General features: G+C 43.3%; 1 protein-coding gene across 1 annotated transcript; it reads left to right on the top strand.

The window, feature by feature from the left end:
• The first annotated feature begins 309,098 nt into the window (after positions 1-309,098).
• Positions 309,099-321,530, top strand: LOC144771925 (lysozyme g-like). Its single transcript, XM_078656162.1, has 4 exons — positions 309,099-309,398; positions 312,015-312,211; positions 312,336-312,474; positions 321,223-321,530. The coding sequence occupies exons 2-4, from the start codon at positions 312,059-312,061 to the stop codon at positions 321,351-321,353; spliced, it is 423 nt and encodes a 140-aa protein (XP_078512288.1). The 5' UTR covers positions 309,099-309,398; positions 312,015-312,058; the 3' UTR covers positions 321,354-321,530.
• Positions 321,531-576,716: the final 255,186 nt, after the last annotated feature.

Raw genomic sequence — 576,716 nt, forward strand, 5'->3', positions numbered from 1 at the left:
ACACAAAGACACTTCTATATATAGAAGGGAATATACAGAGGACAAGGAAAACAGTGAACCTATTTCCCAAGATGCCAATACGACGCTTGATCCCTTGTACTGGCCATAAAAGAGGTTGTTTTTTTAGGGATATGGGCTTGATCCTCATTTTAAGCGATGGGCACTTGCAAGTTATCAAAGTCTCAGTGCAAAGAGCTGGTTTCATGGGCTGATCTCACTCCACTTCTGTATAGGTCTCTTGGTAAGAAAGCAAGTTATTATTGCCGTCTTGCAAAAATACTTTGGGCCTCAGTTACAATATTTTGATGCACAACAGCACAGCAAGAGTTCCTGCTGCGCTGCCTTGCGTCATAATGAAAGGGCAGGAAGGCACTGTATCTACAAGCTATGGTGCATTCCTGTCCTTCTTCCCTTCACTGGAGTACAGACAGCAGACGTGCGCCAGTGCAGACACCCTTGCGTCATTTTGCAAGGGTGCCTGCACTGAGTGGTTGATTGTTTTTGTGCAGGAAGGGGTACCTTTCTGGACAAAAACAATAATTAAAGGAATTTTCCTCTTTCATTGCATGCTGTAGAAGGCAATACTCATGGAAAGAGGAAAAAACAATGAGAAATAAAATGATTTCTCCTCATTGCACCTCCTTACGCCTCCCCTGGGCAGACGTAGAATTCTGATGCATTCCCAGGTTTACAAAATGTTGTAAATCAGGGAATGCGTCAAGGTCAATGGATTTTCCGTGGGAACACTCACAGCATCACTCATGGAATGCCCCTTTCAGACAGAGTTATGCTGAAAGGGAAACAAATATACATTGCCATGAAATGGCAGGGTGACTTTACATAGCCTTGTAAATATTGGGAAGCCCATTGTGCTGCCTGTGGTCAATAATAGTGATGCACCGGAGGTGCAATGGGCTTGTAATTAAGCTCCTATATCTTTACTAAATCATCCTGCTCCCTATGATCCAAAAGTTTCATACAACAATTCCAATCAGTCAAAAATGAGTTTATATGGGCAGGCAGAACACGAATAGTAAAGCAAACTTCTATCTATCTACCCTAGACACGTGGAGAACTGCTTTTATCAGGTGAAGTGTGGGAATGCTAGGTGGTATGAATTTTGGCCACATCTTCCAGAAGTTTCTGCTGCAAAAATGAGAGCAAAAGGCATCATTTTAGTCAATTTTAGTAGAATTTATAACAGGGCAACAATGGGAACAACACAAAGACACTTCTATATATAGAAGGGAATATACAGAGGACAAGGAAAACAGTGAACCTATTTCCCAAGATGCCAATACGACGCTTGATCCCTTGTACTGGCCATAAAAGAGGTTGTTTTTTTAGGGATATGGGCTTGATCCTCATTTTAAGCGATGGGCACTTGCAAGTTATCAAAGTCTCAGTGCAAAGAGCTGGTTTCATGGGCTGATCTCACTCCACTTCTGTATAGGTCTCTTGGTAAGAAAGCAAGTTATTATTGCCGTCTTGCAAAAATACTTTGGGCCTCAGTTACAATATTTTGATGCACAACAGCACAGCAAGAGTTCCTGCTGCGCTGCCTTGCGTCATAATGAAAGGGCAGGAAGGCACTGTATCTACAAGCTATGGTGCATTCCTGTCCTTCTTCCCTTCACTGGAGTACAGACAGCAGACGTGCGCCAGTGCAGACACCCTTGCGTCATTTTGCAAGGGTGCCTGCACTGAGTGGTTGATTGTTTTTGTGCAGGAAGGGGTACCTTTCTGGACAAAAACAATAATTAAAGGAATTTTCCTCTTTCATTGCATGCTGTAGAAGGCAATACTCATGGAAAGAGGAAAAAACAATGAGAAATAAAATGATTTCTCCTCATTGCACCTCCTTACGCCTCCCCTGGGCAGACGTAGAATTCTGATGCATTCCCAGGTTTACAAAATGTTGTAAATCAGGGAATGCGTCAAGGTCAATGGATTTTCCGTGGGAACACCCACAGCATCACCCATGGAATGCCCCTTTCAGACAGAGTTATGCTGAAAGGGAAACAAATATACATTGCCATGAAATGGCAGGGTGACTTTACATAGCCTTGTAAATATTGGGAAGCCCATTGTGCTGCCTGTGGTCAATAATAGTGATGCACCGGAGGTGCAATGGGCTTGTAATTAAGCTCCTATATCTTTACTAAACCATCCTGCTCCCTATGATCCAAAAGTTTCATACAACAATTCCAATCAGTCAAAAATGAGTTTATATGGGCAGGCAGAACACGAATAGTAAAGCAAACTTCTATCTATCTACCCTAGACACGTGGAGAACTGCTTTTATCAGGTGAAGTGTGGGAATGCTAGGTGGTATGAATTTTGGCCACATCTTCCAGAAGTTTCTGCTGCAAAAATGAGAGCAAAAGGCATCATTTTAGTCAAAGTTTAAGGTGTACAGGGCATTGTGCCCAAAACAGTAATGGGATCCGCCTAAGTCAGACCGCCTTGGACTACCCTGGTTTTCTGGTTTTCAGAAATGTCTGGGTGTGGTAGATTTCCCTGGATGGTGGCCAAACCTGGAACCAAATTCCAACCCTACCCTAATCTCCCAAAACAGGAAATTTTTTGGCAGGAAATGTTGATGAATTCACATAGCATTTTGGGGTCCATCATGTCGGGGGTGCTATGCCCAGCCGCATAAGTTGGTTACTTTGTTTATCATGCGAGGTGTGAGAATATTGGGAGGTATGAATTTTGTGGATACCCACAAATTCTTGAATTTTTTGTCATATGATGAAATTGTGAGATTTTAGAAAAAGCTTGAGGTTTGCAGGTCATTGAGGGTAAAAAAGGTTTATGTGATCCATGTAGGTCAGACCACCCTGGACTCCTACGGTATTTAATTTACCGAAATGTATGTTGGATGGTAGCCGAGCAATGGCCTCAATTCCTCTGCTAACCCAATCACCAAAACAGGTTATCTTTTTTAGCAGGAAATGCTGATGGTCCATTTCACATTTTGGGGTATTTCCTGTCATTGGAGCATGACCCAGCAACATAGGTGGGGTACAGCTTTAATTGGAAGAAGTGGGAAAATGCTAGGTTGTAGGAATTTATTGGATAGCCATATCTTCCAGACTTTTTCATCTAAGAAAGCAGTATATGTGATTTTGGTCAAAGTTTGACTTGGTCAGGGTACAAAAAGATTATGGGATCCATGCAAGTCAGACCACCCTGGACTCGTGTGGGAGTCTAGTTTTCAGAAATGTAATTGAAGGGTAGGTTACTCTTTGTTCCGTTTATATCAAAAACACAAAGGGGAGAATAGAGGTAGGAAGTCTAGGGACCTGTCCTCCACGGTTCAATACAAATAATCAAAAGAGGTACCCTCTATAAGAAGAAAGAGGAAGGGATAGAGATTGTATTGCCTTGCAGAGAAACAAATGAAAAGAAAATCTTTTCATTTTCATAAAACTCTTTCCCACCTGGGTTTCCCCTTTGTGGCATGCTTCATCATAGTTTCCATCCCTGCCTTCTACGGACAGGGGCATGCTACGACGTAACGATATGCAGGAGCACTAACTTATAAACTACAGAGGTGCCCATGGTGAATCAGAAGGGAGTGGGTTTTATTCAAAAGTAGAAAGTGAAGTTAAAAATACCAGTTTGGGGGGCCAAAAAAAAACGATTTTTTATTTCTTACCCCCAGAAAGATATGCTAACATCTTGGGACACGTGGAAAGACTATAGGCATAATTATCTAATGTTTCCCTTGGTGGTCAACTAATTTCATGCCTAGCCCTAAGGCATTTCATCAGGACCTACAAAGGAGAAAATGATGTTCCCACTCCAAGTGTTATTTTAAACACAATGGACCTGATTCACAAAACTAACTTAAGACAAAATCCTAAACTTACTACCATTTACTCATTCTGGTATTCACAGAAGGCACTAACTCATTTTGGTATTCACAGAAGACACTTACTCATCAATGAGCAAGTGCCTTCTGTGAATACCAAAATGAGTAAGTGCCTTCTGTGAATACCAAAATGGTAGTAAGTTTAGGATTTGGTCTTAAGTTAGTTCTGTGAATCAGGCCTGGTATTAATAAAAATACAAAATAAACATACAACACCTAATTTGTCTGTGTTAAATCAAAAACCTGCAAGGATATAAAGAGAAAAGAGAGATTAAAAACATACACGACCATGAGGTCCATCTGGTATTCCTTAGGTTTTGATAATTCTTTGGTGGTGGTGGTGAAATATATTTTTCAAACCATGACCAAAGGCGTGTGTATATCTGTGGTATGAGGCACTCAAGACAAAACAAACATTTAACATGTAATACGGTGTCACCAGCATATACATATGTTGAAGATAATTACATACCTAAAATGCGAACATCATTGGGCCTCATGAGTCCATCGAGGAGTTTAAAGGAGCTACACCTGTATTCAAACTATCCCTGGGCGTAGTTCGCGTAGTCGTGATACGCGAAGCTATGCAGAGTTGTTGCCCTACGCGATCTAAGCGTAGCTACTCGAGCTTGCGTAGTTGCTTGTGGTGCCCGTTCGCAATGAGTTTTTCTTGTTCAGGAACGCTTTGTGCATGTTTGGGACGCTGTTTGCGGGCTCGGGCTCACGAAGTTGGCCATGCGGTCGATGAGGGGCGTGGCCATCTAGATTTTCAATTGTCCCGCCCGTTCGCAATGTCTTATTTCCTGCTCCCGGTTGCGTATAGGGTGTTCACGATGCGCATTTCATGTTCGGGAACACGTTTAACTTGTTTTCGATGCTTTTTGCGTGCTCGGGGGGAAACTATCGCGCAAACTTACCCACGCGGTCGCGATGGGCACGGCCATCTTGTTTTTCACTCTATGCTTTGGTTCTGGGCCTGCTTTAGGGGTCTGCGTGACGCATCCTCTGTCACTGAGTGCTGCTTACCCCAGTCCTTAGTAGAACCTTTTGTAGTTTGTTTAGTGAGTGGTAGGCTTAGCAGTGTCAGTTAGTAGCAGAACATCAGGCGCAACCAACCAACTATTTGGTGTATGCACAAAATTATGCATGTGCATGTGTCCTCCATCTCATGCATGCATTTTTGAGGGCTTAAAAAAAGGAAATGCAGAAAAGTGAACAATTGGCCTGTCTGGAATAGGTGGGCTAGGTCAGGTGGTACTTAGGCTTAGTTAGTGTTCTGGAATCAGAGTGGAATACTGGATTAGTGTTCATAAATAAGTAGACGGTCCGTGAATGCCGCAAGCCAGTAGTCGATCTGATTAGATAGGTCAATTTTATTGCAATTGTTGTTTCCTAAAATATTTTTGAATGTTTTTTTAAAATAATATATTTGTTTTACAATCACAGCAATCATAACATTTTTGTCTCTTTCTTTATTATATCTTACATGAGCAGCACCCAGGGGCAAGAAGATGGGGCCTGAGTCGGTGAGACAACCAGAAGACCGCTCCTCTACCGAGGTCCCTGTTGCTGGCCCCAGTAAGTCCTCCTGTGGTGAATATTAACAATTATATTTCCCTAACTTTTACTGAACCTTATTTTTTCCAACCTATTAATTCTGGTTCCACTTCCTATTTCTATTTTTTACAAAAGCTTCTTTGATCTTCTTGACTATCTATTTCTAAAGTCTGGTTATCCCTGCCTCTTGAAGTTCTAACTGCCTCTGCTATGACTCTCTGTACTACTACTATTAGTCTGTCTGTAGCTAAGCTTGCCCAGTTGGCCACTCTTTATTTAGGGTTGTGAATAAAACTCAGATGAACAATAGCTCTAGCCACTGAGTCCAGTCCTTTGGATTGTCCTCTACTAGTCTTCTTAATCTTGAGGCTTTGACAATTCCCACCAACAAAATGCCCAACCAGATATTTGACTATTTTTGATAGGATATTGTACATACTACTACAGTTGTGGGGATTCTGCACAGCCAGATACAGAACTATGCACAAGAAAATAGGATGTTGGTGATGGGAGGTTGGACCTTCCTCACACCTCAGTCAGAAGTGAACCCACAATCCCCTGACCGACTAGCTATAGTGTCTCATTAGATCCCCAAACCCCCACCCGAAGATACTCAATGATTACACAACCCAGAACATAACAACCTTTCGCTCACTCACTCGTGTAAGTCCACCACCACACCAAATACCACAGATTCTATGTCTAAGTTCAAAAGGTTTATTTTCAACTAACAAGCTCTGTACATTGTTCTATAAAATTGAGCGTACTACAGCCAGCTCCAACAGCAAAATGCATAAGATAGATTAAAACAATAAACATTGTTACAAGTGCATGATAGAAGAATTAAAAGACAAAAAATCTGTGTGAATTCTTGGAGACCACTCACAGTAGAACGTAGACGTATTGGTTACATGCATCTTAAGCTCTACAAATCTCTGGTTCGTAGAAGGGAATCTTCCGCCTGTTATGAGAAAAATGGTGCGCGCGTTAGATAGTATAATGCACGCATTTCTCAGTCACGCCAATAAGTGTAACATGTACAAGTTATGGTTAAGCAATATGTACTAACTGAACTTGATAACAAAGTGGCTTGTTTTTCCACTTCTTGTAATGCAATGCTCAGACAGTAGCTCTCTGAGGTCATGTGGGCTCAAACTAAAGGCGTCTACTGCACAACAAGCTGCGAGGCAACACATGCGCAAAAGACATTAAGCTAAAAAGGTTGCATGTCTCAGACTGACTTTGCAAAGAGTAGTGTAGACTATAATGACCCTAGGGACCATAACACTACCAGTCTCTACTCTAGTACCCGATTTGGACTAGTGATGTATGTTGTATATGAATGTATACTATTACATTTTTTTTCAAACTTGTTAGTGAAAACAAATGAATAGGGGGGGTGTACAGGCAAATAAAAATGTGTAATGTTTTTTCTAGGCGTACTCCCAACCAACAGTGCCAGTGGGGCCAACGGCGATAGCGATGCGGCCATTCCGGATGGGGCAGGAGATGCGGCAGCGACACCTGCAGGAGCTACTAGAGGGGGTGGGCCAGCAGCAGTGGCAGGCGGTGGTAAGTTATATTCCTTACTTATTGATATTACACTAGTGTGAAGGGTGTACTGTACACTCACTGTACTGTTGAGACTTAGTAAGTATGAAGTTGTGGTGAACATTAGACAACGGTTGAAGAAGACACCCATTACTTAGCAATGGCATTAGCAATAGCATTAGCAGCGTGAGTTGAGTTGAGTAACCAAGGGCCTCTTCTATCTGACTCCAACTCAGCTGTGAAAGATTTTATTGGAGAAGACTAAAAGTCAGATCAGATTACCTTGATGGATGTGTTGAACAAAAAGGGAAATAAGGGTGGAAGGAGGAAGGACGGGCAAGATGTAATACGACTGGCAGAGAAGGATACGTTGGAACCAGCATGCAGGTGGCCGATAGGAATCAGGTGCATGGGTTGTTGACGGATGGATGGAAGGTGAAAGAAGATGCCTGCATGGGTGGGAGATACAGTATGGTCGGATACTGGATAGCAAGAATAATGAGTGGTGTTCGGGTCAAACTCAAAGCCGAGGCAAGCAAGGAAGGAGTGGACGCATGGGTGGTTGTTGGTGAAACAAACAAAGCTTTGTTGAGAGATTATGAAGAATGATAGACATTTACTTTGAATGGATGGAAGCCTGGATGTATTCATCATAGAATAGGTGGAGACTGTCACTGGATGCAGAGTCTTAGTTTGAAGAGAACGTAAAAGAAACCGTGCCAGAATAGCAAAGCCGAGGGGAATAATATATTAATAACTTGTATTTTCGGAATACAGTTGACTCACAATAGTTTGCAAGAACATCATATATATATATATATATATTGTGTATAGTGTAGTTATCAAGCACCTTCCTCCGACTCCGATGACCACTCCCTACCAATCTTGATTTACTTTTCGACTGTGTCAGCCAGCCTGCAAAGGGTGGCCTTTCTGTTGGTTACACAATCAATCAAAACAAAGTACCATATGCAGTAGTGGGCGGTGGTGGGAGTGCTGCTGGGTGGTGATGTGGGGAGGGGGAGGGGCAGGGTGGGGCCGGTAGTAAACTATAGATTAGGGCCAAATACAGGTAAGTAAACATAAAAATAAGTCAAATGAATTTTATTGTGCGCACTGCACCGTCAAATGCAATGCAGTGATCGCAACATAATTAGTTTTATTTATTTATATATTTACTTACCTATAATCAGCCATAATCCATAGTTTACTACCCTCACCCTGCCCCTCCCCACGTCACCGCCTGGCAGCACTCCCACCACTGACCGCTACTGACCTTATGTTGTCGTCCCACTTCAATATATAAGCAATGATCATTGGATCAGATATATAATCTGCATTTTTGTAGTACCCAGGGCAGGGTGAAAGTGAAATTGAGAAATTGCCCTCATGAAACAGAAAGAGTATGGCCAGTGCCTCCTGTAAAAGAAAAATACGAGCTTCCCCACCTGCAGACAGTAGTACTAAATAAAACTAACATGAGTCTGCGTCATGACTCGTATGTTTGTCTTAGGTGCAAGCTTAGCTGACTGAGCAGCCATGCCGGCTACAACAAGGTTATGTAATTTTGCTAAACTAGAGATCAGAAGAAGTAGACGACTGGTGTGTATTGGAGTCCATAGTGCTAGTATAATGCCTGAATCTCCCACAAATGTTAGAGGCCGAGGAAGTGGGAAGATAGATACTTACCACAAATGTTATGTACTGTGCTTGCTAGTGCTACTGTGCCACTATGTGTTGAATTAATTTTGTGTTACTGTTTTGCTAAGAGTATTGGTTACAATATTCTTTTTCTTTCTTGATATAGATCCTCCTTCCCAAGAAAGACCAACACGGAAGGAGTTGGCAGCCAGGGTCCGGCACCGGAAACTTGAGGCCATATGCGAAGAGTACTGGCGGCTGGTGGCTCAGGTGGAGGAGAAGGAGGAGGCGGCTGTAGCTGCAGCCTCCTCCAATACCCCAGGCCCCAGCCAGGCCCTGCCTCCAGTGGTACGGTGCCACGGTCAGGCAGCCGCAACTGCAGGGCATTTCACCGCCAGATGCTCCTCCGGATGGCACGCTTAGAGGAGTACCTAGTGGAGCGGGTCAAGATCCTCGGGATAAACACCTCAAAGCCCACCAAATTTAGGACCACGTTAGATTGCCCCTTTTTAATTCCTTTTGTTGGTGGGAGGGTATTGGGCATTTGGGTTTATGGACATTGTTTTGGACACTGGTTGGGGTTAGGGAGAGGGGTGGGTTAGGTCACAGTGGTATAGTTTATTTGTGTTATGGTTATAAATTATATTTATACTTAAACATACAATGTTAATGTTTTTGGGGGGTTACTGTTTCACAAATTCACGTTACATTGGTTTCCTTGCTGCTGCAGGCCCGGCCGCAGCCAGTGTTAGATTTTAAATATCTGATGATTTTGTAACACACAAACAGATAGATGTGGTACCCCTCACTGAGTGATTTGTCCTACTAGTACTGTCAGTATCTCCTCCTAGTCCATTATACCTCCCACCAAACTTATCTTACCTGTGATTGATGATGATTAAGTTTGGCACAGCGATGGCTGCGTGGTTTCTCAAGAGAATGGAGAAGATGCCATGGTTGTGGTGGTAGTAGTAGACAGTGTCAGAAGCATTTGCAAAAAAAAAAAAAGAAACAGTCACTTGCCTGAGATAGACTGTGGGAGGAGCAGTATAACAAAGTAAAATACAGTACAGAAGAAGACTGCCAAACAAACAATATTGCAACTGCTAAAGTGAAATTAAACATAATAGTGGTGGGGACAGCCTAGTACAAGAAGTTACAAACTGTAGTTGTGTCGAGTGATTCACTTAACACAATCGTAATTCGTAACCTTTACTGCTGTGTGGTAGAATGTTGATGATTAATCCAATCAATGCTGGCAATTAATTATGATGTATTAGGTGGGTTCCTGTTGAAAAAAATACCTTTCACATAGACTGAGCATGGGTAGGCAAACAGAAGAAGATCCTCGCCCTGCCTTGAATTTGAATTAGTGTTGCTTTCACCACATCTGCCCCAGCAAGCGTGTGATCAATTGTTGGTGTACATTTAATGTAGTCACATCACACCTCAATATAAATCACACAGCCCGGGGAAGAGGGTTAGGGTTTTATGAATGGATGGGAAAGGGGGTTTGGGGTAAGGTTTGACAAAGAAAAACAGAACGCATGGACACAACAAAAGCAAAAGACAATCTTGGAAGATGACCATGATCTTATCCAATAAATCTATAATGGGAGAAAAAGGAAATGCATGATGATGAAGATAACTTGATGGTTAATGAGTAGTACTTACTAACTACTACTAGACAATTAGACAGTACAGGGCAGCAGTATATTAATATGTAATTTGCCTTGCCTGGAATGTATGCCCTCAGAGAGACCCAAATTACATGTTGTGCCGGACTTACTTTTAAAGCTAGCAAAGAAAATTAAAAAATAGTTGTCTGGGTCAATTAGCAAACAAACAACAACACAACACACAGTCATAATGATTGAAGAGAAAAAAGGAATCAAATTAATTGAAAGACGAATGATGAATGATACTAAAGTTACTGTATTATCGTGGTCCAATTGTGGAGTTGCATCTTGTCATTTCTCTTGGTCCTCCCTTCCATGGATGCTCCACACAACAATCTTGGGTGCCACTGCCTGCCTGATGCGGATTGGTAAGATAAGTGTGAGTTGTTTCTCCCAGTATAACACAGGGTAAAGGCCGGCTTGTAAGTGTAGATGGAAAAACAAAAGCGGCATTGAAAAATAAATGAATTAAAAAAAGCATCAATTACAGTAGAGTGCAAGAAGACAAGACTCTTGAGGGAACACTTTCAGACCGAGGCGGCTTGGATACATTGTGTCTACTCTGTTTACAGAATTAAGCTACAACAGGACAGGAGTCAGAAAAGAACAGGTCCACGGCACCGGGCCATGATCCAACCTTCATTTACCTTAAATTTTGACAGAGCCAGACAAAAGGCATATACAGCAACCTAGCATTTTCCAAATCAGGTGACTAAATCAATGCAACGATGTCAGTCATACCACTACACTCGACTCTACCACTACGGACATGTAGCCTAGGTCTGCTGTGGTTCTTGTTGAATTGTTGTGTTTTCCTTTTATGCCACTTCATGAAATGCAGTTATTCCATCAATCATCTCCGATCCAATTGACTGACTGCGTGCAAAGATAGTATGGTCATCATCATCATGGTGTGGTACGTGTTGTCCAACACCAACTCAGTCTGTAGTGACTCCGATTAAGTCCATATTCCATATTAAAAAATTGCAAGGGATATTGTCCAGCACCTGCAGTAGTAGCAGTACAATGTGGTTATTAAACAATAAGGAAACATTGACTGTCACTTGAGTCACTTTTACTTTGTAGATTAACTAGTAGAGTTCGACTTCATGCACATTCGCTCAGAGTCAGCAAGCATCGAATGCAATGCATGCCATCATTCATTAATCATTACCTGTCTTGCTATTCTCTTTGGCTGTCAGATCAGATGCCTAGCCTTCTGATAGTGATTAGTTTACTTTTTGATGCCTGCCCAAGTTCTGACAGTGAAGAGTTGTGGATGCCTGCAGACAGAGGTTACTTCGGACAGTGATGAGTTTCGGCTCAGAAACAAAATGGAGGATAGCTATAGTCACGTTTCACTTCTTATGGAGGGACTGTTAGAGGCAACATTTCTTGTACTAATCTCCATCTGCATCCAATGTCTGGCTTGATGAAAATGTATTTAGGGCAAGTCAGGAAGATGGAGCAGGACTCTGAGGAGTGGAGTGGACAGTTATGCACAGACGTGCAACTCCAATAGGGAAATAAAAAGAGAAGACAGTGGTGATGGATTTATTGTAATTTGATTTGAACCTGAAAGACAGATACACACACAAATAAAGGAAGGAAGAAAGTAACATTTGAAAGCCTAGTTGTCAGGAAAGAGGAGCTCATCCTCAAACTCTGGTGGTTCAGACAGAAGTATTTATTTATTTATTTAGGATTTTGTAGAGCGCACAGCTACCTCCGACGGAGGTGTCCCGGCGCTGAAGACATAATCTCAGGACGGTCGAGAAGGAGTGAAGTGAGATCATTAGATTTGTGAGAATAGCCAGGTCTTTAGTTTTTTTCGGAATTGGGGTTCCGACGTCAGGAATCTTAACTCTATGGGAAGCTGATTCCACAGTTTGGAGGTGGCTACTGCCAGGGCCCTTCCTCCTGTACGTGAAAGGCGAAAACGGGGGCAGATCATCAGGCGGAGATGATTGGATCTTAAGTTTCTTGGTGCTTGTGAGAACCTCATTCTGCGACGTAGGTAGGTTGGGCCTCGGTCAAGTAGGTCAAGTAGGTCATGTAACCCACTACTTATGTCATCGAAGTCGCTCTCCTCTTCCTGCTGTGATTCACATATTTTGCACTCGGGTGGTATAAGGTGCTGATTAATTTTGATCATGGTTAACCTCTCCACGCTTTTGGGCGAGAGACTGGTCCTTTTCAAAGTTACAATGGCACCAGCAGCACTGAAAACACACTCGGAGACACTTGCGATAGGGGAAGCCAGATACTTTAACACCATCCTGCCGAGCACTGTCCATTGGCTTCTTTTCCCATACCAATACACCAATGAGGATCAATCCTCTGTTGGGTCATCCAGATAGACCTTGACCATCTGCTCACTGCTCAGGTCTTCTCCTATGTGCTCGGCCTCTTTTGCCTTTGCAGATTCAGCACTGGACTTACCATATCCATGCCGTGTAAACAAATCAGTTGCCGATTGTACTGTGGATGATCCTGTTCTTGCTGTTGTTGATGTTATTGGTAGTGTTGGTGTTGGTGTCGGTGACTGCTTGGATGCAAACACTCTGCCCCCAGGCTCAGAAGTAGAACTTGACTCAGGAATCTGCTCTGTAGTACTTGTTCTGGCCTGGGGCGGGGGGCCTCTAATTCCCAGCCGTTCGTTTTCAAAGTCAATAGCTTGCTCAGCTATCAAAGTTTTGTACTTGGCAACATCCACTTCTGAAAAAGGAATTACTGCCTTTCTGTTCAGAAATATTTTGTATCATGGATCCAAAATTGTGGCAGTAATATAATGTGGATGTGAGACAATGTTAGTTTGAATCCTTGTATTGTCAGATAAGCGAACGGCTAAGCATTTCGCCAAATAATATGAGTCTTGTTTGTCATCCACACCTGCGTAAGTTTCAGACACCTCCTTCAGCTGTTGCTCTAGCATGTGCAACAATGGGATAGCTTGGCCCATACTAAAGTCCTTTCTGCTGACTTCGCGTGCAAAGACCTCAAAGGAAGTAGCATCGCTGTCAGACATTTAACAAGGTCACATTGGCCCATCTCAATGGCCATGCCTCTCACAGTAGGATCCGCCAATCTTTTCATGAAATAAGCATTGAGTGGCATGTACTGCTCAAACAGATGATCAAGCATGTAATAAGTTGAGTTCCAATGTGTTGGCACCTCCTGGATGAGTGCTTTGACTGGCATTTTATGCTCACGTTGAATAACCCATGTATGAAGTTAGCCTGGCATATGATGTCCACTAGTTCTAGTGTGCACCTTGCACCAGTCTAATTAACCCTTATTGATAGTGGTCGTAAAGTCAACCTTATAGAAAGCTATCCTACTGGTAGCATGGACCGGCATTCAATAGGCCAAGACTTCAGAGAGCATGTAAAGCCAGCTGTTTTACCAATTATAATCTCTTGAATACCAAATGAAAGGACACCACACAAGGTATATATCAAATATATATGTATTTATTTCTAACACAACCACTCTGCACACTTTATGAGGTCAGAGGTCAAAGTACATCACAAGTTACTCAATTAGCATACGATAAGTTGCACAAATACAGCTATGCCCTAGGGGCCTCACAAACCATATACTAAGAAAGTGGTAAAATAACCACATCTGAAGTAGAGAGTAGGCCTAGGGCCTGGGGAATCGCTGGGGCTACACTAAACAACCAAAGGTTAGGAAGTAGGAGGCCCACGGGAGACGCGTGCAGTGTCTAAACACAGTCGCGAGTTACAATTGGGGGAACGAAGAAGTTACAAAGTTAATGTTTAAGGGCACTTCCAGATGGACTACGACAAAACCTCTTTAGACTAGGACACTTTGAGAGTCAAGACCCATGTTACCTCACCCAGGGAAGCCAGGTGCATAGATACCTTTTTGTTTAGGGTTTCTTCGTCATTTCCTATGGAGATCTGCAAAGAAGTGCTGCAGGCGACCAGAGAAAAAGTGTCCGGTGGATCCAAGGGTGGATCGAAGATCTGAAGAACCTGAAAGCAGAGGGGACAGAGTCTGGGTCACTAGCCAGTGACCAGGAAGGTAAAAGGAAGGAACCAGGCGATGTTGCGATGATCTCAGGTGAAGAAGGTGATCTTGTCTCTTCAGCCACGAGGTCCAGGAGGCATTGACGATGTCCAGGTGCTGGATTCAAGCTGTCCCACAAAGGATCTAGTTGACTGCAGTGTCGGTATCCGGATTGGACCCAACAAGCCTTGGCAAATGCAACCCATGCAGGAAGTCGAGATTGGCTCTGTTGGTTATTCTAGCGATAGGAAGACTACCAGCCGGAAAAGCACCTGGCCTAGACAAACTCCTGGGGAATTTGTTCTGGGAAGAACGATTAATTTGGGGCCCCTATTTGTTGGTGCTATTCAATGCCATCATGAATGGCATGCCCATTCTTGACACGTGGGCCGGGGCTGAAATCGTCCCAATATTTAAAAAGGGATCCCCGCTAATCCCCGCAAACTATAGACCGATCAGTTTGATCGATGTCACACAAAAACTGTTTGCTCAGGTAATACTAGAATGAACCCAGGGCTGGCTGGAAGAAAATTACGTCATTAGTCCCTATCAAGCAGGATTCAGGAAGAATACCTCCACACTGGACCAAGTATTTAGATTCCAACTAATTACTTGGAAGACAGTATCATTGGAGGGTCGCAGCCTCTATTTGATATTCGTGGACCTGAAAACTGCTTTTGACCTCGTGCCCAGCCCCAAACTGTGGGGGGTTTTAAGAGATATGGGGATCCCTTCCTAGCTACTTGATATGCTGATCAAGCTGCATGACAACACCTATGCCCAAGTAAGATGTGGAAGGGGAGGAGAATTAACCAGCAGGCTCCCAGTTGGCAGAGGTGTAAGACAGGGCTGTGTGCTCGCAACAACCCTATGTTGCCTCTTTTTCAACGCATTAATCCCACTACTGGCTGAGGTCGCAAATAATTATGCCCCAAAGTTAGCGAACACCTCGGTTGCGGCACTGATGTTTGCTGACGATACCCTCCTCTTATCAAAGACACCAATGGGTATCCAGAGGTTATTGGACAGCTCTTCTGTATTTTGCAATACCAGGGGACTGGCGATTAATACCACCAAAACCAAATTTATGATTGTCAATCCCCCTAAGACAACGTGCCCCAATCCGTAACTGAATGGGATGTCTCTGGAAAGGGTGTCTGTCGTCGAATATCTAGGCGTTACCCTCTCAGAAGATACGCAGTGGGCGCCCCAAATAGCCAAAGCTAAGCTCAAGTTATTCCAGATAGCCGGGAGCATAGCCAAATTGGCCAGGAAATCACCTTTTAAACCCATCGGTCCCGCGCTAGAAATGTACAGGACTCAAGCGCGGGGAGCCACATTGTATTGGTTGGAACTCTGGGGGCACTGTTCGTCCTCTACTTTAGCTGTAGTCGAGAACAGATTCCTAAGACAAATAATGGGTCTCCCAGTAGGTACCCCGCTAATCCCTCTTTGTCTAGATTTGGGTATTTCGCCGATTGAAGATGAGGTTGCCCTAAAACTACTAACCTTTTGGGGAAGACTCTGGGCAACCCCATAACTAGTGTCTTACCAGGCAGAAATAAACAAGCTTTTATCCTATCCGGGACTGCTGAAAAGGGTTCCTTGGTCCGCCCATGTAAAGCAAGAGTGTGAAAAGCTTGGTAAACCAGCGTTGTGGAGCACTACAGGGGCTACCAGCCCCTTGGTTCCTTGAGCTTTACTACCAAGGACCTATCGCACCCAAAAGCTCGAAGCGATGCATTCAAATCCCAAACTGGGCTCCCTTACCACTCAGTTTCTTACAGTGAAGGATAACTTGGAACTGGAAACCTTTATGGATGATATCCTTCCACAGGTTGCAAGAAAACTGTATGTCCAGTTTAGATATAGCACTTTACCTGTACGTGCTTTTACAAACAAATGGGCTGGGCAGAAAGGGGACGGGTGTCCAGCATGTAATACAGAAGAGGAAATAGAAATGCATGTTTTATTTTTCTGCCCTGGTTATCAAAAAGCGAGGTGCTAATACAACTTTGCCGGAATCTGGGGTTCGAGCATTGCAGTGAGGGATTTTCAGGTTTTAAAATATGATACATATAAACCCATTGTGTTTGCTGTTTCTCGTTACATAAATGCAATGTGGCGATGGAGATGGGCCTTTATCGAAAAGGGTAAACAATTATAAATTGTATATCTGCACCTAATTTTGATATAATATGATCAGTATGTGATTGTGGAGATATTGATTTTTTAACTTGTTTGTATATTTAAGTACTGATGACAAATACATTTTTATTGTATGTAGTGTTTTTTTTTATTATTTATTGTATTATTGCTGCTATCTTGTTATTTGGTCTGCCGATTGCATTACACTAATAGAAATAATTGATCCCTGCTGCCCCACTTCTTTGCCTCTCCCCCTCCCACCCCATCTATCTGGTAAAATGTATTGATGTGACTTATAACTAAATATTTGCTTCGTTTTATGGAGTGTTCTTAAGAATCGTATGATCTACTTATATATGTTTCTTATTGTGTGTTTTGTGTATACTTTTTATGGTCCGAGTGACGTTAATAAAAGTTTTTGAAACAAAGCGGCTCTGTTGCATACCAGCAAGATCTGTGGCACTTCTCATTTGGAGGGAAGCTGGAGAAAGCCTGGAGCAACCATGAAAACAGTTTAGTTCGAAAGAAAAGTCTTCAGGGGGCTCACTAGCCAATGGGCAAAGAACTGGGAAGATGCGTCAAGCTGAAATGCAAGAGCGGGCCCCACATGGCACTCATGGAGTGTGGAGGGCTGAGCTTTGGTGCAAATGGTGCTTGGGTCTGGGGCTTCTCGTACCCCAACGCACAACTGTGAGTTACCTCAGGAGTCGATGCAGTTAGCAAAATGCAGGATGTGTAGGGTGTCCGGTCCCACGTCTCTCGTGTCAGCCACGGGTCTGAGCTTTGCTGTGGATGTGGGACAGAGTTAGAGAAGTCTGAGAGTCCAGCTCCTGTGTCGCTGAGTCTTTGGGTTCCGGCAGGAGTGCTTACAACGCAGACCGTCAAGTTACTGGTGGTGCCTGTTTGCACAGGTTGGTCACTCCTTGACCACAAGGGAGATATCTTCCGTCTTCTAGACAGAATAGAATGTCGAAGGTCCAAGAGTTCTGTATCAAAGTTTCGTTCCAGGATAATCTAAAGTCCTGGGGACACAGCTCCTATACTTATACTAAGGATGGGGGCTGGATTACCTGCCTAGGTCCCTCCTATGGGTGGACCTGAGAATGGGGTGGTTACACCCCTTTCCTTTTGTCCAGTTTTGAACCAGAGCTGGGGCTGAAGTGCCCCAGCAACTGCTTTGAACCGGGCTATGCATGGAGCACCTTGTGTGCCCTAGGCAGTGTCTAGATGCATTCACTGAATGCAGCCCTCCCTGCCCCAATACACAAAACCCCTGTCTAGGGAGTTGCCCTCCCTGGACAGGAAACTTATTGTCCAGGCCGCTCTTGCTGGAGTTTCCCCCAGCAACAGGAGGACAGACTCATGTCTGTGGCAGCAGAATCCATTTTGTGATGCTGAGGCTCTGTTTAACTTTAACCGGGTAAAGCAGTAACTACATGTCTTCTCCCTCTAGAAGGGTGGAATGCTACCCCCGCCACCAGAACTGGTGGGAGGGGTAGTATTCCAAAGTGTTTGACACCTTACACGAGATGTTTTGATAAAGCCAAACCAAAGTTAGCATTAACCACGAGGATTATATTGCACTTAAGAGTATATGGTATGGCTATATCATAGAACAGCTATAAGGAGATGATTTCGAAAGCTGCAGAGGGGCTCAGCTCATGCTAGGGCACCCTCTCACATGAAACCAATCACTCTGCCTCCAGGATTGTCGAGGCCCACCATAGGAGTGACTTATAGGCGTGTATGTGTCTATATATAAGGTAGATATAGGTATACTATATCTACGTAGGGGGTAATTACACCACCTTACCCAGGCTCTGTGAACAGACCTGTGGTGTAAGTTTGGAGGGCCAGCCAGGGGTGGCATAATACATGCTGCAGCCCCTGGTAGGCCTTGGATGCACCTATGCCCTGGGTACCTATGGTACACTATACAGGGGCTCACAAAGATGACCAGATAACCAATCTGGTATGTACCTAAAGTACATGATATGAATTTAGAGAGAGAACAGCTGGGCTGTGGTTCTGATTAGCAGGCCCACAGCCACACTAAAGTAAAACAACCAGAGAATCACAGCAAAAAGTGGGGGTGACCATAGGAAGCAGACCCTACTCTCCTACAAGCCTCAGCTGCTTCCGGGCTTTAAAAGAATGGCTGAAATGTGTGCATATTCTTATGCAGGTGGCCAGTAAGTTGCAACTCGGGCAAAATAGTAGCGGCCCGGAACCTGCCATTTGGGCAGATGGCTGTCACAAATTCCAGAAAACCCGCCCCATCAATAACAGAAAAAGGGAGAAGGTCCAGTGCTAACATTTTAGCCAGCTTTGCATTGTACAAGTGTGCTATTGGGTGGTTGAGTTCATACTGCCCCTCCCCCTAAACATGCTGATAATGGTAGGCTACATGGTTTTCCTTAGGCTCAACGACGCACTTGTTTTCATTGAGGTACTCCTTGCTGTCCCAGGCTGACTCTTACTCTTGTGCCACTGAGATGTTGCTGAAGAAGATGTGGGCGATGATAGCACTGCACTGCTGGGGACAGGGATACTTTGTGTACCACTACCGGAGAGAATGTCTTCCTGTCCTTCCTCTTCCACTGTGATTGGATCTTCTACTTGTTTATCCCCACCAACACGAATGGTTGCAGTTCTTATGCCGTGAAGGGGGTCCTCCCAGTTGATCAAGTGGCGTTTTTTCAGATGGATTATTTGGCCTCCGGTACCATAGCTTGTACCAAGCTTACCCCGTCTAACAGAGGTATTACAAATGGAGCATTTAGCAATGTTCTCCTCCTTTTCGCTAACCGTAAAGAAGTCCCAAACTGGGGAGATTAACTTTTGCCTCCTGCTGGAGGTGCCACTTTCAATGCCGGATGAACTGGAGGGTGTGCGTTGAATTTGACTCTGTGCCGTACCACTCCCTACTTATACTGAGGTGGTGTTTGTGCTGGATGTAGGTCATTGCCGGGCCTTTGCTAATGCAAATATGGAAGCTGTAGGTCATGTTGGTGTTACCCATGTTGAAGCTATGTGTGCTACATCCCTTGCAGCGATTTTGGATAGGGTAATAATGTTGGCCTCCATCTCCTCGGGGTCGGAAGTGATGTTCGTGATGACAGGCTCATCATCATCATCCTGCTGTTCTACATCAACCTCCATAAGTGTAAGGCTTTCTGGAACCTTCCTTTTTTCCAGCCTGGTCGTGGGACGTGTCTCCCTCTCAGACTCAGTTTGTGGCTTCCAAGGGGCATTTAGATCATCAGAAGGGGGCTAGGCAAAGAGCTTGATGAACTAAGCCTCCTTTTGCTTGCTGGAGATTTGGAAGACAATGGATCTTGTGAATGAGTTGCTTCCTCTTCTTCTTCCTCTGCACGAGGCTCAATTTCTTGAACGGCCCCTACTTCGAGGAGGAACAACAACTACTATTGCAGGCTATGGTTGCAGCTGTTGTTGACCACTTATCTGCTGTGCTTCCTCCTGCCTTGATTGTGTACTACTTTGAGATAGCAATAAGTTTATCTCAGGTTCAGTATCACTGCTTTGCATCATTAGGCTGGCTACCTCTTTTACACTCATGTGCTTGGGCCTGGGTTGGTGGGTTGGGCCCCCCACTGATGCAGAGGTGCTGCCCCCAGCTTGCCCCCGGACACCGCTGCTGCAGACGTAATATTTGTTTTCCCAAAAAAGGTGATGGGGGAACACCAGACTTAAGTTTCACTTCCTTCTTCTGTTCCTTCTTCTCAGCAACTTTCTTGTTCTTGGAGGACCTGGTATCTGCTTTCTTTGCGCCCATCTTCTTCAGATGAACAAGTTGCAGAGATATCTGGTCAGGTCACACGTCACGTCGTGTACAGCAACAGGACGTCTGTCTGGCAGCACAACGTGCGATAATGACACACCTCCTCCTCAGTCTTTTGTGTTCCTAAAAGCAAAAAAGCCAGAAGAACATCAGTCAAATGCTAGTACAATCAAACTAATATAATATATAACTTAGTGTGTGGTGGGCACAATTATTACATTTTAGTAACTCAGTGAACAGAACAACAACATTGTAGCCATTTATGAGACGTTGACAACAAGGCCAGGGTTTTCCTGTGTACACTCAGGAAGAATAAGAATAACAAAGAACAAAAACGAAAATGTAGTGGAGCTTGTTTGGCCTAAATGTGTGCATCACGTGGGATGGATCATGGATGAAGCATCAGGGAGCTGCAGCTGGCAATGGGTATGGATTTGGAAGCAGAAAGACAAAAGGAACAATGGAAATACACTCAGGCCTATGTGGCAAAAACAGCACACTACCAACTACCACCACAAAATCGCCCCTGCCACATGGTCACTCACAGGCACAAGGCACGGCAAAGGCAACCTATGAACTCAAGCAGGCCTATATGGCCAGACAAAGGATGACTGATAAACAACACACCTTTAATGCAAAAACGAAAATTCACATGGCTAAAAACAGGTTGGAAAGTTACACAACAACCACAATAACAACACACACATGCAAAAAAGGCATTTATTTAACACACCCAAAAATTGGAATACACCACCCAAAAAAAACACATTTTGCAATTCAATCCAACGCCATCCATGCCCTAAAGGATGTTTAAATTCAACAGACAACATAAAAATACTTGTTTCATGCACCCATGATGATTGATGAGTACCTCTGGGCCTACTGGCAGACTAGGCCACAAGCTTGGAGGCCTATTGTAAAAGCACAGTGTCTGGTCCTACAAAATGGCCGCCACCACAGGACCAGGAAGTTGGAGACTCTGGGGAACTTCCTCCATCTTTAAAAAAATTGTACAAATAAAATAAAATAACTCCTTGCTCGAAAAACTACAGCCAAATGACAACCTGAGGTCTTTTTTGTGCAAAATAAACAAAATCATCATTTTTGAGAAAGTTTATGTGCTCGAGAGATATTCTTCACCAGATTGCAAAATCTGCGTGCTCGGCATCGCGATCTTCACCAAAAAATCGTTATCGTGCGCTCGAACACGCATATTGAGCGTGCGAAGAAGAAAACAAGTGTAAGTTCGCGTTGTCGGGAAGTGCGGAGTTTCCAAAACACCACGAGCTGAACGCCCAGGGTTACCTACTGGCTGAAAAGGCATATTTATTTAACACACATCATAAAACTGAAAAACCACCCCAAAAACCACATTTTGCAATTTAATCCAATGGCGTCCATGACATTAAAATTCAACAGATAACACCGAAACAGTTGTTTCATGCACCCCGGCCATGAATGACTACCTCTGGGCCTACTGGCAGACAAGGCCACAAGCTTGGAAGCCTATGGCAAAAGCAAGCACACTGCCTTGCTCCACAAAATGGCCGCCACCCACATGGCCAGGCCACCCACAATAACAAGAAAGGGAAGACAGACAATGCAAGCCAATGGCAAAAGGAACCTGCCTGGAAGTCTCCACAAAACTGCCGCTAGCCAGCCACAACAAAAAGAAATGGAAGACAGACAATGCAAGCCTATGGCAAAAGCACACTGCCTGCCTTCACAAAATAGGTACATGTATAGATGGTCGGAGTCTGATATAAACAATAGGATTAATCTCAAAATAGCACTTATTCTTCTAGATGAAATACTTTCATTCTATCAAAGGCACCAATGTAGCTCAACAGACGAAAAAACAGGTCAATATGTTCGGTGCATATTTATTTAGCACATTTTATAATTATGAACTGCATAAATTTGATCCTCAATGGTAGGATAATATTGCAATTAATGCATTGACAATATAAGCTTAGAGACAGCACATTTCTATATAATAAGTGAATTCAAAAGTGTGTCAATGCGCTCAAGGTGCATAGAGAAAGGGTATTTAGAAGGGATGGGTAAGTGGGGGTGAAGGTGGGGACCGGGTAAAGGTGGTGTGACTGAGTTAAAATCACAGTGAAGAATGAAAAAGCCTTTACAGCCCATATACAGATCTAAAGGTTCCAAAAACAATCTCAAACATAGGTTCCGTAGTTATACATTATTTAGTCCTATGTTTGGAACAGTGAACAGTAACAATAGTCGACGTTTCGACCCCTGACAGGTACGGGTGATTCAGAACCTCAGGATGGGGTCTTCATCAGGACGTAGGGGTATAACAGGAGCGCTTCGCATGAGGCCCGTTTGGGCCTGCAGCCTGGGGACCTTCCAAGGTTCCTTTCTGGTGCGAGAAGTTGGGAGCTTTTCGTTCAAATGCGTGGAATTGTTATCCACTGGACCAGCCGGTCTGTCTATTTCCTCTCCTCTGGCTGTCAGCAGTGGAGAGGAAATAGACAGACAAGCGCTGCGGTTAACCAGAGACATACGGCGTTCCACCACGGACCGGCTGGTCCAGTGGATAACAATTCCACGCATTTGAACGAAAAGCTCCCAACTTCTCGCACCAGAAAGGAACCTTGGAAGGTCCCCAGGCTGCAGGCCCAAACGGGCCTCATGCGAAGCGCTCCTGTTATACCCCTACGTCCTGATGAAGACCCCATCCTGAGGTTCTGAATCACCCGTACCTGTCAGGGGTCGAAACGTCGACTATTGTTACTGTTCACTGTTCCAAACATAGGACTAAATAATGTATAACTACGGAACCTATGTTTGAGATTGTTTTTGGAACCTTTAGATCTGTATATAGGCTGTAAAGGCTTTTTCATTCTTCACTGTGATTTTAACTCAGTCACACCACCTTTACCCGGTCCCCACCTTCACCCCCACTTACCCATCCCTTCTAAATACCCTTTCTCTATGCACCTTGAGCGCATTGACACACTTTTGAATTCACTTATTATATAGAAATGTGCTGTCTCTAAGCTTATATTGTCAATGCATTAATTGCAATATTATCCTACCATTGAGGATCAAATTTATGCAGTTCATAATTATAAAATGTGCTAAATAAATATGCACCGAACATATTGACCTGTTTTTTCGTCTGTTGAGCTACATTGGTGCCTTTGATAGAATGAAAGTATTTCATCTAGAAGAATAAGTGCTATTTTGAGATTAATCCTATTGTTTATATCAGACTCCGACCATCTATACATGTACCTGTTTAATTGACCTAGGTCAAGGAGTTCTTAGGGTCTACCCCGTTGTAACTCACTGCCTTCACAAAATGGCTGCCAGCCACATGGCCAGGCCAAGACAACAAGAAGCATAAGCCAAGGGGAACAAAGGAAAGACATACAGGCCTATATAGAAAAAGCAGCATACTACTAAACTACCACCACAAAATGGCCCCAAGCCACATGGTCATTCACAGTCACAACAGGCCATGGAACACAATGGAAAAACCAACTTAATGGTAGCACAGGGTCGAGACCTCATCAGAGGGATGCATAGTGTGTGTGAACTGACAGCGAAATCCTTCACTGGGTACTCTCAGTGTTAAAGAGGTTTCCCATCAGAATTCCAACCTGTACCGCCCTACATCATTTGGGAGTCTGGCAAAGGGCACACTGAGAGTGACCCAATGTACGATTTGGCAAAATCATACCTATCCGTCTTCTATGTCCCAATGTGTCTTGGTGTATATTGGGTATCAGGTGGTATCTGACTAGCAGTGCTAAATAGTGAATAATAAAGTGTAACTAAAGAATAAAAAGTGTGGGTAAAATTGGGTATAGGAAGGAAAAAGAGTTTAATTGAGACCTTCCATTCCCAACACTAAAACCAGTGCAAAAGGTAGTGCCAACAAATAGCTACCTTGACAGGCGTAATGGTCATGGTCGACATGTTTCTGCAGTTTTACCTTGGGCCCATAGGTCACCTACTGCTTCATCAGGACCTTCTCTGCTACTGCTTCATTAAGTGAACAAACATAAATGGGAAGTGAAGTAATACTTATCACTTTTAAATCTCCTAGTGGCGAGATCCCCGGATATCACAGTAAAACACACACCAATATATAAAGAAAAAGAAAAAGAACTAATTAGCTCATTTCTCACATGCAGCAAAGGGTCATAAATTGTATCATACTTTAGCTGCTCATTTGATCATGACAATCACAGGGTTGTGAGACAGTACATCATGTTCTCTGACTATAAGTAACATGAGAGCGAAGTCAACTTTTTTGTAAGATACACTCACCTAATGATCTGGAGAATGTTGCCCCACCTCACCCGGCATCAGCGCAGGTATGACGGAGCCCCGCTCTAAGTGGGCAAAACATAAACAAAAGAGAGGGTCAGGGGAAGCACTAGTGGGCTGAGAAAAGCCAATGTTTAATGTTATTGCTTTCGTCAGCAAAAGAATTAGAAAAATAGAAAATTAAGAAATTAATAGCAACCACCGCTTAGCTGTATAGTAATTTCATCATCACTCACGCTCTAAAAAAATCCTTTTAATTTCTAAGTGCTAAGATGATGTACGTTAAATTGTGCAGATGCCTCTGTCAGATTGAATACAACTAGCACCTTGTTGATTATTGAGGTGAGGTATAACGAGTAACGGGCGTATGACTCTAGCTCATATCTGTGTTAAGATGATATGCGCTATAACGTGCTGTTGCCCCTCTCGTTGAATGCATAAAGTATACCATTGTAGAATCAGGCAAGCTATTAGGAGCGCAGAGCGCAGACAGCTGACTGCACTCGTCTTTGTTCTTCATACAAATATACGCCTTTTCAGCGGCGTCCTCCTAGAGGGCCGCGGCTGAAAACTGTAAAGCTGCAAAATGACTCACCTGTCCGTCGGTACTCCAGACGTCCCTCTGGGCTGTCTGTGGGAGGTACCGACGGCACAGGAAGGCTTGCTTTTACTATTTCCGATTGCTCCTATGATGGGGCATTATGACCCACATCAATCTTTCCAAGCTTACAATCAGCAGCCTTTTTTAGGGCCTGGCCGGAGGACTCGAGGCCGCCAACGGACGGCACAACAAGGCCAGGTACGCTGGAATTTACCCCCCCAGGCGATGGGTCTGAGGAGCGGGAGAGTGATCGGACAAGATCAAGCGGAGACATCGACAGGACCAATATCGTGATCAATCTCAGTGCCTACCATCTCACCGAGACAGAAGAACAGGTTCTTAATAAAGGCCTCGGGTTTGTCTCCACTAGCATTAGTGACCCCTTTGTCACTCAGATAGAAGTTGGAAAGTTCTTCAGAAAAATTAGACTTCATTATTTATTTGCCCAAAAACAACAACCTTCTGGTGAGACTATAACCAGAGATGACAACACTGGGCTGAAAAGACCTTCCACTTTCAATCCCACTACTGTGGGACTCCCGGCTAAAGTACTTACTTTTGAAGAAGGTGTGGATCATGATTTGAAAGAATTATTCCGGCAACACCATAGACCCTTCAACAACCTCTCGCGTAGAGAACAAGAAGCAGTCACCAATCTGGCGAACAATCAAGCCGTGGTCATCAAACCGGCGGACAAAGGTGGGGCGATTGTGTTGCTCGACTCAGACGCCTACCGCCTAGAGTGTCTACGCCAACTAAATGACACTAAGGCATATCGAAAATTAACTACAGACCCCACTGACAGACTGACCAGAGTAATCAGCCAAATCGTGGAAGAAGCCCTCAGTGAAGGCTGGATTACAGCTAAAGAAGGGCAATATTTGTGTACAGTGAATCCTAGGATCCCTTATTTTTATCAACTACCTAAAATACACAAACAACAACGCCCGCCTCCCGGCCGTCCAATCATTTCAGGGATCGGATCTCTTTTAGAGCCGCTATCCACCTTTGTGGATGCGTTTTTGAAACCTATGGTGAGCGAAATGCCCACCTATCTTAAAGATACCAAAGATGTACTGAGACTCCTTCCTGACATCGATTACGATAGGAGCAGAGACATATTGGTATCATTTGACGTGGAGAGCTTATACACCTCGATCCCACAGCTAGAGACACTGGAAGTAGTAGAGGCGCTTCTAACAGAGAGAGTCATAAACTCGATCACTCCAGTGAGACTCATAATGACGCTGGCTAACACAGCAATGACTGAAAAAAAATTTCAGTACGAAGACTCCCTGTATTTACAAGTGAGTGGGACGAGCATGGGCAGTATTTTTGCTCCATCCCTCGCGAATCTGTATGTACACAGATTCGAGACAGATCACATTTTTTCTGACACCAATCCTTTCACAGACAATTTACGTCTGTGGAAGCGGTACATTGACGACATCCTGGTGATATGGAGGGGCAGTGAGGCTGAACTTAGGATGTTTCATGAATGGCTGAATGAGAGGAATCGCTTTCTAAAATTCACAATGGAACATAGTAGATCACAGTTAGCCTTCCTAGATCTTCTCATTACAACTACGTCCACGGGCCTTGCCTCTGAATTGTTCCGCAAGCCGATGGCGCGTAACTCTTTATTAAGCTACCATAGTTGTCATCCGAAGTCTCTTCGAGACAACTTACCCTATGGGCAATTTTTGCGCATCCAAAAGAACTGCTCTACAAGAGATAGGTTTGAGCATCATGCTAGAGGTCTGGTAAAGGACCTCCTCCAAAAGGACTATCCAAAACAACTAGTTCGTACATCGAAAAAACGAGCTTCCAATAATAATCGAGAAGGCCTTTTGGAAATTCTGCCGGCCAAACCTAAACTGGACCGGATAACTTTTGTGAGCACGTTCACTATGCAGTCCAACCAGATTAAAAAAATAGTGAAAAAGCACTGGAGCATTCTGAACACAGGAACCGACTCCATACAAGCTCCGTTATTTGCTTTCAAAAGGGGACAAAACCTGAAAGACAAATTGGTCCACACCAGGCCCAAATGTGAGATACCACGTGCCCTAGGGACATTGTGGGACATGCCAGCAGCCACTGGACACCATCCCTGCGGCAACTGTGCAGCGTGTCCTAACACGGCAAGATCGCACACGATAGACATCGGCACTGGCCGACCCTAGGAGCAACGCAGATTCACTAATTGCAAAAGCTCCAATCTGATATACCTTATTACGTGCCCATGTAATAAAAGGTACGTAGGAATGACTACCCGTAAGGTTAAGACACGCATTAGTGAACACAAGAGCTCCATCCGGTGCTCAAGACAGTCCACTAGACTTACTAATCATTTTCTGGAAGCCAAACACACGCCTACAGATGTACACTGGACGGTACTAGAGCAGCCACTCATACCTTCGCATATAGCGGACACTAAAAGTTTCTTGTTTAAGCGCGAACAGAAATGGGTGTATAAACTTCAAACGGACAAACACGGGCTGAATGAAGACATTCCTTGGATGTCTTTATGATGCTACCTAGGGGGTCCAGGTGACGCCTTGTACATCCAACACAAAATAGACTGTAATCACCTGTGAACGACACTGTAGCCAACTAAGAACAATAGCAAAACTCTGTTTAGAATACCAGACAGAACTAGACCTTTCTTGGTATTAGTTGGCAGAGCAGTAGAACTACGACATTGCCCATAAAACCCCTGCGCGGTGCTATGATGTCATCGCACCGCGCCTATTTTTCTAGAGTATTTTTCTAGAGTGTTGATATGTGAATATGACATCCCAAATGAAATGTAGAATGTTTCTAGCATCCATCTAGATAATGGATGGTGGCAATAAATGGCAAATCTCAAATTCACATAAAACAACACACGTTTCTCGCTGACCTGGGGAGTTCAAACAGCGCTACAACTACATTACCCATAAGCACGTTATGGCGCCATGTCGTCATTGTGCAGCGCCGATTGCATTCGAGCGCAATCGGAAATAGTAAAAGCAAGCCTTCCTGTGCCGTCGGTACCTCCCACAGACAGCTCAGAGGGACGTCTGGAGTACTGACGGACAGGTGAGTCATTTTGCAGCTTTACAGTTTTCAGCCGCGGCCCTCTAGGAGGACGCCGCTGAAAAGGCGTATATTTGTATGAAGAACAAAGATGAGTGCAGCCAGCTGTCTGCGCTCTGCGCTCCTAATAGCTTGCCTGATTCTACAATGGTATACTTTATGCATTCAACAAGAGGGGCAACAGCACGTTATAGCGCATATCATCTTAACACAGATACGAGCTAGAGGCATACGCCCGTTACTCGTTATACCTCACCTAAATAATCAACAAGGTGCTAGTTGTATTCAATCTGACAGAGGCATCTGCACAATTTAACGTACATCATCTTAGCACTTAGAAATTAAAAGGATTTTTTTAGAGCGTGAGTGATGATGAAATTACTATACAGCTAAGCGGTGGTTGCTATTAATTTCTTAATTTTCTATTTTTCTAATTCTTTTGCTGACAAAAGCAATAACATTAAACATTGGCTCTACTCAGCCCACTAGTGCTTCCCCTGACCCTCTCTTTTGCTTATGTTTTGCCCACTTAGAGCGGGGCTCCGTCATACCTGCGCTGATGCCGGGTGAGGTGGGGCAACATTCTCCAGATCATTAGGTGAGTGTATCTTACAAAAAAGTTGACTTCGCTCTCATGTTACTTATAGTCAGAGAACATGATGTACTGTCTCACAACCCTGTGATTGTCATGATCAAATGAGCAGCTAAAGTATGATACAATTTATGACCCTTTGCTGCATGTGAGAAATGAGCTAATTAGTTCTTTTTCTTTTTCTTTATATATTGGTGTGTGTTTTACTGTGATATCCGGGGATCTCGCCACTAGGAGATTTAAAAGTGATAAGTATTACTTCACTTCCCATTTATGTTTGTTCACTTAATGAAGCAGTAGCAGAGAAGGTCCTGATGAAGCAGTAGGTGACCTATGGGCCCAAGGTAAAACTGCAGAAACATGTCGACCATGACCATTACGCCTGTCAAGGTAGCTATTTGTTGGCACTACCTTTTGCACTGGTTTTAGTGTTGGGAATGGAAGGTCTCAATTAAACTCTTTTTCCTTCCTATACCCAATTTTACCCACACTTTTTATTCTTTAGTTACACTTTATTATTCACTATTTAGCACTGCTAGTCAGATACCACCTGATACCCAATATACACCAAGACACATTGGGACATAGAAGACGGATAGGTATGATTTTGCCAAATCGTACATTGGGTCACTCTCCGTGTGCCCTTTGCCAGACTCCCAAATGATGTAGGGCGGTACAGGTTGGAATTCTGATGGGAAACCTCTTTAACACTGAGAGTACCCAGTGAAGGATTTCGCTGTCAGTTCACACACACTATGCATCCCTCTGATGAGGTCTCGACCCTGTGCTACCATTAAGTTGTTTTTTCTATATGTTCTGGGGCTGTAGCACTGTTGGTCTTTAAATATCCCCCGACCCCCTTTTGTGTGATTATTGTCATGGAACACAATGAACTCAAGCAGGCCTATAAGCCCTATATATAAATATAACCAGAGAAAGGAGGCCTGCTAAACAACACAGCAATGCAAAAATGAAAATCAACAGGGCTACCAAAGGTTGGAAAGTTAGTTACATAGCAAGCACACACACATCCAACAAAGGAATTTATTTATTAACACACACCCAAATAGTGAAATACACCCCAAAAACAACATTTAGCAATTAAATCCAATGCCATTCATGCCCTACATGATGTTTAAGTTCAACAGACACCACAGAAACATGCACCCATGGGTACATCTGGGCCTACTGGCTGAAATTTCAAATAAAAACAACTAGGCCCCTACTGAAACTACAGGCCACCAAACAACACATTTTTTTAAGAAAACAATGAAAATTCCCCCAAAAATGTAGGTACTAGGTACACTACAAACAAGCCCCAATCAAACAAACAAGTACACAAATTCTCCAAATTACTTGAAAAATCGCAAATCCCAAAGTCCTCAAATCCAATCCAATGATATGATGCAGCAGACAAACACAAAAAGTGATCCTTCCAGCACCAAATCCAAATGAAAGTGAACAGCACATGGACAAAGCACTGAGAGGAGCCTGCTGGACAGGAACAGTAAGTTGGAGACTCAGGGGCACTTCCTTCCTCTTGAAAAAAAGTAAAAAAAGAAAAAGGACTCCTTCCACAAAAAACTCCTGCCAAATCACAATCTGAGGAGTTTTATTTAGAAAAATGATCATTTTCAAGAAGGTTTTATGATGCTCGAGAGATATTCTTCACCAGGTTGCAGTTTCTGCGTGTTTGGAATTGCAATCTTACCAACAGTGCCGCCGGCGGTCAGATTGCGCGTCCGAATGACTTGTCCGCATTCACACACTCTCGCGGGATCGTGTGAGCTGAATACAAATCTCGTGGCGCAAGCGAACGGATAGGAAAGCTCGTCGGCGAACGCATAATCACGGTTAGTCCTTCCTGTGCACGCGAGAATGCACATTCAGTGAGCGAAGAAGAAAAACAGCTGCGCTACGTCGCAAATTGCTTAGTATTCGGTAACTTCGTGTTTTACACGAATCGTGAAATTACTGAAACTACGCAAACTCTGCGAGCGTAGCGTAGTTCACCGCCCATGGTTAATTCAAACCCTACATGTGCGGTCAAAAGGGGAGAAATGCATAAAAAAAGGATTGGGTAGATCAGATAAACAGGCGTTTGTCCTGAGACGGGAAGGAAGCCCCTACTTACTCTTTCATGGCTACACCCTCACAGTGGGTCTGCCCGCACTTCCTCAAGGTTCTGATGATACTGGAGCAGCGGGGAGGGAAATATTTAAACATGTGAGTGGTGCGGCGTTTTTCTTGATTGATTGAGAAAAAAGACTAGACCGCGCACCGCGTTTCAAAAGTATTCGCTCTGGCCACTTCCGGGTAGTTAGTAGAAATACTCTGATCCAAGTGGTTTCAAAATATGCATGCTCTTGCTTCTGACAGATAAAAATATTTACAAAAATAACTAAGTATTCTTTTGGCATGTGCCTGACAAGGAAAAAACTTAAGTGGGGATAAAACCAAAGACAAGATTTGACCCAATAGTGGTTGTATGGTGCGTTGAAAAACTTTATAGAAATGCGTGACACAACATCGAAACTATGTGTGAATAAACAGCTAAACCTCCACACTAGTATTTGACTGGGAGCAAGCAGTCAAAATTGTTTAGTGCCACCATACTATTTTGTAATTGTATCGCTGTGTGGACAAAAATATATTTTCACCTTCCCAAAAATGTGTTGATAAACTCAGTAGGCATAGGGGAAACCCTCAAGTGTCATCCCAGGTTTCCTCTCGAGATGTCAGCTCTAAGTAACTCAAAATTATAGTTTTATCGTTGGATATGCCAATGTACAGAGGAGTATGTAATTGTATAGATGCAGTAGGCAAAACAGGGCCCCCAACCCTGTTTCATCCATGTCTGTCTATATGAATGCACAAGGTATTGATACCCCAGGTGTTATATATCCTATGTCCTAGGTTTATGTGTAATTCGCAGAGAAGTAAACCTTTGTGGTTACGATATGCTGTACCCAACAGGAGCAATCATATGGAGTACTATTAGAGGCAAAAAGTACCGGAATACAGGTTGTGGTGTGTATTTGGTACTCATACAGGATCGTAATACAGAGTACTCTTAGGTGGTGATTATATACAAAGGGGAGTTATATTTCAGGTAAACCGACCCATAGTATATTCTCATTCAATCTAATGCCATGTGATTTGAGTCTGTAGATCCATCTCTGCTCCTTTTAATGAAGGTCAGCCTCATTATTGATCAATTCGATCACAGTCCATCTCAAACCCTCAGAGTGTGTTTAAGTTCCAAGAAATTAGATGCCATTTTGGATGTTGCTCGTTGGCATCGTAGGTTACTGCCATGTTCGCACATACATGTTCTTACTTTTCTTGACATCATCCCCATGTAGTGGAGATTACAAGGACATATCATCAAATATATGATGTTCTTTGACTCACAGTTAGTGAAACTTCATTGCTCCCAAATTGCGCCATCATTGAAGGTAATCTTTCTACTGGTACTTGTGATGTGGCATACGCTATAGTTGCCGCATGGATGATGGCCACTGATGGGTGCCAGAAACCCTTGATTGGGGGTGTTCTCCTGAGGTTTTCATGGTTGTGTGTGTACCAAAACATCCTTCAGGTAGCGGTTCCTTCTTTGTGAGAACATGGGTTTTGTTAGTGTCATTGTGCATCCACTCAGGATGCGCCAGTGTTTGTTAAATATTTTCCTAATGGTGTTAGAGACATTGTTATATGTTGTGACACATATAGGACGTGTGTTGTCTGGTTCCTTTTTGGTGTGTTCCAGTAGGGCTTGCCTGTCGTTGCTCCTGGCTCTAGTCCTAGCATGTGATATTATTCTCTCTGGATAGTTGTGGGCTCTCAGCTTGGCACTGAGGTCAGTTGCTTGTAGTTTAAAGTCCTTAACCTCGGAACAGTTCCTCTGGAGACGTAGGAACTGCCAGAAGCGAAATTCTCCCTCAGATGTCTTGGGTGACAGTTGTTTAAGCTCAAATGAAAGTTCATTGCCGTTGTTTTGAAGTGGGTTGTCGTCTTCAGGCCTGCTACATTGGCAATGACAATTAAGTCAAGGGAGACCATTGTTATCCTCGAGATCATGTATGTAAGTTTTAAATATGTATTTAGTTCATTGAGCCATGTGATAAATGACTCCGTTGTGTTCTCATCACCATTTCAGATGACAAAAACGTCATCTGTATATCTCTTCCAGATGCTAATGTTGTCTCTATCGGCTTTGTTAGATGACAACATTTTCTGTCGCCCAAGGTGGTGAACGTATAAACCTGCCACACTTGCAGCAAAAGTGCTGCCCATGCTCGTCCGGTGCTTTTGTAGGAAGAGTAGGTCCTCAAAAGCAAATAAGTTCTCTGTCAAAGCCAGATGGCAACAAGTCATCATCTTGTGACGCGGTGTCTGGCATTCCCAATCAGTATTGAAGAGAACCGGCTCCAGAATCTCCAAGGTCTCTATGTGAGGGAGGCTAGTATATAAGCTCTATATGTCGAGTCCAATGAGACATTACATTTCTTCATTGAATGGTATTAGGTTCGGGGTGTGTAGAATATCCTTGGTATCGATTAGATATGTCTCTGTTCATTGGATAATAGGCCACAGGAATGCATTGGCAAACTTTGAGAGAGGTTCCAGAGTAGACCCTATCCCTGAGACAATAGGACGACCTGTTTTTTTTTCCAGGTTTTTATGTATCTTGGGGATGGTGTAAAAATAGGGTGGGACTTGTTTCTTGTTGATGAGGAAAACCTCTTCTTTCTTCGATAGCCAGTCATGAGCTAAAGCCTCTTCCACCATACTGCCCACTTGTATTCTGATCCTCTCTGTGTGGTCTTTGGTCAATTGTTCATAGTTCCACTGATCTTGTAACAAACTGAAGCATTCTGTATGATATGCTTCTCTGGTCTGGATCAAGATCGCACCCCTTTCTCTGCAGGTTTAATTAATAGTTAGTCATTTTGTGAAAGATCCTTGATGGCCTGTAACTCTTTCCTAGAGGTATTGTGGAACACCTTGTTGCTCCTTGGATTAAATTCTCCTATTTCCTTTAATACTGCATTTTCAAAGGCTAGAATCGCCACTGGTATGCTGGAAGCTGGGGGTGTGAAGGTTAATTAATTCCTCAGTCCTGTGGCATCCTTTTGTCCAATGTCATTCTGTTTGTCCAAGAAGAATGTCCTCAGTTTGAGCTTTCTTATAAATTTGTTGACTTCACAACTTACTTTGAACTTGTCCATGTTGAATGTGTGGACAAAGCCAAGTCCCTTTTCCAGGACGCCTTGTTGGATGGAGGTAAGAATAGTGTCAATGAGATTTAAAACTAGACTGGTTGGTTGTTGGGTCCCGCTTGGTGGTTCAAGGAGCCTGTCATTCTCTTAGTTTTGACTCTCGAGGTTTGTTGGTTTGCTGCTCAGTGCATCCGATTCCGTTTCCTCGTCCTCGCTTTCTTGGTTGCACCAATCCTAAAAAAGTCTCATAATGGCTGTCTTGTTGTTGTCCATTGGGGCCATGGGGTACTTCCCAAGGTTTGTAGAATGGTTGATGTGGTGGCATTTGTGGTGGTGGACCATAGAAGAATAGTGGTGGGTATAGGGGTGGTTGTTGGTAATACCCCCAATTGCTTTGTGGGTCTCTGTTGTAATCCCTCCGGTAGGACTGCCTACCCGGCCATTGTTCCTACTATTGGAGCTTGAGTTGGAATGATCCGACCCAGTTTCTGATGCTTCGCTGTCAGTGTTATAGCCATTGTTCTTCTTCGAAGACATGTAATCCTCCCTAATATAGGGGTATACCTTTTCATGGCTGAAGTTAGCCATGTCCTTCTTGAGATTAATGAACTTGCTCTGTTCAAGTGAAAGTTCAAAGTCATTCAGTGACTCCAGGTTTTTCTTCAGGGATCTCACAGATTAGTATGATTTGAGGCAAACCTCCAGGTCCTAAATTTGGATTTTCATTTCTTGGGCCAATCTATTTGCTGTTTTTATTATTAGGATGAGCCCATCTCTCGTGCAATGCCACGAGATGAGTGACCAATCTTTCTTGAAAATGTTGGCCTATTGAACGATGAATGGCTCATTCCTAACGATGAGACCCTGTGGTGCCACATTGGCACGTAAATATTCAGTCATCATGATCCCATGAATTAAGGTCTTTCTTTGGTTCCTCTTAATAGTGCTCAGTTCATCCCAATCATTAATTCCAATGCCCAAAGTGTGATCACCAGTTCCTTCTAGCGGTAGACTGGTTGCCAAAATCAGCTCCAGTTCCTCAGCCGAGACAGTGAGGCCAGTAATTTCAGACATCCTTTTTGTGTAGTGTTCGTGGTGACCAAGAAGGTAAACCAGTGGTTAGAATACCATGGGTTACAAAACGTGAAGGAAGGAAAGGCAAGTAAAAACTCCTGCAGCTGTCAGCAGCCTGTAAAATCAAAAACACAAAGGGGAGAGTAGAGGTAGAAAGTCTAGGGTCCTGTCCCCCACGGTTCAATACAAATAATCAAAAGAGGTACCATCTATAGGAAGGAGGAGGAAGGGATATAGATTGCATTACCTTGCAGAGAAACAACATCATTCATAAAAACCTCACCAACCCGGGTTTCCCCTTGGTGGCATGCTTCATAAGGACCCCCCTGTATTTCACAAGTTAGTGCTCCAGCGAATGCATAGGTCGTAGCATGCCCATGTCCATAAAGGGCAGGGATGGACCTTATAATGAAGCATGCCACCAAGGGGAAACCCGGGTGGGTGAGGGTTTTATGAAAAAGAAAATATTTTCTGTTCAGTTGTTTCTCTGCAAGGCAATACAATCTCTATCCCTTCCTCCTCCTTCCTATAACGGGTACATCTTTTGAATATTTGTACTCTTTGGGGCCAATTCTTAGAACTAATCTGAGATAAAATCATAAACTTACTACTTTTAGTATTCACATATGGTATTTAGTAGTAGTAAAGTTACAACTCCTAACTTTACTACTACTAAACTGGGATACAATCCTAAAGTTACTACTTTTGGTATGCACAGAAGGCATTTAGTAGTAGTAAAGTTAGGACTCCTAACTTTACTTCTAAACTGGGATAAAATCCTAAACTTACTACTTTTTGTATTCACAGAAGGCATTTATTAGTAATAAAGTAAGGACTCTTCTGCAGCACACATATAAGCAGCAAATCAACTTTCAAGAGTGTTTATGTGCAGGAAGATGTCCCTTCCTGCACATAAACAATCGCCCCTGCAGCGCAGGTACTGGTGCAATATGGTACAAGGGTGCCTGCAATAGCGCTAAGCAGCTTTTTTAGTACCATCGCTAGGGGAAATGCAGGAGTGCACCATTTTTGTGTAAATACGGCGCATCCCTGCGTTAAAAAAATGTCGGAGTGCTGTTTTACCAATTTTGGCTTAATACCACGCTCCGACATTTTATTTTGAAAATCCACCTTAGTTTTTGTTCATAACCATTGTTCATTCATTCACTTTTACCATCTGAATTGCTCTATGGTCGGTACACAATTAAAAATCACTACAACCTGCAGCTCATTTGTTGGCTCTGTATATCACATGTTTTTGTTGGACAACCAACAAGCACAATATATCCCTGTGACCAAAAAGTTTTGATAGACGTAACAATATATTGTTTTTGTAAATCTCCCATCAGGCAAAAAATTACAGATTAAATCATGGTTAGCTATTTCAATTCAATGCAATTCAATAATCTTTATTTCGGTTAAAAAACCATAAAAGATATACATACACATATGATAACACATTTCAAAAGTACTGATAGACCGTTACATTACTATTGGGAATAAATACCCAATGAAGACCTTTTTTAGCAATTTAAAAATAAATATATTTAAAAAAATTACAAAACATTGAGGGGTTACATTGGATCATATTCTGAATTAGCAAAATGAGAAAAGAAAAAAGAAAAAATAATATTAATATACACAAAGTGCACTATGAAATTAATACACTTTCCTTTAATATAATACAGATTCAGTGCAGTGTTGGTAGTAAGTTCCATATGACCAACCTAAAGTGCAAGTTCAAGACAAAAAGTGCTTAGTGTATTTTTCACTAAAATGTCATGCTTTCCCTTTTCCTTATTAGACTCACACCAAACAAGTACCTGCTCACACTGAAAACTACTGGTTGTGATGTATCTGATCTCAATATTCTTTCATGGGCATTACAGGATCTTGTACCCAATAATCGGCAGATGGGTTTGATCCATTTCCTTCTATATTTTATGTTAGCTGGACAGAAGAATCGTAGATGTAATTCATTTTCTTTTGCACCAATAGTACATAAATCACAGCACTCAGTACTTTCATTCTCATTTTTATGGGCCCTTTCAACCTGTTAGCATTTATCTGTAATATGCCCTATCAAAATTTAAGATATAGAGATTTTGCCAACTGTGGCTCGACTTCATCTAAAAATAGCTCGAAGCTTCAAGTTGGTTTCATTAGGAGAAACCGCATTGTCAATGTACCTGATGCTGAGCTATGCGATAAACTATCTTGAATATAAGCCCAAAAAGTTTGCTTTAATAATTTTTTGGAGGCCATAGTCAGTTCAGCCAGACATTCCCAAAATTGTTTAAGTCCTAATTTATGGAACCAACCATGGATATGTTTCAGCCATACGAATCCTTTATTATTTTTGAACTTTAAAATTTCCTCTAGTCCTTCTCTATAGTGGACAAGGGCTGCTGTAGACCACAAGCAAACCCAAAACAATAATGGTTGTAGACTCACCTGGTAATCTATACGGCGTATATTAAGGCCCATTACTATGGGAGTTATCGGTGTACGCTTCGGAATGCTCAATAACTTTCTAAAAAATGTATTCTCCTCCACCCTGAGAGTACCATTATTCGGAAAGGGCCCCATAATTCTGCCCCATATAAGGATGCCGATTGTGCCCTATGTTTATACACCTCAAGGGCAGGGGAAACCGCTTTAGATATAGAACTGTCATGTTTTTTAACAATTGGTATGGAGTTTTGATATAGAATAGTCTTGCTCTTCTCCAGTTGTGACTTCCAGATCATTTTAATATCCAAGGTAATGCCTAGCTAAAATTATAAATGTATTCTAATTATAGATTTTTGAGTTAAATGCAATTTTAAAGATTTATGTGAGATGATTGCCATATATCAAGTTTTACTCAAGTTTATTTCCAGGCCTTTAGACTCACAGTAAACCCCAAAGGTATCTAGTAAACTTTGTAAACCTTTGGGTGTTTGGGAAATTAAGATGGTATCATTGGCAAATAAAAGAGCCGGTACTGGAACAACCCCCCAATTTGGGAAAATTGTGTTCGCAACCCAACAGATATTCTGGAATGTCATTAACATATAATGAAAAAAGGTGCGGGCCGGAACACATCCCTGCCTTACGCCCCTTCAAACTTTAATAGGATCAGTAAGTTCACCCCCTGGACCCCGTCTAACTGAGGTTCCGTGACGATTTTACTCGTGTTTGTAACATTGTCGTAAATACATAATTTTGGTATCAGTGAACCGCAAATGATCCATTTAGTATATCCTGGTGTTTTCGCTATGCTACGAGCAAGAGCACTCCAGTTACAAACACATTTCTGTTCTACCCGTGGCATCCATCTTAGAACACGGAAGCCATTTTGTATTCCTTGCCCTCACATAGTCAATGGACACGCAATGACCTCTTTTCATTAAAGGACACGTAGGCTTTAACCGGCGATTCACCTTGCTAGTGACACGTGCACCTTAGGCCAGCAACGCTGTAGCAGCATGACTCGGCAAGAACTGCCTCCCCAGCCTGAGGCCAGTCCTGCTATACTGGTTCTTGTGTTCGTTGGCCTGATCATGATTAGGCGGCCGAAACTGGTAACCGTGCCCATTTACGACCCACAAACATCTCTTATCCTGTCTTTCTATCTTCTGCACCTGGCTCTGCTCCTTTCCTTCTGGGCCTTTATTAGGGGGAGGTAACGAAATTTACGATGAGGCGGTCCGGGTCTTGAATGAGAAATTGACATGGGATTATGATGGAATAGTGGGAACCCCTCATTCGTAATGTTTTGACATCAGATACTGTTGACGATTCCTGTGCAACGCCAAATATTTATTGTTCAAGACACGAATGTTTAGAACTGTGGTAACATGTAAAGAATTTGCCCCGAGCAGAATATTTAGTATTTAAGGAGTAACCCTCTTTGTACAAATTGAACAGGCTCCTAGATACTGCCCATGTGTAGTTTCTGTGACTTCTGTGTCCCTGCAGTAATAAACCTTTGGTCTTTGACGCCACCATCGAGAAGCCCGTGTTTCTGTTTGTTTGTGCACCGAGACAGGTTGAACTCCGGGGTCTTCGGGTGTTTTCCCTGACACCTCTGGACGGAACCAAAAAGTCCAGAACTCCAGTTGGCGCCCAACGTGGGGCGACGTCATTCGGTACCGGTCCAAAAGCCTGAAGAGTTCGAGGAGCTTCGTGTGAAGATTTCAGAGGGAGGCGCCCCACTTCATCGATCCCGGCATATCGCAAAAGTGGCCCCGACGTTCTCTTCCACGAGGGTTCCCGTTCGGACGGCTGCAGTGGTCCGTTGCCTTGACCGTCGCCCTGTCTTGGACCCGAGGTGCAGTCCTTAGTACGGCGAGACGTGACGGGTTTCTCCTTGGTGACGTCTTCAGTGCCTCAGTTAAGTATTTTGTGAGGGTTGCTCCTGTTTGGATAATCCTTTTAGTTCTCAGTTCAGTTCAGTTCTGTAAGATTATCACTGGTTATTCTGGTTACGATAATCATTCTGTTCAGTTCAGGTATCGATACATTTGTCAGTTCTGGTAGGCCTAAGTTCTTGGTTCGAGTGCGCATCTTTTCTGTTTGTGTCTTGTTTGTTTTGTGTTCCGGATTATAAAATGGTAAGTCGAAAAAATTGTATGTTGTCTTGTTTTAGTTGCAACAGTGATTCCCAGTTGGAGGACTCGTGTTTGGTTCCTCCGATTGGAACTCCCCTTTATGACCTATATTGCAAGTTTGGTGTGGGCCCTATCTCTTATAACGAGGTATGGATCCACTATACAGAGAAAGATGGTGTCCTTAGTTGGCCACTACATGGTAGTTTTGAACCTGAAGTTCTCGATAATCTAGAAAGAAGGTTGTTCAAGAAGAAAGCCCGGCCGGCAATGTTTGATTCTTTCCGTTATTGGCGAAAAGAATCTAAACAGAGAGAAATTAAAAAGTTGAAGAAAGAACAGAAAGAGCAAGAGTTGACTTTAGAACAGTCTGCTAAGCAGCTGCAACTCAACGAGTCTGAGAAAGCGATGGAGGTGGCCAATAGAGAGCGTAATTTAGCGATAGACAAGTGCTATCCTGCTTTGCCATCGAGTACGGCTAAGATAGTAGAGGACCCTGAAAAGGATCCCCTGTTGTCTTACTTGTTACGATCACCCCCACCGTATGCACAGGGTGCTACGGCTCCACCTATACCGAATGTTCAATTACCGGTTGCTGGACAACCTGGTGTCCCTGTTCCCGCTCCCCTGAATCAAGTTCCTGTACCTCCTGTGGTCAATATTAATGTTCCTTCGACAATCCCTCTTCCAGGGTTGCCGGCTTCTTTGCCTATGCCTGTGTCGCTCACACCTGCTAGTTCACAAGCTATTTTGCCTGCTACTCCTACTGTTCCTAATCTATCTGTTCCAACTGCTACTCTATTTACTGCTTCTGCTAATATTATGACTCCGCTTTCTGTTCGTCGGAGAATCACTGATTCTGTCTCTAATATTCTATCTCCCTTCTATAAAACTCTGGTTAAGACTCCTACCTCTGACTCTGTGCAGAGACGTAGCCAGCTTCCCAGTACTGAAGAAAGAGGAATATTAGATTCCACTGCTCTTAGATGGGTTTCAAAAGTTGGAAGATATAATGTACAAGATGTATTAGATACATTTATGCAATGGAATGAACCGACACAACGATATGTGTTCGATGAAATGTGTTTCCTTCTACGTGAGGAATTGGAAGAGGATGACCCTGAATCAAATCTAGAAGAATTAATTAATGTTCAGAAAGAGTTTGCTGCAGGTATGATAGTTGGTCAAAATATAAAAGAAGCGATGGAACTGGTTCTAAGTTATAGGAACGACCCATCCCTTCGTTCACCAAGAGAGTTAGAGAAACGTAGTACGAAACAAAATCGTCAATACCCAATGAGAGAGGTTCCACCAATTTGGCGTGAAGCTGTGCAAGCTAATGCAAACCTTGGTATTGCAGCCGCTCCGGCCCAATTCCAGAGAGTATGGATACATATTCCATGGAAGCGAGCTGAAGTATTAGCAGTAAAACAGGCCTTGCCAGATCCGCGTAAAAATCCTGCAGGGTACTACAAAGAGTTGGCTCAGACAGTTGACGCTTGTGTATTGAATCTGGCTGACATAGATCTGCTATTTGGTAATGTAGTACCACAACCAATTTGGGCTAAAATTCGTAAAGAGAATCATCCAGTTGCCCTAGGTGGTGACTGGGCAGCTATAATTGCAGCGGATGGTCAACAAATAGGTGGTTCCAAACCAGAACCCCTAATTGCTAATTTGCCTGGTAGAATAATCGATTTAATGAAAACCTTGATGCCAGCATTGCGCGTTAACTGGGACAAATTGTCCGCGTGCAAACAAAAGAAAGACGAAAGCGTCTCCGACTTTTTCACAAGATTCGAGGAGACTTTCGTGGATCATAGTGGTCAGGATATGAGCACAGAAGGAGGCCAGAGATTATTTGTTGATAAATTTGTGCACAATCTGTTGCCAGAACTTAGTGGTAAATTAAAGAATTCTGAAAGTGCGTGGGCTGTCTCTACGACTGCGCAAATACTTGCGACTGCCCAGTACTATGAAAATAGGGATAAAGAAGAGAAGGAAAAATCAGATAAAAAGACGAAAGATTTAAAAACTAAAGTACTTTTACAGCAAGCTTATCCGCCTCGCACAAATCAGACTAGTATGCAGCAAGGGTCATATCAAAGAACGGATTATAATTTTCAAAGGCCACAATACCAATGGAATCAATGTGCTTATTGCAAAGTGGAAGGTCATTACAAAAATGAGTGTCCAGTTCGGGCACAAAATAATGCTGCGGCAGCTCAGAGAGGCCGTGGTAGTTCTATGCAAAATTCTAGAGGTCGAGGAAGAGGTGCTATGCCTCCGCAGATGAGTGATCGCCCTTCTAATTATTTCGACCAGCGAAATGGACAATCTGCCCAACAGAATAGGTCTCCACAGTATCATGTTGAAGACTATTATGAAGCTAGTGAGGAAGTTCAGCAAAGTGAGTACTAGGACAGCCATGGACAAAGAGAGGGAGTAGTATCAGTTCCAGTAGATCAGAGTGGGCCTTATGTCGCAGTAGCAACATCAGGTATAGTCGAACCGTTTCTGTTGGATACTGGTGCAGCAAAAAGTTCTATCATTTATGCGAAACTCCCTGGCGCACCTTTGTCTGGCTTAACAAACGTTTCAGTAGGTTTTTCTGGCGCCCCTGTTCACAATCCGGTTTCTGGTCCTTTGTCTATTTCTGTTGGACCCCGTCAATTGAAAGCACCCCTGATTTTGACGACAGGTTGTAACGAAAATCTGCTCGGTTTAGACTTGTTAAAACGCCTGTACGCGACATTGTACTGTTCTCCAGCAGGAGTACAGCTTACGTTGGGTAAAAGAATAATCTCTCCGATGTACTTGTCGATGGATGCGCTCCCACCAGAGCTGCGTTCACTCCCTGATACTCTTTGGGCGACTGGTCCTAATGATGTAGGTCTATTGGAAATTCCACCCTATGTAGTAACTTTGAAAGCAAATGTCAAACTTCCACGAATTCCACAATACAGAATCTCTAGTGAAGGTGAGCGTGCGCTCCTACTGATAGTGCATGATCTGATTGAGAAAGACGTTATAGAAGAAACTAGAGGTAATGTCTGTAATAGTCCTGTACTGCCTATTTTGAAACGAACTGACCCAACAAAACCTCCAGTATATAGGTTTGTAATTGATCTCAGAGAGGTTAATAAAATTGTGATTCCACAGTTTCCTGTGGTTCCAGACATTACTGCATTGTTAACGTTGATTCCTGCTACAGCAGCATGGTTTTCGGTTGTCGACTTGAAAAATGCCTTTTTCAGCATTCCGATAGCCGAAGAAAGCAGAGATATCTTCGGTTTCTCTCTAGGAGGACGAAGCTTCAGGTTTAAACGCGCTCCACAAGGCTATTGTGAAAGCCCATCCATTTACAGTCAAGCATTAAAAAGCCAGTTAGATTCCTTCGTACTTCCTCTTGGTTCTGCTTTAGTACAATATGTCGATGATCTTCTAGTGGCTGCTGATGACAAGGAAATTTGCAAAACAGCTACGATTTCTTTATTGCATCACTTGTCAGATTTGAATCACAAGGTGTCACCTTCAAAAATGCAATACTGCTGCCAAGAAGTGACCTACCTAGGTCATCTCTTGTCAAAGGAGGGAAGGAAGTTGACCCCAGAGAGAATAAAAGCAATTACACAGATGAATGTTCCTAGCACGCAGAGAGAAGTACGTGCCTTTTTAGGTATTACCTCATATTGTAGGCAATGGATCCCAAATTTTTCTCTTTTGGCAAAACCATTGGTAGCCTTGACTGGGAAAGGTGTTCCGAGTCCGGTACCATGGTCTGCTGAATGTCAGCAGAGTTTTTCTGAGTTACGAAATGCACTGTGTTCAGCACCTGTATTGGGTACACCCGATTACAGTAAGCCATTCACGCTCTATGTCCACGAGAGAGAAGGTTGTGCATTGAGTGTTTTGACGCAGAAATTTGGTGATAAACAACGCCCTTGTGCGTATTTTTCATCAACGTTAGACCCGGTAGCCAGAGCATTGCCTAGTTGCTTGAGAGCTACAGCCGCAGCTGCAGCTTCCATTCGACAATCTGCTGGTTTAGTAATGAACAACATGCTAGTGGTTATGGTTCCTCATGCGGTGGATACACTCATGAACCGAACCAAGACGCAGCACCTTACCAGTGCTAGATTATCAGGTTATGAACTGACACTGTTAGCTAGTCACATTCAGATCAAAAGATGCAATGTATTGAATCCAGCAACATTGTTGCCGACTAGCCAAGAGTCGAGTGATTCCGAACCACACGACTGTTGTTTTAAAACTGAGGAAGAAACAAAAGGACGAATTGATCTAAAAGACACTCCGTTATCAGATCCAGATGGAACGCTGTATGTTGATGGGTCTTGCTTCAAATTGGAGAATGGTGATGTGACTGCTGCTTATGCAGTAACGACCTTGAGTACGATTGTGGAGACTGCAAGAGTGAGTCAGAATTCTGCCCAGGCTGCAGAATTGATCGCGCTAACAAGAGCGTGCGTTTTAGCTAAGGGAAAGAGAGTGAATGTGTTCACAGATAGTCAGTACGCGTTCGGCGTGGCCCATAGTTTTGGCCGATTGTGGAAAGAGAGAGGTTTCATTACGTCCCATGGGACTAAGATTCAACATGGTCAGCTAGTTAATGACTTGTTGGAATCTCTAACCTTGCCGACTGAAGTTGCGATTGTGAAATGCAGTGCTCATAAAGCAATCACGGATGATGTTGGTCGTGGGAATGCTTTTGCTGATGAGACTGCAAAACAGACAGCTAGAAATATGATGAGTAGAATGTATGTTGCAACGTCTGCAAGATGGATTTCTGAGTCTGGAATGTGTGAGGACACAGTGGAAAGCGTAAAGGAAATTCAGAAAGAGGCGACTGAGGAGGAAAAGCTTGCATGGAAAGAGAGCACGGGTAAATTGGACTCGAGTGGGTGTTGGATTGACTTGTCGGAACAACAGCGTTGGATGTTGCCTGATGCGTATGTGCTTGCAGTAGTAACGATGGCACATGGAACAGCACACATCAGTTCAAAAGGGATTTGTAAGATGTTGGCTCCGGTCTGGAAGAATGATGGGATTAGTAAGTGTGCAGAGAGAGTGGTGAGAAATTGTATGGTATGCTTGATGCATAATCCTGGCAAGGGAATCCCCACACCTGCAGGTCATTTCGCTCCTCCTTCCTGCCCCTTCGAAGTGATCCAGCTAGACTTCATTCACATGAATCGTTGTAATAATCTGAAATACGTCCTAGTGGTAGTTTGTGCTTTCTCCAGATGGATCGAAGCATACCCGCTAAAGGACAATACTGCCTTATCCACTGCCAAAATTCTTCTTAAAGAATACTTCCCCAGATACGGAATGCCACGGATTGTATGGTCAGATAACGGAAGTGAGTTCGTAGGGAAAGTTATGCAGAGTGTGTGTGCCGGCCTAGGGATTAGACAGAAGTTTCATAGTGCGAATCATCCCCAGTCCGCGGGTTTAGTCGAGGGTTACAATGGCACCCTTAAACTGAAACTTGCTAAGATACAAGCGTCCACGGGTTTGTCTTTGCCAGACGCATTGCCTTTGGCTTTGCTATCAACAAGAGCAACTGTACATTCTAGAGTAGGGCTTAGTCCTTATGAAATAGTTTTTGGTCGTCCTGCAAATGTTTGGGGGGTACCTAGACCAAAAGAATTCAAACAGCTGGAATACCCAATGTTAATTGATTACCTTTTCGACTTGACTGCTAAATTGAGTCTTATTCACCAACAGGTTTTCGATGCATTGCCAAAGCCACCGGAGAGTCCAGGCCATCAGCTGAAACCGGGTGACCAGGTGGTCATTAGAAATTTTGCAAGAACGAAAAATCTTCAACCCAGATTCATTGGCCCTTTCCAAGTCCTACTAGCAACGAGAACTGCTATTCGTGTGGCCGGAAGGAAGAACTGGATCCATACGACACATGCCAAACGTGTGCCTCTGCCACTTCCTTACGACAACTGGGTAAAGAAAGGAATCGGTGCCTCTGAAACGGAACAAGTCCCCAGGTTCATACCTTTCAGCAATGCAGAACTGATCACGGATTCACCAAATTCTGACTCTCCTCCTGAAACTGCTCTTTTGAACCCTGAACATTTGTCATCCACACCCAACGAACATTTGCCATCTGCACCAAAAGAACATTTGTCATCTGAAAACGTGAACATTGCAACGTCGGCTGAAAATACATTGTTTCCAGACCAGACAGCTCCTGCAAAACTGAGATACAACTTGCGACCTCGCAATATGGACAAATAAAGCAGGAAACTGCCTATTTTCAGATTTGAATTTTCTATACATTGCCTCCAGCCAGGAAGTTTGCTAATACTTTGTATTGTTTCTTTTTGTTTTAAAATTGCCTTGCCGTCTGGGTAGCCGTAGGGTCGTGGCTGTGTGCCTAGTTGAATCTGCGGGGGTCAGACACAAGGTCGATCTTTCTGTTAGTTCTGGGAACTCCCAGGGCTGATAGAGGCATTTTCATCTACGTACACATCATCAGTGGTCACGAGCGGATTGTAGAAGATGGAGCTTCCTGAGCTGCAACGAGAAAATGTAATTTATGTTCGCAGAAATAGACTGTACAGAATACTTCACAGCAAATGCTTTCTAATGCAATGTGCAGTTACATTTTTAATTGTTTTGATAACGTTGGTGGGTGGAATCGTCTTTGGTGTGCATTTGATTTTCATGCCGGTAACTACAGTACCTCCCCTTGATCCTACTACTTCTACGGTTTCTTCTATGCATTCTTTTCACTCATTTCCTGAACACGAACAAGCTCGACGCTCAGAATTTATTAACAATACATTTGTACAGCTCTTGCATCAACACCAACTGGTAGTTAATACTACAGACTGCTGGGTGTGTGGCTTGATACCTCACACTATGGATAAAGGCATTCCCTATCTAGTCTTGCCTTTTAGCTACAATGGATCATTTCAGGCCTTTCAGACCATTTTTTCATATGCCCTTGAGACCTATCCTCCGCGTCCACCACGGTCCACTAAATACAACTCAGCCAACAAAGCTTTAGTCCAGGGAATTATTGACATGATTAAAGACGTCAATAATACTCCATCTTACCCTAGAGATGAATTACGGGTGTATTTGAGTTGGAACTCTACAGAGTATCGCCTTAGTTTGGGAGAAAGCAAGCGTAAAAGCTCCACTTCAGTTTGGGTCGTGCCTCACCGAGGTCAGGTCTGTTTGCAAGGAAATGGGAGAAATCTGAGAGCTCAGCTAGGGAGGAGTGAGTGCGTTGAGACTTACGTATTTCCGTCTAACTCCTCCCCTGCCTTCCTTACTGCTAGGGGTACTTACTTCATCTGTCAGGACAGAGCATATACATGGCTGCCTGCTGACTTCTCAGGTTCATGTTATATTGCTCGATTGTTACCTCCGACATACACTGCTTCTTCAGATTATCACAAGACCAGAGTAGCAAGAGGTGTCTTCAGCAAGGAAGATACCGCTGGTCAGGAAGCTGGAGACTTCTTCAAAGGTTTCCTTCCCTTTTGGGGGCCTATGGCCAATAGTAGAAATCTACGTCAACTAACACGGGTAGTTGAATCTACTATTACAGAAACTGCTGGTGCCCTTAGTAACTTAACAGCTGAGCTTCAGGCGGATCGTCTCATGACGTTGCAGAACCGAATGGTTCTAGACGTAATACTTGCAGATCGAGGTGGGGTATGCAGAATGATCCAATCGAGCTGCTGTGTCTTTATTCCAAATAATGCTCCAACAGTCTATGAAGCGATCTCTAAGCTACACAAGATTTCCGACTCTATACACGTAGATAAGGGAAACTGGTCCTTCATGGAGTGGTTTTGGACTCTGGTATCAGCGTGGGGATGGAAGGTTCTGATGGTCATTGGTGCCATCCTAGTATTTCTGTTCTCGTGCTGCCTTATCATCCAATGTGGTCCCGCTTTGTGTAGTCTCTGTGCTGCAACCTGTTTCAGAAAACCACCTGCATTAGGAGAAAAGGCACGAGACAGGATGATGATGCAACAACATGTCACTGACCTAATGAGCATAGAATTAGACTCTGACTCTGACATAGACTGAGTAATTGCCTATGTAAGGGCAAAAGGAGGGTCTGAGGTTCCGTGACGATTTTACTCGTGTTTGTAACATTGTCGTAAATACATAATTTTGGTATCAGTGAACCGCAAATGATCCATTTAGTATATCCTGGTGTTTTCGCTATGCTACGAGCAAGAGCACTCCAGTTACAAACACATTTCTGTTCTACCCGTGGCATCCATCTTAGAACACGGAAGCCATTTTGTATTCCTTGCCCTCACATAGTCAATGGACACGCAATGACCTCTTTTCATTAAAGGACACGTAGGCTTTAACCGGCGATTCACCTTGCTAGTGACACGTGCACCTTAGGCCAGCAACGCTGTAGCAGCATGACTCGGCAAGAACTGCCTCCCCAGCCTGAGGCCAGTCCTGCTATACTGGTTCTTGTGTTCGTTGGCCTGATCATGATTAGGCAGCCGAAACTGGTAACCGTGCCCATTTACGACCCACAAACATCTCTTATCCTGTCTTTCTATCTTCTGCACCTGGCTCTGCTCCTTTCCTTCTGGGCCTTTATTAGGGGGAGGTAACGAAATTTACGATGAGGCGGTCCGGGTCTTGAATGAGAAATTGACATGGGATTATGATGGAATAGTGGGAACCCCTCATTCGTAATGTTTTGACATCAGATACTGTTGACGATTCCTGTGCAACGCCAAATATTTATTGTTCAAGACACGAATGTTTAGAACTGTGGTAACATGTAAAGAATTTGCCCCGAGCAGAATATTTAGTATTTAAGGAGTAACCCTCTTTGTACAAATTGAACAGGCTCCTAGATACTGCCCATGTGTAGTTTCTGTGACTTCTGTGTCCCTGCAGTAATAAACCTTTGGTCTTTGACGCCACCATCGAGAAGCCCGTGTTTCTGTTTGTTTGTGCACCGAGACAGGTTGAACTCCGGGGTCTTCGGGTGTTTTCCCTGACACCTCTGGACGGAACCAAAAAGTCCAGAACTCCATAACCCTTGCAAAGTTGTCCTCATGCAACCTTATTATCTGCATGAGTATTTCTCCCGGTACCCCTTGTTTTTTTAGGGATTTCCAAAGGAGATTTCTGGGGATGAGGTCAAAGGCGGCCTTTAGGTCAACAAAGGCAATCTACAAATGGCCCTTCTTGAATATTGTGTATTTCTAGTTCATGCAAAGAAATCTAAAAACCTGGTTAATAGTACTCGTTTTAGCTCTAAAACTGTCCTTATACCTTGATAAAATACTATTCTCCTCAATCCAATCATTCAATTTGGTTAAAATTTGCTGCGCATATATTTTCTGTAAAACATCTATTAAGTAATCGATCGGTAGTGTGAAGGGTCATATTGGTTACCTTTTTTAAAAATAGTTATAATCTCAGCTTCTTTCCATGATTTAGGTATAGCTGCACCTCCAGCCACTGAGTTACTTATAAAATTAATATAGGGGACCCAAACCTCTTTATTATGTTTCCACATATCTCCTGGTATCTTGTCTGGTCCTGGTGCCTTCCCTGGTTTAATTGCTTCTATTGCTGCCAAAGTTTCTTCCAAACTGAAATGTAGTGGGACTGAAGTAGCAGTAATTACATGTTCTAGTGGACTGAACTCTATGTCGCATTTGGCTATAGAATAAAAGGCAAGAAAAATGGTGTGCCCATGTATTTGCGTCCAAGAAGAGATCTTTAGTACATCTTCCCTTATTATTGCCTTTAGCTAATAGGCGCCAAAAGTTTAGATGGTCTTTCACTTTTGCTGCAATAATTAGCTCTGTCCAAATATTATCATCCCAATTTTTCTTAGTTTGGATTAATAACATCTTATATGTGTTAATTTTGTCCCTTAGAGTCACAATTGTTTTTCCTTTAGCTGCCAAAATAAGTTCTTTTTTTGCATCACAGCATTCGTTGTTATACCACAGATTGCCTGAATTGCTCACCCCTCTTGTCCCCTTTTGACATCTCTTCTGGATCCTACTTAATATTGGGATAAGGGACTCTACTAATCCTTGGGGTATATTGATAATTGGGATTTATGCAACAGGTAAACCTATATAAAGGGAAATAGTTCCTACAAAAATATCATAGATCTGTTTCATGCACACCTCGTTTCCCCCTATAGAAGGCCACTTTAAAGCTCTACGATTGTTTGTTAATAATGGTTCTATCACATCTTCAATGTTGTCTCCAGCCCTCAAAATAGCTGGCTGGTAAGATCGGCAACAAGAGTCAAGCACAATGGATAATGGTCACTGTCCGATCTATCATTGATTTCAAATTGCAAAGAATAGGCCATAGTGTGATAGATACCAATATATAATCTAAACAACTCTTAGAGTTACCCCTTCTAAATGTGAGAGCGTTCAGACTATCAGAAGGCAATCTACCATTACAAGCTTGAAGACCATGTCCAGAAATCAATCTTGTCAACTGCTCAACTGCAGTAGTACAAGATACTACTTGATTGCCATCTAACATAGGAATGTTATTTACAGCATCTTCGTCTTTGAAGATATTTTAAAATCCTGCCACTGGTTCAAATTTGTGGTTAAAGTCCCCCCCCCCCCCACAATTACCTCAGCCCTAGAGTTAACAGAGGTTAAAAATCTATCTAACTGTTCAAGAACCTCAGACTCCTTGCTCGCTATGTTAGGTCTACTATAGATATTTATTATATATAAATCTTTTTTCTTAGGTATTGACATTTTTATCCCCAGAATATCCTGGGTTGAAAATTCCAATTGTTTTATATCTATACCTAGGGTAACTTACCCAAATAACCAAGGGATAGCAGCCGCACTATAAGTTTTATATCCTACCTTATGGGGTATTTCCAACATCCACGTTTCTTGGAGTAAGGTTATTTCATTTGGCCAATATACTCCTGCCACACTCTGTCCCCCTGATCTCTTTTCAGCCCTGCAATGTCCCACAAACTGAATCTTAACTCAGTTTGCCATTTTTCTGTACTTAATTTGCCAAGTAGTCCATCTTTTACTTTTCCCAGGATTGGTGTTTCTCTGGGATTCAACTGCATCATTAGTGTTTATACAATCATTGCCAGTATCCCTTCCATTATTCTGCAATGAATGAGGAGCATCCACCATTGCCCTATTTCCCTCAAGTATAGAAATAACTGATGCGTTTATAGTGTCATGCTATATACCTTTGTCCCCAACAAAAGTATCATCATCATTTTGAATACTAGTCTCTATTTCTTCATTCACCATAACGGTATCACTTACATTTAGGTCTTTAAAAACTGGCATGGGATTCAAGACCAAAGTCTTCTCAGTAAATGTCACCTCTTGATGTAATCCAGATAATTGTCAGTCCTACTTGTCCAGTTCCGACAGTACCTGGAACCTGTTAGACGTTAAGATTGGAGTAGGTCTGTTTGCAAAAGGGTCGATTTGCGGTTTGTAAAAGTATCCCAAAGGAAGTACACAGATGCTAGTATTAGATATTAGATTTGGCTCACAATAGTTCAATATATGATGAACCCAATTGTGTTCTGCGAAAATTAATCACTACACAATCACCCTTGATGCACTTAATAGATTGGCCTAACCACCCCACTCTCCGGACCATTAGAATCTCCTTTGCATATAAAGGGTGAAACCCTTTGTGCTTATCCAACCAGTCTACGGTCTTGTTACATAGGTCACTCCACGTCTCTCTTTGCTCCTCCCTAAGGGCAGGAACACCAGCCAAAATTAAGAGCAGGAACACCAGTCAAAATTAAAACGTAAGGACATGAGGCTGGGGGTAGGTTCAGCAAATCCGCATTAAATTTTGGACAGTTAAGCCTTAAATCAGCTCTCACGTTTTTGTGTGTGGTACTCAATCTGGTTCCTACACCTAAACAAGATTTTCGTGCACCTTGGGTGCCTGCTATCTTTAATCTGTTACATACATCATGTGTTACTCCTTTCATATCATTAGCTGTAATATCAATAGAACGTTCACCTCTGCCTTCTCTATTTTGAGTTACAGAAGGAGTACTATCTGCCAATTTTCTCAAATCTATTGTATCAACACAATGCACCTGTCTATCATCCTTGACACAACCAAGTTTTTTAAGGCAATGTCCACCTGGTTCAGTTTTTTCCATAATTTTGCAAGTTTTTTTTCAACTAAATCGTGGACCCGGGTTATCATCCCTCCCAGTACCAGATCTTCGGGAATTACATCAGTTGCATCGGTTTCAATCATTGTATCTACGATATTTACGTCCCTTTGGACAGGGATCAATAATACCACCTCAGTTTGCGTGCCAACGGTAATACACCTCAGGATGTCACTCTTCCCATTCTTTTTACTTTTGGCGCAATTAATCATTTGAAGTCCCTTTGAAACCTTTTTATTTTTTCCTACTGTCCCCCGTTTTCGTTTCATCACAGGTTCTACCACCGGCTTCTTAATGGCAGAGTTCTTAGAGGTTCGTGCCCTAGCAAATCTACTGGGCTCTTCTGATAAAACAGGAACTTGGGGATTTGAATCTGATATCAGAGATGTGGATGAGAATAGAGGAGATGGTGACACATTAATGGGATCCACGGGCAAAGATATTTGCGCAGAATCCCCCAATTTAGTCGAGGGAATACCCACTGATAAACGCTTAGATAAGGTAGCTGGATCCAAAGAGAGATGCCGCTCACTTAGCTCTATTTTGTGGGTCAGTAATGATTATGCTCTAACTAAGAATGAGTCCAGTGTTCCTACCACTCCCTTACGTTTATCTATTTTAGTTGAGTCTCTCCTTTTCCAACCAGGGGGATAATATAATATAAATTTCACAGTACATTTTCACGATATGAAAGAGTTCGGGTTGCCCCTCATAGGAAACTAGATTTTAGGTTCGGGTTGCCCAGCCTCTTCCGGCCCCTGATGGGCACAGACGAGCCCGCCCTTGGTCCGGGATTTGTCCGGCGCGTGCCCATAAAGCGGGTCCCGCAAGTGAATTTGTATGCCTCCGCGCGCACACAGCAGCATCGGTGCCTACTGGCACACAAGGCATGGCTTGCTGGGGGTTGAAATCCCTTCTAGCTACCAGCAGGATCAGTGGCAAGATTGCGGCAAAGCAGCTCAACTCCTTGATCTGAGTTCAGGTAATTTAATTATAAGTTCAGAAACAAATCAATTAAAATCAACATTGGTAAATTCATATAAAAGTACAAAAAGATCACAGTAAGTCCAAATCTCCTTAAGAGATGTACCCTATATCGTACAAAACAAATGACTAACTCTAAGGGAATGACGCAGATAATCAGAACAAAAAAATTAAGGTAAAATTGCTCCCTAAGGAAACCCAAAATGAACACTCTACCTAAATAGACACAGCTCATAATATGATGTGCCGTCGATGTGGCACTCTCATGTGGCTACTCCTTGGGAAATTTCCATAGCTCTGCTACAACTGGATACTTTAACACCTTTTCTCAGCCAGATAGCACATTATCCCTTTTAGTCCTTGGTCATTCCATTCCCATGAGAGCTCCTCTCCTCGCATGTTACCATGATTCCCTTGGTCAACTCCTCCTTCCCATGCTCTACTATCTACTTACACGAAACTCCTTTATCCACAATTGCAATAGAAACAACTTAGCAACATATTTCCATACTTGAAGGCAAGATGTGAATTTTAAATTATAATGTGAGCAAAGACTGAAATAATTTCTTCTTGAGGCCTAGTTTGCTAAGTTATCATGTGCACAGGATTACAGAGTATGTATACCTTTCGACACATAAAATAGTTGTAACTGCTTAAGGCACAAATAAACGTAATGAAAAGTCTCTGTGTGAATGCATTTGCACATGATTAATTCAAAGTATGTATAATAAACATATATTGGTTGCATACATCCTAATTAAATATTTCAAATACATCATTTCAGGTTATTTTCTCCTATAATGTTAATACATAAATTGTTACGTAACTTTATTCATCACATTCTAAATATATGCAGCAAACAAATACCTTTTAGTGCAAAATAATCCACCCCATTTAGTACATTAGTTACGACAGATTATATTTGAGTGCTGACTATGCATGAGTATGATGCGCTCCTACATTATCTCCAGATGGGATCAAGATAACACTTCTTCAGTCTCCAACAATTTGACTACCCTTAATGCTCCCCCATAGCGCACTGAAACATAGAATGCAGACTAGACACTATACAGATAATTCAGACATTTATGGTATACAAAGGAAACACCTACGATTTTAAAACTTTCCATCTCTTTGTTGAAAGCCTCACATGCCTTGCTTAACATTACAATCATTTAGAAACATTCTCCATCATACATGATGGCATAGCAGGGTGCACACCAGCTCTGCATGCACATATTGACAATTCAGGTGGCCAGATGACCGTAGTCCCTTCTCCATAGGATGTCCCACAGAGACACCAAGGATGCAGCAATGAAAAGCTCACCTGTTGTTGAGGCGCTCTTCTCATCCTTTACATCCTGGTACTGCACAGTGTGAGAAAGGGATCATTGAAGCTTTGGCTGCTGAGTTAGCCCCAGGCAGTGACATAGCCAATGTGTCATGGGCCCTAGTGCAAGGAAGCTCATTGTCTCCAGTGACCATTGTTTGTACAGCAATAATCAAGGCTCAGTGGACCCCTCTGGCTACTCTCCTGACTCTCTAGCATGCAGAGCTGTGCATTAGCGACAGGAGCTCGATTATCCAGTAGAAGTGTGGAAATGTTACCAATGAGGGCCCGTGGGGGTCAGGCTCATCAAAACTAATCAGAAAAGCTGTCTTCGAGGACTATGACTGTTCGTTAGCCGGGCTGTGGCAGGGGCGTTTTTTAAAACAATTTAAAAAATGTAAAATCCAACAGCACTCTACAAAGTGGTAGGGTGAGAGCATACCATCTGTAGGCAGTAAGTCTGTCTGAAAACCATGAGCCTACTCCCAAATCTTTAGGGTTGGCAAGTATGCATTTTTCCCCAATCTAAGATCCCCCACTGTCTAACCATCTGACCTACCTTCTATGTGCCATCCAAGTACACACCACTTTGTCAGTGTTTTGGGCTCTTTGGTAAATATGTACATATAACATTTGGAAATATATATACCTATGGCATTGCATAAAGGTGTTGGTCAACAAATTTATCAAGGCTATATATACCTTGTGGTATTGTGTTCTTCCTTGAATGCTGTCTCTTGACTGCTGTTATTTCATATTCTTCGCAGGGTAAATGTGGAGACCTCTGAGGTTAAATATGGATTAATAAGTGACAGCTGTGATGTTCCTAAAAATAGCCCAAGGGTCTCTCTATGGAGCATTCCAATATTTGTCTTTATGTTTCTTCATTTTTAATTAGAACATTCTACTCTCAGGGGGTTGGATGTTCTCATTGAGTTATATAGCTTTTCTGCCTGCAGCTCGGGCCTATAACGTGGGTTTAGGCCTTTCACCATGGGTATAGCCCTCAGCAGCGGGCTAAAAAGCTAATATACGCAACCTGCAGCCTGGAAGAGGTGAGGCCATCAATCCCAGCATTCCAAACAAGTAACCCCTGAGGACACTCGAACATTCATGATCCATAGTTTCTTTGGTGTGAATACCAGGCAGAAACCATTCATCCTAGACACAGAATAATGTGGGCTGCAGAGCCTGACCAGTGTGGAACTGGAGTTGGAGGCCACAGAAAAGTCAGTTGACCTTCTAGAGTGAGAAGGCTGATCTTCCTGGGATTCAAGGAGGCTGCCCCTGAGCCCTGTCATAAGCCAGGTCTAATGAGGCTGTCGGAGCAAGGCCCTGCAGCATTAAATGCCCACAGATAAGTTTTTGTTAATTTGCACGTATTACCACAGGCAATAAATAAACATAGCTGGGAGTCCTGAGGGTGTGCGCTAAAAGAGTATACTAGTTACAGTCACTGTCATCAGCTGAAATCACTTGTCTGTATTTTGTTTATTGCTCTTTCCTTAACCCCTTCGGTGTTGATAACGGCTCCAGGTCATCATCAGATATGGTGGGCGTGTGCTGATGACGGCCGGGAGCCGTCATGACCACACCCGCGATCGGAATGTGTCGCACAGGCGCAGAATTCGGCCGCAGCCAGGGGGTTAAGAAAGGAGCTTATTAGTATGGACATCATGCCTTTACAGGTTTTCTGATCTTCTGATTTCCCATTGTAAATAAAGTTTGCCACAATTCTTGTGCAGACGCTATTATGCCTTAATTAAAAGTTAATTTACCATATTACGCCCACTGTGAATTTGTGGTTATTCACACACCCTTGACTCACAAATATTAATGGTATGGGATAGTAGGTTACCATACTAATCCACACTAAATGAAGAGAGTCTGGGGTTGAGGCACTTCCTATTGCAAACACAGAGAGATTCCTGCAAGGGGTTATCACAAATCCACTAAATGCTTGTGTTTGGATTTTGTTGACCTCTGGACAGTGACAGTGGTGAGACTTAGATGCTTCCTGCAAGTCTTACTCTACTGTCCTTTTAACCAAGAGTGGTAATTCTCCTGCCCTACCTTCGCCTCTCTGCTTTCCTGGTAAGATTATTGCATCTTTGCAATTTCCTTGAGTTCTCCATTGGAGGTGTTTTTTGGCTCTTATTGAGCAATTCTTCACAGATTCCTGGAATGGAATATCCCAGACGCCCAGCAGATCCTGACTGTACATGATCATTGGTTTGCATAATTGCTCTTCTTCTGTCTTAAGTCAGGTATATTTTTAAAACCAGTGATAGATGGAACTGCATGTTTTACTCATCTTCTATGTTTATATGATGACGTTTACTACCCCAGTATGTCTATGGCTCTGCCTTGATGATGACCCCATTTAAATTACACATTCTGGTTTAAAAGTGGACATCATCACATTTTAGGACTGTCTAGATTAAGCTACCTGAAGCGAATGAAATTAATTGAAGAGGCATACATATGTAATCTAGTGATCTGTGTAATAAATTCATGAGCCTCTGAAACTGACACAATAGCCAATGTTCATTAGGCAGGGTCCTTTGTATTGTCTTTTTCATGCTTTCATGTTTGATCTACACTTTCACTGTTCCGTCACACGCTTCACTGTGTGGGGGCACCATTGTGTAATATTAGCTTGGCTGATGTGTTTATACCTAATTAATACTCCTACTTTTCACTATAAAACCAAAGGGGGAAAAACCCTCAGCGTCCTGGCTTCCAAGGCTTGGAATGTGATGCCAAAGGAGCTAAGGCTACTAGATCGAGAAGCCCCTTTTCGTAAACAACTTAAAACCTGGCTATTTAACTTGTCAGATGCTTATGTATTAGCTGCCATCTAGTTCTCACTTCTGTTGACTCTCTCGCTCCGTAGCGCCAGGATGCTCCTTTCGGAGCGGCAGTTCACGCTCTATAAATTCCGAATAACATAACATAACATAACAATGCAATTTATGCCTTTACAATATAAGCTTAAATGTTTCCATAAACATCTATTTTCTATCCAGTACGGGATTTTATGTGATTTAAATCAATGTGAAAGGTTTTTTATTTAACTATGCCATTTTCTTTAATTTCTTTATAACACCCCTTACGGCATATTGGATTGTGATTTTTATTAATTAGATTCAGCACTTTATTTCTTTGGGGCAGAGGGGGCACAGCACATACCACTCGCACTAGATTGTGTAAAAAAGGCAGCTTTATTGAAACAGGTGAACATCAAATAAACGACCCCTTGTCCTTTTGCCTTACAAAACTAAAAAACGTCACTATACACAAATGCTCACCCGCACCCCTCCGAACAATCTTATATCTGCAAGTCTCTACTTCCTCCTGTACTGATCTTTTGTAGTTGAGATCTATAACCTCCCATCCAGGTTTACTGCATCTATTAACCTCTAATTAACTTAACTTCCTAATGAACATTTAAGAACATGCCTCGTCCAGGCGTAAGCTTGTCTACCCGTTCCTTTTTAGCATGGATTGCTTCTGTCAACAACAATAACTTTCGCTCACCTCAGCCAACTTTTTGGCCAACCGCCTCTGCACCTGCTTCACAGTGACAACGTATTTATATTCCCCTTTCCTGCACACCTATTCCAAGATGGAGCCTGACCAGAAAAAGCCAACACCAAATAAGAAAATGAGACCCCCCAACCGTAAGGTAAAGGAGTGGACAGGTGGGAAAATGGTTTTCGTATGACCATCCACCGTGTCACCTAAGACAAAATAGCGGCTGGTTACCAAAATGTCTGTGATATCTAGTGGGCTATCTCTATAACCCAATACAAGTCCAAATTTAGAAGTACAGTTGTTGGACTGTATCACAGCCCAAAATCTCCTGGGAGCAGACCTTCCCCTGGGTGAATGCCCCTCCAAGACCTCATTGTGTCCTAAAGGAATCACATTTTATTTGTCTATTTATACTGGTCCACTGGCTCCCAGAGTTCTCAGGTCTGCCCCATCATTGTTGTATATTGACTAAGAGTGAGGCCACGTGCAGTGGTGCAAACAGGTTGACACACTCTCACTTTCAGGTCAGCTAACTTCAGAGTGAGAGTAGGCACTCCTGTGCCCAAAAGCACCTTTGCAGCACCCTACAGAGTCCAGAGGTCTTTAAGACCCCATACCTCTGGACTCTGTAGGGTGCTGGAAAGGTGCCAGAGTTTTGATTGATATGAACATTTATATTTACAATTGTTGCTCAGGTTTTTAAATTGTTAATTTGTATTGAGGGTGGACTCTGTCTATCTGTTTTACAGCTGCTGGCAGTGGTTGTTTTACCCTGAGCACTTTTGGCTTTTACATATTTGAATTGAGAGATAGATCACACTGTCTTGCGCATGTTTCCCCTACTGCCAACTTTTGTCTAAATTGTTACAGTTTGAGAGTGAGAGGGCGCAAAAAGGAAAGTGAAATGGAAGGCAGTGTTTTTACCTCACTTAGGGAATTTTTTAAATAATTTAAAATCCCCTTAAAGGCTCAATTTGTTTCCTGTGAGAAGCTTGAAGAAAACCCCTCCCCATGTTTCACTTTCCTACTTATTGCCCCACTGTTTGTCCCTGTACTCCTGTTCGAATCAAGGGTGTTTTTGGGCCACTTCACATTGGCTCTCATGGCCGGCAAGCATTACCGCTCCAAAGCATTCTTTTCTTTTAGGTGCCATTTTTTCTCTGATGCTTCCCAACTTGCCACTCTTTACGGGGACCTCTGACCTTTGTTTCTGCCCGTGGCTGCTGGCGGGCAGCTTTTCATCTCTGTGCTACTCGCACCAACACACCGCATCGCCCTGGTGGGACTCCTGGTCCCAGGGTACACCGCTCCTTCCAGATCGGCCACAGCTGCTTCACTGGGAGGCGCTGACATCGCGCTATAAATCACTGCCTTGCCCTATGTAACGTGGGACGCGCGCGGGTGATGCCCGGGCCAAGGGCGGGCCCGTCCGCGCCCGTCAGAGGCCGGTTTGAGGCCAGGCCGGGCCACCCCCCTAATTTTTCGATGTCATATCTGGGACTCAGGAGCAAGGTACTGTGAAACTCCACATATTGTAGGTGCTTGAACTGATAGAATGTTTTGACACCAGTGGTCATTTATTGAAGCCTGGATCTGAACTGCAGTTTGTACTTCATGTGGACTTAGGTTACAATCTATTTATAAATCAATAGGGATTTCGCTCTTTGCACTTTTCAAATTGCATTCCTTTGTATGTGTTTGCTTGGCCCCTTGCGAGTTCAATGGCATCTTTTTAATTACATAATAATTGTAATTGTTTTATAACTCTTGTTGCTACTGTCGTAATAAAGGATCTTGCACACTTAAGCACTTCCTACCAAGTGGGCACACAGTGATTTGGCTAGAATAAAGGTGCCGTGAGTACCAACTTTGAAGACTCTCCAGGGGAGAACTAAAATAGGGAAAAGGAAGCAAGCTTTCAGCTACGTTTCTAAAGTCCCAAGCAAACATAGACAAGTTAACATGATGCTGCTAAACTATTTAAAAGGGGCAGTTGGTGACATTGAAAGACAGATTTAATTAGTAGAGGAAACAATAAATAACGAATCGGTAACCGCACCCCACCCACAACAGCATGACACGACTAATATAGTGATAGGTGATGTAAGTGGTACAGAGGTGGGAGGAAAAGAGACATATGACAATGTATACATTATATTAATGGATGTGTTCAGGTTATTCCTGATGACATCCTAAATGATTCTGTTGATTGCAACCAACTACTACCGAAGCAGAAAAAAACTCAAACATGTCTAAACCACTGGTAATTGAGCATACCACTGGAGATGCAGTATTAACCCACCCGGTTCCCAGTACCTTCCTCACTTCTCCTAATCCCCAATTGAAAAGGCAACCCGGGAAAATACAGGGTGGCAGAAATAAAACACAAAGGGATCTTGTTACCATGAAGGGGAAAAAATGGTCTCCGGCACTTCAAGTGAGGTATCGGAACTTTGTGTAGCAATAAAGGAACTAAAAGAATTTGTGTCACAATCCATTATTTCCCTGGGAGTAAGATTAGGAATGATAGAAATTGGTTTAGATAAATTACCAGGGGTTTAGCAGACTAGTGCACCATGCAACGACGCAGCAAATTCGAATCTTGCAGATAAAATGGCTCCATCACTTAGGACTAGTACCACAATGACTTTTTCCCCAAATAAGAAAAAATTAGCTGCCAGTAAGCAGAGCGAGTTCCAGGACCATCGAAAGAAGGTATCCACATTCCCAGAGAAAATCCACATATTAGACAAAGAGGAAACTAGACCTAAAACTACAGGAGGGGAAGTTAGAAGATCAAGCATAGAACAAAAGGTTGGAGTAAACACCAAGAAAGGGGCTAATCACGACCCAGGTGATAGGCAAAATCCACAAACACTCAACCTCCCACCGGCTGCAACACCATACACTATTATCGTAGTTGATGTTCCACAACTTGCATCAGGAACTGTGAAAAACTGGCCTGCCTTTAGAAATATGACCATTACCTGGTTGGGCAATTGGACAGGGCTAACCAATGCTCTTTTTAAAGAATGTAAGGTGGTGAGGAGGGTGAAGGAGACTGTATAGTTCTCTAACTAGACTCACCGACCTTAGTTAGGGAAGTCTTGACTAGAATGTTTAAATTAAAAACACCAAATACAGTGACCCAAGCCCTCGTCAGCATCAGGCCGGACTGCGGCAACGCACTCTACGGAGGAATCCCGGCCAAACATCGGCGACGGCTACAACGCATCCAGAACGCCTCAGCCCGACTGATTCTCAATGTTCCCCGCCGCAGCCACATTACCTCCCACCCTCAGAGTCCTGCACTGGCTGCCACAACACTGGACCAGTCTACCTGAACAACAGACTCAACTTCTATACCCTCACCCGCCAGCTCCGTTCCCCCAACCTCACCTTGCCACCGTACCGCGCATCCAACAAACAACCTCAGGCGGCAGACCTTTTTCTTTCCTCGCCGCCAAGTCCTGGAACACCCTCCCCACCCATCTACAACAGACCCAAGACCTGCTCACCTTCAGGTGGCTCCTCAAGACTTGGCTCTTCGAGCAGTAGCAGCACCACACCCTTCAGCGCCTTGAGACCCTCATGGGCAAGTAGTGCGCATTACAAGTTTACTGATTGATTGATTGATTGATTGATTGATTGATTGATTGATTGAATAAACAGTATTCAGTGCGCCCCTTGGGCTTCTTCTATCCTTCACCTACTATAAAACTTCCAGTTAACTATGGCAGTCAAGGTTGGAGACTAGAAGGACCACGTTACGAAGTGGCTGTGACAAATAGATTTGGTCCTCTTACCACCTTAGATGAGAATGATTGACAGCCAACTGATTTATGAGGTTACCCCAAAAACTGAGAATTTGGAGGTCATTTCCTTGCAGTATCTAGCACTTAAAGAACAAGGGCCTGTACCAGAAAGTAGTCTCAGTAGTACAAATGTATTAGCAGGTGGCATTATAAATCAAATTGACAACCAAAGAGGGTCATGTAGAATCTTATTCTGGAATGTGGCTGGTTTAAGAAATGAGGTGAATGACTCAACCTGGCTGACCTTTATTATCAACTATGACGTATTGTGTCTGCAGGAGACCTGGGTTATTGAAAGTACACATTTAAACGGGTACAAAACATATCACACCCCTGCAATCCAGTCACGTAGTGGTAGACGATAAGGAAGATTATGTATTTACATTTCGAATTTGCTGCCAACATATAAGAGTGCGATGGTCAGTTCTGACACTCATTATCAAACGGTTTTAGTACAGGTGGATCGCAAAAATGCACTGCTCTTTCTAAATGTTTATGATAACATTGAACTGGGCCATCTGGGTGCCCTATTAGAAAAGCTCAGTAGAGATATTGCTAATTTAGAATCAAATGCTAACATTGAATTTATAAGCTAATAAACAACAAACTTAGGGGTCTATTTAGAAATCCAAGTGTGATTCTATGCTTTTATAATCATGTCAACAGTACATGAGGACAGACACAGCAGATCCAACAAACCATACCACCAAAAAGTGAAGCACCAGTAAACGTGAGTCACCCCTAGTTAAGGATTCCCATCAAAAGTCTTGTATGGATCAATATTCTCATTTGGTAGTCCTTATCGGGTATCGTGTCTCTTGATCATTGAGACCGGCATACTCCGACAGCCAGTTAGGGGTAGCGACCCACAATCACTCGGTACTACCACATGATGTTGATACGATGGGAAGTGCAGTGCAAAAGCAAAAAAGTGGTGATTTAAAAGAGGATAGGGAACTTAACACAAACCAGTTTTAATAAACGTTAGCCCCTTCCCCTTTAAAAACAAGAACAGTATAACAGCATCAACGCAGTCCACACAAATAGCTGCAAGGAGACCAACATGTTTCAGCCCCAATGGGAAAATTGCCCAGGCTTTCGTCAGGGTCTCTGTTCTAAATAAATGCTACTGCTTGTAAGTGATAAACGTGTGAAAAAACTATACAAAAAACACACAGGTGAAAACCAGTAAAGGATATAATTCTCCTTCGACTGTATCAACTCCTCTCTTCGGCACCTGGTCGACTTAGTACTGTATGTTGGGAACAAACATACCGGTAAATCACGATCAGTAATCATGGTCTGCTGAAAGAGGTTACCTCATACCTCAATTAAATACAAATTCATTACTCACCCAGGGTGTCCGGGGAGTGGACCTCACCTCTTCCTGGACCTGGCTCAGGATATGTGAGACCCCGCTCTACAATAACAGAAACCGGCTCCGTCACTACACAGTGCAGAGGGATAGAGAAGTGAGAGGGTATGTAGAAACTATACCAGGAAGCAAGGAAAAGAAGGCTATCTGAGATGAAAGATAAAGCCTGGAAGGACCTTGTTGAGGCCGCCGAGTCAAAAGATAGCTCGAAATTTTGGGCAACAGTGTATGCACCTTTTTTAATTAACAACATTTTTAAAAAACTATTGATCAGGCCATAGCAGAACAAACATGGGTCGACTCCTTTTCCAAGGTTTATGCTAGTCAGAAGCCCAATGAGGAAGTTCCCTAAAGACCCGATATAGGAAGTGCAGTTCAGTCCTTTACGTCTATTGAACTTGGGGCCAGATGTAGGTGGGAGATTTTGGCCATTTACCGGTCGGTAACGGCCGAATTCAGCCATTACCGACCGGTAAATGGCCATGGAGATGTAGGGGGATAAAAAACAGGCATTTTCGGTAATTTTACCGATTCAGTAATTTTACCGATTCGGTAAAATTACAGAATCGGTAAAATTACCGAATCTGTATATTTTACCGAATCGGTAAATATACCGGTCGGTAAAATTACCGAAAATGCATTTTTGGTATGTAGGTGCCAAGTTTCTCATTCACACAGGGCTTTAAAAATCGGTATTTTACCATGCAATACAATTGCATGGTAAAATACCGATTCAGGTGTACATGCACATCTGTGCATGTACACCTGTGCCATGTGGCACAGGCATGTATGTGTGCCACATGGCACACAAGCCTAAAACAGGGGTGCCAGAGGGTGTCAAAGTGACACCCCCTGCACCCTTGCAAAATTCGGTATTTACCGATTCGGTAAATACCGAATCGGTATTTGATATTGAATCCTATGGGCTTCAAGGCCCATAGGATTCAATATCAAATACCGATTCGGTATTTACCGAATCGGTAAATACCGATTTTTAGCGAATCGGTAAAATTTACCGAATTTGTACCTACATTAGAAATACCTACTCTTAATTACCGAATCGGTAAAATTCGGTAATTAAGAGTCGGTATTTCTGATTTTGCTACATCTGGCCCTTGATAACTCTCTCCAGGATGTCAATGCCGCAGTTATAGCTAGTAAGAGTGGTAAGGCTGCGGGCCCTTATGGGGTACCAATTGACCTTTATAAGTCAAATTTGGATGTTTGGGGACCCATTTTAACTAGGGTGTTACAGGCATGCTGTGAAAGAGGTTTTATTAATACATGGTCCGAATCCATTATAGTCCCCATTTTTAAAAAGGGTGACCGAGAGAACCCTGCCTGCTACCGCCCAATATCTTTGTTGGACTCACTGATGAAGGTGGCAGGCAGGATAGTTCTAGATCATTTACAGGGATGGACCGAGGAAAAAGGAATTTTAAGCGACGTTCAGTATGGTTTAAGAGCTGGTTTGGGAACTAACGAGCAGATTTTGAACTTAAGCATTTTAATTGGTAAATACTGTAAGGCTGAAGCAGGGAAGTTCTATCTGGCATTCGTGGAACTTTCTGCAGCTTTTAGTTGTGTGGTCCATGAAAAGTTGTAGGGTGTCCTTAATGAACTGAAAGCCGAATTCAGTTTTTAAGACAGTTATATACGGGAGCCACAGCAAAGGTTCGCTATGGCATCGAGGGCGAGTGTACCGCCCCTTTTAAAATATGTCGCTATATACTAATGCTCTGGAACAGGAGTTGGTGACACATACAAGGGATCTGCCATTTGTAAATACCCGTCCAATTGCATCTCTCCTTTTCTCCGACGATGCTGTACTCATGGCCCGAACCCAAGTTGGCTTACAAAGGGCTCTCTCTTTTTATACTGATTTTATGGATCGGCTCGGCTTGAAACTGAATGCCAAGAAAAGTTTTGTGATGGCATGTGGGAAAAAGCATGACAAGAATAAAAGCTATCAGGCAGGGGGAAGTAAGGTAGAAACCACCGCCTCATTTAGCTACCTGGGTGTGCTTTTCAACAGATCTGGTTCTTGGGCCCCAGCGGTTAAGCATAGGTCACTAGCATTGCAGCTCTATTTAATTTCTCTAAAAAATTGGGGAAAAGGCCACCAGAAATGTTATTAAATATATACCAAGCCAAATGTGTGAGCATTGCAATTTATGGGGCGGGGATCTGGGGATTCCAAGATTGCTCCTTGATTCAGCGAACGGAAATTGTCTTTTTAGGGTCCCTTTTAAGCGTTCCAACTAGTGCACCTGTTTTCAATTGCCACGCTGAGCTGGGAGTTCCATACATTTCTGACAGGATCAAGGCCCAGCCAGTATTGCTTTGTATACATGAATTCTCTTTAATGTCATATACGATAATGAAAAACTGTTTTTATGCTAGCTTTTCTGTTTTTAATGCTCAAAATCGAATAAAGCTAATTTTGATTGATTGATTGATACTTGCAGCATCCTGAGTCACTCCACTGGAGTCTGGGCTCATTTCCAGTGCCTTTCTAACACAAAGGAAGAACTACCCTTCTGCAACACTTACCCACAAACTGCAGAAATTCACTTAAAACAATCTATTTGTTTTTATTTACACATTTCTGGCTGGACTTCATTTAATAACCTGACATTATTTGCACTTATTTACTGGCACGCACTACATAACTGCTGTTACGTTGCCACATCAGGCAAAATCCGGGCTCTCTAAGTTAATGGCTAATCCAGGATATCTTTGAAGTTGCATAGGTAAACTTACCTTCAGTCTTCACTTTGCTCTAGACACACTTGAAAGCAGACTTGATCTTCTCCAGGTTTGGTCCCTCAGGTACTTACGTTATTTTTTTTAAATGCCATTCCTAGATGTAGTTTTAATCTTGATAATCTACATTGTAGGAACCTTGTAATATATAGATCTTTTACCAATATCACATAGTTTCAGCAGTCTAAACTATATGTATCTTTGTTCTTGGAACACAAAGTGAGAAGATTTTTGTTAATGTTAAGATTGGCTGCTTACCACTAAAAGCGTATGTAGGAAAATGGACAGTTCAGAGTAATAATTGAGTGTAATGTGATTATAGTCAAGGGGGTATGCAAAATGTGAACTATGTACTCTTTATCTGCCCAATTCTTGCACAACCTATGAAACGTTAGTTGAATCCATTACATGTCAAAGTTAGTATAACAAGAAGGGAGGATTTTATTAAATTAATGTTATCTCCTCCAAAAGAACATGTTTGTTAGAGTCTATCTTACTTTTCAAAACATTTTCGAAAACATTTTTAGAGGTTCCTGATATTGAAGTATTGATGAATTGCATTTATAGTTGATTATATTATATTGATGACAACAGTGAAGGTTTAAATCAATTTCAATTAACTTGAAACTTAAACTTAAAACACAACATCCGAAAATGTTTCACACTACTTCCAATCATCAGAGAACTAGTATGATGATTACTCCGGGGGTTTCTCTGGTTTGGGTTCAAAACTACTATATGATAATGAAAGTGAGGGAGTTTTTTATGCATTTATAAATTGTGGATTATTAACATTGCGCAAAATGCAGAACTACACTTGATTTTATATGTGTATTCTGGCTTCTATTGCTTAAGAAACTTTGGGCCAGATGTACAACCCTTTTTTGCAGCTGCAAACGGGAGAACCTCCCATTTGCGACCTTAAAAAAGGGTAATAGCATTTGTGACTCGCTATTAGGGAGGGCCGTTCCGTTCCTGATAGCGAGCACAACCCTATGTACACATGTCTTGTGACCGCAAATGTGGTAGCAAAACTCTTGCAAATTACCACCCTCTTCAACAGGGTGGTAATGGGGACACAAAAGGGAAGGGGTCCCCAGGGATCACTTCCCATTTGCAAATGCAGGGGAAAATATTTTTAAAGGGCAGGCAGTGGTCCCAGGGACCAATGAATACCCTTAAAAAATGAAACAAAAACATTTAAGGAAAACGGGCTGCATTTTTTAAAAAAAACTGCTTTATTTAAATACAGTCCCAGACATGGTAGTCTGATGAGCCCAGCAGGCCACCATACCCGGGAGGGCCTACTTTTCCCAATGGGGTGGCAAATTGTGAGAGGCTCATTAATATTCATGAGCCTCTCAATTTGCAAACCCTTTGGCATTTGCTAAGAGTGAGAAAAATACTGTTGTACATAGTAAATTGCGCCTTGCAAATTGCAACTCGCAAAATAGTAGCAATTTGTGAGGCGCAATTTACTTGGTCGTACATCTGGCCCATAGTCACTATGACATGCTAAAGTTCCCTTTCCTGGCTTTTGCTAATTGGGCCCCTTGCCTCAACACCATTGTGTTCAAAATGGATGTTCCAACCTGCATGATTACTGTTTCATATTTCTGCAGCACACAGTCAATGGAAGTTATGTGTGATTTTTTCATTGACATTATTCTTGCTGTGTCTTCCTGTAGATCACTGTAATTTATTCATTCACAATAGTTCACTGCTTTGTTTGTAACTAGTTTTTCCAGGCATCTCTGAATGACATTAGCATAAAAGGGTTGAATCAATATTCATGCAGTGGGTTCGTGCTTAAATGGTAAGGCAATATGATGCTAAATACAACTGTGCTCTAATCTGCTGAAATTATCACTATTTTGCTCACACCATGATGAATTTGCTGTTTTAGTTATGTTCTATCCTACAATTCTCTATATAAACCCTTGATTTTGGGGGTGAAACAATATTTTGCTGATGACTTTCCGATGGTACTAGGGATGCTGTTCAATTTGTTACTGATTTTCCAGTTCATTTGGGATTTGGAATGTTTCTGATTTTGCTTAATATTCTTGTTTGCCCTATTACAGAGATCCTTCATGGCAATGATGTATGCATCTGCCCTTTACAATTTTTGTTATAAATATTTTAGAATTTTTGAATTCTGCTTTTGACTGACTTATTGAGTTTGTCGTTACACAATTAAGTGTATTTTCTAATATGCTGTGTTGCGCCTTATCTCAGTATACACTGCATCAAGGAATTGAGGTTTTACACCCCAACTCATCCACTTGTTCAGGTGTTATTGAGGTATCTTTGGGGTATAAGAATTTAGGAGTTCCCCATGCCCACAAAAGCTTCCATAAATCATCCGTCTGGCACCAGGTCTGGAAGCCTAAACCATCATTTAGGCTGATGGCCAGAATCTTTTTTAATGTCTCTCTCAGCAGTTCATATCAAAAGCCCTAAGAAAAAAGGATTGCAGGCCTTCTGATGGGAGGTCCCAGAAGGAGCCCTCTGGGCCCAAAAAGTATATACTGTACTGCAGGAGTACTGAGATACCACAGTAATATTTTTTTGGCAAAAAAGTGAGCCCCTGCCCTCTTCAATTATGATCCTCTCTCCAGGTATGCCAGTGCCCAAGAGGTTGGCACATTGTTTTTAAATATAACTTTTAAAAATAAAGGAGGGGCGTCAATGTGCCCAGCTTCCCATGCCACCTAGTGGCCCGGGGGACCCCATCTCCCGAGGCCTAAAAGCATACTTTATTTATCTGGGAAGGGGGCAAAGGAGCCTTTCTCCCCAAGTCATGTAGTGACTCTGGGGATTTCCCAGTGCTCTGTACAAGGCAGTGTCCCTGGGAACCTGATCCACTGGGACACTGTATTGTTCCCTGTCAGAAAGAGCATGGGCGTGTAGACTTCATCGTTCTCCTCCGGTGGGATCAAACAAGGTTGTGCTATCAAAGGCAGAGAACTCAGGATTGCTCCCATCTAGCAGTTACAAAAATGAAAGCTCCCACTGGGTATGAGCAAACCACTGAAGCGGACTTCACAGATCTGCCTGGGGAGCAAGAGTACTGCCAGGACCATGGGCCTCCCCTGTGGCCCCCAACATTTGAAAGTGGTTGGTTGCCCTGGATGGAACTAGGGCAGCCACAAAAAAAGGACTGTGGGCTCCCCTGGCACTCAGGATGGATGTTGGCTGGGGAGCTTGTAGGGCAGTAGCTGATCATCCTGTTGCCCTTCTCAACCGTGCCAGTTTCCTGTGAATGATGCAAACTGTATTTTTATGTGTTATATCTGAGTCCCGTCAAAATGTCTGCATTGCCTTAGAGACACCAGCCTGCCTGCACATCCTCCATAAGAAATAAGCATAGGCAAAGCCAATTTTTCTGACCTTTCTGACGTTTGTCTTTGGATGTATTTTGGTATTATTTTTTCTTGTTTCCCATTCTAACACATCGAGATGAACTCCGGGCCAAAAACAGGCCCATCTGCGCCCATCCATGCCTGGCCATGGCTGGGTCCTGTATTTTTCTTTCCACTCCTTTCATTCTGAAATCGCAGAGTAACAAGGTCAGGAGAAAAAACTCCCCTCCAACAACTGAATCCAAATAAGTGCAGGAATCCCTCAATTATCTATTTTCTAAACTCTGAGAGGGTGTATTAACTCATGAAATTTCCTCTGTGGAGGAGGAGCTTGGGATCAGTGGCACCTGCTCTTTAAGGGACCAACGTGCTACTGCATTAGTAAGTGGTAGTTCTTCTGCAATCCCTATTATAACAAACTTTGATAGTGGTTTGTCAAATCTGCCATGGGGCCATGGCTGCATGACAGTCGTCACAGTGGTTAATCCTGCTCCCGAGAAGCCAGCCCCAGAGGTGGCTCCACCAGCTTGTAAAAAGAAAAAGAAAGGGTCCTCAGTAAAAAGTGCCACTGATCCCATTTGCCAAAGACTTTCCACAATAGAATTCGATCTTATAGGTCTAAGAGATTGCCTCAACTTTACAGGGAATTCTTTACCTGTTTTAAAGATTAACATCCCTGCAGTTAGCAGTGTTATTGATCAGCATCCTATTCAGTGACTCAGGGCCAGGGGTTGTTTGGGGTTGAAGTTGAGGCTGCACATAATTTTAACTTCATGGATGGTCAAATAACTGGAGCCTAAAGTACCCTCATGACCCTCATGTCTAAATGTTTGCAACTCCTTTTCAGCGTGTCAAAGATTAACTACTCACCCCATTCCGCCCACCTGGGGAGACAGGTTAGCTTCTAAGTGCTTGATTAACCCAAATAGAAGTATTACTGGCCTTTGTAATTAACCATCTAGACTGTTACTGCCCCTGAAGCATGCTTGTAATGGTTATTGTTCCACATTTGAAGGATGGAGCTCAAAAAATCCACACAGCAGCTAATCAACAAAGTTGCTCATTGGTGTAACAGGTGGGTGAGGTAAATCCATATTTGTTTAACTCTGTTACGATAATGAGGCGTGTTGATTGGATAAGTGGGGGACAGAAGAGTTTTGGAAACTGTGTGGTGGTTAATTTTGATTGGATGCAGATATCTGCTTACCAACTCTTACATCTCCTTGGCACTCACAATGGCCGAACATTTACACAGGCCTATCCACTTGGGATTTTATAACCCCTAGTTCCTCTTCTGAATAAGCTATTACCGCTAAGGACATGGCTCCTTCCAGCGCCTGACTTTGTTTTTAATATCCCCACCTCTAATCATTTTGAGATGTTGAATTCCGAGGTCTGACTGCCTGTCTGCTTCTATTGCTCACATGCCTGTTGATCAGTGTATTCAAGAGACATGGCCATGTGACAACTCATTTTATTTGAATAGTTTCAGTTCTTTTTTTTAGGACAGAACATGCAAGTGCATATGGCAGAGCAAGCGTCTTGCTTGCGAGACACTGTTGTATACAGAAAAGGGCTTGGAGCCCTGTCATACTTATTATTTGTGTGTTGCAGCATCACTCTTTATTCCAGCATCTCTATTTGGCTAATTCAGCCAAAACATCACTTCCAATGCTTGCAGTGGAGCACTGACCAAGCACAGATTGATTAAACCTAATCAGTGCTCATCCGCTGCTCCTGGCGCAATTGAGGTACTATTTCTTCCCCCTTCCCACTGCTTGCTTTTTACCCTTTTTTCTTGTGTTTTATTTATGCAGTGGGACATTAGATTCATGAGGGATTGTTTTAGCTTCAAGCCTGCAAGCGCATGTGCTAACGCATGCGTCTCACTTGCAAGACATTGTTGTATACAGAAAAGGGATTGTTTTGTTTTGGCACGGGGCAGTTAAGCAATTGCCTCCGAATCACGGGTTGTTCAGTGCCGCCAGGACATCATCCATGGCCTGTTTCTCGATAGCTTGCATAATGTTAAAGGAACCTATTCAACCTTTAATTCTTTCGAGGTTGGTAAGCTGATTACCCCTGATGTGTTTACTAGTAACATCTGTTAGTTATAGCTCTTAAAAGCAGCAGAAGGGCGATGTATTGCGCTGTGGGGAAAAGGGTTTTTACTGTTACTGAAAAACACAAATTGACATGCACTTCATGAATCTGTTATTTCTGATCGTGCAGATGGGTTAATGAGTTAAACTCTTGCCTCAAACAGATATTATGATTCTGCATGTTAAGGACTAGGCAACCTACTAGGTCGTATCAGCTTTTCAAACTTCCGACTTCAGTAACTGGGTTACTATCGAATTTGGTAATATGCAACATGTCTAAATTATAGGTTTAGAAAAAGCAGAAAGGTGGTGTAAGGCATTGTATGAAACAGTGTATTATATAAAAAAAATAGCACTTCCCAACCCGATTTACCATATGTCTAATTTGACTGTGTACTGGTATAGAATCATGTCTTACAAGTATGTGCAGAAGGGAACATGTCTGAACCACTTACTGCAGCAAAGCCAAGACTCCTCAAACACTGATGGGCTGATTATGATGTCAGTCAAAAAGCCTTCGACCACAGGTTAGATGCTTTCTTACCGACATGTCCGCTTTTAATTCTGACTGCCTAATAACAAAGTAGGTGGTCGGAATTGAAACTGGACGGACATTTTGGCTGGATTCTGACAGGCTCAAGGAGCCCGTCGGAGGCTCCAATGTATTTCCTGAGGACGGTGTTTCCGCCATCGGGATTATAATGTCTGTTTCCCACAGACTTTCCATGTCGGGCATTCCAACATGGAAAGCCTGTCAGAAAGCATCTTTGGGGGCCCTTAGGAGGGCCCCCATTCATCCATGGTCTCCAGTTGGGGGCCGAGGAGGCACCGTTAACCCCTTCGACGCTCATGACGAGCCCAGCTCGTCATGGAGTTTCCATTGGTTTCAATGGAAAGTCAATGGACCTACTCGCACACCCCTTAGCATCCAAGTGGTTAATCCCTCTACCGGTTGGAGGCACCTTGAGGTGCCTTCCACACGGTGCAGGGAGGAACAGAATTTCCCATTTCTCCATTGGAGCTTGTGCTCTGGCCTGTTTGCGGCTGTAGCAGAAGCTCCCATAGAGAAATGGAAGTATGCGACGGCACCATGTGTGGTCTCATTGTAATGGAGGTGTCAGGACTACCGACCAGAGGTCAGTTGGTCCCGAGACCACGGTGATGTCGGGCAGACATGAGTCCGCCTGCCAACATAACCAGGCCCTGAATGTCTCAGCTGAGAGGCATCTGCAAATGCAGTAGCACGAAAACGACTTCTGCCAAGTTAACTATTCATTTTTTGGCACTTTAATACCAGACTTAACTAAAATAGCCTCACCCCCAATTCTTTTATTTGGTCAAAATTTGAATACCTTTATTAAAATACCAGCGACCGGTGGGGATTTAGTTTTCTCTGCATTTAATCGTTCAATTAACTTTAGAAATTTTTTTGTGTTAAAAAGTTTAGCTTTAAGACATCCATCTAAAAATTGTTACCTGTGCTGTAAATGTATCCTTGTTTGATTCTATACGTGCGTCTACAGAGACATCCTTTGCTGCAAACGTTTTTTTGTCACTGAAATGCCACTGTGCCTAGATACACTGTACAAAATGTAAACATGCAGAGAATTATTCTGCATACATTTTCCAGGAGGGCTTTGTTTCACAAACATACATTCAGCAGTGTTTGACCTGGCACCATTGGCGTGGGTCTCCCTTCCATTTTTTGCTGTTGCCTCCTGTGTTTTTGCTATGTTTTTGCTGGTCTAGATGCTTTGGTCACTTTGCCACTGCTATTCAGTGCCAAAGTGCAAGTGCTCCATATTGTAAATTGTTTAATGGATTAGTGACTCCATGATTAGCTATTTGATTAACTTATCAGACCCTAGTACAGTGCACCATGAGTGCCCAGGGCCCGTAAATAAAATGCTGCTGGTGGGCTTGCAACACAGGTTGTGCAACCCACAGAAGTAGCTTGCAAAATATGTCTCAGGCATGCCATTGTAGAGCATTGTGCAGTCTGGAACTGCCATGTCAACTTGGCAAGTGCACCCACTTGCCAGTCCCTAAACTTTCCCTTTTCTACAGGTTCGTCACCCCTATGGGCAGGGTGCATTGTATGTGAAAGGTAAAACATGCCCTGGTGTGTGTGGCATGTCCTAATAATGAATTACAACCAATTTTGGTTTTCACTATTGCAAGGCTACCTGTTCCCATAGGTCAGAATGGACAGTTTGAATATAACATCTTATAATCCTAACTAACCCAAGGAACAAGGAAGAAAAACGAGCCTGAACTCAGAATGTTAAAATACATATTTTAGTGTGGGTGATTTTTACATTCTGTGTTTGAAAATACCACTTTTAGAAAATAGGTATTTCTTGCCTAACCATCCAGTATGCCTCTGCTAGGTTTGTGTATTCAATGTCTGGTTTGTGAGTGAATGGGGGCTTGAGAGGGTTTTGGCTCCAGCAGTCTGATGAGTCAGGGTTGGGCTGAATAGGACCTGGGTTGAAGAGAGAGTAGGGGGAGATTTCTTTTCAGCTACCTAGGCCAGGTCTGCTTTCAACAATGCTGTCTCTACCTCCTTCAAGGAAGCTGCCCCCGAGAGGACAGAACTGGGGTTGACTAGGTACAGACACTCTTCCTTCAGAGAACAAAGGATTTAGTAGTATAAATATTGGGGCCCAGACCCCAGAACTTTAGATCACTTCTGGGAATCAAAACAAACATTTGACAAGGAGAGAAACCAAGAAACCTGGAGGAGGAGACTGCCCCTGTGCTGTGTGCTGGTTGGGGTTGGATTGCAGAGGTTACTTATTGCCAAAGAAAGGAGAAAAGGAAATTTGTGTGTACTTCGTCACCTTGAGGAAGATCTCCAAGGGCTTGAAGCTGTGGTAGTAGGTGCATTGATGGGGATTTTCTCCCATGTGGGGTTCCCCAGAGAGGTGGTTTCAGACCGTGGTAACAACTTCATATACAAGTATATGAAGTCCCTGTGGCAGGAGTGTGACGTAACCTACAAGTTCACCACTCTTTACCACCCCTAAGGTAATGGTCTGGTTGAGAGATTCAACTGGAGCCTAAAGGGCATGATTATGGGTCTTGAGGAACCCATGAGGCATAAGTGAGACGTCCTCTTGCCATGCCTTCTGTTTGCTAACAGCGAGGTGCCACAGATGTCCTTAGGGTTCAGTGCCTTTCATCTTCTGTATGGTTACTCTGTAAGAGGACCTCTGAGTTTGGTAAAGGAAGGCTGGGAGAAAGCTCCCAGTTAACCTCCCCAGGATGTATGTAGCTACATGCTGGCCTTCAGAAACCAAACTAGGCATTTCAGACAACTCGCTCAGGTGAATCTGGAAGCCAGCCAGGAGGAGATGAAATGGTGGTATGATCAGAATGCCATTCTGATTGAGTTTCAGCCTGGACAGAAAGTGTCTCAGGGACACAAAGACTTCACTCTCAGCTCCCCTGAATTTCCTTGCTGGAAATTCTACATGCAGAGAGGTGCCTGCTGCTATTTTTTGGACCTCTAGAGACTGTGTGTCACTGGGAGCTGGAAGTGCGACGCAATGAGGAAGAAACGTGTTGCCGCCGCAGCTGTTGCCGTCGCATCGCCGAAGAATCATGCCGCAGCTGTTTGCTGATGCATCGCCGAAGAAGCGTGTCGCGTCACCAGAGAAGCGCGTCGCCGCCACAAAGGTTGCCGTTGCATCACCGTAGAAGCCTGTTGTAGGGCCTGTCTCATCTCAAGAGTCTACTGAGTTCACCCTACAGCCATCGGGCGTGCACGCATCGCATCCAAGTTGTCGCATCGGATCAAAGATGCCATTTTGTTGCATCACACTGGATCTTCGCATCGCATTGAGAAGCCATCTTGTTGCATCGTAACCGGAACACAGCAAGAAACCGACGCATAACCTCCTCTCCGGTAAGGAACCCACGCATCAATTCCCCTTCACTGCAGTATGGAACCGACGCATCACCACCCCCGAAGCAAGGAACTGACACATCACCTTCCCTGCGACCCTTTTGTTTATAGTGAGTTATGCATTAAAGATACTTTGAGAGTAAAGTGTTTCATTCATTTACCATCTACATTGAACTAAGCTATCTCTACCATTTTAAAGTCATATTCTTGATATTGTATTGTGGATTGTTGTTGTTTGGTCTTGTGTCAAGTCTAGTAAAGACTACTTTTTTTTAAACCTTTGTGGTGTCCATTTGTAGTGTTTTCACTGTATTACTGTATGCGTTCACAACTGCTTTATACACTGCCTCTGAGATAAGCCTGTCTGCTCATGCCAAGCTACCAAGGGAGTGTATCCCCCTTTCCCTGACTCAAAGCAAGGTTCCGTATTTAGCTAAAGCTGTAAACATTGCCAACTAGAGACCCCCATTTCTAACAAGCAGGAATTACAATCAGCAGTCGGTGGCTAACTAAACTAGAGTCTATTATTCAGAAAAGAAAATCTCCTACAAAGTAGTGACTAAATCTTACATGGGTGAAAAAACAAACAGAGAAACTTCTTGGATTTTTTTAAACAGCACAACAATCAGAAATGAAGCAAATGTTCCTGGGGAAAAAAAGAAAGAAACTGAACACTCACCACTCAGTCAGTCAGTCAAAAATTTTACTTTATTTGGTTTATCACAACCATAAAGCATACATGTACAAAATTCTATTAAAATGACAGTAGGTTAAAAGTTCATATAGTTAAAATTTGTTTTTGCATTCATTAATTAAATACTTCCTCCCCTGCATTATCTGTGGTCTATTTCTATTTTTTGGAGCAAATTCTCTACAGAGTTCATAAATTTTACCCCGCGGCATATTAGAATGTTTGAACCCGCTCCCATCCAACTGGTCACAGCTTGCCTGCAGGTACGGATCTGTTGCATCTTAAAAATAGGTTTCAGTAAATTCTTCCTCCTTTCTATGGAAGATTCGCATGTGTACAGGAGGTGACACAAGGTCTCACTGTGGTAGTCACATAACCTACAACTTCGTCCCTGATGCGTGGCTTTCCATGATGGAATCAAGTCTTTGGAGCAGTGGTCTCCCATTCTGAGGGCCATGAATTTTGTTTTTAAAGATAGCCGGAAGTGCGCTATGAGGTAGGCTTGAGGTTTTAATTGTTTGTAAGAATTTAAAACGGTCCATGCATGGCGCCGCTTGGCCAAAGTCTTTTTATCTTCTATCAAAGATAAAGCTTTTGCATTTAATTTGCAAATCTTTTTGAAAGATGATTCTTCCAGTGGTTTCTTCCAGATCTCCTCTATTTTGAGGGTTTCTAGTGATGTTCGTAGGTCATTGCCCCATGAGTTGGCTTCATGTCGGTCATATTGTTTTTTAACTTCTTGCCAACATAAGTTGTTTAAAGAGCCCATTTCCGCAGATCTTAGTTTCCAGCACCATTTTGCTAGCGCCGCTTTCCGTTGGTATATTTGATTTTGTAATCCAAATTCCAGTCTAATTTGGGCCGGGGCTGCTCCTTTGTATAGATGGAACACAGATTTGTATATTTTTGTCTGGAGAGTGTTTAAAATTGCTGCTTCTTTTCCATGCCATATTTCCAGTCCGTATGAGAGTGATGGTAAGACTTGGGCTGCCATTACCTTTAACAGGTGGTCGTATGATGGACATTGCAGTTTGTCTTGAAGGACTTTATAAGCGAAGCTCAATGATTGAGCTTTAGCGGTTATGATTCTTTTTTGATCTGAAAGTGACATGTTTTTGCTTATTGTAACTCCCAGATATTTGTAAGCAGTTGTTTCCTCAATTTGTCTGCCGTTTGTGTACCATTTAAAAGATCTTCTACAATTGCCCGCTAGTCTCACCACTTTTGTTTTTTTGATGTTTAGTTCTAGGCCCTCTCTCTCAAAATAATCTGTTAATTCTGATATTATTCTTTGTAGGCCTATTGGCGTTTGACTTAAGACTACTATGTCGTCGGCATATTGGAGAAACTGAATACTTTCATTGGCTAATTTTGGCGGATGTCCGTTTGCATTCTGTAGATGGTCTTTTAGGTCGGCCAGGTATATATTAAAAAGGCTTGGGGAGAGCACGCAGCCCTGTTTGAGGCCATTAGTTATTTTTAATTTTGCGGATATTCTTCTTCCGTCTCCCAGTTTTATTTTTGCCCATGTTCCACTATATAGTGCCATTAATGTTTCCATTAATGCCGGCGGTAGACCCCAAAGATCCAGTTTTTTCCATAGGCGTTTTCTGGGGACCCGGTCGAAGGCGGCTTTCAGGTCTATGTAGCAGGCTATTAGTCCAGTCTTTCTTTTCCCTGCTCCTTCGATTAATAACGACAGTGCTGACAGGTTGGTTAAGCAGCCCATACCTTCCCTGAAACCGGTTTGGAATTTAGGTATTATATTATTGTCTTTTATCCAAAGTTGAAGTAGGGACAATATACAGGATGAAAAAAGCTTCGCCTCCACGTCAATTAAGGCTATTAATCTGTAATTCCCGGGTTCCATTCTACATCCACTTTTATGAATTGGATGGAAGATGTTTCCTTGCCAGGACGGTGGGATCTTTTTTTCTTTATAAATATAATTAAATAGTGGAGTCAGGTATTTTGCCCAGAAGTCGGTGTCATATTTGAATAGGGCGTTCGGCATACCATTTGGGCCGGCAGCTCCTTCCGCTTTCATTTTCCTTATTAATGCGGTTAGGTGTTTAATCGTTGTCAACGGTGCTTGTTCCTCTTGGGCAGCGCTTTCCTGCTGGACGTTCGTCCATTGCCCGGGAACTGTATCTTTTTGTTCTGGATCTTTTAGGTTTTTGAATGTTTCAATGTTGATTGGGTCGCTCTGGATGTTGTACAGATTGTTAATATAAGCGGCCCATGTTGTTTCACTTATTCCTATATTGGCTTGTTCACCAACTACTTTTGAGATTTTATTTATTATTTTCCAGAATTCTCCGCTATTTGGAAGTTTACTTGTTCTTAGAAGGACCACCCAGATTTCTTCTGTGTAAGCTCTTTTAGCTTTTCTGCAGTCCTCTTTATATTCTTTCCTCGATTTTTGTATGTCGTTATTATCTACCTCGTTTCCTGACCTTCTTTCTGCTGCCCTTATTCTTATTTTTTTCGCAATTTCCCTTTTCTTATCTCTTAGCTTGGTGTTGTACCATGGCTCTTTGTATGCTTTGTGACCATCAATTAAAGGTGTATTTATTGCAAATTTTCCTAGCACAAGTTTGTGTAGATTTTCCCAATTTGCTACAGGTGATTGATTTTCCATGCCCGTAGAAGAACTTTCGTATTCTAACACTGCGTCCATTATCTCCTTTTTTACTGGGCCCTTGCTTTTAAGTTTTTTCAGTTTGTATATTTCCGGAATTGCGGAAAGGAATTCTAATTTTGTTTTCTCTTCGGTGTTTAACCTCATTATTGTCTCTTGTGGAAAGTGGTCGCTCTCTGGTCGAGATTGGATACCAAAATATTCTATGTTCTTTTTTAGTTCAGTGCTTGTTAGGGTGAAATCAATTATGGAGTTCTTTTTCCCGCTGGAGAAAGTGGTTTTGGCAGGTATATCTCCCTCCATTTTTCCATTAAGGATTGTTAGACCTAATGTTTCCAGATCACTCCAGATATTATGGATTTTATCCTTTTTGTTATTTGTTTTTATCAGATTACAATTGAAGTCACCAGAAATGAATATCTCGTGCGATTGGTAAGTTCTGTGTAAAGATTTTATCAAATTTATCAAAGTTTGAGCTTTTTCAATTTTGGTCGACTTTTCTGGATGAATGTATAGATTTATAATAAGTAAACTCCATCCTGGGTTCTTTTTGTTTGCTTTCGGCTCTACTTTGATCACTTGTATCCAATTCTCTCCTGAGTCGAGCAGTTCTGTTTTCCAGTCAACATTGTTAGTTATGAAGATTGACAGACCTCCCCTTGGGTGTCCATACTTTGCAAGTTTTTCTGCCATGATGTGATGTTCCTCGTATCCCATGATTTGCCTCGCGGTTACATTCCAGGTTTCCTGGAGTAGAATTATTTCGAATTTACTCAGGTAATCTGTTGTTTCTCTGTCTTGGGACATTTCTTTGAAACCATGTACGTTCCACGAGCAAATCCTTATTTTTGTTTCTGATATTGGGGATAAATCGGCTTTTTCTTTTCGAATATTTTGTATCAATTTGCATGCATCAGGATCGATGAAAGTTTAGCGCCTGTGTCAGCCAGGTCCAGTCATTGTGTTCCGTCAGACCCTGGTTTGGTTGCTTTGTTTTGGAACTACTCAGGTCTTGTTCCGAAATAGATTTATTTCTTGCTCCTTTCAGGATTGTTTGGGTTTTTCCCTTTACGTTGTTAGGTTGGGTAATTTTGTTGATTAATAAGGGGAATGGATATTTTATTGGGGTCAGGCGTTCTAAGGTTATTCCCCATTCTGTGAAATGTGTCCTAGTTGAGAATATGAGTTCTGCTATTTCTTTAGATGCCCAGGTGGTACTACTTATCTCCGAGCCCATATCTGTATTTCCCTGGATAAATTCTACTGCTTTCAGGTCACTTGTTGTTATCCCCCTCAGTATTGGTATCTCTTTGCATAATCGAAGGATATTTCCCCTGTTCAGCGTATCTGCGTTTCCTTTTGTTTGGAATTCCGGCTTGAACAGTAATTTGCATTCTGTTTCCCTTCTTGCTGTTTCAGGGTTTCCGGTTTGGTAAATTCTCCTTTTTCCATCTGTTGCATCAAATCGAATGTGGGTTATGTTGTCATTTTGGCCGGCCATAGATGTTGAGTCCGGACGAATGGCATCTACTGTGCATGCTTGTTGTGGGGGGTGTATTTTGTCTTGACCTGTTTGGAAGTTTCCTTCGTTTTGGCTTGTTTTATTGTTTGACTCAGCTTCCTGGTCTCTGCATGTTCTTCCATTATTTCCTGCTGTGATTATCAGGCCAGTATTTGATTTCCTCGCTTGATTAACTTTTGTTTTATGGTTTTGCTCTTTTCCCTTTTTTTCCTTGGTGTATGGTGAATTTCCTTCAGTATGCTGAATTAATCCTTTGTTGTCCCATGTTTCACATTCTCTTTTTGAATTATTTTCCTTTGTTTTTTGTTGTTCTGACACCTCTATATAATTCGATTTTAGCGTTTTGCTGTTTTCATTAGCTTTGTTTGTGCTTAACCGTTCCTCATCTTTTGATTTTCCTTGTGTGTTTGTTATTATGTTGGTTCTAACTGGAGGTTTTGTTTGTTCCTCTACTTCGTCTGTGTTTATTTCTTTGTTTCCGTCTTCTTTGGTTGGGGTGTCTGTAATTGGAGTGTCTGTAATTGGGTTTATTATGGCCTCTTTTGTATTCTGTTTAAAGATGGCAAAGAATTGTTTTGCTTGCTTACTTTTGATAGCGTTTTTTCTTGCCTTCCTTGCCCGTTTCCGCTGTCTTTTTGTTAGAGGTTCTGATGTGCCCGATGAACCCATTGTTTTGTTTTCTCCCAGACCTCCCTTTATTTGTTCATTTTTTTCGGTATCGTTTAAAGAATTTTCTTCCTCGATGTTGTGACTTATTCGGTTTTGGTTTCCGTTTTTATCTTCCTCTGTGTTTGGATTTTCACCTTTGCTGATTTTCCCACTTGTTGCTGCTAATATTTCTTTCAAGATGTCTGGTAAGGTTGCTAATTTGTCTATTATGTCCTTACAAACGCAGTTTTGGTCTATTAGTTTCTCTTTCCATTTTTTATCTTCCTCCTTTTCTTTTGTGATGTATGACGAAATTTTTTCCAATTTCAAATTTATTCCCGCTATGTGAGATGCGATTAAATTCATCAAATCTACCTGCACGTCCAGTTTGTTGGATTGAAAGTTTAGCGCGTTAATTGCTTGTTGTAAACTTTTTAGGAGCACATCCCCCCAAAGTGTAGATTTTCCTTCCTTTTGTTGTGGGTGTACCCCTGTTGATATATTTAAACTTTCTAAAGAAGAAATAGTTATAGGGTGTTCTTCTTTTATTGTGCTCTTTATTATGGCAGAGTCTTGGCTCTTATCCTCTGGTTTTCTTATTGGGCTTGATGTAAGGATTATTGGAGCGGTTGTTATCTTCCATTCTTGACCCTTAGCTTTTCTTTCGCCAATGTTATCCGGGTATTCCAATTTTCTCAAATTTTCTAGGCTCAGTTGCGTTGGGTCGGCCTCCTTGTGTGTGCTTTCTTCGAGCATTCTACGCAATTCTGTTTCATCGAAGATCGAGAATGATTTAAACCACTCGATCTTTTGTTCGCTTTTCTGCAGATTTGTTTGGGATCCTAGATTGCTCTGATTTACGGAGGCTGGGCTATTTTCGTTAGCCTCATCTGATGTTTTGTTAGGTGTTAACTTTGTTTGATTTTGAGGTGCATGAACTTGTGCCGAGGTTTTTATCAGCCAATTTTTTTATTGTCGACTTTTCTTTGAGGTTAGGACTTATACTTATTTCCAAGTCATTTCTTATCTTACGTTTTTTGCATGATGCAATCGAGCCGATTGGATTTTTAGGGCTTTTTAGAAATTTTGCGTCATTGCTTTGTCTTGTTGCCCCTTGCTCTTTTAAGAAATGAAAATTGTGTTTCAACATTTCGCCTCCGAACTTGAAAGGTTCCGCCATGTGAGTAGGTGCCTGGTCAGAATGTTTATTCCTGGTTGACTCTTCTGTATTACTTTTATTCCCTTCATCTTTCTTCTCTTTTACTGTCATCCTTCTTTTTGCTTTCTGTATTCGAGTTTGTCGAATTTTTCCTGACCGCATGTTTGACAAATTTTCCGGAATTTTGCCTTTTCCTGCTCCTCTCCTACGTTGTCTTTCCCTGGAATCCCCAAGCCCGTCTGCCGCCTGCGCGACAGCTGCCGTCGGGGGAATAACCTTGGGAGTATGAACGGGGATTGGATGGTTGGAAAAATAGCTTTTTGATAAGGAGTGTAAGAATTTGTTTCTATGTTACTGCAAATGGACTCCGTTTGAATGGCTGATTCCGCTTACTCAACCCGCCTTTGTGACTTGTTATTTCTTGTTAGTCCGTCAAAATGTACCTTTCTCATAGGTATCACTCTCCAGCCCCTTTGCTCTGGTGCCAAGACTCGGTTGGCTGGGCTAATACCAAAACAAGTGCCAGTGATTACTGTCGCCCCTCTGTTCCTTTACCACTCCTTGCTTGTTTCTTGATTGAGTCCAGGGGGGTGTCACTCGGCTTCTGGCACTTTGCCTCTGCCTCTTATGCTGGCTCTTATGCTGGCTCTGTCTTTGTCTCGGCTCTCTGATCTCTCGTGGTTTCTCAGGGTTTCTCCAGGTTGATGCTATAAGTTTCGGGATCCTGCGCGACACCTCTGCCTCCTTTCTGCCCCTTACTCAGAAAAACCAGCTCGTGACCCAAGATTATACTCTGCTGTTCCGCCTTGTTGATTGGGGGAGGTCAGGTCCTTCCTCGAGCTTCAGTCTTCAAAGTCAAGGGAGTGAGTTGATGATATAACGGCTACAGGGTTGCCCCGGGCTCCCCCGGCTTGATGTCCTCAGCGCCTTGAGCCTCTTGGGAGACCTTTTACATTGATTTTTCCAGAGAAGTACGTTTTCTCAAAGATACGTCTAGGGCCGCTTGTCTAGTGTCAAACCGCTGATTCAGCTTTTACTGAATTCCCCTCTTAGTCTCAAAAGGGGCTCAGAGGGCTTTCTGGTTTTCCTTGGTTTTCCTTGGTGTCCTGGAAAAGTTCTTTATTGATGCCGTGCCTTTATAACCCCCTCTTAGACTCAAGGGGCTTGGGGGGCTTTCCTGCTGTTTAAAGCCCTCTGCTACTATTGTTTCCCCTCTGCCGCTGCCGCGCCTTGCGTTGGTTCTGCCGTGCCGCGCCGGCTCTGTCTGCTCCGTCAGCTCTGACTACTTGCACTGCCCGTGTGCCTTTTCACAGCTCTCGCACCTCCCCCCCCGGCTGACGGCAGCTGAATGTTCGGCGGCTTTTATGGCACTTACTTCAGCGGAGCCGCAGTGCCCCGAGATGCCGTTTGCACCGTGGCTCGATGGCTTAGAGCTTGGCGGCTTTTACTACAGCGGAGCCGCGGCGCTCCGAGACTCAGTTCGCTCCGCTGCTCCGCTGCTTGGTGGCGTTTTGCGAGCAGTTTGTTAGCAGTTTGGGGGTGGCTCGTGGCGTTTACACTCAGCTCCAGCCACGGTTCGGCAAAAGGAACGCCGTCTCTCACCTCCCGCTGTTCACCGCCGCCGCCGCCGCAGCTCTCCGACGCTCTCCGCCGCACTCCGCCTTTCGCCTCTCGCCTCTCGCCTCTCGCCTCTCGCCTCTCGCCTGCTCCTGCTCCTCTGCTCCTCTGCGGAAACACTCTCTCTCGTGTTGCTCTCTCTAGCGCCTCCACTGGACAATTGTCTACAGGAAAGCACAACTCATTAAGCTCACTCACCACTCATTGTTTTGACATTTTATAAGATGCTGCATTTAACTTTGGGAGGCAGGGTTGGTTTCTAGTTAAAGCAGCGGTGTTCAAACTGCGTAGCCGGTACCAACAAGGGGGTCACAAATTCATTGGTAGTGAGCTTCTGTCAAACTAGAAGAGTGAGTGCACAAGTCTGTGAAAAAACACCAATATAGTTCTCCAAACTGAAGATGCGGTTTATTGGTGCTAGACTGAGGCTGCCTTCTTTAAGAGGAACTGTCAGTGGAAACCAACAGCACAATTAGTAACAGTGCTCTTGGCCAAATGTGTATTTTGAAGGCACCGCTGATAAAATCATAGTGTTTAAATGCTAAGTTTGGCATGTTTGGTGTTAATTCAATTGTTAATCTCTTCCTAAATATCTTCCAAGTTATCCTCACTCCTCATTTTAAACTTCATTCCCTACCTTTTTAACCCATCACCTATTTATTGTGAGTAGATACCATGCCTCATAATACATTATTAATTTAAATACATTCCTTGCAGGATACTTCGCAGTCACCCCAGAAGCATTTCAATTAATTGGCAGCTTCCTTAATAAGATCTCTTGGAATAGTTCACACAAACACTGAGAGAAAGTATTCACAGTACATTCATTTGAGTGCTACCCCCTGACACCACCCAAAAAAGTGTTTTGCTCAGTATGGAGCTCAGGTTTGCCAGTCAGACTGCTAAGAGGAGCCATCAGTGGGTTAGCAGAGGAGAATTTTGCTGAGGAAACATTGGTAGGTCAGGAGTAAATAACACTTAGGGGCATGTTTACAAGAGAATGGTGGAGCTCGGCATTAGGCCAGAATTGCTAAGGCTGTGCTCTGTCATTCTGAAAACGCAATGATGCGCTGAATTTACAATAATACGCCACACCCCTGCATTTTCCGTACAACTGCTGCTAATTTCAGCTGCATAGCGCCCACGCAGGCACCCATGCACCATTGTGCAAGGGTGCCTGTGTCGCATGGAATTATTGTTTATGTGCCGGAAGGTGTTCCTTCCTGCACATAAACAATCAGTAATGGTGATTTGTAACTTCTATGTGTGTTGCTTTATGCAGCACACTTACACGTTGCAACTCGTCTTTTTATTATGATAGTTTTTATGCAGGAAGGGACACCTTCCTGCACATGAACAATCACTAGTGGGGATTTGCTGTTTCTGTGTGTGCTGCAAAATGCAGCTCACATAGAAAAAACAAAAACGAGGAGAGATTAATCATTTCTCCTCATTTTGCCAGGTTATGACCAGGATCTCCCTGGTCTTATTTGTAGCTATGCCCCATATTTACGCTACACTTGTAAATAGGGGGCAGCGTCAAAAAGCAATGGGTATTGAGGCAGAAAACCCACCGCAACACCCATTGCCCGCCCTTTTCACGCTAAGTGCTGGGTGAAAAGGGGTCTTATTCACAAGGCAGCATTAAGCCATGTTGAGTAGCTGAACGCCACCTTGTAAATAAGGCAAAGGGCTTATTTACAATGTCCTAAAAAGTGATGTTCCTTGTATATATGCCCCCTAGGTGTGATAATTCGGACAGCACATTATTAAAAAGTATTAAACTCACTGACAATTAAAATGATCATCAGTGACAGCTGATTTTAATACTTACACAGCGCTATGAACACCTAGAGGCTTCTTGCCTCGATGTAAAAAAAACAGCATTGGTAAAGGATATAGGTCTTGCCTATTCAAGATCTATTGGCTTTGTCAATGTTTCTTTAGCCATATAGTACAGCATCGCTGGCTTCAGTGTATCATGGCTGAAAGAAAAAAAAACAATATGACGCAGTCAATGAAGGCTGTGTGACACAACTATTTTTCTTCACTTTCAGCCATGTTGCAGCAGGGCTAAGAAACATTGGCAAAGCCATTAGATGTCACATAGGCGAGACCAATAGGCTTTGCCAAAGCTTGTTATACCAACCACCCCTGTCACATCCGGCAGTGCCAAAGTATGCTTACTCACTTTTTTTCATTGATGCTTGGCAGTAGACCATGCTCATTGAACTCTGGATTGCCCCACATTTTAGACGTCCTTTCGCATTTTTCCAAATCAAACAGATTATTGATCATACATTTTTATAATTCTCCCTCATAATATAAAAGCCCTGACCATTTGATGGCTTTGTGGGACTTTTTATAGCATTGCAGAGATGTCATTAGTTTATTCATACCTATGGTTCTTGTGGGTGATTTCAACTTGCAACATTGTGAGGTGAGGGATTGTGCCCTTGGCTTTGGGTGGGAAGAGGACATGGAGGTTACCTTTCATATGGATCATTCTACTGAACGAAAGATCCTTAATATAATCTTGAATGAATTTCATTTGGAGCATATGTCTAGGAAGTTTTGGGAGAGGCTCATTCACAACAATTGATTTTATTTTTCTTTATTCCCCTCTTGTTTCACTAATAAAGCATTTCACAGTCATAGTGCATGGGTCCAGTGATCACAACCCAATAACTCTTTTGTTGGGTGGGCAACATCAGAGGCCCCATTTTCCCTAACCTTACTGACAACTTTACATTCCCTACAGATCAGGGGTGCAGGTTAAAGTGGTCTAAAATAATCCCTGAGTCCTTTGATAGCAATCTGATTGCCTTTTGTATTTAAGAGATTGAAGAGTGTGTCTAGGAGTGGTCTACTGATGTTGGAATTTTAGCTCATTTTGGTAAAATCTGCAGTCAAGATAGCTCTGTGCTGACTGTCAAAAAATCACCATCTCATGCTGGATGGTTTGATAACAAATGCTTCAGGTTGCTTTAGGAGCTAGTTAAAGCATTGAGCATAAACCCCAGTGAAAGAACTCTGGTTGCAGTTTGTCGACTGAATTGCAAAACAGCCATCAAGGTGAAAAAGAGAGACCTGAAAGAGAAAGCATGGGACCAACTTCTAGAGGCTTGCACGGTCTCCACAGTGCCATTTTATGGAAAATCATGAGCTGTTTTACAAGATGGTGGGCAATTTGTGTGTTCTCACATTTCGCCTGATAGGTGGATCAAACATTTTGAATGAGTGTACTGTTCCTGTAATGTCGCCATGTTGGAGTGGGAACCTGATTCATGGAGGTGGTCTTAAACATTGTCTTCTTTTGAAGTTCACAAACCTCTTATTTGGTCAGATAAGAACAAAACCCTTGGCCCAGATGGGGTTACTGCAGACTGTATTTAATAGAATCTAAACTCTGGACCCTTCAACTCACCTAACTCCTTAAAGCATCAGTCAGAGACGGTCTACCTAGCTCCTGGTCACAAACTATTATTGTGCCTGTGTTTAAAAAAGAGGAGCAAGAGGATCCATCATGTTATAGGCCCCTCTGCTGAGAGACTCGATAGTCAAGGTGGTTGGTCGAGTGGTTTTATCTAGACCCTCATCCTGGGCAGAAGGTAATAGGATTATCTCTAATCTTCAATACAGCTTTCGGGCTTGACAGAGTACCCTTGATCAATGCCTGAATTTACACTTAATTATAAACAAATATGTAGTTGCAAAGCAGGAGAGTTTACATATGGCCTATGTGGATCTCACGTCTGGCTTTGATCAGGTTAAAACGGGCAAACCTTGAGATTTGCAGCTGTCTATTGGGCTAGAGCCAGACATTGTCCTTTTTTAAGGGACTTGCATAAAGACATGTCAAACACTGTAAGATATGTCATGAGCGGCCAATGCTCGACGAGTTTTGGGATTAAAATAGGGGTTAAACAGGGGTGTATTTTGGCACCTTCCCTATTTACACTGTTCCTAATCAGCTAGAATTGGCCTTACTTCAGGGTGCAAAGGACTTAGCCAAAGCTGGCGATATACTCATTCTGGTATTTCTCCACACCAACAACGTTGTTTTGTTAGCCCGTACATCTCTTGGTTGGAATCACCAGGGGTACAGTTTTACCAAAAGGGATTGTGTCCACTCTTTTATCTCCAAAGAAACTCTTGTTATTTACGTCCATCTCAGCAATTTCTGATATTGAAACTCTCATTGATTAAGATCATCTCAGCAATTTCTGATTCTGCCTAGAGGTTCAGCAATAAGCCACTCCGAGTATGGTTAAGATACACTAAGCTAAGGGGCATATGTACAAAGAAATAGCACAGTGCAACAGGACATTTTGCAGCATTGCGCTGTGTCATTTCCAAAATGCAAGGACATGCCGTATATACAAAAATACCTTGGTGCTTTAGTGCAACGGTGTCTGCGTTGCAGGGATGATTGTTTATGTGCATGAAGGTGCCCCTTTCTGCACATAAACAATCATTAATGGCGATTTGCTACTTCTATGTGAGCTGCAATCTGCAGCACACATAGAATTAGAAGTATTTAATGATTGGTTTTGTGCATGAAGGGACACCTTCCTGCACAAAAACAATAATTAATGGTGTTTTGCTCTTTCTGCGTGTTCTGCAGTATTTCTCTTCATTGTGCCAATCGAACGCCTGGTTTTGAATGGCATTCGTTTTTGGCGCTGCCTCAGATTTACAGATCCTTGTAAATCTGCGGTAATGTCAAAAAGCAATGAGTGTTGTGGTAGAATGCCAGCAGCAACACCCATCACACTCCCCTTTCACGCAGTACCATATTTGCAAAGTGGCTTGACGCTGCTTTGTAAATATGGTGCAGGGCATTGAGCCACTGGAACGTTGAAAATAGTGACGTTGCGGTGGCGCAAGGCCCTTGTTCATATGCCCCTAAATGTCTTTCAGCTGCTGCTTATTGGAGTGATATCTGAGGTAATGAGGACACGTTGACCTTACAAATTGTGGAGAACTCTTCTCAGACGTCTTTTGTATGTTTCCCCGGGCATGTTGGCATGCAAACTGCACAAGGAACTTAGAGTGAGTTGTATCTCTGATGTTCTCGTCCTTCATCCTCTACTAAGATGGCTTTCTGTCCGGGTGTCTAGTGGACCTTATCTCAACAAAGACATCATAAGGGACTATCTGAAATTGGATGGGTTACATCGAATTTGATGGCTGAGTTATGTTAAACTGATTTTTCATGCTCTTGGCTGACCAGGCCTATTTGAAAACCCTAAAAGTATTATTAGATTGGATTTGAAGCGGACCAGATCTAATTTATTTGCTTTTTTGAAAAGATAGGAGGGAGACAGAGCAGCTTGTGAAACTCTATGTGTGAGCGCATGCCCCTTTGAAATCCACCCAGTACATGGAATCCTATCTGGTCATGGGGCGTACTATAAATTATTGCTATCTCTTTATCAGTATTTAGGTTAAGCCTGATACACTGTCTACTGGCAGTCCCAGTGACTGGCTTCAGGTTAATAGCATGGATTCTTGCAATTCTATCTCAATGCAGGACACATTGCATTTTATTTTACCCTGTAGTTTTTATGTGCATTTGCGGGTCAAATTTATGGATCCACTTTTAAAGGGTTTAAATTTTAATCAAACCAAAACAGTCCTAATATTTTAAACGCCATTGCATACAGAGTACGTCTGTTTTTCTATGGCAGATTTTTTGAGGGAGGCTGATACATTTAGGCTATCAATAATTTGTTAACGATTTTAAATGTTGATTTGCATGAATTAGTTATGTCCAGTTTTAGCTTGTTTTTGTTGTGGGTTTTAAAGTAAAGTTAACTCGCTTTTTGTTAGATAGTTTTATTGTTGTACATATGTACTGTGCTTGTTTGGGTTATTCTCTTATAAACCGAAATAAAAGAATAATGAGTGACTGACTGGTTGAAAACGTTGATGAAAGTATGGAGGAGGCAGTCTACATATGAATGAATGGGAGAGTGGTTGTGTATGGATGAATGGGTAGTGTGTGAAGACAATGGATGCAAGAGTGAGACCTTTCTTGGCAGAAGTCAGCAAAGGTAGAAAGAATGTGCAGGTAGGAACGTCAGAGAAATAAAGAGGAGGTCCAAGGGTGCAATTAATGAGGCAAAGGCAGGTGTGGAGGCACACGTAGGTAGGATTGATGCAAGATGTGGGAGGCACAGGCCAGACTTGGCTCTTGGATAGGAAGCAGGTGCAGGTGTGATATGGACAGAGGTGAAGGCTAGGAGAAGGGGCATAGTTCAGCTCTGTAGGATAAAAATTAGTTCATATTCAGTACTGACTTTTAAGTTTATTTAAATCAGTGCTTTAGAGAACAAAGGGTTTCACAACATGTATCAGACTAGTTAGGTATTCGGTAATTTCATATGAACTGTAAAAGCAAGCTTTCTTCTCTGTTGCTAAAGTCATGCCTGACTGCTAACAATGACACTATAAATCATGAAGTATATATTTCACAATCAAATTAAACCGTGGCCTACCTTTGTTCCTCCTAGAATTATAGTAGAAGCCTTTTCTTCTAGAGACGTTTAAAATGGAGTGATAACTGCATGAACAAGTATGTCTTCTTGACATCGGTTTCAGATTTTCTGTCCTTCAAACTATACAATGTCATTCATTTTTTACAGGTTTTGTTTATGTAAAGACCAACCTTCCTACACAGAGCAGCACAGCTAATAACTCTAAGAATGCACACCCTCAGTACGTATTTTGCTTTTTGTATGGTGCCATTTGCAAACCAAGGTCTCATTCAGAGCAATTGCCATGGAATGTTACCAGGGCAGGTGATCTTGAGCAAATTCACTTTCATATTTTAGTGCAGCAGTTCTGCTGTCCAAACATTTGGTACTGATTAGAAAAAGAGCCGGACACCTGCATGAAAACAAGTAATCGTTTTCAAGATTTGGAAGAGAAAGTTATTGTAAAGATGAGGCTGAGGCAGGAGATTATAGTTTGGGATTTATTCAGGAGAAGAGAGCCGTCCAGCTTGAGGGAAAGACACAGCAGCTGCAACTGCCAAACAGGGAACACTGGGGAGGAATCTTCAGTACATGGAACCCCAATGAATGACATCACAGGATAGAGTAATGAAATGATAACAATACAGATCACCACAGTTATTTAATACCGATTTTTCAGATCTTCTGCCCGAGTCCAATATTCCAGAATTTTGAAAAGAGCAGTTTAGGCAGCAGAGTGAATTGAATCATAGGTTCTGTTCCCATTACACTCAGGTCCTGATTACAAGTTGGTCATTACATTGCGATCCATGCGTGAAACCTCTGTTTATACACGGGTTGGAATTAAAACTTGGTAGGTATTTAACGCATATGATAATTATTGGATGCGTTAAATACCTCAATCTTCATCAAGCCTGCCCAAGTTTAACACGAGAAAAGCATACGGTATTTACTGTATCATGTAGATTTTGATGAGTTAAACACCAAAATCCTTATGGTATTCCCCACTAACTCCTAATAGGTTTTATTTATCACACCTGATAAGTAGCGTACCCAGTGATATTGTTATTTATAAGGTGCAATAAAATGCATAACAGGCCCCTGTGTCAAATTAATATGGAGAACAAAATAACAGTAAACTTGTGCAGTATTGTGGGGCAGAGTATGGAAAATAAGCAGTGCAAACATGTTTTATCCAAAACAAGGCTGAAAGAATTCCATTACGCTTTTTTTCATTTCTCTAAAAAACAGTTATAAGCAGTGTTCCCTGTAAGGTGCATGCCTGCGCGCGCACACAACTGACCTCTTCCCAGGGCTCAAACCCTACTTCATGCACACTCCTCACTCCTACTCCACTGCCTAGATTAGGTGAAAGTAAGAAGCAGTTCTTCAAAGCTGCATTTAAAAACACAAGCTACGCAAAAACGGTCATTCCTCGCAGCAGAGCAGGCAGTAACAGCCGTTCAGAGGAGCAGATTGCTGAAGAGGGCATCAGGACATTGCAGAATAGGGCACAAAGTCATTGCATCAGATAAGTGCTCTTTTAGCCTGGCCTCCAAGTTTCAGTAGGGTCACAGAGTTCAGAACAAACGGCTCCTACATATGCTGTTTGCTCTGTTATTATCCAGGTTGTCAGGCGGCAGTCCGGGGGAGTCACTTTTACAGACTTAGGATCACTGCTAATCGCCTCTCATCTTGCATGTGGTTGCTTTCTGTCTTTGTTCACTTTAAAGATTAGCCTGAGTTCATTAACGCAACTCTGGAACATATTTAAATGTTTTTTCCATTAATACTTCTTATTATGTATTGTTCTAAGGCTGCATGAGTAATCCCTGATAACAGTTAAAAGTAAACACAGGAAGAATGTTAAAGGGCCTTTTTCTCTTGGTTAGGAGGCAAACAATAAATGTTTTAAGATGAATTATCTACCTTTGTTTTCTTTAAGAATTGTTCAGGAATCATTAACGCGGCTCTAGATCACACTTACATGTGCTTTCCCCTTATATTTCTATTTCTTCTTATTGTTCTAGGGCTACATTAATAATTCCTGACTAATATTTAAAGTAAACAAAAACGGAAATTGAGATAATTGGACATTTTCGCGTTCCGTGGAGAGCGCAAAATTGTCAAAATTTCCGCAATCCACATCTTACCGGAAATTTTTGTCTTGCTCCCGCTGTAAAAAAATACATTCTCGCGTGTGCGTGATCGCCTTACCTGAATCCCCACGTTCACCGACAAGCTTTCCCGATCAGGTCGCGTTCTCCACGATGTTAGATTGTGGTAGCCATTTTGCACTATCTCGTGAGTCCGCATAAACATCCTTTGTCGTGCGATCATGTCATTCGTCGCACGATCATGTCTTTCTTCTCGCGATCATGCACCGCGAGAGTATGAGATAATTGAGTTCTCGAACACGTCATTCTCTACCGCGAGCGAGAGCGTGAGGAGGTGGACACGTCATATCGAACGCGACAAGGAGCGAGAGAACCAAAACACGTCAAATCCAACGCGACAGGGAGCGAGAGAACGCGATCACGTCATTTTGGACGTGCCGATGGAAGTAATGTGTCGCTCATAATACTGAGCCATGGTTAGGAGAGAAACCGGAGAAGAGGTAGTCCTTGGACTCTCACTGGCCTTTAGGCGACTAGCTATTCCTGGCAAAAGGTTTGCAACATATTTATCGACAAACAGATGCCTACTCGTGTCATCTATTAATGACTGGCCACTAACATCGTGGAATGCCTCTTCAAAGCGTGTAAAGAAATCTGAAACCGATTCATCTGCCTTTTGCTTACACGTCGCTAATACAGTCCAATCTATCTTTTTAGGGGGAATAATCGTCTTTCATTTAACTAATATAGCTGCCGGAAGGTCTAAAATAACTGACACGGTTTCTGTGCAGGTTCTCTATCTTTATCTAACTGCTCTAAATCTTTCCATAATGCTCCAAATGTCGCACGGTCATCAACTTTACACACAGTTCTCCACATATCAGGCGGTAATGTTATTCCAAAAAACGAATCAATATCAGGCAAAGTCATAGTACAAGAACTAATTGCACCCTCAACTTCCTCATAAAAGGCTGCTGAATTCTTTCGCGGATCAGGCATTGCATTTTTAAGGGCCATAACATCTGCTCTATTCCAAGGAGTGTAAACCCAATTATAAATAAAATACCCTTCAGCATCTACAGAGGTCTTATCATCATTTGTACCCGTTCCCTTATGATGAACGTATAAAGGTGCGGCTTTCCGCAAGGGATTTTACATTAATTACAACATTCTTATATGTTTCAAGAGTAGAAGTTTGTGCCATACTGATATGAGATGTTGATGCATCTGCGTCTGCTGCCTTTTTCTCCTCTCGCAAACGGGCTGCTTCAACACGCAGTTTAACCAAGCGTCTGATCGTGTCAGCCACCTGGGAGAAGACCAATAGACCGTCACGTAATTGTTTACAATCAGCTGCTACATCATCGGGCTCCATTACTACCGAATGTTTCCTAAATTGTTCAATAACCTCTGCAGCAAATACCTCAGTAAAATATATCTGCTCCTCTTCCTGCCAACTTTTTATACTATCTAGAAGTTCAGAAGCAGTAGTAGTACTACAAACGGCTTTACGCGCAGCAGATCTAATCTGAGACGCACGTTCAGCAGATAACATTGAGTGAGTTTCTCTAGCTTTGTCCTGGTCTGTAGAAGAGTCCTCATCTGACTCATAAGGAGCAGAAGGAAGAGTATACGGAGGTGGACAACGATCTAATAAGAGAGAGTCATCTTGGGGTTTATTAAGAATAGGATAAAGAGGTCTACGAACAGTGTATTGGCCATTTACCTGTAAATGGCGCTCCCTATCTTCCCTCTCTTTAATTTCTTTAATTTCCCTATTTTTCATTTCCAATGCTTTCGCATGGATGTTCTTTCGCTGTTCTTTTTCAATCAAGGCTTGCTCACGCTTCATTCGTTCACGCACTTCTTTATCCCACATTCGTACACAGTCAAACATATGTTGCCTAGCCTTTTTCGCTTCAACATCCGTTGCTCCACATACTGAATCTTTTGTAAATCAAATGACCCATGCATAGGCTAACGCAACTCAGGATCTTTACAAGTGTATTTATTCCATAACGTGCTGTACATTATTTACGAAATACCATACTTAATATAAATGTCCCTATTAGGCGTCCCCTCCGTGGGGCCTGGTTGTGCTTCGTCGAGTCTCAAATTGGTACTACTACAAAAGCAACAAATCCTACGAAGTCTGCTGGAAACAGGCATGCTAAAAATGGTGCAAAATATGCAGTATTGTAATCAAAAGTAGCGCTTAAGGTACTCTTCGTACGTTGTGCCATTCAAACAAATAAAAATAGAGAAATATTTCCTCATTACCTGCTTATATGTATTGCAACACATATATATATTTATCAAACGAGATTCAATATTGGCCAATCTTTCAAACAAAGCAGCAGTAAGTGTTACTAAACTACCTTACCAATCAAAGGCATCAAAACCAACAGCAAGTGCCGCAGAACAGCTCTTACCAATCAAATGGTGTCCAGGTTCAAACTGCCAAATGGTCACTGCACGGTGAATCAACAGAGGAGATCTCTGTCGAGGACCGGCACCACCTGGGTGGTCAGATCAGAAAGAAAGGAAAAACGCCGTGGGTGCCAAGACTCGGGTCTCCTCAGGCAGCGATTGCGTCCAAAAGGGAGATTCCAATCCTTCGTCTCTACCAGTCCTTCGGGCATCCGAGTCGCCGATGAGCCCCGCGTTGGAAGCGCCACTTTGTGGTTGTGAGCCTCAGCAAGGCCTACCAGTGCTAGGGTTTCTCCCTTCTCTGCACAGAGACCAATAGGAAGAAGTTGGCACAGAAACTGGAATAGAAAATACAGAGTTTATTAAACCTCGTGAGGTGGAACTACATTCACACAACACCCTTCGGTAGTGTATGAGGTAGCACACTGACTGGAAGGAGCTTGGTCCTTTTATACCCACACAGGGGCTCAAATGAGGGCGGTACAAGGTACAGAATGCTGGTTTCAAATACATATAAGGTCATACAGAGAGTGTGCTAGCAACAAATAAATATAATAAATATCCACATTTGTAAAGCGCACAATCACCCGTTAGGGTCTCTAGGCGCTGGGGGCCGTCGGGAAGATTAAGCGAGCTATTGCCCAGAGTCACATGGTGCTGGGCTAACCTGCCACCGGTGCCGGGGATCGAACCGTGATCCCCAGATTCCAGCGTCAGTCGCCCTGGCCGCGGCGCCACACCTCTTCCTCAAGTGGGAGGGGCTAACAGTTAACTAATTCTGGTGGACACATCCTGACAGTTACAAGTTGGGGACAGCTGTAAGCTCAACTGAGCATGTGTAAAGCAGATGAGGCTAAATATATCTCGTCTCCAGGCAGATTTCAAGAGCAGTTAACATGAAGGTAGGCCAGGGCACATGGCTAGCACATTGCAAACAAAATGGCCGATAGAAATACAAAATGGATTCCGTAAAACGGACAAGATAGTCTCTAAATACACGATGTCTTCTGCTAATGCTTAACCTAATCATTGCTAAATTACAACACTGCTCATGTAAGCATGCAAAATGCCTAAGATGGGCATGCAGGATCTGCTTGCTCAACAAAGTGGGAGGAGCTAACAGTTGCTAATTCTGGTGACCACATCCTGACATTTACAGACTAGGAACAGTTGCAAGCTCAGCTGAGCATGTGCGAGGTGGAAGATGCTAAATATAGTTCGTTTCTAGGCAGATTACAAGAGCAGTTAACACTGAGGGAGGACAGAGCACATGGCGAGCACATGGCAGCACATGGCAAACAAGATGCCTGCCAGAAATACAAAATGGCTTTCAGCTCATGCTAACAAATCCCTCCAATATTTAACACTACCCCGGACCGATATACAAGCATCCTGGGCCGGGTTTCAGGGTATCACCCCTGATCAGTCAAACTTACTTTAATCCAGTGGCATGGCAAGCACTGGACCCACATACAGGCAGACCCTTCCCACTAAGTGCAACCTTAGCAATAGAAAGAGATGATGGCCTGAAAGCTGAACATTGTCAAACATTACCCCCTGTCACAGATCTGGGTTAAAGCCATCGTTTATTTACTCACTGTGCCACCCCAGTTTGGACTGAGCCATATGTAAGTTAGTCTCAACCTTGCTCCCAATAGGAACAGTTTAGCCCAAATTACTAGGCCAGGTCCTCCCTAAAATGAAAAACAAGCATCCTGGGACTGGTTTTAGAGTATCCCCCTCATCAGCCAGAATAGCTTGAATCCACATGCTCACAATGCCGCCCCATTATGGACTCAGCCATATGTAAATGAGTATCAACCCTGTTTTCCATGGGAACAGTCCAGTCCAAACTGATGATGGCTGGAATGTTGAACATTGTCAAACATTCACCGCCAGTCACAGATATGGGTTAAATCCCTCTCTTCTTTGCTCACCATGCAACCCCAGCCTGGACCCAGCCATATGCAAATCGGTCTCGACCCTGCACTTCATGGGAACAGCCTTGCCCGAACTGCCAGGCCAAGGTCCTCATTGGACCTGAAAGCAAGCATCCTTGGACCGGTTTTTGGGTATCAACCATATCAGTCAGGCTAGCCTGAATCTAGTGGTATAAGCAGTATTGGACTCACGTCTGGGTATACCCTTCCCACTTGGGGCGACTATAGCAACACAAAAAGATGAAGGACGGAATGCTGAACCTTGTCAATCATTCACCCCCAGTCACAGATCTGGGTTGAAGCCATTGTTTTTTTGATCACATGCCACCCCAGTTTGGAGCCAACTATTTGAAAGTCAGTCTCAACCATGTTCCACATGGGAACAGTCCAGTCCAAACTACTAGGCCAGGTCCTCCCTAAATGGAAAACAAGCATCCTGGGACAGGTTTCAGGGTGTCACCCCTCATCAGCCAGACTAGCTTCAATCCACATGCTCTCCATGCCACCCCAGTTTGAACCCAGCCACATGCAAACCAGTCTCAACCCTGTTGCCCATGGGAACAGTCCAGCTCGAAATGCCAGGCTAGTTCCTTCCTGGACCGGAAAACAGGCATATTGGGACCAGTTTTAGGGAATCACCCCTCATCAGCCAGGATAGCTTGAGTCTAGTGGCATAGTGAGCGATGGACCAAGGTATGTGCATACCCTTCCTACTTAGGGCGACTATAGAAACACTAAAAAATGATGGACAGAAAACTGAACATTGTCAATCATTCACCTAGTCACAGATCTGGGTTAAATCCCATTTTGTTGCTCACTTTGCCAGCCCAGCCATATGCAAATCACTCTCAAGCCTGCTCCCGATGGAAACAGTCCAGACCAAAACGCCGGGCCACGACCTACCCTGGATCGATACACAAGCATCCTGAGCCCGGTTTCGGGGTATCATCCCTCATCAGCAAGGCTAGCATGAATCCAGTGGCAGAGCGAGCCTTGGACCCACACTCTTCCCACTTAGGGCGACTATAGAAACACAAAAAAATGATGGACGAAATACTGAACATTGTCAAGCATTCACCCACAGTCACAGATCTGGGTTAAATACATTTTTTAGCTCACCCTGCCATCTCAGTTTGGGCCCATACATATGCAATACAGTCTCGACCCTTCTCCCCATGGGAACAGTCCAGGATGAACTGCCAGGCCAGGTCCTCCTTGGACCATAAAATAAGCACCTCAGGGTGTCACGAACCAGGTCCCAAGAAGCTTTTTTTACGGTCACCAGAGAATCTGGCCTAGCAGTTCGGGCGCTGCTGGTCCCATGGTGAGCAGGCTCAAGACTGATTTGCATATTATTGGGTCAAAGTGTAATTGTATGGTGAACAAAAAAAATATGGATTTAGCCACAGTTCTCTATTCTGGGGTTGAATGTTTGACATTGTTCAGCATTCTGTCTGTCAAATGTTGTTTTTGAGATCTAGACTAGGCATTTTATTATCAACTCATATCTGAGTGCCTTTGTGATATGAACCGAAGCAGTCTTAAATTACTCCAAATTGCCCAGCATTGTGTGACAGATCTCTTCAGTTATTTTTTTTCCCCTTTTTTTATTGTATATATTAGGTCATCCATTACAATGAAAACACTTTTTTGCTTTTAAAGGATGGTGCATAACAATTAGGTCCATTGCATGAAATATCAACTTGAAGCAATCGTTCAACAGCATACTGTATAAAAAAGTTATGCAAACCATTTTCTAACTAAGTGGAGTTTCAGAGAAGTCTTTCAATTAACAAAGCGATCTCATTACAATATCATCAAGAGTTCATTTACAACATCAGGCAGATTATGGAGGCTCATTACAGAAATCAGTGCTACATTCATCAATTACCGTTACCATTTAACTCAGACTGTCCCCAACATTGGGTATAGTAGATGTATCCGGGAGGTGCTTCCAAGAGTTATACGTTTGATATCAATCCCGGAAGTTCTTAGGGCGGCTGTGGGGGAAGTAGCTCACTGTATAGTTCCGTCTGTGTGCTACAATCCAGGATATCTCGTGACCACTCCTGTATTAAGGCAGGCGGGCCACGTGACCAACGCATCGCTAACCTGTGTTTAGTTATTATAACCCCCATTTCAACCAAGTGTCTAATTCCTTTTTTTATTTTCTTCATATAACCTAACAAAGCAACTAGTGTATCAGTGGGCATAGGGACCGGTGTTATATCACTTAGGGTTTGTAATTAGGGTGACCAACTGGCCTGGGTGCATATTCAGGACGGTGAGGGTAGAAACTCAGGACAAAGGGTCAAATTCAGGACGAAAATTCAGGACAGGAGGTCAAAATTCAGGACAAAACTTCGGTACAAAGATACGTTTTACAGAAACACCAAAGGAGGTCGCGTAATAGTATATAAGTAATCCCATCTGTATCCAAACATATTCATCCATTTGCACACCTATCAATCATGTATCCTTCCATCCATCAGTTCACTCATCCATCCCTTCATCTACACTTTCACTCATCCATCCATCCACCCTTTCACTCTATCCATCCATACCCTCATCCATTCACTCTTCCACCCAACCATCCACTCATCCATCCAGCCAGTTACCCTTTCAACCATCCAGCCATCCTTTCACTTACTCATCCATCCACCCAGTCACTCATCGTTCCACCCATTCACCTTTTCAGTCATCCATCCATCCTCCCTTTCTCTACCCATTGACCATTTTGCTTAGCCATCCTTCCATCCATCCACCCATCCTTCTACTCATCCACTCATGAATCCTTTCTTTGACCCGATCACTCATCCATAATTTCACTCATCCATCCACCTATTCACTCACCCATCATCCACCCTGTCACTCATCTATCCATCCTTTCACTCATTATCTATCTATTCACCCTTTCATTCAACCATTCATACTTTCACTAATCCATCCAGCCTTCCACCCATCCCTTCACTTATTCACTCACCCACCTTTTCATATTAATTATGGCCTGAGCCTTTGGCTGCAGGATTGCAGACCGAAAAAGCCCATCAAGAATGTAACCCTTGCTTTAGTTTATAAAGCAAAGAGTGGGGTGGGGGGAGGGTTCACTATGCCCCTGCACATAGGCATTCTGAAAAAGTAGAAGGCATGAGTCATGCATGATGCACAGTGCCATGCATGCCATGAGGTGATTGTGACATGGCGTTGTTTTGAGGGCTTGAAGCAGGATAAAAAAGGGAGCTCTCTCAAAAGGAGGTGCTTGATGCAACTAAGAATGTGGCTTAAAACACCTAAGCTAAAAATCTCTGCCTAACATAGTGTACCGCCCAACTGGTATGTTGCCTCTTCTGTCATTGTATCCAGATATATAATACAAGTAACGTTACACCTACAACAAGCCAGAACTATTGGCTTTGTCAATGGTTGTTGCATAAAATAAAAATGCAGCAACCATGCCTCCGGTGAATTTAATATTGAAACTGCACTTTTCTAAAATTACAAGACTGAAAGAACTCTAGCCCCTTCTTTTCAACTTGTTTCACCAGCTTCTTTGAATGAACTGGATTCTGTAGCAGCACTGGTTTGTTTGCACATTCCTTCCATCTGCCCTAGCCCGTGGCAGGAGGAGGCCACCGCATGCAGTAATTAACACTCCAATTTGGCCATTGTCATTCTGTATGTGGCAATCAGTCGCTTACAGAGTGACAATGGGCGGGTGGGGCTACTTGTGCTCCAAGGAGGAGTGCAAGGCAGCCCCATCAGGGGGCTGAGGCTTCATGCAGGGAACAGTGCTGTTCCCTGCAATACACAAAATTACGGACAAAAGACGTCCATAAAAAGGATCCTCACGGACATGAGGTCCAAATTACGGATGGTCTGTGACATTTACGGATGGTTGGTCACCCTATTTGTAATACCTTTTCCCAGTATTGGGCAATTGTCGGGCATTGCCAGGCTATGTGTGTGAAATTCGCCGGGCTCTTCTTGCATCTATCACACTCAGCAGTCTCCTTCAGTCCATAGCGAAATAACTGTTCTGGGGCATAGTAAACTCTTTGTAAATATTTGAAGTAAATTAGTCGGTGTTGACCATTTTAGGACACCCGCTTAGTCGCCTGGCAACTAAATCTCCAAACATCGTCATCTATACTGATCCCAAAGTCCCTTTGCCACTCCAGCCTCGATTTTGTGTAGTAATTTGTGCGATATGTCTGAACAGTCTTACAGAAGCTGGACACTAGCTTAATAGGGGTTTCTGCTTTCAGAATAGCTGTGAGAGGGGTCAACTCTCGAGGTTCCGTCATTAGGCCTGGGCGGCAAATTCCATTCTGCTTGGCGGAATTTGCGGAATTTGGGGAATTTGGGCAATTCTGCATTCTGCTATGAATGCAGAATTGCCCCAAATTCCGTCATCCGCGGTGTCGCTGATTTTTTTCCTTGTTCGCGCTATCAAAATGCGTGTTGGCATGTGCAAGAGCGACTTACCTGGATCCTTAAGTTCACCAACGAGTTTTCCTATCTGTCCGCATGTGCCATGAGATTTTGGTAGCTGGCCGCGCAATCCCAAGAGAGTGTGCAATTGCAAACACGTCATTCTGATGCTCCCGCGTTTGTGAACAGGAAATACGCATCGCGAGTGGGCAGGACAAGTGGAAGAAAATGGCCACGCCAATTGGCGACTGCATTGGCAAGTTCACAAGATATTTCCCCCCAGCATGCAAACAGTTTTCGAGAACAGGAAAACTCATCATAAACGAGCTGAACAAGCAATTCCATATGTTCATGGAACTCTGTGTGCTCGCAGAGATTTTTTACCGTTTCGCTGAGCTTTGCATAGCGCGACTACGCAAATTCCGCCCACCCCTATGGAGCCATATCATTCCCAAGTTTCTCGTGCAGTGCATGTCTTACTCCATAATATTCTAATTGAAAAAGTGGGGTGGTCACTAGGGGCGGGCGGAATTTGCGAAATTCACTTTCGCAAATTATAACCAAAATGTCAAAAATCTCCGCAAACATGCGGAAATATCGCAAAGACGCGGAAGTTTTTTTCCCCGCCTGTTCGCAATATTTTCTGCGTGATCGCATTGTAAGTAAGTAAGTAAGTAAGTTTTATTGCATAGTTAATTAAAACCAGTACAAACATTTTGCATTAAAAATTTTAAAAATACAATAGAAAGTTTGATCATTGAAATCAGCATTTCTTTAAAACGTGCAGTGGAGGGCCCAAAATGGATATCTGGCAGTCTTTTCCCGGGGCCAGGGCAGCATGCACCCTTTGCAACCTAGTTGCTATTTGCTTGTTGGTTGTGTTAATGATCGTCGATTTTTGCAGTTTTTAGCAGTCTTTGCTCTATTATAGCCAGGAACTTAACGTATCTGCAGTTCAGTTTGGTATTTGCTGGATTCAAGCAGGCGAGCACCGCTTGCCTTCGTGTGGTAGTCCCTATCTGCTTAAAGTGATCCTTTAAGAGCTGTTGGCGGGCTTGTCGAAGCTCTTCGCAGAGGCAGGTCATGTGGAGTATGGCTCCTTTTTCTAGGTTGCAAAGTGGGCAGGCTCCGTGGCTGTTGCTTCTGAGCCATGGTGGAGTGTGTTCTCTACTGGGCAGCACCCCTAGTCTGTGTTTCAAGAACTTCAGTTTGATGGTTTTTGAATAGCCCTGGCTGAAGTATGCTTGTGGTGACAGTGTTTTATACGTGTTTAATGTCATCCAAGCATGGTTTCTTTTGGCAAAGGCCGCCTTGTCCTCTAGTAAGGAGATGTCTTACTCTTTTCCAGACCAGTTTTTTGAACGGGTTGTGCCCGAGTTGCATATCCCAGATCGCAGATGCTTTGACGGCCCCCAATGCCGCCTTCAGGTAGGAGCGTGCCTGAGATACATCCCTGCTTTGTATATCAAGCCACAGCAGTGAATTTAGTGTGTCAATTCTGACAGAGCGGAGTTTGTGGCAACAGATGATGTAAGCTCCCTGTCTGGCGAGATCCTGTTTTTGCAAGCCAAACTCCAGCCTTAGTTGTGCGGGCGAGGTGTAGGGCGGGAGCGAAAACATTGTTCTATATGCTTTTGCCTGGGTGGTGTCTAGGTTCCTGGAATCTCTTCCTCGTAATGCCTCGCTTCCGTAGGAAATAGAGGGGAGTAACTTAGCCTGAATGACTTTCAAGTAAGGCGTCAAAGTTGGCCCTGAAAGTTGATTGGCTAAGTTTTTCAGTGTGACGGCAATTAGAGCTCCTCTTCTTTTTGTATCTTGCAGCTGCTGGGCAAATGAACCTTCACTGTCAAAGATGACTCCCAGGTATTTGTATTCGCTAGATGGCTCTATTGTCCGGCCGCCCAAGAACCAGGGCTTCTGATGTTTGCTCCTGTTGTTAATTGACATTGTGTGTGTTTTGCTCAGGTTTATTTTTAAGTTGTTTTGCATTGCGTAGCTATGCATTTCATTCAATAGCTTCTGTAAACCAGTATGAGTGTGGCTAAGGAGTACGACATCGTCCGCGTATAGTAGGTTGCTTAGAGTTTTTCCCCCCAGCCTCGGGGAGTGGGAGTTGCATGAGTTTAGTTGGCTTGATAGATCCGCCATGAATAGGTTGAACAGTATCGGGGCCAGCACGCACCCTTGTTTGAGACATTTGGTGGTACGGACTTTGGATGACAGATGGGTGCCGCTTCCCAGCTTCACCTGCACCCAGGTGTCAGAGTGGAGAAGCTCCAACATATTTAAGATCGGTTGCGGTATACCCCATTGTGCTAGTTTCCCCCAAAGCCTGCCTCTCTCGATGTTGTCGAATGCAGCACTAAAGTCGATGTAACACAGGTGCAGTGGCAATTATTTTGTTTTCGCTGCATCAATAATCAGAGATATAGTCAGAATATTGGTAGCTGTTCCTGTGTTTTTACGAAAGCCAGTCTGGTTCAATGGTATGATTTGATTTGAGTCCGTCCATGACACAATCTCCTCTAAAATCGTTTCTGCAAAATATTTTGCCTCGTTGTCGATGAGGGCAACTAGGCGGTAATTGTTGGGATCCATTTTGTCGCCTTTTTTATGTATGGGGACGATTGTCGACCCTCTCCAGGACTCTGGAATTCTATTTAGGAGTCTTATTTCCATAAATAGTGGCTGCAGGATGGTTGCCCATTTTGTGTTATTTTCCTTAAAGAGGGCTGGCGGGATGCCATTGGGGCCCGGGGCTCCTTCTTTTCTGCCCTTGCAGATTTGCTTTGTGATTAGGGCTATCTCCTGTGCAGCTGATGTTTCCGAGGTGGCTTCGGATTGGGTTAGCACTCTCTTAATTAGTTGCGCTGACAAGGGCGTTGTGAGCGCTTGATTTGTCGTGTTACATCTTTGTATTCCCATAGGTCGGGGGGGATCATTGAAATGGCTGCTGAGGTAGTTGATCCATGTTTCTTCTACTATGTAGGATCCTGGGTCCTTGGTCTGTGGCCGTAAGATAACGTTCACTGTTTGCCAAAAGCGAACGCTGGTATTGCTTTTGATGTCATGTAGTAACTTTGCCCATGCCTCATTTTCTGCGTCCTTTTTGATTTTCCATTTTGTGTGGTTAAGCTCTGCCCTTTGTCTTTTCAGCGTGGCTCGTAAGTTTGTATCTTGGGGCGCCGATCTTAGCTTCCTTAGAGTCAGGTGTACAGTTCTTTTTTGTGACCTTAGTTGTGATCTTGGTCCTTTCATTAGGCTGGTTTTGTTGCTCTCTATGTGGGACTTGCTTTTGAGGACGGTCTTAGTGGCCAGATCGTTTAGCAGTGATTCTGTGTATTGCTCCCAGTATGAGATGTGCCCTACTGAGTTTGGTTTTTGAGTGTTGTACCTTTGAAGTGCAGTTTCAGCCAAAGTGGTTATGTTAGTTGGGGTGCATTTGATTCTTTTTTGGTTAATTGAATAGATCTCTCCCAATGTTTTATCTGGCCTGATTGCTGATGGCGTCTTGGATGTTATATGGCATTCCTGAGGGCGAAGATCGCTTTCGCCTTTGTCCCCCATTCTGAACCCCTGGATGTGTGGAAATAATGCAAGGCTGGCGAATGTATAGTCCAAAATGGAACTGGCAGATTGTGAGTAAAATGTTTCTACTGGAGGGGAATCAGTCTTGAATCTTACGTTTAATGCCCGAAGATTTTGATGTTCTAGATCGTGTAATAGGGTGTTGTTTTGGCGCTTACGCTTGTGTAGAGGAGAGCTTTGTGCTGGTATACTGTAGATTGTGATTAGAGCCAGAACCTCCTCTTCCGGTGATGATTCGAGTTTTCCAGTTGAGTGGCATACTCCGCCAGTTGGTTCGAGATTATGTTCGAATCTTTAGCTCTGTGTTTGGGGTGGACGTATGCGTTGACAAGGCATAACTCTGCTTCCTTATTGCCAAGCTGTAGCTTTATCTTTACTGTTAAAGTTGAGGATGTCAATGAGTCCATGAGAGAAGCCGAGGATATTGTTGTAGTAGAGATATATGTTGCCAAGCCTCCTGACTGGTGTCCAAATATGTTGTTTCTGACCGCTGCTGTTGAATAACAGGTGAAGCCCGGGATGTGTTGTGTGCTTGTCAGCCAGGTTTCTTGCAACATTATTATATCAAATAGGGAGATGTACTTTAGGAAGTCCGGGTCGTCCATTTTTGAGGATAGGCCATTTATATTCCACGAGCAGATACCTATGGATGACGCCCTTCCTCTTTTATCTTCCCTGGTTTGTTGGTGGCGTCAGACCTCTTCGGGCGTATGAAGATCGTACGAGACAGCATTTCTCTTGCTGGTGCACGGGTTTGGTGTAGTGCCTCCCTTGCGCTGGCTTCTGCCAGTTCCCCGATGCTGTGGGAGTTCATATCTGTCATGCTGCCTCTATATAACTTGGTAGTGGTAAACGTGCGGGTCAGGTGGCCCTTTGAAGCTGGGGTACGCCTGCCCGTTGTCCACGCTGACTCGGTGCCTGTAATCGTCGGCGGTCTATCTGTTGGTCGCTGCCAGGGGCTATTTGCCCTTGTTTTGGGTGAGCGTCCCAGGGCGCCCCTGAGTACGCTGAAGGTGTTTGCCTGATGAGTTTATGATTCTAGGCTGGTTCTCCTCAGGAGAGGGGAGGGATAGGCTGGTTTTTGTAGAGGAACCAACTTAATGCCCCAAGTTTTGAATTGCTCTGCTTCTGCTGCGATCAAATCAGCGATATTGCTAGAGGACCAGATTGTCCTCGTCGCCTCTTGACTGTTGGAATTAGGAGCGGGCAGGAATTCGACAGATATTAGGTCCTTGGTGCTTATCCCCCCTAAGTTTGGAATGCATTCCATTAGTTTGAGGATCTTGGCTCGATTCAGCAGATCCTGCTGCCCTTGTGATGTATATTCCGGGTAGAAGATCAAGGTCTCAGTTGATTGCTGTTTGCTTCCTTCCGCCTGCTGTTCCGTTGAGGTTTGGTTTGCTCGAACTGCTGCTCCATGACCAGGCTGGGCTTTGTGAATTACCGAGTGTTCGCCATCGCCTGGCATGTTGGAGGTATGTCTTGCTACTGTAGTTGGCTGAGCGCAGAATGGATAGTGTTGGTCAGTGTGACTCTAGTTTGTTCTGCGTCGATTGGGCTTGGCGTGTGGGTAGTGCTTATTTCCCTAGCCCCTTCCTTAGGATTTGGCGGAGGTGGTTTCTTGCTTGCAAATGTTGCTAGTATGGCTTGGTTGGTGGGCTCGACAGGTATGTCCCTTTGGTCAGGGGACTCCCTGTTTAGCGGTGTTGGGTCTGCCGTTTGACGGTCGGAGACCGTCTCTAGGATTTTCATGGTCCCGATGGACTGTATGAGCTGGTTGTCCATTGGTGCCGGTATACTGTGTACGTCTGTTTGACCCGTTAGATTTGTGTCCAATTGAATTTGGAGCCCATGTCCTTCTTGGTTCAGCCGGCCGTGGTTTAAGTATTGCTGCTGGGTTTGGCGGAGGTGGTTTCTTGCTTGCAAATGTTGCTAGTATGGCTTGGTTGGTGGGCTCGACAGGTATGTCCCTTTGGTCAGGGGACTCCCTGTTTAGCGGTGTTGGGTCTGCCGTTTGACGGTCGGAGACCGTCTCTAGGATTTTCATGGTCCCGATGGACTGTATGAGCTGGTTGTCCATTGGTGCCGGTATACTGTGTACGTCTGTTTGACCCGTTAGATTTGTGTCCAATTGAATTTGGAGCCCATGTCCTTCTTGGTTCAGCCGGCCGTGGTTTAAGTATTGCTGCTGGGTTGGGCAGATCGCCGCGTCGGTTGCCCCTTCAGTAGGTTGGGCGTTGCTTGTAATGGCCGGGTGTGTTTCGTTTGTGCCAAAGAAGATGGGAAATAATTTTGTTGTGGCTGTATTTTGCTTTTGCTTGCGCCCTTTTCTTTTTTGTTGGTGCCGTTGTTTAGCATTGAGTTTTTTGGAGGATTCCCTGCCCGACTGGTTTGGCTCCTCATTTGCGGTGGCCTTCTGGACAATTCGGTTTGTACCTGATGTTTTGCTGCCGGTGTCTTCCTCTTCAGATTTATAGGGGTCCGTTTCTTTGGTTGCATTGTCTCTGTGTAGGGTCTTTAATTCACCTATTAGGTCGGTAAGCATTGAACGCAATGTAGCTAGTTTATCTACTGCCTGGCTGCAGTTACAACTTAGATAGGTGTTTGTCTGTGCTCTCAGTATCAGATTGTTCAAGTTGCCCAACTTGTCATCAATGCCGGCTGTGAATACTGCCAGTCTATTAAGAAGATTGAGTTGTAGTTCCATTTTGTCTGATTGGTATTGCAGAGCGTCTACTGCTAGCTGGATTGTGTTTAGTAGGGAGATCCAGGTACCGGTGTTATGTTCTTTGCCCCGCTCTTTCTCGTCGGCGATGTTGTCGGGGTTGTTGGCATTGTTAGCTGCCGTGGGTGAATTGAGGGAGAGGCGGTCTTTAGGGGGATATTTGAGATCTGGTGTGTAAGTTTCTAGCATGTCCTCCCATTCTTGTGTGTTGGGGGAGGACTCTGTTGCCCTGCTTTCTGCTTTCTGGCTGGAGTTGTGAAAACTGGGTACCTCCCTGCCCAAGGAGTTTGATGCAGAGCCATAGTTTCCCAGGTCTGTAGATGGGAAGGAATCTGCAGCTGTTGGATAAAGTTTAGTGGGTGTGCTGTAGTCATCGCTCGTTGGTAGTAAGCCCGGCGCCGTGCTAGATTTTATATCCCTGGGGTTAGCCGGTGTTGGTGCTAGTGTATATATTGGTGGTGTAGCCTGGAGGCCGTCCGCAGGAATCTCTTTGCTTGAACAGCTTTCCAGTTTGTCCGGTTTATCGGCTGCTTTTGGTTCTAGAGTGGAATTTAGATTTAGGTTGGATTTGGACTTGACCGGTGGGGGCCGCGGGCCGTTGCCCTCACTGCCTAAAGCCCAGCCGGCTGAGTGGGTGGGTGGTGATTGCTGTTTGAGAGTTGGGTCGAGGGGCTTTCCTCTTGCAGTCGAGGTCTCCGGGATCTCAAATGATATGATTGCGCTTGTATTCCTGTACTTGGGGGTGCCAGATTGGTGAAGGTCAGCCGTAGGGTTCTTTGAGGCCCGAGTGTTTGTGGCCGTTTCGCGCACTGGTGATGATGAGCATGTTTGCCTCAGTGGCAAAGGGAGCAGTGGGGATTGCAACCCTTGTAAATGTTTGTTGCTCGAGAAGATAGCTGAGCCTGCATCCTTTAGGAATGCAAACATTGTGTCTATTTTAGGTTGGTGAAGCTTTTTTCCAATTTGTAGTTCTTTTGCTGGTGTCTCTTGAAGCAGTGCCGTTGGTGACCCCTGTTTTGTTTTGATGTTAGTCGACCCAGGTGCCTGCTCAATTAGGGAGAGGTTCAGTTCCGCGCAAATGGAAGAGCTTGAATTTGTATTGTCCTTTTTCTTGTTTGCCTTTCCGTTTTCCGATTTGGCTTTTGTTTTAGTTTTTTGCTTAGGCTTTGGCTCCAACTTTGGGTCCGGAGACCCCCTGACCCTGCCTGACCTCATGCCGTTTGTGGGTCCCAGGCCGCTGGTTAAGCTCAAAGCTCAAAGCTTCTTCTGCGCGTGAAGCCTTTGCCTGTTCCGCTCTTCCCCTGTCCTTTAGCTCTCCGAGAACCCCCCCACAGAGTCCGGTACTATCAGCAGTGGAGGTGAAGGGGACGGCCGTTTAATTGGAGGTTAATTTGGAGGTAGGAGTGTTTGAGATGTGGCCCTTACTCCTTCAGCCTGATGCCTGACAATGTGTGTGAACAGGGGGAAGAGGCGCTGGTTGACGAGGAAAGTGGCCTCGCTATCACACCGCCTGCAACAGGTAACCAAGGCCCAAATGGCAAAGCGGGGGCCGGCAGTGCAGGCCAGTGTCTGGGGATGGAGGGAGCTGCACCCCCCTAGCTGCTGCTGATGAAGGTAGTGGGAAGGTAAAGGGAGGGGGGGGGAGAAGGCAGTGGCTGCGAGCGGAGCACACAGGGGGGCCGCTGGTCAGTCAGACCTGGTCAGGCTGCCTATTGGACAACCCCCCCGGGCTCTTACTTCGCGGTAGCCTCTATCGACGCCGCACTCGCGCTTTCCTCCACCCCAGTACCCAGTGCCCAGTACCTTAAATCCTTAGTCCGTTCCCCTCTCGTCCTCCTTTGATTCCGCCTGGCAGGTGGTCTTCCTGACTGTGCAGGGCGCTCCAGGCACTTAAGGCAGTGGGTGTGGGTCCCAGCCCGGTGTTCTCGCTAATGAGCTTCAAGTAACAGTAGCAGCAGTCTGTCTGCTTCCGCTGCTTCTCTGCTGCTTCTCTCGCCTTTTGAGCCGTGATCCGTGAGCCGCTCGCCTCCCGTCACTCGCCTCCCGTCACGTTTCCTGAAGGGCGGGTGGACGGAGTTTTTTGGCAGTGAACGCCCGTTCACAGCGCACAGCACAAACCCGGCAGTCGGCAGTTGCTCCCGCTGCAGCCCGTGCGAAATGGCGTTCTGGCGTCCTCGCTCTCACAGCTCTCTAGCGCACTCTACTGTCTCCTGTGGTTAGCAGTAGACACTTCAACAACAGAGGTAGCACAGTGGTTCTTCATTGCATTGAAAAAATGTCTCGCCAACTTGCCCATGCGGTCGCCATCTTTTTTTCACTTTTCCCACCCGCTCGCGATGCTTATTTACTGTTCGGGGTCTCGAATGACGTGTTTGCGATCGCAAACTCACGCGGGATAGCGCGACCGGCTACCAACAATCCAACATAGGAAAACTCGGCAGCAAACACAGGGACGCTAGCGCATGCGAGAACGCATTTTTAAAGCGCAAGCAAGAAAAAACTTCCGTTTCGCAGCAGATTGCGAAAGTTTTGACATTTTCGTGCTCTCCGCGGAACGCAAAAATGTCACATTATCGCAATTTCCGCGAGTGGAACAAAATTTACTGCCCATGCTTAGTGGTCACTAGGTCTTCCAGAACTGCCTCCTCCCACATGCGAGCTTTGCCTTCCAGGAGGAGGTCTCCCGCCTTCGGTATATTCAAAGCCCATAATGCCATACGCGCTGCACAGTCTTCACTTACAAGGTGCCAGGCGCACATTCCAATGGGACAAGTGGAGAGTATCTGTTTATTAGTGAGATTGAATTCTGAAAACAGTGACGTAATATTGATTAAACGCCAAGGCACTTAGCCTGAACGTAGGGTTTGTAACGTCCAGCATAATAGAATGATAGAACGTAATTACGACTGACAATGTTGCAACAAGACCAAGTCCTGTTCCATGATGTCTATGGCAGAATATACTATGCTGTCCAAAGAATATATCCTGGATGACAGAGTTGTTAACCCATTGTCAACTACAGAGAGAGTTTTCTCTAAATTAATAGGATCAATTTCTTGTATTCTTTCTGCAGTCTCTGATTGCATAAGCTTTCATGCTTCATTATAAGCAGCATAAATACCGGCACATATAAATCGTTTATGACGCTGTGTTCTTGGTCCTAGCAAGAATTCCGTAAGATCAGCGCCATCTTTAAGTAAAGATAAGTGTTGCTTTACATCCTTGACTGTAGATCTATGTAACCATTCAAGGCACAGTTTCCCTACACTGTATGTTCTTACTATTCCTGGATGCTGTCTCTGAACATGTATGGGTCTGGCCTAGTAAATGTGAAACCCTGTGTTTTGTTCAGGAATCTACCTTGACAGTGGTTTGTGTCAGTGGGCCAGATCAACCATTTATTCCAATCTGGATCTGTTCTGTTGTGATGCAAAATAGTATGTACGTCGACCTCCTACTCTGAAGTGTTACTATCAGGTGTAGGTGTAGGTATTGATGGATTGTTCAGGTCTTTTATCTTGGCTAACCCAAGACAAGACGTCTGTTGGACAGTGTCATTCAAAAACATAATTTGCTCTGGGATGATGCAGGCTCTAAACAAAGCTTCTATCCCCTGCACTTGGCAATCTTTTGTGCCCCAGACAGTTTTTGTCTCAATGTTGTCTTTCCAAAAGTTGAGACCCAGTGTAGACAGCTGAACATAAAAGGCCACAGAATACATTTGTTTGGTATTGGTCAACCTACTTTTCATGCCTGTTTTGTTTACATTTCTAAAGTAAAATGTTTCGGCATTGGAAACATTGAACGCTGAAAAATATGGAAAGTTTCTAGTAAATATTTTTGATCTACCCTTTGGCGGCGTAGGACAATGTTCCCATTGGTTATACATTAATACATTTCTAGGATTTGCAGATTTGTGCAAGCAATGGTGACCATAATGATTATAACAATACATGTGTTCATAGTCTGATGAACCTTCTAAATATTCATGATTTGTGAATACTGCAGACATTTCTAAGTCTGACATCAAATTATAAACAGTCTCGAAGTCCCAATCATCAGAAAAGGTACTAGATGAAACAAAGTCATTCAAAGAAATCTTGAACTGGTGTGGAATCTTCAACAGCTACGCGGGGCCAAAAATGTCATAATCAGTTCTGTCCCAAGCTAAACCCCCTGGTATAGGAATGGCTGTGATGTTCACTGATGACAAGTTTCTTTGCTCACGATGAGATGATTTGTGTGGCTTGAGTAGTAAGTTGATGTTCTTACTTGCTGTGTCCTTTATAACATATCTTCCATTTATCAGCATTCCCAAAGTTATTACCAGAGTCAACCAAAGTAGAAGAAAAAGCACACTCAACACAATCCAAAGTTCAATCCATGGTGAAACCAGAGAAGTCTTTTCCAGGTGATGAAAAATGTCTGTTGCTTGTTCTTTGAAAGTTCTTTTCACTGGCGTCGTTTCAGGTTCGCTGGGATCCTCGGAAAACGGATCAAAGTTAATGAAATAGCCAGAGGCAGTTCTGTGAATAGTAGGGATTGCATCAGGATTCGTTGAAATCGCTGGAACCACTTGATCACTTGTTACTTCATTGTAGACGGATGTTTCTTGACAAACTGTTATTTGGGTTTCAAGAGGTACAAGTTCCATAGCTTTATTGCCTAGTCCTTCTTTTCACACTGCAGATTCTTCAAAGGTGATGAGTCTCTCAGTTTGAACCTCTTGGATAGTAGTCAGATTAGGGCGTCTGCTACATTGGTGGAGTCCAATTGGCCTACTACTTATGATCGGCCACATAATGTGGTTTGACCAGGTCGATGGACACAAACCTGTTCCCATTTTTACCAGCAAGGGGCGGCAGTAATACTGTTCTTGATCTGTGGATTGCTAGGACAGGTACTAGCTGTCTGTAAGAAGGCCCAAATTCCATCTTGTCTGCGATCTTTTCTCTGACTAGATCACCAAGCTTTGGGATCCAGACAGGCCTTGCTGGGATGGTCGGTTTCTCTTCAGTGATGGCTGGCTTCAGGAACACGTTACTTTGTTTCGTTCTTATTTCATTTAAGTCCTGTAAAACAGCCAAACGGTCTTTGATATCAAATGACTTTTGATCTACCACTGAAGTCTGACAATCGAGATCCGATACTAACATTCTGGTCCCAAAAAGGACTTCATATGGAGTGATACCCCCTAGAGAATTTCTTGGCAGATTGTTAAGACTACATTGGACACTTATTAGATGTTTGACCCAGCCATCACCCGAACATAACACCCTATCGGGTATAGATTGCTTTATGTCTGTTTTTTTCTCTCCAAAACCGAATTTCCCTCAGGATGGAATGGACTAGAATACTGCAATGCAACACCCAATTTGGCCATGGTCTCCTTGTAAGCTCGAGAGCTAAATGCAGGACCCTGGTCAGAATGTAGCCTGCCTACTGCGTATGTGCCGATAAAGGTTCCCAAATCTTTTATAACAGTTCAAGCGTCAGCCGAGCACTGAGGCAGCATCCAAATGAACCTTGAGCACGAATCCACTGCGACCATGACATATTTATAGTTACCATCCCTCTGTAAGGGACCCCAGTGATCTAGATAAATGCAAGATAATAGTTTCTCTGAAATTAACAGGGGCGTCTGCACAGGACGTTTCACTATAGAGACTTTCATTTTTTGGCAGATTTCACATTCCAAAACATAGTTTCTGGTTTGTTTATTTTCATTTTTGAACGAGTGATTGCAGCTACGGAAGCCGTTTGCACAGCTACCTTTGCGGCTCCATCAGCCAATGAATTTCCTTCAACATTAACGCCATCACGTTGATGACTTTGCATATGTATCACCTGAGTGTTTTGTAGTCCTTGTTGTAACTGAACTACTTGTTCCCAAAGCAGTTTATGCTTGATTGTGCCACCTTTTGCATCTTTGAAACCGTTGTGAATCCAGTTCTGCAAGTATTTATTGGGGAATTCGCGATCTGTATTTTCAAGTGCCATCTTGAATGCTTGTAGTTCAGTGCTCTGAGCTGGACAATCTCCTAGAGATTGTGTTTTAGTGACCATTGGTTGGAATTTGGCATCGCACCAGTGACCTTTAACGATCGTGGAAGCCACACTATAGGCTTGTTTACCCTCTGTAGCGGGTTGAGCTGATCCGTCAGTATAAATTATATATTCATACAGCTCTAGAGGCAGAATTACCGTAGGCAGAGGACATTCTTGTTTGTATTGTAGAAATGCTTGTGTCTTCAAATATGGGTGAAAAACGTAGTCAACGTGTGTTGCAGCAAGAGAATTAACCCATTGTATCGATCTTGGATGTAAAGCTTTAGCATTTGGAATACTCGCTTTTGTCACTGCCTCTAAGGCAGTTACAGGTGTAACGATCATAATTTGTTTACCTTGTGCTAGGGCTCTCTCTTTTGCTACTGCAGTTTGAACCTCTGTCAGCATTTTCTCTGTTGAAGTGAATTTCATTTCTGCTTGTGTGTACAAATGTGATTTGTATGCTATTGGTACTTTTTCACCTTCGTTAAAAGTTAAGTATGTGAATCCGCATTGTCCAGGAATGATTAGGATTACTAAGTTGCGTACGTTTACGCGTGTTTGCAAGTGTTCAGTTGCTAACATGTCTGTTTGCAATGAGGGCAACATTTCTGTGTGTTTTTGAGTCAATTAACTGTTTCAAAATCAGGTTTGATAAATTCGTAGAGAGGTTTAACCCTTTCAACGTAGTTTAGAATGTAAGTTCTTCCGAAATTCAAGAATCCTAGAATCAACTGTAAGTTTTTCAGCGTTTTTGGAGGTTGGAGCAGCACACATTTCGCTAGAAAGTTTGCTGCTAGGCTTTTGCCTTCACTTGATAATTCATATCCTAAACACAGGACGTTTAAATGGGCAATTCTAGATTTCTTGAAATTGAATTTGTACCCTTTTGAGGCGAATCCCAATATATACAATATATTTAGGGACATCTCTAATCTGCCTCTAGTACCCTCCTCCTTCCCACTGAAATGGATCCGATACTAACATTCTGGTCCCAAAAAGGACTTCATATGGAGTGATACCCCCTAGAGAATTTCTTGGCAGATTGTTAAGACTACATTGGACACTTATTAGATGTTTGACCCAGCCATCACCCGAACATAACACCCTATCGGGTATAGATTGCTTTATGTCTGTTTTTTTCTCTCCAAAACCGAATTTCCCTCAGGATGGAATGGACTAGAATACTGCAATGCAACACCCAATTTGGCCATGGTCTCCTTGTAAGCTCGAGAGCTAAATGCAGGACCCTGGTCAGAATGTAGCCTGCCTACTGCGTATGTGCCGATAAAGGTTCCCAAATCTTTTATAACAGTTCAAGCGTCAGCCGAGCACTGAGGCAGCATCCAAATGAACCTTGAGCACGAATCCACTGCGACCATGACATATTTATAGTTACCATCCCTCTGTAAGGGACCCCAGTGATCTAGATAAATGCAAGATAATAGTTTCTCTGAAATTAACAGGGGTGTCTGCACAGGACGTTTCACTATAGAGACTTTCATTTTTTGGCAGATTTCACATTCCAAAACATAGTTTCTGGTTTGTTTATTTTCATTTTTGAACGAGTGATTGCAGCTACGGAAGCCGTTTGCACAGCTACCTTTGCGGCTCCATCAGCCAATGAATTTCCTTCAACATTAACGCCATCACGTTGATGACTTTGCATATGTATCACCTGAGTGTTTTGTAGTCCTTGTTGTAACTGAACTACTTGTTCCCAAAGCAGTTTATGCTTGATTGTGCCACCTTTTGCATCTTTGAAACCGTTGTGAATCCAGTTCTGCAAGTATTTATTGGGGAATTCGCGATCTGTATTTTCAAGTGCCATCTTGAATGCTTGTAGTTCAGTGCTCTGAGCTGGACAATCTCCTAGAGATTGTGTTTTAGTGACCATTGGTTGGAATTTGGCATCGCACCAGTGACCTTTAACGATCGTGGAAGCCACACTATAGGCTTGTTTACCCTCTGTAGCGGGTTGAGCTGATCCGTCAGTATAAATTATATATTCATACAGCTCTAGAGGCAGAATTACCGTAGGCAGAGGACATTCTTGTTTGTATTGTAGAAATGCTTGTGTCTTCAAATATGGGTGAAAAACGTAGTCAACGTGTGTTGCAGCAAGAGAATTAACCCATTGTATCGATCTTGGATGTAAAGCTTTAGCATTTGGAATACTCGCTTTTGTCACTGCCTCTAAGGCAGTTACAGGTGTAACGATCATAATTTGTTTACCTTGTGCTAGGGCTCTCTCTTTTGCTACTGCAGTTTGAACCTCTGTCAGCATTTTCTCTGTTGAAGTGAATTTCATTTCTGCTTGTGTGTACAAATGTGATTTGTATGCTATTGGTACTTTTTCACCTTCGTTAAAAGTTAAGTATGTGAATCCGCATTGTCCAGGAATGATTAGGATTACTAAGTTGCGTACGTTTACGCGTGTTTGCAAGTGTTCAGTTGCTAACATGTCTGTTTGCAATGAGGGCAACATTTCTGTGTGTTTTTGAGTCAATTAACTGTTTCAAAATCAGGTTTGATAAATTCGTAGAGAGGTTTAACCCTTTCAACGTAGTTTAGAATGTAAGTTCTTCCGAAATTCAAGAATCCTAGAATCAACTGTAAGTTTTTCAGCGTTTTTGGAGGTTGGAGCAGCACACATTTCGCTAGAAAGTTTGCTGCTAGGCTTTTGCCTTCACTTGATAATTCATATCCTAAACACAGGACGTTTAAATGGGCAATTCTAGATTTCTTGAAATTGAATTTGTACCCTTTTGAGGCGAATCCCAATATATACAATATATTCAGGGACATCTCTAATCTGCCTCTAGTACCCTCCTCCTTCCCACTGAAATGGAAGAAGGCATTTATTAAACCCTTGCCTAAGAAACCATCAGCAGATTGCAATGACTTACAAAATCATAGACCCATTTCTCTTCTTCCTGGGTGCTCAAAAATAATGGATACCCTGATTAATTGACAGCTCACAGACTATCTGGAACACCATAATCTTCTGGACCCCTCACAGTCAGGCTTTCGTGCTGGACACAGCACGGAGTCTGCCTTAACACAGGTAACAGATACAATCAGGTTACTGTTAGACAAAGGGACCCCGACAATGGTACTCCTTTCAGATCTCTCTGTAGCCTTTGACACCATCTCTCACAGAATCTTGTTAGATAAACTGTGAGAGATTGGTGTCACATAGAAGGCATTAGAATGGCTGCAGAGTTTTCTAGTGGATAGATCTCAATGTGTACAACTGGACACCCTTGTATCCCAGACTACAACTGTGGACAAAGGTGTACCTAAGGGTTCCATAAGCAGGTGATAGTCCCCATAGAGAAGGACCCCGAGGTGACCAGAGATAGATTTAAGCTTTGCATGCTAAAAATAGCCACATGGATGAGAAAGAACTTCCTGCAGCTTAATTCCAACAAAACTGAGATCTTATTGTTTGGGAAAGCTGAGGATTTGTGGACAGAGGAGTGGTGGCCTGGGGAACTAGGAGAAGCTCCCATTCCAAACAAATCGGCAAATGGACAACAATGTATCAATGGAAGAGCATGTTAATACCTTATCAGGCAAGTGTTTTGGTCTGATGCGTACGCTAAAAAAGTTTTTCCGTGGATTCCTCTCTCCACGAGAAGGGTCCTGTTACAGGCACTTCTAGTCAGTGGACTGGATTATGGAAACGCTCTACTGGTGGGGATGATGGAGGATCTGTTCTCAAGACTACAAATCGTTCAAAATACAGCGGCACGCCTGGCATTGAATAAGCAATCACGTACTCTATCTTTGCCGCTACTGAGAGAGTTACATTGGCTTCCTATCAGGAAGAGAGCAGTTTTCAAACTTTTTTGCTTAGTTTTCAAAGCGCTTCACGGACAGGGACCTAGATACCTAACTAAGAAATTAGATTGGTATACCCTGGGAAGGCAGCTAAGATGCAGTGGCCAAAAACCCCTTCAATCGCGGAGAAAAAAAAAAGTCAAGATGGGTGGCCGCACTTTCTCCCACCTGGCTCCCAAATACTGGAATATGTTGCCAGAAGATCTGCGAGCATGCCCCACCCTGATTATCTTTAAGAAACACCTAAAAAACAAGTAAAAACCTTGCTGTTTAAGGGTAGTAATGTGGCTTTAGGTTGCTTGCACTCCTGGGCGCCGAGAGAGCCCTTGGGGGATGATTTTTGCGACATATAAATAATAAATAAATAATAATTGTATTCACCCTGTTCAAGTGCCTATCCAAGTCACCATCTGCTTCATCATCATAAGTTTGTAGTAACTCTGTAACTCTTGCTTAGAATAACCCAGGACTGTTCTTAAATCCCTGAGGGAGACGACAGAAGTGACAATGTGTCCCCATAATTGAGAAAGCAGGCAAATACCTACTTTCTGGTGCAATGTTTTGACATAAGAACCCATTAGAAATATCCAATGTTGTTTTATATTTTTTACGCACAATGTTATTCATTAATGCAGCACTATGTGCATTTTGTATTGCAAATGGTTTGCAACAAGAATTTAGATGTCTGTTATCCAATACTAGACAATATGTATTGTCTGGTTTGGAGACAGATAACAAATGATTTTTCATGGACGAGGTGCATGTTTCAATCACCCCTTGGTATTCAAGTTGATCTAATATCTCCCTGACCTGTTTTTTAGCTTCTTGCTTAACTGGGTACTGCCTTTGCACAGTTGGTTGATTTTTCAACTGGATTTTATGGTGAGGAGAATCCTCATCCAATCGTACGTGATTTATATATAATCCAGGAGCCTGGGCATCTGCCCATTTCCTGGCATAGGTATCTTTTAAATGAATTGGAATGTGGTTGGAGAAGGCTGGCATAATGATGTATTCGCCATGTGGGCACTCCCTGACAAATTGTGGTTGCCAGTCTTGTTCAGCTAGAAGAATGTCATAACCCTTAGAGAGTCGCTCCCAAAAGAGTGCTCTTATCTTTCTCGGTATGTCTCCCTCCATCCGGAGTGTTATTTCATATAACTTATGTGGAGAACTAACCCTGGTATCTGCAGTTTCAACTTGAATGAATTCATTCAAGTCCACTGTCTCCAGATGATCCAGCAAGTTCTTGCGAGCTATGGTGACTTCTGTTCTGCTGTGCTGTCCAACATTGTTTGAGCCCATTCCCCATTCTTGAGTTGTGTCCTCAAGATCCTTGGCATGTCTGATTTTTAGAACTGCTACCTTCTTTTTGGTGAATTGAGGTATCTTGTTTTTCTGAACGTTTTGATCATCTTTGGACTTTACGCGCTCTTCCTTGTGTTCTGACCATCCTCTTCTTTTTGATTTCTGTGACGAAGTCTGAAAGGTACGAGAGGAACGTGTTTCAGTATCTTGATATTATCAGGTTTTCTCAAATTATCCCTATTCCTGAGGTTATACCTCCTTTCAGAGGGCTCCTTCTGAGGAGACCTACCTCAGCATTGAGAACGCTTCTCTTCAGAAGTTTGCTTGCTATTTTCCTACTTCTTTTTAATAGGAGTAGGAGTGTTTTTAGTAAAGACCTTTTCAGGACTTTCTGACAGTTGGGGTTTCACTGGTTTTCCACCCAAACTGTCTCTGCCCAATTCTTCATAGGATTTATCAATTATTCTGGCCAGTTCTTGTGGTTGCTCAGTTACATCAAAGTCCCTTAACTGTTGGCAGATCGCCACGGATGCTGCTTCACCTTTAATATTAGCTAATATTATAGCTAATATTATTGCAGAGACCTGTTTGAAATATTTCAGTAATTTCATACCTAAATTTAAAGCAGGCTCTGGTCCGTATTTATTTTGAATCTGTTTCAGGATGTCAGGTATTACCGCCATAGACGGAGTACCATGTATTTTAGTGTAGATAGCAGCCGAGACTGTACCCCAAGTGTTGCAGTCCTCCAGATGTGGGTGCGATTCCCATTGGTAAACAGATTGTTAAAATCCTGTGTTTCTCATGAGGGGTAGTATTAGGAAATACTGCCTTGATTTGAGTAATTTTTTGAGCTATCCAGAATGGAATTTGTTCCCATTTTGCGGGAAATTTAGCAACGACTGAGTGTAAAGTCTGTGGTGTAATTTTATTTGTATTCCCCTGGTGAGGGGAGTGTTGTGGAATCATTATTGCAGGTTGGACTGTGAGAGTCCGCATGACATATTGAATCAATTGTCTATAGATTTTGATTAACTCTTTAAATTGAGTTAGTAATTCCGCATCTGATGTTTCATTAATGCCAGGATGTGGTGTATAGCTGGCTAAAACCGGCCATGTTGCTTCTGGTCTACCTAGTGGACCGAGTCTGGTAATGTGATTTATATGTTTTAGGACGCCTTTAAACCAGAGCTCATGCTCCTGGTAAGTTAGTGGATTTTCAATATCCTCGCAAGGAATGTATTCCTCTAGTGCTTCATCTTCTTTGTAGAAGTGAAACACATGTGTTAAGGGATTTGCTTAAGGGAAGACTATCCATAAATGGAATACTTCTGTATGGTGATATTCATGTGCCTCTATCACAAAAACTATCCTCCCACCTCTCGATGTTAGGCCATTTTGTATACGTTTTTATAGGTTTTATAGTGATGGCTTTCATTAAATTCACAAAAATGCATATAACATCCGATTCGATTTCGTTAAAACCTGTTGTGTCAAAAACTGCTGGATCTGCCGCAGCTCCACCGTTTTTCGGTGTTGTTTCAGTTATTCAACATTGTTTAGTGAAAATTGCAGAGCAAGTTTCAAGGTAACAGAGATAAGGTGAACAATATTCTGGAACACTGTATCCATCAATGTAGAACAAACCAAAAAGCTCATACATAGGATTTTTCGTCCTACTCAGCTATGGCGGATCTTATCCCTTACCCACTCCAGACGTCTATTGGAGTTTTATGGAAAAAGCGGTCTCTGAGAAAAGCAAGACTGAGTTACTTTAGTATCTAGTGTTAAATTAGTGCCTTACCAAACGTTGGGCGGCATGTAGTGTAGTTCCTATATTCCCAATAGGCTCTGCGCTTTGGAATAATATATCCTATAGATTTGACGTAGGACTTAGGTCGGTAGGTCTCTATCGAATATACTAAACTTAATTGTGAGTGCCAGCTAGCTCAGAGGTCATTAGAAACGTTCTCGAAGTCACAAGAAGGGATTAGTTTCTGACAAAGGGATAAACATGACAACTTTGTTTCCCTAGGACTGGAAAATATCTTCAGAGTTGTGGAAACAATAGATAACTAGTTCACTCAGTCAATTGTGCATGCTTCGTTTCTACAGAATTGCAGAGAAAGAGTGAGACAGGAGTTTTCGATGAAAGGTTTATTAAAGAGTCTTCTTTCTCATGCAAGAGAGGTCAACTGCTACAATCGTTAGACTAGAGAATAGTATTATGAAATAATACTGTAATAGCATTGTATGGTTTCTAAGCCATATACAAATACATACATAAACAACACAGGCTAAAATACTCAACTGGTGCTTCCAAAATACGCCTACCCTAATGTACCTAACCTAGGTCTAGTACGAGGGAAGAAGTAAGTATGGTCTTAAGCATAGGTTTAGTTTTGCCAAGAATCTACCAAAGGTTTCTCTAGGTTCTAATCAGCTCCATACCTTAGAATGAAGGAGGTCTGGTATCTCTGTCTCAGGAATCGATTTCCCAACACCCCGCAAGGGGAGTCAGAAACACTGGTGCTGGATTTCTCAGCAGAGGAGGGCAGCTTCCTAATCAGTGCGTCAGCTGGAGAGTCAGCTTCCTTCGGCACTTGCTGTAGCGAGCTGCGCCTGGCAAGTAGGTTGTCGATCTGCTCTGAACCACCGTGCTTTGCCATAGCAAGTGAAGTTATATGTATACCTTGAAGGTGTTTAGGAATGCCATGTTTGACGTAAAGTCGGGCATATGAACGTCATGAATGAACCCCTAAGGAATAGATGTTCATTGTAAAATTAACTGAGTTTTTTGAGAAATCAATATTCAAGCAAGGAGCAAGGAGCTTAAGCTGGTTTTCCAAGAAATCGTTGTGACGTTTGGTGAACGGATGGAAGTAGCCATGCCTGTATTTGGGTAGCATGGGCTATGCCTAAATAAGGGCTTGACTTCTATGCCTATATAAGGGCAACGTGAATAGTAACTATATGTTCATGTTTATGCAATTTATAAAGCGCGCAACTACCCGTGGGCATGAATCGGGGAAATTCATTTGGAATCTAAAACGCCATACAACAGTCAAACCCGAAGCATGGAATAATCCCTGCACCTCTTTTTTTGTTCACATTGGGCTATCCATAGGCAAATGAGTTTCATGGAGTAGGACTATGTCAATTGCATGTCTCCTGAGATATGCAGTCACATTTCTCACCTTGCTATGATTATTAAGGCCATGGGCATTCCATGTTAGGAATCTAATTAATTGGCCTTCCTGCTGTGTCATTGGTTAAAATGACAGTAACTGTTAGCAATTTCTATGTCACAACATCCATCTCTGCAATATGGGGCAAATGTCTAGTTGTTATGTCAGGGTGCAATCTCAACAGTGACTCCAACAAAAAATACTGCTTAAACACCCCCTCCCACGTTGCATCGTCCCCAACTGGACACAAACGGTGATCCACCTTCCCCAACACACATACAAAAGTGGCATAATGCCAAGGTGGTTCACACACAGGGGTGGATGTTGCCTCTCCACCCACTCACCATTGTTATCATCCAGCAGCGAATTTCCACCATCTTATTATTATTATCGCAGAATACCTGGCTAAAGTCAGCAAATTATTTTATTTCTCAAATCAGCTAAGGGTCAGAGTTGCTATCTGTCTATGGACTCTTGTACATCTCACTTTGGGTGACAGAGATATATATGACCATTATCGCTGTAAAGTGGAGGGCTGCAGCAGCCCCCGCTCACAGGATGGCAAAGGAGAGGGTTCCCCAGCTAGTTTTGTCCACCAGCTTCCTGAGGAAGGGTTTGTAATTTGTAATTTATATTTATATAGCGCGTTATCACCAATGGTCTCTAAGCGCTTTGATAGAGGGGCCTGCTTAGTGTTGCGGGTGGGGAGATGGTACTTTACTGCGCGCCCCAGGCTTCTTTAAACAGGAGGGTTTTGAGCTGTTTCCTAAAGGGTAACAGGAGGTGTTCCTTACGGAGGTTGTCAGGCAGTCTATTCCAGATATGTGGAATGATAGCCGAAAAGGCTCTGCCTCCCATGGAGGACAGGCGAGTGCGGGGGCAGACTAGCAGCCTGGCTTCTGAGAATCGAAGTGCTCTGGTAGGGGCGTAGTTCATAAGGCTATTCTTTATGTAAATTGGTGCATTGCCATAGATGGCTTTGTGTGCAATGCACAAGCCCTTGAACTTGATCCTCTGTCTGATGGGGAGCCAGTGTAGCTGGCGTAAAAGGGGGGAGGCATGAGTGCGGCGCGGGACTTTAAACACGAGCCGGGCCGCGTCATTCATGGTGGTCTGGAGTCTGGTCAGTTGGTAGTCTGGGAGTCCTAGGTAAAGTGAATTACCGTAGTCCAGACGGGATAAGACGAGTGCTACAACCACACGCTTGAGAGTCTCAAAGGTGAGTAGCTGGGCCAGTTTTCGCAGCTGCCTGATTATGTTGGAGCAAACCCCAATAGTGGTAGATACCTGTAGAGCCAAGGTTAGTTTGTTGTCGATTTTTAATCCCAGGCTTTTGACTGCTGTAGCTGGCTCAGGTATTTGCCCAACTTGGATGGCCAGAAGAGACAGTTCCAGGGGTTGGCGTCACTTGTGACTGCCAGCACCTCCGTCTTATCTGGATTGATCTTAAGATAGTTGGCTGTCATCCAGTTTATTGTAAATTTTAAGATGTTCTGTACTTTCTGGTGCGCTAGTAAGGAGTTGTCAATCCGAATGATGATTTGAGTGTCATCTGCATAGTTGTAAATCTGGCACTCCAACTGATTGAGCGCAGCTATCAAGGGCTGAAGGTAGGCATTAAATAACAGGGGAGACAATGCGGATCCCTGAGGGACACCGCATGGGAGAGTGCCTGACCTGGATACAGCATCCCCCAACTGCACTCTCTGGGAGCGATCTTTTAGGAAGGATGTGAGCCATGTCAATGCAATGCCCTGCACCCCGGAATCATCCATCCGCGACAGAAGTAACTCGTGGTTCACGGTATCAAAGGCCGCGGATAGGTCTAACAAAATCAGGGCGCAGGGGTCCTTCGAATCAGCTCTCAGTCTCAGATCGTCTAGGACTGCCAACATGACTAATTCAGTGCTGTGATGGGGTCGGAAGCCCGCCTGGTTGAATTGCAGGATGTCGTTAGCCTCTAGGTGGTGCGCAAGGGAGGCAAGCACATGTTGCTCCAAGACTTCGGCGAGGAAAGGTAGCTGGGATATGGGCTGAAAGTTTTTCAAGTTTTTAATGTCGGCCCCGGGTTTTTTCAAAAGAGGGATCACACGCGCCTCCTTGAAATCGCTCGGGACAACTCCTGTTTCCAAAGACATGAGAGAGTCTTGCCTTCGATTTCGGGGAGGGCCATCTTGTAGATCCTGGGTGGGCCAGGGTCAGCTGGGGAACCAGATTTCACACATCCGAAGAGTGGCCCCAAGCCCTCGTGTGTGAGCAGAGGGAAGGACGTAAGGGATGGTTCTAGGGGACGGCCAGAGGGGACTGGGTTTAGCAAGCATGCCAGATTAGAGGTCTTCTCGATAGTGATCAAGTGGTCCTCCACTTTGGTGGTGAAGAAGGTTTGGAACTTCTCGCAGTCCTCCTCGTTAAAGGCAAGTTTCTGTTCCTTTACCTGTCGGAGTTCTATTTGAACTTTGAACGTTTCTTTCTAGGTGTTGGGGGCAGACACAATCTTATTTTCATAATACGCCGCCTTCTCAGTCTGTATTGCGTGTTTATATGCTGAGAAGTCTTCAAGATAGTGTGAGAGAGTGGAAGGATCGTATGCTTTTCGCCAGGCTCTTTCCCTTGGCGAAGCTTTTGCTTCAGGGTGCGTAGTTTATCGTTAAACCACAGAGCTCCTTTCCCCTTATCTTTAATCCTTTCCCTACGGGAGGGTGCAAGGCTATCAATAGCCTTGTTAATTCTTTTTGCCAGCGCATGATTTTTTGCATTGATATCTACAGATGGATGAGCTGGCGGGCCGGACAGTGGGAGGGCAGGGGCAAGGATGGCTGCATTAATTTTGTTCCAGCTTCTAATTACTCTCCATCTGGGAGGTGGTTGGGGACCTAATTTGGGGGGTTGAATAGTGCCATAGAAAATTGAGTGATCGGACCAGGCACAAGGATGGATGACAGGACAGTAAGTAAGGAAAGGGAAGTGAGGGAGGAGGAGTGAGAAAAGGGGAGCATGGAACGGAGACAAGGAAGGGGAGTAAGAGATGGAGAAGGAGAAGTAGAGCAGAGTAAAGGGATTGAAGTTAAGAGAAGTAGAGTGACGGTGAGGGAAGGGGTATGAGGGTGAGAAAAGGGGAGTAAGGGAAAGGGAGAGATGGGGAGTGAGGGAGAGAGAAGTGGAGTGAGGGGATGGAGGGAGTTAGTAAAGGGAAGTGAGAGAAGGGGAGTAAGGAACAGAGTGAGAGAAGGAGAGCGAGGGGGAATGAGGAAAAGGGAACGGGAAAGGGTGAGAAATACAGACAGGAGGAAGTGGTGAGGGGGAAAGGGAGTGACGGTGAGTGAAGGGCAGTGACAGTTAGGGAAGGAGTATGAGGGTGAGGGAAGATGAATGAGAAAGAAGGAACACAATTAAGAGAGAGGGACAATGAGTGAGGAAGAGAGGAGGAGTGATATAAAGAGAGAGGAAAGGAAGGGTAAGGGAGAGAGAGGAACAGAATGAGAGAGAAGGAGAGCAAGGAACTGAGAAGGAGTGAGGCAGTTACAGTGAGTGAGACAGAGGGAGACAGGGAGAGAAAAATGGCTGAAAAAAAAGTGAGGGAAGGAATAAAACGGGAGCAAGTGAGATGAAGTGTGGGAGTGAACAAAGAGGAGTGAAGGGGAGTGAGGGAAGGTGAGTGAAGGAAAAGTACTGAGGGTGAGTGAAAGGCAGTAACAGTGAGAGAAGGGGTATGAAGGTGACGAAAGGGGAATGAGAGAGAAGAAAGGATATTAGGAGAGAGGAAAGGGGACTGAGGGATAAAGTAGGAGAGAAGGAAACAGAAATAGATAGACAGTAAGGGTGAGGAAGAGATAGAGAGAGCGAGAGAGAAAGAGAGGGAGAGCAAGTGACTGAGAGGGAGTGAGGGGGTTAGACTGAGTGAGACAGAGGAAGAGAGGGAGAGAGAAATGGAGTGAAGGGGAGTGGGGGACTAAACGAATGGGAGTTAGCAAAAGTGAATGAGGTAAGGGAAATAAAGGAAGAGGATTGACGGATGGAGTGAGGGAAAGAGAGTAAGGGGGAGTGAGAGAATGGAAGCAGGTGAAAGAGAATAGGAGTGATGCACAGAGAAAAGAATATGAAGTATGAGAAGAGGAGTGAGATTGAGTGAAGGGCAGTGACAGTGAGGAAAAAAGACGCATATTAAGATAGAAGAAAAAGTAGTGAGTGAGAGAGTAGAATTTAAGGAAAGAGAGAGGAAAGAAAAGGAAGATTGGTGGAGAGAGAGGGAGACAGTGAAAGAGAGAAAGAGAGGGAGAGTGAGGGACCGTGAGAGAGTGAGGCAGTTATAGTGACTGAGACAGAGGAAGAGACTTAGAGACAAGGAGGAAAGGGGAGTGAGGGAGGGAATAAAGGACGAGGATTGACTGAAAGTGAGTGAGGGATGGTTTGAAGGAAAGAGAGTGAGGGGGGAGAGAGAAAAGAGTGAGGGATAGAGCAAAAGAAGGGTAGTGATGGAGGAAGAAAGAAAAGAGAAGTGAGGGTCAAAGAGAGGAAGGAGGGAGCAGGAGAAGGTAAGTGAGGGTAAGGGAAAGGGTACTGATTGGTGAGAGAAGGAGTGTAAAGGTGAATTAAGGGGAGTAAAGAGAGTGAGGGAAGGAGAGTAACATGAGCAAAGGAAGTGGAGTAATAGAGAAAGTGAAGAAAGTAAAAAAGGTTAAGAGAAGTAAGAGTTTGATGAGAAAGTATTTTTTGTTTCTCATACTCACCTTATAAGTAATGAAAAGTTAATAATCTATTTTTAATAAATATAGAATCTGTGGAAGAGAAGAAAAAATTGAGTTATAATATATATTTCACAATACAAAATAATATGTACAATATGTTATGTATTTTATTTTGCTGTTCTCAGAATATATTGGATTTCACTGAAAACAGTGAGTTCAATAGTACTCATCATATAACAACGGGCAAAAAAAATAAGACAATCAATAAGATTGTCTTTAAAAAACCCATTCAACATTTTCATTAAGAATGTAACAATTAGAAAAAAACATATCTTAAATGTCTTTTTCGAACAGCAAATTTTTAAGTAAGTAAGGGATATCACCAGCAATAACAAAGTAACAAAACATTATTACTTCTTTCTTATACACTCTAAATAAAGTAATGTACAAACATATGCTAACAACATTTATCCGAAATAGTCATTTTTTGTTTGACATATCATTCCTCATGGCCAAATAGTATGTGTGAAATCCATAGTTTGGAAGTTACTTAATAGTACTCTTAAGCGTCCGTTTCCCAACCTTCTGAATCAAAAGCACCAACATCTTTTGGACCATCTAACAATGGTTATACCTCCACCCGATGCTATTTATCATGTACATAGAACCTTAAACAACTAGCATGCTATCAGAACCTCAACATCATCTGGTATGCCGATCACACTCTGCTCATCCTTTATCTTACCAAGGAGCTGTATACCATTAAAAGAAACCTCTACAAGGGAATGAAAAATGTCAGCAACATCTCCAACAACTACAACAAATCTAAAACACCTCTGCCTCACTGATGATCAACATCTCCTGTGATAGCCACATCACCCAGTATCTGATACACTAACACTACCTCTACGTCAACTACAAGAATTTTTTTAACCTCATCACCCTCACTCTCAAAGTACTTTTCAACACCAGACTACCCTTTCTTAACAGCAGTAATTTTCCCAGCCCAATTATGTTCCCTAAAATTAGGGTTGTAAAAACACTAGGTAAGAATTTGGTAAGTCATAAGGCAAACGTTTAAAAATCAATTGAGTATCATTTCAATGAGTCCAGCCTTTCGTACATTTTAAATAAGCTGTGTAATGTCCTGATGTTGTAGAAGGACCATCATGGAAAATAATTGCAACAGTTACAAAAGTTTTTCCTGATATTGATAGTTGAGAAGCCACAAATTCTTTTATTAAAGTTGTCAGTTTTCTTCCATCAGGTCTGCATCATTGCAGCATTAAAAAACATACTGTCCATATCTTTGTATAAATAATGTTGATAACATTTGAAAGTTACATTGGGTACAGACCATGTTTTGATATGCTTCTCTAAATACATTATTAAAAGACACTGGTTTGCAGTCTGGTAAAGTCAAATATATAAATCTTTCAGTGTCTATTTCAGTACTACTTGAAACCGAACAATTGTCACAGTCATGTTTCCATTTATAAGAAAGACCAAAAAGATTTTCAATTTCCATACCTTCATCTTGCAATACAACAAGCATATACATTAGAAATTCCTGACAATCTTGCTGAATATTCTGTGAAAATTGATTTAACCCCTTCCACACTCATGACGAGCTGGGCTCGTCATGAAGTAGCCTCCTCACACGCTCATGACGAGCCCAGCTCGTCATCTTGTGTGGGATTTCAGATTTCTCAGCACAGCAGGGGAATATGCTGAGCAGCCATGGGGTTAAACCAGAACATATGTCCAAAACATTTCAAATATCAGAAACACTTTCTATTTTAGTTTTATCACTACTACATTTCTCAAACACAGAATTCAACAAACATCAAAATTCTCTTGAATACCTCTGTACAATAGGAAATCAACAATCACAGAGACTTTGCTAAAAGTCAAACAATATACATCTGGAAATAAAAACTATGCTGTAATACTCAGTTTATACCACAATAACTTGGCTACTAGCTCAAAGATTACAATTGTACAAGAAGACTCTCTCAAATAATTTTTAATTTGTAATCATACATTTATTATTGTGACATTTCATATTGTAATAGAACATCTAGCATGATGTTATCAGCAATTTCAGTAACATATTCATCAACTTCTGAACTTGACACATTAAACTCAATATCATCCAATGCTTCAAGTAATTCATTATCTAAACTTTCATCCAAAAATCACAGGTTATATCTCCTGCACCAATAGGTTGTTCTTCATTGCTGCTGTCCACAAAACGTTCATTTAAGTCCTCTATCAGAGTATTAGAAATTTCAAAAGTGACTTCAATGTTCTTCTGATTTTGATCCATAATAAATGTTATTACGTTGCTGTACCTAGCAGAAAAATATAAACACTTCTTTTTATTATGTTTACTAATAGATAATGCAAAACTAGTTTTATCAATTTCATGGGTACATGTATTCCCATATTTTTAAACACATCAACTAAGCAAATTATTCTGCCACATTTCTCTGAAATAAATTCTGACTCACACCGTGATCTTAGACACATGACAGTATGCCTTGCAATTCCATAAAATTATTAATACACTGAAAGAGAGTCTTCCTGGGAGTGCTGTTTCAGATTTTAGGACAATGCAGTGGGGTTGTATGATGTTACAATGAATACTTTTACAAAACACACCTTTACAACGCATTTTGTACAAAGCAACATCCATTACAACTCATTTTATTACAACGCATACCAGTACAACAAATTTTTAAAAACTACCTTTACAAAGCATTCCATTACAACGCATACTACCTTTACAACACATACCATTACAACACATAAGATTACATTGCATGTATGGTAAGTATTAGATAGTGTAGGGGTAAAAACTATTATTCTAACTCCAGGGGGTACAACAGTAGGGTAAGTGTTGAATAGTGTAGGGGTAAAAATTACTATTCTAACTTCAGGGGGTGCAACAGTAGGGTAAGTGTTGGATGGTAATGGTATGCGTTGTAATGGTATGCGTTGTAATGACTGCGTTGTAATGACATGCATTGTAATTGTAAGCATTGTAGTGTCATGCGTTGCAATGGTTCCGTTGTAATGGCATGCTATGTAATAGATGTTGCGTTGTAAAAGTTTTGTTGTAATGGTAGTGCGTTGTAAAAGTTGCGTTGTAAAGGTTGTTTCCCGTGCAGTGGTGTTCAGGCAGTATAGAGACTCAAGATGGGACTGAGAATATACAAATGAGAATTCACTGAAATTATTTCTACATGCTACTGAGAGATTTGGTATGCAAAATCTACAGCACACCCAGGATCTTTATTACACAGCATGGAGACTATTTGGGAATTCAGAGGCCTGGCACACATGCTGCTTTGGACTTTATAGCACTAACTGTCCTTAGGACTGACTCACTCCATGACTACATGTATTCCCATAATTTAAAAACACATCAACTAAGCAAAATATTCTGCCACATTTTTCTGAAATGAATTCTGACTCACACTGTGATCTTAGACACATGACAGTATGCCTTGCAATTCCGTAAAATGATTACTACAGTGAAAGAGAGTCTAGCTTGGAGTACTGTTTCAGATTTTAGGACAGTGCAGTGGGGTTGTATGGCGTTACAATGCATACTTTTACAACGCACACCTTTACAGCGCATTTTTTACAACACAACATCCATTACAACACATTTCATTACAACGCATACCATTACAACGAATTTTTAAAAAATACCTTTCCAACGCATTCCATTACAACGCATAACATTACATTACATGTATGGTAAGTATTGGATAGTGTAGGAGTAAAAATTACTATTCTAACTCCAGGGGTTGCAACAGTAGGGTAAGTGTTGGATGGTGTAGGGGTAAAAATGTATATCCTAACTCCAGGGGGTGCAACAGTAGGGTAAGCGTTACATGGTAATGGTATGCGTTGTAATGGTATGCGTTGTAATGACTGTGTTGTAATGACATGCATTGTAATGGTATGCGTTGTAGTGTCATGCATTGTAATGGTTCCATTGTAATGGCATGCTATGTAATAGATGTTGTGTTGGAAAAGTTTTGTTGTAATGGTAGTGCGTTGTAAAAGTTGCGTTGTAAAGGTTGTTTCCCGTGCAGTGGTGTTCAGGCAGTATAGGGACTCAAGATGGGACTGAGAATGTACAAATGAAAATTCACTGAAATGATTTCTACATGCTACAGAGAGATTTGGTATGCAATTTCTACAGCACAACCAGGATCTTTATTACACAGCATGAAGACTATTTGGGAATTCAGAGGGCTGGCACACATGCTGCTTTGGACTTTATAGCACTAACTGTCCTAAGGACTGACTCACTCCATGACTACATGTATTACCATAATTTAAAAACACATCAACTAAGCAAATTATTTTGCCACATTTTTCTGTAATGAATTCTGACCCCTTCAGAAGACCTAGGGGGTCAGGGAGTCTCTACCCTGCCCCCTTTTCACGTTTTCCACTTTTGTTTTTGACTCTCTTCTGTCTCGGACACAAAATGGCGGCCAACACTTCCCGATTTCGACCGATTGGAATTTTGACAGACGTCTAACAGCAAATCAGAATTCCGCTCGCGCACACCAGATTCGGTGCTCGCTTATAGATATATATATTTTTTTTCTTTTGATTTTCTCAGGAACTACTGTATCGATTTACACCATTTGAGCAAAAGCGTGATCTGCGAATCAGACTCTACCATTTTGCCAAATTTCTTGTAATTCCATTCTGCCGTTCGGGCTGTAGCCGTGTCTAATCGTCCTATGGAAAATAACGTGGGGAAAACACGTTTTGGGACCCCACTTTTTTCTCAGCCCCCACTTGACAAATCCCCCCAAAACTTTCAGGGAAGGAGCGGAGCGGAGTGGGCCATCTTCTTTGAGAAATTCGCGAAGATTCATAAACCGGCGCCAAAGTTATTCCCAATAGAATGTTGCGGATTTCCTATGGAAACTAGGTCGTAACTATAACTACCTACTGGCGACCGCCAGTAGGTAATCTATATATATATATATATATTCACTGAAAAAACCATAGGTTATAGACCATATATAGTTAGGAATTAGCATTTACAAAACCTTGAAAATTCACTGAAAAAACCATAGGTTATAGACCATATATAGTTAGGAATTAGCATTTAAAAAACCTTATTTTACTCACACAAAACCATTGAAATTCCATATATAGTTAGTTGCACTAACTATATATCGCGCACCTGCAATCCACTGCTGATCATGTCACATATTACATCATTCATGACATGGTCAGTGACATCACTGATGACATCACTGATGACATCTCAAATGACATCACTGATGACATCACTGATGACATCTCATTTGACATCATTCTTGTGCTAATACGATAAACCTCTTCAGACTCTAATATAACCTTAGATACACTCAGTGTATACAGACACTCACACACTTCCACTCATCCATGGAGTTACTCACACACCCAGTCAGTCATGCAAAGAAACAATCTCATCTCCATTTCTTCAACTATACAGTTAAACACACCTTACTTATTGAAACATATACTAACACATATTTACTCTCTTATACAATCCCTGATACAAGTTCACAATGATCGATACAACCACTCACTCATTCGGTGGCTCTCGTGCACAGTTATTTATATATGCCAACTCTCACATGTACTGTGTTTTACATATGTACTTACTATGACATGTAGCATTGAGATATCCATTCACTCATCAATACACTCATGCACACAGTCAACTGCACATGTAGCTGTTTCCACATGCACTCTTGAACTCATACACCTAGTGAATAAACTGTTCACACATCTATGCATAGAGTCACACACCTTCCAGCCACCCCCACACAAACTCAATCTCCCATAGAAATACTTGGGCAAGCAATTAATAACACATATAGCCTCTCGTATAGCTAATGATCAACACATGCAGCAGTTTACAGAACAACAGACATAATGATGCACAAATTAAGACAGTTTAGTCACTAACCCATGCATTCAGTGAGACACATTTAATCACTCACTCATACAGTCAGTCACGCACCTACTAAATCCTTCATCCAGACACTTATACATCCACTCATTCTTCAATATGTAAGATATATTTTAACTTTACAGAAACATACAGTCACTGGATATTGTCATCAGTGATGTCATTTGAGATGTCATCAGTGATGTCATCAGTGATGTCACTGACCATGTCATGAATGATGTAATATGTGACATGATCAGCAGTGGATTGCAGGTGCGCGATATATAGTTAGTGCAACTAACTATATATGGAATTTCAATGGTTTTGTGTGAGTAAAATAAGGTTTTTTAAATGCTAATTCCTAACTATATATGGTCTATAACCTATGGTTTTTTCAGTGAATTTTCAAGGTTTTGTAAATGCTAATTCCTAACTATATATGGTCTATAACCTATGGTTTTTTCAGTGAATTTCAATGGTTTTTTAATAGCAAATATCATAAGCTGTCGAATGTCAAGTACGTGGTAAGTGAAAACATTTTCGTGTTTATGCACACTGATCTGCTTTGAATGGTGCCCCCCCCCTCATTTCTATTAGGAGTACTCTCTCTTTGCAGATAGTGAAAGGTAGTTAACGCAGGCCTTTGCCCCCGTTGTAATCCGTCGTGCCTGCTTCTCTCTCCATTTGATTGATTGTTATCCAAGTATTTACTGTTTTAGAATTAGTTCTCTTTGGTTCATTCTCTATTTACAAACAAACACAGAGTCGCAATACTCTGTTTAGTCTTTGCAGATAACGAAAAATCATGTAAAAAAAAAGAAAAGGAATCGAGCAAAATCAGTAGGCCACTAATGGGATCTCTTTTTGACCTCGCTAAAATAGAAACATTAGGAACAACCCCTCATGACAAATACAAAACTAGTGAGATGAACTGAACTCCACACAATGATGGCTGCAAAACAGCTCGGCTCCGCCACCCACCCCGCCCAAAATAACGATAAAGAGCGGCTGCCATGATTGGTTGCGGAATGGCCACGACGGAGCTACGAAATGATGCTGCTCTCATGCTAACCCCAGCTTCAGTCTGAAACATCCAGAAACACTGTAGACTACCAATTCGATCAGTTCCGGTAGCGCCCCAATGTAACCCGGTAGAGAAGAACTAGCCCTCCCCTCTTTCACTGATGGTTCTTGTTGCCTGTCCCTTCTGTTCTCATTTAACAGAACTATTTAGCCTGCTGAAAGGGGTTGTGTTCCGACCGCTGGTTGGTGGAGACATTTTGACTATATTCTGGACCTGCGTTGTCGCGTAATGCGTCATATGACGCGCCGCGTTAGCGCATCCGGAAGTCATCCGGGGCGCGCAGCGCGTAACGTAAGCATAACAAGTCATGTGACTTGTTAATAAAACTTTTCATTGGTTCATTTTACTTTTCTTATTGTAATGATGAAAGGCTTGCTCATATGACCTAAAAATTACGCTTTTCATTACTTCCGAACATTATTTTTTCTTAAATATATGTTATAATGTTCCAGGCTAATGTACTTTCCCGGAAATTTTACAACTGTCCTGCAAGTAAAATATATTCTTTTTTCGAGAAAAAGAGCGTTTCTTCGTCCCATGATGGAGCCGTTGAGCAAAAGAGGGTCGACCTGCTGTCTTAGTCGCCGATACGCCTGAATATGAGATTCTTATCGATCACTTTATGTTGCAGGAATAGAAAACACAACAGCCCTTGACCATTTATCTTTACTGCGTTCCTTCGTATTATACCTTTTACCCTTCATGTAATTGGTCTGCTTTATTTCACTTGCCTTTTAATGATTCTAAAACAGTGACTATTATTACAAACTTTACCAATGTATATACTACTACCATGTTTTCTTTTAAAAACCTTTATTGTGAAAATTTCATTATACAAATACGAGCCTATAACCACGTGGGCCGGCCACGGAGCAAACTGTAATCGTATGTGATGAGTAGACATTTACACTGTAGAGGAACGTAACGGGCGGGCCATTAGGTTGCAAGAACTAAGGTGTCTAACAGTTACGGAATCGGTGGACGTACATTTTATAATTAAAATACGACAGGGCCAGTTACAATAAAATTATCTAGATATACATTTGCGGGCAAGTACCATGGGTGACGTTAATTCGAACTTTCAACAGTACAGTAATCAATAACACATCAGAACTTAATATCAATAGGGATGTCGAAATATTCAATCAATTCTCGTCCCCGCCCGCCATGTGCTTCAAAACTGCATACGTATCTCGTGATTTCAAGGTTCTGCAACCAGTACACAACAAGGAGTTACGAGTCCCATTTATTCCGGCGCCATTTTGGGCGAGGACGGGCAGGTCCAGGATATAGTCAAAATGTCTCTACCAACCATCGACTATGATGATGTTCATATGCTGTATTTATTAGAGTAACACTCATCTGCCCACATGAAATTAATTTACCACAATCTAAACATGTCATTTTAATCTTTCCAAAGTTCTTCTAAATATTTGGGACCGTTTCCCTTGCCTCTGAAGCTCTCAGTGCCACTTCTTTGATGAATGTACTAGCAGGTCAGGGGTTCTCCTCCAAATCTCTCTTTTATGCAGCACTATAATTAATTGGTGCCACCTCTCCATATGACGATGCATGGTATAGTTACCACAACTATATATTTTTTCGGTTCCTCTGGAGAGTTCATCGTGGCAGATGAAGCGTGTAACATACCGGGCATTTACCTTTTTTTGCATGTACAGGAAAGGAAAAAAAAATCGAGCGTTCGAGTTCTTAGGTGTCCCAGGGCCATTTTAGTGGACCAGGCCCAAATCCAAAGAACAGCTATCTCACAGGCTAATGGGGCGACCCACGCCGAGTTTCAGCATTGTAGGATGACCACACCAGTGCGGCAACTTACTAGACACCACCTCGGTGCCATCCGGATCTTGGCGCGTTGTGCTGCCTTCGGCCTATTCGCACATCGGTCCGCTACTGACGCAAACTCACAGGCCAACGGGGCGCCCCACGCCGACTTTCAACATTGTAGGATGGCCACACCAGTGCTGCAACTTGCTGGACACCACCTCGGTGCCATCCGGATCTTGGCGCGTTGTGCTGCCTTCGGCCTATTCGCACATCGGTCCGCTACTGACGCCGCCTCACGTGCCAACGTATTTTCTCCGCATTTTATACCCTATGCCGCATAACAGGTCATGTGACTTGTTTATAAAACTTTTCATTGGTTCATTTTACTTTTGGTTTCCTAATGATGGAAGGCTTGATCATATGACCTAAAAACAACACTTTTCATTGGATGAAAACTTTTTTTTTTTCCAAACGATGAAAGCCCCACCTTGTTTCTGGATGTTTCAGACTGAAGCTGGCGTCAGCATGAGAGCACCACCATCTCGTAGCTCCGTCGTAGTCATTCCGCGAGCAATCATGGCAGCCGCTCCCCACCAGAAGCCTGCAGGAGTCGGGGCCCCCAAAACTTTTGATGAATTCTCAAGGCGGAGGGGACGCTTTCGAGAATGGGGTCCAAGACCTAGCAGACAAGCGTCCGATTTCCAAGGTGTCCCAGGGCCATTTCAGTGGACCAGGCCCAAAAAGGAAAGAGCCTGCCGCCATTTTGAGAGTCCTGTGACAGCCGCCTATCGCTGCACCGCAAGAGTGGGCGCAACTCAGCTGAATTGCGGCTTTTGACACAGTGGACCAAAAACGGACGGAATGGCAACTGAAACGGTAAAGGGGCGCCCCACTACAACAGATGACACTCCACCTGGAGAGGCCCGTTCACGCCGCCTCCCCCGGGGCGCCCCACGCCGTTATTCGGAGCAGCATTGTAGGATACCAAAACCAGTGCGGCAACTTACTGGACATCACCTTGGTGCCATCGTTCTGCTGCCTTGGAACTATTCGCACAACAGTTTGCTACTGAAGACCCACCCCCCGCGACGCCCCACGCCGTTATTTGCTGGGTGGCAACTTACTAGACATCACTTTCGTGTCATCTAGATTTCAGCGCGTTCTGCTGCCTTGGAACTATTCGCACAACAGTTTGCTACTGATGACCCGCCCCACGCCGGAAATCTGGACGTTGTGCTGCGTTGGGACTATTCGCACAGCCGACCGCTACTTCGTTCTTTTTCCCTAAAAATGTTTATATGTTATTACTATTTTTGTTTTCTTGTATATATTTATAAATTATTAAAGTTTTATAATCTTACTACTTTGTCGGAGTGCTATATATTTTTAATGTGACACATAATTGTAAAAACTTTGATGTACAAAGAGTCATCCCTGGAATCTTCCGCTTCACGCTCGGTCCCCTCCCCAATCACAATACAGGATGGTTTTCAGATAATAGCAACGCTTCTGCTGTGACGGATCTCATCGAGTGTGGGCCTTGATCTACTATAACTCCTTTGAAGAGGGGTGAATCTTTACAGCTGTGGCCATAAACTACATCTGCAGGGCTAGCTGATACCCTAGGACCAGCCTGGACAATCGGACACAGAGGAAAAGGAGTGTCAGAGGGTGCAGTAGTGAATAGGGCGAAAGGGAGGTGTCGGGCGGGCACAGGGTGTGATTCTCAGGAAAGAGCAGCGCAGATGGGGGGAGGTTTATTACCCATGCATAAGACAGAGAGCGGGGTTGACCACTGCCTGGGGGAGATGCTTGCAAGGGTGGGGAGCCATGCTAAGGATCGACAGCGTGCACAGAGTGGGTCTGGTCAAGGCATCTAAAATGGCTGCCGTGCACGACAAAAGTGTGGCATTTGAAAAAAGACAAGATGGCGCAGACAATGTTTTTCAACACTTCCTGATTTCCTTCGAATCGAACGTTAACAGACGTTGGGGCATATTACCAAAGTTAAGCGATATTTATCCCTAACGATGCATTGCAAAGATTTTTTTACCGTCAGAAATTATCGCAGATAAACCTTGCTATTATCAAAGTTTATCGCAAATACGATAAAAACCGACCGCAATGCATTAATATCGCTGAAAACTCAGCGATATTCATGCATTACCGAGCTAATCCTCTTAGCCATGTTATCCACCTCCCATAGGATAACATGGCTAAGAACTGCTCAGGGCAGCTGTTACTTTTTGGAGATATTCGCGCTTATCTCGAATATTTCCAAAAGTTGATAATAGGAGATAGCGATGTTAGCGACTGTTTCCAGTCGCTAACATCTTGGCATGCCCACTTTGCATGTCATTAGTGATAAATATCACTCACATGCAAAGTGGGGCCCAAGATGGTCGCTATCTCCTACTAGCCGTCGCTAACTGGTGTTAGCAACAGCTAGGTAATACAGATATAATTTTATCTCCGCGAAGCAGAGCGCTGTTACAGATATATATCTTGTTTTTGAACGTTAATTTCTCAAAATGCACTGAAGCACATATATTGAGACCTAGCAAAGGCACATCGGGCTACCAGTCCCTAATATTTTACCAAGTTTCGTGCAAATCCATTCAGCCGTTCGATTATTATTATTATTTATTTTTTTTGCCCCGCGGGGCCCTTTTAAAACCTCCACATCAAACCTAGGGGATCAGCGAGGATCTACTATGCCCCCTTATGGTCATTTGCCCCTTCGCTTTGGCCTCCTCTTGTCTCTCGATCCTACCGAGAGACAAGATGGCGGCCGCTACGGACTGTTTGGAATGTTTACAGACACCGGAGAGCCAATCAGCTTCGCTTCGCAAAGCTCCGTAACGCGAAAAGTACGCGAAGCGGTGCGCTGTTACAGATATATATCTTTTTTTGAACGTTAATTTCTCAAAATCCACTGAAGCACATATATTGAGACCTAGCAAAGGCACATCGGGCTACCAGTCCCTACAATTTTGCCAAGTTTCGTGCAAATCCATTCAGCCGTAAGATTATTATTATAATTTTTTTTTTTTGCCCCGCGGGGCCCTTTTAAAACCTCCACATCAAACCTAGGGGGTCAGCGAGGATCTACTATTCCCCCTTATGGTCATTTACCCCTTCGCTTTGGCCTCCTCTTGTCTCTCGATCCTACCGAGAGACAAGATGGCGGCCACTACGGACTGTTTGCGGCCACTACGGACTGTTTGGAATGTTGACAGACGCCGGAGAACCAATCAGCTTCGCTTCACAAAGCTCCGTTGCGCGAAAAGTACGCGTCCTAGGCCGCTGCCCGGTCCGCGCTTACAGATATATATCTTTTTTTAAACGTTAATTTCTCAAAATCCACTGGAGCACATATATTGAGACCTACAAAAGGCACATCGGGCTACCAGTCCCTACAATTTTGCCAAGTTTCGTGCAAATCCATTCAGCCGTTCGGGCTAAAAGTGAGGCCAACCGCCCTATGGAAATTAACATGGGAAAAACGCGTTTTGGGACCCCCCTTTTTTCTCGGCCCCCCCTTGACGAACCCCCCCCAAATTTTCAAAGGCTGCTCAGAAACAAAATGTGCCATTTTCCTGAAAATTTCAGCCAATTCCGTCGACAAACGGCAAAGTTATTAGACATAGAATTTTCAAAAATCCCATAGAGAAAAAATCCTAACTATATATACCTACTGGCGACCGCCAGTAGGTAATATATATATATATATATATATATATATATATATATATATATATATATATATATATATATAGATTACCTACTGGCGGTCGCCAGTAGGTATATATAGTTAGGATTTTTTCCCTATGGGATTTTTGAAAATGCTATGTCTAATAACTTTGGCGTTTGTGGACGGAATTGGCTGAAATTTTCTGGAAAATGGAACATTTTGTTTCTGAGCAGCCCCTGGAAATTTGGGGGGGGTTCGTCAAGGGGGGCCCGAGAAAAAAGGGGGGTCCCAAAACGTGTTTTTAACATTGAGTTTTCCATAGGGCGGTTGGCCTCACTTTTAGCCCGAACGGCTGAATGGATTTCCACGAAACTTGGCAAAATTGTAGGGACTGGTAGCCCGATGTGCCTTTGCTAGGTCTCAATATATGTGCTTCAGTGGATTTTGAGAAATTAACGTTCAAAAAAAGATATATATCTGTAACAGCGGACCGGGCAGCACTCCGGTTCGCGGACCTTACGCGTAACGGAACTTCGCGTAGCGAAGCTGATTGGCTCTCCAGTGTCTGTCAACATTCTAAACAGTCCGGAGCGGCCGCCATCTTGTCTCTCGGTAGGATTGAGAGACAAGAGGAGGCCAAAACAAAGGGGGAAATGACCATAAGGGGGCATAGTAGATACTCCCTGACCCCCTAGGTTTAATGTGGAGGCTTTAAAAGGGCCCCGCGGGGCAAATTTTTTTTTATAATTTTTTGTTTTTTTGCGTGGGTAGCGCCCGGTTCGCGAACCGGGAAGCGTTCTGGGCAGCGTACTATAAGGAAAAAAGAATTATAGACTTTTCAAATACTGTATGTTAATTGATTGTTGGTTTTGTTGATTATTTTTTAATTTTTTTATTATTTAAGCAATTATTTATTATTGTGATTGTGTTTCAAAATTTAATAACATTTCTAACATTTAACTAGTTTATGAATTACATATAAAAATGATTAAAGACTCAAACAATTTTTTAATATTACATAAATTTTATTTTTCGGATTGTTTTTCAAAATTTAATAGAACGTCTAGCATTTGACTGTCCGATATGTCCTCTTGTTGAGTGAACATAAGTTCCCACATTTGACCGTCATCATAATAAAGTAAATGATCCACAGATTCTACACATTGAACTAATTCATGGTCCTGTGATTCATCCATGAAATCTGAGTCATCATTGTCCTCAATATCTTTTTCTGTGTTGTTCTCCAGAACAATTTCGAAGGAAACATTCTGCTCACCTTCCATTTTATTGCTGTAATTTGCATAAAAAATAAATATATCAGTAGAGATAGGGCACTGTTGGGTTTAAGTTCAGACAGGTACTTGTGAGTTTATAACAGAGAAGTAATCTATGGGCACTGTATGGTTTCAGGCGTGAAGTAGTACTATTAAAAAGTGCCTGTGAAGAAGCCTAAGTAAATTCATAATTATACCACAGAAACCTAAATCAATCCATAATTATAATAAAGAAGCCTTTCTCAATGTCTAACTCTTACAGAGGGATAGTATATAACTATCTGAAAATGTTTTCAAATTTATAAAATAATATCTCACCTTCTAAAAACAAGTTTAAGTTGTGAGTGAAAATGATCTTGCAATGTAGTTCAGGAAGTAGTAGTCAAAATGGCTGTGTTTCTCTCCCTTCCTTTATATATATTCAGGTACATAACCAATCAAATGTCAGGTAAAAAAAGTAGAAAATGAAAGTAACATTTTAATTGGTTGTCGATTCCAACACTTCAGATGTGTTTTGTGAAGTATTTTACCTCAGGGTATTTAGAGAGGTCTACAGGCTAAATGGCTAAATGGAATTCCAATCAAATTTGTGAAAATGGTAGGGATTGGTATGTAGTATGAGCTAATCTATAATTGGTGAAATTGTCTCCAGTCGCTTTTCTGTAAATTACTTTCCCACCTTTTTTGATGGTGCGCTTCCCAGGGAGCGACCCGGTACGCGAACTGGTGAGCGCCCCGGTTCGCGAACCTTAAGCGTTACGGGAGTCCACCATTTTGTGTTTCGGTCGAATTAAGATACAAGATGGAGGGCAAATAATGTTCAGAATGGGTAGAAGGGGGCACGGTAGACTTATCTTGACCCCCTAGGTTTTCTGAGGGTGGCTGAGGAGGCCCATATGTGCGAAAAAAAACCCCATTTTAAAAAAAATTTAGCGAGGTTAGCTCCCGGTTCGCGTACCGGGTAGCGCCCCAGGGAGCGTACTTTGTTGAAAATTAGTGAAAAATGTTAGAGTAAAATAATAATTGTGAGTGATCAGATGTAGGGTAGCTCTGAGAAGAGCTTTTGGGTTTATGGTACATTTCGGTACTTATAAGTAGGTACCAATGCACAGTCTTAAATTCAGAATGAAAATTCTGTTGCCCTCATCTGAGAAGTGAACTCCATCTCCTCTGTAGATATCTTGCATGTAGTAACGCAAGTTATTGTTGTACACGGAGCCCATTCCATGGTCTCTCATGTAAGCTGAAACAGATTTGTTTACATGCTTCCTCGACTTCTCAATTTGTGGACAAAATTGGTTCGACCACCTCCATTTCTGTCTTTGGCATATATTTGAATATACCAAGGCAGTCTGAGGAAAAAGTGCCATTAATTGCTCAAAGGTGTCCTTTAAAAGCATTTCCAGACCTACCCCAGTCAAAGTGCCCAAGTCATTACCTCCACAGTGCACAATTAACAGGTCAGGTTTTGGCAAATGCATAAAGGTTTTCACCAATGGTATCAATTGGTGACATTTTAATCCTCTGTGGCCAAACCACTTAATTTCCGCATCTTGTAAATTGAGGTTAGGTAAATTTCTGTTATAAGCATACCTCTGAGCCCAGTAGATGTAACTATGTCCAACAATCCAGACAGAAAACATGGTGAGAGAAGGTTCTGCTGCAGTCAGATGAAGTGTGGCAATGAAATGGCATTTGAAAAAATAAGAGTTTAAAATGAAAAAAACTGTGGAGTTTCTGTGTTAATGAAGCAGTAACAGTGATTGGTGGATTTTGATTGCTGAAAACAGAAAGTTAGGGTGCATGGATGAGTTGTTTGAAAGATGTATTTTGAGTGGTCAAGAAAAAATCATTAAATGAAAGAATGCACTGGATATGAGGTGCACTGAGAGTTCAGAGTTCAATTGCAACATTGTTGTGTGAACTTGCAAACACCAGAGGTCTTCCAAGACGTGGTTGCCATGCAGAAAAGGCATGAAATGGCAGAGGGGGGAAGGGTTTTCATTTGAAAAAAAGTGAGGGAAGAGTTTTGATTGGGTGACATGAGAGATATGTGTGAAGAATTACAGCATTTCTGTGCTTTTGATAGCTGCAGACTCTGGAGTGCATACCTTTTGCTCTGCTGAAGACAAATTGGTGTGTTTCTGAGACTGTTTTGAAACTCAAAGTATTTGCTAAGGTGAGAAAAGATTTCTTTAATTTAGATAGAGAATAGTGTGCTTTAAGAAGAAAATTATGAAGAAAGTTGTGTTCTTCAAATGTTGCTTTGTCTCAAGTGTTTTACAAATAGATTTTGTTTCTTTGAGAAAATGTAATTGGAGAAAATGTGAAGTATTAGTACTGACAGGGTGTTATTGTGCATAGGAGCTGTGGAGTCTTTTCAAATTATGATTTGAAAATCGTTTTTGAGGAAAATGAATGGTTATAATATTTATGACAAGGACATAATGGTGTATGCTTCATTATAAGGCAATTGAGTGTCTCTGATGTTATTTTTCCCATTTTAATGTAAGACCTTTCTCTGTGGAGCATATTGCTTGTAAATATGCTCCCACCTGTGCATGGCAAATTTAGATTTTGAATGATTGTGTTACATAGCTATGTTAAAAGTGACCCAACCATGCTGCAAAGGCAATCAAAAAACGCTTTTATGTGTCTTAAGGACATTTTAAGTCATTTCCCTATGTGCAGTGTTTTCAAATTATGATTTGAAAATCGTTTTTGGGGAAAAGGAATGGTTTGTAAATTTATGACAAGGATATAATGGTGTATGCTTCTTTATAAGGCATTTCAGTGTCTCTGATGTCATTTTTCCCATATTACATTAAAAGACCTTTCCCCGTGGGGCACATTCCTTGTAAATATGCTCCCACCTGTGCATGGCAAATTTAGATTTTGAATGTTTGTGTTACATAGCTATGTTAAAAGTGACCCAACCATGCTGGAAAGGCAATCAAAAAACGCTTTCATGTGTCTTAAGGACATTTTAAGTCATTTCCCTATGTGCAGTGTTTTCAAATTATGATTTGAAAATCGTTTTTGGGGAAAAGGAATGGTTTGTAAATTTATGACAAGGATATAATGGTGTATGCTTCTTTATAAGGCATTTCAGTGTCTCTGATGTCATTTTTCCCATATTACATTAAAAGACCTTTCCCCGTGGGGCACATTCCTTGTAAATATGGTCCCACCTGTGCATGGTAAATTTAGATTATGACTGTTTGAGTTACATAGCCATGTTAAAAGTGACCCAAAAACTTGCAAAGGCTTTAAAAAAACACTTTTATGTGTCTTAAGGACATTTTAAGTCATTTCCCCCCGGGTGCAGTGTTTTCAAATTATGACTTGAAAATCGTTTTTGACGTAAAGGAATGTTGTTAAAATTTATGTGCGCCATATGCCCCCAAATTTCTTTTTCAGGGGTGCAGCAGGGTGTTCTTGAGACACCCCTGCACCTTTGGAAAAATTCCTAATTTGCGATGAGCTAATTGCTAATCGCAAATTGCACCTTCATTCCTATGGGCCTCCTGGCCCATGGAAATGAATGGGTAATTTGCAATTAGCAATTTGCTCATTGCAAATTAGGAATGGTAAAGAATCGCTATTTATTCCTTAAAATTCGCTATTTAGGAAATGCAAAATAGTTTGATGATACATATGGCTGTTCATCTGTAACAAGATAAGAAGCTTAGGGATACATTTATGATGACTGGCGCAATAAAGTGGACATTACTTACTTCATTGGTAGGCCTTTACATGTATTATCTCCTCTGTATTCTTCGTCAAGCGTAACTTTCATCTGCAATCCTGAGTAGGCCTCACCTTAAACAAACCTCTGGATAGGCCACACCTTATCGTCATCCTGAATTAATCATTTAAAATGCTAGGGACAGATTTATGATAGGTGTATGCCTCTTTTGCGCCACTGTGCGTCACTTTTGTGATGCAGCGGCGGTGCAAAAGATTTGCTATGAGGCGACAAAATTACAAATTGATGCATTTAGGCAGATGTGTCATGGTGTAAAAAAAACGTGCCACATGAAACCGATGCAGCAGTGATGCAAAAGATGCACCATGTTGCAAGACAGGCCTCACTTGGGGCCATATGTATCAAGCTAATTAGCATTCGCAAAGGCCTAAATTCTGCGAATTTCGGCCTTTGCGAATGCTAATTAGACAAATGGTATGTATCAAACAAGTTTGATGCAAAATAAGGAATAGCAAAATTAGCTATTCCTTATTTTGCGATTGCACTGAAGGATTTGCAAATTTAGCGATTCCTTAAATGCAATGTATCAAACAAAAAATATGCAAAAAATGCCATTAAGGATTTGCAAACTACCATCAACTTCTAGTTGGTGGTAATTTGCGAATTCTTTTCAAAAAGCTTTTTTTCCAAAAAACAAAAGGTGCAATATGACGCCCATACATGCCCTTTGGGCATGTATGTGCGCCATATGCCCTCAAATTTCTTTTTCAGGGGTGCAGCAGGGTGTTCTTGAGACACCCCTGCACCTTTGGAAAAATCCCTAATTTGTGATGAGCTAATTGCTAATCGCAAATTGCACCGTCATTCCTATGGGCCTCCTGGCCCATGGAAATGAATGGGTAATTTTCAATTAGCAATTTGCTCATCGCAAATTAGGAATGGTAAAGAATCGCTATTTATCCCTTAAAATTCGCTATTTAGGAAATGCAAAATAGTTTGATGATACATATGGCGGTTCATCTGTAACAAGATAAGAAGCTTAGGGATAGATTTATGATGACTGGCGCATCACCAGGGATGTGCCAGTCATCCTGCGCCGCTGTTCCGCCACCCATGGTGTGCTGCATTTACAATGCGGCGCAGCATGGGGCAAAAATGGCACAGATGCGTGACGCATCTGTGCCGTAAAGGTGGCGCATTGCTGGAGTTGTATCTCAAGTGCGATGCAGCTCCAGCAAGGCTCAGGGGTGCCCCATCTCCACAATGTTGCGTCAAGACCTATGCCTGCTTAAAGCAGGCGCAGGGTTTTGACGCAGCTTTTTCCTATCTGATTGTAAATGCGGCACACCATGGGTGGCAGAGCAGTGGTGCACATTAACTGGTGCATGCCTGGGGATGTGCCATTTAACATAAATCTGCCCCTTTACATTTAAGTATGTGCAGGGGACACAGAGTCAGTGAGGCTTATCCAAGGTTAAGAAGAGATGAGTCCTGTTCACTGAAAAATTAGACATAGGCTTCACCTGCTCAGCATCGCTGGACATGGCTAAATAATAGCTGCAAAATGTTACTCTTGTTAAACAATTTTACTATTATAATCTCTGAGATTTGTCTCTTACTCTGCAACATCTCATTGTTGTTATCTTTCTTTAAAGATAAAGACAACATCAACATGAGCGACAATCAGCAATCAGTTGATTTCGACCTCATCATTGAACTCGTAATTGAAACATCAGTGGATGTTGATCCCTTGGATGATTTAAATCCTGAGAATGAAGAAGAACGTGATGAGGATGCAGATTTGTCCGAATTATATGACATAGGGTGGGAAGCTGACCTGCTTGAGCCTATGGAACTATAAACATTTATTTTTAAAATTTACAATAAATGAAAAGTAAAAATGTAAACTGTTTAATTTTAAATTAAACACACCTTCAAAAACAGGTTATGTGTAGTGTCTTCAATAAAATATTAAAATATGCTCATAAAATTAGATCAGATTCACATATAAAACAGGACAGGTAAATGAAGAAGAATTCCATTTCTTTTCTGCTATTTCTGTATTCTAAATTTGCCAAAGCACTAAAAAATATTATATGTAAAAATGTTAAGTAGTGTGTTAAGTTTTTGATGACTGTTATTGATTTACTGTTTGGTAATAGTGGTTAATAACATTTTTTATTATATTTTACCACAGATTCAACTGCAGATAATTTCAAATTTTGAGAATGCAACTAAGGAGAGAATGAGAAAGGCTACAAAACGTCAAAGACAGCAGGTCCATCATTTACAGCAGCAGTCCTCTACAAAAAAAAATCGTCAAGTCACCAAGAAAGCACCGGGTAAGAGTACAAAAACATTCATAAGAAATATTTGTAGTAAAAAAAATATTACTACAGAAAATGTTTCAGTCCAGAAAAAGAGAAGCAATTCAAACGGAAAGGAAAGGCCAATCAAAAATGTTACTGCTAGAGCAAGAGATAACTCTGTGCATGATAGTAGAAGGAAACAACAGTTTAGGGACATTCGTAAACGAATGTTCCGCAACAGGATAATTGGCAATTTGTTAAAAAATATTAAGAAAGGTCAACAGAAAGTGCTTTTTTATAAGAGAAAAAAAAGTTGAGAAAGTTATTGATCAGGCATTTGAAATTAAATGTAAGTTATTTATTTTGATAATCAATAGAATTAGGAAGCTAAACAAGGCAATTTATGATTTCAAAAGAAATAGTAGATGGAAGAGAATAGTTAATCGTAGTAATTTTTGTGAAGTTTTTTCTGGAGAATGGATGCATAGTTCAAGTTGTGAGGCATTTTTTAATGAGGAGAGTTATTTCCAGGATAATGATTTGGTGCATGCAGTTGACACCAGTGGTCGTGCTTATGAAGTGAAAGATGGTTGTCCAGTTGAAAAAGAAAAACTTGTGACAACAGAGGCAGAAGAGGTGTTAGGTAATGAGGTTTTAGGAAGACGTGCTAAGGGTCCTGTGTACACCTGGAAGTGTAGTAGTATTTGCAGTGTGCGACAGGATTCCATCAATTTGCTTTGTGATTTTGTACGGTCATTTAATAAGAAAAGTTTGAAGCAGAAAATGAGGTTGTTGCAAGAATTAGATCCTTGCAGAGTGAGAGAAGTGACAGGTTTGCATGGTCATTCACTGGCTTGTCTTTCCAGGAGAGTATGCCAGAGTGTTTTTCATCATTTCAGGATGCTAGCAGTGCATCATAATAAAGTGAGGAAATTAGTTAGAATGTTGTATTATGCTAAGAGTCCAGCAATTATGCTTAAACAATTATGCGCTGCTCTTTTGCATGGTTCTGAAATAGATGTGAAGAATATATGTGAAGAAATTGAGTTTTGTTACTTTGGAAGTAAAGAGGAGAATGTTGAAATTGACCAAGAAGAAGCGGGTAATGTGGAAGATAGTGTACAGGTTTCCAGTACAGATAATTTCCAGAGGGAAATTGCGACGTTTCAGGTCAAATCAAGTGAGTGGCCAAATTTCACTTGTGTGTGTTGTCGACGCACTTATTATAAGAATCAGACTAAGTTAGTGGATTTATATGCAAAAAGTGAAAGGGAAAATAATAGTGAATGGAAGGATTTCACAACATACTTGATGGTAGAAAATTGTTTTGATTTGGGATTGGATCAACGTGTGTGTACTTATTGTTGTTGCAAATTAAATCAAAACCAGATGCCTGCTAGAGCAGTTCATAATAATCTGGAATTGGTTGAGATTCCTTCTGAATTGAAGGATTTAAATACTTATGAATCTATTTTGATTCAAAGTATCCATCCCTTTCAGGCTATTGTAAGAATGGAGCCAAAGACAGGGAAATTGCCTCCATCAGATTTACAGAGAGGATTAAAGGGAAGAGTTGTTTATTTGCCTCTAGATTTGAAGAAAAACATTAACACAATTGGAGTAGAAAAAGTGGAAGAGGAACCTCTGGTTATCTTAGTTAATGGGGTTCCGACAAAGAATAAGAAAATATGGCAAGATTTAGTGGATGTTAGGAAAGTTAAAAAGGCAACATTGTATTTGAAAAAAAATAATAAATACTATAAGAATGTATATGTTGCAGAAGAGGAAGTAAGTGAGGAAGAGGATAGCGATTTGTGTGCTGGTCAAATTGAGAAAGTAGAACACTCTACTAGTGAAGAAATATATGAACATTATAGTGTTCATCCTTTGCATTCCAAGGAAGTCATGGGGAATGCTATTGAGTTGTTTCAAATGAAACAAGCCAAAGGGAGTCCCATTAGTGTTTGGGAGGAAAGTTTGGAAGCTCGGTGTTTCCCACAGCTTTTTCCAACAGGTCAGGGAGGAAGATATGATGAGCGACCTCATCAAATTCCTGCTTCTGAATACCGGACTTTGCGATTGTATGCAGGAGATGCTAGGTTGCGACAATGCATTCCCTATTTGTTTCATCTCCTGTTTGAAAGCGATCTGTCTGGACTGTCATATGCAGTGAACCACATCTTGAAAAGTGGTATACACATGCAAAACATCTCGGCAAGTGACTTTATGGATAAAGTCAATGTCCAAGACAGTATTTTGGATTCTCACCTGATTAATCTCATGGCGTGTCAGCGTGGTACTAATGAGTACTGGTACCGTCGTCATGGTGATTTAAAATGTATGCTGAGGAACTTAGGAACTCCCACATGGTTCCTCACTCTGAGCTGTGCCGAGTATGGCTGGGAAGACTTACTTGAATTTCTACGAGAGGCAAATGCTAACGTAGAAAACATCGAATTCAAGACACCCGGAGAACTGTGCTCTTTGGATCCAGTCAATGTATGTAGGTACTTCAATCATAGATTTGAAGCTATGATGTCTTTCATCATGAATAAGAAGAATCCACCTCTTGGAGAGGTGTTGGATTTCTTCTGGAGAAAGGAGTACCAAGCAAGAGGTGCTCCTCATATACATATGTTGCTGTGGATCAAGGATGCACCTAAATTTGGAACCGATCCAGAAGACTCAGTGATGAGTTTTATACAACAGTATTCTACGTGTGCTGTTCCAAACGCAAAGGAGAAGAAAAGCCTAAGAGAAAAAGTTCTGCGTTTCCAAAGCCATCGATGTGGAAAGTACTGTCGTCGTAAATTCCGAAACGAGGACAAGTTCTACACCAAATGTCGTTTCGGCTTTCCACGACCGGTGATTTCTAAAGGAAGAGTAAACAGTTTGATGTCTTCGTTGCGACATAATGTGATGAAGAAATCACCTAAAAACACATACAATTTGAAGAGGAACGAAGAGTCCAAGTACATCAACGACTACAACCCGGTGATTTTGTCCATGTGGAATGCTAACATGGATATACAGTTTGTGGCTGATAACTGTATGGCTGTGGCTCGGTATGTGACGTCTTACATCACCAAAAAAGAGAAGACAGAATTGAAGGATATGTGGGAGGACATATCCCATGAAAAGAGCCTCAGCAAGAAGTTGTACAGTTTCAGTCTGAAGATGTTGTCGCATCGAGAAATTGGAGCGTACGAATGTTCTGACCGGTTGTCTTCAGCAAGTCTCTATGCCAAATCCAGGAGTATCATTTGGGCGAGTCTTGGTCTTGCTGCAACGCGTAATCGAGTTCTCAAACCTGTGCGGGAAATTGAGTATTTGGCGGAAAAGGAGCCAAACAGTACCGACATTTTGAAGACCAACATGTTGGATACATATTATCCAAATCGAAGCATTCACTTCGAGAATGTTTGTTTATATGAGGTTCTTCAAAATTACATATTCAAGAGGAACATCAAAGAAGATATGTATGCTGTAATAGGAAGTGAGGGATGTCTGGTCAAGCAAAGAAAATGCCACTTGGTAAACCATCGAAAATTGAGTGGCGAATCTCCTGAAAAAAAGGAGTTTTTCTATTTAGCACTTTTGCAACTTTTCAAGCCTTGGCCTGCAGAAGAGGAACTGCTTGGAGATTTTCTCTGTTACGAAGACTCTTTCAATGCCGCCAAGGAGACCATAGAATGTCCTGCTTTTCCCAAATATGTAGAAATGTTGAATGCGGAAATTGAGCAGGAAGCAATGATTGCAGCCGAGATTGCCAGAGACAGTTCTCAGGACAGTCAGAGTTCTGCTTCATTGAGTCAGGATCCACTAGGAGGACCTGTTATCGAACATGAAGCTGCCACTGCTATGAATGAAGTGGAAAGAGCCATGGCACATGCTCAGGAGGATGCGGTTAACTTAGAAGAGTTGGAAAGACAACTCAACGTTGAGCAGAGGAAAATATATGACGAAGTTACCATGCAAATTGATCATGGATTAAGTCATGACAAGAAAGAGTGCTCATGTACGTCGTTGAAGCCTGTCCGACTGTACGTGAGTGGAGAAGCGGGAACTGGAAAAAGTTTCCTTATTAAAGCAATTTCATGTTATTTGCAGGAAAGGACAGAGTCATCGCTGTCTTGTGTTGTCACCGCTCCAACTGGACTGGCAGCACATAACATTAAAGGGATTACTTTACATCGTTTACTGATGCTGCCAGTGGAGCATGACAACAAATTACAATATCACAAGCTATCTGGAGATGCTTGTTTTGAAGTTTCAAGAATCTTGAGGAAAATTAAACTTCTTATCATTGACGAAGTAAGCATGGTTTCCAATGTCATGCTTGCGTTTGTGCATTTGAGAATGCAAGAAGTTCTCAAAACAGAGTATGATGTGTTATTTGGTGGCAAACACATCATTGTTTTCGGAGATCTTCTGCAGCTGACACCAGTGAAAGGGCAACCTGTGTTCAAAATGCTCACGCATGAAGATACCAGGAAGTGCCTAGGCAGCATTGGCAACGTCAATATATGGTTAAACTTCAATTACGCTGAACTGCATGAAAATATGCGTCAGGCGAAGGATGAAGTTTACAAGACTATTCTACAAGATGTTAGAATTGGAAAAGTGACCGAGCATGGGAAAGAAGCTTTACATGCACGATTACTGTCAAATTTATATCCAGAACAAGATGTTGTGCCTGAGAATATTTTTCAGAAAATTACTGAGAAGAAATCTGGAATATGTTTGATGCCAACTCTTGCAGAATGTGCCAAATTCAACAACAAAATGTTGCATTTGGAAAAGCAGGAGATTGTGAAACTGGAAGCTATTGACAGAGTAGAGCATATGGGATCAACAATTATTTTGTCTGAGAATCTGAAAACAAAATTGGATTCATTAGAGAAGAGTATATCTAAAACTGCAGGTTTTGAAAAGACTCTGAATGTGTGCTTGAACTGCCGTATAATTTTAAGAAGGAATTTACATGTTGAAAGAGGTCTGGTAAATGGATCAATGGGTAATGTTGTTGATTTTGTGAAATACAGAAATAGAGATGGAATTGAATTTTTAAAAATTAAATTTGATGGCATTGAGGAAGTACAGCTAATTGGTCGTTGTTCTGCTAGATTTTTGCTTGTAAAAGACTTATATGTTCGCCGTAAGCAGTTTCCTGTTTGCTTGGCATATGCGGTGACAATCCATAAATCGCAAGGTTTAAGTGTAGACAGTGCATTGGTGAATATTGGCAGTTCTCTGTTCAAGGAGGGTATGGCATATGTGGCATTGTCACGAGTTAGAACTTTATCGGGATTGTACTTGATTGAGTGTGATGTCACAAACATTTGTGCGGATCTAGATTGTGTTAAGGAATACAATAGGTTAAGAAGAGTGTATGCGCCACATTTGCCTCAATATCCTTTGTTTGAGAAACGTGTGGTAGGCCGGAAACGAAGAAATGTGACCAATACTAGGGAGGTTGTAGCAAAAAGATGAAAAGTCGATGAACCTGAAATTATAAACAGAAACAAAAAGGATTCTGTTGAAGATGTTGTTGGTTTTCAATTTGAAAACAGTTCTGGTGTCAACTGCTATGCTAATGTAGTGGTTAATGTTTTGTTTTCTCTAGAAAATGTAAAAGAAGAGATTGTGGTCAATTCTGATCAAAGATTTTGCAGTTTGTTAAATTCTGTCTTAGAAAAATGTAGCACTGATAGAACAAACATAGAAAGTGTGTCTGAAATTCGAAATCTGTTAGACAGATGTTCAGGCCAAACACAATTCTCTCAAAATATTCAGCAAGATTGTCAGGAGTTTTTAATGTATATGCTTGATGTATTGCATGCTGAAGGTGTAGATGTAGATCAGCTGTTTGGGCTTTCTTATCAATGGCAGCATGACTGCGAGAACTGTATGGTATCAAGTACTATCAATCAATCAATCAATCAGTGACACTTATAAAGCGCGCTACATACCCCTAGGGTCTCAAGGCCCTCGTGGGGGGGGGGGGGTACGTGCCGCTACTGCTCAAACAGCCAGGTCTTCAGCTTCTTCCTGAAGGAGAGGTGGTCTTGGGTCAGGCGCAGGTCGGTCGGGAGGGAGTTCCAGGTCTTGGCGGCCAGGTAGGAGAAGGACCTTCCTCCTGTGGTCGCTCTTCGGATGCGGGGGACGGCGGCGAGGGCGTGGTTGGCTGATCGGAGGTGGCGTTTGGGAGCGTAGAAGTTGACTCGGCTGTTGAGGTAGCTCGGGCCTTGGTCGTGTAGGGCTTTGTGTGCGTGGGTGAGGAGGCGGAAGGTGATTCTTTTGTTGACGGGGAGCCAGTGAAGGTCTCTCAGATGTCCGGAGATGTGGCTGGTTCGTGGGATGTCGAGGATGAGTCTGGCTGAGGCGTTCTGGATCCGCTGGAGTCTCTTCTGGAGCTTGGCGGTGGTACCGGCGTAGAGGGCGTTGCCGTAGTCCAGTCGGCTGGTGACGAGGGCCTGGGTGACGGTCTTCCTGGTCTCGGTGGGGATCCACCAGAAGATCTTCCGTAGCATGCGTAGGGTGTTGAAGCACGCCGAGGAGACGTTGTTGACTTGCCTGGTCATGGAGAGGGAGGAGTCCAGGATGAAGCCCAGGTTGCGTGCATGGTCTGTCGGTTTGGGTGCGGTGCCCAGGGCGGGAGGCCACCAGGAGTCGTCCCAGGCGGAGGGCGAGGAGCCCAGGATGAGGACCTCCGTCTTGTCTGAGTTCAGTTTCAGGCGGCTGGTCGTCATCCACTCGGCTACCTCTTTCATCCCTTCGTGCAGGTCGGCTCTGGCGGCGGCGGGGTCGTTGGTCAGGGAGAGGATCAGCTGGGTGTCATCGGCGTAGGAGATTATGTTGAGGTTGTGTTTGCGTACGATGGCCGCGAGGGGGCTCATGTAGACGTTGAAGAGGGTGGGGCTCAGAGATGATCCTTGGGGGACGCCGCAGATGACTTCGGAGGCCTCTGACTTGTACGGTGGTAGGCGGACTCTCTGTGTTCTTCCGTCGAGGAAGGAGATGATCCATTCCAGTGCCTTGTCCTGGATTCCGATGTTGCTGAGGCGCCGTACTAGGGTGCGGTGGCAGACCGTGTCGAATGCCGCGGAGAGGTCTAGGAGGATGAGGGCCGCTGTTTCTCCTTTGTCCATCAGGGCTCGGATGTCATCGGTTGCGGCGATGAGGGCGGTCTCGGTGCTGTGATTGGCTCGGAAGCCGGACTGTGAGGGGTCGAGGGATCCGTTCGTCTCGAGGAAGGCGGCCATTTGCTTGTTGACGGTCTTCTCGATGACTTTGGCTGGAAACGGGAGGAGCGAGATGGGGCGGTAATTCTTGAGGTCGGTGGGGTCCGCTGTTGGTTTCTTGAGTAGAGCGCTGAGTTCGGCGTGTTTCCAGCTCTCAGGGAAGATGGTGGTGTCAAAGGATGTGTTGATGATGTCTCGCAGGTGGGGTGCGATGACAGCGTCGGCCTTGTTGAAGACGTGGTGAGGGCAGGGGTCGGTCGGTGATCCGGAGTGGATGGAGTTCATCGTGCGGATGGTGTCTTCGGTGCTGATCGGGGTCCAGGCGTGGAGGGTGGTGGTGGGGGGTGGTTGTTCGGTCATGGTGTGCGTTGGTTGGTTGTTGAAGCTGTTGTGTATGTCCGCGATTTTGTTGTGGAAGTATGAAGCGAGGGAGTTGCAGAGGTCTTGCGATGGGGTGATGTCGTTGTTTCCTGCGCTGGGGTTGGAAAGCTCTTTCACGATGTTGAAGAGTTCCTTGTGGTTGTGTACGTTGTTGTCCAACCGGTCCTTGAATGCTGTTTTCTTGGCGGCGCGGATCAGCTGGTGGTGTTTCCGGGTGGCAAGTTTGAAGGAGGTCCTGTTGTCCGGTGTCGGTTCCCTTCTCCAGACTTTCTCGAGGGCTCGGCAGTTCTTCTTGGAGCTCTTGAGTTCGTCGGTGAACCATGGGGCCTTCTTGCTGCCGGGTCTGCTAGGCGGGGTCCTCAGTGGGGCGAGTTCGTCCGCGCAGTTGCTGATCCACTTCGTGAGGTTGTCGGCGGCCTGGCTGGGGTTCGCTGAGCTGGCAGGAGGGTGCTGGCTCAGGGAGGTGGCGAGCTGGTCTGCTGTGATCTTGTTCCAGCTTCTGTGGGCGGCCTGTTGCTGGTGTTGGTGGGTCGTCGTTCTCTTGAAGGTGAAGTGGACACAGCTGTGGTCCGTCCATTGAAGCTCTGTGACGTGGCTGAAGTCGATGTCTGTGCTGGAAGAGAAGACTGCGTCGAGTGTGTGTCCGGCGAGGTGGGTGGGGGTTGACACCAGTTGCTTGAGTCCCAGGTTGGCGAGGTTGTCGAGCAGGGTGCTGGTGTTGCGGTCGTTGTTGTTCTCCAGATGGAAGTTGAGGTCTCCCAGGAGGATGTAGTCAGCGGAGGGGAGGGCATGCGGGCTGACGAAGTCGGCGATGTCCTCGCTGAATTGTGTGCGTGGTCCCGGGGGTCGGTAGATCAGGGTGCCTCTGAGGGTGGTGTTCGGGTTGGTGTGGATCTGGAAATGCAGGTGTTCGGCGCTGGTCAGGGTGTTGTCGGTACTGGTCGTGAGACGGATGGTGCTCCTGTGGATGATGGCGATGCCTCCTCCCATCTGGTTGGCGTTTCGGTCCTTCCGGACGATCTTGTAGCCCTCTGGGATAGCGATGGCGATGTCGGGTGCTGAAGAGGCGTTCATCCAGGTCTCCGTGAGGAAGGCAACGTCAGGGGCTGTGGCGTCTAGGAGGTTCCAGAGTTCGATGGCGTGTCTGTGGACGGAGCGGGTGTTGAGCAGGATGCACTTGAGGTGGGTGCTGCTGGTGTTCGACTTGGCGGGTGCTGGTGCGAGGCAGGTCCGGATGCAGGTGAATTTGCAGGAGTGGCAGCTGAAAGGTCCGTGGGTACGTCGTGGAGTGGCTTGATGGCAATCTGGGAGTCGGCCGGTGTTGAGAGCGGTGAGGGTGGCGGCGGAGTACGTCAGGCGGGACGGTCGGGGTCTTCGGGGGCCAGGGGTCCTGGCACTGGGCGCGGTCCAGGCGCGGACGGGCGTAGACGGGCTTACCTTTGGCGCGCCTTCGGCGCACCCGCTGCGCGTGACCGCTGCGCGTTCGCACGGTCGCCATTTAAGGCGAAGTGCGCGGGTAGGCGGAGCAGCTGGGAGGCGGGAGCGGGGAGGGTACAGAATAGAAAAAGGGGCGGGGAAAAGCGGCGGTGGCGGGAAGGGAGGGCGGAGGGCGGCGAGGTAGGCGGACAGCAAGGAAGGAAAAACCAAAACACAGGCAAAAAGAAATTACATAAAAAACAGGCACAAATTACAGAAAAACAAGGCAAAAACAACCGCAGCGGAGGCAGCCGGCAACCGGCAAACGAGGCAGCAGCGAGGCAGAGGGCAGGCAAGGTGCACACGCAGCAGCTGGTGGCCGTGCGGCGCGGGGGTGTCCCACAAGTGGGTCACACTCACCTGCGTCGCACGGTCGCCATTTAAGGCCAAGTGCGCGGATGGGGCGGAGCAGCTGGGAGGCGGGAGCGGGGAGGGTACAGAATAGAAAAAGGGGTGGGGAAAAGCGGCGGTGGCGGGAAGGGAGGGCGGAGGGCGGCGAGGTAGGCGGACAGCTAGGAAGGAAAAACCAAAACACAGGCAAAAAGAAATTACATAAAAAAACCGGCACAAATTACAGAAAAACAAGGCAAAAACAACCGCAGCGGAGGCAGCCGGCAACCGGCAAACGAGGCAGCAGCGAGGCAGAGGGCAGGCAAGGTGCACACGCAGCAGCTGGTGGCCGTGCGGCGCGGGGGTGTCCCACAAGTGGGTCCCACTCACCTGCGTCGCACGGTCGCCATTTAAGGCCAAGTGCGCGGGTGGGCGGAGCAGCTGGGAGGCGGGAGCGGGGAGGGTACAGAATAGAAAAAGGGGCGGGGAAAAGCGGCGGTGGCGGGAAGGGAGGGCGGAGGGCGGCGAGGTAGGCGGACAGCAAGGAAGGAAAAACCAAAACACAGGCAAAAAGAAATTACATAAAAAACAGGCACAAATTACAGAAAAACAAGGCAAAAACAACCGCAGCGGAGGCAGCCGGCAACCGGCAAACGAGGCAGCAGCGAGGCAGAGGGCAGGCAAGGTGCACACGCAGCAGCTGGTGGCCGTGCGGCGCGGGGGTGTCCCACAAGTGGGTCACACTCACCTGCGTCGCACGGTCGCCATTTAAGGCCAAGTGCGCGGGTGGGCGGAGCAGCTGGGAGGCGGGAGCGGGGAGGGTACAGAATAGAAAAAGGGGTGGGGAAAAGCGGCGGTGGCGGGAAGGGAGGGCGGAGGGCGGCTAGGTAGGCGGACAGCAAGGAAGGAAAAACCAAAACACAGGCAAAAAGAAATTACATAAAAAAACCGGCACAAATTACAGAAAAACAAGGCAAAAACAACCGCAGCGGAGGCAGCCGGCAACCGGCAAACGAGGCAGCAGCGAGGCAGAGGGCAGGCAAGGTGCACACGCAGCAGCTGGTGGCCGTCCGGCGCGGGGGTGTCCCACAAGTGGGTCACACTCACCTGCGTCGCACGGTCGCCATTTAAGGCCAAGTGCGCGGGTGGGCGGAGCAGCTGGGAGGCGGGAGCGGGGAGGGTACAGAATAGAAAAAGGGGCGGGGAAAAGCGGCGGTGGCGGGAAGGGAGGGCGGAGGGCGGCGAGGTAGGCGGACAGCAAGGAAGGAAAAACCAAAACACAGGCAAAAAGAAATGACATAAAAAACAGGCACAAATTACAGAAAAACAAGGCAAAAACAACCGCAGCGGAGGCAGCCGGCAACCGGCAAATGAGGCAGCAGCGAGGCAGAGGGCAGGCAAGGTGCACACGCAGCAGCTGGTGGCCGTGCGGCGCGGGGGTGTCCCACTAGTGTAGACTCAGAAAGATTTATATATTTAACTTTGCCAGACAGTAAATCAGTCTCCTTTAATAAGCTAGTAAAAGCAGCTGATCACAACATGGAGTGTAGCCAATGTAAATCTGAAATGATGTCCACATTATTTATACAAACATATGGCCAGTATGTCATTTTAATGTTCCAACGATGTAGGCCTGATGGAACAAAATTGACAACTTTAATAAAAAATGTTGTGGCTTCGCAGTTGTCAATATCAGGAAGGACTTTTGTAACTGCAGCAATTATATATCATGACGGTCCTTCAATAACATCAGGACATTACACAGCTTATTTAAAGTCTAGAAATGGCTGGTCATTCTGCAATGATTCTGTTTTAATTTTCAAAAAAAAATTGCCGTATGACCTGAAAAACTCTTACCTGGTGTTTTTAAAACCAAAATTTTAGGGAAAGAATCTCGGGATGTGCTCTGGGGAATTTCAAGAAGTTCTAATGGCTCCTACACGATTTGGCCTTGAGGATAAGTGTAGTTCAGAGACATAACTTCTAACCATAAGACTGGACGTCATGGAGAAATAAGTGAACTTTGAATGAGTTCAGAAAAACGATTTCTTTTTATAAGCTAATTGAAGCAGCCAATCAAAACATAGAGTAGAGGGAATGTAAGTCTGCAATGCTGTCTACTGTTTTACATTGCTTTGTGATTAAAAGTGATGTAGAGAATTAAATAATTGTAGTAGTCATAGAGGTAGTGTACGTCTGCTTCATAGTAAGCAGTATCAGTGTCATAGGAAATGTAGAACATGACTGAGGAAGAAGGGGAAGATATTACTAGTCCAGGATTGTGAAAATGATCTTCAACATTTTAATTCTGAAAGTTGCGGAAATGCCAAATGACGGGATTGGCTTACAAGAAATCCAAGAGTTATAAATGGCTCTGACAAGATTTGGTCTTGTGGAAACTTGTGGTAGAGAGCAAGAAGTCATTTATTGTATGTAACATGTTTTTCAAAACGATGGAGGTTTTCTTTCAGAAAGTGGCGGGCTGAAAGTAATAACAGCACAACAGAGTGTAAGCTGTTCATAGGACATCCTTTGACGTCATGGAAAGTAAGTTAACTTTAAGGAGTTCTGAATTCTGATTTGTTATGTTGTATGGGTTTTTTAAACACAATCATTTTGATTGTGTTTTTTTCCCCCGCTGTTATATGATGAATACCTTCAAGTCACTGTTTTTAGTGAAATTTGATACATTCTGAGAACAGCAAAAATAAACCATTTAACATGTATAATTAATTCTGTACTGTTTGCATTTATGATGTATATGTAGAACTGTGTAGGAGGCTTGGAGAAGGTGAGGCTTCTGTAAGTGTCAAAGTTGTTGCATACAGTGCTCATATTCTACGTAGTCTTTCATATGATAGACTACATTTCCACAATGAGATACCTAAGCAAAGGAAACACAGGTGATATGATTGCGGAATGAGCAAATGAAAATGCACGTTTTTCAATTACATCACCTGTGTTTCCTAAGTTTATGAATGACATTGTGCAGATGAAGTTTAGGTCTGTCCACGGACACATAAGAGGTTTGGCCTTTGTTCAAGAGTGAAGTGGACATGACTTACTTCATTGGTAGGCCTTCACATGTATTATGTCCTCTGTTCTCTTCAAACAACTCGAAATTTAATTTGGAACCCTGAGTAGGTATCACCTCAAACAAACCTCTGGATAGGACACATCTTATTGGCATCCTGAAGCAATCATTTAAAATTTTAGTGTCTTGCGACACTTTTCTGAGACAACAGCAGTGCAAAAGATGCACCATGTTTTAAGATAGGCCTCACTTCATCTGCTTCAAGATACTGTTAGTTTAAAATGTATATCTTTAGGACTGTGTACGGGGCCTGGAGAAGCAGAAGCTTCTGTAAGTGTCAAAGTTGTTGAAAAACTGTTTGTCCTTCAATCTTTTCTCTTGTCTTTTGTAATTTTTAAATACATGTTTTAATATTTTTCAAATGTTTGTTCTCTCTTTCACAGATTGAAAGTATAAAAACAAAAAGTGAGTCAATCAATCAATCAATCAATCAGGTCATTTGTAGAGCGCACTACTCACCCGTAGGGTCTCAAGGCGCTGGGTGGGGGGGGTGCCATTACTGCTCGATCAGCCAGGTCTTGAGCTTCTTCCTGAAGGAGAGGTGGTCTTGGGTCAGGCGCAGGTCGGTTGGGAGTGAGTTCCAGGTCTTGGCGGCCAGGTAGGAGAAGGATCTTCCTCCTGTTGTCGCTCTTCGGATGCGGGGGACGGCGGCGAGGGCGTGGTTGGTTGATCTGAGGAGGCGCTTGGGGGTGTAGAAGTTGATCCGGTTGTTGAGGTAGCTCGGGCCTTGGTCGTGTAGGGCTTTGTGCACGTGGGTGAGGAGACGGAAGGTGATTCTCTTGTTGACCGGGAGCCAGTGCAGATCTCTCAGGTGTCCGGAGATGTGGCTGCGTCGGGGGATGTCGAGGATGAGTCTGGCCGAGGCGTTCTGGATCCGCTGGAGTCTCTTCTGGAGTTTGGCAGTGGTTCCGGCGTAGAGGGCGTTGCCGTAGTCCAGTCGGCTGGTGACGAGGGCCTGGGTGACCGTCTTCCTCGTCTCGGTGGGGATACACCGGAAGATCTTACGTAGCATGCGCAGGATGTTGAAGCATGACGAGGAGACGGCGTTGACTTGTCTGGTCATGGAGAGGGAGGAGTCCAGGATGAAGCCCAGGTTGCGTGCGTGGTCCGTCGGTTTGGGTGCGTTGCCCAGGGCGGGGGGCCACCAGGAGTCGTCCCAGGCGGAGGGCGAGGGGCCCAGGATGAGGACCTCCGTCTTGTCCGAGTTCAGTTTCAGGCGGCTGGTCGTCATCCATTCGGCTACATCTCTCATCCCTTCGTGCAGGTTGGCTCTGGCGGTGGCGGGGTCGTTGGTCAGGGAGAGGATCAGCTGGGTGTCGTCGGCGTAGGAGATTATGTTGAGGTTGTTTTGGCGTGCGATAGTCGCGAGGGGGCTCATGTAGACGTTGAAGAGGGTGGGGCTCAGTGAGGATCCTTGAGGGACGCCGCAGATGACTTTGGTGGCCTCTGACTTGTACGGTGGTAGGCGGACTCTCTGTGTTCTTCCGTCGAGGAAGGAGGTGATCCATTCCAGTGCCTTCTCCTGGATTCCGATGTTGCTGAGGCGCTGTACTAGGGTGCGGTGGCAGACAGTGTCGAAAGCCGCGGAGAGGTCCAGGAGGATGAGGGCCGCTGTTTCTCCGTTGTCCATCAGAGTTCGAAGGTCATCGGTGGCGGCGATGAGGGCGGTCTCGGTGCTGTGGTTCGCTCGGAAGCCCGACTGTGAGGGGTCGAGGGATCCATTCGTCTCGAGGAAGGCGGCCAGCTGTTTGTTGACGGTCTTCTCGATGACTTTGGCCGGGAACGGGAGGAGCGAGATGGGACGGTAGTTCTTGAGGTCGGTGGGGTCTGCTGTGGGTTTCTTGAGGAGAGCGCTGAGTTCGGCGTGCTTCCAGCTCTCAGGGAAGGTGGCGGTGTCGAAGGAGGTGTTGATGATGTCCCGCAGGTGGGGTGCGAGGACAGCGTCGGCTTTGTTGAAGACGTGGTGAGGGCAGGGGTCAGTCGGAGATCCGGAATGGATGGAGTTCATGGTGCGGATGGTTTCTTCGGTGCTGATCGAGGTCCAGGTGCGGCGGGTGGTGGTTGGTGGCGTCGTTGCGGTTGTGGCTTGCGTTGGTTGGTTGTTGAAGCTGTTGTGTATGTCCGTGATCTTGTTGTGGAAGTAGGACGCGAGGAAGTTGCAGAGTTCTTGCGACGGGGTGATGTCATTGTTTCCGGCGTTGGGGTTGGACAGCTCTTTCACGATGTTGAAGAGTTCCTTGCAGTTGTGTGCGTTGTTGTCCAGTCGATCCTTGTATGTATTTTTCTTGGTGGCGCGGATCAGTTGGTGGTGTTTCCGGGTGGCGAGCTTGAGGGTGGTCATGTTGTCCGTCGTTGGTTCCCTTCTCCAGGCTTTCTCGAGGGCTCGACAGTTCTTCTTGGAGCTCTTGAGTTCGTCGGTGAACCATGGTGTTTTTCTGCTGCCGGGTCTGCTGGGTGGGGTTCTCAGAGGGGCGAGTTCGTCCGCGCAGTCGTTGATCCACTTCGTGAGGTTGTCGGCGGCCTGGCTGGGGTTCGCTGAGTTGGCGGGAGGGTGCTGGCTCAGGGAAGCGGTGAGCTGGTCGGCTGTGATCTTGTTCCAGCTTCTTCGGGCAACCTGTTGCTGGTGGTGGTGGATCGTCGTTCTTCTGAAGGTGAAGTGGTGAAGTGGTGAATTTAACGACAATTATAAGGTAAATGTTTTGTATTCTTTTCGTTACATTTCTATCACATTCACCTACTATTAGTTCCACAGCTTCATTTCTTTAACCCTCAGTTTCCTGCCTTTGCTACTTTCCTCATTCCTTTCTCTATTACCTACTTACTCAACTCCTTCCACTCTTTTTCTCAGTCCCTCTCTTCTCATAGTTCCTCACTCTTGTTCACTCACTCCGTCTCTATTACTCTTAGTGTCTTTGACTGATCACTCTATCACTACTTGTTCATAATGCTTTCTCTGTGTAGTTGAAGCACACTAAGGGGCATATTATGAACACAGCCAATAAAATTATTGCTGTTTTTATTGGCAGAAAACTGGTGCAAAAGTGGTTTTAGCGGCAGTTTTCTGCCGCAAAAGCGGCTTTGGCGACACATTTCTGCCGATAAAAGCTGCAAAACTTTTATTGCCTATGTTGATGATATGGCTTTATGTTATTTACATTTCTTTGCTGTTTCAATTAATCTTTTTCTGTTATTTTTTGTTTTCTGTTTTCTATTTTTTCTCTCTGTTATTCCCCATGTTTTAATCTTATTTTGAACATTCACTCACATTCTCCAAGAAACTCTTCTTTGTTATTGTTCTACTGTCTTTTTTTTCTTTCACTTCCTTATCTATTTTGTTTTTCACAATTATACCCTCTTCCGTCTTTTCTTTGGTAAATAGATCTATTAAACAGTATCTCTGGTTTACTCCCTATAGCTGTCTTTCTTTTAACATCACTCTCTGTTTACTTTCCTTATACTTACTCTTCTTTTTTTTTTTTTGGTTAGCTCCCGGTTCGCGTACCGGGAAGCGACCCGGGAAGTGAACCAAAAGAAATAGAGCTTGCCAGAGTGCTAAACATTCTATCAATTTTTTTTGAAAGGGGAGGTAGTTCTGAAAAGAACTTTTTTTTATGTTTTTGTTGTTTTATATTTTTTTTTATTTTTTGAACATTTTTTGTTTTTTTTGTATTTTTTGAACAATTTTATATTTTTTTTGTTTTTTTTTGGGGGGGAAAACAACAAAAAACAGGCATTGAAAAGGGCTCAACAGGAGCAAAAAAAAAATTACTGTCTGGGGCGGTTAGGGCAATTATGATTGTCATAAGCTAGGTTGATGGCATTAATACTCATGTTACCACATGATATTAACGCACCGCAGTGCATACAAGTATGTTTCATATGCCCAAAATTCTCCTGTATGTTTGGCACGGTTTCCCGTGCCTCTGCTGCTGTCAATGATATTGACGATGTTGACCTGGCCACAGGAGTTGCTGTTGGGTTTTGTTCCATATCACGTATTTCCGCCCGGCTGTAATTAAGTGGATGCTTCCTGGTCATGGGCCTATGCATGGTATAGTTCCCATAATACTTTTTATCAGTCCCTCTTGATAATTTGTCTTTGCAAATGAGGCAGGTGACATACCTCGCATTCACTTTCTTCTGCCCTGGAGGGATTGAATAAAACTGCCAAATGAAACTGGCTTTCCTATGGGAAACCCGGGGCACCTCTTCCAAGAACTGTGGTCCTTCTCTCTCCTCTTCCTCTAGTTCTTCCTCTTCCTCCTCTGTGTTGGTGATGACCTGGGGAGGTGGTCCTCTCTTCCCATGAGGAGGTGGAGGTGGTGGTGGGGGTGCACCAGCTGAAGCAAGTACTGAAGTCATTTCTGTAGTATCAATAAAGGTCTTCCTCTCACAATGATGAAAGTCAGAGTGAGGAAAGAAGGAGGGGTTTTCATCATTTGTGAAAAACAATAGTTCTCAACCAATGAAAAGTGTTATTTTTAGGTCACCTGACCTAGCCTTACATGATTATGAAACCAAAAGTGAAATGAACCAATGAAAACTTTTATTAACAAGTCACATGACCTCTCACGCTTATGTTACGCGCTGCGGAACGCGCCCCGGATAGCTTCCGGGTCGCTGCGCTTCGCGCGTCGGTCCGCGCCCCGGAGCACTTTCGGGTGCGCTAACGCGGTACGTCATAAGACGCATTACGCGGCAACGCGATACATCGCGCTTTCGCGCCGCACCGCGGATCGCTTCCGGGGAGCTGCGTTTCGCGCCTCGGTTCGCGCCCCGGAGCACTTCCGGGTGCGCTAACGCGGCGCGTCATTAGACGCATTACGCGGCAACGCGATACGTCACGCTTCCGCGACGCGTCACGATGTTGATTTCTAACGCGGCAGTTGCGCAAACGGAACGTTTACCGGTTCGCGGACCGGGTCGCGGCATCAAATTGAGCTAACGGAAAGCTTTCCGGTTCGCGGACCGGAAGCGAAACAAAAAAAATATTTTAAAAAAAATTATTAATAAACATATAAAATATATTTTTGGATTTAAAGAAGAATACATTTTACAGCTATAGATATTAGCTTTTAAAAAACCAATGAAATTCACTGAAAAAAACATAGGTTATAGACCATATATAGTTAGGAATTAGCATTTACAAAACCTTGAAAATTCACTGAAAAAACCATAGGTTATAGACCATATATAGTTAGGAATTAGCATTTAAAAAACCTTATTTTACTCACACAAAACCATTCAAATTCCATATATAGTTAGTTGTACTAACTATATTTCGCGCACCCGCAATCCACTGCTGATCATGTCACATATTACATCATTCATGACATCACTGATGACATCACTGATGACATCTCAAATGACATCACTGATGACATCACTGATGACATCTCAAATGACATCACTGATGACATCACTGATGACATCTCAAATGACATTACTGATCACATCACTGATGACATCATTCATGTGATAATACGATGAACCTCTTCAGACTCTAATATAACCTTAGATACACTCAGTGTAAACACAGACTCACAGATTGTCACTCATCCATGAAGTTACACACACACCTAGTCAGTCATGCAAACAATCAATCACACCTCCATTTTCTCAACTATACAGTTATACACACCTTACTTATTCAAACATATACTGAAACATACTTACTCTCTTATACAATCCTGGATACAAGTTCACAATGATGCATACAGACTAAGCATGGGCGTAAAATCCGCTCCGATCGCGGATTTTTCGGATTTTCGGCAAATTCGCAATCCGCGAACTCTCGCGAATTTGTCGTGAATCCGCTCGCAGCGGATTTTTTGCTTGGTTGCGGCGCGCGGCGTGGTGCACGGCGTTCATTTTCCGTCATTTAGCGTTTGCCGAGTTGTTTTTCTTTGCGAGTGACGCGCCATTTTAGATCTTGCTGCGTGTTCCCGCGGGAGTTTGGCGCCCGCGAATACGTAATCGCGGCTTGCCACCTTGCACAGCACACCTCGCGAGAGTTCGCAATTGCGAACACGTAGTTGCGGCGGAAAGGAACAATCTCGCACTTGCGAAATAGAGATTTTGCAATTTCGCACAAGAAAATCACCAGCAAACAGGATAAACCTTCAGAAAATTATGATTTTTATCAGCATCACTCCTCAGGTTGACATTTGCATGGCCTTTTTTTTTGCAAGGAGTCCATTTTGGGGGGGGGGAGGAAGGAAGTGCCCCACAGTCTCCAACTTCCTGTTCCTGTCCAGCAGGCTCCTCCCAGTGCTTTGTCCATCTCCTGGTCACTTTCATTTGGATCTGGAGCTGGAAGGATTACTTTTTGTGGGTGCTGCTGGATATTTGGATTTGAGGCCTTTTTGACTGTCTTTGGATCACTTTTGGATTAGAAATCAACTTTCACAAGTAAGTTTGTTTGGGGCATTACAGTTGCTGTAAGTAAAATTTTGGAACTTTTTCAGAACATTAAATAAATTATATTGTGGGTAGCCACAGTATCCAGTAGGACCAGGGTTGGTTAGGGGTGCATGATACAACTGTTTTGTTGAATGTAAACACCATTGAGGCCATGGATGGGCTGGGATTGTGCTGATTTTATTGTTTTTTGTCGTTTTTTTGGGCCTGCTGGTGGGGCCCTTTGGCCAGGGGTGGTGAGTGTTGCATGGGCCTAGTCTTTCTGTGGGGTGTCTTCTTGAATTTAAACATAATTGAGGCCATGGATGGGCTGGGATTGTGCTTATTTTATTGTTTTTTGTCGTTTTTGGGGGGCTGCTGGTGTGGCCTTTTGCCCAGGGGTGGTGGTGCATGGACTGAGTGTGCCTGTGGTGTGGTCTCACTCTCTTTAATGTAAACATCATGGATGGCATTGGATTGTGGTGATTTCTGGCTGTTTTTCAGTTTTTTGGGGGTGTACTGTTAATGTGGACTGGCCATGTGGGTGGTGGTGGTGGCCATCTTGAGTGCTGGCTGGTACAGGCAACATGTGCTTGGGGTGTAAGGGGCCATTTTGAGGAGAGGCAGTGTCTGAGGCCTGCACTTATTTTGCCTACTTTTCATCCATTATGCCCAGGGGTAGTGAGTGTTGCATGGGCCTAGTGTTTCTGAGGGGTGTCTTCTTGAATTTAAACACCATTGAGGCCATGGATGGGCTGGGATTGTGCTGATTTTATTGTTTTTTGTCGTTTTTTTGGGCCTGCTGGTGGGGCCCTTTGCCCAGGGGTGGTGAGTGTTGCATGGGCCTAGTCTTTCTGTGGGGTGTCTTCTTGAATTTAAACATAATTGAGGCCATGGATGGGCTGGGATTGTGCTTATTTTATTGTTTTTTGTCGTTTTTGGGGGGCTGCTGGTGTGGCCTTTTGCCCAGGGGTGGTGGTGCATGGACTGAGTGTGCCTGTGGTGTGGTCTCACTCTCTTTAATGTAAACATCATGGATGGCATTGGATTGTGGTGATTTCTGGCTGTTTTTCAGTTTTTTGGGGGTGTACTGTTGATGTGGACTGGCCATGTGGGTGGTGGTGGTGGCCATCTTGAGTGCTGGCTGGTACAGGCAACATGTGCTTGGGGTGTAAGGGGCCATTTTGAGGAGAGGCAGTGTCTGAGGCCTGCACTTATTTTGCCTACTTTTCATCCATTATGCCCAGGGGTAGTGAGTGTTGCATGGGCCTAGTGTTTCTGAGGGGTGTCTTCTTGAATTTAAACACCATTGAGGCCATGGATGGGCTGGGATTGTGCTGATTTTATTGTTTTTTGTCGTTTTTTTGGGCCTGCTGCCCTTTGCCCAGGGGTGGTGAGTGTTGCATGGGCCTAGTCTTTCTGTGGGGTGTCTTCTTGAATTTAAACATAATTGAGGCCATGGATGGGCTGGGATTGTGCTTATTTTATTGTTTTTTGTCGTTTTTGGGGGGCTGCTGGTGTGGCCTTTTGCCCAGGGGTGGTGGTGCATGGACTGAGTGTGCCTGTGGTGTGGTCTCACTCTCTTTAATGTAAACATCATGGATGGCATTGGATTGTGGTGATTTCTGGCTGTTTTTCTGTTTTTTGGGGGTGTACTGTTGATGTGGACTGGCCATGTGGGTGGTGGTGGTGGCCATCTTGAGTGCTGGCTGGTACAGGCAACATGTGCTTGGGGTGTAAGGGGCCATTTTGAGGAGAGGCAGTGTCTGAGGCCTGCACTTATTTTGCCTACTTTTCATCCATTATGCCCAGGGGTAGTGAGTGTTGCATGGGCCTAGTGTTTCTGAGGGGTGTCTTCTTGAATTTAAACACCATTGAGGCCATGGATGGGCTGGGATTGTGCTGATTTTATTGTTTTTTGTCGTTTTTTTGGGCCTGCTGGTGGGGCCCTTTGCCCAGGGGTGGTGAGTGTTGCATGGGCCTAGTCTTTCTGTGGGGTGTCTTCTTGAATTTAAACATAATTGAGGCCATGGATGGGCTGGGATTGTGCTTATTTTATTGTTTTTTGTCGTTTTTGGGGGGCTGCTGGTGTGGCCTTTTGCCCAGGGGTGGTGGTGCATGGACTGAGTGTGCCTGTGGTGTGGTCTCACTCTCTTTAATGTAAACATCATGGATGGCATTGGATTGTGGTGATTTCTGGCTGTTTTTCAGTTTTTTGGGGGTGTACTGTTGATGTGGACTGGCCATGTGGGTGGTGGTGGTGGCCATCTTGAGTGCTGGCTGGTACAGGCAACATGTGCTTGGGGTGTAAGGGGCCATTTTGAGGAGAGGCAGTGTCTGAGGCCTGCACTTATTTTGCCTACTTTTCATCCATTATGCCCAGGGGTAGTGAGTGTTGCATGGGCCTAGTGTTTCTGAGGGGTGTCTTCTTGAATTTAAACACCATTGAGGCCATGGATGGGCTGGGATTGTGCTGATTTTATTGTTTTTTGTCGTTTTTTTGGGCCTGCTGGTGGGGCCCTTTGCCCAGGGGTGGTGAGTGTTGCATGGGCCTAGTCTTTCTGTGGGGTGTCTTCTTGAATTTAAACATAATTGAGGCCATGGATGGGCTGGGATTGTGCTTATTTTATTGTTTTTTGTCGTTTTTGGGGGGCTGCTGGTGTGGCCTTTTGCCCAGGGGTGGTGGTGCATGGACTGAGTGTGCCTGTGGTGTGGTCTCACTCTCTTTAATGTAAACATCATGGATGGCATTGGATTGTGGTGATTTCTGGCTGTTTTTCTGTTTTTTGGGGGTGTACTGTTGATGTGGACTGGCCATGTTGGTGGTGGTGGTGGCCATCTTGAGTGCTGGCTGGTACAGGCAACATGTGCTTGGGGTGTAAGGGGCCATTTTGAGGAGAGGCAGTGTCTGAGGCCTGCACTTATTTTGCCTACTTTTCATCCATTATGCCCAGGGGTAGCTAGTGAGTGTTGCATACTTGCATGTCCCTAGTCTTTCTGTGGGGTGTCTTCAATGTAAACATCATGGATGGCATGGGATTGTGCTCATTTTTCTGTGTTTTCTTGATTTTTTGGGGTGTATAACTGAACTGATGTTCCTTTGTCTTCCATTGCTTTTAGGTGCACAAGACTCAAGAGAACCACCAGTGCCAGGAAGAAGTCCCGCAGCGGTGTGTGTGTGCAGCATAACGTCACGCGACGTCACGTCTGGACACAGAACCCTCTGCAACTCGTGCAACTGCTGCCTGCTGTTCTGACCTGCTCTGAAGAAGATGGCCCCAAAAAAAGTAACCCGTAGCTCCTCTAGCAAGAAAGGTGCCAGTAAGGAGCAGAAGAAGCAAGTTACCAAGGACACTGGTGTGCCGCCCGCCCCTTTTTTGGGAGTAAAAAAAAAAGTATGCCTGCAGCAGCAGCGGGATCTGCTGGGGACCAAGCTGGCAGCAGCACCCCCGCTCCATTGGGCTCAGTGCCACCACCACCACCACGCCAACTTAAGTCCAAGCCCTTGAGTGCTGCAGAGGCAGCCAGTATAGTTCTTCAATCACCATCGACCAGTGATGATGGCTCATCGCAAGAAAGCAGCAGCAATGTCCCTCAATCAACACAGGTTGTTGTAGCTCATCTGACGAGTGTTGAACAACCACAGCCGCAACAACAGTCACATGTGCAAGTACAAGCCCAAGTACATGTGGAAGGAGAGGCAGCGCAAGGAGATGCGCAAGCAGAGGTGCATGGAGGGTCACAAGTGCCCACAATAGTTGTTCCTCCCGAAGTAGGGGCACATCAGGAAATCGACAATCAAGGCGAGGTATCATTTGAGGAAGCCACTCCTCCTGATGATCCTTCATTGTCTTCCACACCCCTAGCAAGGAAGAGATCAAGGGTGGTGTCTACATCTTCTTCAAGCACACCTCCTTCTGATGATACGGATCAAACTTGGGAACCAGCACCACTGCCGTCTGAGAGTGAGGCACACCATGATCCGACAAAGGTAGTTAAGCGTAAAAGGAAGCTCGTCCAAAGTCTCAGAGTTATGGAGTGTGATGAGGCTCAACAAGAAGTGGCGGATACTGCTGCTGATGAAGACTCTGCCAACGACGACCCAGTCATCATAAAGGTCACTGCAGCCCCAGCTGGCATGCAGCAAACAGACATTTTGACCCTAGCCCGAAGAGCTGCTGAGCGTGATGATGGTGATGATGTTGTCGATGAGGAGGCAGTGGAAACACCACAATCATTGGAGTTAAGTAGTACACCAACTCGTCCCGCTTCTATATTTCTTTCTGGCAAGAAGAGACCTCCATCCACCTCGACCTTAATTAGTGGCGGTGAAAGTGCAAAACGTACAAAAGTTGGGCAATCCAGATCCTCCACTTCATCTGGCATTAGCTTCATGACCACCACCACCAGTATCGCCGCCTCCTCCATGTACCACAGACACTTCAAGTCCCCAGTTTGGGACTTCTTTACTGTTTGTCCAAAAAATCCAAAGTTTGCCATTTGTACCATTTGTAAGCAAGCAGTTAGTCGTGGTAAGCCAGGTACCAACTATGGTACCGGAGGCCAGAGAGGTCATCTTAGGAGACAGCACACTGTCAAATGGTTTACGCACCTAGATGCGATCAAGAAAGGCCAAATTCAAGGAAACGTTGATGTTTCATCTGATGATGACGAGCAGGAAGAAGACGTGTCAAACACTTCCCTTACACCCAGTACCCCTGTCAGCAGCACACCCAATGTGAGGCACACTAAGAGTGTTGGAGCGAGTGAGACACCAACGCACAAAAGTTCACCAGCGAGCAAAATTGGGTCAACGAAGTCATTATCAGCCCGTAAATGCTTGGTCCAGGGCAACATTAGAACAATGCTTACTTCAGACGTGCCATATGAACGCAACCACCCACTGACGCGTCTGTATAACACTAAGCTGGCTAAAATTCTAGCTGTGGACCTTCTACCTTTTTCTTTTGTAGAAGCGGTAGGTTTTCTTAAATTAGTGGCAACGCTCTGCCCTAAATGGAAGGTTCCTAGCCGGTTCTATTTTGCCAGAGTTGCGGTTCCAGCACTACATGAAGATGTGCTGGAGGCGATTGGGGCAGCTTTGCAGAAGAGTGCTGTTCACACAATACATCTGACAACAGACATGTGGACCAGTGGCGCAGGCGCTGATTACATGTGCATCACTGGACACTGGGTCTCTTTTTCAGGTGTTTTAGCAAAGCTAAACGCAGGTGTTGACCCGGACAAAGTTTTCAAAGCTGCTCGGAAACATGCAACACTAGCCATGTTTGGCTTGGAGAAAAGTCACACAGCAGAAAACCTTTTGGAAGAGTTTGACAAAAAGGTCTTGAACATGCTATCCCCCCTAAAACGCAAGATTGGTTATGTTTCCACGGATAATGGCGCCAATGTAGTTAAGGCCATGTGGCAGGGTAACTATTTTAGAGTGCCGTGTTTGGCGCACTGTATCAACCTGGTAGTTCAAAAATTCTTGAGTGATAAAGACAGTACAGCGTTCGAGGTAATGGCCACCTGCCGCAAAATGTGCAACCATTTCAGCCATTCTTTTAAGGCCCGGAAGCATCTGAGGAGACTGCTACTTCAACGTGGAATGCCAGTGAAAGCACTCATCCAGGAGGTGGCAACACGTTGGAACTCAACCTTCTACATGCTTGAGTGTCTGTATGAGCAGTATACGGTACTCGATCAATATTTCTTCACAGAGGCTACATCTCAGAAGGAGGAAATGCGGATGGGTGCGGCGCAATGGGACATAGTTAAAAGCCTGACAGACATGCTTCGTCCTTTTGAGTTCTTCACGCGTGCAGTCAGCCAGGAGGACTGTAATTTGGGAAAAGCTATCCCATTGTTGTGCATGCTGGAGCACCAAGTGATGGCGGTGTCTTCTGAGTTTGAAAAAGATGTACAAAAAAAAGACCATTTTATTTTGTCTGAGAAATTATTAGAGCGCCTACGTGGTGATGAACGTCTTCAAAAGATCAAGTCAGAACAGCATTACATTTGTGCTACTATTCTGGATCCACGCTACAAAAAGGCGCTGGCAGGCGAAGCATTCTTTCCTTTTGCTGATGCAGAGGTTCAAAAGTACAAACATTGGTTAGCCTGGTCAGCCAAGAGGTTTGAAAAAGAACGGCAGGTTATTGAAGGAGAAGCCAGTACATCAGCATCAGCATCAGCAGGCCATCCCCAGTCACAAGAATCCACTTCTGCACCTGTGGCTGGGGCACAAGTGACCTCTCAGCCGTTAAAGACACCGGCAACTGGATCATCTGCACCACACACAACAAAAACAGTGGCTGTTGTAGAGGATTGGCTAAGTTTGCTTGGGTATGGTTCTCGAAAAAATGTCACAGCCACAGCAAAAAGTAAGCAAAGTGGAGGAACCGTTGATGACCTTGAGTCGATGGTGCAGGACTATATGAATGACTCAACAGAGGTCTTTCTTAATGATGAGCCATTGCAGTATTGGCATGGCAAAAAACAATTGTGGCCACAGCTCTACAACCTGGCTATAAACTATTTGTCTTGCCCACTCGCAAGTGTGTCTTCTGAACGTGTTTTCAGTGCTGCTGGTGGCATTGTAACTCCCAAACGGAGCCGCCTCTCGCCCAAAAATGTGGAGCGGCTGACAATGATCAAGATGAATCAGCACCTCATACCACCAGATTACAAAGTACGAGAAAGCACGCCGCATGAAGACGAGGAGGACGGCAACGTAGATGAGGGGATTTTTTCTCTGTTCGGTGGCACTGACCTCATCCAGCCTGAATTCGCAGAGTATGATGACGAAATCTTGTTCTTATTCCCTGACACCGAGCCCTGAAAATGAGACAATCAATCAAGAACTTTCTTTTTCGTCCTTATTCACTTTTATTCCTGTGTGCTTTGTGTCTCTCTTTCTTTGTTTTGCACAGTTAATTTAATTCAAACTTTAATCACCTAATCCCAAAAACAAGACCATCATCAGAACTGTCTTCACTTGTTTGCTTATTGATTTGAAGGTGCCGCAGTCTACATTCCTCAGGTTCACAAGTTCTGAAGAACATGCTCCTCTATCCTCCTCCTCCAGACTGCGATTTCCCTCCAAGCAGAGTGCTGGATTACGCCCAATGAAGAAAGACTCAGCACTTGTGGGGGTGTTGTACTTCATTGCAGGTGAGTTGACGGATTTGGGCCCATTGCTGTGAAGCTCTAATAATGGACAAAAGTGTTTTGGACCAAATATGAGGTGGAAATTTCTTGCCGTTTTTGCTGACTTGCTTGCCTTTGAGGTGCTCTTTGGCAGGGTTCCGGGTGTTTGTGGGTAATTTTTGGTGTCTGTCGAAGCACTGCTGCGAGCCTGCGACAGTCTAATCTTGATTGCATTTGCTTTTCAGGAAATCCGTGGTGGAAAACAGGAGTTATGATGATTGATGATGATGACCTAGCTGAACAGCGCCGCATTTGGACCGAAGGCCGAGAGATATTGTAAGTATGAGATTTAGCTTTTTCGCTGTTTGGGGGTGTTGTCGGGTGTTTTTTTGCGGGTGGGTTGGCGGGTCTTGCCTGGGGCATTCCTGGGAAGGTCTAATACCGGATAGAAGTGTTTTGGACAAAATCCATAAGGAACAGCCTTTTTTTGTGCTATTTCTTCTGACATCTTGCTCAATGTAGCGTTTTGGGGGGCTTCCTGCTGTTCGTGGGTGGGTTGCGGCCGGGGTCTCTGTCGAAGCACTGCTGCGACAGTCTAATCTTGATTGCATTTGCTTTTCAGGAAATCCGTGGTGGAAAACAGGAGTTATGATGATTGATGATGATGATGACCTAGCTGCACAGCGCCGCGTTTGGACCGAAGGCCGAGAGACATTGTAAGTATGAGATTTAGCTTTTTCGCTGTTTGGGGGTGTTGTCGGGTGTTTTTTTGCGGGTGGGTTGGCGGGTCTTGCCTGGGGCATTCCTGGGAAGGTCTAATACCGGATAGAAGTGTTTTGGACAAAATCCATAAGGAACAGCCTTTTTTTTGTGCTATTTCTTCTGACATCTTGCTCAATGTAGCGTTTTGGGGGGCTTCCTGCTGTTCGTGGGTGGGTTGCGGCCGGGGTCTCTGTCGAAGCACTGCTGCGACAGTCTAATCTTGATTGCATTTGCTTTTCAGGAAATCCGTGGTGGAAAACAGGAGTTATGATGATTGATGATGATGATGACCTAGCTGCACAGCGCCGCGTTTGGACCGAAGGCCGAGAGACATTGTAAGTATGAGATTTAGCTTTTTCGCTGTTTGGGGGTGTTGTCGGGTGTTTTTTTGCGGGTGGGTTGGCGGGTCTTGCCTGGGGCATTCCTGGGAAGGTCTAATACCGGATAGAAGTGTTTTGGACAAAATCCATAAGGAACAGCCTTTTTTTTTGCTATTTCTTCTGACATCTTGCTCAATGTAGCGTTTTGGGGGGCTTCCTGCTGTTCGTGGGTGGGTTGCGGCCGGGGTCTCTGTCGAAGCACTGCTGCGACAGTCTAATCTTGATTGCATTTGCTTTTCAGGAAATCCGTGGTGGAAAACAGGAGTTATGATGGTTGATGATGATGATGACCTAGCTGCACAGCGCCGCGTTTGGCCCGAAGGCCGAGAGACATTGTAAGTATGATATTTAGCTTTTTCGCTGTTTGGGGGTGTTGTCGGGTGTTTTTTTGCGGGTGGGTTGGCGGGTCTTGCCTGGGGCATTCCTGGGAAGGTCTAATACCGGCTAGAAGTTTGTTGGACAAAATCCACAAGGAAACACCAGTTTTGGCACTTTTTGTAAGTTAGGGTTCGTTAGGGTTAGCCCTAGCAGCAGGATTGCATGTGTTTCGGGGGGTTCTATTGCAACGCAGTTCTGTTGTTGTAGAGCACTGTTGGAGCGATGCTGGCTATGGATACTTTTGCTTGCTTGCAAGTGGTTTGAATACAATCCACGGTCTGTATTTGGGCCTACTGTTACTTTCAAAGTACGTTTTGTAACCATTTTTCTGCTAGGCATCGTTTTTGGAGATCTGATTGGGGTTCTTCTACATTTTTGCGACTGGCTTTAGTAAGGGTCTTGGTGGGAGCATTGCTGGGAAGGTCAAATTTTGTTCTAAAACACAGTTTACAGTACACCTACCTTGAGGGGAAAGATCCGCTATAATATTTTGGCCATACTTATTGATCCTTAAAAAGGTGACTCAGACAGAGCACGCAATTTCAAAAATATTGTACTGTCTATTAGGGAAATCAAAGTGTCACTTTTTGAACCACACAGCGTACATACCTTTTATTTATTTATCAGTGGTATTGTAATAGCACTTCCTGTTTTCCGTTCAATAATTACAGGCCGGGTTTCAGTCAACATCCGCCAGGCAGGCAGTGGACAGGGTGTCTTCTGTCAGTGGTCACCAGCCACATTGATGGACGAAGCGTCAGCTGGAATGGAGGAGTGCCGCCAATAAGAGGAATTGTTTGCTGCATGCAACTTACTTACCAAATTCAACAGGACAACTCCAACAACATACGCAATACAGATACAGTATCCATTGTTGTCTTTTATTCTATGAGTGTGACTGCATGTGCTTACCTTTAGTTTGTAACCAAAAATTGTCTGTATCTTCAATTATTGTTTGTCCATGCTCTGCTTTTTTTTTCTTCTCTCAACAAAACCTACCCAAAAAGAAACCCCCATTCCCATCCATTTTACAAACCCTAACCCTCTTCCCCGGGGCTGTGTTGTTTTGCTTGATGTCTGACTAAAATGACATCAATAATTCCACACACTTGCTGGGGAGGATAAGGTCATAGCAACAGGCTGGTGAAGGAATACGAGGATATCTTCTAGACTTACTCAGCTTCAGTACTATATCTTCTAGTAGTAGTAGCCAATGTCAAATAAATTCAACGCAAGTACTAGTTATACTTGCAAGCAAATACTTTACCATTTGTTAGGCTACATTATGGCACTGTTCCAGTGTACTGTCACCTGCTATTTTCTCGATCGTACCGTAACCGTTGTAATGCTACAGTAAGGAGGACAAACAAGGTTTTGTTTTCTTTTTTTCCATAGGCATGCAACTGCCACTGTGTCACACCACTAGTACCACCGCAATGAGGAAATGTCACCCGCCCAGGATTGACAACGTTAATCCCCATTTCACCTGGAGCCAGCCCTGGGCCTAGCACTAATTTCTAACACAAATTACAGGTAAGATAAGCGTTTGGTGGGAGGTAGTATAATGGAGTATTATTTCGGAGTAGACAAGAGATTGACGGTTGTAGTACTAAAGTCCTACGACTGTTCAGGAAAACAAAGTTACTGTTACACCCCGCCCCCCACCCACCAGACTGAAAAGCAGTAAAAAACAGGTATGGTCAGATAAAGTTTAAAAATATATTTATTTAGCCCTAACAAAATAATCTCCCTCACCCACCCTAACCCCAACGATTGTCTTTGAAACGTCCCAAAACGATCCCAACTCCCAAATCCCACCCCCCAAAAGTCTATAAAAAAAGGGCAAGGGACACTCCACTACTGGAGGGTGCTGGTGCTGGTGCATGATGCGGCATGGGCATCATACTCCTTGCGGAGGGTGGCAAGCTCGGAGCGGAGGCCCTTAACCAAGTTCTTATACTTCAGGACCTCCTGCTCCAGGTTGGACATGCGGACTCGTAGGCGGCGTTGGCGTTCCTTGCAGCTCCTGTGGGGGGCAGCTGGTATTTCGGTTGCTTGGCGGTGGTGGTCGTCTTTCTTAGCCCGGCTCGGTCCCGCTGGCTTAGTCACGGAGGAGGATGCAGTGGTCACAGTCGAGGATGTCGTTGTTGCCCCGCTCGACTGCGTGTCCTCCTCCTCCTCCAGGGCCACCAGCCGCCGATATTCGGCGACAGTGGCCTCCAGCCTCCGTTGCCGGGCCAATCTAGCCTGCTCCCTCCGTGTTGTTGATTTGGAAGGAGCAACTATATGAAGAAAGAAAGACATAGTCTGTAACCAATGCTCCTTATTAATAACACAAAGTGATTGAGCCGAAAGTTGGGTCACAGAGTACAAGTAGCAAATTGAAAGCACAGTACATAACTATTGAGGACAGTATCTATGTAACCTCCCACTTCTGCATCCTTGCACTAACATTAGTGGTAGTTTAATGAACAAATTCTACGACCACTATGGACTTCCATTACAGTCGACTATGACAGTACACCAGTCTTATTCTTCTTCTTCTCTCTTGTTTAGGGAAATTGGTACGTTATCTTATGCAAGCCGGCAGAATGACATGGACAGCACAGTGAACTTGCACCCGAGAAAAAAAGTTGCACACCATGATGAGTGAGACAGACTTGCGTTACTGTACCGGTCCAGTACATGCAGGTGGTGAAGCTATTACTTTTCTATTACGGGTGGCACTGAGAATACTCTGTTACAAGGGCTACTGCTTAATTAATTTACCTTTCACCCTACAGTGCAAATGACTACTAGAAAAGGAAAATGAAGAAGCTAACTAATTTGATTATCTATCACTTCACATGGGACGTATTTGATGACATATGAGATGACTTTAGGTGCTTTGCTTAATATTGAGTGAACAGTGATACACCCACACATGAATGACGTACTACAAGTAAACTAAAGTTATTAAGAGAGGTACGGAGTGTCCACCGTAATAACCAGATATATGCTGTGATTGCAAACGCAATACAAAGTACTGCTACTATTCATGGTAGTATTGGACACATTTACAATTTCTTTTCCTTGCCTTCCCTGCACTGGAACGGACGTGCGGGTGCGGTGGTACATGCTCTTCAAGGTAACACTTACTTCACCTGGCGACCATCTACTCTCTCTAGATACACATGTGCTATCTAAGAGTCAGAGAATACCATGCTCCAGGCATCCATTCAGTCAAAGTATACGCACACATACAGTTTCTGTTTCACCCACCCAGGCTGCTGTCCTTCCACCCATCCTTGCTTCATCATTGACCCAGCCATGCACCATACCATATTCTTTCCTTCCCAGCCACCTCGGGGGCCAAGCAAACACATATCGTTCTTCTTTGCCAGCCATCATACAAGTTCGCGTCCCACTTACTTACACCCTTCTTTCGCTTTTCGTTCATCCCATCCATCACGTTCGTCTAAGAACTTATTGGGATTCTTCTCACCAAAAACTTCACAGCTAAGTCGAAGTACATTTCGAGGAGGCTACTACCTGGTTGATTTGTAATTGTAATACACCCGTGCAGAAAGCACACTATGCAGTCCTCAATCTCAATAAGTAAGGAATATATAGCTTACCTGTTTCCGCCACCACCGTTTGAACCCCCACAGGAACGTCCGCCGGCTCTTGCACCGCCTCCTCCCCAGAGTGCTCCGAGTCCTCGCCCAACACAGCCACCTCCGCGCTGGCCCCGTCACCAGATGTTACACCTACAAAGTACATTTAAGAATGTTAGAATACACCACTCACTACTATATAATATTTGGTCTAGGAGAAATGTTAAAAAAACAGAATACAATGTAATAATTTGTGACTGTCTACTCCATAGTAAAAATGTCCCATTTTCCAGGGAAGGCTGTTGTCTTGCTGCACTTTTATGCACAACTGATGAATGCTTGCTTTTGATTTTTAACACGCACCACTTTTTCTCCTAACAGACAGAAGCTTGACTCCTAAGAACACGACCAGGATCAAGTTCAAACCAGGTGAGAGCTCGGCTCGACCACAAGAAATGTGTCCAATTAATCGTCAGCACTAACCACTTTTCCGTTTTCAGTTAAATAGTTTTATGACAAAGTAGATTTTAATAAATGTGTTTACTTTTAATAAAGGTTTTAAACTTAAATAGACTCTGTGGTTTTTGTTCCTCCAGACTAGAGGGGATGAGCTAAAGGTTTTGGAATTTTTGCAAGCATGAGTGCCTCTGACACTTCTTGACTGTGCTGTGACTCCGTACTACTCTCTTGTCCTGCGTACGATAATCTAGAGATCATTGGGGATCTATAATCGGTGACTTCGGGAGCTGAATGACTCTGCCACACTATCTAGTCAGTAAGGAGACAGTGCATAGAGGTATTGCTGAATAGAATGGGAGTCCAATGGAATTGCCAAATGTCCAATCTTAGTTAGCTACACAGACAGACTAATAAGAATAGTCTAGTAATACCACAGGGAGTCATATTCGAGGCAGGATAAGAATTTATATCCAGCCTACAAGAAGATCAAAGACGATTTAGAAAAAATCGAATGAGGAACACTAGGAAAAAATAGGTACTGTTTATTAAAATGTAAACTTACTGGGGCCAGCAAAGGAGACCTCGCCTGCCCGATCCTGGCCTGCATCCTCAGCACCCTCCTCCTGTGTCCTCTTGCCCTTGGGGGGAGCTGATGTACAACATGAAAGAAAGAAAAACCAGAAAACATGGATGAGATTTTTCAACCAAATCAAACATTTCAAAAGAACAATAACAAAATATTTTGGAAAAATAGCAAATAGATAGACAACTATTCCACGGGATCTATCTCATGTGGTATACTACGTTATTCGTATTGCCTGATTTGCGGAACGTTGACTAAGAAAGTTCCTATGTAACTCAATAAACAGACTACTAAAGAGGTTTGCCTAGGCCTGGCACTGCAGGCAGCAGTGCGCAGCACGCGAAGTGACAGACAAAGTCCATCCTGCTTGCAGATCAGTGAATACTCAAACTATCAATCCACCCGCCACCACCGCCACTATTTCTTCTTATAGCCATGTGTCTAAAGGAAGGACTGGACTTTAGTCTGTTGGGGCTGATTTAGAAGTCCCTTGCGGAAGTTGCGGCTCATTTTCCTCCATTGTTGCGTGCCTTTTGTGACGCAGCGGCAGAACAAAAGACTTGCCATGGTGTTGGTGCGGCGTATATATTAAAAAAAAACACATATGGGCATATGGGCGATGCATCACGTTGTAAAGCCCTGCGCCATCAGGGGGCGTTCCGGCGCAAGGGAGGACGTACCTGCGCAGGAACGAATCCTAAAAGTGGCTGAGGGAAATCTACAAGATGTCAATCAGTCACTTTTAGGACAATGATGCATGACTCAAACCCTGCGCGCTTGAAGCCGACGTACGGCTTGATGCAGCATTGGGGAGATAGGGTACCCCAGAGCATTGCTGGAGCTGCGCCATCGTTGGCACGCAACTCCAGCAATGCGCTGCCTTTACGGCACAGATGCGTAAGGCTTCTGTGAAATTTTGGGCCAATGGGTGGTGGTGGCATGGCACACAATTACTGCCGCATCCCTGCTACTTTGCAGGGATGCGCCGGTAATTGAAAATATGACCCTTACTGTCTAGCATTACGCAGTTCTTATCTTTACACTACACTCATACATAATTTCTCAGGCCAATGAAATGCTTCTGAACACAACATACAAAACAAAGAAGCATAGTAGCAAGCAAGGCTACTGAGAAGGAGAGCAGTGCACCTGAAATGCATAGAAGATTTTGAAATATAATTTACCTCAATGTAATCGGCAGCATTATTGCTCTTGGTAAAGAACAAAGATTTGCAAATAACAGAGCAGGATAAAACAGAGTAGTAAATGTACTACTACTACTACTCACCAAGCCCGGGGACCTCTACGCCGAGTGCGTCCAGCAAGTCCCGCTCCCGGTCCATGACATCGGTCCAGCGGTGGGTGGCCTGGTTATATGTGCGCCGGACCCCAGAGATCTTGTACATGGCCCGGCACACCTTCTCCCACCGCTTGCGACGCTCCCGGATGCCATAGCCAGTCGCGATCTTGCCGCCTCCCAGGATCGTCTTGGGGAGGCGGCGCTGGACGTGGAAGATCAGTGCCGCCACTTCCTCCGCGCTGAAGATCTCCCGCGGGACCACTTGCTCCCCCCTTAAACGCCCGCACGGGAGCCGGGCACGGGGTGCGGGACCCTTCCCCTTCTCAGGGTGCTTCCCGGCTCCCTTTACCATGGTCTGGGCAGAAATAGAGTTAAATGATAAACAAGAAATAGAATAGTGAAGAAGAAAAGAAAAGAGTTTAAAAAAGTAGTTTAAAAGTAACTAAAAGCTGCAGAGAACACAAAAATATAGAGCTAGAAAAATAGAGGGATAGATAATAAGTAAAATTAGATCAAAAAAACTTCAAACAAGCAAAGGATGGCAGAGATTGAGAGAGGATAGAGAAAGCATGCCCAGAACCATAGCAATGAATGAGAAACAAGATGGCCGCGCCCGTTCACGACCGCGTGGGTAAGTTCGCGCGAGATTTTCCTTGCGAGTACGCGCGAAATTGTACTAGCGAGCAGCACACTTTGCGAGATTACACATAGCGGCCGGAAACGGAATACGTCACGCAAACAAGATGGCCGCGCCCGTGTACGACCGATAGGGTAACTTGGCAAACGTATAGCTAGAAGCGCCTCGCGAACACGCGCAAGATCACGCGAACATACACGTCGCAAAAAAAACAATTTTGTATTCGCACGTATTTGAGGCTTCCGAAATCGATCTCGCACGGATTCGCGCCCCAAAAAACGCGCGAAATTGCAGAAAAAAACGATTTTAGCTAAAGTGAAAGCAATGAGCAGGTGCAAAAGTTCAAACTTAACATTAGTAACATTCAAGGTAGTGCTTCCTGATGGGCCCCTCCAGAGTTTGCAACTATTCTATGACCCTGCTATGACCCAAACAGCAGGCTCATAGAATAGCTACAAGTAGACCATAAAGGTCCTGTGAAAAAAAAAATTCACTGCAACAAAAAGCAAATTACAGATAAGGAAGGAAGCAGGTGCCAGCCAGACTGGAACTTTCAAAATTACTGACACATTAATGAAACACAAATTAATTGATGGCAGTTGAAGAAGGGCAGGTGTGCTTGCTTTTTTCAACCACCATAATCTACAGTGATAAATAAACCTAATGGGTGGCAGTGAGGATGTACCAGAGGGTGGCATGGGTGTCCCAGAGGGTGGCAGTGGTGAAACAGAGGGTGCTGTGAACCTGTGATGATAAACCAGACGTAGAAACAACATAGTCGCGGCCGTTGCGAGCCGAAAAGTAAGTTCGCAATTGCAAACTTGTCCCAAAATCGGCGCGAACGCGCGCAAACACAAAAAACGGGAAAATCCGCAAATCCGCTAGAGTTCGCGGATCTCCGCGGATTGCGAATCCGTAAATCCGCAAGTTCGCGTACGCGAGATCCGCTAGATCCGCCCATGCTTAATACAGACACTCACACATTCACTGGTTCTTATGGACAGTTATTTATATATGGCAAGTCTCACATGTACTGTGTTTTACATATGTACTTACTTTGACATGTAGCACTGAGATATCCATTCACTCACCAATACACTGATGCACACAGTCAACCGCCCATACAGCTGTTTCCACATGCACTTTTGAACCCATACATCTAGTGAATCAACTGCTCACACATCTATGCACAGAGTCATACACCTCCCAGCCACCCACACACACACTCAGTCTCCCATACAAATACTTGGGCAACCAATCAATAACCCATATAGTTACTCATATAGCTACTGAACAACATATGCAGCAGTTTTCAGAACAACAGACATATTGATGCACAAATTAAGACAGTTTAGTCACTAACCCATGCACTCAGTGAGACACATTTAATCACTCACTCATACAGTCAGTCATGCACCTACTAAATCCTTCATCCAGACACTTATACATCCACTCATTCTTCAATATGTAAGACATATTTTAACTTTACAGAAACATACAGTCACTGGATGTTGTCATCAGTGGTGTCATCAGTGATGTCATTTGAGATGTCATCAGTGATGTCATCAGTGATGTCATTTGCGATGTCATCAGTGATGTCATCAGTGATGTCACTGACCATGTCATGAATGATGTAATATGTGACATGATCAGCAGAGGATTGCGGGTGCGCGATATATAGTTAGTACAACTAACTATATATGGAATTTCAATGGTTTTGTGTGAGTAAAATAAGGTTTTTTAAATGCTAATTCCTAACTATATATGGTCTATAACCTATGGTTTTTTCAGTGAATATATATATAGACATAGATATAAATATAGATATATATATATATATATATATTACCTACTGGCGGTCGCCAGTAGGTATATATAGTTAGGATTTTTTCTCTATGGGTTTTTTGAAAATTCTATGTCTAATAACTTTGGCGTTTGTGGACGGAATTGGCTGAAATTTTCAGGAAAATGGCACATTTTGTTTCTGAGCAGCCCCTGAAAATTGGGGGTTGTTTCGTCCAGGGGGGGTCGAGAAAAAAGGGGGGTCCCAAAACGTGTTTTTAACATTGAGTTTTCCATAGGGCGGTTGGCCTCACTTTTAGCCCGAACGGCTGAATGGATTTGCACGAAACTTGGCAAAATTGTAGGGACTGGTAGCCCGATGTGCCTTTTGTAGGTCTCAATATATGTGCTCCAGTGGATTTTGAGAAATTAATGTTTAAAAAAAGATATATATCTGTAACAGCGGACCGGGCAGCGGCCCAGGACGCGTACTTTTCGCGCAACGGAGCTTTGTGAAGCGAAGCTGATTGGTTCTCCGGCGTCTGTCAACATTCCAAACAGTTCGTAGCGGCCGCCATCTTGTCTCTCGGTAGGATCGAGAGACAAGAGGAGGCGAAAGCGAAGGGGCAAATGACCATAAGGGGGAATAGTAGATCCTCGCTGACCCCCTAGGTTTGATGTGGAGGTTTTAAAAAGGGCCCCGCGGGGCAAAAAAAAAAAATAATAATAATAATCGAACGGCTGAATGGATTTGCACGAAACTTGGTAAAATATTAGGGACTGGTAGCCCGATGTGCCTTTGCTAGGTCTCAATATATGTGCTCCAGTGGATTTTGAGAAATTAACGTTCAAAAAAAGATATATATCTGTAACAGCGCTCCGCTTCGCGTACTTTTCGCGTTACGGAGCTTTGCGAAGCTGATTGGTTCTCCGGCGTCTGTCAACATTCCAAACAGTCCGTAGCGGCCGCCATCTTGTCTCTCGGTAGGATTGAGAGACAAGAGGAGGCCAAAGCGAAGGGGGAAATGACCATAAGGGGGCATAGTAGATCCTTCCTGACCTCTTAGGTTTGATGTACCATTTTGCCAAGTTTGGTGTAATTCCGTTCAGCCATTCAGGCTGTAGACGTATGTAAATGTCCTATGGAAAATTGCATGGGAAAACACATTTGAAAGTGTTGAAATTTAGAACCAATTAAAATGTTACTTTGGTTTTGTATTTGTGTGTGATGAAAGTTAATTGGTTATGTATATATGTCAAATGAGAGGAAACCACAGCCATTTTGTGATACTACTGTCTGAGGTACATTTGTGAGGAATTTTTGGTGGTGAATTTCTGGTGTTTGATTTACACAGTACTAACACTTTTCCTACTTTTAAAAAGGTGAGTTGTTAATTTGTAAGGGGAACTATGTTGTACACTTGAAGATAATTTGAAAAATGTTTTCTGTTATTTATTTGCAGTCCTTCTGTTATACTAAATACTTGATAAAGTTAGTTTCATATTATGTATTACTAAAAACGATAAATGAAAGTGATTATTTTTTTCTGCAATTTACAGCAAGCAATTTCAAAATAAAATGGCTCACAATGAAGAGACCGTGGCAATTTCTTTTGAATGGTCCACTACATTGATTGAAATTGAGAGCACCAATAATGAAACATTGTCACAAGGAGGACATGACTTGTATGATTCCATTAGATTGATTGAAATGGACAGCACCAAGAATGAAATATTGTCACAAGGAGATGACTTGAATGATTCCACTACGTTGATTGAAATTGAGAGCAGCAATAATGAAATATTGTCACAAGGAGGAGATGACTTGTATGATTCCATTAGATTGATTGAAATGGACAGCACCAATAATGAAATATTGTCACAAGGAGGAGATGACTTGAATGATTCCACTACATTGATTGAAATTGAGAGCACCAATAATGAAATATTGTCACGAGGAGATGACTTGAATGATTCCACTACATTGATTGAAATTGACAGCACCAATAATGAAATATTGTCAGAAGGAGGAGATGACTTGAATGATTTTTTTGATCAATCTCTTGATGGCGAATTTATCGAGTGTTTGGAGACCATAGAGTTACAAGAATCATTATTGCAGACTTTTCATGAGGACATTGCTGATGAGGACATGTTACTAGTTCTTTCAAATTTAGAAAATTCTGAAGAATAAATTTATATTTAGAAATCAAAAATTGTTTGAGACATTATTCATTTTTATTTTTAATTTATGAGGTTGTAGCGAAGTGATTGTAGTATAAAATGAGACTTATAGTATAGAGTGCAACATTTTTATGTTACATGGTAAGTTTACTCATATTTACTTCCCTTCTGCCACTATATTATCTCCAATGTGTATTTGACATCTCTTCTTCATCTCCGGCCTCCTTTCTCTCACTGTGTGTCTCCGATGCATCTTATCGCTGCTATTTTGTGTAATTACAGAAGAGAGTAAAATAAAATAGTTCGGAACGTGAAAAGGGGGCAAAGTAGAGTACTCCTCACCCCCTAGGCCTTTTTAGGCGGTCCCAAAAGGATCAGTTTCTGCTTTCCTGAGAGATTATGGTATGAGTTCCATATACCACAATAACTTGCATTACAACATGCAAGATATCTATCTCCTATTACCAACTTTTGGAGATATTCGCGCTAAGCGCGAATATCTCCAAAAAGTAACACCTGCCCTGAGCAGTTCTTAGCCATGTTATCCAATGGGAGGTGGATAACATGGCTAAGAGCATTAGCTCGGTAATGTATGAATATCGCTGAGTTTTTAGCGATATTCATGCATTGCGGCCGTTTATTATCGCATTTGTGATAAACCTTGATAATAGCAAGGTTTATCTTCGATAATTTCTGACGATGCTTAGTGGTAAAAAATTCGTTGGTAAGCATCGTTAGCGATAAATATCGCTTAACTTTGGTAATATGCCCCAACGTCTGTTAACGTTCGATTCGAAGGAAATGAGGAAGTGTTGAAAAACATTGTCTGCGCCATCTTGCCTTTTTTGAAATGCCACACTTTTGTCGTGCACGGCAGCCATTTTAGATGTCTTGACCAGACCCACTCTCTGCACGCTGTCGATTCGTAGCATGGCTCCTCACCCTCGCAAGCATCTTCCCCAGGCACTGGTCACCCCCGCTCTCTGTCTTATGCATGGGCAATAAACCTCCCCCCATCTGCGCTGCTCTTCCCTGAGAATCACACTCTGTGCCCGCCCGACACCTCCCTTTCGCCCTATTCACTACCGCACCCTCTGACACTCCTCTTCCTCTGTGTACGATTGTCCAGGCTATCAGCTAGCCCTGCAGATGTAGTTTATGGCCCCAGCTGTAAAGAATCACCCCTCTTCAAAGGAGTTATAGTAGATCAAGGCCCACACCCGATGAGATCCGTCACACCACACGTGTTCCTACTATCTGAAAACTATCCTGTATTGTGATTGGGGAGGGGACCGAGCCTGAAGCGGAAGATTCCAGGAATGACTCTTTGTACATCAAAGTTTTTACAATTATGTGTCACATTAAAAATATACAGCACTCCAACAAAGTAGTAGGAATATAAAACTTTAATAACATATAAATATATACAACAAAACAAAAACAGTAAAAACATTTAAACAACGAAGAGACCGTGGCAATTTCTTTTGAATTATCCAATAGATTTATTGAAATTGACAGCACCAATAATGAAATATTCTTGTCAGTAGCGGTCTGTTGTGCGAATAGTTCCAAGGCAGCAGAACGCGCTGAAATCTAGATGGCACGAAAGTGATGTCTAGCAAGTTGCCGCCCAGCACATAATGGCGTGGGGCGCCGCGGGGGTGAGTGAGTCCAGTAGGCACCACAGCTATTCTTACCGGCATTGCAGAATTACTGCTGGGGACAATGCCTGTGCTGTAGCAGGGTCACAGCAGAAACAAAAAGGATTCTGTTGAAGATGTTGTTGGTTTTCAATTTGAAAACAGTTCTGGTGTCAACTGCTATGCTAATGTAGTGGTTAATGTTTTGTTTTCTCTAGAAAATGTAAAAGAGGGGGAGGCAGTCCAAAGTTCCGTTAAAAGGGCAAAGGAAAGGATCGGTGGTTTGAACTATCAGTCAAGAAGGGGAGGGGGTGCAACAATTTTTCCTACCGGGTCACACTGTGCTTTCACCGGAAGTGAGGTCTGCAGGATTCTAGTAATTCAAAGTGAGGCTGGCGCCGACGTCCCGCGGATACAGTTTCGTCACTCCACGGGTGATCATGGCAGTCATTCCCCATCGGGGGTCGGAGACTCCCGCGGCTCCTCTAGAATCTTCAAGGTCGTGGAGGACTACGGTGGTGGAGTCAACCAGTGACCGGGCCATTTCTTTATGCTGGGCCCGCTCTTGCCAGGTCGACCGCCATTTTGAGAGTTCGGTAGCTACTGGCGATCGCGGGGTCAAATGAGCGGACGGGCTCCACCCTGCCGGGCGAGACGTTGCAGCATGGCCACAGTGGAAGAACTCTTTTCCGGGCGCCTGGAGCGCTGAGGGTGCAGCTGGGAAGCCTCCAATGGGGAGGCGGGAGAGGCCTGTTCGCACCGTCTCTCCCTCCCAGTGCACCCCACGGCGTCTCGCTTGATATTTGTTATGGCCGGACCAGGCGATGAGGACGAGGGGGGGGGGTCGGAGGCATGTGCAAGACATCCCCCCCCAGGGTTGTTGCAGCAATTATACAAGAAAGAAGAAGTGTCCCGTCCGTCTTCGGGCCGGGCTTCCGGTAGATGTCGGCCGGACGCCCCTGGCTCTGGCCCCATGAATGGGTTTCTTGGTTTATCGGCTGCAGCCGGATCCCGTCGGCCTCGGCCCCCCGACCGTTGGTGGCCGGACCGGAAGAGCATGTGGCGGGACTACCTGCAACTCTCAAGGGCCACCGCGGCCGGACTGGGAGAGAGAGGGGAGGGTCGAGGAGACATTCCCCCCCCCTGCAACTGTTCAGCGTTGTAAAGGCAATCCCCTGGCCGGGTCCCGCTGGTCTCGGCCTCTCCTCCGGCTACACCCTACGTTAGGATCTCCTGGCCGAGGCGTGGCAGCAGGACCTGCCTTATATGGGCTGCTCCCGGCTGGGCGTAGCCGGAACCCTGCCCCACCTTGGAAGTTTCCAGAGTGGGGGCGGATGTTCTACTGACTTGCATTTTCCCTAGTCTATCGATTTTTTTGGCGTGGCAGGCGGTGGGACAGCGAGGGGTGATTTGGTTTCTCTTACTGTTTTTCTGGTCTCTCACCAATGGCATATTTTAACGTTTTCTTGTTTCTAGGACATTAATAGGTTTTATCATTACGTTATGTTATCGTTTCTTTGTTCGTTGTTTAATAAAAGTTCATGTTCATCAGTGGCCTACTGATTTTCGTTTTCCTATTCTTTTCTTTCCAGGTTGTTTCATGCTAAAGTTTCTGTTAACAGGATACAGTGATCACTTCGTTATTATTGCATATGTCCTTTTCACTAGGGGTGCTCTCTGGTCGGGCCAGATGACGTATGTCTAGTAAATGGTCCGGGTGAAACAGGTGCATCAATCAGTGGGGAGTAGATAGGCATGACAGATTACAACGGGGGAGAAAGGTCCGCATTACGTACCCTTTCACTACTTGCAAAGATTTTCCTACGTTTATTTGCAAACAGGGAATACCTCCAAAAAGAACTAATTCCCAAACAGTCAATGTTCGGACAATCAATCAATCAATGAGGAATGAAATAGGTACGACGTGTTAAAGGCTTGCGTTACCTACCCTTCACTATCTGCAAAGGGAGAGAGAATATTCCTATTCTTCCTCGTTTGCAGGCAGAGAAGATCCTTAAGAGAACCAACTTCGAACAATTCAATGCTCGATTCAAACAATCAACAAGGGGTACTGTGAACACAAATGAACGCCGCTTATGTACATACGCATTGCTATTTTCAACAGGTTGTTCCTAATGTTTCTATTTTAGCGAGGTCAAAAAGAGATCCCATTAGTGGCCTACTGATTTTGCTCGATTCCTTTTGTTTTTTTACACGGTTTTTCGCTATCTGCAAAGACTAAACAGAGTATTGCGACTCTGTGCTTGTTTGTAAATAGAGAATGAACCAAAGAGAACAATCAATCAAATGGAGAGAGAAGCAGGCACGACGGATTACAAAGGGGGCAAAGGGCTGCGTTAACTACCCTTCACTATCTGCAAAGAGAGAGTACTCCTAATAGAAATGAGGGGTGGGGGGCAGCATTCAAAGCAGATCAGTGTGCAGAAACTTGAAAATGTTTTTACTTACCACGTACTTGACATTCGACAGCTTATGATATTTGCTATTAAAAAACCATTGAAATTCACCATATATAGTTAGGAATTAGCATTTACAAAACCTTGAAAATTCACTGAAAAAACCATAGGTTATAAACCATATATAGTTAGGAATTAGCATTTACAAAACCTTGAAAATTCACTGCAAAAACCATAGGTTAGAGACCATATATAGTTAGCTGGACATTTTATTGACATAAAACCAATGAAATTCCATATATAGTTAGTTGCACTAACTATATATCGCGCACCCGCAATCCACTGCTGATGATGTCACATATTACATCATTCATGACATGGTCAGTGACATCACTGATGACATCACTGATGACATCTCAAATGACATCACTGATGACATCACTGATGACATCTCATTTGACATCAATGACCACATCACTGATGATATCATTCATGTGACAATACAATGCATCTCCTCACATTTTAATATAACCTCTGTTTCACCCAGTGTTAAAAAGAGTATAATTTTTGAAACCATTGACACACCAATACTAGTTACTACATACGCACTCACTGATTGCTACGTCTACACACACCTTCACTCATTCACCCATACAATCATTCATACATACAATCACTCATCATTACAACACTATCATATGCACTCATACACCTATACAGACACTCACAGTCTGCCACTCATCCATGGAGTTACTTACACACCTAGTCAGTCCTGTAAAGAATCAATGAGACTTCCATTTTCTTGTCTATACAGTTAAACATAGAGCACCTTACATTTTCAAACATGTACTAACACATACTTACTTTCTTATACAATCATTGATACAAGTACAGATTGATCTGCACAGAGTCACACACCTCCCAGCTAGCCACACACACACTCAGTCTCCCATACAAATACTTGGGCAATCAATCAATAACCCATATAGTTACTCATATAGCTACTGATCAACACATGCAGCAGTTTACAGAACAACAGACATAATGATGCACAAATTAAGACAGTTTAGTCACTAACCCATGCAAACAGTGAGACACATTTAATCAGTCACTCATACATTCAGTCATGCACCTACTAAATCCTTCGTCCAGACACTTATACATCCACTCATTGTTCAATATGTAAGACATATTTTAACTTTACAGAATTATACAGTCACTGGATGTTGTCATCAGTGATGTCATCAGTGATGTCATTTGAGATGTCATCAGTGATGTCATCAGTGATGTCATTTGAGATGTCATCAGTGATGTCATCAGTGATGTCACTGACCATGTCATGAATGATGTAATATGTGACATCATCAGCAGTGGATTGCGGGTGCGCGATATATAGTTAGTGCAACTAACTATATATGGAATTTCATTGGTTTTATGTCAATAAAATGTCCAGCTAACTATATATGGTCTCTAACCTATGGTTTTTGCAGTGAATTTTCAAGGTTTTGTAAATGCTAATTCCTAACTATATATGGTCTATAACCTATGGTTTTTTCTGTGAATTTTCAAGGTTTTGTAAATGCTAATTCCTAACTATATATGGTCTATAACCTATGGTTTTTTCAGTGAATATATATATATATATATATATTCACTGAAAAAACATAGGTTATAGACCATATATAGTTAGGAATTAGCATTTGAGATGTCATCAGTGATGTCATCAGTGATGTCATTTGAGATGTCATCAGTGATGTCATCAGTGATGTCACTGACCATGTCATGAATGATGTAATATGTGACATCATCAGCAGTGGATTGCGGGTGCGCGATATATATGTAGTGCAACTAACTATATATGGAATTTCAATGGTTTTGTGTGAGTAAAATAAGGTTTTTTAAATGCTAATTCCTAACTATATATGGTCTATAACCTATGGTTTTTTCAGTGAATTTTCAAGGTTTTGTAAATGCTAATTCCTAACTATATATGGTCTATAACCTATGGTTTTTTCAGTGAATTTCATTGGTTTTTTAAAAGCTAATATCTGTAGCTGTAAAATGTATTCTTCTTTAAATCCAAAAATATATTTTATATGTTTATTAATAATTTTTTTTTCAATATTTTTTTTCTTCGCTCCCGCTTCGCGAATCGGTAAGCTTCCCGTTAGCTGACCTTGATGCCGCGAAATAGTCAGCAAACCGGTAAACGTTCCTTTAGCGCAACTGCCGCGTTAGAAAACAACATCGTGACGCCTTGCGTCCGCATGACGTTTCGCGTTGTCGCGTGATACGTCATATGACGTGCTACGTTAGTGTACCCGAAAAGGAACTGGTACGCGAACCGAGGCGCGAAGCGCAGCTTCACGGAAGCAAACTGGGAGGCGGCGCAAAGCGCGTAACGTAAACACAGCAGGTCATGTGACTTGGTAATAACACTTTTCATTGGTTCATTTCACTTTTGGTTTCCTAATGATGTAAGACTAGATCATGTAATCTAAAATTAACACTTTTCATTGGTTGAGAACTATTGTTTTTCCCAAATGATGAAAACCCCTCCTTCTTTCCTCACTCTGACTTTCATCTTTGTGAGAGAAAGACCCTTTGTTACCAGTGATCAATGGCTTCTTTAGTAGCTTCAGCTGGTGCTTCCCCACCACCTCCACCACATCCAAGGAAGAGAGGACCACCTGCTGAAGTTATAATTCAGCAAGAAGAGGAAGAAGAGGAAGAGGAGGAAGAGCAGGAAGAGAGGCAGTTTTTGCCTGAGGAGCCCAGGACGTCTCACCGGAAAGAAAACTTCATTTGGCAATTTTTTAAAATTCCCAAAGGCCAGAAAAAAGTAAATGCAAGATACGTAACTTGCCTTATATGTCAAGATAGACTGTCCAGAGGGACAGAGAAGAAATACAGTTATGGAAACTACACAATGCATCGCCATATGACTAGGTGGCATCCTAACAACTACAGTGCTGCACAGTTTCGTAACGATCTAGATAATCCCCCTATTATGGCCAGAAGATCAGTTGTACCGGAAGTGACGGGACCAGAGGGCAGGGAGATGGTGCCAAATATACAAATGAGATTTGGGGAAGTAAAACAAATCTGCGTACATTGCAATGGATTCATTTGCTACAGAGAAAGTAGCATCACTCTGATCAACAGAGCTATTGACAATCATATTCCAGTTTGTCCGAAACGCCCCAAACAATAAATTCTTTTTTTTTTGTTGCTCCTGTTGAGCCCTTTACAATGAATCGTTTTCGTTTCCCCCCCCAAAAAAACCCCCCAAAAAATATAAAACCGTTCAGAAAAATTCAAAAAAAGTAAAAAAAAATTCAGAAAAATAATAAAAAAAATATAAAACAACAAAAACAATAAAAAAATAAGTTCTTTTCAGAACTACCTCCCCGTTATTAAAAAATTGGTAGAATATTTGGAACTCTGCCAACCTCTATTTCTCTTGGTTCGCTTCCCAGTTCGCTCGCCGGTACGCGAACCGGGAGCGAACCCAAAAAATGTTTGGGAAAAAAAGAACAGTAAGTATAAGGGAAGGAAACAGACAGTTATGTTAAAAGAAAGACAGCTATAGGGGAGTAAACTAGAGATACTATTACCCGTAATCCACTGCTGATGATGTCACATATTACATCATTCATGACATGGTCAGTGACATCATCAGCAGAGGATTGCGGGTAACAGTATCCCTAGTTTACTCCCTATAGCTGTCTTTCTTTTAACATAACTGTCTGTTTCCTTCCCTTATACTTACTGTTCTTTTTAAAAAAAAAAATTTAGATCAGTCAGAAACAGTGAAAGTAATAGAGACAGAGTGAGTGACCAAGAGTGAAGAAGTATGAGAAGAGAGGGACTAAGAAAAATAGTGAAGAAGTAGAGTAATTAAGTAATAGAGAAAGGAATGAGGGAAGTAGCAAAGGCAGGAAAGTGATTCTTAAAGAAATGAAGCAGTGGAAGTAATAGAAGTTAAATGTGATAGAAATATAACAAAAAGAGTACAAAACATTTACCTTATAATTGTCGTTAAGTTAGTCATTTGTTCTTTTTATACTAAAAAATCTGTGAAAGAGAGAACAAACATTTGAAAAATATTAAAACATGTTTTTAATAAATTAGAAAAAACAAGGGAAAAGATTGAAGGACAAATAGTTTTTCAAGAACTTTGAAACTTACAGAAGCCTCTGCTTCTCCATGCCCCTACACAGTCCTAAAAATATACATTTTAAACTAATAGTATCTTGATGCAGATGAAGTGAGTCCTATCTTGCAACATTGTGCATCTTTTGCATGACTGCTGCATCGGTTTCGTGTGGCATTGTTTTTTTACAGCATGACACATCTGCCTAGATTCATCATTTTATAATTTTGTCCCCTCATAGCAAATCTTTTCAACCGCGACTGCGTCACAAAAGTGACGCACAGTGGCGCAAAAGAGGCATACACCTATCATAAATCTGTCCCTAACATGTTAAATAATTGATTCAGGATGACAATAAGGTGTGGCCTATCCAGAGGTTTGTTTAAGGTGAGGCCTACTCAGGGTTGCAGATCAAATTTACACTTATTGAAGAATACAGAGGAGATAATACATGTGAACGCCTACTAATGAAGTAAGTCATGTCCACTTCACTCTTGAACAAAGGCTAGACCTCTTCTGTGTCCGTGGACAGACCTAAACTTCATCTGCACAATGTCATTCATAAACTTAGGAAACACAGGTGATGTAATTGAAAAATGTGGAGTTTATTATCCTCATTTCACAATCACATCACCTGTGTTGCCTTTGCTTAGGTATCTCATACTGCAGATGGAGTCTAGCATATCAAACAGTACACAGAAGTTGAGCAGTGTATACAACAATTTTGACACTTAGAAAAGCTTCAGCTGCATGTCCCCTACACAGTGCTAATTATATACATTTCAAAGTGATGGTATCTTGCTGGAGATGAACTGAAACCTATCTTGCAACATGGTGCATGTTTTACACAAAAGTGACCCACAGCGGAGCAAATGAGGCGCACGGTCATCATAAATCTCAGCCTAACATTTTAAATCATTGTTTCAAGATGCCGATAAGGTGTAACCTATTCACAGATTTGTTTCAGGTAAGTCCTACTCAGAGTTGCAGATGAATTTTAGGTTTGTTGAAGAATACAGAGAAGAAAATACATGTGCAGGCCTACAAACAAGTGTGTCATGTCGACTGCACTCTTGGACAAATGTTAGACCTCCTCTGTCTCCAGGAACAGGCCTAAACCTCATCTAAACAATGTGATGTGTAATGTTAAGAAACACAGGTAATATAATTGAAAAACATGCAATTTTTTTTCCTCATTCCACAATCATATCACCTGTGTTTCCTTTGCTTAGGTATCTCATTGTGGAAATGTAGTCTATCATATGAAAGACTACGTAGAATATGAGCACTGTATGCAACAACTTTGACACTTACAGAAGCCTCACCTTCTCCATGCCTCCTACACAGTTCTACATGTACATCATAAATGCAAACAGAACAGAATTAATTATACATGTTAAATGGTTTATTTTTGCTGTTCTCAGAATGTATCAAATTTCACTAAAAACAGTGACTTGAAGGTATTCATCATATAACAGCGGGGAAAAAAAAACAAAATCAAAATGATTGTGTTTAAAAAACCCATACAACATAACAATCAGAATTCAGAACTCCTTAAAGTTAACGTACTTTCCATGACGGCGAAGGATGTCCTATGAACAGCTTACACTCTGTTGTGCTGTTATTACTTTCAACCCGCCACTTTCTGAAAGAAAACCTCCATCGTTTTCAAAAACATGTTACATACAATAAATGACTTCTCGCTCTCTACCACACGTTTCCACAAGGGCAAATCGTGTCAGAGCCATTTATAACTCTTGGAATTCTTGTAAGCCAATCCCGTCATGTTGTATTTCCGCAACTTTCAGAATTAAAATGTTGAAGATCATTTTCACAATCCTGGATTACTAATATCTTACCTTTCTTGCTCACTCATGTTCTACATTTCCTATGACACTGATACTGCTTACTATGAAGCAGACTTACACTATCTCTATGACTACTACAATTATTAAATTCTCTACATCACTTTTAATCACAAAGCAATATAAAACAGTAGACAGCATTGCAGACTTACATTCCCTCTACTCCATGTTTTGATTGGCTGCTTGAATTTGCTTATAAAAAGAAACAGTTTTTCTGAATTCATTCAAAGTGCAGTTATTTCAATATGACGTCCAGTGTTATGGTAAGAAGTTATGTCTCTGTACTACACTTATCCTCAAGGCCAAATCGTGTAGGAGCCATTAGAACTTCTTGAAATTCCTCAGAGCACATCCCGAAATTCTTCCCCTAAAATTTTGTTTTTAAAAACACCAGGTAAGAGTTTTTAAGGTCATACGGCAATTTTTTTTTTTAAATTAAAACAGAATCATTGCAGAATGACCAGCCGTTTCTAGACTTTAAATAAGCTGTGTAATGTCCTGATGTTATTGAAGGACCGTCATGATATATAATTGCTACAGTTACAAAAGTCCTTCCTGATATTGACAACTGTGAAGCCACAAAATTTTTAATTAAAGTTGTCAATTTTGTTCCATCAGGCCTACATCGTTGGAACATTAAAATAACATACTGGCCATATGTTCGTATAAATAATGTGGACATCATTTCAGATTTACATTGGCTACACTCCATGTTGTGATCAGCTGCTTTTACTAGTTTATTAAAAGAGACTGATTTACTGTCTGGCAAAGTTAAATATATAAATCTTTCTGAGTCTACACTAGTACTACTTGATACCCTACAGTTCTCGCAGTCATGCTGCCATTGATAAGAAAGCCCAAACAGGTGATCTACATCTACACCTTCAGCATGCAATACATCAAGTATATACATTAAAAACTCCTGACAATCTTGCAGAATATTTTGAGAGAATTGTTTTTGGCCTGAACATCTGTCTAACAGATTTCGAATTTCAGACACACTTTCTATTTTTGTTCTATCTGTGCTACATTTCTCTAACACAGAATTTAACAAACTGCAAAATCTTTGATCAGAATTGACCACAATCTCTTCTTTTACATTTTCTAGAGAAAACAAAACATTAACCACTACATTAGCATAGCAGTTGACACCAGAACTGTTTTCAAATTGAAAACCAACAACATCTTCAACAGAATCCTTTCGTTTCTGCTTATAATTTCAGGTTCATCGACTTTTCGTCTTTTTGCTGCAACCTCCCTAGTATTTGTCACATTTCTTCGTTTCCGGCCTACCACACGTTTCTCAAACAAAGGATATTGAGGCAAATGTGGCGCATACTCTCTTCTTAACCTATTGTATTCCTTAACACAATCTAGATCCGCACAAATGTTTGTGACATCACACTCAATCAAGTACAATCCCGATAAAGTTCTAACTCGTGACAATGCCACATATGCCATACCCTCCTTGAACACAGAACTGCCAATATTCACCAATGCACTGTCTACACTTAAACCTTGCGATTTATGGATTGTCACCGCATATGCCAAGCAAACAGGAAACTGCTTACGGCGAACATATAAGTCTTTTACAAGCAAAAATCTAGCAGAGCAACGACCAATTAGCTGTACTTCCTCAATGCCATCAAATTTAATTTTTAAAAAATCAATTCCATCTCTATTTCTGTATTTCACAAAATCAACAACATTACCCATTGATCCATTTACCAGACCTCTTTCAACATGTAAATTCCTTCTTAAAATTATACGGCAGTTCAAGCACACATTCAGAGTCTTTTCAAAACCTGCAGTTTTAGATATAGTCTTCTCTAATGAATCCAATTTTGATTTCAAATTCTCAGACAAAATAATTGTTGATCCCATATGCTCTACTCTGTCAATAGCTTCTAGTTTCACAATCTCCTGCTTTTCCAAATGCAACATTTTGTTGTTGAATTTGGCACATTCTGCAAGAGTTGGCATCAAACATATTCCAGATTTCTTCTCAGTAATTTTCTGAAAAATATTCTCAGGCACAACATCTTGTTCTGGATATAAATTTGACAGTAATCGTGCATGTAAAGCTTCTTTCCCATGCTCGGTCACTTTTCCAATTCTAACATCTTGTAGAATACTCTTGTAAACTTCATCCTTCGCCTGACGCATATTTTCATGCAGTTCAGCATAATTGAAGTTTAACCATATATTGACGTTGCCAATGCTCCCTAGGCACTTCCTTGTATCTTCATGCGTGAGCATTTTGAACACAGGTTGCCCTTTCACTGGTGTCAGCTGCAGAAGATCTCCGAAAACAATGATGTGTTTGCCACCAAATAACACATCATACTCTGTTTTGAGAACTTCTTGCATTCTCAAATGCACAAACACAAGCATGACATTGGAAACCATGCTTACTTCGTCAATGATAAGAAGTTTCATTTTCCTCAAGATTCTTGAAACTTCAAAACAAGCATCTCCAGATAGCTTGTGATATTGTAATTTGTTGTCATGCTCCACTGGCAGCATCAGTAAACGATGTAAAGTAATCCCTTTAATGTTATGTGCTGCCAGTCCAGTTGGAGCGGTGACAACACAAGACAGCGATGACTCTGTCCTTTCCTGCAAATAGCATGAAATTGCTTTAATAAGGAAACTTTTTCCAGTTCCCGCTTCTCCACTCACGTACAGTCGGACAGGCTTCAACGACGTACATGAACACTCTTTCTTGTCATGACTTAATCCATGATCAATTTGCATGGTAACTTCGTCATATATTTTCCTCTGCTCAAAGATGAGTTGTCTTTCCAACTCTTCTAAGTTAACCGCATCCTCCTGAGCATGTGCCATGGCTCTTTCCACTTCATTCATAGCAGTGGCAGCTTCATTTTCGATAACAGGTCCTCCTAGTGGATCCTGACTCAATGAAGCAGAACTCTGACTGTCCTGAGAAATGTCTCTGGCAATCTCGGCTGCAATCGTTGCTTCCTGCTCAATTTCCGCATTCAACATTTCTACATATTTGGGAAAAGCAGGACATTCTATGGTCTCCTTGGCAGCATTGAAAGAGTCTTCGTAACAGAGGAAATCTCCAAGCAGTTCCTCTTCTGCACGCCAAGGCTTGAAAAGTTGCAAAAGTGCTAAATAGAAAAACTCATTTTTTTCAGGAGATTCGCCACTCAATTTTCGATGGTTTACCAAGTGGCATTTTCTTTGCTTGACCAGACATCCCTCACTTCCTATTACAGCATACACTCCTTTCTCAGTATCTTCTTTGATGTTCCTCTTGAATATGTAATTTTGAAGAACCTCATACAGACAAACATTGTCGAGGTGTTTGCTTCGATTTGGATAATATGTATCCAACATGTTGGTCTTCAAAATGTCGGTATTGTTTGGCTCCTTTTCCGCCAAATACTCAATTTCCCGCACAGGTTTCAGAACTCGATTACGCGTTGCAGCAAGACCAAGACTCGCCCAAACGATACTCCTGGACTTGGCATAGAGACTTGCTGAAGACAACCGGTCAGAGCATTCGTAAGCTCCGATTTCTCGATGCGACAACATCTTCAGACTGAAACTGTACAACTTCTTGCTGAGGCTCTTTTCATGTGAAATGTCCTCCCACATATCCTTCAATTCTGTCTTCTCTTTTTTGGTGATGTAAGATGTCACATACCGAGCCACAGCCATACAGTTATCAGCCACAAACTGTATATCCATGTTAGCATTCCACATGGACAAAATCACCGGGTTGTAGTCGTTGATGTACTTGGACTCTTCGTTCCTCTTCAAATTGTATGTGTTTTTAGGTGATTTCTTCATCACATTATGTCGCAGCGAAGACATCAAACTGTTTACTCTTCCTTTAGAAATCACAGGTCGTGGAAAGCCGAAACGACATTTGGTGTAGAACTTGTCCTTGTTTCGGAATTTACGACGACAGTACTTTCCACATCGATGGCTTTGGAAACGTAGAACTTTTTCTCTTAGGCTTTTCTTCTCCTTTGCATTTGGAACAGCACACGTAGAATACTGTTGTATGAAACTCATCACTGACTCTTCTGGATCCGTTCCAAATTTAGGTGCATCCTTGATCCACAGCAGCATATGTATATGAGGAGCACTTCTTGCTTGGTACTCCTTTCTCCAGAAGAAATCCAACACCTCTCCAAGAGGTGGATTCTTCTTATTCATGATGAAAGACATCATAGCTTCAGATCTATGATTGAAGTACCTGCATACATTGACTGGATCCAAAGAGCACAGTTCTCCGGGTGTCTTGAATTCGATGTTTTCGATGTTTGCATTTGCCTCTCGTAGAAATTCAAGTAAGTCTTCCCAGCCATACTCGGCACAGCTCAGAGTGAGGAACCATGTGGGAGTTCCTAAGTTCCTCAGCATACATTTTAAATCACCATGACGACGGTACCAGTACTCATTAGTACCACGCTGACACGCCATGAGATTAATCAGGTGAGAATCCAAAATACTGTCTTGGACATTGACTTTATCCATAAAGTCACTTGCCGAGATGTTTTGCATGTGTATACCACTTTTCAAGATGTGGTTCACTGCATATGACAGTCCAGACAGATCGCTTTCAAACAGGAGATGAAACAAATAGGGAATGCATTGTCGAAACCTAGCATCTCCTGCATACAATCGCAAAGTCCGGTATTCAGAAGCAGGAATTTGATGAGGTCGCTCATCATATCTTCCTCCCTGACCTGTTGGAAAAAGCTGTGGGAAACACCGAGCTTCCAAACTTTCCTCCCAAACACTAATGGGACTCCCTTTGGCTTGTTTCATTTGAAACAACTCAATAGCATTCCCCATGACTTCCTTGGAATGCAAAGGATGAACACTATAATGTTCATATATTTCTTCACTAGTACAGGGTTCTACTTTCTCAATTTGACCAGCACACAAATCGCTATCCTCTTCCTCACTTACTTCCTCTTCTGCAACATATACATTTTTATAGTATTTATTATTTTTTTTCAAATACAATGTTGCCTTTTTGACTTTCCTAACATCCACTAAATCTTGCCATATTTTCTTATTCTTTGTCGGAACCCCATTAACTAAGATAACCAGAGGTTCCTCTTCCACTTTTTCTACTCCAATTGTGTTAATGTTTTTCTTCAAATCTAGAGGCAAATAAACAACTCTTCCCTTTAATCCTCTCTGTAAATCTGATGGAGGCAATTTCCCTGTCTTTGGCTCCATTCTTACAATAGCCTGAAAGGGATGGATACTTTGAATCAAAATAGATTCATAAGTATTTAAATCCTTCAATTCAGAAGGAATCTCAACCAATTCCAGATTATTATGAACTGCTCTAGCAGGCATCTGGTTTTGATTTAATTTGTTACAACAATAAGTACACACACGTTGATCCAATCCCAAATCAAAACAATTTTCTACCATCAAGTATGTTGTAAAATCCTTCCATTCACTATTATTTTCCCTTTCACTTTTTGCATATAAATCCACTAACTTAGTCTGATTCTTATAATAAGTGCGTCGACAACACACACAAGTGAAATTTGGCCTCTCACTTGATTTCACCTCAAACGTTGCAATTTCCCTCTGGAAATTATCTGTACTGGAAACCTGTACACTATCTTCCACATTACTCTCTTCTTCTTGGTCAATTTCAACATTCTCCTCTTTACTTCCAAAGTAACAAAACTCAATTTCTTCACATATATTCTTCACATCTATTTTAGAACCATGCAAAAGAGCAGCGCATAATTGTTTAAGCATAATTGCTGGACTCTTAGCATAATACAACATTCTAAGTAATTTCCTCACTTTATTATGATGCACTGCTAGCATCCTGAAATGATGAAAAACACTCTGGCATACTCTCCTGGAAAGACAAGCCAGTGAATGCCCATGCAAACCTGTCACTTCTCTCACTCTGCAAGGATCTAATTCTTGCAACAACTTCATTTTCTGCTTCAAACTTTTCTTATTAAATGACCGTATAAAATCACAAAGCAAATTGATGGAATCCTGTCGTACACTGCAAATACTACTACACTTCCAGGTGTACACAGGACCCTTAGGACGTCTTCCTAAAACCTCATTACCTAACACCTCCTCTGTCTCTGTTGTCACAAGTTTTTCTTTTTCAACTGGACAACCATCTTTCACTTCATAAGCTCGACCACTGGTGTCAACTGCATGCACCAAATCATTATCCTGGAAATAACTCTCCTCATTAAAAAATGCCTCAGAGCTTGAACTATGCATCCATTCTCCAGACAAAACTTCACAAAAATTACTACGATTAACTATTCTCTTCCATCTACTATTTCTCTTGAAATCATAAATTGCCTTGTTTAGCTTCCGAATTCTATTGATTATCAAAATAAATAACTTACGTTTAATTTCAAATGCCTGATCAATGACTTTCTCAACTATTTTTTTTCTCTTATAAAAAACCACTTTCTGTTCACCTTTCTTAATATTTTTTAACAAATTGCCAATTATCCTGTTGCGGAACATTCGTTTACGAATGTCCCTAAACTGTTGTTTCCTTCTACTATCATGCACAGAGTTATCTCTTGCTCTAGCAGTAACATTTTTCATTGGCCTTTCCTTTCCGTTTGAATTGCTTCTCCTTTTCTGGACTGAAACATTTTCTGTAGTAATATTTTTTTTACTACAGATATTTCTTATGAATGTTTTTGTACTCTTACCCGGTGCTTTCTTGGTGACTTGACAAATATTTTTGTTAGAGCACTGCTGCTTTTTTTCATTGACCTGCTGTCTTTGACGTTTTGCAGCCTTTCTCAGTCTTTCTTTGGTTGGCATGCTCAAATCTTCAAATGATCTGCAGTTGAATCTGTGGTAAAATATAATAAAAAATGTTATTAACCACCATTACCCAACAGTAAATCAATAACAGTCATCAAAAACTTAACACACTACTTAACATTTTTACATAGAAGATTTTTTAGTGCTTGGCAAATTTAGCATACAGAAATAGCAGAAAAGAAATGGAATTTATATTCATTTTACCTGTGCTATTTTATATGTGAATCTGATTTAATTTTATGAGCATATTTTAATATTTTATTGAAGACACTACACATAACCTGTTTTTGAAGGTGTCTTTATTTTTAAATTAAACGGTTTACATTTTTACTTTTTATTTGTTATGCTAACTTAACACGGTGTAAAGATATCCAGGATCTACATCAGTTTGGGGTTCACAAACCTGGCAGGTACAAGGCACTGAGGCTTTGCACCGTGCATGTCTCATACCGAATCATATGTTGTTTCTGAATGAAACAATTTCCCAGACCACATGCTTTGGATTGGCTACTTCTGAAAAATTAAACACCCCTACTATCCCGGAGTTAGAGGAATATGATGGTTGGAGTAATTTTACTCGGTTGTCCTTTAGTGATTTACAGGCCCTACTCCGTAATTCTTCCTTTAACATTTCCAGTATAAATCCAAAAGGTTGGCTGCTTTGGCAACGTAGTTCAGATTCTTGCAATTTGCTTGGACCCTTCAAACTCTGAAATATGGTAAAGTTCCCTGGGGATACATGAACGTTTATTCTTTATTTGCCCCATTCAATTTGACTAACAAACAACGCTTGCTGTCAATGCGTGATGCTTCCTTTTCTATGTTACATTTTGAAAGGTTAGAATCTTTGCCTTTTTCAGTGGCAGAGGCCAATGCTGCCACGTGCCTTATTCACGGTTTAATAACGCTGCCTTTTGCTTTATATAAGTTTTCAAATTGTATGAAATATGTACCAATAGGTCGTTATGAACCTTTAGGTAGTGGTTTTCTTCATTAGGTCTGGTCGCTTCCATACACATACAGATGTTTCAAAGATGACCAAGAAGTTTATCTGAATGGAGAGGAATGCACTAAGACGCCAGATCATTCACTCATGTGTAGGCACATACAGTTACACGGTTCATGCAACAAAGACCAACCAAATATGGCTTGCGTGTTGCAAGGCACGCCAGTTCCTGCTATCATCCCCACGTTCAAGTTCTTGGAAAATGGTAGTTATTTGATGCTCAATAATGAAGATTGTTGTGAGTTAATTACAAGTATTCCTTTTATCGTAACAGTAAGTGAACGGGTTATTTGCTGCAGAAATGTTCTATTTCCTCCCACACATGAACATAGGGAGTTTTCAATCTGGCCACAAATACCAACCTTGGCTGCAGATTTCAACGGCATGGCAAGAATAAGCGCTCTTTTGTCTCAGAGAGAGGTGGCCTTGAGTTCGGCCCGTGAAACTTTCATGCTTCACATAGCGAACACCCGTACAGAGGTGCAGGCCCTTTTAAATACTGATTCGCCTTTGCATTTCAGCGAGATGGTTCGGACTATCTTTAACGCGTCCTCCACAAAGGACCTGGCGCATTTTTTTAAAGTTGTTAGCAGTGGTCTCGTGACTTCATTTGAGAAAATCTTTGGAGTCATCCCCGCTTTCTTTCATTCTATTTTTTCCACTTTGTTTGGTGGATTCCCAGTTTTACTTGCATTAGCAGCGGACGCTCTTGTGCTTTTTTACATTTTTAAATATGGATGTCCTTCCTGTGCAAGGTCCCGCCCTGCAGCTGCTGACGCTGTTCCGCAATCGCATGCTTGAATATTATGGCACAATGCCGTTGGCGATATTAAGCACGGCATATGGATTATCTTTTCGATTCTCCTACTCCACCTGTGTCCAGCCTGTATTTCACTGCCTGACCTGTGATTTCGATTGGGCCATTGATTTGTGTCTCTGCGGACCGGTTTCTCCTGACGTCGACTTTAATCAGCTGATGAGTCCTATCATTACTCACGAGTTGGTTTGTCCTGGTGAAAGGATTATGGCTGTGGCATTGATGCATGGACTAATTGGTCCCTGGAATTTACTGGCGGCAACACAGTCTTTCTTGGAACAGAGCTTTCTTGAAAACCCACCGAGCTGTCCTCTGATGGTGATAGAGGATCCGGTGCTGGGAGAGCACGTATGATCTTTTCCGCTTTTAAGTTGGATGGCTGAACTGTTTTCGGATGAAGACAATGACTTCCTATTGGAGGCTGTTGCAGCTTATTTTGCATACACAGTTATGTCATAGACCTTTTTCATGTTTGATATGCTGAGTACTAGCATTTCATTGACAATTCATTGACTTATTTGTCAAGTTTTTATTATTTAGCTTGCCTATTGGCTTAAGCCTCGATAAAGTAGTTGGCTGTTTTATTTTTTTTTAGCATTAAATTTTGCTAGTTTTTAATGTTTTACCTTGTGGACCGTGCACATATAAAGCTGCAATCTGCTCTCATGAGATGGCACTTCTATTATCTTATTCAGTTAGTTTCCGGATCATGTGGGGGTGTCATGTCGATCCTGGATATCTTTACACCGTGTTAAGTTAGCATGGGCTCATTACCGGTTTAAACGCCATTTTTCCTTTTTTGCAACTTCTGCACACAACACTTAGTTGTTGCTTTAGCTTTCAACCTAGTAGTTCATCGTGGTTTACATGAGAATAATATGTTATTCCTCTACTATCTGCTTTGCTTGTTAAACTACATCTGTACAGCGAGTGCTGAACTTTCAAGAACAACACGATACAGAATTGTTATGAGGTCTGATCTCCACGACTTCATATTCATAACATAAGTGCAGCTTCTGCCAATTCTGGGCATGAGGCGGGTTTTATATTGCTTTGCCGAACACACATACACAACACTTGATGCGGTTCACATGAAGAGAGAGCTGGTGTATGCTGATGTGATTCCTTCAAATCTAGGACACTAAGGTATGGGCCCGCCCTAAACCAACCCAAAGAGACCTTCTTAACAAATAATATAATATGTGTATTAGGGAGGGTGAAATATAAGTGTTGCTAACTCTTATTCATTTACAGCATGTTAACATACTGTCACCATTCGCTTTTTATGTACTAGTAACTATGCTGGTAATTTTGCTACTGATAATGTGTGTACTTGTATTATCCAAGATACTACGCCTGAGAAGACGGCATTAGTAAATAAACATTTCAAATGCACATGTGTTCTTCTTAACTCCATGTTCTCGTTTGTAATGAATATATAACGACCGAGTGTTCATGAGTTCCACGTATCCTGAGGTACTGTAAGTTCATGTTCTGAATTGTCTAAAGGTTGGGAGTTTGTTATATCCAATGTGACACTGTAGCTAGCTTGTTAAGGGGTTTTTGGGTACTAAGGTGAGTTTTGGGGCACCCTAATTCACCGAGGTTCCAATCCTCTGTGCTTAGTTCTGTGTGAGAACAGAAACCCTACGACAGGGGCACCCCTGAGCCTTGCTGGAGCTTCATCACACTTGCGATACAACTCCAGCAATGCGCCACCTTTACGGCACAGATGCGTCACGGATCTGTGCTGTTTTTGCCCCATGGTGCGCCGCATTGTAAATGCAGCACACCATGGGTGGCGGAACAGCGGCGCAGGATGACTGGCACATCCCTGGTGATGCGCCAGTCATCATAAATCTATCCCTAAGCTTCTTATCTTGTTAGAGATGAACCGCCATATGTATCATCAAAGTTTTTTGCATTTCCTAAATAGCGAACTTTAAGGAATAAATAGCGATTCTTTACCATTCCTAATTTGCGATGAGCAAATTGCTAATTGCAAATTACCCATTCATTTCCATGGAGCAGGAGACCCATAGGAATGAAGGTGCAATTTGCGATTAGCAATTAGCTCATCGCAAATTTGGAATTTTTTTGAGGGTGCAGGGGTCTCTCAAGAACACCCTGCTGCACCCCTGAAAAAGAAATTTGGAGGCATATGGCGCACATAAATTTTAAAAACATTCCTTTACCTCAAAAACGATTTTCAACTCATAATTTGAAAACACTGCCCACGGGGAAATGACTTAAAATGTCCTCAAGACACATGAAAGTGTTTTTTTAAAGCCGTTGCAACTTTTTTGGGTCACTTTTAACATGGCTATGTAACTCAAACAGTCAAAATTTAAATTTACCATGCACAGGTGGGAGCATATTTACAAGGAATTTGCTCCACGGGGAAAGGTCTTTTAATTTAATATTGGAAAAATAACATCAGAGACACTGAAATGCCTTATAAAGAAGCATACACCATTATGTCCTTGTCATAAATTTTAAAACCATTCCTTTTCCCCAAAAACGATTTTCAAGTCATAATTTAAAAACACTCCACATGGGGAAATGACTTAAAATGTCCTTAAGACACATGAAAGCATTTTTTGATTGCCTTTGCAGCATGCTTGGGTCACTTTTAACATGGCTATGTAACGCAAACATTCAAAATCTAAATTTGCCATGCACAGGTGGGAGCATATTTACAAGCAATTTGCTCCACAGGGAAAGGTCTTACATTAAAATGGGAAAAATAACATCAGAGACACTCAATTGCCTTATAAAGAAGCATACACCATTCTGTCCTTGTCATAAATATTAAAACCATTCCTTTTCCTCAAAAACAATTTACAAGTCATAGTTTGAAAACACTCCACAGCTCCTATGCACATAAAAACCCTGTCAGTACTAATACTTCACATTTTCTCCAATTACAATTTCTCAAGGAAACAAAATCTATTTGTAAAACACTTGACACAAAGCAACATTTGAAAAACACAACTTTCTTCATAATTTTCTCCTTAAAGCACACTATTCTCTATCTAAATTAAAGAAATCTTTTCTCACCTAAGCAAATACTTTGAGTTTCAAAACAGTCTCAGAAACACACCAATTTGTTTTCAGCAGACCAAAAGGTATGCACTCCAGAGTCTGCAGCTATCAAAAGCACAGAAATGCTGTAATTCTTCACACATATCTCTCATGTCACCCAATCAAAACTCTTCCCTCACTTTTTTTCAAATCAAAACCCTTCCCCCCTCTGCCCTCTCTGCTTTTTTTGCATAGCAACCACCTCTTGGAAGACCTCTGGTGTTTGCAAGTTCACACAACAATGTTGCAATTGAACTCTGAACTCTCAGTGCACCTGCATATCCAGTGCATTCTTTCATTTAATGATTTTTTCTTCACCACTCAAAATACATCTTTCAAAGAACTCATCCATGCACCCTAACTTTCTGTTTTCAGTAATCAAAATCCACCAATCACTCTTACTGCTTCATTAACACAGAAACTCCACCGTTTTTTTCATTTTACACTCTTATTTTTTCAACTGCCATTTCATTGCCACACTTCATCTGACTGCAGGAGAACCTTCTCTCACCATGTTTTATGTCTGGATTGTTGGACATAGTTACATCTATTGGGCTCAGAGGTACGCTGAGAACAGGAATTTACCTAACCTCAATTTACAAGATGTGGAAATTAAGTGGTTTGGCCACAGAGGATTAAAATGTCACCAATTGATACCATTGGTGAAAACCTTTATGCATTTGCCAAAACCTGACCTGTTAATTGTGCACTGTGGAGGTAATGATTTGGGCACTTTGACTGGGGTAGGTCTGGAAATGCTTTTAAAGGACACCTTTGAGCAATTGATGGCACTTTTTCCTCAGACTGCCTTGGTATATGCAAATATATGCCAAAGGCAGAAATGGAGGTGGTCGAACCAATTTTGTCCACAAATTGAGAAGTCGAGGAAGCATGTAAACAAATCTGTTTCAGCTTACATGAGAGACCATGGAATGGGCTCCTTGTACAACAATAACTTGCGTTACTACATGCAAGATATCTACAGAGGAGATGGAGTTCACTTCTCAGATGAGGGCAACAGAATTTTCATTCTGAATTTAAGACTGTGCATTGGTACCTACTTATAAGTACCTAAATGTACCATAAACCCAAAAGCTCTTCTCAGAGCTACCCTACATCTGATCACTCACAATTATTATTTTACTCTAACTTTTTAAGCCTCCACATCAAACCTAGGGGGTCAGGGAGGATCTACTATGCCCCCTTATGGTCATTTGCCCCTTCGCTTTCGCCTCCTCTTGTCTCTCGATCCTACCGAGAGACAAGATGGCGGCCGCTACGGACTGTTTGGAATGTTTACAGACGCCGGAGAACCAATCAGCTTCGCAAAGCTCCGTAACGCGAAAAGTACGCGAAGCGGAGCGCTGTTACAGATATATATCTTTTTTTGAACGTTAATTTCTCAAAATCCACTGGAGCACATATATTGAGACCTAGCAAAGGCACATCGGGCTACCAGTCCCTAATATTTTGCCAAGTTTCGTGCAAATCCATTCAGCCGTTCGATTATTATTATTTTTTTTTTTTTTTGCCCCGCGGGGCCCTTTTAAAACCTCCACATCAAACCTAGGGGGTCAGGGAGGATCTACTATGCCCCCTTACGGTCATTTGCCCCTTCGCTTTGGCCTCCTCTTGTCCCAAATCCTTCATCCAGACACTTATACATCCACTCATTCTTCAATATGTAAGACATATTTTAACTTTACAGAAACATACAGTCACTGGATGTTGTCATCAGTGATGTCATCAGTGATGTCATTTGAGATGTCATCAGTGATGTCATCAGTGATGTCACTGACCATGTCATGAATGATGTAATATGTGACATTATCAGCAGTGGATTGCGGGTGCGCGATATATAGTTAGTACAACTAACTATATATGGAATTTCAATGGTTTTGTGTGAGTAAAATAAGTTTTTTTAAATGCTAATTCCTAACTATATATGGTCTATAACCTATGGTTTTTTCAGTGAATTTTCAAGGTTTTGTAAATGCTAATTCCTAACATTGGGGTCGATTAGGATCGCGGATGGACTTGAGTCCGTCCGCAACCCCTGAGGAGGAGGGAACGTCCGCATGGGCTGCGGCGTTCCCTCCGATCAAATTAGGATGTGACCGCCAGGGTGGCGGTCACATCCTCTATCTCTAACATTGCGGCGGGTGCAGCTTCAAGCTGCACCCGCCGCAATGTAAAAAATCCATGCACAGCATTTGCGTGCACAAAGCGGCAGGCACCGCGCGGTGCCTGCTGCATTGTGCACGCAAATGCAGGGGGGTACCATAGGTACCCCCCATGTGCACCCCCCACCCCACCTTCACCCAGGGGGCCCGCAACGGGCCCCCGAAGTGAAGGTCCGTATGCTTTTCCACGGCGGTAAAGCCGCCGCGGAAAAGCATATATTTTCAGACATCCTAATATGCCTGGCGGTGTCTGATAGACACCACCAGACATGTTAGTGCTTTTCCGCCGCGGTCGCCTTCCGACCGCGGCGGAAAAGCGGCGGACAGATTATCAGACCCACCAGCCATCCTAATTTGGCGGTGGGTCTTTGGAGTCTCCGCCGCGGTTTTTCCGCATCCTCCAGGCCGGCGGACACTTCCGCCGGCCCGGAGGATGCGGAAAAACCGCCATCCTAATCGGCCCCTATATATGGTCTATAACCTATGGTTTTTTCAGTGAATTTCATTGGTTTTTTAAAAGCTAATATCTATAGCTGTAAAATGTATTCTTCTTTAAATCCAAAAATATATTTTATGTTTATTAATAAAAAAAATTTAAAATATTTTTTTGGTTTCGCTCCCGGTTCGCGAACCGGGAAGCTTTCCGTTAGCTCAATTTGATGCCGCGACCCGGTCCGCGAACCGGTAAACGTTCCGTTAGCGCAACTGCCGCGTTAGAAATCAACATCGTGACGCGTCGCGGAAGCGCGACGTATCACGTTGTCGCGTAATGCGTCTTATGACGCGCTGCGTTAGGGCACCCGGAAGTGCTCTGGTACGCGAACTGAGACGCGAGGCGCAGCTCCCCGGAAGCGATCCGCGACGCTTCGCGAAAGCGCGACGTATCGCGTTGCCGCGTAATGCGTCTTATGACGCGCCGCGTTAGTGCACCCGGAAGTGCTCCGGAGCGCGAACCGAGGCGCGAAGCGCAGCGACCCGGAAGCGATCCGGGGCGCGTTCCACAGCGCGTAACATAAGCGTGAGAGGTCATGTGACTTGTTAATAAAACTTTTCATTGGTTCATTTAACTTTTGGTTTCATAATCATGTAAGGCTAGGTCAGGTGACCTAAAAATAACACTTTTCATTGGTTTAGAACTATTGTTTTTCCCAAATGATGAAAACCCCTCCTTCTTTTCTCACTCTGACTTTCATCATTGTGAGAGGAAGACCTTTATTCATAGTAGAGCAATGGCTTCAGTACTTGCTTCAGCTGGTTCACCCCCACCACCACCTCCACCTCCTCATGGGAAGAGAGGACCACCTCCCCAGGTCATCACCAACACAGAGGAGGAAGAGGAAGAAATAGAGGAAGAGGAGAGAGAAGGACCACAGTTCTTGGAAGAGGTGCCCCGGGTTTCCCATAGGAAAGCCAGTTTCATTTGGCAGTTTTTTTCACTCCCTCCTGGGCAGAAGAAAGTGAATGCGAGGTATGTCACCTGCCTCATTTGCAAAGACAAATTATCAAGAGGGACTGATAAAAAGTATAGCTATGGGAACTATACCATGCATAGGCACATGAACAGGAGGCATCCACTCAATTACAGCCGGGCGGAAATTCGTGACATGGAACAAAACCCAACAGCAACTCCTGTGGCCAGGTCAACATCGTTAATATCATTGACAGCAGCAGAGGCACGGGAAACCGTGCCAAACATCCAGGAGAATTTTGGGCATATGAAATATACTTGTCTGCACTGCGGTGCATTGATATCATGTGGTAACATGAGTATTAATTCCATCAACCTGGCTTATAACAATCATAATTGCCCTAACCGCCCCAGACAGTAATTTTTTTTTTTGCTCCTGTTGAGCCCTTTTCAATGCCTGTTTTTTGTTGTTCCCCCCCCCCCAAAAAACCCAAAAAAATATAAAATTGTTCAAAAAATACAAAAAAAACAAAAAATAAAAAAAAAAAAAAAAAAAAATATAAAACAACAAAAACATTAAAAAAAAAGTTATTTTCAGAACTACCTCCCCTTTCAAAAAAAATTGCTAGAATGTTTAGCACTCTGGCAAGCTCTATTTCTTTTAGTTCGCTTCCCAGTTCGCTTCCCGGTTCGCGAACCGGGAGCGAACCCAATTTTTTTTTTTTTTTAAATAAAATTATATGTAATATTAAAAAATTATTTGAGTCTTTAATCATTTTTATATGTAATTCATAAACTAGTTAAATGTTAGAAATGTTATTAAATTTTCAAACACAATCACAATAATAAATAATTGCTAAAAAATAAAAAAATTAAAAATAATCAACAAAACCAACAATCAATTAACATACAGTATTTGAAAAGTCTATCATTCTTTTTTCCTTATAGTACGCTGCCCAGAACGCTTCCCGGTTCGCGAACCGGGCGCTACCCACGCAAAAAAACAAAAAAAAAAATATTTTTTTTTGCCCCGCGGGGCCCTTTTAAAGCCTCCACATCAAACCTAGGGGGTCAGGGAGGATCTACTATGCCCCCTTATGGTCATTTGCCCCTTCGCTTTCGCCTCCTCTTGTCTCTCGATCCTACCGAGAGACAAGATGGCGGCCGCTACGGACTGTTTGGAATGTTTACAGACGCCGGAGAACCAATCAGCTTCGCAAAGCTCCGTAACGCGAAAAGTACGCGAAGCGGAGCGCTGTTACAGATATATATCTTTTTTTGAACGTTAATTTCTCAAAATCCACTGGAGCACATATATTGAGACCTAGCAAAGGCACATCGGGCTACCAGTCCCTAATATTTTGCCAAGTTTCGTGCAAATCCATTCAGCCGTTCGATTATTATTATTATTTTTTTTTTTTGCCCCGCGGGGCCCTTTTAAAACCTCCACATCAAACCTAGGGGGTCAGGGAGGATCTACTATGCCCCCTTACGGTCATTTGCCCCTTCGCTTTGGCCTCCTCTTGTCTCTCGATCCAACCGAGAGACAAGATGGCGGCCGCTACGGACTGTTTGGAATGTTTACAGACGCCGGAGAACCAATCAGCTTCGCTTCACAAAGCTCCGTAACGCGAAAAGTACGCGAACTGGAGCGCTGCCTGGTCCGCTGTTACAGATATATATCTTTTTTTGAACGTTAATTTCTCAAAATCCACTGGAGCACATATATTGAGACCTAGCAAAGGCACATCGGGCTACCAGTCCCTACAATTTTGCCAAGTTTCGTGCAAATCCATTCAGTCGTTTGGGCTAAAAGTGAGGCCAACTGCCCTATGGAAAACTCAATGTTAAAAACACGTTTTGGGACCCCCCCTTTTTTCTCGGCCCCCCCTTGACGAACCCCCCCCCAAATTTTCAGGGGCTGCTCAGAAACAAAATGTTCCATTTTCCTGAAAATTTCAGCCAATTCCGTCCACAAACACCAAAGTTTTTAGACGTAGAATTTTCAAAAATCCCATAGAGAAAAAATCCTAACTATATATACCTACTGGCGACCGCCAGTAGGTAATTTATATATATATATATATATATATATATATATATATATATATATTCACTGAAAAAACCATAGGTTATAGACCATATATAGTTAGGAATTAGCATTTAAAAAACCTTATTTTACTCACACAAAACCATTGAAATTCCATATATAGTTAGTTGTACTAACTATATATCGCGCACCCGCAATCCACTGCTGATCATGTCACATATTACATCATTCATGACATGGTCAGTGACATCACTGATGACATCACTGATGACATCTCAAATGACATCACTGATGACATCACTGATGACAACATCCAGTGACTGTATGTTTCTGTAAAGTTAAAATATGTCTTACATATTGAAGAATGAGTGGATGTATAAGTGTCTGGATGAAGGATTTAGTAGGTGCTTGACTGAGTGAGTGATTAAATGTGTCTCACTGAGTGCATGGGTTAGTGACTAAACTGTTTTAAATTGTGCATTATTGTGTCTGTTGTTCTGTAATCTGATGCATGTGTTGATCAGTAGCTAAATGAGTAACTATATGGGTTATTGATTGGTTGCCCAAGCATTTGTATGGGAGACTGAGTGTGTGTGTGGGTGGCTGGGAGGTGTATGACTCTGTGCATAGATGTGTGAGCAGTTGATTCACTAGATGTATGGGTTCAAAAGTGCATGTGGAAACAGCTGTATGGGCGGTTGACTGTGTGCATGAGTGTATTGGTGAGTGAATGGATATCTCAGTGCTACATGTCAAAGTAAGTACATATGTAAAATACAGTACATGTGAGAGTTGACATATATAAATAACTGTGCATAGGAGCCAGTGAATGTGTGAGTGGCTGTATGCATCATTGTGAACTTGTATCCAGGATTGTATAAGAGAGTAAATATGTTTTAGTATATGTTTGAATAAGTAAGGTGTGTATAACTGTATAGTTGAGAAAATGGAGGTGTGATTGATTCTTTGCATGACTGACTAGGTGTCTGAGTAACTCCATGGATGAGTGACAGTCTGTGAGTGTATGTTTACACTGAGTGTATCTAAGGTTATATTAGAGTCTGAAGAGGTTCATTGTATTATCACATGAATGATGTCATCAGTGATGTGATCAGTAATGTCAAATGAGATGTCATCGGTGATGTCATCAGTGATGTCATTTGAGATGTCATCAGTGATGTCATCAGTGATGTCATTTGAGATGTCATCAGTGATGTCATCAGTGATGTCACTGACCATGTCATGAATGATGTAATATGTGACATTATCAGCAGTGGATTGCGGGTGCGCGATATATAGTTAGTACAACTAACTATATATGGAATTTCAATGGTTTTGTGTGAGTAAAATAAGTTTTTTTAAATGCTAATTCCTAACTATATATGGTCTATAACCTATGGTTTTTTCAGTGAATTTTCAAGGTTTTGTAAATGCTAATTCCTAACTATATATGGTCTATAACCTATGGTTTTTTCAGTGAATTTCATTGGTTTTTTAAAAGCTAATATCTATAGCTGTAAAATGTATTCTTCTTTAAATCCAAAAATATATTTTATGTTTATTAATAATTTTTTTTTTAAATATTTTTTTTGTTTCGCTCCCGGTTCGCGAACCGGGAAGCTTTCCGTTAGCTCAATTTGATGCCGCGACCCGGTCCGCGAACCGGTAAACGTTCCGTTAGCGCAACTGCCGCGTTAGAAATCAACATCGTGACGCGTCGCGGAAGCGCGACGTATCACGTTGTCGCGTAATGCGTCTTTTGACGCGCTGCGTTAGGGCACCCGGAAGTGCTCTGGTACGCGAACTGAGACGCGAGGCGCAGCTCCCCGGAAGCGATCCGCGACGCTTCGCGAAAGCACGACGTATCGCGTTGCCGCGTAATGCGTCTTATGACGTGCCGCGTTAGTGCACCCGGAAGTGCTCCGGAGCGCGAACCGAGGCGCGAAGCGCAGCGACCCGGAAGCGATCCGGGGCGCGTTCCACAGCGCGTAACATAAGCGTGAGAGGTCATGTGACTTGTTAATAAAACTTTTCATTGGTTCATTTAACTTTTGGTTTCATAATCATGTAAGGCTAGGTCAGGTTACCTAAAAATAACACTTTTCATTGGTTTAGAACTATTGTTTTTCCCAAATGATGAAAACCCCTCCTTCTTTTCTCACTCTGACTTTCATCATTGTGAGAGGAAGACCTTTATTCATAGTAGAGCAATGGCTTCAGTACTTGCTTCAGCTGGTGCACCCCCACCACCACCTCCACCTCCTCATGGGAAGAGAGGACCACCTCCCCAGGTCATCACCAACACAGAGGAGGAAGAGGAAGAAATAGAGGAAGAGGAGAGAGAAGGACCACAGTTCTTGGAAGAGGTGCCCCGGGTTTCCCATAGGAAAGCCAGTTTCATTTGGCAGTTTTTTTCACTCCCTCCTGGGCAGAAGAAAGTGAATGCGAGGTATGTCACCTGCCTCATTTGCAAAGACAAATTATCAAGAGGGACTGATAAAAAGTATAGCTATGGGAACTATACCATGCATAGGCACATGAACAGGAGGCATCCACTCAATTACAGCCGGGCGGAAATTCGTGACATGGAACAAAACCCAACAGCAACTCCTGTGGCCAGGTCAACATCGTTAATATCATTGACAGCAGCAGAGGCACGGGAAACCGTGCCAAACATCCAGGAGAATTTTGGGCATATGAAATATACTTGTCTGCACTGCGGTGCATTGATATCATGTGGTAACATGAGTATTAATTCCATCAACCTGGCTTATAACAATCATAATTGCCCTAACCGCCCCAGACAGTAAGTTTTTTTTTTTGCTCCTGTTGAGCCCTTTTCAATGCCTGTTTTTTGTTGTTTCCCCCCCCAAAAAACCCAAAAAAATATAAAATTGTTCCAAAAATACCAAAAAAACAAAAAATGTTCAAAAAATAAAAAAAAATATAAAACAACAAAAACATTAAAAAAAAGTTCTTTTCAGAACTACCTCCCCTTTCCAAAAAAATTGCTAGAATGTTTAGCACTCTGGCAAGCTCTATTTCTTTTAGTTCGCTTCCCAGTTCGCTTCCCGGTTCGCGAACCGGGAGCGAACCAAAACATTTTTTTTTTAAAAATAAAATTATATGTAATATTAAAAAATTATTTGAGTCTTTAATCATTTTTATATGTAATTCATAAACTAGTTAAATGTTAGAAATGTTATTACATTTTCAAACACAATCACAATAATAAATAATTGCTTAAAAAATAAAAAAATTAAAAAATAATCAACAAAACCAACAATCAATTAACATACAGTATTTGAAAAGTCTATCATTCTTTTTTCCTTATAGTACGCTGCCCAGAACGCTTCCCGGTTCGCGAACCGGGCGCTACCCACGCAAAAAAACAAAAAAAAAATTATTTTTTTTGCCCCGCGGGGCCCTTTTAAAGCCTCCACATTAAACCTAGGGGGTCAGGGAGGATCTACTATGCCCCCTTATGGTCATTTCCCCCTTTGTTTTGGCCTCCTCTTGTCTCTCAATCCTACCGAGAGACAAGATGGCGGCCGCTCCGGACTGTTTAGAATGTTGACAGACACCGGAGAGCCAATCAGCTTCGCTACGCGAAGTTCCGTTACGCGTAAAGTCCGCAAACCGGAGCGCTGCCCGGTCCGCTGTTACAGATATATATCTTTTTTTTAACGTTAATTTCTCAAAATCCACTGAAGCACATATATTGAGACCTACAAAAGGCACATCGGGCTACCAGTCTGTGGTAAATAAATAATTAAATACCTGTTCTATTTTTGACTAGATATACAATAACAGATAGCTCAATAAATAAGAGTCAAGATTCGAGGTATCTCGAGTTTGCAGGTTTTAATACAGCATAAAGGACAGCAACAGGACAACCTGCACGGGAATAGGATGGCAGCTGCCGGGGGGCAGGATCTGGGAGCATAAGGGGTAACTTTTAATAACAGTGCATAATATTTATAGTTAAACAAAATACATTACATGTAATACAGTAGGCGTAGCAGTAGGCGGGGTTTGTAGCAGTCGCGAAAGATAAGGCTGAAGTGGGTGTAACAAGAGGCGTGTACATAGACATGTGATGTAAACGTAACAGAATATGTCATAAATGGGGCGGAAACATGGAGGGGGCTACCTAAGGAGCCGGGACCTCTGACCTAGTGGTGCGCGCAAGCTGGCAATGACGTGTTACTAGGAGGAACTGGGGGCTATGACTTCTGTGCTAGAAGAAGAGACTAAAGTCTGGAGTGTCAGAGCGACATGTACCTAAACACTATCTAGTATCTGATGTTTAGAGAACATGTTGATAGAATCCAAAAGTTATCAGGGCAAAGGCTAACAGGCTCTAAGACTGGTGCATGCATTATTCTACATGTAGTGCGTGTTGAGGAATATTAAATGACCATTAATACAGTATTTCTCTTACATGGAGACGTAAAGGCTAGACCATGACGGAAACTATTGATGCGATTCAGTAGCTTAGGAATGCAGAGAAGGAGAGCTGGACTGATAACTAGAATCATAACATACTCTTGGCAGACTGGCAGGCAGAGCCAGGCCGAGCCGGGCACTGTGAGGCAGGAAGTAAGTGAAGGGTCAGGGATACAGGTGGGGGCTGTATCGCTCCTCAGCGAGGGTTCAGGAGACAGGAGCTGAATCTGGTGTCCGGGCCCTTTTGAGGCCTAGAAACGGGGACTTTTACTGAATTAACGTGCACACTGTGAAACGTGGCAACATAGCTTTACATAGGCTTAATACTCGTAGCTTTCACGAGAACTGGGAACTGGCATACTAGAGTTGGACACAACTAGAATTGCGTCTTTAATCGATCATAAGGGAATACATATGCATATTAATCATGCACATATAGCATAAGATGGGGAACACGTAGGGACACGGAACATGGCAAAATTTACTTTTCCACATTCCCTCCTTGTGCCCTACGTTTCCATCAGGAAACATCAATATTCATGATACCATCTATCATTTCATACAGCATCATTTGCTCGTCTCGAATTGTCTTGGAACGGGATCTAGAGCGGGACTTAGGACTGGGAATACAGGATGTAGCACAAATGCCGCAAATCGCAGGGTCACATTGTATGCAGAGGCAGCAACTGAATATGATCATTACTGCAATACCTAGGAATGACAATACTTTCCATCCCCAGGCAGATATAATACTCCATAGCCAACCGGACCATGTCCAGGTGCCTGGATTCTGGTGTAACTGATGGGCAATTTTATGAAGTCTGGTTATAGCTGAATAAACAGACGGCGCGTTATTAGGAATGAAAATGCAGCAACTAGATCCGATGACTCTACATGCTCCTCCTCTATCGGCCAGTATGACATCAAGAACGAGACGATTTTGGAGCACGACAAATCTCATAGCAGATTGTTCTTCGGTTAAGTTACCTAGAGCAGAAGTAGTCTCATTCACTACTGCTTCAAGAGTTCTGGTTAATCTACGTATTAACTTACTATTCTGGATAGGTCCTATAAAGAAGAAGAAACCTTTATTGAAATCTGTATACTGTTCTAGAGCAGTTTCAGTTTGATCGACAATTGGGGACTCGATCTCCCTTCTATGTCTGACGTGTACTAGATGTGTGTTTCTATGATAATCAGATGGGGCTAGGAAAACTGGTGGCAGTAGGAAGGCAATGTAACATGTGCCATCCCAATCGAGGGGCAGACGAACATATGCGGTCTGACCACAAACAAAATAAGAATGACGTGAGGCTTTGAGAATAGATTTCCCACTGTCACTATACTTGACAATAGTAGTACAATCACTATGTCCTACATGTGCGGAACCATTCTTTCGGACACATAATTTGCCTTTGACTGGTAGTACTGAAATTGCAGGTAAATCTGGAGTAGTATCAGACTGAACATTCAGGACCATAAAATTCGAAGAATAATTACCTAAATTATAAACTTCATTTTCTAGATCTAACCCTGTTCTATGGGTGAGACCTTGCTTGTCTGGAAAACATGTACTATTCAGAAGGGACATATCAGTTGAGGATGACGTTAACGTGGACCATGCTCCACACGAACCATTATGTGAAAATGGATAAGGAAAGAGTGGCAGAACTCCCTTCGGTGTCTGGAAAGGGGGGAGTCGACCACACACCCAACAATTAGTGGCATTGCTGGTCTGGTGTGAATAGTGTAACATACGGATAAATGTATTATTTCTCATAGCAAGACGATAGGATAGCTCGTGAGGAGGCAGATCACTAAATGTGTGCTCTACTGTAGCATTAGAAAACTTATTTACATGAGAAATTGGAAAACATAAATGCAATGCATAACTTGTGCAGGTAACCATCAAACTCAAAAATAAAAGAAAACTTAGAATAACGATACATCTGATAGAGTTTTGACTAACTCTCTCACTATGGGGGTCTATCTCATACATGTCAGAAACCTGTCTAACCGTTTCACCCGAGGGGGACTTAGACAATTAAACTGGCTGACTTATTTTACTAGACCTGAGCTTCTTTTTATACTCCTGCTGCGGAGTTTCCTCTAACAGGGGAGGCTTGGAATCAAAGTTTGTAGCGGGACAGTCCTTGAGAATAGGGCAGTCTTTAGAATTCTGGCAGTCCTTAAAAATGGAACAGTCCAATGTTTTTATGCGACATCCATGGAATTTCTTGACGTGAGACAGGTGCACCCAGCCCTTGCGGCCTTCTAGCTTCACGGCCGTGCGGGTGGTCAGAAGGACAAGTTGAGGTTGTTTCCAGCGGGGCTCCAGCGGACTTGAACGATCAAAGTTCCTCACAAGTACAAAACATCCTGGAACGATTTCATGCGGTTTCACCTCGGTATTGTCTGGAAATGCGGCGGCAACCTGTGAACGACAAGAGTGGAGGGCAGACATCAAGGAAGCTAGGTAATCTGTCAGCATATTACTGGAAACATCTGTAATACTTCGGGGTCTAGGTGTACCCCACATGTTCGGGGGGTGGCCGAATACGACCTCATAAGGGGACAGACCTGATCGGGAATGTGCGACCATGCGCATATAAAATAGGGCGACTGGCAGAGCTACTAGCCAGTCCACACCTTTCTCTTTACAGACTTTGGCAATGCGGATTTTTAGAGTCTGGTTATGTCTCTCTACGAGACCTGCTGCTTCAGGATGGCGTACACAATGAAACTTCCACTGGTACCCTAACAGAAGGGAAACATGCTTCATTAACTCAGATGAGAATTGCTGGCCGTTGTCTGAATACACGACCCTAGGGAGTCCATAACGAGGGAAAAATTCACGAACCAGCTGCTTGGCAGTGGTCGCGGCTGTGTAATCTGGAACTGGATATGCCTCTGTCCACCTGGACAAAGCGCATACAACTACAAGGACATACTTGAAACCTCGACATCGCTCCATCTGAATATAATCCATCTGGAGGACCTCAAAAGGGTGGTCAGGAGGCTGGAATCCACCTTGTTCCACCGGGACACTTTTACCTGGATTGAACTGGCAACATATCATACAGGTACGGACTTTCTGCTTGGCTGCAGCTCGTAAGTGCTTGTTGAACCAAATGTTCTGGATACTGTCTAACATGGCTTTTTCTCCTAAATGTGCAGGACTATGTGCGGTATTAATAATGACTTGAACCATTGAGTCGGGGAGAAACCATGTGGCTTTTCCCTTCGTCAACCATCCCTGATCTGTCTGGACCCCTCCTTGTTCGGACCATTTCTTGATTTCTTCGGGAGTAGCATGTGACTGGATATCTATGACATCTTGAGTGGGGTCCTTAACTGTCATACATGTAGTCTGTTCTGGAGTGTGTGTCTGTGTCATGTTAACTGGAATGTCTGGAGTCTGAGCTGTGAGCTTGGCTGTTCGATCTGCTAGATCATTACCTTGGGAAATAATGTCAGTGACTTTCGTATGTGCCTTGCACTTCATGATAGCGATAGCTGTCGGTAAATGTATTGCTTCTAACAGAGCTTGAATGAGGAGACCATGCTGAATCTTGGTTCCATGAGAGGTCATAAAACCTCTTTCTTGCCAGAGCACTCCAAAGTCGTGTACGACTCCGAATGCATAACGTGAATCTGTGTAAATATTAACTTTCAGGTTCTTGGCACGTATGCAGGCTTGGGTCAGAGCGACTAGCTCTGCTGCTTGAGCGGACAGAGTGTCAATACGGTGTGTCTCTATAACTTCAGTGTCAGTAGTCACTGCATACGCGGCTACTAGTTCTCCTGTACTTGTTCTCATACATGAACCATCCACATAAAGTGTCAGGTCGGGATCAGGTAGTGGAATATCTGTCAGGTCTTGTCTTGGCTTTGTCATGGTGTTAACAACTTCCACACAGTCATGTGTGGCGGGATTTGAAGTAACTGACGGTAACAGAGTAGCAGGATTTAAAACGTTGCAGCGTCTGATTTCTATGTGTGGCTGGAATAGTGTCAATTCATAACCTGTTAAACGTGCAATGGTCAAGTGCTGAGTCTGTGTTCGGTTTAAAAGAACTTCCACGGAGTGTGGAACTTGTACTGTCAGGGAGTGTCCTAACACTATGGAATCACTTTGTCTGATAGCTAGTGCTGTGGCTGCAACTGACTTGAGGCACGCAGGCAAAGCCTGGGCTACTGGATCTAATGTGCTCGAAAAATAAGCACAAGGCTTGTATTGTCCTGCTTGATCTTGTGTGAGAACAGATAATGCTGTACCTTCACGTTCTGTGACAAAAAGTGTAAAAGGCTTACTGTAGTTCGGTGTTGCTAGAACAGGAGCTTGGCATAAGGCTTTCTTTAATTCATTAAAAACAAGTGTATGTTCAGATGTCCAAGGGAGGACAGTCGATACAGCTGCCTCCTGTGTCGTTAACTGTATCAGTGGCTTGGCTAGAAATGCATACTGAGGAATCCATTGTCTGCAATAAGAAGTGAGGCCGATAAAAGCTCGTACCTCCTTCTGTGTCTTGGGCTGTGGAAGACTCGCTATTAACTGGATACGGTCAGGTGTCAACTGCCTACCCCTCTTGGACAGTAAGTGGCCTAAATAGATCACTTGCTGGACACAGAATTGAAGCTTCGAAGGGGACACCTTGTGCCCCATCTCGGCTAGGAAATACAGGACTGTAAGTGACGCACGCTCGCAGTCACGTTCAGAACGGGCTGTGATCAGTAGATCATCGACATACTGGAGCAGGGCAGTGTCAGTTGGCATGTGAATATTGTCTAGTTGTCTCTTAAGTGCTTGACTGTAAATACTAGGACTTTCTGTGAAACCTTGAGGAGCTCGTGTGAATTTATAGCTCCTTCCATTTAAACAGAATCCGAAAAGGAACTGGCTGTCTGGATGAATGGGGACACTGAAAAATGCGTTTTTGAAGTCTATGACAGTGAAAAACGTAGCTTCAGAATCAATGGCTGTCAATAGGGATGAGATATCTGGAACAACTGGGTATTGGGGAATGATACATTTATTAAGTTATCGAAGGTCAATCACTAATCGATATACTGGAGGTGCATTTGGATCAGTACGTTTCATGACTGGAATAATAGGAGAATTACATACATTGGAGTCGGTTTCTACAACCACTCCTTGAGCAATGAGCTCGTCAATAATTTTGGATAAGGCTGCTACAGCCTCAGGTGGCAATCTGTACTGTCTGATTCGTGGTAACACTACACCTGGTTTGAGAGTCACACGATAGGGTGTGATTTGCATAAAACCAACATCAGTTGGACCTTGTGCCCATAGATGCTGGGGAACATTCAGTAATCTTGGATCAAAATCACGTAATACATAGTGACCCTTAAAGTCACGTAAAAACAAACGTATTCCTTCTGGGGAGCAGCAGATAACTGCACCTAATTCTTTCAGTGTCTTAATGCCTAACAAATTTTCTGGACATGATTTCGTAAGTAATAAATCAGTAGTTCGGGACAATGGACCTACTTCTAGAGTAACTGGTTTGGAAATCTCGTTAACTATTGGCTTTCCTGAAAATCCAAGGGAAACATTTCTAGAGCCTGAGAGCGGAGCCCCTGGAACCTCGTCATGACTGATAGTAGTCCTACTTGCCCCTGTATCAATCAGAAACTTTCTGTCTTTCCCTAATACTTGACTGTGAACATAGGGACCCTCTTGATCTACAGGTATCTCGATGAGAGGCAAGCCTACCTCCCTCTCTAGGCTGTTTCATGAATACTGCTGGTACTCTGGATACTCGGACTGTGCATACTGGTACATCTGCTGTGTAACATGCTGTGTTGCAGCTATAGGCTGCGGTACTGTAACTGTCTGTGGTGCGTTCTGTGGCTGAGAAGTCTGTGAAACTTGCTCTTGTCTAGGCGGACGTGGTCTTTCTTTAGTCTTACCGGTAGCTATGTTGTGTTTCAGAACTGCACACTCGTTTATAAAATGACCTGGCTGTTTACAATAATTGCAGGTCCCTTTAACAGGAACTGCAGGATGACTGGCTTGATTCGTACCCCTCTTCTGACTGTCTTGAGGAACAGATTGTGCAACTAATACTTTCATTTTCGTGTCTTTCATACGTTTCCTTTCGTGATCTTGCTCTTCTCTGATTCTATTCTGGTGATACTGGAGCATCTGAAGCATTTGGGACGGAGTATTAGCTTGCCAGGTACTTTCGACTTTCAAAACTCGATTTTTAACTTGTGGACTTGAATTCTCGACTAGTTTAGTAACAAAAAGATGAGGGTATGACTCGCTACTCGTCTTCAAACCACTGTTAATACTAAAACATTTCTCGAATCTAGAATAAAAATCACTAGTATCCTCGTCTGGTTTCTGTTTACAGGCTGAGATTGCATCCCAGTCTTCCTTTTTCGTGGCTAGTAATCTTGGCAAAACTTGTATTAACAGTTCAGGTAATTCTTTACATTTATCTCCTAGACCGGTACCTGGTACACGTGTATTTTCTTCAGCTTCTAGAGCTGCCCAATCTATCTTTTTCTCTCCCACCTCCCATTCTTTTTCTTAGAGTTTCTCGTATACCCCTGCGGGCAACAGGACTTTTAACATTTTAATAATATCAGGATACGTGTATTCTCCCATACGGAGCATGTCTTTTAATTCACGGTGGAACCCTGCTGGATCTTTGTCGTGACAGGGAATTAACTTTTTCATCTCTAAGAGTTCCATCTTCGTAATCGGGGTGTAAACAAATACTCGTTGCATTTCACCACCCTGTGTCCTAACTGGGTGTACTTCTCGTAACGGATGCTGTCTGTCTATGTAAAACGGTTTACTTTCTGGAGGTGGGACGTGAACAAAATGCGGATTCAGGAACGTTCTATATTTGTGGCGCTGTTCTAGAATGGTACTAATTAAATCGGTACCTAGACCTTTCCATCTATACTGGAGTAACTCGTTCAGAACATCATGTAACGGACCTGGATCAGAATGCTGACCCTCATACAGTGTAATGAGGTGCTGGATCATATACATACCCACCAGTCGCTGCTCGGCTGGGGGCAGTTTCAGAAACATTTGTGCCACTATTTCGTCTGGAAAAGTGGTAGAATCAGTAGCCCATCGGACTGCTGATCGGGCTTGTTCTTGTTCATGCATGGTACTAAGCTCACTATAACCGATTCGTGATTTCAGAATGTGATCGGTAGCTTGAAATACTTGCTCTAGAGAACCTTGTTCTGGTGCTGGAGGAGGAACAGTTTTGTTGTAGTCCAGACGTGAATGTCGGTCGGAAAGTCTAGTTCTACCTACATACGCTATTCTGGAAGGATTCTCGTCGTCTACCTCTTCGGTAGGAGAGTCGTCTTCTTTCTCGCTTACTTGTGCTGTTTTGCGTTTCTCGTGTAACCTTATTATTTCCGTACGAATTTTCTTGTACATACTCTCTATACTACTGAGTGTCTTGTGTCTTCCCTCGGCTATATGATCACTCCATTTTGTCAGAACTCTCATTTCGGTCGGATCTTTAGTCGGATAATCTTGTTCCCTTATTAAACAATTTATTAGAAACTTTAATAGCATGAACTGAATCTCAGCTTTTCTTAGAGACATGACTTCGCCAATACTTTCTGGGTCTGTTCCTGTACGAATGAAACGATATATTCTGTCTAGATCTTCTTTCATATTTGGTAGGGTGTCCAAATACTCGGTCACCCGTCTTACACACAATGAATATATAACCATACTATCATCGCCTGGGACTGGATCATAACGGCATTCAGTAAGAGCTCGTCTGATATCTGCAACGGACTGATGTTTGGGCGTACGCTGTAACGCACGTTCATGTAACTCGGCTAATATTACACGTTTCTGTGGCGGCGGGGTACCAGGAGGACCTCCTCCCGCGGCCCCTAAACTGGAATCGTCGACTGATACTCTTCGTGCTGGCAGAGTGATCAATGTAGCGGGTACTTGTAATGTAGGCTGGACCGGGGGTACCGTAACAGGTGCTGTAACAGGTGCCCCGGTGACTGGAGGAGCAGGAATTACATTATTTACAGGAGCTGGCGGAACAGGGTTTGCATATTCTGGGACTGTGTCGTCCAAATAGGACGAGAGAAAAATATCAGCTGCGGTCGGTTTGTGACGTAGCTTGGTCGGAACTAAGGGTGGCGGAAAATTACTGGATGCCTCCGGGGTTGCTTTTGGCGAGCCCTCGGCAAGAAGAGGGTACATACCCTTAATAAGGGCATTCCTCTGTCTGTCTGACTGTTCGGTTTTAACTCGTTCACCTATTTCGATTAGTTCCCTTTCTTGGGCTCTTTCTGAGGATTCTCTACTTAATTCTGACTTTCTGATTTCTTTTTCGGTTCTTTTATGAGATTCTTTGCGCCATAACTCGATGGCATCTTTCTGTGACTGTCTGGCTTTCTTTTTCCATAATGCTTCTTCTACTCGCATGATGCACTCGGCATCCCATGTGCCTGATACAGGCCATCTATATTTCTCTTCTAGATCTTTAGTATACTCAACCCATAAGTCTAGATATAATATGACACTTATGCCATGCTTATGATACATAAAATGACCTGGACTGTCCCTAGGCGGGACAGGAACTGCTTCCTCGAGCAGACCTTTCTTAGTTCTTAACTGACGTAATTTGGAGAACAGAGGCATGACGCAAACTGGGATCTAGACACAATACAATACACAATGAACACAATAATGACTGAGGAAACAACTCATTCATACCACGACATTGAAAACACATTGAAATGACATTTAAGATAACAGTTCGGACAGAAACATTACCTGGAATACTTGAGAACAAAAACACATGAATTTCTCGAGAACAGAACTTACTAGAATTACTAGATGCACTGCTGAAACAGTACGAAACATACCGGTCTCATAAAGAGACACGTCAGGACCCGCATCCACCTAGGTGGACACTTCGTGTTGGATTTGCGTACCCAAACCCACGGACCAGAGACAAATTAATTGACCCTGTCTAGATACTACCCCAGCAACGGTACTCACCGGGCAGCAAGAACGGAAGGCCTCGGACTGGACTGGACTGCTACGACGACGGACTACGAACTTCGGACTTCAGTTACGGGTGGGCCTCCGGATACCTCGGACCTTGGACTCTCGGCTTGGGATCTGGTCGGGACTCACCGCGCTCCTCCACCGCCTCGTCAGGATGCTGGACCGCAACCTCCGTCTCCTCCGTGGGCCTGAGGGATACTTGAAGCAGAAATATCTGCCACTGCGCAGGATGGTTCCGTCACGACTGCAGAGGATAATGGGGCTTGCGTGGCTTCTCCGGCGCGTGGGGAAAGGGCAAGTCCCTATTCGGGCGCCATTATGTGGTAAATAAATAATTAAATACCTGTTCTATTTTTGACTAGATATACAATAACAGATAGCTCAATAAATAAGAGTCAAGATTCGAGGTATCTCGAGTTTGCAGGTTTTAATACAGCATAAAGGACAGCAACAGGACAACCTGCACGGGAATAGGATGGCAGCTGCCGGGGGGCAGGATCTGGGAGCATAAGGGGTAACTTTTAATAACAGTGCACAATATTTATAGTTAAACAAAATACATTACATGTAATACAGTAGGCGTAGCAGTAGGCGGGGTTTGTAGCAGTCGCGAAAGATAAGGCTGAAGTGGGTGTAACAAGAGGCGTGTACATAGACATGTGATGTAAACGTAACAGAATATGTCATAAATGGGGCGGAAACATGGAGGGGGCTACCTAAGGAGCCGGGACCTCTGACCTAGTGGTGCGCGCAAGCTGGCAATGACGTGTTACTAGGAGGAACTGGGGGCTATGACTTCTGTGCTAGAAGAAGAGACTAAAGTCTGGAGTGTCAGAGCGACATGTACCTAAACACTATCTAGTATCTGATGTTTAGAGAACATGTTGATAGAATCCAAAAGTTATCAGGGCAAAGGCTAACAGGCTCTAAGACTGGTGCATGCATTATTCTACATGTAGTGCGTGTTGAGGAATATTAAATGACCATTAATACAGTATTTCTCTTACATGGAGACGTAAAGGCTAGACCATGACGGAAACTATTGATGCGATTCAGTAGCTTAGGAATGCAGAGAAGGAGAGCTGGACTGATAACTAGAATCATAACATACTCTTGGCAGACTGGCAGGCAGAGCCAGGCCGAGCCGGGCACTGTGAGGCAGGAAGTAAGTGAAGGGTCAGGGATACAGGTGGGGGCTGTATCGCTCCTCAGCGAGGGTTCAGGAGACAGGAGCTGAATCTGGTGTCCGGGCCCTTTTGAGGCCTAGAAACGGGGACTTTTACTGAATTAACGTGCACACTGTGAAACGTGGCAACATAGCTTTACATAGGCTTAATACTCGTAGCTTTCACGAGAACTGGGAACTGGCATACTAGAGTTGGACACAACTAGAATTGCGTCTTTAATCGATCATAAGGGAATACATATGCATATTAATCATGCACATATAGCATAAGATGGGGAACACGTAGGGACACGGAACATGGCAAAATTTACTTTTCCACAAGTCCCTACAATTTTGCCAAGTTTCGTGCAAATCCATTCAGCCGTTCGGGCTAAAAGTGAGGCCAACCGCCCTATGGAAAACTCAATGTTAAAAACACGTTTTGGGACCCCCCTTTTTTCTCGGCCCCCCCTTGACGAACCCCCCCCAAATTTCCAGGGGCTGCTCAGAAACAAAATGTTCCATTTTCCAGAAAATTTCAGCCAATTCCGTCCACAAACGCCAAAGTTATTAGACATAGAATTTTCAAAAATCCCATAGGGAAAAAATCCTAACTATATATACCTACTGGCGACCGCCAGTAGGTAATATATACATATATATTACCTACTGGCGGTCGCCAGTAGGTAGTTATAGTTAGGATTGTTTTCCATAGGGGAATCGCAACATTCTATTGGGAATAACTTTGGCGCCAGTTGAGGAATCTGCCTGAAATTTTCCTCAACTTTGCCTCGCGGCGCTCCGCACCTTCCCTGAAAGTTTGGGGGGCATTCGGCAAGCGGGGGCCGAGATAAAAGGGGGGTCCCAAAACGTGTTTTCCCCATGTTAATTTCCATAGGGCGGTCAAACTCACTTTCAGCCCGAACGGCTGAATGGATTTTCACCAAACTTGGCAAAAGTATAGGGACTGGTAGCCCGATGTGCCTTTGCTATGTCTCAAGATATGTGCTCCAGAGGATTTTGAGTAATTTAGGTTAAAAGAAATATATATCTATAGCCGGCCCCGGTACGCGCACTGGGGAGTGCTCCGGGCGCGCCACGCGACTTGCCCACGGAAAGCTGATTGGCTCTCGGGAGTCTGTAAACATTCCAAACAGTCCGGAGCGGCCGCCATCTTGTGTCTCGGTAGGATCGAGACACAAGAGGTGGCAAAAACAAAGGGGGAAATGACCAAAAGGGGGCAGGGTAGACCCCCCCTGACCCCCTAGGTTTGATGTGGGGGCCACAAAAGGGTCCCGCGGGTGAAAAAAAGTTTTAATTTTTTTCGATTTTTGCTGGGGGAGCGCCCGGTATGCGCACCGGGGAGCGTACCAGGGAGCGTACTTTGGTGAAAAATAGTGAAAATAATAGTGTAAAATAATCATTTTGAGTGATTACAGGTAGGATAGCTCTGAATAGAGCTTTTGGGTTCTGTGGCTGTTTTAGGTACCTACAAGTATGTCCCACACACACCCACACGCACACAACCCCACAGCCCCACTTCCACACACTCCCTACACATACCTCACACACGCACACCTCCACCCACACCCAAACACCCCACACCGATACCTTACACATCCACACCCACACCCACACATCCCACACACCCAGAGTCACAAACACACCTCACCCCCCAACACACACACACACATGCACAGATACCTCAGAGACACCCCACACATCCCACACACACACCTCCCCCCAGACACACACACACACACACCTCACAGACACACTCACACATCCCACACATACACACACATCCTACACACATACCCCCACACCCACACACCCCCCACACACGCCTCACACACCCACACCACCACCTACACCCAAACACCCCACACACCCACACCCACACACATACCTTACACACCCACATCCCCACCCACACCCACATACCCCACACACCTACACACACCTATACACCTCATCCCCCCCAGACACACACACACACACACACACACCTCACAGACACACCCCACACATCCCCCATACACTTCCCCCCCACACATGGGGAAAAATCAGTGAAACAGGAAAATAATAATTTAAAGTGATGAGAGGTGGGTAGCTCTGCATAGAGTTGTTGTGTTGTTTGGGTGTTTTAAGTACCAACATGTAGGTACCAATGCAGAGTCTTAAATTTAATGTACACCGTTTCCTCTGTAGATATCTTGCATGTTGTTACAGAAGTTATTGTGGTATATGGAATCCATATCATAGTCTGTCAGGAAAGCAGAAAGAACATGGAGGCAGGAGATGAAAAAGAGATGTCAAATACACATTGGAGATAATATAGTGGGAGAAAGGAAGTAACTATGAGCAAAATTACTATGTAACATAAAAAAGTTGCACAGTATACTATAAGTCTGAATTTACATTATAATCAATTTGGTACTAGTTTATGAATTACATATAAAAATGAATAATGTCTCGAACAATTTTTGGTTATTAAATATAACAGCTCATACACACACACCCCCACACACACTCTTCACACACACACACACACATTCCATATACACACATACATCCCACACACATACCCGCCACACCCACACACCCCTCACAGATATCTCCCACACCCTCACCTCCACCCACACCGAAACACCCCACACACCCACACCCACAGACACACCTTACACACCCATACCCCGAACCAAAACCCACTGACTCCCTATAAGTCACACACACTGCATTACTTACCTTTCTTTGCTGTTTCACTCAAACCCATTCAGGCAGTGTTTCCTTTACTCTCTTTGTCCTTTCTCTTTGTCATTCCCCATGTGTTATCCTAATTCAATTTTTCACCCTCTTTCACACCTCTTTACTTATACTAACTGGTCTTTTCTCACCCTCCTTCACCGTTCTTCATTTATCTCGGTTCTGCCACTACCCTTCATTGTCCATTTTTTACTGTTCTTTTTTTTTTCTTTCAACACCCACTCACATTCTCCCACTATCTCTACTTTAGTCTTCTTCCTCTCTCTTCCTTTCTTTCGCTCCTTTAGTCATTTTACTTTTCTCACTTTCACCCTATTACACCTTCTCTGTTTTTTACTATGTAATAAACAATCCCTCTGTGTTTCTCCCTGTAGCTCTCTTTCTCTTAACATTACTCTCTTTGTGTTCTTCCCTCATGCTAACTCCTTCATTAATTTTTTTTCTCTTTTTTTTGGGTGCGCGCCCCGGTACGCGAACCCTAAGGAAAAAAAATTGACAGAATTCTTTTTTTGGCTTTTCAAAACAGTTTTATATTTTTTTGGTATTTTTTATGGGGAGAAACAAAAAAAAGGGAATTGAAAATGGCTCAACTGGAGTAAAAAACAAAAAACTGAAAAAATTAGGGTTTTTTGGGGCAATTGTGGTTGTCACCAGCAAAGACGATGAGCTTTACGCTCTTTTCACCATACGACATGAGCTTACCACAGTAAATACATGTTACTCTAAAATCTGCAAATCGTTGTTGTATGCAAGGCATCGTCTCCGTTGTTTCTGGTCCCGATGGAGTGGGTTGCTTTCTTTTGGAGGTAGTCCTTGAAGACTGGGGGAGGTTTCTGGCCAGTTCCCTCATCTCTGCACGAGAATAGTTGTTTGGATGCTTGCGGGTCATATGTCTAATCATGGTATTATTACCAAAGGAATATTTTTTGTTTGGGTTGCCACTTGAGAGTTATGCGCCACAGATTAGGCAAGTTACCTTGGCCGCATTCACTTTTTTCTTGCCCTCTGGGATTGAAAAAAACTCCCATACAATGTGTGGCCTTGGCTGGTATGGGGTATTGTCTTCAGCCAGCCATCTTCTCCCCTCCTCCTCTTCCTCTTCCTCCTCCTCCTCTTCTTGACCACCAATGTACTGTTGTGGTGGTCCTCTTGGTGGTGGTGGTGCAGATGCTCCAGCTGCTGCTGCTACTGTAGCCATTTTAAAGTACAACATTATTCTCTTTGTTGTTGTAACAGGTCTTCCTCAGTCAAAGGACAATGTCAGAATAAGGAAAAAAGGTGGAGTCTTTCATCATTTGGAAAACAGAACTGTTCTTGACCAATGAAAAGTGTTATTTTCAAGTCACATGATCCGGGCTTACATCATTTGGAAACCGAAACTGATCTGCATCAATGAAAAGTGTTATTTTCAGATCACATGACCCGACGCGCTTACGCTACGCGCCCCGGGGCGCGCCCGTAATCGCGCTCCGGGGCGTGCCCGGGGCCTCGTAGCGTAAGCGCGTCAGGACGTTGCGCAATCGTATGCACTCTCGTACTTCCGGGGGCGCTTACGCAGTGCGTCATATGATGCATCACGCGGCTATGCCAAACGTCACGATGTTGTTTTCGTTCGCGAGAATAGCGCTAACGGGACGCCCTCCGGTACGTGCCCCGGGGCGCGCCGCAACATTGCGCTCACCCTTGCGTTCACCAGTACGCGCCCCGGGAGCGCCCCAAGGCAAAAAATAAAAAATAAAAAATTATACAATATAAAATTCGTTATACATTTTTTTACTTTTTATACCTATAGAGATTTGCTATTAAAAAACCATTGAAATTCACTGAAAAAACCATAGGTTTCACACCAGTTATAGTTAGGAATTAGCATTTAAAAAACCTATTAAATTCACTGAAAAAACCATAGGTTTCACACCAGTTATAGTTAGCTGGAAATTTTACTCGCATAAAACCATTGAAATTCCCACGTTATAGTTAGTTGGACTCACTATAACTTGCGCGTGCAATGCACTGCTGATGACGTCACATATTACATCACTCATGACATGGTCAGTGACATCACTTAGTGAAAATATATATATATATATATATTCACTGAAAAAACCATAGGTTATAGACCATATATAGTTAGGAATTAGCATTTACAAAACCTTGAAAATTCACTGAAAAAACCATAGGTTATACACCATATATAGTTAGGAATTAGCATTTAAAAAACCTTATTTTACTCACACAAAACCAATGAAATTCCATATATAGTTAGTTGTACTAACTATATATCGCGCACCCGCAATCCACTGCTGATCATGTCACATATTACATCATTCATGACATGGTCAGTGACATCACTGATGACATCACTGATGACATCTCAAATGACATCACTGATGACATCACTGATGACATCTCAAATGACATCACTGATGACATCACTGATGACAACATCCAGTGACTGTATTTTTCTGTAAAGTTAAAATATGTCTTACATATTTAGGAATGAGTGGATGTATAAGTGTCTGGATGAAGGATTTAGTAGGTGCATGACTGACTGTATGAGTGAGTGGTTAAATGTGTCTCACTGAGTGCATGGGTTAGTGACTAAACTGTCTTAATTTGTGCATCATTATGTCTGTTGTTCTGTAAACTGCTGCATGTGTTGATCAGTAGCTATATGAGTAACTATATGGTTTATTGATTGGTTGCCCAAGCATTTGTATGGGAGACTGAGTGTGTGTGTGGGTGGCTGGGAGGTGTATGACTCTGTGCATAGATGTATGGGTTCAAAAGTGCATGTGGAAACAGCTGTATGGGCGGTTGACTGTGTGCATGACTGTATTGGTGAGTGAATAGATATCTCAGTGCTACATGTCAAAGTAAGTACATATGTAAAATACAGTACATGTGAGAGTTGACATATATAAATAACTGTGCATAAGAGCCAGTGAATGTGTGAGTGGCTGTATGGATCATTGTGCACTTGTATCCAGGATTGTATAAGTGAGTAAATATGTTTTAGTATATGTTTGAATAAGTAAGGTGTGTATAACTGTATAGTTGTGAAAATGGAGGTGTGATTGATTCTTTGCATGACTGACTAGGTGTGTAAGTAACTCCATGGATGAGTGACAGTCTGTGAGTGTCTGTTTACACTGAGTGTATCTAAGGTTATATTAGAGTCTGAAGAGGTTCATCGTATTATCACATGAATGATGTCATCAGTGATGTGATCAGTAATGTCAAATGAGATGTCATCAGTGATGTCATCAGTGATGTCATTTGAGATGTCATCAGTGATGTCATCAGTGATGTCATTTGAGATGTCATCAGTGATGTCATCAGTGATGTCACTGACCATGTCATGAATGATGTAATATGTGACATGATCAGCAGTGGATTGCGGGTGCGCGATATATAGTTAGTACAACTAACTATATATGGAATTTCATTGGTTTTGTGTGAGTAAAATAAGGTTTTTTAAATGCTAATTCCTAACTATATATGGTGTATAACCTATGGTTTTTTCAGTGAATTTTCAAGGTTTTGTAAATGCTAATTCCTAACTATATATGGTCTATAACCTATGGTTTTTTCAGTGAATTTCATTGGTTTTTTAAAAGCTAATATCTATAGCTGTAAAATGTATTCTTCTTTAAATCCAAAAATATATTTTATATGTTTATTAATAATTTTTTTTTAATATTTTTTTTGTTTCGCTCCCGGTCCGTGAACCGGGAAGCTTTCCGTTAGCTCAAATTGATGCCGCGACCCGGTCCGCGAACCGGTAAGAAATCAACATAGTGACGGTATCGCGTTGCCGCGTAATGCGTCTTATGACGTCCTGCGTTAGCGCACCCGGAAGTGCCCCGGGGCGCGGACCGAGGCGCGAAACGCAGCTCCCCGGAAGCGATCCGCGGCGCGTCGCGAAAGCGCGATGTATCGCGTTGCCGCGTAATGCATCTTGTGACGTACCGCGTTAGCGCACCCGGAAGTGTCCCGGGGCGCGGACCGAGGCGCGAAGCTCAGCGACCCGGAAGCTAACCGGGGCGCGTTCCGCAGCGCGTAACATGAGCGTGAGAGGTCATGTGACTTGTTAATAAAACTTTTCATTGGTTCATTTCACTTTTGGTTTCATAATGATGTAAGGCTAGGTCAGGTGACCTAAAAATAACACTTTTCATTGGTTGAGAAGTATTGTTTTTCCCAAATGATGAAAACCCCTCCTTCTTTCCTCACTCTGACTTTCATCATTGTGAGAGGAAGACCTTTATTACTATATCAGAAATGGCTTCAGTAGTTGCTTCAGCTGGTGCACCCCCACCACCACCTCCACCTCCTCATGGGAAGAGAGGACCACCTCCCCAGGTGATGACCAACACTGAGGAGGAAGAGGAAGAAATGGATGAAGAGGAGGGAGAAGAACCACAGTTCTTAGAAGAAGTGCCCCGGGTTTCCCATAAGAAAGCCAGTTTCATCTGGCAGTTTTATTCGATCCCTCCTGGCCAAAAAAAAGTGAATGCAAAGTATGTCACCTGCCTCATCTGTAAAGAAAAATTATCCAGAGGGACGGATAAGAAATATAGTTATGGCAACCATACTATGCACAGGCACATGACAAGGAAGCATCCAGTCAATTATAGCCGGGCGGAAATACGGGATTTGCAGGAAAATCCAAGATCAACTCCTGTGGCCAGATCAAGAATATCCATTTCATTGACACCAGCAGAGGCACAAGAAACTGTGCCAAACATACAAGAAAATTTTGGCCACATGATCCACACTTGTATGCACTGTCGTGCGTTGTTAGCATGTGGCAATATGAGCATAAATGCTATCAACCTGGCGTATGAACACCATAATTGCCCTAACCGCCCCAGTAATTTTTTTTTTGCTCCTGTTGAGCCCTTTTCAATGCCTGTTTTTTGTTGTTTCCCCCCCCCAAAAAAAACCAACAAAAATATAAAATCGTTCAAAAAATACAAAAAAAACAAAAAATGTTAAAAAAAAAAAAATATATAAAACAACAAAAATATTTAAAAAAAAGTTCTTTTCAGAACTACCTTCCCTTTCAAAAAAAATTGCTAGAATGTTTAGCACTCTGGCAAGCTCTATTTCTTTTGGTTCGCTTCCCGGTTAGCTTCCCGGTACGCGGACCGGGAGCTAACCCCAAATTTTTTTTTTCAAAAAAAAGAGTAAGTATAATGAAAGTAAACAGAGAGTGATGTTAAAAGAAAGACAGCTATAGGGAGTAAAGAAGAGATACTGTTTAATAGATCTATTTACGGAAGAGGGTATAATTGTGAAAAACAAAATAGATAACGAAGTGAAAGAAAAAAAAAGAGAGTATAACATTAACAAAGAAGAGTTTCTTGGAGAATGTGAGTGAATGTTCAAAATAAGATTAAAGCATGAGGAATAACAGAGAGAAAAAATAGAAAACAGAAAACAAAAAATAACAGAAAAAGATTAATTGAAATAGCAAAGAAATGTAAGTAACATAGAGCCATATCATCAACATAGGCAATAAAAGTTTTGCAGCTTTTATTGGCAGAAATGTGTCGCTAAAGCTGCTTTTGCGGCAGAAAACTGCCGCTAAAACCACTTTTGCTCCAGTTTTCTGCCAATAAAAAGAGCAATAATTTTATTGGCTGTGTTCATAATATGCCCCTTAGTGTGCTTCAACTACACAGAGAAAGCATTATGAACAAATAGTGATAGAGTGATCAGTCAAAGACACTAAGAGTAATAGAGACGGAGTGAGTGAACAAGAGTGAGGAACTATGAGAAGAGAGGGACTGAGAAAAAGAGTGGAAGGAGTTGAGTAAGTAGGTAATAGAGAAAGGAATGAGGGAAGTAGCAAAGGCAGGAAACTGAGGGTTAAAGAAATGAAGCAGTGGAACTAATAGAAGTTAAATGTGATAGAAATGTAACGAAAAGAGTACAAAACATTTACCTTATAATTGTCGTTAAATTACTCACTTTTTGTTTTTATACTTTCAATCTGTGAAAGAGAGAACAAACATTTGAAAAATATTAAAACATGTATTTAAAAATTACAAAAGACAAGGGAAAAGATTGAAGGACAAACAGTTTTTCAACAACTTTGACACTTACAGAAGCTTCTGCTTCTCCAGGCCCCCTACACAGTCCTAAAGATATACATTTTAAACTAACAGTATCTTGATGCAGATGAAGTGAGGCCTATCTTAAAACATGGTGCATCTTTGCATTGCTGTTGTCTCAGAAAAGTGTTGCAAGACACTAAACTTTTAAATAATTGCTTCAGGATGCCAATAAGATGTCCCCTCTCCAGAGGTTTGTTTGAGGTGAGGCCTACTCAGGGTTGCAGATGAAATTTCGAGTTGTTGAAGAGAATAGAGGACATAATATATGTGAAGGTCTACCAATGAAGTGAGGCATGTCCACTGCACTCTTGAACAAAGTCCAAACCTCCTATGTTTCCCTGGACAGACCTAAACTTGATCTGCACAATGTGCTTCGTAATGATAGGAAACACAGGTGATGTAAATGAAATATGTGCAATTTATTTTGCTCATTTCACAATCACATCACTTGTGTTTCCTTTGCTTAGGTATCTCATTGTGCAGATGTAGTCTAGCATATGAAAGAATACGCAGAAGCGCAGCACTGCATGCAACAACTTTGACACTTACAGAAGCCTCACCTTCTCCATGCCTCCTACACAGTTCTACATATACATCATAAATGCAAACAGTACAGAATTAATTATACGTGTTAAATGGTTTATTTTTGCTGTTCTCAGAATGTATCAAAATTCACTAAAAACAGTGACTTGAAGGTATTCATCATATAACAGCGGGGGGAAAAAACACAATCAAAATGATTGTGTTTAAAAAACCCATACAACATAACAAATCAGAATTCAGCACTCCTTAAAGTTAACTTACTTTCCATGACGTCAAAGGATGTCCTATGAACAGCTTACACTCTGTTGTGCTGTTATTACTTTCAGCCCGCCACTTTCTGAAAGGAAATCTCCATCGTTTTTAAAAACATGTTACATGCAATAAATGACTTCTTGCTCTCTACCACAAGTTTCCACAAGGCCAAATCTTGTCAGAGCCATTTATAACTCTTGGATTTCTTGTAAGCCAATCCCGTCATTTGGCATTTCTGCAACTTTCAGAATTAAAATGTTGAAGATCATTTTCACAATCCAGGAATAGTAATATCTTCCTCTTCTTGCTCAGTCATGTTCTACATTTGCTATGACACTGATACTGCTTACTATGAAGCAGACTTACACTAACTCTATGACTAGTACAATTATTTAATTCTCTACATCACTTTCAATCACAAAGCAATGTAAAACAGTAGACAGCATTGCAGACTTACATTCCCTCTACTCTATGTTTTGATTGGCTGCTTCAATTAGCTTATAAAAAGAAATAGTTTTTCTGAACTCATTCAAAGTGCACTTATTTCTCCATGACGTCCAGTCTTATGGTTAGAAGTTATGTCTCTGAACTACACTTATCCTCAAGGCCAAATTGTGTAGGAGCCATTAGAACTTCTTGAAATTCCACAGAGCACATCCCGAGATTATTTCCCTAAAATTTTGGTTTTAAAAACACCAGGTAAGAGTTTTTAAGGTCATACGGCAATTTTTTTTTGAAAATTAAAACAGAATCGTTGCAGAATGACCAGCCATTTCTAGACTTTAAATAAGCTGTGTAATGTCCTGATGTTATTGAAGGGCCGTCATGATATATAATTGCTGCAGTTACAAAAGTCCTTCCTGATATTGACAAATGCGAAGCTACAACATTTTTAATTAAAGTTGTCAATTTTGTTCCATCAGGCCTACATCGTTGGAACATTAAAATGACATACTGGCCATATGTTCGTATAAATAATGTGGACATCATTTCAGATTTACATTGGCTACACTCCATGTTGTGATCAGCTGCTTTTACTAGCTTATTAAAGGAGACTGATTTACTGTCTGGCAAAGTTAAATATATAAATCTTTCTGAGTCTACACTAGTAGTACTTGATACCATACAGTTCTCGCAGTCATGCTGCCATTGATAAGAAAGCCCAAACAGCTGATCTACATCTACACCTTCAGCATGCAATACATCAAGCATATACATTAAAAACTCCTGACAATCTTGCTGAATATTTTGAGAGAATTGTGTTTGGCCTGAACATCTGTCTAACAGATTTCGAATTTCAGACACACTTTCTATGTTTGTTCTATCAGTGCTACATTTCTCTAACACAGAATTTAACAAACTGCAAAATCTTTGATCAGAATTGACCACAATCTCTTCTTTTAGATTTTCTAGAGAAAACAAAACATTAACCACTACATTAGCATAGCAGTTGACACCAGAACTGTTTTCAAATTGAAAACCAACAACATCTTCAACAGAATCCTTTTTGTTTCTGCTTGTAATTTTAGGTTCATCGACTTTTCGTCTTTTTGCTACAACCTCCCCAGTATTGGTCACATTTCTTCGTTTCCGGCCTACCACACGTTTCTCAAACAAAGGATACTGAGGCAAATGTGGCGCATACTCTCTTCTTAACCTATTGTATTCCTTAACACAATCTAGATCCGCACAAATGTTTGTGACATCACACTCAATCAAGTACAATCCCGATAAAGTTCTAACTCGTGACAATGCCACATATGCCATACCCTCCTTGAACACAGAACTGCCAATATTCACCAATGCACAGTCTACACTTAAACCTTGCGATTTATGGATTGTCACCGCATATGCCAAGCAAACAGGAAACTGCTTACGGCGAACGACCAATTAGCTGTACTTCCTCAATGCCATCAAATTTAATTTTTAAAAATTCAATTCCATCTCTATTTCTGTATTTTACAAAATCAACAACATTACCCATTGATCCATTTACCAGACCTCTTTCAACATGTAAATTCCTTCTTAAAATCATACGGCAGTTCAAGCACACATTCAGAGTCTTTTCAAAACCTGCAGTTTTAGATATACTCTTCTCTAATGAATCCAATTTTGTTTTCAGATTCTCAGACAAAATAATTGTTGATCCCATATGCTCTACTCTGTCAATAGCTTCCAGTTTCACAATCTCTTGCTTTTCTAAATGCAACATTTTGTTGTTGAATTTGGCACATTCTGCAAGAGTTGGCATCAAACATATTCCAGATTTCTTATCATTAATTTTCTGAAAAATATTCTCAGGCACAACATCTTGTTCTGGATATAAATTTGACAGTAATCGTGCATGTAAAGCTTCTTTCCCATGCTCGGTCACTTTTCCAATTCTAACATCTTGTAGAATAGTCTTGTAAACTTCATCCTTCGCCTGACGCATATTTTCATGCAGTTCAGCATAATTGAAGTTTAACCATATATTGACGTTGCCAATGCTGCCTAGGCACTTCCTGGTATCTTCATGCGTGAGCATTTTGAACACAGGTTGCCCTTTCACTGGTGTCAGCTGCAAAAGATCTCCGAAAACAATGATGTGTTTGCCACCAAATAACACATCATACTCTGTTTTGAGAACTTCTTGCATTCTCAAATGCACAAAGGCAAGCATGACATTGGAAACCATGCTTACTTCGTCAATGATAAGAAGTTTCATTTTCCTCAAGATTCTTGAAACTTCAAAACAAGCATCTCCAGATAGCTTGTGATATTGTAATTTGTTGTCATGCTCCACTGGCAGCATCAGTAAACGATGTAAAGTAATCCCTTTAATGTTATGTGCTGCCAGTCCAGTTGGAGCGGTGACAACACAAGACAGCGATGACTCTGTCCTTTCCTGCAAATAGCATGAAATTGCTTTAATGAGGAAACTTTTTTCAGTTCCCGCTTCTCCACTCACGTACAGTCGGACAGGCTTCAACGACGTACATGAGCACTCTTTCTTGTCATGACTTAATCCATGATCAATTTGCATGGTAACTTCGCCATATATTTTCCTCTGCTCAACGTTGAGTTGTCTTTCCAACTCTTCTAAGTTAACCGCATCCTCCTGAGCATGTGCCATGGCTCTTTCCACTTCATTCATGGCAGTGGCAGCTTCATTTTCGATAACAGGTCCTCCTAGTGGATCCTGACTCAATGAAGCAGAACTCTGACTGTCCTGAGAACTGTCTCTGGCAATCTTGGCTGCAATCGTTGCTTCCTGCTCAATTTCCGCATTCAACATTTCTACATATTTGGGAAAAGCAGGACATTCTATGGTCTCCTTGGCGGCATTGAAAGAGTCTTCGTAACAGAGGAAATCTCCAAGCAGTTCCTCTTCTGCACGCCAAGGCTTGAAAAGTTGCAAAAGTGCTAAATAGAAAAACTCCTTTTTTTCAGGAGATTCGCCACTCAATTTTCGATGGTTTACCAAGTGGCATTTTCTTTGCTTGACCAGACATCCCTCACTTCCTATTACAGCATACACTCCTTTCTCAGTATCTTCTTTGATGTTCCTCTTGAATATGTAATTTTGAAGAACCTCATACAGACAAACATTGTCGAGGTGACTGCTTCTATTTGGATAATATGTATCCAACATGTTGGTCTTCAAAATGTCGGTACTGTTTGGCTCCTTTTCCGCCAAAGACTCAATTTCCCGCACAGGTTTCAGAACTCGATTACGCGTTGCAGCAAGACCAAGACTCCCCCAAATGATACTCCTGGACTTGGCATAGAGACTTGCTGAAGACAACCGGTCAGAGCATTCGTAAGCTCCAATTTCTCGATGCGACAACATCTTCAGACTGAAACTGTACAACTTCTTGCTGAGGCTCTTTTCATGGGAAATGTCCTCCCACATATCCTTCAATTCTGTCTTCTCTTTTTTGGTGATGTAAGACGTCACATACCGAGCCACAGCCATACAGTTATCAGCCACAAACTGTATATCCATGTTAGCATTCCACATGGACAAAATCACCGGGTTGTAGTCGTTGATGTACTTGGACTCTTCGTTCCTCTTCAAATTGTATGTGTTTTTAGGTGATTTCTTCATGACATTATGTCGCAGCGAAGACATCAAACTGTTTACTCTTCCTTTAGAAATCACCGGTCGTGGAAAGCCGAAACGACATTTGGTGTAGAACTTGTCCTTGTTTCGGAATTTACGACGGCAGTACTTTCCACATCGATGGCTTTGGAAACGCAGAACTTTTTCTCTTAGGCTTTTCTTCTCCTTTGCGTTTGGAACAGCACACGTAGAATACTGTTGGATGAAACTGATCACTGAGTCTTCTGGATCCGTTCCAAATTTAGGTGCATCCTTGATCCACAGCAACATATGTATATGAGGAGCACCTCTTGCTTGGTACTCCTTTCTCCAGAAGAAATCCAACACCTCTCCAAGAGGTGGATTCTTCTTATTCATGATGAAAGACATCATAGCTTCAAATCTATGATTGAAGTACCTACATACATTGACTGGATCCAAAGAGCACAGTTCTCCGGGTGTCTTGAATTCGATGTTATCTACGTTAGCATTTGCCTCTCGTAGAAATTCAAGTAAGTCTTCCCAGCCATACTCGGCACAGCTCAGAGTGAGGAACCATGTGGGAGTACCTAAGTTCCTCAGCATACATTTTAAATCACCATGACGACGGTACCAGTACTCATTAGTACCACGCTGACACGCCATGAGATTAATCAGGTGAGAATCCAAAATACTGTCTTGGACATTGACTTTATCCATAAAGTCACTTGCCGAGATGTTTTGCATGTGTATACCACTTTTCAAGATGTGGTTCACTGCATATGACAGTCCAGACAGATCGCTTTCAAACAGGAGATGAAACAAATAAGGAATGCATTGTCGAAACCTAGCATCTCCTGCATACAATCGCAAAGTCCGGTATTCAGAAGCAGGAATTTGATGAGGTCGCTCATCATATCTTCCTCCCTGACCTGTTGGAAAAAGCTGTGGGAAACACCGAGCTTCCAAACTTTCCTCCCAAACACTAATGGGACTCCCTTTGGTTTGTTTCATTTGAAACAACTCAATAGCATTCCCCATGACTTCCTTGGAATGCAAAGGATGAACACTATAATGTTCATATATTTCTTCACTAGTAGAGGGTTCTACTTTCTCAATTTGACCAGCACACAAATCGCTATCCTCTTCCTCACTTACTTCCTCTTCTGCAACATATACATTCTTATAGTATTTATTATTTTTTTTCAAATACAATGTTGCCTTTTTAACTTTCCTAACATCTACTAAATCTTGCCATATTTTCTTATTCTTTGTCGGAACCCCATTAACTAAGATAACCAGAGGTTCCTCTTCCACTTTTTCTACTCCAATTGTGTTAATGTTTTTCTTCAAATCTAGAGGCAAATAAACAACTCTTCCCTTTAATCCTCTCTGTAAATCTGATGGAGGCAATTTCCCTGTCTTTGGCTCCATTCTTACAATAGCCTGAAAGGGATGGATACATTTTGAATCAAAATAGATTCATAAGTATTTAAATCCTTCAATTCAGAAGGAATCTCAACCAATTCCAGATTATTATGAACTGCTCTAGCAGGCATCTGGTTTTGATTTAATTTGCAACAACAATAAGTACACACACGTTGATCCAATCCCAAATCAAAACAATTTTCTACCATCAAGTATGTTGCAAAATCCTTCCATTCACTATTATTTTCCCTTTCACTTTTTGCATATAAATCCACTAACTTAGTCTGATTCTTATAATAAGTGCGTCGACAACACACACAAGTGAAATTTGGCCTCTCACTTGATTTGACCTGAAATGTGACAATTTCCCTCTGGAAATTATCTGTACTGGAAACCTGTACACTATCTTCCACATTACCCGCTTCTTCTTGGTCAATTTCAACATTCTCCTCTTTACTTCCAAAGTAACAAAACTCAATTTCTTCACATATATTCTTCACATCTATTTCAGAACCATGCAAAAGAGCAGCGCATAATTGTTTAAGCATAATTGCTGGACTCTTAGCATAATACAACATTCTAACTAATTTCCTCACTTTATTATGATGCACTGCTAGCATTCTGAAATGATGAAAAACACTCTGGCATACTCTCCTGGAAAGACAAGCCAGTGAATGACCATGCAAACCTGTCACTTCTCTCACTCTGCAAGGATCTAATTCTTGCAACAACCTTATTTTCTGCTTCAAACTTTTCTTATTAAATGACCGTACAAAATCACAAAGCAAATTGATGGAATCCTGTCGCACACTACAAATACTACTACACTTCCAGGTGTACACAGGACCCTTAGCACGTCTTCCTAAAACCTCATTACCTAACACCTCTTCTGCCTCTGTTGTCACAAGTTTTTCTTTTTCAACTGGACAACCATCTTTCACTTCATAAGCACGACCACTGGTGTCAACTGCATGCACCAAATCATTATCCTGGAAATAACTCTCCTCATTAAAAAATGCCTCACAGCTTGAACTATGAATCCATTCTCCAGAAAAAACTTCACAAAAATTACTACGATTAACTATTCTCTTCCATCTACTATTTCTTTTGAAATCATAAATTGCCTTGTTTAGCTTCCTAATTCTATTGATTATCAAAATAAATAACTTACGTTTAATTTCAAATGCCTGATCAATAACTTTCTCAACTTTTTTTTTTCTCTTATAAAAAACCACTTTCTGTTGACCTTTCTTAATATTTTTTAACAAATTGCCAATTATCCTGTTGCGGAACATTCGTTTACGAATGTCCCTAAACTGTTGTTTCCTTCTACTATCATGCACAGAGTTATCTCTTGCTCTAGCAGTAACATTTTTGATTGGCCTTTCCTTTCCATTTGAATTGGTTCTTTTATGGACTGAAACATTTTCTGTAGTAATATTTTTTTTACTACACATATTTCTTATGAATGTTTTTGTACTCTTACCTGGTGCTTTCTTCGTGACTTGACAAATCTTTTTGTTAGAGGACTGCTGCTTCTTTTGATTCACCTGCTGTCTTTGACGTTTTGCAGCCTTTCTCTCTCTTTCTTTCGTTGGCATGGTGAAATGTTGAAATGATCTGCAGTTGAATCTGTGGTAAAATATATTAAAAAATGTTATTAACCACTATTACCAAACAGTAAATCAATAACAGTGATCAAAAACTTAACACACTGCTTGACATTTTAAATAGAAGATTTTTTAGTCCTTGGCAAATTTACAATACAGAAATAGCAGAAAAGAAATGGAATTTATGTTCATGTTACCTGTGCTATTTTATATGTGAATCTGATCTAATTTTATGAGCATATTTTAATATTTTATTGAAGACACTACACATAACCTGTTTTTGAAGGTGTCTTTATTTTTAAATTAAACGGTTTACACTTTTACTTTTTATTTATTATACATTTTAAAAATAAATGTTTATAGTTCCATAGGCTCAAGCAGGTCAGCTTCCCACCCTATATCATATAATTCGGACAAATCTGCATCCTCATCACGCTCTTCTTCATCCTCAGGATTTAAATCATCCAAGGGATCAACATCCACTGATGTTTCAATTACAAGTTCAATGATGAGGTCAAAATCAACTGATTGCAGATTGTCGCTCATGTTGATGTTGTCTTTATCTTTAAAGAAAGATAACAACAATGAGATGTTGCAGAGTAAGAGACAAATCTCAGAGATTATAATAGTAAAATTGTTTAACAAGAGTAACATTTTGCAGCTATTATTTAGCCATGTCCAGCGATGCTGAGCAGGTGAAGCCTATGTCTAATTTTTCAGTGAACAGGACTCATCTCTTCTTAACCTTGGATAAGCCTCACCAGCTCTGTGTCCCCTGCACATACTTAAATGTAAAGGGGCAGATTTATGTTAAATGGCACATCCCCAGGCATGCACCAGTTAACGTGCACCGCTGCTCTGCCACCCATGGTGTGCCGTATTTACAATCAGATAGGAGAAAGCTGCGTCAAAACCCTGCGCCTGCTTTAAGCAGGCATAGGTCTTGACGCAACATTGTGGAGATGGGGCACCCCTGAGCCTTGCTTGAGCTGCATCGCACTTGCGATACAACTCCAGCAATCACTACCTTTACAGCACAGATACGTCACGCATCTGTGCCATTTTTGCCCCATGATGCCCCGCATTGTAAATGCAGCACACCATGGGTGGCGGAACAGCGGCGCAGGATGACTGGCACATCCCTGGTGATGCGCCAGTCATCATAAATCTATCCCTAAGCTTCTTATCTTGTTACAGATGAACCGCCATATGTACCATCAAACTATTTTGCATTTCCTAAATAGCGAATTTTAAGGAATAAATAGCAATTCTTTACCATTCCTAATTTGCAATGAGCAAATTGCTAATTGCAAATTACCCATTCATTTCCATGGGCTAGGAGGCTCATAGGAATGAAGGTACAATTTGCGATTAGCAATTAGCTCATCGCAAATTAGGAATTTTTCCAAGGGTGCAGGGGTGTCTCAAGAACACCCTGCTGCACCCCTGAAAAAGAAATTTGGGGGCATATGGCGCACATACATGCCCTAAGGGCATGTATTGGCGTCATATGGCACCTTTTGTTTTTTGGCAAAAAAAGCTTTTTGAAAAGAATTCGCAAATTACCACAAACTAGAAGTTGGTGGTAGTTTCCAAATCCTTAATGTCATTTTTTACATATTTTTTGTTTGATACATTGCATTTAAGTAATCGCAAAATTTGCAAATCCTTCAGTGCAATCGCAAAATAAGGAATAGCAAATTTTGCTATTCCTTATTTTGCATCAAACTTGTTTGATACATACCATTTGTCTAATTAGCATTCGCAAAGGCCGAAATTCGCAGAATTTTGATCTTTGCGAATGCTAATTAGCTTGATACATATGGCCCCAAGTGAGGCCTGTCTTGCAACATGGTGCATCTTTTGCATCACTGCTGCATCGGTTTCATGTGGCACGTTTTTTTTACACCATGACACATCTGCCTAAATGCATCAATTTGTAATTTTGTCGCCTCATAGCAAATCTTTTGCACCGCCGCTGCATCATAAAAGTGACGCACAGTGGCGCAAAAGAGGCATACACCTATCATAAATCTGTCCCTAGCATTTTAAATGATTAATCCAGGATGACGATAAGGTGTGGCCTATCCAGAGGTTTGTTTATGGTGAGGCCTACTCACAATTGCAGATTAAAGTTACGCTTGATAAAGAATACAGAGGAGATAATACATGTAAAGGCCTACCAATGAAGTAAGTAATGTCCACTTTATTGCGCCAGTCATCATAAATGTATCCCTAAGCTTCTTATCTTGTTACAGATGAACCGCCATATGTACCATCAAACTATTTTACATTTCCTAAATAGCGAATTTTAAGGAATAAATAGCAATTCTTTACCATTCCTAATTTGCAATGAGCAAATTGCTAATTGCAAATTACCCATTCATTTCCATGGGCTAGGAGGCTCATAGGAATGAAGGTTTAATTTGCGATTAGCAATTAGCTCATCAAAAATTAGGAATTTTTCCAAGCGTGCAGGGGTGTCTCAAGAACACCCTGCTGCACCCCTGAAAAAGAAATTTGGGGGCATATGGCACACATACATGCCCTAAGGGCATGTATTGGCGTCATATGGCACCTTTTGTTTTTTGGAAAAAAAGCTTTTTGAAAAGAATTCACAAATTACCACCAACTAGAAGTTGGTGGTAGTTTCCAAATCCTTAATGTCATTTTTTACATATTTTTTGTTTGATACATTGCATTTAAGTAATCGCAAAATTTGCAAATCCTTCAGTGCAATCGCAAAATAAGGAATAGCAAATTTTGCTATTCCTTATTTTGCATCAAACTTGTTTGATACATACCATTTGTCTAATTAGCATTCGCAAAGGCCGAAATTCGCAGAATTTTGATCTTTGCGAATGCTAATTAGCTTGATACATATGGCCCCAAGTGAGGCCTGTCTTGCAACATGGTGCATCTTTTGCATCACTGCTGCATCGGTTTCATGTGGCACGTTTTTTTTACACCATGACACATCTGCCTAAATGCATCAATTTGTAATTTTGTCGCCTCATAGCAAATCTTTTGCACCGCCGCTGCATCATAAAAGTGACGCACAGTGGCGCAAAAGAGGCATACACCTATCATAAATCTGTCCCTAGCATTTTAAATGATTAATCCAGGATGACGATAAGGTGTGGCCTATCCAGATGTTTGTTTAAGGTGAGGCCTACTCAGGATTGCAGATTAAAGTTACGCTTGATGAAGAATACAGAGGAGATAATACATGTAAAGGCCTACCAATGAAGTAAGTAATGTCCACTTTATTGCGCCAGTCATCATAAATGTATCCCTAAGCTTCTTATCTTGTTACAGATGAACCACCATATGTACCATCAAACTATTTTGCATTTCCTAAATAGCGAATTTTAAGGAATAAATAGCAATTCTTTACCATTCCTAATTTGCAATGAGCAAATTGCTAATTGCAAATTACCCATTCATTTCCATGGGCTAGGAGGCTCATAGGAATGAAGGTGCAATTTGCGATTAGCAATTAGCTCATCGCAAATTAGGAATTTTTTCAAGGGTGCAGGGGTATCTCAAGAACACCCTGCTGCACCCCTGAAAAAGAAATTTGGGGGCATATGGCGCACATACATGCCCTAAGGACATGTATTGGCGTCATATGGCACCTTTTGTTTTTTGGAAAAAAATGCTTTTTGAAAAGAATTCGCAAATTACCACAAACTAGAAGTTGGTGGTAGTTTCCAAATCCTTAATGTTATTTTTTACATATTTTTTGTTTGATACATTGCATTTAAGGAATCGCAAAATTTGCAAATCCTTCAGTGCAATCGCAAAATAAGGAATAGCAAATTTTGATTTAAGGACATTTTAAGTCATTTCCACATGTGCAGTGTTTTCAAATTATGATTTGAAAATCGTTTTTGGGGAAAAGGAATGGTTTGCAAATTTATGACAAGGACATAATGGTGTATGCTTCTCTATAAGGCATTTCACTGTCTCTGATGTCATTTTTCCCATATTACATTATAAGACCTTTCCCCATGGAGCACATTCCTTGTAAATATGCTCCCACCTGTGCATGGTGAATTTAGATTTTGACTGTTTGAGTCACATAGCCATGTTAAAAGTGACCCAAAAAAATTGCAAACGCTTTAAAAAAACACATTCATGTGTCTTAAGGACATTTTAAGTCATTTCCCCGTGGACAGTGTTTTGTAAGTGGCGCAAAAGAGGCATACACCTATCATAAATGTGTCCCTAGCATTTTAAATGATTAATTCAGGATGACGATAAGGTGTGGCCTATACAGAGGTTTGTTTAAGGTGAGGCCTACTCAGGATTGCAGATTAAAGTTACGCTTGATGAAGAATACAGAGGACATAATACATGTAAAGCTCTACCAATGAAGTAAGTAATGTCCACTTCATTGCGCCAGTCATCATAAATGTATCCCTAAGCTTCTTATCTTGTTAGACATCAACCGCCATATGTACCATCAAACTATTTTGCATTTCCTAAATAGCGAATTTTAAGGAATAAATAGCGATTCTTTACCATTCCAAATTTGCAATGAGCAAATTGCTAATTGCAAATTACCCATTCATTTCCATGGGCCAGGATGCCCATATGAATGAAGGTGCAATTTGCGATTAGCAATTAGCTCATCGCAAATTAGGAATTGTTCCAAAGGTGCAGGGTTGTCTCAAGAACACCCTGCTGCACCCCTGAAAAAGAAATTTGGGGGCATATGGCGCACATAAATTTTAACAACATTCCTTTACCTCAAAAACGATTTTCAATTCATAATTTGAAAACACTGCCCACAGGGAAATTACTTAAAATGTCCTTAAGACACATGAAAGTGTTTTTTGATTGCCTTTCCAGCATGGTTGGGTCACTTTTAACATGGCTATGTAACACAAACATTTAAAATCTAAATTTGCCATGCACAGGTGGGAGCATATTTACAAGCAATTTGCGCCACAGAGAAAGGTCTTACATTAAAATGGGAAAAATAACATCAGGGACAGTCAATTGCCTTATAAAGAAGCATACACCATTATGTCCTTGTCATAAATTTAAAAACAATTCCTTTTCCCCAAAAACGATTTTCAAATCATAATTTCAAAACACTGCACATGGGACAATTACTTAAAATGTCCTTAAGACACATAAACGTGTTTTTTGATTGCCTTTGCAGCATGTTTGTATCACTTTTAACATGGCTATGTAACACAAACATTCAAAATCTAAATTTTCCATGCACAGGTGGGAGCATATTTACAAGCAATTTGCGCCACATAATTCATAATTTTCTCCGTAAAGCACACTATTCTCTATCTAAATTAAAGAAATATTTTCTCACCTTAGCAAATACTTTGAGTTTGAAAACAGTCTCAGAAACACACCAATTTGTCTTCAGCAGAGCAAAAGGTATGCACTCCAGAGTCTGCAGCTATCAAAAGCACAGAAATGCTGTAATTCTTCACACATATCTCTCATGTCACCCAATCAAAACTCTTCCCTCACTTTTTTCAAATGAAAACCCTTCCCCCCTCTGCCATTTCATGCCTTTTCTGCATGGCAACCACCTCTTGGAAGACCTCTGGTGTTTGCAAGTTCACACAACAATGTTGCAATTGAACTCTGAACTCTCAGTGCACCTGCATATCCAGTGCATTCTTTCATTTAATGATTTTTTATTGACCATTCAAAATACATCTTTCAAATAACTCATCCATGCACCCTAACTTTCTGTTTTCAGCAATCAAAATCCACCAATCACTGTTACTGCTTCATGAACACAGAAACTCCACAGTTTTTTTCATTTTAAACTCTCATTTTTTCAACTGCCATTTCATTGCCACACTTCATCTGACTGCAGGAGAACCTTCTCTCACCATGTTTTCTGTCTGGATTGTTGGACATAGTTATATCCACTGGGCTCACAGGTATGCTGAGAACAGAAAATTACCTAACCTCAATTTACAAGATGTGGAAATTAAGTGGTTTGGCCACAGAGGATTAAAATGTCACCAATTGATACCATTGGTGAAAACCTTTATGCATTTGCCCAAACCTGACCTGTTAATTGTGCACTGTGGAGGTAATGATTTGGGCACTTTGACTGGGGTAGGTCTGGAAATGCTTTTAAAGGACACCTTTGAGCAATTAATGGCACTTTTTCCTCAGACTGCCTTGGTATATTCAAATATATGCCAAAGACAGAAATGGAGGTGGTCAAACCAATTTTTTCCACAAATTGAGAAGTCGAGGAAGCATGTAAACAAATCTGTTTCAGCTTACATGAGAGACCATGGAATGGGCTCCATGTACAACAATAACTTGCGTTACTACATGCAAGATATCTACAGAGGAGATGGAGTTCACTTCTCAGATGAGGGCAACAGAATTTGCACTCTGAATTTAAGACTGTGCATTGGTACCTACTTATAAGTACCTAAATGTACCATAAACCCAAAAGCTCTTCTCAGAGCTACCCTACATCTGATCACTCACAATTATTATTTTACTGTAACATTTTTCACTAATTTTCAACAAAGTACGCTCCCTGGGGCGCTACCCGGTACGCGAACCGGGAGCTAACCTCGCGAATTTTTTTTTAAAAATGGTTTTTTTTCGCACATATAAGCCTCCTCAGCCACCCTCACAAAACCTAGGGGGTCAAGATAAGTCTACCGTGCCCCCTTCTACCCATTCTGTACATGATTTGCCCTCCATTTTGTATCTGAATTCGACCGAAACACAAAATGGTGGACTCCCGTAACGCTTAAGGTTCGCGAACCGGGGCGCTCAACGGTTCGCGTACCGGGTCGCTCCCTGGGAAGCGCACCATCAAAAAAGGTGGGAAAGTAGTTTACAGAAAAGCCACTGGAGACAATTTCACCAAATATAGATTAGCTCATACTACATACCAATCCCTACCATTTTCACAAATTTGATTGGAATTCCATTTAGCCATTTAGCCTGTAGACCTCTCTAAATACCCTGAGGTAAATTACTTCTCAAAACACATCTGAAGTGTTGGAATTGACAACCAATTAAAATGTTACTTTCATTTTCTACTTTTTTTACCTGACATTTGATTGGTTATGTACCTGAATATATATAAAAGAAGAGAATGAAACACAGCCATTTTGACTACTACTTCCTGGTGTACATTTCAATTGGATTTTCACTAATCACTTCAACTTCTTTCTAAAGGTAAGTTCTTATTTTAAAAACTGAACTATATTGTGCACTATAAGTTAATATGGTAAACTTTTTCTGATAGTTATATACTATCCCTCTGTAGTAGTTATAGATTTAGATAGACTTCTCTGTTATAGTTATGGATGGAGTTAGGCTTCTCTTTTATAATTATGAATTTACTTACGTTAAATCACATACACTTTTTTATATTCCTACTTCCACTCTGATACTATACACTGCCCAAAGATAAATTCTCTGTTAAAAAATGTCTATCTAAAATTAATCCCAACAGTGCCTTATCTCTACTAATATATATTTTTTTTATCCAAATTTCAGGCAACATGGAAGGCGAACAGAAAGTTTCATTTCAAATTGTCCTGCAAGAGAGCAGCCAAGAATTAATTGATCCAAATTATATAGAATTTATGGATGAAACTTGGGACCAAGAACTACTGCAATGTGTGCAAGCAGTGGATGACCTCCTTCAAAATGAGGACATTTTACACCCTCATAGATTACAAGCTATGTTCAATGAAAATGACGACATTTCAGACAGTGAAATGTTAGAAATGTTATTAAATTTTGAAACACAATCACAATAATAAATAATTGCTTTAAAAAAAAAAAAAAATAATCAACAAAGCCAACAATCAATTAACATACAGTATTTGAAAAGTCTATCATTCATTTTTCATTGCAGTACGCTGCCCAGAACGCTTCCCGGTTCGCGGACCGGGCGCTACCCACGCAAAAAAAACAAAAATTTGTTTTTGTTTTTTTTGCCCCGCGGGGCCCTTTTAAAACCTCCACATTAAACCTAGGGGGTCAGGGAGGATCTAGTATGCCCCCTTATGGTTATTTCCCCCTTTGTTTTGGCCTCCTCTTGTCTCTCAATCCTACCGAGAGACAAGATGGCGGCCGCTCCGGACTGTTTAGAATGTTGACAGACACCGGAGAGCCAATCAGCTTCGCTACGCGAAGTTCCGGTACGCTTAAGGTCCGCGGACCGGAGCGCTGCCCAGAGCGCGCTTACAGATATATATCTTTTTTTAAACGTTAATTTCTCAAAATCCACTGGAGCACATATATTGAGACCTACAAAAGGCACATCGGGCTACCAGTCCCTACAATTTTGCCAAGTTTCATGCAAATCCATTCAGCCGTTCGGGCTAAAAGTGAGGCCAACCGCCCTATAGAAAACTCAATGTTAAAAACACGTTTTGGGACCCCCCTTTTTTCTCGACCCCCCCTGGACGGACCCCCCCAAATTTCCAGGAGCTGCTCAGAAACAAAATGTTCCATTTTCCAGAAAATTTCAGCCAATTCCGTCCACAAACACCAAAGTTATTAGACATAGAATTTTCAAAAATCCCATAGAGAAAAAATCCTAACTATATATACCTACTGGCGACCGCCAGTAGGTAATATATATATATATATATATATATATGTCTCACAAAGTGATCCAGCAGAAATTGAGAGCGCTCTACAGCGTGTGCTACGCTCAGGGGTCGGATCCAGACCCATGTATCATCATTTTTGCGCAAAAGGAGCGGCACATCCAGGATATTTTTCAAAGCTTTTTTATTAGAGCTTCACCCCACCAACGCGTTTCAGCCTCAATAGGCTTTGCTCATGGTCAGTTAGTCCTTCCACTCTTTTTCTATTTATACTAGCCCATTTTGGCCATTAGGTGGCATTATGGGATACGTAGTTTTTACACAATTTCAGAAACATATCAGAAAATTATATAAAAAAAGAAAGACTGGTGTATTACACAATTTTTGTTTTGGTAATCAAGTGCTTCATATTCAGTTCATATGGGCAATTATAGTTTTCAGAGTTCATAAGGGATTAGTTCCCAGATCATTTCTCAAAGTTCATCGGGTATAGTACCCTATTGTGTTCGAAAAGACTAAGCCGGTCCTGGTAACAGTCACTCCAAATGTATGTGAAGGTCTTCCCCAAAGTTCATTCCTCTCGGCATTTTGGTGCGGATGATTAGGCGGGACTCCATTTGTCTCAGTTTACGAACTGTGTCACCACCTCTTTCCGTTTTCATCAACATTTTGAGTCCATAAAATCTCATGGATTTCCACTCCCCATTTTGGCAAGCATTGATGTGTTTTGCTGTGGCATAGAGCATATTTTTGTTTTTGACCGCTCTAATGTGCTCCAAGATTCTTTTTTTCAACATACAGGTCGTACTGCCTATATATTTGCTACCACATTTGCATTCGATCACGTATACCACATTTTTGGAAGTGCATGTGATCTGTTGGTCAATCTGCATCATCTTGCCGTTTGGTTCTTCAATGGATTGTTTACTCATGCCAATTTTGCATGCCTTGCAACTAGAGCAGGGTTTGAATCCTTTTTGTTGGTTTGTCAACCAGTCTGTTTGCGTCTTGACTTGAAAGTAGCTGTTCACCAAGCAATCTTGAAGAGATTTGTTCTTCCTGTAGGTTATTTGTGGTTGCTTTCCTACCAGCTGTCCTATGTCCGGGTCCCAGGATATGAGATGCCAGTACTTCTTCATTTTGTTGGCGATCATTCCACTTTCCTTGTTGTATGTGGTTATGAATCTCGGCGGATCTTTTTCCACTGCTTTTTTTGGTTTTTCCACCAGTAATTCTGTTCTTGTTTTTTGGTCAACCTTCTTTTTACAGTTCTTTAGGACTCGATCATGATATCCTCGTGATTTGAATCTCATCTTGCTTTCATTTATTTTTGTTTCTGCATCATCAGGTTTGGAGCAGTTCCTTTTTAGTCTGATGTATTCTCCATATGGGATACTTTTAATCAGTGCTTGTGGGTGAAAACTTGTGCCATGTAGCACACTGTTGGTTGCTGTCTTCTTGCGGAACAGAGTGGACTCTAGTTTGCCATCTGAGATATAAACTTTGAGAAATGATCTGGGAACTAATCCCTTATGAACTCTGAAAACTATAATTGCCCATATGAACTGAATATGAAGCACTTGATTACCAAAACAAAAATTGTGTAATACACCAGTCTTTCTTTTTGTATACAATTTTCTGATATGTTTCTGAAATTGTGTAAAAACTACGTATCCCATAATGCCACCTAATGGCCAAAATGGGCTAGTATAAATAGAAAAAGAGTGGAAGGACTAACTGACCGTGAGCAAAGCCTGTTGAGGCTGAAACGCGTTGGTGGGGTGAAGCTCTAATAAAAAAGCTATTGAAAAATATCCTGGCGCAAAAAAAAAAAATATATATATATATATATATATATATATATATATATATATATATATACATATATATATACGCAACACAAAATATCCCGTGATCGGTTAACTCACAAGAAAAGACTCGCACACCAGTATCAATGTAAATCCAAGTGTATTATTGGTGAGCCAAGCTTTCACCGTCTATATTAATATTTAAGGTGTACTTTATACAAAACAAAAGACAGACCAATACAAACTGGTTGCACGTATAGATAGCATAAGTAGACTATCGCAATGTCCTTTGTAGTTCACAAAGTTACATACTGGTTGCAAGTAAAAGACAGACTTTTGTTTGCGTTTGGTTACAACAATGCATTGATGTGTTGAGCAACAATATAATAAATGCTTTTATATGGTGATTTAGAACACATTATTGTTGAATTGAAGAAGGACACTTCAATGTAGGTTGAAATAGGTTTAATGCTTAAGCAAGCAGGTACACAGCTGACAGGTAGTCAGTCAGCGTCAACTGAATCAATGTAGAACACATAGAGGAAAGTGGAACACAGTACATTCAATTCTAAAGAATGTGGAATGTGCAAAGTTAAAGGTACATTACATATTACACAACATAACACATCCCCTTCGGAACGCAAAAACAAAAAAACAATAAAATGATAATAACAAGCATCCTCCCTTTTCTTGAACAACAAAACAAAAAACAAAAAAAATAATTATATATAAATGAATATATATATTTATATATGTCTTGCTTTATAATGGAAAACTTTCAGAAATATAATCAGCCAACCAAACAGGAGGCCTTTTTTCACGTCTAGAATTCCTGTTGTTGTTGAATGCTTCCTGGCACAACTCGAAACAGGAACACTGGGAAGAGTTACATTTGTCAAAACATCTTGATTAGCTAAACCTGATACACTAGGAACAGCTAAATTAGAGCTAACAAAAACCTCATTGGAGACATTTACATTAGATGACTCAGATGAAGTTGAGCACATCAATTCTTCCAAGTCAAACAAATTAGAGGATTTGCTAAAAGAGAGCAAAGAAACAGAATCAAGCAGATCAGAATAATAGTTTTTGTTAAGGGAATCTAAAGGATCACTACATTTAGCTATCCTTTTATGATTCCACACCCGTCCATCGGTAAGACGAACAGAATTATTCATGATCTCCACAAATTGCATAGGCTCATAAAAACGACTTTCCTCCTTCGGAGATTTGTTAAGTTTTTTAACTCTTACCCACTGACCAACAACAATGTCAACATTTTTAACATTATGCTTTGAATCATACCAAACTTTACTCTTTAGGTGTGAAGCCTGACTTTTTTCTTTTACAAAATTTTCAGACCAATTAACAACATTAGATTTGAACAACCATCCAGGAGTGAATTTTGTTCGTGGATTTCTACCACGCATAAGAACAAAAGGAGGAAACCCCGTGGCTTCACAAATAGAAGTTCTGTAAGACCAAACCATTTTTAATACCTGAGTTTCCCAATCCTTGTTTCTTGCAGACATCTGAATGGTGTTTTTGATGACTCAGTTGAAGCGCTCAACCATGCCGTTGCTGTTTGGATTATACAAAGCAGTGGTTTTGTGCTTGATACCTAATCTATCAAAGTACTCTTTAGCCTTACTGGACATAAACTGAACGCCATTGTCACTTAATAAAACAGAAGGAATGCCTTCTAAAGTGAAAGAATTATCTAAGAACTGTAAAACAGTATCAGTATCTGCTCTATTAACAATCTTTACAAAAGGCTATCTTGAGAAAAGATCCCTCAACACCAATATATACTTCTGGTCATTACCAATTGGACCCATAATGTCAATAGCTGTGTGCTCCCATGGTGAATTAGGTTCCACCATAGTGCCCATAGGGGGCTTACACATGACCAAGGATTTATCAGCAGCTTGACATGATTTACAATTCCTCACAAATTTATCTATATCTGTGTCCATTCCAGGCCACCAAAATGAAGTTTTAACAGTGCGTTTAGAACAAACAATGCCAAAATGTCCTTCATGACATAAAGCCATGATAGATGAACGCAACGTTTTGGGAGGAATGACCCTTTCACCAAACCAGATATTACCTTCCCTGATACTTAGATCAAATCTGACCTCCCAAAAAGACTTTAAAGGATGTTTACTATCCACTTTTTTTGGCCAGGAACCAGCTAATTGTGATTTCACTAATGCTAATTCATTATCCTTAAGATATTCTTCGTCCCACTTCTCTTTCATAATACCAGTACCTTCCAGGTCTTGCACATACGCAACTTGGAAAGAATTCCACAAATCATCTTCACATTCTACAAGCTGTTTGGGCATTCTAGACAAAAAATCAGCTATGCAATTCTCTTTCCCAGGTACAAATTCCATCTTGTAACAAGAATCTTGCAACTTGATGGCAAGTCTGGCTACTCTTGCAGAAGTATTTATTGTTCCTTCAGTGGTTAAAACTCTGAGTAACGGCTTGTGATCACAACGCAAAATAAATGTTGTACCCCATACAAAAGCTCTGAAATGATTCACAGCCCACACACATGCTAAGGTTTCTTTTTCGATGGTCGAATACTTTTCCTCAGTAGGTGATAAAGACCTAGACACATAAGCCACTATTTGTTCTTTTTCATTTAGCCCAACTTGAGACAAAACTGAACCTAGTCCCTTGATGCTGGCATCGGTAGTAATAATGGTTTGTGCTTCAGGATTAAAACTTTTTAACGAAGCAATGTTAGTAATGCAGCTTTTCATGTCCTCAAAATCTTGTTCACACTCCACAGACCATACAAACTTAGTTTTGTTTTTCAAAAGTTGTCTAATATTATACGTTCTGGTTGCAAAATTAGGAATGTATTTAGAACAAAATTCAGCTAAACCAATGAAAGATCTAACATCATCTTTCCTTTTAGGAGAGGGAGCGCATTTGATAGCGTCAATGAGGTTAGGCTTAGGTTTGATCCCTTCACAGTCAATAACATGACCTAAATAGGTAACATGATCACTGGCAAAGGTACATTTTGAAAACTCAATTGTCAGACCCTTTTCCTCCAAAATGCTCAATACTTTTTCTAGAGTTTTATCATGCTCTTCTTTGTGTTTCCCAAAAATGAGGATATCATCCTGGAAAAATGTTGTGTTTTTAACGGTGGAGAACAACCTGTGCATTAAGCGCTGAAAAACAGCAGCTGCTGAAGCTAAGCCGAAAGGCATTCTCTTGAACTGAAAACAACCTTGCGGAGTTATAAAAGCAGTGTATTGCTTGCTGTCTTTAAATAAAGGAATCTGGTGGTAAGCGGCAGATAAATCAATTGTGGTGAACCACTTGGCACCATCGAGCAAAGCTAGCATCTCTTTTATTTTTGGCAAAGGAAATTGATCCACCACTATATTATCATTCAAATGGCGCAAATCCACACAGAGTCTCAATTTTCCGTTTGCACGTTTCACCACAACCAAGGGAGAAACCCAAGCAGATGCCTCAATTGGCTCAATTATGTCAGAGGAGACTAATCTATCAAGCTCAGACGCAACATCTTGTCTTAAGGCAATGGGGACGCTTCTGACCTTATGAATTTTGGGAACCGCATCATCCTTTAGGATTATCTTATGTTCCAAATCCTTTAATTTGCCAATTTTCTTCTGAAAAACAGAAGAAATTTTCCTTAGCAGTACATCACCGGTCTTGGTCCCTTCATCCATTACCAGAACCTTTTCAATTGAATTGGGATCGAGGATTATATGTAAATCACCCTGATCTTTCCATCCTGAAACCGATGGTCCCTTTTTTGAAATGTATAACTTACCATAAGATTTGCGATTCTTGAATTCAAATTTCAACCAACGAAAACCAATGATATCAATCTTCCCACCATTATAACCCTCAGGGTCAATATCAGGAGAGGCTAAATTTGAACCAATTCGGTCAACAAAATTGCTACGCCAAACATCCTCATTGATAATAGTGTAAGGCGAGCCAGAGTCCGCGTAAACTTTACATGCACACCTCCTATGTGCATCCAACATTCAGGCTTATTGTCAACCAATAAACATCCATCCTGAATATTGAGGAGGAGTTTCTTTTTTAGGACTACTGCACATTCAGAGGCTTGATCATCACCACTGGAAGAGTTATTATCATAGTCTACATCCTCTTGAATGCATTTGACAGTCTTAGTCCTCCTTCTACATGCTTTGGTATAATGGCCATACAGACCACAAGCACCACATTTACTCTTCTTAGCCGGACACGACTTAGCAAAAGCCAAATGCTCGGAACTCCCACACCTGTAACATTTAGGAGTCTCACCACTCATTTTAGGTTTTGCTCAAGTTTCATTCTTTTGTTTGAAATTGCTGATTTATTTATAATTGGAGCTAACTTTAGCAACTATATCTTTTGTATTGCTATCGGATTTCAAGGCACTAGCACACCTGCTAGAAGTTTCAGCTTTATGAACTAAGGCTAAGATGTCATCTAGACGAGCGTCGCCATTCATCCATAAACGTTCCTGAATTGCAGGATTGTTTGCATGCATGACAACCTGATCACGAATTAAATCATCCAGTAACACACCAAACGCACAATCATTCCCCATCTTTTTTAACTCACCCACATAGTCATCAACACTTTCATTCTTGGATTGCTTCCTCTGAAAAAATGTATACCGCATAATACCAATACAAACCTTGGGGGCAAAATACTTATCTAAATTAGACAAAGCAATAGTAAAAACATTACTGTCCCCAGCCCCAACAATAGGTTTGTTAATCTGATTATAGCACTTAAGACCTTGTGGACCTAAAGAGTGCAAAAGGATGCTTTTCTTTTGTTCTGCAGACATTTTGCGATCAGAGTCCACAGTCTCCATGTAATTCAGAAAATAGTCCTTCCACTCCAACCATTTTAAGTCTGGTGAAGAACCTTTGGATCAAAAGTCTTGCGGATTACTCAAAGAGAAAATTTGTTGACTCATTTTCAAATAAAATATAAAAAACATGTGATGAATTCTGGTGGAATTGTTCAGTGAAAGAGAAAAATAATAAATATTTACTTGAGACACAAGATAATTTGATAGTCTTTCCTTCACTGTCCTTTCTTCACCACCAGTGAATTTAAAATCCAGGAAATGTAAAAGTTCGTAAAAGCAAAAAAAATGTCAAAATAATATATATCGTAGAATTTCTTAAATAATATAAGAAATGATTATAAATACCTTAAAAACGCTTTAAATAGCCTCTTCCCTGTGTGACTGAATCAGCTGAAATCACTCGTGTCAGTTAAATAGTTTTCCGAATACGAGTAGGCTAGACCAATCCAAAATGGCCGCCGCGTATGACGCACACATTCACGTTGAACGTTTGACGTAGGAGCAAAAAACTCTGGAGATAGCCAGAGAACTTGCAAGTGTGCGGATGAGAACAGCATCAGAGGCAGTCACGCAAGAAGACTCCAATGGGCATTATTCAAAATGCAACGGTAAGAGATCCAATGCGCGTTTGCTCTAACAAGTGTTAATATCCAAATAAAATAAATACTTACTGTTCCACAAAGCACATGGAACGTGCTCACCGCCCAGCAGCTCGAAGTCTTTTCCGATTTCTTTAAAAGCACCTCCAGATACTCTGTAACGTCGTCTCTGCTTGCAGATCCACAGAAACCGTTTTTTTAATTTTTTTTAAATGTTGCAGAGTAGAATATCCCGATCGTCGCCACTTGTTGAATTGAAGAAGGACACTTCAATGTAGGTTGAAATAGGTTTAATGCTTAAGCAAGCAGGATCAATGCTTGTAAACATTTCTTCAGGGACAGGTCCATCTTCCTATATGAACACTCTATGATATTGATATTTAAGCGCGGAGATACCCCTTCGGGGCTGATTCAGGCGCGCTATAAGAATATAATAATAATAATAATTGATTGACAAGCTTACATTTTGTCTTGAGAATAACTTTTTCCTTTTTGAGGACAGGTGGTACAAGCAAGTGGTCGGAACCGCTATGGGAAGCTGCTTTGCGCAGAGGTACGCCTGTATGCTCATGGTGTGTTGGGAGGAACAGTTGGTGTGGATTGAGAAGAATGAATATCTAACCGGGCACATTGTTTTCTGGACGCGATTTATAGATGATATCTTTATGATATGATATGATATGATATGATCACCATGTGAGGGAACAATGAGGTAAATCTCTGATTCCCGCACAGATGTAATCAGAATTAAATGGCTTTCTTGAATCTCTGTGTGAGAATTGGAGCTGGCATAATCTCTATCAACCTACTCAGAAAAGCAACTGCAGGCAGTAGCCTGTTATATGCTAACAGCCACCATCAACCCAAACTTAAGTGGAGCATCCCTTATGATCACAACACATAATGTTGAAGCCACAGCCATACGTGACACTCTCAAAAAACATTGACACATTGTCAAAAATGACCCGGTAATAGGCTCTGTAGTCAGCACGCACCCCCTAGTTACACACAGGAAGGCACGTTCTCTGAAGGACAAGTTAGTCAACAGCCACATGGGGGCGACCAAACAACAAAGCTGGATATACCAGCAGAGAGGTTTCCTTAAATGTGGGAAATGCAAGGCCTGTAGTATTAGCAAGAACAGGAAAACATATCCACTACCCACCAGGAAAACAGAGGACATACAAAAGTTCATAAATTGTAACACTGATTTCTGTGTGTATGCAATATTCTGTCCTTGTGGAAAAATGTACGTAGGGAGTACCATCTTCCCTGTGAAGAAAATAAATTTGGAGCACGTTAGAGCAATCAGGAATGGTGATTTACGTTATTCTACTGCAAGGCAGTGGCTGAAGTACCATAATAAGAATGCTAATAGTGTGTCTTTCTTTGGTGTTGACAGGATTGCAGCGAACCCCAGAGGGGGTAACCCTGAGAAGCGATTGAGAGTCCTGGAGTCGAAGTATATCATACTCCTGAATACTAGGAGCCTTTTGGGTTGAACCAAGATGAGGAACTTTTTATCCACATTGGATGAGTACCCTATTTGATTTCTGTTCCTGCTTTCATGGTGATCCATGGTTTCTCTGTATATACTGTGTCTTGGTGAGGGCTCTCTACCTTGACCCAGTATTAGCAGGTTGGAAAACATTACGGGAAGCATGTCCTGCTTGAAATTCTACATTAATTTGTATTTAAATTGATTCCCATTTCCTTATCCTGGTCCCATCCTGCCTCTAGAAACCATCGCAATGGACCGCACACCGCTAGCCCCTCCTCCGGATCGCCCCTAGGGACTCTGGTACATGGAGTTCTTGAGTGGTTCACCCATGTGGGTGCAAGTAGGTACTTGTTGAACTGATGATCTCTAGACCCGATACATGTCCCGGGTTTTTGGATATCGCCCGAGACATGGCTCGGGTTTCGGGATAACTTCCCTCATCAGTAGAGAAAATTGTTAGGGGTGGAAGAGAAGGCCGCCAAATAACCGTCAATGGCCTCGATGCCTGAACCGGCATGCAGGTGCGTCGTCCAGGAGCCCGTCGGCTCAAAGCTCAAGGGAGCCAATTTGTAGAAACCATCGCAATGAACCGCACACCGCTAGCCCCTCCTCCGGATCACCCCTAGGGACTCTGGTACATGGAGTTCTTGAGTGGTTCACCCATGTGGGTGCAAGTAGGTACTTGTTGAACTGATGATCTCTAGACCCGATACATGTCCCGGGTTTTTGGATATCGCCCGAGACATGGCTCGGGTTTCGGGATAACTTCCCTCATCAGTAGAGAAAATTGTTAGGGGTGGAAGAGAAGGCCGCCAAATAACCGTCAATGGCCTCGATGCCACACTAGTGGTGTGCGATCCATCTTGGTTGTACTTAAACGGCTCCCGTGAGCCCTGAGCTGACAAGCTCTTGGAGACGCACCTGCGCGCCGGAGAGGCATCAGGGCCTGTGACGGTTACTTGGCGGCCTTCTCATCCACCCCAAACACTGCTCTGCTGACGAGGGAAACTGTCCCGAAACCCGGGCCATGTCTCGGGTCCAGAGAACTTGGGGATAATGAGTAACTACTCGCACCAACTGTGGTGAACTACTTTTTACTCGTCCATCTACATGCACTACATGTACCAGAGTGCTAAGGGGTGACCCGGAGGAGAGGCTAGTGGTGTGCGATCCATCTTGGTTGTACTTAAACGGCTCCCGTGAGCCCTGAGCTGACGAGCTCTTGGAGACGCACCTGCGCGCCGGAGAGGCATCAGGGCCTGTGACGGTTACTTGGCGGCCTTCTCATCCAACCCAAACACTGCTCTGCTGACGAGGGAAACTGTCCCGAAACCCGGGCCATGTCTCGGGTCCAGAGAACTTGGGGATAATGAGTAACTACTCGCACCAACTGTGGTGAACTACTTTTTACTCGTCCATCTACATGCACTACATGTACCAGAGTGCTAAGGGGCGACCCGGAGGAGAGGCTAGTGGTGTGCGATCCTTCTTGGTTGTACTTAAACGGCTCCCGTGAGCCCTGAGCTGACGAGCTCTTGGAGACGCACCTGCGCGCCGGAGAGACATCAGGGCCTGTGACGGTTACTTGGCGGCCTTCTCATCCACCCCAAACACTGCTCTGCTGATGAGGGAAACTGTCCCGAAACCCGGGCCATGTCTCGGGTCCAGAGAACTTGGGGATAATGAGTAACTACTCGCACCAACTGTGGTGAACTACTTTTTACTCGTCCATCTACATGCACTACATGTACCAGAGTGCTAAGGGGCGACCCGGAGGAGAGGCTAGTGGTGTGCGATCCATCTTGGTTGTACTTAAACGGCTCCCGTGAGCCCTGAGCTGACGAGCTCTTGGAGACGCACCTGCGCGCCGGAGAGGCATCAGGGCCTGTGACGGTTACTTGGCGGCCTTCTCATCCACCCCAAACACTGCTCTGCTGACGAGGGAAACTGTCCCGAAACCCGGGCCATGTCTCGGGTCCAGAGAACTTGGGGATAATGAGTAACTACTCGCACCAACTGTGGTGAACTACTTTTTACTCGTCCATCTGCATGCACTACATGTACCAGAGTGCTAAGGGGTGACCCGGAGGAGAGGCTAGTGGTGTGCGATCCATCTTGGTTGTACTTAAACGGCTCCCGTGAGCCCTGAGCTGACGAGCTCTTGGAGACGCACCTGCGCGCCGGAGAGGCATCAGGGCCTGTGACGGTTACTTGGCGGCCTTCTCATCCAACCCAAACACTGCTCTGCTGACGAGGGAAACTGTCCCGAAACCCGGGCCATGTCTCGGGTCCAGAGAACTTGGGGATAATGAGTAACTACTCGCACCAACTGTGGTGAACTACTTTTTACTCGTCCATCTACATGCACTACATGTACCAGAGTGCTAAGGGGCGACCCGGAGGAGAGGCTAGTGGTGTGCGATCCTTCTTGGTTGTACTTAAACGGCTCCCGTGAGCCCTGAGCTGACGAGCTCTTGGAGACGCACCTGCGCGCCGGAGAGACATCAGGGCCTGTGACGGTTACTTGGCGGCCTTCTCATCCACCCCAAACACTGCTCTGCTGATGAGGGAAACTGTCCCGAAACCCGGGCCATGTCTCGGGTCCAGAGAACTTGGGGATAATGAGTAACTACTCGCACCAACTGTGGTGAACTACTTTTTACTCGTCCATCTACATGCACTACATGTACCAGAGTGCTAAGGGGCGACCCGGAGGAGAGGCTAGTGGTGTGCGATCCATCTTGGTTGTACTTAAACGGCTCCCGTGAGCCCTGAGCTGATGAGCTCTTGGAGACGCACCTGCGCGCCGGAGAGGCATCAGGGCCTGTGACGGTTACTTGACGGCCTTCTCATCCACCCCAAACAGTGCTCTGCTGACGAGGGAAACTGTCCCGAAACCCGGGCCATGTCTCGGGTCCAGAGAACTTGGGGATAATGAGTAACTACTCGCACCAACTGTGGTGAACTACTTTTTACTCGTCCATCTGCATGCACTACATGTACCAGAGTGCTAAGGGGCGACCCGGAGGAGAGGCTAGTGGTGTGCGATCCATCTTGGTTGTACTTAAACGGCTCCCGTGAGCCCTGAGCTGATGAGCTCTTGGAGACGCACCTGCGCGCCGGAGAGGCATCAGGGCCTGTGACGGTTACTTGGCGGCCTTCTCATCCACCCCAACCACTGCTCTGCTGACGAGGGAAACTGTCCCGAAACCCGGGTCATGTCTCGGGTCCAGAGAATTTGGGGATAATGAGTAACTACTCGCACCAACTGTGGTGAACTACTTTTTACTCGTCCATCTACATGCACTACATGTACCAGAGTGCTAAGGGGCGACCCGGAGGAGAGGCTAGTGGTGTGCGATCCATCTTGGTTGTACTTAAACGGCTCCTGTGAGCCCTGAGCTGACGAGCTCTTGGAGACGCACCTGCGCGCCGGAGAGGCATCAGGGCCTGTTACGGTTACTTGGCGGCCTTCTCATCCACCCCAAACACTGCTCTGCTGACGAGGGAAACTGTCCCGAAACCCGGGCCATGTCTCGGGTCCAGAGAATTTGGGGATAATGAGTAACTACTCGCACCAACTGTGGTGAACTACTTTTTACTCGTCCATCTACATGCACTACATGTACCAGAGTGCTAAGGGGCGACCCGGAGGAGAGGCTAGTGGTGTGCGATCCATCTTGGTTGTACTTAAACGGCTCCCGTGAGCCCTGAGCTGACGAGCTCTTGGAGACGCACCTGCGCACCGGAGAGGCATCAGGGCCTGTGACGGTTACTTGGCGGCCTTCTCATCCACCCCAAACACTGCTCTGCTGACGAGGGAAACTGTCCCGAAACCCGGGCCATGTCTCGGGTCCAGAGAACTTGGGGATAATGAGTAACTACTCGCACCAACTGTGGTGAACTACTTTTTACTCGTCCATCTACATGCACTACATGTACCAGAGTGCTAAGGGGCGACCCGGAGGAGAGGCTAGTGGTGTGCGATCCATCTTGGTTGTACTTAAACGGCTCCCGTGAGCCCTGAGCTGATGAGCTCTTGGAGACGCACCTGCGCGCCGGAGAGGCATCAGGGCCTGTGACGGTTACTTGGCGGCCTTCTCATCCACCCCAACCACTGCTCTGCTGATGAGGGAAACTGTCCCGAAACCCGGGTCATGTCTCGGGTCCAGAGAATTTGGGGATAATGAGTAACTACTCGCACCAACTGTGGTGAACTACTTTTTACTCGTCCATCTACATGCACTACATGTACCAGAGTGCTAAGGGGCGACCCGGAGGAGAGGCTAGTGGTGTGCGATCCATCTTGGTTGTACTTAAACGGCTCCCGTGAGCCCTGAGCTGACGAGCTCTTGGAGACGCACCTGCGCGCCGGAGAGGCATCAGGGCCTGTGACGGTTACTTGGCGGCCTTTTCATCCACCCCAAACACTGCTCTGCTGACGAGGGAAACTGTCCCGAAACCCGGGCCATGTCTCGGGTCCAGAGAACTTGGGGATAATGAGTAACTACTCGCACCAACTGTGGTGAACTAATTTTTACTCGTCCATCTACATGCACTACATGTACCAGAGTGCTAAGGGGCGACCCGGAGGAGAGGCTAGTGGTGTGCGATCCATCTTGGTTGTACCATCCTGCCTCTAGTTTCTGTTACTTATGATTGAAAATTTATCAAACGGATATCATATGATTCAAAGGTCGTTGCTAAGCTGAGGCCCAGTTAACCTGATCCCCCTTGTCTTTTTATTTTAGTCTTCACTCTTACCCCACCGACCACTTCTTTTTTGTCCCACCTGAATAACCTCTCCTTCACATCCCAACCTGTTATTCATTTAGGGTAAACACTGAGGGGTGCACGCTGGTCACCATGCTGCCAGTTTGGATGACCATTTTTACAGCCAGAACTGGTGTTGTCTCTTGTTTTTATGAATATGAAATAGGTTCACTCTAACTGGTTAGCCCACCTGGCCCTCACAAACCTGGCAAGTTGACCTTGATGCATATTGTGGCATTTAATTATCGAGAGGAAACGATTGAGCACATATGTGAGCCACTTGGCTTAAATGCGAATTACTAATGTTTAAAATGTGGAAACAACAGGAGGCATATAATGTATTAGCAGCACTTGCCCGATTTTATTTTTATTTATTTTTACTTTTACTTTACTTTAACCGCTTCAGCGCGGCACGAATTTTCGCGCTGTGCTGAACGTTCCATTGAGCTTATGGAACCATGACGGAACGGTTCCGTCATGAGCACAGCTCAACCGACGCTCATGACGGAACCGTTCCGTCATGAGCATGGAAGGGGTTAATTCTATTTTGAAGTCAGTAGATATGGATTTCAAGTTAATAATGTGTTCTAAATCACCGTATAAAAGCATTTAATGTATTGTTGCTCAACACTTCAACGGCATTGTAACCAAATGCCGAACAAAAGTCTGTCTTATATTTGCAAGAAGTATGTAACGTTGTGAACTACAAAGGACATTGTGATAGTCTGTTTATAATATCTATACGTGTAACCAGTTCGTACTGGTCTGTCTTTTGTTTTGTTTAAAGTCCACTTTAAATGGTGGATATAGAAGGTGAAAGCTTGTCTTGTGATAAAGATTGCCCTGGTTGAAACGGTTGCCAAAAATAGACTTGGATTTACATTGACCCTGGTGTGCAAGTTTTTTTTTGTGAGTTAACCGATCACAGGATTTCTTGGATTTACAACCCGGTGAGAGGAGCCGGTTTTGCCAGAAGTTTTACTAGAAGGCAAAAGAAAATTTTGGAATGGACGAGCTTCAGTTTCAATGACTTAGGAAACTTAAGAGCTCACAAATGGGTCTGACTCCCATCATGCCATCAAACACATTTGTATATGCACAAGAATGCTGGTACATTTTACTTTTTTTGTGTTATTTATGTCATGTCATGGCGGTGTGTATTTTCAGTTAACTATGTTATACCATCCATGATATTCATTATTTTTGTGTCGTCTTTGTTTCAGGTTTTTAGGCGGCTGAAAAACAACTGGTGCAATGTTGGTTGTATTCATGTGCCTCTGCTTTGCTGACTCCATTGGTAAGTGCAACTTTCAAGCAAACTTATGGAACTCACTTTTTTATGTGGCAGGATAATGCACTGTATGTTCCATTTATTCTGAGATTCTAGCAAAAGTATCGACCCAGAAAAAAAGTTTGAAAAGAGAAAGAGAAAAATTACTCACTCTCTCTGAATTGTTCCAAATGGTACATACAATTAAACATATTGTATTACTTTTTATATATCACTTTCCTATCCCATAAAAGTCCAAAGCACTTTATGGATTGTCAAGTATTTAGCTACTCAGTATGTGCCATTTATATAGAGTTTTGTAGTGTTCATGAGGTGATGACTTCGCTAATCATTTAATTCCTCTGCTGCACAGAATATTAGAACACTGGAATGGTGAGAGCTTCATTGAAGACAATGAATAAGCTCCAGGCTTATAATGGCTGGTATAAGCCTTCTGCTCCTACATGCTAATTTTGTATTTATGTTTCTCAGTTTTTAATTCAGTACATTGCACCCTTAGTACCTGATTACGACTTTTGGTGTTGCGGAGCTGGCATCCCAACACTGCCTCTCGTCAAAAGTCACTGCTGCCGGCCAGATTCCACAAAAGTAAAGACATTCTGAATAAAATGCCAACAGCAGCACTCTGCTCATTTGTAAAAAATAATTGTAAAAGAAAATGTTGGAATTTTAGAAATATGAATGTGCTTCCCAAACTCGTGTTGAGAGAGCCTGAGCTATGTGACAGCACTTGATAGATCGGAGCTTCACAATAAGAGATGTGTTTTTAATGTGCGAAGTACACAATAGGTTTAATAGTGGATACATGTCTGCAGTCGCGCCACATTCCCTTAAAACTATGCTGATGTACACATTGTTTATATTTAATAGTTTTATTTATACGTTTATTCTGTTAACGCTGTTTAGTGGCGCTTACTGGAAGCACCTGGTGGGCTTGTTGGCCCCCAGGGTCGATCAGGATTGAAGGGAAATTATTTCCCCAACTTAAAATGTGCCACAGGGTGTGTTTGCACCCTACACCTCAGGCCCCGTCCCCTCCCTTCACCACTGTGTAATCACGCCCTGTGGTCCTTTTAAGTTGGGAGATTAAGTCTATTTGAATCCTGAGGGTCCCTAGGGTTCAATTAGCCCACTAGGTACCTCCAGTAAGCGCCATTGCAGAGAGGTGTAAAAAGGGTCACAGCCTGAACCACGTCTCTGCATCGCAGCGCAGTGGCGCTTACTGGAAGCACCTGGTCGGCTAGTTTGCCCCCTGGGTCCCTCAGGATTGAAGGGGAATTCTTTCCCCAACTTAAAATGCGCCACAGGGCGTGTTTGCACACGTCACCTCAGGCCCCGTCCCCTCCCTTCACCACTGTGTAATCATGCCCTGTGGTCCTTTTAAGTTGGAAGATTAAGTCTATTTGAGTTCTGAGGGTCCCTAGGGTTCAACTAGCCCACTAGGTACCTCAAGTAAGCGCCATTAAAGAGAGGTGTGAAAAGGGGCACATCCTGCACCACCACTCTGCATTGCAGCACAGTGGCGCTTACTGGAAGCATCTGGTGGGCTAGATGGCCCCCGGGGTCCCTCAGGATTGAAGGGGAATTCTTTCCCCAACTTAAAACACACCACAGGGCGTGTTTGCACATGTCAACTCAGGCCTGTCCCCTCCCTTCACCGCTGTGTAAACGTGCCCTGTGGCCGTTTTAAGTTGGGAGATTAAGTCCCCTTGATTCCTGAGGGTCCCTAGCTTCAAACTAGCCCACTAGGTACCTCCAGTAAGCGCCACAGAGCTGCATTGCAGAGAGGTGTAAAAGGGTGTGTGGCTTCTGAACACCTATCTGCAACGCAGCTCCCTGGTGCATACCGGAGGTACCTGGTGGGTTAGTTGGCCCTCAGGAACCCTAAGTATTGAAGGGGAATTAATTCCCCAACTTACAACTCACCAGGGGGTGCGTTTGCAGAATGGTGAAGGAAGGGGGCGGGGCCTAAGGTGACATGTCTGTAAACACGCCTGTGGCACATTTTAAGTTGTGGAATTAATTCCTCTTTAATCCTGAGGGTCCCTGGGGGCCAACTATCCACCAGGTATCTCCAGTAAGTGCCAGGGAGCTGCGTTACAGAGTGTTGTAAAAAGGGGCATGGCCTCTGAACACCTCTCTGCAACGCTGCTCTGACGCATACTGTAGGTGCATGGTGCAGGATGGCTGACTGGAGGAATGAATGGGGAGTGACAGGGTGATTGTTGGAGTGTATACGTACTGCCTGGGTAATTGAAGTTGTGAAAGACAAGTGTTTAGGTCGTTAGAGGACTGCATGCTTAGTGGACAAGGGTTTGTAGCTGTGAATGTGTTAAGGCCTGGGTCATTGCGGGAGTACTTGGGTACTGACTGAATGATTAGAGTACTGCAAGGAGATTCCTGGATGAATTTATAAGTGATTGGGTTTTGGTGCAGTGTTTGGATTAGTCATTGGTGCTGGATGGCTGACTGGAGGAGTACAAGGGGAGTGAGAGGGTGATTGCTGGAGTGTATAGGTACTGTCTGGGTAACTGAAGTTGTGAAAGACGCGTGTTTAGGTAGTTAGAGGACTGCATGCGTAGTGGACAGGGGTTTACGGGAGTGCATGTGTTAGGGTCTGGGTCATTGCGTGAGTAATTCGGTAGTGACTGAATGATTACAGTACTGCAAGGAGAGTGCCTGGGTGAATTTATATGTGTTTGGGTTTTGACGCAGTGAATGGATTAGCACATGGTGCTGGATGGCTGATTGGAGAAGTGCATGGTGAGTGATAGGGTGTTTGCTGGAGTGTATATGTACTGCCTGGGTAATTAAAGGTATAAAAGACAAGTGTGTATGTGGTTAGAGGACAGTATGCATAGTGGACAGGGGTTTGTAGCAGTGTATGTGTTAAGGCCTGGGTCATTGCATGAGTACTTGGGTATTGACTGAATGATTAGAGTACTTCATTGAGAGTGCCTGGGTGAATTTATAAATGTTTGTGTTTTGGCACAGTGAATGGATTAGTACATGGTGCTGAATGGGTCACTGGAGGAGTGCAAGGGGAGTGACAGGGTGATTGCTGGATATATAGGTACTGCCTGGGTAATTGAAGGTGTTAAAGACAAGTGTTTAGGTAGTTAGAGGACTGCATGCATAGTGGACAGAGGTTTGTAGCAGTGCATGTTTTAAGGCCTGGGTCACTGCATGAGTACTTGGGTACAGACTGAATGATTAGAATACTGCAAGGAGAGTGATTGGATGGATTTATGAGTGTTTGGGTTTTGGCTTAGTGTTTGGATTAGTATATGTGCTGGATGGCTGACTGCAGAAGTGCATGGGGAGTAAAAAGGTGTTTGTTAGAGTGTATAGATACTGCCTGGGAATTGAAAGTGTGAAAGGCAAGTGTGTAGGACTGCATGCATATTAGATACGGTTTGTAGCAGTCTATGTGCTCAGACCTGGATCATTGTATTAGTACTTGGGTACTGACTCAATAATTAGATTACTGCAAGGAGAGTGTCTGGGTTGGGTGAATTTATAAGTGTTTGGGTTTTGGTGCAGTGTTTGGATTAGTACATGCTACTGAATGACTGACTGGAGGAGTGCATGGGGAGTGCCAGGGTGAATGCTGGAGTGTATAGGTACTGTCTGGGTAATTGAAGGTGTGAAAGACAAGTGTGTAGGCGCTTAGAGGACTGCATGCATAGTTGACAAGGGTTTGTCGCAGTGCATGCATTAAGCCCTAGGTCACTGCATCAGTACTTGGGTATTGACTGAATGATTAGAGTACTGTAAGTAGAGTGCCTGTGTGAATTTCTAAGTGTTTGGGTTTTGACGCAGTGAATGGATGAGTACATGGTGCTGGATGGATGATTGGAGAAGTGCATGGGGAGTGACAGGGTGGTTGCTGGAGTGTATAGGCACTGCCTGGGTAATGGAAGGTGTGAAAGACAAGTGTTTAGGTAGTTAGAGGACTGCATGCGTAGTGGACAGGGGTTTGTAGCAGTGTATGGGTTAAGGCCTGGATCATTGCATGAGTACTTGGGTAGTGACTGAATGATTACAGTACTGCAACGAGAGTCCCTGGGTGAATTTATGTGTTTGGGTTTTGGCGCAGAGAATGGATTAGTACATGGGGCTGAATGGGTCACTGCAGGAGTGCAAGTTGAGTGACAGGATGATTGCTGGAGTGTATAGGTACTGCCTGGGTAATTGAAGGTGTGAAAAACAAGGGTTTAAGTGGTTAGAGGACTGCATGCGTAGTGGACAGGGGTTTGTAGCAGTGCACATGTTAAGGCCAGGGTCATTGCGTGAGTACTTGGGTACTGACTGAATGATTAGTGTACTGCAAGGAGAGTGCCTGGGTGATTTAATAAGTGTTTGGGTTTTGGCGCAGTGTTTGGATTAGTACATGGTGCTGGATGGCCGACTGGAGGAGTGCATGGGGAGTGACAGGGTGTTTGCTGGAGTGTATGGGTACTACCTGAGTAATTGAAGGCGTAAGTGAGAAGTGTGTAGGTGGTTAGAGGACTGCATGCATAGTGGACAGGGATTTGCAGCGGAGCATGTGTTAAGGCCTGGGCCACTGCATGAGTACTTGGGTACTGAAATAATGATATGAGTACTACAATGAGAGTGCCTGGGTCAATTTATATGTGTTTGGGTTTTGCAGCAGTGTTTGGATTACTACATAGTGCTGGATGGCTGACTGGAGGAGTGCAAGGGGAGTGACAGGGTGTTTGCTGGAGTGTATGGATACTGCCTGGGGAATTGAAGGTGTGAAAGACACATGTGTAGGTGGTTAGAGGACTGCATGCTTAGTGGACAGGGGTTTGTAGCAGTGCATGTGTTAAGGCCTGGGTCATTGCCTGAGTACTTGGGTACTGACTGAATGATTAGAGTACTGCAGGGAGAGTGCCTGGGTGAATTTACAAGTGTTTGGGTTTTGGTGCAGTGAATTGATTAGTACATGGAGCTAAATGGGTTACTGGAGGAGTGCAAGGGGAGTGACGGGGTGATTGCTGGATTATAGAGGTACTGCCTGGGTAAATGAAGGTGTGAAAGACAAGTGTGTAGGTGGTTAGAGGACTGCATGCATAGTAAATAGGGGTTTGAAGCAGTCTATGTGCTAAGGCATGGGTCATTGTATGAGTATTTGGGTACTGACTCATTGATTAGAGTACTGCAAGGAGAGTGCCTTGGTGAATTTATAAGTGTTTGGGTTTTGGCACAGTGTTTGGATTAGTACATGATGCTGGATGGCTGACTGGAGGAATGCATGAGCAGTGACAGGGTGATTGCTGGAGTGTATAGGTGCTGCCTGGGTAATTGAAGTTGTGAAAGACAATTGTGTAGGTGGTTAGAGGACTGCATGTGTATTGGAGAGGTTTGTAGTAGTCCATGTGTTAAGGCCTGGGTCCCTGCTTGAGTACTTGGGTACTGACTGAATTATTAGAGTGCTGCAGGGAGAGTGCCTGGGTGAATTTATACGTGGTTGGGTTTTGGCGCAGTGAATGGATTAGTACATAGTGCTGGATGGCTGACTGCAGGAAAGTATGGGGAGTGACAGGGTGTTTGCTGGATTGTATGGATACTACCTGAGTAATTGAAGGTGTGAAAGACAAGGGTGTAGGTGGTTAGAGGACTGCATGCGTAGTGGACAGGGGTTTGTAGCAGTGCATGTGTTATAAGCCTGGGTCACTGCATGACTACTTGGGTATTGACTGAATGATTAGAGAACTACAAGGAGAGTGCCTGGGTGGAGTTATACGTGTTTGCGTACTAGTGTAGTGTTTGGATTAGTATATGTGCTGGATGGCTGACTAGAGGAGTGCATGGGGAGTGACAGGGTGATTGCTGGATTGTATGGGTACTGCCTGAGTAACTGAAGGTGTAAAAGACAAGTGTGTAGGCGGTTAGAGGACTGCATGCGTAGTGGACAGTGGTTTGTAGCAGTGCATGTGTTTAAGCTTGGGTCACTGCATGAGTCCTTGTTACTGACTGAATGATCAGAGTACTGCAAGGAGAGTACCCAGGTGAATGTATAAGTGTTTGGGTTTTGGTGCAGTTTTTACAATTTTTTCAGATGAGTACTGGTGGTAACTGACTCTGACTAACCAGTCCTAGAGCCTGTGCTATGCTAAAAGACACTTAGAATGCAGTTAAAACACCTACATACACTAGGGAACACTATGTGTTGGGGTACCCCTGTGATCACCGTGGCCTCCTCTGTAAGACCCTAGTATATAATAGGGCAGGGGGATTAAAACTACCTCTTAAAATGCGCCCCCACTGCTGAAGGGAGGGGGGCTGAGCCGACGTGTGTAAACACGCCCTCTGGCCATTTTAATGCAGGGGATAAGGTCCCCTTGAATCCTGAGTGTCCCTTGGGTCCAACTAGCCCACAAGATATCTCCAGTTAGCGCCACAGAGCTGCATTGCAGAGAGGTGTAAAAAGGACTACCTCTCTGCAACACAGCGCAGTGTCCCTTCCTGGAAGCATCTTGTGGACTAGTTGGCCCCCAGGGGCCCTCAGTTTTGAAGGTGAATTATTTCCCCACCCATTCACCACTGTGTAAACACGCCCTGTGGCCATTTTAAGTTGGGAGATTAAGTCCATTTGAATCCTGAGAGTCCCTAGGGTTCAACTAGCCCACTAGGTACCTCCAGTAAGTGCCACAGAGCTGCGTCACAGAGAGGTGTAAAAAGTAGCATGACCTGGACCACCTCTCTGCAACGCAGTGCAGTGACACTTACTGGAAGCTGCTGGTGAGCTAGTTAGCCCCTAGGGGCCCTCCGGATAGCAGGGGAATTATTTCCCCAACTTAAAATGCGCCATAGGGCGTGTTTGCACACGTCACTAAAGCCCGCCCCTCCCTTCCCCACTGTGTAAACACGCCCTGTGGCCGTTTTAAGTTGGGAGATTAAGTCCCCTTGAATCCTTAGGGTCCCTAGGGTCAAACTAGCCCACTAGGTACCTCCAGTAAGTACCAGAGAGCTGTGTTGCAGAGAGCTATAAAAAGGGACGTGGTCTCTGAACACCTCTCTGCAACGCAGCTCCCTGGCGCATACTGGAGGTTCCTGGTGGGCTAGCAGGCCCTCAGGAACCCTCAGTATTGAAGGGGAATTAATTCTCCTATTTACAACTCACCAGGGGGCACATGGCCTGAGGTGACATGTGCAAACACGCCCTGCGGCGCATTTTAAGTTGGGAAAATAATTCCCATTCAATCCTGAGGGACCTGGAGGTTCCTGGTGGGCTAGTTGGCCCCCAAGGACCCCAGTATTCAAGGGGAATTAGTTCTCCAACTGCAAACATGCCGGGGGCGTGTTTGTAGAGTGTTGCGAGGAAGGGGCTTGGCCTTTGGCGCGATGCCGGCCTTTTATTTTTTTTATTTTTTAAGAATGGGGCTGTGTGGTCCCCCTTCGTTTCCCCAATTTTTTTATCAATAAAATGTGGAAGGGGGCCGCTTGGCCCATCTCAGACTCCAAACCTCCTACGAACACCACCCGCATCAACCGCCTGACCTCCTGGACCAACGTCAACAACGAGGAAACATGCAAGATCATGAACTCCATCCTCTCAGTATCACCGTCAGACCCCTGCCCACAGCACATATTCAACAAAGCAGACGCAGCCATCGCACCCCAACTACGGAAAGTAATCAACATCTCCTTCGAGATAGCTACATTCCCAGAAAGCTGGAAGCACGCCGAAATCAACGCCCTTCTCAAGAAGCCCAAGGTGGACCCCAAGGACCTCAAGAATTTCCGGCCCATATCCCAGCTCCTGTTCCCGGCTAAGGTTATTGAGAAAATCGTCAACACGCAACTGACCCGCCACCTCGAGGACAACGACATCCTAGACACATCCAGTCCGGATTCCGAAAAAACCACAGCACCGAGACAGCCCTCATCGCTGCCACAGACGACATCAGATCCAACTAGACAACGGCGAAACATCAGCCCCTGATCCTCCTGAACTTATCAGCCACCTTCGACACGGTCTGCCACCGTACACTAAAGACATGCCTCTAAGAAGCCAGAATCCAAGAGAAGGCCCTGGACTGGACCACATCCTTCCTCTCTGGCAGAACCCAGAGCGTCTTCCTTCCCCCCTTCCGCTCCAAAGCCACTGACATCATCTGCAGTGTAACCCAGGGATCATCCCTCAGCCCGACGCTGTTCAACATCTACAAAGCCCCCCTCGCTCACGTCGCCCGCCAGCAGGACCTCAACATCGTCTCCTATGCCGACGACACCCAGCTCATCCTCTTCCTCACCAAGGACCCGCACACCGCCAAAACAAACCTCCATGAGGGAATGAAGGCCGTCGCTGAATGGATGAGAGGCAGCCGACGGAAGCTGAACTTGGACAAGAGGGATGTCCTCATCCTCTGATCCACCCCCTCAGCCTGGGATGACTCCTGGTGGCCGACCACGCAGGCAACAGCACCAACACCCACCAACCACGTACGCAACCTAGGAATCATCCTCAACTACTCCTTCTCCATGTCGAAGCAGGTCAACTCCGTCTCCTCCTCCTGCTACAAAACCCTCCGCATGCTCTGCAGGATCTACAAATGGATCCCCACAGAAACAAGAAGCACGGTGACACAGGCCCTCGTCAGCAGCAGGTTGGACTATAGCAATGCACTCTATGCAGGAATCCTGGCCAAACACCTGCGACGACTGCAACGCATCCAAAAAGCCTCTGCCCGACTGATCCTCAATGTCCCTCGCCGCAGCCACCTCACCCCCCCCACCTGGGAGACCTACACTAGCTCCCCATCGACAAGAGGATCACCTTAAAGATACTCACCCACGCACACAAAGTACTCCACAACACCGGCCCAGGCTACCTCAACAACAGACTCAGCTTCCATACCCCCACCCGCCGGCTCCGCTCTGCCAGCCTCGCACTCGCTGCTGTGCCCCGCATCCCACGAACAACCTCCGGCGGCAGATCCTTCTCCTTCCTCGCTGCCAAAACTTGGAACACCCTCCCTACCCACCTACGACAGACCCAAGACCTGCTCACCTTCAGAAGACTCCTCAAGACCTGGCTCTTCGGGCAGTAGTGGCACCCCCACAGCGAGTTGAGACCCTCACAGGAAAGTAGCACGCTTTACAAGTACAATGATTGATTGATTGATTGATAATCGCCCCCGGGACCCCATCCCTTAGGGCATGGCCATTTTATTTAATGTACTTGGAGGGGGGCTGCCTTCCCCCCTGCCTCAGGACATTTATGGCCCCAGGAACCCCATCCCCCGGCGCCGGCCATTTTTTATTTTAATTTTATTTTTGAGGAGGGGGCCATGTGGTCCCCCTCCCGGGCCACTAATAGCCCCGGGACCCCGTCCCCCAGGGCTGGCCCCCTCCGTTGGGGACCGTGGTGGGTCCCCAATCCCCAACGGTCCTGCAAGCTCCCCGCATCCTGCGGGTTCCGTCATTGCTTTTCCACATGGGGAGCTGCTAAGATGCAGCTCCCCATATGGAAAAGCTATTGCCTTTGGTTTTTGGAAGATAGAGCAGGTTTCCTGCCCTCCCATAGGAAACAGCGGTGTCCCGGGGATAGGCACCCCTGGACACTGCAGGAGCCGGCCCTGGGGGGTGGCGGTTCCCAGGACCATTAAGGGCTCCATTAGGGGGACTATCGCCCCCCCTCTCAACATTGTTAAAGCCCCGGGGAGGTGGTGGTCCCTGGGGCTTGGGGGTCCATAACAGACCCCCACATTTTAATATTAAGAGCCCCGGGACTGTTGGGGGGCCATGAGCAACCACAAATATTTTCGGGAAAGTCCCCAGGGCTTGGGTGGCCTTTGAGCCCCCTAACCCTTTCATTTTAGAAGCCCCGGAGGGTGCCAGTCCCCGGGGCTGGGGGGGGGGGCTGTGAGCCCCCGGCAAAGATTTTCAAAAAGCCCTTGGGGGTGGCGGTCCCTGGGGCTTGGGGGGCCTTTGAGACCCCCCCACCCATTTCTTTTACAAGCCCTGGGGGTTGGCGGTCCTCGGGCTGGGGGGGCTGTGAGCCCCCCTGCACCCATTTGTGAAAAACCCTGGGGGTGGTGGTCCCCAGGGCTGGGGGCCCCTTTGTGGCCCCCTTACAATAAAAATATTGCCCCCGGAACTTGGCCCACCCGGGGGCTAAATAGTAACAAAGCGCGGGAGCATTCCCAACATTGTTAAAGCCCCGGGGAGGTGGTGGTCCCCGGGGCTCCATAGCAGACCGCCACATTTTAATATTTAGAGCCCTGGGGTGGCAGGGGGCCATGAGCCCCCTGCAAATATTTTCAAAAAGCCCAGGGGGTGGTGGTCCTCGGGGCTTGGGGGGGCCTTTGAGCCCTCCCACCCATTCATTTCAGAAGCCCCGGGGGGTGGTGGTCTCCAGGGATGGGGGGCAGTGAGCCCCCTCCGCAAATATTTTCAGAAAGCCCCAGAGGTGGCGGTCCCCATGGCTTGGGGTGGCCTTCGAGCCTTCGAGGATTAGCAGAGACTACTAAATGGGTCACTAAAGTACTACAAGAACAGTCACAGAGTGTTTGGTAGGGGTTTGAAGCAGGTCTTGTTCTAAGGCCTACTTCGCTGCATCAGTACTTGGATATTGACTAAATGATTACAGTTCTGTAAGGAGAGTGCCTGACTGAATTTATAACTGCTTGAGTGTTAGTGCAGTGAATGGATTAGCACAGACTGCTAAATGAATCACTACAGTAGTGCAAGAACAGTCACAGAGTGTTTGGTGGAAATATAAGGATACAGAGTGAATAAATGAAGATGTGAAACACAAGTGTGCAGGTGGATAGAAGAATGCATATATACTGGATAGGGGTTTGAAGCAGTTCATGTCCTAAGGCCTTCTTCACTGCATCAGTACTTGGGTACTGACTAAATGATTACAGCTCTGTAAGGAGAGTGCCTGACTGAATGTATAAGTGCTTGAGTGTTAGTGCAGTGAATGGATTAGCATAGACTACTAAATGGGTCCCTACAGTACTGCAAGAACAGTCACAGAGTGTTTGGTGGAAGTATAAGGATACAGAGTGAACAATTGAAGATGTGAAACACAAGTATGCAGGTGGATAGAAGAATGCATATATACTGGATAGGGGTTTGAAGCAGTTCATGGCCTAAGGCCTACTTCGCTGCATCAGTACTTGGGTACTGACTAAATGATTACAGTTCTGTAAGGAGAGTGCCTGACTGAATTTGTAAGTGCTTGACTGTTAATGCAGTGAATGGATTAGCACCGACTGCTAAATGGGTTACTACAGTAGTGCAAGAATTGTCACAGAGTGTTTGGTGGAAATATAAGGATACAGAGTGGAGAATTGAAGATGTGAAACACAAGTGTGCAGGTGGATATACGAATGTATATATACTGGATAGGGGGTTGAAGCAGTTCATGTCCTAAGGCCAATTTCACTGCATCAGTACTTGGGTACTGACTAAATGATTACAGTTCTGTAAGGAGAGTGTCTGACAGAATTTATAAGTGTTTGAGTGTTAGTGCAGTGAATGGATTGGCACAGAGTGCTAAATGGGTCACTACACTAGTGCAACAACAGTCACAGAGTGTTTGGTGGAAGTATAAGGGTACAGAATGGAGAATTGAAGATGTGAAACACAACTGTGTAGGTGGATAGAAGAATACATATATACTGGATAGGTGTTTGAAGCAGTTCATGTCCAAAGGCCTACTTCACTGCATCGGTACTTGGGTACCAACTAAATGATTACAGTTCTGTAAAGAGAGTGCCTGACTGAATTTATAACTGCTTGATTGTTATTGCAGTGAATGGATTAGCAAAAACTGCTAAATGTGTCACTACAGTGCTGCAAGAACAGTCACAGAGTGTTTAGTGGAAGTATAAGGATACAGAGTGGCGAATTGAAGATGTGAAACACAAGTGTGCAAGTGGATAGAAGAATGCATATATACTGGATAGGGGTTTGAAGCAGTTGATGTCCTAAGGCCTACTTCACTGCATCTGTACTTGGGTACTGAATGAATGATTACAGTTCTGCTAGGAGAGTGCCTGACTAAATGTATAACTGATTTTTTTTTAGAGTTTTATATAGCGCGAACTTGAACCGAACCGAATCAGTTATCAGAGCGCTTTACATAGCACCAGTTACTTTCATTTTTTAGGCACAGGGAGATTAAGTGATTTGCCCAGAATCACAGGGGTTTTTTGGCGTCGTTACTGAGACTCGAACCGAGTTCCCCAGGACCGAGGTCGAGCGCCTTAGCCGTTAGGCCAACCCCTCTCTCAGTTTAGCACAGTGCATAGATAAGCACATACTGCCCAACTGCTCACTACAATACTGAAACAGCAGTGACAGAGTGTTTGGTGGACGTTTAAGGATACAGACAGGGGAATTGAAGGTATAAAAGGCAAGTGTGCAGGTGGATACAAGAATGCATATATACTGGATAGGGGTTTGAAACAGTTCATGTCCTAAGGCCTGGCGCAATGCCGGTCTTTTATTTATTTTTATTTTTTAAGAAGGGGGCTGTGTAGTCCCCCTTCGTTTCCCCAATTTTTTTATCAATAAAATGTGGAAGGGGGCCGCTTGGCCCATCTCAGATTCCAAACCTCCTACGAACACCACCCGCATCAACCGCCTGACCTTCTGGACCAACATCAACAACGAGGAAACATGCAAGATCATGAACTCCATCCACTCAGGATCACCGTCAGACCCCTGCCCACACCACATATTCAACAAAGCAGACGCAGCCATCGCACCCCAACTACGGAAAGTAGTCAACATCTCCTTCGAGACAGCTACATTCCCAGAAAGCTGGAAGCACGCCGAAATCAACGCCCTTCTCAAGAAGCCCAAGGTGGACCCCAAGAACCTCAAGAATTTCCGGCCCATATCCCAGCTCCTGTTCCCGGCTAAGGTTATTGAGAAAATCGTCAATACGCAACTGACCAGCCACCTCGAGGACAATGACATCCTAGACCCATCCAGTCCGGATTCCGAAAAAACCACAGCACCGAGACAGCCCTCATCGCCGCCACAGACGACATCAGATCCAACTAGACAACGGCGAAACATCAGCCCCTGATCCTCCTGGACCTATCAGCCACCTTCGACACGGTCTGCCACCGTACACTAAAGACATGCCTCCAAGAAGCCAGAATCCAAGAGAAGGCCCTGGACTGGACCACATCCTCCCTCTCTGGCAGAACCCAGAGCGTCTTCCTTCCCCCCTTCCGCTCCAAAGCCACCGACATCATCTGCAGCGTAACCCAGGGATCATCCCTCAGCCCGACGCTGTTCAACGTCTACATGGCCCCCCTCACTTACGTCGCCCGCCAGCATGACCTCAACATCGTCTCCTATGCCGACGACACCCAGCTCATCCTCTTCCTCACCAAGGACCCGCACACCGCCAAAACAAACCTCCATGAGGGAATGAAGGCCGTCGCCGAATGGATGAGAGGCAGCCGACTGAAGCTGAACTTGGACAAGAGGGATGTCCTCATCCTCTGATCCACCACCTCAGCCTGGGATGACTCCTGGTGGCCGACCACGCTGGGAACAGCACCGACACCCACCAACCATGTACACAACCTAGGAATCATCCTCAACTCCTCCTTCTCCATGTCGAAGCAGGTCAACTCCGTATATAAAAAATATTTATTTTTCAGAAAGACACACATTCACTGGATGATGTCATCAGTGATGTTATCAGTGGGGCGTGGCCAATCACGCAGCGAGGCTGGAAGTGTTTTAGGAGAGCTCCGGCGTGAACCTCCACACGGGGGGTAATTTATCCGACAAATACCCCGTCCAGCCGGCCACAAACCGAGGAATGGTGCTGCGGGACCACCGACCAGCATCGACCAATGTTACGGGCTTTTGCGAGCTCCAGGTCCGCACCGACACCACAGCGGAAGACTGAGCCGGGCGAGGAGCGGCCGCGCCGGCGAGCCTCGCCACGCAAATCCGAGGACCAAACCGGAAGTGCACGCCGCGAGAGCTGGCGGCGAGTGCGGATTACACGGAAGCAGCCGAGCTTGGGTACTGTGCATCACCGCTGACCCTCTACAGCCCTCGGGCGAAGCAGCAATCTACCGGAACCCTAACTGCAGCGAGACGGAGAGGCGTCCGTGACGGACTGGAGCCGGTGACTGTGGGGGTACAGGGTGCGAACACGGCTGCCTGTAAGAAGAGGTCCCCCACCCCCCTTCCCCCCACTGGCTGCGGAACCGACCGGCGGCCGCCTCCAGAGGAGAGTGAGCACATATCAGCGGCGGTGAGTGGCGGACGGGGGCCCGCCATCTGAAGACCTGCACATCCGCCCGCGGTCGCTGGAGCCGGAGACCAGGGGGAGACCCTAGGACACTGGGACTACCGAGCCGGGGCCTGGGAACCTTGCACCGCATTGACCAAGTTGGTGGGCGCGGGTGGAGTGGAGCAGCGGACGCTGACGGGCCCTTCCGTATTACCAGGGAGAGAGGCGCCCACACCAACATGGCGGCGTCCGACCGGCGACCGGGCGCTATGAGCCCTTGACAACAGCACAGCTCCGGAGCGGGAGAGGCACACCCGGGCCCTACGCACTTGGGGGACACAAAACTCATTCCGGACTGGTAATACCGGCAGGGGGAGGTGTAGAAATCTCCGGGGACACGTGCAAGACCTACGCCCCACCACCATTGAGGCGAGCATAAACCAGCAGCCGCCGGCCACCTGAACGTTACGCACGGCAGCGGTGCACCAGTGAAACCAGAGGCCACCACAGGGGTGCGTGGCGAAGCAGCCTCCCGACGACTCACACGGGAAGTAACCACCCTTGAGGAATTAACTGGGGCTAAAGACGCGGGACTGGTGAAGGGGTAGCTGCCGCCCAGGAGCCCTGCAGTTACCGAGGGAGCTGAGGATCGCGAGGCGTACTGTGGAGAAACCGGGAGGCCTCACCGCACACGCAGTTTCACGCCAATGAGTTGGACACGTAGCGGAGACGCAGTGCAGGAAGCGGAGTGCACGACCTCTGGGGCGAATACCACTACTGACTACGCCTGGCTAGAGGACACTGAGGAAGTGCAACGCACGCCGGAATAATAAAGCCCACGCAGCGGACTGCCCGGTCCGAGCAAGGTTAGCACACTGGGCGCCTGTCCATGCCATCACCTCACTAGCGAGGTGACGCCGCACCTGCCTGGAATTACTGTCTAGCGGGGCGAGGATACACACGACCATCCCAGGCCATCCTGCCTCGGGTTCCTGGCCGGAGAACTTTTCCTGACTGGCGGCCACAAGTCCAGGAACATTGCCGAGCTGCGCCGCCGAGAGTCACTCCTGCAACGACACAGGCGACCAGGACTCTGCCCATGTCTGGAGGTGCGGGGAAGCGCACGTGAGCTGGGGGCACGCACCCGAAAGGTAACATGGACAAGACACCGAAGTCCAAAGATGCAGACCCAGTGACGGCCAGATTGGACTCAGTCCTGACAGCCATGGAACGGCTAGAGAATTCCATGCAATCCACCCGAACGTCGTTGGAGGCGAAAATCGTCGGAGTCGCCATAGATCTGACGCACCTGAGGGCGGATCACAAAAAGCTTGCTGAACGCACAGCGACTCTGGAACACAACGTATCGGACCTGGAACCACGAGTCACGCAATCAGACAAGCAACTGAAGGACCTCCTAAACAGAGTCGAGTTCTTAGAAGACAGGGCAGAGGATGCAGAAGGACGGGCGAGACGCAACAACATCCGAATAGTGGGATTGCCAGAAAAATGGGAAGGGAGAGACCCCACGACACATGTGGAGGACTGGCTCCGCAACCTACTACCGGAGGGCGCCCTATCGCCTCATTTCGGGGTCGAGCGAGCACACAGGGTCCCATCCAGACCGCTCCCAACAGGCTCCAATCCGCGCCCACTGCTCATCCGTATCCTGAATTATAGAGACTGCGACTCAGTCCTAAGGGAAACTCGCAAACTCGGCAATATCCAGGTAGACAATGCTAATATAATGTTTTTTCCGGACTACACGATCCAAGTGCAGCGCCAGAGACACTCATTCCTGGCAGTGAAACGGCGCATGCGCCAGCTTGGACTCACCTACTCCCTTCTATTCCCGGCAAGGCTGCGAGTGGTGGCTAATGAAAAGACCCACTTCTTCAATACCTCGGAGGAGGTGGAAGCCTGGCTGGACACCGGGACGGACAAAAGTGCCACGAGGCCAGCAGACCAGCCCCGTACGAGAAGGCACAGGGGCTCCAAACGGAGACGCGGACACAGGTCACCTTCGCCAGCAGCGAGCGGAACACAACATAACACAAGTCCACCCGAGGAAGAAGTGCGCCGGGAACAACAGGATGCCCTACGAATGGCCACGGAACTCACCAACTCACAACTCCAGCGCTCTTTACCGGACACCAGCCCCAGGGCCCTCCTGAGCGACGACGAGGCAATTTACGGAATACCGGACTAGCAAGTCTCTGAGGATCTACCTGACATCACACCGCAGATGGCGGATCTGTTCGGATAGAGGACTGGCACGTCTCGGCGCCCCCTCCCCCCTCGCTCCCCTATTCCTTCCATTCTCCCTGCTCGCACTGTTTGATCGCAGAGAGAGGAGTGCTGGAAGAAGAAGAAGAATGACATGTGACACGGAGGGGCTACACGAGGGGAGGCCGATGGAACAGACTGTTCCTGCTACCACATGCACCGAGACACAGTGAGTAGATGCTGAGATCTGCAAAGCACTGGCAGTCACCAGGTGGACAGCCACAGGTAACTTCTCTTAACTGGCCTCACTGAAACGAGGGCCCCCTAGACTGGCATCGCACAAAGGGCTGGTGCCGCCGCGGCACCCCGCAAACCGGTGCATACGATGCCATGCAACCTAATGGACGCACTGCAGTGTCTATTGCGAGGCCCACTAAGTGGCCGGCTGGGATAAAGGATCCCCCCCATGTGCTGCTTTACACGCACTCACGCCTTGTTTAATGATAATGACTCTCTCACCTTGCGCGATAGGCAGCGACCCCACAGACTTGAAAGTTGACTATCTCAGTAGAGTGTTTGGACGACTGCACGTTCAGCAGCCGACCTTATGGTATTATTCCCTGTTCATGTTCCCCTTCCCCCCCCTTTTTTCGAAATGTGCTGCATTCATAGGCTGGTGCCGTTCTCCTTATGCTCACCTTTGTGCCCCACAGGTATGTGTGGAAATGTTGTGGTGGGTGGTGGGAGGCCCACCAATGGGACCCGCGAGGCTGGAGGGGTGGAGGGAGGAGACCTACTGATGACTTGTGATGACTGCGGTTAAGATCTGCACCTGGAATGTGCGTGGTATACATACACCCTCGCGTAGGTACATGATCTACTCATACCTGAAGAGACACAAGGTCCAAATAGCACTCCTGCAGGAGACGCATTTGATAACACCCGAGGTACACACACTACGCAGACGATGGCGCGGACACCTATACGCGACAGGGTTCTCCTCCTACGCACGGGGTGTGTTGATATGGATGAGACCGGGGACCCCGTTTGACATTGAGGACTCTTACATAGATGGAGAGGGGAGACTGGTAGCTGTGAAGGGATGCCTAGATGGACGCCCGATAGTTTTGGCGTCGGTTTACGCCCCCAACACGGATCAGCAGGGATTTCTCACGAGAGTATCGGCAGCTCTATCACACTGGCATGGGACCCCCCGGAGACTAGGGGGGACTACAACTGCGTGCTAGACACTACACTGGACCGCTCCTTCCCACAGTTACCCACTGCACCAGTAGTGGGCGCCATGAAAGCTCTTATAGCCTGGGCCACTCACTGGAACCTCCAAGATGTGTGGCGACACCGAAACCCTGGCACCCGGACATACTCATACTACTCGGGTGCGCATGACCTACACACACGACTAGACAGGTACATGCTCACTGACGACCTACTCCCATTAGTGACTGACGCATATTATATGGGCCGGACACATTCGGACCACAATCCCCACATGTTGGAGGTCACATGGGCGAGCACACATCCTCCCATCCCCACCTGGAGACTGGAGCCAGATCTTCTGTTGGACGCACCTTTCCGGGATTCGCTGTTCACGCATATAGTACACTACTTCGAGGAAAACACGGGCACAGCATCCACCCCCCAGATAGAATGGGACGCATTCAAAGTGGTGATAAGGGGACAATGCCTGGGCACGCAAGTAAACTTTAAGCGGCGTGTCGAGAAAGACCTCAAAAAAGTGGAGGCAAAGCTGCTACGACACGAACAGAACACGGTGGGAGATGACGGAGCAGAGTTGCGGGCCGCGCAAGCGGAGCACGAGAAGCTGATAGAGAGGCTGCGGTGCTTGAATTATGCCGCCCACGCGGCACGCACCCATGACAGGGGAGATAAACCAGGCAAGCTACTGACATGGTTAATTAGCAGGGAGGAAAAGACGAAACCGGTCACGAAAATATTGGGAGCCACAGGAGTACTCTTACACACACAACAGGAGATACATTGTGCGTTTACTAGCCACTACAATACACTATACCACTCTTGCTTGCCTACTCCCGCTCCGGACACTGAGGAGTACCTCAGATCGATACCACTACCGACTCTTAGAGATGCTCACCGAGACGAACTGGCGGCGCCTATCACTTCAGAAGAGCTTCGAGTGGTCATTGCGGCGCTCTCCAATGGGAAATCCCCGGGCCCCGATGGACTCCCAGTGGAGTTCTACAAGGCATACCCGGACCTCCTGATCCCTGAACTGATTAAAATGTACGAGGCAGCACTGGAGGACTCCTCATTACCACCCACCCTGAATGAAGCCACCCTGGTCTCCATCTTAAAACCCGGAAAGGATGGAACGCAGTTGAGTTCATACCGGCCACTCGCCCTTCTGAATACTGACTATAAAATGTTAGCGTCCACACTGGCCCAAAGGTTAGCCCTCTATACGCCCACATTGGTCCACGCAGACCAAAACGGCTTTGTACCCACACGTAGTACATCACAAAATATCCGCCGACTATTCAGGGTACAAGAATATGCGAGGACGCCTTGGCCACGATCGGGGTGTCTTGTACTAGATCTAGAAAAGGCATTCGATTCAGTGGAATGGCCGTATCTCGCAGCAGTAATGCATAAGTACGACCTGGGAGAGGCATACGTGGATATGGTCGGCCTCCTCTACCGGACGCCCAGCGTGCGGGTCCGGCTCGGGGGCCTCCTGTCAGACACCATACAAGTCAGGCGGGGCACGAGACAGGGTTGCCCCTTGTCGCCACTGCTCTTCTCCTTAGCGATGGAACCGCTGGCGGAAACGCTGAGGAGGCAGGGTGCAGATTGGGGTATTCCATTGATAGATGGCACGCACACGGTCTCGCTATATGCGGATGACCTGCTCCTCTACGTTAGAGACCTCACACAGATACCGCAAGGACTCACGGGCACCCTACGAGAGTTCACGACCCACTCGGGACTGAAAGTTAACTGGGGGAAGTCCGGGGTTTACGCCTTTCACCCCGACATGCAGGAATGTGCGGTACAACTGGGGGGGAACGACGCTGACCTGGCACGCAGGCGCCTTCAAATACCTGGGCATCCACATCTACCGGTCCCCGGTGGACGTGCTGGAAGGCAACTTAGTCAGAGCCATCTCCTCCCTGTGAGCCCAAATGGCTTTCTGGAACACGCTTCCACTGAATGTCCCAGCCAGAGTCACCCTGACGAAGATGATAGCGCTCCCGAGGCTCCTATACTATTACTCGAACATCCCGGTGTACGTTCCCACCCGGATTTTCAGAGAGCTGGAGACTATGATCCGGGCGCTCATCTGGAACACAGGGAGGCCCAGAGTGGTGCTGAAAAAATTATACACCCCGACATCCCTGGGGGGACTTGCGGTCCCCAATCAGGAGCTTTACTATCTTGCGGCACAGTTACAATGGGTGGTGGGCTGGCTCGCTGGGGAGAACCTGACTGATACGGCTTCGGAGGCACCGGCCCTGACCCACGCCCGGACGCTCGCGCTATTCCACCCCGTAACTAAAGCAGCTGCACCTGACGGTGGCACTCAAATGCTACAAACGCGCACTAAGACTCACGCAGGTGGTCGCGCCCTACGCCCCCGTGCTCCCGCTGCAGGGCACGCCCAGAGCCGTAGGAGTCATTACAGCGACCTTGTTAGAGAGCTGGGAGCGAGCGGGGATAGAAACAATGGCGGATCTGTACAAAGATGGCGCCCTGATCCCGTTTGAAAGCCTAGTGGAGGACGCCGATCTGCCGGCGGGACAGTTCCTACTACATGCTTCCATGATTCGTGAATACACGAGACGCTGGGGAGACATGACGGAGGAGCCGCAGACACACCTGCTGATGCAGTACCTCCACATCATGGGGAATGGGTCCCATGTAATACACTGGCTGGCACAGGCATTACAGTCACACACAGCATGCACGCTCCAGCATCTGAGAGACAAATGGGCAGCTGACAGAGGGAGGGACTGGCCAGACAAGGAATAGGAGAGAATTCTGGAGGGACCACGCCATATACCACGCAACTCGAGATTTAAAATCATACAATTCTACATCATGCACAGAGCATACCTGTCCCCTGACAAAATCAACCGATACTTTGCACTAGATACTTCCGGCTGCCCGCGTTGCTAAACGCTGACCTTCTGCATATGCTGTGGGCGTGCCCCAGGCTGCGGACGTATTGGCGGGATGTGACTACACTGTTAACGAAAGGTGCAGGGACGGAACTACAATATACATGGGAAACTTGCGTGCTGGGGTTGTTCAAGAGGACGAAGCAAAGCAAAGCCCGTGCCAGGTTCTGGGACCTGGGACTGGTGACCACCAAACGACTCATAACACGGCACAGGAAAGATGCAAACCCACCGCAAACGAAACATTGGGGTGCCTCTTTCACTTACTGGGCGACAGCAGAAGGCACGATTCTCCGTAGAGAAGAGACCACGGGACGAAGAGCCATACCAATTGCGCAGACCTGGGACGACCTCCTGCAGGCCTTTGGTAAGGCATGTCAGGAGCAGGGCATAACATAGACAGGGTGCTCCCCTTGTACCATGAAGATATGTAGATGGGGAGGGACACACGGTGGCACCAGAGCGAATAATGCACACGCACACATAGGACATGGAGCCGTGACCTAGCCCTGCCTCCCCCCCTGGCCCCCCCTTCCCCCCCCCGGGGACGACCGACCTTGCACCCGACTAACACAGAGCCACCATTCCCCAGTGTCGGACGCACCCCGCCTCTCACCCACTCACACCGACCTACGATTGCAGAATATTCACAACTCACATAGACACGGTACCTGACCACGGGACTTTGACAATCAGAGCCGCAATGCAGCACCCCCTTCCCTTGAGTTAACGTTTGCCCCTTCCCTGATGTTTCTTTTTCTCACTCCCTCCGTTCGGAGGTTGGTTTTACAGACTGTTGCCCCCCAGTTGACAGCGCTGTACTTTTAAGATTTGCAGACACATCCACAACCACATAACATGCGGCAGATCCAGCCACATCGCTCCACTGACGTAAGATAGTGGACATGGAGAGCTTACAGACAGCCGAGTCACCGCACCGGTCTGTGAGACCGCTCCGCTCGGAGAGGCCCCTCACTTGGGAATCATTACACCGTAACACAAAACATGAAGTTGAGGGTGGCATGGAGGGCAACGAACCAAGGGCGCGCCCTGGACGCCATGGCGCACCGGGTACTCTGGTGGGATAGATGACGCTACATGCAATGATATGGAGCGAGGAGATATCACCTGGTCACATTGCAGTTTTCGCATTGATGCTGACGATCTAGTTATGTGGCGATTGTACTTCTCCGACTAGTGACTGCTGTTATTGTTTTCGAATGCCATGCACATGCTAACCTGATTTATGCTTCCTTATTGAGATGTGCTCACAGTAATGTAACTGTATGTTAAGTGATCAATAAAACGTATTTAAAAAAAAAAAAAATCAGTGATGTTATCAGTGATGTAATTTGAGATGTCATCAGTGATGTCATGAGTGATGTAATATGTGATGTCATCAGCAGTGCATTGTGGGTGCGCAAGTTACAGTTAGCTGAACTAACTATAACGGGGGAATTTCAATCGTTTTGTATGAGTGAAATGTCCAGCTAACTATAACATGTGTGAAACCTATGTTTTTTTAAGTGAATATATATACATATATTAATTCAAACCCAGGAAATCTTTCTAACAGCGTGGTCGCTGCAAACGGGAGCTACTTCAACGTAGATGGGAAGCTACCAGTAGCTCCCAAGTTACTCGCTGGAGAAGCCTGGTATAGATTCACACCATCAGGAATGTTAGGATTTTAATTTTGCAAATGCGGTTGGCTCACAGGGAAATTTCACAGAGATGATGTTATTTCTGTGTGTGCAAATCGTTTGCTATAATCTGACCAAAGGGCAGTTCATGGAGGGTAAATATACAACACCACATCAATCGAAAATCTAGAATTTTGCGGACAGTCTGAGTAGGGTAAATTTTTTTCTTTTCCTCTCTCTAGGTCTCTCCACTGGAGCTGGCTGCTATGGAGATATCAAGAAGGTTAGCACAAGTGGGGCTAGCTGTGCAACTGCAAAGCAAGACAATCTGCGTTATTGTGGTAGGTGCCATTTTATTCTAGAAAATCATAAACCAACAGGCATGTTCTCCGCCTCGCTTTGTAGTGTAGTTCCTATATTCCCAATAGGCTCTGCGCATTGGAATAATATATCTCACAGTTTAGACATAGGACTGAGGTCGACTAGGTCCCTATCAAATATATTAAACTTAATAGTGAGTGCCAGCTAGCTCAGAGGTCACGACAAACTTTATCGAATTCACAAGAAGGGATTCGTTTCTGACAACCGCATAAACATGACAACTTTGTTTCCTAAGAATAGAAAATCTATCTCTAGATTTGCAGAAACAATAGATAAGTATTTCACTCAGTCAATCGTGCATGCTTCGTTTCTACAGAGGTGCAGAGAAATAGAGAGACGGGCGTTTTCAATAAAATGATTTATTGAACAGTCTTCTTTCTAATGCAAAAGAAATGAACTGCTACAATCGTAATGCAGGCTGCAAAATATAATGCGTACAGCAAGAACAATATTACAAGCCAAATAAAAATACATACATTAATAACAATTACTAAAATACTAAACTGGTGTTTCTAAAATACGCCTACCCCACTGTACCTAACCAAAATCTAGTACCAGGGAGGGAGTAAGTATTGTGTAGCATAGGTTTGGTTTTCTTTGCCAAGAATCTTTCCAAGATTTCTTTTAGGTTCTTATCAGCTCCATACCTTAGTTTATAATGAAGGAGGTCTGGTATCTCTGTCTCTGACTCGATTTCCCAACACCCGGCAAGGGGAACTTGGAAACACTGGAGCTGGATTCTCAGCGAGAGAATGGACAGCTTCTTGATCAGTGCGTCAGCTGGAGGGTCGGCTTCCTTCGGCACTTGCTGTAGTGAGTTGTGTCGGGCAAGTAGATAGTCGAACTGCTCCGAACCACCGTGTCTTGCTAGAGCAAGTGAAGGCGTATTTATACCTTGAAGGTGCCTAGTTTGACATAAAGTCGGGCATAATAACGTCAGTAAAGAACCCCAAGGGAATAGTAGTTCTCTATAAAGTACATGAGTTCTTGGACAAATCAATATTCAAGCAAAGGGAGGTCCCTAACTGCTTAAGCCGATTTTCCAAGAAATCGTTGTGACATTTTTGTACCGGTGTAAGTAGCCATGCCTGTATTTGGACTGCATGGGCTATGTCTAAATAAGGGTATGATTTCTATACCTATGTGAGGCAATGTGAATTGTACCTATATAAGGGCAAGAATGGGGACATTTTGCTTGGATCCTAAACCTCCATACAACAGCTTCATTTGCATATGCTTTTAGTGTGCACATCTGTCAGGGGTATTAGGGAGTCACCAAATTCGACAGACATATGACTTTAAACAGATCTAGCATCCTTCTTTTAAATCACTACTGCGAATTCTGCCTTCTGTACAAATCGACTTCACAGTTTTCACAGAGACCGTACACCACAAAAACATAAACCTAAAATGCTGAAATGGCATTTCAATGACCAGATAATCTTCCTTTCATCTCAAGTATAGCACTAACCTGGATCCTGTGAGGAGCATAATTAGCCCTTGTAAGTTGGTTCCTGGTGCACACGCAAAATACCTTCAAGAAATTCGAGGAAAGGGCAAGAGCCTAGCAGGTTTCAAGGCAAGCCCGCAGGATATAAGACTACAGGCAGGAGCAAAGTGAGTCAGGTGATCAGAGTCCAGATGTAAAGGTCTAGGGAGGAGAAAATCAAAACAGGCGTGCAAAGCCCAGATTTAGAGATCTAGGAAGGAGCAAAGCAAGGCTGGTGTGCAAAGCCCAACTGTAATGTTCTATAAAAGAGCAAAGCACGAAAAGGAGTGCCAAGTCCAGACATAAGGATCTAGGCAGGAGCAAAGCAAAACAGACATGCAAAGCCCAGATGGAAGGTTCTACTTAGGATAAAAGCAAGGCAAACGTGCAATGCCCAGATGTAAGGTTCTATGCAAGAGCAATGCATTAAAGGAGTGTAAAGTCCAGATGTAAGGATCTTGGCAGGAGCAAAACAAAGCAAGCGTGCAAAGCCCAGATGTAAGTTCTAGGCACTAAGTAGCACCTTACCACAGAAGGATGAGGGAGTTTCAAAGGTAACGCTCAGCCAGTATCAGGTTAACCTATTAAAAAGGCAACAGCTACTGACCTAAAGTGTTCTTTAAGGCAACTTAAAAGACCTGTATTTGGGAATATAGTTCAGCTACTCCAAAACACTTACAATTCGCTACTGTTCAGCTTTAAGATTATACTATGAGATATGGGTCCTTGCTTCCTGAGGATTAATTGTTCACAAACAAGTAGATATGCTGGTGTTTTGTTTGGTTCACCTTTGAACTGGTCTCGTCAACCCACTGAATATTTACATTTTGGTGGGTTTTCAGGATATTCATTGTGGATATTCTGAAAACATGACAGGATTACACTAAGGACCACTGGAATTATGTGCTAGGGGAGTACCAAATTATGCTGCAGAGTTTTCAAATTATGCAGCAAGAAAAAGCAACTAATGCAGCATAATGTGGCATTTTATGTGGCAGTATTACCTCATTATTTTGACATTTTTACATGTTATCAGTATATGGGCAAGGGTTTGACCTAATTAGTACCAGTCTGACATCTAAATACAGCAATAAGGAACAGAATGATGACCGGTTAACCTTTGCAAATAATCTTCCCCAGTGCAGCAACATGTGTTGCTCCTTTTTTAGTAACTTTTGATCAATTTGAAAGAGAAACTTTTTTTTGTTAAAATCTGCTGATTTTGCAGCAGTTCATGGAGTATGTGGAAAATGCTTCTAATACATAACTATTCATAGTAACACCATTGGCAATGCTCCCCACCCGTCCAACATAATCATGCATACTAATAAATAAACACACACCACCTTTCTTTTTTGGTAAAACTGCTGCAGGTTTATTACATACACCGTTATGTAATATGGTTGGTTATCTTACGGGCGATCCAAGGGCAGGCAACCATCAGTGCCACCTGCCCACCTGATTAGCCAAGCAGCACTAGGCGAACCCCATCTGTGCTGCCACTTCTGGTGATCCTCTTCATGGATCACGTGAAGCATGGTCCCTCCTTCCTCATGCCCCTTTCAGGGCAGAGCGTAGCATAGCAAACCCTCTGTTGGTCAGGCCCACAACCGCCCGAAGGACTAACGGGGCACCAACACGGTTTTCCAGTAACCTCCCATGAGGCTTTTAGTATTTGGCTTGAGCACCCCCTATGGTGCAGCACAGAGAGGGGTACCCTTCTGTAACCCCTCTGTTTCCAGATTGCCCTGTAACTCCACCACACCTCTGGCCCCCTTCAACGCCGGAGCCCCCACCAAACAACTATGGTCCTACCAGCAACCTCTCATTTCTAAGGCCTCACGCAAGTCTAAGAGGAAAAGGTCCACCCCCACTGACAATAGGTGAACCCCATCCTCCTCAAAGTATCATTTCACCTTTTCTTGAATCATCTCATATCTGATGAATCCCAGACCCCTCTGGTGAGTGAACTGGCACATTGCCCAATTAACTCGCTTTAGGGAATGCTCAACCGCCTCCCCCGACCTCGCCCCTTGCCATACTCTATTGGCTTTGCCAATGTTTTTATTCCTTCAAATGGTTGCCTTGCACGTGTAGAAAAGGCAGCCACCTCAGAATGTTTCTTAAACTTTATGGAAAATAATTTGAATACAGCTGCCTTGCATTCACATGCGCAGAAATGCAGGAAGGGTTCCAGCCCAGTAGCAATGTACAGCTGTTGAACCCTGGAAAAAACCAAAAGTAATTAAAAACATGAATTTGGGTTGGAAGGGGAGGAGGAGGAGCACAACAACAACACACTTTTGATGGTGGGGAGGGTGATGATAGGAAGTGGAAAAGGGCAGATGTTAGAGATAGCAAGGAAAGCCATATGTGCCCATGCAGTGCTTACACACTAATAAAAAATGAGTTCCATGAGATAAGCAGTTGAAAAATACAGGTCATCTAATCCAAATTATGGCACAGAATCTACGGTGGAGAGCCATCAAAGCAGAAGCATTGAACTGAGATAGACAAGAAAGCCATCCAATCATGTGCAAGGCCCTGACCCTATAGGTCTTAAGCTGCTGCAGGTGAGACCTAAAGATAGATTGTTTTTTTACTATTCATTTTTGAGCTAATAGATTAAATATGTGATGACAGAGTGGAGTTTTAAGATGTAAAATAGTCCGTCCCACATTCTAGTGGAGGTTGAAGGATAACATGAACAGGCCAGACTAAGAAGGTGAGACTAAAATAGGGAGAGGATGTGGTCCATCGGCTAGACTGACGACTTTAGTGCTGGAAACCAGGGTTCGATCCTCGGGGTCACTTATTCTTCCCGTGCCTGAATGTGTAACGTAATCGGTGCTCGTGTAAAGCGCTCCAATACCTTTGGGTCGAGTTTGCGCTATATAAAATCTGCAAAATAAAAAAAAAAAAATAATCCTACAAGCTGATCAAAGATTTGATTAACAATGTATCAGGCGCAAAGCTCCTCAGCCAAGGAAGCCAATGACAAAACAATGTATCAGGCGCAAAGCTCCTCAGCCAAGACAGCCAATGACAATGGCAGAACTAAAGTCCCTTGGAGTATGTGTATAATACAACATGTTCTCCATGAATAGCAGGTGCATCATTTAAGGCAAAACCTAAATAAGCATTAGCATTTGCAAATCCTACTTGTCTGGCTACCCTGTAATACACAAACTAGGCATAGGGTTACACCTTTATTCTGTGCAGGTTTTTTATAATCAACTTTTCTTATTGATTTTTGCTTTGAAAACAAAGAACACGTCAGTTCACACACTGCTGCATAGAACACCATTATTGCATGCATTTGACATTATGAAGAGGAAAGACGCTGCAGCCGCTTTACCTGTGGCATTATGTTTTTGAATGCTAAATGTACCTATCAGCAATATGATGTGGCTCTGGCAGTATGGAACTCATTAGTGCTGCTAGAAGGTAACCACAGCTGTCTGTAGCCAGAGGTGAAAACTAGCATATGTCAAGGTTGAGAAAATTAGAAAAGAGGCACTGAAAAAATTAAGTTGCAATTTTCAAATCAAATCAAACAATACTTTATTCGGCATCTAAACAATACCATAAAAGTACAATTTAAAAAACATTCTCATATCCCAATAAAAAATTAAAATTGTCACAGTAAAACCAACCCCCACATACATATACAACATGTTTCCTATTAAAACCCCTTCTCATCTAATAATCTTATACCAATGATTAAAACATGACCTGAGATAGGAAAGAGGTGACATCACCGGGTAACCAAAAGACTAAAAAATAAATTTAAAAAACTCATAACAGGGAATACAATAAAGACGCATTTGATAATTACAAGTAGACACAGCCCCCCATTTCATTCCATTACTGCACCTTAAGTCTCCCAACAGTAAAGTTAATCTAGTCACGCTTCGCCTCTACTGGTTCTAAGTCGCATTGCTGGCCTTAAAAAGCTTATGGTACAGTGAAGAGTTAAAACATCAGTAGACAGCTTTAAGAACAGTAGAGCCACCTTAGCTTGTTTAAACCATGCTTTTCTTAAAAAACCTTTTAAAAATAGCTTCCTGTGGTGAACATAGTAGGGACACAGTAAAATGAAGTGGAGGGTGTCCTGCGGAGACTGTTGGTCGCAGCCGCATGGGCCCTTCACCTCTATGCTTTTACCCTAACCTGCTGACACCGCTAGGCTATGATGTAGTAAGTTTAGCCTGAAGTGAGTCATTAAAAATCTGTCTTGGGGGTTGTGAATAAAAGATAGATAGGGTTCAATACCCAAGCAGGATTTGGTCAAAATGTGCGCCCTAACAGATCATTTATTCACCTCGCTGTCCTCCCTATGGGACGCCACTTTTTTTTAAAATTCCACCTTCACGTAAGCCTTATCCCGCAGTACCAATTTTGTGGGGTGGTTGAAAAAATCTGTGCAACCCAAGGCTGACAGGGTTTCCCTGACATACTTCAGCCATGGGATGTTCCTTCCCTGGTTGCATGCAATACAGTCCATGAGAACCCCCTTAGTTAATGCAGCTTCTGGATTCGTCCAGATCTTAATCCAGCAGGTGACCGGTTTTAGTGCTATCCTATCTCTGATGTAACTGACACCCAATTCCTCATGGGTGATAGAGGACGGGATACTCTGTGGGACTTTCAATAGTCTCTGCAGGTATTTATTCTCTTCAGTGTGGAGGACTTGCGCATTAGTAAAGCCCCAAACATCCCTACCATAAAATATTTTGGCGCAGCAGATTGAATTGTAAAGTCTCCCAAAAAATTTCGGGGACTACCGACCCAACCTACGTGCAAAATACATAATGGCGCCCAAACAGGTAGTTAATGTACGACATTTCTCCTCTGACAGGGCCTTAAAACTAAGCCGGGTGTCAAATAATATCCCCAGATAAGAGAAAGTCTTGACTTTTTCTAAACAATGTGCGCCAATCATATATCTGTATTTCTTTCTCTGTACTTTCCCCAACTCTATGACATAAGACTTGGAGAGGTTAGGGGACAGGTCTAGACACTCCATGAAACGGACAAAGCCGTCTATCAGACATTGTAGGCCATGGGGGGTCTGTGCTAAGAGACCGCGTCGTCTGCATATAGCAAGACGGGTACCCCTCTTGTTCCTATCCTAGGCGAGTCCACCCCCAGGGCTTTTAGCGCCTCCTCCAGGCTGTTTATATACAGGGTGAATAAGAAGGGTGCCAAAATGCAACCCTGTCTTACTCCCCTGGAGCATGGGAATTGGTCAGTCATGCTCCCCTCATCGTTGTATCTGACCTGTGCAAAGGTTTTCCAATGTAGCGCCCTTAAGATGTCAACCAAGACTGGATCTATGCCAAGGTCCTCCAACAGCCCCCACAGTTTTCTGCGGTTTACCCAGTCAAAAGTGGCCATCAAGTCCATGAAAGCCAAGTACACTGTCTCCCGGCTAGCAACCGTATACTTGGCTGTCAACAGATACAGGTTGAGGCATTGATCAGCCGTTGAGCGTCCTAACCTAAACCCATACTGTGTGTCAATGATTATGCGGTTTTCCTCCGCCCAGTCCAATAATCTGTTGAGGATGGCCCTGCCTAAAACCTTTACTGTCACGTATATGAGGGAGATAGGACGATAACATAATGGGCTATCCCTGTTTCCCTTTTTAAAAATAGGTACAATTGTGGCTGTGGACCAGGAAACAAGCATAACCGAGGCTACTGCTGTGTTAATAACCCTTGTCAGTATAGGTGCCCACAAATCTACCTGACTCAGGAAAAGACCAGGAGGGACCCCATCAGGCCCGGGTGCCTTATTTCTCGTCAAACCCTCAATACCCGCCTTTATCTCACCCACCGAGAATGTTATGTGTTCCACCATTTTACCCCCTTCTACATGTGGTATAAATTCCTCTGTGATGTCAAGATTGTATAGTCCATTAAAGTGCCCATACCAAGAATCCGGCAGGATGTGGTTTGTTATCTTGGGTTTATTGGCGTCTTGAAAGCACGGTTCATTAATGACCTTCCAAAATGCGGTCATATTTTTAGACTCAACCGCTTCCCTCAAATTCTCCCATGCCTGATGGTGTAAGGAGGTTGTGCGTCGCTTTACTGCATCTTTGTACAATCCCCGACATATAGTCACCCTTATTTTGTCCCTTGGGACTGTTTGTAAGTTGCAATTTAGTAGCCACCTATTTATTATTTAGATTGATGCAACAATATGTCAGGGACACATCTAACACCTATCTAGGTACAGCTATCATATGTCAGACAGTCATCACATTTCCAAGTAGAACATGAGATGGGTAATTTGAGTCTTAAATGCCTACGGTGGTTTCTGGTATCCAGCAACATTATAAGCCAACAGACTCTTCACACTAGAGTTCATTCAATGGACCTCAGTCCTACCTTTCCTCGTGTAAACAGCTACAAAGATCACAAAAGCCACCAGCCAACAATGGGATCTCCATAGAGCTCCAGTAGTTCACCTCTACCATGGTTTGTAGTGCAACATGGTATTGGAGAAAGGAGATACCCAGAATGTTTTCAAACAGCGCTTCTACTCTGAGTTGCATTATGCCTGGTGCACTAGTAATTTCAGTACTGAGATATCTCACAGCTGTATTCATACTAGATTTATGGCGCACCTTACTGGTGAGTTACTAAAACAAACATTTGTAGAGTGCTTCTCACCTGACTGCCAGTTTATCCTGGAATCCTAGTACTGACACATTCACAGAGCACTTTCTTTCTTTATGTACACTTCTGGTCATGCTCCAGAAAAGCAGATTTAAGGATAAATGCACTTTCTTCAAGGATGTATGTGTGCATGTGTGTGTGTTCATGAGTGTGCAGGGTTGTGCGGGGTTGTGACATCATGTCCCAGTACCACCCCAATGCTAGCCTGAGAAAGACATGGTTAGACCTGGCTGTCCTATTATCATCCAAACAAGGTGCATCTAAGAGGTTGGTGTTGTCCCCATGGAAAGACAATACCACACTGTCATGACCTGGGCAGAGGGCACTAGGACCCTGCATCCCAATTGTGGGAAGGGTCAGCAACTGGACACCACTTCTAGCCAGGGAGAGGGGGTGGGGCATTGCGGTGCTCCAAGGGCTTGAGACAAGACGTATCTGTGAGCACTGGCGAGAATAAGAATAAAGAATAAGTTACTATAAACCTGTCTCTGCGTATTCGTGAGATGTCATGGACACAACATCTGGCGATGAGGGTGGGATTTGCAATCCTCACCCGAAGCGCTTGCCCATGGCTTCTGCAACATCTTAACGGAGCAAGGAGCCCACCCTTGTCCGCCGACCACCAGAAGAAGAAACGTGACATTGGGAGCCCACCCGATCGCAAGAAGAACAGAATCAGGAGCCCACCCTGGTCAGTTGACCACAGAAGAGACAACATAACAATGGGAGCCCACCCTAATCGCAAGAAAAATGGAGCCAAGAGTCCACCCTGGTCTGCGTACGGGGAACTGCAGCGACATCTGGAGCCCACCCCGGCCGCATCGAATGAGAAAGGTGAGGAGGAAACGAGTGATGCACCTGACTGTGACTGCAGCTGCCCACTGACAGGAGAGATAGCCTGAGCCTCCCGTGTGGATTTCAAGTTGAAATCTCATGAGAACTCGGCGGCCATCTTTAGGTCAGGCGGGAGAGCCAATAGGAGGCTGGAGAAGGCCCAGCGGCAATTTTAAAGTCATGCAAAGGAAAATAAGAAATCTCGCCCTGTAGATATCTCGGCAGCCATTTTAAACTTAGGCGGGATAGCCAATCAGACACTGGAGAAGGCCCTGCGGCCCATTTTAAAGTCAGGCGAGCACCAAAAAAGCATAAGAAAAGCATAAAAAGGTGGAAATAAAAGGAAATGAAAGCAAACAAAGTAGAAATAAATAAACTAAGGACAGTCAAAGAGGAAACTGCACACAAAAAGAAGGGAAAGGCATACAAAGTCAGGAGAAGCAGGTCTGCACCACAACAACAATGACAGAGGAAGGCAATGACAAGAACAGCGCAAATGCAATATTCTGCAGACCACTACCGTTCAGCTTGTCAGACCCACAGACAGGCATTTGCTGGGAAAGATGGATAAGGCAATTCGAAAGTTACATGTGTGCCACATGCAAGTACTACACAGACCAGCAAGACATAGATTTGTTCCTAAACTTCATAGGTGATGAGGTTGAGGACCTCTTGATAACATTTCCCCCAGTACAGACCTCAACATACAAGGGACTGATAAAGGGCCTCACGGACAAATTTGACACTCATCGAAATGTGTCCAGACTCCGCAATATAGTTACATATTACGAATTCGACAAATTTGACAATGAGATGGCCATACAACTGCACATTATTGAAGGTTGTCAGTCAGTGGAATTCCATGCACAAATACTGAAAGAACCATACACGTTAGAGAAAATACTTCCAATGGCCCAAGCCGAGGCCAGAGCACCAACACATGCCAGGCAAATGGAAAATGGGAAGGCAAGAAGAGTAGAACAAGCCAACCACATAGCTGGGATGTCAGGGAACGAGACAATACAACCCCGCCCGGAAGCAGAAAAAATGAAAGAACATGCTATTGCTGTGGACTTGAATTAACACATGTTGGTGACACATGCCAGAAATACAACAGGGAAAACCATTGTGCGAGTGCCTGCTTGAGTGGACAATTCAAAGAGAGTGAGGGAGACCAGCAAGACTACAGTCAGCATCAAGCAGATACACACAGCAGAGGGACACACAGAATCGCAGTCCCTCAACTGAATCAGATGGAGCAAACACGCTGGAGGCAGCAGAACGGCTGTATCTGACGTCAGATGTACCAACGGAAGATTGCATGCCCAAACACATCCATCGCGTAGACAAACCACGGATAAAGAAAAAAGCGACGGTGAACACTGAGGTAGAGAGTCGCAGCATAAGCTTCATACTAGACAGTGGAGCTACATGCAACATCATGTGCATGTCAGAATATGAAAAGATGAGAGTTAAACCTCCACTATCACCGTCCACTGTTGATGTGTTCACCTGGCGCTCAAGAAAACCAGTGGTGAACATGGGGTAGTTCGTAGAGACACTGACATACAAAAAAAGGTCTGTACAGGAAGAAGTACGTGTGCTGAGAGGAGAGATTCTACCACTGTGTCTACAAAGCAATGCCACCGCGCAGGTGATTGGTCTCTAAGCGATGACCTACAACATGTCAGAACGACAGAACATTCTGAGGGAACATCCAGCCATACTACAAGGACTGGGCAAACTAAGAGAGAAACAAATAACATTACACATCAATAAAGTAGTCAAGCCTGTGGCTCAGCATCACCAAAGAGTGCCCATACATCTGCAACCACAAGTGGAAGAAGAAATACAAAACCTACTGGCGCAAGAAATTATAGAGCCAGCTGATGGACCGACCACATGGGTATCTTTGATAGTCACAGTACCAAAGAAGAAGACATCAAAGATTCGCATCTGCGTTGACATGAGTATACCAAACACTGCAATTGAGAGGGAAAGACACCCAGGGCCCACTTAAATGATATGATCAGCTGTCTTACTGGTGCATGCAGATGTTCAAAGTTAGACCTTTGCAAAGGATACCATCAACCAGACCTTGATCCACAATTGCGATACATCACACCATTCTCCACCCACATGTGTCTCTTTTACTACAAGTGACTATGTTTTGAAATATCATCAGCAGCAGAGATATTTCAAGAGATCATAAGGCAAGTGATAAAGTCTGTAAAAAACTGTTTGAATTACAGTGATGACAACCTGGTGTTCGGCCGCTCAAATGAGGAGCACGACAAGGACCTACGTGAGGTCTGCACCAATTGGAACAAAAAGGGCTGGCTTTAAATGAAGACAAGTGTAAACTTGGGAATAGGGAACTAGTATTCTTTGGACACATCTTTTAAAAAAAGGAATGAGGCCGTATCCCACCAGATTGGAAACACTGGGAAAAGCATGGCCTCCAACAGAAGTAGCAGAAGTGAGGTAATTCCTTGGTTTAGCAAGCTACTGTGCTCAGTACATAATGGACTTTGCCACAGTGAGCTCACCTCTTCCAGACTTAAAGAAGCAGGGTCAGAAATTTCTCTGGACACATGAATGTTGCAGGGCATTTGAGACCATCATACACGCAGTAATGGCTGTAGATCATCTCGCTTATTTCGTCCCATCGCTATGCACTGAGCTCACTGTCGACACCAGCTCGGTAGGGTTAGGATCAATCCTAGCACAACACATGTCTAGAAGAGACTCACCCAGGCACATTGTTGCATATGCGAGCAAGAGCTTATCCGACATTGAAAGGGCATACTCACAACCAGAGAAGGAACGTCTAGCAGTAGTATGGGCATTTGAACACTACCACATGTTCATCTATGTAAAACCTTTCACAATTGTAACTGACCACCAAGCCCTAGTGACAATATATGGAAACCCGAACACAAAGATACTGCCACGCATTGAAAGCTGGGGAATAAGACTGATGGCCTATGACTTCAAGATAGTGCACAAGTCGGGGAAGGAACACAACCCAGCTTACTACATGTCACGGCATTCCCTACAGCAGAAAGCAAAAAAACACATACATGGAAGAAGAGTACCTACATTTTGTGTTAAGGCAGAACACTCCCGCGTCAATAACAATTGAAGAGCTGGAACGAGAGAAAACAAGGGATGCCACAATGCAAGACATGAAATTAACAACACAACAGCAAATATGGAGATACGTAAATAACAACAACCCCATGGGAGAAGGAGTGAGCAGGGAAGAATTGCTGCCATTCAAAAACATACAAGAGGAACTTTTGAAAACGGAAAGAGGAATCATAATAAGAGGAACAAGGATTGTAATGCGAAAAGCATTGCTGAGGCAGACTGTAAACCTGGCACATGAGTCCCACAGAGGCATAGTAGTAACAAAAAAGATGCTACGGGAAAGAGTATGGTTCCCAGGCTTGGATCGACTGGTGGAAAACACCATCCTAAACTGTCACCTATGCCAAATAACGGGACGGCCCGCAAAACCAGAATAGCTAAAGATGGCGGAGCTTCAAAGGGCAGTGTGGACAACATTGGCAGCTGATTTCTTGACTTGCTAGTGATCATTGATGAGTACTCCAGGTTTCCCATAGTACTACATGTCTTGTCAACATCAGCCACTGCAATGTTGCCAGTACTGGATGAAATTTTTGCGGCCTGGGTCTCCCCACAAATAATGAAGACAGATAATGTGCCTACTTTCTTGGGAGAGGAGTTTTGCAAATTCATGGCCTACCTGAGCATTCACCACCGGAAGGTGAGGCCCCTGTAGCCACAAGCAAATGGCATGGTGGAAGGATTCATGGGAAACATCAAGAAAGCAGCACAAACAGCAAAATGGTCACAGATCTCTATAGGCCAGGAACTATCAAAATATTAAGAGACTACCGAAACACCCCTCACAGCTCCATGGGAAGAGGCTCAGCAGAATTGTTGCTGGGATGGACAAGCAGGACCAGATTGCCCCAGCTAGAGGGAAACGCACCACCAGAAGACAATAGCATTGCAGCAAGAGACCCGGAAGCAAAAACCACAATTAAACTGTATGTGGATGCCCGGAGACATGCCACATCATCAGAACTGAGACAAGGGGACACTGATGCGCCAACAACAAGCAAGAAAATCAGGCAGTCCTTTCTCAGACAAACCACTGACAAAAATAAATGTCAAACGGCTAATGATAACAGCTGCATCAGGCCCCTTCCGGATCACCAGAAATAGCTCACATTTCAACGGACTCAAGAAATCAGATGCAGACGGAGGAGATACAACATCCAAGAGCGACACAACACATGACAAAGAGGAAGCTATGAACAGCATAGGAAGAATGCCACAGAACAGCAAGAGACAAGAAGAGGTACCAAATGAAGGGACAGAAGGGTCATGGCCAAGGAGATTGAGGAGAAGGCCATAGAGACTTATTGAGGAAATATAGTGGTGGGGTTAGAAAATATCATCTCTCTCTCTCTGTCTCTCCCTCTGTTTCTTTGTCTTTTTCTTTCTTTCCACAAAGGGGGATATGTCGTGACCCGGGAATAGGGCACTAGGGCCTGCATGCCAATCGTGGTAGGGGTCAGCAACCAGACACCACTTCTGGTTAGGGAGTGGGGACGGGGCATTTTGGTGCTGCACAGGCATGAGAGAAGACGTGCCTGTGAGCACTGGTGAGAAACAAGAATAATAGGTTACCACCTACCTGTCTCTGCATATTTGTGAGATGTCATGGACACAACACATAGTGGAAGGAGTTGTGTGTGTGGAAAGAGCTGGGTCCCGGAGGCCACCGTAATCTCAAGTGTGTGGAAACAACATTTCGAGTTTTCTCAATGTGAAGTGATAATATGTGCTAGACCTAGTGTTTCCTTTTTTTTAAACATTTTTTAATAAGCAACACTTAGCAATTGTACAAAAGAAAAGACATATTCATAAATACCGCTTGTATCGCCAAAGATATTTCATAACATTAATATCTGTCATATGGCTAGAACACATCATGTTGATGAAGAATATAAAAGCGTTTCATATACAAGATTTTAACAGTACTATTGAGTTACAGAGAAATTATGAAATGTGAAGATTATAAGCTAAATAAGAGATTTTGTTTCATTATGCACATCTAATACCATTATTCCAAGCCTCAATTGGCTCTCAGATGCTTTGCCCTCGCAATCTGGCATTTTTCCCTCTGCATGCATATATTGCCTTTTCTTGGTTGTAGATCCCTAAGTAGCGTGTCAACCATATTTGGAAGTTAGGGGGATCCGCCTCCTTCCACCGAGCTGCTAAGATTATTCTGTACACTGCAGTACCCAGAAAGAGGCATGTTTCCTCCTCCTTACTGTGCCTAAGTGTATTATCATATCCCAGTAGATATAGAGTGGGTGATTCAGCTACTATATGTCCGAACACTTCTTGCCAGAATTTAGCTAGCATTTGCCTGAAGGGTGTTAGTTTGTCACATTCATAGAACATATGAATCAGATGCGCGGGACTTGTTCCACATCTAGGGCATTCGGCATTAGCTCTTTTCCCCCAAGTATACAGTTTGACAGTTGTAGAGTATAAGTTATATATCGTTTTATACAACTGAGCCTTTAAATTACAGGAGACAAACAATTTAGATAAAAGCTGTAGTGACATGTCAATATCGACATTAGGGTTATTGAGTTTACTTGCCCATGTAGATTCAATATGCTCTAGGTCATCCTTCTGGCTTTCTAGTAATATATCATAGAGTGTACCTATCCTGGAGGATGATTTTCCTATACAATCCAGTGATGGGATGTTTGACACAGAGATATTCGGGATTTTTAAACTGAGGATAGTATTGACTTGAATAAACTTAAAAATATCTGTATTCGGGATTGAGAATTTGTTTTGGAGGTACAAGAACCTAGTATCTGGGTCGCCATGGAGGAAGTTACCTAGAGTTGAAACCCCCAAGTTTTCCCATCTCCTGGTGATGTCATCACTGGCTTGTCTTGGCAACAGGGAAGAGTGTCATAGTGGTGTGTATTTGGTAAATTTTGGAATATGGAGTTGTCTCGAGGTTTTCTTCCAGATTCTCCAAGCGCTATTTATAATCTTGAACTTAACCTTCTTATAGTACGATGGTTCTACTTGTTTTAGCAATAGGCCTTTTGCCTTGTTTCCTAAGGTTAGTTCATAGATCCATGGTATACCACTTTCTTCTATGGTTGGACCTGTTGTATTTATATTGAACAGAGGTGACATTTGCTGAAGCAGAGTGGCCCACAGGTAAAACATTATATTGGGGATTGCTAAACCGCCTCTGTGTGGAGGAAGGGATAGGTAATTCAGAGACCTCCTAACTTTCCCATAATTCCAGATAAACTTGCTCATTTGAGATTCTATTGTTTTAATAACTTTATCTTCCACTAATAAGGGGATAGCGCGAAACAAATACAATAACCTAGGTAGAATATTCATTTTCAGAAAGTTCCCTCTCCCAATGATTGATAGGTGGAGACTATCAACCCTCTTTAGGTCTTTCTTAATGGTTTTAAGTAGTGGTTCATAGTTTAATTCATTAATGGTCTCTACCTTGGGGGATATAGATATTCCTAGGTAGACAGCATTATCCACCTTCTTTGGGTCGTCAAACCGAATATTGTCAGTGCAAATAACCATTGTTTTATCCCGGTTGAGGGAATATCCTGAGATCTGAGCGAAAGCTTGAGTAATCAGCTCTATCTCGACTATTGCCTCAGAGGGGTTAGGTGTTATTACCGCCATATCATCGGCCTAAGCAAGTATCTCAGTGTCATAGGGGCCTACCGTAACAGGTTTAATTACCTCGCTTGTTATTAATTTAAGGATCAGGGGATTTATGTACATGGCGAACAAAATCAGGGAGCAGGGACACCCCTGCCTTGTTCCTCTTAATATATCAAATAGCCTTGATTTTTGGCCCATTACTAGGACCCTGGCCTTTGGATTGTGGTACATTGCCCTGATTGATTTAGAGAGGCAAGGCCCAAAGTTGTTTTTATCGAGGACCGCCCATAAGAATTCCAAGAAAACTCAATCGAAAGCCTTCTCGGCATCTAGCAGGATCATCGACATCTGGCCCCCCGTCGCGTTCATGATATCGAATAGCGATATAACCCTGCGAGTGTGATCCGTGGTAGACTTACCAGGAATAATGCCGTGCTGCCACAGGGAAACCAGATGTTTGATGACCCCCCTGAGCCGATTAGCCAAGATCTTTGAATATAACTTTGAGTCCGAATTTATTAAGGAAATTGGACGGTATGAGGGCAACCTTGGGGGCTTCCCTTTCTTGGGGAAAATAACTATATTTGGTTCCTTCCATGAGTCAGGAGGGATGCCACTTCCTTGTACCCCCTATAAATAAATCTAGCAAATACGGTGTTACCCAATCTCCGAGAATTTTATACAATTCCAATGGGAGTTTATCATGGCCCGCGGCTTTACCCGAGGCGAGTTCTGACAGGGCCAGTCTTATTTGGGCTAGTATCGGTTAACCATATACTAAGGGCATCTCTGACTGCTTCTTGATCAACCATATCCTAATTCTGACAGAGTTTTTCATAATATTGTCTGAATGTCTCCAATATATCTTCTGGTGTTGTATACTCCTATCCCTCTACTTCGATATTAGTAATTTTATTAAGAGACTGCTTCTGACGGGTGCGTAGAGCAAGCTGTTTCCCAACTCTCTCTCCGTCTTCGTAGATTTTATTACGATTTGACTGGAAGGTCTCAGCCGCCTTCTGAGTAAGCCTACTATTTAACGCAGTTTTAAGAATCAGCATCTTCCTTAGAGTAAATCCCACATCCTCACCTCCCATTATTTGAGTGGTATGCTCTTCCTCTATGTTTGCTAACTCTTGCACCTGTAGCTTATTGGCATTATCTGCATCTTTCTTGCGCTTAGCTACAAAGCTGATTGTCTCCCCCCCTTAGAGCAGCCTTAAAACAATCCCAAACTGTGCCCCTGAATGCGCTATATTGGTTACAGTAAAAAAAAAAACTGAGTCCATGTTTTAATATATGCGATATATTCTTTGCTTAACAATAATTTTCTATCGAAAGTCCAAGTTGTGTGTGGCCTTTTAAGATTGGTAATATCAAGTGTAAGGGTCAAAGGATTGTGATCTGAGATCGTTTTTGGGGATTTGGTAATTTCTGCCCCATCAGCGCACTCTCTAATTGTCCATATGTAGTCGATCCGAACACACTTATGATGTGGATCTGAGAAGTAGGTGTAGCCGGGGTCCGATTGCTGTCTTAAGTCCCAGATATCGATTAGATCTAAACTCTCTTTGAGTTGGGAGATGGCTCTGAACACTTTTGGTTTACGTCCGGCATATGTGTAAGTATCCATGGTTTGTCTTAACACATTACCCCAAGAGAAATATTAAAGTCCCCACAGAATATTAATGTTCTGGGCCAAGAAGCTAATTCCAACTCCAATTCCTCGAATATAAAGTGGTCATCTTGATTAGACGCGTATATTGTACAGATTGTGATACTGATTTTTAGCTCTATAATAGCCCACCTTCCTAGGGAGTCAACTGATTTGAGTATTGCCTGTCCCAAAAAAGGTCTGGCTAAGATGGCGACACCCCGGATTCTAGATGTCTGTGTTGTGGTTGCCAACAAGTTGTACCCAGGGACCTTTATTTAATCTTGTTCATCCCATGGGATATGGGTCTCCTGAAGACAGAGTACATCAAATGAGTTTTGGCTAATTCTTCCAGACAGCCGGGCCCTCTAATCCCTATCATTGAGTCCTGCCACATTCCAAGAGTATATTTTTAGTTTACCCATGATATTTTTTTGGGGGTTTCGATAAAGAAGACATAGTATGTATTCTTCTGGTTTTTACCTGTGTGAAATGTATGCCTAACAAACGGATTTTGTATGTACAATTTTTGTTGCTTTTTTTGTTGTTTTTTCCCCCCTTACACCCACCCCCTCCCACTAGCTCTCTCCCCCCACCTCCCCCCTCCCATTCCCAAAAAGCGAGGCGTGTAGGCTCCATTAGAGTCTTTTTGATGAAAGTGCGTCTCCTAACCAGTGCTTGAATTAAATATTTTCGTTTTGTCATTATCCTGCGGATTGTGCAGACTTAAAACCTTATAACCCTTATATCTTTTTTATAGAATTTTTTTCACTCCTGTTTTTCGTTCTTTTCCATTTTTTTTAGAACTCCTACATTTTTTCGTTCATTCGTTCTTACCCTAGCCCCCATTCATTCAGTCTTTAAGCCCTCCCTGCATACCTAGTGGGAGACCATAGTTGGTTATAGGCTAAATTTGTGACTACCAACTAAAATTATAAGACTTATTTTGTGCTTAAATTGCAAATCTTAAGTCACTTTTTTGCTTTGATCTTGGAGGTGAAAAACTTCGTCTGTTCCCCATTTATAACTTTGAGCCGAGCAGGATTGTTCAAATATGCCTACACCTTCTTTTCTTGGAAGGGTTTGATGAGTTGGCGGAGCTGCCACCTCCTTTCCACAGTTGCCTGACAGAAATCTGGGCATACGAAATAGGATGTCGAGCCCCTGAAGCGTTTTGCTTCGGGCCTGGCTTTCTCAGAAATTGCCTGCCTTAAGAGGAAATTGCCAAAACAGACTAGAATGGCCCATGGATACCCCCAAGGTTTGGCTGGGTGCCTTAGAGTCATGGGAACCCGATGAGCCCGCTGGATTCCTAAGTCCCAGTTCCAACTGGACAGCTCAGGGAGGGAGTCACGAAACAGTTGTATAACAAAACAGCGAACATCTTCCCCTTCCATTGCCTCGGGAATACCTAACACGCGTAGGTTGTTTCTTCGCAGACGATTTTCAATGTCCTCCAACTTCCACCTCACATCTGATAGTGCAGCCTCATGTGCATCAACCTGTTTGTGATTTGCGGCAAACTCAGACTCATTTGAAACAATCCGAGACTCTAAGTCTGCCATTCGATCACTAAATGCACCGACTGTTCTTGTCAGTTTGCGTACCACCCCTTGCACTTTGCGGTGAGCCGCTTGGGCCTTACGTCCATCTTGTGATGGCTCCTCTCTGTGCGTGGCTATGGCTTGTAGAACGGTTTTGAGTGTAGATGAAGTTGGGTTAAGGTATGTTGGGGAATCTGATTGTTGTGTTGCAGTTATTAGACCTGGAGGTACTGCCGGTGCTGTGAGCTGATTTGATGGAGTATTGTCCCACACTAGCTCTGCCGCACCGGGATGGCTCTTTCTGCGTTTTAAGGCAGTTTTTTGACCTGCCTTAGAATCTTTCATATTCATTTAATCCTCGCTTACATCACTTAGAGGAGAGCCAGTGTCATCGGACCACTCAGGTTCATCTGAGAATGAATAGAAGTCACTCGGGTCTTTTTCTTTATCCTGATCTACCTCGATACAGTTCCCACTAGCCTCAGTTATCACTGCCCCCTTGGCCCCTGACTCAGTCTGAGGCGCCTATTTTTGGTTTAGTCCAATGTTAATCCCTGGCTGACTGCTCAGATTGTTACTACCTGGAGCTGCCACCTCTGTTTGGTCAGGCATTATCTGGTCGCCTGTGTACACCGGGGGTACTGAGCGAATACTGTCGTCAATGGCTGTGGGGGGGGGGGCTTAGGGAGACATTGTCGATGGTAGCTTTATCAATTTGAGCCTTTTTGCCCCCTGTTCCGTCTGTCCCCGCATCACCCTCAGCTTCTGTAACGTTGCATGCAGGGCTTACTGGGCTTACTGTTTTAGCGCAATCATGAGCTGATCCAGGCATGTCCGTGTTGCGGCCGATAGTACCGCATTGCATGTCGATCCTCTTCTTCGCTACTGGAGACTGCTGATAGCCCGGCTGACTCTTCCCGCCTTGACCCCGAAGGAGTTTCGCCGGTGTTTTCCGGAGGAGACTCGCAACCAACGGGCCCGTCTGGCTACCCTTCCGGGCAGTTGCTGCTCCCTGCTTCGGTGTCTTTGTTGCGGTGGCAGGTTCTGAGGCGCTGCGGCTTGTCTACCCGGCTCCATCCATCCCGCAGGGTCAATCTTGCAGCCCTTGCTTTGGCGGCTGCCGCTGTTGCTGCCGCATTCTTAGGTGCCATGTTGCTGCCACTGAAGTCCGTGAAGCCCGTGACAGTACCTCCGTCGGCCTCCCGCTCCAGATCTCCGGAAAGGTACGTCTGCTCAGTGGCTCTGTGAGTCTTGTAGCAGCCCTTACACAAGTACCGAATCACTATGAGGCCGATCAAAGATCCCAGTGTCACAATCCGTTTTTTAACCGGCGCCTTTACAACGTGATCAATCGTTTTCTCTTGTGTCTCTATTTTTCCATTTGGGTTCTTTCGGTACTGCAACATTGTTATATCCTGCAATTTGTAGTTTCTCTGGGTTTTTATAGTATCATTTGCTGCGAGTGTTTAGGATTATACCCCATTCCTTATCCGATCCGCATTGCACATGTAGACTGCATGACCCGCATTTCCTTTGACCTCAAGCACAGGTCGGAGTGCACTGCGATCTCACACTATCGCCATCCTGCCCTCCCGCTACTCCTAGTGTTTCCTGAGTAATGTCCCTGAGGGTGAAGCAGGAGATAACTGCCTTGAACGCAACGATGGTGACCCCAATCTAAAAAAGAAACCGAAAAACCTGATGTCAGCAACCAAGTTCTGCAAAAGTAGATTAGATATAAATACACAGAATCTTGCATAATTTTTAAGTAAATCCACATAATTATGTTATACAGAAAATTACGTGAGTTACGTCCACCCTAATCTCTGGGCTGCACTTGACCAGGACGAAGACAGCAAGGAGTGGTGGGAAGTCTGGCCACACTTATCTACCTGCAAGATCAGACCCCTTCCCTCTGCCGACTGTTTTTCACATTTCTTCCATATTTTGCTTCCACTAGCAGCTCTTGAACAGCATATAGGAGGCTGCTGAAGAAGTAATAGAGGGACTACGGGTCAACGTTTCTGCACCCTATGCCTTTCCTAAACTCAGGGTAGCCTCCTTTTCGCTGGTGAGATGCTGGACATTGATTAATGTGAATTAAAAAGGGTTAAAAGAACTCAGCCAGCCTCTACCTTATGTTGTGGTGCAGCTCTCCTGTATCCTCTGAAGTTATCGATCACAATAGCCAACCCAGAGGTTGTAGCATCTGTGTTGATAACTGCCTGATCTACAGGTAGTAACCCAGAGTGAGCTGCGTATAGAAGTGAGCCAATGCAGTAAATTCTGCCTCCTGTATGCCATGGTAGTAGGGAATAGGCAGGTGGATTTCAACTGTCAGGAATCAAACAGTGGGATGTGGCAGGCAGGGAGATTTCCTCAACAAAGAGTTGAAAATGTGAGGTAGGCTGGAATAGGATTCCCCCAACTGGATTGTTCCAGATGGAAAGCATGTGTAAAGAAAGATGACTGGAAAAGTAACGCCCCCTATGTATGGCGGATGTTCGCTTGGATAAGGCAGGAAACATACCCCGGAGTAAGCTGCTTGTAGAAGGAAGGCGGTTAGGAGTTTCCATGGAGAGAGTTGCCAGTAAGAGGTATGTAGCTTTCCAAAGCAAGGAGCTGATGTTGGCAGGAAGCAAGCAGGAAACATTGCTTAATAGGCCACTGCTGGTGATGGGAAGGAAAATGTGTAGACGGACCCATATCCAAGTAACGTTCCCTGACTCCCGTGCACATCCCGAATCATACAGACAAACGCTGGTCATGGTTTTAGCGAATGCTGGTGCAGTCACTATCATGGGGTATTTGACTGTTACATGTTTTAATGCGGAAGATTTCAAGCAGAGCGCGCTAAAGGATCCGGCTGACAGAAAGCAGCGCACGGATCGCACTGCTTAAGTGACACAAGAAGGAGGTCACCGGTATGCTAAAGTTGGGCATCCAAGTGGCTATTTGTATACAAAGCACATGCAGTATGGTGTACTGACCCTCACCCTGACGAAATTGCCCAAAGCACCAAAGCACCTAAGGCAATGAAACATGTTGGCACTCTAAGGAGTTAGAAGGCAACAAAGTGTCTTTTAAAGTGAGCAACCACACAGCATGGAATAAAGAGGTAAAGCCAGTGGAGGTATAGCTTGTTTTTATTTCAAAATAGCGTGTCCTGAAGTCATAACGCCCACCTTATTTCGGGTCAGTTCTTATATGCATTAGGGAGACACCTCTTAGCAATTGTAGCACCAGGATTTTCACCACTGGTGCACTTTTTCTTTTACTATAACTGCACATTATCCCTCTTACCTTTTTTTGTTTTTGATATGGAAGTGCTAATGATGAGAACCCGAGCTCACTGGTGAGAATCTACCAGTGGACTCCCATGATGTTACTTCCGTGAGGCACTCCATACCTTTTCACACATTTTCTGATTTTTTTTTAATTTTCTTTGGTGTCTCCTTTCTTTCATAAATTGCACTACACATTAGGGTACACAAAGGGGGGAACAGAATATTAAATTGAGTATTAAATTGAACAGGGAGTCTTGATAGGGACAGTATAAGTATTAACTGCCTAGTTAGCACACAAAATTGCGGGGGCTATAAGACATATTGAAATCCAAATAGATCTGTTCAGGAAAAAGCATCAGGTCACTTGATTGTGTTGAATCATTGAGTGGGGGTTTGACCTGACTGCTTTAGAACCCCTATAGCTCCATATTGAAGAGACAGACATGTTTTAATGCTCCTGCCATTGGATCAGGAAATCTGCCGCAGGAAAATGTCAATGTTCAAACAAAAATGGCAACAATAATCTTTACTATTTTACTTTCCTCCCCACAGGGGTCCGTGCATCCCGCCATTTGGCAGCGACTGACTTCATAAAGATGAAAAAATTCAAAGCAAAGATGGTGACAGTTGGCAAGAAGTTGTGCGTGGATCCGGCTCTCATTGCCGCAATCGCTTCTCGTGAATCACGTGCCGGATCTGCCTTGATTAACGGATTTGGGGATGGAGGAAATGCATTTGGTTTGATGCAGGTCAGAAATTAAAGCAGCTCTGAGAGGGTATCCGATATGTATCCCTTGTTGAGCATCTAGTCACCAGAAGTGTGCCTGAACTGATCATACAGATATATAGTACCAATGTTGCTTTATATTTTAGGTTGACATACGTTACCACAAAATCAGAGGTGCTTGGAACAGTCAAGAACACATTACCCAGGCTACAGAGATTCTAGTCAGCATGATTAAGGCAGTCACTAAGAAGTTTCCAAAGTGGTCTGTGGAGCAGAAATTGAAAGGTCTGTATCAATATAGGATGACTTGCTTCCCCACTGCTCACCTTCAGCCTCACTCCAAATCCACTATTCACCTCTGGCATCTAGAAGTGGGAACTTTCATGAAATGTGTATTTCCTAAAGAATAAGGTCCACAACAACCCTCCAATATGAAAGGTATTTTACCTTTGTATGTTGTGATGCAATAATTTCTCCAGGTCCCGAGGCAGTGATTGGTTGCAGTACATTTGGTGCCTCATTTATGAAGTTTTGGCGCAGGGCAGCGCAGTGCAGCAAGGAATCTTGCTGCGCGGCCCTGTATCAAAAGAAAAGTGCAGGATTGTGCCATATCTATGCTATACAGCGCATTCTTGTTCTTTTACCCTGTGCTGGTGCACAATGGGCTGCTGTGTGCCAATGCAGGCACCCTTGTGCCATGTTGCAAGGGTGCCTGCATTGCAGGATGCTTGATTTTGTGCAGGAAGGGACACCTATCTGCAAATAATCAATCAAAGGAGGCAATGTCCTCCTTATATGCGTGCTGCAGAATGCAGTAAACATAGAAAGAGGAAAAAATCAAGGAGAAATAAGAATATTTCTCCTTGTTGCGCCTCCCTAATCCAACCCTGAATGATGCATTCCCAGGGTTACAATTCCTCATAAATCTGGGAATGATTCAGATTCCATTTGTGTTGCTTGGGAACACTCACAGCAACACCCATTAAACGCCCCTTTCATGCAGTGCTCTTCATGAAAGGAGCACATATTTACAAGGCCATGAAAAGCCACGTAAAGTGGCTTTCTGTGGCTTTGTAAATATGCTGCTGCACATTAAGCCACCGGAGCATCAAAAAAGTGATGCTCCGGCAGCGCAACAGTGGTGCTAGGGCCTCGCAAATGAGGCCCATGGTGTGGTTCCTTCTCAATAAGGTATCACCAACTTTGTGTGCACTTCAGGTGCACCCCTGCACAGCAGGGACTTGTGCTTTGTTGGTGATTAAACAAAAATACATGACGCACCTCTAATGGGTCCGCAGATGCTGAGTCAGCTGGAAACAAATAATGGATTGGACAAAAAAGTTCGAATAGGGGTGGGGTAATAATGGTACAACGTTCCGGAGTCCACAGACAATTTGTTGATCCACAGGGTGTCTCTGTGGACACTTTACAAAACAAAGCATGATAGGAAGCTGCACTGTAGAAACAGAGAGTGAAGCACTATATGTGACAAATGAACACTAGGTCAATCACTTGATGGAAATCTCAGTTTTCAATGGATTAATGCAGCGTTGGCCAGCACAGATAAACGTGGTGTGGACGATGGGGTAGGGTGGAATCGACAGACGACATAATAATAGATATAATTAAATAAATAATACCTATTCCGTTGTCTGTCACCTCCCCCCCCTGCAGCGCCCTTCCCAGCCCCACACCTTACATGTGCTGCTAAACTAATGAACCGTATCTTTAGATTAAGAGGTATTTACCATTATTTTCCTAATGTGTTTCTAGGAGACTTGTACAAAATTGTGAAATTGTACTTCACAAACACTACACAAAATGATGTGAAGTTTTGCATATCTCACTTGGGGACTGGTTTGAGGATGAAATGTCTACCGAAAGACATGTTCTGCTCCTTGAACCAAAATTGTGGAAAATGTAGCTGCCCCAAAATTTTCTGAATTTCCCATATCTTGCATAAAGCAAAGTTCCCAGCATTGCAAATTTTACTTTGGTGCATACCTGCTAACTTCTTCCAGACTTTGAGATTTTTCTTCTCTAATTTGCAGATCTTATACTTGTTCATTTGCTTCCTTTCAGGCATACTGAGCTCACTGCGTTCCATCTGTGCAGCTTAACCTATAGTCCTATTTTAAATGTTATGTACATACATTGCATTTCATAAGCAGCCTTCATTTGTGGGTCTAATTGGCTTTATTTTCTCACAACTATTTACCAGCTTAGATTGACAGTGGCCTCTTTTAACTAAGTATGGGTGCAAAATCCGCTCCGCTCGCAGAATTTGCGAATTTTGGGCAATTTCGCAATCCGCGCATCTTGCGAAATTGCCGAAAAATGTGCGATTTCGTGAGCGGGCGGATTTTTTTTTGGGCCCCAGGAAGCACAGATAAGGCAGGTGCTCAAGTTGAAGCTAACTTTGTAACCATTTTAGAATGGCGCCGGCAAGCTGCAAGAGTGCTTGCTGGTGCCATTCTATAATGGTTACAAATTTAGCTTCAACTCGGGCACCTGCCTTAACTCTGTAAGTGCTTCCTGTGGGCCAAAAATTAAACCTCAACAGGAAGCACTTACAGATATAAATAAAGAAGCTGCCCGAGTGGAAGCTCAAATTCAGTAACGTTTTAATCAGCCCAAAACATTAGTGAGCACGGTTGAGGCTGGGCAAGTGTGCTTTAACCCCATATCTGCCATCGAAAATTATCTGTAATACCAGAGGGAGGTCTTTGCATCCCTGAGTTTCTTGAGCGCAATCCCCGTTTCTGTGACCAGGAGGCTGCTTTCTTCTCACCTGCTGCCCTGCTCGCTCTCTGACCCTTCATACATGAGGCATGTGAACACGCATAGAAGCCCCGCACAACACACTAGCGGTATCAAACGTCTTCCCGCCCTTTCCCAACTATGATGGACAGCTCACTCAAGGGACTCGGCGCCTTTTGGCACTGTGGCAAAGTTACAGGCAAACATGGTCAGTGGAGACAAATCTTCTGGCCCTACGCAGATGCAGTGTAGGAAAAGCACTATAATTTACCCAACGAGGTAGCACTTTCTGGATTAGCCAGTAGTACTCCAGTTGAGTAGAGGTATTGCACAAAACGGTGGCATCTTCGTGGATAACTATGCAGGGCAGGTTTCATTCTGGCATGAGGCTCCTGTCACAAAAATTAAACCTCAACAGGAAGCACGTACAGATATAAATAAAGCAGGTGCCCGAGTTGAAGCTCAAATTCAGTAACGTTTTAATCAGCCCAAAAGCATTAGTGAGCACGGTCGAGGCTGGGCAAGTGTGCTTTAACTCCATATCTGCCGTCGAAAATTAGCTGTAATATCCGATGGAGGTCTTTGCATCCCTGAGTTTCTCGAGCGCAATCCCCGTTCCTGTGACCAGGAGGCTGTTTTTTCCTCACCTGCTGCCCTGCTTGCTCTCTGACCCTTTATACACAAGAGGCATGTGAACACGCATAAAAGCCCCGCACCACACACTAGCGGTATCAAACGCTTTCTTGCCCTTTCCCAACTATGATGGACAGCTCACTCAAGGGACCTCGGCACCTTTTGGCGCAGTGGCAAAGTTACAGGCACACATGGTCAGTGGAGACAAATCTTCTGGCCCTTTACGCAGCTCCAGTGTAGGAAAAGCACTATCATTTACCCAACGAGGTAGCACTTACTGATTAGCAAGTAGATAGTACTCCAGTTGAGTAGATGGAAATCGCAAAAAAATCTGCGATTTTGCGGGAAAGTCCACGAATTTGCGGACTTTTTTGCGATTTTGCGCAAATTCGCGGACCGCAGATCCGCAAAATTCACCCATACTTACTTTTAACTTGACAAAACTGAAAGAGCTACAGTCCTCCATCAGTATCTGGCCTCCCAGATCTTCCCTGGCATGCAGCTCTTTGGCAACGCAGGGTCAGATTTACAAAGTTTTTGCAAAGCACAGAACAGCTACCAAACTTAGTGTATTGTGCATGAATGAGAGAGCAGTAAAGACACATTTCCTACATGGCCTAATGTTGTTGACATTCCCTGCATTGGCGCAGGTTGCCTAACACCATGTACACACCTTTACACCATTGGGGATAAGGTGTTTGTATGATGTCTAACATAGGTATTGTACTAAAAACACACATATCCCATACAAAATCCTATGACTAGAACATTTTTATAATTTCACACACATTGAATGTGTCGATGTGTTCTGCACAGTGCTTCACAAATGCATTATGTGAAATTTTTCGAGAAATAAAAACATTTCTCCAAGTTTCTACCTGTCTCACAGATGCGTTATTTTTTATGCAAAGCCTGGTCTGGCTACCTTAGCAGATCGGGCATAGTGTCAAAGCCCATAGATAATTGTGCTGCAATGATCAATTCCCACCAATGTAACACCCCCTTGATGTAAAGTGGTCCGAAGTGGTGGCAAATGCTATTTGGTTCAAAAAAGGGTCTATTTCCAGTACTGTGAAATAAACCCCTTTCCAGACTTTGCACTACTGTGCTTTCCTTAGTGTGCCTTTTTGAGGTGGCAGAAGAGCACAGTAAATGTTCCCCACGCTCACACACACATCATGACGCCCTTCAACTGATGTCTGCAGTCAGTGCATTTTGTCCCCATCTGCAACTAGTCTTGCCCTGTGATGTGAAGACATCCTGCTGCCTGGCAAGACAAACTCCCAAACCCCATCTCCTCTGAGAATTTAAGGCTCACAACTTCTGCTTTACCCAGGCAGGATCCCACAGTTCTTAGACATTATACCTGCCCTTTGTTACATTTTGCCATTCTGGAACAGCCAAGATCTGGCAAGTGAAGGATAATTCCTGTAAAATGGTCAGGATTTTTTAGTAACATCACAAATTAAAATGATTTACTGTTGAAACTTTTGAAAACTCAACTCTACTCACAGATCTGGGTTTAATACATCCTTATGTTGCTCGCCACGTCACCCCAGTTTGGACTCAGCCATATACAAATCAGTCTTGACCCTTCTCTTGATTGGAAAGGTCCAACCAGAACTGCCCGGCCAGGTCATCCCTGGACTGGAAACATGAATCCTTAGACCAGTTCCATGGTATCACCCCTCATCAGCCAGGCTAGCTTGAATCCAGTGGCGCAGCTAGCAAGGGACTCGCATCTGGGCATACCCTTAGCCACTTAGGGTTCACATAGCAATACTACAAAATAAAATGATGGATGGAGTGTTAAAACTTTTCAAACACTCACCCCTAGTTGCAGATCTGGGTTTAATCCATTGTTATTTTGCTCACAACGTAAGCCCAGTTTGGACCCAGTCATATGCAAATCAGTCTTGACCCTGCTCCCCATGGGAACAGTACAGCCCGAAATGCCTAGCCAGGTCCTCCCTGGACCAGAAAGATGCATCCTGGAACCAGCTTCGGGGTATCACCCCTCATCAGCCAGCCCCATCATCTTGTTTTATTTACTAGGATTATTTAGTAACAGGGCAATCATCTTTCTCTTTGCTCTAATCATTCTGGGATGATTTGGAGAACTCTCAGATACTATTTACTTGATTATTTTGTATGTGATTATTACTTTAGGTCTATTTTTCAGGAGACAAAAAATATCAGATTTGACTGCTTTTCCAGATATTTTTACTGGCCCAGACTAAAAAATACAGGTCTGGCCATGCATTAACTCTTTTACTCACACCAGCCTCTGAGTTTGCTCTGACTATACATAGGGTCCTTTGCTGTGTTTTCTGTAAGTAGAGTAAGGAGTTTCACACCAAATGCATCTTCTTTTGTAACTGCAGTAAACATTGTAGAGCCTTCCTATGACTTAGGAACAGTGTCGGAATGGGATAGAAAAGAGGCCCAGGCACAAAAACAAAAGTGGTCCCTGTTATTGAATCCAATAGCTAATTAGTGTTCCACAATTGTAAATCAAGGCAATCTTGAACTTGTAAAGGCCTGTTGTGTAGGTGTGTTACAAGATATGAAAAGAGTATGCATTTGTGCAGGCTGTAGGCAATATTTGTTGTAATATCTTGGAAATCAACAGTAAAACCGACCCACCAAACTATAAACCACAAGTAGCCCAAAAACTGGCACACACTCTCACCTGTCAGACCAGTCCTTCTGGCACTGCCAGATTTCCTTAAAGACCAATCTTACCCTGCTTACAAATCCCCCAAAGATGTAAGAAATCCCCACACACTTTAATCTGAGTAAGACCAATATTGTGTCCTTAAAAATATATGATCTTTCCCCGCCGTGGTTCAAGATATATGATGTTACCATTGGCACGTGGTGGGTGGGGGGGTCCCAAATTTTATTTAAATTATCTAGTATGCCTTATACAAAATGCGAGATACATGACTATCAGTGGGACTGCACGGCAGTTCGAGACACCGAATATTTATCAGATGATACTAGGAAATCAGGTGTGGGAAGCGTTGATGAAATTTTATGAGCCGAGTTATTATAAACGCACTATGTTTAAAATTATGACCGCTGCTTATAAGGGGTGGAAGTGGCTACGGAAAATTCTGGCTATCCAACGGATTATTTTTTATACACCTCTTGACTCCAGGGCTATGTTGTCAATGATATTTTGGGATTCAAACATGTGAAACTGGCGAGATAAAGGGATTCGTCGTTTAGGGGATTTTTTCAAGGATGGCACATTGGTTTCCTTTACGGATTTAATGGAAGTATATGCAATCACAAAGAATAATTTTTTTAAATACTTACAATTACAGAATTTTTTTTATAAACAATGTTGACCGCAGTGCATTGTTAAGATTGAATTTATTGAAGCTCTCTTAAAAGGGGCCAAGATTGGGATTTTGTATGAAATTTTATTGTTAAAACAACTGGATGATATGGAAATGCAGGATTTGATCTGGCAAAATCGCTTGGGTAGTTCTGGTTCTTTTCTGCAAGAATCAATTGATATTGCGGCAGAAGTAGTCTTGTCAGCAAATTTACGTACTCAACATTATAAAACTGTGTTTAATTTGTATCATACGCCAGCCAAAATGATGAAATGGGGGGATGTTGGAGAGTCTGGGTGAACTGTGGGGTATATTAACAACGATTAGCGATATTTATCGCTAACGAGGCTTAGCAACTCAATTTTTAACGCTAAGCATCGCCGGAAATTATCGCAGAGATAACTTGCTATTAGCAAGGTTTATCTCAGAAGTGATAAAAATCCTTGCACTAACTGCCAAATGAGAGATTATCGCTGGAAAACCAATGATAATCTCTCGAAGTTTGGCGTTAGCTTGATGATAGGGGCTCACAAACTTAGCCATGATATTCACCTTCCATAGGATATCATGGCTAAGTCAGGAAAATACCGGGTGTAAAAAAAGCAGCGCTAACCGCGGTTAGCTCTGCTTTTTTTTATCACTAACAGGGTTAGCGAAATCCTTGATAATAGGAAAAATGTCGCTTAACAACATTTCTCCTATAATTTTTCTCTGGAACGCCCCCTTTGCATCTCATTAGAGATGCAAGGGGAAGCGTAAAGAAAAAGGGTGCTAACATGCGAATTTGCGTGTTAGCACCCTGTTGCTGATAGGGAGATAATTTTATCTCCGCTTTCTTGGCTTTTAAAGCCAAAAAAGCGGAGATAAATCCCTTGATAATATGCCCCTGTGTCCCTAAAGAGGTCTCAGATATAATGAATGATTATAATACTATCAAGTCAATTCAAGTCAAGAATAACTTTATTCTGGCTCAAAGAATCATAAAAAGATTTTCAGATTTCAAATTTAAAATACAATGCATACAAAATTCACAATAAAATATTAAACTTTTACAGATTGACAATTTAGATAACTGACTGTGACCCTAGTAGTCTCTATACACATTGTACTCATAGCGCTTACTGATCACAACGGAACCTCTTATATAATTAATTACTGCAATACATATTTCAGCCGTAGCCAGTTACAGTAAAAAGCGAATACCATCAATATATGAACATGGGCGAATACTTCTAAGTATTGTGAGCAGAAATCTTGTTCTTTCCTATTTATACAATCTGCAAAATAATACAAAGTGCATGGTGTTTTGAACTCAGGGATTGTCACATGGGCAGGGCATAAACTTGTTTGACCGCCCTTCTTGGTGAGGAAATACCAGCAAAAATTGCACTGCGTATAAATGGAACCTGGTTACATAAAATTGGGACTTAATAGAGAAAGATGGATAATATTGTGCAGGGCAAGGAATCAAATGGGGATCTCCCATATCATCATGTTGGTGACTTAGGGGCATATGTATCAAATGATTTTGTAGCCGCAAACGCTGCCATTCGTAAAAAGACTGCGTTCCGCATACAAAATCGCTAAACGTGATATATGAGACATTTTCGGATCGCATTGTTAAGGAATCGTTAATTTTGCGATTCCCAATTTTGCGGAAGCATTTAACCCCTTACGTGTGGGGGTATTTCCCCTGCTGTGCGGGGGGTGGGCGCGCACAACGCCCCGGTGCTCATGACGAGTTCAGCTCGTCATTAGGCACAGTGCTTGTGTGCTCATGATGAGCTGAGCTCATCATGACCAAACCCATTTCTGTGGAACGCTCCGCACAGCAGGGGAATTATCCCCGCAGGCGAGCGTTCCACGGCTCATGACGAGCTCAGCTCGTCATGAGCACCGGAGCACCGCGCCTCATGACGGCTGGGTGACGTCCTAGGATGCTGATTACTGGTCTGCACTGCAGCAGCACCATTCCTATCCCCTCACACAGGCACCCTGAAAGCTATTATCAAGAAGTTGTAAATCCTTTCCGCTTGCACATGGGGAAGTGATAAAACCATAAGCAAGCGAATAAAGTTTTTTTTCCAAGTTGTAGTGGGACAAACCTATCTCAACACTTTATAGAACAAAAGTATTTCTCCACCAACAACCTTACAGCTTGTAATAAATATGATACTCTACACTTGTGTGGTGTTCAGTTTTTTTTAATGGTTCTGTCTATATATTAATAAATTCCCAGAAAATTTAATGAGCTCACTTTCCTATTTACTCAGGTTTTTTTTTTTTATTTTAGGTGGAATTGCTGCATATAATATTGGCCCTGGAAATGTCAGGACCGAAAACGTGGACAGCTACACCACTGCAAAAGACTATTCGAATGATGTTGTTGCTCGAGCCCAATATTACAAGGAAAGGGGATATTAACAACGTGGATCAGTTTCATTCTCAAACTCCACAATATAATTCTGTTTAACTTCAAACTTTTTTCAAAAACATGAATTTCAGAATTGGTTTTAAAAGCCAAAAGTGTGATGCTAATCACCCCACACAGTGTGATCTTTACAAATTAACACACTCAATAAATAAATAATCTATATTCATTACTGGTGTTGTGAACAGTTTATGTCTGCAGTGTCGAAAAGGTATTTTAAAAGAATGGCTAAAGGAAAAGTTAACATCCTGGGAAATGCAGGGAGGTATTGCTTGAAACTTAACCTCAGTGTTTCCTTTTCATAAGGCCTTTTGACCAGCACAGTCTGCTCCTAGGAGGAGATTCAGAAAAATCTATGGTCTTCCAGAGGCTCCCTCCACCCAATTACTTGCAATGGGATAATAACAAACTAATAGCAGCTGTTGAACAGCAACAAAAAATACATTTAAAAAAATGATGCGTATCTACAGAAAAGTCACTGCTGGAATGGTTTCCTTGAGGTTTCTGAAATTTTCGCAGCATTTGTTCATCTTCCTTCGAATTATAACTCGTTCTTTGTGCTGCACATGTTTACAGTGAGAGACTCTGCGTACACGGCAAATGCAGTACATATAATAAAATAATTTGAGGTCATTTTTGCTGATTCAAAAATGGTGTGTGGAAACTAGATTTCTGCATTGTCAAAATATTCTATTTCTCTGTTTTTACACTTCAGTGCAGGATATCCAAAAAGTTGTGCCCGTGTTGTGCAACTATTTGTGCAAATATAATAAATTCACAGACATTCCATGCAGGTGTGTTTTTTTATTTAATGAGTTTCTGTACACATAGATTAATGTAAAAAACAATCACAACTCCCTGTTTTCTCGCCCAGTTTTGCATGAATCAAACAGAGTGGGGTCCAACATAAAGGTGCCCTAGTCAACTAGCGGAGTTTCCAAGATACATACCATACAGAGGTGGTTCAATGTATGGGGTTTACTCACTGGTGCAAGAAAAGCAACAAAAGAGATCTCTAAAGAACAGCAAAAAGAAAACCCAGTTAAACTAATCAACTTGCTAGATTGAATAGGATAAAGGAGACCAATGGAACAGGTGACCAGGGGTGGTATCCTTGCTGCTGCATTGAGAATGAGTGTGCAAAAGAATGGGAGGGTGCACAATACTCAGCAAGAAGGGGGAATATGTAAGTATGCAAAGAAAGTTCATTCAGTGGTAAGAGTAGCAAAATCAATCGGAGTCTCCTTCCTCATTCTTAGGGGCAATCGGTGAATGCCCGAATCATCTGTCTTGGGCAGGGCCTGACTTGGAACTCAAAGCAGCCCTCGTAAATTTGTAAATGCTTCCACCCCCCATCCCCCCCCCCCCGGGTGTGGCGGGTGGTGCAAGTGTGAAGCATTGCTGCTTTTGTTACTGTAACAAGTAACTAGTAACTAAAAAAGGCCCAAAATGCTGCAAACCGCCCCCACACCCTACCGGCCTCCTGAGAAAATGCGCAATGCCCGCTACGGCTCGTCCAACCCAGACCTTGGGGCAGTCACACTACAAAGCTAGGTTACAGACGGGTTATCAAGCCATCGCTAGTTGCTGTCATGCCATGAGGAATGCAAGGTCCATGAATTTAATCGTTATTAGCTTCGCAGAAAAATTTCCAGCAAGCAAAAGATTGGCCTTTTCAGAATTTGCCGCCTAGTGGCTATGGGAGTGCATTGTGTCATAGATTCCCAGTAGGAGTGAATCTCTGGGCGAGACCAAGCCATATGTAAAACATCTGCCCCTTCTGTCGAGCATCTGGGGCAGGTCATGTGTGCCCCGGGGATCAATGCATTGATTATCTTCATGTTGAGGTAGGCCCTATGGAGGAAGTAACATTGTATACGTTTGAACCTGATGTTTCTAGATATGTGTGGAGTGGTGTCTAAGATGCTATCCCAGTTTTTGTCTGTTATCGGGAAAGGCAGGGCTGGAGGGGCCAAACACTCAGCCCACCAACATGAGGCTTACACCATTACGCCACAGCTAGATCACGGTACACCAGTCCTCTTGCTCATCTAATTGAGAGCAAGGCATCTTGCTGTCCCTTTGACTCTATGCTATGGTGTAGCGAGGAGAGACATAGGGACGGGTCCCTCCTCCTATGGTCGCCTGTTGAAGGAGACACATTCTGCAGGTTTATCCTGCAATCAGGCCTCCCACACTACAGGGCAAACAGAGGCACCATAGGGCGCCCACTGTCCCATAGTTAAGTGCCCCAGCAGTTTTAACCCTCTCAGCGTACAAGTAAAATTCACACCTTCATCCCTTTATGAGTTGTAAAAGAGGTGCTTGTAGGGGGCTGTGAGGGGGGGCTGTAGCTCAGGTGAGATCTGCATAACGCAGCTTCACGAGCAGGGTCATCTATAGTGATGGAAACAGGTCGGAATGTGTTAGGTTGTATGCAAATTAGAGGGCCTCACTCATTGCCTTCCTGTATGGGGCTCATAAAATGCTAGAACCACCCCTGGGGTCAAGGATGTCCTTAGTCCAGCAAGTCCACAGCTCTCTTAACTCAGCTTTGGCCTACTGTAATACTGCATTATAGAATAATGAAAACGCCCTGGTTTTTCCTGTCATTGTGCAGATGATCTGAACGTCATGTGTGCCAGAGGTTCTTCAGAGCCAAGTTTCCAGTCCAATGGAGCCATATGAAAAGAAATGGTGGGGGAGCACTAACGCATCAGTAAGGGCCTGGAGATCTTTGAGCGTGTCATTTTCAACAGATCCCCCAATGTGCTAATGTTCAAACCTGACCAGTGCCACAAGCCACTGAAACCGCCTGAAGGATGTATAGCAATTACTTCCGACTGCTGTGGTTTGTGAGTGTAGGATAACGCTCAATTTGTTCTTTGAAGAACTCGGGCTTAGGAGTGTCTGAGTGTAGCGATTAGAAACCCTCCTGGTGTCCCGTTGCTGTGCGTGGTACGGAGAAGCAAATGGAACAGGGCACCGTAGCTAGGGGTTTCCATGGTCTTAGCCCCAGGTCTGCCCCTGGAGTCTCCCTCCAGAGCATTTCCCAGACAAGCTGGGCGGCCAAGTAAATAAGTTCAAAGTCTTTGACTGCGAACCGTCTGTTTCTTGAAAGACAGCTTAGGGCACACATAAGGGGATAGCAGTGAAGACATATAACAGGTGGGGGAGAACCATCATCTTCTCATCTTCGCATGGGTGGCCTGCCCCATAATAGATAGGGGTTATGTGTGCCAGAAGGCAATGGACTGTTGTAGGGAATCTAGCGTTGGCCAGATATCACCCTTAATCCATTGGGTTTCAGTGTTATAAATTTGTACTCTCGGATAGTTAAAGGTGTGCAGCTCCCATCTGATCTCCCCACCAAGGTCCGGGGGCTGTCCTTCATGTCCAGAGAGTGCAAAGAGTAGGCATTGGATTTGCCTCCGTTTACTTTGAGTCCAGATACCTCTTCAAACTCAGCGAGTGCTCTGTAAACCCCCTGTATGTCTAATCTCTCACCGAGGGGATATAACAACATGTGATCTGCAAATGTAAATGTAAATGTAAATCCGTATGTGCAATGCGCAAACTACTCACCCTTATGCATGGGCGTCCGCAGGGGAGGGCAAGGGGGTGCGCTTGCCCCCCCTGGATCGCCGGTCCCATTCCTTTTGGTCTGTAATGTTCAAGATAACAGCAGGCTGTTCCCTGCGAGAAGCCCCAGGAGTTTAAATGATCTCTCACTTAGGGCCTCTCGCACTTGTCTTTGAACTCTAGAGGCTGCAGCAGCCCCTCCCCGAACTCAAGCAGACTGTGGACAGGCCCATTGTCATTCTGTCTGCTGCTAATCATCACATAAAGAATGACAATGGGCCGTCTGCATTAAACGTGCCTTGAAGGCGAGTGATGAAGTTAACATTTTGCCCCCCCCTGGAAGGCGAGTGAAATGTTGCCCCCCCCTGGAAACCTTTCTGCGGACGTCCATGCCCTTATGGATCTCAAGGGGCTAGAGTCCGTTGTGGAAATTAAGTGAGCTATTGCCCATACTCACATGGTGCTGAGCTGAGCTGCCGCCAGAGCCGGGGATCTAAACATGAACCCTGTGCTACGAAGTCAGCTGCCCTGGCCGCTGCACCACATCTTCTCAAGAGGTGTGGTGCCGCGGCTAGGGCGACTGACTCTGGAATCTGGGGATCACGGTTCGATCCCAGGCACCGGCGGCACATTAGCCCAGCATCATGTGACTCTGGGCAATAGCTTGCTTAATCTTCCCGACGGCCCCCAGCGCCTAGAGACCCTTACGGGTGATTGTGCGCTTTACAAATGTTGATTATCTTTTCAACAATATTTGCAATATAGCAATGCATATTGTGGTATGCTGCCGAGGCGCAGCCCATGGAAACAGTTACCTTGCCTAAGTGTTGACACCAGTGGTTCAACCGCCATGGCAAATAGTATTGGAGAGAGTGGGCAGCCATGCCTGGTACCCTTCTCAATACTGCAAAGAGAGAGGAAGCCACTAAAAAGACCCATGCAGGAAATGGCAATGTATAGAAAGTCCCAACAAATGAAGTTGAAATCTTCCTCTATATTGACCGTTTGGATGGTGGCCTTGGAGTACCCCTGGTTTGAGGAGTGTAAAATATGAAAAAACTGTCTGGTGTTAGGGACTGTGCTGCACGTCAGTCCGGGTTTATCAGTGTCAGGACCCAAGGCAGCAGTCGAGTGACTAGGATCTTGTTTAATAACTTGTAGTCCATATTTAATATTGATAATGGCCTGTAGGAGGAGACCAGATACTCCTCTTTGCCCTGTTTAAGGAGTGGGACAAGCAGGGCACCACTTTCCCTCACTGATTTGTAGTTTATTTAAAGGGGTTGCTAATATGTCCCTGAAGCTCAATTAAAATTTGATAAGTAATACATCCTTCCCTGGCACTTTCCCTCTTGCCAGGGACTTAATAGCCCCCTCATCTCTTGACCCCATATATCTCCCCCAAGCAGGGCGGCCATGTCATGGTGCAGTCTTTTTGTTTTGGCAACTATAACATAAGCATACAATTCTTATGGGTCGACCCCAGGATGGGCAGTGTAAAAGTAAGCTTAATAGTCTTGGAACGTGACAATTATGGCCCCTAGTGTGTATACTTTTTTTTGCCGGTGTGGTCAACCAGGGAGAGTATAGGTATATAGTGTCCATTGGAATTAACAAGTCATGCTGGTAGGCTCCAAGCTTTATCTTGTTCTCAGTGGGCCTTAGTTATGTGCTGAGAGTAGTTGTGGCCACTAATTCTCTCATTTAATAACCGCAATGACTGCCTCTCGGGCACAGCCTGCTGGCATGCAGCAGGGTCATGAGTTCTCAGCCTGTCAATCGTGTAAAGAAAACAATCTTGCTGAATAATTTCATGCTCAAGCTCTGAGCAGATTCCGAGAGATGAGGCTATGCTTTGGCCATGAGCCACCACTTTGACGGGCACCAATTCAGTCAGGAAAAAGGACGCAGTGCCCTCTATTCTCCACTAGGTAAGTTAATTCCTTATTGCGTGGTTAAAAAAAATCATTGCAATCAAAACATCTTCACAATCACATAATATATAAAAAACAGAGAACTCTGTACTGCAAACTTTATTGACAGTTGAACCAATACATTCATAAATATATCTTAAAAGCAAACATATTCCAAGATAAAACAAATATATATTTTTTTAAACGTCAATGATTACTATAGCAAGATATTGCACATTTTGCGAATTATAATGTCAAAGTGCATAATTAGTAATTTCATAGCTCAAGGACAATAATAAAGTGCATCAATTAGGTCTGACCCCAGGGTTGTTTCAAATATTACACTGCTTAATTATTAACAGGATAGCATATAAACTTGTTCTACTAGTTATTAAACTATACAGAGGATTGCTTGGATTTACAAAATATGTTATACATATTAATTCCATTGATGAAACAAAGCTATATTTATATATATATATATATATATATATATATATATATATATATATATATATATATATATATATATATATATATATATATTACCTACTGGCGGTCGCCAGTAGGTATATATAGTTAGGATTTTTTCCCTATGGGATTTTTGAAAATTCTATGTCTAATAACTTTGGCGTTTGTGGACGGAATTGGATGAAATTTTCTGGAAAATGGAAGAAGACACGAACGAGACTGGCACCGCGCTGCTTGCAGTGCAGTTTTTTGCTCGAGGGATCGAGATAGTTTGTTGTCCACCAAAGCAACAGGAGAAGGAGTGCAAAAGGTGGTACTTACCCCGGGACGCTGTGTGCTTACACTGCTGTCCTCGCATAGCCAGAATCTCTCTGTGATTTGGTCCAGCAGTCCGAGGGGACTTGAGGAGGAACTTTGGGACACGGAGGTTTCATTTATAAGTCCCACCATACGAGGCTGTAAAGGACATTGGAGCGGACATTGATAGACTGTCTGCACCCATACCACCGGCCCAGCTGCAAGACCATGTTGCATGCTGGGAGTTGAAGTCTCTACATACCCACGTGACTTCCAACAGGTGAGCCAACGCTTAAGGGGAGGAGTACAATGTCGACTGCAGCACTCGCAAAACAGCCTTGATGGAGATATGCGTGACTTTGTGTTGGGGCGTAAGCACTGAGGAAGGCTTGTGTTAAGCCGAAATGCATTTGCTGCTGCCAACTGATACCACCGAGAAATAAAGGGCTTCCACATGACCCCCCTCTGGCCTCCGCGCTTCTCTTTTTAAGGGAAGTGGTTTGTGTATATTTTCGCGCCAAGCCAGGAGCGCTTACGGATGGCCCTGCTGACAAGAAGACACGAACGAGACTGGCACCGCGCTGCTTGCAGTGCAGTTTTTTGCTCGAGGGATCGAGATAGTTTGTTGTCCACCAAAGCAACAGGAGAAGGAGTGCAAAAGGTGGTACTTACCCCGGGACGCTGTGTGCTTACACTGCTGTCCTCGCATAGCCAGAATCTCTCTGTGATTTGGTCCAGCAGTCCGAGGGGACTTGAGGAGGAACTTTGGGACACGGAGGTTTCATTTATAAGTCCCACCATACGAGGCTGTAAAGGACATTGGAGCGGACATTGATAGACTGTCTGCACCCATACCACCGGCCCAGCTGCAAGACCATGTTGCATGCTGGGAGTTGAAGTCTCTACATACCCACGTGACTTCCAACAGGTGAGCCAACGCTTAAGGGGAGGAGTACAATGTCGACTGCAGCACTCGCAAAACAGCCTTGATGGAGATATGCGTGACTTTGTGTTGGGGCGTAAGCACTGAGGAAGGCTTGTGTTAAGCCGAAATGCATTTGCTGCTGCCAACTGATACCACCGAGAAATAAAGGGCTTCCACATGACCCCCCTCTGGCCTCCGCGCTTCTCTTTTTAAGGGAAGTGGTTTGTGTATATATATATATATATATATATATATATTACCTACTGGCGGTCGCCAGTAGGTATATATAGTTAGGATTTTTTCCCTATGGGATTTTTGAAAATTCTATGTCTAATAACTTTGGCGTTTGTGGACGGAATTGGATGAAATTTTCTGGAAAATGGAACATTTTGTTTCTGAGCAGCCCCTGAAAATTTGGGGGGTGTTCGTCCAGGGGGGGCCGAGAAAAAAGGGGGGTCCCAAAACGTGTTTTTAACATTGAGTTTTCCATAGGGCGGTTGGCCTCACTTTTAGCCCGAACGGCTGAATGGATTTCCATGAAACTTGGCAAAATTGTAGGGACTGGTAGCCCGATGTGCCTTTTCTAGGTCTCAATATATGTGCTCCAGTGGATTTTGAGAAATTAACGTTTAAAAAAAGATATATATCTGTAAGCGCGCTCCGGGCAGCGCTCCGGTCCGCGGACCTTAAGCGTACCGGAACTTCGCGTAGCTAAGCTGATTGGCTCTCCGGTGTCTGTCAACATTCTAAACAGTCCGGAGCGGCCGCCATCTTGTCTCTCGGTAGGATTGAGAGACAAGAGGAGGCCAAAACAAAGGCGAAAATGACCATAAGGGGGCATACTAGATCCTCCCTGACCCCCTAGGTTTAATGTGGAGGTTTTAAAAGGGCCCCGCGGGGCAAAAAAAACAAAAAAATTTTTTTGTTTTTTTTGCGTGGGGAGCGCCCGGTCCGCGAACCGGGAAGCGTTCTGGGCAGCGTACTGCAATGAAAAATGAATGATAGACTTTTCAAATGCTGTATGTTAATTGATTGTTGTTTTTGTTGATTATTTTTTATTTTCTTTATTTTTTAAGCATTTTTTTAATGTGATTGTGTTTCATAATATATTAAACTTTCTAACATTTCATTGTCAGAAATTTCATAATTATCATGGAATATACATTGTAGTCTCTGAGGGTGTAAAATGTCCTCATTTGCAAGGAGGTTATCTACTGCTTGTACACATTGCAGTAGTTCATTGTCCCAAGTTTCATCGAAAAATTCAATGTCAATTTGATCAATTGTATCAATCAATTCTTGGCTGCTCTCTTGCAGGTCCATTTCAAAAGAAACTTGGTTTTCGCCTTCCATTTTGCCTGAAATTTGGATTAAAAAAATATATATTAGTAGAGATAGGGCAATGTTGGGAATAATTTTAGATAGGCATTTTTTATCAGTGAATTTATCTTTGGGCAGTGTATAGTATCAGAGTGGAAGTAGGAATATAAAAAGTGTATTTGATTTAACGTAAGTAAATTCATAATTATACAAGAGAAGCCTAACTCCATCCATAACTATAACAGAGAAGTCTCTCTAAATCTATAACTACTACAGAGGGATAGTATATATCTATCAGAAAAAGTTTACCATATTAACTTATAGTGCACAATATACTTCAGTTTTAAAAATAAAAACTTACCTTTAGAAAGAAGTTGAATGAATTAGTGAAAATACTATTGAAATGTACAGCAAGAAGTAGTAGTCAAAATGGCTGTGTTTTCTTCTCTTCCTTTATATATATTCAGGTATATAACCAATGAAATGTCAGGTAAAAAAAATAGAAAATGAAAGTAACATTTTCATTGGTTGTCAATTCCAACACTTCAGATGTGTTTTGTGAAGTAATTTACCTCAGGGTATTTAGAGAGGTCTACAGGCTAAATGACTAAATGGAATTCCAATCAAATTTGTGAAAATGGTAGGGATTGGTATGTAGTATGAGCTAATCTATATTTGGTGAAATTGTCTCCAGTGGCTTTTCTGTGAACTACTTTCCCACCTTTTTTGATGGTGCGCTTCCCAGAGAGCGACCCGGTACGCGAACCGTTGAGCGCCCCGGTTCGCGAACCTTAAGCGTTCCGGGAGTCCACCATTTTGTGTTTCGGTCGAATTAAGATACAAGATGGAGGGCAAATAATGTTCAGAATGGGTAGAAGGGGGCACGGTAGAGTTATCTTGACCCCCTAGGTTTTCTGAGGGTGGCTGAGGAGGCTTATATGGGCGAAAAAAAAACATTTTTAAAAAAAATTTCGCGAGGTTAGCTCCCGGTTCGCGTACCGGGTAGCGCCCCAGGGAGCGTACTTTGTTGGAAATTAGTGAAAAATGTTAGAGTAAAATAATAATTGTGAGTGATCAGATGTAGGGTAGCTCTGAGAAGAGCTTTTGGGTTTATGGTACATTTAGGTACTTATAAGTAGGTACCAATGCACATTCTTAAATTCAGAGTGAAAACTCTGTTGCCCTCATCTGAGAAGTGAACTCCATCTCCTCTGTAGATATCTTGCATGTAGTAACGCAAGTTATTGTTGTACAGGGAGCCCATTCCATGGTCTCTCATGTAAGCTGAAACAGATTTGTTTACATGCTTCCTCGACTTCTCAATTTGTGGACAAAATTGGTTTGACCACCTCCATTTCTGTCTTTGGCATATATTTGAATATACCAAGGCAGTCTGAGGAAAAAGTGCCATTAATTGCTCAAAGATGTCCTTTAAAAGTATTTCCAGACCTACACCAGTCAAAGTGCCCAAGTCATTACCTCCACAGTGCACAATTAACAGGTCAGGTTTGGGCAAATGCATAAAGGTTTTCACCAATGGTATCAATTGGTGACATTTTAATCCTCTGTGGCCAAACCACTTAATTTCCACATCTTGTAAATTGAGGTTAGGTAATTTCCTGTTTTCAACGTACCTTTGAGCCCAGTGAATATAACTATGTCCAACAATCCAGACAGAAAACATGGTGAGAGAAGGTTCTCCTGCAGTCAGATGAAGTGTGGCAATGAAATGGCAGTTGAAAAAATGAGAGTTTAAAATGAAAAAAACTGTGGAGTTTCTGTGTTCATGAAGCAGTAACAGTGATTGGTGGATTTTGATTGCTGAAAACAGAAAGTTAGGGTGCACGGATGTGTTCTTTGAAAGATGTATTTTGAATGGTCAATAAAAAATCATTAAATGAAAGAATGCACTGGATATGCAGGTGCACTGAGAGTTCAGAGTTCAATTGCAACAAAGTTGTGTGAACTTGCAAACACCAGAAGTCTTCCAAGAGGTGGTTGCCATGCAGAAAAGACAGAAAGGGCAGAGGGGGGAAGGGTTTTCATTTGAAAAAAAGTGAGGGAAGAGTTTTGATTGGGTGACATGAGAAATATGTGTGAAGAATTACAGCATTTCTGTGCTTTTGATAGCTGCAGACTCTGGAGTGCATACCTTTTGCTCTGCTGAAGACAAATTGGTGTGTTTCTGAGACTGTTTTCAAACTCAAAGTATTTGCTAAGGTGAGAAAATATTTCTTTAATTTAGATAGAGAATAGTGTGCTTTAAGGAGAAAATTATGAATTATGTGGCGCAAATTGCTTGTAAATATGCTCCCACCTGTGCATGGAAAATTTAGATTTTGAATGTTTGTGTTACATAGCCATGTTAAAAGTGACCCAACCATGCAGGAAAGGCAATCAAAAAACGCTTTTATGTGTCTTAAGGACATTTTAAGTAATTTTCCCATGTGCAGTGTTTTGAAATTATGATTTGAAAATCGTTTTTGAGGTAAAGGAATTGTTTTTAAATTTATGACAAGGACATAATGGTGTATGCTTCTTTATAAGGCAATTGACTGTCCCTGATGTTATTTTTCCCATTTTAATGTAAGACTTTTCTCTGTGGCGCAAATTGCTTGTAAATATGCTCCCACCTGTGCATGGTAAATTTAGATTTTAAATGTTTGTGTTACATAGCCATGTTAAAAGTGACCCAACCATGCTGGAAAGGCAATCAAAAAACGCTTTCATGTGTCTTAAGGACATTTTAGGTCATTTTCCCATGTGCAGTGTTTTGAAATTATGATTTGAAAATCGTTTTTGGGGAAAAGGAATTGTTTTTAAATTTATGACAAGGACATAATGGTGTATGCTTCTTTATAAGGCAATTGACTGTCCCTGATGTTATTTTTCCCATTTTAGTGTAAGACCTTTGTCTGTGGCGCAAATTGCTTGTAAATATGCTCCCACCTGTGCATGGCAAATTTAGATTTTGAATGTTTGTGTTACATAGCCATGTTAAAAGTGATACAAACATGCTGCAAAGGCAATCAAAAAACGCTTTTATGTGTCTTAAGGACATTTTAAGTAATTTTCCCATGTGCAGTGTTTTGAAATTATGATTTGAAAATCGTTTTTGAGGTAAAGGAATGTTGTTAAAATGTATGTGCGCCATATGCCCCCAAATTTCTTTTTCAGGGGTGCAGCAGGGTGTTATTGAGACACCCCTGCAGCTTTGGAAAAATTCCTAATTTGCGATGAGCAAATTGTTAATCGCAAATTGCACCTTCATTTATATGAGCCTCCTAGCCCATGGAAATGAATGGGTAATTTGCAATTAGCAATTTGCTCATCGCAAATTTGGAATGGTAAAGAATCGCTATTTATTCCTTAAAATTCGCTATTTTGGAAATGCAAAATAGTTATATGATACATATGGCGGTTGATGTCTAAGAAGATAAGAAGCTTAGGGATACATTTATGATGACTGGCGCAATGAAGTTGACATCACTTACTTCATTGGTAGAGCTTTACATGTATTATGTCCTCTGTATTCTTCATCAAGCGTAACTTTAATCTGCAATCCTGAGTAGGCCTCACCTTAAACAAACCTCTGGATAGGCCACATCTTATTGTCATCCTGAATTAATCATTTAAAATGCTAGGGACAGATTTATGATAGGTGTATGCCTCTTTTGCGCCACTTAGAAAACACTGTCCATGGGGAAATGACTTAAAATGTCCTTAAGACACATGAATGTGTTTTTTTAAAACGTTTGCAATTTTTTTGGGTCACTTTTAACATGGTTATGTGACTCAAACAGTCAAAATCTAAATTCGCCATGCTCAGGTGGGAGCATATTTACAAGGAATGTGCTCCATGGGGAAAGGTCTTATAATGTAATATGGGAAAAATGACATCAGAGACACTGAAATGCCTTATAGAGAAGCATACACCATTATGTCCTTGTCATAAATTTGCAAACCATTACTTTTCCCCAAAAACGATTTTCAAATCATAATTTCAAAACACTGCACATATGGAAATGACTTAAAATGTCCTTAATTCAAAATTTGCTATTCCTTATTTTGCGATTGCACTGAAGGATTTGCAAATTTTACGATTCCTTAAATGCAATGTATCAAACAAAAAATATGTAAAAAATGATATTAAGGATTTGGAAACTACCACCAACTTCTAGTTTGTGGTAATTTGCGAATTCTTTTCAAAAAGCATTTTTTTCTAAAAAACAAAAGGTCCCATATGACGCCCATACATGTCCTTAGGGCATGTATGTGTGCCATATGCCCCCTAATTTCTTTTTCAGGGGTGCAGCAGGGTGTTCTTGAGATACCCCTGCACGCTTGAAAAAATTCCATTTTTTGTGATGAGCTAATTGCTAATCGCAAATTGCAACCTTCATTCCTATGAGCCTCCTAGCCCATGGAAATGAATGGGTAATTTGCAATTAGCAATTTGCTCATTGCAAATTAGGAATGGTAAAGAATTGCTATTTATTCCTTAAAATTTGCTATTTAGGAAATGCAAAATAGTTTGATGGTACATATGGTGGTTCATCTGTAACAAGATAAGAAGCTTAGGGATACATTTATGATGACTGGTGCAATAAAGTGGACATTACTTACTTCATTGGTAGGCCTTTACATGTATTATCTCCTCTGTATTTTTCATCAAGCGTAACTTTAATCTGCAATCCTGAGTAGGCCTCAACTTAAACAAACCTTTGGATAGGCCACACCTTATTGTCATCCTGGATTAATCATTTAAAATGCTAGGGACAGATTTATGATAGGTGTATGCCTCTTTTCTGCCACTGTGCGTCACTTTTATGATGCAGCGGCGGTGGAAAAGATTTGCTATGAGGCGACAACATTACAAATTGATGCATTTAGGCAGATATGTCATGGTGTAAAAAAAACGTACCACATGAAACCGATGCAGCAGTGATGCAAAAGATGCACCATGTCGCAAGACAGGCCTCACTTGGGGCCATATGTATCAAGCTAATTAGCATTCGCAAAGATCAAAATTCTACGAATTTCGGCCTTTGCAAATGTAAATTAGACAAATGGTATGTATCAAACAAGTTTGATGCAAAATAAGGAGTAGCAAAATTTGCTATTCCTTATTTTGCAATTGCACTGAAGGATTTGCAAATTTTGTGACTACTTAAATGCAATGTATCAAACAAAAAATATGTAAAAATGACATTAAGGATTTGGAAACTATTGTGGTAAATTGGTGGTAATTTGTGAATTCTTTTCAAAAAGCTTTTTTTAAAAAAAACAAAAGGTCCCATATGACGCCAACACATGCCCTTAGGGCATGTATGTGTGCCATATGCCCCCAAATTTCTTTTTCAGGGGTGCAGCAGGGTGTTCTTGAGACACCCCTGCACCCTTGGAAAAATTCCTAATTTGTGATGAGCAAATTGCTAATCGCAAATTAAACCTTCATTCCTATGAGCCTCCTAGCCCATGGAAATGAATGGGTAACTTGCAATTAGCAATTTGCTCATTGCAAATTAGGAATGGTAAAGAATCGCTATTTATTCCTTAAAATTCGCTATTTAGGAAATGCAAAATATTTTGAAGATCACTGTTATTGTTTTACTGTTTGGTAATAATGGTTAATAACATTTTTTAATATATTTTACCACAGATTCAACTGCAGATTATTTCAAGATTTCACCATGCCTACAATAGAAAGACAGAGAAAGGCTGCAAAACGTCAAAGACAGCAGGTGAAAAAAAATAAGCAGCAGTCCTCTAACAAAAAGATTTGTCAAGTCACGAAGAAAGCACCGGGTAAGAGCACAAAACAATTCATAAGAAATATGTGTAGTAAAAAAAATATTACTACAGAAAATGTTTCAGTCCATAAAACGAGAAGGAAATCAAATGGAAAGGAAAGGCCAATGAAAAATGTTACTGCTAGAGCAAGAGATAACTCTGTGCATGATAGTAGAAGGAAACAACAGTTTAGGGAGATTCGTAAACGAATGTTCCGCAACAGGATAATTGGCAATTTGTTAAAAAATATTAAGAAACGTCAACAGAAACTGGTTTTTTATAAGAGAAAAAAAAAAGTTGAGAAAGTTATTGATCAGGCATTTGAAATTAAACGTAAGTTATTTATTTTGATAATCAATAGAATTAGGAAGCTAAACAAGGCAATTTATGATTTCAAAAGAAATAGTAGATGGAAGAGAATAGTTAATCGTAGTAATTTTTGTGAAGTTTTTTCTGGAGAATGGATGCATAGTTCAAGCTGTGAGGCATTTTTTAATGAGGAGAGTTATTTCCAGGATAATGATTTGGTGCATGCAGTTGACACCAGTGGTCGTGCTTATGAAGTGAAAGATGGTTGTCCAGTTGAAAAAGAAAAACTTGTGACAACAGAGGCAGAAGAGGTGTTAGGTAATGAGGTTTTAGGAAGACGTGCTAAGGGTCCTGTGTACACCTGGAAGTGTAGTAGTATTTGCAGTGTGCGACAGGATTCCATCAATTTGCTTTGTGATTTTGTACGGTCATTTAATAAGAAAAGTTTGAAGCAGAAAATAAGGTTGTTGCAAGAATTAGATCCTTGCAGAGTGAGAGAAGTGACAGGTTTGCATGGTCATTCACTGGCTTGTCTTTCCAGGAGAGTATGCCAGAGTGTTTTTCATCATTTCAGGATGCTAGCAGTGCATCATAATAAAGTGAGGAAATTAGTTAGAATGTTGTATTATGCTAAGAGTCCAGCAATTATGCTTAAAAAATTATGCGCTGCTCTTTTGCATGGTTCTGAAATAGATGTGAAGAATATATGTGAAGAAATTGAGTTTTGTTACTTTGGAAGTAAAGAGGAGAATGTTTAAATTGAGCAAGAAGAAGAGGGTCATGTGGAAGATAGTGTACAGGTTTCCAGTACAGATAATTTCCAGAGGGAAATTGCGACATTTGAGGTGAAATCAAGTGAGAGGCCTAATTTCACTTGTGTGTGTTGTCGACGCACTTATTATAAGAATCAGACTAAGTTAGTGGATTTATATGCAAAAAGTGAAAGGGAAAATAATAGTGAATGGAAGGATTTCGCAACATACTTGATGGTAGAAAATTGTTTTGATTTGGGATTGGATCAACGTGTGTGTACTTATTGTTGTTGCAAATTAAATCAAAACCAGATGCCTGCTAGAGCAGTTCATAATAATCTGGAATTGGTTGAGATTCCTTCTGAATTGAAGGATTTAAATACTTATGAATCTATTTTGATTCAAAGTATCCATCCCTTTCAGGCTATTGTAAGAATGAAGCCAAAGACAGGGAAATTGCCTCCATCAGATTTACAGAGAGGATTAAAGGGAAGAGTTGTTTATTTGCCTCTAGATTTGAAGAAAAACATTAACACAATTGGAGTAGAAAAAGTGGAAGAGGAACCTCTGGTTATCTTAGTTAATGGGGTTCCGACAAAGAATAAGAAAATATGGCAAGATTTAGTAGATGTTAGGAAAGTTAAAAAGGCAACATTGTATTTGAAAAAAAATAATAAATACTATAAGAATGTATATGTTGCAGAAGAGGAAGTAAGTGAGGAAGAGGATAGCGATTTGTGTGCTGGTCAAATTGAGAAAGTAGAACCCTCTACTAGTGAAGAAATATATGAACATTATAGTGTTCATCCTTTGCATTCCAAGGAAGTCATGGGGAATGCTATTGAGTTGTTTCAAATGAAACAAGCCAAAGGGAGTCCCATTAGTGTTTGGGAGGAAAGTTTGGAAGCTCGGTGTTTCCCACAGCTTTTTCCAACAGGTCAGGGAGGAAGATATGATGAGCGACCTCATCAAATTCCTGCTTCTGAATACCGGACTTTGCGATTGTATGCAGGAGATGCTAGGTTTCGACAATGCATTCCCTATTTGTTTCATCTCCTGTTTGAAAGCGATCTGTCTGGACTGTCATATGCAGTGAACCACATCTTGAAAAGTGGTATACACATGCAAAACATCTCGGCAAGTGACTTTATGGATAAAGTCAATGTCCAAGACAGTATTTTGGATTCTCACCTGATTAATCTCATGGCGTGTCAGCGTGGTACTAATGAGTACTGGTACCGTCGTCATGGTGATTTAAAATGTATGCTGAGGAACTTAGGTACTCCCACATGGTTCCTCACTCTGAGCTGTGCCGAGTATGGCTGGGAAGACTTACTTGAATTTCTACGAGAGGCAAATGCTAACGTAGATAACATCGAATTCAAGACACCTGGAGAACTGTGCTCTTTGGATCCAGTCAATGTATGTAGGTACTTCAATCATAGATTTGAAGCTATGATGTCTTTCATCATGAATAAGAAGAATCCACCTCTTGGAGAGGTGTTGGATTTCTTCTGGAGAAAGGAGTACCAAGCAAGAGGTGCTCCTCATATACATATGTTGCTGTGGATCAAGGATGCACCTAAATTTGGAACGGATCCAGAAGACTCAGTGATGAGTTTCATCCAACAGTATTCTACGTGTGCTGTTCCAAACGCAAAGGAGAAGAAAAGCCTAAGAGAAAAAGTTCTGCGTTTCCAAAGCCATCGATGTGGAAAGTACTGCCGTCGTAAATTCCGAAATAAGGACAAGTTCTACACTAAATGTCGTTTCGGCTTTCCACGACCGGTGATTTCTAAAGGAAGAGTAAACAGTTTGATGTCTTCGCTGCGACACAATGTCATGAAGAAATCACCTAAAAACACTTACAATTTGAAGAGGAACCAAGAGTCCAAGTACATCAACGACTACAACCCGGTGATTTTGTCCATGTGGAATGCTAACATGGATATACAGTTTGTGGCTGATAACTGTATGGCTGTGGCTCGGTATGTGACGTCTTACATCACCAAAAAAGAGAAGACAGAATTGAAGGATATGTGGGAGGACATTTCCCATGAAAAGAGCCTCAGCAAGAAGTTGTACAGTTTCAGTCTGAAGATGTTGTCGCATCGAGAAATCGGAGCGTACGAATGTTCTGACCGGTTGTCTTCAGCAAGTCTCTATGCCAAGTCCAGGAGTATCGTTTGGGCGAGTCTTGGTCTTGCAGCAACGCGTAATCGAGTTCTCAAACCTGTGCGGGAAATTGAGTATTTGGCGGAAAAGGAGCCAAACAGTACCGACATTTTGAAGACAAACATGTTGGATACATATTATCCAAATCGAAGCAGTCACCTCGAGAATGTTTGTCTGTATGAGGTTCTGCAAAATTACATATTCAAGAGGAACATCAAAGAAGATACTGAGAAAGGAGTGTATGCTGTAATAGGAAGTTAGGGATGTCTGGTCAAGCAAAGAAAATGCCACTTGGTAAACCATCGAAAATTGAGTGGCGAATCTCCTGAAAAAAAGGAGTTTTTCTATTTAGCACTTTTGCAACTTTTCAAGCCTTGGCGTGCAGAAGAGGAACTGCTTGGAGATTTCCTCTGTTACGAAGACTCTTTCAATGCCGCCAAGGAGACCATAGAATGTCCTGCTTTTCCCAAATATGTAGAAATGTTGAATGCAGAAATTGAGCAGGAAGCAACGATTGCAGCCGAGATTGCCAGAGACAGTTCTCAGGACAGTCAGAGTTCTGCTTCATTGAGTCAGGATCCACTAGGAGGACCTGTTATCGAAAATGAAGCTGCCACTGCTATGAATGAAGTGGAAAGAGCCATGGCACATGCTCAAGAGGATGCGGTTAACTTAGAAGAGTTGGAAAGACAACTCAACGTTGAGCAGAGGAAAATATATGACGAAGTTACCATGCAAATTGATCATGGATTAAGTCATGATAAGAAAGAGTGCTCATGTACGTCGTTGAAGCCTGTCCGACTGTACGTGAGTGGAGAAGCGGGAACTGGAAAAAGTTTCCTCATTAAAGCAATTTCATGCTATTTGCAGGAAAGGACAGAGTCATCGCTGTCTTGTGTTGTCACTGCTCCAACTGGACTGGCAGCACATAATATTAAAGGGATTACTTTACATCGTTTACTGATGCTGCCAGTGGAGCATGACAACAAATTACAATATCACAAGCTATCTGGAGATGCTTGTTTTGAAGTTTCAAGAATCTTGAGGAAAATGAAACTTCTTATCATTGACGAAGTAAGCATGGTTTCCAATGTCATGCTTGCCTTTGTGCATTTGAGAATGCAAGAAGTTCTCAAAACAGAGTATGATGTGTTATTTGGTGGCAAACACATCATTGTTTTCGGAGATCTTCTGCAGCTGACACCAGTGAAAGGGCAACCTGTGTTCAAAATGCTCACGCATGAAGATACCAGGAAGTGCCTAGGCAGCATTGGCAACGTCAATATATGGTTAAACTTCAATTATGCTGAACTGCATGAAAATATGCGTCAGGCGAAGGATGAAGTTTACAAGACTATTCTGCAAGATGTTAGAATTGGAAAAGTGACCGAGCATGGGAAAGAAGCTTTACATGCACGATTACTGTCAAATTTATATCCAGAACAAGATGTTGTGCCTGAGAATATTTTTCAGAAAATTACTGAGAAGAAATCTGGAATATGTTTGATGCCAACTCTTGCAGAATGTGCCAAATTTAACAACAAAATGTTGCATTTAGAAAAGCAAGAGATTGTGAAACTGGAAGCTATTGATAGAGTAGAGCATATGGGATCAACAATTATTTTGTCTGAGAATCTGAAAACAAAATTGGATTCATTAGAGAAGAGTATATCTAAAACTGCAGGTTTTGAAAAGACTCTGAATGTGTGCTTGAACTGCCGTATAATTTTAAGAAGGAATTTACATGTTGAAAGAGGTCTGGTAAATGGATCAATGGGTAATGTTGTTGATTTTGTGAAATACAGAAATAGAGATGGAATTGAATTTTTAAAAATTAAATTTGATGGCATTGAGGAAGTACAGCTAATTGCTCGTTGTTCTGCTAGATTTTTGCTTGTAAAAGACTTATATGTTCGCCATAAGCAGTTTCCTGTTTGCTTGGCATATGCGGTGACAATTCATAAATCGCAAGGTTTAAGTGTAGACAGTGCATTGGTGAATATTGGCAGGTCTGTGTTCAAGGAGGGTATGGCATATGTGGCATTGTCACGAGTTAGAACTTTATCGGGATTGTACTTGATTGAGTGTGATGTCACAAACATTTGTGCGGATCTAGATTGTGTTAAGGAATACAATAGGTTAAGAAGAGAGTATGCGCCACATTTGCCTCAGTATCCTTTGTTTGAGAAACGTGTGGTAGGCCGGAAACGAAGAAATGAGAACAATACTGGGGAGGTTGTAGCAAAAAGACAAAAAGTCAATGAACCTAAAATTACAAGCAGAAACAAAAAGGATTCTGTTGAAGATGTTGTTGGTTTTCAGTTTGAAAACAGTTCTGGTGTCAACTGCTATGCTAATGTAGTGGTTAATGTTTTGTTTTCTCTAAAAAATGTAAAAGAAGAGATTGTGGTCAATTCTGATCAAAGATTTTGCAGTTTGTTAAATTCTGTGTTAGAGAAATGTACCACTGATAGAAGAAACATAGAAAGTGTGTCTGAAATTCGAAATCTGTTAGACAGATGTTCAGGCCAAACACAATTCTCTCAAAATATTCAGCAAGATTTTCAGGAGTTTTTAATGTATATGCTTGATGTATTGCATGCTGAAGGTGTAGATCAGCTGTTTGGGCTTTCTTATCAATGGCAGCATGACTGCGAGAACTGTATGGTATCAAGTACTACTAGTGTAGACTCAGAAAGATTTATATATTTAACTTTGCCAGACAGTAAATCAGTCTCCTTTAATAAGCTAGTAAAAGCAGCTGATCACAACATGGAGTGTAGCCAATGTAAATCTGAAATGATGTCCACATTATTTATACGAACATATGGCCAGTATGTCATTTTAATGTTCCAACGATGTAGGCCTGATGGAACAAAATTGACAACTTTAATAAAAAATTTTGTAGCTTCGCAGTTGTCAATATCAGGAAGGACTTTTGTAACTGCAGCAATTATATATCATGACGGCCCTTCAATAACATCAGGACATTACACAGCTTATTTAAAGTCTAGAAATGGCTGGTCATTCTGCAATGATTCTGTTTTAATTTTCAAAAAAAAATTGCCGTATGACCTTAAAAACTCTTACCTGGTTTTTTTAAAACCAAAATTTTAGGGAAATAAGCTTGGGATGTGCTCTGTGGAATTTCAAGAAGTTCTAATGGCTCCTACACAATTTGGCCTTGAGGATAAGTGTAGTTCAGAGACATAACTTCTAACCATAGGACTGGACGTCATGGAGAAATACATGCACTTTCAATGAGTTCAGAAAAACTGTTTCTTTTTATAAGCTAATTGAAGCAGCCAATCAAAACATGGAGTAGAGGGAATGTAAGTCTGCAATGCTGTCTACTGTTTTACATTGCTTTGTGATTAAAAGTGATGTAGAGAATTAAATAATTGTAGTAGTCATAGAGGTAGTGTAAGTCTGCTTCATAGTAAGCAGTATCAGTGTCATAGGAAATGTAGAACATGACTGAGCAAGAAGGGGAAGATATTACTATTCCAGGATTGTGAAAATGATCTTCAACATTTTAATTCTGAAAGTTGCGGAAATGCCAAATGACGGGATTGGCTTACAAGAAATCCAAGAGTTATAAATGGCTCTGACCAGATTTGGCCTTGTGGAAAATTGTGGTAGAGAGCAAGAAGTCATTTATTGCATGTAATGTGTTTTTAAAAACGATGGAGATTTTCTTTCAGAAAGTGGCGGGCTGAAAGTAATAACAGCACAAAAGAATGTAAGCTGTTCATAGGACATCCTTGGACGTCATGAAAAGTAAGTTAACTTTAACGAGTTCTGAATTTTGATTTCTGATGTTGTATGGGTTTTTTAAACACAATCATTTTGATTGTGTTATTTTTTCCCCGCTGTTACATGATGAATACCTTCAAGTCACTGTTTTTAGTGAAATTTGATACATTCTGAGAACAGCAAAAATAAACCATTTAACATGTATAATTAATTCTGTACTGTTTGCATTTATGATGTATATGTAGAACTGTGTAGGAGGCATGGAGAAGGTGAGGCTTCTGTAAGTGTCAAAGTTGTTGCATGCAGTGCTGCACTTCTGCGTATTCTTTCATATGCTAGACTACATCTGCACAATGAGATACCTAAGCAAAGGAAACACAAGTGATGTGATTGTGAAATGAGCAAAATAAATTGCACGTATTTCAATTACATCACCTGTGTTTCCTATCATTATGAATCACATTGTGCAGATCAAGTTTAGGTCTGTCCAGGGAAACATAGGAGATTTGGACTTTGTTGAAGAGTGCAGTGGACATGACTCACTTCATTGGTAGACCTTCACATGTATTATCTCCTCTGTACTCTTCAACAAGTGTAAATCTCATCTGCAACCCTGAGTAGGCCTCACCTGAAACAAACCTCTGGATAGTAGACATCTTATTGGCATCCTGAAGCAATTATTTAAAATTTTAGTGTCTTGCGACACTTTTCTGAAACAACAGCAATGCAAAAGATGCACCATGTTTTAAGATAGGCCTCACTTCATCTGCATCAAGATACTGTTAGTTTAAAATGTATATCTTTAGGACTGTGTAGGGGGCCTGGAGAAGCAGAAGCTTCTGTAAGTGTCAAAGTTGTTGAAAAACTGTTTGACCTTCAATCTTTTCCCTTGTCTTTTCTAATTTTTAAATACATTTTTTAATATTTTTCAAATGTTTGTTCTCTCTTTCACAGATTGAAAGTATAAAAACAAAAAGTGAGTAATTTAACGACAATTATAAGGTAAATATTTTGTACTGTTTTCGTTACATTTCTATCACATTTAACTACTATTAGTTCCACTGCTTCATTTCTTTAACCCTCAGTTTCCTGCCTTTGCTACTTCCCTCATTCCTTTCTCTATTACCTACTTACTCAACTACTTCCACTCTTTTTCTCAGTCCCTCTCTTCTCATAGTTCCTCACTCTTGTTCACTCACTGCGTCTCTATTACTCTTAGTGTCTTTGACTGATCACTCTATCACTACTTGTTCATAATGCTTTCTCTGTGTAGTTGAAGCACACTAAGGGTAATATTATGAACACAGCCAATAAAATTATTGCTCTTTTTATTGGCAGAAAACTGGTGCAAAAGTGGTTTTAGTGGCAGTTTTCTGCCACAAAAGCAGCTTTAGCGACACATTTCTGTCAATAAAAGCTGCAAAACTTTTATTGCCTATGTTGATGATATGGCTCTATGTTAATTACATTTCTTTGCTGTTTCAATTAATCTTTTTCTATTATTTTTTGTTTTCTGTTTTCTATTTTTTCTCTCCGTTATTCCTCATTTTTTAATCTTATTTTGAACATTCACTCACATTCTCCAAGAAACTCTTCTTTGTTAATGTTATACTCTCTTTTTTTTTTCTTTCACTTCGTTATCTATTTTGTTTTTCACAATTATACCCTCTTCTGTCTTTTCTTCGGTAAATAGATCTATTAAACAGTATCTCTTCTTTACTCCCTATAGCTGTCTTTCTTTTAACATCACTCTCTGTTTCCTTTCCTTATACTTACACTTTTTTTTTTTTTTTTAATTTTTTTGGTTAGCTCCCGGTCCGCGTACCGGGAAGCTAACCCGAAAGCGAACCAAAAGAAATAGAGCTTGCCAGAGTGCTAAACATTCTAGCAATTTTTTTGGAAAGGGAAGGTAGTTCTGAAAAGAACTTTTTTTTATATATTTTTGTTGTTTTATATTTTTTTTTTATTTTTTGAACATTTTTTGTTTTTTTTGTATTTTTTGAACGATTTTATATTTTTTTTGGGTTTTTTTTGGGGGGGGGAAACAACAAAAAACAGGCGTTGAAAAGGGCTCAACAGGAGCAAAAAAAAATTACTGGGGGCGGTTAGGGCAATCATGGTGGAGTGGTGTGGCTCACTGGTTAGAGGCGGCAGACCCGAGAGCAGAGAACAGCCTGGGACCAGGGTTCGATTCCCGACGCGGCAGGGTCTTGGACCAGGATCAGCGGACTTGATAATTCTCGCCTCGGTGCCTACTCTAACCAGGGATCACACTCGGCAACTCTGGGCATTAAGCTTGCCTCATCTCCACAACGGCCCCTCACAAACGCCGGGGATGCCTGGTTTCACCTTGGAGACTCCCAGGAGGGACTATCTCACAGGGAAAGCCAGGACGGGTTCCCCAGCGGTCTATAGCGCTACGAGGCCTGCGGTGCGGGTAGCAGTGCGCTTTACAAGACACACACAATTTACAATTTACAATGGTGTTCATACGCCAGGTTCAGTGCATTGATGCTCATGTTGCCACAAGCTAATAATGCACGACAGTGCATACATAAGTGGATCATGTGCCCAAAATTTTGTTGAATATTTGGCACAGTTTCCCGTGCCTCTTCTGGTGATAGAGAAACCGGTATTGTTGGTCTGGCCACAGGAGTTGGTCTGGGATTGTCGTGCATATCCCTTAATTCCGCCCGGCTGTAATTTAGGGGATGTTTCCTCGTCATGTGCCTGTGCATAGTGTGATTGCCAAAGCTATATTTTTTGTCCGTCCCTCTGGACAATTGTTCCTTGCATATCAGGCAGGTGACATACCTCGCGTTGACTTTTTTTTGCCCACGAGGTATTGAAAAAAACTGCCAGATGAAACTGGCTTTCTTTCTGGAAACCCGGGGCAACTCTTCTAAAAATTGTGGTTCTTCTCCCTCCTCATCCATTTCTTCCTCTTCCTCCTCAGTGTTGGTAAGAACCTGGGGAGGTGGTCCTTTCTTCCCATGAGGAGGTGGTGGTGGTGGTGGGGGTCCACCAGCTGAAGCTACCAATGAAGCCATTTTCCAAGAAGCAAAATAGGTCTTCCTCTCACAATGATGAAAGTCAGAGTGAGGAAAGAAGGAGGGGTTTTCATCATTTGGGAAAAAACAATACTTCTCAACCAATGAAAAGTGTTATTTTTAAGTCACCTGACCTAGCCTTCCATCATTATGAAACCAAAAGTGAAATGAACCAATGAAAAGTTTTATTAACAAGTCACATGACCTCTCACGCTCATGTTACGCGCTGCGGAACGCTCCCCGGTTAGCTTCCGGTTCGCTCCGCTTCGCGCCTCGGTACGCGCCCCGGGACACTTCCGGGTGCGCTAACGCGATACGTCACAAGACGCATTTCGTGGCAACGCGATACGTCGCGCTTTCGCGCCGCGGATCGCTTCTGGGGAGCTGCGTTTCGCGCCTCGGTCCGCGCCCCGGGGCACTTCCGGGTGCGCTAACGCAGTACGTCATAAGACGCATTACGCGGCAACGCGATACCGTCACTATGTTGATTTCTTACCGGTTCGCGGACCGGGTCGCGGAATCAAAGTGAGCTAACGGGAAGCTTCCCGGTTCGCGGACCGGGAGCGAAACAAAAAAAATATTTAAAAAAAAATATTAATAAACATATAAAATATATTTTTGGATTTAAAGAAGAATACATTTTACAGCTATAGATATTAGCTTTTAAAAAACCAATGAAATTCACTGAAAAAACCATAGGTTATAGACCATATATAGTTAGGAATTAGCATTTACAAAACCTTGAAAATTCACTGAAAAAACCATAGGTTATAGACCATATATAGTTAGGAATTAGCATTTAAAAAACCTTATTTTACTCACACAAAACCATTGAAATTCCATATATAGTTAGTTGTACTAACTATATATCGCGCACCCGCAATCCACTGCTGATCATGTCACATATTACATCATTCATGACATGGTCAGTGACATCACTGATGACATCACTGATGACATCTCAAATGACATCACTGATGACATCACTGATGACATCTCAAATGACATCACTGATGACATCACTGATGACATCTCAAATGACATCACTGATGACATCACTGATAACATCTCAAATGACATCACTGATAACATCTCAAATGACATCACTGATGACATCTCATTTGAAATCAATGGTCACATCACTGATGATATCATTCATGTGACAATACAATGCATCTCCTCACACTTTAATATAACCTCTGTTACACCCAGTGTTAAATACAGAACATATTTTTTTAAACAATTGACACACCAATACTAGTTACTACATACGCACTCACTGATTCCTACGTCTACACACACATTCACTCATTCACCCATACAATCATTCATACATACAATCACTCATCTTTACAACACTATCATATGCACTCATACACCCTATACAGACACTCACACTCTGCCACTCATCCTTGGAGTTACTCACACACCTAGTCAGTCCTGTAAAGAATCAATCACACTTCCATTTTCTAATCTATACAGTTAAACATAGAGTACCTTACATTTTCAAACATATTCTAACACATACTTACTCTCTTATAAATCATTGATACAAGAATACATTGATCTGCACAGAGTCACACATCTCCCAGCCAGCCACACACACACTCAGTCTCCCATACAAATACTTGGACAATCAATCAATAACCCATATAGTTACTCATATAGCTACTGATCAACACATGCAGCAGTTTACAGAATACCAGACATAATGATGCACAAATTAAGACAGTTTAGTCACTAACCTATGCATTCAGTGAGACACATTTAATCACTCACTCATACAGTCAGTCACGCACCTACTAAAACCTTCATTCAGACACTTATACATCCACTCATTTAGTTGTGATGTGATGTCATCAGTGATGTCATTTGAGATGTCATCAGTGATGTCATCAGTGATGTCATTTGAGATGTCATCAGTGATGTCATCAGTGATGTCACTGACCATGTCATGAATGATGTAATATGTGACATGATCAGCAGTGGATTGCGGGTGCGCGATATATAGTTAGTACAACTAACTATATATGGAATTTCAATGGTTTTGTGTGAGTAAAATAAGGTTTTTTAAATGCTAATTCCTAACTATATATGGTCTATAACCTATGGTTTTTTCAGTGAATATATATATATATATATTCACTGAAAAAACCATAGGTTATAGACCATATATAGTTAGGAATTAGCATTTACAAAACCTTGAAAATTCACTGAAAAAACCATAGGTTATAGACCATATATAGTTAGGAATTAGCATTTAAAAAACCTTATTTTACTCACACAAAACCATTGAAATTCCATATATAGTTAGTTGCACTAACTATATATTGCGCACCCGCAATCCACTGCTGATGATGTCACATATTACATCATTCATGACATGGTCAGTGACATCACTGATGACATCACTGATGACATCTCAAATGACATCACTGATGACATCACTGATGACATCTCATTTGACATCAATGATCACATCACTGATGATATCATTCATGTGATAATACAATGCATCTCCTCACACTCTAATATAACCTCCGTTACACCCAGTGTTACATACAGAGTATAATTTTTGAAACCATTGACACACCAATACTAGTTACTACATACGCACTCACTGATTCCTATGTCTACACACACATTCACTCATTCACCCATACAATCATTCATACATACAATCACTCATCTTTAAAACACTATCATATGCACTCATACACCTATACAGACACTCACACTCTGCCACTCATCCATGGAGTTACTCACACACCTAGTCAGTCCTGAAAAGAATCAATCACACTTCCATTTTCTCATCTATACAGTTAAACACAGAACACCTTACATTTTTGAAACATATACTAACACATACTTACTCTCTTATACAATCACTGATACAAGTACACATTGATCTGCACAGAGTCACACACCTCCCAGCCAGCCATACACACACTCAGTCTCCCATACAAATACTTGTGCAACCAATCAATAACCCATATAGCCACTCATATAGCTACTGATCAACACATGCAGCAGCTTGCACAACAACAGACATACTGATGCACACTTTCAGACAGTTTAGTCACTAACCCGTGCATTCAGTAGGACGCATTTAATCAGTCACTCATACAGTCAATCACGCACCTACTAAAACCTTCATTCAGACACTTATACATCCACTCATTCTTCAATATGTAAAACATATTTAAACTTTACAGAAACACATAATCACTGGATGATGTCATCAGTGATGTCATCAGTGATGTCATTTGAGATGTCATCAGTGATGTCATCAGTGATGTCACTGACCATGTCATGAATGATGTAATATGTGACATCATCAGCAGTGGATTGCGGGTGCGCAATATATAGTTAGTGCAACTAAATATATATGGAATTTCAATGGTTTTGTGTGAGTAAAATAAGGTTTTTTAAATGCTAATTCCTAACTATATATGGTCTATAACCTATGGTTTTTTCAGTGAATTTTCAAGGTTTTGTAAATGCTAATTCCTAACTATATATGGTCTATAACCTATGGTTTTTTCAGTGAATTTCAATGGTTTTTTAATAGCAAATATCATAAGCTGTCGAATGTCAAGTACGTGGTAAGTGAAAACATTTTCGTGTTTATGCACACTGATCTGCTTTGAATGGTGCCCCCCCCCCTCATTTCTATTAGGAGTACTCTCTCTTTGCAGATAGTGAAAGGTAGTTAACGCAGGTCTTTGCCCCCATTGTAATCCGTCGTGCCTGCTTCTCTCTCCATTTGATTCATTGTTATCCAAGTATTTACTGTTTTAGAATTAGTTCTCTTTGGTTCATTCTCTATTTACAAACAAACACAGAGTCGCAATACTCTGTTTAGTCTTTGCAGATAACGAAAAATCGTGTAAAAAAAAAGAAAAGGAATCGAGCAAAATCAGTAGGCCACTAATGGGATCTCTTTTTGACCTCGCTAAAATAGAAACATTAGGAACAACCCCTCATGACAAATACAAAACTAGTGAGATGAACTGAACTCCACACAATGATGGCTGCAAAACAGCTCGGCTCCGCCACCCACCCCGCCCAAAATAACGATAAAGAACGGCTGCCATGATTGGTTGCGGAATTACCACGACGGAGCTACGAAATGGTGCTGCTCTCATGCTAACCCCAGCTTCAGTCTGAAACATCCAGAAACACTGTAGACTACCAATTCGATCAGTTCCGGTAGCGCCCCAATGTAACCCGGTAGAGAAGAACTAGCCCTCCCCTCTTTGACTGATGGTTCTTGTTGCCTGTCCCTTCTGTTGTCATTTAACAGAACTATTTAGCCTGCTGAAAGGGGTTGTGTTCCGACCGCTGGTTGGTGGAGACATTTTGACTATATTCTGTACCTGCGTTGTCGCGTAATGCGTCATATGACGCGCCGCGTTAGCGCATCCGGAAGTCATCCGGGGCGCGCAGCGCGTAACGTAAGCATAACAAGTCATGTGACTTGTTAATAAAACTTTTCATTGGTTCATTTTACTTTTCTTATTGTAATGATGAAAGGCTTGGTCATATGACCTAAAAATTACGCTTTTCATTACTTCCGAACATTATTTTTTCTTAAATATATGTTATAATGTTCCAGGCTAATGTACTTTCCCGGAAATTTTACAACTGTCCTGCAAGTAAAATATATTCTTTTTTCGAGAAAAAGAGCGTTTCTTCGTCCCATGACGGAGCCGTTGAGCAAAAGAGGGTCGACCTGCTGTCTTAGTCGCCGATACGCCTGAATATGAGATTCTTATCGATCACTTTATGTTGCAGGAATAGAAAACACAACAGCCCTTGACCATTTATCTTTACTGCGTTCCTTCGTATTATACCTTTTACCCTTCATGTAATTGGTCTGCTTTATTTCACTTGCCTTTTAATGATTCTAAAACAGTGACTATTATTAAAAACTTTACCAATGTATATACTACTACCATGTTTTCTTTTAAAAACCTTTATTGTGAAAATTTCATTATACAAATACGAGCCTATAACCACGTGGGCCGGCCACGGAGCAAACTGTAATCGTATATGATGAATAGACATTTACACAAAGTAAAGTAAAGTACACTGTAGAGGAACGTAACGGGCGGGCCATTAGGTTGCAAGAACTAAGGTGTCTAACAGTTACGGAATCGGTGGACGTACATTTTATAATTAAAATACGACAGGGCCAGTTACAATAAAATTATCTAGATATACATTTGCGGGCAAGTACCATGGGTGACGTTAATTCGAACTTTCAACAGTACAGTAATCAATAACACATCAGAACTTAATATCAATAGGGATGTCGAAATATTCAATCAATTCTCGTCCCCGCCCGCCATGTGCTTCAAAACTGCATACGTATCTCGTGATTTCAAGGTTCTGCAACCAGTACACAACAAGGAGTTACGAGTCCCATTTATTCTGGCGCCATTTTGGGCGAGGACGGGCAGGTCCAGGATATAGTCAAAATGTCTCTACCAACCATCGACTATGATGATGTTCATATGCTGTATTTATTAGAGTAACACTCATCTGTCCACATGAAATTAATTTGCCACAATCTAAACATGTCATTTTAATCTTTCCAAAGTTCTTCTAAATATTTGGGACCGTTTCCCTTGCCTCTGAAGCTCTCAGTGCCACTTCTTTGATGAATGTACTAGCAGGTCAGGGGTTCTCCTCCAAATCTCTCTTTTATGCAGCACTATAATTAATTGGTGCCACCTCTCCATATGACGATGCATGGTATAGTTACCACAACTATATTTTTTTTCGGTTCCTCTGGAGAGTTCATCGTGGCAGATGAAGCGTGTAACGTACCGGGCATTTACCTTTTTTTGCATGTACAGGAAAGGAAAAATAAATCGAGCGTCCGAGTTCTAAGGTGTCCCAGGGCCATTTTGGTGGACCAGGCCCAAATCCAAAGAACAGCTATCTCACAGGCTAATGGGGCGACCCACGCCGAGTTTCAGCATTGTAGGATGACCACACAAGTACAGCAACTTGCTAGACATCACCTCGGTGCCATCCGGATCTCGGCGCCCCACTGCAGATGAAGTGCCTCTCAACTATGAAACCACCACGGTGACATCCGGATCTTGGCGCGTTGTGCTGCCTTCGGCCTATTCGCACATCGGTCCGCTACTGACGCCATCTCACAGGCTAATGGGGCGACCCACGCCGAGTTTCAGCATTGTAGGATGACCACACCAGTACAGCAACTTGCTAGACATCACCTCGGTGCCATCCGGATCTCGGCGCCCCACTGCAGATGAAGTGCCTCTCAACTATGAAACCACCACGGTGACATCCGGATCTTGGCGCGTTGTGCTGCCTTCGGCCTATTCGCACATCGGTCCGCTACTGACGCCATCTCACAGGCTAATGGGGCGACCCACGCCGAGTTTCAGCATTGTAGGATGACCACACCAGTACAGCAACTTGCTAGACATCACCTCGGTGCCATCCGGATCTCGGCGCCCCACTGCAGATGAAGTGCCTCTCAACTATGAAACCACCACGGTGACATCCGGATCTTGGCGCGTTGTGCTGCCTTCGGCCTATTCGCACATCGGTCCGCTACTGACGCCATCTCACAGGCTAATGGGGTGACCCACGCCGAGTTTCAGCATTGTAGGATGACCACACCAACTTGCTAGACATCACCTCAGTGCCATCCGAATCTTGGCATCTCAACGCCTAGTGGTATCTTCCATACAAAAAATATTGTTACGCTGCCTTTGGCCCCATTCGCACATCAGTCCGCAACTTAGACATCACCTCGGTGCCATCCGGATCTTGGCATCTCAGCGCCTTGTGGTGTCAGTCAGAAAATATTGTTGTGCTGCCTTCGGCCTATTCGCACATCGGTCCGCTACTGACGCCATCTCACAGGCCAACGGGGCGCCCCACGCCGACTTTCAGCATTGTAGGATGGCCACACCAGTGCGGCAACTTGCTACACACCACCTCGGTGCCATCCGGATCTTGGCATCTCAGCGCCTTGTGGTGTCTTCTACACCGGAAATATAGTAGAAAATATTGTTGCGCTGCCTTTGGCCCCATTCACACATCAGTCCGCTACTGACACCATCTCACAGGCCAACGGGGCGCCCCACGCCGACTTTCAACATTGTAGGATGGCCACAGAAGTGCGACAACTTACTAGACACCACCTCGGTGCCATCCGGATCTTGGCGCGTTGTGCTGCCTTCGGCCTATTCGCACATCGGTCCGCTACTGACGCAAACTCACAGGCCAACGGGGCGCCCCACGCCGACTTTCAGCATTGTAGGATGGCCACACCAGTGCGGCAACTTCCTACACACCACCTCGGTGCCATCCGGATCTTGGCGCGTAGTGAAGCTGCAGCAGCTGCAAATAAGCTTCAGACAGTGTTACAACCGCTGCTCAGAACTCTCAACTATGACACCACCTCGGTGCCATCTGGATCTTGGCGCGTTGTATTGCCTTCGGCCTATTCGCACATCGGTCCGCTACTGACGCCGCCTCACGTGCCAACGTATTTTCTCCGCATTTTATACCCTATGCCGCATAACAGGTCATGTGACTTGTTTATAAAACTTTTCATTGGTTCATTTTACTTTTGGTTTCCTAATGATGGAAGGCTTGATCATATGACCTAAAAACAACACTTTTCATTGGATGAAAACTTTTTTTTTCCCCCAAACGATGAAAGCCCCACCTTGTTTCTGGATGTTTCAGACTGAAGCTGGCGTCAGCATGAAAGCACCACCATCTCGTAGCTCCGTCGTGGTCATTCCGCGAGCAATCATGGCAGCCGCTCCCCACCAGAAGCCTGCAGGAGTCGGAGCCCCCAAAACTTTTGATGAATTCTCAAGGCGGAGGGGACGCTTTCGAGAATGGGGTCCAAGATCTAGCAGACAAGCGTCCGATTTCCAAGGTGTCCCAGGGCCATTTCAGTGGACCAGGCCCAAAAAGGAAACAGCCTGCCGCCATTTTGAGAGTCCTGTGACAGCCGCCTATCGCTGCACCGCAAGAGTGGGCGCAACTCAGCTGAATGGCGGATTTTGACACAGTGGACCAAAAGCGGACGGAATGGCAACTGAAACGGTAAAGGGGCGCCCCACTAAAACAGATGAGACTCCACCTGGAGAGGCCCGTTCACGCCGCCTCCCCCGGGGCGCTCCACGCCGTTATTCGGAGCAGCATTGTAGGATACCAAAACCAGTGCGGCAACTTACTGGACATCACCTTGGTGCCATCGTTCTGCTGCCTTGGAACTATTCGCACAACAGTTTGCTACTGATGACCCACCCCCCGCGACGCCCCACGCCGTTATTTGCTGGGTGGCAACTTACTAGACATCACTTTCGTGTCATCTAGATTTCGGCGCGTTCTGCTGCCTTGGAACTATTCGCACAACAGTTTGCTACTGATGACCCACCCCCCGCGACGCCCCACGCCGGAAATCTGGACGTTGTGCTGCGTTGGGACTATTCGCACAGCCGACCGCTACTTCGTTGTTTTTCTCTAAAAATGTTTATATGTTATTACTATTTTTGTTTTCTTGTATATATTTATAAATTATTAAAGTTTTATAATCTTACTACTTTGTCGGAGTGCTATATATTTTTAATGTGACACATAATTGTAAAAACTTTGATGTACAAAGAGTCATCCCTGGAATCTTCCGCTTCACGCTCGGTCCCCTCCCCAATCACAATACAGGATGGTTTTCAGATAATAGCAACGCTTCTGCTGTGACGGATCTCATCGAGTGTGGGCCTTGATCTACTATAACTCCTTTGAAGACGGGTGATTCTTTACAGCTGTGGCCATAAACTACATCTGCAGGGCTAGCTGATAGCCTAGGACCGGCCTGGACAATCGGACACAGAGGAAAAGGAGTGTCAGAGGGTGCGGTAGTGAATAGGGCGAAAGGGAGGTGTCGGGCGGGCACAGGGTGTGATTCTCAGGGAAGAACAGCGCAGATGGGGGGAGGTTTATTACCCATGCATAAAACAGAGAGCGGGGGTGACCACTGCCTGGGGGAGATGCTTGCGAGGGTGGGGAGCCATGCTAAGGATCGACAGCGTGCACAGAGTGGATCTGGTCAAGGCATCTAAAATGGCTGCCGTGCACGACAAAAGTGTGGCATTTGAAAAAAGACAAGATGGCGCACACAATGTTTTTCAACAATTCCTGATTTCCTTCGAATCGAACGTTAACAGACGTTGGGGCATATTACCAAAGTTAAGCGATATTTATCCCTAACGATGCATTGCAAAGATTTTTTTACCGTCAGAAATTATCGCAGATAAACCTTGCTATTATCAAGGTTTATCGCAAATACGATAAAAAACGAGCGCAATGCATTAATATCGCTGAAAACTCCGCGATATTCATGCATTACCGAGCTAATGCTCTTAGCCATGTTATCCACCTCCCATTGGATAACATGGCTAAGAACTGCTCAGGGCAGCTGTTACTTTTTGGAGATATTCGCGCTTATCTCGAATATTTCCAAAAGTTGATAATAGGAGATAGCGATGTTAGCGACTGTTTCCAGTCGCTAACATCTTGGCATGCCCACTTTGCATGTCATTAGTGATAAATATCACTCACATGCAAAGTGGGACCCAAGATGGTCGCTATCTCCTACTAGCCGTCGCTAACTGGTGTTAGCAACAGCTAGGTAATACAGATATAATTTTATCTCCGCGAAGCGGAGCGCTGTTACAGATATATATCTTGTTTTTGAACGTTAATTTCTCAAAATGCACTGAAGCACATATATTGAGACATAGCAAAGGCACATCGGGCTACCAGTCCCTAATATTTTACCAAGTTTCGTGCAAATCCATTCAGCCGTTCGATTATTATTATTATTTTTTTTTTTTGCCCCGCGGGGCCCTTTTAAAACCTCCACATCAAACCTAGGGGGTCAGCGAGGATCTACTATGCCCCCTTATGGTCATCAGCCGTTCGATTATTATTATTATTTTTTTTTTTTGCCCCGCGGGGCCCTTTTAAAACCTCCACATCAAACCTAGGGGGTCAGCGAGGATCTACTATGCCCCCTTATGGTCATTTGCCCCTTCGCTTTGGCCTCCTCTTGTCTCTCGATCCTACCGAGAGACAAGATGGCGGCCGCTACGTACTGTTTGGAATGTTTACAGACACCGGAGAGCCAATCAGCTTCGCTTCGCAAAGCTCCGTAACGCGAAAAGTACGCGAAGCGGTGCGCTGTTACAGATATATATCTTTTTTTGAACGTTAATTTCTCAAAATCCACTGAAGCACATATATTGAGACCTAGCAAAGGCACATCGGGCTACCAGTCCCTACAATTTTGCCAAGTTTCGTGCAAATCCATTCAGCCGTTCGATTATTATTATTATTATTTTTTTTTGCCCCGCGGGGCCCTTTTAAAACCTCCACATCAAACCTAGGGGGTCAGCGAGGATCTACTATGCCCCCTTATAGTTATTTCCCCCTTTGTTTTGACCTCCTCTTGTCTCTCGATCCTACCGAGAGACAAGATGGCGGCCGCTACGGACTGTTTGGAATGTTGACAGACGCCGGAGAACCAATCAGCTTCGCTTCACAAAGCTCCGTTGCGCGAAAAGTCCGCGAACCAGAGCGCTAACCGGTCCGCTGTTACAGATATATATCTTTTTTTAAACGTTAATTTCTCAAAATCCACTGGAGCACATATATTGAGACCTACAAAAGGCACATCGGGCTACCAGTCCCTACAATTTTGCCAAGTTTCGTGCAAATCCATTCAGCCGTTCGGGCTAAAAGTGAGGCCAACCGCCCTATGGAAAACTCAATGTTAAAAACACGTTTTGGGACCCCCCTTTTTTCTCGGCCCCCACTGGACGAACCCCCCCCAAATTTTCAAGGGCTGCTCAGAAACAAAATGTGCCATTTTCCTGAAAATTTCAGCCGATTCCGTCCACAAACGCCAAAGTTATTAGACATAGAATTTTCAAAAAACCCATAGAGAAAAAATCCTAACTATATATACCTACTGGCGACCGCCAGTAGGTAATATATATATATATATATATATTCCAAACACTCCCTTCATCTCACAAAAGAATTGGGGCGCACTCCTTTAGCTTTCCACAGCGAGATTTTTTATTCAGGATCTTTGAAACATAAGAGCGAGTGATCAACGCGTTTCGATGTTACTGGCATCTTGCTCATTTCTATATATATATATATTCACTGAAAAAACCATAGGTTATAGACCATATATAGTTAGGAATTAGCATTTACAAAACCTTGAAAATTCACTGAAAAAACCATAGGTTATAGACCATATATAGTTAGGAATTAGCATTTAAAAAACCTTATTTTACTCACACAAAACCATTGAAATTCCATATATAGTTAGTTGCACTAACTATATATTGCGCACCCGCAATCCACTGCTGATGATGTCACATATTACATCATTCATGACATGGTCAGTGACATCACTGATGACAACATCCAGTGACTATGTTTCTGTAAAGTTAAAATATGTCTTACATATTGAAGAATGAGTGGATGTATAAGTGTCTGGACGAAGGATTTAGTAGGTGCATGACTGAATGTATGAGTGAGTGATTAAATGTGTCTCACTGAGTGCATGGGTTAGTGACTAAACTGTCTTAATTTGTGCATCATTATGTCTGTTGTTCTGTAAACTGCTGCATGTGTTGATCAGTAGCTATATGAGTAACTATATGGGTTATTGATTGATTGCCCAAGTATTTGCATGGGAGACTGAGTGTGTGTGTGGCTGGATGGGAGGTGTGTGACTCTGTACAGATCAATGTGTACTTGTATCAATGATTGTATAAGAGAGTAAGTATGTGTTACTATATGGTTGAAAACGTAAGGTGCTCTATGTTTAACTGTATAGAGTAGAAAATGGAAGTGTGATTGATTCTTTACAGGACTGACTAGGTGTGTGAGTAACTCCATGGATGAGTGGCAGAGTGTGAGTGTCTGTATAGGTGTATGAGTGCATATGATTGTGTTGTAAACATGAGTGATTGTATGTATGAATGATTGTATGGGTGAATGAGTGAATGTGTGTGTAGACGTAGGAATCAGTGAGTACGTATGTAGTAACTAGTATTGGTGTGTCAATGGTTTCAAAAATTATACTCTGTTTTTAACACTGGGTGAAACAGAGGTTATATTAAAATGTGAGGAGATGCATTGTATTGTCACATGAATGATATCATCAGTGATGTGGTCATTGATGTCAAATGAGATGTCATCAGTGATGTCATTTGAGATGTCATCAGTGATGTCATCAGTGATGTCACTGACCATGTCATGAATGATGTAATATGTGACATCATCAGCAGTGGATTGCGGGTGCGCAATATATAGTTAGTGCAACTAACTATATATGGAATTTCAATGGTTTTGTGTGAGTAAAATAAGGTTTTTTAAATGCTAATTCCTAACTATATATGGTCTATAACCTATGGTTTTTTCAGTGAATTTTCAAGGTTTTGTAAATGCTAATTCCTAACTATATATGGTCTATAACCTATGGTTTTTTCAGTGAATTTCAATGGTTTTTTAATAGCAAATATCATAAGCTGTCGAATGTCAAGTACGTGGTAAGAATTTTTTTTTTCGTGTTTATGCACACTGATCTACTTTGATTGCTGCCCCCCACCCCTCATTTCTATTAGGAGTACTCTCTCTTTGCAGATAGTGAAGGGTAGTTAACGCAGCCCTTTCCCCCTTTGTAATCCGTCGTGCCTGCTTCTCTCTCCATTTGATTGATTGTTCTCTTTGGTTCATTCTCTATTTACAAACAAGCACAGAGTCGCAATACTCTGTTTAGTCTTTGCAGATAGCGAAAAATCGTGTAAAAAAACAAAAGGAATCGAGCAAAATCAGTAGGCCACTAATGGGATCTCTTTTTGACCTCGCTAAAATAGAAACATTAGGAACAACCTGTTGAAAATAGCAATGCGTATGTACATAAGCGGCGTTCATTTGTGTTCACAGTACCCCTTGTTGATTGTTTCAATCGAGCATTGAATTGTTCGATGTTAATTCTCTTAAGGATCTTCTCTGCCTGCAAACGAGGAAGAATAGGAATATTCTCTCTCCCTTTGCAGATAGTGAAGGGTAGGTAACGCAAGCCTTTAACACGTCGTACCTATTTCATTCCTCATTGATTGATTGATTGTCCGAACATTGACTGTTTGGGAATTAGTTCTTTTTGGAGGTATTCCCTGTTTGCAAATAAACGTAGGAAAATCTTTGCAAGTAGTGAAAGGGTACGTAATGCGGACCTTTCTCCCCCGTTGTAATCTGTCATGCCTATCTACTCCCCACTGATTGATGCACCTGTTTCACCCGGACCATTTACTAGACATACGTCATCTGGCCCGACCAGAGAGCACCCCTAGTGAAAAGGACATATGCAATAATAACGAAGTGATCACTGTATCCTGTTAACAGAAACTTTAGCATGAAACAACCTGGAAAGAAAAGAATAGGAAAACGAAAATCAGTAGGCCACTGATGAACATGAACTTTTATTAAACAACGAACAAAGAAACGATAACATAACGTAATGATAAAACCTATTAATGTCCTAGAAACAAGAAAACGTTAAAATATGCCAGTGGTGAGAGACCAGAAAAACAGTAACAGAAACCAAATCACCCCTCGCTGTCCCACCGCCTGCCACGCCAAAAAAATCGATAGACTAGGGAAAATGCAAGTCAGTAGAACATCCGCCCCCACTCTGGAAACTTCCAAGGTGGGGCAGGGTTCCGGCTACGCCCAGCCGGGAGCAGCCCATATAAGGCAGGTCCTGCTGCCACGCCTCGGCCAGGAGATCCTAACGTAGGGTGTAGCCGGAGGAGAGGCCGAGACCAGCGGGACCCGGCCAGGGGATTGCCTTTACAACGCTGAACAGTTGCAGGGGGGGGAATGTCTCCTCGACCCTCCCCTCTCTCTCCCAGTCCGGCCGCGGTGGCCCTTGAGAGTTGCAGGTAGTCCCGCCACATGCTCTTCCGGTCCGGCCACCAACGGTCGGGGGGCCGAGGCCGACGGAATCCGGCTGCAGCCGATAAACCAAGAAACCCGTTCATGGGGCCAGAGCCAGGGGCGTCCGGCCGACATCCACCGGAAGCCCGGCCCGAAGACGGACGGGACACTTCTTTCTTTTATAATGGCTGCGACAACACTGGGGGGGGATGTCTTGCACATGCCTCCGACCCCCCCCTCGTCCTCATCGCCTGGTCCGACCATAACAAATCTCAAGCAAGACGCCGTGCGGTGCACTGGGAGGGAGAGACGGTGCGAACAGGCCTCTCCCGCCTCCCCAGTGGAGGCTTCCCAGCTGCACCCTCAGCGGTCCAGGCGCCCGGAAAAGAGTTCTTCCACTGTGGCCATGCTGCAACGTCTCGCCCGGCAGGGTGGAGCCCGTCCGCTCATTTGACCCCGCGATCGCCAGTAGCTACCGAACTCTCAAAATGGCGGTCGACCTGGCAAGAGCGGGCCCAGCATAAAGAAATGGCCCGGTCACTGGTTGACTCCACCACCGTAGTCCTCCACGACCTTGAAGATTCTAGAGGAGCCGCGGGAGTCTCCCACCCCCGATGGGGAATGACTGCCATGATCACCCGTGGAGTGACGAAACTGTATCCGCGGGACGTCGGCGCCAGCCTCACTTTGAATTACTAGAATCCTGCAGACCTCACTTCCGGTGAAAGCACAGTGTGACCCGGTAGGAAAAATTGTTGCACCCCCTCCCCTTTTTGACTGATAGTTCAAACCACCGATCCTTTCCTTTGCCCTTTTAACGGAACTTTGGACTGCCTCCCCCTCTTTTACATTTTCTAGAGAAAACAAAACATTAACCACTACATTAGCATAGCAGTTGACACCAGAACTGTTTTCAAATTGAAAACCAACAACATCTTCAACAGAATCCTTTTTGTTTCTGCTGTGACCCTGCTCCAGCACAGGCATTGTCCCCAGCAGTAATTCTGCAATGCCGGTAAGAATAGCTGTGGTGCCTACTGGACTCACTCACCCCCGCGGCGCCCCACGCCGTTATTTGCTGGGCGGCAACTTGCTAGACATCACCTTCGTGACATCCAGATTTCAGCGCGTTCTGCTGCCTTGGAACTATTCGCACAACAGACCGCTACTGACAAGAATATTTGATTATTGGTGCTGTCAATTTCAATAAATCTATTGGATAATTCAAAAGAAATTGCCACGGTCTCTTCGTTGTTTAAATGTTTTTACTGTTTTTGTTTTGTTGTATATATTTATATGTTATTAAAGTTTTATATTCCTACTACTTTGTTGGAGTGCTATATATTTTTTATGTGACACATAATTGTAAAAACTTTGATGTACAAAGAGTCATTCCTGGAATCTTCCGCTTCAGGCTCGGTCCCCTCCCCAATCACAATACAGGATAGTTTTCAGATAGTAGGAACACGTGTGGTGTGACGGATCTCATCGGGTGTGGGCCTTGATCTACTATAACTCCTTTGAAGAGGGGTGATTCTTTACAGCTGGGGCCATAAACTACATCTGCAGGGCTAGCTGATAGCCTGGACAATCGGACACAGAGGAAGAGGAGTGTCACAGGGTGCGGTAGTGAATAGGGCGAAAGGGAGGTGTCGGGCGGGCACAGTGTGATTCTCAGGGAAGAGCAGCGCAGATGGGGGGAGGTTTATTGCCCATGCATAAGACAGAGAGCGGTGGTGACCAGTGCCTGGGGGAGATGCTTACGAGGGTGAGGAGCCATGCTACGAATCGACAGCGTGCAGAGAGTGGGTCTGGTCAAGACATCTAAAATGGCTGCCGTGCACGACAAAAGTGTGGCATTTCAAAAAAGGCAAGATGGCGCAGACAATGTTTTTCAACACTTCCTCATTTCCTTCGAATCGAACGTTAACAGACGTTGGGGCATATTACCAAAGTTAAGCGATATTTATCGCTAACGATGCTTACCAACCAATTTTTTACCACTAAGCATCGTCAGAAATTATCGAAGATAAACCTTACTATTATCAAGGTTTATCGCAAATGCGATAATAAACGGCCGCAATGCATGAATATCGCTAAAAACTCAGCGATATTCATGCATTACCGAGCTAATCCTCTTAGCCATGTTATCCACCTCCCATTGGATAACATGGCTAAGAACTGCTCAGGGCAGGTGTTACTTTTTGGAGATATTCGCGCTTAGCGCGAATATCTCCAAAAGTTGGTAATAGGAGATAGATATCTTGCATGTTGTAATGCAAGTTATTGTGGTATATGGAACTCATACCATAATCTCTCAGGAAAGCAGAAACTGATCCTTTTGGGACCGCCTAAAAAGGCCTAGGGGGTGAGGAGTACTCTACTTTGCCCCCTTTTCACGTTCCGAACTATTTTATTTTACTCTCTTCTGTAATTACACAAAATACCAGCGATAAGATGCATCGGAGACACACAGTGAGAGAAAGGAGGCCGGAGATGAAGAAGACATGTCAAATACACATTGGAGATAATATAGTGGCAGAAGGGAAGTAAATATGAGTAAACTTACCATGTAACATAAAAATGTTGCACTCTATACTATAAGTCTCATTTTATACTACAATCACTTCGCTACAACCTCATAAATTAAAAATAAAAATAAATAATGTCTCAAACAATTTTTGATTTCTAAATATAAATTTATTCTTCAGAATTTTCTAAATTTGAAACAACTAGTAACATGTCCTCATCAGTAATTTCCTCTTCAATCATCTCATCTGGAATCTCCTCATTAAAAGTCTGCAATGATGATTCTTGTAACTCTATGGTCTCCAAACACTCGATAAATTCGCCATCAAGAGATTGATCAAAAAAATCATTCAAGTCATCTCCTCCTTCTGACAATATTTCATTATTGGTGCTGTCCATTTCAATCAATGTAGTGGAATCATTCAAGTCATCTCCTCGTGACAATATTTCATTATTGGTGCTCTCAATTTCAATCAATGTAGTGGAATCATTCAAGTCATCTCCTCCTTGTGACAATATTTCATTATTGGTCCTGTCCATTTCAATCAATCTAATGGAATCATACAAGCCATCTCCTCCTTGTGACAATATTTCATTATTGGTGCTCTCAATTTCAATCAATGTAGTGGAATCATTCAAGTCATCTCCTTGTGACAATATTTCATTCTTGGTGCTGTCCATTTCAATCAATCTAATGGAATCATACAAGTCATGTCCTCCTTGTGACAATATTTCATTATTGGTGCTCTCAATTTCAATCAATGTAGTGGACAATTCAAAAGAAATTGCCACGGTCTCTTCATTGTGAGCCATTTTATTTTGAAATTGCTTGCTGTAAATTGCAGAAAAAAATAATCACTTTCATTTATCGTTTTTAGTAATACATAATATAAAACTAACTTCATCAAGTATTTAGTATAACAGAAGGACTGCAAATAAATAACAGAAAACATTTTTCAAATTATCTTCAAGTGTACAACATAGTTCCCCTTACAAATTAACAACTCACCTTTTTAAAAGTAGCAGAAGTGTTAGTACTGTGTAAATCAAACACCAGAAATTCACCACCAAAAATTCCTCACAAATGTACCTCAGACAGTAGTATCACAAAATGGCTGTGGTTTCCTCTCATTTGACATATATACATAACCAATTAACTTTCATCACACACAAATACAAAACCAAAGTAACATTTTAATTGGTTCTAAATTTCAACACTTTCAAATGTGTTTTCCCCATGCAATTTTCCATAGGACATTTACATACGTCTACAGCCTGAATGGCTGAACGGAATTACACCAAACTTGGCAAAATGGTACATCGAACCTAAGAGGTCAGGAAGGATCTACTATGCCCCCTTATGGTCATTTCCCCCTTCGCTTTGGCCTCCTCTTGTCTCTCAATCCTACCGAGAGACAAGATGGCGGCCGCTACGGACTGTTTGGAATGTTGACAGACGCCGGAGAACCAATCAGCTTCGCAAAGCTCCGTAACGCGAAAAGTACGCGAAGCGGAGCGCTGTTACAGATATATATCTTTTTTTGAACGTTAATTTCTCAAAATCCACTGGAGCACATATATTGAGACCTAGCAAAGGCACATCGGGCTACCAGTCCCTAATATTTTGCCAAGTTTCGTGCAAATCCATTCAGCCGTTCAATTATTATTTTTATTATTTTTTTTTGCCCCGCGGGGCCCTTTTAAAACCTCCACATCAAACCTAGGGGGTCAGCGAGGATCTACTATTCCCCCTTATAGTTATTTCCCCCTTTGTTTTGACCTCCTCTTGTCTCTCGATCCTACCGAGAGACAAGATGGCGGCCGCTACGGACTGTTTGGAATGTTGACAGACGCCGGAGAACCAATCAGCTTCGCTTCACAAAGCTCCGTTGCGCGAAAAGTCCGCGAACCAGAGCGCTAACCGGTCCGCTGTTACAGATATATATCTTTTTTTAAACGTTAATTTCTCAAAATCCACTGGAGCACATATATTGAGACCTACAAAAGGCACATCGGGCTACCAGTCCCTACAATTTTGCCAAGTTTCGTGCAAATCCATTCAGCCGTTCGGGCTAAAAGTGAGGCCAACCGCCCTATGGAAAACTCAATGTTAAAAACACGTTTTGGGACCCCCCTTTTTTCTCGGCCCCCCCTTGACGAACCCCCCCCAAATTTTCAAGGGCTGCTCAGAAACAAAATGTGCCATTTTCCTGAAAATTTCAGCCAATTCCGTCCACAAACGCCAAAGTTATTAGACATAGAATTTTCAAAAAACCCATAGAGAAAAAATCCTAACTATATATACCTACTGGCGACCGCCAGTAGGTAATATATATATATATATACATATATATATATTACCTACTGGCGGTCGCCAGTAGGTATATATAGTTAGGATTTTTTCTCTGAATTCTATGTCTAATAACTTTGGCGTTTGAGGACGGAATTGGCTGAAATTTTCAGGAAAATGGAACATTTTGTTTCTGAGCAGCCACTGAAAATTTGGGGGGGTTCGTCAAGGGGGGGCCGAGAAAAAAGGGGGGTCCCAAAACGCGTTTTTCCCATGTTAATTTCCATAGGGCGGTTGGCCTCACTTTTAGCCCGAATGGCTGAATGGATTTGCACGAAACTTGGCAAAATTGTAGGGACTGTTAGCCCGATGTGCCTTTGCTAGGTCTCAAGATATGTGCTCCAGTGGATTTTGAGAAATTAACGTTCAAAAAAATATATATATCTGTAAGCGCGCTCCGGGCAGCGCCCCGGTACGCGTACTTGACGCGTAACGGAACTTCGCGAAGCAAAGCTGATTGGCTCTCCGGTGTCTGTCAACATTCTAAACAGTCCGGAGCGGCCGCCATCTTGTCTCTCGGTAGGATCGAGAGACAAGAGGAGGCCAAAACAAAGGGGGAAATGACCATAAGGGGGCATAGTAGATCCTCCCTGACCTCCTAGGTTTGATGTGGAGGCTTTAAAAGGGCCCCGCGGGGCAAAAACATTTTTTAAAAAAATTGTTTTTTTTCGTGGGGAGCGCCCGGTACGCGCACCGGGAAGCGGTCTGGGGAGCGTACTATAAGGAAAAAAGAATGATAGACTATGATATTTTGAAATATTGTATGTTTATCGATTGTTCTTTTTGTTGTTTTTTTTTTTTTATTTTTTTTTATTTAAGTAGCAGTATTAATGATTATTAAATATAAATTTATTTTTGGAATTGTGCACAGTATACTATAAGTCTGACTTTACAATATAATCAATTTGGTACTAGTTTATGAATTACATATAAAAATGATTAAAGACTCAAACACTTTTTTAATATTAAATATAATTTTATTTTTCTGATTCTTTTTCAAAATTTAATAGAACGTCTAACATTTGACTGTCCGATATGTCCTCTTGTTGAGTGAACATAACTTCCCACATTTGACCGTCATCATAATGAAGTAAGAAATCCACAGATTCTACACATTGTAGAAGTTCATGGTCTCGTGATTCATCCATGAATTCCAAGTCAATGGCTTCAATGATTTCCTCATTGTTCATGTCTAGGACAATTTCAAAGGAAACGTTCTGTTCTCCTTGCATTTTTGTGCTGAAATTTGAATAAAAAATAAATATATCAGTAGAGATAGGGCACTGTTGGGTTTAAGTTCAGACAGGTACTTTTGAGGCATGAAGTAGTACTATTAAAAAGTGCCTGTGAAAAAGCCTATGTAAATTCATAATTATACCACAGAAACCTAAATCAATCCATAATTATAATAAACAAGCCTTTCTCAATGTCTAACTCTTACAGAGGGATAGTATATAACTATCTGAAAATGTTTTCAAATTTAGAAAATAATATCTTACCTTTTAAAAACAAGTTTAAGTTGTGAGTGAAAATGATCTTGCAATGTAGTTCAGGAAGTAGTAGTCAAAATGGCTGTGTTTCTCTCTCTTTTTTTATATATATTCAGGTACATAACCAATCAAATGTCAGGTAAAAAAAGTAGAAAATGAAAGTAACATTTTAATTGGTTGTCAATTCCAACACTTCAGATGTGTTTTGTGAAGTAATTTACCTCAGGGTATTTAGAGAGGTCTACAGGCTAAATGGCTAAATGGAATTCCAACCAAATTTGTGAAAATGGTAGGGATTGGTATGTAGTATGAGTTAATCTATATTTGGTGACATTGTCTCCAGGGGTTTTTCTGTAAATTACTTTCCCACCTTTTTTAATTGAGTGCTTCCCGGTGAGCGCCCCGGTACGCGAACCGGCAGCGTTACGGGAGTCCACCATTTTGTGTTTCGGTCGAATTAAGATACAAGATGGAGGGCAAATAATGTTCAGAATGGGTAGAAGGGGGCACGGTAGACGTATCTTGACCCCCTAGGTTTTCTGAGGGTGGCTGAGGAGGCCCATATGTGCGGAAAAAAATATTTTTTTTCAAATTTTCGCGCGGTTAGCGTCCGGTGCGCGTACCGGGTAGCGCTCCGGAAAGCGTAAATTGTGAAAATTTGTAAAAAAAAAGTTACATTTAAAATTTGTTTATAGTGATCATAGTTAGGGTAGCTGTGAGAAGAGCTTTTGGGTCTGTGGTAGATTTAGGTACTTATAAGTAGGTACCAATACATAGTTTTAAATTCAAGATGAAAATTCTGTTCCCCTCATCTGAGAAGTGAACTCCATCTCCTCTGTAGATATCTTGCATGTAGTAACGCAAGTTATTATTGTACATGGAGCCCATTCCATGGTCTCTCATGTAAGCTGAAACAGACTTATTTACATGCTTCCTCGATTTCTCAATTTGTGGACAAAATTGGTTCGACCAACTCCATTTCTGTCTTTGGCATATATTTGAATATACCAAGGCAGTTTGAGGAAAAAGTGCCATCAATTGGTCAAAGGTGTCTTTTAAAAACATTTCCAGACCTACACCAGTCAAAGTGCCCAAGTCATTTCCTCCACAGTGCACAATTAACAGGTCAGGTTTTGGCAAATGCATAAAGGTTTTCACCAATGGTATCAATTGGTGACATTTTAATCCTCTGTGGCCAATCCACTTAATTTCCACATTTTGTAAATTGAGGTTAGGTAAATTTCTGTTAGCAGCATACCTTTGAGCCCAGTAGATGTAACTATCTCCAACAATCCAGACAGAAAACATGGTGAGAGGAGGTTCTGCTGCAGTCAGATGAAGTGTGGCAATGAAATGGCAGTTGAAAAAATAAGAGTTTAAAATGAAAAAAACTGTGGAGTTTCTGTGTTAATGAAGCAGTAGCAGTGATTAGTGGATTTTGATTGCTGAAAACAGAAAGTTAGGGTGCATGGATGAGTTCTTTGAAAGATGTAATTTGAATGGTCAAGAAAAAATCATTTTATGAAAGATTGCACTGGATATGCAGGTGTACTGAGAGTTCAGAGTTCAATTGAAACATTGTTGTGTGAACTTGCAAACATCAGAGGTCTTTCAGGAGGTGGTTGCTATGCAAAAAAGGCAGAAAGGGCAGAGGGGGGAAGGGTGTTGATTTGAAAAAAGTGAGGGAAGAGTTTTGATTGGGTGACATGAGAGATATGTGTGATGAATTACAGCATTTCTGTGGCATTGTTGCTTGCAGACTCTGGAGTGCATACCTTTTGCTCTGCTAAAGACAAATTGGTGTGTTTCTGAGACTGTTTTGAAACTCATAAAGTATTTGCTAAGGTGAGAAAAGATTCATTTAATTTAGATAGAGAATAGTATGCTTTAGGGAGAAAATTATGAAGAAAGTTGTGTATTTAAAATGTTGCTTTGTGTCAAGTGTTTTACAAATAGATTTTGTTTCTTTGTGTTACATAGCCATGTTAAAAGTGACGCAAAAATAGTGCAAGGGTCTTACAAAAATGCTTTCATGTGTCTTAGGGTATTTTAACTCACTTCCCCATGAATGTATGAATATAATTGCTTTACAAGATGTGTTTAAAACGTTTTTTGAAATCAAGTAGGTTTCTTGATATGTACTGCTAGAGTTTCATAGGTTGCTTGGGGCATATTTTCAAGGCTTTTGAGTTCCTTTGATGTAATTTTTCCCATTTTATTTCAAGACATTTCCTTGTGGTGCAAGGTCCTTGTAAATACGCCCCCATGTGTGCTTGGCAAATTTAGATTTTAATTCTTTGAGTTACATAGCCATGTTAAAAGTGACCCAAAAATGGTGCAAGGGCTTTAAAAAACCGCTTTCATGTGTCTTAGGGCATTTTAAGTCATTTCCCCTTGAATGTAGGTATATAATTGATTTATATGATGTGTTTAAAAACGTTTTTTGAAATCAATTAGATTTCTGGATATGTACTGCTAGAGCTTCATAGGTTGCTTGGGGCATATTTATAAGGCCTTTGAGTCTCTCTGATGTTATGTTTCTCATTTTAATTTAAGACCTTTCCCTGTGGTACAAGGTCCTTGTAAATAGGCCCCCATCTGTGCTTGGCAAATTTAGATTTTGATTATTTGACTTACATAGCCATGTTAAAAGTGATCCAAAAATGGTGCAAGGGCTTTAAAAAAACGCTTCCATGTGTCTTAGGGCATTTTAAGTCATTTCCCGATGAATGTAGGTATATAATTGATTTAGATGATGTGTTTTAAAACGTTTTTTGAAATCAATTAGGTTTCTGGATATGTAGTGCTAGAGTTTCATAGGTTGCTTGGGGCATATTTATAAGGCATTTGAGTCTGTCTGATGTTATTTTTCCCATTTTAATTTAAGACCTTTCCCCGTGGTGCAAGGTCCTTGTAAATATGCCCCCATCTGTGCTTGGCAAATTTAGATTTTAATTCTTTGAGTTACATAGCCATGTTAAAAGTGACCCAAAAATGGTGCAATGGCCTTAAAAAACGCTTTCATGTGTCTTAGGCCATTTTAAGTCATTTCCCCTTGAATGTAGGTATATAATTGATTTAGATGATGTGTTTAAAAACGATTTTTGAAATCAATTAGGTTTCTTGATATGTAGTGCTAGAGTTTCATAGGTTGCTTGGGGTATATTTAAAAGGCATTTGAGTCCCTTTGATGTTATTTTTCCCATTTTAATTAAAGACATTTCCCCGTGGTGGAAGGTCCTTGTAAATACACCCCCATGTGTGCTTGGCAAATTTAGATTTTGATTCTTTGAGTTAGATAGCCATGTTCCATACAGTGCTCACCTTCTGCGTAGTCTTTGATATGCTAGACTCCATCTGCACAATGAGATACCTAAGCAAAGGAAACACAGGTGATGTGATTGTGAAATGAGGAAAAGAAATTCCACATTTTTCAATTACATCACCTGTGTTTGCTAACTTTACGAATCACATTGTGCAGATGAGGTTTAGGCCTGTCCACGGACACAGAAGAGGTCTGGCCTTTGTTCAAGAGTGCAGTGGACATGACTTACTTCATTGGTAGGCCTTCACATGTATTATCTCCTCTGTACTCTTCAACAAGCGTAAATTTCATCTGCAACCCTGAGTAGGCCTCACCTCAAACAAACCTCTGGATAGGCCACACCTTATCGTCATCCTTAATCAATCATTTAAAATGTTAGGGGCAGTTTTATGATGGCTGTGCACCTCTTTTGCGCTGCCGTTGCATCACTTTTGTGAGACAGCAGCAGTGCAAAAGATGCACCATGTTGCAAGATAGGCCTCACTTCATCTGCATCAAGATACTGTTAGTTTAAAATGTATATTTTTAGGACTGTGTAGGGGCATGGAGAAGCAGAGGCTTCTGTAAGTGTCAAAGTTGTTGAAAAACTGTTTGTCCTTCAATCTTTTCCCTTGTCTTTTCAAATTTTTAAATACATGTTTTAATATTTTTCAAATGTTCGTTCTCTCTTTCACAGATTGAAAGTATAAAAATAACAAGTGACTAAGTTAACGACAATTATAAGGTAAATGTGTTGTACTCTTTTCGTTACATTTCTATCACATTTAACTTCTATTAGTTTCACTACTTCATTTCTTTAACGCTCACTTTCCTGCGTTTGCTACTTCCCTCATTCCTTTCTCTATTACTTACTTACTCTACTCCTTCCACTATTTTTCTCAGTCCCTCTCTTCTCATACTTCCTCACTCTTGTTCACTCACTCCGTCTCTATTACTCTCACTGTCTCTGACTGATCACTCTTTCACTACTTGTTCATTATGCTTTCTCTCTGTAGTTCAAGCACACTAAGGGGCATAATATCAACACAGGCAATAAAATTATCGCTGCTTTTATCGGCAGAAAACTGCCGCAAAAGTGGCTTTAGCGGCAGTTTTCTTCCGCAAAAGCGGCTTTAGCAGCAGTTTTCTGCCGATAAAAGCAGTCATTATCGGCAGAAAACTGCCGCAAAAGCGGCTTTAGCGTCAGATTTCTGCCGATAAAAGCAGCAAAACTTTTATCGCCTATGTTGATAATATGCCCCTATGTTATTTACATTTCTTTGCTGTTTCAATCATTCCTTTTCTGTTACTTCTTCTTTTCTGCATTCTGTTTTTTCTCTCTGTTATTCCAATGTTTTAATCTTAATTTGATCATTCAGTCACATTCTCTAAGAAACTCTTGTTTGTTATTCTTCTACTCTCCTTTTTTCTTTCACTTCCTTATCTATTTTGTTTTTCACAATTATACCCTCTTCCATCTTTTCTTCGGTAAATAGATCTATTAAACAGTATCTTTGGTTTAGTCCCTATAGCTGTCTTTCTTTTAACATTACTCTCTGTTTCCTTCCCTTATACTTACTCTTCTTTTTAAAAACATTTTTTTTTTTGGTTCGCTCCCGGTTCGCGTACCGGCGAGCGAACCGGGAAGCGAACTAAAAAAAATAGAGGTTGGCAGAGTGCTAAACATTCTACCAATTTTTTTTATAAAGGGGAGGTAGTTCTGAAAAGAACTTTTTTTTAAATTATTTTTGTTGTTTTATATTTTTTTATTATTTTTCTGAACATTTCTTTACTTTTTTTGTATTTTTTGAACGGTTTTATATTTGTTTTGTTTTTTTTGGGGGGGGGGAAACGAAAACGATTCATTGTAAAGGGCTCAACAGAAGCAACAAAAAAAAAGAATTTATTCTCTGGGGCGTTTAGGACAATCATGATTGTCGATAGCTCTGTTGATTAGAGTGATGCTACTTTCTCTGTAGCAAATGAACTGATTACAACGCACGCACACTTGTTTGACTTCCCCGAACCTCATCTGTATATTTGGGACCATCTCCCTTGCCTCTGGTCCCGTCACTTCCTGTACAACTGATCTTCTGGCCACAGAAGGGGGATTATCTTGCTGGTCACGTAACTGCGCAGCACTGTAGTTGATAGGATGCCACCTATCCATATGGCGATGCATTGTATAATTGCCGTAACTATATTTTTTATCTGTCCCTCTGGACAAATCTTTCTTACAGATAAGGCAAGTTACGTACCGGGCATTGACTTTTTTTTGGCCCCGGGGATATTTAAAAAATTGCCAAATAAAGTTTTCTTTGGCGTGAGACCTCCTGGGCTCCTCACGCAAAAACTGCCTCCTCTCTTGCTCCTCTTCCTCTTCTTCCTCTTCTTCCTCTTCTTGCTGAATGATAACTTCAGCAGGTGGTCCTCTCTTCCTTGGAGGTGGTGGAGGTGGTGGGGAAGCACCAGCTGAAGCTACTAATGAAGCCATTGCTCAGTGATCACAAAAGGTCTTCCTCTCACAAAGATGAAAGTCAGAGTGAGGAAAGAAGGAGGGGTTTTCATCATTTGGGAAAAACAATAGTTCTAAACCAATGAAAAGTGTTACTTTTAGGTCACATGACCTAGTCTTACATCATTAGGAAACCAAAAGTGAAATGAACCAATGAAAAGTGTTATTAACAAGTCACATGACCTGTTGTGTTTACGTTACGCGCTTTGCGCAGCGTCCCGGATTGCTTCCGGGAAGCTGCGCTTCGCGTACCGGTTCACTTCCGGGTACGCTAACGCGGCGCGTCATATGACGTATCACGCGACAACGCGATACGTCACGCTGACGCGACGCGTCACGATGTTGTTTTCTAACGCGGCAGTTGCGGAAACGGAACGTTTACCGGTTCGCGGACCGGGTCGCGGCACCAAATTGAGCTAACGGGAAGCTAACCGGTTCGCGGACCGGGAGCGAAACAAAAAAATAAAACAAATTGTATTAAAAACATATAAAATATATTTTTCGATTTAAAGAAGAATACATTTTAAAGCTTTTGATATTTGCTATTAAAAAACCATTGAAATTCACTGAAAAAACCATAGGTTATAGACCATATATAGTTAGGAATTAGCATTTACAAAACCTTATTTTACTCACACAAAACCATTGAAATTCCATATATAGTTAGTTGTACTAACTATATATCGCGCACCCGCAATCCACTGCTGATCATGTCACTTATTACATCATTCATGACATGGTCAGTGACATCACTGATGACATCACTGATGACATCTCAAATGACATCACTGATGACATCACTGATGACATCTCAAATGACATCACTGATGACATCACTGATGACATCTCAAATGACATCATTGATGATATCACTGATGACATCACCGATGACATCACTGATGACATCACTGATCACATCTCAAAAGACATCACTGATGAGATCACTGATGACATTATTCATGTGATAATACGATTAATCTCTTCAGACTCTAATAAAAACTTAGATACACTCAGTGTAAACAGACACTCACAGACTGTCACTCATCCATGGAGTTACTCACACACCTAGTCAGTCATGCAAAGAATCAATCACACCTCCATTTCCTCAACTATACAGTTATATACACCTTACTTATTGAAACATATACTAACACATATTTACTCTCTTATACAATCCCTGATACAAGTTCACAATTATCCATACAGCCACTCACACATTCACTGGCTCTTATGCACAGTTATTTATATATGTCAACTCTCACATGTACTGTGTTTTACATATGTACTTACTTTGACATGTAGCACTTAGATATCCATTCACTCACCAATACACTCATGCACACAGTCAACCGCCCATACAGCTGTTTCCACATGCACTTTTGAACCCATACATCTAGTGAATAAACTGCTCACACATCTATGCACAGAGTTATACACCTCTCAGCCACCCACACACACACACTCAGTCTCCCATACAAATACTTAGGCAACCAATCAATAACCCATATAGTTACTCATATAGCTACTGATCAACACATGCAGCAGTTTACAGAACAACAGACATAATGATGCACAAATAAAGACAGTTTAGTCACTAACCCATGCACTCAGTGAGACACATTTAATCAGTCACTCATACAGTCAGTCATGCACCTAATAAATCCTTCATCCAGACACTTATAAATCCACTCATTCTTCAATATGTAAGACATATTTTAACTTTACAGAAACATACAGTCACTGGATGTTGTCATCAGTGATGTCATCAGTGATGTCATTTGAGATGTCATCAGTGATGTCATTTGAGATGTCATCAGTGATGTCACTGACCATGTCATGAATGATGTAATATGTGACATGATCAGCAGTGGATTGCGGGTGCGCGATATATAGTTAGTACAACTAACTATATATGGAATTTCAATGGTTTTGTGTGAGTAAAATAAGGTTTTGTAAATGCTAATTCCTAACTATATATGGTCTATAACCTATGGTTTTTTCAGTGAATATATATATATATATATTTTCACTGAAAAAACCATAGGTTTCAGCCACGTTATAGTTAGGAATTAGCATTTAAAAAACCTTAGAAATTCACTGAAAAAAACATAGGTTTCACACGTGTTATAGTTGGCTGGACATTTCAGTCATACAAACCAATGAAATTCCCCCTTATAGTTAGTTCAGCTAACTATAACTCGCGCACCCGCAATCCACTGCTGATGACGTCACATATTACATCACTAATGACATGGTCAGTGACATCACTCATGAAATCACTAAGGACATCTAAAATGACATAACTGATGACATCATCCTTGTGAAAGAGGGGCAGACCTCCTTCCACCCTAATATAACCTCTGATACACACATTGAAAAATAGAAACTAACATTTTCAAAACAATGGAGATACAAATACCAGTTAGAACAACCTATTGTGTTATTCCAAAATCTACATACACATCCACTCATTCACCAACAGTTCTATATAGTCACTCATACATGTACTCACTCATCATATGTACTCATACACCTATACATCCTGTTACACATCGACACTCATCCATAGAGTTACTCACACACATACTCAAACATGCAAATAAACTATCAAACATCCATTTACTTGCATATACAGCTCTAAACACACCACTATACTTACTTCTACAGAAACGCACACATACTCTCTTAAACAATCACTTATAGAAACACATACTTATTTATACAGGAACTCTTCTAATCTCTCACTCTCACATATACTCACTTATATACATCAATACTCACATATACTAGTTTAAAACATATGTAGTTACTCATGAAGATACTATTGAGACAGTCATTCACTCACTAACACACCCATACACACAATCATCCACCCATACAGTCCTGCACACACGCTGTCTTCAAAACACATACAAACTGTGAGTCAGTCATTCATGCATCTATGCGCTAAGTAATACCCCCACCAAACCATACAGACACTCATCCTGATACTCAAAAAACCAACTAAAAACCCATATACACACTCATGTAGCTACTCACCAACCCATGCAGCCACTTATACTTATAAACAAAGTGAGACACTGATACAGATATTTACATATTTAAACATTACTCGCTAATACATGTATTCACTAAGATACACTTAATAAGTCAGTTATACAATCATTTTCACACAAAAAACACCCATTTAGACACTTATTTACCCATTTATTCTTCCATCGACCTTTAGATATAAATATATTTAAAAAAAAAAAAATTCAGAAAGACACACATTCACTAGATGATGTCAACAGTGATGTCATCAGTGATGCCATTTGAGATGTCATCAGTGATGTCATGAGCGATGTCACTGACCATGTCATGAGTGATGTAATATGTGAAGTCATTAGTAGTGGATTGCGGGCGCGTGAATTATAGTTAGCTGAACTATCTATAATGGGGGAATTTCAATGTTTTTGTATGACTGAAATGTCCAGCCAACTATAACATGTGTGAAACCTATGGTTTTTTTCAGTGAATTTCTAAGGTTTTTTAAATGCTAATTCCTAACTATAACTTGGCTGAAACCTATGTTTTTTTCAGTGAATTTGCAAGGTTTTTTAAATGCTAATTCCTAACTATAACATGCGTAAAACCTATGTTTTTTTCAGTGAATTTCATAGGTTTTGTAAATGCCAATTTTTAAATGTATTAATTATTATATTTATTTCTTTTTATACTGATCTCCTACATTTTTGTAATAACTATTTTAGTCATGTTATTTTTTAAATTACATTACATGTTTTTAATGTAAAATAATAAAAAAATAAATTAAAAATATATATATTTTTTTCCAATTTTTTTCAATATATAAAAAATAAATTCTATATTTTTTTTGGTGCTTTTTTTGTGGTAAACGTACGGTATGCATACGGTGCCCGCACCATCCTTTGTATCTGTAATCGTACTGTATGCGTACCTGCGCATACGTTACAAATCCGTCTTGATTTTCCGCGTCTCATCGACGCTTCCGCCTGACGTCATGCACGTTTATAAGTCACCCCGGACGCGTACTCCGCGAAAGTTTTTTATGTTTAAAAAGATATATCTATGTATTTAATGTAAATATTAAGGCAAGACATTATCTGAGATAATCATGAAAATAGTTTTTTTTTACTTTTAATAAGCATAAATTACTTTTGATAGCAATTATGCAAATCGCGGCGGTACGTCGTCCGTACACGCACCGTAAGCGTACCATACGAGTACGCAAAGCCATGTGACTTCAAAACAAGAGATTTGATTGGTTCATAACACTTCCTATTCCAACTGTTGAAAGACCCCACCCATTTTAATCATTCTTCTTTGACTTTCACAGAAGAACCACCTCTTGTCTGGAGCTCCTGTGATTTGAGAAACAACTTTAACATGGCTGCACTTCCAAAAGATTTAAAACAACATTCTTCAGAAGAGGAATTTGTAGCTGAGGAGCCACAGGCAAAACGAAAAGAAGCACTAATCTGAACATTTTCAGCATTCCAGGTGGAGAAAGAAAGGTTAATGCTGCAAAGGTCACCATCAAGGTGTGTGGAACCATACTATCAAGAGGTGATCCAACGAAAAAATATTCTTTTGTCACCGCAAGTATGGTTTGTCACGTGAAGAACCTTCATCCTCGCAATTATGAGAGAGCTTCTTGCAATAGGCTGCGGGATGACCCACCAGCAGCTGTTGCCAGTACTTCGTCCGCAACAGCCAAACCACCATCTAGTCCACATCCGGACCTCCGTCCTGATTTTGTTGACTTAATTATCCTTTGCAAATTTTGCAAGGAAACTCTGGGCTACGGGGAGCAGTCAATTGACTTAATTTACCGGCGCAAACAAGAGCACCATTGCTCACGCCGCAAATTTATTTTTGTTTATTTGTTCCGGTGGACATTTTTGTTTCCACAGTTCTTTTTTTTCTTTAAAAAAAATAAATAAAAAAAACAACTGTTCATAATATACAAAAAAAATGTAACTTCCAAAAACACAAAAAAAGTTATTTTAAGTACTAACTCCACTCGTCAAAAAAATAGCTATATTAGTATAATAGTGTGTACACATTTTTTTGAATGAATGTGTAGTGCATACATGAATGAAAGAATACATCAGTAGTGTATGGTGAATGTGAAAGTGCAGAACTATAAGGAAGTGTTACAGCATAAATCTATAAGGCGTTTACTTATAGTATACTGTAGTAATTCCGAAGCACTTGAATGTAACATATGTACATAAATATGTTACAAGTCTATGCTTCCCTTTGCACTGCAGGTGAAACTGCCTGGGTGAATTTTAAGTGTTAGGCGCAGATTTACAACCCCCTTGTGCCTCTTTTACACCGCCGTTGCGTCACTTTTGTGACACAGCGGTGGTGCAAAACATGCGCCATGGTGTGTGGTGTTTAAAATGTGATGCATATGGGAAGTGCATCACATTGTACAGCCCTGCACCAGAAGGAGGCGTTCCTGGCATGGGGGGTGTTCTGGTGCAGGAACACCCCCTAAAAGTGGCTGAGTGAAATCTACAAGATTTCACTTAGTCACTTTTGGGCCCAAGCTGCGTCAAAACCCTGCACCTGCTTGAAGCAGGCATAAGGATTGACACAGCATTGTGAGCATAGGGCCCCCAGAGCATTGCTGCAGCTGTGTTGTGCTTGCAACGCAATTCAAGCAATGTGCCACCTTTACGGCACAGATGTATCACGCACCTGTGCCGTTTTTGTCTCATGGTGCACCACATTGTAAATATGGCGCATCCATGGTGGTGGTGGCATGGTGCACAATGATTGGCATATCCCTGGGGATATGCCACTTATTGTTTATCTGCCCCTTAGTGTTTTAATGTAGTGAATGGATTACTATACACTGATGAATGAGTCACTACAAAACTAAAACAGCAGTGACAGAGTGTTTGGTGGAAGTGTAAGGATAAAGACTGGGGAAATGAAGGTATAAAATACAAGTTTGAAGGTGCATACAAGACTGCATGCATAGTCTATAGGGGTTTGAAACTGTCCATGGCCTAAGGCCTACTTTGGTCCATAACTACTTGGGTACTGACTGGATGATTACCGTTCTGCAAGGAGAGTGCCTGACTAAATTTATAAGAGCTTCAGTTTTAGCACATATAAGCAAATACTGCTGAATGGCTCACTACAATACTGAAACAGCAGTGTCAGATTGTTAACTGGAAGTGTAAGGATACAGACTGGGGAATTGAGGGTATAAAAGATAAGTTTGCAGGTGCATAGAAGACTGCATTCATAGTCAATAGGGGTTTGAAGCAGTCCATGCCCTAAGCCCTACTTTGCTGCATGAGTACTTAAGTCCTGACTCAATGATTACAGTTCTGCAAGGAGAGTGCCTGACTGAATTTAAAGGAGCTTCAATTTTACCACAGTGCATAGATAAGCACATACTGCTGAATGGCTCAGTACGATACTGAAACAGCAGTGTCAGAGTGTTTGGTAGAAGTCTAAGGATACACACTGGGGAATTGAAGGTATAAAACACACGTTTGCAGTTGCATAGAATACTGCATGCATAATCTATAGAGGTTTGAAGCAGTCCATGGCCTAAGGCCTACTTTGCTCCATGAGTACTTGGGTACTGACTGGATGATTACAGTTCTGCAAGGAGAGTGCCTGCCTGAATTTATAACAGCTTCAGTGTCAGAGTGTTTGGTGGAACATGGCGAAAGGCTGACGCCGTCCGCGGGAGCTCCGGTCCGGTCGAGTGATTCCCTCGCGCAAATGCGGCTTAGAAAGGCATACTAACGGTGAGCGGATGCACGGAATCTCCTTTGCCATGTTTAATTCTTTTCTAATATTTTCCTTCGTTTTCTGATTTTACTTTTCGCTGTGACCCGAACCGGGCAGGGAGCCCACGAGACCGAGACCAAGACTGAGAGCGCCCAGAGGTAGGACCGCGGGGAAACTGCTGTCCTCTCTCTTTCGATGGTAGTGGCGGCTGCTCCGGAGTCAGTCGAGTTGGCTGCTGAGAAGGTGAAGGGCGTCAGTGTTGCAACTGGAGAAGAACAAGAGCAAGAGAATCAGCAGGAATGCCGGACAAGACTTTGGCGAAGAGCAAGGACGGTGCTCGCCAGGATTAGTCACCATGCTCCCATTGGAGCCAATGCTACACGGTCAGTCAGGGGAGGGAGGGGTGCATGTTACGAGCCCCAGGATGCGCTGCACACGGAGCTGATACTTTCACTGTAAGTGCTACAGGTGATTGTGGTTGTGATGTTGGTCTTTGTTTAAGCGGATTCTGCATTAAGACACCTAGCTCTGTGACTGCTCCTACCCCTTTACAATTGGAATTGCGGAGGGTGATGGGCTCTGACATACTACAAGCTTCTAATTCATTACAAGTAGCCCTCCCTAGGGTGGCTGAGACATCCTTCCCTTCAGTTCGGAGAAGAAGTAGGGAGGTGATATCTGCACCGGCTCCTTCAGCTCCTTCAGCTCCTTCAGCGGTAATCGCTAAAAATAGGTATCAGCTTAGATCTTATTCAGACCTGCAAAAGACGGGTCTTTTGGTATCTAGTGTTTCAGCAGATCCCGGGGTAGTTGCCTACTCACCCAGGGGGAAAGGAAAGGAGAAGAAGAAGTTGAAGAACTTAAGGGTTGGGGAACCTAAGCGAAGACTACAAAAAAATTGTCCCTCTCAGGGTAAACCTACTCCTTCGCTGAGATCTTACTTTAAAATCATGGAGCAGGCAATTTGTCCTAAGGGAAGTAATCCTCCCCCTCCTCTATCTTTAACTATCCCCACTCCTGCTGTACAAACTACGGCCCCAGATATAGTGTCCCGACCGGTGATTTCGAAAAATTGATACACTGTCTCGGCATGTGATCCAGATACAGAAGAGTTGCCCCCAGTAGATGAGATGAGGTGGCATCTAATCAGCAAAGCCCCGAAAGCCCCCTAGCTACAGTGGTTGACTCGATTGCTCCAGAGGCTACGGATTGGGCAAAAAATGTTGATGGCCGTACTCGGGAGTCAGCATCAGTATCAGACTTCTCTGGAGCCGGATATTCACAGTTGGAGTCTCTCCTACATACCATGAGGGGGGACTTATTATCCAAGTTATCATCTAAGTTTGAAATATCTGAGGCTAACCAAAAAAGTATCCATGAACAGTGCTCGAATTTAGAAGCTAAATTAGATGATGTGTGTAAACGAACCAGCGTTTTGGAAGAAGAGGTGTCCTTGCTTTCGGGGGCCTCCCAGTGACATGAGAGGGCCCTATAGGCTCTCAGAACCCAAAATAAAACCCTCCAGATGGATATTGAGAGACTCGAGATACACTTCAGAAGGAATAATCTAAAATTCTTAAAAATCCCAGAGGGGGCGGAGAATGGGGACATTAAGTCACTGATCTATAAACTCCTCAGAGAGGGGTTTTAAAAGATAGACCTGACATAGACCTTGGGGCTGAAATCCAGAGAGCCCATAGGGATCCTTTCAGATTACACAAAGAGAGGAAAGCACCTAGGAAGATCCTGGTGAACTTCCTCACCTATACAACAAAGGAGCTAATTTTGGGTAGAGCACTATCAGATACCACACTTCAGATAGACTCTGTTAAATGCCTGATCCGGTCAGATGTATGGAGGGCCACAGCGCAAAGGCAGTGGGAGTTGGGGAATAGAATGCCCGATTTGAGAAGTATGGGCACACAGGTCCAAATGAAATTCCCGGCATTCCTAAAAGTGGTTTTGGAGGAATAAAACCCATAACTTTTTATCACCCCAGGAAGTTGACTCATTTCTTGTCCTAATGAAAGAAAACCCTCAGTAGAACTCACCAGCTGAATATGAATGCTGTAGACAGTAGGAGATAGGATATTTCTTCATAGGATGTCTTTGCCTTTAAAACATATACACAAGAATTAGTGGGGTGATCTAGTGAAATAAGGAGGGATAAAGGTGGGAGAGGAAAAAAAGAGAGAAGGGAAAAGGGATGCTGGAGATGAAAAGAATATAAAAAATAAAAACAAATATTCTCTCACAACTATCTAGGAGTAGGGAGAAAGTTTGAAACTTAAAAAAAAAATAGGACATCAGATTCACATTTAGGTGCCTACTCTCTTTTTGAACAGCGGGGAAAATCCCGACCGGACAAGGGGAGCCCTCAACAGGCGCCAAGATCGCCAATGTAGGTATGGGAGGGGTTCCTCAAGGGAAGTGGGTAGTTAGTTGAGTGGCAGGGGGTAAAAAGGGAAAAAATATTCCTCATACACATATTAAGAAGCACAGTGGTCACGGATGGGAGTTGGGCAATGATTCATTCGAGAAAATGTTGGCATAGCCAATAAGACTAATAAAATCAGGATCATTAGTTGGAACGTCAACGGCCTGAGAGATAGGAGGAAAATGTCTAGGGTAAATGAATATCGGTATAATTCTGGGGCACATGTGTGCCTACTTGAGGAGACCCACCTAGAGAGGCGAGAGTGTGAGTCAGGGTTGGGTAAACGTGGGTGGGTTCAAGATATCCTGTGTTCCGACCAAACTGGCAGCACAAGAGGAGTGGCAATAGTGATTAGAGTAAATGCGGGGATTAGGGTGGAGAAGTTCGATACAGATCATTCAGGGAGGTGGTTGGTGGCATCATTATAATGCCATAATACTCCATTTATATGTGCAGTTTACTATGGCCCTAATCAAGATGCCCCGGGGGCACTCTTGAAGCTAAAAGCTAGCCTGATGGAGTACGTTGGGCCTGTTAATCTAGGGGGGGACTTCAATCTGATTTTTGACGAAAAACTGGATCGTACATCCAGGGTCACATTTACACCTCCTCAAAGATCTCGAATGGAGCTTAAGAATATAATTAAAGATTTCAATCTCATAGATGTTTGGAGAGCCAAAAACAGCACAAACAGGGATTTTTCCTTTTATAGTCGTAGATATGGACATCACTCCAGAATCGATTCCTTCCTTTTAGATCAGTCACTCCTTGCCTCAGTAGATACCATCTCCTATATCCCGGCTATACTGTCAGATCGCTCGACTGTTGAGCTAGTAATCCACTTTAAACGGAAGGAGCTGCAGTGGAGGGGGACTCTGGATAGAGCCCTGCTATTAGAAGAGGGGGTGAGGTTGGACTTATTGGCACAGACAGAGACAGAGGACTTCTTTAGGAATAATAATTGTTCAGCAACCCAGCAGGTGATATGGGAGACATTTAAAGCCTTTTTGAGAGGCTCTTTGACTACTTTGATGATTAGAAGGAATAAAAAAGTAAAAAAAAGAAGGAAGAAGGCCTTCTCAAGCTTAAATTAAAAGAACAGGAGCTTCAGGGGGCCTCAGCAAATCAGTTAAATACTAAACTCTGTCAGCAAAAAGAGTTGGACGGCTTGCGGGCAGATTATGAAGCGGGTCTCGATAAGGTTCTTAAAGATAGATGGGATACCAGCAAGCTTCAGAAATTCTCGTATGGGGAGAAATGTGGCCGTCTTCTTGCATGGAAATCTCGGGTGGATAGGACTAGAAATCAGATCAACAGTCTATCCCTGCTGAGCACAGGCTCAATTACCCACGAAGATGATCTAATTAGGGAGGAGGCTCAATCCTTTTTTCAAACACTATATACAGCCAACACCTATCACTGCCCGCAGAGTGTAGATAGCTGGTTAAGCAAAATACAGCTTCCGCATCTGTCTGAGGGAGACAAAATCTATCTCTCCTCCGACATAAGAGAAGGTGAAGTAAGAACTCAGATTATGAAAATGGCTAAAGGAAAAGCAGCCGGTCCCGACGGACTTCCTGTTGAAGTATACAGGATAGCTCTGGATCAAATATTACCTGTCCTAACAACCCTGTTTAATAAAATCCTCCAAGGTGGGGAGAGGGCCCCAGATTCATGGGCAGAAGCTACCGTTACCTTAATTTTTTTTAAATTTTTTTTTTTATTTAAAGTTTTTATTGAAATTAAACAAACATACAGAAAAAACAAATCAAACCACACGAGACAAAACACATTAGTACAGTATCATGAGATCATGCGGGCAGAGCTCCAAGGGTAGATGAATACATTGCAATCAACTAGTACGGGGATAGGGGCGGACAAGGAAACAAGCAAAACAATCAACAAAAATGAAGAGTGAATGTCAATTAGGGGGACGAAGACACATCAATGGTTACATCCTGTGGGGGAGTACATATATTACCACGATAGGCATTCCATTGGGACCAGATTCTACCCCATTTCTTGGGCCGTCCCCGGGAAAGGTACACAGTCTTCTCCCGGAACATGCACCAGTCCATGTTTTCTTTCCACTTGGATAAGGTGGGCGACCTATGTGAACCCCAGAGCTGGGCAATGTCTCTTTTCGCAACCATATTTCCAAGGGTCGCGAATACAATCTGTGCTGAGCCGTAGTCAGTGGGCTCCCAAACATTCAACAAACAACGCCTGGCCTCGGGCAGCAGGGACACACCCGTGACACCTTCCATGACATCATGCACTCGGGACCAGAACTTAACCATCTCCGGACATTCCCACAAAATGTGGAGAAAGATACCAGACATCCCACAGCCACGCTTACATAACCCATCCACAGAAAAACCCATTCGAACCAGACAAGGCCCAGTGACATACACTAGGTGAAGTATCTTAAGCTGGACGAACCTCAAACGAGCAGGAATGGCGACCTCCTTGGGCGAGGACAAAGCAGCCTGCCAGTCCTCATCATCCAATTCTAGTCCGTCCGCACACCACGCGGCCCTGAGGCGAACCAGCAAGTCAGCTCTGTTGTTGATGAGTTTTTTATAAATCAATGAGATCGTGCTGTCGGGCACATGACCATCCAAAATGCGGCCCTCCAAAGGGGAAGACTCAGGAATATCATCACCCACAGCGAACACAGAAAACAGAGCATGACGGATCTGGGCGTATCTAAAGAATTAATTGTCACCAAGCTCATACTCCACTCGCAGCACGTCAAAGGACTTGACAGTACCCTTCGACCACAGATTGCCCACTCTGCTGATACCAATCATATCCCATTTATCAAATCCTTTCGTTCGCCACAGAGGGCCCAAACATTCCGAGTCATACAAAGGGGTGGCCCGAGTGAGCCTACCACACCAACCCAAGGCTGCATTTGCATCACGCCACACTCTCACTGCAATCTTAGTGGGACCAGTCAGTGTTCCACGGAGTCTTCCAGAGTACAACGATCTGCTGAAGGTCCCCCCTGGCAGAATACATTTATCCATGGAGAACGCCGGGGCAGGGCCTGGTGCGTAGGTCGCATGATTAATAGCACTTAACTGGGACGCCCAGTAATAACGTCTGATGTCCGGGAGGGCTATACCGCCATCATACCACGGAAGCGTGAGTTTAGAGAGAGCAATATGGGCACGCCCGTCCCAGACCATTTGTCTCTGTAGGCTCTCCACTTTACGAAAATAGCCCGAGGCAATCGGGTCAAAGGAATTCTGAAGCGCATACAAAAATCGAGGTAAAGACATCATTTTGAAAAGCGCCGCTCTACCGAGGGGCGACATAAGCAACCGACGCCAGCGAGCTACATCGAGCGTGAGCCGCTGAAGGGGAGGAAATAAATTAAGCTCATAGCGCCTAGAGGGGGCCAAGGAAACATAAATCCCCAGCCAAAACGTAGACGCAGGATTTAGCCCAATTAATAACAATACCGGAGTTCTTTCCGAAAGAGGTCAGAACATCAAAAAGTACATTAAGGGACTTTTTAGGGGAAGTGAGATATAGGAGGATGTCGTCCGCGTATAGCGAGACTCGATCCTCGAAATCAAGAGACCATCAGATGCCCCGCATAGAAGGTTCCCAACGAAGCCACTCCGCCAAGAGTTCCAGAGCGAGAGCAAAAAGCAAAGGATACAGTGGACAGCCCTGCCGGGTACCCCGTCCAAGCGTAAAAATGCAAGACACTCTCCGATTAATGACTACCTGGGCCAGGGGAGTCTCATAAAGGAGTTTCACCCAGGCTGTGAAGCCCGGCCCAAACCCGAATTTCGAGAGGGCCGCCCAAAGGTAGGGCCATTCGATAGTGTCGAAGGCCATGGTAGCGTCAAGAGAAGCCAAAATGGCAGGTTCAGTAAGCGTCCCGGCTCTCGCGAGAACTCCGTGGAGTCTGCGCAGATTCAAAGCAGTGTTGCGGTGCGGGATGAAACCGGATTGATCTGGATGGATCAAGTCCCCGATCACAGTTACTAAGCGATTAGCCAATAGTTTAGCCAAAATTTTGGGTTCGGCATTGAGCAAAGAAATAGGCCTGTACGAAGTACAACGATCCCATGGCTTACCCTCCTTAGGAATGACTACAATAGTAGCGAGTCGTTGGTCCAAGGGGAGGGAGCCAGACTCCAGAGCCTTGAGGAACATGTCCATAGGTAGGGCGCCATTTTGTCGGGTCGCAGCTTGTACAATTCAATGGGCAAACCATTGGGGCCCATCGCCTTACCCGAACGGAGGGAACGAATAGCCACCGCAACTTCATCCACTGTAAGCGGAGCATCCATGAGGTCTCTGTCAGCGTCAGAAAGGCGAGGCAAAGCAATGTCCCGCAACAGCAATCGAGAATCCTCCTCATCCCTATCACAAACAGAGGTGTACACCGTCTCAAAGTGATCCGCAAAACACTGAACGATCCCAGCTGGGTCCGTGACACACTCACCATCAGGCCGCTCAATCATAGGGACCACGCGATTAACCCTCTCTTTCTTGTCCAACCACGCAAGCAATTTACCCGCTTTGTCACCCACATCATACAATCGTCCCTGCTGCTCCCTATACATCGCTTTTGCAGCATCAGTTACAAGAGCCTTGTAGTCAGCTTGTTTCAAAGCAAGGGAGTGCAACTTCATACTAGAGACGCCCAACCGAAGATCGTCCTCCAAAGCGGCTATCTCAGATTCCAAACGCACAACCTCCACATTTGCAGCCTTCTTAGCAGCGACAATCAAGGATAGGGACTGACCACGTATAACAGTTTTAAATGCTTCCCATAACAAAACAGCAGAAGAAACAGACCCCACATTTTTGTCAAAGTAATGCTCAATAGCTTTCACAAGTTCCGAGCGGGTCTTGGGGTTGCGAAAGTACCATGGATTAATAGGAGCCACTCTTCCCTCATCGCCTGCCCCGACCTCATACCGGAGCCACAAAGGGGAGTGATCGGAAATACCCCGAGGGAGCTGTCGTATTTCTCTGATGGAGGAGGATTGGACCGCTGGCATTAAGAAATAGTCCAATCTAGAAAGGCTGCCGTGTGCCCCAGAGTGGAAGGTGTACTGCAACTGTGTAGGGTGTAGTAGTCTCCAAGTGTCCACCAGCCCGAAGGTCTCTAGCAAGTCACTCAACCACATTTGCGCCCTGGGTAGATCTCTAGGAGGATGACGATCAGAGGTGCCAGAAACAACCGAATTCAAATCCCCACCCAAAATCAGAAGGCCTTCAGAAGGTCCATAAGGACTCTACACAGATCAGCATAGGTTAAAGCTTGCAGACCCGGGGGGACATAAACTGAAAGTACGGATAGTGTCTTCCCCTCCCACCTACCAGTGAGCACCGCATAGCGCCCCCTGTCATCCAGTTTCACCTCGTCAACTGCAAAAGGGAGCGAGGACCAAATGAGAATACCAGCCCCCCTGGACCTAGAAGTAAACCCCGCATGGGCCACCAACCGATAACCGCGCCTATTCATTGCCTGACATGCGTTGCCTATTAAATGCGTCTCATGTAGGAGGACAATATCGGGAGAATGACGGCTAAGAAATCGCAAAACAATACTTCGCTTAATTCTGTCACCTAACTCATTGACATTCCAGGATAACAGTCTCAACTCGCCACCCCTCATCCCCGAAAAGTAAACAGAGCTGGACCCACATAGTACCCCACGATCAATGCAGATGAAAAAAACAATACGATGCCTCGCGAGTAAAGAGAAACACACACAAACCCCCCCACCGCCCTCCAACTTGAACATGTTACCCCCACCCTGCACCCCTGCATACGACTAATAAGCCACCCCAACTTGCAGTGTGCCTGTCGCCCCATTACTAAACTAAGCTACGCAAAGAACCCAGGAGGAGGAAGAGTCCCCATTTACCCCCGCCACCCCCAGGCTAATATAGGCCTAACAGAAGACCCAAGTCCAGACTCAGCTGAATCAGCAGAAAAGTTCAGACGCCAGGATCCACAGGAACAGTCCTCACTCCGCCACACCCCCGTCGGCGCCCTCGGGGTGCCCAGTATGTTCATCTCTTATAGGCAGAGAGTCAAGCCAGTTACTGACATTTTCAGGTCGATCAAAAAAGAATACACGTTCCCGATACTCAATCCGGAGCCTGGTAGGGAACAACAAGGCGTACTTGAAACCCAAGTCCCGCAATCGTTTCTTCCCTCCCTGAAATCCAAGTCTTTGTTTTTGGACAAGCCGTGAAAAGTCAGGATAAAAAGAAACGGAGGCATTTTCAAAGTTCACTGGGCCCTTGTCCCGAGAGGCCTGTAGAACAGCATCCCGGTCTCTAAAGTGGAACAACCTGGTGATAATGGGCCGTGGGGGAGCACCCTGCTTAGCCTTCCCGCCAGGGACACGATGAGCTCGCTCAACCGCAAAGAACTTGCTGAGTCCAGCGGGAGAAAGATAGTTGGTAATCAAGTCCTCCACCAAGAGGTCAACTGCCAGGATATCGGGATTCTCCGGGACACCAATAAGGCGCACATTGTTGCGACGGGCCCTATTTTCGTAGTCCTCGTGACGACGAGCCATCAGGTCATGCGAGGAGCGCAGATTACCGATTTCAGTCTGGGCCTATGTGACATCCGAAGTAAGACTAGAAGTCTTCAAGCCCAAGGACTCAACCCTCTCATTGGTCTTCGCTAGATCTTCTCTAATCAGCGTAATGTCAACGGCCACCGTGTCGATCTTAGAGACTAGAGCCTCGTACTGCTGTCCCATAGAGGCCTGCATGTTGGCAATGGCACTCATGACTTCCTTCAAGGATGGTTCCGAAGACGCTGAAAAGACGGTCTCAGGATTATCCGAAGTGCGGCCCGCAGCGCCAGGCGACCCCCTGACCTGCGAATAGTGATCCATAATGTTCGTCTGGGTTTGGCCACCACGGAGAGGTGCCTTGGTCTTGCGCTTCTCAAAAGGAGGTCCAGATGCCATATTGGAAAAGGGAGCCCGAAGGGGTCCTCGCAACCTGGTGAAAATGGTCGATCGTGGAGTGTCCAGACAGTCAACAAGACCAGAGCAGATGGTTGTAGGCACAAAAAAGGCCAGACCGCGGGCAATCAGTCGGACCAGTACCAAACAGCAGGAAGACACCAGGCCAGCCGAGGGTGGATCAGGGCTAAACCTCTGCCAACAAGAGCCGGGAGCAGAAAACGAAACCGAAAGTCAGGAGGGGCCAGCCAGAGGGGACCCCTACAGCCGTTGTTGATCAACTACTCCGCGGCCTGCCAATGAACCGAGCCCCCGGTCTGCTTCGGGGTGGCCCTAAAAAGTAAAGACGACACAAAAGTGGACCCCAGCGTCCAAATTCGATTTTTCAAAGGGTACGAAGATCAGCAAGGATTTATGAACAAAATCCCGTCCTTGAAATCAGGATGTAGTCAGGATATTCGTGAAGGGCGGCGCGGATCCGGGGAGCTCTGTGCTCACGCGACCATCTTGGATGCCCGCGAAGCTCCTCCTCCCGTTACCTTAATTTTGAAGCCAAAAAAAGACCCATCAAAAATCGAGTCGTACAGACTGATTTCTTTGTTAAGTTCGGACTACAAAGTCTTCGCGGGGGTCTTTGCAGCAAGACTGGACAAAATAGTTAAAACTATTATCCATCAAGACCAGAGGGGCTTTATCCCCGATAGGCAACTCAACGAGTTAACTTTTCAAGCCATCGCAGCGATAGATGTTGCAGTTAACAAGAAGCTCCCCCTGACATTGGCAGCGGTCGATGCCGCTAAGGCATTTGACCAAGTAGATTGGGTGTATTTGTGGAAGGTCCTGACTGGTTTTGGTTTTCCAAATAACTTTATAATAGCTAAAAGGTCTTTATACTGCTCACTGCGTGCAAAAATCCTAATAAACGGTTCCCTCACCAATTGGGTAACTATCGCCCGTGGGACCAAGCAGGGCTTTCCCTTATCGCCCTTGTTGTTTAATTTATACATAGAGCCCTTTGTTTGTTTGCTTAGATCTTATTTGGTATTTAAACCTTTCAAGATCTCTGATTTGGAGTTAAAATTTGCATTATACGCTGATGATTTACTCATGTTTACTTCAAATCCGGGAGATGCCCTTCCAAGATTAGTAGATTTAGCTGAGGAGTTCGGAGAGGTCTCGGGTTATACCATCAATAGAGACAAAACTGAGATCATGGAGTGGAATCAAGAAGTAGGGACAGTGGGAGCAAAGACCAGAATGAGATATTTGGTAGTATAATCTGGCCCAAAAAATCGAAGATATACCAAAAATCAACCTAGACAGAGTCTCAAAGGATGTTTGTGCCCTACTTCAAAGATGGTCATCTCTCCCTTTAAACATCTTTGGGCGAGTAAACTTAATCAAGATGATCATCCTTCCAAAAATGACGTTCTTATTCAATTCTATCCGTCTATCATTTCACACACCATCTATTAAAAAACTATAAGTTAAACTTGGATCTTTCATCTGGAACTCAAAATCTCCGAGAATATCCTGGAAAAAGCTGAGGAGAACTTTAAAAACAGGAGGGCTGGCCTTTCCAGATCTACTTGTCTACTGCCATGCTTTTCACTTTAAAAATTTTAGACCACTGGCGGGTAAAACTAATTTATCGTCTCGAGGTTAATTATTTAATACTATTGCAAGACATACCACAGGGTGAAGCTTATTTTCTTTTTAAGTATGGGGACCCGAAGTTTTTAAAAAAAGTTAGACTTAAGATTCTTGGGGCAGCCTTAAGAAATTGGGTATTTATTAGGCAGAGGCTAGATATTCCCTACTATGCAGTACAGGCCCCCATTTGGGAATCCCCTGGAACGCGACTTGTCTCGATGACCAACTATCTCGGCCTCTGAGGATAGCAGGGCTAGAATTTGGGGGGGGGGGGAAACATCCTAAACCACGATGATTTAACCAGGACTCCCCTGAACAACGAGGGGAGAATAACAAAGAATAATGAACAACGTCGGACGGAACAATGAAAGGCTGAACAACGAAGTATAACGTGTAATGTATAACGTCACTCCTCATAATTAAGGGAAGATTGGGGGGGTGGGGGGTCTCCCCCCAAAAAAAGGATAAATTAAAAATAAATAAATAATGGTATGCGTTGTCAAAGCATAAAAAGATAGAACATTTAGAACAGTTTTTTTTAAAAATTGCTTCACGCAAGAAGTATTGCAAGTACAATAGTGCCATCTAATGGCCAAACACGAGATGTTTAATTTCGTGGTTTAGGAAGTCGTGCTTAAAAAGGTAGTGGTTAAAAATAGATCGTGGTTAGGCTTTCGTGGTTAAGGCAATCGTGGTTTATGCAGTAGTTGTTTAGACATACAACCGTTGGGGGGACTTCCAGGAAGACTAGCAGCTTTTAAACTGGGAGGTCTTATCTAGTCTGACTGGGGAAAAACTCACCAGATTTAAATACTACCAGTTGTCTGGATGGTGGTCAATGAGACCATGGAACATTAATAAACCCAATCCAAAATTCGATCTAATATTTAGGAGTGGCAGGTGGAAAAATTAAATTTCGTACTGGTATACAGCCATGTTAGATGCTGAGAACATCACAGAATCAGAGCTACAAAAACTCTGGGATAATGTATCAATTCTAGATAGTGGAATCACTGAGGACCTGTGGACTGACTCTTTTACCATCTTACAGGCAGTGGTCAAGCCTGCCACATTGGAGCGAAACCATCTCTATACTCTGTGCAGGGCATATATAACTCCCAAATTTTCTAATTTTGAATATTATTGCCCAAGATGCAGACACCCTGCCGCAGATGATGTACATATGTTTGCTGTCTGTCCGGAGATAAGAAACTATTGGGTTAAGGTCCAGGACTTTTTGGAAGACGTTCTTCAGCTACCGCTGGAAATCACTATTAGAACTATTCTTTTTGGGTTGTGCCATGGTTATAATGTGAACAATCCCCTCACAAGATTTATCTTTTATGTTATGCTTCTTGCAAGGCACAAAATATGTAGAGCATGGAAAGACCCAATCCCTCCTACCTTTTCGAATTGCCTAAAACACATTATTCTTACCAGCAAATCTGACATGGCATGCGACCCCACAAGTTTTGTTAAAATCTGGGCAGCCTTGTGGCTTGGCAAGACAGGTGAAAGAGGAAAGATCTTCCTATGATTTATCCTGGGCCCTGTCGGTTCCCTTATCTCCTAAGTAACACAGGGTGCCAGTTATGGTGTGAACGGGAGTGGATTGGGAAAGCAGTGGCAACTTGAGGGATCAGGCACTACCTCTACGATTTTGGTCTTTAATATCAAGCCTGGATCAGGTCGACCAATCGGTAGGAGGTGCCCAGTTTCCCTTCAAGAATTTCCACAATGGTATATGAGGAAAACCAAAAAAAAGAAAAAAAAAAGTAAGAGGATACAGACTGGGGAATTGAAGGTATAAAAGACAAGTTTGCAGTGAATAGAAAACTGCATGCATAGTGCATAGGAAGTTCAAGGAGTCCATGCCCTAAGGCCTACTTTGCCGCATGAATACTTGGGTACTGACCGGATTATTACAGTTCTGCAAGGAGAGTGCCTGACTGAATTTATAAGTGCTTCAGTTTTAGCACAGTGAATACATAAGCAGATACTGCTGAATGGCTCACTACAGTACTGAAACAGCAGTGACAGAGTGTTTGGTGGAAGTGTAAGGATACAGACTGGGGAATTGAAGGTATAAAAGACAAGTTTGCAGGCGCATAGAAGACTGCATGCATAGTGCTTAAAGATTTCAAGCAGTCCATGCCCTAAGGCCTATTTTGCCGTATGAATACTTGGGTACTGACTGGATGATTACAGTTCTGCAAGGAGAGTGCCTGACTGAATTTATACGTGCTTCAGTTTTAGGACAGTGAATACATAAGCAGATAGTGCTGAATGGCTCACTACAGCACTGAAACAGCAGTGAGAGAGTGTTTGGTGGAAGTGTTTGGATACAGACTGGAGAATTGAAAGTATAAAAGACAAGTTTTCAGGTACATAGAAGACTGCATGCATAGTCTATAGGGGTTTGAAGCAGTCCATGGCCTAAGGCATACTTTGCTCCATGAGTTCTTGAGTACTGACTAGATGATTACAGTTCTGCAAGGAGAGTGCCTAACTGAATTTACAATAGCTTCAGTTTTAGCTCAGTGCATAGATAAGCACATACTGCTGAATGGCTCAGTACAATACAGAAGCAGCAGTGACAGAGTGTTTGCTGGAAGTGTAGGGATACAGACTGGAGAATTGAAGGTATAAAAGAGAAGTTTGCAGGTGCATAGAAGATTGCATGCATATTCTATGGGGGTTTGAAGCAGTCCATGGCCTAAGGCCTACTTTGCTCCATGAGTACTTGGGTATTGACTGGATGATCACACTTCTGCAAGGCGAGTGCCTGACGGAATTTATAGAAGCTTCAATTTTAGCACGGTGCATAGATAAGCACATACTGCTGAATAGCTCACTCCAATACTGAAACAACTGTGTCAGAGTGTTTGGTGGAAGTGTAAGGATACATACTGGGGAATTGAAGGTATAAAACACATGTTTGCAGGTGCATACGACTCTGCATGCATAGTCTATAGGGGTTTGAAGCAGTCCATTGCCTAAGGCCTACTTTAATGCATGAGTACTTAGGTACTGAGTGTATGATTACAGTTCTGCAAGGAAAGTGCCTGACTAAATTTATAATAGCTTCAGTTTTAACACAGTGCATAGATAAACACATACTGCTGAATATCGCACTACAATACTGAAACAGCAGTGACAGAGTGTTTGGTGAAAGTGTCAGGATACATACTGGGGAATTGAAGGTATAAAAGACAAGTTTGCAGGTGAATAGAAAACTGCATGCATCGTGCATAGGGAGTTGAAGCAGTCCATGCCCTAAGGCCTACTTTGCCGCATGAATACTTGGGAACTGACTGGATGATTACAGTTCTGCAAGGAGAGTGCCTGACTGAATTTATAAGTCCTTCAGTTTTAGCACAGTGAATACATAAGCAGATAGTGTTGAATGGCTCACTACAGTACTGAAAAGGCAGTGACAGAGTGTTTGGTGGAAGTGTAAGGATACAGACTGGGGAATGAAGGTATAAAAGACAAGTTTGCAGGTGAATAGAAAACTGCATGCATCGTGCATAGGGAGTTGAAGCAGTCCATGCCCTAAGGCCTACTTTGCCGCATGAATACTTGGGAACTGACTGGATGATTACAGTTCTGCAAGGAGAGTGCCTGACTGAATTTATAAGTGCTTCAGTTTTAGCACAGTGAATACATAAGCAGATAGTGTTGAATGGCTCACTACAGTACTGGAAAGGCAGTGACAGAGTGTTTGGTGGAAGTGTAAGGATACAGACTGGGGAATGAAGGTATAAAAGACAATTTTGCAGGTGCGTGGAAGACTGCATGCATAGTGCTTAGGAATTTCAAGCAGTCCATGCCCTAAGGCCTACTTTGCCGTATGAATACTTGGGTACTGACTGGATGATTACAGTTCTGTAAGAAGAGTGCCTGACTGAATTTGTAAGTGCTTCAGTTTTAGCACAGTGAATACATAAGCACATACTGCTGAATGGCTCAGTACAATACTGAAACAGCAGTGACAGAGTGTTTGCTGGAAGTGTAAGGATACAGACTGGAGAATTGAAGCTATAAAACACACGTTTGCAGTTGCATAGGATACTGCATGCATAGTCTATAGGGGTTTGAAGCAGTCCATGGCCTAAGGCCTACTTTGCTCCATGAGTACCTGAGTACTGACTGGATGATTACAGTTCTGCAAGGAGAGTGCCTGACTGAATTTATAGGAGCTTCAGTTTTAGCACATTGCATAGATAAGCACACACTGCTGAATGGCTCCCTACAATACTGAAACAGTAGTGTCAGAGTGTTTGGTGGAAGTGTAAGGATATAGACAGGGGAATTGAAAGTATGAAACACAAGTTTGCAGGAGCACAGAAGACTGCATGCATAGTGCTTAGGGATTTCAATCAGTCCATGCCCTAAGGCCTATTTTGACGCATGACTACTTGGGCACTGACTCAATGATTACAGTTCTGCAAGGAGAGTGCCTGACTGCTTTTATAAGAGCTTCAGTTTTAGCACAATGCATATATAAGCACATACTGATGAATGGCTCAGTACAATACTGAAACAGCAGTGACAGCGTGTTTGCTGTATGTATAAGGATACATACTAGGGAACTGAAGGTATAACAGACAGGTTTGCAGGTGTATAGAATACTGGATGCATAGTCTATAAGGGTTTGAAGCAGTACATGGCCTAAGGCCTACTTTATTCCATGAGTACTTGGGTACTGGCTGGATGATTACAATTCTTCAAGGAGAGTGCCTGGCTGAATTTATAAGAGCTTCAGTTTTAGCACAGTGCATATATAAGCACATACTGCTGAATGGTTCAGTACAATACTGAAACAGCAGTAACAGAGTGTTTGCTGTAAGTATAAGGATACATACTAGGGAATTAAAGGTATAAAAGACAAGTTTGCAGGTGGATAGAAGACTGCATGCATAGTGCGTAGGGATTTCAATCAGTCCATGGCCTAAGGCCTACTTTGCTGCATGAGTACTTAACTTAGGTACTGTCTCAATCATTACAGTTCTGCAAGGAGAGTGCCTGACTAAATTTATAACTGCTGCAGGTTTAGCTCAGTGAATTGATAAGCACATATTGCTGAATGGCTCACTACAATAGTGAAACAGCAGTAACAGAGTGCTTGGTGAAAGTGTAAGGATACAGACTGAAGAAATGAAGATATACAAGTCAAGTTTGCAGGTGAATAGAAAACTGCATGCATAGTGCATAGGGATTGCAAGCAGTCCATGCCCCAAGGCCTACTTTGCCGCATGAATACTTGGGTACTGACTGGATGATTACAGTTCTGCAAGGAGAGTGCTTTACTGAATTTATAAGTGCCTCAGTTTTAGCACAGTGAATACATAAGCAGATAGAGCTGAATGGCTCACCAAAGTACTGAAACAGCAGTGACAGAGTGTTTGCTGGAAGTGTACGAATACAGACTGGGGAATTGAAGGTATAAAAGTTTGCAGGTGCAGAGAAGACTGCATGCATCCTGTCTTACCCACTTGACCAAATTGTTTGATCCCGGCGGCAATGGTTGGACTGACGTAAGCCCACACGTCAGAGTGCTTCCTGTTTCTCCACGCTCCGCCCCTCTCCATCTGTGGATGCTGCTGGACGTGCCCGCTCCCGCTCCCTCGCTGCTCACTGCTTCTCTGCCCCTCTGCCGCGACTACGCACTGCTGAACACGGGGGAGGCTGTAGGGAGGGGGAAAAGGCTTAAGGAAACGCTGGGCCGTTTGGAAGGGGTCTGAAAGGGTCTGAAAATTACAGATTGATGGACTGACCAAAGCCGGTAAGCGGGGAGAAAATCACCGGAGCTGGAGCTGGAGCTAGAGTCCAAACGTAATTAGAGTTACACCCACGGAGTCAAAAGGGGGAAAACATTTAAAAAGAAAGCTGAAGCTGAAGCTGAGACTATAGCTGAGACTGAGGTCAGCTTGAGGTGAGCCGTTTTGTATTTTCGAGTCTCCAGCTATGAAAGACAAGGTAAAGATATTGCATGCCAGAAGGAACTACTGATACCAGAATGCTTTGCAGCCTCAGCACACACGCACTGGTGCTTCTTCTTTGTTTGAGGAGTAAAACTGACTAAGTGGCTAAGTGCCTCTGCTTCTATTTTTTTGTGGTCATCACTGCATCACCGTACCAGGTGCTCCAGGGGCTCCAGGACTATACCCTGGCAGACAGTGAGGTATGGCGAAGCCAGGCAGCGCTGACTATCGGATTGAGAGGCTGAGAGGCCGGGCTGAATTGAATCGAGGTGAGCCGAATTGCGGTGAGCTCTCTGACGCGAGAAGCAAGAGATTACTTCCACCATTTATCCCTTCCTAGCCATTTATGTCTCCTGTTTAACATTTGGGTGACACAAGCATCACAGGCAGGAGAAGTCAGGAGAAGTTATTAACTGGCTATATAGACTGGAGCATCACGCACATAGCAGCTCATTAACCCTTGTTTTGCAACTATGGTGGCCAGAGTCAGGGGCAGGCAGGGAAAAATAGGCTCAGCAAGGGATTTGTTAAAATCACCACCCACAGCAAAGGGCGGGGAGAAAAAAAGTAGAAGAAAGGAGCAACAAAGGGGTGCTTTGAAACTCAAGGCCCAGGAAGCAGCAGAGAAATATACACAAAATAAATATAGCGTTTTGAACAAGCAGGCTGAGGAACTTGAGGAAGAGGATCTTGAGGAAGAGGATAGGGATGAAGATGAAGAAATGCTATCAGAGCTTTCAGCCGAGTTGAGTCTCTTGGTGGTTGAGTAAAAGGGCAAGCAGAATGGAGGAGACAAAGCGAATAAAGCGGAAAAGGCGGATAAGATGGAGAATACGGCCATCACGAAATCTCCAGCCAAGATGGTCTACAGTCAATTAAGTCCAAAGAAGTACCCTCTCTTCTCTAAACCGCCGCTCCAGCAAGGGCAGTTTACAAGTACACCCACCCGGGAAGAATGAAGTCAAAGGCGCACAGACGGCACTGCGGAGAAAGTGGCCCTTAATGAAAAAAGTAATATATTGAATCCACCATCACACTTTTCAGGTCCGGGGCGCCAAGGAGCGCCAAGTGTCAGCCTGCCCCCCCCTACAACTGTTCCACAATCCATCCAAAATCAGGCTTCTCTAGCCCCAAGCCCAAATTTATCGCAGACCTCTCCTCAGACCCTTCCAGGTTCTAATTTGCAGTCCCATCTCCATCACAGCCCTGCTGCAACTGCAACTGAAACGACAGCCAATCCTACAATAAAAGTACCTCCTTTGAACAACGATCTTTTACCATCTCCTTTAGCCTTGGTGGTCCCAGGGCAAGGTACATGTCCACACGAGATGCAAGAAGACGAACTAATCATACCCTCTAACATTCCAAAAGAGAATTCCGTCGAGGCCATGCTTGCCACCATACTCCGAGAACTGAGGGATTTCAAAATCTCACAAGCTCACGAAATATCACAGCTGCACAATAGGCTCACTAATATGGAGGAGTGTTTTCGAAATCTCCCCATGAGGGTCTCAGAGGCTGAATCTCGTATCTCAAGACTAGAAGATACCCTAACAACAATGCAGAAAGATCTCCAGGCATCAAACAAAGAGAAATCTCAACTGGTGGAAAAAATGCAGGGTTTGGAAAATTACAACCGGAGGTCCAATCTACGTCTAGTGGGTATCTCCGAGGGCCTGGAAGATAAGGACGTGGTAAAATGGTCAGAGTCCCTTTTGAAGAAAGCCATACCCGATTTGCAAGGTGACTTAACGATAACTAGGGCACACAGAGTCCCTGCACATAAACCCAATAATCAGAAATATCCCTGTACAATACTGCTCAATTTTCCGGACTACAGGGTAAAAGAGACAATCCTTAATACTGATTTTTCAAAGAAAACATTTAATGTAGATGGAGTGAACAACTTTTGGATTTTCTCAGACATGTCAGCAGCATCTGCCCATAGACGCAGGACTTCGTAAAGATGATTGGTTCTTTCAAGGCTAAGGGGGCTCAAGCCATGATTGTACAACAGTCTAAACTGAAGGTCCTAGCAAAAGGGAGATGTTTATCTTCATCGATTTACAAGAAGCCCAGTCATTTCTTGAAGGACTTGCCCCATAATTTCAGTCACACGCCGGCTCCCTAAATAACTTCTGATCGAGCAAGGAAGGGCCGCTTACGGGGGGGGGGGGACATGAAGCACACAAGGATGCCAAAAAGTGGTATCCAAAAAGAAGAAAAAGAAACAGAGAAGGCCGGAAGTGGGACACGGGGGTCACCGTCCGATCTAGGGGGGGGGGGGGTGAAAGGGGGTGTTGCAGGGGGAAAAAAGAGAGTTCACACACTAAGAAATTGATTGTTCTATTACTGACACAGCCATGGCATGGAAAACTTTAAGTACAGCCTTGCAGTAGGAGTTTGCTATATGCTAGTTCATTTTCTGTTCTCAGCACGAGAGGTTATTATTTTGAGATATCTTGCTCTCACTAGTTTCGATTGTAACAATGCTCAAACGATGGTAGCATGCCTCAAAGGAGAAAGGGCAAAAGGGTTTGTGTTCTTGGATAACTGCACTTTAATTGCTTATATTGCACAAGGGTCGACCCTCAAAAAAAAAATGAGGGCTTGTATAACCGGTACGCATTTGCACTTTAAATATTTAAATATTGAAGTTCAATACCTGGTTTTTATACTTGGACTATGAGATCTGCGTATTTTGCATAAAAGGGTGCTTCAAATCTTGTCTGCTGCAATTTTTCATCTTAATTGCGCTTCTCGGACATAAGGGCGCTGAGTCAATTGAACTATAGTCTTATACTTTGCACTTGGCACTTTAACTTGCTGCCCTCCTAAATTGGTTATTGTCATCAAAGCAATGTTTGCGTATTTGCACAAGTTTCTATATCCCTTGTATGCTTTGTCCTTTCATCTTAAACGCTTACTTTGCACATAAGGGTGTTGTGTTTTTTAAATCACATCCTTGTATTTTGCACTTTATATGCTGCTCTTTTTTGTTTGTCTGCTGCTATCGTAGTATTGTTCTGCTCATTTGCTCATTTGCACAAGGTGAGGTTCAAAACTTTCCCGAGTATACCACATATATATTTATTTATTCTTCTTCTAAATATCTCAAACATTGAAGAACAAATGTTATGTTAATTATTAGTTTGTGTCCTTTAATGTAAATGGTTTGAATAACGTCCGCAAAAAAAATGCCAGTGAGTGCTGGCTAAAAAACCTTAGCCCAGATGTTATTTATTTACAAGAAACCCATTATAGAAACCAGGTTGAATCAGACAAAATCCTTAAGGGCTGGGTTGGTCACAAAATCTCTTCAGTAGCTGGGTTGGCGCAGAGAGGAGTATGTATACTAATAGGAAGACATGTAGGCTTTTCCCTTGAAGGGGCACTTACAGACCCCAGTGGTAGATGGGCACTTGCACATGGTAAACTAAATCATGCAAACATAATCTTTGCCACAATCTACGCACCAATCATAGACGACCCTCTCCCAATCCTACAGTTAAAAACAGCTATAACGTGCCTTCCCGGCCAAATAATATGGGGGGGAGATTTAAATTTTTTACAAAACCCTTTAGTTGATTCCTCCAAAAAAGATCGGTGCCAGAATAAACCCCAAGTCGCTTTTGCCATACAAAGCTGCAAACTAGACCTCGACGTCACCGATCACTGGCGATTCTGTAATACTCTCAAACGCGATTATTCATGCTATTCAGCAAAATACAATTCTGCATCTAGGTTAGATTTCTTTTTAACATCCTATGGATTAGAGCCACATAAATATGCCCATCTACCGAACGCGTTTTCAGACCATGCAGCACTTTATATGGAGGTAAAATTGGGGAGACAAGAATCAGAGCCACCAAGAAGATGGTATTATAATAAGCTGAACCTCTTGGATTTACAATGGTGTGCAGAGATTGAGGAAGAGATCGAGCACGGAATAGAGGCACAGCTACACTAAATAAGACCTGGGATGCATTTAAGGCCACTCTGTGTGGAATAATGACGTCCAAAGAAATACCAAAGCAGATAGCAAGAAGGGAGGAGAAAATTAAATTACAAAAAAATCTCACGCAGGCAACCCAAGAACACTATGGGGTAAGATCTGCACTCTCAAGACAAAGGCTATCTGAAGCAAAGTGCAAGATGAAGGATTTCTATTACGACTTAGGCGACACTAACAGTAACCTTTATGCCCAAAAGATATACGAGGAAAGCGAATACACAGGGAAACTCCTGGCCTGGCAAGCCAAAGAAAAGCAGGCCCGAAATAGGATAGAGTAACTAACTGACCCCGTCACTAAACCTCATGTTAAGACTACTGCCTCCATTGGCGAGCTGTTTTTAAAACACTACGAGGGAGTCTATCAAGCTACTGAAGGGGCTACATCCGAAACCATTGGTGAATTTTTAGAGTCACTCGAAATACCCAAATTAGACCATGGGGATAAGACATTGTTGATCGAGGACTTTACAAAGTTATAATTAGATGAGGTTATTGGTTCTCTTCCCAATGGTAAGGCCAATGGTGACGACGGTTTTCCGGACAAATTTTTTTTTTAAATTTGAAGGTACTCGCCGTAAAGAACTTCTACTTCTATTTAATTATTTATTACAAGGAGGACCTCCCCCAGATTCTTTCCATTCAGCAGTGGTGGTTAGCATTTTAAAAAAGGAAAGGATAAGGAAAATACAAACTCGTACAGGCCCATAAGTCTTTTAAACACAGATTATAAAATTTTTATGAAACCTTTAGTGAACCGGTTGAATAAAATAGTAGGGTCTCTTATAGGCCCTGATCAGTGTGGTTTTATAGCAGGTAGGCATCTCCATACGAATACAACATTTTTATTGGAGGCACTGGATTATTTTAACACTAATAAGGTGAAAGCTCAAATCTGGCTTTTAGATGCTGAGAAAGCTTTCGACCTGGTATCATGGGACTGTCTTTGTGCTATTTTGCACAGTTTCGATTTTCCGATTGTTTTTATCTCCCTTTTAAAACAACTTTATACGAATTCTAGGGCACAGATTATCATCAATAATATTAACATTGGGACATGTCAGGTTAGCAGAGGCACGCGCCAAGGATGTCCTCTGTTGCCAATTTTATTTGTTTTATTTATCGAACCATTGGCGAACGCAATCAGGGATACAATGACTGACACAGTCCCAGTAGCTGGAATGACAAACATAAAATTATATGCCGATGATATCGCCCTTTTTTTAGATTCAAAACCCTCAAGTCAAGTAAAAATTTAAAAAAAAATTCTGACTTTCAAAAGTTAGGGGGCAATAAGATAAATGTTAACAAGACGGAAATAATCTTTGCCAACTGCACTGTAGACACTTTATTGCCGTAATTTAGGCAGATATACAACACACGCCCAAAGAGATATCTGGGAATATTTATCTCAGATAAGCTGGAAGACCTGTATTCGTTAAATTATAAACCTCTGTTAAAAAAGGTTGGATCTCATTTAGATCGCTGGAATCTATTACCATTGTCCATAATGGGACGGGCAGCTTTAATACGTATGTCTATTTTACCTTTTTTTAACTTCCTTTTTAGTGCGGCCCCCTGTGCAATCCAGGTTTCCTTTTTTAAAAAAGTGGATGCTTTGACTTCCTCTTTCCTTTGGGCAAAAAAAATTTCTAGGCTTGCATTTAGCACTTTGTATCTCCCATTTGCACAAGGAGGGCTGTCCCTCCCAAATGTCAGAGAATATTATTTTGCTTCTTTTGCACATCATAGCTTCAGGTTTTTTTTTCTAGACAATCATGAGGCAGACAATTTTTTTATTAAGAAGTTGTTGTTGGAATCTAAAATTACTGATCCTGTTAAAATTACGAAGGACCCAAAGAAGGTTCGTTATAAGTCCTTACAGTGGGTTTTTAAACAGAAAACACAGCTCTTGAAATTTTATGGCATGTTTAAAATAAGTAGTACAACGGATTTAATCAATTTTAGCTGAGGAGAGGGGGGCCGTTTGGATAATAATTTAGTGAGACTTTGGAAGGAGAATGGCTTTGAGAAAATTGGGGACTTCCTCATAGGGAACAGATGGAAATCCTGTGAGGAAATCTCTAGACAGATCCACTACGCCTCTACAATACTGAAATGGTCCTTTTTTATGCTCCATGCGGATCTGAGAGAGTTAGATATAGGTAACCAATTTTATAAAAAAGATCTGTCTACAGCATTAAATAATCCAACACAAAAGAAGATCAGTACTTGGATTAAAATATTAAAAGAAGACAACGTAATCGACTCCTCCAATAAGATTATAGAAAGGTGGAAAAAGAGGGAAGACATTGAAATTAGCAAGCTGACATGGGATAAGAATAATAAATTTAATAAAACCATCTTCCGCGGTGCTAATTTTAAACGTATGCAATTTTATAATAAATGGTTAATTTATAGAACTCCCTCATTCCTCCACAGTATTTATCCCCTAGTTGCCGATAAGTGCTACCGCTGTGAAGAAAAAGGCACCAGGAAGCATATCGTCTGGGAGTGCCCTAAAATACAGATGTTGCACTCGACAGATCGCAGCCGCCCCTCCACACTTGCCGGCTCATGCACGGTCAGAGCGCTTCGGCCGCTTGGTTAGTCACTCGGCGCTAGCGGATGCGTGGAAAGCCCATCGCCCTCACACAAAGCTGTACTCGTTTCATTCCATCCCCCATAATTTACGTGTCCAGTTACACAGATTTCTATGCACTTCCTCCCTGCTGCCTCAGGTCCAACACTCTGACTCCTTGGGCGGGGTAGTCTCCGACCATGACGCACACATATTACGCATCCAATGGAAGCCGCCACACCCACCGGTGCCCACATGGCACCTCCCACGGGACTGCCTCACTGACCAGACATTCCAACATGACCATGCACAAAGTATCCAGGAATACTTCGCTCATAACACAGGGTCCGCCTCATCCAGACTGGTGGAGTGGGATGCGTATAAAGTGGTGGCCCGAGGGGCATGCATCCAGCAAGTGAAAGGGTTCAGCCGCACGTTGGAACGCACACTTGTTGACACTGAACGCAGGCTAGCAACACTCACAAAAAAGGAGGATGCAAGCGATGCAACAGCGGCTCAGGTGGCGGAAGCCAAAACACAGTACTCCACAGCTCTGGCGGATCTGCGCAAATTTAATTTTCGTGCATACGCCACTCGGGTACACAAAGAACGGGACAAAACGGGTACACTCTTAGCATGGTTAGCGAAACAGGATACTGACACCATTCTGATGAATTGTATGTACCCATTTAACCTGTACATATTATTGTGTTTTATTTTATTGGCTTTTATGATTTTAAGCAAATCGAATAAAGTGTATTTTGACTGACTGACTACTGACACCAAACCCATTACGGAGATCCTGACGCCAGCGTGCGTTTCAGCAATATTATGCTATGGTATATGACACCCCAAAGAACCTTCGACAGGGAGCGATTAGCCATTTTTTGGACCCCCTTCCGATCCCAAACATCACAGACACCAAAAGGGATGCCCTCGATGCCAAAGTATCAGCGGCGGATGTCTCTGGCGCGATCCACGCGCAAGCACGGTACAAAGCGCCAGGTCTCGATGGCATGCCCCTCGAGTACTACGGCCCTGCGGTTTTAATAGCTATTTTGATTAAAGCAACAAAGCAACAAACCAAAATCTTTGTTATGATTTGTATGGTCTTATTTATTTAAACCATTTACTTTTTATATAAATCTCATTAATTTCAAGCATTGATTGTATGAGAAAAACACTACGTGCATACAATATATACAAAAAACATTTAGTTCAAAAACATTTAACAAAAAATTTGACAAAAGGACATATAACAAAATAACATCCAATCATTTAGTGTACATAAACATATGAATGCAATAATACGAGAAGCGTCAATCGTTATGTTGTATTTAGCAAAAAACTTAATTAAAAGAATAAAGCTATTTGCAGTAAGGAAAAAGAGAGACAAAATGAATTGTAGCAAATACAAATTTTTCAAATGTCGGATTAATAACCAGATCACTTAAATCCTTTCTGCTAATGCCGACGCGTTTTGAACTTGCTCGAGCATTTGGCAAGTTCTCATCAGGGCTTTCTCGTTTTAATTATCTGAAAGTTATGTACAAAGAAAATGAGTAAGTTCTTATATTCCTCATTTTCATCCCCTAAAAGCATTGCCCTTTACCATAACTCATATCGAAAATATGTACCTGTATTTTCGAGTTGGCAGCGGGTTTCCAGATTTTCAAGGGATCTTATTCAGTCAATTGTTGTTGTTTTTCTAAAAAATTACAACAATTTAAATTACAGCATTGTAGTGGTCAGGACGGCCTGCACCTAAGAGGCCAAGAAACAGTCTTGAAAATTACCTTAAAATCAGTAGTCTGGACCTTTGCTTGGTGTATATTCAAATCAGCCGTGCGTAGGACAAAAGTCTAATCCCCACCCGCCAGCAAGCGGTGGACACGTCGTTTTGCGCCTACAAGAAGGGTTTTTAAAAAAGAATGACTCCACTATTCAAATGAGTGTGAGGGAGGGCGGTTAGAGCGGGTGGCAAAACCAAGTGCCTACCTTATTGTTCACGCTCAGATTATTTCCGTGCAGCTCCCCCGTTGCTCTAACCTGCAGTCTGTTTAAGTTCGAGTTTTGGTCCTAAAGTGACAAGCACACTACATGTAAGCCCACTGCTCTCTATTGCGGGGTGTCCCTCATTATTACATTTCTTAGCGATTACCTGGCTTGACGCTTACCTAGGTTTTCTTAATGTTGAGGAATAACTCGCTCCCAAGTGCACTCCAAACCAATTCCAGGAGTCACTCGGCAAACCGAGTCGCCATCTTAAAAAGCGGACACGTGATCATCAGGTCGTGTCACATGACTGCCCAGGCTTTGTGGGGATTGTAGTCCCACTCTACATTCTAGTCTAATCCTGAGCGGAAGGCTGCTTACAAGATTGCACGCGGGCACTGTATGTTACTACAAAACAGCTTACAGTCTGGAAACTTCAGACATCGAATTCAGTCCAGTTTGTAAGCTGTTGAAGCGCAGTATTAAATACGCTTCTTTCCTCAATAAGACATCGTCCACATCTTTGGCATGTTGGGCTTGGGTCACTGTGTACAAAACCGTCCACACGAAGTCTGTTTCAGTGTGTCCACTGTCAACAAAATGTTGTACCATCGGAGCGGTTAGCACTTTTGTTTTTATTCGTGACCTATGCTGTGTTATGCGGGTGTTAACCTGCTGGTTGGTCTTTCCTATATACAATTTGCCGCATCCGCAGACAATTGCATACACAACATTCCGTGTTTTACAGTTTGAAAATCCTTGATTCTTCCACCTGACATTTTTGTGTGTGAATTCACTCCCCTCGATAGTTGTGTCGCAAGAGACACAGTTGCCACATCTGTGGTGTCCCTCAATCGGCTTGAATCCCCACATTGACAACAAGTCATGTTTAGGTTTTTCAATGGTAACATCCGCACGCACTAGTTGCTGCCCAATGCTACGGTTTTTTTTAAAAGCAAAAATTGGTCTAGGAAAGGGGCATTCTAGTCCCTCCAGCAGGTGCCAGTTTTTAAGTATGGTCTGTCTGATTTTATGGGTATGCGGACCAAACGTAGTGACACACACCAATTTGTCCATTTCAGGCTTCACTTTACTTTGTAACAGACATTCCCTTGGGGTGTAGCGTGCTCTTTTAAGAGCATGTTTGAGCAGCTTCCTGGGGTAGCCTCTGCATTTCATTTCCTCACAAAACCTTCCTCCGTGTAAGTCATAGTCCTTTATCTCGGAGCAGTTCCTCCTAATGCGAAGTAACTGCCCGTAAGGCAAGTTTGTTTTCAAATTACGTGGATGCGCACTCCCGTGATGGAGAATAGTATTTTTGTCCGTCTTTTTTCTGAACAAAGATGACTTCAAAAGACCGTCAATACAGCTAACTTCCACATCTAAGAATGTCATTTTCGTGTTGCTGTGTTCCATAGAGAATTTAATGTCACCATGTTTGTTGTTTAACCATTGGTGGAATTCCATCAATTCGGTGTGGCTCCCCTGCCACAGGAGCCACACGTCATCAATGTATCTTAGCCATTGTTTTATGCATTTCTTATAGGGGTTGTTGTTTGCCACAAATTTCTCTTCATACTGTGCCATAAACAATATGGCCATCTCCGGCGCATAGGGACATCCCATGGCTGTCCCCTTGATTTGATAAAAGAACTCGCCATTGAAACAGAAATAGTTCTTTTTGAGGGTTAGTTCAGCCAACTGCAGGATAAACCCAGTGGGCACTCGATGTGGACGGTCTCTTGTGTCCAGGTACATCTCCATCACCTCCAACGCTTCCCCTTGCGGGATCTGCATATAGAGGGACGTGACGTCCATGGTGACCATTAATTCCTCAAGTGGATTGAATTCTAGACCCTCTATTTTATTGAGGAAATAGGTGGTATCCTTCAGGTATGACGTCACATTGCAGATGAAGGGCTTGAGGAAAAAATCCACGTATTTAGATAGGGGCTCTAAACAAGAGTCACAGCCCGAGACTATGGGGCGTCCGGGTGGATCATTCAGATTTTTGTGGATCTTGGGCAGGAAGTACAACATTGGGGTACGTGGGAATTTTTTAACCAGAAATTCACCTTCCTTTCTGCCCACAAACCCTTCTTCAACACCACTTGCAATCAATTGTGTTATTGTCCCTAGTATGTCCTTGGTTGGGTCTGCATTCAGTTTTCTGTACCATATCTGATTATTCACCTGTGATTCACCTTCCAATAGGTATTTATCCCTTGGCCACAAAACAGTGGCCCCGCCTTTATCGGCAGCTTTTACTACAATAGATGAATCCTCTTTTAAATTTTGTAATGCTTGGCGTTGGCCTCTACTGATGTTCGGTTTAACAAACATTTTGTTCTTTTCAAGTTTGTTTATAGAGGACAAGACAACTTGTTCAAAAGCCAAAATTTAATTGGGGATATTATAACTGGGAATAAAAGTGGATTTGTTCCGCAATCCTGTTGTCTCAATCTCTTGAGAAGGTGGCTGGTTTGCAAAAAAGGCCTTTAATCGCACCTTTCGACAGAAAGCAATGGCTTCCATCTTAGTTTTTGTGAAATCAGGTTGGTGATTAGGTACAAATTTCAAGCCCAAATTGAGGACAGACTCTTCGTCTCTGGTCAAGATTTTATTTGACAGGTTGACAATAGAGGAAGACATCTCTATGTCTTGTAGACGTTCCTCCGGGTGCGCATTTCCCATGGTATTTTGTTTCGTGGTTTTCCTTGTTGGCCCTTCTCTAAAAAAGAAACCTGTTTTTTGTTTGTGTTCCCTCTTGCCTCCGTGCCCGAAGAATCAGATGAAGACGATGTCTCAGAAAATGTTTTGAATCGATTGCGGGACCGTCCTTGATAGTTATACAGTGCTCCGCGTGAATCGACCTGCGAATAGTAGTCCTCCTTGAGAAAAGGGTAGGCTTTCTCTAGTGTAAATGACTTAGAGTCTTAATCGTATTGAGCGGTCTTATTGTTTATTGTATTGTCTCTAAATGTAAGAATTTCTTTTTCAATTTTTTCCAAGAGGGCCTTGGCGTCAGGCACAACCTGGCTGTCCTGGATGGTTTTGGTTAGTTCTTCAATTTCTTCCAGCTCTTTTTTACAGAGACGTTGTGCCGTCTCAATTGTATGGACCATAAGGTCCCTGATGCACTTGGTATTTATACAGCTAAAACCCTTTTTGTAGTCTGCATCCTCTGTAAAAATTACGGGAATATTTTTAACTTGAAGCCCCCAGGGGATAGTGCCTCCCCTGAGGTGTTTCAGCAAAAAATGCCCGTGAAGCTCCGTTCTTATGTGCTTCTTGCTCAATCTGATAAGTTTATCTGATTCGTTTTGCTGTTGTGCAGAGGTGCTCAGGGCAATGTTGGAAAATGGGGATGAATCAATTAAAGACTGAATGTGACTTTCAGAAAACGATAATGTGTCTTTCTCAGACATGCCTTTCGAGGGACCGTTGGTCCCTCGGTGTTCTTAATCTTACACGAATCCAGAGCTTGTATTATTCTGGTGCCCTACGGACTCTCGCGGGTAAACTGCCCGCCCTAAAGTTTACGAAAGTTGAGGAGTTAGGTCCCGGGACACAGGGTCAGCTGGACCATAGAGTAATTTATGAACAAAGAATTGCCGGCCCTGCGGTTTTAATAGCTATTTTGATTAAAGCAACAAACCAAAATCTTTGTTATGATTTGTATGGTCTTATTTATTTAAACCATTTACTTTTTATATAAATCTCATTAATTTCAAGCATTGATTGTATGAGAAAAACACTACGTGCATACAATATATACAAAAAACATTTAGTTCAAAAACATTTAACAAAAAATTTGACAAAAGGACATATAACAAAATAACATCCAATCATTTAGTGTACAAAAACATATGAATGCAATAATACGAGAAGCGTCAATCGTTATGTTGTATTTAGCAAAAAACTTAATTAAAAGAATAAAGCTATTTGCAGTAAGGAAAAAGAGAGACAAAATGAATTGTAGCAAATACAAATTTTTCAAATGTCGGATTAATAACCAGATCACTTAAATCCTTTCTGCTAATGCCGACGCGTTTCGAACTTGCTCGAGCATTTGGCAAGTTCTCATCAGGGCTTTCTCGTTTTAATTATCTGAAAGTTATGTACAAAGAAAATGAGTAAGTTCTTATATTCCTCATTTTCATCCCCTAAAAGCATTGCCCTTTACCATAACTCATATCGAAAATATGTACCTGTATTTTCGAGTTGGCAGCGGGTTTCCAGATTTTCAAGGGATCTTATTCAGTCAATTGTTGTTGTTTTTCTAAAAAATTACAACAATTTAAATTACAGCATTGTAGTGGTCAGGACGGCCTGCACCTAAGAGGCCAAGAAACAGTCTTGAAAATTACCTTAAAATCAGTAGTCTGGACCTTTGCTTGGTGTATATTCAAATCAGCCGTGCGTAGGACAAAAGTCTAATCCCCACCCGCCAGCCGGCGGTGGACACGTCGTTTTGCGCCTACAAGAAGGGTTTTTAAAAAAGAATGACTCCACTATTCAAATGAGTGTGAGGGAGGGCGGTTAGAGCGGGTGGCAAAACCAAGTGCCTACCTTATTGTTCACGCTCAGATTATTTCCGTGCAGCTCCCCCGTTTCTCTAACCTGCAGTCTGTTTAAGTTCGATTTTTGATCCTAAAGTGACAAGCACACTACATGTAAGCCCACTGCTCTCTATTGCGGGGTGTCCCTCATTATTACATTTCTTAGCGATTACCTGGCTTGACGCTTACCTAGGTTTTCTTAATGTTGAGGAATAACTCGCTCCCAAGTGCACTCCAAACCAATTCCAGGAGTCACTCGGCAAACCGAGTCGCCATCTTAAAAAGCGGACACGTGATCATCAGGTCATGTCACATGACTGCCCAGGCTTTGTGGGGATTGTAGTCCCACTCTACATTCTAGTCTAATCCTGAGCGGAAGGCTGCTTACAAGATTGCACGCGGGCACTGTATGTTACTACAAAACAGCTTACAGTCTGGAAACTTCAGACATCGAATTCAGTCCAGTTTGTAAGCTGTTGAAGCGCAGTATTAAATACGCTTCTTTCCTCAATAAGACATCGTCCACATCTTTGGCATGTTGGGCTTGGGTCACTGTGTACAAAACCGTCCACACGAAGTCTGTTTCAGTGTGTCCACTGTCAACAAAATGTTGTACCATCGGAGCGGTTAGCACTTTTGTTTTTATTCGTGACCTATGCTGTGTTATGCGGGTGTTAACCTGCTGGTTGGTCTTTCCTATATACAATTTGCCGCATCCGCAGACAATTGCATACACAACATTCCGTGTTTTACAGTTTGAAAATCCTTGATTCTTCCACCTGACATTTTTGTGTGTGAATTCACTCCCCTCGATAGTTGTGTCGCAAGAGACACAGTTGCCACATCTGTGGTGTCCCTCAATCGGCTTGAATCCCCACATTGACAACAAGTCATGTTTAGGTTTTTCAATGGTAACATCCGCACGCACTAGTTGCTGCCCAATGCTACGTTTTTTTTTAAAAGCAAAAATTGGTCTAGGAAAGGGGCATTCTAGTCCCTCCAGCAGGTGCCAGTTTTTAAGTATGGTCTGTCTGATTTTATGGGTATGCGGACCAAACGTAGTGACACACACCAATTTGTCCATTTCAGGCTTCACTTTACTTTGTAACAGACATTCCCTTGGGGTGTAGCGTGCTCTTTTAAGAGCATGTTTGAGCAGCTTCCTGGGGTAGCCTCTGCATTTCATTTCCTCACAAAACCTTCCTCCGTGTAAGTCATAGTCCTTTATCTCGGAGCAGTTCCTCCTAATACGAAGTAACTGCCCGTAAGGCAAGTTTGTTTTCAAATTACGTGGATGCGCACTCCCGTGATGGAGAATAGTATTTTTGTCCGTCTTTTTTCTGAACAAAGATGACTTCAAAAGACCGTCAATACAGCTAACTTCCACATCTAAGAATGTCATTTTCGTGTTGCTGTGTTCCATAGAGAATTTAATGTCACCATGTTTGTTGTTTAACCATTGGTGGAATTCCATCAATTCGGTGTGGCTCCCCTGCCACAGGAGCCACACGTCATCAATGTATCTTAGCCATTGTTTTATGCATTTCTTATAGGGGTTGTTGTTTGCCACAAATTTCTCTTCATACTGTGCCATAAACAATATGGCCATCTCCGGCGCATAGGGACATCCCATGGCTGTCCCCTTGATTTGATAAAAGAACTCGCCATTGAAACAGAAATAGTTCTTTTTGAGGGTTAGTTCAGCCAACTGCAGGATAAACCCAGTGGGCACTCGATGTGGACGGTCTCTTGTGTCCAGGTACATCTCCATCACCTCCAACGCTTCCCCTTGCGGGATCTGCGTATAGAGGGACGTGACGTCCATGGTGACCATTAATTCCTCAAGTGGATTGAATTCTAGACCCTCTATTTTATTGAGGAAATCGGTGGTATCCTTCAGGTATGACGTCACATTGCAGATGAAGGGCTTGAGGAAAAAATCCACGTATTTAGATAGGGGCTCTAAACAAGAGTCACAGCCCGAGACTATGGGGCGTCCGGGTGGATCATTCAGATTTTTGTGGATCTTGGGCAGGAAGTACAACATTGGGGTACGTGGGAATTTTTTAACCAGAAATTCACCTTCCTTTCTGCCCACAAACCCTTCTTCAACACCACTTGCAATCAATTGTGTTATTGTCCCTAGTATGTCCTTGGTTGGGTCTGCATTCAGTTTTCTGTACCATATCTGATTATTCACCTGTGATTCACCTTCCAATAGGTATTTATCCCTTGGCCACAAAACAGTGGCCCCGCCTTTATCGGCAGCTTTTACTACAATAGATGAATCCTCTTTTAAATTTTGTAATGCTTGGCGTTGGCCTCTACTGATGTTCGGTTTAACAAACATTTTGTTCTTTTCAAGTTTGTTTATAGAGGACAAGACAACTTGTTCAAAAGCCAAAATTTAATTGGGGATATTATAACTGGGAATAAAAGTGGATTTGTTCCGCAATCCTGTTGTCTCAATCTCTTGAGAAGGTGGCTGGTTTGCAAAAAAGGCCTTTAATCGCACCTTTCGACAGAAAGCAATGGCTTCCATCTTAGTTTTTGTGAAATCAGGTTGGTGATTAGGTACAAATTTCAAGCCCAAATTGAGGACAGACTCTTCGTCTCTGGTCAAGATTTTATTTGACAGGTTGACAATAGAGGAAGACATCTCTATGTCTTGTAGACGTTCCTCCGGGTGCGCATTTCCCATGGTATTTTGTTTCGTGGTTTTCCTTGTTGGCCCTTCTCTAAAAAAGAAACCTGTTTTTTGTTTGTGTTCCCTCTTGCCTCCGTGCCCGAAGAATCAGATGAAGACGATGTCTCAGAAAATGTTTTGAATCGATTGCGGGACCGTCCTTGATAGTTATACAGTGCTCCGCGTGAATCGACCTGCGAATAGTAGTCCTCCTTGAGAAAAGGGTAGGCTTTCTCTAGTGTAAATGACTTAGAGTCTTAATCGTATTGAGCGGTCTTATTGTTTATTGTATTGTCTCTAAATGTAAGAATTTCTTTTTCAATTTTTTCCAAGAGGGCCTTGGCGTCAGGCACAACCTGGCTGTCCTGGATGGTTTTGGTTAGTTCTTCAATTTCTTCCAGCTCTTTTTTACAGAGACGTTGTGCCGTCTCAATTGTATGGACCATAAGGTCCCTGATGCACTTGGTATTTATACAGCTAAAACCCTTTTTGTAGTCTGCATCCTCTGTAAAAATTACGGGAATATTTTTAACTTGAAGCCCCCAGGGGATAGTGCCTCCCCTGAGGTGTTTCAGCAAAAAATGCCCGTGAAGCTCCGTTCTTATGTGCTTCTTGCTCAATCTGATAAGTTTATCTGATTCGTTTTGCTGTTGTGCAGAGGTGCTCAGGGCAATGTTGGAAAATGGGGATGAATCAATTAAAGACTGAATGTGACTTTCAGAAAACGATAATGTGTCTTTCTCAGACATGCCTTTCGAGGGATCGTTGGTCCCTCGGTGTTCTTAATCTTACACGAATCCAGAGCTTGTATTATTCTGGTGCCCTACGGACTCTCGCGGGTAAACTGCCCGCCCTAAAGTTTACGAAAGTTGAGGAGTTAGGTCCCGGGACACAGGGTCAGCTGGACCATAGAGTAATTTATGAACAAAGAATTGCCGGCCCTGCGGTTTTAATAGCTATTTTGATTAAAGCAACAAACCAAAATCTTTGTTATGATTTGTATGGTCTTATTTATTTAAACCATTTACTTTTTATATAAATCTCATTAATTTCAAGCATTGATTGTATGAGAAAAACACTACGTGCATACAATATATACAAAAAACATTTAGTTCAAAAACATTTAACAAAAAATTTGACAAAAGGACATATAACAAAATAACATCCAATCATTTAGTGTACAAAAACATATGAATGCAATAATACGAGAAGCGTCAATCGTTATGTTGTATTTAGCAAAAAACTTAATTAAAAGAATAAAGCTATTTGCAGTAAGGAAAAAGAGAGACAAAATGAATTGTAGCAAATACAAATTTTTCAAATGTCGGATTAATAACCAGATCACTTAAATCCTTTCTGCTAATGCCGACGCGTTTCGAACTTGCTCGAGCATTTGGCAAGTTCTCATCAGGGCTTTCTCGTTTTAATTATCTGAAAGTTATGTACAAAGAAAATGAGTAAGTTCTTATATTCCTCATTTTCATCCCCTAAAAGCATTGCCCTTTACCATAACTCATATCGAAAATATGTACCTGTATTTTCGAGTTGGCAGCGGGTTTCCAGATTTTCAAGGGATCTTATTCAGTCAATTGTTGTTGTTTTTCTAAAAAATTACAACAATTTAAATTACAGCATTGTAGTGGTCAGGACGGCCTGCACCTAAGAGGCCAAGAAACAGTCTTGAAAATTACCTTAAAATCAGTAGTCTGGACCTTTGCTTGGTGTATATTCAAATCAGCCGTGCGTAGGACAAAAGTCTAATCCCCACCCGCCAGCCGGCGGTGGACACGTCGTTTTGCGCCTACAAGAAGGGTTTTTAAAAAAGAATGACTCCACTATTCAAATGAGTGTGAGGGAGGGCGGTTAGAGCGGGTGGCAAAACCAAGTGCCTACCTTATTGTTCACGCTCAGATTATTTCCGTGCAGCTCCCCCGTTGCTCTAACCTGCAGTCTGTTTAAGTTCGATTTTTGATCCTAAAGTGACAAGCACACTACATGTAAGCCCACTGCTCTCTATTGCGGGGTGTCCCTCATTATTACATTTCTTAGCGATTACCTGGCTTGACGCTTACCTAGGTTTTCTTAATGTTGAGGAATAACTCGCTCCCAAGTGCACTCCAAACCAATTCCAGGAGTCACTCGGCAAACCGAGTCGCCATCTTAAAAAGCGGACACGTGATCATCAGGTCATGTCACATGACTGCCCAGGCTTTGTGGGGATTGTAGTCCCACTCTACATTCTAGTCTAATCCTGAGCGGAAGGCTGCTTACAAGATTGCACGCGGGCACTGTATGTTACTACAAAACAGCTTACAGTCTGGAAACTTCAGACATCGAATTCAGTCCAGTTTGTAAGCTGTTGAAGCGCAGTATTAAATACGCTTCTTTCCTCAATAAGACATCGTCCACATCTTTGGCATGTTGGGCTTGGGTCACTGTGTACAAAACCGTCCACACGAAGTCTGTTTCAGTGTGTCCACTGTCAACAAAATGTTGTACCATCGGAGCGGTTAGCACTTTTGTTTTTATTCGTGACCTATGCTGTGTTATGCGGGTGTTAACCTGCTGGTTGGTCTTTCCTATATACAATTTGCCGCATCCGCAGACAATTGCATACACAACATTCCGTGTTTTACAGTTTGAAAATCCTTGATTCTTCCACCTGACATTTTTGTGTGTGAATTCACTCCCCTCGATAGTTGTGTCGCAAGAGACACAGTTGCCACATCTGTGGTGTCCCTCAATCGGCTTGAATCCCCACATTGACAACAAGTCATGTTTAGGTTTTTCAATGGTAACATCCGCACGCACTAGTTGCTGCCCAATGCTACGTTTTTTTTTAAAAGCAAAAATTGGTCTAGGAAAGGGGCATTCTAGTCCCTCCAGCAGGTGCCCGTTTTTAAGTATGGTCTGTCTGATTTTATGGGTATGCGGACCAAACGTAGTGACACACACCAATTTGTCCATTTCAGGCTTCACTTTACTTTGTAACAGACATTCCCTTGGGGTGTAGCGTGCTCTTTTAAGAGCATGTTTGAGCAGCTTCCTGGGGTAGCCTCTGCATTTCATTTCCTCACAAAACCTTCCTCCGTGTAAGTCATAGTCCTTTATCTCGGAGCAGTTCCTCCTAATGCGAAGTAACTGCCCGTAAGGCAAGTTTGTTTTCAAATTACGTGGATGCGCACTCCCGTGATGGAGAATAGTATTTTTGTCCGTCTTTTTTCTGAACAAAGATGACTTCAAAAGACCGTCAATACAGCTAACTTCCACATCTAAGAATGTCATTTTCGTGTTGCTGTGTTCCATAGAGAATTTAATGTCACCATGTTTGTTGTTTAACCATTGGTGGAATTCCATCAATTCGGTGTGGCTCCCCTGCCACAGGAGCCACACGTCATCAATGTATCTTAGCCATTGTTTTATGCATTTCTTATAGGGGTTGTTGTTTGCCACAAATTTCTCTTCATACTGTGCCATAAACAATATGGCCATCTCCGGCGCATAGGGACATCCCATGGCTGTCCCCTTGATTTGATAAAAGAACTCACCATTGAAACAGAAATAGTTCTTTTTGAGGGTTAGTTCAGCCAACTGCAGGATAAACCCAGTGGGCACTCGATGTGGACGGTCTCTTGTGTCCAGGTACATCTCCATCACCTCCAACGCTTCCCCTTGCGGGATCTGCGTATAGAGGGACGTGACGTCCATGGTGACCATTAATTCCTCAAGTGGATTGAATTCTAGACCCTCTATTTTATTGAGGAAATCGGTGGTATCCTTCAGGTATGACGTCACATTGCAGATGAAGGGCTTGAGGAAAAAATCCACGTATTTAGATAGGGGCTCTAAACAAGAGTCACAGCCCGAGACTATGGGGCGTCCGGGTGGATCATTCAGATTTTTGTGGATCTTGGGCAGGAAGTACAACATTGGGGTACGTGGGAATTTTTTAACCAGAAATTCACCTTCCTTTCTGCCCACAAACCCTTCTTCAACACCACTTGCAATCAATTGTGTTATTGTCCCTAGTATGTCCTTGGTTGGGTCTGCATTCAGTTTTCTGTACCATATCTGATTATTCACCTGTGATTCACCTTCCAATAGGTATTTATCCCTTGGCCACAAAACAGTGGCCCCGCCTTTATCGGCAGCTTTTACTACAATAGATGAATCCTCTTTTAAATTTTGTAATGCTTGGCGTTGGCCTCTACTGATGTTCGGTTTAACAAACATTTTGTTCTTTTCAAGTTTGTTTATAGAGGACAAGACAACTTGTTCAAAAGCCAAAATTTGTTTGGGGATAATATAACTGGGAATAAAAGTGGATTTGTTCCGCAATCCTGTTGTCTCAATCTCTTGAGAAGGTGGCTGGTTTGCAAAAAAGGCCTTTAATCGCACCTTTCGACAGAAAGCAATGGCTTCCATCTTAGTTTTTGTGAAATCAGGTTGGTGATTAGGTACAAATTTCAAGCCCAAATTGAGGACAGACTCTTCGTCTCTGGTCAAGATTTTATTTGACAGGTTGACAATAGAGGAAGACATCTCTATGTCTTGTAGACGTTCCTCCGGGTGCGCATTTCCCATGGTATTTTGTTTCGTGGTTTTCCTTGTTGGCCCTTCTCTAAAAAAGAAACCTGTTTTTTGTTTGTGTTCCCTCTTGCCTCCGTGCCCGAAGAATCAGATGAAGACGATGTCTCAGAAAATGTTTTGAATCGATTGCGGGACCGTCCTTGATAGTTATACAGTGCTCCGCGTGAATCGACCTGCGAATAGTAATCCTCCTTGAGAAAAGGGTAGGCTTTCTCTAGTGTAAATGACTTAGAGTCTTTATCGTATTGAGCGGTCTTATTGTTTATTGTATTGTCTCTAAATGTAAGAATTTCTTTTTCAATTTTTTCCAAGAGGGCCTTGGCGTCAGGCACAACCTGGCTGTCCTGGATGGTTTTGGTTAGTTCTTCAATTTCTTCCAGCTCTTTTTTACAGAGACGTTGTGCCGTCTCAATTGTATGGACCATAAGGTCCCTGCTGCACTTGGTATTTATACAGCTAAAACCCTTTTTGTAGTCTGCATCCTCTGTAAAAATTACGGGAATATTTTTAACTTGAAGCCCCCAGGGGATAGTGCCTCCCCTGAGGTGTTTCAGCAAAAAATGCCCGTGAAGCTCCGTTCTTATGTGCTTCTTGCTCAATCTGATAAGTTTATCTGATTCGTTTTGCTGTTGTGCAGAGGTGCTCAGGGCAATGTTGGAAAATGGGGATGAATCAATTAAAGACTGAATGTGACTTTCAGAAAACGATAATGTGTCTTTCTCAGACATGCCTTTCGAGGGATTGTTGGTCCCTCGGTGTTCTTAATCTTACACGAATCCAGAGCTTGTATTATTCTGGTGCCCTACGGACTCTCGCGGGTAAACTGCCCGCCCTAAAGTTTACGAAAGTTGAGGAGTTAGGTCCCGGGACACAGGGTCAGCTGGACCATAGAGTAATTTATGAACAAAGAATTGCCGGCCCTGCGGTTTTAATAGCTATTTTGATTAAAGCAACAAACCAAAATCTTTGTTATGATTTGTATGGTCTTATTTATTTAAACCATTTACTTTTTATATAAATCTCATTAATTTCAAGCATTGATTGTATGAGAAAAACACTACGTGCATACAATATATACAAAAAACATTTAGTTCAAAAACATTTAACAAAAAATTTGACAAAAGGACATATAACAAAATAACATCCAATCATTTAGTGTACATAAACATATGAATGCAATAATACGAGAAGCGTCAATCGTTATGTTGTATTTAGCAAAAAACGTAATTAAAAGAATAAAGCTATTTGCAGTAAGGAAAAAGAGAGACAAAATGAATTGTAGCAAATACAAATTTTTCAAATGTCGGATTAATAACCAGATCACTTAAATCCTTTCTGCTAATGCCGACGCGTTTCGAACTTGCTCGAGCATTTGGCAAGTTCTCATCAGGGCTTTCTCGTTTTAATTATCTGAAAGTTATGTACAAAGAAAATGAGTAAGTTCTTATATTCCTCATTTTCATCCCCTAAAAGCATTGCCCTTTACCATAACTCATATCGAAAATATGTACCTGTATTTTCGAGTTGGCAGCGGGTTTCCAGATTTTCAAGGGATCTTATTCAGTCAATTGTTGTTGTTTTTCTAAAAAATTACAACAATTTAAATTACAGCATTGTAGTGGTCAGGACGGCCTGCACCTAAGAGGCCAAGAAACAGTCTTGAAAATTACCTTAAAATCAGTAGTCTGGACCTTTGCTTGGTGTATATTCAAATCAGCCGTGCGTAGGACAAAAGTCTAATCCCCACCCGCCAGCCGGCGGTGGACACGTCGTTTTGCGCCTACAAGAAGGGTTTTTAAAAAAGAATGACTCCACTATTCAAATGAGTGTGAGGGAGGGCGGTTAGAGCGGGTGGCAAAACCAAGTGCCTACCTTATTGTTCACGCTCAGATTATTTCCGTGCAGCTCCCCCGTTGCTCTAACCTGCAGTCTGTTTAAGTTCGATTTTTTATCCTAAAGTGACAAGCACACTACATGTAAGCCCACTGCTCTCTATTGCGGGGTGTCCCTCATTATTACATTTCTTAGCGATTACCTGGCTTGACGCTTACCTAGGTTTTCTTAATGTTGAGGAATAACTCGCTCCCAAGTGCACTCCAAACCAATTCCAGGAGTCACTCGGCAAACCGAGTCGCCATCTTAAAAAGCGGACACGTGATCATCAGGTCGTGTCACATGACTGCCCAGGCTTTGTGGGGATTGTAGTCCCACTCTACATTCTAGTCTAATCCTGAGCGGAAGGCTGCTTACAAGATTGCACGCGGGCACTGTATGTTACTACAAAACAGCTTACAGTCTGGAAACTTCAGACATCGAATTCAGTCCAGTTTGTAAGCTGTTGAAGCGCAGTATTAAATACGCTTCTTTCCTCAATAAGACATCGTCCACATCTTTGGCATGTTGGGCTTGGGTCACTGTGTACAAAACCGTCCACACGAAGTCTGTTTCAGTGTGTCCACTGTCAACAAAATGTTGTACCATCGGAGCGGTTAGCACTTTTGTTTTTATTCGTGACCTATGCTGTGTTATGCGGGTGTTAACCTGCTGGTTGGTCTTTCCTATATACAATTTGCCGCATCCGCAGACAATTAACTTTCAGATAATTAAAACGAGAAAGCCCTGATGAGAACTTGCCAAATGCTCGAGCAAGCTCGAAACGCGTCGGCATTAGCAGAAAGGATTTAAGTGATCTGGTTATTAATCCGACATTTGAAAAATTTGTATTTGCTACAATTCATTTTGTCTCTCTTTTTCCTTACTGCAAATAGCTTTATTCTTTTAATTAAGTTTTTTGCTAAATACAACATACCGATTGACGCTTCTCGTATTATTGCATTCATATGTTTATGTACACTAAATGATTGGATGTTATTTTGTTATATGTCCTTTTGTCAAATTTTTTGTTAAATGTTTTTGAACTAAATGTTTTTTGTATATATTGTATGCACGTAGTGTTTTTCTCATACAATCAATGCTTGAAATTAATGAGATTTATATAAAAAGTAAATGGTTTAAATAAATAAGACCATACAAATCATAACAAAGATTTTGGTTTGTTGCTTTAATCAAAATAGCTATTAAAACCGCAGGGCCGGCAATTCTTTGTTCATAAATTACTCTATGGTCCAGCTGACCCTGTGTCCCGGGACCTAACTCCTCAACTTTCGTAAACTTTAGGGCGGGCAGTTTACCCGCGAGAGTCCGTAGGGCACCAGAATAATACAAGCTCTGGATTCGTGTAAGATTAAGAACACCGAGGGACCAACGATCCCTCGAAAGGCATGTCTGAGAAAGACACATTATCGTTTTCTGAAAGTCACATTCAGTCTTTAATTGATTCATCCCCATTTTCCAACATTGCCCTGAGCACCTCTGCACAACAGCAAAACGAATCAGATAAACTTATCAGATTGAGCAAGAAGCACATAAGAACGGAGCTTCACGGGCATTTTTTGCTGAAACACCTCAGGGGAGGCACTATCCCCTGGGGGCTTCAAGTTAAAAATATTCCCGTAATTTTTACAGAGGATGCAGACTACAAAAAGGGTTTTAGCTGTATAAATACCAAGTGCAGCAGGGACCTTATGGTCCATACAATTGAGACGGCACAACGTCTCTGTAAAAAAGAGCTGGAAGAAATTGAAGAACTAACCAAAACCATCCAGGACAGCCAGGTTGTGCCTGACGCCAAGGCCCTCTTGGAAAAAATTGAAAAAGAAATTCTTACATTTAGAGACAATACAATAAACAATAAGACCGCTCAATACGATAAAGACTCTAAGTCATTTACACTAGAGAAAGCCTACCCTTTTCTCAAGGAGGATTACTATTCGCAGGTCGATTCACGCGGAGCACTGTATAACTATCCAGGACGGTCCCGCAATCGATTCAAAACATTTTCTGAGACATCGTCTTCATCTGATTCTTCGGGCACGGAGGCAAGAGGGAACACAAACAAAAAACAGGTTTCTTTTTTAGAGAAGGGCCAACAAGGAAAACCACGAAACAAAATACCATGGGAAATGCGCACCCGGAGGAACGTCTACAAGACATAGAGATGTCTTCCGCTATTGTCAACCTGTCAAATAAAATCTTGACCAGAGGCGAAGAGTCTGTCCTCAATTTGGGCTTGAAATTTGTACCTAATCACCAACCTGATTTCACAAAAACTAAGATGGAAGCCATTGCTTTCTGTCGAAAGGTGCGATTAAAGGCCTTTTTTGCAAACCAGCCACCTTCTCAAGAGATTGAGACAACAGGATTGCGGAACAAATCCACTTTTATTCCCAGTTATAATATCCCCAAACAAATTTTGGCTTTTGAACAAGTTGTCTTGTCCTCTATAAACAAACTTGAAAAGAACAAAATGTTTGTTAAACCGAACATCAGTAGAGGCCAACGCCAAGCATTACAAAATTTAAAAGAGGATTCATCTATTGTAGTAAAAGCTGCCGATAAAGGCGGGGCCACTGTTTTGTGGCCAAGGGATAAATACCTATTGGAAGGTGAATCACAGGTGAATAATCAGATATGGTACAGAAAACTGAATGCAGACCCAACCAAGGACATACTAGGGACAATAACACAATTGATTGCAAGTGGTGTTGAAGAAGGGTTTGTGGGCAGAAAGGAAGGTGAATTTCTGGTTAAAAAATTCCCACGTACCCCAATGTTGTACTTCCTGCCCAAGATCCACAAAAATCTGAATGATCCACCCGGACGCCCCATAGTCTCGGGCTGTGACTCTTGTTTAGAGCCCCTATCTAAATACGTGGATTTTTTCCTCAAGCCCTTCATCTGCAATGTGACGTCATACCTGAAGGATACCACCGATTTCCTCAATAAAATAGAGGGTCTAGAATTCAATCCACTTGAGGAATTAATGGTCACCATGGACGTCACGTCCCTCTATACGCAGATCCCGCAAGGGGAAGCGTTGGAGGTGATGGAGATGTACCTGGACACAAGAGACCGTCCACATCGAGTGCCCACTGGGTTTATCCTGCAGTTCGCTGAACTAACCCTCAAAAAGAACTATTTCTGTTTCAATGGCGAGTTCTTTTATCAAATCAAGGGGACAGCCATGGGATGTCCCTATGCGCCGGAGATGGCCATATTGTTTATGGCACAGTATGAAGAGAAATTTGTGGCAAACAACAACCCCTATAAGAAATGCATAAAACAATGGCTAAGATACATTGATGACGTGTGGCTCCTGTGGCAGGGGAGCCACACCGAATTGATGGAATTCCACCAATGGTTAAACAACAAACATGGTGACATTAAATTCTCTATGGAACACAGCAACACGAAAATGACATTCTTAGATGTGGAAGTTAGCTGTATTGACGGTCTTTTGAAGTCATCCTTGTTCAGAAAAAAGACGGACAAAAATACTATTCTCCATCACGGGAGTGCGCATCCACGTAATTTGAAAACAAACTTGCCTTACGGGCAGTTACTTCGCATTAGGAGGAACTGCTCCGAGATAAAGGACTATGACTTACACGGAGGAAGGTTTTGTGAGGAAATGAAATGCAGAGGCTACCCCAGGAAGCTGCTCAAACATGCTCTTAAAAGAGCACGCTACACCCCAAGGGAATGTCTGTTACAAAGTAAAGTGAAGCCTGAAATGGACAAATTGGTGTGTGTCACTACGTTTGGTCCGCATACCCATAAAATCAGACAGACCATACTTAAAAACTGGCACCTGCTGGAGGGACTAGAACGCCCCTTTCCTAGACCAATTTTTGCTTTTAAAAAAAACCGTAGCATTGGGCAGCAACTAGTGCGTGCGGATGTTACCATTGAAAAACCTAAACATGACTTGTTGTCAATGTGGGGATTCAAGCCGATTGAGGGACACCACAGATGTGGCAAATGTGTCTCTTGCGACACAACTATCGAGGGGAGTGAATTCACACACAAAAATGTCAGGTGGAAGAATCAAGGATTTTCAAACTGTAAAACACGGAATGTTGTGTATGCAATTGTCTGCGGATGCGGCAAATTGTATATAGGAAAGACCAACCAGCAGGTTAACACCCGCATAACACAGCATAGGTCACGAATAAAAACAAAAGTGCTAACCGCTCCGATGGTACAACATTTTGTTGACAGTGGACACACTGAAACAGACTTCGTGTGGACGGTTTTGTACACAGTGACCCAAGCCCAACATGCCAAAGATGTGGACGATGTCTTATTGAGGAAAGAAGCGTATTTAATACTGCGCTTCAACAGCTTACAAACTGGACTGAATTCGATGTCTGAAGTTTCCAGACTGTAAGCTGTTTTGTAGTAACATACAGTGCCTGCGTGCAATCTTGTAAGCAGCCTTCCGCTCAGGATTAGACTAGAATGTAGAGTGGGACTACAATCCCCACAAAGCCTGGGCAGTCATGTGACATTACCTGATGATCACGTGTCCGCTTTTTAAGATGGTGACTCGGTTTGCCGAGTGACTCCTGGAATTGGTTTGGAGTGCACTTGGGAGCGAGTTATTCCTCAACATTAAGAAAACCTAGGTAAGCGTCAAGCCAGGTAATCGCTAAGAAATGTAATAATGAGGGACACCCCGCAATAGAGAGCAGTGGGCTTACATGTAGTGTGCTTGTCACTTTAGGATCAAAAATCGAACTTAAACAGACTGCAGGTTAGAGCAACGGGGGAGCTGCACGGAAATAATCTGAGCGTGAACAATAAGGTAGGCACTTGGTTTTGCCACCCGCTCTAACCGCCCTCCCTCACACTCATTTGAATAGTGGAGTCATTCTTTTTTAAAAACCCTTCTTGTAGGCGCAAAACGACGTGTCCACCGCCGGCTGGCGGGTGGGGATTAGACTTTTGTCCTACGCACGGCTGATTTGAATATACACCAAGCAAAGGTCCAGACTACTGATTTTAAGGTCATTTTCAAGACTGTTTCTTGGCCTCTTAGGTGCAGGCCGTCCTGACCACTACAATGCTGTAATTTAAATTGTTGTAATTTTTTAGAAAAACAACAACAATTGACTGAATAAGATCCCTTGAAAATCTGGAAACCCGCTGCCAACTCGAAAATACAGGTACATATTTTCGATATGAGTTATGGTAAAGGGCAATGCTTTTAGGGGATGAAAATGAGGAATATAAGAACTTACTCATTTTCTTTGTACATAACTTTCAGATAATTAAAACGAGAAAGCCCTGATGAGAACTTGCCAAATGCTCGAGCAAGTTCGAAACGCGTCGGCATTAGCAGAAAGGATTTAAGTGATCTGGTTATTAATCCGACATTTGAAAAATTTGTATTTGCTACAATTCATTTTGTCTCTCTTTTTCCTTACTGCAAATAGCTTTATTCTTTTAATTAAGTTTTTTGCTAAATACAACATAACGATTGACGCTTCTCGTATTATTGCATTCATATGTTTATGTACACTAAATGATTGGATCTTATTTTGTTATATGTCCTTTTGTCAAATTTTTTGTTAAATGTTTTTGAACTAAATGTTTTTTGTATATATTGTATGCACGTAGTGTTTTTCTCATACAATCAATGCTTGAAATTAATGAGATTTATATAAAAAGTAAATGGTTTAAATAAATAAGACCATACAAATCATAACAAAGATTTTGGTTTGTTGCTTTAATCAAAATAGCTATTAAAACCGCAGGGCCGGCAATTCTTTGTTCATAAATTACTCTATGGTCCAGCTGACCCTGTGTCCCGGGACCTAACTCCTCAACTTTCGTAAACTTTAGGGCGGGCAGTTTACCCGCGAGAGTCCGTAGGGCACCAGAATAATACAAGCTCTGGATTCGTGTAAGATTAAGAACACCGAGGGACCAACGATCCCTCGAAAGGCATGTCTGAGAAAGACACATTATCGTTTTCTGAAAGTCACATTCAGTCTTTAATTGATTCATCCCCATTTTCCAACATTGCCCTGAGCACCTCTGCACAACAGCAAAACGAATCAGATAAACTTATCAGATTGAGCAAGAAGCACATAAGAACGGAGCTTCACGGGCATTTTTTGCTGAAACACCTCAGGGGAGGCACTATCCCCTGGGGGCTTCAAGTTAAAAATATTCCCGTAATTTTTACAGAGGATGCAGACTACAAAAAGGGTTTTAGCTGTATAAATACCAAGTGCAGCAGGGACCTTATGGTCCATACAATTGAGACGGCACAACGTCTCTGTAAAAAAGAGCTGGAAGAAATTGAAGAACTAACCAAAACCATCCAGGACAGCCAGGTTGTGCCTGACGCCAAGGCCCTCTTGGAAAAAATTGAAAAAGAAATTCTTACATTTAGAGACAATACAATAAACAATAAGACCGCTCAATACGATAAAGACTCTAAGTCATTTACACTAGAGAAAGCCTACCCTTTTCTCAAGGAGGATTACTATTCGCAGGTCGATTCACGCGGAGCACTGTATAACTATCCAGGACGGTCCCGCAATCGATTCAAAACATTTTCTGAGACATCGTCTTCATCTGATTCTTCGGGCACGGAGGCAAGAGGGAACACAAACAAAAAACAGGTTTCTTTTTTAGAGAAGGGCCAACAAGGAAAACCACGAAACAAAATACCATGGGAAATGCGCACCCGGAGGAACGTCTACAAGACATAGAGATGTCTTCCGCTATTGTCAACCTGTCAAATAAAATCTTGACCAGAGGCGAAGAGTCTGTCCTCAATTTGGGCTTGAAATTTGTACCTAATCACCAACCTGATTTCACAAAAACTAAGATGGAAGCCATTGCTTTCTGTCGAAAGGTGCGATTAAAGGCCTTTTTTGCAAACCAGCCACCTTCTCAAGAGATTGAGACAACAGGATTGCGGAACAAATCCACTTTTATTCCCAGTTATAATATCCCCAAACAAATTTTGGCTTTTGAACAAGTTGTCTTGTCCTCTATAAACAAACTTGAAAAGAACAAAATGTTTGTTAAACCGAACATCAGTAGAGGCCAACGCCAAGCATTACAAAATTTAAAAGAGGATTCATCTATTGTAGTAAAAGCTGCCGATAAAGGCGGGGCCACTGTTTTGTGGCCAAGGGATAAATACCTATTGGAAGGTGAATCACAGGTGAATAATCAGATATGGTACAGAAAACTGAATGCAGACCCAACCAAGGACATACTAGGGACAATAACACAATTGATTGCAAGTGGTGTTGAAGAAGGGTTTGTGGGCAGAAAGGAAGGTGAATTTCTGGTTAAAAAATTCCCACGTACCCCAATGTTGTACTTCCTGCCCAAGATCCACAAAAATCTGAATGATCCACCCGGACGCCCCATAGTCTCGGGCTGTGACTCTTGTTTAGAGCCCCTATCTAAATACGTGGATTTTTTCCTCAAGCCCTTCATCTGCAATGTGACGTCATACCTGAAGGATACCACCGATTTCCTCAATAAAATAGAGGGTCTAGAATTCAATCCACTTGAGGAATTAATGGTCACCATGGACGTCACGTCCCTCTATACGCAGATCCCGCAAGGGGAAGCGTTGGAGGTGATGGAGATGTACCTGGACACAAGAGACCGTCCACATCGAGTGCCCACTGGGTTTATCCTGCAGTTCGCTGAACTAACCCTCAAAAAGAACTATTTCTGTTTCAATGGCGAGTTCTTTTATCAAATCAAGGGGACAGCCATGGGATGTCCCTATGCGCCGGAGATGGCCATATTGTTTATGGCACAGTATGAAGAGAAATTTGTGGCAAACAACAACCCCTATAAGAAATGCATAAAACAATGGCTAAGATACATTGATGACGTGTGGCTCCTGTGGCAGGGGAGCCACACCGAATTGATGGAATTCCACCAATGGTTAAACAACAAACATGGTGACATTAAATTCTCTATGGAACACAGCAACACGAAAATGACATTCTTAGATGTGGAAGTTAGCTGTATTGACGGTCTTTTGAAGTCATCCTTGTTCAGAAAAAAGACGGACAAAAATACTATTCTCCATCACGGGAGTGCGCATCCACGTAATTTGAAAACAAACTTGCCTTACGGGCAGTTACTTCGCATTAGGAGGAACTGCTCCGAGATAAAGGACTATGACTTACACGGAGGAAGGTTTTGTGAGGAAATGAAATGCAGAGGCTACCCCAGGAAGCTGCTCAAACATGCTCTTAAAAGAGCACGCTACACCCCAAGGGAATGTCTGTTACAAAGTAAAGTGAAGCCTGAAATGGACAAATTGGTGTGTGTCACTACGTTTGGTCCGCATACCCATAAAATCAGACAGACCATACTTAAAAACTGGCACCTGCTGGAGGGACTAGAACGCCCCTTTCCTAGACCAATTTTTGCTTTTAAAAAAAACCGTAGCATTGGGCAGCAACTAGTGCGTGCGGATGTTACCATTGAAAAACCTAAACATGACTTGTTGTCAATGTGGGGATTCAAGCCGATTGAGGGACACCACAGATGTGGCAAATGTGTCTCTTGCGACACAACTATCGAGGGGAGTGAATTCACACACAAAAATGTCAGGTGGAAGAATCAAGGATTTTCAAACTGTAAAACACGGAATGTTGTGTATGCAATTGTCTGCGGATGCGGCAAATTGTATATAGGAAAGACCAACCAGCAGGTTAACACCCGCATAACACAGCATAGGTCACGAATAAAAACAAAAGTGCTAACCGCTCCGATGGTACAACATTTTGTTGACAGTGGACACACTGAAACAGACTTCGTGTGGACGGTTTTGTACACAGTGACCCAAGCCCAACATGCCAAAGATGTGGACGATGTCTTATTGAGGAAAGAAGCGTATTTAATACTGCGCTTCAAAAGCTTACAAACTGGACTGAATTCGATGTCTGAAGTTTCCAGACTGTAAGCTGTTTTGTAGTAACATACAGTGCCTGCGTGCAATCTTGTAAGCAGCCTTCCGCTCAGGATTAGACTAGAATGTAGAGTGGGACTACAATCCCCACAAAGCCTGGGCAGTCATGTGACATTACCTGATGATCACGTGTCCGCTTTTTAAGATGGTGACTCGGTTTGCCGAGTGACTCCTGGAATTGGTTTGGAGTGCACTTGGGAGCGAGTTATTCCTCAACATTAAGAAAACCTAGGTAAGCGTCAAGCCAGGTAATCGCTAAGAAATGTAATAATGAGGGACACCCCGCAATAGAGAGCAGTGGGCTTACATGTAGTGTGCTTGTCACTTTAGGATCAAAAATCGAACTTAAACAGACTGCAGGTTAGAGCAACGGGGGAGCTGCACGGAAATAATCTGAGCGTGAACAATAAGGTAGGCACTTGGTTTTGCCACCCGCTCTAACCGCCCTCCCTCACACTCATTTGAATAGTGGAGTCATTCTTTTTTAAAAACCCTTCTTGTAGGCGCAAAACGACGTGTCCACCGCCGGCTGGCGGGTGGGGATTAGACTTTTGTCCTACGCACGGCTGATTTGAATATACACCAAGCAAAGGTCCAGACTACTGATTTTAAGGTCATTTTCAAGACTGTTTCTTGGCCTCTTAGGTGCAGGCCGTCCTGACCACTACAATGCTGTAATTTAAATTGTTGTAATTTTTTAGAAAAACAACAACAATTGACTGAATAAGATCCCTTGAAAATCTGGAAACCCGCTGCCAACTCGAAAATACAGGTACATATTTTCGATATGAGTTATGGTAAAGGGCAATGCTTTTAGGGGATGAAAATGAGGAATATAAGAACTTACTCATTTTCTTTGTACATAACTTTCAGATAATTAAAACGAGAAAGCCCTGATGAGAACTTGCCAAATGCTCGAGCAAGTTCGAAACGCGTCGGCATTAGCAGAAAGGATTTAAGTGATCTGGTTATTAATCCGACATTTGAAAAATTTGTATTTGCTACAATTCATTTTGTCTCTCTTTTTCCTTACTGCAAATAGCTTTATTCTTTTAATTAAGTTTTTTGCTAAATACAACATAACGATTGACGCTTCTCGTATTATTGCATTCATATGTTTATGTACACTAAATGATTGGATCTTATTTTGTTATATGTCCTTTTGTCAAATTTTTTGTTAAATGTTTTTGAACTAAATGTTTTTTGTATATATTGTATGCACGTAGTGTTTTTCTCATACAATCAATGCTTGAAATTAATGAGATTTATATAAAAAGTAAATGGTTTAAATAAATAAGACCATACAAATCATAACAAAGATTTTGGTTTGTTGCTTTAATCAAAATAGCTATTGAAACCGCAGGGCCGGCAATTCTTTGTTCATAAATTACTCTATGGTCCAGCTGACCCTGTGTCCCGGGACCTAACTCCTCAACTTTCGTAAACTTTAGGGCGGGCAGTTTACCCGCAAGAGTCCGTAGGGCACCAGAATAATACAAGCTCTGGATTCGTGTAAGATTAAGAACACCGAGGGACCAACGATCCCTCGAAAGGCATGTCTGAGAAAGACACATTATCGTTTTCTGAAAGTCACATTCAGTCTTTAATTGATTCATCCCCATTTTCCAACATTGCCCTGAGCACCTCTGCACAACAGCAAAACGAATCAGATAAACTTATCAAATTGAGCAAGAAGCACATAAGAACGGAGCTTCACGGGCATTTTTTGCTGAAACACCTCAGGGGAGGCACTATCCCCTGGGGGCTTCAAGTTAAAAATATTCCCGTAATTTTTACAGAGGATGCAGACTACAAAAAGGGTTTTAGCTGTATAAATACCAAGTGCAGCAGGGACCTTATGGTCCATACAATTGAGACGGCACAACGTCTCTGTAAAAAAGAGCTGGAAGAAATTGAAGAACTAACCAAAACCATCCAGGACAGCCAGGTTGTGCCTGACGCCAAGGCCCTCTTGGAAAAAATTGAAAAAGAAATTCTTACATTTAGAGACAATACAATAAACAATAAGACCGCTCAATACGATAAAGACTCTAAGTCATTTACACTAGAGAAAGCCTACCCTTTTCTCAAGGAGGATTACTATTCGCAGGTCGATTCACGCGGAGCACTGTATAACTATCAAGGACAGTCCCGCAATCGATTCAAAACATTTTCTGAGACATCGTCTTCATCTGATTCTTCGGGCACGGAGGCAAGAGGGAACACAAACAAAAACCAGGTTTCTTTTTTAGAGAAGGGCCAACAAGGAAAACCACGAAACAAAATACCATGGGAAATGCGCGCCCGGAGGAACGTCTACAAGACATAGAGATGTCTTCCTCTATTGTCAACCTGTCAAATAAAATCTTGACCAGAGACGAAGAGTCTGTCCTCAATTTGGGCTTGAAATTTGTACCTAATCACCAACCTGATTTCACAAAAACTAAGATGGAAGCCATTGCTTTCTGTCAAAAGGTGCGATTAAAGGCCTTTTTTGCAAACCAGCCACCTTCTCAAGAGATTGAGACAACAGGATTGCGGAACAAATCCACTTTTATTCCCAGTTATAATATCCCCAAACAAATTTTGGCTTTTGAACAAGTTGTCTTGTCCTCTATAAACAAACTTGAAAAGAACAAAATGTTTGTTAAACGGAACATCAGTAGAGGCCAACGCCAAGCATTACAAAATTTAAAAGAGGATTCATCTATTGTAGTAAAAGCTGCCGATAAAGGCGGGGCCACTGTTTTGTGGCCAAGGGATAAATACCTATTGGAAGGTGAATCACAGGTGAATAATCAGATATGGTACAGAAAACTGAATGCAGACCCAACCAAGGACATACTAGGGACAATAACACAATTGATTGCAAGTGGTGTTGAAGAAGGGTTTGTGGGCATAAAGGAAGGTGAATTTCTGGTTAAAAAATTCCCACGTACCCCAATGTTGTACTTCCTGCCCAAGATCCACAAAAATCTGAATGATCCACCTGGACGCCCCATAGTCTCGGGCTGTGACTCTTGTTTAGAGCCCCTATCTAAATACGTGGATTTTTTCCTCAAGCCCTTCATCTGCAATGTGACGTCATACCTGAAGGATACCACCGATTTCCTCAATAAAATAGAGGGTCTAGAATTCAATCCACTTGAGGAATTAATGGTCACCATGGACGTCACGTCCCTCTATACGCAGATCCCGCAAGGGGAAGCGTTGGAGGTGATGGAGATGTACCTGGACACAAGAGACCGTCCACATCGAGTGCCTACTGGGTTTATCCTGCAGTTGGCTGAACTAACCCTCAAAAAGAACTATTTCTGTTTCAATGGTGAGTTCTTTTATCAAATCAAGGGGACAGCCATGGGATGTCCTTATGCGCCGGAGATGGCCATATTGTTTATGGCACAGTATGAAGAGAAATTTGTGGCAAACAACAACCCCTATAAGAAATGCATAAAACAATGGCTAAGATACATTGATGACGTGTGGCTCCTGTGGCAGGGGAGCCACACCGAATTGATGGAATTCCACCAATGGTTAAACAACAAACATGGTGACATTAAATTCTCTATGGAACACAGCAACACGAAAATGACATTCTTAGATGTGGAAGTTAGCTGTATTGACGGTCTTTTGAAGTCATCTTTGTTCAGAAAAGAGACGGACAAAAATACTATTCTCCATCACGGGAGTGCGCATCCACGTAATTTGAAAACAAACTTGCCTTACGGGCAGTTACTTCGCATTAGGAGGAACTGCTCCGAGATAAAGGACTATGACTTACACGGAGGAAGGTTTTGTGAGGAAATGAAATGCAGAGGCTACCCCAGGAAGCTGCTCAAACATGCTCTTAAAAGAGCACGCTACACCCCAAGGGAATGTCTGTTACAAAGTAAAGTGAAGCCTGAAATGGACAAATTGGTGTGTGTCACTACGTTTGGTCCGCATACCCATAAAATCAGACAGACCATACTTAAAAACTGGCACCTGCTGGAGGGACTAGAATGCCCCTTTCCTAGACCAATTTTTGCTTTTAAAAAAAACCGTAACATTGGGCAGCAACTAGTGCGTGCGGATGTTACCATTGAAAAACCTAAACATGACTTGTTGTCAATGTGGGGATTCAAGCCGATTGAGGGACACCACAGATGTGGCAACTGTGTCTCTTGCGACACAACTATCGAGGGGAGTGAATTCACACACAAAAATGTCAGGTGGAAGAATCAAGGATTTTCAAACTGTAAAACACGGAATGTTGTGTATGCAATTGTCTGCGGATGCGGCAAATTGTATATAGGAAAGACCAACCAGCAGGTTAACACCCGCATAACACAGCATAGGTCACGAATAAAAACAAAAGTGCTAACCGCTCCGATGGTACAACATTTTGTTGACAGTGGACACACTGAAACAGACTTCGTGTGGACGGTTTTGTACACAGTGACCCAAGCCCAACATGCCAAAGATGTGGACGATGTCTTATTGAGGAAAGAAGCGTATTTAATACTGCGCTTCAAAAGCTTACAAACTGGACTGAATTCGATGTCTGAAGTTTCCAGACTGTAAGCTGTTTTGTAGTAACATACAGTGCCCGCGTGCAATCTTGTAAGCAGCCTTCCGCTCAGGATTAGACTAGAATATAGAGTGGGACTACAATCCCCACAAAGCCTGAGCAGTCATGTGACACGACCTGATGATCACGTGTCCGCTTTTTAAGATGGCGACTCGGTTTGCCGAGTGACTCCTGGAATTGGTTTGGAGTGCACTTGGGAGCGAGTTATTCCTCAACATTAAGAAAACCTAGGTAAGCGTCAAGCCAGGTAATCGCTAAGAAATGTAATAATGAGGGACACCCCGCAATAGAGAGCAGTGGGCTTACATGTAGTGTGCTTGTCACTTTAGGATCAAAAATCGAACTTAAACAGACTGCAGGTTAGAGCAACGGGGGAGCTGCACGGAAATATTCTGAGCGTGAACAATAAGGTAGGCACTTGGTTTTGCCACCCGCTCTAACCGCCCTCCCTCACACTCATTTGAATAGTGGAGTCATTCTTTTTTAAAAACCCTTCTTGTAGGCGCAAAACGACGTGTCCACCGCCGGCTGGCGGGTGGGGATTAGACTTTTGTCCTACGCACGGCTGATTTGAATATACACCAAGCAAAGGTCCAGACTACTGATTTTAAGGTAATTTTCAAGACTGTTTCTTGGCCTCTTAGGTGCAGGCCGTCCTGACCACTACAATGCTGTAATTTAAATTGTTGTAATTTTTTAGAAAAACAACAACAATTGACTGAATAAGATCCCTTGAAAATCTGGAAACCCGCTGCCAACTCGAAAATACAGGTACATATTTTCGATATGAGTTATGGTAAAGGGCAATGCTTTTAGGGGATGAAAATGAGGAATATAAGAACTTACTCATTTTCTTTGAACATAACTTTCAGATAATTAAAACGAGAAAGCCCTGATGAGAACTTGCCAAATGCTCGAGCAAGTTCGAAACGCCTCGGCATTAGCAGAAAGGATTTAAGTGATCTGGTTATTAATCCGACATTTGAAAAATTTGTATTTGCTACAATTCATTTTGTCTCTCTTTTTCCTTACTGCAAATAGCTTTATTCTTTTAATTAAGTTTTTTGCTAAATACAACATAACGATTGACGCTTCTCGTATTATTGCATTCATATGTTTATGTACACTAAATGATTGGATCTTATTTTGTTATATGTCCTTTTGTCAAATTTTTTGTTAAATGTTTTTGAACTAAATGTTTTTTGTATATATTGTATGCACGTAGTGTTTTTCTCATACAATCAATGCTTGAAATTAATGAGATTTATATAAAAAGTAAATGGTTTAAATAAATAAGACCATACAAATCATAACAAAGATTTTGGTTTGTTGCTTTAATCAAAATAGCTATTAAAACCGCAGGGCCGGCAATTCTTTGTTCATAAATTACTCTATGGTCCAGCTGACCCTGTGTCCCGGGACCTAACTCCTCAACTTTCGTAAACTTTAGGGCGGGCAGTTTACCCGCGAGAGTCCGTAGGGCACCAGAATAATACAAGCTCTGGATTCGTGTAAGATTAAGAACACCGAGGGACCAACGATCCCTCGAAAGGCATGTCTGAGAAAGACACATTATCGTTTTCTGAAAGTCACATTCAGTCTTTAATTGATTCATCCCCATTTTCCAACATTGCCCTGAGCACCTCTGCACAACAGCAAAACGAATCAGATAAACTTATCAGATTGAGCAAGAAGCACATAAGAACGGAGCTTCACGGGCATTTTTTGCTGAAACACCTCAGGGGAGGCACTATCCCCTGGGGGCTTCAAGTTAAAAATATTCCCGTAATTTTTACAGAGGATGCAGACTACAAAAAGGGTTTTAGCTGTATAAATACCAAGTGCAGCAGGGACCTTATGGTCCATACAATTGAGACGGCACAACGTCTCTGTAAAAAAGAGCTGGAAGAAATTGAAGAACTAACCAAAACCATCCAGGACAGCCAGGTTGTGCCTGACGCCAAGGCCCTCTTGGAAAAAATTGAAAAAGAAATTCTTACATTTAGAGACAATACAATAAACAATAAGACCGCTCAATACGATAAAGACTCTAAGTCATTTACACTAGAGAAAGCCTACCCTTTTCTCAAGGAGGATTACTATTCGCAGGTCGATTCACGCGGAGCACTGTATAACTATCAAGGACGGTCCCGCAATCGATTCAAAACATTTTCTGAGGCATCGTCTTCATCTGATTCTTCGGGCACGGAGGCAAGAGGGAACACAAACAAAAAACAGGTTTCTTTTTTAGAGAAGGGCCAACAAGGAAAACCACGAAACAAAATACCATGGGAAATGCGCACCCGGAGGAACGTCTACAAGACATAGAGATGTCTTCCTCTATTGTCAACCTGTCAAATAAAATCTTGACCAGAGACGAAGAGTCTGTCCTCAATTTGGGCTTGAAATTTGTACCTAATCACCAACCTGATTTCACAAAAACTAAGATGGAAGCCATTGCTTTCTGTCAAAAGGTGCGATTAAAGGCCTTTTTTGCAAACCAGCCACCTTCTCAAGAGATTGAGACAACAGGATTGCGGAACAAATCCACTTTTATTCCCAGTTATAATATCCCCAAACAAATTTTGGCTTTTGAACAAGTTGTCTTGTCCTCTATAAACAAACTTGAAAAGAACAAAATGTTTGTTAAACCGAACATCAGTAGAGGCCAACGCCAAGCATTACAAAATTTAAAAGAGGATTCATCTATTGTAGTAAAAGCTGCCGATAAAGGCGGGGCCACTGTTTTGTGGCCAAGGGATAAATACCTATTGGAAGGTGAATCACAGGTGAATAATCAGATATGGTACAGAAAACTGAATGCAGACCCAACCAAGGACATACTAGGGACAATAACACAATTGATAGCAAGTGGTGTTGAAGAAGGGTTTGTGGGCAGAAAGGAAGGTGAATTTCTGGTTAAAAAATTCCCACGTACCCCAATGTTGTACTTCCTGCCCAAGATCCACAAAAATCTGAATGATCCACCCGGACGCCCCATAGTCTCGGGCTGTGACTCTTGTTTAGAGCCCCTATCTAAATACGTGGATTTTTTCCTCAAGCCCTTCATCTGCAATGTGACGTCATACCTGAAGGATACCACCGATTTCCTCAATAAAATAGAGGGTCTAGAATTCAATCCACTTGAGGAATTAATGGTCACCATGGACGTCACGTCCCTCTATACGCAGATCCCGCAAGGGGAAGCGTTGGAGGTGATGGAGATGTACCTGGACACAAGAGACCGTCCACATCGAGTGCCCACTGGGTTTATCCTGCAGTTGGCTGAACTAACCCTCAAAAAGAACTATTTCTGTTTCAATGGCGAGTTCTTTTATCAAATCAAGGGGACAGCCATGGGATGTCCCTATGCGCCGGAGATGGCCATATTGTTTATGGCACAGTATGAAGAGAAATTTGTGGCAAACAACAACCCCTATAAGAAATGCATAAAACAATGGCTAAGATACATTGATGACGTGTGGCTCCTGTGGCAGGGGAGCCACACCGAATTGATGGAATTCCACCAATGGTTAAACAACAAACATGGTGACATTAAATTCTCTATGGAACACAGCAACACGAAAATGACATTCTTAGATGTGGAAGTTAGCTGTATTGACGGTCTTTTGAAGTCATCTTTGTTCAGAAAAAAGACGGACAAAAATACTATTCTCCATCACGGGAGTGCGCATCCACGTAATTTGAAAACAAACTTGCCTTACGGGCAGTTACTTCGCATTAGGAGGAACTGCTCCGAGATAAAGGACTATGACTTACACGGAGGAAGGTTTTGTGAGGAAATGAAATGCAGAGGCTACCCCAGGAAGCTGCTCAAACATGCTCTTAAAAGAGCACGCTACACCCCAAGGGAATGTCTGTTACAAAGTAAAGTGAAGCCTGAAATGGACAAATTGGTGTGTGTCACTACGTTTGGTCCGCATACCCATAAAATCAGACAGACCATACTTAAAAACTGGCACCTGCTGGAGGGACTAGAATGTCCCTTTCCTAGACCAATTTTTGCTTTTAAAAAAAACCGTAGCATTGGGCAGCAACTAGTGCGTGCGGATGTTACCATTGAAAAACCTAAACATGACTTGTTGTCAATGTGGGGATTCAAGCCGATTGAGGGACACCACAGATGTGGCAACTGTGTCTCTTGCGACACAACTATCGAGGGGAGTGAATTCACACACAAAAATGTCAGGTGGAAGAATCAAGGATTTTCAAACTGTAAAACACAGAATGTTGTGTATGCAATTGTCTGCGGATGCGGCAAATTGTATATAGGAAAGACCAACCAGCAGGTTAACACCCGCATAACACAGCATAGGTCACGAATAAAAACAAAAGTGCTAACCGCTCCGATGGTACAACATTTTGTTGACAGTGGACACACTGAAACAGACTTCGTGTGGACGGTTTTGTACACAGTGACCCAAGCCCAACATGCCAAAGATGTGGACGATGTCTTATTGAGGAAAGAAGCGTATTTAATACTGCGCTTCAACAGCTTACAAACCAGACTGAATTCGATGTCTGAAGTTTCCAGACTGTAAGCTGTTTTGTAGTAACATACAGTGCCCGCGTGCAATCTTGTAAGCAGCCTTCCGCTCAGGATTAGACTAGAATGTAGAGTGGGACTACAATCCCCACAAAGCCTGGGCAGTCATGTGACACGACCTGATGATCACGTGTCCGCTTTTTAAGATGGCGACTCGGTTTGCCGAGTGACTCCTGGAATTGGTTTGGAGTGCACTTGGGAGCGAGTTATTCCTCAACATTAAGAAAACCTAGGTAAGCGTCAAGCCAGGTAATCGCTAAGAAATGTAATAATGAGGGACACCCCGCAATAGAGAGCAGTGGGCTTACATGTAGTGTGCTTGTCACTTTAGGATCAAAAATCGAACTTAAACAGACTGCAGGTTAGAGCAACGGGGGAGCTGCACGGAAATAATCTGAGCGTGAACAATAAGGTAGGCACTTGGTTTTGCCACCCGCTCTAACCGCCCTCCCTCACACTCATTTGAATAGTGGAGTCATTCTTTTTTAAAAACCTTTCTTGTAGGCGCAAAACGACGTGTCCACCGCCGGCTGGCGGGTGGGGATTAGACTTTTGTCCTACGCACGGCTGATTTGAATATACACCAAGCAAAGGTCCAGACTACTGATTTTAAGGTAATTTTCAAGACTGTTTCTTGGCCTCTTAGGTGCAGGCCGTCCTGACCACTACAATGCTGTAATTTAAATTGTTGTAATTTTTTAGAAAAACAACAACAATTGACTGAATAAGATCCCTTGAAAATCTGGAAACCCGCTGCCAACTCGAAAATACAGGTACATATTTTCGATATGAGTTATGGTAAAGGGCAATGCTTTTAGGGGATGAAAATGAGGAATATAAGAACTTACTCATTTTCTTTGTACATAACTTTCAGATAATTAAAACGAGAAAGCCCTGATGAGAACTTGCCAAATGCTCGAGCAAGTTCGAAACGCGTCGGCATTAGCAGAAAGGATTTAAGTGATCTGGTTATTAATCCGACATTTGAAAAACTTGTATTTGCTACAATTCATTTTGTCTCTCTTTTTCCTTACTGCAAATAGCTTTATTCTTTTAATTAAGTTTTTTGCTAAATACAACATAACGATTGACGCTTCTCGTATTATTGCATTCATATGTTTATGTACACTAAATGATTGGATGTTATTTTGTTATATGTCCTTTTGTCAAATTTTTTGTTAAATGTTTTTGAACTAAATGTTTTTTGTATATATTGTATGCACGTAGTGTTTTTCTCATACAATCAATGCTTGAAATTAATGAGATTTATATAAAAAGTAAATGGTTTAAATAAATAAGACCATACAAATCATAACAAAGATTTTGGTTTGTTGCTTTAATCAAAATAGCTATTAAAACCGCAGGGCCGGCAATTCTTTGTTCATAAATTACTCTATGGTCCAGCTGACCCTGTGTCCCGGGACCTAACTCCTCAACTTTCGTAACCTCGAGTACTACAGCACTTTTTCTACCGTTCTGGTCCCCCGACTAACCGCTATGTTTCTGGACGCATTCGAGAAGGGGGAACTTCCGGGATCTCTTCGTGAGTCCGTCATAGTAACGTTCCTTAAACCACATCGCGATTCCCAACAATTGTCCTCCTACCGCCCCATCACACTCCTTTCTGCCGATTGCAAGATCCTGGGTAGGATTTTTGCAACCCGGTACAAACAAATACTACGTCCCTTGGTCCATCCGGACCAATGTGAATTCGTTCCCGGCAGGAACACATCCCAGAACATTAGACTATTGTTCCACGTTCAGGATCAGGTAGGGGACACCCTCCCACGCGCGGCCTGTATCATCCTTGATCTTGAAAAGGCCTTTGACACCTTAACCTGGCCGTACTTATTCGCGGTCCTGTGACGAGTGGGTATAGGTCCCACCCTTCTACGCTATACCAACCTGTTATACACGGACCTCACGACCCGGGTTCGACTGGGTCGACACATTTCCACCCCGCTACCGGTCAGGAGGGGCACAAGGCAAGGCTGCCCCATGTCCCCCTTAATCTTCGCCCTGGCGGTGGAACCCCTGGCGATCCGCCTACGCCAAGAGGGAACCGCCTGGGGTATACCAATAGCAGACATGATCCACTGCGTTTCCATGCACGCGGACAACCTCCTTCTATATATTAGGGATATCACAGCTGATCTGACACCCATTTGGACGGCTCTGGCGGAGTCCGCCTATACCACTCTCCCACTGACATCTACGAGGGCAACCACCGTCAGGTGTTAGTAGGCATTCGGTCATCAGTGGCTTGCTGGAGACGCCTTCCGATGGCACCAATCGGTAGGGTGGCCATAGCCAAGATGATCATAGTTCTCCGACTCTTATATTATTTTACGAACCTACCCGTTGTCCCACCCGGCAGCTTCTTCCGTGAATTGGATACACTCCTCCGTGTGCTCATATGGGGGACAGGCCGACACCGTATCGCACTTACCAAACTTCAGCTGCCCACCACCCAGGGGGGTCAAGGCCCCCCCGCCTTTCAGTCATATTTCCTGGCCGCACAGCTTCAGTGGCTGGCATACTGGACGGCAGGTCGGCACACTGGGGAGATCCACACTGTACAGGGCCCTATTCCCGTTCCTGAACTCAGACAGCTATTACTCTCGGGCACCAACCCCGCCGGTCCTATCCTTTGCAGGTGTCGGTGGCTCGCCGATGTATGCTACAGATTCATCGCATCGCGGCAGGAAACCCATGCTACTCCCCACATGCTACTCCCCATGCTGGTCGGCTGGCCAACTGGAGAGGCTTACTTCATGCCCGCAAGACTCCGTGCGTGGACGGCAGTCGAGATCATGGAGGCGGAGGGGTTGTTCCCCCTGGACAGTTTCTATCCCACCGACAACTTATCACCGCCTTTCGCCCACATTGTGATCTACACCTCGGCGAGCCCGCGACACACCCAGTCATCCACACCATCCTGTACATGGGCATAGGTCGACGTATAGTTACCTGGCTGTATAAGTAAATTCGCGAGCTTGCGCACAAACCCTTGCTCACTGTGAGAGCCACCTGGGAAGACGAATTCGGATGCCAACTACATGACGGGGAATGGACCAGGGCACTAGAATTCCCTAAGAAGGTATCTAGAAACGCGAGATTCAAGAACATTAAGTTCTACATCTTACACAGAGCATATCAGACACCGGCACGACTCCAGCACTTCTACCCTGATACGCAATTCTTCTTTCCAGATGTCATTCACCTGACGCACACTTCCTACACATGTTTTGGAGCTGCCAGAATTTACAGTCGTACTGGACCGCCATACTCGCCTCTATCCGCACACTCATGGGACTCACAGACTTAGACTCCTGGGAAGCAGTGGCCCTGGGGATATTCCGTAGACCAAAAACACACAAAGTGCAGGTCCGGTTCGCGGCATTGTCCTTGCTCCTAGCTAAAAGAAACATCACCATGCAATGGTTGGCACCCTCGGGACCCCCTCTGGAAGCATGAATAGGGGCAGTACAGAAATGGGCGCTTGTGGAAGAGGAGCTCCTATGAGAGGAGGAAGCCAAGGGCCACTGCAAACACCCTATATCCATGGAGTGGACTATGCTATTACACCAGTTTAAACAAGCGCATGCGCGCCCGGCCCCCGATACTCCCCAGTCACCTCCCATGATCCACACAACACCTACACCACAATAGGGTCCCTTGGTGGGGATTGCCATCCGGGACTCCTCCCCCCGATCTCCCCCCTCTTTTTCTCCCACCCGCGCCCACCAACAGTAGCCTGAAAACCCCACCATGCGCTGCCCATTGCACCCTGATGGGGAATACACTCTAACCAATAACCGCTATACACTTTCTACGCCCCCCCTTCCTGGCCTGTAACAGCTGCTGTCCAGACATTATCCAAGTTCCTGCATCCCAGATCTTGTCTCCACTCTTCTTCTTCCTCCCCTCCCTATCCTCCCCCGTACCAAGGCCACGGTTTATTACCCCTAGTTTCTTTTTTCCCCTTTGTTATTTTCCTAGACAATGCAAACTGTACTAGCTTCCTAATCGTTCTCAGCATATGGACACAATCTATTTTGTTTGTCGAGCCCTCATGTGTATTCATCCCACTAGGACACCACCAATTACCTCTTGATGTAATGTGAGTACTTTGAAAATGTTAGTAAAAAATATATAAAAAAACTTTTCTGTCAAAATAATAGTGGTTCCGTCATGCTCTATTTTATCAATAGCTTCCAATTTTATAATTTCTTCATTTTCCAACTTTAAAATGTCTTCATTGAAGATAGAACATTCACGCAGTGTTGGCATTAAGCGGATTACAGATTTGTTTTCTGCAATTCTCATATATGTTTACTCTGGAACTATATTTTCATTTGAAACAAATTGGAAAGTAATCGTCTCTGTAAAACCTCTTTACCATGTTCAGTCACTTTTCCAATTCTTATATCTTGTAGAATAGTTCCATAATCAGCATAATTTGCCAGTTGCATATTTGTAATGAGTTCCTTATATTCAAAATATGACCAAATATTAACATTTCCAATGCTACCTAAAGACTTTCTGGTATCTTCATGCGCAAGTGTTTTAAATACTGGTTGTCCTTTTACAGGAGTAAGTTGTAGTAGAATTTATTGTATTCTTAAATGCACAAAGGCAAGCATTAAGTTTGATACCATGCTTACCTCATCAATAATGAGAAGTTTCTTTTTCTTCAAGACTCTTGAAACTTCACAACAAGCTTCTCCAGATAGCTTGTGGTATTCCGATTTGTTTTCATGCTCTACTGGTAGCATTAGTAAACAATTTAAAGTCATTCCTTTAATATTGTGTGCTGCCAACCCAGTTGGAGCAGTGACAACACAAGACAAATGCGACTCATTTGTTTTCTGTAGATAAGTTGTAATTACTTTAAAAAAAAAAGGTTTTCCTGTTCCAGCTTGTCCACTCACATACATTCGGATAGATTGAAATAACGTGCCTGAGCACTCTTTCTTTTCATGAAGTAATCCATGGTCAATCTGTTCTCTCAGTTGCTCATATATTTGTTTTTGCTCAACATTTAGTTGTTCTTCCAACTTTCCTAAGTTTTTTACATCTTCTTGAGCTTGATACATTACTGTTTCCACCTCATCCATGGCAGTTGCTGCTTCATTTTGAACAATTGGTTCTCCTAGTGGATCCTGACTCAACGGAGCAGAAGTTTGACTGTCTTGAGAACTGTCTCTAGCAATCTCAGCTGCAATTGTAGCTTCTTGCTCAATTTCCTCGCTCAACATTTTTACATAATTACCAAAAACAGGACATTCTATAGTATCTTTAGTTGCATTGAACAAATCTTCGCATCGCTGAAAATCTCCAACTAATTCCAATTATGAATGCCACGGCCTGAAGACTTGCACAACAGGTAAATAGTAAAATTCCCTTTTGTCAGGAGTATTGCAACTCAGTTTTCGGTGATTAATCAAATGTCCTTTTCTTTGTTACACCAAACATCCTTCAGAACCAATCACAGCATATATACCATTATTGATGTTTTCTGTAATATTCTGTTTAAAAGTATAGTTTTTCAGCACTTCATAGAGACAAATGTTCTCAAGATGATGGCTTGTATTTGGATAAAATGTATCGAACATATTTGTTTTCAAAATATCTGTATTTTCCGGCTCTTTTTCAGGTAAATATTCAATTTCTTGTACAGATTTAAGTACTCAATTTCATGTTGCAGCAAGACCTAGACTCACCCAAATGATTCTTCTAGAAATGCAAAACGACACTTGGTGTAGAACTTTTGCTTTGACTTGTACTTTTGACGACAGTATTTCCCACAACGATAAGTTTGGAATCGTAAGACTTGTTGTCTTAAGTCCTTTTCTTTTGTGCTTTTGGGTATAGCACATGTAGCATATTCTTCAATAAAAGACAACATAGTATCATCCGAATCTGTTCCGAATTTGGGGGCATCTTTGATCCATATTAGCATATGTATGTGAGGAGCACCTCTTGCTTGATACTCCTTTCTCCGAAAGAAATCCACAACCTCTCCAAGAGGAGTATTTTTTTTATTGGTGAAAAAAGACATCATAGCTTCAAATCTATGATTAAAATATCTGCATACATTAACTGGATCCAAAGAGCCCAATTCTCCGGGTATCTTGTATTCAATATTTACTATATTTGGATTTGCCTCTCGAAAAAATTGAAGTAAATCATCCCAAGCATATTCAGCACAGCTTAGAGTAAAGAACCATGTAGGAGTTGCTAAGTTCCTCAGCATACATTTAAGTTCTCCATGACGACGGTACGAGTTCTCATTAGTACCACGCTGACATGCCATGAGATTAATCAGATGAGATTCCAAAAGATTATCTTTCTGGTGTAATTTATCCATAAATTCCTTTGCCGAAACATTTTGCAAATGTACACCTGTTTTCAATATATGGTTGACTGCATGAGAAAGTCCAGACAAGTCACTCCCAAACAAAAGATGAAACAAATACGGAATACATTGTCGAAATTGTGGATCTTCTGCATACAATCTTGATGTCCGGTATTCAGCTGCAAGAATATGCAAGAATCATGCGTTCATCATATCATCCTCCTTTTCCTGTTGGAAACAACTGAGAGAAACAATAAGCTTCAGGGCTGTCTTTTCATACACTCATGGGACTTCCCTTTGCTTATTTCATTTGGAATAACTCAATAGTATTCCCTATCACTTCTTTGGAATGAAGTGGATGAACAATCTAATGTTCATAGATTTCTTCAGTTCTGGACATATCCACTTTTTCAATTTGTCCAGTTGATGAGTCAGTATCTTCTTCTAAAGTTATATCTTCTTCTCCCACATACACATTTTTATAGTACTGATTATTTTTTTATCAGATACAACGTTGCCTTTTTCACTTTCTTAACATCCACTAATTCTTGCCAGATGTTTTTTACTCCTAGTAGGAACGCCATTAACTAAAATAACTAGAGGTTCATCTTCTACATTTTCTACACCAATTGTTTCAATATTTTTCTTTAAATCTAGAGGCAAATATACAACTCTTCCCTTTAACACTCTCTGTAAATCTGAAGGAGGCAATTTCCCTGTCTTAGGCTCCATACGAACAATACCCTGAAATGGATGCACACATTGAATACGAATAGACTCATAGGTATATAAATCCATCAGTTTAGAAGGAATATTTACCAACTCAAAATTATTATGCACAGCTCTAGCAGGCATTTTGTTTGTGTCTAATTTGTTATAACAATATTTACAAATACGTTGATCCGAACCAAAATCAAAACAATTCTCTACCAACAAATAAGTTGCAAATTCCTTCCACTCATTATTATTTTCTTTTTCACTTTTTAAATACAGATCAACAGTCCTAGTCTGATTTTTATAATTTTATTTTTTTTTTTAAATGTCTTTATTCAAATTTCCCCCCCCCCCTTTGTTCTGTTACAACCAGTACATTTTAATCGTTACAAAGAGTTTTTTAAACCGGGTACAGATTTGTGTTTTAGAAAGTTATACGATTACAAATACTCACATTACAAATGAATAGAATATATCATGGATCATTCATTACCATCTTATAGGCTATACATATTTCGCCAATAATACCAAAGAAGCAAAGGAAACATACTTTTAACTCTTTCCACTCTTCCATTGATCAATGGGGAACCATATCCTGTCCCCCAAGGCTCTTGCCTTTCTGCCTTTTCTATCATATATTGCCCTCTCTAGATTATATGCAGATAGTAATCTTGCCATCCAGATCTGAAACGACGGTGCTGATTTCTCTTTCCAAGCTTTTGCGACAATTATCCTGAAAACTGCTGTGACCATAAATAAAAATTCTGGATGTATGATATTTTCTCCTAAACTTATGCCCAATATTATCAATTCGTCGGTTAGTTTAGTTTTTATTCCCAGTGACTTTTCCAAAAACTCCTCTATTGCCAATTTTAAGGTGTAAAGTTGCGGACATTGTGCAAACATGTGTGTGATATTAGCACCTGTTGAATTGCATCGTGGGCATGTTATTCCGGTGAGTCCCCCCCATTGGGCAATTCTGGCAGGCGTGTGATATAATGAATAGACTGTTTTATAGTGTTGGGTTTGAAGTGTGGCTGAGCACAAAATGGTTCGACCAAGGTCTAAGGAGGTTTGTAAATCTTCTGGGCGGGCTCTTACTTGTTCACTCCATTTATTACTGAATTTCTCTCTATCATCTGTTTTGTAGACCTGTAGCTCTGTGTACAACTGCCTAATTGAACACGAAAAGCTACTTCCCAGATAGTCCATTATCCTGCAGTTTGTCATTCCCCCTATTCCCCCAACTTTTGTGTGAAAATAGCTCCTCACTTGTAAAAATTTAAAGAAGCTATTCCCAACTATTTTATACCTGTGCTGTAAGTCTTGGAACATTAAGAATCCTCCTCCTGAGTCCATTAAATCCCCCAATTTCTTGATCCCTTTTTCATCCCACTCTTTCATAGCTGTGTCTTTAAAAATTTCTGGTGGAAGGTCGTTATTTACACAGAGCCTCAAATATCTGTTGTACCTTCCCAATCCCAATTTTTTCTTTATTGCCCTCCAAACTTTATATATTGCACTCAGAGTCTTAAATCTTGTGTGTTTGAAGTATGCATAGTCCACAGTTGTAACTAAGGCGTTCTCTGCCGCCTTTCCCAAAAGTGCTTCATAAACATTCGCTGGACCCCTTCTATCCTCCTGTTGAACACTTCCACCTAATAACTCTTTAGAATATTGTAGAGCTGTTGCCCAATAGTAAAACTTAAAATCAGGTGCCCCCCAACCTCCCCTCTCTCGTGGTAATGTCAAAAAACGGTATGCTCTACGTGTCTTCTCCTGTGCCCAAATTAGTTTATTTACTGTTGATTCTATTCTGTTGAACCATATGCCTTCAATGAATAATGGGATCGCTCTGAATAGGTATAGAAACTTCGGAAAAGTAACCATTTTAATAAAATTAATACGCCCCATAAGAGTCAGGTGTAGGTTATTAACCCTCTCCATATTGCTTTTAACCTTTCCTATCAGGGGTTCCAAGTTTATCTCCACTAGCTTTTCTAAGTCTGCAGTCACCCTAACCCCCAAATATTTTGTGTCTGAAACTACTCTTGCATCTGCAAATGTAGTGTATCTGTTCTGTACTACTTGTGTTTTTCCCCTGTTTATTAGGTACCCAGACACCTCACCAAATTTCCTTGCCTCTTGTTCTATTTCAATCAATGATTCCTCTGGTGTCGGTGTTATAACAGCCACATCATCTGCATAGGCAAATAATTTATACTCTTTCTCATGCAGTGTAACTGGGGTAATCCTCCTATTTTGTGTGAGCCTTCTTAAGTAGGGATCTAGATATATCGCAAATAATAAGGGTGAAGCTGGGCATCCCTGCCTAGTCCCCCTTCTGATCTGTACCGCATTAGAATAGGATCTATTGATACGTATCCTAGCACTAGGGTGTTTGTAGAGTGCCTGTATTGCGGTTATATATCCTCTACCTAAACCAGCCCACTCCATAGCTTTCCATAAGTATGCCCAAGAGACCCTGTCAAAGGCCTTCTCGGCATCCAGAAAAATTGCCGCGACAGGGTCTCCTGCGACCTCTACTGCGTCCAGAATAGTGATCAACTGTCTAGTGTGTTCCGTAGTTCCTTTGCCAGGTATGAAGCCATGTTGTGTAGGGGAGACCACTCTTTCTATTACCTTGCTCAGTCTATTGGCCAATGCTTTGGAGAATATTTTTGCATCAGCGTTGAGCAGTGTGATCGGCCTGTAAGAGCCTGGTTCGGTGGGGGGCTTATCTTTTTTCAGGATCACTATTATATCCGCGCCCGCCCAAGACTGAGGGACTATTCTACCCCCTTGCGCCAAGCAGCAGATTGCCCATATATCCTTAGCTAGCACATCCCAAAAAGTTTTATAAAATTCTACCGGGATCTGATCTTGGCCAGTTGCTTTACCGGATGGTAAGCTGAATATCGCATCTCTTATCTCCTGGACTGTTAGTTGTGTGTCTAACTTGTCCCTTTCTTCCGTATTCAACCCATCCTGTGTACTTTGCATGAGGTATTCCAAACTTTCCGCCTCTATCCTTTCGTTATTTATATCTTGTCCATATAGCGCCTCATAAAACTTTCTGAATACCTCCTGTATCTCCTCCACTTTCTTGACAATTATGCCAGTACAGTCCTTAATTTCTTTAATCTCACCCGCTGCTAGCGTTTGCCTGGTTCTAACTGCGAGCAAGTGTCCAGCCCTCTCATTAAATTCATAACATTTCTCCTTATTTGCTAGGTACTTCCTTGCTGTTTTCTGTGCCAGAGTAACCCCCGTTTCTGATTTCTGCACTTCTATCGTCACTAGGATCTGATCAATGGGGTCTTGCCTGCCTATTGCATCTAATAGCATTTTTTCCAAGCCCATCAGAGTTCTGATATCCTCTTCCACCTTCTCCTTTTCCTTTTTACTTCTTGCTAGAGTGTAGCTTAGTGTCTCTCCCCTCACTCCTGCTTTAAAGCTGTCCCACACCATGTCTGCTGAAGCTGAATACCTATTCATATCCCAAAATTGGGTTATCCACTCTTGCATTCTTATGATGTACTCCTCCTCCTTCAACAGACCTCTCTCAAACGTCCATGTCGAATTTATTCTTTCTGTCTTTTGGGACACTGCTAAACTTAAAACCAGCGGGTTGTGATCTGACATTATTCTGGGGAGACATTCTATTTTAGCACTGCTAACTAGTGAGCTAGAGATAAAGAAATAGTCCAGTCTGGCTACTGTTTGATGTGGCGCTGAATAAAAAGTGATGCCTGAACCTAGAGGGTTAAATTCCAGCCACATGTCCACCAGTGCATTATGATGAGCAAGGTTTTGTACTGCCTTGTACACCTTCTTTTTCCTCCCTTGATATCCCCCCCCCCTACCTATTAAACCGTTCAATCCATTAATATTAAAATCCCCGCAATAAATCACAGGCTCTGGCCACAATGCTAATTCGCTATCAATGAATTCAAATAATTCAGGTTCATCTTCATTTGAACCATACAACGAGGACAGTGTACATCTTCCTGCGGCAGTTTCTATGTCTAGCATTACCCATCTCCCTTCATGATCCTCTTTTTTCTTTTTAATTTTAACAACACCTTTTCTGGCCAGAACTGCTACTCCCTTGTTTCTCCCCTCCTGTCCTGTACTAGCAAGAACCTCAAGGCCCATCTGATCAAACAAAAATTTATCTTCAGCTGCTACATGTGTTTCCTGTAGGCAAGTTATATCAATTCTCCAATATCGCAGCAGCGCAGAAAGCTTCTGTCTTTTCTCCTTATTGTTTAAACCACAGATATTAATCGTCATTATCCTAACTGCCATGATTTTAGTTTTGCTTTTACCAACACTTCCGCTACTATTTTATCTTCATCTGTACATTTTCTTTCTACTTCCTTGCAAACTTTACAAATCTGTACCATTTTACACCTCCACCTTTCACCAGTGTTTTCTTCCCTACCCCCTCCCCCCCCCTTTAACCCCCCCCGCCCCAACTGCTGCCCCACCCCCCTGTGACAGGCAAATAGGTCACTCCTGACCTATGCGTGTCCACTTAGCGTCGCAGTGTCGCTCCCCCTCTCCTCCCCTCTTATCTAATACTATTCTTATCCATCAGCCTCGGTAGTTGATCCAACATTTCTGCTTTCATAAATTTGGGCACATTCTGCCCCCTTTCTTGCCTATTTCCTTCTGGCTCCCCCTTGTTCTTTTAACTCTGTCAGAAATTCCCCCGCTTTTATCTCAGAGAAAAACATTCTTGTGCGTCCCGCTGAAATAACCTTTAACTTTGCTGGGAACATTAGATAGGCCTCTGCTCCTTGTGTCTGAAATGCAGTGATCAACTGTCTGAGCTTCCAACGCCTTTCCACAGTTACGTGACAAAAGTCAGGTCTAGCAAAGAAAGTTATTCCCTCAACCGTCTTTTTAGAATCAGGCCTGGCTTTTTCCATTAGTTCTTGCCTTGCCAGGAAGTTACCAAAAAATACTAGTATGGCCCTTGGAAGAGCCCCTGAGCCCTCTTTATGAGTTTTCCTTACAAAAAGCGGGAATCTATGGGCTCTCTGCACTTCTTGTTCCCAGTTCCATGGCACCTCCGGGAAGGCTCCCTTTAGTAACTTGATGACAAAGCCTCTGGGGTCTTGCCCCTCCCTCCCTTCTTCTATTCCAAGAAGCCTGGCATTATTGCGTCTCTGGCGATTCTCCAAATCCTCCACCTTCCACTGTAAGTCCTCCATGACCTTAGTCTGTTCCTCTCTGGATGTTTGCCAATCCGTTACCTCATCCTCTAATCTGCCAGTTCTCTCTTCAACTCCGATGACTCTCTCCTCCACCTCCTCAAACTTTTTATTTATTTTCCTGATTGACGCTTGGATTTTTTTAGTATCATGCCTGGCCCTCCGGCTTTCAGCTCTAGCCTCCATTTGCATCTGTTTTAGTGTGGCAACCATTATATCTAGTTTCCCTCCATCATTTTGAGGCTCTTGCCCCTCTTCTTTATACAAACTAGAGGTAGCAGAGTAATCCCACGCAAGTTTCTTTTGTGTGCCCTTATATAAGCACAGGGGGGAGCCTGTGTTTCTGGATGTCGTTTTACGCCTTTTTTGCGTGCCTCTCCCCCTGGAGCTATCGCTATCACCAGAGCTCGAACATGAGTCCGAAGAGTCCCTTTCTTCATCACTGCTTGCCAGCGTTGATTCAGATTCTTCAGGGACAGAGAAAAATCTATCTCCCTCAGCACCTTCTGCAAGATCCACCTCTGATATGTTGTTATACAGATTGTCATTTGCGGTGTCCTCCCCCAGCACAGCGTTATCTTTCTTCTGAGCTTGGTTCTGTTCCTTTTGTATTTCCGCCTCCACCTCTATAAGGGCTTCTAACATTTGCCCAGTATTTGACATCCCTACCCCTCCATCAGCCTCTCTCACCTCTTTTGCACTATCCCAGCCTTTGTCTTGACTTCCCTGCACCAAGTCGCGTTCGACGCTGTCTGCCTGAGCCTCTGTGCGAAGTTCCGCGGGAAGCGTGAGCTCCGTTGGCCCTGGTTGCTTGGCAACACCAACGCTTGCGTCCGCGAGGACGCTCTGGTCTGCTCCGATGGGCGGCCCGATTGCCGTGTTGGACAAGGTTGCCGTAGCGGTTCCTGAAGCCTCTGGAGAGGGGTTTGGAGGGGGTTTGGCGCTGAATACCTCTGATACCGACGGCTGCCGGTAAATGGTATCGGTCTTCTTCTTTACTGCTGCGTCCCGCGCCGCTGGGGTGATATTGACACCTCGTGTATCTTGGGCGATCCCTTTCTCTTTCTCGCTGGCTTTCTCCAGCTTACGCATTTGTGCTTTAGTGATGGTGGAGACTGTAGGGGTTGTTCTTTTGCTGATGGAAATCGCTTTTGTTTTTGGGATAGTGCCCGTTCTTCCCGCTTCCTTCTGAAACGTTTCTTTGTTTGCTCCGCCCAATGCAGGTTGTTGTTGCTGCTGCTGCTTATCTTTGCCGCGGGTCGACATGTCCGCCATAAATGCTTTAAAGGTCTTGATATAAAATGTCTTTGCTTTCACAAAAATGCTTGCGAGGCCAGCAACTCTGTTGTGAAGTGTTCTCATATAAATATTTCCTGCTTGTTGATTCCAGAGTACGGGTAGCATACTGCTCTCACATCTCCATTGAGGCCTGAGTTCATGCGTAGGGTGGAGAGGGGTCTGAGAGCGACTTACTCCTGCAGCGCTTCAGCGGCCATCTTGCCTCCCCTGTCTGATTTTTATAATTATAATGAGTTTGTTTACAACAGATATAAGAATGATTTAGCCTTTCACCTGAAATCACCTTACACTTTGTAATTTCTTGCTCACATTTTTTTGTACTAGAATGTTGTACATTCTCTTCCACATTTCCTTCTGTTAGTGTTTCTGCACTGTCTTCCTCAACACCAAAGTAACTAAACTCAATTTTTTCACAAACTTTAATTACATCTGATACTGATCTATGCAAAAGAGCACTTTTCAACTTTTTTAACATTACTGCTGGACTTTTTGCATAATACAATGTCCTGACTAATTTCCTCATTTCAATATGATGTACTGCTAACATTCTGAAATGTTGAAAAACACTTCGACATATTTTTTAGAAAGACAAGCCAGAGAATGACCTTGCAAACAAGTATTTTCTCTCACTGTGCAAGGGTCTAGTCCTTGCAACATCTTAAACTTTTGTTTAGCACTTTTCTTAGTGTAGTTACGTAATAAATTGCGTAAAAAATCAATAGAATCCTGCCGTACACGACAAATACTACTGCAGTTCCAAGTGTACACTGGAGCTTTAGGACGTCTCCCTAAAACTTCATCAGCTACCACCTCTTCTGCATTTCTGGGAACAATGTTCTCTTTCTCAATAGGACAACCATTTCTAACCTCATAAGCTCGACCACTGGTGTCAACTGCATGCAACAAATCATTACTCTGAAAATAACTCTCGTCAGAAAAAAAAGGCTCAGAACTTGAACTGTGTTTCCATTGACCCAAACAAATCAGAAAAATTAGTCCTGTTAATTAGTCTTCCCAACCTACTTTTGGCCTTCATTAAATGGATTGGCTTATCTAGTGATCAAATTCTATTGATTATTAAAATAAATAATTTCTTTTTTAATTCAAAAGCCTTCTCAAGTATACTTTCAATATGTTTCTTCTTCTTTTAAAATGCATGATTTTCTTTTACATTTCTTCATATCCTTTAATAAGTTTAAGACAACTCTATTGTAAAACATTCTTTTTCTAATTTCCTGAAATTGATTATTCCTCCTTTTACTATACAGTGTTTCTTTAGAACACGATTTTCCATCATTAATGTTTTTTCACTTGTTTTACTTTTTTGTTGCAGTCACATTTTTTTATCTTTCACATTCTCCACACTATTCCTAGTGTTTGAAACCTTTTTTAGAAAATCTTTAGTTCTCTTACCAGGAGTTTTTTTCTTTTTCACCACAGACTGTTGTTCAGGTACATCTTGTGGATGACTTCTCTTGAAATACGTTGTTTCCTCTGTTCACTTTTTCTAGCCATAATGAATTTCTTTTAGTGTTGATAAATAGAATCTGGTATATTAAATACATATAATGTTATAAAAATACATCTATAAAATATATTATTCTATTACTAAACAAATACATTCTACAATGACTAAGTATAAAAAACAAGTGGGTAACTGATAACAAGAGTGCATACATACTGCATAGGAGTTTCAAGAACTACATCTGAAAGAAGAGTACCTGAATGAATTTATACATGGTTGGATTTTTGAACAGTGAATGGATTAGTACCTGGTGCTGAATGCATCACTAGAGCAGTACAAGGGGAGATACAGAGAATTTGCTGCAACATCATGGATACTAACTGGGGAATTCAAGGTATGAAAGACAAGTGTGCACGTGGATTGAAGACTGCATGCATACAGCATACGGGTTTGAAGCAGTCCTTGTCATGGGGCCTACTTCGCTACATGAGTACTTGGGTGCTGAGTGAATGATTACAGTACTGTAAGGAGACTGTCTGAGTGAATCTATAAGTGTTTGAGTTATAGTGCACTGAATACTCAGTACATGCCGCTAAATGGGTCACTACAACAGTGCAAGAGCAATGACAAAGTGTTTACTGGAAGTATAAGGATAGAGACTGGGGAATTGAAGGTGTAAAAGACAAGTCTGCCGATAGATACAAGACTGCATGCATACTGTATAGGGGTTTGAAGCAGTCCATGCCTTAAGGCCTACTTCGGTGCATGACTACTTGGGTACTGACTAAATGACTACAGTTCTGCAAGGAGAGTGCCTTACTGAATTTATCAGTGTTTCAGTTTTAGCACAGTGAATAGATTAGTACATACTGTTGAATGGGTCACTACAACAGTGCAACAGCAGTGACAGAGTGCTTGCTTAAAGTATAACGATACAGACTGGGGAATTAAAGGTGTAAAAGACAAGTGTGCAGGTAGATACGAGACTGCATGCCGACTGCATTGGGGTATGAAGCACTCCATGCCCAAAGACCTACTTCGCTGCATGAGTATTTGGGTACTGACTGAATAACTACAGTTCTGCAAGAAGAGTGCCTGAATGAAACATCTTGTGCACGCACCTCTCATGCTAGCATCGATGTAAGTTTGATCTTGTGCAGGTTAGGTTGGGAAACTGGTATAGGCTACAACAGCGTAAACATAAATTAAATTAATGTCCATAATGCGAGCACAATTCTTCAAAGGCTTTTACAGCAAGCAAAGGAGAGCAAAGGTTAAGTAATTTGTTCAGTTTGGCGAACGGAAGAGATTTATGAGGAAGGTGTGGTGTTGCGCTCTAGTTCTTCAGAGCGCGACGCAAGGCATGCTGGGAACATGCGAGCGGCCATGTTGAGATCGCTGCTCGCACTGTGAGGAATCGGTCGAGCTCCTGGCGCTCAGTGAAATAAATCCATTACTTAAACACTAATTGGTTTGGTGTAGTCATTATATACACACAAACCTCTACAGAAGGAAAGTGTGCAAATACGTTTGCTACCATAATTTCTATGTGACAGTTTATGAATATTTTCAGCCTCTTTCAGCAAAGTGTCCTAGACTAAACTCTTCCTCAGCGCAATTGCTAGAGATGAAATGTGTGCAGCAATCTGTCACTGCCACGCGGCATCTCTATGTAATATCAGTTGCAGTTTTTGCAGTCAATGATTTGATTTCAACAAATAATATTTCCCAACTCAGAAACAGTGTCTTGAGGATAGGCACACAAAAGCAAAAAGATCGCAGTGTGCATACTTAATTTTACTTATAAACTGATAAAGAGGGAATTATCCAGCACAGTGCAAATATTTGAATATACATTAAGATAGCCAATGCTTCATCCCTACATCCATCCAATGACTCATCTATACATCCATCCTTCATCCATCCACCCTTGTATCCTTCCATCCATCCTTCATCCATCTACCCTTTCATCCTTCCATCCATACATACATCCTTCATCCATCCACCATTTTATCCGTACATCCATCTGTCATCAATCCACTCACCCTTTTACAGATCTATCCATCCATCCTTCATCCATCCACCCTTTCATCCTTCCATCCATACATCCATCCTTCAGCCATCCACCCTTTCATCCTTCCATCCTTACATACATCCTTCATCCATCCACCCTTTCATCCTTCCACAACATACATCCATCCTTCACCCATCCACCCTTCCATCCAACCATTCATCTATCCATCCATCCATCATTCATCCACCTTTTCACACATCAATCCATCCATCATTCATCCATGCTGCATATGTTATCTGTAAACGTCCGTATCCAACATCATCTGTCACTGACAAGCACTTGCTGTCACGCGTTGTAATAGAGCTCCAAAGAGAGATATTTAAACACTGCTGAGAAGACTAAAAGAAGCTACTAGGCTCTGCTTCAACTGCCGCCGACTGAGCCACTACACCACAGGTCTGTAACGACATCAATTACCATTGATGGCATAGTGGATAAAGTTAAAAACACTATGCCCAGCAAAGCATATGGGTGCATAGCCCAACATACTTAGGAAATGTAACCCTATACCCCTAACAAAACCCTTAGGCCAACGAAAACAAACCAGAGCATTGAAACCAGATTCAACCAGAAGATGCAGGATGCTGAACGACCCATGTAAGTTAGAAACACTATGCCCGGCAAAGCACATGGGTACATAGCCCAGCCAGAAGATGCAGGATGCTGAACGATCCTTGAACTGGAAAAGAAAGTGCACACATTCTACATTTTTTAGTACTGCACTTTACTGTACAAAGCTGACTCCCCAAACACATTAACTTACCAAATGCTTTTATCACAATGGTTATCCAAATGCAGACAAACTCAGAATGTGATCCTACACAACTAAACTACTCCTTGCAATTTAGAAGGATAAACACATTACTCTTATTAAAAACAAAATGCACCACATACATCCCCTCACAAGTTAACAACTCACCTTTCAAATTGATTTGTAGATTAAGAAAAATGTCAGTCACACAGCAGATATTCTTATACAGAATCTCTGTACTTCACTGTTCTTAGCAAAACCAGAAAATGGCACACTTTCCCTCTCATTCTACTCACATATACATGTAAAAAGCAAATACACATTTCTATTGGTTGAACTTTTTAAACCTATTCAACTGACATAACTTTCAACCCTACCCCATTCTGCCTTCTGCCTGTTACCATAGAAACTCTTAGCTGAGCACACAGGTCAAAAGTTCATAACAAAATGTTACTAATCAAAACAGCTAGTATGCTTGACTTTTCAACATATCAGCTTATCTTATGTAATGTACCATTCAATCAGTTTTTGTTAACCAATAAGAAACATTCTTTTAAAAAACAGAAACATGCACCCTGATTTTCAGTGTAGAATGTTCACAAAAAACCAATCATGTCTTATCTTTTTTCAAAACTGCATCTTATTGATCATTTTAGAAAAATCGCAGTTTTCAAACTGCCATTTCATTTTCAGAGACCATCTGAGTGCTTCCAGACCTCTCTTCAACATGCTTAGAGTGTGGATTGTGGGACACGGCTATATTTTCTGGAGCCAAAGGTACGCAGAACAGAAAAGAATTCAAAAAGACCTAGGTTTACCAAATGTAGACATTAAATGGATTGGACAGAGAGGGTTAAAATGGCAGCAATAAATGCCATTGGTTAAATCCTTTTTACATCTCCAACACCCTAACCTCATAATTGTCCACTGTGGGGGCAATGGCCTAGGCACTTTTAACTGGGGTAGGTCTGGAAATGCTTATGAAGGATACCTTTGGAGAATTGATGGCACTTTTCCCCCAAACTGCTTTTGTCTATTCTAATATATGCCAACGGCACAAATGGAACTGGTCCAAACAATATTGTCCACAGATTGAGAAATCTAGAAAAAATGTGAATAAATCTGTTTCTGCTTTTCACCGAGACTATAAAATGGGGTCCACTTACCACAACAATCTGTGTTTCAAAATGCATGGCATCTATAGGAGAGATGGTGTACATTTTACAGATGAAGGGAACAGAGTCTTCCTCTTGAACTTTAGACTCTGCATCGGTACTTACTTGTAGGTACTAAAATCTCCCAATAAACACAAGGGCTCTTTTTAGAGCCACCCAACATCTAAACACATAAGCTTGATAAATATATGAAAAATATTTTATATTTCTTGCTTGCATACACGTACGGGATGCCTTATAAACCAGGTAGCATACGAGGTACGGTACGCATACCCAATGCGTGCACACCAGAGGTCCCAAGGGCCACCACAAGGCTCCAGGAGGGTGACCGTACGGCTCCCCTCACAACATTTAAAAGCCCAGGGGGGTGGTGGTCCCCGGGGCTGAGGGGTCTGTCAAGGACACCCCAATTTAAAAATTGACTGCCGGGGGGAAATGGCGGTCCCCGGGGCGTGTGTGGGAGCTTGAGTACCCCCACACAGGTATTTTTTATTTTTTTAAAAGAAGCCCCGGGGAGTGGTGGTCCCCGGGGCTAGGGGGACCTGAGAGCCCACCCACACATATACATTTACATTTACTGCGGGGGGCCATGAGCCCCGCCACACATATATTAAAAGAAAGCCTCGGGGATAGCGGTCCTTGGTGCTGGGGGCCCCTCTGGGCTCCCTATTATAATAAACTACATTGCCCTGGGACTTGCCCCCCCGGGGGCTAATTAGCACTAAAGCAGGCTTTTGGTTTTCGTTTTTTTTCATGCCATACGCGTATCCTATGCACATCCCGCGATTTAAAAAAAAATATATATATTTTTTTTAGGCCTTGTGGGTCCTTGTGGGACCCCCTGAGCAGGCCTAGGGGGTCAGGGTGTTTCTACCCTGCCCACTTTGTGTCTTTTGTGCACTTGTTTTTCAGTTTTCTTGTGCCTCGGTTCTACCGAGACACAAGATGGCTGCCAACACTTCCTGGTTTGGAGTGTTGACAGACAGTTGACAGCCAATTAGCATGAAGCTCGTGCTCATAAGGGTACGCGTATAATCCTCGGACAGTACTTTGTCCATAGATATATCTATGATTTTACTTTTGATTTTCTGCATGGATTTACACCATTTAACACAAAGCGTCACCTGCGAACCAAACTCTACCTTTTTGCCAAATTTGGTGTAATTCCGTTCTGCAGTTCGGGCTGCAGCGCGTCTTAAAGGTCCCTATGGGAAATTGCATGGGGAAAACACATTTTGGGACCCCCCTTTTTTATTAGCCCCCGCTTCACCAATCACCCCCAAACTTTTAGGGAAGGACCGGAATAGAGCAGGCCATCTTTCTTGGAGAATTTCACGAAGATTCGACCACCAGCGCCAAAGTTATTCCAAATAGAATGTTGCGGATTTCCTATGGAAACTAGGTCTTAACTATAACTAACTCCTGGCGACCGCCAGTAGGTAGTTATAGTTAGGACCTATTATCCATAGGAAATCAGCAACATTCTATTCCCAATATCTTTTACGCCGATTGATGAATCTTCACAACATTTTTTAAACTGGTGGGGCAATCCATTCCCTTCCTATCCTAAAAGTCTTGGGGTGATTCGTCAAGCAGGGGCCGAGAAAAAAGGGGGTCCTCCCAAACCGTGTTTTCCCCATGCAATTTTCCATAGGACCGTTTAGTCGCAGCTACAGTCCGAACTGCTGAACGGAATTACACCAAATTTGGCAAAGAGGTAGCCCTTGGTTCACACTCGTGCCTTTTGACAGTCGTTGCTGAGAAAATCGAAAGTAAAATCTTATATTTATCTATGGCCCCGGTGGATCCGCGCACCCTATGTGCACCCTGTGTGCACCCTTCCGATCACCAGCTGCATGCTAATTGGCTGTCAGCTGGTTGTCAAGTCTCCAAACCAGGAAGTGTTGGCAGCCATTTTGTGACTCGGTAGAAGCGAGGCTCAAGAAATCAGTGGAACAAGTGTGCAAAACATATAAAGGGGCAGGGTAGAAATACCCTGACTCTCTAGACCTGCTAATGGGGTCACACAAGGACCCCCAGGGCCCAATTTTTATTTTTATTTTTAAACGGCAAAATGTGCCCAGGGTGCGCGGATCCTGCCTTAAATTTTTTTTACAACAAAGCGTGGGCTCCTGCGCTTGTTTGATAATTAGCCTCCGGGGGGCAAAATACCGGGGGCAAAAATATTAAATTTGATGGGGGGCCCAGAGGGGCCCCCAGCCCCGGGGACCACCACCTACTGAGGCTACAAAATAAATGGATGGGGGGCTCAAAGCCCACCCCCCAGCAAAATACATGGGTGGGGGCTCAAAGTCCCCCCCAGTCTCGAGGACGACTACCCCCCAGGGCTTTCAAAAAAATGGGTTGGAGGGCCCGAAGCCCCCCCAAGCCCTGGGGACCACCACCCCCCAGGGCTTTTTATATGGTGGGAGGGGGCTGCTTGGCCCCCCCTGCTAGAGCCGTCGAGGGCCCTGGGGACCACCACCCCCCATGGCTAGCTACTGCAGTGTCTCGGGGTGCCCACCCCGGGACACTACTGTTTGCTAAGGCAAGGCAGGAACCGAGGCTCCCACCCTGTCATAGAAAACTTGGTTTGGATTTTGAAAGAGAGAGCAGGGAAACCTGCTCTCTCTTTCAAAATGCAAACCATATTGCTTTTCCACACAGGAAGCTGCATGTTAGCAGCTCCCCGTGTGGAAAAGCAATGCCGGCTCCAGAAGGATGTGGGGAGCCAGCTGGGACTGTGGGGGCTTTGGGCCTCCCCCCACGGTCCCCAACATTATACATAGGCCAGAGGAATGGGGTCCCTGGGAAGAATAGAAATTAGTGATAGGTGCTAATTTATTTACGGTCAAATTAGGAGTCGCGCAACCAGCGCTGCGCTCAGTGCGGCCCCCTGGTGTGCACGTGCTGGGTGCACGACTCCTGCGCGTTGGGTGAACGACTCCTAACGCGTTGGGTGCACGACTCCTAACATGTTGGGTGCACGACTTCCAACACATTGGGTGCACAACTCTTAACTTGTTGGTTTGCAACTCCAAGCAAAAAAAAGTGATATTTGTCAGATATACATCAAGCTTATGTGTTTAGATCTTGGGTGGCTCTAAAAAGAGCCGTTGTATTTATTAAGAGATTTTGGTACCTATAAGTAAGTACCTATGAAGAGTCTAAAGTTGATGAGGAAGACTCTGTTACCCTCATCTGTAAAATGTACACCATCTGTCCTATAAATGCCAACATATTGAAACGCAGATTGTTGTGTTAAATAGACCCCATCCTATAATCTCAGAGAAAAGCAGAAACAGCTTTATTGACATGTTTGCTAGCTTTTTCAATCTGTGGACAAATTGATTAGACCAGTTCCATTTCTTTCTTTGGCATATGTCAGAATAGTCAAATCAGTTTGGGGGAAAAGTAACATCAATTCTCCAAAGGAGTCCTTTATAAGCATTTCTAGACCTACCCCAGTCAAAGTGCCTAGGTCATTGCCACCACAGTGCACAATAGAGGGTGTTGGAGACTTGGTTTTCGGAAAGCCCATGGTACAGAAACAGCAATAATTAAGGCCTCCGAAGAAATAAGAACTTTCTTGGAACAGGGAGGCACAGTTGTGCTAATATTGCTAGACCTCTCAGCAGCATTTGACACGGTTGATCATACTATTTTGATTGACCGTGTCACCACAATGGGAATCCAGGACAAGTCCAAAAGATTACTATCATCCTTTCTTTCAAATTGGACTCAGGCGGTGACTTTGGGCCCCTTGCAATCCGCCCTATTGACACTCCCATGTCGAGTTCCGCAAGGGTCATCCCTAAGCCCGACACTTTTTATCATTCATGTGTCGGACCTAGCCAGAGTCATCAAGGCAAATGGAATGAGCCTTTCATCTTATGCTGATGACACACAGTTAGTGCTTGCGATTAACAACAATGGATAAAAGGTAGCAGCTAGCTTCCAAAGGGGCATGCTGGCCATCAGTAGCTGGATGGCTAGCAATTGTCTAAAATTGAACTCCGACAAAACAGAGGTTATTATCTTTGGTAAGCTGTTCCCCATATGGTCAAGTATCTGGTGGCCACCTGCCTTAGGTTCTCCACCAAATCCAGTCACTAAGGTCAGGAATTTAGGTATCCTATGTGATGATGGACTGACCTTCGCAACCCATGCCAATTCGGTGGCTTCGGCAGCATTCCATAAACTCCGAATGATCAAGAAGATCTTACCATTTCTCCCTTTGAACTCGGGAAAAATTTTGGTTAGCACTCTGGTGATGTTATCTTTAGGCTATTGCAATGGGCTGTTTGCTAACGCACAAAGCAGGGTTATACAAAAATTGCAAACCGTCCAGAATGCAGCTGCCAGAGTGCTATCAGGAATGGGCTGTTTTCTAACGCACAAAGCAGGGTTATAAAAAAATTGCAAACCGTCCAGAATGCAGCTGCCAGAGTGCTGTCAGTAATTCTCAAGTTTAAACCAATCTCACATACTATCAAAGGGTACCACTGGTTGTCAGTGAGGAATCGAATACAATTTAAGGCACTATGTATTGCTTACAAAGTTTTAAATAAATAACTTAGCCACCTACCCTCCCAACTGACTACTGTGATCATCTAATGCATTTCACCTTTCTGTGCCACGTACAAGAACTGTCTCTTGGGGCGATAGGCATTTTGTTATTACGGTGGCAAGACTCTGGAACTCCCTCCCGCTTGAGATCAGGTCATGTCATTCACTGCTAGTTTTTAGAAAGATAATAAAGACCTGGTTGTTTAATCAATAACTTTCTCATAGACCTTGTCCCCTGTCCACAGTTCCGAGATGCCCCAGGGCATTTGTGCGCTTTATAAATTTCAAAAATAAATAAATAATTAAATGGCATCAATTGGTTCCACTTTAATCCTCTCTGTCCAATCCATTTAATGTATACATTTGGCAAAGCTAGGTCGTTGTCAATGCCTCTGTTTTCTGCATACCTTTGGCTCCAAAAAATATAGCTGTGTCCCACAATCCACACTCTAAGCATCTTGAAGGGAGGTCTGGGTGCACTCAGAAGGTGTCTGTATGTGAAATGGCAGTTTGACAGCAAAGATTTTTCTAAAATGGTGAATAGGATACAGTTTTGAAAAAAGAAAAGAAATGATTGACTGTTTGAAAACATTCTAGACTGAAAAGTAGGGTGCATATTTCTGTTTTTTAAAAACATGTTTCTTATTGGTAAACAAACACTGTTTGAAAGAAACATTACATAGGATAAGGTGATATTTTGAAAAACCAAGCACACTTGCTGTTTGGATTATCAACATTGTGTGCTGAACTTGTGACTTGTATGCTCAGTTGAGTGTTCCATGAACTGTTACTATGGTAACAGGCAGTAAGCAGATTGGGGGTAGGGTTCAAACTTATGTCAATTGGAAAGGGTTGAAATGTGTAACCAATAGAAATCTGTGTTAGGTTTTGAAATAATGTGGGAAGCAATGTGATTTGATATTTACATGTATATGTGTGTAGAATGAGAGGGAAAGTTTGCCATTTTTTGGTTTTGCTAAATGCACTGCAGCACAGAGATTATGTATAAGAAAATCTGATGTGTGACTGACATACTTCTTAATCTACAAATCCATTTGAAAGGTGAGTTTTAATTTGTGAGGGGGTTGTATGTGGTGCCTTTGTTTCTAATAAGAGTAAAGTGTTTCTCCTAGTAAAGTCCAGGGAGTAGTCTTGTTTGTCTAGAATCACATTGTGAGTCTGTCTGTATTTGGGCAACCATTGTGAGAGAAGTATTTGGGTACTTCATGTTCTCAAGTTTTGGTAGAATTAGAAAACAGTCATTGCTTATGTATTTGCAAAATGAGTCAGGCTTCCACACTAAAGTGCATTACTGAAATATATGGAATGTGTACAGTCACCTTACCCCTTCCAGACTAGTAAATGTGTTTTGGTAAAGTCCAAGGGATAGTGTTGCTTGTCTAGAATCACACTGTGAGTCTGTGTGCATTTGGGAACAATTGTGAGAGAAGCATTTAAGTACTTCATGTCTTTGCAGACACAACAATGCTTAAAAACCTATCCTGTTCTCAAGTTTTGGTAGAATTAGAAACCAGTCATGGCTTATGTATTTGCAAAATGAGTCAGGCTTCCACACTAAATTGCAGTACTGAAATATGTGGAATGTGTGCAGTCACCTTACCCCTTCCAGACTAGTAAATGTGTTTTGGTAAAGTCCAATGGATAGTATTGCTTGTCTAGAATCACACCGTGAGTCTGTCTGCATTTGGGCAACCATTGTGAGAGAAGCATTTGGGTACTTCATGTCTTTGCAGACACATAACTGCTTAAAAACCTATTCTGTTCCCAAGTTTTGGTAGAATTAGAAACCAGTCATTGCTTATGTATTTGCAAAATGAGTCAGGCTTTCACACTAGAGTGTAGTTCTGAAATATGTAGAATGAGTGCAGTCCACTTACCACTTCCAGACTAGTGAATAGTGTTCCTTGTCTAGAATCACACTGTGAGTCTGTGTACATTTGGACAACCATTGTGAGAGAAGCATTTGGTAACTCTATGTCTCCTTGTACTACTCTAATCATTAAGTCAGTATCCAAGTACTCATGCAGTGAGCTAGGCCTTAGAACAGGGACTGCTTCAACCTCCTATACACTATGCAAGGAGTCCTCTAACCACCTATACACTTGTGTTGCAGGCCTACAATTCACCAGATAGTATCCATACACTCCTGCAAATACCCTGTTACTCCTCTTGCACTCCTTTAGTGGCCAATTCAACACCACATACTAATCCATTCACTGCAGTAAAATACAACCAATGATAAATTCACCCAGTGTCTCTCATTGTAGTACTCTAATCATTCAATCCGCACCTAAGTACTCATGCAGTGATCCAGGGCTTTAGCACATGGACTGCTACAAACTCCTATGCAATATGTCCTCTAACCACCTACACCCTTGTGTTTCAGGCCTACAATTCCCCAGTCAGTATGCATACACTCCTGCAAGCACTCTGTTACTCCACTTGCGCTTCACTAGTGACCCTTTCAGCACTAATCCATTCACTGCAGTAAAATACAACCAATTATAAATTTAACCCAGTGTCTCTCCTTGTAGTACTCTAATCATTCCATCAGTATCTAATGCAGTGATCCAGGGATTTAGCACATGGACTGCTTCAAACTCCTATGCACTGTTCATGTAATCCTCTAACCACCTACACACTTGTGTTTCAGGCCTACAATTCCCCAGTCAGTATCCATACACTCCTGCAGACACTCTGTTACTCCCCTTGCGCTCCTCTAGTGACCCTTTCAGAATCATGTACTAATACATTCGCTGCAGTAAAACACAACCAATTATACATTTACCCAGTGTCTCTCCTTATATCTCTCTAATCATTCAGTCAGTATCCAAGTCCTCATATAGCGAGCCAGGCCTTAGAACATGGACTGCTTCAACTCCTCTGTACTGGTACAAACCCTTGTCCATTACACATGCAGACCTGTAATTGCCTATACATTTATGTATACAACTTGAATTACAATTTCAATTAGTGATGACAAAAGAAAGTGGTTAAATGGTTTTGATATAGAATGTGTTTGTATAGTAATAGAAACGTATAATTTATACATTTATTAAAATACATTTATTCATGTTTATTTTTTACAGATATTTTTTATCATCATTAAAATGAAGTTATCATGCCTGAAAAATCAAGAAAGAGAAAAGAAAAGCAAAAGGACAATTATTTTAAGAAAATTCAACAACAAGTAGTGGATGATCAACATCATGTGGGTAAAAAGAAAATGTCTTCCAGTAAGACAACAAAAGCATTCATTAAAAAACTTTCAAAGCCTAGAAACAGTGTGCAGAATGAGCAAACTACTGAGAATGGTTTGAGCACAAAAAAGAATATAAATAACAGGAAAGGCAAAAAAGAACATTTAATTCAAAAAAATTTGATGTATGGTAAAAGAAGGCAAAATCAGTATAAAGAAACCCGTAAACATTTTTTTTATAGTAGAGTGGTTTTTAACTTGCTTAAAGATGTGAACAAATATAGAAAAAGAGCACTATTTTTTAAAAAGAAGAAGCATATTGAATCCAATGTCCAAAAGGCCTTTGAAGTAAAAAAGGAAACTATTCATTTTAGTTTTAAACAGAATATGATCACTAGATAAACCAATCCTCTTAATGAAGGCCAAAAGTAAGAGGAAAAGAGTAATTAAATGAACTCATTCATTTCATGAAGTTTTATTCGGTTCATGTTGTACAAATGACCATAAAAGCATACAGGCAAAAACAATTAGGTGCTAATATACACATATAAAGGAAACAAAGTTTAAAACATCATGCTTCTCCTAAAATGAATAGATTTACATATAAAAGTAGCAGTAACAATACATATATCCGGCGAGTTCACATTATAAATCAACTTCATAGCCTCATCAGCACTATAGATTCCATATTTTATGAACATAGGTTCAAGATAAACCAACCTGAGATTCAAGAATAGGGTACAAATTAGCATAAAGTGCAGTGTGCTTTGTTTTGAATACCCGTTCTATGGACAAGGGCCAACAGGATGTTTCTTAGGATGAGGAAAGGCCACCAGAACGTGAGCCAATCCACATCTAAGTCTTGTGAGAACAAACCTGTGGGCTGGTCTAGTTACCTGGCTTAGATATAACTGAGGGCCTTCGCAGTCAATGTATTTATCATGAAGACTGACAGTAGTCAAGTGAACATTGCTAACTAGACGCTTATTGGCTTGGTATGCCATCAATTTAATTTTCAGTTCCTGCTTGGGGATATCTCCTGCAGCACAAGGATCCACTATTATGTCGAGACCTTAAATAGCCTGAAAACTGTCTACGGTGTACTTTAGCCTAGGGATCTTCGTATAATTAGCCAGGCCAAGAAAATCCTTAACAACATGTTGTTTGAAAACTGTCTCTTCCTTGTGCCAAATGGCACACCAGATCATTAAAGGCCTTAATGAAACAAGGTCACACAAATAGGCGGCCCCCACTTCCCAATGGAACAGGTCGGTGGGACAGAGGAAAGTAGACAGAGAAGTATTTTTAGGAAGATATTTTCTTCCGTTTGCAAACTGCCTACGTTGGAATGACCCCACAACCCTGCCCCATATAATGCAATCGAGACACTCCTTGCCTTATAAATCTGCATCATATCACCGACTCGTCTATCGCCTATTTTTTAGGCGAATTTGAATATACCATAGGCACTTTAGACCTTACACTAATGAGCTCCTCGGACCTGCTACCATCACTTGAAAAGGTCACACCCTGGTAACAAAATTTTTCAACTTGCTGCACTTTCACCCCTTCTATAAAAAACATATGTTTTTTGTTGGTCCTAGCACCACAGATCATCTTGTGGGTTTTACTCTTATTAATGAATAATTTCCTTTCTTTTATAAAAGTTAAAAACCGGTCCATCAGGCGCTGGAGTCCTATAGGGGTCCGTGATAAGAGCACAGCATCGTCTGCATGAAGCAGTACTGGCACTCCTGACCCATTTACCTGAGGTGCATCAGCTTTAACTGTTTTTAAAATTATGTCAACAGTATTTATAAAAAGAGTGAATAGCAGGGGGGCGAGAACACAGCCCTGTCTTATTCCCCGCTTTACATTAAAATTGGGGGTACATTCCCCTCTTACCCCATAGCGCACACAGGCTTGCATCTTTTCGTAGAGGCGAGCTAAAAAGTAAATAATTGCCTCTGGTGCACCGAGTTCTAGCAGGGCTGGCCATAAAATAAAGTGGTCGACCAAATCAAAAGCACTGCTTAAATCAGCGAAGCAAAGATATAAAGTGCCGCGCTTGACCTTAGTGTATTTGCCCATTAGTAAATCTAGATTTAAGCATTGATCTAGTGTACCACGGTCCTTCCTAAAACCATACTGCGAGTTTGCCAGAATCTCCTTCTCCTCAGCCCACACTTCCAGCCTGATGAGCAACACTCTGCTCATAATTTTCACTGATGAGTCGAGTAAGCTAATTGGGCGATAATTACAAGCTGCTGACTTGTCCCCCTTCTTGTAAATAGGGACAATGATAGAATCTCCCCATGTTGGCGGGATCATAGTTGTTACTGCTGCATTTAAGAACCAAAGTAAGTATAGGGCCCCATAACAGTGGGAGAGTCCTATAGACATCAATTGGGACCCCATCAGGTCCCTGGGCCTTGCTCCCCTTGCAGGCCTTAATACTACAGTCCACCTCAGCTAGAGTAATGTTCAATGGGACTATTGGCCATATTCTTTGTTTTTCACTGTTTTGGCCAACAGCCTGGAATATAGCTGAAAAGTGAGTGACCCAGGCCTCGTTACTAACATTTGATGCAAAGTGGGGGGCTTTATCATCCTTAAGAAAGGGGGAGTTGACCGTAGCACAGAACAGGCAGTAATCGGAGGTATCCGCTGCCTGTGCTAGATTTTTCCAGGCTTCTTGATGCAACTCCCTCTTCCTTTTTGAGAGGACCGCTTTATAGTCATGTCTCAAAAGTATTACCCTATTCCTATCCCTAGGTCTAATAGCTAAAGCCTGTTTCAACTGGGTAAGGAGGGCTGTACAAGCATGATCAAACCATCCATTTGATTGAGCAGTTTTCCCTTTCCTGGTCCCAGTAAATATGGTGTCTACAGTCTTGTTAATATTCGTAAAATTTTCTATAATAAAAATTGGAGCACTCCCTGATGTCAGGATGCCGTTAATATCTGCCATAGATTTAGATATAATTAGGCTCATTACCTTCTCAGCTTTTTCCCCGTTCCACCTTAACCTTGTCCCGTTTAATCTGTGCGGTTCAATGTTAGCTACGGTTCTAGAGATCCGTTGTGTACTACATTTCCAGATCTCAGTTTTCATTATGATATGGTTATGATCACTTAAGGTTGATTCCTCGATAACCGGGGTCAGACAATATGGCATAATACTTGATGAAACCATAACATGGTCGATATGAGAATTACTGTTCCTGCCAGTATAGGTCGGAATTATTTGGCCCTTAGCATCTTTGGCAGGCTGTAAGAGCTCTAAGTCATAGGTTGACAGTAAATTATTTATTGCCTCCCCATACTCATTATGTGGGAAATGTGGTGTGTTAACACCCCTGTCGTTTAGTATCCCACATACCCTGGAAAGCGACATTGGGCAGATTGAAGAATTAAAATCACCTAACCAGATAAAATCAAAAGTAGTTTTTGCCTCTAATACAAGCTTCAGTAAGGCACTTTGTAATTCATCAATAATTTTGTGCCGTGTGTTGTTAAAAATATTATTGTAGAAATTAATTAAAAGCACGACTTGGCCTTTCTTCTCACGTATCCAGAGGATTTGTGAATGTATCCCTACAGTTAAGTGTTTAACAACAGTCAGCATTAGGTTCAAAGATAGTAGGATAAGCAAACCACCTTTAGCTCTACCATACCGTGACTTTGTTGCTTCTAGATGGTAGCTTACAAACCCATCAAAACTCAGTTTAGTAGAACACCAGGTTTCTTGAAAGCACAAGATATCATGCGATCCAATCTGATCAGTCCACCCCAGCATTTTTTCTTTAGATGCCCAACCGGCTATGTTCCAGCTAACGATTGATATCCCCCTCATATTGCAACATGCAGACTGGTCTTGAGCAATAAAAGAATTAAAACCATCCCCTCTAAGCTCTACCTCGTCTGAAGTATTTATAATATTTACACCTGTGGATCCTTGGTCATTTGCCGCCCTCTCTGTGATTAAGACAGATTTGTGCCCACTATCAGTCATGTTAAAATCAGCCTTCAGAGCCTTCAAGGTTAGCTCCAGATCTATGCATTTTTTCACTTGATTCGTTCCCCTGGTTATTAGGAAACACATACATTGGAGGCCCGCAATCCTGTGTATGTCAGTCGTTTGTATCCAGGGAACTCAAGGCTTGATATCTGTTCTGAACCGGGACTTCGAAGTTTGAACAATGAGTAGGTGTAAAAGGTCTATCTCTACTATTAACAGGTGGTACTTTCATATGATAACTGTAAAAGTAACCAAGTGGGCGCACAGATCTATTGTTTTCATCATTAGTTAGAGAGGCCGCTCTTAACAAAACAGTTGCGACGTGTTGGGGATGTTTAAAATTGACAATAACACAATTGCCCCTGCAGGACTTACTTGAATTGCCAATCCAATTTGCCCTTCTAGTAGTAAGTATTTGATCAGAATAGGTAATTGGGAACCCACATTGCTTATGCAACCAAAAAACAGTTTTGTTTTTAAGGGACTCATGTGATTCTTGTGGGGGCATGCTCGGATTTAAATCAGAAGATCAGAAGATGGTACGTTGGTTAAGACAACTACATAGGGTGCACAATCAGGTGGGAGGTTAATAAAACGACTTTTCTTTACTACTGATACCCCCGTCTTACTTTCTGGTACTGCTATTACCTGTTCTTTCTGGCGTGTTATAGACAGGGGATCAGGCATAGTTTCTTTGGTGCATCTTTACTAACTTCAGGGCCCTTATCAACACCCCTACATCTTTCAGCGGAACCAATATGGGCCTCCAGAAGTCCACCTAATCTTAACACTTCTGCTGACACCCAATCTGGTCAAGTTTAACTACTAGGGGTTTAATGATCTTATCCTCTACAATGCTGGCTAAGAAATCGAGTTGCTCATTGTTCAAATTAGCTGTGCCATTTTTGTCAGTTAGATCCACATCAGATACGCTACTTTTGGATGCTATTTCAGTTTTTCTTTTATTATGGTTCCCCCCTCATTTAAGTTGCGCTTTCCTACAATTTCTCAGTGCTCTAGGGGCTGGAGAACACTGGGCTGGGGTATCAAGGGATGTGTCCAGTATGTCCTGGTTCGGTGCTGGTAAAACAGGCACTTCCGTTGTTAATTCATCAGGATCACTTCTGTCATCCGGTGGTAATGCCATAGTTGGTGAAGGGGGTGTAGATAATAAAGCAGGGGGGCTCCCCCGACCTAGCGATTTGCGCCGTTAATTCTTAATTTTGTTAACAACCTTTACTAAGTAGTTATCCAGTGTGGCCTTCTGTTTGGACATGATTGGCACTGGTAACAGATCCCAATGTTTATAATTATAAAGGGCTAAAGGAGCTGGGTAACAGTGCAAGTAAAGTTTATATCGCCTCTGATAGACCAAAGAAGTTGCAAAACCAGCAATAAATATCAATGTTAAAATAAAACCCAAAAGTCTCACTTGACATGTGTTGGTGGACTGTACAGCAACAAACAGAGGACCTGGCCCAGCCCTGCCTCATCCCGCCCTGGACTGCCACAGACTGTCCCGCCCTTGTCCCGGGCTTCTCCCGGCGCCACCCGCGCACGCCCCGCGACGCGGAGGGAACTGCTTCCTTTTCTAGCGCCTCCGGGCGCGATGGCAGGCGGAAGTGGTCGCAAAGTAGCCTGGGAGCTGTAGTTCCCCCCGCAGCGTCCGTTCGATGTAGTGGACTGCGGCGGCAGGGGTGAGCCACAGCGTTAGGTCCCCAGGAATAACAAACTGGCTGGCAAAGATCTGGCAAGCCCCAATCTCGTGGTATACTCCGGTAAGCTCCCCGCTCCACCGAGGGAACCGCTTCCTTTTCTAGCGCCTCCGGGTACGATGGCAGGCGGAAGTGGTCGCAAAGCAGCCTGGGAGCTGTAGTTTCCCCCGCAGCGTCCATTCGATGTATCGGACTGCGGCGGCAGGGGTGAACCACAGCGTTAGGTCCCCAGGAATAACGAACTGGCTGGCGAAGTTCTGGCTAGCCCCAATCTCGTGGTATACTCCGGTCATTTTTGTGAATTTTTTTGGGTGAATGGAAACACAGTTCAAGTTCAGAGCCTTTCTTTAATGAAGAGAGTTATTTTCAGACTATTAATTTATTGCATTCTGTTGATACCAGTGGTCGAGCTTATGAGGTTAGAAATGGTTGTCCTATTGAGAAAGGGAAGATGTTTCCCAGAAATGCAGAAGAAGTGCTAGCTGATGAAGTTCTAGGGAAACGTCCTAAAGCCCCAGTGTATACTTGGGATTGCAGTAGTATTTGTAGTGAACAACAAGAATCTATTGATATTTTAGGCAATTTCTTACGAGAATATAGTAAACAAAGGTGTTAAACAAAAGATTAAGATATTGCAAGGACTAGATCCTTGCAGAGTGAAAAAAAATACTGGTTTGCAAGGTCATTCTCTGGCTTATCTTTCTAGAAGAGTATGTCAAGGTGTTTTTCACCATTTCAGGATGTTAGCAGTGCATCATTCTCAAATGCGCAAGTTAGTCAGAAGATAGTATTACGCAAAAAGTCCAGCACTAATGTTAAATGAGTTGAAAAGTGATCTTTTGCGTGGATCACTATCAGATGTGAAGAAGGTTTGTGATGAAATTGAGTTTTGTTACATTGGTCCTGAACTAGAGAGTGCAGAAACTGACAAATTAATGAAAGAACATGTTGAAGAGAATGTGCAATATACTACTACAAACATTTTTGAAGAACAAATAACAACGTTGAAGGTGATTTCAGGTAAAAGACCAAAATATTCTTGTATTTGTTGTGGGTGAACTCACTGTAAAAATCAGACTAGGACTGTTAATCTGTATTTAAAAAGTGAAAGACAAAATAATGAGAAGTGGAAAGAATTTGCAACTTATTTGTTGGTAGAGGATTGCTTTGATTTGGGTTTTGATCAGCTTATTAGTAAATATTGGTATACTAAATTAGATGAGAATAAAATGCCTGCTAGAGCAGTGCATAATAATCTAGAGTTGGTAACTATTCCTCCAGAACTGATAGATTTAAATACCTACGAGTCTATTCTCATTCAATGTGTGCACCCATTTCAGGCTATTGTTTGTATGGAGCCTAAAACAGGTAAATTGCCTCCTTCAGATTTACAGAGATGATTAAAAGGAAGAGTTGTATATTTATCTCTACATTTAAAGAAAAATATTGAAACTATTGGTGTAGAGAATGTAGAAAATGAAGCACTAGTTATTCTAGTTAACGGCGTTCCTACGAAGAGTAGAAAATCTGGCAAGAATTAGTGGATGTTAGAAAAGTGCTAAAGGCAACATTGTATCTGATAAAAAAACAATGAGTACTATAAAAGTGTGTATGTGGGAGAAGAAGAAACACTTTTAGCAGAAGATACTGAAACGTCAAGTGGACAAATTAAAAAAGTGGACATGTCCAGAAGTGAAGAAATCTATGAACATTACAGTTTACATCCACTTCATTCAAAAGAAGTGATCGGGAATACTATTGAGTTATTCCAAATGAAAAAAGCAAAGGGATCTCCCATGAGTGTATGGGAAGAAAGCTTGGAAGGTCGTTGTTTTCCGCAGTTGTTCCCAACAGGAAAAGGTGGACGATATGATGAAAGACCTGTGCAGATTCCTGCATCTGAATATCGGACAACAAGATTGTATACAGAAGATCCAAAATTTCGACAAGGTATCCCATAGATTTTTCATCTTTTGTTTGAAAGTGACTTGTGTGGACTTTCATATGCAGTCAATCACATTTTGAAAACAAGAGTACATCTTCAAAATGTTTCTGCAATTCATTTATGGAAAAACTACATCGGACAAATGATCATTTAGAAGCTCAGCTGATTAATCTGATGGCATGTCAGCGTGGCACTAATGAGTATTGGTACCATTGTCATGGACAACTTAAATGTATGCTAAGGGACTTAGGAACTCCTACGTGGTTCCTTACCCTAAGCTATGCTGAATACGCTTGGGATGATGTACTTGAATTTCTTCGAGAGGCTAATTAGAATATAAAAAATATTGAATGCAAGACACCTGGAGAATTGTGCTCTTTGTATCCTGTTAATGTTTGAAGGTATTTCAATCATACATTTGAAGCTATGATGTCTTTTATCTGCAATAAAAAGAATCCTCCCCTTCGAGAAGTTGTGGATTTCTTTTGGAGAAAGGAGTATCAAGCTAGAGGTGCTCCTCATATACATTTTCTGATATGGATCAAGGATGCCCCCAAATTTGGAACTGATTCCGATGATACTGTTTTGTCTTTCATTGAAGAATATGCCAAATGTGCCATACCCAAAAGCATAGAAGAAAACAACTTAAGACAGCAAGTCTTACGATTCCAAAGTCATCGATGTGGACAATACTGTCGACAAAAGTACAAGTCAAAGGAAAAGTTTTATACCAAATGTTGTTTTGGATTTCCATGTCTTGTAACATCCAAAGGAAGAATAAACAGTTTTATGTCAGCTATGAGACATACCATCACTATAAAGTCTCCAAAAATACCTATAATTTGAGAAGATGTGAAGAATCAAAATACATAAATGATTACAATCAGGTTATTCTCTCTATGTGGAATGCTAACATGGATATTCAGTACGTAGGGGATAATTCCATTGCTGTCGCTCGGTACATAAAATCCTACATTACAAAATCAGAAAAGACGGAATTGAAAGAAATGTGGGAAGAGATTTCTCATGAGAAGAGTCTAAGTAAGAAATTATACAAGATACAACAGATATCCTGAGCTAACAAGCAACTGAAAGGGTGAAAATTCAAATAACTAGTCCAGTATTTCTTCTTTTCTTCTTTTATTTCATGTAGTAAGCGTTCTTAAAATTCTCTAGCCATCGCCGACACGTGTTTCGTCTTTAGTGGTGTTCAACCACAGACTTCTTCAGGGCTAAAACAATATAGTTTAAAACCATTAGACAATTCATCTTAGATATTCTTGGATAACCTAAGTCACCTCAAGTGCTCCAAAATACAATCTTGCCAAAAGTTTGGCATGATGCAGCAATTTCAAAGTGACCCATTGTTACCCAAAGAACCAAACATAGTTGATTTAAAAGTATTTAAAAATTTACTAAACTTAAAGCAACATGGTAACAAACCATCAGAAGGTGGCTTCCTCTTAGTTTACCATCGAATACATGCAATGATATGTGGGAAACACCCAAAAACCTTATAGTGATCAAAAAGACATGTGTGTATTAATCAGAATCTGTAAAGTGGAAGTGATCTATACGTGCACCAAAAATTAAACCCAAAGCCTAAAGCAAGAAAAAGAAAAAGAAATCTCCAAAATGGAAAAGGAAGAGAAGAAGAACAGTTATGGCAATTTGTACCTGTTCCTTCTAAGATCGGTCTATAAGTCCTTCCTTCCCATTATCCAATTAATGGTGTACTAGGAGTTGGCATTCCCAGTCTACTGTTAAATATAACAAAGCACCACTTAAAATCTAATAAAACTAGTTCAAAGCATCCAATTTAATCATCTCACATATTTCAATTAAGAGACTCACTTCAATTATTCCTGTTTCCCGGCGTAATATAGCAGTAATGTGACACTGTGTTCCACATATACGTAGAAAATCAGTATTTTCCTCCTACGACAAAATTCAAGATAAAGGGAACATCATCGATCTGGAGAATTATTCTCCAACTCTTGTTTTACTCGCTCTAACTCTTCCGACATATCTGCTTTGTTATTCAAAGACCGCCATCGTGCATAGTTTTAATGCACAAGGATTGATTCTTATTAAAAACTGTTATTGTCGCGAGACCATTACTCTTTCAGCATTTCTGCTCTCTGCCATTCACTGTTTACATAAACAGTCGCATGATGATTGAAGATATCAGCTCTTTATTCGTATTGTATCGGTTTAGTTACACTCTAGCGTGTACCGAGTGCGCAACGCCCATAGTTCCATCGCATCGCAAGTTGGTTAATTCTAACCAAATTCCTACTTAGCAAAAGCGAAATACAATCGTTTCCGACAGTCTTACCCGATATCTCAAGTCTATCTATCTATAAACAGTAATTATACTCATGACCCATATCGTAAGCTGGTCTCTAATTGCAGAGTTAAATTTCAAACTCCCTCTTACCACATCCTATATTCAATATATATACTCCATAAGTGCACCCATCAACCGTAGTTGTTCAGCGGTTGTATAATAAATATACGCAATTCGTTGATACTCATGTTTCACTCTTCAAAGTTCAGTTAAATAAATCACATCTACAGAATGCGGGCTATGTTTGAATGGATAAAAAACGAAAGAGCAAGCAGTCCTACCTGAGACGATATCACGTCTTAGTTCGAGGAAGGTATCTGGCGTCTAGCACCCGCGCAATGTTCACACAACAAAAAATACTCGTCCCTAGTTGTAAAGATAAACAACGGACTACAAATACTTCATCTCTTTACTATTCACGGTTCCCCTCCGGTTGCGCCATATTGTGTAGGGCACCGTTATCTTACTGCTAGTGTATGTATTCATTTATAGATTAAACCAATAGTAAATACGAGTGTTCAAATAATTAAAAGATAGAAAAGAAAGGGGAGTTGACAAATTTCACCGTGAATACCACCACCTTTTAGCATTTTTATATCTTCTATTATAAAACTATAGTGAACATCAGTCTTTTGCATATATCGTAATGCCATCTCGTATTCAATTATCCCATAAGTCACTCTAGATCTCTACAGAATAGATCCAATTATATTAGCAGGCTCTTAATCCCTATGGTCAACATGTATTTCTGTCATGGCATTTCTCAACATGTGAGTGTTACAGTATGACAATGTAGTCCGCCATATATTTCACACATCTCTAGGCATTTTGATCGTCATGGTTACATTTAGAGAACATTCCATCTCTCAGAATTCTATATGAGGTGTTAATTATCAAGGCAGCACATTCATATTATTAACACATTAATTTAGATGGATACGTTCTTACAATATAATCCATCCTATATTCTGTGTATCCCGGTAAGGTGGTCATCCCAATCATATTGAAAAACAATCCATCTCTAGGAACTCTGTATGGGTATTTGATAACCAAGACAACATATTGATTTTTTGGGTTTCATTTACACATTGATTTCTGGTACATATGATTTCTCTAAGGCAGCCAAGTTTGAACATAGTGCACCTTATGCTGTCTCATGTTAACATTCATGCGGTTGACTCAAATCAGTTACCCAAAAAGAATTGGAGCTCATCATCAAAATTCAGACCCCTCTCAACTGCATGTACCTGCATTATCCATCTTGCATCCAATTGGCGGAATCTAAGCTCCCTATCACCACCCCTTACATCTAAGGGCATGGTTTCAATACCATGAAAAGACATAGATAAATATTCAGTTTGTGAGTCACACTCTATAGCATGTACTGTCAGTGGGTGCCTAGTATCTCTATTTTTGAGTGCCCTAAAATGTTCTGCCATTCGGTACCTCAATCTACGTATGGTACTACCAATATATACTCGTTTACATCTGCAAATTATAGCATACACTACATACATAGTGTTGCAATCAATATGTGTCTTTATATGGTAGGTCTTGGATCCATTGTAGTCAAAGTGTAGCGTCCCATGTAATGAAATTCTACACATACTGCAGTTTCCACAGCGGAAGGATCCCTTTGCAAGTAAGTGCAACCAGGTCGGTGTCTTATCTGGTAATCTCGGATAGCTACAGCTGATCATGTTTTTAATCGTCATGCCCCGCAGATATGTAATGGAAGGGTGTGAATCAATATGATGTTTCAAGCTAGGGTCAGAACTCAAGATGAACCAATATTTCTTCAGGATTTGGTAGACCTTAGAGGACCAGGGGTTGTAACTGGTTACAAATCTTACCAAATTCCTATCTTTGTTCTTAATGTCGATCTTGGATTTCAAAGTATCATTTCTAATGAGCCCGAATATTCTCTTTTTAGCCTTATTCACAACATCTTGTCCATAACCTCTGGAAAGAAATCTTTTTTCAATGTCGGTTACACATTCTCGAAAATCAGGCTCCTCACTGCAAGTTCGTCGCGCCCTGTGAAACTCACCATATGGGATTGAATTAACTGTTGATCTTGGATGCGCACTATCATTGTGTAAGACCGCATTGCAGGATGTGGATTTTCTAAACAGTTTACTATATAATCTACCGTTGTTTACATATAGCGTCAAGTCCAAGAAGGTGATCTTGTCCTTGCTATATTCCATAGTTAAAGTCATATTGTACATATTATCATTCATATGTGCAAAAAAATCCAATAGTTCCGCCTCGCCACCAGTCCATATAAATAGCATATCATCTATGTATCTCCTATAATAGTTAATATGGGAGTGCCACCGGGCTCCGCCCGGGCCCCAGATATGCACTTCCTCCATCCATCCCATAAAGAGACAGGCAAATGACAGCGCAAATCTGGAACCCATCGCAGTCCCACACATTTGTTTATACCATTGGTCTCTAAACAGAAACACATTTTGTTCCAAAATCAATCTGGACATCGTCAAAATCATATTCGTATGTTCCAACAGTTCAACTGGTCTTCTATGTAAAAAATATTCTAATGCCTGAATACCTAATTTGTGGTTTATGTTTGTATAAAGGGAACACACGTCCATAGTGACAAGTATCATTTCTGGTTCTCATTTAAAGTTATTTAGTATATTTAGTACATGTTTCGTGTCCCTGATGTTTGAGGGTAAATTTAAAACGTAGGGTTGGAGAAATATATCTACAAATTCTGCCAGTTTCTCTGTCGTCCCCCCTATCCCAGAAATGATGGGCCTTCCAGGGGGAGACCGAGGATCTTTATGGACCTTTGGTAAGGTGTATATATAGGGAAAACGGGGTCGATGGATGGTAAGATACTTAAATTCTGTCTCGTTCAATAGTGTCTCATGGTGCCAGGTTTTTAAGAAGGTGTTAATTTTGGCCACCATGGTAAAGATCGGATTATTTGGTAATTTAGCATACCAGACTTCATTATTCAGTTGGCTCAGGATCTCTTCTTCATACTTAGTCCTGTCCATCACGACAACATTTCCTCCCTTGTCCGCCTCTTTGACTACAATAAATGAGGAAATCTAGTTTTACTCATCCTACTCTCAAGAATATCTAGCTCCTTATTAACACTCCTATAAAAAGCATCTATATTGCTCCCACCACCTAATTGCGGGATCCACTTTGATTTCTTTTTTAATCCACTATCCTCACTCAAGTTTGTACATCATTGAAAGGCCTGAAGGCCAACCAGAGGAAGTGACAGGTGACAATGAGATTCAAGTAATTAATCTGTCAAGTTTTGAGTTAACCAACAATATGTCCTCTGTTTTACGTAAGGCCCTACATTTTTGCCCCAAGAGCAAATGTAACATTAATGATGTGAAAATTGATGTTTATAAATTCATTCGACAACTGAAAATAAAGAAATTCTTTTCTGCAAATGCTTCTGTGAGAGACGGCTCACCACCCCCTATTGTTGGAGATATCACTATCCAAGACGTGCATGCTACTAGACTGTTATTATTGATAACTGAACAAGAGAATGATCCTGTGACTTTACATCAGGTCCTGCAGGACTTAGAATGCTGTACAAACCTGAGTGAGGATAGTGGATTAAAAAGAAATCAAAGTGGATTCCGCAATTAGGTAGTGGGAGCAATATAGATGCTTTTTTATAAGAGTGTTAATAAGGAGCTAGATATTCTTGAGAGTAGGATGAGTAAAACTAGATTTCCTCATTTCTCCAATAGTTTGTCCTTTAAAGAAAGGAGCGCACTTAAAACAATAGCAGAAGAAACCTCCCTTGTAGTCAAAGAGGCGGACAAGGGAGGAAATGTTGTCGTGATGGATAGGACTAAGTATGAAGAAGAGATCCTGAGCCAACTGAATAATGAAGTCTGGTATGCTAAATTACCAAATAATCCGATCTTTACCATTGTGGCCAAAATTAACACCTACTTAAAAACCTGGCACCATGAGACACTATTGAACGAGACAGAATTTAGGTATCTTACAGTCCATCGACCCCGTTTTCCCTGTATATACACCTTACCAAAGGTCCATAAAGATCCGTGGTCTCCCCCTGGAAGGCCCATAATTTCTGGGATAGGGGGGCCGACAGAGAAACTGGCAGAATTTGTAGATATATTTCTCCAACCCTACGTTTTAAATTTACCCTCAAACATCAGGGACACGAAATATGTACTAAATATACTAAATGACTTTAAATGGAAACCAGAAATGATACTTGTCACTATGGACGTGTGTTCCCTTTATACAAACATCAACCACGAATTAGGTATTCAGGCATTAGAATTTTTTTTACATAGAAGACCAGTTGAACTGTTGGAACATACGAATATGATTTTGACGATGTACAGATTGATTTTGGAACAAAATGTGTTTCTGTTTAGAGACCAATGGTATAAACAAATGTGTGGGACCGCGATGGGTTCCAGATTTACGCCGTCATTTGCCTGTCTCTTTATGGGATCGATGGAGGCGGTGCATATCTGGGGCCCGGGCGGAGTCCGGTGGCACTCCCATATTAACTATTATGGGAGATACATAGATGATTTGCTATTTATATGGACTGGTGGCGAGGCGGAACTATTGGATTTTTTTGCACATATGAATGATAATATGTACAATATGACTTTTACTATGGAATATAGCAAGGACAAGATCACCTTCTTGGACTTGACGCTATATGTAAACAACGGTAGATTATGTAGTAAACTGTTTAGAAAATCCACATCCTGCAATGTGGTCTTACACAATGATAGTGCACATCCAAGATGAACAGTTAATTCAATCCCATATGGTGAGTTTCACAGTGCGCGACGAAATTGCAGTGAGGAGCCTGATTTTCGAGAATCTGTAACCGACATTGAAAAAAGATTTCTTTCCAGAGGTTATGGACAAGATGTTGTGAATAAGGCTAAAAAGAGAATATTCGGGCTCATTAGAAATGATACTTTGAAACCCAATATCGACATTAAGAACAAAGATAGGAATTTGGTAAGATTTGTAACCAGTTACAACCCCTGGTCCTCTAAGGTCTACCAAATCCTGAAGAAATATCGGTTCATGTTGAGTTCTGACCCTAGCTTGAAACATCATATTGATTCACACCCTTCCATTACATATTGGCGGGGCATGATGATTAAAAACATGGTCAGCCCTAGCTATCCGAGATTACCAGATAAGACACCGACCTGGTTGCACTTACTTGCAAAGGGATCCTTCCGCTGTGGAAACTGCAGTATGTGTAGAATGTCATTACATGGGACGCTACACTTTGACTACAATGGATCCAAGACCTATCATATAAAGACACATATTGATTGCAACACTAATTATGTAGTGTTTGCTATAATTTGCAGATGTAAACGAGTATATATCGGTAGTACCATACGTAGACAGAGGGACCGAATGGCAGAACATTTTAGGGCACTCAAAAATAGAGATACTAGGCACCCATTGACAGTACCTGCTATAGAGTGTGACTCACAAACTGAATATTTATCTATGTCTTTTCATGGTATTGAAACTATGCCCTTAGATGTAAGGGGTGGTGATAGGGAGCTTAGACTCCGCCATTTGGAGACAAGATGGATAATGCAGATACATGCAATTGAGAGGGGTCTGAATTTTGAGAATGAGCTCCAATTCTTTTTGGGTAACTGATTTGAGTCAACCGCATGAATGTTAACATGAGACAGCATAAGATGCACTATGTTCAAACTTGGCTGCCTTAGAGAAATCATATGTACCAGAAATCAATGTGTAAATGAAACCAAAGAAATCAATATGTTGTCTTGGTTATCAAATACCCATACAGAGTTCCTAGAGATGGATTGTTTTTTAATGTGATTGGGATGACCACCTTGCCGGGATACACAGAATATAGGATGGATTATAGTGTAAGAACGTATGCATCTAAATGAATGTGTTAATAATATGAATGTGCTGCCTTGATCATTAACACATCATATAGAATTCTGAGAGATGGAATGTTCTCTAAATATAACCATGACGATCAAAATGCCTAGAGATGTGTGAAATATATGGGGGACTACATTGTCATACTGTAACACTCACATGTTGAGAAATGCCATGACAGAAATACATGTTGACCATAGGGAGGAAGAGCCTGCTAATATAATTGGATCTATTCTGTAGAGATCTAGAGTGACTTATGTGATAATTGAATACGAGATGGCATTACGATATATGCAAAAGACTGATGTTCACTATAGTTGTATAATAGAAGATATAAAAATGCTAAAAGGTGGTGGTATTTACGGTGAAATCTGTCTACTCCCCTTTCTTTTCTATCTGTTAATTCTTTGAACACTCGTATTTACTATCGGTTAAATCTATAAATGAATACATACACTAGCAGTAAGATAACGGTGTCCTACACAAGATGGCGCAACCGTAGGGGAACCGTGAATAGTAAAGAGATGAAGTATTTGTAGTCCATTGTTTATCTTTACAACTAGGGACGAGTATTTTTTGTCGTGTGAACATGGCGCGGGTGCTAGACGCCAGTTACCTTCCTCAAACTAAGATGTGATATCGTATCAGGTAGGACTGCATGCTCTTTCATTTTTTATCCATTCAAACATAGCCCACATTCTGTAGATGTGATTTATTTAACTGAACTTTGAAGAGTGAAACATGAGTATCGATGAATAGCGTATATTTAATATACAACCGCTGAACAACTACGGTTGATGGGTGCACTTATGGAGTATATATATTGAATATAGGATGTGGTGATAGGGAGTTTGAAATGTAACTCTGCAATTAGAGACCAGCTTACGATATGGGTCATGAGTAACCCTGGGCGTAGTGAGCGTAGTGGGGCTTCGCGAAGCTACGCAAAGTGGGCGAGAAACTACGCCCACCTGCGCACTGCGCGTAGCCCCACTACGCACCACCCGCCTCCCTCCCGCCCTCAGTAAATACCCCTTCAATGTTTAAATAAGTTTAAAACCACTTACCTGGTCCGCGCGCGTCCCGGGGCTCCCTCGTCTCTTTCAGTGCCCGCGTCTTGAACCCTAATGCGCATGCGTGGCCGCCCGCGCATGCGCATTTCTAGCGAGAAATGCGCATGCGCGGGCGGCCACGCATGCGCATTAGGGTTCAAGACGCGCACTGAAAAAGACGAGGGAGCCCCGGGACGCGCGCGGACCAGGTAAGTGGTTTTAAACTTATTTAAACATTGAAGGGGGTATTTACTGAGGGCGGGAGGGTGGCGGGTGGCGGGCCAGCTACGCTCGTCCACGGAGCATGCGTAGTGCCGGCTACTACGCCCGCACCGCAAAATGCGTAGCAGACGGCACTACGCATGCTCCGTGGACGGAGCGTAGCTGCCCGCCCACTCCTAGTCATGAGTATAATTACTGTTTACAGATAGATAGACTTGAGATATCGGGTAAGACTGTCGGAAACAATTGTATTTCGCTTTTGCTAAGTAGGAATTTGGTTAGAATGGAGCAACTTGCCATGCGATGGAACTATGTGCGTTGCGCACTCGGTACACTAAACCGATACAATACGAATAAAGAGCTGATATCTTCAATCATCATGCGACTGTTTATGTAAACAGTGAATGGCAGAGAGCAGAAATGCTGAAGAGTAATGGTCTCGCGACAATAATAGTTTTTATTAAGAATCAATCCTTGTGCATTAAAATCTATGCACGATGGCGGTCTTTGAATAACGAAGCAGATATGTCTGAAGAGTTAGAGCGAGTCAAACAAGAGTTGGAGAATAATTCTCCAGATTTATGATGTTCCCTTTATCTTGAATTTTGTCGTAGGAGGAAAATACTGATTTTCAATGTATATGTGGAACACAGTGTCACATTGCTGCTATATTACGCCGGGAAACAGGAATAATTGAAGTGAGTCTCTTAATTGAAATATGTGAGATGATTAAATTGGATGCTTTGAACTAGTTTTATTAGATTTTAAGTGGTGCTTTGTTATATTTAACGGTAGAGTGGGAATGCCAACTCCTAGTACACCACTAATTGGATAATGGGAAGGAAGGACTTATAGACCGATCTTAGAAGGAACGGGTACAAATTGCCATAACTGTTCTTCTTCTCTTCCTTTTCCATTTTGGAGATTTCTTTTTCTTTTTCTTGCTTTAGGCTTTGGGTTTAATTTTTGGTGCACGTATAGATCACTTCCACTTTAGAGATTCTGACTGTTACACACACGTCTTTTTGATCACTATAAGGATTTTGGGTGTTTCCCACATATCATTGCATGTTTTCGATGGTAAACCAAGAGGAAGCCACCTTCTGATGGTCTGTTACCCTGTTGCTTTAAGTTTAGTAAATTTTGAAATACTTTTAAATCAACTATGTTTGGTTCTTTGGGTAACAATGGGTCACTTTGAAATTGCTGCACCATGCCAAACATTATGGCAAGATTGTATTTTGGAGCACTTGAGGTGACTTAGGTTATACAAGAATATCTAAGATGAATTGTCTGATGGTTTTAAACTATATTGTTCTAGCCCTGAAGAAGTCTGTAGTTGAACACCACTAAAGACGAAACACGTGTCGGCGATGGCTAGAAAATTTTAAGAATGCTTACTACATGAAATAAAAGAAGAAATGAAGAAATACTGGACTTGTTATTTGAATTTTCACACTTTCAGTTGCTTGTTAGATCAGGATTTATGTTGTATCTTGCTTATATGGTTATGAGTTGATCATGCCAGTTGGTTGTAGACAGATGGCCTAGACCTTATCCTTGGAGCTTTCCATATTGTACGCACTAACATTGATATCAACGTGACCCAGCGCAACCTTCACCCAGCCATCTTTGCTTGCTCTGTTAAGAAATTATACAGTTTCAGTTTGAAGATGTTATCCCAGCGAGAAATTGGAGCATATGAATGCTCAGATCGGTTATCATATGCAAGTTTATACTCCAAATCTAGAAGAATCATTGGGGTGAGTCTAGGTCTTGCTGCAACATGAAATTGAGTACTTAAATCTGTACAAGAATTCGAACATTTAGCAGAAAAAGATCCGGAAAGTACAGATATTGTGAAAACAAATACCATAGAATGTACTGTTTTTGCAAATTATGTGAAAATTTTGAACGATGAAATTGATCAAGAAGCTACTATTGCAGCTGAGATTGCTAGAGACAGTTATCAAGACAGTCAACGTTCTGCTCCAATGAGTCAAGATCCACTAGGACAACCAATTGTTGAAAATGGAGCAGCAATCACCATGAATGAGGTGGAAATAGCAATGCAACAAGCTCAAGAAGATATTATGGACTTAGCAAACTTGGAAGAACAACTAAATGTTGAACAGAAAGAAATATATCAGCAAGTGAGATAACAGATTGACCATGGATTTCTTCATGAAAAGAAGGAATGCACATGCACATCATTTCAACCTATCCAAATGTATGTGAGTGGACAAGCTGGAACAGGAAAACGTTTCTTAATTAAAGTAATGACCAGTTATCTACAGAAAACAACTGACTCACATGGGTTGGCAGCACACAACATTAAAGGAATTACATTGCATTGTTTACTTATGCTACCTACGGAGCATGAAAACAAATTGGAATATCACAAGCTATCTTGAGAGGCTTGTTATGAAGTTTCAAGAGTGCTAAAGAAAGTGAAACTTCTGATTATTGATGAGGTAAGCATGGTCTCAAACTTAATGCTTGCTTTTGTGCGTTTAAGAATGCAGCAAATTCTTAAAACAGAGTACGATGTCTTATTTGGAGGAAAACATGTCATAGTTTTTGGAGATCTACTGCAACTTTCTCCCTTAAAAGGACAACCAGTATTTTAAACACTTGCGCATGAAGACACCAGAAAGTCTTTTGGTAGTGTTGGAAATGTTAATATTTGTTCTATAACCAATGAACAACTTTTGAAGCTAGAAAATAAAGAAATAATAAAAATGGAAGCCATTGATAAAATAGAGCATGAAGGAATCACTTTTATTTTGACAGAAAAATTGAAAACAAAATTGGATTTTTTAGAAAAATCGATGTCTAATACTGCTGGTTTAGAAAATATTCTACAAGCAAGTATAAACTGTCCGGTAATTTTAAGGCGTAATTTGGATGTAGAAAAATGTTTAGTTAATGGAGCAGTGGGTAAAGTTGTAGATTTTGTTAATTATCAGAATAAAGATGGAATTGAAATTTTTAAAATTAAATTTGATCAGATTGAAGAAGTAAAACAAATTGGTCATTGTTCAGTTAGTTTTTTGCTTGTTAAAGATATATATGTCCGTAGAAAACAGTTTCTACTTTCTCTGGCATATGCAGTGACTATTCATAAATCTCAAGGTTTAAGTCCAGACAGTGCTATGGTGATCAATGGAAGTACCGTGTTTAAAGAGGGTATGGCATATGTTGCTTTGTCACGAGTCAGAAATGTATCTTGTTTGTTTTTGATTGTTTTGATGACACAAAAGGTACTGCAGATGCAAACTGTGTAAAAGAGTATAATAGGTTAAGAAGAGCGTATGCTTCCAATTTAGGTCACTATCCTGCATTTGAATAGCGTATAATAGGTCGAAAAAAGAAGGTATGAGAATATCGGTAGTGAAGGTAAAGAGAAGGAAAAAAAACAAGATAATGTGATTGCAAGCAAAAAGAAAAAGGACACTGTGAAATAGATTGTTGGTTATCAGTTTGAAAATAGTTCAGGTATCAACTGCTATGCTAATGTAGTGGTCAATGTTTTTTTTCTTGAAAGTTTGCAATAGCAAATTATGGAGAATCAGGAAAAAAATGTTGTTCCTTGTTGCATTCTGTTTATGAAAAATTGACAACTGATAAAAGTAAAATGTAAAGCGTTTCTGATATTCGTAATCTTCTGGATATATGTTCTGGTTCTACACAATTTAAGCAAAATATCCAGCAAGATGTTCAGGAATTTCTGATGTATAGGCTTACCGTATTGGAAAATGAAGGCATAGAAATTGAAAATCGTTTTGGCCTTTGTTATAAATGGGAACATCAATGTGAAAATTGTATGTTTTTACATGTCGCACTAACATAGACACTGAAAGATATATATATATGTGATATTACCAGACTGTAAATCAGTGTCTTTCAACAAACTAGTTAAAGCAGCAAATCAAAACATGGAGTGTAGCCAATGCAAATCAGAAATGTTATCAACATTATTTATAGAAAGATATGGGCAATATATAATTTTAATGATGCAAAGTTGTACAGCTGATGGAATGAATTGGAAACTTTATTAAAACATGTGTATCAAGTCAACTATCAATATCAGGAATAACTTTTGTAGCAGTAGCAATAATGTAGCAATAATTTTCCATGATGGTCCTTCTACAACAAATGGATATTACACTGCCTATTTAAAATTTGATAAAGGATGGACATATTGTAATGATACGCAGTTGGTTTTTAAACAAAGTTTGCCTAGCGAATTACCAAATTCCTACCTAATATTTTTAAAGCCAAAGTTTTAGGAACATAGGGGCATATTACCAACGATTAGCGATATTTATCACTCATGATGCTTAGCAACAACATTTTTAACGCTAAGCATCGCCGGAAATTATCGCAGAGATAACTTGCTATTAGCAAGGTTTATCTCAAAAGTGATAACAATCCTCGCGCTAACTGCCAAATGAAAGATTATCGCTGGAAAACCGTCGATAATCTCTCGAAGTTTGGCGTTAGCTTGATGATAGGGGCTCACAAACTTAGCCATGATATCTACCTTCCATAGGATATCATGGCTAAGTCAGGAAAATACCAGGTGTAAATAAAACAGTGTCAACCGCGGTTAGCGCTGCTTTTTTTTATCACTAACAGGGTTAGCGAAATCCTTGATAATAGGAGAAATGTCGCTTATCAACATTTCTCCTATTATTTTTCTCTGGAATGCCCCCTTTGCATCTCATTAGAGATGCAAGGGGAAGCGTAGAGAAAAAGGGTGCTAACATGCAAATTTGCGTGTTAGCACCCTGTTGCTGATAGGGAGATAATTTTATCTCCGCTTTCTTGACTTTTAAAGCCATAAAAGCGGAGATAAATCCCTTGATAATGTGCCCCATAATTCGGCCTCTGAGGAATTTATTAATATGTATTAATACGATTACTATTGGACAATTTCAATATAAGGATTTCAAGAATACTATTAGGCCTAGAGGAAAAGTATATATTTGAATTAAGGACTTTTTCTTGCACATTCTGTCAGTACATATTTTGAAAGAACTTTATTTACAGTGTATTAAAATTGAATTAATTGTTCATCGTATTATTAGTATTTGAGCTCTTTCATATTTCTCTTAGAAGAAAGCATTTTTATATACGTGTGATTTGTATTATATGGTTTGTTATTGAGGATGTAGTTTTTGTGGTATGTTCAGAAATAGTTGGATATATGATAAATATGTTAGATGTATTTTTTTTAAACAATCGTATTGATTTTTGTTGCCCGCTGTTATGTGATGAGTACAATTGAAATACCTGTTACTAGTGAAATTCAATATATTCTGAGAACAGTAAAAAAGGCAAAGAAAATAATTTATAAAATGTTGAAATTAATCTGTGTTGTAAAAAATATAATAGTATATATGATAACTGTTTTTTTCCTCTATTTCACTGGTCCTAATTCTAAAATATGACATTTTCACAAATTTAAATTATAAAAAACAACTGAAAAAAATGTGTAGCATTTTTTATTACTATTACTGTGAAGGTAAGATTAACTAAGTATTAATATGCACAATGGGCTGTGTTTGCACACTGGTGAAGAAAGGGGGGTTGGACGGAGTAGATAAGTGTGGAATGATGCTCTGTGGGCATTTTATTTATTTATTTATTTATTTATTTATAACACTTATAGAGCGCACAAATACCAATCGGTGTCCTGGCGCTGAAAGTGGTAACTCCCTAAGGTTCAGACAGCCAGGTTAGAGGGTAAAAAGCCAAGTTTTAAGGTTTTTCCTAAAGGCTAGCAGGTTGGTGTTTAATTTGAGGGTCAAGGGGAGGGAGCTCCATGCTTTTGCCGCTCCTCCCACAAAGCTCCTGCCTCCCCAGCGTGCTTTCCTGATCCAGGATGTTTTAATCAGTCCCATTGTGGCAGACCTCAGTTGTCTCCCTGGTCTGTACCATTGGAAATGATCCTGGAGAAACGCCGGGCCCACACCAGGCAGTGCCTTAAAAACAATGCAGAGGGTTTTAAATAAAATCCTCTTCCGCATCGGGAGCCAATGCAGCCTCTCCAGTTCCTTAGTGACTGTTGAAAACTTGGACAGGCCCCCGTTCAGGCGGGCAGCTGCGTTTTGTAGGACCTGGAGTTTGTTAAGCACCCCCTGTTGAGCCTCTAAAAAGAGGCTGTTACAGTAGTCAAGGCGCGAGACAACTAGCGCCGTCACCACTGTCCTCCTACTTCCCTCTGGCAGAAAGGGAAGAACCTTCCTAATGGTCTTCAGTATCCAGTATATTGAGGAGGTCAACACCTTGACATGGGGTTTGAAGGTCAGTTGGTTATCTATAATAACTCCAAGTTTCTTCACCTTTTGAACTGGCGATGGCGGCGGGCCCATATCTGTAGGCCACCACTTAGAACTCCAAAGATTTGTATTGGATCCAAAGGTGAGCATCTCGGTCTTGGAGGTATTTAGTTTTAGGCAGCTTTTTGCCATCCAGGAGCTTACTGCGGACATACAGTCCTGGAATCTCGCTGCTACCCCTAGCTCTTTTCCCGGCAGCACCGAGACCACAATCTGAGTGTCGTCCGCGTAAGATGTTAACTCAAATCCGAAGGCACGAATAACTGGGGCAAGGGAGGATACATAGATATTGAATAAAGTGGGGCTAAGGGAGGATCCCTGAGGGACCCCCCCGGGGAGTTCGAAACGTCTTGATTCGAAGTCTCCCATAGCCACCACTTGTATCCGATCTTTCAGGAAGGACTTCAAGATGTTAAGTGCTTGTCCCTGAATCCCGCAGGCATCCAATCAGTTCACCAGCATGGCATGGTGAACCGTATCGAAGGCCGCTGACAGATCCAGTAGGATCAGCACTGCTTGGCCTCCCTCATCGAGCACCTTCCGGACCTGCTCTGTGGACTGAATCAGGGCGGTCTCGGTGCTGTGCCCATCCTTAAACCCATGTTGGGCCGGATCTAGACCCTTCGAATTCCGAGAAAAGCACAGAGTTGGTGGTTCATAATTTTTTCGATCAGTTTTGCCGGCAGAGGTAGTCTGGCGATTGGCCTATAGTTGTTAGGGTCAGTGATATCCAGCGATGTTTTCTTGAGTAGTGGGCGGATGGATGCCCGCTTCCACATTCTGGGAAAATCGCCCTTCTCGAACATCAAATTGAATATACTGGCCAGATAGTCCGAAATAGGGCCAGCTGCCAGTTTAGCAATTGACGTGGGGCAAGGATCTTGAGGAGACCCAGATTTAGTTGCCATCAGAAGTTTTAAGACATCACCTGAATTTACTGGCTTGAAGGTCTGGAATTTATCCGCCCTGGGTTCGGCAGCAGGTGCCCTAAGGGACCCTTCCGCTAGACTAAGGGCCACCTGATGTTCAAGCGAGGTGAATATTGCTTGAACCTCGGTGCGAAAAAAGTCAGCCAAAGATTCACACAGTTCGAAGTTGGCAGGCTCTGTCGTCGGTTTGGGGGATGATAAACTGACCACCGTATCGAACAGTTCTTTGGCTGAATTCTTGGCCTTCTCAATGCTGTCTGTATAGTAGGCAGTCTTGGCCTTTCTAATACTTTCTTTATATGCCCTTAGGCTGATTTTTAGTTTTTCTTTGTCGGATTCATGATAGTTAACTCGCCAGACCCTTTCTAACCTTTTGCATAATGCTTTTGCTGTTCTAAGATCAACTGAGAACCATGGGGCCGAAGGAGCCTGCCTAAGGGGCCGGCACAACTTAGGTGGGGCTAACCTGCGACAGGCCCTCTCGAGCCATTCTGTGTATTTGAAGATGGCTTCATTCGCATCAGTGTCCGTAACAGGCCTAGAGGCTGTTAACACCTCCTCCAGGACTGTACCGTCCATATTTTTCCATGCCCTGCACATCTTAGTTGAGTGCCCTCCTCTCGGAATCTTCTTAACCGAGGGGCATCGAATAGTAAATAAAATAACCCCATGGTCTGTCCAGGACACTGGTTCGACCCTGGAGAACGCTAGATCAGGGTTGGATGAAAAAATGCCATCTAATGTATGGCCGGCCTGGTGCCTTGCCCCAGAGACCACCTGAGTCAGGCCCACTGCGGACATTGCCTCCACTAGAGCCATGGTGTCAGCATTCAAACTTCTATCCAAATGAAAATTGAAGTCACCCAACACAGTAAATGAGTTGGTACAAAGGGCTTCTTCCAAGATGCTGCCCACTGCTTCTACAAAAGTGGACCTTGTCCCAGGGGGTCTTTATACAAGGCAGCCCTTAAAGGATTGATGATTAGAAAGTACTAGTTTAAACCCCAGGGCCTCACACGCCACCGAGGTCACTGGGGAAAAAACTGCTTGAAGGGATGCCTCATAAATGATGGCCAGGCCCCCTCCTTTTTTGACAGGCCTGTCTAGAACGTAATGACGATAATTTGGTGGAGTCGCCTTTACCAAATCAGGCCCGGATGCAGCATCCGTCCATGACTCGGTGATGAAGGCAATGTGTGCTTTACGATCCAAAATCAGCTCGGCACACTCAATGCTATGTTTTACCAATGACCTGGCATTGATGAGAAGACAATTAATAATTTGATCCCTTCGACTTTCTTTCGGCATAACGGAATGAGTAAGGGCTGTAGTTCTTCCACCGATAATCGTTGGGAGATTAACTTTGCAAGCAGAGCAGCAGTGCTGGCCTACCTGCAAGTCTTTATCTGGAGCCATCATATAACAGCCTGTCTTCTTACCCTCCTCCCCAAGCTTCATGAGCTTCGCTCGATCGTATAAGACCCTCTTTAGGGGATCTAGAGGAGTCCGTCCAGGGGGGGTGGCGCTGAGCGCGGGCCCGGCGCGGACGGGCGCAGACGGGCTTGCCTTTGGCGCGCCGCCGGCGCGCCCGCTGCGCCCGCCCGCTGCGGGGACGGGGCCCTATGGCCATTTTGTAGGGGCGAGAGGAGGGCGGGAGGCTGCGACAACTAGTCCACAGACCTTCCCCTCCCTACAAGATGGCGGGTCCCTGTTCCTCCTTCCGTGTCAGCGCCTACTCGGCTGCACGGAGGGTCGGGGAATTGTGGCCAACCGTAGAAATAACCGGCACCTCCAGCCGCCTTGAAATATTTATATACTGGTAAGTGCAGTTAAAAATATCGATAGTGCAAACAATTCAATTTCTAAAATATTGTATAAAAATACAGGCGATCCAGAACTAGTGCAACAGATTAGATTAAAAATACGAGTAAGATTGTAGTTAAGATCGTGCAATCTACTTCAACAGTCAGCTTTCCCACACACGTTCCGACCTTAGTCCCCCGGCTTTCCGCCTCAGGGGAGTTCTCTGGGGGCCAACTAACCCACCAGATATGTGCAAAAAGTGCCAGAGTGTGGCATTGCAGAGAGGTATAAAAAGGAATATGTCTTCGGACCACCTCTCTGGAACGCAGCTGTATGGTGTTCAATAGAGAGACATGGTGGGCTAGTAGGACCCAGGGACTTTCTGGATTAAAAAAGACTACATTACTCAACTTAAAACACGTCACAGAGTGGGTTTGCACATGTGACATCAGGCCCCATCCCTTCCCTTCACCACTCTATAAACATGTCACTTTGCCAAAACCGAAGTACTTATCAATGTATGTTGTTCTCTGTTTGCACTACTGAAATTACTCTACTTATTAGTCATATAGTTAAGGATTGGCCTAGCCACTAACCCTACTACAAGTCAATTTAAAGCTACAAAGTATTAAAACAGTCTTCAAAATACCTAGTTTATACCTATGTAGTTTTAGAATTACTCTGTCATAGGAACCCATGTAACCTGAAAAAAAAAGATTTGATTGGTTCATAACATTTCCCATTGTACCTATTGAAGGACTGCAATCATTTCAATCATTCTTCTTTGAGCATCATTGGAGATATATTTCTCTGTGCTTACCTCCTGTCACTCTCATACAATTTAAATTAGCAATATGTTCTTATTGAAACAGTCTGCCAATATCTAATCACCTATGGGGCTAATTTAGAAGCATCCTGTGCCAACAATATGTCACTTTTTGTAACGTAGTGATGGCACAAGACACTCTTTCATATTTACAAGGAGAGGAAAATGCACTTTGTGTATCTTTTCTTTTCCATGTAAATACAACCTCATCATACACACCACTTTGCATTGAAGGGGCATTCTATAGTTGTTGCTGTGTGTGTTTACACAGAACACTCATGGAACAACACACATCTCCAGATTTATCATATATGTGAATGCTGCACCATTCTCCAATTGGTGTAGCAAGGCTCAACAAGGAGTATTGTTTTCATTTCTCCTCATTTTTTCACTTTCAATATATGCTGCACTACACATCATACATTGAAGGAGAAAAATGCCTTCACTGTTTGTTTTTGTGCAGGAAGGTGTGTCTTCCTGCACAAAAGCAAACACCACATGACACAGATATCCTTGTACCATGGTGCATGGGTACCTATGTCACCACATGGCTGCAGTTTAAGCAGCAGTGCAGAGGGAAGCATAAACTTGCAACATATTTACGCAGTACCAGAGGTGCTTGCAACTGCAGGTGGAGGGTTTTCACGCAGTCTGCTGCACTCCTCATTCGCCAGGTTCACAAGGTGCAGAGTCTTCAGGTGCTTTAGCATGCTTGCGGTTCCACAATAGTATGTTTTGGTGGGGTCATCTCTTGACAGGGCCCTTTTGCAGATCTTACAGGTGACTTTAACTATGTTGACTTTTTTTGTCCCTCAGGTATCGGAAAAAACGTCCACACCACTGAGGTGTATCTCTCAGGGCGTGGAGGTTCTGCAACTAATCCATCATCAGATGAGTGTTGCTGTTGTCCAGAAGCCATTGTTTTGGAATGGAAAGCAATAGCAGGTGTGCAATCAGCAAAAAAACGTTCTTCTGAGCTCTCATATTATTTTTATGATTACCTTAGATAACGTCTGGACCTAATATGTATATTAAATTCATATATATATCATTTAGACATTACAAATTTTTGCAGGAGTCGCGCACCCACTGCGTCGAACATGTATATGACGTCACGCGCGAGCGAGCGTAGCATAAAGTAATAGGTATGTGTCACGTATGCGCCTGGAGTCGCGTACCGGTCGCATAGCAATCATGCTGGAAAATATGCACCCATCACACTTCCTATGCAGATCCTAGACAACAATCCTAAAATGGTGACTAGGTTCCGCGCAGTGATCGAGAAAGGTATGCTTTGGGTGCGCGACTCCTGTGACATTTTTTAGACATTACACCTATTTCGTGTTAAAGTGCCAATGTGCCATAAATTGTAATGTCATAGGTCCAGGACAATAAAGAAGTGCAACAAATAAATCTGTCCCAAAATGAATTCAATAAATTTAGTTTGTACTACTAGGTATACAAAGGGTGCCTCTTAAGTTCAGGCAATTCAAATTTAATACATCTGAAACTGGTGAAATCAAGCATTTTTCGGCTATATATAACATTTTAATTAGCTGGCATAACAGCGGCATTGATTCACCAGATAACAACCTAACAAGTGCCTGGCGTGCTGATCTAACCCCCATCTTCAGAAATAGAGGTTTTAAATAGATACGTCCCATTGTAATCAGTTTAGGGCACACACATATTATATGACGTAATGATTCTTGTGGCCATCCGTATAATCTGCAGTTGGTATCAGTCCATTGCTCAATCCAGGATTGCAAACACTCTTTTGTCGAATTTAATCCCATACGTACTTTAAATTTTTTTATTTTATTTTAGCAGAAAAGTATGCCATCAAATAAGGATGTATACTTAACCACTGATATGAATTAATCACATGTATACACAATGATAATAATTTGCACTCCTCTTTAGAATCAATTTAAACTAAATTTTATTTTAACAGTTACACCTGGTGCAAACCCATATCTTGGCTAGCCCCAGCCAAGTTAGTATGAATGAATAAACCACAGACACCTGTGTTATGGGGTGCACTATCCACTTGCTCACTATTACGTGATGCGTTATCTTCTCAATTTTAAATGTACTTGTAACGATGGCCCGCTATTTTTTGTCCGTGACACTTGTATTAATTCAATGTCGTACCACTTTCTATATTTTCATCTACTCAGCCGTAACTTTTGCCACTCGCTCTCCCAATCGTTCAGTATGGTCACTGAATGCAGTGACCATACTGAACGATTGGGAGAGCGCGTAGCAAAAGTTAAGGCTGAGCAGATGAAAATATAGAAAGTGGTACGACATTGAATTAATACAAGTGTCACGGACAAAAAGTAGCGGGCCATCGTTACAAGTACAAAAATTCGGCAAAACATTATCGATTATTTTCAGACATCACTCTTATATTCTCGATTGTGGTCAGTGAAGAGCATTTCCCTGACGAAGGTGCATACCGAAATGCATTGGGATATGTCTTCATATGTTGATTTGTGGAGAGTTGTTTGAAGATTACAAACGCATACATTTGATGATGGATAAAGAAGAATAAAAGTGGTTTTGAAGATTGAAAATTCAACTAATGTTTCATGGCATTTCTATTTTTGTTTAGCTTTCGCTGTGATTAGAATGATGATGCTATGTGATGAGTAACAATTATGTTCTTAATTAATTTTTTGAAATAATTCTAAAAAAAATGTTTTGGCGAATATCTCAGTACATTTAAAATTGAGAAGATAACGCATCACGTAATAGTAAGCAAGTGGATAATGCACCCCATAACACAGGTGTCTGTGGTTTATTCATGAATTAATCACATACCATGCATGCGTTTCCCCTGCTAACAGTTTTTTATCCAACTTAAGGGGTTCAACTTTATTTTATTTTTTTAAATGAACTTATAGTTGGGCATTATCAATTCTTGAGGTGCTACTTGCAAATCAATATCCCTTAAGCATGTTAAAATATGAGAGTTCCATTTAACTGTATGGGCAGACTTATTAATATTAATCCAGCAATAGTTCCATAAGGAGGCAGGGGCAGCAGAAAACATAGAGAACATACATTTAAAAAAAGCTCCTGCTGACAGCAAGCTCTACCTTTGGAGACCACATTCAAGTCTTATTCCTGCTTGCCCTACTGATCTGGGGATCTCAAATGTTGATTTTAAAACCTTGACCACCAATACATCTAAAAGCTTTGCATCTCTCCCCAGGTAATGGGTGAGCCATATAAAAGAGTTGACTCTAGCTTAACTTTCACGATTTTAAGAATAGAGTCATAGGATTGACAATTTAACAAATTTTTTACAACTTGTAAAAGCTTGAATTAAAACAGCGGTTTTTGCCCTTAGAACCTTAAAATGAAATTTAAAGAAACTATGTATCTGTGTGTATTGACAACATCAATTGGTCCTGCTCTGGCTCTCCAGGTATTACATTTCTGCTTGGGAGTCCAAGTTTGATGATTTTAGTCTTTTTAACACTCAATTTGATGCCATTTATTTGTATATAGTCATCAAAGACATTAATAAGACGTTGGAAACGAATAGGCGTGTGGCTCAGAAGAATAGTATTGTCTGCATATTGGATGTGGCTAATTTGCGCTTCCCCCAACCTTGGCATGTGAGCATTTACAGAGTCTTAATGCTGAGCAAGATCTGATAGAAGAACACACCCCTGCTTTAGGCCATTATATGTACTAATGTTTCTTGTTAATGAACTACCATTACCCAGCCTGACTTGGACCCAGGTATCTGTATACAGAAGAATAATGGCCCTCACCAGTTTCTCTGGGATTTCCTTTCAGTTATGAAATTAATTGGTGGTTAGCGGTTATTAACTGAACCACTTTTATAAATTGGCTGCAATATACTGCCATGCCATGATGCCAACACAATCTCCACTGCCTGTACTTCATTAAACAATTTGTACAAAATATCAGCCCACAAATCAACATTGGCACAGAGCAAGCCATTAGGCAGCCCATTAGGACCAGGTGCGCGATTTGTGTGGAGCCCACACAGCAAAATTACTAGTTGATTACTACTTACACATTCTAGATTAGTATTCAAGTTAGGACTTGAGTCATGAATTTTGACAGTGGTATTCATCCCCTTACACATGCCACTCTCTATATTATGTTGGTGTACTATTTTCAACATACCCAAGGCACATATGTTGATATGCCCCTTCCCTCACCGTACCATACAGTTTTGAGATAAAGGTTCCACAATCAGTCTCAGAGACATTTACACAAAGTGCCCTGCTGCCCCCCTTTCAAGCTAGTTCATTATTGCCCACAATCTTTTTGCATTTTTTTGTTTAGAGTGAGATAATAAGCTGTACCAAACTCCAGCTTGATAATTAAGTTTAGCGTTCTAGACTTCTTGTTTATCGACCCTTCATATTTTCTTTATAAACAGAGTGGGAATGATGGAATCTATGGGCATTAACATCCCACACAGCTCTGTAAAGTGATTTTTTTAACCTAAGTAGCTTGGTGGAAAACCATTGGTTTGTACATCTTTTTAGCTTATTTCCGATGCTGTTTAGCGACAAATTTCTCCACCAGGGATGTAATTATTAAATTCCATTTGTCGATCATATTTACATTCCCCAGATCACACTGGTGTCCTTCCTCTATTAGTATTTTAACAACTTTTATAATTTCATCTTCCTTATCCATGTGCCGAACTAACCTCTTCAGAATGTATGAAGAGTGGGCCACATTGGGAAGTTTTTATTTCTGGGATTACACTTCACTAATGGGTCATAAGCCACTATTTGAGGATTATGATCAATTTCAAGCCGGGGTATTACTGATTAGTCACACATTTTTATTCTTAAATTATCTGAAATAAACATATAATCGATTATTGATCCTTGATTTGAATTTTTAAATGACCGGGTGAGCCTAGATTTTTCTTTTAACACGCTTAGCCCCGCCTGGGACATTATATCACAGCATTCTTTTGCAGTTCCCTTAATCTTACCTTTTACTAAGTGAAATGAAAGCAAATGAAGATTAAAATCGCCAGAGACTATAAGACCAGCTTCAGAGTGCTTGTTTATTATTGACCCTAGGATATCTCCTAGAACATACAGTTGCATAGTTTTCTTTTTTTTAGCGCTTAAATATACATTGAGTGTGATTAGGCTAAAATCGGAGTTGTATAACAATTGACACAGTATCCAGTCCAGTTCAAGATCAACCACTTCCACCATTAAGTTTAGATTGCTTGCTATGTAATATGAGAGCCCAAACTTAGCAAGGCCCATTTTATTTGTTCGTACTGCCTGGAGACTATACTCATTAAATCCAAGCAAGGGGGTCATTTGTTCACTCCTTTTTTCTTGTAGAAGTAAAATTGTAAAAGTATTTAGCAATAATATTGTTTCTGGGTCAGACAATAAATGAGTCAACCTATGGACATTCCAAGAGCATATTCGTAGTTGCAAAGCATTAACATCGGTTTCTAAAAGCTTTCAATTTCCATCTACGCTATGTACATTTGCAAGGGTAGCTGGTATCCAGGACCAATCTTCTAAACGCACATAATTTTTTGGCAACCACTTGCAGATGCATCTCCCTGATTGCAAATTGGTACTCAATAGCCTGCACTGCAAGATTGGGTAGCTGATGGACCTGTCGCCCCTCTAAGTAATGGGTTAGGCTTATTCCTTTCCAACTTTATTCTCTCCTTGTCTACCTTGGGGGCCAATGCCTCTAGTATTGGGGGTAATCTAAAGGGATCCAGTTCTCAATCTTAATACCACATTTCAGAAAATACCAACTTGTAGATAAGATTGTATTTACAATTTTATTGGTGGTCCAAGTTGTAATGGTGGAATCACAAGAAGTGAATGGTTGGATCTGTTTAAACTGGAATAACACCAGATCAGAGTTTTTTTTAATGCAGGCTAAATTCAAAATAGTTGATATTATTTTCAAGATTAAACCCCGATTGAGGCTATCTTGGATACCGGGATTCATATAAAGGATGTAGTACCAGCTTTGTGCCCCAAATAATTAGACTGTTAGCCTGTCTGCTGCCCAGAAAGGTTGAGGGAACAGATTTACTATCTTTAGTTAAGAAAATATTTGTAAATACTTTTGATGGTATCTGAATGCCAATGGCCTTAAATATTCCTGCCGCACTTAGGCAATTCCGAGAGCAAACTTCCAGATCATGAGGTGGGGCCAGAGTTTTTTGGGATTTGTTATCATATCTAGACCTCCTTCCCTTATTAGGCCCTACATGCTTCTTTACGTTAATGGCTGCAGAGGATTCTTCTTTACTACTATTTACAGATCCTTGTTCCACACATCTCAAGCCAGATAAGATAATAGGAGGTTCCAAGCCATCTTAGACAGAATCCTGAAGAGGTAGTTATTGACGTTGTTAAAAATAGGATAACAATCCTTTGGGTTTAATGCTGTAACCACAACAGCAGCTGACTTTTTAGCCCTATTGCAAGCTTCCCACAACCTTTTTCTTGCCCTCTGAAAATAGGGAACAATTACTAAACTATCTCCAGAGCTGGAGCATGGAGTATTAACAGCCTAAGTGGACTTAGTGTCCTTCTTTCTTTGAGAAGGATAACCATCATTGTCTTGTGTGCCTAACCCCAAAAAGATCTCCAGAGTCCCACCTGCCTCCACTGGCTCCCTAGTAATATATCACAACTCACATCTATCTTGGGTTGTTGCTGCTTCTCCTCTGTACTGGATGCACTCATTCTCAAATCATCATGGGAAACTAGGATTTTATCCGATAATATGTTTCCCGCCGATGTTTTAACTTAATTGACAAGGGATCCTACTATTGTAGGAAGAAGAGCCACCTTATCTAAAATATGAGAACATGTGCATCTTATTCATTTTAAGCGTCGGCGTAAAATCCGTTCCGCTCGCGGATTTTGCAGATTTTCGGCAAATTCAAAATCCGCAAACTCTCGCGAATTTGCAGAGAATTCGCAAATCCGCGTGAAGCGGATTTTTTTGCTTGGTCGCACTTGCCAAATAGAATACTATACAATTTTGCGGCGGGCAGCGTTCACTTACCGTCATTCAGCGTTTGAAGAGTTGTTTTTCTCCATGTTTGCGTGTGCTGCGCCGTTTTGGATCTTGCTGCGGGATCCCGCGGGAGTTTGTCGACCGCGATTACGTCATCACGGCTTGCCACCTTGCACAGCGAGAGTTTGTCAATGCGAGTGCGTCATAAAGGCCCGTGATCACGCATCGCGGGAGCAAACACTTGCGAACACGTAGATGCGGCGGGCAGCGACAATCTCGCAATTGCGAGATTGCAAAATTTGCAATTTCGCACAAGAAATCCACCAGCAGGCAGCATAAACCTTGAAAAGGATGATTTTTATCAGAATAACTCCTCAGGTTGACATTTGCCTGCACTTTTTTGGGGGGGGGGGTGGGAGAAGGAAGTGCCCCACAGTCTCCAACTTCCTGTTCCTGTCCAGCAGGCTCCTCCCAGTGCTTTCTTCATGTGCTGGTCACTTTGATTTGGATCTTGACCTGGAAGGATTACTTTTTTGTTGATGCTGCTGGATATTTGGATTTGAGGCCTTTTTGACTTTCTTTGGATCACTTTTAGATTAGAAATTTCACAAGTAAGTTGATGTTGTTTGTTTGGGGCATTACAGTTGCTACAACTACAATTTTGGAACTTTTCCAGAACATTAAATAAAATATATTGTGGGTAGCCACAGTATCCAGTAGGATCAGGGTTAGTTATGGGTGCATGATGCAACTGTTTTGTTGAATTTCAACATCATTTAGGGCATGGATGGCATTGGATTGTGGTGATTTTTGTGTGTTTTTCGATTTTTGGGGGTGTTGGGGCCTTTTGCCCAGGGGTACTCACTCAGTGGTGCATGGGCCTAGTCTTTCTGTGGGGTGTCTTGAATGTAAATATCATGGAGGGCATGGATGGCATTGGATTGTGGTGATTTTTGTGTGTTTTTTGATTTTTTGTGGCTGTTGGGGCCTTTTGCCCAGTGGAACTCACTCAGTGGTGCATGGGCCTAGTCTTTCTGTGGGGTGTCTTGAATGTAAACATTATGGAGGGCATGGATGGCATTGGATTGTGGTGATTTTTGTGTGTTTTTCAATTTTTTTGGCTGTTGGGGCTTTTTGCCCAGGGGTACTCACTCAGTGGTGCGTGGGCCTAGTCTTCCTGTGGGGTGTCTTGAATGTAAATATCATGGAGGGCATGGATGGCATTGGATTGTGGTGATTTGTGTGTGTTTTTCGATTTTTGGGGGTGTTGATGAGGCATGGCCATGTGGGTGGGGGCCATTTTGAGGCCTGGTCCAGGGCCATGTGGTGTGGGTGAAGGGGCCATTTTGAATCCAGGCAGTGTGCTTTGTGCCATAGGACTGCATCCAATGTGCCTTGCTTTCATCCATTATGCCCAGGGGTACTCACTCAGTGGTGCATGGGCCAAGTCTTTCTCTGTGGTTTCTTTAATGTAAGCATCATGGAGGGCATGGATGGCATTGGATTGTGATGATTTTTGAGTGTTTTTTGATTTTTGGGGGTGTTGTTGGGGCCTTTTGCCCAGGGGTACTCACTCAGTGGTGCATGGGTCTAGTCTTTCTGTGGGGTGTATTGAATGTAAACATCATGGAGGGCATGGATTGCATTGGATTGTGGTGATTTTTGTGTGTTTTTTGATTTTTTTGGCTGTTGGGGCCTTTTGCCCAGGGGTACTCACTCAGTGGTGCATGGGCCTAGTCTTTCTGTGGGGTGTCTTGAATGTAAACATCATGGAGGGCATGGATGGCATTGGATTGTGGTGATTTTTGTGTGTTTTTCGTTTTTTTTGGCTGTTGGGGCCTTTTGCCCAGGGGTACTCACTCAGTGGTGCATGAGCCTAGTCTTTCTGGTGGGTGTCTTGAATGTAAACATGATGGAGGGCATGGATTGCATTGGATTGTGGTGATTTTCGTGTGTTTTTCGATTTTTGGGGGTGTTGATGGGGCATGGCCATGTGGGTGGGGGCCATTTTGAGGCCTGGTCCAGGGCCATGTGGTGTGGGTGAAGGGGTCATTTTGAATCCAGGCAGTGTTCTTTGTGCCATAGGCCTGCACCCAATGTGCCTTGCTTTCATCCATTATGCCCAGGGGTACTCACTCAGTGGTGCATGGGCCTAGTCTTTCTGTGGGGTGTCTTGAATGTAATAAGTTGTGTACGCAGAAGTCTGCTAATACATCCCCTGATTAGGCACTCCGGGGTTGATCAAATGAATTGATTCAAAAACGTTGTAGAACTTTTTGGTGCTTTTATTCAGCAAACATGTTCAAGTTGATATTAGTTGCATATCAATTAGCAGCATGTGTTTATGCATTAGTTCTATGAACAGTTATCTCCAATGCATTTCGGGCGAGTGCCCTTGGTCACGGAGCGCTGTGGGGGAAGACAGAATGGGCTGGGTAAGTGGGGTGCTTAAAGTCAAGTTATCGATCTAAGCTGCGTGCTCAAAAGGTGAATATGCTACTACATGCATCTACTGGGCAATGCACTAGTGCTCGTAGTGCTACGTGGGGGTCGGGTTAGTGAGAGGGAGGTTAACGCGTGTGATGTTTAAACGCGCGTTTATCAGATGACTAAATCATAAGCGTGCAGTCCAACCGAGCTAAGAACTTACTTCATAGTGTCGGGTGGCGGGAGCCGTCCGTGTGCTGTTAGGAAACGCTGCGCAGGATTCTGGCAGGGGAGCTCTGATATACGTCGCTGGGGGTTATGACGCGGGCTAAAAGGAGTGAAGTAAACGAAGGACTAATACCTAAGTGAAACGGTCGCGGCCATCTTGAAGTGAGTTGAGAGTAACGTGTGGAATGTATTAATAAGGCTAAGGGGAGCAAGTGCAAATAAACAGTTACAAAATTAGGCAAATGTAATAATCAACAATGAAAACATTACAAGTGACAACTGTATTCGATGCGGTCATTGAGACCGTGCGGCTTCTGGGTCTGAAGTCGATAGATCCATTCAAGTTCACGTTTCAACAAGAGTTTATTATTGTCTACGCCTTCGCGTTTAATGAGTGTCTCAAGAACAATAAATTTGAGTTGTGAAATGTTATGTCGGGCCTCTGCAAAGTGCATCGCAACATTGGATTTTTCAACTTTCAACCTGATATTTGATTTGTGCTCGTTAAGACGAGTCTTGATCTTACGTTCAGTTTTACCAATGTATAACTTCCCGCAGGGGCATTTCAGTGCGTAAATAAGGTTCAAAGAATCACAAGTGGCATCAACTTGGAGCTTGATGTTATGCCCTTTCATTAGGTGCTGGATGAGATTGCCTTTGATCACGCTATTGCAATGATTGCAATTAAAGCAAGGTCTAGTTCCACGATGTTGTGTGACTGTCTCTGTAGGTCTCGAAAGAATCTCTTTGATGTTTTTACTTCTTGTGTGTGCAAAAAGTGGAGGTTTAGTGAAGATGCCCTGGAAGTCAGGTTCAACTTGTAAGATAGGCCAATGTCTGCAAATGATCTTTTTGTATGTTGAAGTAGCGGTGGAAAATTTGGAGACTAAAACTATTCGTTGATCTTTTGGCTTTTCAGTTTTCAAAAGGCTGTCTTTTCTGGTGATGTTATCAACTCTAGTTTGTGCTTCACTTAAAGTGTGTTCAGGGTATCCTCTGTCACGGAACCGTTCACGCATTTCTTTAATGCGTGTGGTGTATGTCTGTTCATCGGAGACGATGCGCTTCACGCGCAACATTTGTGAAAAGGGCAGGTGTTGCTTCAAAGCACCTTGGTGGAAGCTAGTAAAATGTAAAGTGTTGTTGCGATCTGTCTTCTTCCTATATAGGTCGGTGGTGAGTCCATCTGGTGTGATTTTAATGTGAACGTCAAGGAAGGCGATGTCGGTGTCACTGAATGTAAACATCATGGAGGGCATGGATGGCATTGAATTGTGGTGATTTGTGTGTGTTTTTCGATTTTTGGGGGTGTTGATGGGGCATGGCCATGTGGGTGGGGGCCATTTTGAGGCCTGGTCCTGGGCCATGTGGTGGGGGTGAAGGGGCCATTTTGAATCCAGGCAGTGTGCTTTGTGCCATAGGCCTGCATCCAATGTGCCTTGCTTTCATCCATTATGCCCAGGGGTACTCACTCAGTGGTGCATGGGCCTAGTCTTTCTGTGTGTTTTTTTTTAATGTAAGCATCATGGAGGGCATGGATGACATTGGATTGTGGTGATTTTTGAGTGTTTTTCGATTTTTAGGGGTGTTGTTGGGGCCTTTTGCCCAGGGGTACTCACTCAGTGGTGCATGGGCCTAGTCTTTCTGTGGGGTGTATTGAATGTAAACATCATGGAGGGCATGGATTGCATTGGATTGTGGTGATTTTTGTGTGTTTTTTGATTTTTTTGGCTGTTGGAGCCTTTTGCCCAGGGGTACTCACTCAGTGGTGCATGGGCCTAGTCTTGCTGTGGGGTGTCTTGAATGTAAACATCATGGAGGGAATGGATGGCATTGGATTGTGGTGATTTTTGTGTGTTTTTCGGTTTTTTTGGCTGTTGGGGCCTTTTGCCCAGGGGTACTCACTCAGTGGTGCATGAGCCTAGTCTTTCTGGTGGGTGTCTTGAATGTAAACATGATGGAGGGCATGGATTGCATTGGATTGTGGTGATTTTCGTGTGTTTTTCGATTTTTGGGGGTGTTGATGGGGCATGGCCATGTGGGTGGGGGCCATTTTGAGGCCTGGTCCAGGGCCATGTGGTGTGGGTGAAGGGGTCATTTTGAATCCAGGCAGTGTTCTTTGTGCCATAGGCCTGCATCCAATGTGCCTTGCTTTCATCCATTATGCCCAGGGGTACTCACTCAGTGTTGCATGGGCCTAGTCTTTCTGTGTGGTTTCTTTAATGTAAACATCATGGAGGGCATGGATGGCATTGGATTGTGGTGATTTTTTAGTGTTTTTCGATTTTTGGGGGTGTTGTTGGGGCCTTTTGCCAGGGGTACTCACTCAATGGTGCATGGGCCTAGTCTTTCTGTGGGGTGTCTTGAATGTAAACATCATGGAGGGCATGGATGGCATTGGATTGTGGTGATTTGTGTGTGTTTTTCGATTTTTGGGGGTGTTGATGGGGCATGGCCATGTGGGTGGGGACCATTTTGAGGCCTGGTCCTGGGCCATGTGGTGGGGGTGAAGGGGCCATTTTGAATCCAGGCAGTGTGCTTTGTGCCATAGGCCTGCATCCAATGTGCCTTGCTTTCATCCATTATGCCCAGGGGTACTCACTCAGTGGTGCATGGGCCTAGTCTTTCTGTGTGGTTTTTTTAATGTAAGCATCATGGAGGGCATGGATGGCATTGGATTGTGGTGATTTTTGAGTGTTTTTCGATTTTTAGGGGTGTTGTTAGGGCCTTTTGCCCAGGGGTACTCACTCAGTGGTGCATGGGCCTAGTCTTTCTGTGGGGTGTCTTGAATGTAAATATCATGGAGGGCATGGATGGCATTGGATTGTGGTGATTTTTGTGTGTTTTTCAATTTTTGGGGGTGTTGATGGGGCATGGCCATGTTGGGGGGGGGCAATTTTGAGGCCTGGTCCAGGCAGGGCTTAGCCATGTGGATGGGGGTCTAGGGGCAATTTTAAACCCAGGCAGTGTGCTTTGTTGTGTCATAGGCCTGCACCCAGTCTGCCATGTTTTCATCCATTATGCCCAGGGGTACTCTGTCAGTGGTGCATTTTATTGGTCTTTCCATTTTGGGGGGTGGGTATAATAAAAATCTTACTTGCAAACTATTAATTGAAGTCCTACATATGCAACATATTTATTTAACTGATGTTCCTCTGGCTTCGTTTGCTTTTAGGTGCAGAAAGACGAATCATCAGCCTCATCGTTCCTCATCAGTGCCAGGAAGAAGTCCTGCTGCGGTGTGTGCAGCACAACGTCACGTGTGGCCACAGACAACTCTGCAACTTGTGCAACTGCGGCCTGCTGTTCTGACATCTGAAGAAGATGGCCCCAAAAAAAGTTGCCTGTAGCTCTTCTAGCAAGAAAGTTGCCAGTAAGGAGCAGAAGAAGCAACTGGCGCCACTTACCAAGGAGACTGGTGTGACGACCGCCACATTTTTTGGGGGAAAAAAAAGTACGCCTGCAGCAGCAGCGAGGTCTGCTGGCGACCAAGCTGGGAGCAGCATCTCCGCTCCATTGGGCTCAGTGCCACCACCACCGCGCCAACTTAGGTCCAAGCCCTTGAGTGCTGCAGAGGCAGCCAGTATAGTTGTTCAATCACCATCGACCAGTGATGTTGGCTCATCGCAAGAAAGTAGCAGCATTTCTCAATCAACACAGGTTGTTGTAACTCATCTGATGAGTGTTCAACAACAACCACAGCCGCAACAACAACCACATGTGCAAGTACAAGCCCAAGTACATGTGGAAGGAGAGCCGGCGCAAGGGGAGGAGCAAGCAGAGGTGCATGGAGCGGCACAAGTGCCCACAATAGTTGTTCCTCCCGAAGTAGGGGCACATCTGGAAATCGACATTCACGCCCAGGTATCACATCAGGAAGCCACTCCTCCTGATGATTCATTGTCTTCCAGATCCCCAGCAAGAAAAAGATCAAGGATGGTGTCTACTTCTTCTTCAAGCCCCCTTCCTTCTGATGATATGGATGAAACTTGGGAACCACCACGGCCGTCTGAGAGTGAGGCACACCATGATCTGACAAAGGTAGCTAAGCGTAAAAGGAAGGTCCCCGAAAGTCTCAGAGTTATGGAGTGTGAGGATGACGCTGAACAAGAAGGGGCGTATACTCCTGCTGATGAAGACTCTCACGACGAGGACGCAGTCATCATAGACGTCACTCCAGCCTCAGTGGGCATGCAGCAAACAGACATTTTTACCCTATCCCGAAATGCTGCTGAAAGTGATGTTGGCGACGTGGCAATGGGATGACCACCATTGTAGTTAACTGGTACACCAACACCACCACCTACAGCTTCCATATTTTCTCGCCAGAAGGGACCTCCATCCACCTCGACCTCCATTTCCTCAATTAGTGGTGCTGTAAGTGCACAACGTACTAAATTTCGGCAACACACATCCTCCAGTTCATTTGGCATTAGCAGCATTCCCAGTATCACCTCCTCCGCCCCCCACAGACATTTGAAGTCCGCAGTTTGGGACTTCTTTAGTGTTAGCCCAACAAGGGAAAACATAGCCATTTGTACCATTTGTAAGGTTCGAGTTAGTCGTGGTAAGCTTGGTACCAACTATGGTACCGGGGGCCAGAGAGGTCATCTTGAGAGACAGCACACTGTCAAATGGCATGTTCACCTAAGGGAGATCAAGGATGCCCGAAATTGCAAGTCAACAAATTGTATCCGTTGATGTTTCATTTGCTGATGACGAGGAGGAAGAAGAAGCGTCAAACATTTCTTCAGTTACACCCAGTACCCCTGTCAGCAGCACACCCCCTGCAAGATATATGAGCCACACTAAGAGTGTGGGAGAGAGTGAGACACCAATGCGGAAAAAGTTCATCACGGAGCGTAACTGGGTCGCAGAAGTCATAATCATCCCGTAAAATGGTCCAGCCCACCACTAGAAGCATGTTGTTTTCAGAAGCGCCATATGACCGCAACCACCCAATGGCGCGTCTGTATAACACTAAGCTGGCTAAAATGCTAGCGCTGGACCTTCTCCCTTTTTCTTTTGTGGAAGGGGTGGGTTTTCTTGAAATGGTGGCAACGCTCTGCCCTAAATGGAAGGTTCCTAGCCGGTTCTATTTTGCCAGAGTTGCGGTTCCAGCACTACATGAAGATGTGCTGGAGGTGATTGGGGCAGCTTTGCAGAAGAGTGCTGTTCACACTATACATCTGACAACAGACATGTGGACCAGTTGCACAGCCACTGATTACATGTGCATCACTGCACACTGGGTCTCTTTTTTAGGGGTTAAAGCAAAGATAAACGCAGGTGTTGACGAGGACAAAGTTTATAAAGCTGCTCGGAAACATGCAACAATAGCCATGTTTTCCATGGAGAAAAGTCATACAGGAGAAAACATTTTGCATGAGTTTAACACAAAGGTCTTTGAATGGCTGTCCCCAAGAAAACGCATGATTGGTTATGTTTCCACGGATAATGGCGCCAATATAGTTAAGGCCATGGATATGGGTAACTATTTCAGAGTGCCGTGTCTGGCGCACTGTATAAACCTGGTTGTTAAAAAATTCTTGAGTGAAGAAAGTCCAGTCTACGAGTTACTGACCACCTGCCGAAGAATGTGCACACATTTCAACCATTCTTTTAAGGCCCGGAAGCAGCTGAGGTGCCTGCAACATGAACGTAAATTGCCAGTGAAAGCACTCATCCAGGAGGTGGCAACACGTTGGAACTCAACCTTCTACAAGCTTGAGCGTCTGTATGAGCAGTATGCGGTAGTCGATCAGTAATTCTTTAAACAGGGTACACCTATGATGGACATGAGGATACAGGTGGAGCAATGGGACCTAGTTAAAAGCCTGACAGACATGCTTTGTCCTTTTGAGGTCTTCACGCGTGCAGTCAGCAGGGAGGACTGTAATTTGGGAAAAGCTATCCCATTGTTGAGCATGCTAGAGCACCGACTGAAGGCGGTGTGTTCTAAGTTTGAAAAAGATGGAAAGGAAGAAGCATGTGAGTTGGCGGAGAAGTTATTACATCGCCTACTTGGCGATGATCGTCTTGAAATGATCAACACAGAACAGCATTACATTTGTGCTACTATTCTGGATCCACGGTACAAAAAGGCAGTGGCAGGCAGAGTATTGTTTCCTTTTGATGACGCAGATGTTACAAAGTACAAACATTGGCTAGCTGTGTCAGCCACACGGTTTGAAAGAGAACGGCAGGAAATTGAAGGAAAAGGCAGTACATCAGCATCAGCAGGTCGTCCGCAGTCAAAAAAATCCACTTCTGCATTTGTGGCTGTGGCAGAAGTGAGTGATTTTACCTCTCAGCCGTTAACGACACCAGCAACCGTATCATCTGCACCAGACACAACAGTAATATTGTGTGATGAAGAGGATTGCCTAACTCAACTTGGGTTTGCTTCTGAAATAGTCCCAGAAAAAAGTAAGCAAAGTGGAGGAACCCTGGAGAACCTTGAGTCGATGGTGCAGGCCTATCTGAATGACTCAACAGAGGTCCATCTTTCTCATGACCCATTGGCGTATTGGCATGGGAAAACAGTTGTGTGGCCAGAGATCACCAACCTGGCTATAAATTACTTGTCTTGCCCACTCGCAAGCGTGTCTTCTGAACGTGTTTTCAGTACTGCTGGTGGCATTGTAACTTCCAAAAGGACCCGCCTCTCGCCCAAAAATGTGGAGAGGTTAACAATGATCAAGATGAATCAGCACCTAATACTACCAGATTACAAAATACGAGAATGCACGCAGGAAGAAGACGAGGAGGACACCAACTTAGATGAGGGAAGTTCTTCTCTGTTAAGTTACCTACTCCCGTCTGAATTCTCAGAGTTTGAGGACGAGCTCTTCTTCCCTGACACCGAGCCCTGAAAATTAGTCAATGAATCACTAACTTTCCTTTTCGTCCTTATTCACTTTTATTCCTGTGTTTCTGTCTTTCTTTGTTTTGCAAACTCTATATAAAAAAAATCTTTAATCACCTAATCACAAAAACAAGCCCATCAGCAGAACTGTATTCACTTATTTGCTTATTGATTTGAAGGTGCCGCAGTCTGCATTCCTCAGGTTCACAAGTTCACAAGAACATGCTCCTCTATCCTCCTCCTCCAGACTCCTATTTCCCTCAAAGCAGATGGCTGGATTACGCCCAATGAAGAAAGACTCTGCAATTGTGGGGGTGTTCTACTTCTTTGCGGGTGAGTTGACGGGTCTGGGGCCATTGCTGGGAAGGTCTAATACCGGCTAAAAGTGGTTTGGACAAAATCGGAGATGAATTTTTTTTTGCGTTTTGCTGACTTGCTTATCTTTGAGGTGCTGTTTGGGGGGGTTCCGGGTGTTTGTGGGTGAGTTTTGGGATCTGGGAGCACTGCTGGCACAGTCTAATGTTGATTGCATTTGTTTTTCAGGAAATCCATGGTGGAAAAGGGCAGTTAGGGCCTAGCTGCAGAGCGCATTTGGACTGAATTCCAGGCAGTAGGCCCATTTTTGCTTTTTTCCTGTTAGGGGGTGTTCTGCTTTTTTGCGGGTGGCTGCAGGGGTCTGGGGCCATTGCTGGGAAGGTCTAATACCGGATAAAAGTGGTTTGGACAAAATCGGAGGTGACATTTTTTTTGCGTTTTTGCTGACTTGCTTGTCTTCGAGGTGCTGTTTGGGGGGGTTCCTGGTGTTTGTGGGTGGGTTTTTGGGGTCTGGGAGCACTGCTGGGTATGGATAGTTTTGATTGCAAGAGGTTTGAAGCAAATCCATGGTGGCAAAGGGGAGTTAGGGCCTAGCTGCAGAGCGCGCGTGGAGTGATTTTGGAAATTTGCCTGAAAATTTCTGTCCCCATTTTTGTAGTTTTGCTTTCTGGCTGTTTGGGGGTCTTCCACTTCTTTCCGCCTGGGTTGACGGGTCTCGGGCCATTGCTGGGAAGGTCTAATACCGGATAAAAGCGATTTGGTCAAAATCGGAGCAGAAAAAGATGTTGCGCTTTTGATCACTTGCCTGTCTTTGGGGTGCTGTTTGGGGGGGTTTCCGGGTGTTTGTGGGTGGGTTTTGGGGTCTGGGAGCACTGCTGGCACAGTCTAATGTTGATTGCATTTGTTTTTCAGGAAATCCATGGTGGAAAAGGGGAGTTAGGGCCTAGCTGCAGAGCGCATTTGGACTGAATTCCAGGTAGGCCCAAAGTTTTTTAAGTGTGGCTTTTCACGGGTTTTTCCTTTTGGCTTGTTGGGGGGGTTAAACTTGTTTTCGCCCAGGTTGACAGTTCTGGAGCCATTGCTGGAAAGGTCTAATACCCGAAAGAAAGTGTTTTGGAGACAATCCCTGGGGAAAAAGTTTTTGCATTTTCTGAGATTTCGCTCACTCTACCGTTTTCGGGGGGCTGTTTGTGGGGGTTCCTGGTGTTTGTGGGGGGGGTTTGCGAGTCTTGGAGCAATGCTGGGTATGGATACTTTTGCTTGCTTGCAAGTGGTTTGAATACAATTCATGGTGAGTAAGGGGGGATTTGGGCCTACTTTACTTTCCAAGTACGTTTTGTCACCATTTTCTACTAGGCCTCGTTTTTGGACATCTGCTTGGGGGTCTTCTACATTTTTGCGACTGGGTTTAGTAAGGGTCTGGGAGCACTGCTGGGAAGGTCTAATTTTGCTCTAAAACACAGTTTACAGTACACCTAGATTGAGGGGAAGGATCCGCTAAATTATTTTGCCCATACTTATTTATCCTTCAAAAGGAGACTCAGACAGAGTAGGCACTTTCAAAAATATTGTACTGTCTATTAGGATACTCAAAGTGTGACTTTTTGCACTACACAGCGTACATACCTTATATTTATTTGTCAGTGGTGTTCTAATATCACTTCCTGTTTTTCCATCAATAATTACAGGCCGGGTGTCAGCCTGTGCAATGGGAAAAAAAGGATGAAATCAGGCTTCACATTAGCGAGCCGCAATTCAGCATCCGCCTGGCAGGCAGTGGACAGGGTGTCTTCTGGTCACCAACATTGATGGATGAAGCGTCAGATGGAATGGAGGAGTCCCGCTAATAAGAGGAATGGTTGGATGCATGCAACTTAACAAATTCAACAGGACAACTACAAAAACATACAGATACAGTATCCGCTCTTTTCTAATTATTTTTTAAGTAATGTTATTGCTGTGAACTTCTATGAGTGTGACTCTGCATTTCTTTGATCTCTGCTTCTAAATTCATCCCTACAGCCATTCTATAGGTTTTACTTCTGCTATTTTTTAAACCTAATTTAATGTAAGCAGTGTTTCTCTGAGTGCAGAGATAGGCAAGTGAAAACGCATAATTATTACTGCAGCCCTGTACTGTCGCATTCTTTCATTCACGGTTGTCGAAAGTACTACTTTCTTTTCAGTAACCATGCATGCAGTAGTGCATGCACTTCATTTATGTCACTTACAAGATTTATGGATAGCTTTGTACCCAAAGATTTGTTTATCTTCAATTATTGTTTGTCCATGCTGTGCTTTTTTTTCTTCTCTCAACAAAACTTTCCCAAAAACCCCATTCCCATCCATTTTCCAAACCCTAACCCTCTTCCCCCGGGCTGTGTGGTTTTGATTGATGTGTGACTAAATTACAGCAATATTTCCACACACTTGCTGGGGAGGATAAGGTCATAGAAACAGGCTGGTGAAGGAATCCGAGGATATATTCTTACTCAGCTTGACACTGAGTCACTATTGGCAAATGAAAGCAGATTTTCATGTGCACCATCAACTTAATTGGTCATCAAGAACATCCTCCTCCTAGACGTGGCAAATTAATATTACGCTACTGTGTCCTTCACCTTCAGTACTATTTCTTGTAGTAGTAGCCAATGTCAAAGAAATTCAACGCAAGTACTTTCAATACTTTACCATTTATTCGGCTACATTGTGGCACTGTTCTAGTGTACTGTCACCTGCTATATTCTCTATCGTACCGTTCTAATGCTACGGTAAGGACAAACAAGGTTTCATTTTCTTTTTTTTCAGATGCTTCAACTGCCACTGTGTAACACCACAAGTACCACTGCAATGATGACATTTCATCCGCCCAGGATTGCCAAACTTAATCGCCATTTCCCGTGCAGCCAGCCCTGTGCCTAGCCCTATTTCCAAACACAAATTACAGGTAAGATAAGCGTTTGGGGGGAGGTATTATAATGGAGTATTATAAGAGACAATAGACTGAAGGTCCTAGGACTATTGAATTCACTTACTCTGTGACAGGCACTTAGTTTTGAAAACATTTGGGCAATTACTAGTACTTACACAACTTGAATCAAGATGCCACTTAAGTTTCAGGAAAACAAACTTACTGTTAAACCCCCACCCACCAGCCTCAAAAGCAGTAAAAAACACGTATGCTAAGATAAAGTTTAAAGTATATTTATATATCCCTAACATAAATAATCTCCTGCAAGACCCAACCCATCCCCCTCCCAAACCCCAACAAATGTCCGTGAAAACTAAGTCCAAAAAAATAGAAAACCCAACTCCCAATTCCCACCCCCAGAAGTCTTTAAAAAAGGGGCAAGGGATAGTCTCCTCCTACTGCTGACTGCTGCTGTTGACTTTTTGGGCCAGGTCGGCATGCTCCTTGCGGAGGGTCTCGAGCAGGGTTTTGGTGTTGAGGAGCTCCTGCTCGAGGTAGGACACCCTCAGTGAAAGGCGGTGCGCGCTTGCCTTGCACCTGCTATGGGGGCAGCTGATTTCTTTGCTGTTCGGCGGTGGCGGGTGGCTGCGGTACCTGTTGCACTGACTGGCTGACCCAGGGAGTGCGGAGGAGGATGCACGTGTTGCCGTGGATGTTGTCGATGTACTGTGCGTGTCCTCCTCCTCCTGGGCCACCAGCCGCCGATATTCGGCGACAGTGGCCTCCAGCCTCCGTTGCCGGGCCCTTTTAGCCAGCTCCTTCCGTGTTGGTTTGGAAGGAGCATCTATATGAAGAAAAAAAGACATAGTCTGTAACCAATGCTCTTTAAGATTAACACAAAATGATTCAGCAGAAAGTTGTGTCACAGTAGAACTAGCAACTTGCAAGCGCAGTAGATAACTATTGTGGCCAGTATCTATCTAACCTCCCACTTCTTCATCCTTGCTCTAACATTAGTGGGAGTTTAAGGAATCAATTCTACGAGCACTATGGACTCACTCCATTAGAGTCGACTATGACAGTACACCAGTCTTATTCTTCTTCTTCTCTCTTGTTTAGCAAAATTGGTACGTTAACTTCTGCAAGCCGGCATAATGCCAGCGCAGTCAACTTGCACCCAAGAAAAACAGACGTCCGCCATGATGAGTGAGACAGACTTGCGTTACTGTACCAGTCCAGTACATGAAGGTGGTGATGCTCTTACTTTTCTATTACGGGTGGCACTGAGAATACTCTGTTACAAGGGCTACTGCTTAATTAATTTAACTTTCACCCTACAGTGCCAATGAATACTAGAAAAGGAAAATGAAAAAGATAAATAATCTGATTATCTATCACTGCACATGGTATGTATTTGCTTACATATGGGATGACGTTAGGTGCTTTGCTTTTTATTAAGTGGACAGTGATACATCCACACATGAATGACCAAATTCTACTAAACTTGTTAACAGAGGTAGTGAGTGGCCATCGTAATAGCCGGATATATGCTGTGCTTGCAATACAAACTACTGCTACTATTCATGGTAGTATTCGGACAAAAACATATATATTACACCCGTGCAGAGAGCACACTATGCAGTCTGCAATCTCAATAAGTAAGGAATATAAGAGCTTACCACTGCCCGCCACTACCGTGGCAACCAGCACAGCAATTTCGTCCGGCACTTGCACTGCCTCCTCACCAGAACTGTCCTCCACCTCCGCGCTGGGCCCAGCACCAGATGTTCCACCTACAAAGTACATTTAAGAATGTTAGATGTCACAGACATACACCACTCACTAGTATTTTGTCTAGGAATGAAGAAATGTGGATACAGAAACCAATTTCATAATTTGTGACTGTCTACTCTGAAGTAAAAATGTCCCTTTTTCCAGGGAAGGGTGTTATCTTGCTGCACTTTTTGGCACAACTGATGAATGCTTGCTTTTGAACACGCACCATTTTTCTCATAACAGACAGAAGCTTCACTTCTAAGAACAAATCATCCTCTCTAGGACGGAGTGACCAACGATTCAGCACCAAAAAGAAAAATTAAAGTTCAAACCAGGTGAGGGCTCGGCTCGCCCACAATAAATGTGTGAAATAAATCACTAAGCACTTTCCCATTTTTAATCAACCGTTTATGTTTTATGACAAGCTTGATTTTAATAAATATTTTTACTTGTAATAAAGCTTTAAAACTTAAATAGACTCTGTGGTTTTTGGTCAAGAGTGACTGAGCAAAAGGTTTTGCAATTTCCAAGCATGAGTCCGTGCCTCTGACACTTCTGGACTCTGACTCCGTACTCTTGCCCTGCGTTGGATAATCATCATTGGGGATCAATCATCGATGAATTCGGGAGCTAAATGACTCTGCCACACTATCTAGTCAGTAAGGAAATTGGGGGTTCTTCAAAGTCTGATATCACTGAGGTATGTGGAAAGTCCACCTGCGCCTATTATAATTGATAAACAATGCACTATTTAGTGTCCATAGTTCTGTTTATGCAGATTTGTTCCTGCGACAGTAGTAGTATGGATTGTCCTCCTATCCAAACCAAAAGTAAAGTAGTATCTTATTCTTTCTTGGTGGTCATTCACCTTTTTATTGTTGGTAATTGTCAAAGCATAAACATTTAGAAGACTTGAAAAGACATTATGGACAATCCCAGAGGACTGCACTCAGTGCATAGAGCTATTGCTGACTAGAATGGGAGTTTCGTTTAACACCTTTTGCCAACTGTGCAAACTTAGTTAGCTACACAGACAGACTAATAAGAATAATCTAGTAATACCACAGGAAGTCATAGTAGAGGCAGGATAAGAATTTAGATACAGTCTACAAGAAGATCAAAGACGATTTTGAAAAAATCGAATGAGGAACGCTAGGAAAAAATAGGTACTCTATATTAAAATGAAAACTTACTGGGGCCAGCAAAGGAGCCCTCGCCTGGCCGATCCTGGCCTTCTACAGCAGCAGCAGCAACCACCTCGTCCTCTGTCCTCTTGCCCCTGGGGGGAGCTGATGTACAACATGAAAGAAAGAAAGACCCGAAAACATGGATGATTGTTGTCAATGTCAACCAAATCAAACATTTCAAAAGAACAATAACAAAATATTTTGGCGAAATAACAAACAGACAACTATTCCACGGGATATATTGACCTATCTCATGTGGTCTACTACGATATTAGTATTGCTTAATTTGCGGACCGTCGACTTGGAAAGTTATGTAACTCACTAAACAAAGTACTAAAAAGTTTCGCCTAGGACTGGCAGGCAGTAGTACGCAGCACGCGAAGTGACATACAAACTCCATTGTGATTGCAGATCAGTGACAGCACTAAAAAGTTTCCTACTACATTAACCATTCATTAAAATACTCAAACTATCAATCCACCACCACTATTTCTTCTTATTGCCAGGTGTACAAAGGAAGGACTGGACTTGAGTCTGTAGGGGCATATTTACAAGCCCCTTGCGGCTCTTTAACTCCGTTGTTGCGTGACTTTTGTGACGCAGCGGCTGAACAAAAGAGGCGCCATGGTGCGGCGTATATTAACAACGTGACGCATATGGGAGATGCATCACGTTGTGAAGCCCTGCGCCATCAGGGGGCGTTCCGGCGCAAGGGAGGGTGTTCCTGCGCAGGAACGCATCCTAAAAGTTGCTGAGGGAAATCTACAAGATTTCAATCAGTCACTTTTAGGACAATGATGCGTCACTCAAACCCTGCGCCTGCTTGAAGCAGACGTACGGCTTGACGCAGCATTGGGGAGATAGGGCACCCCAGAACATTTCTGGAGCTGCGCCATCGTTGCGACGCAACTCCAGCTTTGGTGACGTTTTGGGCCCATGGTGCGCCGCATTGTAAATACGGCGCACCATGGGTGGTGGTGGCGTGGCGCACAATGACTGGCGCATCCCTGCTACTTTGCAGGGATGCGCCGGTAATTGAAAATCTGACCCTTAGTGTCTAGCATTACGCAGTTCTTTACACTACACTCATACATAATTTCTCAGGCCAATGAAATGAACACAACATAGAAAACAAATAAGCATAGTAGCAACGCTACTGAGAAGGAGAGCAGTGCACCTGAAATGCACAGAATATTTTGAAATATAATTTACCTACAATGTAATCGGCAGCATTATTGCTCTTGGTAAAAAACTAAAATTTGCAATATATAATAACACACAGAGCGGGAGAAAACAAAGTAGTGATGAAATAGCTAGAAATAGCTACTACTACTCACCAAGATCGGGGATCTCGATGCCGAGCACGTCCAGCAAGTCGCGTTCCCGGTCCAGGAGATCCGTCCAATGGTGGGTGGCCTGGTTGTAGGTGCGCCGGACCCCAGAGTGTTGAAACATGGCCCGGCACACCTTCTACCACTGCTTCCGGCGCTCCTGGAGCCCATCGCCGCTAGCGATCTTGCCGCCTCCCATGATGGTCCTGGGGAGGCGGCGCTGGACATAAAAGACTAGTGCGGCCACCTCCTCTGCACTAAAAATCTCCCGAGCTATAACTTGCTCCCCCCTCAAACGCCCGCACGGGAGCCGGGCATGGGGTGCGGGACCCTTCCCCTTCTCGGGCTGCTTCCCGGCTCCCTTTACCATGGACTGGGCAGTAAGGAAGGTAAATAATAAAGAAGAAATAGAATAGGGAAGAAGAAAAGAAAAGAGTTTAAAAAGGTAGTTTAAAATTAACCAAAAGTAGCAGAAAACACAAAAATATAGAGCTAGAAAAATAGAAGGATAGTTAATAGGTAAAATAGATTAAAAAAAACTTCAAACAAGCAAAGGATGGCAGAGATTGACAGAGGATACAGAAAGCATGCCCAGAACCATAGCAATGAATGAAAAACAAGATGGCTGCGCCCGTTCACGACCGCGTGGGTAAGTTCGCGCAAGATTTCCCCCGCGATCACACGCAAACATGTACTAGCGAGTCGCACACTTTGCGAGATTACACATAGCGCCCGGAAACGGAATTACGTCACGTAAACAAGATGGCCATGCCCATGTACGACCGCTAGGGTAACTTCGCAAACGTTGCGCTACAAGCGACTTGCGAAAACGCACAAAATCACGTGAACTAACACGCCGCAATAAAAACAAATCATGTATTCGCACGAATTAGCGGCTTCCGAAATCGAAATTGCAGAAAAACGATTTTTGCAAAACTGAAAGCACTCAGCAGGTGCAAAAGTTCAATCTTATCATTAGTAACCATTCCCTCTAGTGCTTCTTGAGGGGCCCCTCCAGAGTTCAGTTGCCTACTTGCAACTATTGTATGACCCTGCTCTGACCCTCACAGCAGGCTCAGAGATTAGCTACAAGTATGCCACAAAGGTCCTGCTAAAAATTTTTTGACTTCAACAGAAAGCAATTACAGATAAGGAAGCAGGTGCCAGACTGGAAATTCAAATTCAGTGACACATTAATCAATCAGCCCCTAATTCATTCATGTCAGTTGAGGCAGGGCGGGTGTGCTTTTCCCCCCATAATCTACAGTGATGAAACAGAGGGTGGTATGGGTGAGCCAGAGGGTGGCAGTGGTGAAACAGAGGGTGGCCGTGGTGAAAAAGAGGGTGCTGTGATGAACCAGACGTAGAAACAACATGGTCGCGACCATTGCTACCCGACAAGTAAGTTCGCGTTTGCGAACTGGTAAAAAACCCTCGCGAAACGGCAGAAACACTTGCGAACACACAAAAAATCCGCAAAATTCGCGAGAGTTCGCAAATTTTGTGGATTGCGAATCCGTAAATACGCAATTTTACGGATTGCAAATCCGCAAAATTCACCCATACTTAATTCATTGATCATACCAAACTTGTCAGATTTTGCAATTTTGTATCAAGGCCTGCCACATAGGTAGCTAAAGTGTTTAAATTCTCCACCTGTATTTCAAGTTTATTAGAGTGAAACTCGAGTGCAGTTGAAATAGTGTTCTTTGTATTTAATACATTTTGCCACACTCCATTATTGTCTACGTTTTCATGGGTAGCAGAACGCTCATCCAGTATAGGAGGAACATCATATTTATCCAGAAATGAGAGATATGTGGAGTTTAATGAGTTATACATTTGTTCCGTGGTCTGCATACCATGTTGAATATGTATGGCATTACTTTTTAAGGGGATTAGAAGTGAATGAACATCTGACAGCTGATCCCCATCACAGATCCCTGAACCAAACGGACTTCATGGTTTCCTATTGATTAATGATTCCAACATAGGTAAACCTAGATTCCTCACAGCCCCCATCTCAAATATTTGAGGTTTCAAAAGACTTTGATTTACTTGATTTGCATACAATTCACCCAAACAGATAAGAGAATCATCGCTGACATTTGAGATATTATTACACTTTGATATATCCAAAAGACTATCTTCCGCCTGTTGCACACAATTCAGACTAGGCTTCAGATTTTATTGGGTAGTCACCACATTTACCTGCTCAACTTTAGGATCATTGTGAATTTGGGCTATAGCTACAACCTCACATGGGTACATTTATTGTCACAGATGAGTTTAATACTATGGAAGAACAACCAGCATGCTGATTTGCGATGTCTCTCAGTTCATTGCAATTTAACGCTGCAGCTGCATTTGATTTTAAAGGCATACAACTTGCTGACTGATGTCCCATCCCTCTCAGTTTGTTGCAAATGGGGGTGGGGTCGCACACTACTCACACACCGGCGGTGTCGCCCCTAAGGACTCTGGTCAATGTGGTAATGTGTTCGCGATGCATCATCTTTCGATCTTCTGCTATCTTCGCTGTCTTCGCCATCCCTGAAAACGTGTTTCGGGGTATCACCCCCCCGTCAGCAGGGATAGGCCATGTACTGGGGTTGCCGATGGCTGCCAATATCTGCCAGGTATAGTACCACTCAGGCGCGTAGGTGTGGGATCCCAGGCTCGTCAGCCCACTGCTCACGGGAGCTTTAAAGTTACAAATGGGGGTGGGGTCGCACACTACTCACACACCGGCGGTGTCGCCCCTAAGGACTCTGGTCAATGTGGTAAAGTGTTCGCGATGCATCATCTTTCAATCTTCTGCTATCTTCGCTGTCTTCGCCATCCCTGGACACGTGTTTCGGGGTATCACCCCTCGTCAGCAGGGATAGGCCGTGTACTGGGGTTGCCGATGGCTGCCAATATCTGCCAGGTATAGTACCACTCAGGCGCGTAGGTGCGGGATCCCAGGCTCGTCAGCCCACTGCTCACGGGAGCTTTAAAGTTACAAATGGGGGTGGGGTCGCACACTACTCACACACCGGCGGTGTCGCCCCTAAGGACTCTGGTCAATGTGGTAAAGTGTTCGCGATGCATCATCTTTCGATCTTCTGATATCTTCGCTGTCTTCGCCATCCCTGGACACGTGTTTCGGGGTATCACCACTTGTCAGCAGGGATAGGCCGTGTACTGGGGTTGCCGATGGCTGCCAATATCTGCCAGGTATAGTACCACTCAGGCGCGTAGGTGCGGGATCCCAGGCTCGTCAGTTTGTTGCACTGGTCTATGGCTTTATCACAAGGTGTATGGACAATAGGTACACACATATTTTTCAGTTCAGGTGCTGAAAGGGGTAATTCGGCTTCACTGTTGCCTTCACACTGGGAACCATCTTTTGGTTTAAAGAAGTCCATTATACTTAACTGGGAAGAAAAGGCCACACCAACCCCCCCAATGGGAGATTGATTGTAAACTAACCACGCAGCACTAGGCACTCCTCCCAGGCTTAGTGAAAGCCCATCTGTGACCTGCAAGTCCTCAAATGCATGTTGTTTGATTGCAAAGAATCCTTAAGGGAGCAAGTTTGAATAATCCTTGCTGATTTTCACCTTTTTTGTAAATGGACTTGAAACAAGGGTTGCACTTCCCCCCTTGTGTGTCATGACCTTATGATGCAGGGGAAAGTCCAAGAGTCTGAACTACAGAATAACTAAGCACTTGTGCTCCGAAACAGTCAAATAGCAGTGAGTAAAAGTGGGAGGGCTGGCAGGAATTATACTGCACTGTCCCACAAGCCTAGTACCGACCGCTTCCACGATATCAGGTGGTACCATGACTCTTGGGTCTAGCTGCCGCTCTAACTGCTGCCGCCTTGCTACTGCACCATACCTCTAGACAGCTCACACTGCACTCCAGTTTCCGTCACTCAACCTGTTATGTGGTGCCCCACGTTCTCAATCAGGGATATCACAGAGTTCTGCCCTTACTTGGGTGCAGGCTTTGGGGGGCAGATCACGTTCCTCCTGGGGGAGAGTCGGAGCAAACCTTGCAGTTTGTGCAAGCCGCACTGGCTTAATGCCGGCCGCCTCCGCACAGCTGAGAGGTACCACAGCACTAGCCTTGCCCTTGTTGCCGCTTACCGGTCGCACCTGAGATCCTCCTGGGGCTGCAGGGTTTTTTCAACTCTCCACGTCTCCATGACTCTCTCTCGCGGCACTCTTGCGGCAATCACTTGCGGCACTCTCGCGGCTCCTGCGGATTCTCAACTCTACTCTGCCCTGTGCTCCACTCCTGAACTCCTCAAACTCCTGGCTCACAGCTCCTGCTGCCGTGGCTGCTCTCCTCCGCTCATAGTTCGCTCTGCAACTCGCAGCTCAGACACTTCCGCTTCCATCCATTAGGCTGTTAGGTTTGATAGATTAGGCACTAACTCCTCTTGAGCCTCAGACAAAGTGGTCCCCAGAGAGTCCCGGAAGATTGGGTCCATCTGGGCCTACGTGCTCAGTTTTCAAGTCTCGATTAGCGGTCTGGGAGAGTCCCAGCAAAGGGTCAACAGAAAAGGGTTGTGATCTAAGAGAGTCTTAGCAAGATATTCCGATAGGGTTGTGCTATCTCAGGGAAGCTCATTGCATAGTAATGTGCCTAGGCTTACAAAATATATAAAAACATAACACATATATTTGTAAAGAGTATGTTCACCCAAGGGTATCTGGGCGCTTAATAACTGATGTTTATTGTTTCTCACCTCAATGGTACCCATTTTATTGACCTCAGAAGGATGACAGGCTGAGAGGCCCTGTTCGGATTGTAACATGTGATCATAAGGTTGAACTCAGACCCTTACAGTAGACGCATTAGTCAACTAAGCCACCAGACCTGGGTGTCATGTAAGCCCAAGTGATTTGAGTATTTCCAGAAAAGTGGGTTGTGCTCCCTCCATGTGTCAACAGGTATCAACCAGACCCCACTCTCGCATCCAACCTCAGAAGAATTTTGTATCGCAGTCAGAGAGGTGGACAGCAATGGGTGAGATCTGTCCAGGCACGTGTCCGCAATGAAATATAAGTATGACCAGAGAGAAGTGCAGAAGTGTGGAAATGTGGGTGGATTGGGAGGAGAGGAAGTCTAATTGGTCTATATTTGGGGCATAGAGATTTATCAATGCAACATTCTTCCCCTCTAATTTACCCCCTAGTACTATTGAAAGGGTACCCTTGGCAGTATACAAATAAGCACATCCCGGGGAGAAGCAAAAGAAAGTTGTGTAGTAGATTAGACCCTGTCATTGTTGTTTGTAGTGCAAGCTCCTCAAAGTTAGTCAGGTTAATTTATTGTAGAAAAGCAACCTGTACATTGCTCTTCTTTATGTAGGACTGTACCCTGCAACTTTTACTCGGTAAGTGAGGCCCATCACATTCCAGGTGACTCGTTGGACTGTGGATCCAGCACTAGTCATTGTCTCTTTGCATCCAGCCACGTGCTCAGGTCTCTGCCAAATGTCTTTACCCTCTCACTCCAATACTTTAAGGAAATTCACAGCAGTGACAAACTGGAAATCTAAAGATCAAACCTTACCTGACCCCTCCCTGGACGATTACATCAATGCATATTGTCCAAACTGTTCAAAGAGCATACCATCTAAGAGCCCTCAAAGAGGAATGACACACTGTCACCCTCCCATGGCACCATGGTGGGGAGTGTGAATCAAAGCACTGTAGGACGAACATCTTACCCAACCCTAAAGAAAATATGCTGTCCAATATGTAAATCACATGGGCGCTAGGGCATGTATTCAAATGAGCCCATACCTGGAAGAACAGAAGTGAAAATGTTAAAGTTACAGTCTTATAAGTTCAGCAGCCTGGCCAGCGTTCACCACAGACAGGGGTGCATTAGCATCCGAGTCAGTGCTGCTTCCGGTGATTGAATCAGAGTTTGCTTTGGAGCCAGCCATCTCCCTGGGACTCTCTCTTGGGCATGTAATTGTGGCGGCTGCCGCCACCGCCTCATCACAGCCAACACAGGCCCGGTGTTGCATGGGCTGAGCCCCACTTCCTCAATGTGGGTGAGATTTCCTGTGTTTATTGCATTCTGATAGGGCAGGGTCTGGGTGGCAGTGGCCATTCAAGTTATTGTCATTGAGCCTTTGCATGCCTTCTCTAGCATGAATAAGCAGATGAACTTCCCATCAAGGAGGACCAGAACTTAGCCGGGAACAGCAGTGCATAAGGGGAACTCACATTTCTACTAGTCTCTTTTTCTTCGCTAAGAAGGAAGCTCACTGCTTCTGAACTGAGGCCGTAAAATTAGGGAACATTTTGACACACGCATATTCCCATGGGTAGGGACCATTGTTACATGCCTGTCACAGCAGAAATTCCCAGTCTCTGTAATGCAAAAGTTGAGACCCTCACTGGACAAAGGGGCACTCCAGGTGAGGGGAGGCACTCCGGCACTCTGTGCACATGCTCCAGGGCATGGTATTTGGGCAAGTCCTCCAGGGCCACCTTTACCTGCTGGCAGTCTTCCAGGAATGAGATCACGGACAATGCCTCTATCCCGCACAGGCAGGCCCACCACACTTATGTTGTGAACGCTTGTGTTATTCCTGGCATCCTTGGCGTGGTTTCTCCTAGACTTCTTTGCCTTCAAATGGGAGCATATGAATAATAGAGATATATATTTAAATATATATCTCTATTATTCATATGCTCCCATTTCTTAGTTTATTCTAGTACGGGCCTATTTGGTAAATCACTCACCCTTTTTAGTCTTTGTACGTTCTTGTGTGATGATTTTAATTTTCATACGTCTTGTTTTACATACACACCAACTATTAATTCTCTGCGTAAACATTGAATAAAGAAACAGTGCTTTTAGTTGCCTGCTTCCTTCTACATTTCTTGAGAAATTATAACTCTTCCTTATAAGGAAGAGTTATAATTTCTCAAGAAATGTAGAAGGAATATATATTTACTTTACAGCTGCCGACTATTTAAACATTTAAGCAACGACTGCAGCTATATGTACTTAAAGGCCAGGATATATTAATACGAATCAGGCTACATAAACAATACAGGTATGAGGCATTTATAAGGCCACAATGAAACTGAAACCCAACTATTGTAATAAGGAGATCACAATAAGACTATTATTTATACCCATTGGTGCTGGAATTTAACACAACCGGCAGTGTAATTCATGAACATACGTACCAGAATTTATGAAAGGATAAGGAATAGGCTCAATAGAGGAATGCAACCTACAGAAGTGTATGTGTAGAATGAGTGAAGGAATGAATGCGTGTAAATAAAGGGAACTTACTCGAATAAAAGATTGGTGTGTAAGTGTAATAGCATGAATCAGTCACCCTGATAGTGGGACCACAATCAGCATAAGAACATAATGTAATAACTTAGTCAAAAATGTGATATGTAAATAAAAACTGCACCTCCGGATGTATGTTTACTTTGGATTTTTATATTTAGAGATTGTTGTGTGTAATAAATTGTCCTGAAGAAGGTGGGGTTTATTGCCGAATCCACCGAAATGTGTCGACAAAGCAAACCTTGTTGGGATAAATATAATTTTAAAATTTTATTGTTGTTCATATAAAGTGATTGTGATAAAATTGTTGATTGGCACTAGCACCGTATTAAGATTGACATACTTATGCCAAAGAACTTGTGTTTTTAATAAAACCATTATAATTCTTTTTAATAAAAATAAGAGAATAATTCATGTTTGAATTGTTTGCTTTTGTGGTTCTACTGACATGTGTAAGGGGTGTGAAAGTCATAGATAGATTTGATGTGGTTCATATAGGAATTGGATATCCATGGTGAGATTAATAGAATCATCCCAATAAATAAACACAACCCAGGGATCACTTTCTCTTAACTGTATTACACCCGGTTCCTGTGGGTTCAAGGGGTACTCTCTTTCTTTTATAAGGAAGAGCTGGGCCCAGACCCATTTACGCTAGAATAGTCTCTGTCCTGTCACCATACAAAGGTCTGGAAAAGGTTGTGGGTGGTGCACTGCCGGTTGAAATGCGGTTCTTGGACCGTTAGAGAAGTTCAAAAGTTTTGGGTGCTGCTCGTGGGTAGTGTTTCCGTCAAAACACTCATAAAATCAAAGGATCTAGTAGTGTACGCGTGAAAACGCTAATACATCCCCAGGTGAGGCACTCCACAGTTGATCAAACAATGATTCCAACAGTTGTAGTCCAAACGTTAATATTTATTCAAACAAAGTTCATCATCAATGTTATGTTGATATTCACTTCATATCAATCCAATATTTTCAAATTAGAAGGGTGAAAACGAACTGCTCCGATGCATTTCGGGCGGCGAGCCCTTTGTCAAGGAGTGCTGTAAGGAAGACGAGTCAGGGTGAGGGTTCGGGTAACGAAATGTGGCAAAGTTATGCGTTAAGTGCCGATCAATAATGGTGCTCAGTGACTGTATACTAACGGAAAAGGTGTGAGCGGTAGTGCCGATGCGTGAACTTAAAAAGGAGTGAACTTGTTAAGGTAGCGGGAAAAGGTGACTAACGGTCAAAAAGTGCTAAGGCGTGAGAGATTAGCGGGTGTGATTATGGACTTACTTCAGCTCAGTGGTAGCGCAGGGCGCTATTCCAAAAGTTCGGGAACATAGCGGGACGCTATGGCGGTATCAACAAGGGTGTGCGAATGGGAGTAACTTATGGCGGTGGAAATAAACAACGGACTGGTGCTCTATGAGAGCGAAAGTGAATGCGATACAAAGGTCTGCATATCCACCGTAGTTGGTCTGGAGCAAGGACGGGGAAGATTTAGCATCTGTGCACTTCAAAAGCATGCCTCTACAAGCTTCCCCCCACTTCAAAGGTACAACTGTGTATAAAAGAAGGAACTCAGACATCACCACTTCTGAACCTGTCAATACTCTGCCAGGAAGAATGACTGCTGTCCAACTACAATGACTGCCACTATGCTGGGCTGCTATGCTGACCTGCTGCCTTCTTTCCTGGGTGAGAAGCACTGAACCTGCATCACTTGAACCCAGAGCCGAGAGTGACTCCAAGGGTTAATTGGCTGGCCTCCTGATCTGAATCCTCTGAGCATAACAGGCTTCTTACAACCTTCAACTGCATCTAGACTCTCCCATCTTTGAGCCTACCATGCCAAGTGATTCCACCACAGTGCATGACCTTTGGAAGTGAGCCAAAGGTACTCTGCCAGCCTGTGGATATAATTTACAACAAGGGGTGGTGATGGACAGAGTCTCTGAATTAAGCAGAGTACTCTCACCCAGTCAAGAGATCAGGGCTAGATCCAACACCGTTTTTTAGCTCATTGCACCATCCCAGTTTCAGAACCTGGCTGTATGCAAATTAGTCTGTCCCTGGCCCAGTGCATCATGGGAACAGGGCAGACCAGACTACAAAAGCCAATTCTTACACTGGGAAGGAAACAAGCTTCCGGGGACCGGTTTCTGGCATTTCAGCCGTCTTCGGCCCGGCTTGCTTGAATCCTGATGGTGCAATGAGCAAGGGACTCACATCTGAGTGTACCCTTCCACGCTTAGGGTGGACAAAATTATTTACAACAAGGGGTGGTGATGGACAGAGTCTCTGAATTAAGCAGAGTACTCTCACCCAGTCAAGAGATCAGGGCTAGATCCAACACCGTTTTTTAGCTCATTGCACCATCCCAGTTTCAGAACCTGGCTGTATGCAAATTAGTCTGTCCCTGGCCCAGTGCATCATGGGAACAGGGCAGACCAGACTACAAAAGCCAATTCTTACACTGGGAAGGAAACAAGCTTCCGGGGACCGGTTTCTGGCATTTCAGCCGTCTTCGGCCCGGCTTGCTTGAATCCTTGCTTGAATCTTGACTGGGTGAGAGTATTCTGCTTAATTCAGAGACTCTGTCCCTCACCACCCCTTGTTGTAAATAATTTTGTCCACCCTAAGCGTGGAAGGGTATACTCAGACATGAGTTCCTTGCTCATTGCACCATCAGGATTCAAGCAAGCCGGGCCGAAGACGGCTGTAATGCCAGAAACCGGTCCCCGGAAGCTTGTTTCCTTCCCAGTGTAAGAATTGGCTTTTGTAGTTTGGTTTGCCCTGTTCCCATCATGCACTGGGACAGGAACAGACTAATTTGCATACAGCCAGGTTCTGAAACTGGGATGGTGCAATGAGCTAAAAAACGGTGTTGGATCTAGCCCTGATCTCTTGACTGGGTGAGAGTATTCTGCTTAATTCAGAGACTCTGTCCCTCACCACCCCTTGTTGTAAATAATTTTGTCCACCCTAAGCGTGGAAGGGTATACTCAGACATGAGTCCCTTGCTCATTGCACCATCAGGATTCAAGCAAGCTGGGCCGAAGACGGCTGTAATGCCAGAAACCGGTCCCCGGAAGCTTGTTTCCTTCCCAGTGTAAGAATTGGCTTTTGTAGTTTGGTTTGCCCTGTTCCCATCATGCACTGGGACAGGAACAGACTAATTTGCATACAGCCAGGTTCTGAAACTGGGATGGTGCAATGAGCTAAAAAACGGTGTTGGATCTAGCCCTGATCTCTTGACTGGGTGAGAGTATTCTGCTTAATTCAGAGACTCTGTCCCTCACCACCCCTTGTTGTAAATAATTTTGTCCACCCTAAGCGTGGAAGGGTATACTCAGACATGAGTCCCTTGCTCATTGCACCATCAGGATTCAAGCAAGCCGGGCCGAAGACGGCTGTAATGCCAGAAACCGGTCCCCGGAAGCTTGTTTCCTTCCCAGTGTAAGAATTGGCTTTTGTAGTTTGGTTTGCCCTGTTCCCATCATGCACTGGGACAGGAACAGACTTATTTGCATACAGCCAGGTTCTGAAACTGGGATGGTGCAATGAGCTAAAAAACTGTGTTGGATCTAGCCCTGATCTCTTGACTGGGTGAGAGTATTCTGCTTAATTCAGAGACTCTGTCCCTCACCACCCCTTGTTGTAAATAATTTTGTCCACCCTAAGCGTGGAAGGGTATACTCAGACATGAGTCCCTTGCTCATTGCACCATCAGGATTCAAGCAAGCCGGGCCGAAGACGGCTGTAATGCCAGAAACCGGTCCCCGGAAGCTTGTTTCCTTCCCAGTGTAAGAATTGGCTTTTGTAGTTTGGTTTGCCCTGTTCCCATCATGCACTGGGACAGGAACAGACTAATTTGCATACAGCCAGGTTCTGAAACTGGGATGGTGCAATGAGCTAAAAAACGGTGTTGGATCTAGCCCTGATCTCTTGACTGGGTGAGAGTATTCTGCTTAATTCAGAGACTCTGTCCCTCACCACCCCTTGTTGTAAATAATAGCCTGTGGATATAGCGGAACTGATGCATCTCCTCTGCTGTGCGGCGCACTCCCAAGTAGAACTGACGCATAGCAGCTGCTGTGTGGTTTGGGCCAGTCGCAAAAGTCTTGCATTGCTGCTGCATCGACTTCGAAACTGCCTCTGTGGGAAGCATACTTTGTGGGGGCCTTTGCACCGCTTGTTGATGGCAAAATCTTAATGACAATGCTGGTCTCCACATCGCAGCCTCACCATTCCACTGTACCAATCTATCACCCCAACTGCACATCGCATCCACAACATCGGACTTCTCATCACAAGTCCTGTCAGCGGGATCCTCAATGATGGCGCAACAGGACCTCACATCACAGTCTCTCTGCATCTCGGAACAGAGTCATGGCCTCCGCTGTGTAACACATTTATTCAACGCAGATCCACGCATTGCTCTGCAAACCAGGATCAAAGGTACTTTTGTTTAGCAGGCCTAACTAGGTCCCTTTAGCCATCCCACGCTTCATAAAAGTTGGCTTGAACTAGTGATGTTGTCCTGGTCCAGTGCGACCAGATAACTATAGTTTGCGCTTTGCGATTTTTGGCACTATTTTCTCCAATTTTTTCCTTAACACTTTATCTTTCAATATCTTTGGTTCTACTAATTGGATTTGTGTTGTTTTAATCTTGTTTTATTTATTAAGTGTCTTTTTGTTAGGTGTTCTCACTGTTTTACTGTTTGGAGTGTTGCACAAATACTTTACATGTTGCCTGACTGCTTTGTGCCTTTCTACCCAGGGGTTAACCACAAGTAAATTTGGGGTTTGCTTGTGCCTTACTCTGCCTAGGATTGTGGTTGCTACTTGACCGGGGCTTATACCCCAATCAACTAGTAACCCAAATTTTTAACAGATGGGCCCTGCCCTCCTGCCGGACTTGAGTATCTTGACTCTGGCTGTGATTGGGCTCAGATTCACACCTTGTGATTTCGATGCTAGACCCACTTTCACCAGCTTTGAATCCACATGCCTGATGTTATCCACCATCTTCCTGTGGTCATCACGCAACAGCCCCATTCCGACAACCAAGAAGTTAATTTCACTTTCAAACACATCTCTTGTGGAGCTTACGAAAGCCAAGACTGTGTCCAGTATATCAGGGGGGCCTGTACAGTGGAAGGAGGAGCAGCATCCACTGTGCCCTCCTTGTGCCATAGGGAGTGCCCCATGATTCCATTTGTGGCCTGAATAAGTTTGCCAGCAAGAAAGGTGCAGTCTGCCTCATGATAACAGGGACCAGCGGCAAGTGTGGGTGAGATACAGCAAACTTGGGGTCTAGTCCCTGCTGTGTCGCTGAGGTGCCTGAGTCCAAGAAATGATGTTGACAAGCTGCAGGGCTACTGCAATCTTCTGCCAGCAAGAATCTGCCCACTGTGGGACAAGAGGGCAGGAAGGAAGGAAGATCTGTGATCTGGGGTCCCACACCCTCAGTCCAATGAAGAAACTGTAGAGTCTCAAGCAATAGCAGTGACCTTGGCAGCAGAGCCCTGGCAGCGCCTTAGTGGGATAACAGTGTGCAGTCTGGGTGGGGGGTTCAGGATAAGGTTCTGGTCATTCTGTGGCTGTCAACAGACAGTCCAGTTAAGAGGGCAATGTTGTAATTAAAGAAGTCCTAGAGCCAGGTATTAAACAAGCTGGATTTAATAAAGCTTAGTTCCAAGTTCAGTTTCAAGTAAATACGTTAAGATGACAAAAACTCCACCAGGAGCAGCCTCCTTGCCGCTCAGCCTGCCTGCCATCAACTGCCACTCCACACACAAGCCAGGCACCCAAGATTCTATGATGTAATCAGGCATTCTAATACCCACACCAGCTGAGCAGCAGGGAAGTCACACAAGCTAACTATAACATATCCCCCTTCCATTGGTAAACAACAATTCACAAGTGAAGGAAGGAAATGTGAACAACCATCAAAATATACAATGAAAATATACACAGCATTGTGAAAAGAAAGCATTTACATTGCATTCTAAAGTCACTGAAATTAACGCCCCAATATATACATTGCATTTTCAAACTTAACATTAACATTGCCCCATCCCCCTCCCTCAGGGAAAACATTTTTAAAACAACCATTAAAAGCACTAGTGGCATATCACTAAATGCATGAAACTCACCACCCTAAAACAAACTGCATGGGGCACTCACCACCCCAAAAACTCTCCACTGTAGGGCACTCACCACCCTAAAACAAACTGCACAGGGCACTCGCCACCCCATAAACTCACCACCATAGGACACTCACCACCCTAAAACAAACTGCATGGGGCACTCACCACCCCAAAAACTCTCCACTGTAGGGCACTCACCACCCTAAAACAAACTGCACAGGGCACTCGCCACCCCATAAACTCACCACTATAGGGCACTCACCACCCTAAGACAAACTGCACGGGGCACTCAGCACCCCAAAAATTCACACCGTAGGGCACTCACCACCCTAAAATAAACAGCACCGGGGCACTGACCACCACAGAAACTCACCACTGTAGGGCACTATCCACCCTAAAAACAACAAACACTGGGGTACAAACCACCCCTGGGGCACTCACCACCCCAAACTAAACAGCACTAAGGCACTAAACACCCCAAGAACTATCAAATCACCTCAGGACAAAATACACCACCCCATGACTTCCCCTAAGATGGCTGCACAGTGCAATATACGCTGATATAGACCTTAGGCACAAACCATGACCTTGAACCCATACACACACAACGAGACAAACATTATAGTGACCAGCAATATAATGAAAGAGAAAGTCTTGTGCTCCGGAGAGTGGTCTCTCACCCGAGGTCTCCAACCAAAGAGAAATCTCTGTCCTTAAGCTGCCAGTAGCTGTATTATTCCGAAAAACTTGCAGAAACCCAGGAAACAGTTAACATGAAAGATTTTGCTGAGTTACTGACTGCATCCTCTCCAGCATATGAAGGAAGTCGTACTTTCATCAGTCTTTGAGTAGAAAAGAATTCTAATTAAATACTTTAAAAATCCACAAGATGGCAGTAATGTACAATATTTAACCCTATTGCAGTCTTTGAAAATGAAGAGAAAATTCATTAAGGCTCGTTTTTTGGCATTAAGTTAACTTGCATTATTAAGCACACTGTTTGTCCTCAATTCCCAATCGACGCATACACATGTAATTCCATCAGAGCACAGGAGTGCTGAAGAAAGCACAGGAACGGCTGTCACACAGCAATTACTCACGGATTACGCTTCCCTCTTTTAGATGCTTGTGAGATCCACTGGCTTTATCTTCTTGAAACCTTGAATTTCGCTCCTGTGTCATTGTGTTCCAGTGACCTTAGAATTCAATTACCCAAAATAGCTGCTCGACGTTGCGCACTGATGCGCAGTGACGCACTTGTAGGCCTTCTCGGGTCAGAGGTTGAAAGCCTCTGACGCTGATGCACAGAAGACTATGCTTCTCCACCAGAACCCACTAAGGTTCTACGACGTCATCATGGGAGACTCACCAGCTGGTCGTTGTAAAGAGGTGAGGAGCGTGTGCCAAGTTTACACTTTTAAATTGCTGCGTGACAGTTTCTTGTATCCTCACTGTAAATTAGACAAAGTACGTGCCAAAACGAATTCACTTTCTAACCCAGACGACCTTCACCTGAGACAGGCAGCGATGCAGGACCATCTCCCAAATCACTCTTAGCCGTGTTCCATTAACACTGAGGGAGATAAAAGCTGTGCTTCACAATTTGTGCTCTGACACTAAGGCAACCCGAGCATAAAACTCCAACCAGCTTGCTCAACCAAGTGCAATAACTGTAGCTTCCAGAAAGTCACCTTCGTCCCCTTTCAACACATTCCAAGGTGTCACTCTTTCATTTCAATTAATAAAAACACGGGGTCAATCATTTGACAGGGTCCGTTCTTACCTCACAAGCATGTAAATATGAACCCATAAGTCCTCCAGGTGACCGCTGAGTGCCCAAGCGCCAGTTTCTACTGCCAAAACAAAACCTGCTGTCAGACCATGACACTTCTCATGCAGGTTCACTGTCCAAACGCCCTGGCTACAGGCTGTCCTGATGATGAGGGACACTGGTGGGGCTGCCCAGGGCGTTGCTTACGTTGTCTTTTCTGTACAGTTAAGTCTTTTCCAATAGTTACCAAACCTTTCTTCTTTTTTAAGTTCTTTAATTCTTCCAGACCCAGACTCTTTTCTTCACTCGTTGCTTCTTTTAAATACAGACTTATCCTTTGTAGGTTCCTTAATTCTTTTCCTTTCTAGCATGATGTAGGTTCTTTTGTAAATTGTCTCTCTCCTGTAGATTGCAGGTTCTCCAAGCGTCACCAAAAAAGTTGGAGGTGCTAGATTGCTGTGGCCACCTTGCGCGTCCCCAATTGAGGTTATCGGAGGGAGGCCATGTGCCAAATGAATAATACAGGAACAACACAGAGGGTTTATGGCTACAGAGGGCTGACAGGCCCATGATCCCACTCGCTGATCTTCACACACTGGGGTGGTCTCCATTGTGGAATGCACCCGTCAGCGCAACGGTTACTCCTATCCTGTGGTGGCCTAGAGGTAAAGACGCCACATGTAGCCACCAAGAGGGGGTGGGCCGGCACCAGACATGGCAGACAGTGCCTTTTGGTATTCCTCTGATGCTCAATACAGGGGGCAAGACAATGCCAGCAGTGCTGCAAGCTCATGCCTCATGCACCAATCTGCTCCCAGCGTGCTCACTCCGCTGCCCAGGCTTGTATCTGCCATCATGGCAGCACTCCTCTGATTCATGTCCCACCAGCGGGTTCCCACCACTCCCAGTGTCCCGCTCCAGTGTATCTGCAGTCAGGATGTCTGCCCTAGTGGTAGGATAAAAGGGATTTCTTGGGGAAGACCGCTCTGTTAAGCATGGCGATTAGGCCTGCCCTCGACATTCCATGCAACTTAACATTATTATTTACACCAAAAGTAAGCACTGGCAAAGCCAGCAGGTCTGGATTTGTAGGCATTGGATTGGTTGATATGGGTTTCATTGCCATGTCTATTGTCTCAAAGTGCAACCAATGCTTGATGTGTGGAAGAATTGTCATTTATTGTCCAAGCAGTGGTACGGTTTTTTAAACAAGGATTGATGTCCATCAGATGGAGTTTTCAATTATTGTAAATTTACAATTTAGTTTTTCTATTTTAGAATTTGAAAATTACAGGCATAATCGTTTCATCAGTGTAACAAAAATACTTAGCCTGAAAGGGGTGGCCAATGGGTGTTGCAGTTGCTGTTCTGAAGCAAACACCCATTGATTTTGACTCTGACCCCTGTTTACAGGGGTAGTGCCAAAATTAAGACCAGGGAAAACCTGGTCTTAACCTTGCGAAACAAGGAGGAATGCTATATATATGCAACAGGTAGCACCGCATTTCTATCGGCGCAGCGGGTGTTTTAAACTTGTATTTTTAACCTGTACTGATTTCGGGGGAATATCTTTTAAATTTACCTACATGCACTTTGGTTGGCTGCTCCCCGCTCCCACTCAGCCAGTCCCCGGTCCACCGCAGCATGTGCTGTTTGTGTGGAGGGACGTGGCTCCGCCCTCATTGACTCATTTCCGCTTCTGGGGGCATATTTAATCAGGGCACTTTCGTGGACGCGCTGCAACAGGTAGCACCGCATTTCTATCGGCGCACCTGACAGCGGGTGTTTTAAACTTGTATTTTTAACCTGTACTGATTTCGGGGGAATATCTTCTAAATTTACCTACATGCACTTTGGTTGGCTGCTCCCTGCTACCACTAAGCCAGTCCCCGGTCCACCACAGCATGTGCTGTTTGTGTGGAGGGACGTGTCTCCGCCCTCCTTGACTCATTTTTGCTTCTGGGGCACATTTAATCAGCATGCCTGTCCGGCCGCGCAGCGGACACGCGCAGCGGGTGCGCCGCCGGCGCGCCGAAGGCACACCAAAGGCAAGCCAGTCTGCTCCCATCCACGCCAGGCCAGCGCCGGATGCCAGACATGCTGCTAATTTTGGGAACCCTCACCGTACCTACTCCCAGAAGGAACTTCTAGCAGCCAGAGCATCTGCCAGTAGCTGTTTAGTTCATGGGTTACAGAATTTAGAGGATCCCTTTAGCTGTATACAATGTGGGTTTACATCTATGGTCACAGAAGGTGTGTTGGATCGTCCTTTTCCCACACGCAAGAACTTACACATTTTTCATCTTAACTGCCGCTCCTTGGTCAAACACTGTGCAGATGTTTTCGACCTTCTGGAAACTGAAAGGCCGGACACTCTGTTCTTAACGGAGACTTGGCTCTCGGAAGATTCAGTGGCGATCCCAGGGCTGGCACTTCCGGTGGACTATGTCATGCACACTCTTAATAGAGACACAAGAGCTGGTGGCATAGCAGCCATTGTGAAAACCGGTTATGCGTGTTCCTTTACTAAACAGCCCATAGTTGGCTGCGAATGTGCCTGCTTTAAAATCACCTTTAATTCCAATTACACCATGACTAAGTTACTAATATATCGCCCACCAGGCCCATCTAAAGCCTTTAGGGAAGCATTTATTGACACTGTATGCACCTTGGTGGTCAACTCTCCCAATTTTACGATCTTGGGAGATTTGAATTTTCATTTTGATAACCACACTGATGTGAATATGGTAAATTTAATGGCGGACTTGGCAGCCTGTCAGCTAGATCAGCGGGTTCCAGGTCCTACTCATTCAGCCGGTCACATGCTGGATCCGGTCTTTACCAACATTCCTTCCCTGATTACACAATCGCCGGTACCCATGACCTGGTCGGACCACTTTTTGTTCCCTTTGTGTATTCAGGGCATAGCTCCCAAACGTAATCTAGAGAAGTCCTACTATTTAAAACGCTCTAGGCATAAGCTTAACTGGGATCAATTTGAAACCCTACTTTCGAGCTCCGTCCCAGAGCTGTCGACAGATCCTGACAAAGCGTACTTAGCTTTTTCTGAATGGATTAGTCAGCCACTAGATAAGCTAATTCCAGCTAAATGGTATCCTAATCGTATGTCCAAGTCCAATCCGTGGTATAATAATAAGCTAGCTTTGTTGCGCAAAAATCTGTAAAAAATGTGAAAGATCCTGGAGAAAGGACTTTGACCTTCTAATGAAAGCGCATTATTGGGACGCAGTAAAGACTTACCACAGGGCAATTCACACTGAACGTGCAGCATTTCATGCTCTAAAAATTAGGAATAGTAATTCTCTATTGTGTCAGATTTAAAAAAATCAGAAGGAGACGGCTGGCCTATTAATTACCTCGAGTCAGAAATGTGAAGAACTTGCCTTATTCTTTTTTTAAAAAGATAGAAGACATCTACAAAGGCTTCCCTATGCCTGCTCAGGACTGTCCTGAAATACTCAGCAATGGAACGATGAACACCCTAGAGGTATTTCCTCGAATGGAGCAGGACCGGTTACATGCCCTTTGTGCAAAAATGAAATCATCCTCTGAAACCTGACCACTACAGGCGAATTTTACCTACTATTTCTCCCTCTCTTGGCCAAGTGATTAATAAATCACTCAGTCAAGCGATCGTTCCTACAGCATGGAAACAGGCCAGAGTACTGCCTTTGCTTAAAAAACCCTCCCTGAATGCCAAAAAACAGAGAATTTCAGGCCAATCTCTCTGCTCCCCTGGGCTACTAAAATTGTGGAAGCATACATTAATTCCATTCTTTCAGACCACCTGACCAGCAATAATATACTTGACCCCTCGCAAAATGGATTCCGTGCTGGCCATGGTACGGAGTCAGCGTTTTTGACGGTACAAGAACATCTTTGGACAGCACTGGACGCAGGACAGACGTCAGCACTGATCATTCTGAATCTCAGTGCCACGTTTGATACGCTGTCCCATGCTATCTTGCTGCATCGGTTAAAAGAGGCAGGCATCTGTGTCCTTGCTCTGAAGTGGCTTGCGTCATTTCTTGCAGACAGGTCTTACCAGGTGACTGCTCCCCCTTTTTTCTCATCTACATTTCCCATCAAGCACAGAGTACCACAGGGTTCATCTTTGAGTCCTCTGCTCTTTAATTTATATGTACAACCTTTGGCTGTTTTGGCCAAGAGCAGAGGGCTGACGGTGGTCTCCTACACCGATGACACACAGCTGGTGGTGGCACTCTCTGGTAACTCTAGGGACAACGCCGCTAGGTTCCAAGGTGATCTTGCGGCAGTTGCCGGCTGGTTGACAGCCAATTGCCTCCAGCTGAATGCTAGTAAGTCGGAGGTGCTGTTGGTGGGAAAGGACCATGGGTTATGGAATGAGCACTGGTGGCCCAGGAATCTAGGTACCCCTCCCCCTCCTAAACAGGTGGTAAAGAACTTAGGGGTCTGGATGGACTCTTCGCTTCGTCTCCAGACTCAAACAAAGAAGGTAGCGGGCACCTGTTTCTGTCTCCTCTGTGGGCTGAGACCTATCCTGGGCTTCTTCGATGCTCCGACCAGACAGCTTATTATTCAGGCACTGATTATTTCTAGGCTTGATTATGTGAACTCTCTGTACCTAGGGGTAAACAAGGCAGAAGTACTAAGGTTACAGAGAGTTCAGAATGCCGCAGTGAGAGCCCTTCTGGGCTTGCGTAGAGTCTGCTCAGTGTGTGGCAGTCTTCGCCATATTCACTGGCTGCCTGTGGCTCAAAGGATTGAGTTCAAAGCACTCTGTATAGCTTTTAAAAATCTGAAGCTTGGATCTCCTAGCTCACTGACAGATTTGCTTTCGTTCTATGTTCCCCCCCACCAGCTTCGCTCCATGGGCCAACATTTGCTGTGGGTCCCTCGCGTCAGGAAAGTTCGAGCTGGAGGTCGCTCCTTTCGTTATAGAGCGGCTGTTCTTTAGAATTCTCTGCCCCTTCACATTCGTGGCCTTGACAATCTCACTTAATTCAGGAGAGCTATACAAACCATTCTCTTTCCTACTGTGTAAACCCTCTTCCGCATCTTGCTGCTGTTTTGCTTTTTACACCGGGACGCCCCTTGGCTGGGGCAGCTGTCGCGCTCAATAAATGTTTTAAAAAGAAATAGAATAGAAATATTTCTCCTCGTTTTTGCTGTTTCGGTGTGCTGCATTGTGCTTTTTTGGCTCTCTGTGATTGCTGTTATGTCGCTATTTAGTCCCAAAATTGTATGCCTTTAAATGATAGCAGCAAAGCTACATTTGTATTTAATTGAATAGGCCTCAATGCCCGTTCTCTATCGCATGCAGATTTGTTTAAGTCTTAACACTTCTCAGCTCTGAAAGCCATGCGTGAACATTTCTTTAAACCTACTTTCTGTGGCTTGCACGAGCGCGGTCATTCTTTTTTGGCACACAGTGACATGGGGCAGTGGCCTTCGACAGGCTGTTGAGCTTCCTGTTTTCATGGTCATGTCTACGTGCCCGATTGCCTGCATTAAATGCGCTGTTTTTGAGAAAACCGTACACATTCAGATGTGAAAAGACGTTCTTAGAATTAACTTAGGCTTTCCTAATAATGTCACTGTTCCTAGCTGTAATATCCATTCACAACTCTTCATAACGCTGGCAGCTTCAAAAGGAAAAAGTTGAAGTGTGAGAGTGCAAAGTGTGGGAGAACAAAGTTCTTGCTGCAATATTTTTTTTTCAAGTTGGAGAATTTGTTTAACAGTTGCATTCCAGACCTCAGATATGCATCTCGAAATGAAAGAGCTCTGGCAGATTACTGGTTCTTTCTTAACTAAAGTCTATTTTATTGATAGCTGATAGACAATTTGTGGGGGATTTTAACATAAAACAGTTTGGAATATGCAGCCAAAGTAAAAGAAACCGGAAGGAATTAAATGAGTTTGAGGATCAGGTCACAATAAGGTGGCTGAGTGGAATAGTATGTCACGCTCACATCTTACAAAGTTCACCAGTCCCCACTGGATGTGACCCTTGGTGAAACACCGGTGATATGTATCATGTGCAAATAGTCTGGCACTTTTTTGTGATGACAGAATTTTGACAAATTAGGAGTAGGTATAGAAGGGATAATTTACAGTAATAAACTACACCAGCAACATACTAATGGCAGATGGACACTTCAAGGCTCCCATTGTGCGTGAGGCAGTATATGCATAGTACCTTAAACTTGGAAAAACCTATCAATAAAGTGGGGAAAACAAACAACCCTCAAAACCTGAAACCATCCTCATAGGGTACATGTCTATTGGCCAATCACTACCAACGTCCTGGACTAACCACATGAACTCTCTTTTACAAATCAAGAAATACTCCCTTTTTCCCTTAGTCCCTATATGTAAGAAGAAATTAGAGGCCCAGATTTACTAATTAGTCATGCAATGCACCAGGGGAACATGCTGCGCTGCATTGCTAGGAAGGGAGAAAGCAGAAATGCATTCCATTTTGATATACTTGATCGGAACTCAACTCTCTAGCCTGTCCATGTTATCGCGCTGACCGGATCAGATCAGATCGGAGTGAGGAAGCCACAAGGAGGATGCCGGTAGCCCCGCCAGTAGTCCCGCAGCTCTCAGCCCGTGGCCCGCTGACTTTTACACAGATGGGGGGGTTTAACAACGAGCGGGGAACTGAGCAAGGTAGACACTGGCACCCCCTCAGCTCACAACCCGCGACCCCGCTGATTTTCACACAGCTGGGCTCAACTACGACGGAGCTGAGCGGAACAGAGCGAGAAAGGCAATGGCAGTCCCGCAGTTTTCACCCGCGCCCCACTGACTTCCACACAGTTGGGAGCCCAACATTAGCCCCATTAGAGCCACGGGCGGCTGGCAGGGGGTGGCAGGGGGTGCCAGGAGCAGTGCGGATGTGCATCATCCCCCCCATTGCCCCCCATAGAGAGCAGAACACAGGTTTGCTGGGCGTTTCAGCCCCCAACTGTAGAGCTAAGCACCAGTTTTTAGTCCTTTCGTTTGCATGCAGTTGCATGAGACTATTGCCACTGGTCTTTGACCACACACTGCACGTCAGTACTCGTCAGTACTCATCAGCACCCCTGCCTGCACCTACAGCCTACACCCTACAGCCTAGTCTAGCGCTAATGGAGCGTAACCTGCTGCTGTGACCTGCTGACATGAGCATCAAGACCTGCCAGGGTTGACTTGGTTACTGTTCTGGATTTTGGCTTTCTCACTGGTTCCCCAGATCTGGAGCTGGATCTTGGTTGCAGCAGAGCCTGATCCTTAGCGGATTGACCTGGCGCTACTGAAGCTTGGCTTGGTTCGGCATGGTTCGTTAGCTGGTCCCACCTGACCAGCAGAGGAACAGAAGCTGCAGTAGGCGTCACACTGTGAGAAGTTGTGTGCTGGTTGTGGGCTGGTTGCTGAGCACACTGAGCTACAGGCGGAGTGGACACAGGGTACAGGGCTGCGGGTGCGGAGCAACACCACAAATCGCCAAAGAGAACAGAGCTAGGCTAGGCTGGAGAGGTAGCTCCAAGTTCCTAGCCGCAAAACCCCCCTAACCCCGCCACAAACAAAACCTATAACTTTAACCCTCTTTTAACTATATACCCTCCTTTATTATCTTGGAGATCAGCCAACAAATCAACTTACAATCTACAAATCAACCAACCTACCACAGTTAAGATCCGAAAATCAAAGATAACAAAACAAAATATCCACACTAAACCATCATCAAAAACAACTCAATTACAAAGCAATAAGACACAATAAAAACAGTAAAGCAATAAAACAGGAATTAACAACATCAATAACAATGTTGACACCGACAACCATAATAAACAAATCACCAATACCTGTCAGTACACAAGTGACCATGAGGTCTGGCAAGGAGAGGCAGTCAGTAACAAATGTCATTAACAACAGGAAAAAGAAAAACAAAATCCTGAGGTAAATATTCAAACCAACCAATAGCCTCTCTTTTACCCTAAAAACTCCGCCAGCAACAGTAGCAGCAAACATAGAGACATCTACCAACATGGATTACAGAACTTTAATGAGCATGCTGGTAGACAAAGATGGGGGCAAGTCACGAGACAAACAAGCGCAGCCACAAACAAACAAAGGAATAAAGTACTTTCAACGTAAAATATACTCAAAATTTTCATTTTTGAAAGACGCTGGAGGAGTACTCAACCTTAACGTCAATAAACAACTGGACCTCCCTTCCCCCTAACACCCATTAAACCCGGAAGGTCCAACAGACTACTGCCTAACGGACAAGCTGGCCAAACTAGGAGAATGCAGCACAGCACAACCCTGCTGGAGAATCGACTGGCGATTAAAGAGGTAGCTGACTCACAGGCAGCACACAAAGACCAGCAAAACGCAATATGGACCAATTCAAACACTGATAAAGAGACTGACAAAAGAATACTATGCACAGGAAAACCACCCTTGCCTATTTCTAAGGAGGCCTCAAAACTCCCATTGGAGCGAGAAATTTAAATATGGACGTGCCAGAACACAAAGACCCAAGGGGTTGCATCCCTTCCAGTATGCTCCGACCCAGAAACGTCTCTAATAGGGGGGACTACTACCTTCTCTATTCTTGACAAACGGTCAACTAAATCTGCGGGAGAAAACCCCCCTCAACTGAGTCCTGCAGTCACAGACCAGGCTTCATAAACCCTGAATACACCAATGACACTAACGGGGAAACCTTAGGGGTGACAATAGCAGATAAAAAAACCAATTCTCCAACCCGACCACTTCTTGGAATACATCTAGAACCTTCCGCCCCTACACCGGGAGACAGAGTAGTAAAGACGGAGAGCAAGTATGAAGATCTCCGGAACCACCATGACCCTCAGAACAGAGGTCATGGAATACAGGTAGAAGCTGCCACCCCTACATCGGGGGATGTAGTAGTAAAGACAGGGAGCAAGTATGAAGATCTCCGGAACCACGATGACCCTCAGTACAACATAGTTAGTAACACGCCTTTCCTTACGACAGAAGAATGGGAAAACCTGGTCACTGCATACTCTGCCAATGGCCAAAGACATGCCACCCCTCAAAGCTCAGGAAGGGCCACAAAGGGGAGCCAGGAGGAAGTACAAACAAACAAAATATGGGCCTTCATCTTAAACACCATGCAACTCTGAACCAAGGCACTGGAATACCATTTGGACAAGATGGATATTCAACGTACCCTCCTCAACTGTCTAGCCTTGCATGTTACAAACATTGACAGTAAATTATCGGAAATGAACAACTTTATAAAAAGTGTCCAAACAGAAACAGCAATAATTCCTCTAAGCTGCAGCTGCCATTCAATTGCCAAAAAACTAGTATCCTTGCCTACTGTGATGGCTGATTTTCTTACGGACCTAAAAAGCACATACTCAAACACCGGCAAACTTAACACCAGCACAAATAAACAAGAACAAGATCACCACAGGGAAAAGTCTTTGCCGACTAAGGAGCAGGAAGAGCGGTCTAATCCGGGCAAGTGGAGAAATACTCTGGTTACCACCCTCACGTTTACCAGGAACGACATGGGGGCAGGAGCAGGTGCAATCTAGAGTTAAAACAAAATACCTCGAGCACCGACCCCCAGACCCTTTAGTCCCCCCTGAACGGCAACTACCGGCACAGACCACCAGCAGCATCAACAAGCATACAGGTCATTCAGATGAGGAGGTTACCCAATCTAACAACTGGCAAACATCCAAATAGTGTTAGAAGCAAAGTAGGAAAGGAAGGAATAAGAATACATCAATAAAACACTTCTTCAAAGTTGTAAAAAAACCCTGAGTGGGCAGCAAGAAGCAGGAAGAGCAAGTGGCACATCAATAAACGCACAGCTGGAGCCAAACGGCATCGGCACCCCCGGCTTATCTGGGAAGTAACAAGAAGGAGAGGTGAATACAAGCAAGGATAACTGTCTCAGACTCACCAACTCATGCGAGCAGGCAGGAACCCAGCTGACAACAACAGCAGCAAGGGTAGCTGCTCCAGCGTTAACAGTAGCAGCAAAGGCCCACACTGATCAATTAAAAACAAGGAATGCCAAGCAAAATACAGAAATAGCAATCCGAACAAAGACAGTAGTGCAGCATAGCATCAGTGGATGGTTCACGAAAAAAGATCAAACCTCGGACTTTGCATACACCGAACAAATGGACCCCAAACTAGAAGAGTAAACCACAAATAGAATATGGCCAGTGAAACAGCAAAACGTTAGCGGAACGCGCACGACTGCAGAGCGAAACCCAGACATCACAGCAATGGCAGAACATCAAAATGTGACAGGTGCAGGGGGAATCAAGAAATCCGTCTGCACCCAACACCTCCTCAATAAGCCCCGAATAGAGACGTCCAAGGCAGTTCTGTTCATTCCAGAGTATAAATCCAAAGGAGGAGGAGACACCCTAAATCGAGGTAACATTTTGGGAATACTATCCGCCATTACCAGTCTGGCAGGGATTAGCTCACAAGACCTAAAATCCGTAGAATTTTAAACCTTTAAACATCTCTCAGATCAAGAAGCAACCAAGACAGTTTGGGCAACTTGAGAAAAAGTGGAGGAAAATCTCAAAGAAAAGCACCAACTTGAAATCTGGGGGATCAGACTGCATCTCCACCAAGCAGTCGGGTACCCCGACCCACTACTCACCCCCATCGAGAGCCAAAAAATAGCAGAGTAACGAGTAAGAGAAGTTCTGGGCCCGTCAGTTCTGGGCCCGTCATCTCAGTGCTTAAGGGAGCACGCAGTACCTCAGTAGAGACCTTGGAGAGAAATAGTTTCATTTATCAGGACATCCAGGGCAGAGGGGAACCTGATACACTACAGGAGTGGTCCTGGATAGCAAAAACCAACAACACAAAAATATAGCCCCTCTGACACGGACTGGAACAGGAAACAACCTAAAATATAGCTCCTGGAACATTAAGGCCCTCGGAACTAAAACAGCGGACTGCACTCTACTGTTGTACTTTCAACCATTTGATTTAAATGTGCTCCAAGAAGCGTGGCTGGCATACCCACTTCACCTGCTGGAATTCAAAACATTTTCAAAAAGGGGGTGGTGATGGACAGAGTATCTGAGTTAATCAGAACACTCCTACCCAGTCAACAGATCAGGGCTTGATCCATCACCGTTTTTTAGCTCACTGCACCATCCCAGTTCAGAACCTGGCTATATGCAAATAAGTCTGTCCCTGGCCCAGTGCATCATGGGAACAGGGCAGACCAAACTACCAAGCCAATTCTTCGCTGGAAAGGAAACAAGCTTCCGGGGACCGGTTTCTGGCATTACAGCCGTCTTCGGCCCGGCTTGCTTGAATCCTGATGGTGCAATGAGCAAGGGACTCATGTCTGAGCATACCCTTCCACACTCATGGTGGCCAAAATAATTTCAAAAAGGGGGTGGTGATGGACAGAGTATCTGAGTTAATCAGAACACTCCTACCCAATCAACAGATCAGGGCTTGATCCATCACCGTTTTTTAGCTCACTGCACCATCCCAGTTCAGAACCTGGCTATATGCAAATTAGTCTGTCCCTGGCCCAGTGCATCATGGGAACAGGGCAGACCAAACTACCAAGCCAATTCTTCGCTGGAAAGGAAACAAGCTTCCGGGGACCGGTTTCTGGCATTACAGCCGTCTTCGGCCCGGCTTGCTTGAATCCTGATGGTGCAATGAGCAAGGGACTCATGTCTGAGCATACCCTTCCACACTCATGGTGGCCAAAATAATTTCAAAAAGGGGGTGGTGATGGACAGAGTATCTGAGTTAATCAGAACACTCCTACCCAGTCAACAGATCAGGGCTTGATCCATCACCGTTTTTTAGCTCACTGCACCATCCCAGTTCAGAACCTGGCTATATGCAAATTAGTCTGTCCCTGGCCCAGTGCATCATGGGAACAGGGCAGACCAAACTACCAAGCCAATTCTTCGCTGGAAAGGAAACAAGCTTCCAGGGACCGGTTTCTGGCATTACAGCGGTCTTCGGCCCGGCTTGCTTGAATCCTGATGGTGCAATGAGCAAGGGACTCATGTCTGAGCATACCCTTCCACACTCATGGTGGCCAAAATAATTTCAAAAAGGGGGTGGTGATGGACAGAGTATCTGAGTTAATCAGAACACTCCTACCCAGTCAACAGATCAGGGCTTGATCCATCACCGTTTTTTAGCTCACTGCACCATCCCAGTTCAGAACCTGGCTATATGCAAATTAGTCTGTCCCTGGCCCAGTGCATCATGGGAACAGGGCAGACCAAACTACCAAGCCAATTCTTCGCTGGAAAGGAAACAAGCTTCCGGGGACCGGTTTCTGGCATTACAGCCGTCTTCGGCCCGGCTTGCTTGAATCCTGATGGTGCAATGAGCAAGGGACTCATGTCTGAGCATACCCTTCCACACTCATGGTGGCCAAAATAATTTCAAAAAGGGGGTGGTGATGGACAGAGTATCTGAGTTAATCAGAACACTCCTACCCAGTCAACTGATCAGGGCTTGATCCATCACCGTTTTTTAGCTCACTGCACCATCCCAGTTCAGAACCTGGCTATATGCAAATTAGTCTGTCCCTAGCCCAGTGCATCATGGGAACAGGGCAGACCAAACTACCAAGCCAATTCTTCGCTGGAAAGGAAACAAGCTTTCGGGGACCGGTTTCTGGCATTACAGCCATCTTCTGCCCGGCTTGCTTGAATCCTGATGGTGCAATGAGCAAGGGACTCATGTCTGAGCATACTCTTCCACACTCATGGTGGCCAAAATAATTTCAAAAAGGGGGTGGTGGTGGACAGAGTATCTGAGTTAATCAGAACACTCCTACCCAGTCAACAGATCAGGGCTTGATCCATCACCGTTTTTTAGCTCACTGCACCATCCCAGTTCAGAACCTGGCTATATGCAAATTAGTCTGTCCCTGGCCCAGTGCATCATGGGAACAGGGCAGACCAAACTACCAAGCCAATTCTTCGCTGGAAAGGAAACAAGCTTCCGGGGACCGGTTTCTGGCATTACAGCCGTCTTCGGCCCGGCTTGCTTGAATCCTGATGGTGCAAAGAGCAAGGGACTCATGTCTGAGCATACCCTTCCACACTCATGGTGGCCAAAATAATTTCAAAAAGGGGGTGGTGATGGACAGTGTATCTGAGTTAATCAGAACACTCCTACCCAGTCAACACATCAGGGCTTGATCCATCACCGTTTTTTAGCTCACTGCACCATCCCAGTTCAGAACCTGGCTATATGCAAATTAGTCTGTCCCTGGCCCAGTGCATCATGGGAACAGGGCAGACCAAACTACCAAGCCAATTCTTCGCTGGAAAGGAAACAAGCTTCCGGGGACCGGTTTCTGGCATTACAGCCGTCTTCGGCCCGGCTTGCTTGAATCCTGATGGTGCAATGAGCAAGGGACTCATGTCTGAGCATACCCTTCCACATTCATGGTGGCCAAAATAATTTCAAAAAGGGGGTGGTGATGGACAGAGTATCTGAGTTAATCAGAACACTCCTACCCAGTCAACAGATCAGGGCTTGATCCATCACCGTTTTTTAGCTCACTGCACCATCCCAGTTCAGAACCTGGCTATATGCAAATTAGTCTGTCCCTGGCCCAGTGCATCATGGGAACAGGGCAGACCAAACTACCAAGCCAATTCTTCGCTGGAAAGGAAACAAGCTTTCGGGGACCGGTTTCTGGCATTACAGCCATCTTCTGCCCGGCTTGCTTGAATCCTGATGGTGCAATGAGCAAGGGACTCATGTCTGAGCATACTCTTCCACACTCATGGTGGCCAAAATAATTTCAAAAAGGGGGTGGTGATGGACAGAGTATCTGAGTTAATCAGAACACTCCTACCCAGTCAACAGATCAGGGCTTGATCCATCACCGTTTTTTAGCTCACTGCACCATCCCAGTTCAGAACCTGGCTATATGCAAATTAGTCTATCCCTGTCCCAGTGCATCATGGGAACAGGGCAGACCAAACTACCAAGCCAATTCTTCGCTGGAAAGGAAACAAGCTTCCGGGGACCGGTTTCTGGCATTACAGCCGTCTTCGGCCCGGCTTGCTTGAATCCTGATGGTGCAATGAGCAAGGGACTCATGTCTGAGCATACCCTTCCACACTCATGGTGGCCAAAATAATTTCAAAAAGGGGGTGGTGATGGACAGTGTATCTGAGTTAATCAGAACACTCCTACCCAGTCAACACATCAGGGCTTGATCCATCACCGTTTTTTAGCTCACTGCACCATCCCAGTTCAGAACCTGGCTATATGCAAATTAGTCTGTCCCTGGCCCAGTGCATCATGGGAACAGGGCAGACCAAACTACCAATCCAATTCTTCGCTGGAAAGGAAACAAGCTTCCGGGGACCGGTTTCTGGCATTACAGCCGTCTTCGGCCCGGCTTGCTTGAATCCTGATGGTGCAATGAGCAAGGGACTCATGTCTGAGCATACCCTTCCACACTCATGGTGCCCAAAATAATTTCAAACAGGGGGTGGTGATGGACAGAGTATCTGAGTTAATCAGAACACTCCTACCCAGTCAACAGATCAGGGCTTGATCCATCACCGTTTTTTAGCTCACTGCACCATCCCAGTTCAGAACCTGGCTATATGCAAATTAGTCTGTCCCTGGCCCAGTGCATCATGGGAACAGGGCAGACCAAACTACCAAGCCAATTCTTCGCTGGAAAGGAAACAAGCTTCCGGGGACCGGTTTCTGGCATTACAGCCGTCTTCGGCCCGGCTTGCTTGAATCCTGATGGTGCAATGAGCAAGGGACTCATGTCTGAGCATACCCTTCCACACTCATGGTGGCCAAAATAATTTCAAAAAGGGGGTGGTGATGGACAGAGTATCTGAGTTAATCAGAACACTCCTACCCAGTCAACAGATCAGGGCTTGATCCATCACCGTTTTTTAGCTCACTGCACCATCCCAGTTCAGAACCTGGCTATATGCAAATTAGTCTGTCCCTGGCCCAGTGCATCATGGGAACAGGGCACACCAAACTACCAAGCCAATTCTTCGCTGGAAAGGAAACAAGCTTCCGGGGACCGGTTTCTGGCATTACAGCGGTCTTCGGCCCGGCTTGCTTGAATCCTGATGGTGCAATGAGCAAGGGACTCATGTCTGAGCATACCCTTCCACACTCATGGTGGCCAAAATAATTTCAAAAAGGGGGTGGTGATGGACAGAGTATCTGAGTTAATCAGAACACTCCTACCCAGTCAACAGATCAGGGCTTGATCCATCACCGTTTTTTAGCTCACTGCACCATCCCAGTTCAGAACCTGGCTATATGCAAATTAGTCTGTCCCTGGCCCAGTGCATCATGGGAACAGGGCAGACCAAACTACCAAGCCAATTCTTCGCTGGAAAGGAAACAAGCTTCCGGGGACCGGTTTCTGGCATTACAGCCGTCTTCGGCCCGGCTTGCTTGAATCCTGATGGTGCAATGAGCAAGGGACTCATGTCTGAGCATACCCTTCCACACTCATGGTGGCCAAAATAATTTCAAAAAGGGGGTGGTGATGGACAGAGTATCTGAGTTAATCAGAACACTCCTACCCAGTCAACAGATCAGGGCTTGATCCATCACCGTTTTTTAGCTCACTGCACCATCCCAGTTCAGAACCTGGCTATATGCAAATTAGTCTGTCCCTGGCCCAGTGCATCATGGGAACAGGGCAGACCAAACTACCAAGCCAATTCTTCGCTGGAAAGGAAACAAGCTTCCGGGGACCGGTTTCTGGCATTACAGCCGTCTTCGGCCCGGCTTGCTTGAATCCTGATGGTGCAATGAGCAAGGGACTCATGTCTGAGCATACCCTTCCACACTCATGGTGGCCAAAATAATTTCAAAAAGGGGGTGGTGATGGACAGAGTATCTGAGTTAATCAGAACACTCCTACCCAGTCAACAGATCAGGGCATGATCCATCACCGTTTTTTAGCTCACTGCACCATCCCAGTTCAGAACCTGGCTATATGCAAATTAGTCTGTCCCTGGCCCAGTGCATCATGGGAACAGGGCAGACCAAACTACCAAGCCAATTCTTCGTTGGAAAGGAAACAAGCTTCCGGGGACCGGTTTCTGGCATTACAGCCGTCTTCGGCCCGGCTTGCTTGAATCCTGATGGTGCAATGAGCAAGGGACTCATGTCTGAGCATACCCTTCCACACTCATGGTGGCCAAAATAATTTAAAAAAGGGGGTGGTGATGGACAGAGTATCTGAGTTAATCAGAACACTCCTACCCAGTCAACAGATCAGGGCTTGATCCATCACCGTTTTTTAGCTCACTGCACCATCCCAGTTCAGAACCTGGCTATATGCAAATTAGTCTGTCCCTGGCCCAGTGCATCATGGGAACAGGGCAGACCAAACTACCAATCCAATTCTTCGCTGGAAAGGAAACAAGCTTCCGGGGACCGGTTTCTGGCATTACAGCCGTCTTCGGCCCGGCTTGCTTGAATCCTGATGGTGCAATGAGCAAGGGACTCATGTCTGAGCATACCCTTCCACACTCATGGTGGCCAAAATAATTTCAAAAAGGGGGTGGTGATGGACAGAGTATCTGAGTTAATCAGAACACTCCTACCCAGTCAACAGATCAGGGCTTGATCCATCACCGTTTTTTAGCTCACTGCACCATCCCAGTTCAGAACCTGGCTATATGCAAATTAGTCTGTCCCTGGCCCAGTGCATCATGGGAACAGGGCAGACCAAACTACCAAGCCAATTCTTCGCTGGAAAGGAAACAAGCTTCCGGGGACCGGTTTCTGGCATTACAGCCGTCTTCGGCCCGGCTTGCTTGAATCCTGATGGTGCAATGAGCAAGGGACTCATGTCTGAGCATACCCTTCCACACTCATGGTGGCCAAAATAATTTCAAAAAGGGGGTGGTGATGGACAGAGTATCTGAGTTAATCAGAACACTCCTATCCAGTCAACAGATCAGGGCTTGATCCATCACCGTTTTTTAGCTCACTGCACCATCCCAGTTCAGAACCTGGCTATATGCAAATTAGTCTGTCCCTGGCCCAGTGCATCATGGGAACAGGGCAGACCAAACTACCAAGCCAATTCTTCGCTGGAAAGGAAACAAGCTTCCGGGGACCGGTTTCTGGCATTACAGCCGTCTTCGGCCCGGCTTGCTTGAATCCTGATGGTGCAATGAGCAAGGGACTCATGTCTGAGCATACCCTTCCACACTCATGGTGGCCAAAAAAATTTCAAAAAGGGGGTGGTGATGGACAGAGTATCTGAGTTAATCAGAACACTCCTACCCAGTCAACAGATCAGGGCTTGATCCATCACCGTTTTTTAGCTCACTGCACCATCCCAGTTCAGAACCTGGCTATATGCAAATTAGTCTGTCCCTGGCCCAGTGCATCATGGGAACAGGGCAGACCAAACTACCAAGCCAATTCTTCGCTGGAAAGGAAACAAGCTTCCGGGGACCGGTTTCCGGCATTACAGCCGTCTTCGGCCCGGCTTGCTTGAATCCTGATGGTGCAATGAGCAAGGGACTCATGTCTGAGCATACCCTTCCACACTCATGGTGGCCAAAATAATTTCAAAAAGGGGGTGGTGATGGACAGAGTATCTGAGTTAAGCGTGGAAGGGTATACTCAGATGTGAGTCCCTTGCTCATTGCACCATCAGGATTCAAGCAAGCCGGGCCGACGACGCCTGAAATGGCAGAAACCGGTCCCCGGAAGCTTGTTTCCTTCCCAGTATAAGAATTGGCTTGGTAGTTTGGTTTGCCCTGTTCCCATCATGCACTGGGACAGGAACAGACTAATTTGCATATAGCCAAGTTCTGAGCTGGGATGGTGCAGTGAGCTAAAAAACGGTGATGGATCAAGCCCTGATCTTTGGACTGGGTAAGAGTGGTCTGCTTAATTCAGGCACTCTGTTCATCACCACCCCCTTTTCTGAATCATTTTGTCCACCATAAGCGTGGAAGGGTATAATCAGATGTGAGTCCCTTGCTCATTGCACCATCAGGATTCAAGCAAGCCGGGCCGACGACGCCTGAAATGGCAGAAACCGGTCCCCGGAAGCTTGTTTCCTTCCCAGTATAAGAATTGGCTTGGTAGTTTGGTTTGCCCTGTTCCCATCATGCACTGGGACAGGAACAGACTAATTTGCATATAGCCACGTTCTGAGCTGGGATGGTGCAGTGAGCTAAAAAACGGTGATGGATCAAGCCCTGATCTTTGGACTGGGTAAGAGTGGTCTGCTTAATTCAGGCACTCTGTTCATCACCACCCCCTTTTCTGAATCATTTTGTCCACCATAAGCGTGGAAGGGTATACTCAGATGTGAATCCCTTGCTCATTGCACCATCAGGATTCAAGCAAGCCGGGCCGACGACGCCTGAAATGGCAGAAACCGGTCCCCAGAAGCTTGTTTCCTTCCCAGTATAAGAATTGGCTTGGTAGTTTGGTTTGCCCTGTTCCCATCATGCACTGGGACAGGAACAGACTAATTTGCATATAGCCAAGTTCTGAGCTGGGATGGTGCAGTGAGCTAAAAAACGGTGATGGATCAAGCCCTGATCTTTGGACTGGGTAAGAGTGGTCTGCTTAATTCAGGCACTCTGTTCATCACCACCCCCTTTTCTGAATCGGGCTTCAAAACATACCACCAACTAGAAACTCAGATTTTGGTCATCTTAAGGGAGGCCTTGCAATTTACACCTTGATTAAAACTATAACGATGGCCAAGAAACTAACAAGCACAAGCACTGCAACGAATGAGATAAAAACAATCAAGCTGGACATAGGTGGCCCTAACAACAAACAACAATTAATAATTGTTAACGTCTATCTACACCCCCGAAACAAAAGAAATGGCACAAAACATTTGATAATAGAATTAACCAAACTAAATACTGAGATGGCAACTTCAAACTTTATTGTCTTTGGCGACTTTAATATGTTCCCCACAGGGAGTGGCGACCTAGACAGGACGGGAGAAGATCAACAAACAGCATGGGGGATCCCTCCACAGGTGTAAGTGGGGCAAGTCAACATAAATCTCCAAAGAACTGTTGAAGGATCTAGAAAGCGTGTCCTTGGTAGCACTAGACGGTCAATTTATGGGGGAACGTCCTCAAGCTGCAATTTTCCAAGATGCGCTTGCCAACACCACAATATACTATACTTTTTTGCCTTTACCACTTTATCATCTGATAAAAGACTCCAGGAACCGCTTCTACAAGCACCTAAGGGGACTACAGCTACCAGATAGCCCCACTGACCTTCGTGCTAGGGAAGGTTCAGGGACCACTTGCCAGTCCCTGAACCTTCCCTTTTCTTCATATCAGACTCCCCTATGGTAGGCCCACGGGCAGGGTGCATTGTAAGTATAAGGTAGGACAAGCCCTGATGTGTGTGGCATGTCCTAATAGTGAATTACAGCCTTTTTCGTTTTTCTCTATTGCAAGGCTACTTGTTCTCCAGAGGCCAGAATGGGCTGTTAGAATTATAGCATTTTAAAATCCTAACTGACTCAGAGAACATGGTAGAAATTCAAGTTTAGTATACCTGGACTCAGAATGATAAAATACATCTTTTAGTAAAGTAGGTCTTAACATTCTGTCTTTGCAAATACCACTTTTAGAAAGTAGGTATTTGCTTGCCTAACCTTTCAAGCCTGCCTCTGCGATGTTGTGTATTACTTTGACTGGTTTTGTGAGTGACAGGGCTGGGGGATTCCAGGAGATAGGCTGAGGCAGCCCTGTGGTGAATAGAGAGATATGCATCTAGATGGGAGGGAGGAGTTGTACCTGGGACCTGAATAGGGCTGGGCCTTCCCTCTACAATGCCGGTCCACCCCCTGTGGTGCATTTGATGTCTCTGCCCTGCACACTGAAAGAAGAGAATGAAGATTGTCAACAAAGTGCTCCAGGACTGTACTTGCCTTCCACAATGCTGGCTCCACCTCCTGTGGGGCATCTGATGTGCCGGCCCTGAGCTGTGAAAGGAAAGGAGAAGTCTGGTAAACAGAGTGCTTCAGAACTAGTTTGGACTAGGCATAGGCCCCTCTCCCCTCAGAGAACAAAGGATTTTGGGATATAAGTATTGGGACCCTGATCCCAAGAAATTAGATCACTTCTGGACTTACTAGACGAAACCTCTGCTGAGGAGAAGGAACCTGGAGAAACTGAGGAGAGACTATTCACAAGCTGAAGTGCTGCTTGGGGGATTGGCCTGCAGTTGTTGCCTTACTGCCAAAGAGAGGAGAAAGAACTTTGTGGACTTTACTTCCAACTTGTGCAAAAGATCTCCAAGGGCTTGGAAGAGAGCTTGCCCCTGACCGAAGTCCCAGGACCAGTGGACTTCACCAGCCTTTGTGGATTGCTGCTGGAAACGCTGTTTCAGTGGCTACAGAGGCAGGGAGCTGTGACCGACTCTCACGACTGACTTGTTGTGCTGTAGGCACCGCATTAAGCAACATCTGCCTCGCACAATGCAAGCTCTGCGCTCACCGACTCCGTCCTGATGCCGTCACCGAGATGTACCCTGCACCGCAACTGGTGGACACCGCGACGTGCAACGCCTCGCTACGCCAACTCGTACTGGTTGGACCAATGCGGTCACTGCTGATGACTCCAAGTCCTGTGAACAAACCGGTGTTGGGCACCGCCTCACAAGCTTCGCGACGCACCGCCCGACTCGCACCGCTGCCCGGACTTTTCAACGCCAGCTCCCGAACTCTGGCTCTGTCGCCGCACCGCAAGCTGCAAGCAACGCATCGAAGCACTATCTCGCCCTGCAACGCAAGCCTTGGATCCATCGACTCTGTCAATGGGCCACTGCCTGCATCGCATCGAGGGATAACGCGTCCTGCAATGCTTCCTTTCTGCACCGGAACTGGCTCGCACATCCGTGTCGGCTGCCTCAAGTAAAAGGTACTGTGACTGAGTCTGTCAACATTTGAGTTGGCCCATACCGACTCGGTCCGCTGGGTTTGCTAGACTCTGTTTTGTTTTCAACAACGCTGCAGCCAGACCAGGCTACTGACTCACACAGAACCTTGATTTAAGCCTTTTAACAAGAACTCTTGAAATCTAATAGTAATGTGGAATATTTTTGTCGTTTATTGGTCTTGTGGTAACTCTATATAAAAGAATAATTATTTTTGATATTAAACCTTGTGTGGTGTCCATATGGAGTGTTGTCACTGGGTTACTGTATGTGGTCACAAATGCTTAACTTTCAACGCCTCTGAGATAAAGCCTTGCTGCTCTTGCCACGCTACCAAAAGGGTGAGCAGGGGTTATTTTAGGAGTGTAATCCCCTTATCCTGACAAGAGGAGAGGATCCCTATTTGTCACAAGTACCTACCTGTGCCAACTAGAGAGCCCCAATTCTAACAATGCCCACAACTGAAAAAACTCCCACCTGCAATTATAAACATTGATTATTTTAGTTTACCTCTTCTGGGGCCCGGTGTAGGTAATCCTAGATTACTGATTATTAAATACCGAATCATACCGATTCGGTATTTAAGAACAGGCAAATGGGATGTAGGTAATTTTACCCAAAAAATTACCGAATTGGCAAGTTTCGGTAATTACCGAATCGGTAAATACCAATTCGGTAATTGCCATTCATTCCTATGGGCCTGGAGGCCGATAGGAATGAATGCCAATTACCGAATCGATATTTACCGATTCAATAAAAGGGGGAAACATTGAAGGGTGGCAGGGTGTCACTTTGATGCCCTGTTGCATCCCTCAATTGTGCATGGGTGCACATGTTGCAGACATACATGCCCTAAGGGCATGTATGTCTGCAACATGGCACTGTTGGAAAAGCAAAAAAAATGCTTTTTCCAAGGTTTTCATTATTTACCACCAACTTATAGTTGGTGGTAAATAACGAATCCTAAAAGGGAAAAAGCACTCATTTGGGTGCTCCCTACATAGCAAAATCGGTAATTTACCGATTTGGTATTTTAAGGAATCGGTAATTTACCGATTCCTTAAAATACTGATTCGGTAAATTACCGAATAAGTAAAATGCCCACCTACATCTAATTTTCCAAATACCGGTCGGTAACAGCCGGAATTACCGAATGTCGGCCAATACCGACCGGTATTTGCCTACCTACATCTGGCCCCTAGTGTGGTAGCTGCAATACCCATTAAGTTTTAATGTATCCATCAAATCAATTTAATATCTGTAAGAATTTGGGTTACTGGTTGAGGGGAGATGGAAGCCCCACTCAGACAACATCCACAATCCTTGTTAGGGTCAACCACAAAAGTCACTAAATTAACCTGTACCTAACCCCCTGGTAGCTTAGCACCAAGCAGTCAGACTTAAAACTTACAGGCAAAGTGTATCTATGCAACACACAGTCATAAGGTGAAAACACAACACAAGATTTTTTTAAAATACTAGAGTAAATTCCAATAAAATAAATTAGACCAATGGGACACAAATACAATCAATAGAAACAGAAATATTAAGTATCAACGTTGTAGGTAAGTATAGCACCTAAAAGTACAATGTGCCACTCGCAGTCAATTAGTCGTGCTAGTCTGGGGCAAAGTCACAAGTTCAGACAAACCACGATGGAGCGTGGGCTGGATCACGGGACCAGGTGAATCCCACTGAAAAAGTTACCTTCTCAAAGTCCATCACGAAAAGTCCACTTTGTGGTGGAGGAGGCAGCGAGGAGCAGGGAAAACATCAAGGAAAGTGTGAGAAGTTGGCCTGGTATATGCTGTCCACTATTTAAAGTGGGCACCTTACACCAGTCGAAACAACACTTATGGTGATTTAAGTGGTCAAAGATAACCTTAGAAAGCTGTCCAAGTGGTGGCTGTGGATAGCAGCCTTCAGGCTTAGTCTCGAAGGAATGTTAAGCAGCTTGTTTTGCCAGAATACAACCTTATAGTATTGGTTAAATGAAAGAAGAACCACAAAGTAGTTATAAAAATATATATTTATAAATATAACACTCTCTAGTACGACACAATATCTGGTACGCGCAGATAATCACAAAGCACACAAACAATTGTAAGTAGCTCTAATACAGAGTGGTCTTAGCAGGGAGACCAGACAAAATACTAAAATAGTAGTATAAGAACCACAACTCGAGTCAAGACAGTGTCTAGAGAATGTAGAATCACTGGCTTCCCAAGGAACCTCCCAAGGTGAGTAAGTAGGGATCCCACGGTGCTCCGTACAATTCTATGGGGAAATCGCAGTTGAATTTTTAAAGTTTCAGGACCCTTCCCAATGGACTTCGTAGAAACCCAGTAGAAGTAAGGAGGTTGGAGAGTGTCCACACCCGTGGATACCATAGTATCAGCGTTACCTATCCCTGGAGAGCCGGGGGCATAAGTCTGAAGTGGCATCGGAAACCGCTGATGATCTCCATGTAGGACTTTGAAGAAGAGCCACTGCTGGGAAGGAGAAAAGTGTCCAATAGAATCCAAAGGTGGATTCTTGTTGAGGAGTAACTGAAAGCAGAGGGGGCAGAGTATGGGTCATTCAGGAGTGACCAGAGGCTCGGTAGATGAATGTCCACCGATGTCAGGTACATCAGGTGCTTTGAGGGGCTTCTTGGCTCTGCAGCCACAGGGACCATGAGATGTCGAGGACAATCAGGAGCCAAATACGAGCTGTCCCATTAATGATGTCGAGTGCTGAGATGTCGGTGTCCGGTGGGAGCATCAACAAGCCTTGGCAAAGATAACGCTCAAAGAAGGACAAGAAAGGTTACAGTTCGGAACAGCAAAATTCAGGAAATTCACCAAACACAGGGGAGTTAGGGCAAGCCTGGTGCAACCAGGGAAACCGAAGAAAAGCAAGGCTGACCCTCTAGAGGACCAACAGGCCAGAGGCATTTGAGTTGTGAGTGGACATCTGGCAGTTTCACAAAGAAACAGCCCACGGAGCACTCGGGGCAAGGAGGATGGAGTTCTGAGTAGGAAATGGTGTGAGAGATTGGGGCTACACAGAGCCCTGTGCACTTTTTTGGGAATAACCAACAAGCATATGCCCTTGCAAAAGTATGTGGTGCAGAGGTATTGCAGCCCCAACAAGGGATTCTGGCATCAAACTTGGTAAGAGGGCATCTCAGACCTTGAGGGTCGTGTAAACCCTCCTCCTGTGTTGCTCAAGCCTTTGGAGTCCATAGGAGCTCATGAACAGCAGACCAGTCAGTTGAGATGTGGTGCCTGCAGTTGCAGGGGAATTACTCCTTCACTCCAATCAATCAATCGGTCAGGGAACTGTAAGCACACGACTCACCTGTGAGGGTCTCAAGGTGCTGAGGGGGGGTACACTGCTCCGTTCAGCCAAAGAGATAGGTCTTGAGGGTCTGACTGAAGGTGTTCAGGGAGGGGGCGCGTCTGATGTCTGCCGGTAGCTCGTTCCAGGTCTTGGCTGCGCTGTGAGAGAACAATCTTCCGCCTGATCTGCATCCGTGGATGTGTGGGGACTCAGCCAGTCCAAGGGAGGTATCTTCAGTTGTCCTTGATGCTCCACAGGTCCTGATCAGAGCACGTATGGTGCAGGGGCACAGACAATGCTTTGGATGGAGAGGAAGACAAACTCGGGCCCAAAGGAAGTTCAGCAAAGCCCAGAGTGTCCAGACAGTCGAAGTTCAGTGGTTTCTGGTTCATAATCTTGTCCACATCGAATCTAGGGTCCTACAGTCGGGTAAGCCCTTTTGTACCCAAAGGAGAAGGCTGGACAGATTCAGGGGACTCTCCCAGAGGAAGGTCAGTACAGTGGGGAGTTGACTCCAATGTCCTTTGTCCAGTTTTACACTGAGCAGGAGCCAATGTCTCCCTGGACTGGTTTGAAATGGACTATGCACAGGGACACCAAATGTCCCCTCATGCAGACTTTAGTCGTTGGCAAGCACACCCACCAAGCCCTAATACACTCAGGGCCAGATGTAGGTCGGTCGGTAACGGCCGAAAATCTGTATTTTCGGCTGTTACCGACCGGTATTGAAGAATTGGTATGTAGGGGCTTATTTTTACAGAATCGGTAAATTTACCGATCGGTAAATTTACCGATTCTGTAAAATACCGAATCGGTATTTTTTACCGATTCGGTAAATTTGAGATGTAGGTGGGACTCTTCTGAGTCCCACAAGCCTTACCGAATCGGTATTTTACCATCAAATCCAATTTGATGGTAAAATACCGATTCCGGTGTGCATGCACATGTGTGCATGCACACCTCTGCCATATGACAGGCAGATCTGCCCTTGGGGCATGTATGCCTGCCACATGGCACCCAAGCCTGTTTTGGGGGGGCCAGAGAGTGTCAAAGTGACACCCCCTGCACCCTTGTGAAATTCGGTATTTACCGATTCGGTAAATACCGAATCGGTAATGCCCATTCATTCCTATGGGCTTCAAAGCCCATAGGAATGAATGGGCATTACTGATTGGTATTTACCGAACCGGTAAATACCAATTTTTCTTCGATTCGGTATTCCAGCACATCTGGAATACCTACATACCCACCTCTCAGATTTACCGTTTCTTAATTACCGAATCGGTAAAGTTCGGTAATTAAGAATCGGTAAATCAATCCTACCTACATCTGGCCCCAAATCTTTTCTGGGATGTGGTCACACGTCCTTGTGACAGGATGTCTATTGTTCCACCTTCCTCTGCTCGAGCTTGGCTCAGCAGCAGGAGAGCAGAAAACTGTCTCTGGTCGGCAACAACCATTTTGTACTGCCTGGGTCTAGAAGGCTGGTACCGGGAACACCAGGGACCCAACAAAGCTCACTTCTGAGGGTTGGAATCATACCTCCCACACTGGTTACCAGTGTGGGGGTATGATTTCACAATGTTTGACACCAAACACGATAGGGGTACTTTCAGCCATTTTAGAGTTGGTCAGTACACGGTTGCATATTGCCACTCTATATGTCGTAAATGGCTGATACACTGACAACCTGGGAGAATGGACTCCATAGGCTGAAGGGGTGTTCTGCTCATGCAGGGGCACCCTCTCACTTAGAACCGAGCACCCTGCCCTCAGCATTTTAAAGGCCTGCTAGAGGGGTGACTTTTAGGTTTTAAGGGCAGTGGCCATTAGATATAGTCAACCTATCTCTAAAGTAGGTGGTGCATGCACCAACTTACACAGGCTGCAATGGCAGACCTGTAGTTCCAGTTTGCATGGCCTATCATAGGTGGAAAATACATGCTTCAGCCCATGGGAGGCCTCTGGGGTACCTATGCCCTGGGTGCATGGGTACCATAAGCTAGGGACTGACAAGGGTACCCAAAATTCCAAACTGGAGTGAAACTAAATACATGACAGTTTAGGGAGAAAGCAGATAGACTGGGGTCCTGATTCACAGGCTCCCAGTCAGACTAGTCAAAAACAGTATCACATGATGCAAAAAGTGGGTGTAACCTTAAGAAACAGATCGTACTTTCCTACACATAGACACCGAAGTAGTGCGAAGAGCAGGCCTGGCATCGTGGATGGTATTCACTGCCATGCAAGGATCCGGTAGGATTTACCGTTAGTGTCAGCGATTACCATAGGCTGTTGTTGCTGTAGCATTATTTATATAACTTATATTGCTGACTGTCACTCAAGCATGAAAAGTCAGTTTACCGGAACTTTGCGTTGGTGGTTGTCATGGGGGGTAGTATCTTACCACAAATGGCACCTCTTGGAGATCAGTAACTCACTCCAGCAGATGCCAGGAGGTCCAGTTGAAACAGGCCAGCTGGGCTGTGGCAGGGAGGACTCTGGAGCTTGTTGCGTCCCTGTGGCACAGAACAGGAGGTCAGTCATCTGACCCTTGGAGTCACTCCGGTAGCCTATTATGAAGGGAACATGTTCTGTCTGCTTTCTCACAGAGCAGGGCAGGCCGCAAGCAGCAGGGCAGTCTTCTGGAGAACAAAGCAGGCCTCAAGAAGCTGGGCAGTCCTCTGGGGAAAAAGGCAAGCTTCAAGGCAGAGACATTTTAAGGCATGGGAAAAGTAGGCTCTGGCCCAGGGCCCCAGTCTTTCTGGAGGTCCCCTATCAAAGTCTTCTAAACATTTTGCCTGAGCTATCTTTCTTATTCTGACAGTCCTGCTCTGATCATATGAACGGCTGCTTAAACATAAATATCCATTTCTTTTCATGTATGTTTTTAGCAAGGGGAGACCAGGTGATGTGGGAGTTCATCATATATATTTTGCAGAAAAATGTTTTTTGCCCCGTGTGACATCTGTAATAAGATTTATTTAGAGGTGAACAATGTTTCATTCAGGAGTAATGAAGGAGAACATTAGAGACTCTTTCTAATAACACTACTAAGTTGCAGTTATACCACAATATTGAAAACTCTAATGGTACTCTTTTGTCTGCTGGTAAATATATTCTGAATATTAGGGCCTGGATTTAATAACACTTTGCACTGAGGTTGTTTTACCTTTGTAAGTCAATCGAGCACAAAGCATTGCTGTGGAAATTATTTTCAATTCCATTCAGGATTTGCAATGGAAAGATGGGTAAGTCAAAGTACTTTGTGTCAAGGCGACTTGCCATGGGTGGTACGTGGTCGTTCCCATGCAGCTACCCATGGCTTTTGATGCAAATCCCTATCAACTTACAATTTAACACAGTGATTTTCACCAGAACCTTACACCTCCTCAAGGCAGGAGTAACAGAGGAGAAATGTTTTAATTTTTCCATGCTTTTCAAGTCTTTCATGTGTACTGCAATGTATAGCATGCATACAAAGCAGGATAAGTATTAAAGCATAGTATTTGCACTGGGAGGGTTACCTTCCAGTACAAAATCGATGCTTGACAGAATCCACACATCCTTTCTCCATGGTGCTCAATAGAGAAAAGGTGTGTGTGTTGGCACACATCAGTGGGGGGGGGGACCAGCATTATATCTTATTGGCTATGGTGCTGGTTTTCACTATCTCTTTGACACAATGCAGCACAGCAACGTTGGTTTCTGTTCTGTGCTGTCACATTTTAATCAATTTCCCATAGAATTAAACACATTTGAAACATGGAGTGATGTTTGGCGCATATTTACAACTTCTTTATATACTATTCCTCACACATATATGTCTTATTCGAGCAAAATTTTACATTTATAAAATGGCATATGCAACCCTCCATTTCAAGAACTTCTTAAAGAAAGCTGCTGTTAGAGGGTTGAGTGTGCAAGATCGGAGTAATTTGATCATATATCCAACTTCAAGATATATGTAGCTTTATGAGATAGAATTGATGCTGGAGCTGAACTCTGGAAGATCTGTTTAACATGTGCAATAAGGTTTATTCTTTCGAATATAATTTTGTAAAATTTTTACCAGAGGGATGGGTTGGAGGCTTCAGTTTAGAAGATCTTTACAACCTGAGAAGTTGCTTTCAAGGCTTAAAAAGCATATGCAAACTTCCGGAACACATTCTTGTGTGATGCCTGGGTCTATACTAATATCTGTATAACAGAAGAATCATTTTTCGGATGAAAGCTAGAATGCGTATAATCTGTGTTACATAGGCAAAGCTCAGTTTCCTAAATTTGAAATCTGTGACATCTGTGCAGACCCCAACTAGCAATGTCTCAAAAAAATTGTTGAATATTTGAAAGTTTAAGAAACATGTACAGTTAGAGTAAAATATTCCTGAAATTGTTGCAATACACCCCACATCTATCTTAAATAAATGACATTTAAAAGAAAATCCTTAACTTCTTCCTTGGTTCTAAGTTCACTAAGTCTCTCTCCTATATTTGATGAACTATAATTGCACTATTGCAATTACTTTTGCAAGTTGTGGTTCTTCTTGATTAATGTTAATAAAGGACACTGTTCCACTAGGGGTCCTAGATAGTATATTAGGTATCTAGATCCAGGTAGGTCATTGGAAGTGTTAGCTATGTGGAGCACAAGCCCTCATCCACCCAAAGGTGGAATTCTTCATCATCGGGCTATGCCCCTTGATGAGCCAACACTGCAATGCCAAGGCAGGCCCCTCTGGCGGGCTCTTTAAAGGAAATCCTTTTGTTGCCTCCTGGGTTCTGTGTGCAACTCAAATGCCTTCAATGTGAAAAGGACACCAAAGAGTTTCTGAGATTGATGAGGACTAGTGCAAATTAACTGCATTTGGACTTATGTAATGTGTTTCAGTATGGTTTCAACTCTTTTGTTTTGCTGTTCTTGTCTCATTCTTGTGCACTTAAATGCTGAATAATTTGGTGCTATCTATGACGCTACTGGGTGAATTACACTATGAACTATACTTGTTGCTTGTGCGAAACTTTTTATCTGTTATGATTTAGAGTAGCTAGTTATAACTTGCTGCTTTCCCAGTTGAAGGACCTTTCACTTGAGGATCAAGGCCCCATTCACTATAGAGGAAGGCCTCTCACCTAAAACTCAAAGCGCCCTGGGAGGCTTTCAATAACAGTGCTCATATTACTTTAAGCTTTCCAGAAGGCTCTGTGACAACAGAGGTGCCACGTTCCAGTCATCAGTTTTCCTTTAAGGACATCCTGGTTTACGGTTAAAGGGTCATAAGAATCTAAATGTGTTTGATTACTGGTCAAAGTTCCTCTCAGGTTCAGAACTAGGAAATAGCAGGCTCCCTCAAAATCAAAGGGGATTCTGCAACTTAGTTTAGACTGCATTTCCTTTCCCCCACTGGATCACAAGTGCAGGTGGCTATTACCTTCCAAATGAATGATTCCACAGGGGAGCAAGTTGACGACCTACTACAGGTTTACCATCAGGCGTAGTCCCACAGTGACTCTTGCTTGTCCTTAGCCCCGTACCTGGCAGATATTTCATTTTGGTCTCAGGTTCAGGCCAAGACAGTTTTGGTGCGGATTCCCATGGATTCTCAGCAGACTCTCTCCTTGACTTGGTTTCCATGTAGATTGCAGACGGCTGGGCCTTATTCATGTTCTCAAGTCAAGAGCAGATTGCCTCTCCTCTGTGAAGCCTAGGTACTTTCAGGCACACAGTAGCAGAACTATTACCACTCAAACAAAGCTTTAGTTAGCATTAAGGAAAAAAGGTATAGAGTTCGCATGATAAATCAAAATCCTTTTAACTGGTGGTGTTGAGGTTCAAGAGGATTGAGGAGTTGGTGGGGGGCATTGTTAGAAGCTCCCCTATCTTCAAACTATATGTTCCCTGCCAGCACGGGGAATTGTTCACAGGTTATTGGCAGGCTTCCAGCACCAGAGTAAGAGGGAGCTACAAAGAAGGTCAAAATAATATTTCTTGGTATGTCAAAGGTCTGACCGGCATCAGTGAGAATCAATCAATCAATCAAGGCATTTATGTAGCGCACTACTCACCCAGAGGGTCTCAAGGCGCTGGGGGAGGGGGGTCCGCTACTGCTCAAACAGCCAGGTCTTGAGTTGCTTCCTGAAGGCGAGGTGGTCCTGGGTCAGGCGGAGGTGGGTCAGGAGGGAGTTCCATTTCTTGGCGGCGAGGTAGGAGAAGGACCGTCCCCCTGTGGTGGCTCTTCGGATACGGGGGACGGTGGCGAGGGCGTGGCCGGTCGATCGAAGCTGGCGTTTGGGAGCGTAGAAGTTGAGGCGGCTGTTGAGGTATCCTGGGCCTTAGTTGTGTAGGGCTTTGTGTGCGTGGGTGAGGAGTCGGAAGGTGATTCTCTTGTTGACCGGGAGCCAGTGCAGGTCTCTCAGGTGTCCGGATATGTGGCTGCGGCGGGGGATGTCCAGGATGAGACGTGCTGAGGCGTTCTGGATCTGCTGGAGTTTCTTCTGGAGCTTGGCGGTGGTTCCAGGGTAGAGGGAGTTGCCGTAGTCCAGGCGGCTGGTGATGAGGGTCTGGGTGACCGTCTTCCTGGTCTCGGTGGGGATCCACCGGAAGATCTTACGTAGCATGCGCAGGATGTTGAAGCACGACGAGGAGACGGCGTTGGCTTGTCTGGTCATGGAGAGGGAGGAGTCCAGGATGAAGCCTAGGTTGCGTGCGTGGTCTGTTGGTTTGGGTGCGCTGCCTAGAGCGGGGGGCCACCAGGAGTTGTCCCAGGTGGAGGGTAAGGATCCCAGGATGAGGACTTCCGTCTTGTCTGAGTGACACAAACGTGAAGGCCTACTCCAGTAAGAGGGAAGATACTAATGTAGGGAGTCACCGTCTTTAACAATATATAATGTTACTTTGAAGAGTTCACCACAGCACATGATTACTATGCATACCACATTAGCACAACTGCACTTCATAAACCTAGGCAAAGCGAAGGACTGTAATTATAAAGGTTGAAAGGATTTTACAAGAGGGTCTCTAGGAACCTGCCCTGGGATAGATATTGAAAGACCTGTGCAACTGCATACAAATGAACCAACAGCAACCATCACTCTCTCCATGGCCTCAAGAGGGGGCAGAAGCTACCCTCAACTATAATTCGGAGTACAGTCTGAGTATACTTCCATTCTAGCAGGACCTTGTGCTGTGCTGGTTAAACAACGTAGAACACATCCAGTTTAGGGAAAGATGCTGAGCCAACTAGGAGTAAAACAGAAACTGAAAAAAGGGGAAGATGGCCCAGTTGTACACTTAGGGCCTGATTAAAATGTCGGTGGATGTGCGCGCGGCCTCGGCTCCGACCGACTTCCGGTAGGTGTTCCAGACACTGCCATTACAATGCGACTGCACATGGTGTGGTCACATTCTCCCATTTCTCTTTGGGTGCTAGTGCTGCGGCTGTGAACCGGCCATAGCACAAGCTTCCATGGAGAAATGGGAGATTCTGTTAATCTCTGCACTGCATGGCAGGCACCTCAGGGGGTGCCCCCCAACAGGAGGACATGGAGGAATGGGGGCCCTGCTAGGAAAGGAAGGCCTGTTTGAAACCGACATTGCAATACTCACGATGGAAACGCCATTCTCGGGCATTACGATGGGGCCACAGACTGCAGACGGGCTCCTTGAGTCTGGCAGAATCCAGCCGGAATGACCAGCTGGTTTTCAATTCCGACCACCTACATTGTTATTAGGCGGTATAAATTGAAACCGGAGATGTTGGTCCGACCGACATCATAATCGGCCCCTTAGAGTGAATAAGTTTGTCTCTACACAAAGCATTGTTGCTGCAACAGTAATTTTTCTGGACAAATAGGCAGCCTCAAGGTAAAGCTCAAAAAAGCAGTCAAACCAACAAACCAAACTCATTCAAGGAGAAGAGGTTGATCTCTTGCTCAGCTCTCTAAGCATCCGCCCCATGCAGAGGCATTTAAAAAAACATATAACATGCTTTCCATTGAAACATTTCATATAGAAGATGTGAAAGAACCCACCATGAAACTCCAGGCCCTTCCCGAGTTGCACTAGAGGTTAATTTTAGTAGGACTGGACAAACATGTAGCCACATCCAGCTTCTGCAAGCTAGCAAACTCTAGAAAAACAACAAAACTAGGACGTTCCACAGGATGTGTGGGTATCGCTGTACGCCCGGGCCAAGAACCAGGTGGAGAGGTGGAATCCTGGTACATATACATTATTTTGTTCTGTAGATCCTCACCCAGTATATTAGTGGCATCCTTAATCATTGTGTCTCATCCTGGTCTCATCAATTGAGGACAACAAAGCCACCCTAGCTAAGAGAGCTCACGGATGGGTCGTGTTGAATGGTTACAGCGCTCTAAAACCACAAGAGTACCTAACGACGGGCCTCACACAGAAGACAAAAAATAAGTTCCTCAATATGCGCATGGGCAGAATTCCTATAGCTCCGCACCTGGCTCCATGAACAAGGGAGAATCCCGCAAATCAATGCCGCCTCTGTCTTTCTGCGAAAGAGGACCTCATACACATTATCTGTATCTGCACAAACCTCCGGGACATAAGGCGCTCCTTGTTTCGGGCTTTATGGAACCAGAAGGGCATAACGAGCTGCAGGCAGGCCGTGTTGCTCTGTTTTAATCCCGATGAAACTCAGCTAAACTGCAGAACAACAAAATTCTTTGATATAGTGGCCACAAGACTGAACGAAAAATCCAGAGGGTCTTCTCAAGCAAAAGATAAACAATAACAGAGCAAACACCCCTGGCTATCATGGTCTTCGAATTTGAAAGCATCAAGGCCACGAAAACCCCACTGATTCTTATGCAACCTAAGCTGAGACTTTTATACTTTTTAACACTTGAGCTATTGCACCTTACTTGTTTTAAAGAAAATATTGACCTTTTAAATTTGTACGTTTCAAAATTGTGAGTTTTTATTAACTGTACAATAAATAAACCTTAAACCTTAAACCTGGTCCCTATAAACCAGGATTGGCTAGACGTTGGTGAATAATTTCTGTTTCTTGTTTTCATTTTTGGTATAGTGCCCAAGCACGAATTAGAGCTGAACAAATAGGTTGGCAATATGCCAAACGAACAGCAATGTAGACTGAATAGTTATTTCTAATGTTTATTCATTTTTATACCCAAACTAGATCTAGGAGTAGATCCCAATGTTCATTTTTACAAGATGCTTGCATCTTGATGATAGTAAGCGCACCAAAAGGTAGTGGAGTTTGTGAGAGATTTGTCATTTTGTAGTTCACACACAAAGAGGTACTCTGAGCTGTTAGTGACATTAAATATATATATTAGAATGATTAGGGCTTCCCTTTAATATTGCCTAATCAAATTGAGTTGATAGCAGGGTTTTCCTCATTTAATCTCGCAAGATCATTCAAAATAGCTATGTTGATCTTTCTAACATTTTTTTGCTGTTGTGTTATGAAACATTCTCAAGGGTCACCCACCTTAAGTTATCCCAAGAATGCCCATTATTCAAGAAATAACCAGTAGTTTTTGTCATATTTTGGCAACACCTAATGTTGAGACGTTGCTCACAAACACCAATCTGTGCTTTCCTTGTTGTCATGCCAGCATACTGTAAACCGCTTGGACACATGAACAAGGGCACTACATTATTGAATTACAATATGTGTGATTAATCAACTTGCAGGCCCTGCACAGTGAACACTGCCAACATAATAAATGCCCTGTACTGGCTGGAGACTTTGAATTTTGTTTTACGCTTGAAAGAAAATGCCAATTTTTCTAGCAACAATTCATCAGAATTAAGTACTGCCGAATTTTTATTGATTATTTTCTAAATTTCAGTATATGTGTTGCTGTATTTGGTATCACCGACAAAGTGTGTTTTTCTGTCTTCAAGCAAAGAGTTTCTCTGCCTTTTCCATCATCTTCTGTGAATGGTGTCTAGTAGACAGGTTCAACGATAGATTATCAGCTTCTCTTTCAAAGTCTTGCAAGTTTGTTTATGTTATGCCTGGCATCCTTGGCATGGTTTTCCCCCTAATGTGTTTGCCTTCAGACCTCCGGTTCTGCTGACTTAGTTTTTGCTTGCTGAAGAAATCCACACAATTTACCACTGCTAACCAGAGCTAAAATGGCTGTTCTCTCTCCTTAAAGCATGTTAGATTGGCTTTTTCACAATTGTCATATTTACTTATAAGTCCCTAGTGAAGTGTCCAGGGCATTTGACTTAAATGCTCCTAGTGGGCCTACAGCTCTGATTGTGCTACCCACGTAAATAGCACACAAGTAGCACTTTAAACATGCCTCAGGCCTGCCATTGCAGCCTGTGTGTGTGCAGTGTAAACTGCCATTTCTACCTGGCAAAATAAACCTTTTGCCAGGCCCAAACATTCCTTTATAATACATTTAAGCCACTCCTACATTAGACCCAGGACAGCTTAGAGGGCAGGGTGCAATGTAATTCAATGATTAAACATGTACTGTTAAGTTTTACATGTCCTGTAAGTGAAAGATTCTTGACATTAATTAGTTACTACTGTAATGCCTACCTTCCCATAAGATAGTATTTGAGTTACCTTATTACATTTAAAAAGCTGTAATTTCCAAACTGGAGCAGGTTTTAATTTCAATTTTGAAAAATCCACTTTTAGAAAGTTGGCGTTTTCCTTCCTTAGCCATTTGGTGCCTGCAGCCTCTCTGTGGGTCACATAACTAGGTGTAGTCGACAGTTTAGATTTGCGTATTCCTCCTAAACAGCTGCATACAATAGGGAGCTTAGGTGTGGCTGGATGGGCAGTCACAACTAGATGGGAGGGAAGAGGTGTGCCCAGCCATACTCACACGTGAATAGTCTGTGCCCTGTCTCCACAGAACAGGCTGCATACCCCCTGCAGTAATTATGGAGCCAGGAACAGGAAGGCAAGGCATATGTGTACCTCAAAGGGCAGTCTCTAGAAACTTTACCTCACATCTAAGGCACAACTGAGTATGAATTCTGGACATCCAACACCAATTCTTCAGTAACTTCTGGACCTGTGGAGACTCTGCCAGGAAGAAGGACTGCTGTGCTGCTAAAAGGACTGCCACACTGCTTCTCTGCTGCCTGAAGGAATTACTGCCCAGCTGTGCTGACCTCTTACCTTCTTCACTGCGTGAGAAGGGCTGGACCTGTATCTCTTGAACCCAGAGTGACTCCAAGGACTAGTTGGCTGAGTCCTGATCTGAAGTCTCAGGGACACAACAGGCTTCCAACAACTCTGCCCTTGCACCTGGACTCTGCCATCTGGAGTCTACCCTGCCAAGTGGTGCCACCCCAGTACTAGATCCTTTGAAGTAGGCCTAAGGTGCTTGCCGACATCTGTGGATCCAGCAGAATCAAAGCATCTCCTCTGCAGTACAGCACAATCCCGGGAAGAATCTATGCATCGTCGCTGCTATGTTGATTGGACTGTAGCCAAGACTCGCATTGCTGCCGCGGCCTGCAACCTCTTACAGAACCAAAGCTGCATGACGCATGCTCGCATTCTCATCCCTCGTTGACAACAGCCGCGACAACGATGACAAACTCTGCATCACAGCCTCACAGGTCCTTGGAACTGATGCATCGCCCTGACTTCATGACACATCCTAGACAACTGACTTTGTTTCACAACCCCTCATTGATGGGATCATTGACGATAGCGCAGGACCTCACACTGCAGTCTCGCCGCATCTCAGAATGTTATGTTATGTTATGTTATGTTAACAGATTCTTCTATAGCGCAACAGCTACTCCAGAAGGAGTGTCCCGGCGCTTTGGCGAAGAAGTCCTTCGGGGATGGCAACATAACTGAAAAACCGTAAGAAAAGGCGGAGGGCCTAGCTAGTGAAGAGCCAAGTTTTTAAAGCCTTTCAAAGACATAAGGCTGGGAATCTGTCTAAGAGAAAGGGGAAGCTCATTCCAGGCACGAGGAGCCAGATGATGAAAAGAACGGCCGCCTTGTCTAGCGCGTTTAATGGTCGGGACTACCATTTTAGACAAAAAGGCGGACCGTAAGGCTCTGTTAGGTTTATAAAAGACAAGACGTTTCCTGATATAGCTAGGACCAATATCATGGAGGGCTTTGAAAGTCAGCGTCAGGCTTTTAAAAAGGACTCTCTTGGCTATAGGAAGCCAGTGCAGTTCTTTTAACAGGTTCGAGGCACTAGCACGTCTGGGAAGCCCGTAGATTGCCCGGGCAGCTGAATTCTGGACTACTTGAAGTCTCCTCACGAGGTATTTAGGGAGACCCAGGTAAAGGGCATTTGCATAATCCAATCTGACCCTACAAGTGCTTGGACAATGACCCTTCGATGATTGATTGAGATCAAGGGAAGAAATTTTCTAAGCATCCGAAGGATGCCGAAACATTTCCCCGAGAGGCAAGATATTTGAGGCCCAAAGGTTAAATCATTGTCTACAATAATTCCTAGATTTTTGGCTTTAACACTTGCATTTGCAGGTGGAAACAGGTCCAGCGGCCACCAGCTTTTCCAATTTGGTTCAATGGCACAGCCAAAAAAAAGCAGCTCCGATTTGTCTGAGTTGCATTTTAAGCCGCGTCCTCTGAACCAACCAAAGACTGCCTCTAAGCATCCTCTGATGCGCGCCCCGTCAAACACCTCATTCTTGTCACAAGTGAACAAGAGCTGGGTGTCGTCGGCGTAGGACACGATCTGGGCGCCGTAAGACTCCGCCACCTCTGCAAGGGGGGCCAGGAAGATGTTAAAGAGCAGGGGGCTAAGAATAGACCCCTGAGGGACCCCTACTTCCAGAGGTGCCATAACGGCGGAGTGTGGGGGCGCCCAGATCGTTTGCCGACGGCCGGCTCGTAAGGATTTCAGCCAGTTCCACACCGTCCCTCGAAGACCACATTCCCAGAGTCGTGTTAGGAGGGTATCATGGGGAACGGTGTCGAACGCCGCCGACAAGTCCAACATAGCCAACATGGCCTTTCCTCCCGCATCCAACACTTCTCTGATAGCGACGGTGACTTCAAGTAACGCGGTCTCTGTGCTATAATTAGCACGAAAACCGGATTGAGTGTTGTGCAACAGATGGTTCTCTTCGATGAAATTTGAGATTGATCTATGCACATGTCTTTCGGCCACCTTCGCCAGAGCAGGAAGAAGCGAGATTGGCCTGTAGTTGGCATGGACGATGGGATCAAGGGCTGTTTTTTTTAGAAGTGGAAGAATGAGAGCACACTTCCACGCCCGCGGGACTACACCAGAGGACAGTGAGGAGTTGAGGATGGAATTGATGAGGCCATTTAGGGCTGGGGCTATTTTATTGAGACATGAAACAGGGCAGGGATCAAGCGGAGAGCCTGATTTCAGTCCTGTAAGATGGTCTAAAGAGGAAGCAAGACTCAGCGGGGGGAATTCCCAGAGAGTGGGAGCTGGGACAGATTGTGTGGCGGAGAGAGCTCCTGGTGGGTCAACCTGAGTTTGTTCAGAGTAAGCAGCAAGGGAAGCTTGGATGGATGTTATCTTATCTACAAAATAATGCGCCAATTCAATCAGCCAGGGTTCTGAATGAGACTGGGCAGGGGTGCCTAGGGACGGAGAAGTAAAGTCATTGACAATTTTGAATATTTCCTTACAGGAATTTCCTGAATCATCGATCCGACGTTCCAGATAAGATTTTTTTTCTTTCCACAACAACTTGTGGTAAGATTTAGTCAGATTTTTAAGCTTTATTTTCTCGAGAGGATTGTAATCCTTCCTCCAGGCTCTTTCGGCTCTCTTACAGTTTTGGCAGGTTTCCCTGAGCTGAGAGGTGAACCAAGGGGCAGAAAGCCGTTTGTTCCCAGACTTAACTATTTTCTCAGGAACGAGAGATGCCAGTCTTGCCGTAAGCCATTCAGCAAAAAAGGCTAGGTCAACTTCCACGTTGCCAGATAAGGTGCAAGGTGCACATTCCATCGCCTGCAGTAGCATCTCATTTGAGAGAAGGTGGAAAGATCTGGAAGATCGCTTGGAAGAGATAATGGGTTTCATTCTAGAGGGAGGGGCACACGGAAGGAAAAAAGTAATTAAATAATGATCTGACCATAGCACCGGCTGTGGAACTTGAACGTCAATAGTGGTGGTAGAGTAGACTTGGTCCAGAGTGTGACCCTTATTATGCGTATGTTCGTAAATAAGCGGTAGTAGCCCTAATGCAGTAGTTACCTCTGTAAGTTTCATGGTATCGGGATTAGTGGGCTCATCCATGTGTATATTTAGGTCGCCTAGCAGTAAGCAGTGCTCCGATTTGAGACAGGGGACTGAGAGTGCTACCTGTAGTTCGTCCAAGAAAGGGCCAAGGGCGCCAGGGGCTCTGTATAAAAGAATGCCTGTATATGCCTGGGAGGAGGATAGATGGAGTGTGAAGCCAAGGGCCTCGGTCTCCTGAATGTTGTCAATCGGAAAGGTGGTGCAGCGCAACAGATTATTTACTATGATAGCCACAGCGCCCCCACGCCCAGATGATCTATCCTTTCTAATAACAGAATAGTTTGGAGGGATGGCATGAGCTAAGTCCGGGGCCGAGGAATCATTAAGCCAGGTTTCAGTCACAAAAAGACAGGATACATTAGAGTTGTAAAGCAAGTTCCAAATGTCCAGCGCGTGACAACCCAAGGAACGTGTATTAAGAAGTAGGCAGACGACTGGGGTCGGTTGAGGAATCAGTATGGGCTTTTCATATTTAGGAAGACGCCAGCCGCAGTCAGTGCAGCCTTTCCTTAGGGCACGACTACCGGGGAAAACATAATGACAGCAACCAACCGGGGGACGAAGATTTAAAAGGGTCTCAGAAGTGTAAGAACACAACATGATTGAGAAGAAGATGAACAGAGCACCTACCAGATAAAAGTGCCGGCCAGCCGTCCTGCCCCGTCTGCAGCCGGAACGCTGACGGGCGCAGACGGGCAGGACTCTGGCACGACTCAGGCACAGAGAAGGCGCCACCCTGCGCGTCACCGCTGCGCGTTGAATAGGGTGGAGCTTTAAGTAGGCCGGCGTAAGTTCAATATTCAGGCGCCACGACCCGCACCAATATGGCGGCGTCTGGCTTCAGCAACTGAACCAGTATGGCGCTCCCTCACCACCCCAGAACCGGACCCGCCAAGTAGCGGTGCTTTGGTCAGTTTTTATGTGTGAGTGAGGGGCCAGAAATAGCGCTACAGCAAGCAGGTAAAAACAGAATTATTTTCAATGAAAAACAAGAATAAAGTAAAAGCGCTGAAACAGCAGTTTTAAAATCACCGCGAATAGCGCGAGCGCACAGTCCTTAGCAGCGCTAAGCAGCCTGTCCTCTAAGGCACCTGTGCCAGGGAGAGCCCCTGTTGGGTTCCGCCTTAAGTAGGCCGGCGTAAGTTCAATATTCAGGCGCCACGACCCGCACCAATATGGCGGCGTCTGGCTTCAGCAACTGAACCAGTATGGCGCTCCCTCACCACCCCAGAACCGGACCCGCCAAGTAGCGGTGCTTTGGTCAGTTTTTATGTGTGAGTGAGGGGCCAGAAATAGCGCTACAGCAAGCAGGTAAAAACAGAATTATTTTCAATAAAAACAAGAATAAAGTAAAAGCGCTGAAACAGCAGTTTTAAAATCACCGCGAATAGCGCGAGCGCACAGTCCTTAGCAGCGCTAAGCAGCCTGTCCTCTAAGGCACCTTTGCCAGGGAGAGCCCCTGTTGGGTTCCGCCTTAAGTAGGCCGGCGTAAGTTCAATATTCAGGCGCCACGACCCGCACCAATATGGCTGCAGAATGTCTGCATCTCTTTAGCTGTGTGATGCATCTTTGAGCAGATACTCCCAATGCTCAGCAAACCAGGATTTAAGGTACTTTGTTCAGCGGTCCTAACTGGATCCCTGTAGCCGACTCACGATCCATCGTGGCCGGCATGAACATGTTACTTTATCCCGGTCCAGCGTGACCAGAGTTTCGCAGTTAACGCTCTGTGCTTTTTGCCGCTATTTTCGTCGAAATCTTTAAAATTGCATATCCCTAGTTCTGAAAAATTGCATTTTTGTTGTTTTGGACTTGTTTCATCAAGTAAAAGTTACACTATTATTCTAACTTGTTTTGAGTTCCTTTCTATGTGGTATTTTCATTTTATTACTATTTAAAGAGTGGCACAAATACTTTACACATTGCCTCTAAGTTAAGCCTGACTACTCTGTGCCAAGCTACCAGAGGGCTGAGCAGAGGTTAATTTAGGGTTGGCTTCTTGTGCTTCACCCTAACAGTGATTGTGGTTGCTACTTGACAGGACTGTCATCTCAGTCAACTAACATCCCAATCTCTGTTGTGCCTGATCCTCAAAAGCTGTCAGAATGGCAAGTTGTCCCTGACTTATCAGAAGTGTACACTATCAAAGATGTAATAAATAGTTTCTATCAGTCAGTTTGTAATACAGTTCTGTGGCATTAAATACCTCTGTTATCCCATATTAATAGATCTAGAAATGATGTTTCTGAGTTTATCACAACACAGGTAAAAGTGAGATAAGGGTTCTGTCAGTTCAACCGGTTCACAAACACCATTGCCTGTTCTTTATTACTTTCCAAATTACAAACTTGTTGTTGACAAAGCAACACCCAAGTCATAGGTGTTCATTATATGGGTTGTAAGCTCAGATTGTCTAAATGTAAAGCCACATGTCTGGCTAACTACCAAGTCATCAATTAAAAACAAAAGTATAATAATAAGTACAGAGAGAGGAGTGGGCTTTGGATAAACTCCCTGCAGCTATTGGCTGTCATGTGTCTTTCATCGTTTGCCATTGCTTGGATGTGTTGTCCCTCTCCATCAAGATCATGGCATCTCATATCTGGGTACATTGGCCTATTTTCACTCCTAATAGGTTTTGGTGATGGATTATTAAGTAGTCCTTTTGTTAGAATGCACATGCAACAAGACATGTAGCTTACAAATTAGCCAGTGTGTTAGTTGATGTATAATAACAACATTGTAATTGCTCATTTGTGTGTTTTTTGCCTAGGAAACATTTGTTCTTTGGATTCCTTGCTGGTCATAAAGAAGTATTGCTGTTTAACAGTAGCCATTGCACATGTATTTGATTTACTTTGCTGCCATGACATGTTAGATGTACAGCTTTTGTTTGCAAAGTAAGGAAAATAAAAGTACTGTCTGTTTGTAAAACAACAACAAAAAAACACCTAATGTACAATTGTTTTCTATGTTTGCTTTTTAAATTCACCTCTGACACTGCAAACTTCAATTACTGACTCCTTTACATAACACTTTTCTTTGAGGGTACCGCTTAACTCTACAAGCATTCACAAAGGTACCTAACTATTACAAAACATCTGCGCTTACAAAAAGCCATGCCTATTGAATCTACCAATGCTTTTTTCTAATTTTCAACATTTATTCCTACCATCGTAAAGAATTTTTCTGAACCTTTGCTTTATAGAAAAACAGACTGCATTGATGCTCGAAATATTGGTCTGTATAAGGCCATCAGCCGGTACTTATTGCACAACATTTTTAGCTTGTGACAACACTAGAGGAGAGGGTGTGGCCTAACGGCTGGAGCGGTCGAACTTGAAGCTGGGGAACCGAGTTTGTGTCATGGCAGGGAAGCTCAACATGCTGTGATTCTGGGCAAATCACTTAATCTCCGCATGCCTAACAAAAAAATTAATGTGTTCGTAAGTAATGCAACTGGTGCTCATGTGAAGCACTCGGATACCATCGGGTCGAGTTCCCACTATATAAAAACTCACAAACGCACAGGAATATTTCTCTTGCACATTATAGAGTTTTTAACTCCTAACCTTGTATGTGCGATGTGTGAAAGTACCTCATGAAGCTGGCAGTAGTTCAGTTTACTATTCTTTTTTATCTTCCTTCAGGTGGGATTGCAGCCTACAATGCTGGACCTGGAAGTGTTAAAAGTTACAATGTGATAGTGGCATATACAGCCAAGAATACTCCAATGACGTTGTGGCTCGAGCTGACTTCTATATGAACAACGGATGTCATATGTGATAACCATTCTCATGCGCTGCAGATCTGGGTTCTTTTAAAGAAATGTATATACTTATTTGTCTAAGACCTGATTTAGAGTTCCATAGTAGCTGAAAATCCTATACGGTTTCTAAAGGTAAAACCAAATATGGAGTAAAATCCAGCAGCCGATTGTGCATTACTATACGCCCCCATTGTTGAAGGAAATTCATCAGGTGGATTCTGCTTTGTATGTAGAATTTCCTTCAGAAATTTTGGGGTATTTTTATTTACCATTGAAATCTGAATCAGGCCCTTAATAATCTTAACTAGTGGGAAATATTTCACTGATTATAAAGACTCCTACACAGCCTAAAAGTTAAGTTAAGAGGAGGTGTTCAGTGAGATAACTGACTTCAACAACAAAAACTGTTAAGCGTTAATTTGCTCCATTGTATCAGATTAGACATGGGGCCAGATGTACGACCCTATTTTGCATACGCAAATGGGTTTGCGACCCGTTTGCGCATGAAAAATACTATTGGGCCAAGTACAAACCCTATCTAGAAAGTCGCATTTTATTTGCAACTCGCTAAATTGGATTTAGACTCGCTATTAGGAAAGGGCATTCCAAGGGCGTCCCTTCTTAATAGTGAGACGCTACCCTATGTAAGAATGTTTAGCAACTGCCTTTGCGGTCGCAAAACACTCGCAATTTACCTCCCTCTTCAAGAAGGAGGTAAAGCACTTCTAAAAGGGAAGGGGTCCCCAGGGGAACCCTCCCCCTTTGTCAATGTAGGATAAAATATGTTTTAGCGGAAGGCATTGGTCCCAGGGCCACAACCTGCCCTTAAAATATGCAACCAAAACATTGAATTTTTCTTTTTTTAAATGCATCCTGTTTTCCTTTATTGAAAATGGGCTGGAAAAAAAAAACTTTATTTTAAAGCAGTCCCATACATCGAGGTCTGCTGAGCCCAGCAGCCCACCATACCTGGGAGGACCAGCCATCCACAATGGGATCGCAAATTGCGAGTGCCCCATGACTTTTAATCATGCATGCAATTCGCAACCCCATTGGGAATCACAAACAGTGTCCCAGACACTGTTGTACATGGCATTTTGCGAGTCGCAAATTGCGACTCGAAATTGAGTGCAATTTGCGAGTCGCAAAATGCCATGGTTGTACATCTGACCCATAAACATTAAGAAACACTCTATACTAAATCTGTTTACATGCAATAAATACAAAAGTGTCAACCTATCGGTGAACTTTCATTCAGCACGAAACATACATAAACTGAAAGATTTTTGGGCATGACCATTCAGGAGTGGCCCACTACCAACCTCAAGTTCTGCAACCGCATTTGTTCATAGAAGAAAAATTAACATACATGAATATTAATGGAAATTTGAAATTAAAATGTATCTGTGATTCAGAAACGACATGGAATCTTCTTGATATTTAAGAGAAAGATTTGCAAACATCTGTAAACAACATGGACAAAGTGGCTATATTTGCAAAGGAAAAGTAAAGAAAGAACCCTACAATCAAATTAAAGTAATTGATATAGATCCATAGTGTTACTTTCTCATTGTTAGTGAAAAGTGTACTTTTTATAGGGATACACCACATTTGACAGAAGAGGCAAAAGAGCACACCACACCCACCCACCCACCACCACCATCAACACCACCATCACATCATCACAAACAAACCCCCATCACACGACACACCTCACACATCATCACCACACCCCTGCACCCGCAAACACCTCAACCCCCACACACCATGACATCCCAAAAAATGCCCAAATTCACCGAGAGTGAGTTGACAGTCATGGTCAACAAGATTGTGAGAGTAGAGCCACAACTATTTGGTAGCCTGGTCCAACAGACACCATCAGCCACCAGGACACAAATGTGGGAAAGGATAGTCCAAAGGGTGAATGCAGTAGGGGCCACCCCAAGATCCAAGAAGGAGATCCAGAAGCGGTGGCATGATCTCAAGAGGGTTGCCAAGGAGAGGAGGAGCAAGAACTGGATGCTGGCAAACGCGACTGGCAGTGGCCCTCCCATCCCACCAAAGACCTTCATACCATGGGAGGAGAAGGTGCTTGCCATCCTGCTACCTGAGAGTCTCACAGGAGTAGCCCGGGGAGCGGAGGCTGGTAAGTACAGACAAATGTTTAACACCACAATGAGATTTACCTCCTTGCAATACCCAACCACCAATACACTGTCCATCCCTACCCAACATGTAGCCAGCCATCCTGCTGAGGAGGCCTGTATGGGGGAGGAAGGTCAGTACAACAACTAACACCATTCCCCCTGGCCCACACCCCAGCAGCATGGAGGCCTCCCCCACCCAGGAGCATGTGTCAGCCATTGCACTGTTTAACAAACAGACCTACAGGTTGGTAGCCATCTTTATTGGGAGGGTGTGTGATGGGAGGCAGGGAGGGAGGCCTGCACTAACTACGACCACCATTCCCCCTGGCCCACACCCCAGCAGCATGGAGGCCTCCCCCACCCAGGAACATGTGACAGCCATTGCACTGTTTAACAAACAGACCTACAGGTTGGTAGCCATCTTGTATTGGAGCACTGTTTTGTGGTGGGAGGCCTGTCTCACTGTTCCCACCATTCCCCCTGGCCCACACCCCAGCAGCATGGAGGCCTCCCCCACCCAGGAGCATGTGTCAGCCATTGCACTGATTAACAAACAGACCTACAGATTGGTAGCCATCTTGTATTGGAGCACTGCTTTGTGGTGGGAGGCCTGTCTCACTGCTCCCACCATTCCCCCTGGCCCACACCACAGCAGCATGGAGGCCTCCCCCACCCAGGAGCATGTGACAGCCATTACACCCTGCACACTCACCTTACAGGTACGTACCAACCGTAATTCTTCATGAAGTGTGTGTGTAGAAAATAAATAACTATTGGACGCAATGCATTGACATTCAACATGTATGACTCCATGATGTCCCTCTGCACTATGAAATGTTACACGGTTTTGCCATGAATTGTACAACTGATGACTGCATATATAACTTGTGTACAGACAGATGATGATACGCAGATGACAGAAACACTGACCACTCCCCATCTACTCCACAGGTGATGAAGAACTCACTGCTGAGGAGCACACCAACGACCAGCAGAGCCAGTCTCCACCTCCGGCACATGGACTCTCAGAGGCGGACTCCCAGGACAGTTTGGATGATGAGCTCCAGCCCGGCTCATCTGGTGTGCCACAGACTCAGAGGTCCCAGGCCCCCATCCTTGCCAACACCGCCTCTGCTGCAACAACAACGCAGCAGACCCCTGCTGTCCTGGCCTTTGCCTCCACCGCAACCACCACGGCCACCACTGCCACTGCCACTGCCACCAACACCACCACTACCACCAGTACCACCTGCAGCACCCTCCCTGTCCCTAGGGATGACTATCCCACAGCAACACCTGTGAAGGGCAGGGAGACAGTGCGTGGCGCACCAGTGGCGAGGGAAGAGGTCCGTGGCAGCAGAGCAGGTGGGAGGGCCAGGGTCAACACCAGACCTCGGGAGGAGTGGACACCATCCCTGGACCACTTCACCAGAGTTGTGGAGGCCTACCAAGAGGTCCAGGGACAAAGTGGCCGGTCTGATGAACTATTAAGGGAGCTCATCCTGCTGATGAGGTCCATCGATAACGCCTGGGACAGATGGTGGACCTCATGGGCCAGCAATTGGCGTTGCAGAGGGACAGGCCTGTGTCCCAACGCCCACCTCCGTCCCCTCCTGTTGTGCCGCAGGATGACAGTGCTCCATCTTCCCCTGCGCCAACAGAGAGGGGCGAGTCCTCTGACGCCGCTGGCCATTCAGCAGGCCCCCCACCGCCAAAAAGATCTAGGGGGCGTCCAAAGAAGAGCCTGGGAGTCTCTGGAGGCAAAGCCCCTGCCACACGCCAGTCACGGAGCCAGCCGTGAAGACAAGCCTCTTCCCAACTGCATTCACTGTTTGGACTTTCTTTCCCCACATTGCCATGGAAATGGCACCTCTCTGCTGGACTGGGTCACCACATCCATGTGGTGTCTACTCTTGCATCTCATTGAACAGGACTGTCAACTCACTGCTCATTCCCCACCTTCATGTAAATATTCCAGCACAATTGACATGTCCACTCACAAAATAAAATACCTGACACTCCTGATTTTGTGTAGTGAATTCTTTAGTGCAGTATTTACAGAATGCAGGGCAGGAACACTCTGTAGCACCTAGGGAGACACAACAGAACAACAGTCGCTGGTCTCATTGTGGCAACACACACAGATCACTGCACAAAAAATATCCAAGACATCACAGGCATACTACACAACGACTAGCAGATGTGCACATATACAGTCCAGCATACATCTCCGTACGTAACGTCAATTCCACCAATACCATACATAGGTGACAGAACATGTGCCTATCGGGAACATCTGCACATATCCATTATCAACAAAAGCAACCACACCAGACTATGTACACGTTGTACCTCGTCACCCACCTTCAAGTGAAGTAGCGTTCGATGAGCTGCTGGCGCAGGTCAACTCCTTACTCCTCTCCACTGTCCTCATCACTGGATTCTGGTCCCTGAGCAGGTTGTGGCCTTGGTTCCTCGCCATCGTCCAGGAGCAGGGGGATCCCCATGTGGATGGCCAGGTTGTGCAGCATACAGCATGCCACAACGATCTTGCACACCTTCCCAGGCGAGTATGCGAGTGCGCCTCCGGTCCTGTCAAGGCACCGGAACCTTGACTTCAGCAGGCCAAAAGTCCGCACGATTACCCGTCGGGTCCTGCCATGGGCCTCCTTGTAGCGGATGTCTGCTGGTGTCCGGGGATTCCGGAGTGGGCTCAACAGCCATGGCCTACTGGGATATGCAGAGTCACCTGTGAATGAAAAACACCCATTG

Source organism: Lissotriton helveticus, chromosome 8 (assembly GCF_964261635.1).
Source record: "Lissotriton helveticus chromosome 8, aLisHel1.1, whole genome shotgun sequence".
Lineage (NCBI taxonomy): Eukaryota > Metazoa > Chordata > Amphibia > Caudata > Salamandridae > Lissotriton > Lissotriton helveticus.

Coding starts and splice junctions, on each gene's coding strand:
- LOC144771925 (XM_078656162.1), top strand. CDS start 312,059: ATGAAAAAATTCAAAGCAAAGATGGTGACAGTTGGCAAGAAGTTGTGC. Junction 312,212..312,335: donor ATGCATTTGGTTTGATGCAG/GTCAGAAATTAA, acceptor TTTATATTTTAG/GTTGACATACGTTACCACAA. Junction 312,475..321,222: donor TGTGGAGCAGAAATTGAAAG/GTCTGTATCAAT, acceptor TTTTTATTTTAG/GTGGAATTGCTGCATATAAT.